Source organism: Phascolarctos cinereus, unplaced genomic scaffold (assembly GCF_003287225.1).
Source record: "Phascolarctos cinereus isolate Bilbo 61053 unplaced genomic scaffold, phaCin_HiC Scaffold_4;HRSCAF=312, whole genome shotgun sequence".
Classification (NCBI taxonomy): domain Eukaryota; kingdom Metazoa; phylum Chordata; class Mammalia; order Diprotodontia; family Phascolarctidae; genus Phascolarctos; species Phascolarctos cinereus.
In genome coordinates this window covers 122,177,420-122,754,135 of record NW_027555847.1, presented here as the reverse complement: position 1 = coordinate 122,754,135, position 576,716 = coordinate 122,177,420, and the positions used below count along the sequence as shown (strand labels likewise).

Below are 576,716 nucleotides of genomic sequence, written 5' to 3'. Positions count from 1 at the left end.
TCAGGAGCGTGTTCACTCTGTCTCTCGTCTTCTTCCTTCTTTCCCTTCTTATGTCTCTTGATTCCTTGTCCTGCTGCTTCTCTTTCTTCTCAGCTTTTGTGCCAGATGGCTTGTCTTTCATTACCTGTATCAATCAATGAAGACTTTCTCCCCTCTGGTTGGCAAACTGAGCAACCATACTGGATGTTAATTTCTTTTCTTTTCTTTTTTTTTAGGCAATTGGAGTTAAGTGACTTGCCCAGGGTCATATAGCTAGTAAGTGTTAAGTGTTTTGGTCTGAGGCTGGATTTGAACTCAGGTCCTCCTGACTTCAGGGCTGGTGCTCTATCCACTGCGCCACCTAGTTGCCCCCCCCCAGATGTTAATTTCTTCTCAGCTGCTTTTGTCTTACTCATTGCTCAGGGGTTGGTCCTCTGCTGACTAAGATGCTTTTTAAAAAGTAACAGCTCTACTAGTGTCCCTTCATCTGGTTAGCAGTCAGAGATGGGTGCAGAAATCAGAGAGAATGTTAGGTTTTAAATTTACAGTTACCCATGGTTGAGGCTGCCAGAAGGCTGACTCCAAGAGAAATGAGGAGTCACAGTGTGTCTTTTTGCTTTGGAAGACATTGTGTGATTGCTTTTCTGAGAAAAGATTTGTGTTCCCAGTGAAGCTCAGCTTTTGCTTGTTGTGTTCTTTGATAGCATGCTACCTGGTTAGCCAGAAAAGGCAGAAAGGGTGTATTTGGTGGCAGATGAAAGTCAACCTGGGATTTAAAACTAATCAAAGCTAAACAGCACTTGGATAAGTAAGAAATAATTAAGAATATAAAAAAAATCAAAATAATTTAGAGTCTCTACTTATATTCTTAAGGATGGGAAAATGCTCAAAGGGGATAGTTGTTGAAGGGGGTCCAATTACAGCCTCCCACACCCTCTTCTTTTTCAGGAACATCCCAGGTCAACATGGCCAGTTAGGGGGTTAGACGGAAGATTTTTGCTTCTTGAGGCCCAAACTGCTTTACCTGGGAATGTCTCTTTGATGAACTTCTTGAATGTCTCCATGTTGTCCTTTGGGATGTTATGTTTGATCTTGGCCAGCAGAGTATATCCACTCCCAAACTTGCTTTTGAGGTGTTGTGGGCTGCCTATGCATTTGAACTGCCCATTCACCATGATGGACAGCCTGGTACATAAAGCCTCACACTCTTCCATGCTGGAGAGACAAGAGCCAGGAAGAGGAAGCACTGAGACACCCCTTGCAGAACGAGGGCTGTGTGCCAGACAGAGCCAGGACTCTATGTTCTATTTCTTCAGATGGCAGGCCTGGCACTTGGCCTGGATTGGTAAATGGTAACACTGGAAGACCCAAAAGCACTTGAAAAATAAAGGAACAAATACCTAAATATAAGATGCTTCTTCTCTGTTCTCCCTCCCTCTCTAGCACCACCTACCCCTACCCCCCATGCTACTCCAGGGCATATAACTTCATAGAAAAGGTGTGCTCAATATCAGAAGAACCTGACATTTCCCCCACTCCACCCCAAAAGTTTTCCTGTCTAACAATTCAGTTTCCCTCAGAAGTGCAAATAAGGACAATGACCTATGTTCACAGCCCTTGTTCCCCATTACAGTTTTTGCCCTGCCCTCCAAAGAACTGAACAAAGCATGGACCCTACCTATGAGAGGTGATGACAATGGCTTTTCCAGATTCACGACTCCGTGTCACTGTGTTCCAGAGCAGGCGTCGGGCTACAGGGTCCATGCCTGTGGATGGTTCATCCAGGAAGACAACTGAGGGATCTCCAATCAGAGCAATACCAGTGCTCAGCTTACGCTTGTTGCCACCACTATGTGGAAAGGCAGACAGAGGAAGACGGAGATAGCTATTATCTACCTACGAGCATCAATTTCTAGTTTCCTTGATAGAAAAGGAGAGGTATATAAGGCAAATCCTTAAGGATCACATTAAGGACCCTGAAAATGGTGAACCATGAACTCATAGCTCCCTACACAGTAAGCCTATATATTAACTACAGTAAAATTAAAGGTCATTGAACATTGAAAAGTCAAAGCAAGCATATCCTAATGGAGATGAACTGGGGAATGCGACTGAGAGAATAACACAGTAGATAGAATGCTTGACATGGAAGTTAAGAAACCTGATTTTGAATCCTGCCTCAGACATTTATTAACTGTGTGACTGTAGGCAAATCATTAATCTCTTTTAATGTCAGTTTCCTCATCTGAAAAATTAAGGGGTTGTACTCAATGGCCTCTAAGGTCACTATCAGCTTTAAATATATGATCCTATGATAGATTAAAGTTGTTGGAGAAGAGGAAATATGACTATGAATAAAGGTCATTCAAAAGATATAATGTATTTAAACCTTCAGAAAACCCTTGATAATGTTCTACATCATTTAAAAAAATTCAGCAACTACAAAATAAAAAAGACTATTTTGTGACAGTTGGGGAGCAGGTTAGCAATGATAGGGATAAATGGGCAAATGTCTTAATGGAGTGGTATAAACAGTGGGATTCCTTAAAGATTGTTGCTGGAATTTGTTTTGCATTTTAATAAATAATTTGTAACACAAGCCATATTGTCCAATGCTTAAATTTGTAGAAGATTCTGTTTCTATGGAGTAAACAAAGAATATCTCGTAAGGATTTCTGAGTTTGCAGAAAAGTGACAACTACTCTGAGATAGTGAGATAATAACGGGAGCTTGTCAGATACACTAGACTGTTTTAGTGGGTTTTTTTTTTGAGGCAATTTGGGTTGACTTGCCCAAGGTCACACAACTTGTAAGTGTCTGAGGCCAGAGTTGAACTCAAGTCCTCCTGACTTCAGGGCTGGTGCTCTATCCTCTGTACCACCTAGCTGCTCCCAGAGTGTCTTTTGATGTTGGATAATAGGTATTTTGTGTGAAGGGCCATCATCCCTGTTGGTGAAAACTTGAAAATCCCAGGCTAACATGCTTTTTGGCCATAATCATAAAGATTATTAGAGACAAAAGAGAGAACTCTATGGTATCCTTTTTAAGAATAGGGGAGACATGGATTTGTTTGTATGAAGCATGAAATAAGCCAATATGTAAGAAGACATTGAAGATTAGCAAGAAAGTGGGGATAATAATGGGAGGTAATCTGCTGGAGATGTTAGGGGATGAGACAATTGAAGAAGGTCTTGGCAAGAAGGGGCACCTATTCATCAGAGAGAAGAATGGAGGAAGAGATAGTGGGAGATAGAATAGGAAAGATATGAGATGGGGATAAGAGGGAACTCTTGGCAAATGGCTTCAATTATTCTTGTAAAGTATGAAACAAGGTACTCAGCTGAATGAAAGGAGGGGTGATATGGGATCTTGCTACAGTGAGAGTCTGGTTGAGATTAGATAACACAATATTGTGGTGGGGACCTAGTCATCAGTTCTTCCAGCTACATTGAGCAGCAGCTAGGGAGGAGCAAAGTAAGTAGGCAGTGGGAGTAATCTAGGGTTGGGGTTTTGTGAGAGATGATCATCAATAGGACAAGGGAGTAAAGGATTCAAGAGTAGAGGAGAGCATAGAGCAACCAAGTGGTTGATATTGGAGCTAAGGAAGAGGCAATGGCCTCAGAAAGTACTGAGGGAGCAAGGAATAGTTTTATGGAAAAAATTGAGGCCATTTGCTGCGAACTCCCTCTTCTCCTATTACTCAGTTGCCTTCTTCTAGTTTCTCCTTCACCTCTGTCTCACATGATGAAGTAGCTTTTCTCTTTACCAAAGTCAACTCCTCTACTTGTTCAAATGATCTCACTCTGTCCTGGCTTCTCGAACAGACTGCTCCCTCTGTCACCTGACTCTTTCACTTATTTTCAAAACCTCCCTCTCTAGCAGTTCGTTTTTTACTATCTACAAACATGTCCATGTCTCCCCTATCCTGAAAAAACCCTCACTTAACTTTTCCATCCCCACTATTAGCCTGTATCTCTTTTGCCCTATGTGGCCAAACTCCTCAAAAAGGCAGTATACAATAAGTGTCTCCACTTTCTCTCCTCTTATTCTCTTCTTAACTCCTTATAATCCAGCTTCTGACCTTATCATTCCACAGAAACTGATCTCTCCAAAGTTACTTAGTTGCCTTTTTTCAATCTTTACTCTCCTTGAACCCTCTGCAGCTCTGACACTGTGGATCACCTTCTCCTACTTGATACTATCTTCTGTCTAGGTTTTCAGGACACCCCTCTCTCCTGCTTTTCTTCCTACTTAATCTGACTGCTATTTCTCCCCTGCTGGATCCTCCACTATCATGCTCTGTAACCACAGGGCTCTGTCCTGGAACACTTTTTTCTTCTCCCTCTATACTATTTCATGGCTCCCATGGATTTAATTTTCATCTCTATGTTGATGATTCTTAAATCTACCTTTCCTGCCCAATCTCACTACTGACTTCCAATTTCCAATCTCTAATTGCCTTTCAGATATCTCAAAATGGATTTTCAATAGACATTTTAAACTCAGTATGTCCAAAACAGAACTCATTCTCTTTCTCCCTAACCACCCTGCCCCCTTCACCTCCCCTGCTACTGTAAAGGACAATACCATACTCTCAGCTCCTCATGCTTACAACCTAGGAGCCATTCTGGATTCCTCACTGTCTTTCACCACCTGTATCCAAGCTGTTGCCAAGGCCAGTTGATTCTACTTTTGCAGCATCTTGATATCCTCTTTTCTCCTCTGACACTGCTACCTTTCTGTTGTAGGCTCTCAACCCTTCATGCCTGGATTACTGCAACAGCCTGCTGGTGGGGCTGCCTGACTTAAGTCTTTTCCCATTCCAATCTATCCTCCATTCAGCCACTAATGTGATTTTCCTAAAACACAGGTCCCCCTCCTACTCAATAAACTCCAGTGGCTTCCTGTTGTTTCCAGGATCAAATACAAAATGCTCTCTTTGGCATTCAAAGCCTTTCATAAGCCATTCAAAGCCTTTCATAAGCCAGCGCCCTCCTATCTTTTCGGTCTTCTCATACCTTTCTCTGACATGTACTCTTGGCCCCAGTGACACTGGCCTTCTGCGTGTTCCTGAACAAGACACTCCATATCTTAGCTCCAGGCATTCTCTCTAGCTCTTCCCCATGGCTGGAATGTTCTCCCTCCTCAGCTCTGACTATTGACTTCCCTGAATTTCTTTAAGTCCCAACTAAAATCCACCTTCTATGAGAACCCTCCCAGACCTCTGTTAATCATCTCCTATTTATCCTGTCTATGGTGTGCTTTGTATATATTTGTTTGTTTGTTGTCTCCCTGAGGAGGGCAGGGACTGTCTTGCCTCTTTTTGTATCCCCAGCACTTAGCACAGTGCCTGGCACATAGTAGGTGCTTAACAAATGTTTACTGATTGACTGTCTGGGATAGTGACCTGGGTCATATATGTTTTCATGCCAATGAAGTCAGGGCAGCTAAGATGTGGGAATAGAAAGCAGAAGGCATGGGCCAAAGTCCATAGCTTTCTACTGGCCTCTATTTCATCCTGGGGCAACCTAAAGCAAGCAGACAAAAGCAGGAGAAACAAAATTTCTAGGCTAGTGAACGTAAGGTTGGTTCAGTGTATAGCTGTTGCAGAACTGATTCTCTTAGAAATCTTAGTACCTGTTGCACAGGAGAAGAGAAGGAGAAAGAAATAAGAATTTTTATAGTGTCTACTATATGAGGACTGTGCTAAGTGCTCTTAACATATATTATTTCATTTGATCCTCACAATCCTGGGAAGTAGGTGCTACAAATATCCTCATTTTACAGTTGAGGAAACTGAGGCTTGTCCAGGGCCACATAACTAGTAAGTGTCTGAGGCATTTGAACTCAGGCCTTCTTGATTCCACACACTGTGCCTCTTCGATGTCTACTTTCAATAAACAAATGTTAGTTTACTGACCAATTAGAAAGAAGAGATAGTGAGCCAGTGAGGTGTCTTTTCAGTGGAGCAATGTAGCTTCAAGGATTTGTTTCCTGAGTGCCTATTATGTGTAAGGAAGTATGCTAGGCCGTGCAGACCTTCTTGGTTTAGACCTGTAGTTTCACTTGTGTGGACCACTCCTAGTGTGGAACTCCACTAGTGAACATCAGCAACTTATCTGTAACTTACAGTTTTATGTAGTTGAAAAGAGACTGTCCATGGTCCCAGAGGTAGGAGGGACCTGAGGAAGGCCCTGGCCCTATATCTTTCTTATCTTAAGGCTGACCCTCTATCCACCACAAGCTTCCTCTTGCTGAGCAATGGAAATGTGGAGACAAAAATGACGCAGTTCCTGTCCTCAATAAACTTAACATTCTACTGTGTTAATACAACATGTAAGCAGATAACGCAATTTGTGGAGGAAGTGAGCACTCAATAACTGGGGAAAACAACAAAGGCTTTATGTAGGTGGTACCATCTGCGATGAGCTCTGAAAGAAGATTGAGATTCTAAGAGGTGGAGTTAAAGAGAGTGTATTCGAAGAGTAGCACTACAGGACTATGCAAAGGTATGGGAGTGGAATGGAATATTGATTTGGGGCAACAACTAGTAGGCTGCTTTCATGGGATATGGAGTGTGTGGAGGGGAGGGACACTGGAAAGGTGTCTGGGAACCAGATTGTGGACAGCCTTAAATTCCAGGTATTTTATCCTAGAAATAATAGAGAGCCACTGAAAATTTCTGAATAGGGTAGTGATATGGCTTTATCAACTTGCATCTTATGAATATTACACTGGCATCTATGGGGGAAATGAATTGGAGAAGCAAATGACTGGAAGCTTCAAGGAGAGCATTTAGGAGGCTCCTAAAATAGTCCTGGCGAAAGATGGTGGAGATTTGGTGATAAAAGAGACACTGTGGAGATAGAACTAATTTGACTTGGTAATTGATTCACCTAAGATTAAGGTAGAGGAAAGACTCAAAGACGTTACTAAACATGTGAACCTGAATGAGAGCAGGATCACAGAAGCTAAGAGAGAGGAGAATATCCAGTTGAAGAGGGAGGTTGATAGTTTCAAAAGCTGTAGAGAGATCAAGGAGATTATGGATTGAGAAAAAGCCATTTGATTTATTAATTAAGGGATCATTGATAACTTCATTTGAGTAGTGAGTTTGGAAGCTAGATTACAAGGGTTGAGAAGTGATCAGAAAGTGAAGAAGCATAGGCAATTAGGTTAGACAGCTTTTTTGGGGTTTGGCCATGAAAGTGAGAAGAGCTACAGCACAATAGCTGGAGGGGCTGGCAGGGTCAAACAAAGGTGTTTTTTTTTTAAGGATGATAGAGACCTGGAAATATTTGTAGGTGGCAACAAAGGAGTTAGTAGATAAAGAGATACTGAAGATGAGAGAGAGGGAAACAATGCTTTTAAGGGACAAGTTTATGGAGGTGGAAGGAGGGGATGGAATCAAGGGAACAAATAGAAGGGGCTGGTCTAGCAGAAAAGGATCATCTCTCTCATACGCTGGAACAAAGGAGAAAATGAGGTATGATGTAGGGAGATTTTGAGAAATGGAACAAGAGAGGAGCAAATTACAAAAAAATGGCTTCTATTTTTCTTGTGTCTTAGTGTTCTATTGTGGAAGGTACCTCATAGGACAAATCTTTTTGTGTAGCCCTGTAGCCTAGTTAGAGACTGAGTTCAGATAAGGTCAAAGGGTCTGGCAGGATGAAGCTGTGTCATAAGAGCAGGAATAACTATAATCTTGATAAAACCTTTTGAGTCATGGAGCCCTGATAATACTTCAATACCCGAGTTCAGTCATTTACTCTTTAATCCCTAATCCCGAAAATAAATTACTTGCTTGTTAAAAGAAAAGGACACAGAAGAGTGGATGGGAATTAGTGTTGCACCTGTAGGTTTTGATGAGTTTGTCCGAGTGGGCCTCTAGAAGCAATGTCTGCAGCACATCTTTCACAAGGCTATTAATGTGGCACTCGGGGATGCCATGAAGCCGGGCATACATGACCAAAGTCTCTCGTCCTGTCATGTAATCCAGTAAGGCATCAAATTGAGGGCAGTAACCAATTCGCTGTCGTACCTGAAATAACAGTTAAGACCCAGGCAATGGCTACAGATTTAGTGATAATCCCAAATAAGAGAATCTTGTCCTGTTGTAAAGGGATGGATCCAGGAAAGGCATCCCAAAAAGTTTGTAGGGAATGTAATTCCCAAAGTTAAACATGGTATCTGTTTCCTGAATCAGTTCCCTTACATTGTTGCCTAAAATTCTGAACGTGATGAGACAAAAGACCTGGTGTCTTTTTTTGTCTATGCCCCTGCCCAGAAAAAATTTGTTCCCTATGGGGCCTGTGAATGCTTTCTACTACTAGGAGGGCTTTGGATTCTCTGAAATTGGACCTTATTGGAGTAAGAAAGGCTGTATTTCACCCAACCTGGACTTCGTGTTTCACATTCATGGACAGGTTCTGTGGCAGATCATAGAATCATAGACTGTTGGACCTTGAAGAGATTTTTAGAAATTATTTAGTGCTGTATTTATTTTATAGATTAGGAACTTGAGGTCCAGAGAGATGAAATGATTTTCCCCAGGGTGACACCTATGGTGGAATCAGGTCCAGAATTCAGATCTTTTGCACTCTCATGACAGTATACCACCTGTTCTTGTATACCGCCACTTTTCCTCTGATATAATAAAAACATTATATTTCCTCATGGGTCTGTATGGCCCTAAGAAAGGCAACATTTCAGGGCAATCCAGAGACAGACAACAGAACCAAGAAGACCTGGGGTAAGACTTGAGATACTTTTGAACAGGAGAAGTAGTATTTTGGACTTTGAGTGCTCACCTGGTATTAACAAAACAAAAAAACAACACTGATCTATTCAAACACCTTCAGTAGTTAATAGAGGCAATTAGGTCTTCCTGGATGTCAAATACCTAACCAAGAGGTTGGAAAGCTCATGAGGCTGGGTGTAGACTAGCAGACTAGTGTAAGTGTAGTCCTGGAGAGACCTGAGGTAGTCCTCTGCCATTCTCAAGGCAATGATGAATGTATAGGTTTCTCCACCTGTACTGTAGTTAGGGGCCCAGGTGGGAGTTCTCTATTTTTTTGCTCTAATATTCTAGGAGGTTACTGAAAACATCCTCCACTTGAACTTTTAGAGTACCTACACACCATTGCCTTTCCCAAAACCCATCCCACTAGGTTAGTACTTGCCCTAAGGGCAAGTTATCCCTCAGAATGATCTCATTTTGTTTCTAGTATCTTCCTTTCATTACTCCCTTTTATACAAATAGTACTTCTCAAGGTAGCAAACCCACATGGTTCCAAGCCAGCATCCTACCTTTTTAATGTGGGTATTGATGTTGTAGCCATCAATATAGGCATTCCCAGAGGTGATAGTTTCATCTCCCGTCAGCATTTTGAAGGTAGTGGTTTTTCCTGCTCCGTTGAAGCCAAGCAATCCAAAGCACTCCCCTCTCTGGACAGTTAGGGAGATCCTGTTTACAGCCAGGAACGGCACTGTATTGCTATACACCTGAGATGTATCCAAGAGAAAACCCATAGACTTGACAAAAATGCTGCTTATGAATTTGGAAAATCAAAGCCAAAGACCCTGAAGCAATAACTATTCCCATCTCCCAGAGAAGCAGAGTAATTGTTGTGTGCTTCTAGCTCAGGGAGCTTCTCCCTAATGTTAGTACTTAGGGCTTCCTGTTGGCCCAGGGACACTTAATCAGTCCTGAATCAGGACTGATATACAATTTATATACAATATACAGTTTACATCAAGCGTTTATAGCCTGAGGTCTGTGAACTTGTTTTTAAAAATATTGTGACAATGTTATTTCAATATAATTGGTTTCATTTGTATCCTATATATGTTTTATGAATTTAAAAACATTATTCTGAGAAAGAGTCCACACGATTCACTAGACTGCCAAAGGAATCACTGTCACAAAAATGTCAAGAACCTCTGCCTAGATACATGCAGCAATGACATCTAGAATGAATGATGGCTACATATAAGTGGATAGCCGTCCACTCCTTGACTCAAAAGGAATTCTACCAACCCCCTGTGTTTAGCTTATAACACACACACACACACACACATGCACATGACTGGTAGGCTTGTAAGAGGCTCCAACTATTTCTGTCTAATTCAGTGTAGAATTGCAGTGCTTCTAGATTTGTGGGCTGCCCAGTGGTCAGGATATATGTATGTGTACATATATATATATATGTGTGTGTGTGTGTGTGTGTGTGTGTACATATATATGTATATATACATATATATATACATATATATACGTATATATACATATATATACACACACACACATACATATATATATACCTATACTATATATACACATACACATATATTTTATATATATATATATACACACACACACACACATGCGCGCGTGCGCGCACACACACACACACACATACATATACATCTGGATAGCCTGCTTTCAGAGAGGAGTTATATATGTAGCTTCATTTCTTCAGGCCAAACAAAGATGAGAATCCAGCTGTGGATAGTCAAGTAGATGTGCCTATCTTCTTGTGCCCTTATCCAATGGCTATGTTCATATGCTTTGTATATTATTCAGTAAAACCTTGTAGCTATATCAACTTGTGAGGCTTTGCCACTATTTCTTGAAATCCAAACCTGATTAGCACAACCCCTTTCTTTTCTTCCAAGAGCCCCAGCCCATATGCTTCTGTCCAGATGTTATCACCTATTGCTTCTGATTGGGGTGTTTCTCCTCCCTAGTTCTTCCATGGAAAAGAACATTTCTCCTAGTTTTTCTCTTTCCCTCCTGTCCCTGACAGTAGACATATGAGGGCTATATGCCCTATGAGGGCTCTAAGAGTTTTTATTATTTGTAACTACAGGAGAAGAAATATAAGATGTCTTAAATACTTCCTGGTGTTTTCTGGGAGACAAATAGAGCTTCATCTAATATCTTTTAGCTCCCTCTTGACTCTCTTAACAATTAATCATTCTGTTTTTATCTTGAGAGTCTGAAGTCTTCTATTCATTTTTTATTCCTGGGAGTGGTAACATCAATTTCCATTTTAACCTTCCCTTCGAAAAGGAATACCCCAACCTAGGCTCCTCCACTTTCTCTCTTGAATATATATATGCTGTGGGATATAAAAGAACTGGTGGCAGGTCTGTTAGTCTCCAAAGAACTCAAATAACATTCATCTGTGACTAAGAAGAAACTCTTGGCTTTTTTTCATAGTATCTTTCTATTTCACAAAGGAAATTTATCTTAGGTCACTGCCTTATATTCTAATAACCAAGGGAAAATACACATAGATCTCAGACATCAGGCAATGTATTAATTATTGTCAGTAGATATATTTAATAGTTCCTGTTGAGGAAGGAAACTGGCTTTCATCTGACTTTACCTTTGTGAGTTGGTGAATAACCAGTGGAGTACTCTGCAAAAGCTCTGGAAGGGATTCCTCTATTTTCCTTCTTTCATTTTCCACATCTTCATCTTTGAAAAGGACTGATTCTTTGTTATGCACTTGTGCCTATGTTCCAGAGATAAAGGTCACAGATGCAAATACCTTTCAGGAATCCTACTTCAGTTGGAGGAGATGTTTTGAAATTTGGGAAAGCAAGGACTTAAGGGGCAACAGAAATTAATTGAATCCTCAGAGATACTAAGTAAACAGACTCTGGGAAGGATCTTTGTGAGATGCCCTACTCTAAACTACTGCTCTCACATATATCCTGTCTTCCCTTGACCTAGGACACAGACAAATGGGGCTCATACAACCAGGATCAGGAAATCCCAGAAACAAACCTCATGTGGAATTCTATGCACACTGAAAACCTTTTAGAAAAGCAACAGAGTTGCCTATTTCCAAGACAGAATGAACTAAACCAAAGCCTCAAAGTGCCAAATTTTAGAACAAGCAGTCTTAACTATTGCTTTGGACATACAGAGAAAGGGCTTGTCCTCTGCTTGGCCATAACTGATAGTGGCAAACAGAGTTTTATTCAGCTGACGTGATTTTTATAAAAACAATGGTTATATTGTGACTAGTTAACAGACACTAACTTATGAGTGCAATGTGGGGAGCTTGCTGATCAAAGGGGCTTCTGGGTCAATACCTCTGTGATTCTCTCTTTTTATCATTGGAGTCACAGAGTCTTAGAGTTGGAAGGAACCTTAAAGGTCATTTAGTTCAACTTGCTATCCCACGAAGCTTGTTCCATTTTTGGACAGCTGATTGTTGGAAAATTGTTCCTGACTTATAGTAGCAATATATATCTCTGTGAATTTCACCTAGTTTTGCCCATTGGACTTTTAAGGAGAAGCAATGGACCCTGGCTCTCTATCCATTGACGCAGTTCTCATAGAATTTGGAGGCTCAGGAAAAGAGCTTATAATTTGTTTTTAAAAACACAGCTCACTAATAATTTCTCATTGAGGTTGGGAAGAGAAATCTAAGCTGGCTTGAGAGAATTTAAAAAATTGTAGGCTGTTCTTCTGATATTATTCATTTTCTATACATGAAAATCAGAATTATAATAAAATAAGCATCTCAAGGCTTGTATACTTGTTCCTTAAAACCCACAGACCTAAAGTTATCACAAAGTGTTTTTTTTTTTAATCTTCTAACTTAACACTCAATAAGCACTTATCAAGTGCTCATTATGTATCAGGCACTCTGCTAAACCCTGAGATACAAAGACAAAACTGAAACAGCTGTTTCCCTCAAGGAACTTATATTCTAACTGGAAAAACAACATGAGAGGTATATGAGATACAAAGAGAGATAAGGCACTAGCAGCCAATCAGAAAAGGCCTCTTGAAGAAGGCAGTACTTGACCTGAGTCTTTTTTTTTGCATGTGCCCAAATAAGTTGTTTTTTTTTTTTAATTAAGTTTTTTTGGGGCAGCTAAATGGCGTAGTGGACAGAGCACCTGCCCTGGAGTCAGGAGGACCTGAATTCAAATCTGGCTTCAGACACTTGCTAGCTGCATAATGCTGGGCAAATCACTTACCCCCAATTGCCTCCAAAATTTAAAAACAGTTTTTGACTAAAAAAAATTTTTTTTAAGGCAATTAGGGCTAAGTGACTGGCCCAGGGTCACACAGCTAGGAAGTATCAAGTATTTGGTCCGAGGTCAGATTTGAACTCACATCTTCCTGACTTCAGGGCTGGGGCTCTATCCACTATGCCACCTAGCCACCCCAAAGGTTTTGATTTTTTTAAAAAAATCATCAAATTTCTCCCAGTATTGCTCCCCTTTTGAGCCATATAATAAGCAATATTTTTTTAAAGAGAAGAAAAAGAGGAAATATTTGGCATAACTAAATTTGCAACATATCACATGGACCTTGCACTTCTGCAAAAGGGTGGGGGAGTATGTCATATTTCTTCTTTCAAGTTGTGCTTCTTCTGTTTTTTGCAATATTCACTTTTGATTTTCTTTATTTTTTGGAGGTGTGGTTTTTCTTTCTGTTAATATTGTTTTAGTCATTGTGTATATCATTTTCTTGACTCTGCTTACTTTATTCTGCATAAGTTCATGTACATCTTTCTATGCTTCTCTATATTTCCCCAATCAGTTGGCATCTACTTTGTTTGCAATTCTTTTCTATCACAAAAGTGCTTTTATAAAAAATATTTTGGTGCATGTAAGGGCTTTCTTTTTATCTATGCCTCCATGGGGCACAAGCTAATAATGAAATCTCTGGGTCAAAGAGTATGCTATTTTAGTCACTTCATTTGCATGATTTCAAATTCCTTTCCAAAATAAATGTACTGATTCGCAACTCCACCAAGAATGCACTAGTGTGTCTGTCTCCCCACAACTCCTCTAACATTGACTATTTGCATCTTTTGTCACCTTTACCAATTTTCAGAATGGGAGATGAAACCTGGGAGTTGTGATTTGCATTTCTCCTACTATTAGCTATTTGGAGCATTCTTTCATGTGGTTGTTAATGCAGTTCTTTTGAGAATGATTGGATCACATTCTTTGACCATTTATCTACTGGGGAACAGCTTTTGGTTGACCTAAGTCTTAAAGGAAATAAGGGGTTACAAGAGGGAGAGGTGAAGGAGAGCATTCTAGGAGTGGAGGGAGATGGAGTGACATGTTTGAGGAATGGCAAATCAGCCAGGATGCCAGGCCCAGGTGAGGGGAGTGACATATAAGAACATTAGAAAAGTAGGATGGGGCTAGGATTGTGAAGAGTTTTGAATGTCAAACAGTAGTTTATATTTATCCTAGAAGTATTAGGAAGCCACTGGCATTTACTAAGTAGTGAGGTGACAGAGTCAGATTTGTGCTTTAGGAAGATCACTAGGTGGTGCCATGGATAGAGTGCAGACCCTGGAGTCTTCTCAACTTTGTTAGTATATAACTGTGCATAATAGGTTCTGATTATTCTTATTTCTTCTGGTTTTGCTGTAATTTCATCTTTTGTTATTTTATTGATTTGATTTTCTTTTTAATCAGATTGGCTAAAGGGATGTCAATTTTAGTAGTCTTTTCAAAGAACCAAGTTTTAGTTTCATTTATTCCTGTGTGGTTTTTTTTTTTTGGTGGGAAAGTGTTTATAGTTTATCTATTTCTCCTCTCACACATCATCTTTTGTACTTACTTTAGGTTTTATTCATTGGATAATTTTTAAAAATGTACATTTGGTTTGTTAATACTCCCCCCCCATTTTGTTAATGTATGTTTACAGGGATATGATTTTCCCCCTTGAAGACTGCTTTAGTTGCATTCCAGAAATTTTGATAAATTGTTTCATCATTATAATTTTATTTCATATAATTCTTAATTGTTCCTATGATTTATTATTTGGCCCACTCATTATTTAGAATTTCACTGTTAGGTCTCCATTGGGTTCTATGTCTTTTGGCTTTTTGAATTGCATTGTGGTCTGTAATAGATGCATTTACCATTTCTACCTTTTAACATTTACTTGCGATATTTCTGTGTTCTAATACATGCACAATTTTTGTAAAAATCTGGTATTGTTGAGAAATAAATATATTCTTCTTGTAGTCCCATTTAGAAGATGCCACAAGTCTTTTAATTAATTTCTCCAACAATTCATTCAGTTCTATAGTTTCTCTTTTATCTTTGTTAGATTTATCCAAACCTGAGAGAGGGACATTGAACCTACAGTTACTATTGTGTTATTCTTTATGTTTTCTTGTAGCTCAGTTAATGTTTTATGAATTTTGAGGCGAAAGCATTTAGAGTATATGTTTAGCAATGATATTTGTTTGTTGTCTATGGTTTCTTGTGGCACAATGTGGTTTCCTTGTTTATCTTTTTATGTTTTGAACATTTGTTTTTGCTTTGTCTGATAGCATGATTGTAACTCTGGCTTTTCTGAATTCACTTAATGCATAGTAAATATTTTTTCTAGCCTCTCATTTTTATTCCATGTTTTTGTTTTTTAAATGTTTTCCTTGTAAGCAAAATATTATGGGGTTTTGTTTTCTTATTTAATCTATCACTTTTTCTATTCACATTTAAAGTTATGAGAGTTAGGTTTGTATTTTCCTCCTCCAGGTTTTTTCCCCCCATGTTTTTTCCCCCCTCTTCCACTATAAATACAATACTATGCTTCTTCAGTTATTTTTTTCTTAACATGGCCCTATTCCCATTGGCTCTTCCCCTCAACCCTCAAGCACCCCTTCTATTTGTTACCTCTTCTCCCTAGTTTTAGGGAAACTTATTGGTGCTTATTGGTGCTTTTTCTTTCTTTCATTTTTTATTTCTTTTGCTTGCTTTTTTCTGGTTATTTCTCTCCTTATTTTTTTCTTTTCACTTAGTTAACTAGAATCCCCCTTCCTTACTTCCCTTTAAATTAGTTTTATTTATTAGTTTTGAAAATTTCATTTTTTGTGCTTTTTACTAGAAAGGATTTCTTTTTCTCATTTCATTATTTATCTTCCCTGTTTATTCTATACTTTTATTCTTTGGTTCATGGACTTTATACTTATTTAATCCTTTATTCTCTGTGTTTCTCATGGAACTAAAACTTTTGTGGTACCTATTTTGAGACTCTCTCCTAGAGAGTTTATTGCCTTGTAGAGCTTGCTGGAGGCAGCTAGGTGGTGGCAGTGAATAGATTGCAAGGCCTAGAGTCAGGAAGACATCTTCCTGAGTTCAAATCTGGCTTCAGATACTTACCAGCTGTGTGACCCTTGGGAAGTCACTTAATATTGTTTGCCTCAGTTTCCTCACTTGTAAAATGAGCTAGAGAAGGAAATGGCAAACCACTTCAGTATCTTTGCCAAGAAAACCCCTAATACGGGGTCATGAAGGGTCAAACACAACTGAAAAATTTGCTAATTTCTCCCCACTTCCTTTTTCCTGTTGTGCCTCACTCTTAGAAAAAGTGATAAAGAAGATGTTGCCACAGGGTAAGATTCTTTCTGTGTCTTTTTACATTTCAGTACAGCCATTCTCCCACCCTATCCCCACCCCCACCCCCACCCCCACCCATGACTTGCCTCAAGATCTCTTCCCTGGGTCCATGCCCTCCTACTCTTCTGGGTAGCCTTTTCTCCTGGGTACTCTTCTATCTCTCTTCTCCCCAGGAACTGACTCCCCTTTTCCTGAGGTAGGATGAGTGGTCTCTCTAAGCAAAAAAATCTTTGAAGATAAAACATTGTAAGGTCCCTATCTCCCTTTATAAAATCTCTTCCCCTACAGGAGTACTCATCATGGAAACAATGTTGTCCCCTTTCTCCCTTTTTAATTCTTCCCGTTGTCTCCTCAACCATTCTCCTGTAGGCTCTTTTCTTCCTGAGAAATACAAGGTATTTTCCTTTCATTGCTAGCCTTTCACTTGATTAGGCTACATCAAATATTCCTCTCTATCTTAATCCTCCTCTCCACTTCATGCACTCTCCCATTTTGTAATTTAGTTCCATACCCTACCCTATCCTCAAATTGATTCACCTGTAGGTGAGGTGTTGTGAGGTTTAATCCATGATGTTTTTAGGCTTGTTTCTCCACCATTACTTCTATTTGACTTCTGCTTTCACTCTTGTCTTCTTGTGTACCATTAGAAAGAACTTTCTCTCTATTATTCTGTTGCTGTTACTGGCTACTGTATGTGTTTACCCTTCTTGTATTTCTGTTGTCTGGAGTGTTTGAGAAATAATCTCTTTAATTTTGGTTTTGTAAGAATGTTTTGAACACTTCTATGTTGTTGAACATCCATCTTTTTTCATTTATAATAAAGCTTAGATTTGCAGGTTAAGTCACCTCGAGCTCCATTGCTCTTAGGAACACATTATTTCATTCCTTCCTGCATTTTCTTGTGGATGCAGAATAGTCTTGTATTATTCACATTTCATTTCCCTTATATTTGAAAGTCTTTCTCCTGGTTGCTTGAAGAATCTGTTGTTTCTCAAGGGAATTGTTAAAATTAGTCTTGGAGTTTACAGCCTTTTTTCCCCCTCAGAAGAGATCTATGGATTCTTTCAATTGTCACTTTATTATTTGTGTTCAGAAATTCTGGCAGTATTCTTGTATTATTTATGGTATTATGAAGTTCAGGGGTTGTTTGACTTGTAATGTTCTTCTGGAAGACCAATGATCCCTAACTTGTCACTACGCACCTTGTCTTGGAAATCATTTTGGAGGGTCTGCTTTCTTTGATGTTATTGCTTTTTGCTTCTCCCAGTTTGTCCTTGACTTACATTATTTGTATTCCCAATCAGTTATCCTCTTTGTTTCTTTGGTGAGACTTGCCACTATGGATTCAAGTTTTTTCTATTTTACCAATTTTTCTCCTGTGGAGGCTTACATTCTGCTCTCACCATTTCTATTTCTCTTTTAAACCATTCAGAAACAGCATGATGGAGTTTCACGTTCTCCTCAAAGTCCACAGGGTCTTCTGCCTCATCAGACATTGAATCATTTCCCTTTGTTTTACAGTATTTATTCATAGATACATGAATCCTTTTGCTAGATCAAGAGGCCATATTTCCTTCTGCTGTTAATGTCTTTCCTTATGGTTTATCTGCTTGTACTTAAGATCTTTGAATTTTCGGCCACTGCCGCCGCCCAGAGACCGCTGAACCCCCTGTCCATCTGCCGCCACTCACTCTGGGCACAGAACATTCAGTCGTGGATAAAAATGAGCTGGTGCAGAAGGCCAAATTGGCTGAGTAGGCTGAGAGATATGATGACATGGCAGCCTGCATGAAGTCTGTGACTGAGCAAGGAGCTGAATTATCCAATGAGGAGAGGAATCTTCTCTCTGCTGCTTACAAAAATGTCATAGGGGCCCGAAGTGGTTTGCCATTTCATTCTCTAGCTCATTTTACAAGTGAGGAAACTGAGGCAAACAATATTAAGTGACTTCCCAAGGGTCACACAGCTAGTAAGTGTTAATCTTGGAGGGCTGTTTCAAGTATTGAGCAAAGGATGGAAGGTGCTGAGAAAAAACAGCAGACGGCCTGAGAATACAGAGAGAAAATTGAGACCGAACTAAGAGATATCAGTAATGATGTACTGTCTCTATTGGAAAAGTTCTTGATTCCTAATGCTTCACAAGCAGAAAGCAAAGTTTTCTATTTGAAAATGAAAGGAGACTACTACCATTATTTGGCTGAGGTTGCTGCTGGTGATGACAAGAAAGGAATAGTGGATCCATCACAACAAGCATATCAAGAAGCTTTTGAAATCAGCAAAAAGGAGATGCAACCAACGCATCCTGTAAGATCGGGTCTGGCCTTGAACTTCTCTGTGTTCTATTTTGAGATCCTGAACTCTCCAGAGAAAGCCTGCTCCCTTGCAAAGACAGCTTTTGATGAAGCCATTGCTGAACTTGATACATTAAGTGAAGAATCATACAAAGACAGCACACTAATAATGCAATTACAGAGAGACAACTTGACATTGTGGACATCGGACACCCAAGGAGATGAAGCTGAAGCAGGAGAAGGAGGGGAGAATTAACCAGCCTTCCAACTTCTGTCTGCCTCATTCTAAAATTTACACAGTAGACCATTTGTCATCCCTGCTGTCCCACAAATAGCTTTTGTTTATGATTTATGACAGGTTTATGTTACTTCTATTTGGATTTCTATATTTCCCATGTGGTTTTTATGTTTAATATTAGGGGAGTAGAGCCAGTAAACATTTGGGGAGTTATCTGTTTTCATCTGAGGTGGCCAATATGGGGATATGGAATTTTTATATACGTTTTCCATGTTTGGCATAGTACTTTTGGTACATGGTGATTTCACAAGGCCAGTGTTAAAACAGCTTCCACGTCTAAGCAAAGAAAACTGCCTACATATTGGTCTGTCATGGTGGGGGGATAAAGGGATAATTGGTTCCAGCCACAGGTGTAGTTATTGTGGGTACTTTAGAGTTGGAGCACTCATGGCTGTGGTAGAAAAAGATGTCCCACAGATATTACACGTCATTCCATGTGTATCTGTGGAATACACAATCTCAACATGTACACCTTTATGATTGCAGTTGCAAAAGTGTTCCTTAAGACAAAGTTTTAACCCAGTCAATTTACTCTGGAGAAGGGCAGAAATGGTTCACATTCCATTATTTGTAAAGTTACCTGCTGTTCGCTTTCATTATTTTTGCTACACTCATTTTATTTATATTTAAATGGTTTAGGCAACCTAAGAACAAGTGTACAAGTAAAGATGCAGTAAAAAATGAATTGCTTGCTATTCATAAAGTCACTATATATCAAGCACAGTAGTAAAACAAAAAACCCCTGCATTTAACTTTTTTTAGGATTTTTGCTTTTGTGATTTTTTTGATACTTGCCTAACATGCATGTGCTGTAAAAATAGTTAAAAGGGAAATAACTTGAGATGATGGCTAGCTTTGTTTAATGTCTTATGAAATTTTCATGAACAATACAAGCATAATTGTTAAGAACATGTGTATTAAGTTGATGTAAGTGGAATAAAAGTTTTATGAATGGATTTTTCAATTACTTTCTCTACAGCTTTTCATGTAAATCACATCTTTAGTTCTGAAACTTCTCTAAAGGAAATTGTACATTTTGAAGATTTACTTCCCACTTGGTAGCTATATAATGGGCTTCAAAAAAGTATAAAAATTATCAAATGACAAAAGTTCCATGTGTTCCATATTGCTCCAAACATTACTCCCCTCTCCTCTACCCTGATTTTCAATTACTCTTTTAAAACAAAAGGTGGTGGTCTGAATAAAATCATTACGTTCCACTTATTAAAAAAAAACAAGCCCAAGATCTTTGAATTTTCTTTCTTCTGAGATCTTTGGTAATTTCAGTCTTTTCTTCATTATTTTCCCCTATTGCTCACTGACTCCCTCCTTTCTGATGGTGGTTTTCCTGGGGGCTGGATCTCAGAAACATCTCACTCATTTCTCAATACAAGTTATGGTCTGTGAAACATACATTGTGTCCAGATCACATGAAGGATTATATTTTAAAATAGTGGTTGTCTTGCTGATCTGTATTGCCTTGACCTTAACTGACTTATGTCAGTGCAAAGTCCAATACAATTCTTCCATATTATATCTTTTTTTTTTTTTTTTGGTGAGGCAATTGGGGTTAAGTCACTTGCCCAGAGTCACACAGCTAGGAAGTGTTATGCGTCTGAGGCCAGATTTGAACTCAGGTGCTTCTGACTCCAGGGCTGATGTTATCATTTTCATTTTTAAAAAGTCATAAATTACATTGGAAATTTCTCTTGTTATCATTGCTATTAATAGGTCTGCAAACAAACCTTTCCCTAATATCATCTTCAACATATACTTCAATCAAATGAACATCTTTAAATTTGTTCCTTTGTTCACTTACAATGAAAACTAAAAATATTTTAATTTCTCAAGTAATTGATCACAAAGATCTTGAGACACATAATATGGTATTTTAGCTTGGTACTTGGCATGATTCCCCAACCATTGTTTTGATCACATCAATAGTTAAGAGATAGCACCGATCTATCTCCTATCAAATAAGGCTTTTTACACTCAGCAATTCTGTAAACAAATTCTATAAACTTCAGTAGTAGTCCTTCTGAAAAAAAAATTGGTTTTGTTTATTTGTAGTTTTATTGTTCATTTGTTTTAGTTGAGTCTGACTCTTTGTGACCCCATTTGGAGTTTTCTTGTCAAAGATACTAGAGTGATTTGCCATTTCCTTCTCCAGCTCATTTTTACAGATGAGGAACGGAGGCAAACAAGATTAAGTGACTTGCCCAGGGTCACATAGCTAATGTCTGAGGCCACATTTGAACTTAGGAAGAGGAGTCTTCCTGACTGCAGGCCCGGCACTCTACCTACCAGAAGCACCTAATTTTCTCTGAAAATATTCTAGTGTCTATCCTATGTGTCTATATCTATATGGTCATATACTTTTTTGTGGTTATTAAATTTGGTTAGACCGTATATTTATGCATGCATGGTTGGCTTAGCCCTGACCATACTCATGCAACTCTACTAACCTCTGATGTACCTACCATAACTTGACCTTCTCACATTCTATTTTCTTTTTAGAATTTCCTTAGGTTTTATTTCTGTGACAGTCAGATGCTTATGTGTCTTCTGTACCTGTCTTGTGGATAGAACATGATATTCATAAATCATTAAAACAGGAGACCTTAGTATTCACCCAATCCAAGCTTTCATTCAGTTTCCTCAAGAAAACTGAGGATCATAGAGGGATCATAGGATATAGAGCTGGAGGGAACCTTAGATATTATCCACTCTAAACTCCTCAATTATTTTATTTCATTGTTAAATAATGTTTTCATTATTAGCTACAATTTGTTAAGGTGTTATATACCTGGTCATTTAGTTAGAGTTTAGACAGCATACTATTTAGAGCTGGGAGAAACCTTAGAGATTATCTAGTTTAACCCATTTAAAAATGTTTTTAAGCAATAAGATTCAACATCTTTTGTTTTACATCAGACTCGTTTCTAAATATGCTTTCCTTTATAATGAAGAAAAATAGGATACAGTAACCTCAGCTGACAAAGTACACACCATTTGGCACTCATAGCTTACCATCTCTACCAAAAAGGAGGGAAGTGCTTCCTCATCAAGACTGATCATCACAATTACTTAGCATTCAGCCTCATTTTAGGGTTCCTTTTGTTTACATTATTGTAGTTAATATATGGTGTTTTTTTCTGATTCTGATTACTTTGATTCAGTTCATAGACGTTTTCCCATGATTTTTAAAAAATATTTTACAAGCATTTATTATCTCTCCCTCTCATTACACAGTAATTTTTCTTTCTTTTAAAAAAAATGCCCTCATATATAAATATGCATAGTATTACAAAACAAAATTCCACATTGCCATGCCCAAAATGTATGTCTCACTGTACATTATTTTAAGCCCATCACCTTTTTGGCAGTATATGAATGGTGAATTGCATCTTCAGTGTTCTGAACTGCAAGTATATCATTGCACTGACCAGAGTTCTAAAACCTTTCAAAGTTTTTAATTTTTCCTTTATTATGTTGTCATGAATACATCGTTCTCCAAATTCTGCCTGCTTCACTCTGCATTTAGCTCATATAGGACTTCAAAGTTTCTTTTGAAACTGTCTGTTTCATTATTTCTTGGGACACAATAACATTCCATTACATTCATATTGAGCTAGGTCACAATTAATGTGAATTTGAATAATGTGAAATTTGATTTAGTGTCAATGATAAAATGATACCAAGTTGCATTTAGGGGTTTTAACACACTGCTATGTTGTCAGTCTATACTTGCTTGTCATTGCCTGTGGATGTGATGTGCTGCCACATATCATATTAGCAACAGTTATGTTTATTATTTTGAAAAGAGTCCTTTCCAAAATAGACAAAAAGATGAATACTTCAGATGGAAACACTTCCAGTGTAAAAAAGGTTTATCATTACATTAGAATAAAAGTTTAATGTAATTGAATGGCATGAAGCTGATCAAAGCAAATCCAAAATAGGACAAGATATTGGAAAGCCTGAATCTATAATATGTAATGTTATAAAGCTTGTAGGAAAGAAAAAGTCAAAGCTGCAGCATCTTTTTGTACTTTGCAAACAACTACAAAGAATAGAAATATTACAGTGATAGAAAGGAAGTGTCTTTTAGCTGCATAGATTAACAATTGCAAGAAAAAACACATTCCTCTTTAGTAGAACAGCCATTCAGACAAAGGTTTCAAGTTTATTTAAGGCAGTGAAAGAAAATGGAAATGAAATAGACAGTAAATAAACTTCTACTATAAATGTTGATTGGTTCAGTTGATCTAAAAAGTAACTTCTAAGTCTTTCCTGATCCCCCTAAGGGCTAGTGCCTGTCCTGTTGATTATCACTAATAAGCCCTATGTAGTTCCTGTTTCTACATAGTAGTTTTAGTGTTGTCTCCTTCACTTAGACTATGAGTTCCTTAGTAATAATAGCTAACATTTAAATAATACCTACTGTCAGGAACTTTTAAATCTTAGACTCGAGGCAGGGGGGAAGGGCAGGTCAGACTTCCCCTGGATCAGACCACTTTGTGAGACCTGAAAGTTTGCTACTCTCCAGCCCGAGTCTTGAGATTCTGGAATAACACAAAACTCAACCCCCTAAGAAAGCAGTAACAGGACCTGAAATGACACAAGGTCAGACCAGATATTTCCTCCATAAGTGTGTAAACCCTAGCACTAACATTAAGTTTGAAGTCAGGAAGCAGACTCAAAGAATGAAAAAGAAAAAAAGAGGCAGCTAGATGGCGCAGTGGATAGAGTACCAGCCCTGAAGTCAGGAGGACCTGACTTCAGATCCGGCCTCAGACCAAACACTTGACACTTACTAGCTGTGTGACGCTGGGCAAGTCACTTAACCCCAATTGCCTAAAAGAAAAAAAAAAAAGAAGAGAATCCCACTATAAATAGTGATTATGGTGATAGGGACACTCAAGAGATAAACTCAGAAGAGAATTACTCCAAAAATATCTACAAGCAAAACCTCAATGAGTAGCAAAATTTGGACACAAGTTCAACTAAAATTCATAGAAGTCATAAAGCAAGTATTAAAATTTTAAAAAAATTTATAAATTAAATGCTAGAGGAAAAAATTGGAAAACAAATGAGAGCTATAGAATAAAGATTTAGAAGGAGAATGGACAATTTAGCAAAAGATTTACAAATTTTTGCCCAAGCAACAAAATCCCTAAAAATTAGAATGGACCAAATAGAAGCTAATGACTACACGAGAAAGAAAATTTAAAACAAACTCAAAAGACTGAAAAAAATAGAAGAAAGCATAAGGTATGTTATAGCAAAAATAACTGACCTGAAAAACAGATTAAGAAGAAAAAAATCAAGAATCACTGGACTACTTGAAAGCCATGGCCAAAGAAAGAATCTAGACACCATATTTCAAGAAACCACAAAAAACAAACAAACAAAAACTGTTCAGATCTCTTAGAACCAGAGAACAAAACGGAAATAGAAGTATTACACTGGTCACCTCCTGAAAGAAACCTCAAAATGAAAACTCCTAGGATCATGAAAGTCAAAATCCAGAGCTTCCAGGTTAAAAATAAATACTGCTAACAGCAAGCAAGCAGGTAAGAATTCAAGTACCAAGGATCCATAGCTAACATCACAGAATACTTAGTAGTCACTACTATACAGGAGTGGAGAGCTTAGAATATGGTATTCAAGAAGGCAAAGGATGTCTTACAACCAAGAATATCTTTCCTAGCAAAATGAGTGTAACCCTACATGGGGAAAAAAAATGGATCTTCAATGAATTAGAGGACTTCCTGATATTGCTGGAAAGAACAGAGTTACATGGAAATTTTGAAGTTTAAACTCAGGAGTTAACAGAGACATAAAAAGGTAAACATGAATGAGCAATAATAAAAGACTAAACAAGGAAAATAGCAAGGAAGAAATTGCCTTTCAGATCTATAGGAATTATTTTTCAGATCCCTATTCAGATCTATAAAGAATTCATAACTAAAGTGATAGAGATCACAGAAAGAAACGGGCAATTCTGATTAAATAAAAGTGGAAAAGTATTTCAGAAATAAATCTAATGTAGTTAAAATTAGAAGCAAAACAGGTAACTGGAAAATATCTTTGCCATAAGTTTATCTGATAAAGGTCTAATTTCCAGGATAAATTAAAAATTGTTTTAAATTCATAAGACCAAGAGTCATTCTCCAATAAACCAAATGGTCTAGACAAATGGAAAAATATTCGTATCAAAGGATATGAATAGGCAACTTTCTTTTTAAAAATCTATTAATTTATTTTTAGTTTTCAACATTCACTTTCATAGATTTTGAATTTAAAATTTTCTCCCCCTCCCTCACCTCCCCCCTCCCTAAGACAGCATGCAATCTGATATAGGGTCTACTTATGCATTCATATTAAGCATATTTTCACATTTGTCATGATGTATAGAAGAATTAGAACTAATGGGAGGGATCACGAGAAAGAAGAAATAAAACAAAACAACAAACAAAAGGGGAGCAAATAGTATGTCTCCATCTGCATTCAGACTCATAGTTCTTTCTGTGGATGTGGATAGCATTTTCCACTGTGAATCTTTTGGAGTTGTCTTAGATCCTTGCATTGCTGAGAAGAGCTGAGTCTATCAAAGTTAGTCATTGCATAATGTGGCTACTAGTGTGTACATTGTTCTCCTGGTTGTGCTCATTTCACTCGGCATCAGTTTATATACGTCTTTCCAGGTTTTTCTGAAGTCTGCCTGCTTATCATTTGTTATAGCACAATAGTATTCCATTACATTTATATACAACTTGTTCAGCCATTCCGCAACTGATGGGCATCCCCTCAATGTCCAATTCTTTGCCACCAGAAAAAGAGCTGCTATAAATATTTTTTGTACATGTGGGTCCTTTTCCCATTTTTATGACCTCTTTGGGATACAGCCCTAGAAGTGCTATTGCTGGGTCAAAGGGTATGCACATTTTTATAGCCCTTTGGGAATAGTTCCAAATTGCTCTCCAGAATGGGTGGATCAGTTCACAACTCCAACAACAATGCATCAATGTTCCAATTTTCCCACATCTTCTCCAACATTTATCATTTTCCTGTTCTGTCATGTTGGCCAATCTGATAGGTGTGATGTGGTACTTCAGAGTTGTTTTGATTTGCATTTCTCTAATCAACAGTGATTTTCTTTTCATTTGATTATATTTTTTCATATGACTATAGATAGCTTTAATTTCTTTCTCTGGAAACTGCCTTGACAAGACAATTTTCAAAGGATGAAATCCAAGCTACCCTGTGGGCCATGTCCCAAAAGGTGTGTTTCATTCTGCATCTTGAGTCCATTGCTTCTCTTTCGGGAGACGGGTAGCATTCTTCATCACTAGGCCTCAAGAATTATGATAGATCAATGTGTGATCCGAGTTCTTAAGTCTTTCAAAAACTTCATTTTTACAATGTTGTTATTATAGTACAAATTGTTTTTCTTGTTCTGCTCACTTCACTTTGTATCAGTTCATATAAAATTTCACAGGTTTCTTTGAAACTATCCTCTCAATTATTTTAAACTTATGTATTTCTAAACATGATGAATGTGATGGTAAAGATACTGGCCACAACCTATCACTTATGAATATCACTTTTGAAAGCCTTCCAGTTCTCATTTATACCCTCATCAAGGATGTCCTTGATATATGTATAGATTATTATGGAATTTTCTGCATAATACTATTTAGTTTAAAATTTTTTTATTCTGAAATTAACAAACACAAAAGAAAACAGACATGTTGAAGATAAAACAGAAAAAGGGATTTGTACATGAAACTGTGAATCTCTATTATGTACAAACTACTATTTTTTTAAAGTACCTTTTAAAAAGTATCTTTGTATAAAAAGTATTTTTAAAAGTTCAACTTGTCCTACTTTTCTGTGCTTCTTTCTGGTCTTCCTTCTGTTCTCTTCTTTGCATTAAAAAAAAAAGGATGCCTAAAAAATCCTTTTTCTTTTTTGGCTACCTTATCTCTATTCTCCATTTCCCTGCTGACTCTCTCAACCTCCCAGCCTAGGGGAGGGGTATAAAAATAAAGTTTTTAAAACAAATACACATGACACCACAAAGTAACACATTGGCTATGGAATTCTTATTCTGCATCTTGAATCCTTTACATCTCTGTACCTTTGCCTTTCAAAAAGTAGGTAGCATGATTAATTATTGGTTGTTTATAATCATGGTTGGTTATTGCATTGCTCAGACCTCTTAAATCTTTCAAAGTAGGTTTTCTTTATAATGCTATTGTTTTTGTATAAATTGTACTCCTAATTCTGCTCACTCCACTCTGCATCATACAGTTATTGCCAGGTTTCTCTAAAACTATTCATTTTATTATTTCTTATGGTTCAAAAATAATTTATTACATTCATATCCCATTATTTATTTTGCCATTCCTCAATATGGCACTGGGCACCTCCTTAGTGTTTAGTTCCTTAACAAAGAGAAATGCTGTCAATATTTTTTGTACATATAGATAGCAGTTTTTGTGAAAAAGATGAGAAAGTCTTGGTGGACTGCAAGGTCAATATGAGGCAAGAGTGTGAAGAAATTGTCAAGAATGCTAATATGAATTTAGACAGCATTAAAAGAAGTGTAGGGTTCAAAACAAGTGAGGTCACAGTGCCTTGTTTTCTGCCCTAGGTATATCATATCTTGAATACTGTGTTCATTTCTGGATGTCACATTTTAAGAGGAAGATTGAAAAGGCTAAGAGAAGGTTGATCAAGATGGTGCACTGTGATAGGATTAGTTATTCTTTGTAGCTTCTGGAAGCAGAACTGGTACCAATAAGAAGAAATCATAAACAAATATCTGTTCATTATAAGAAAGGAAAATCTAACCATTGGACCTATCCAAACATGTAATGGACTACTTTATGAGTTAGAGAATTTTACATCATTGGAAATGTTCAGGCTGTCCCCTCATCAAGTATGTTATAGGGGAATTCATGCATAGGGTGGGAGACTGGACTAGCTGATCTCTCTAAATTCCCTTCCCAGTTTTAATATTCCATGATTCTGGGAGTTACATATGCTTTTCTGAAATAGTAAGCTGAAAGGAAGACATGCTTTTGTGTTCCACATATATCTTATGAATACCTCTCTGCTGAGGAACTTGCATAAGGCCATTCTATGACAGTTCCTTTTTCTCCCCTCCTCCTCATCTCACATCACTAAGATATTTTACCTCACTATCTCCTCCTTCACTTTGTCTCAGATGAGCCAAGACCAATCCCTCTACACGTATCCTTGACCCTATCCCCTCTCTCTTCAGCAGATTACCCCTATTATCATCTATTTTTCCTATTATCTTTAGTCTCTCCCTATAGAATGGCTTCTATTTTTCTGTCTACAAACACACTCATGTCTTCCCTACCCTTAAAAAACTCTTCACTTGATCCTGTCATCCCTGATGGCTATAGTCCTGAAACTCTTCTGTTTTTGGCTAAACTTCTTGAAAAAGCTATCTATCATCATTCAACTGAGATGGCACGTTCCAAAGTAATTAATGATCTCTTGCAATGTAAGAAGGGAGGGAATGGTTCCTGAAAAGTGACTGCCACACAAGAACAACAGACGCAAATGGGGAATAGCATAAGTAGGTGAGACCCACTGCCCCACAATTCCATAAGCAGCATACAGTTGGTGGTTCTGACATGCACTGACTGGAATGTATGTTTCAAACAAAGGCCCAGAGTCACTCCTCATTAGAGATTCTAGACAAAGAACTGGTTTGGTACCACAAAGAGATTGACCCACTGTGGGGTGAGGTAGCAGGTGGTGTGAACCAATGATATGAAGATATTCTCTGAATTAGTGCATAGTAAGAAATGATAGTCAGGGAGTCAGGAAAAATAACTCTAATTACACTATCCATAAAAGTAGCTGGGTAGAGGGAAGGATGTCTGATTTCCAGGTTAGCTAGGCCTTAGCATACATGCATCCTGGGGTCTGGGGATAAACCAGTCAAACAAGGTTTCACTGGCTCACATCTCTTAATTGGCAGATCTAACAGCCTTTTCTCCCTCTTCATCACTTTTGACCTCTCTGTGGGATTTGATACTGTTGATCTCCTGGACACTGTCCTCTAGGTTTTTGTGACACTCCTTTTACCTGTCAGACTGCTCTTTCTTTTGTTGATTAGTCATCTATATAATGACCATTAACTGTGGTTGTGTGCTTATGGCTCTTTCTTGAGCCTTCTTTTTTCCCCTCTGTACTATTTTGTTTGGTGATCTCATTAGTTCTTTTGTATTCGGTTGTAATCTCTATACAGATAATTCCCTGATCTATATATCCAACCCCAGGCTCTCTCCTGAAGTCCAGTCTCACATCACTTATTAACTTTTGAAATTCTTGAACTAGATGTCTCAAAAGCACCCCATGTTCAGCGTGTCTAAAACAAAACTTATTATCTTTGCTCCCTAATTCTTCCCTTTTCCCAATGTTCCTATTACTGTCTAGGGGCACTACTGTTCTCCAAGTCACCAAGGCTCACAGCCTCGAGGGTGATATTTGACTTCTCACTCTTATTCATCCCACATTACCGATTTGTTGTCAAAAGGTGTCATTTCTATCTTCACAGCTTCTTTCGTCTATATCTCATCCTTTCCACTTACATAGACACCACCCTAGTTCAAAACCTCCATTACCTCTTGCCTTTATTAATGCAATAATCTTCTAGTTAGTCTTTCTACCTCAAGTCTCTACCCATTCCAATCTATCCTACACTTAATTGTCAAAGTGGTTTTCCTAAAGTATAGGTTGGACCATGCCACTCTCTTATACAATAAACTCCAGTGGCTCACTGTCTCCTCCAGGATCGATAATAAAGTCCCGTGTTTGGTATTTAAAACTCTTCATAACTTGGCCTCTTCCTACTATAAAGGCTGGAATTGCTTGAGCCAATGAATTATCCCACTCCTCTTAAAGTGATATTATGCTCTGGTAAATGTCAGGTGAGAACAATCAATAAATCAATTAGAGATGTAAATGTGGCTTAAGAATCTCTACCAAATCAATCAAATCAATTCTGTGCTTTATGCTAAGTGGAAAAAATCCTTGATCAGTTTAGAAATCCTTGAAATCCACTGGAAGAAAGAGAGTAATGATGCACAGGAGTTGTGGTGATATTGGCTGAAGAAACCTGGTCACATTCTGGGCCTTCTCCAAAAAAGCAATTTTGTCCCTGAGCATGTGAGGGCCTGGCCACCTAGAGAGCCATTCCAGTTAAGGGACACAAGGAGGACAGGAGAGAAAAGAAGGGGAGATGCAGCCATTATAGAAGGGAAGAACTAAGGATCTGGAGAGCTGAGGCAGAGAAGGTAGAGACTAGAGAGGGGGAAGGACAGAGAACCATTAGCCCAGAGGAACCTTGGTGCAGAAGACTCCCACTGAGGCCACTTGATGCACCATGTCCTCAAAAACTGAGGGAAGTTCAAAGAAAAGGTCAGATCTTTCTCTATTTTTCCTTCCTGGTGCTTGATGGTTATCAGATACTAACATTTTTTCGCTAACTTCTTTACCTAAACATTTCTGGTAACTTATATTTTGCCTCAGTCACAGAGGTTGGCTAGAGATAAATAAATACAGGGTGTCTGAAAAGTCTTAGTTTGATTTTAAGCTTTAATAGATGATTGTTTTAATTGCTTAAATTAAGGCAGAGAATGGAACCTTGGTTTAAATGGGTACTTTGAGTGACATGATGGTACTCCTCATGTTTTGATTAATCTAAAGCCCCTAAAATAGAAGAGTAAGAAGCTAAGGGGACTTGAGGTCTGCACCTGCCTTCTTCCAGTTCACTTATTGTTTACTTGCCTCCAAATCCTCTGCTACCCAGCTACATTGGTCTGCTTCCTGTTCCCTGCACCTGATGCTCCATCTCCCATCTTGGGACTGGGGCACTGTTGCCCACGCTTAGAATGCTTTCTCTCCTCATCTCCACCTCTTGGTTTTTCTGGTTTCCTTCAAGACTCAGCTCAAATTCCATCTTCTAGAAGAGGTCTCTTTCAGTTCCCCCAACTACTAGTACCCTCCCTTCTGAGGTCACCTTCCATCTATTCTGTTTAAATGTTGTAGATGTTGAGTTATTTACATGTTGTGTCCCCGATGGAATGTGAGCTCCTTGAAGGCAAGGATATTTTTGCCCCTCTTTCTATCCTCAGTGCTTATAGCACACAGTGCCTGGCAAACACTTAACACAATTTTTGACTGACTGATATAGCTTAGGTTCTAAAGAGGATAGTCATAGAAAATGAAATTGGAGATCATATCTATGATCAAGTGTCATTTTCATGTCGTTACAATTTTGCAGTTTAATTTATGAAAGGGAGTTTAACTCAAATAGTTCCCAACTACAATATGGTGAGCCAAGAGCAGGTTTCCTTCCCTTCAGGAAAGAAGAGGGTGGAAGTAGCTTCTTTATCTGGCCTAAAGTCAAAAGGGAAAGAAACCTCATTAGGTAATCTCTAAATTTCACATTTAGTTACTCACCTGCCGAGCCCTAAGGAGGTTATTTATCAGTATTTTCGATCTCCAGAGAATGTTAGTCTCAATGAATAAAAGCAGGATGAAGGAAAAAAAGCCAGAGACAATCAACGAAGTCATAAACTTTCCAATTCCTGGAGTTTTCCATGCATAGAAATTATCTTCATAATTTATATCTGGGGATGTTGAAAGGAATTATGTTCATTTTAAAACCCTGAGCTTGTTTCACCATGTTTAGTTATTGTGCTTATGAAAGAGTCCTGTGTCATTTCCCAAAGAAGGACCTAAATGACTTGGAGAGAGCAAAGCAAGTCATTACCACAGCTACGTTAATTCACCTCTCTACCATTCTTATTCTCCCTGATCTATACGGAACATTCAATACAGTGATGCTGTGGTGGGTCCACCGAAGGGTAAATTTTTTTGTTTGTTTGTTTTGGTGAGGCAGTCATGGATAAGTGACTTGCCCAGGGTCATACAGTTAGTAAGTATCAAGTGTTTGAGGTCAGATTTGGACTCAGGTCTTCCTAACTCCAAGGCTGGAACTCTATTCACTATGCCACCTAGCTGCACCTTTTTGCAATAATTTTTTTTTTTTATGTGAGGCAACTGGGGTTAAGTGATCTGCCCAGGGTCACACACTAGTGAGTGTTATGTGTCTGAGGCCAGATTTGAACTCAGGTCCTCCTGACTCCAGGGCTCTATCCATTGTGCCACCTAACTGCCCAAGGTAAATATTTAGAGAAGGGTTTTAGACTATGTACAACAAAATCAATATTAGGTTTCTGAAAGGAAGGGATACCCAAGCTTCCTTCATCTCTACCACTGCAATACCAGTCTTGTTCACAGCAAGGTTCTTTGCATTCTACTCTTTCATGGTGTTATAAAGCTAAAAATATGAACTGAAGACTTCCCAAGGTTGATATTAGAGCTTAATAATACCACCACTAACAATATTTCCAAGTTACTACCATATTAGTAATAAAGGAGGATCTCTAGGACTCTTAGAGTGCTCATGACCAGGAATGCACATATGGCAAGTAATACCCAGATACTATTCCTAGGCAGCTCCAACAGCAAAAATCTATTAACGTTCTTATTTTCCCTTCTGCCCAGTTTGCAGGATGTTAAGAGAAAAAGTCATGGTTTCTGCCTCCTTCAGGCTAAGTCTTTTGGACAACGAGGACACTGGTAAGTTTATTATTGTTCTAAAATGATCAGCCTTGTCCTAGAGGCCTGAAAGGGTTAATATGCTTTGATTTTTGGAAAACCTTCTTCTCAATACCCAGGAGGGCATATTGCCTCGTGCAAAGTTGTTCAATAAATATTGAATTAAGTTGCTCCATGAGCCTTTGACCACTATGAATTTACCTTGTGTCTTCTCATAGGGTCCAATGTACTTTACAAAAATTTTCCCCCATGGTAAAAGTTACTTCTAAACTGACAGTAGTCCCTGAAGACTCTACTCCTTTAGAGGAGAGAGAAACAAGCTTTACTTGTACCTTCAAACTCTTTTCCTAAATAAGAAGTTAAGAGAAGGGATTGCTTCCATTGGCCATGATTAGAGTGGGGATGAGTGGGCTGAGATGATACTCACTTGTCATTTCACAATGAAGGGATGCAGTAGCAGAGGAGGTACAGTATTTCTTGGCCTCAAAGTTGTTGTAGAAACTGCTAAGGCACATTCCTAAGCTGTGGTTAGGTAGCAGGAGGAATAATTTATCCAGAAGTTTAGAGAGTTTTTCCAATTTTAATGCTATGAATGAAAATAGGATAAATTGAATAATTTTGCAGTCCTTGGTTCTTTGTGTAAATTGTGACTTCACAATTTACCTGACATGACTTCAACTGGATCTCATCTCATCTTCCTATTCCTTCACTGGTTCCTCTTTCCTCTCTCATCCCCTAAACCATCTTCTTTATACTTTGAAACATTATTTACTTTCATGGCTTCAACTATTACCTCCAAGTAGATGACTTTAAAATTTGTATCTCCAGTCCTGACCTGCCTCAAACCCTGGACCTGCATTTCAAGCTGCCTGTTGGATATCTCTTCTCTGATGTCCTGCTGGCATCTCAAATCCAACATGTAAAAAAGAAAATGAAATCATCATTCTTCTCTCAAAACCTGCTTTTACTTCTGACTTCCTTGTGTCTATCAATATTAGTACTATCCTCTCAGTCTCAAATCTCGAAATTTCACTATCAATTTTGAATCCTTTTTCTCCTTTATCCCTCCAAAAGTCAGTCACCAAGTCCTTGGGTAGCAGTGAAATACAGTGGAAAGAATCTGAAGTCAGGGTACCTAGGTTCAATTCCCCACTATGTCAATTACACTGGTATGAATTTGGTTAATCATATAACCTCTTTGAGACTCAGTTTTCTCATTTGTAAAGTTAGAAGGTTGGAAAATAATCTATAAGGTCCTTTAAGTACTAAATCTCTATTCCTACTAATTCTATCTCTGCAGTGACTCTTGCATCTATCTTTACCAGTTGACTCTTATTGGTTCTAATCTGACTTCCCTGTTTCAGTCCTTTGTTTTACTGTATGTTACCCACTACTACAATATTCATCTTCCTAAAACTTAAAACTCTGTTTGATGTCATATGCACTTAGAAATCATTAATGGCCATAAAAGTACCCAAATTCCTTAGCCTGGCATCAAGGCCCTTCACATTATCACCCTAATTTTAACATTTCTAACCTTTATCTTCTATTAACCACCCTTCCTATCTTCAACTGTAGCAAAAGTGGTCTACTTTATTTTGAACTTTATTCGTGTGTTTAAAGTTCATGCTGTTCTTTCTGCCTGGAACACCCTCCCTAATAATAACTTTACCTATATAAACCCCACTCAACCTTACATTCTGCTTAGGCCTAATTGTTCCATTTAATAATCCTAAGTAGAAACAAACTTCATGAGGACACAAAGGTAGGGATGGGAATATTTTCTTCCATTATCTCCCTTGGCTTCTAACATGACATACACCTAAACACATAGTAGGTATGTGATTAACCTTTTATATCTAGTTCAAAACTCATATCCATGAAATTCCATCTAAAATATTACTCTTATCTGAACTTCTACAACACTTAATATCTATAATATTCATTTAACATTTATTTGTCAGTTATTTTTTCATGTGTATGTAGTAGCAGATTGATCAGGGAACTCTGATCAATGGAGTTCCTCCAATCAAACTGATGAAATTATAAGCTGTACTGGGCAGGCTTTAGAGAAAATGGAATACCAGGGTTCACCTGCCTTCGACATTTATTATCTGTGTGATCTTGGGTAAGGCACTTTACTTTCTTTGGCTTTAGTTTCCTCATCTATAAAATGAAGGGGTTGGATTGGATGACCCCTAAGGCTCCTCTCTGTTCTAGGTATGATCTTATTAGTGATTTCAGTTTTTGAGGTGGCTCATTTGCATCTTGTAATTTCATCAAATGGACTGTAGGATACCCAATTGATTAACACTCACCTTCCCCTCTTTCCATTGCATGTATGTCTAACATATTTATGTACACTGAGATCTTAGACTTCAGGGCCATTATTCTTATACTTTTTTTTCCTTCAGACCTTCACAGGTAATAGATACTCAATTCAAATTCATCGATTGATTCAAGCATACTTCCCTAATACACATCTATCCATTAATAGGCTTAGGGAATCTCTAAGCCATGCATTCTCCTTAGATGACCCTGTTTCCTTCCCAGCTCTTTTCAAGGCAACAATATTATTTTGCAGATTGACACTACAGCAAATGGATATAGGTTATCAAGCTTCTGGCATACACTTGGATCTTTCATTATATGTAAATAACCTAGGAGTGAAATGGAATTCTCCCTAATCTTGGCCTTAAAACCAGGAATTATTTCCAGCCCTTGCACTAGTTTTTCTTAGAGTTTCCTCATCACATCTGCATGATAAAATTCTAAAAGAGAACTGCCAACACAATCTCCAAATATTGATCTCAAAGTGTTTTCTATAGGTGAGGTGCCTAGGGAATGTGATTTCAGTATGAAGGAGTTGCTACATACATCACAATAACCTGTATTCCTAAATCAACATTAGCAGATTTGGTTTAGTCCCATGGTCTAACTTTTGTGAAGCATAGACTTTACTTGACATTAAGGGACTTGCTTGCTCAGTGATGTTCCCTTAATGAGCTGATTATTCTTTACTTGCTCATTATTACCCCTGAGAAAGGACTCGGTATGTGTTTGTAGGGAGGAAGTAAATGCTGATGCCCTCACCCTTGAAACTTGTGACATAAAGGATGATTAAGGTGATAATGCCTGAGAAAAAGTTGAACATGATGAGTCTTATGAAGGCAGTGGCACCTGCCATGAAGAAGAAGCTCATTAAGTACATGAGTGGAATGATGGACCAGCCGTACAACATTAACATCAGCAATGCATCAGCAGGGTGGTTGTCCTCAGTGAAAGCTTTTACATCAAAGATTCTGAACAGCCCCTGGAGTACAGAGACACAGTTTTTAGAGAAGAAAAGGTGATCAAAGAAAAAAAAGAAATTAACCTAGAATAGCAAAATGAGATATCAATTCCCTAAAGCTTGGGGCAGCAAGGTGAGGATATATGAGGATCTAGTCCTAGATAAGACCACTTCTGTTTCTGTGAACTCCAGGTAAGTGAATTCCCTATTACTGAGGAAAGGCCAAAAAAAAAAAGCAGCTAAACTCTATTTATTAGCCTCAGAAACTGAGAGTGCTGAAGCAAGTTCTAGATATTACTGGCCAAAGGGAAAACTTGTGATATGTAGGATAATCCACCCCAACACACAATACTCACTACTCACCAGCAGCAGCAAACAGGGAATAAAGAAGACAATGAGATCCCACAACAGAGAAGATAGCCAGAAATGAATGACATAGACTCCACTGACAAACTGGTTGTGCTTTGCCTTTATGACTCTTTCCCTAACTGCAAAGATAGAAAATGTACTGGCCAACGAGCCCATGCCATACAGCATATTGATAGCAATGTCAAATCCCTTATGGCCCCTACAAGAGACAGGATAGGAAGAGAAAAAACACCATATCCTTGGTTAGTTGGGAAAAAAAGAATTTCTATTGGCAGCCATGTTCCAGAACATAACAAGTAAACAGAATTTTTAAAAATAGCTGCATATGGTAAAATACTGAGGTTTGAGAAACTCAACCCCAGGAAAAGGGAAGCTACACATACCAAAAAAACTGCTCCTTTGCAGCTTGGATGGCACTTCGAGGCTGAGGATGATTGGAGATAGTAATGGAGGCTTGTGGGCCAGATAGCAACTTGAATAGAATATTGTCTACCACTGTCACTGCCACGGCTGGAGTATGGTATGCCTGATTGTTGAAGAAAGTGGTGATTAATGTGTGATTTCCATGTTGTTTGAAGGAAATTGCTACAAGGCAGTACTTATTAAAACATTTCCTCTGGATTGCCTCAGAAAGCAGTTGATCTTCCAGGTTTTCTAGGAAGAGAAAGCAAAATCATTCCTTTAGACGATATACATTTGCCCTACTGGAATTTGAAACAAAGTAGTCCATCAACAGAGCAATAGTAAAACATTATGTTTGAGACTGTTGGTAAGGTGGCCCTCCAACACTGGCTTCTCATGGCCCTTGCCAACTCCAACTTTAGTGTTAGGCACAGGTCTCACCTCTAAGAGGATAATTGGTAAGAGAGAAGGGAGAACTGCTTCATTTTCATTTTGTCTTTTCTGTCAAGAAAAATGACTCAAATTAGAAAGGGAAAAAAATGGCCAATATGGAGTTTATATCCAAGATGAAGAAGGGGACAAAAAAAGCAAATAGCTGCTCCTTAAAATTATCTGGTCTAGATCAACTATATCCTAAGACACTAAAGGAGTTGGTGGGTGTGAGGTAGAACCTGAGAGTTGTTTTGATTTGCATTTCTCTTATTTTTAGTGATTTGGAGCATTTTTTCTCATGTTTGTTGGCATATTGCTTTCCTTTTTTTGAGAACTGCCTGTTTATATTGCTTTTTTTCTTATGTATTTGAATTCATTCTCTATATATCTTAGATATCAGACTTAACAGAGAAACTTGCTTCCAAGATTTTTCCCTCAGTTTCCCTTTTAAATTATAATTGCATTTTGTTTGTATAGAAGCTTTTTGCTTTTTTGATGTAACAAAAATTGTCTGTTTTCTTTTTCTTCTGCCATCCTCTCAATTCTATGATTGGTCAAGAACTCTTTCCTTACCTATTATTTTAAAAGCTAATGCCTTCCCTGTGCCCTTAATTTGTTTATGTTCTGATCTTTTATAGAAAGTTATGTATCTATTCAGAGCTAAATGTGGTATACAGTTCAACAGATGGTCTAAACCTCATTTCTGTAAGACCACTTTTTAGTTTTTCCAGTAATTTTTTTCAATTAGTGAGTTACCCTAGGAATTGGGGTCTTTGGGTTTATCAAATACTCTGTTATTGTTTTCATTTGCATAACTATCTTGTGTACTTAATCTATTCCACAAATCAATTCTTCTGTTTTCTAAACAGTACCAAATAGTTGTAATGATTAATTTTTAATAAAATAGTTGGAGATTTGGTAATGGCTTGTTCTTTCCTCCCCACTTCTTTTTTTGGGGGGGATTATTTTTCTGAAGATAATTGATGCTTTATTTCTTCAAATTAAACGTTATCATTTGTTCTAGTGCATAAAATAATAATTTGGTAGTTTGATTGGTATGGCATTGAACATTGTCATTTTTATTATATTGGTACTGCTCGACCATAAGCAATTCATATTTCTTCAAATATTAAGGTCTTTGTTTCTAGAAAGTACTTGGTAGTAGTATTAATATAATTTTGTATGTGTATCTTTAACCCTAATTCCTAAATATTTTATACATTCTGTGGTTGCTTTGAATAGGATTTTCTCTTTTCAGCTCTTCCTGTTGGGTTTTGTTGATAATATATAGAAAAGTCAATGATATATGTTGTTTTATTTTACAAACTGCTACTTTGATGAATTTTTTGTTTAAATTAATTTCATTCAGTTTCTCAGGTTTTCTAGAACTTCATATCATCTGCAAACAACAAAAATTTTGCACCTTATTTTCCTATTTTTATTCCCTCAATTTCTTTTTCTTGTCTTACTGCAATAGTGGGCATTTGTAGTACTATGTCAAATAATAATGGTGATAATGAACCTCCTAGCTTTACCCTAGTATTAACAGAAATGCTTCTATTTCTCCATTACAAATAAATCTGTTTCTTGGTTTAAATAGATGCTATTTGCTATATTAAATAAAGGTAGATTTATTTTTATGCTTTTTAACACTTTTAATATATAAAGTGGTATTGGATGATACCAAAGCTTTTTCTTTATCTACTGATAAAATCAATGTGATTTCTATTATTTAAGTTAATATGTCAATTGTTTATACTTTTCTTATTTTCAGAGCAACCCTACATTTCTGATATAAATTCAACATGGTCAAAGTGTATAATCTTTTAAATATGTTGCTGTATCCTCTTTCCTAATATTTTATCCAAGATTTCTACTTAACTATTCAATGGAGATATAGATCTAGTTTTTTTTTTTCCCCTCTTTACTTCGCTCACCTTGGTTTAGCTGTCAAGGCCTTTTCTGTATCATTGAAGAAAATGGATAGGAGCCTGATTTTCCTAGTTTTTCCTAACAGTTTATTTAATATTAGAATTAATTGTTTTTTGAATGCTTGATAGAATTCACTTATAAATTAATCTTGTACTTTTTTTCCTCTTCCTTTGATTTGAAAACCTACTTATGGCTTGTTAATTTCTTTTTTTTGAGATTTGATTATTTATATCCTCTATTTTTCTCGATCTTTTTATTCTTAATACTTTTGTAATTGTTTATTCATTTTAATTGTTAGTTGTCAATTTTGCTGGCATATAATTGAGAAAATATTTCTAATAATTTCTTTTTTTAATTTTAATATTGGAAATTTGATTTTCCTTTATAAACTCAGATTAGCACACACTTTATTTCATTAGTTTTTTTTAAAAAAATACTGCTTTATTTATCAATTCAATTTTTTATCATTTAAAATTTTATTAATCTCTTATTTGATTTTTAGAATCTCTATTTTTGTCTTTAAGTGTTTTGACTTATTGCTTTTCTAGTTTTTTAGGTACATGGATTCATTCTTTCTCTTTTGTTGATGGAAGTGTTTATAAATTTTTTTCTTAAGGACAACTTTGGAAGCATCCCTAAAGTTTTAGTATTTTGTCTCACTGTTAATTTTTTCTTTGATGAAATTATCTATTATTTTTAGGAAGATAAAAAAGTATCTAGATAAACATTTATTAAGTATACTATGTTAGGCATTGTGCTAACTTCTGGAATACAAATACAAAGCAAGGAAGATAGTCCCTGCCCTAAAAGAGCTTATATTCTAATGGGACAAGAAAACAAATAAAGAAGAGCTAGAAGACAGGGTGAGGGATATGTATATGGTGGCATGATGTAGAGAAGTCTGGGTAGTGGCATGGAGGCTTATTCTAGGCAAAATAAAGAAATGGCTCATCTATTAGAGGCCCTGGGACCTGGGGCAGAGTACAACATAGATGGTCCAAGTGTGGGTAGTTTGGTGTGAAGATTATTTGTTCTTTGATCATTAATTTTTTTAGGATTAAATTATTTAGCCTAGATTTAAGTTTGAATCCTTTCTATATGACCCTTTATTTTGATGTTTATTTTATTATGCTAAGTAAAGGCCATATTTGGCATTTTTACTTCTCTGTAGTTCTTTATAAGGTTTTTATGACTAGCATATGGTCATTTCTTGTAAAGGTGTCACAGATATCTGAGTTTTATCTACGTTCCTTTTATTGCCATTCAGTAATTTTCAGAGATCAGGAATATCTAACTTGTCTAAAATTCTACTTAGGTCTTTCATTTCTATCTTGATTATCTTTTTATAAGACTTGTCTAGGTCTAAAAGAGGTATGTTGGAAATCCTCAACCAAAATAATCTTGCTATCTATTTCTATAATTTGATTATTTTCCATTAATTACTCAGAAATTAAGCCATTCAATGCATATGTATTAAATATTGATATTATTTAATTGTTTGTGGTGCTTTTAAGCATAATGTGATTTTTTTTTATTGATCTCTTTTAACCATGCTTATTTTCACTGTTGCCTTGTAGAGACATCTGCTACCCCTGCTTTTGTGAGTTTGCCTGGAGTACATTAAATTCTACTCTAAAATGAAAGGAAGCTTCATTTTATATATATATATGAATCTGCATGTTTCAAGTGTTTCTTGTATAGCAGATACTCTGGAGTTACTCTCCCAACATCCATTTGTACTAGTAAGTCAAGTCCCCATAGGGTAGCTACTTGCTCTCTCAGAATTCTAGTGATAGACTTGGTTTTCTAATGTTATATTTTACAAGACCTTATAAGTATGCTTCCATCAGTGATTATTATCTAGGCTTAATTAGCTTTTAGAAAGAGGTATTTACTAACTTTTGAATACTATGGTAAAAAATAATTGGCACAAAATATACCCCACACAAAATCTATGATGTCCACCCATCAGTACACACAAAGTTCAAGGAAAAGAGGATTCAAGCTAAGAGAACATGTGGCAAAAGTGTAACTTAAGACTCCTAGAAATTCCTTTTCCCCTCTTGTGGGTGACTCATAAAGTTCCCCTTGGGTGAGACCTAGCTTTTCTGAGGGGTTTCTTGTAGAACCTTGAATTTACTTTTTCTCATTTCATTCAATTGGTCCTCAGCTCTTGATGCAGATGCTACCTTGAGATGTTTAGGTGACAAAGCTAGGAAGCCAATGGAAAGTTTAAAATCCTTTGGACACTTAAAAAACTCAGAAGGATCTCCCTTTGCCTCGGGTTGGAGAGTAGGGAGTAAAATAAGACAAAGTGAGGCTAACATAATGGCTTTTTTTTTTCCTCCCAAAGCAATTTTTTTTTTCCTCAAATATTTGGTTGGAAGACTTCTACCCTAAGGTGCAAAATCTATAAGGAATGAGTGAATATCTCCAGCCAATATTGACACCCTTCTGTAAGGTATCATTTCATTTTAACAATGGCTTGTAAGGACTTCTAAATTAAGCAAGGACTTTTGACATCTATTATAAAGCCTTTATTGGTTTAATAGAGGTATTTAGACCTTTTTCATGCCTACTTAGTATCTCTGATTGATTCACTTAAGAAGTTCAGGTCTATAATTAGTGATAGGGGTATTGGGATCAGGGGTGAGAATAAGCATTTCTATGGGGCCCACTACATGCCAAACATTGTGCTAAGCACTTTATAAACATTATTTCATTTGATCCTCACAACAACCCTGTAAGGTAGGTGCAATTTTTTGGGTTATTATCCCCATTTTACAGTTGAGGAAACTGAAGCAAACAGAGGATAAATGACTTGCTCAGGATCACATAGCAAGTAAGTGTTTGAGGCCAGATTTAAACTTATGTCTTCTTGACTTCCTGACTTCAGGCCCAATGCTCTGTACATCAAGCCACCTATTTGCCTGGGTATGGGCCATCTCTCTTACACTTGCAAAAACACATTGCTGGATTTGCTTTCTTTCTAATCCATTTAGTTATCCTTTTCCACTTTATGGGTATGTTCATCCCTTTCACATGCACGAACATGATTGGTAATTGTGTTTTTCCCTCTATTATATCTTCATATTCCCCCTCCCCCTTTGTCCCTTACATTCTTCCTTTAGAGGCATATGAGATGTTCAGGGAGGACTAGCACATGTGGTTTGAAGGCTGATTATTTACCTTTGGTGTCTACCTTTCACTCAACTCTCACCTGTGGCTCCAAGAAACTGTAGCATGCTCAGCAGCCATACTGTTGTAAAATTGTCTTAGCAGATAGGCTAAAACAGGTTGAAGGCAACTGACAAGCCTCAAACCCATTGGTGAGTTAGGGGGATGTTTATCCCAGGCATGTGAAGATTTCCTCTGCTGGAATGGGCAGATCAGAACAACTTGTTCTAATAGCCATGAATGTGGCTGAAGTAGGAGCAACGGAGCACTTACAGCTTGGTCAGACATTGAAGACACCAAGGTCATCCACTGCATTCCAGGGCATTGCCAGTCATCTTGACTTCTGTCTTGCCATTGGATTTCAATGGCTCAGGAAGAAAAAGTGAGGTTGAGGAGTTTGTGCAACTCTGCCTCACTTGGATACATGCCCCAGGAAGACATACCTCCATTACTGCATAATTTTCACTTGAGGGCACATCAATATTCTTTAAAACAAAACAAAACAAAAAAACAAAAAGCTGCTTCCTCCAGAGATAGTTCAGCTGCCCTTGCTATAAGAAATGCCTTACTACTTATAACTATGTCCCTCTTTTCATTCCTTTCATCAAAAATTTCCACCATTCCACCTCCTAACAAAAGGTATAATTCCTCTTCCCTTCATTACATGTGTTTGTTTTCTTCTTTGAAGGATAGTTTGAACAGACAAGAAATATTTTTTACACTCAATCTAATTATGAAGAATTTTTAAAATGCCTACTATGTGCAAAGCATTGTACTAGGTTATAGGATACAAATACAAAACCAAAGCAGTCTCATTTTCAAAAAGCTTGCATTCTACTGGGAAGATAATATGCATATAGATATAAAATCAATATAAAGTAAGAAGGGAGGTAGAGTAAGAAAAATCAAAGAAACCCTATGTGGGAAATGAGAAATGAGAAGATTTGAAGGGATCTAAAGATTCTAAGAGGTGGAGATGAAGAGGGAAACAGCAAGTAGGTCAATTTGGCAGGAATGTAGGATATATCAAGGGGAATAATGAACAATAAACTTAGAAAGGTAAATGGAAACTAAATTGTGAAGGGATTAAAACGCCAAATGGAGAGGATGCAAGAGGGAGTCACTGGAGCTTCTTGAGCATGGGAGTAACATGAATATCTAATTGAGAAATTGATGGTAATATTTCAGTTGGGTGTTAAGTTTGGAAACTAGATTATGAAAGGTTGAGAAGTGAAAGGGGAATGAGGACTAGAGGAAACCAGTACAGATGACTTTTTCCAGTTTGGCTGTGAAATGGAGGAAGAATATAATTTGATAGCTTTTGGGGACGTCAGATTCAAGCAAATGGTTTTTTCTTTTATGGAAAGAGGAGATCTGGGCATATTCTTAGAAAGCATGGAATGATCCAAAGGATAGAAAGATAGAAGGATGAGGAGGGGGGAGAGAGGCAAATAGAAAGATGGAGAGGGAGATGGAAGTGGGGAGGGGAGATGATTGAAAATGTAAGATCCTGGAGATGGGATGAAGTTCACAAGCAGAGAGGTTGGCTTTGGTAAGGAGAAAGGATACTTCTTCAGAGTGAAGGAAAAGAATGCTATGGATGATGTTGAAGGAATCTGAGGTGTAGAACTGTAGAGAACAGGGAGTTCTCAGTTATAACTTTCTCAGAAAAGTAGAAGGCTAGATGCTCAATGAAAGGGACACTTGCACTAGCTACACTCTCTTTCCTTCCCCATTTTGATCTCTTGGTTTAGTCAGTTAAACTCTACACTATTATCTTTTCTTACACCCCTTGCCTCCTCTTCCTATCAAAGCTCTTGTCTGGTCAACCTCAGCTTTGAATTACTCCCATCATCCACTGCTGTTGCTTCTATTCACATGCTGCTTCCAGAAGCTAGAAAAACTCATGAAACTATAGCAGTTGGATTTACTACAAATTTGTTGCATAATCTCAATTGGATCCTCAATACAGCAAAGCAGGCTTTTTATTCCTCCCTAATTGATTCACTATCCTACTCGCAACAGCAGATTTTACAAGATGTTGCATCCTACTACAAGCCTCTTATTGGTCCTCTTATCTCTGCTGTCTGAGCTCAGAAATTCTTGGCTCCTTTCCTACTGTCTACAAATATGCCCATGTATTAAACCCTCCCTGGAACTAGCTATCTCTACTAGCTATTGTCGCATATCTGTCCTTCATTTTGAGAAGGCTGTCTACAATCAATGCCTCTACTTCTTATCCTCTAATTTTCTCCTTAACTCTCTGCATTCTAGCTTCTAATCTCATCATTCAGTTGAAAGAACTATCCTCAAAGTTACCAGTGATCCTTTAATTGCCAAAAACTAATGGTATTTCCCCCAATCTATCCATATCCTCTTGGCAGCCTCTTCTCACTGATATTTTCTTCTCTAGGTTTTCATGACACTGCACTCTTCTGGTTTTCTTCTTACCCGACTGCTTCTTCTCGGTTACGTTTGTTGGATCTTAATCCAGGTGCCCCCCCAGGGCTTTGTTCCGGGCCTTCTTCTCTTTTGCCTTCGTATAATTTCACTTGGTGATCTCATTAGCTCCTATGGATTTGACTGTTTTCTCTATGTTGATGATTCTCAGATCTTTTTCCACGGACTTCACTTCTTTACTGACCTCTAGACTCTCATTTCCAAGTGTTTATTGGACATCATGAATTGGATATTCCAGACATCTTAAACTCATTTATCTAAACCTGAACTCATTATCTTGCCTGCCAAATCCTCACTTCTCAAATTTCCTATTACTGTCAAGGGTACTAACATCCTCCCAGTCTCCCAAACTAGATGCTATCCTTGATTTTTTACTCTCTCTCAACCCCATATCTAAATCTGCAGCCAAGCCCTGTCAATTCTACTTCTGTAACATCTCTTGAGTATGCTCTCTTCTCTGACACTGCCACCACCATTGTTGCAGGTCCTCATCATCTCATACCTGAACTACTGCAATAGCCAGCTGTTTGGTCTCCCTACCACAACTCTTTCCCCACTCCTATACTCAGCTGCCAAATTAATTTTCCTAAAGTGCAGGGCTGATCATGTCACTCCCCTACTCAACAAACCCCAGTGGATCCCTATCAACTCCAGGATCAAATATGAAATCCTTTGTTTTGAATTCAAAGCCCTTCATAACCTGACCCCTTCCTACCTTTCCAGTCATCTTACACTCCACTTACCCCCATGTACTTTGTGTTTTGTACTTAGTGACATTGGGTTCCTTGCTGTTCCTTGAAGAAGACACTTCATCTCCAGACTCCAGGCATCTTCACTGGCTTTCCCTCATGCCTGGAATGCTCTCCCTCTTCATCTGGCTCCTGGCCTCCCCAGCTTCCTTCAAGTTCCAGCTAAATCCCACTTTCTGCAAGAATCTTTTTATCATCCCCTTCAATATTAGTGCCTTCCCTCTGTTGATCATTTTCACTTTATCCAAGATATATCTTGTTTGTATGTAGTTGTTTTTATGTAGTTTCCCCAATTAGACTCTGAAGTTCTTGAAAGCAGCAAAATTTTGCCTTTCTTTGTAACCTCAGTGTTCAGTACAGTGTTTATCACATAGCAGGCACTTAACAAATGCTTATTGACTTGATTTGACATGACTTTCAGTTTCATCTATAAATGCTCCTGAGATGAGAGAAGTAAAGCTGAATTTCACACCAAATTTTCTGCAGATTAATTTTCCCCTCCACTGCTTTTCACTTTTTGTCACTTAATAAGCATTTATTAGGAGTAGGAGACTAACTAGTAAGTTATTACAACAGTCTGGGTATCAGATGATGTGGGCCTGAGCCAAGGGTATAGCAGTGTTGGAGAAGAGAAAGAGGAGTATGTGAGAAATGCAAAAGCAGAATTAACAGGACTTGGTAACAGATTGGCTATGTGGGGTGAAAGAGTAAGAAGCTGAGGATGATACCTAGCTTCAGAGCTTGGATGAGTTGGAAAGTGATGTGCTCTTGACAGTAATAGGGAAGTTTTAGAGGGAGGAAGAGTTTTGGGGGAAAGATAATGAAATGAGTTTTGGACATTTTGAGTTTAAGATGTCTACTGGACATTCAGTCTGAGATGACCAATAGACAGTTGGAGATTGAGACTGGAGATTAGGAGAAAAGTTAGGGATCAGTACGTGGATCTGAATTCCATTAGTATAAAGATCTTTGAAATCATGGGAGCTGATGAGATCACCAAGTGAAACAGTATAGTGGAAGAAAAAAAGAGAGCCCAGGATAGAGTATTTGAAGGGCTGTCACATTTTAATGGGATTATACTTGTTATCATTGCCTCCTAAGGTAAAACCAAGAGTACCTGCTAAATAACTAGGAATTGATGAAAGGAAAAAATTTCTAACAATTAGAACTATTCAAAGTGGATTATTCATTGGAGTTCATTAAGTGCAGGATGGAAGACCATTTGGTTAAATAAGATTGCTGGTACCCTTTTAATGCTAAAATTCTATAATTCCATTTCCCACTTTTTCAGGCACAATATCTTATTTAGTCTGACAAGAATGGAGTTATTATAATTCTATAGCTCGTGTCTTCTCATTTTTTAAACTAATATTTTATTTTCCCTCTAATTACATGTAAAAATATTTTTAACATTTTTTTTAAAATTCTGAGTTCCAAATTCTCTTCCTGTCTCCCTGCCTGCTCTCCTCCCTGAGCTGGTAAGCAATTTGATATGCTGCTATAAATATTTTGGAGTATATGGGGTCTTTCTTTGGGGTATAAGTTCAGTATGGAGTCTCTTATTCCAAGGGTCATTTTTAGTCCCTTTATTTGCATAATTCCAAATTGCATTACAAAATGGTTGTATAATTTCACAGCACAAATAAAATAAGCATTTCTACATGAAGTATATAACAGAAATAAAAGATCTTTTTATTTACAGTATGAATCTCTATTAGTTTCAGCTTGTTTTTCCTTTTAAGTATTAAATTTGACAGGAATTTTCAAAGCTGCCCTCCTTGTCTCTTTCCTTCTGGAATTCCTTCTGTTATCTTCTGCACAGTTTTAGGAAATGTTCCAAATGTTTTCTTTTTTCTTGTTTTTTGGCAACCTTATTGCCAATCTCCTTTCTATCCCGTATTTCCAGTTGTTTGCTACAACAAAAACAGGTAGTATATTTCTTTGTACCTTTGGATCTTTTTCTTCTTTTTTTTTATGTCTTTGGGGTATAGGCCTAATAGTGATTTCATGTCATTTGGTTAAATTGTATAGACTTTTTAATGACTTTGGAGACATAGTTCCAAATTGTTTTCCAGAATGATCAAAAGCCATATTTCAAGGGGCTGAAGTAAATGAATGAATGGGTAGTGAAGAAATTAAAGTCAACAAGTAAAGCTGTTACTTTCAAGGAGTTTTTGATAGTAAAATGGAGGAAATATCTAAGATGATATTTTGAGTACATGGCAGGGTCAAATGAAGGGTTTTGTTTGTTCATTTGCTTTTTAAGAGTTGGGAGACTGTGTTTGTAGGCAACAGGAAGAAGGCTATAGATAAGGAGAAGATGATCATTTCCTCTTATTCTTCCTCCTTTTCAATGGGGTAAGCTTCTGGAGAAGATGAAAAGGGATAGAATCAAAGGCAAAAGCAGGGGGGCAAGATCATCCACTGAGAGATAAAGTTTTGAGGATGGCCAGTTGGACACACAAGATAAATAAGGAAAACTCTTAGCTGTTATTGATGAGTTCAGATCACCTGTCCAAGATGAACTATGTCTTTGGGTGATTGTTGATCTATTTTCAGTGCCCTCTAATGTCCTTTCTCACTCTACATCTATGATCTTATGATTGTCATGCAATAATGAGGGCTCAGTTGAAATTTGGTATCATGAATTTGTAGTGGACTTAGTCAAAACTGTGGTACAAATTCCTTGAGCAAGTTTCAATAGCTCATGAGAGTAAGCAGAGAAGACAGATTCAGGGAACAATCCAGAGCTGAGGATTGGCAGAGCATGAAGATAGGAAAAAGAGGAGACAAAGGATTCCAATAAAGGTGGAAAAAATTTCATAAGTAAACTGGTTAACTCTGATATCAAAATTGTGAAGGAAGGAAAAGAGGCTAAAGCAAAGGTGATGGACTAGGAAAAAATTCTGTTTAAATTAATGAAAACTCCTTGTGTACAAAGAGAAACAACCTTCTTCTCTGCCTTAATTGTATAAAGGAAATCTAAACTTTGCTGCTTAGCCCTGAAATGCATATTGACACTTATTTATTGATCCTGCTATTTGAGGGGAAAGGACAACTTTTTAGCTAAAAATAAATAAATAAATATTAATTTAATTTATTTCCTACCTTGAGAATGCAGACATAGGTAGTTGTAAAATCTTCTCTATTTTCAGTAATTATTTTTAAAAATACATTCCTATAACTGAAAAGCTTCTGCACAAATAAAATTTATGCACCTAGGATAGGAAGGGAAGTAGTCAAATGGGGAGAAAAATTCATCACATTTCTCTAGTAAGGGTTTGGTACCCAAGTTATTTTAAAATTTTACAGAAATACTGAAGACCGAAAGCCATTCCTTAGTAGATAAGTGATCAAATGACATGAATAAACAATTCTCAAAAGAAGAATTATAAACTATTAACCATATGAAAGAATGCTTCAAAGCATTCTTTAATGGAAATTGCAAGAATCCTGAGATTTCAACTCACACTCTGAAAACTGGTAAATTTTCATCAATGTTGGAGGCTTTGTAAGAAGATAGTGTATTATTGATGGAACTGTGAAAGCACAGTTTTGGAAACTATTTTGGAAAACAGCATACAATTATACAAAGTGACTAAAATGTTCATACACTTTGAACCATCACTAGGATTAAAGCCTAAAGAGGCCATTGATAAGAAAAAAAGTCCCCATATAGTACTTCAAAATATCTTATATAGCAGCTTTTTTTATGACAGCAAAGAATTGGTAACAAATCCAATTGATCAAGGAGTGGCTAAACAAATTATGGTACTTAATGAATAGGGAGAAGCATGGAAAGATCTACATGAATTGATACAGAGTGAAGTAAGGAAAGTCAAGAAAACATATAGAATGACTAAAACAACATTTAATGGAAAGGAAACCACACAAAAAAAATCAAAAGTTACAAAAAAACTAAGAAAATAAAACAAACATGGCCCAAAAGGAAAGACATAGAAAGATAGCCCTACCATATCCCTTTGCAGAAGTGTGAAGTTCACAAGTATGGTACAATGCATGTATTTTCAGACTTCTGATGTATTTAAAAGTTATGTTAACTTTTTCATCTTTTTATTATCTTCTCTAAAAATATTACTTGTTATATAGGACGGCTCTCTGGGAAGGAAGAAGGGAGAAAATTGTGATGATATTTTTTAAATGTATTTAAAAAAAATACCTTGCATCTCTGGATAGTAGGACTTTAACCCTGGACATATGTTCTCATGAGTAAAATCCCTCATCTAATGGACATTTAGGACATTGCTATGAATCATCATTTTCTCAATTCTAGATATAAATATAACTCTAGTTAATCTTAAGTTGAAAAGTTCTGTGTTCAAAACAGAATTTTAGAAGAAATTAAAGCATTAATCAAGTAAGTATTATTCAGTGGTAGAGTATTCACTAAAGCAGTACTGCAGTCAAGGTGATCAAATTGTAATGTGTTTGGAAACTACAACAGCTAGCTAGTCAGCCATTTAGGCAACTACAAGACAGCTTACCAGATCTTTTCAGCTGGTATTTAATAAAGCAAATACAGTTTGCATTCTCATAGTCTATTTAGGTATGAAAAGGTATGGGCTTTCTCCAGCAAAAATGTCAACTTAATAATTCAGGGCTCAAAAGATACTTCCACTTTGAAATGATAGCATATGCTAAGCACTCTCCAACCAAAAGCCACATTTTAATAAAATGATAGCTATTTTTCTTTCCATCACCTGTTTTCTTTTTTTTTTAATTTCAGACTTAAATACTAAAACTTAAATACACAATAAGAAAAGAAAAAGAAACATATTATAAACGTAAATATTGAAACTTAAATACAAAATAAGAAAAGAAAAAAAAAGCATTGCCATGTGCACAGTGGAACCTGAGAATTCAAAATATACAGCAATACATTTCCATTTCAAGAAAGCCTATATAATAAATACTACGAGCTATCCATCCTTTCTTTGCTTCCTTATAAGTTTTCTTTTGTTCTTTGCTGTGCACTTTTTACTTTGCTCTTTTTTCTCCCTTCCTCCCCACCTCCAGAAAGCACAGATGTATTTGTATATATATATATGTATGTATATATACATATACATATAGACATATATAGACACATACACATAAAACTTATCTATATATACATATACTTTTACATGCATACAGTTACACATACATATATATCTATAATCATACTCATATGTAGACATATACATTCATATATATACACTTACATGTACATATACTTATATATCTATAATCATACTCATATATAGACGTATACATTCATATACATCTATGTAAGACCATACTTTACTTGTTTGTTCTCTTTTTTTCTGAGAGTGGATAATCTAACTGTTTTCTGAATATATGTCTCTGCATCTTGGTCCTTTTATTTACTCATGGCCTGTGGCTTTTTGTGATTTTACTGTATTTTTTTCCCAAGAATGAAAGCATAAGTACTCTCTACCTTGGGCTCTGCAAACTTGGTGTTTTTGTAGGATTATTCCAGTATGGTCCATGTTATTTTGTTAGCTACATTGTAACTTGTTAAAAAAAATTTACATGTAAAAGAAATATAGGAGATGAGAATGCTGGACCAAGAGTCAGGAGACATAGGTTCTAGTGACAATTCTGCTACTAATTCACTATGTGACTTTGGTCAAATCACTTGGGCTATATTAAAGATGTAAAAATTAATTTCTTTATCTGTAAAATTAGAAAACTATATTATACAATGGCTATGTTTCCTTTTAGCTCTGAAATTTTATAATTCCTTCAATATGATCCTTTGACAGTGACTTCAAAGTTGTGGAGAAAAGATACTCCACTGGGGCATGGGAAGAAAATATTAGAACTTCAGTTTTATTTATTTTTATCTTTGTAACTAGTATGCTCTGGCTTACTCTACCAGAGCCAAGTAATCTGTATCACCGCCTGAGGGTTCTTGGAGTATACTGAAGGGTTTACAGGTGTCTTTTTTCTATTGTCATCAGTTTTAGCATGCGTTGATTGTTTCCCTCCGGTGTTTGGTGCCAATAAGTAACACCCCAGATCCATTAAAAAATTTGACATTAATTAACTTTTACAAAAGAATATTTACTTTGAAGATATCACAAGAACAAAAAAACATTTTCCCCCAACACCTTGGAGGCATAATCTCTCCAATCCCAAATCAGTCTCTGGGAGAGTAGATTCACTCTTAGAACAATTTTTATATAGCACTGGGCCCACCAAGTTTTCTTCCATATGCAGCATCCATTGCTAATAGATGAGTCTTCATCTCAGCTACCACTGAGCTGGGTACTAAAGGTCACTACCAATGACAACTCCTTGCTCTTTGAGGCACTGATGCTTAGCTGTCTACAAAGTCCTATATGCTGAGACTCTAGATACCTGGAAACCTAAACACTCACTCTCCTGACCTTTCAAAACTTTCAAGGTTATAGTCTCCAATCCCTTCACCTATAATTCAAAAGAACAAACGCAGAAGCCAATGACCAAGGCCCACTTCACAGAGCCACATGTCAGCATCAGTGGAGAGGAACAAAGACTTCTCTCCTTACATTACTGTGTCTTACCAAATGCTGTTAATGAAGGAATTAAACCAAGAGCAAAGCAGCTAAATGAGGGGAAAATCTTAGTATCAAATTTCTCTGGTAAGAGTTTAATATCCAAGTTATAAAAACAATTAACAAGTCTTCTGTGTCACATGAGCAACAAGATAGAGGACTAGACATTTTCTCTACTCCCTACAACCTCTTAAATCTTTCCAAAACAGAAATTATGTGCTAAAGATAAAGCAACTTCAGCTTGTCTCCATGGTCTAGGATACCTAGAATTCAAAGGAATATTAAAAAAAAGAATTGATAATTACTGACCCAGAGCTCATTCAGCACCCCACCCCTACCAGCATCAAGTTGGCACTAGTAGACACAAGGACCCACTACAGCCTTACAAACAAAACCCATACTCATATTCTAATCCCCCACTCCTTTTCAGTGCTATGGAGATCCCAGCTTACAGCCTATGGAAATTTACCTTGGTTGCAACAGACATCCAGGCAGCAACAGCCCTTCAAGAGCAAAAGCCTGCCAGAGGCCAAAACCCTCTAGTACCAGTGCTACAAAGCTCTTAACTCTCAATGCCAGGGTGGAGAACTCAGGAGCACTAACAGGGTTAGACCAACAGCATTATACCAGCAGAGCCAGGGCCAGGGCAGATGACCCTGTAGCATCAGCCAAGCAAAGCTCCGAATTTCCACTACTGGGCCAAAGAAATAAGAATCACAGGGAGGGGGACAGGACACTATGTGTTCAGGGTTTGGGTGGGGGGAGGATAAAGCAGGTTGCAGCACTTCACCAAGCCTGAGGGAAAGAGCACAGTATCTAGCTGGGACCAGTTCTGCCAACCAGAAGTCACTTGGGGCAGTCTCTAATCTCATGAACCATGAATTGCCCAGCATAGGAGGAGGCTGAAACACTTTGAGATCCAGACCCCAGGGAAACCACTATCGGAGGAGAGGGAATCAGAAAGTGAGTGATAGGGAAAATAAAGGTGGGGAAAAGATTGACATTACCAAAGATCTCAGGAAGAAGAAAACTCAAAGACCTTGTACTAAATAAATCAATAGGAAAAAACAGTAACAGTGGATGGAATTATGGCTTCCAGATCTAGTGACCATCTGGTACTGGTTGAAGAATAGATCAGTGGAACAGAATAGACAAGGGAGATTTAGAAACAATAGAACTCAATAGCCTAATGTCTGATAAAGTAGAAAACATGAATTACCTGGAGTGGCAGGGGAGACTCCTTATTCAATAATAATTGCTGGAAAAACAAGATAGTAGTCTGGCAGAAATTAGGCTTAGGTCAACACCTTATGGTATATTCCACAATATGTTCTAAATGGATAGGCAATGTCAATATTAAAGATCATATGATTAAAAAATCAAAAGGAAAACAGACCATATACATGTTACAGCTATGGGAAGAAGAGATATTTTTAACCAAACAAAAGATAGAGGTAATTATAAAAGATAAAATAGGTAACTTTGATTACTTGAAACTGAAAAGCTTCTGCACAGACAATATTAATGTGTCTAGGATAAGAAGCTAGGATGGGGGGAAATCTCTGATAAGAGTTTGATATCCAAGATATGTAAGTAATTAATAAATCTATATACAAATATATTTAAGACTAGTAGCCATTCCCCAGTAGAAAAATGGTCAAAGGATATAAAAAAACAGTTCTCAAAATAACAGCAAAATATTCACAACCACACAAAAAAATGCTTCACATCACTAAAAACAGGAGAAATGCAAATCAAAACAACCCTGAGATTTCACCTCACATCCTACAAATTGTCAAAAATTACAAAAAATTGGTAGCAGTCAGTGTTGGAGGGGTTATAAAAGGATAAGCACACTAATACAACATTAGTAAAGCTGTGAAATTATACAACCATTTTGTAATGCAATTTGGAATTATGCAAATAAAGGGACTAAAAATGACCCTTAGAATCAGAGACTCCATACTGAACTTATACCCCAACGAAAGCATCGATAAGAAAGACCCCATATACTCCAAAATATTTATAGCAGCATATCAAATTGCTTACCGGCTCAGGGAGGAGAGAGGACAGGGAGACAGGAAGAGAATTTGGAACTCAGAATTTTTAAAAAAATGTTAAAAATGTTTTTACATGTAATTAGAAGGAAAATAAAATATTAGTTTAAAAAATGAGAAGACACGAGCTATAGAATTATAATAACTCCATTTTTGTCAGACTAAATAAGATATTGTGCCTGAAAAAGTGGGAAATGGAATTATAGAATTTTAGCATTAAAAGGGTACCAGCAATCTTATTTAACCAAATGGTCTTCCATCCTACACTTAATGAACTCCAATGAATAATCCACTTTGAATAGTCCTAACTGTTAGAAATTTTTTCTTTTCATCAACTCCTAATTATTCAGCAGGTACTCTTGGTTTTACCTTAGGAGGCAAAGATAACAAGTATAATCCCATTAAAATGTGACAGCCCTTCAAATACTCTATCTTGGTCTCTCTTTTTTTCTTCCACTATACTATTTCACTTGGTGATCTCATCAGCTCCCATGATTTCAAAGATCTTTATACTAATGGAATTCAGATCCACATACTGATCCCTAACTTTTCTCCTAATCTCCAGTCTCAATCTCCAACTGTCTATTGGTCATCTCAGACTGAATGTCCAGTAGACATCTTAAACTCAAAATGTCCAAAACTCATTTCATTATCTTTCCCCCAAAACTCTTCCTCCCTCTAAAACTTCCCTATTACTGTCAAGAGCACCATCACTTTCCAACTCAAATCTGACCTCAGAAACTTGACACTTACTAGTTGTGTGACCCTGGGCAAGTCACTTAACCCTGATTGCTTCAACAAAAAAAAAAAAGAAAAGAAAAGAAAAGAAAAGAAAAAAAAGAATATACAAAGGGAAATAAGGTGAGTTAAAGTTGGAAAGAAAATGTGAACCACCTATAAAATATGGTTGTAAATATGTTAGTTGCTTTTAAAAAGTCATTTCTGCTCACTGAATCTTACTAAGTGATCTAATATAACATTAAAAAGCTAAAGGTCTCCAAGTGCTGGAATAATCCATCAGGATGAATGATAAGTAACAGGGGAAGATCAAACACTTTCCAGGGCATCATTTCTTAAGAGTGGAGACACAGGGAACCTCTGAATTAAACTCTCAAAGTAGAGCTTAGTTTTTCATGGGGGTGATTTCTTATCAGCAGCCACTACTCTTTAACAACCAAATCACGTCATGTTAGTTTGCCAGATCCTCTTCCCATCCATAAAGAGACTAGTGGACCTTTGTCCTTAACAGGTCTTTCTCTCTGATTTCTGTAGACTATATGGACAAGACAGGTATCTGTTGTACCAGCGATCCAGACAAATGAACACAGAGTGTAATATAATAATGTAAGGTATTGTGACTTTGTGAATTTGTTAGTATAAGACAACATACAGAGATGAGTTGTTTCATTGCAAATGGCCTACTGACAAGGCTTCATAATTCAACAATACCTTTCTATATGATTCTTACCTGGCACTGGCATGGGTATATGTCCATTACTATCTAGAATTTGAATAAAGATTTTTTTGAGGTTCGGATGCAGAGCAGAAGTTCCAGAGAAATTATAAGGCACAGTTGTTGCAGGGTATGCATTTAAGGACAATTTTAGATAAGATGGATCTGGAATCTTAGAAGAGTAGTTGATGGCCGTAAGAGCTATAGTAGTACAAGTCAGAGGCACCAGAATCTGTGCTGCTATCATCTTCCACTCACGCCAAGTATACATAACCTTCTTCATCAACATGGCAAAGAACTGCTGGCAGTGAAGACAAAGCTATAAAAAAAATAAGAAAGACATAGTATAAATAACATTCCCAGATTTAAACATATAAATCTAGCTGAAACTGTTTAAGTCATATGATCTGAATGTAATTTGGTGGAAAAAGAGAATACATGAAGTAAACATGTTCCTGAACAGATACCTACGAACTAAATACATATCAAAATACACTTTGTTTTTGTTTCTATAAAATAATAATTTTATAATATATATATATATATATATATACTGTATATGGCATATCATGTATAATATACTTATGATAATCATTTAATAATTTTTATTGAGCTACTACCACATGCAAAATACTGAACCTCACCAGAACTCTAGTCCTAAATAGACAATTGCCCAAAGGACATCTCTACCTGGATGTTTCACCAGTATTCAAACCTGACATGTCCAAAATGGAAGACATTACCTTCCTGCTAAATGTATTCCTCCTCCAAACTTTCCTATTGAGGGCACCAGTGTCCTTCCATTCACAAAGGTTCCTGGTTTCCAAGTCACTCTGGATTCTTTCCTCTACCTCCTCTCTCCTATACAATGAGTTCCCAGGTCCTGTTGATTCTTCCTCTATAATATCTCTTGCTTCTAGCTCCTTCTTTCCTCTCTCATGGTTATCACTCTAATTAATTTCTTGTCTAGACTACTGTAATAGTCTCCTAATGGGTTTCCCTGCATCCAGCAGGTACTGTCTCTAATCTATCTGAAACACACCCACCAAACTTTGAGTGAATCTGGCCAGGTCAATATTCTGCTCAGAAATTTTCAAATGATTTCCTGTTGCATCTAGGACAGAATACAATACTCTTAAGCCTGGCTTTTAGGGCCCTCTAGAATCTATTCTTCCAACCCTATTTCATATTATTTCTCTTCAGAGACTTTACACTTCATACAGTCTGGATTACTAGCTGCTCTCGGCAGTCATGCAAATTATTCCTCATACCTAGAATGCATTGCCTCCTCTACTTAGGTCTCAGAGTCCTTTATCTTCCTTTAAGGTTGAGTTCAGCTATTACCTGAACTCAAAGGAGGTAGCTGTTGGCACAGTAGACAGCATGCTGGGCCTGGAGACAGGAACACCTGAGTTCAAATCTGTCCTTAGATACTTAAAAGCTATATGACCCTAAATGTCTCAGTTTCCTCAACTGTAAAATGAGGATAATGAAAGTCCTACCTCACAGGCTTGTTATAAGTTTCAAATGAGGTGATATTTGTAAAAAGTGCTTAGCACGAAGACTGGCACATAGAAGATGCTAGACAAATGCTTATTCCCTCCCCCTTCTTTTTTCTTCCCTCTACCTCTTCGATGAACCCTTGACTAATTCCATCCCATTCCTAGTGATGTCCTCAAATGATCTTATATTTTATCACTTTCACACACATATGTATATGTATACATATATGTACATATACATATACACACATACTATAAGCCAATAAACTGTAAACTCTTCAAGGTTCAGACTTTTACTTTGGTCTTTGTATCCTCAGAGTTTAGCACAAAGTTTTGCAAAAACCAGGCACTTAACAAATGTTACTTGTATACACGTTGTGTCTTTTCAGTAGAAGGTAAGATCCTCCAGGGCAGGGGCTCTTTCTTTTCTCTTGATGCTCCTATGTGCCTAGTATAGGGCCATGAACACGATAAATATTTATGTGAATGTTAAATTGAATCTAACGTCTTACTTGTGTTTGAATTCTGGTTTTCATACTTACTTTTTGAATGACCATGAACAAGTCATTGAGCTTGTTTCTTCCTATGTAAAATGGGGGTTAATAATACTTACATTACTTCACAAGATGGTTATTTTGAGGAAAGTGCCTTAAATAAGTAGTTAAATGTGAGTTGTTATTATGTTGAGGTGGTGGGGAAAAAGAATAGTGCCTGCCTTCCAGGAGTTTACAATCTATCTGGGAAGATTAGGTCGATGCATATTAAAAATAAACAACAACATGAATTAAACGTTACTATGATACAATAATAAGACAACAATACAAAAGATGGTCTTTCAATAGAAATCTTCAATGAAGGCTAGACGACTACTTAGAGATTTTAAGTAAGTTACTTATTGGACTAAACTGCCTCTGAGGTCTCTTCCAATTCTGAGAATCTGTGATTTTAGACCATAATGTAATATATAATAAAATATCAAATAATTGGTATTTTTTGTGTTCTGAAATCAGAGGAAGCATTTGTTATGGGTTGAAATGGAAGAGAGTTCCCATGGAAAGGTTTCATGCAAATCAGGAGAGGTTTCATGGAAGAGATAGGGTTTGAAAAATGAGTAAAACTTGGTTAGTGAGAAAGGAGGGGAAATCATTTCAGATGGGAAATGCTGTTGACAGAGGTGAGGTTGTGCTTAGGGAACAATGAAGATACCAGTTCGATTGAAACACACAGTACCACAATAAAGAATATCGAGAAGTATGGGGCCAGAATGTAGAGGTTCAATGACAAGGAAAGGTGTTTGGACATTCATAAATGGAAAATAAGCAGGTTTCCCCCCTCAGAGATCACTAGTTAGGCTATTTTGATTAAATTTTAAAAACTCAATAGTTTTTAAAAAAGATGACTTCTCTGAGTAACCAATAATAGAGTACTTAAGTACTTTAGTTTCTACTCCCTAAAAAGTCAAACCAATTTGATCACGTTGTTTAAAACAAAACAAAACAAAAAAGCACACTATAATGTCTCATAAATTTGTGGGAGCCAGTGTTTATTTTCAAGTTAAATAGCATCTTATTTAATGCATAATGAAACATTATGGCTGCATCCTCCCAGTGTTTGCAGGGTTATTAATTCTTCTGTGATCTGCCACAGCCTGGAACCTTTCCTTATCTACCATTTCCATTACACAAAATACCCCAGAGGTCTGAACTTTTGATTCCAGGGACCTGTGTCTGCCAAATACTTCCCATCTGTGGGTCTTGGGCAGGACACGTAATCCTTCTGTACCTCAATTTCTTTGTCTGCTACATGGAGATAAATGATACTTGACCTAACCCCCTCATAAAGTTGTTGTGGGAAATGTGTTTTGTAAACTTTATAGTACCACATAAATGTTGTTATTAAGTCATTTAGTTGTGTCCAACTCTTTGTGACCCCATTTATGGTGCTTTTTTTTTTTTTTTGCAAGATACTGGAATGGTTTTGTCATTTCTTTCTCCAGGGTCCTCATTTTACAGTTGAGGAAACTGAAGCAAACAGAGGTTAAGTGATTTGCCCACAGTCACAAATCAAGTAAGTGTCTGAGGACAGATTTGAATCCAGGTCTTCCTGACTCCCAGGCCCAGTGCTCTATTCACTGAGCCAATTAGCTGCCACCTACATAAATGGGAGTTATTATTATTAGCAACCCAGTCCTAGACAGATTTTCCATAGCTGATATCTCAAATCTTTGGGTCTAAAATAATTAAACCAAAATATTTTTCTTATATTTTAACTGTACCTTGTCAGGTTGATAATACCAAACAAGGTTGCTCACCCCAGTATTTAATTTCACAGGAGATTTCTTTTTAGGTAGAACCTTCAGATCTAATTCATTTGAGTCACTAGGATTTTTACTTCCATCTGCATCTTCTGTATTTTTCTTGTATTTCATAGTGGGGACCTGGATTGCTTGAAGATCTATGCTAGAATCCACCAATTTACTGACCCTAAATAAAAAAAGCACAAGGCATTTCATTTACTTGCAGATAAAACAATGTAAATTCAGAAAATAAGAGGCATTCAAATGTGAGAACTATAAAAAGATAGGGATTTATAGCATCCTCATAGAGGAGGGGTGATATGTAGAATGGAGACTGGTTTCTCAAATCATTAAGACAGTAAAACTTTCTCATCACCTTCCTTCTTGCCCTAATAAAAATATAAGAGGAATGGGCAATATGGGAAAGTGTATTGGCTTGGTATAATGGGTCAGTGTCTCGCCTATTGTTATGTACATTTGATGTCAGTGAAGCTCACAGCATAATTTAACAGTGCCAGGAGCTGAAGACTGGGGCACACTATGCAGAATGAAGTTGCCATTTCAAGGATGGGATTGGATTGAAAGGCTATATTTTATTCCCACCTGATCCTGCGTATATGTCTCTGTTGTGTAGACATTTCCCACATCTTGTTATTTGAACCTACCATTGATCAAAAAAGTCTCTTTTTACATTGTCTTTCTCCCCATTCAAGAATAATAGGTCAAATATATATAGTGTATTTAAGCTTTACTATGTGCTTTAAGGGAGCACTTTCCCTTGGATAAGAGGAAAGTAATCAACTATATGACTTGATCAAGGAAGCAGTTTTCTACTGTGAACAGCAAAACTGTTGTGTCCTTGAAAAGGGGCAGCATCCCTAATCACTCTCAAATTTGGCACAGACCTTGAAATTCGGAAGGCACAGTTTTGCCTCTTAACTTCCAGAGGAAGCACAAAAACAGCTATTAAAATTCTAATACAAGGGAAGGTGTGTGACTTGACTAGAATTAAAGGTAGAAATGTCATGACACCTATTCAGGAGCTCATTCTTCTTCTTCTTCTCTTTTTTGGTTAAGTAATGGCAAGCTACAGCTCCTGGCTTCTTTTCTTACGGAGCCAAATCAGATACTGTATTTCTCTGACTCCTTTCCAGAGGTTCCAGTTGCTCCTGCTCTGGTACTCTCCTTTCTTCCCTTATGAGAGATATGGAACAACAGGTAGCAGTGATGGTGTTATATGTCACAAAGGTTTTAAAAACCAGGTGACAGGGAGGGTGATTGTACTGTTATCAGAATAAAGAAGTAAGAAGTTAAGAGCTGGTTTTTTGATGAGTAAAGGGGTATTCAGGTATTGATCTTTCCATTTTCTATTTCTTTTTAAAAACTTCTTATTTTTTAAACAAAAATGTGTTTATTTAATTTCAAATCCTGACTCCATGATATTTTTGTTCTGTATGTGACATTTTCTATTTCTTTTGCTTGATTTGGAGTTGCCAGTCCATGAAATATCATGCCAACTAAGTTAGCCCAACAAGACTTTCTCAGAAGTATGGAATTACAATCCAATTCCACTCCTTGCACATAAGTACTCATATATATCTTAAAGTTATTGTTACGAACTACATTATTAACTCGTGTCATCTCTGATAGATTTGCAAGTTTGTATCAAACTAGAAACATTTCCAGAACTCCATGTGCTTACCAAGTCCCCCAACTCTCTCTCTTTTGACAAATCCTGTCAGTTTTACTAAATGAGATTAAGCCAGTTTACCATTCTACTGCTCACTTGGTAAAAGCTCCTAGGAAGGGTAGCTGGAAAGGTTGGTTGGGAAGGAGAATTCAATGAGCACTGAAGTTGCTTCCTGGAGCAGCATTCTAACAAAACTTTTAGAAAGAGTAGTTTACAATCATTGCTTCATCTACGACTTTATTATAATAGCCTGTAGCAGCTAAGTAGCCCAGTGGACGGAGTACCAGGCTGGAGTCAGGAGAATCTGAGTTCAAATTCTGCCTCAGACATTTACTAGCTGTGTGACCCTGGGCAAATTACTTAACCTCTCTCAGCCTTAGTTTCCTCATCTGTAAAATAACAGTACCTACCTCCCAGGGTTGTTGTAAAGATCAAATTAAATAACATATATAAAGCCCTTTGTAAACCTTAAAGCTAATTAGCTAAAAGCTAATTTTTATTCTCAAAGGTTACCAATGATCTCCATGACTAAATCCAAAGGCCTTTTCTCAGTCCTCATACTCTGCTGCTGACCCACAACTACTTTTTTTTTAATCTTTTTTTAAATTTTTAGGCAGTTGGGGTTAAGTGACTTGCCCAGGGTCACACAGCTAGTAAGTGTTAAGTGTTTGGTCTGAGGCCACATTTGAACTCAGGTCCTCCTGAGTTCAGGGCTGGTTCTCCATCCACTGCGCCACCTAGCTGCCCCTCCACAACTACTTTCTGACACTTTCTCTTTCTTGATTTTTTTTCATAACACTGTACTCCACTGGTTCTCTTTTCACGTCATTTTTCACATCTTTCATCACTCTTTGATTCCATTTTCTCCTTCTACTTGCCAAGAGTATGTTTCAGGGTCCAGGATTTAACCCTCTTCAGCCTGGATAATTTGAATACCTAACCTATTCTCACGGTTTTTGCTATCACTTCTATGCAGATGATGCAACTTATCCAAAAGCAAAGTCATCACCATTCCAAAACCAGCTCTTTGTCCCAACTTCCTTATTCTAATAAAGGTACCATCACCCTCCCTGTCACTTGGGTTTAAAATCTCAGGGTGATATATAACACCAAACCTGATACTTATTGTTCCGCATCTCTCTCTTGTGTCTAAACTTGAAAACGTTCTCTACTAACAGTGCCTTTGATTATTCTCCTTTCAACTCAATTCTAAAACTTTTGAATTTGGCTTCCAATCTCATCGTCTAACTGAAACTGCTCTCTCCAAAGTCATCAAGGATCTCTTAATTGCCAAATCAAAAAGCCTTTTCTCAACCCTCATCGTTCCTGACCTTCTTGACCTTGATCTGAAACCTCTGACATAACAAAACACCCTCTTCTCTTAGATACTCATTCCTCTCCAGGTTTTGTGGCATGGCTCTCTCCTGGTTCTCTCTCCTGGTTCAACCCTAATCCTGTGACCACATCTTCCCAGTCTTTCTTGGATCTTCATCCAGACCATACTTGGGTATACCACAAGGCTCTATCCTGACCTTTCTTCTTTTTTCCTTTCATACTCTCTCACTTGGTGATCTTATCAAGTCCTATGAATTTGATTATATATTGAATCAAGTGAAACTAGCTGGTTCCATTATGATCTCAGTGCAGATAATTCTCAGGTATCTATATCCAGCCCTAACTTCGCTTAATTGCTTTTTAGATATCTTGAACTAGCTGTCATGTAGGCATCTTAAAACCTAACATATCTAAAACAGAACTCATTATCCTTCCCCCTCAAATACTCCTCTCTTCTAAACATCTTATTGATGAAGGTACCACCATTTGCTCAGGCATCCAGACTCATGACCTTGGTGTCATCTTCAACTCCTCTCTTGCATTCACTCCACCTATTCAATCTGTTGCCCAGGCTTATTATCTCAACCTCCACAACTACTCTCATGGGTTTCTTCCTCTCCTTTAAACCTGCCACAATCCAAGTGCTCTCATTATCTCACAGCTGTATTGTATACTACAACAGCCTTCTTGTTGGTTTCCTTGCCTCAAATTTCTCCCAACTCCAATCTAACCTGCTGCCAAAAGCGATTTTTCTAACGTGCAGGTCTGACCATGTCAAGTCCTCACTGCTACTTTATATTACAGAACAGTCATTCCTTATTGCCTCCAAGATCTAATATAAAGATCATCTGCTTAGCTTTTAAAGTCTTTCATAACCTGTTCCCTTCCTACCTTTCCAATGTTTTTACACTCTACTGCTTTCTTTGTATGTTGTGCTCCAGCAATGACAGTCTTTCTGCCTGTCCTCGTGACACCTCTTCTCCTGAAACTGCATTTTTATTCGCTGTCCTCTATGCTTGGAGTGCCTTTCCTTCTTACCTCAGGCCTTAAACTGCTTTCTGCAGGAGTCCCTTCCTGCTCTCTACATGGCTACTGCCTTTCCCCTTAAATTATCTCCCATTTATTATGTATGTAACTTATATGTATATAGTTGTCCGCAAATTGTCTCCCCCATTAAAATGTGAGATCCTTGTAGTCAGAGACTGGTGTTTGATTTTTTGGTTTTTTTTTTTTTTTGGCTGTTCTTTGTGTTCTCAGTATTTAGCACAGTGTTTGGACTTATTAAGTAAGGGCTTCATAAATACTTGTTGACTTCTGAATTACCCTATACATGCAAACAACCACAAAGTGCTTAATTCTATCTCCATAGTTTCTTTCATGGCCGCATCCTTCTCTCTTCTCCTACTATCATCACCCTATTATTGAAGGCTCTCATTACTTCTTGCCTTATTTATTATGATAGTCATTTAAGTGATCACACTAATTTCTCTCTTCCCCCTTCAATCTACATAAAACTCCACAGATTAGTTTTCCCAATGAACAATTTACTCATTTTCCTGATTTGAAAAGTTTAAATAGCATCCCACTGCCTACTAAGTGAAGTCTAAATTCTTTAAATCTGGTATTCAAGGCCGTCCCTAGTCTGGCTCCAACCTGCTCATCTAGGTTTCTTTCATGCGCTTTCCCTTCACATCCTGCAAGACTCAAACAGCCTTGGTACTGATACTTCATCACTACCCTTTGCTCTTATGATTAGAGGGTGGGGACATGAACTCCAAAGCCTGCTTATAAGACGGGGGCTCAGCATAGATATCTCCTCCTTCCTAAAAGTTTGAACTACTTTGGAGCTTCTCTGATTTCTCCAGTAGCCCTTCATCCCCTCTAGAGATTTTTCTTCCTTCCTCTCAATCCTAATATAATTTTATTTATTCATCTCTTAAATACTGACCACATTCTACTTTGTTTAGGGATTTCTATTTCTAATATTAGAAAGGGCACATAATATATTATAATTTACATTTTATCTCCCCTTGACAGCAAGGATCACATATTGTTTTATTTTTTGATGCACAATATACATAAAAGGTGCTTAACAAATGTTTGCTGAATTGAACATCTTGTTTATCTTTGCAAATCAGAAGCAGGTAAGTTTAATGGATAGAATCAGGAAGACCCGAGTTCAAGTTTGGCCTCTGATAAAATGGCTATGTGACTTGTCACTTAATCTCTTGCCCTAGGCAACTCTCTAAAACTATAGTTCAGATAAGGCACCAACCTGCATTGGAAAAGAGAGGTAATTCATCTGGGAGTTCCCTCTACCAGTAAAATCACAGGTCCAGTCCTCATTCCTATTTCTCTTTCCATCCTGTACATAGTGTATGTTCATCAACTGTATCTAATTGAATTGAATATTCCCTGTTCATTACCTTTGTGTTAAATGTACAATGCAAAATTCATCCTGTAGAAGAATGATTCCGTTATGAATCCACTTGTGAATTCTCACACTAGTCCCTCTTTACCCCTAATATCATACTTGATAAAAAAAAAAAAACAGAGTCTAAAGTTATGTTACTTCTCTTTACTCACTTAAGGAAGACTTCTTCCATAGTAGTGACTGAAGCACCATAGCTGGCAATGCCCAGCTCTGTCTGTTTCTCTTCCAGTTCAGTAAATAGATATTCAAATCTGGAAAGATAAAGCAGAGGGAAAAGAAGAATGAAAGGAATTCCCCCTTTAGAAGACTTTTCTATGTTTTCTCTTTTTGGAGTCTTATTTGTTTTCTTGCTCCTTTAAAGGCCATAGAGCTATCATTACACTGACATCTTACTCATGCTCTGATAAAATGAGATATAATACTCCGAAGTTTGGCACTGAGAAGGCCTGAGAACTTAAGACAACTACTAGCCCCACTGAAACCATTTCTACTATCCTAAACTTTGATGGTACCACAATCCATATTTATCTAGAAAATAATGCTGAGTACTATGAGCCAATCATGTTACTTTTTTTTTTTTGAGGCAATCGAGGTTAAGTGACTTGCCTAGGGTTACACAGCTAGTGAGTGTTATGTGTCTGAGGCCTGATTTGAACTTAGGTCTTCCTGACTCCAGGGCTGGTGCTCCATCCACTGCACCACCTAGCTGCCCCCAAAGTATTTTTATTTTTTTTGCTTTTTGGTGAGGCCATTGGGGTTAAGTGACTTGTCCAGGGTCACACAGTTAGTAAGTGTCCAGTGTCTGAAGCAAAATTTGAACTCAGGTCCTGACTTCAAGGCCGAAGCTCAATCCTGTTACTTTTAATGACAAGATGAAGTTTGAGTGGTAATGTCTTAACATGCTCTGGAGAACCAAGAACACTAGGTAAGTGCACTCAGTTCCCACAAAGGGAACATTCACCACCATACCACCCATCTCTGTTCTTCTTCACTTCTACTGCCCACCTTGATTTACTTCTTCATCACCTTATACTTAGATTGTCTTCTCACTGGACTCCCTCTTTTCTTAGTCCTTTTCCTCCCTCCAATCCATCTTAAATACTGATACCTAAGGTTAAAAAAAAACCCTCTAAAAAGCAATCTGGCGGAAATTAGGCTTGGATCAGTACTTTATGCCATATTCCATAGTACATTCCAAATGGTTACACAACCTTAATATTGGAGATAATACTCGGTAACTGAATCTATAAAAGTCTATTGAGGGACTGGGTAGGCAGATTTCCAGATAGGTTATGCATTTTGTAGTTATTTAGAATAAAATTTCCTTTTCTATTTTTGCTTCTTCAGTTATAATTATTATGCAGAACTGCTATTGATTTTTTGAGGGTTTATTTTATAATCTGAAACTCTGTTGAAGCTATTAATTGTCTCAATTAGTAATTCTAGGAATTCAATAGGATTTTCCAGGTATACCATCAGCAAGGAAGGATAATTTTATTTCCTCCATACATATCTTTATGCCTTTAATTTCTTTCTCTTTTCTTGCTGCAATTTCTAGCATTTCCAGAATTATATAAAATAATAGTGGGGGGAGAGGGCATCCCTGCACCTCTCTCATATTTACTGGAAAAGTTAAAAAGGTCCTAGTGTAACCTCATCATATAGGATACTTTGAAAAATATTTTATTTTTTCTAAGTACATGTAAAAAACAATTTTTAACATTCATTCTTTAGGAGTAGATTACTTAGTGTTCAATTAATTTTTAGTCTATCCATGGCCCCTTATTGAATATCATTTTACTGTAATATGATCTGAAAAGAATGTATTTAGCATTTCTGCCTTTCTGCATTTTATTGTGAGGATTTTATGCCCTAATACATGATAAATTTTTGTGTAGGTACCATGTATCACTGAGAAAAAGATATTTTCCTTTCATTTCCCATTCGATTTTCTCTAGAGATCTACTACATCCAACATTTCTAAAAGTTTTTTTTTTATAAAATTTTCTAAACTTCTGTAATTTTCTAAAATTTCTTCTTCTCCTTAATTTCTTCCATGTTTATTTTTTGTTTAGATTTATCTAGTTCTGAGAGGAGAAAGTTTAGGTTGCCTGCTAGTATAGTTTTACTATTTCCTCCTGTAACTAATTTTAACATCTTTAAAAATTTGGATGTCATACTATTTGGTGCATATGTTTAGTATTGATATTACTTCATTATCTATAGTGTAGTTTCATTATCTAAGATGTAGTTTCCTTGCTTATCTCTTTTAATTGAGATAATGATGGTCCTTTTAATGGGATTTATTTTTGCTTTTGCCTTGGCTGAGATACTGATTACTATCCCTATTTTTTTGTTTGTTTGTTTTGTTTTTTATTTAGCTGAAGCATAATAGATCCTGCTCCAGCCCTTTTTACTTTATGTGTGTCTCTCTGTTTAGACTGTGTTTCTTGCAAACATATTGTAGAATTCTATTTTTTAATCCACTATGCTATCTGCTTCCATTTTGGGGTGATTTCATCCCATTCACAGTTACAATTACTGTATATTTCCCTGTACCCTATTTTTTCCTGTTTCTTTCTCTATCTCTCTGTCTCTGTCTGTCTCTGTCTCTCTCTCCCCCCTCCCAACTCCTTTCTCTCCTCAAAAGTGTTTTACTTCTGACTACCAACTTCTTCAATCTTTTCTCCCTTCTATTACCCCCCAATTAAGTCTGTATATGATTTCTTGTTTCAGCTAATTCTGATGACAGTAAGGTTCAAGCATTACCCAACATCCTGCTCCCATCTTCCCCTCCATTCCAAAAGCTCTTTCACTCCTTTTACATGAAATAATTTACCCCATTCGACCTCTCCCTTTCCCCTTCTCTCAGTGCCCCTCTTTCACCCCTTAATTTTGTTGTTGTTGTTGAGTTTTTTTTAATACCATCCCATCATAATCCACTCAGACTCATGCCTTCTGTATACGTATAATTCTTCTAACTGCCCTAATAATGACAAAGTTCTTAGGTATTACGAGCATCAGCTTTCCATGTAGGAAAGTTAACAGTTTAACCTTACTGAATTCCTTATGATTTCTCTTTCCTGTTTACCTTTTTATGCTTGTCTTTCTTTCTTTCTTTTTCTTTTTTGCTTTATTGGTGAGGCAATTGGAGTTAAGTGACTTGCCCAGGGTCACACAGCTAGTACGTATCAAGTGCCTGAGGCTGGATTTGAACTCAGGTCCTCCTGACTCCAAGGCCAGAGCTCTATCCACTGCACCACCTAGCTGCCCCTTTTTTATGCTTCTTTTGAGGCTTGTATTTGAAAATCTTATTTTCTGCTCAGCTCTGGTCTTTTCATCAGGAATTCTTGAAAGTCCTCTATTTCATTAAATATCCATTTTCCCCCTGAAGGTGGAAAAATATTCAGTTTTGCTGGATAGATGATTCTTGGTTATAATCTTAGCTCCTTTGCCCTCCAGAATATAGTATTCCAAGCCCTCCTATCCTTTGGTGTAGAAGTTGTTAAGTCCTGTGTTATCCTGACTGTAGCTCCATGATATTTGAATTATTTCTTTTTGGCTGCTTACGGTATTTTTTCCTTGACCTGGGAGCTCTGAAATTTGGCTATAATATTCCTGAGAGTTTTCATTTTGGGATCTCTTTCAGGAGGTGATTAGTAGATTTTTCAATTTCTATTTTACCTTCTGGTTCTAGGATATCATGGCAGTTTTTCTTTAACAATTTCTTGAAATACGATGTCTAAGCTCTTTTTTTTTTTTGATCATGGCCTTCAGGTAATCCAATAATTCTCAAATTATTTCTCTCTGATCTATTTCCAGGTCAGTTGTTTTTCCAATGAGGTATTTTACATTTTCTTCTATTTTTTTCATTCTTTTGATTTTGTTTTATTGGTTTTTTTATGTCGCATGGAGTCATTAGCTTCCACTTGCCCAATTCTGATTTTTAAGGAATTATTTTCTTCAATGAGCTTTTATACCTCCTTTTACATTTGACCAATTCTACTTTTTAAGGAGTTATTTTCTTCAGTGTGTTTCTGTACATCTTTTTCCACTTTTTGTGCTTCCTTTACCAAGTTGCTCACACTTATTTCATAATTTTCTTCCATCACTCTCATTTCTTTTCCCAATTTTTCCTCTACCTCTCTTATTTGATTTTTAAAAACTCCTTTTTGACCTCTTCCAGTAAATCTTTTTTTTTGGGGGGGGGGGCTGAGCCCAATTAATTTTTTTCTTTGAGGCTTTTCATGTAGCTGTATTGACATGGTTGTCCTCTTCTGAGTTTGTGTTTTAATCTTCCTTGTCACTATAGTAACTTTCTATGGTCAGGTTCTTTTTGTTGTTGTGTTGCTTGCTCATTTTCCAAGACTATTTCTTGATTTCCAACTTTATATTAAAGTTGGGCTTTTGCACGTGGGGTAGAGAGGATACTGTTTCAAGCTTCAGGTTTTTTGTGCTGATGTTTTCAGTTAGTTCTGGGGACATATAAGTTTTCAGTTCTTCCAAGATGGTATGGTCTAAGGAGAGGTATGGTGACTGCTCTCCTGGCCTGTTCTATGGTCTGTGAGTGGCCTTAAGCACTCTTTTCTTCCCTGGAACTATGACCAGGATCCTTGCTCCTGTGTGGCTATGAGTTCTAGTGTGCTTATACTCCTTCTTACTGGAGACTATGACTTAGGCCTACATACAGACAATGCAACAGAATCCTGCACCCAAGTGTCAGCAAATCGTCCCCTTGTAATTTCCTTCTGACTATTTTTCTGACCCTCTTACCATCTATAGGCTGAGAACTCTGGAAGTCGCTGCTGTTAATTCAGTTGCCCTCAAGACCTGCTGTTGGCTTGCTGGGGCATTTCCTGCTGCTGGCTTGAACTGGACTTCACTCCACTCTCACCCCAGTGAGACAGACCTTTCCTGTTGACTTTTTAAGTTGTCTTTGACTGGAAAACTGTTTCACCCCATCTTTTTGTTGGTTCTGCCATTCTAGAATTTGTTTTGAAGAATTATTTTAAAGTTGCTTAAAGGGGAATTTGGAAGAGCTTAGGCAAATCCCTGACTTTACTCTGCCATCTTGGCTCCCAAATTCTGAAAGACGCTTTCTTTTGGTTTTAGGTAGATGCTTTTTGAAATTCCACTCTACTCTGCATCTGCTGCTCTGCCTGGTTTCAGCTCCTTGGAAAAAGATGCCCCTCCCAGGCTAAACTCATCACCTCTAATCTCATTATCATGCTGTTAACTCAAGCCTTGACTGACACCACCTTCCTTGGCCTCCTCTCCCCTCTGACTGGAGGGCTGCAGACTGGGGTACCAAACTCCTCCAAATACCCTCCTTTATAGAGGGCAGAAACTGTAATTTTTCAGCCCACTCAACTAAACATGTTGCCCTGCTTGATTTCAATGAAGGGGAACAAGATTCCTCCTTGCTTTCCTGCCTATTTTTATGTGCTATTTCCCCCTTCATTCAGTTGTTAGTTCCTTGAGGGCAGGGAATTTCTTTTTATTAATTGTATCCCCAGCACTTAGCACAATGCCTGGACATTGTAGGTGCTTATTAGATTGGATCTGATATTTAATGTTTATTGGATTAGATAGGATATTTTAAAAATGACTTTCTGTGCCTATACTTTATAGAAAAAGTGCTGTACTTTGTCAAGGGCCTTTTCTGCATCTGTTGAGCTCATGTGCTTTGGGATGTTTTGGTTTTTAATACAAATAATAATGTTGGTTGTTTTCCTAATGTTGAAACAACCTTGCATCCTTGGTATAAATACCATTTGGTCATAAGAAATGGCTAAATCGTTATAGTTGGATTGACAGGATTTTGTTTAAGGATTCTGAGTCAATACTCATTAATGATATTGGCCTATGGTTTTTCTTCTGTGTTTTATCTTTCCCTAGTTTAGATATTAAGACTCTATCTCATAAAAGGATTCTGGTGGAGTGCTTTCTTTCTCAAGTTTTGGAAATAATTTTTGAAATATGGGCATTACCTTCTATAAGTTTGATAAAAGTCTCCTGTGAAACCATCAGGACTAGAAGCATCAATTTTCTCTGGTAAATCTTTTACCTGGGCAGCTAGGTGGTACAGGGGATAGAATGCTGGGCCTAGAGTCAGGAAAACTCATCCCTGAGTTCAAACCTGGCCTCAGGCACTTATATAGTTGTGTGACCCTGGGCAAGTCACTTAACCCTGTTTGTCTCAGTTTCCTCATCTATAAAATGAGGTGAAGAAGGAAATGGCAAACCATTCCAGTATCTTTGCCAAGAAAACCCCAAATGGCATCATGAAGGGTTGGACACAACTGAAATGACTGAACAACAATAAATCCTTTACAACTAGATTTCTCTGAAACTGTGCTATTTAATATCTCTGTTTCATCTTCTGATAGTTTGAGTATTTTACATTTTTGAAGGTATTCCTCTATTTCTTTTGTGTTCTCTCACTTTTAAAGCATATAACTGCACAATAGGTTCTAATTATTAATTTTTATTTCTTATGGTTTTACTGTGATTTCCTGTTGTTCACTTGCTATTTTATTGATTTGATTTTCTGCTTTCTTCTTTTAATCAGAGGTCAACCAATCTGAGGGTTGACCAATTTCATAGTCTTTGCAAAGAACTAGCTTTTAGCTTTATTTTTCATTTCCAGGGGGTTTTTGGTTTCCAATTTTTCTATTTCCCCTCTAATTTTTAATATCTCCTCTTTTGTGCTTATTTTAGGTTTATTTGTTGGATTTCTGATTTTTTTTTTAAAAATATATGTTCACTTCATTAATCCTCTTTTTCTATTTTGTTAATGTATGTTTATAAGGCTATGATTCCCTCCCTCCCAAGGACACCCAAAGGCAGCTTTAGCTGCATCCCAGAAATTTTAGTATGTTGTTTCATTGTTGTCATTTGCTTTCACATAATTATTGCCTTTATGATTTTCTTTTTAACCCACTCATTATTTAGAAGTTCATTGTTAAGTCTCCATTGGGTTTACATCTTTTGTGGCTCCTGAACCAATGGCTATTTTTTATTGTGCTATTATCTGTAAAAGATGTTATAACTATTTCTTCCATTTCTTTGCAAAATCTCAGTGCCCTACTTCATAGTCAATTTTTGTAAAAGTGCCATGTGGTGCTGAGAAATATGTATGTTGTTTTGCTGTTCAATTTAGAAGACTCCAGAAGTCTTTTAATTCTAGTTTCTTCAGCAATTTGTTCAAGTCCATATTTTTCTTTTGTTTTTCTTTCTGTTGTACTTATCTGAAACTGAGAGAGCGATATCAGTCTCCTGTCATGATTGTGTTACTGACTATATCTTCTGTAACTCAGTTATGTTTCCTTTATGAATCTGGATGCTAAGGCACTTGGAATGTTTAAGTTCATTACTGATATTGGTTTGTGGTCTATAGTTTCTTTCAGCATAATATAGTTTCATTATTGTCTCTCTTTTTATTTTTAAATGTTTGTATTTGATGCACAGTAATTTTTTCTAATCCCTCAGTTTTATTTTATGTATATCTTTGTTTTTAAAATGTGTTTCTTAAAAGCATGTATGTGTATGTGTAAGCAAGTATGTTTATGTTTATTTTTAAAATGTGTTTCTTAAAATGTGGGGTCTTTTCTTGCCTTATCTATCGCCATTTTTCATTTTATTTAATTGTTGTATCCACTCACATTTAGAGAGTTGGGCAATCATCCCATCCCACCCCCCACTTCTGCTGTAAATAGTATTGAGTACCTTCAGTTACTCTAGCTAATCATATAAAAAGTGGTTCTATTCCCACTAGCTTTCTTCTCCTCACTCTCAATTCCCCCCTCCTTTTGTCACCCCTTTCCCTTTGGGCTTTGTGCCTTTTTCTTTCTTATCTGGTTATTTTGATTCTTTTTCCTTTTTTTCCCTCTCAGTTAAGTAGATTTCCCCCTTCTCCTCCCCTTCGACTATTACTGTTCATTAGTTTTTCTCAACTTCACTTTTTATGCCCCTTTCCAAAGAGAATTTCTCTTACTCTCTTCATTATCCATTCTCTATTTCTGTCTACTCTGGACACTTATGCTCTAATTCATGGCTGCTTTAGTTATTTAGTCTCTCTATATTTCCTGTGGAATCAAAAGTTCTGAGGTCTCCATTTTGGGCTATCCCCTTCTAGGCAGTTTTTGTCACTGTTTTGCAGAGCTTGCCCCATAGATTCCTTTTTTCCATTATACCTCACTCCAGAAAAATGCTAATTTCTGCAGATGACAGAGGGACATTGCCCCATGGTAGGACACCCACTACCACCACATATCTGATTATGTAGCCCATCATTAATCTATAGTCTTCCTTTGGTTGCCTTCTTTTCCCCATTTGCCTTAAAATCTTTACCCTTAGGCCCAGGCCCTCCCACTCCCACTCCCACATGTGGCTCTCAGGAGCTCCAATTCCCCCTTGTGAAGTAGTATGAGTAATCTTTTCCAGCACCAAATTCCCCAGATCATACTCAGCACAAAGTCTCCATTTCCCCTTAGAGACCATTTCTCATCATCAATGGGTGCATTCATTAGTGGAACCCTATCCCTATCCCATCCCCAAAACAAAGGCTCCTTCTTTTTCTCTCCTCTTTCCAACCCTTCCTCCCACCTCCTCATCTATGCCTGCAGATTCCTTTTTTCCTGAGAGACCATAAGTGTAACCTTACCCTCATTGCTAGCCCTGAATTTGACCTGAGCACATCACAAACTCCTCTTTTTGCCCTTGCTTCCATTCTCCCCTTTCATCTACCCTGCCATTTTGTAATGGAGTCCCACAAAAAACATCGATTTATCTGTTTTATATTTCATAATACCCCATGCTCACTTCTTCATTGTTACCTCCACTTCACTTATGGCTTAAGTCCTATATCCTTCTGTACATTTAGGAAGATTTTTTTTTTTACTGGTCTCTTTGCTGTCACCCTCTTACTGTTGTGATCCCTCGCTGCTATATTCATTCATCGCTCCTGCATTTCTGTTGCCTAGGGTGTTCAAGAAGCTAATAATCTCTTCCTGAGAAAGTTTTGAATACCTTTTTATTATTAAACATCTATTTAAAAAATGATTAAGCTCAATTTTACAGGGTGGATCACCCTGGGCTGTATCTAGAACTCTACCACTCTTTGAAACACATTATTCTATTACCTCCTACATTTTCTGTTGGATACAGAATAGTCTTGCATTATTAAATTTTCCTTATTTTTGTATTCAAAATCTTTCTTCTGATCAATTGCAGAACTTGTTTGTTAAATTTAACCACTATATGTCTTGGAGTTCGCATCCTTGGATTTTTTCCTAGAGGTGATCTGTGAATTCTTTCAAATCGTATTTCATTTCTGTGTTCAGAAGTTCAGGGCAGGTCTCTTGTATTATTTCTTACATTGCGGTATTCAAGTTTTTTGTCTGTTTTGTTATTTTGAGAGACCCACATCCTTAAATTTTTTCTATGCATCCTGTATTTGCGTTCCCAATATATTATTTTCTCTAGTGAGGCTTGCCATTTCAGATTCCAGCTTTTCTATTCTGCCCATTATTTTTGCTGTGCAAGCTATAAATAATGCTTTTGTAATTCTTATTTCTCTTTTGAACTACTTAGGAACAGCTTGTTGTGGTTTCACATTCTCTTTACATTCTATAGGTTTCTCTGTTTCATCAAATACTGGATCATTTTCCTTTTTTTTTTTTTCCACTATTTACTCCTAGATGCCTGAACTCGTTTATTAGATATGGAGGCCATATTTCCTGTCCTACTCCCTCTGTTTCTTAATTATCTGGCCTAACACTTGCAGTTCAGAGACCTCCCATGCTGTTGCTATGGGACTGATTTCTATAGTTTGGGTCTCCAAGGCCCTGTGAGGTGGTGAAGTGGGGTTTGTGACTTAACTCTATTTAAAGCCCAGACACAAGTCCTTTATCTTTCCCTCTCTTCCTCCATTCTGTAGAGATCTTTTGCAACACATCTTGGTGCTGACTGTCACAGCCTGAGCAAATTCTGCAGTCTGAAGCTAAATTTCCATGGCACTGGAAAAAGGGAAGGGAGCCTAGGTTGTAGGGTTGGATTTTGTCATAAGCCCATGTATCAGTTCCTTGGGTTGGCTAGTGTAGTCTTGTTGCCAGTAGAGGCGAGTGATTGGAAAGGAGTACTGAATGAATCAGGGTGGGTGTCAGTTTTTTTTAACCTTTTTGATTCTGGTCCTATACCATGGGGACAGCTGAAGTTCCTTTGTCTTTGGCACATAATTTTTGTTTTGGAGAGGTTTGAGAAGTCATGGAGATTAGAGAAAATGTCTAGTCCCCTATCTCATTAGGTTACACGATCAGAAAACACTGGTGATAATGGACCTTAATGGATAATTATCTTATTGAAAAGGCCTCATTTTATCTCCATAACACAATGCTGGTTCTTCATTTTAGGTAGATACTATTTATCATATTACTAATAATTGCTAATAGTTATGTAACCCTTTAAGGTTTACCAAGTGCTTGACATATTACTTGATTATCATAACAATTCTGTGAAGTAGGTGATGTTATTTATCCTCATTTTATAGATGAAAAAAATAAGACTAACTGATGCAAAGTGACCATGCATACAACAAATGTCTGAGGGTGGATGCAAACTTAGGTTTTCTTGACTCCAAGCCCAATATTCTATTTGCTGCACCACTTAAGGAAAGGTCTAGTTATTCTTTTTTTCTTGGTAAGGCAATTGGGGTTAAGTGACTTGCCCAAGGTCACACAGCTAGTAAGTGTCAAGTGTCTGAGGCAAGATTTGAACTCAGGTCCTCCTGACTCCAAGGGCAGAGCTCTATCCACTGCGCCACCTAGCTGCTCCCAGGGTCTATTTATTCTTAATGTTATTTAGTGTTTGTTTGTTTGTTGTTGTTGTTGTTTTAACAGAAATAGGTGTTACACTCTGTCAGAATCCTTTTCTGAATCTGTTGACATGATCATGTTATTTTAATTATTTTTGCTAGTATGTCCTATCATATTTATAATTTAATGCTTAAGCAACTTTGAATTCTTAGTACCAAGCATACTTGGTTATAATATATAAAATTTTTGATGTATAATGTAGTCTCTTTGATAATTTTTTATTTAAAAAATTTGTACTGGTATTCATTAGGGATACTGGTTTATAGTCTACTTTCATTTCTCTCTTTTATGTATCAATATCATAGTTGTGACAGAGGAGACATTTCTGTGATGTTGTCTTTTCCTATTTTTTCAAACAGTTTATGTAATATTGGAATTGTTCTTCGAATGTTTGATAGAATTCATTTGTAAATCCATCTGGTCCTTGTTTTTGGGGAGGGAGAAATGGAAGTTCATGGATGGCTTGGTTAAATTTCCTTTTTATGAGATTGGGTTATATAAATTCTATTTCTTATTCTGTTAACCTAGATATTTGATATTTTATAGATATTCATCCATTTCAATTAAATTATTGATTTTTTGGGGAATGGGATCAGGATAAATTATTTATAATAATTCTTTTGATTCTTCATTTGTTATTTCCCCCTTTTCATTTAGATACTAGAAATTGTTTTTCTCCTTTTTTAAAAAAATAGACTAGCTAATGGTTTATTTATTTTATCATTACAAAAAGCTCCTCATTTCCTTCATCACTTCAGTGGATATTTTTACTTCTAAGTTTTTAAATCTATTCTTTGATTTTTCAGAATTTGTATTTGGATATTTAGTTGGACTTTTAAATTAGTTGGTTTTCCATTATTTTAATGAATTGTGGATTTGGCACATCCATGGCATGGCTTTGATGGCATTCTACCAAACGGAAACATTGAGGACTTTGCTGCTAGCAGTTGTGGTGATGTGGAATAGGAATACTATGGAGAGGCTGTGAAGCATGCTTGGACACTCTATAGCTGATCCTAGTCAGGTAACCACTTGGCAAAGAGAAGGCTCTTTGAATAGCTACCAAATCATTTTAAAAAGGCTATCAGTTTTAGCCTGTGGCTTTTTGGCCATTCTCTAGCTATGTGTTTGGTAGACCTAATGGACTCCATCACTCATTGTATTGCATGAGAGACAGTGTTGGAAGGCCAGAGGTCTTTATGGCTTCTTCCCTCCAAAGTCATGTGGCTTCGTAAATGTCTCAGACCTTGGTTTCTGCTATTCTGTTCTAGATAAAGGGAGTGAAGTTTCCAACCTCGTGAATTTCAAATGGTCAGAGGACTCCTTAGAATCCTAGTGTTCCAGACTCTGAGTTGTTAGCCAGCACAAGATTGATGCCCTGAGAAGCAAAAGGTGACCTTTGGTAACTCGGCCCAGAGGAAAACACACTATTTTGGAGATGGATTGGTTGGGACCTATGCTATGTTGGAACTGGACTAAGTTGAGTCTACTCCCTCCAGAGACTAAGGTGATGAAGGGTAGTATGCCCCTGAGGTACAGGGAAAATGAATTTTATTCTTTTTATGGCTTCAAATATTTTTTTGGAAAGTAAATATCCCTTAAAAGCTAATCGATATGTGGTTAAACAGAAGTTGGGTGCCATTCAGTGGGGCCTAACAATGAAGGAGTGAGAAGGAAACAGTCAGCAGGGACTCAAGCCAACGGTAGTGTGAAGAAATAACTCCTTCCCCCAAGTACTCAAGGTACCTTAGAACACTGAGGAACAGATGTAGCATGCCTGGAGAGTGAACCAGAACACACTTGATACATTTAGCTGTATGTCTAGTAAACTGATTTATTCTTTTTCTTTTCCACTGACATTAGTGATTAATGTAATTTATGCAAAGAAAAAATAGAAAATATATAACACATGACTTCAAGCTGTAGAAATGTAATATACAAATACAAATATACTCTCATCTGTATTTGAAGAGCTGTAGAAATGTAACATACAAACCAACTTCTCCCCAACAGGTGGAGAAGCAATAGTTCTCAATTTGAAGATTCATTTGAAGGTGGCTTGTGCCACTGGCTAATAGCAGCTCAAATGGTAAATTTTTTTGTATCAAGTCTCTGCATGGAAGTATGACATTGCGTCCCTCTGAAATTTTAATTCTGAGTTCTCCTTAAAAAACAAAATTTGACTTGTTTTCTTTCTTAATTGCTATGCTTCAGAATGAATTTGTGTTTTATGCCTCTCCTCAGTATTGTAGAATAAGTCTTGTGTTAAAAGCCCAGTGTGAGTGTGTCACAATGTAGTTGCATCTTACTGTTTTTTTAAAAAAAATTCTTTCATATTAAAAAAAATTTTTTTTAAAGGAGGCACTCTGGGAAGATGGTGGAGTAGGTCAGAAATTTCCAGGCTCTCCAGATTTCCTTCATGAACAGATAGAAAATCATCATGAAATGAATGTAGAGCAGCAAAAATATGGGGGGGGGGGAAAGCAGCTGTCCTAAGACAACTTGAGAAGACCTCAGAAAAGATAGGGCCTCCAGGGACTGACATTTGGCCTAAGTGAAGTGTAGATACCACCACTGAATCAACAAACAGCAGGCCCTGGAGCAGCTCTGTCAGGAAGCAGACTAGGCCTCAAAAAATGTCAACTCAACTTTCATCTTACTCAAGCAAGGCCTCAAGAAATTTCACCTCATGAATTTTTACCTCACATTCTCAGGAACTTTTACCTTACAAACTTTTACCTTATAAACTTTCATCTAATGAGCTGTAAATGGCTGAGTGGGACAGATTAAAGGACTCCTCCCCCAAAACACACACACAGATGTTTCCAGATGTCAGGCCCAGCAGTGCTCACCAGAAGTGATCCTGGGCTGTCACTGTGGGTGACAAGGAATGAGTTCATGCTCAGTGAGTGCCACAGATACTGCAGGGAGCAAGAATGTTTTTGGGACAGCCAGACTAGGGGTTCTAATTGTAGCCTAAGGGAGGAGTTCCTGAGGTTGATTCTCCCCATAGAATTCAGAAAATAACAGTAAGAAGGACCTGAGCCTAGGGCAGGGGTGGGGAACGTGAGGCTTCTGGTCCATATGTGGCCCTCTAGGTCCTCAAGGGCAGCCCTTTGACTGACTCCAAACTTTACATAACAAATCCCCTTAATAAAAGGATTTTATGAAAGTTATGATAAAAAAATAATCTGGATACAACACTATGAGAAATTAGTAAGGAAAATTACCCTGAAGTTCTACATCAAGAGGGTAAAGTAGAAATAGAAAAAAGTCTACAGTTAACCACCTGAAAGAGATCAAGAGGAAAACTTAAAGGAATGCCATAGCCAAATTTCAAAACTCCAAGGTTAAGTAGAAAATATTGCAAGCAACAAGGAAAAAAAAACCACAACAATTTAATACTGTGGAAATACAGTCTTCTGTAGACCTAGCAGCTTCTACACTAAAAGACAGAAGGTCTTGGAACATTATATTTCAAAAAGCAAAGGATCTGGGGTTACATCCAAGAATAACTTGGCAAAATTGAGCATAATCCTGAATGAAAAAAAATGAACATTTGATGAACTGCAAGATTTTTAGGTCTTTGTAACAAAAAGACCAGAACTCTGGAAAATTTGATATAAAAGTTCAAGAAGAAATATAAGGAAAACATTAAAGACTAATTATAAGGCACTCCTTAAGGTCAAATTGTTTACTTATTATATATGAAAATGTTATCAGTATTCTCAAAACTGTCATCATTACTAAGGTAGTTTGAAAGAAAGGTTGGGGCTAAGTTATGTATGATGGGGTGATTCTAAAAACCAAAATTGGGCAGGGAAAGGTAAAAGGGAGATATTATATTATAAAAATGGGATGTGAAAGGAAGAGCTAATACTGAGGAAACAGGTAACGGTGGAGGGCTGGTAATGTCAGAATCTTACTCTCATCTGTATTGAAGAGAAAATAAGCCTTCTGAACTTGTAGAGAGATGAGAACACTGGGGGACAGGATTGGGGAAGGGACTTTTAGAAGGGCATAGAGATTAAGATTAGGAAGGTGGAGGGAGAAGACAGGGGACTCTTAGACAGATGGGCAAATAAGGAATATGATGGTTAAGGGAAGAAGAGAGAGTAAGAAGGAAAATTGTGACTAAAAATAAAATGTAGGGAAATTTACAAACAGCAATTATAACTCTGATGTGAATTTAAAAATGAGAGATACACACTGAGTTAAAAACAGAGGGTTAGAGTAGAATTTATTATGCTTCAGCTGATGCAAAAAAAGTAGGGGTAGCAGTTATGATCTCAGACAAGGTTATAGGGTAACTACATTTTAATAAAAGATACTACAGGCAATGAAATATTATCAATACTAAACCTGTATAAACCAAATATCTAAATTTTTAAAAGAAATGTTAAAGGAATTATAGATAGAGATAGAGATACTGGGGGACTTTAATCTTTCCCTCTCAGAACTAGGTAAATCTAACCAAAAATAAATAGGAAGGAAGTCAAGGAAGTGAACTGAATTTTAGATAAGCTAGATATGATAAGATATCTGAAGAGAACTGAATGGCAACAGAAAAGAATACACCATTTTCTCAGCAGTTCATGGTACCTTTGCAAAGATTGAATATATATTATTAGTACACAAAAATTTTATAGTTAAAAGAAAAGCAGACATATTAAAAGTATCCTTTTCAGATCACAACCAAATAAAAATTATATTTAATAAGGTACCACAGAAACAGAATTAAAATCAATTGGAGATTAAACAACCTAATATTAAAGGAGTGGTTAAAGAACAAACCATAGAAACAATCAATAATTTCACTTAAAGAGAATGACAATAATGAAACAATATATCAAAACCTATGGGATACAGGAAAAGCAGTAATCAGGAAAATTTATATCTCCAAATGCTTACAATAATAAAATAAAGAAAGAGCAAATTAATGAATTGGGTATTCACTTTAAAAAACTAGAAAAAAATAAACCAAAAATCCCCAATTGAACACTAAAATGGAAATAATAAAAAATTAAAGATGAGATTAATAAAATTGAGTGTAAAAATTGAATAAACAAAATTAGAAGTTGGTTTTATGAAAAAAATAAACAATTGGCTAATTAAATTATTTTTAATATAAATTTATTTATTTTTAGTTTTCAACATTCACTTCCACAAGTTTTTGAGTTCCAAATTTTCACCCCATCTCCCCCTCCCCAACCCCAAGATGTCATACATTCTGAATATCCCTTCCCCTAGTCTGTCCTCTCTTCTATCTCTCTCCCCTTCTCTTATCCCCTTCCCCTTCTATTTTCCTGTAGGGCAGGATAGACTTCTGTACCCCATTTCCTATATTTCTTATTTCCCAGTAGCATGTGAAAACATTTTTTTTAAACATATGTTTTTAAAACTTTAGGTTTCAAGTTTTCTCTCTTCCTCCCTCCCCACCCAACCTCACTGAAAAGGCAAGCAACTCAATATAGGTCGTACATGTGCAGTTATGCAAAACATGTCCATAGTAGACATGCTGTGAAAAACTAACTCTATTTCCCTTAATCCTATCCTGCCCTCCCATTTATTCTATTCTTTCTTTTGACCCTGTCCCTCCTCAGAAGTATTTACTTATGATTACCCCTTTCCCAATCTGCCCTCCTCTCTATCATCCCCCTGCTCTCTTGTCCCCTTCTCCCCCTATTTTCCTGTAGCGTAAGACAGATTTCCATACCCAATTGAATGTGTATGTTATTCCCTCCTTAAGCCAAATCCTATGAGAATAAGATTCACTCATTCCCTCTCACCTTCCCCCGTTTCCCCTCCACTGTAAGAGACTTTTTTTTTTTTTTTTTTTGTGAGATAATTTACCCCATTCTACTTCTCCCTTTCTTCTTCTCCGAGTATAATCCTTTCTCATCCTTTAATTTTATTCTCCAGATATGACCCCTTAATCTTCAGCTCACCCTGTGCCCTCTATCTATCTATCTCTATATACATACATATATTTTTTTTCCTCCAACTACCCTGATACTGACAAAGGTCTCATGAGTTATAAATATCATCTTTCCATGCAGGAATGTAAACAGTTCAATCTTAATAAGTCTCTTATGATTTCTCTTTCCTGTTTACCTCTTCATGTTCCACTTGAGTCCTGTATTTGAAAGTCAAATTTTCTATTCAGCTCTGGTCTTTTCATCAAGAATGCTTGAAAGTCCTCTATTTCACTGAATGACCATTTTTTCCCCTGAAGGATTATACTCAGTTTTGCTGGGTAGGTGATTCTTGGTTGTAATCCTATCTCCTTTGCCCTCCGGAATATTATATTCTATGCCCTGCGGTCCTTTAATGTAGAAGCTGCTAAATCTTGTGTTATCCTGATTGTGTTTCCACCGTACTTGAATTGTACTGGGAACTCTGGAATTTGGCTATAATATTCCTAGGAGTTTTCCTTTGGGGATCTCTTTCAGGAGGAGATCTGTGGATTCTTTCAATTTCTATTTTGCCCTCTGGTTCTAATATATCAGGGCAGTTTTCCTTGATAATTTCTTGAAAGATGATGTCTAGGCTCTTTTTTTGATCATGGCTTTCAGATAGTCCAATAATTTTTAAATTCTCTCTCCTGGATCTATTTTCCAGGTCAGATATTTCACATCGTTTTCTAATTTTTCATTCTTTTGGATTTGTTCTACTGTGTCGTGATTTCTCATAAAGTCACTAGCTTCCAATTGCTCTATTCTAATTTTTAAGGAAGTATTTTCTTCAGTAAGCTTTTGGACTTCCTTTTCCATTTGGCCAATTTTTCTTTTTAGGGCATTTTTCTCCTCATTGGCTTTTTGGACCTCTTTTGCCATTTGGGTTAGGCTATTTTTTAAGGTGTTATTTTCTTCAGTATTTTTTGGGTCTCCTTTAGCAAGCTGTTGACTTGTTTTTCATGATTTTCTTGCTTCACTCTCAGTTTTTCCTCTACTTCCCTTACTTGCTTCTCAAGATCCCTTTTGAGCTCTTCCAAGGCCTGGGACTGATTCATATTTTTCTTGGAGGCTTTGGATGTAGGAGCTTTGACTTTGTTGTCTTCTTCTGGTTGTATATTTTGATCTTCTTTTTCACCAAAGTAAGATAATATAGTCTGACTCTTTTTGTGCTGCTTGCTCATGATCCTGGCCAATTACTTGCATTTTAAACTCTTTGTTAAGGTATGAATCTGCTTCCAATATGGAGAACGTACTGTCCCAAGCTTCAGGGGTTTGTACAGCTGTTTTCAGAGATACTTGTAGGGACCTGTAAATTTTCAGTTCTTCCAAGGTGGTATGATAAGGGGCGAGATGTTTACTCCTTTCCTGGCCTGTGACTACAAGTACTCCTTTCTGTCCTGGAACTGTGAGGAGGGGTTTCTCTCCACAGCCATTACAAGCTCCACCAAGCCAGCACTCCTCCTCACCCCAGCACCGCTGCCCAGAACTGTGGCCCAGATCCAAACACGGGCAAAGCAAGAGATTCCTGCCTCAGCACTGGCAAAGAGATCCCTGCAGTCCCTCTCTGATCAGCCACTGAATTCCCCGTCAATCTGTGGGCTGGAAGCTTGGGAAGCAGCTGCCCCCCCCCCACCCCGACCCAGGGCCATGCTTTTGGGGAATGGAGTTGAGACCCTACCTTCCTTTCTCAGCACTGACAGAAACAGACTTTTCCCACTGACCTTCTAAGTTGTCTTTGGCATTGGTGGATTGAGGAGTCTGGAAACCTCCACAGCTGCCCGAGATTCAGTCCTCTGAGGCCTGCTCCAGGATGGCTGCGGCCTGCACGCCCACGCTGCGCTGCACTCCCAGCCCAGTGCGGTACACCTTTCTGATCAATCATCCAGGTTGTCTTGGGCTAGAAATTTGTTTCACTCTGTCTTTTTGTGGGTTCTGCTGCTTCAGAATTTGTTTAGAGCAATTTTTTATGAGTATTTGGAGGGGTTTGGAGGAGAGCTCAAGCAAGTCACTGCTTTCACTCAGCCATCTTGGCTCTGCCCCCCAATTAGATTTTTTTTTTAAAAGAAGAAAATCAAATCAAAAACAAAACAAAACAAAAAAAGAAAACCAAATCCTTACTATCAAAAATGAAAAGGGTGAATATACCATTATGGAAGATGAAATTGAAGAAATTGTAAGTAGTTATTTTGCCCAATTATATATCAATAAATTTAACAACTTAATTGAAAAAAAATATTAATTTCCTAGATTAGCAGAAGAAGAAATAGAATATCTAGATAGACCTATTTTAGAAAGAGAAATTAAACAGGCCATAAATGAGCTTACTAAGAAAAAAGCACCAAGACCAGATGGATTTACAAGTGAATTCTATCAAACATTTAAAGATTAACTAATTCCAATATTAAATAAATTATTTGGAATAACAGGCAAAGAAAGGATCCTACCAAACACCTTTTATGAAATAAATATGATACTGATACCTAAACCAGGAAGAGCAAAAACAGAGAAAGAAAATTATAGACCAATTTCATTAATGAATATGGATGCAAAAATCCTAAATAAAATACTAGGTAAAAGATTACAATATATTTCAAATATGATCTATTATAATCAAGTGAAACTTATGCCAGGAATGCAGGGATGGTTTAACATAAGGACAATATTAACATAATTATTCCCCTTTTAAAATTTTTTTGGTGAGGCAATGAGGTTAAGTGACTTGCCCAGGGTCACACAGCTAGTAAGTGACAAGTGTCTGAGGCTGGATTTGAACTTAGGTCTTCCCGACTCCAAGGCTGGAGCTCTATCCACTGTGCCACTTAGCTGCCCCTAACATAATTGATTGTATCAACAGATGCAGAAAAATCTTTTGATAAAGTACAATACTCATTTGTATTAGAAACACTTCAAAGTGTTGGTATAAATGGATTTTTCCTTAAATACATAAAAAGTACTTCTCTACTATTTAAGGAAAAATCCATTTATATGAACACTTTCAAGTGTTTTTAATAGAAATGAGTGTTATACTTTATCAAAAGTTTTTTCTTTTTTTATTTGTAGTGGGGCTAGGCTAGAAGCCTTCTCAGGAAAATCAGGTGTGAATTAAGGATGTCCACTATCACCAATATTATTCAAGACTGTATTAGAAATCCTAGCAATAGCAATAAGAGAAGAAAAAGAAATAAAAGGAATCAGAATAGAGAATAAGGTAATAAGACTATCTCTTTTTGCAGAAAATACGATGATAAAGTTGGAAAATCCCAAAGATTCTACTGAAAAGTTCAATAATTTTATCAAAGTAGTAGAATATAAAGTAAATCTACATAAATCATTAGCATTCCTATATACAACAAACGAAATCCTACAAGAAGAGATAGTAAAAGACATGCCATTTAAAATAACTACAAACAGTATGAAATACCTGGGCGTGCACCTGCCAAAACAAACCCAGGAACTATATAAACAAAATTATAAAAAACTTTTTATACAAATAAAATCAGATTGAAAAAACTGGAGAAATATTAATTGTTCACGGAGCAATATAATAAAAATAATAATTTTACCTAAATTAATTTATACATTCAACATCATTCTAATTAAATTACCAAAAAATTATCTTACTGAATTAGAAAAAATAAGAACGAAATTCATTTGGAAGAACAAAAAGTGAAAATATCAAAGGAACTAATGGAAAGAATAATGTAAAGGAAGGAGGTTTAGCAGTACCAGATCTTAAACTATATTATAAGATAGTAATTATCAAAACTATCTGGTACTGGCTAAGAAATAGAAAAGTAGATCGATGGAACAGAGTAGACACACAATTCGCAGCAGCAAATATGATAACCTTGTATTTGACAAGTGTAAAGACAGGATTTTGGGATAAGAATTCTTTATTTAGTAACAATTGTTGGGAAAACTGGAAATCAATATGGCAGAAAAGACCAATATCTTACACCATTTACCAAGATACAGTCAAAATGGACACATGACCTAGACATAAGAGAGATATTACACGAAGATTTGAAGAACATGGAACACATTTCTTATCAGACTTATGGATAGGGAAACTATGAATAAATAAGACACAGAGAGCAAAATTATGTGTAAAATAGATAATTTTGATTATATTAAATGAAAAAGTTTTTGTACAAATAAATATCAAGATCAGAAGGAAAGTAGAAAATTAGGGGAAAATTTTACAGTTTCTCAGAGAAATCATCTCAAATATATAAAGAATTTTGTCAAATCTACAAGAATACAAGTCATTCCCCAATTGATAAATGGTCAAAGGACACGAATAGACAGTTTTCCAACGAAGAAATCAAAATGATCTGTAGTCATATGAAAAAATGACTTAAATAATTAGTGATTAGAGAAATGCAAATTAAAACAACCTCGAGATATCATTTTATACCTATCAGATTGGCTACAATGATCGAAGGGGAAAGTGACAAATATTGGAGTGGATGTGGAAAAACTGGAACACTAATTAATTGCTGGTGGAACTGTGAACTGATCTAATTATTTTGGAGAGCAATCTGGAATTATGCTCAGAGTTATTAAACTGCATATACTCTTTGATCCAGCAATACCACTACTAGGTTTATTTCCAAAGATGATTAGGGAAAAAGGAAAAGAATCAATATGTTCTAAAATGTTTACAGCAGCTCTCTTTCTGGTAGCAAAGAACTGGAAATTGCTGGGATGACCATTAACTGGAGAATGGCTGAACAAGTTGTGGTATGTGATTGTAGTGGAATACTACTGTATGATAAGAAATGATGAGTTCAGTGATCTTAGAAAAACATGAAAAGGCATGCATGAAATAATGAAGAGCTAAATGAACAGAACCAAGAGAATAGTGTATACAGTAACAGTGATATCGTTCTAATTTGTGTCTATTGTGTCTAACGGCAGCCATCTCTGGGGGAGGGTGGGGAAGGGAAGGAAAAGAAAGAGGGTAAAAAGGAAATTTACATGATAACTTCGTTGTGTATTTAAAAAGAATAGCAGGTTGTATATAGTAGATTTGAGGTTTCATGTGCAATTATCTTTTTTGTTGTACTATGTTATGCAAATGCTTGTTTTATTTCATAAACCTAAAATTAATTAAAAAAAAGTGTAGCGTCTACCAAATAACTAGCAAAATATGTAGTGGCTTGAATTATGTATGAGAAATTCACTGTTTTTCATGGACTGACAAATGACACATCCCAATACTACAAATAGAAGACTAAAAATATACTTGAACTCAAGGAAAAAAATTGGACTAGAACTGGTACAGTTCACAGACTGAACTATTGCTCATACTTGCTCAGACATAACACTGATCATAAAAACTTGTGAATAATATTTAAATAGGTGTTGCCTTGTCAACTACTCACAGTTTCCACGCTAAATAGAACAAAAGTTCTCAAAATATAGGTACCCGGAAGAAATTAAAATCATGTGGAAAGAGGATGAGGTTTCTATTATCCCAGCTAACCCACATGCTATCAGATTTGTACTGAAGATGCTTTCAGTAAGCTTGCAGAGGATGCGATTATATCTTTATACTTTTATTTAACTACAACAAGCAGTATTTTATTCCTCTGAGCAAGCATGCACAGAACACTAAACATGAAAGAATAATAGCAGGATAGCAAGTTGTCTCAGGACCATTTCTATCAGAATTCCATGAAAAACGTGAGAACAGATTAATAACAACTAACATTCACAAATTAACTTAAGGTTCACAATATGTTTGACATACATGGTTTCACGTGAGCCTGATGATAATGCTGTGAGGTGGTTACTGTATATATTATTTCAGATCACTGCTCCAATACAGATGAGGTAACAAAAGTTCAGAAAGGTCTGTCAGAGACAGACAGACAGACAGATAGATAGATAGATAGATAGATAGATAGATAGATAGATACAGATGAAGTATCCCTTTGTTACACAAATTGTTCTCAAAAAGAAAGACACTCTACTAAACTTTGTTAGAAGACAAATAAGGTTTTGATAATCAAACCCAGGCAAAGAAAAAGCAGAGAATGAGAATAAATGTTGATACAAACTTTTAAAATAAATTTTAGCGAAGATACTACAGCAATACATCAAAAAATATTCTTTATGATGAAATTGAATTTACATTAGTATGCAAGTCTGGTTCAAAATTAGGAAAATCATTAACATACTTCATAAGATAAATAAAAAAAACAACCCCCAAATCCTATATGATTATATTAGTAGACGAAGAAAACTAAAAGAAAATACAACATCACATGTTAAAATTGGAGAAGATCTTGGGAAGATGACAGAGTAGCTCAGAATATTCCAAGCTCTCCAGATTTTCCCCACAAACAAGACAAAACAGTGGGGCAAACATAGAGCGGTAAAAGAAAACAAATTAGAGTGGTAAAAATAAACAAGAGTTGGGGCAGAACAGTGGTCTGCCTGAGACAACCAGGGGAAGATCCAAAGAAAAATCTCAGGAGTGAGATTTGGTCCCTGTGAAGAGTAAACACCTCCAGGCCAGTTCCACTGAAACAACAAGCGGGAAAAGCACTGAGGCTACCTACTTTGGGAGGTAGCCTTGGCCTCAGCCACAGGAACTTCTGTGGGGTGGGGATGGCACTGGCTGTAGGCACTTATAAGTGGATGGAGTTCTTAGTTTCAGTTCTAGGCCAGAGGGGAGAAATGAAGGAGGATCTGAGGCCAGAGGCACCATCCTCCATATTCCAGGACTAGAATAAAATAAAATAAAATAAAATAAAATAAAATAAAATAAAATAAAATAAAATAAAATAAAAAATAAGGGGCTACAAGTTTAAAAAAAATGAGCAGGCAAAGGAGAAAGAATCCAACCATGGACAGTTACTAAGGAAATAGAGGAGATAGGGGTTCATCTTCAGAAGAGGATATTGAAGGATAAAAAAAAGTCTCTCCTACCCAAAAGAGTTACATCAAATGGTCACCTATCCAAACAGAATTCATAGAAGAATTTTAAAAAGACTTTAAAAATCAAATGAGAGACTGAAGAAAAAAAAAATAAGAACAATCCAAGAAGAACAAGAAGATTATGAAAAGAAAATCAAGCAATTAGAAAAGGAGATTCAAAATCTTAAGGAAGAAAACGACTCCTTGAAAATCAGAACTGGGTAAGGGAAAGCCAGCAAAGTTATGAGACTAAGAAATAATAAAACAAAATATAAAGAATAAAAAAAATAGAAGAGAATATGAAACATCTTGTAAGAAAAACAACTAATCTTGAGAACAAGAAGAGGAAACGTAAGAATAATCAGACTACCTGAAAGCTATGACCAAAAGCAGAATCCTGATACAATAATACAAGAAATGATTAAAGAAAATTGTCCTGAAGTGTGAGAACAACAGAGGAAAGTAGAAATAGAAAAAAATCCACCAATAACCACCTGAAAGAGATCTTGCAAGGAAAACCTACAGGAATATCATAGTCAAATTCTGAAACCCCCAGTTAAAGGAGAAAATATAAAGAGCAATAAGAAAAAAAATGACTTAAGCATGGTGATACCACAATTAGAATTGCACAAAATCTAGCAGCAGCAACAGTAAAAGACCACAGGTCTTAGAACACTATATATTGAAGGGTAAAAGAACTGGGACTGTGACAAAAATACACCCAGCAAAATTAAGCATAATCCTGAATGAAAAGAAATGGATATTTAATGAATTGCCAGACTTTCAGGATTTTGTTAGAACAAACAAACAAACAACAGCGACAACAAAAACAAAACCTGAACAGAAGATTTGACATATAAAAAGATCCAAGAGAAATATAAGGTACATATGAAAGACTAATTACAAAGATTCAATAAGGATGAACTGTTTACTTTTTATATGAGGAAATGTAAAATATATATCTAAGATTGTTATAAGTAATTAGGTAGTTCAAAAGAAAGACTGGGGTAGATCTGAGTATTATAGGATTTTAAAAAGTAAAACTGTTTAGCAAAAGGTAAAAAGAGTAATTATCTTATACAAGTGGGGTGCAAGAATAAGAACTGACACAGAGGAATTAGACTGGGAGCAGGGCTGGTAGTTCTGGAAACCTACTTTCATCAGGAATGGGTTTAAGAGGAATACATATATATTTAGAAGGATATAAGAATTCAGAAAGAAATAAAAGGCTAAGGGAATAGCAAGGAGGGGAGAAGGAAAGGGACGGATTTTTACAGGGGAGGATGAAGGAATAGGTTAAGGGGAGGGTATGAAAGGGTGTTTAGATTAACAGGAATGGGAAGATAAGGAAGGAATTCTTGGAATGGGGGTAGGTTAAGTAATAGGAGGGCAAAGTATTAGGTGGAAGTAAAGTAGAGGAGTCAGAAGGGATAGGAAACAAGAGATACACCCAAACACAAAATAAAGACCAGGGGTACAATTTATTAGGGAAAAAAAGCAGGGGTAGTAATCATGATCTCAGACATACTTAAAGCCAAAATAGATTTAATCAAAAGAGAAAAACAGGGAAGCTGTATGTCAGCCACATTAATCAATATTGTTTTAGACTATTTAAAATAACTAGACAGTATAAGGTTGGAACATTGCTGTGGTGTAGAAAATGATGAGTTGGTGGACTTAGAAAAATATGGAAAGACTCAGATTTATGAAGGAAGATTATATCCACCCTCACAAAAACAGGATAAATAAGTACAGTACAGTCTTATATGGATACATATGAATGCATATGTCTACATATGAGTATGATTATAGATATCTAAGTATATGTATGTGTATGCATGTATGTGTATATGTATACTATATGTGTGTATATATATATGTATATATATATATGTATATATATGTGTATATGTATACTATATGTGTGTGTATATATATATATATATATATGTATATATATATATATGTATATATATGTATATATCTCCACGCTCAATTATAGCCTTCTGGGGTGGGGGGGGAAGGAGAGAAAAAAGAACAAAGTAAAAAGTGCCCAGCAGAAAACAAAAGAAAACTTACAAGGAAGCCAAGAAAAGATGGACAGCTCTGAATGGAAATTTATTGTTGTATATTTTGAATCCTCTCTTATGTTCTGCTGTGTAGATGGCAATGCTTATTTTGTATTTAAGTTTTAATATTTATGTTTAAAATTAAAAAATTGAAAAAGAGCATAGGAATGGAAGGGCCTTTCCTTAATGGGAGCAAAAGCATTTTTGTGAAATGAAGAGGTAACATTGTTTGTTACAATTATTTGAAATACAATACCCCCTGTCTCCATGATCATTTGACAGTTCTGTATACACTAGTGATGTGTGTGTGTGTGTGTGTGTGTGTGTGTGTGTGTGTGTGTGTGTGTAGTTAACATGAAAAGCATTGGGAGAAAAAAATCATCACAATTTATAAGAAATATGATAATTTACTTAGATAAACATCAGAGAATTAATAAAGAGATTAAGTGAAATGATTAACTTCAGCAAGCTAATAGGACACAAAAGAAATCCTGCCTCCAACATCATCATTCTTGTATATTACTAACAAAAGGAAAGAAGAAAGATGGAGAAGTTCCATTTAAAATAACTACACATATAGGAATAATACAAATACAACTATAAAACTGTTTGCAGAAATTAAGGAAAAACCAAATGACTGGAGAGAAACTCAATGTCCATGACTAGATCTTATCAAAATGATAAAAATGAGAACACTCCACAAATTAATGTACCGTTTTGTGCTACACTAATCATATTTCCAAGACAATTCTTTGCAGAATTAGATAACTTTAAAAATTCACACAGTTGAACAAAAGGTCAAGAATTTCATACAAATAATGAAAAAAATAGGAATAAAGGAGCCTAGTATCACCAGATACCCTGTTAAACATATTTTAGCATATGGAAATTTCTTGCTGTTTTACATGTATTTTTTGATGCTGAATTAAAAAAGCAAAGAAAAATTTTCTACCACCTGCTGTTACTGGGGGACACATCAATTTTATATAAATTATGCAATTTTAACTGTAATAAAGTATGGTTTGTTTGATGGGAAGGGTGGAAACAGGGAGATAGTGAGAAGTTTCTAGCTGGCTTATTCTTTCATAATGTGTGAAATTCCACCTCAATATGAGGTGGAACTTCTATTTCCACCTGATACGCATTGCAAGCTCCTTGCCTCATTACATGACTATGTTTATTTCCATGATGAAATGTGCAATATGGAGCAAACTATATTCCAGGTATCATTTGGCAAATAACATTATTGTTTCTAATTTTGTTTTTTCCAAGTGTTTTGTAATTTGTAGATGCTGTTGTGTATTACGCAGAATGTATCTTGTATCAATTATCCGAACAGCTTTTATTATATTTGTCATGACTGAAACTAATCTTAGAGATAAAATTTGTTCCTCTAGATAAAAAAAGCATATTATCTCTAATTTGATGGTAAAATAGATGATTAGGGCAAAGCTTTCATTCTTTATTAGGTGTCTGGACAGATAGATCTTATAACATACTGTTTGTGGCTCCTATGATTTAGAGAGAATGAAAAGAACACTCAGTTATCTCCAAATAAGCATAGTTTAAAATGTCCAAATCTAGAATACTGAGGTATAAGACATATTTTACATAATAAATAAGTACCAGTGCCCAAATCATCAGAAATATGGGATTTGGATGAAAAAGACAAAACTGATGATTCAGACTGTAATCATGAGATACAGGATAACAAGGTATGAGATAGAAAGGTGGCAAACCCCTAATCTTTCAAATAACCTTTCTATCCTCAGATCCTCAATTAATAATTTGAGTAAAACTAAATGACTTTGTCTGTAATATTACCATCCAAAAATGTTAAACTTTTAGCTTTTACATTAAAAGATTGGAATTTCCTCCAAGGAGGCACTAAATGATGTTTAAAACACAAAATTTTTTTAAAAAGCACGAAGTAGGAAAATATACTCGGTATATGAGAGGTTAGCACCAATTGATTGCTCTTTTCCTAGTAATACAATTGGGTATACAAAATACTTCTACTTTTTTCCAATGGGAAAGCAGAGCCAGAAAAAAAAATGCTGAAAAGGGCCTAAAAAACTAATTCTAGGGGAAAACCATAGTAAGCTAATCATTCAGTCAGCCAATAAACACTTATTAAGTACCTAGTAGTTGACAGACATTGCTAAGTGCTGGACAGTGCTGAAAAAAATTTTTTAAATTACTTTTTGCCCACTAAATTTGGTTTAATAAAAAAAATTGTGAAGATAATGGCTTGGAATAGTGCAAGTTTTCTTTATCTGAAAAATAAATGACTGAGAAGCAAAGAAGCTAAAATTAAAAAATGAGTCCTCAAGCAAAGGCTGTTAAGGAAGATGTACATTTTAAAGCAGAGGTGAATAAAGCTGAAGGAGTTTTTGGAAATCATTTTAAAAAAAGTGATAAAAAATTTTGGGGGAAATAAGAAAATTACCAAGAAATATTCAAATACTTTCTCAAAAATCAATAAATTTATGGCACATGAGCATGAACATTTCTCAAGAAATACTTTTTACATTCACAAATAACATGAACATTTGTGCTAACCATAATCAACATGGGGGATATTTTCACTAAGGAAATCTAATAGAAAATCAAAATCAGGGGAAATGGAACGTAAGCTTGGTCTGACACCTGCTGGCTGAGGAAGTGTCCATGGGTGATATCCAAAAGGAAATCAGCAATAGCTATGTTTTAGGTGAATTAAACAAGCATTATTTTGTTAATAAGATTTTTAAAAACCCTATAAAATCCTATAAAAATGGAGAGTGATAAGTAAAATATGAAGCCAAATTTTAAATAAACACAAAAAATACTACAGGTTCTTCATGGCAGTGAAGGTGGAGGACTTAGGTGGCCTCCTGGCCAAAGGTGCTTTGTGGAAGGGCCACCCTGGCTACAGTGTTACTACTTGAAAGATGTGAACTGTTAAAATCCATTTGCCATAGGAATAGGCAGGCTCTGAGAGCCCCTGAGGCTGAAGGCTTCAAAGGCTTTGGAAAATTGAAAGTTAACATATGATTTTGCAGTATCACGTAGGAAAAATACAGGCTAGGATGATCTGATTCTGAGACACCTCTAAAAACCTTTAATCCACTGCTGTATAATTCACAAGGTGTGACCATTATATGAGACAAGTTTTTATTGTCTGTCTTATGGAAGCAGAGAAGTAACCCTAGTGGAACATGCTTCACTTCGCAAAAAAAAAACAAAACCCAAACCCCCCCAAAAACACTTTCATGATCCCTGAATCAGTATTCTAGTTGTAGAGTATAGAAAAGCATGCTTCCTATTGGTGTAAAAATGAGTGACAGTTACTTAGAACAAAGAATTCATATCAAACTTTATGTAAAGCTAAACAAATCTGCCAGTGAGACATTTGAAATGTTAAAAGAAGTTAATGGGGATGAAGTAATGTAGAGAGTAAGAGTTTCTGACTGGCCTAGGAAGGTGGGGATGATATCCATGATGATGCATGGAGAAGGCACCCAATCACTCACAGAACCAATGAAAATGCTGAAAAGGTCAGAGATTTGGTTCATTCAAATAACCGATTGAATGTGAGAATGATGGCTGAAAAGTTATCTTTGGATAAAGAGACAGATTTATTTTGAAGGATATGAGAAAAGTTTCTGGTAAGATTGTGCCTTGTACAGATTTAGTAGATGATGCTGGTGAGGGAGAGCTAAAGTAGAGGAGTTTAACAATCTTCCATTGGAGTTTGCAGGATTAATTTAACTTTCAGAGTTAAATGCCTCATTCTATTAAATTTCATTGCTATAGAAACTTTAACCTAAAATAAACTTAACCATCCTCAAATATTTTCACCAGGTTTTCTTGGTATGAAATGTGAAGAAAGTAAAAGTGAAAGATGAAAGCACTGATAATATAACAGAGTAGGCACCTCTTAATTTATCATAGTGGAAGAACTAGATCTTTTTTTTAAAATGCATGGGATGGTTTTGCCTCATTGCTATGATTTAGCCCATACATCTAAAAGGTGGGTAGCTGGTAGCTTAAAAGTGAATGAGGACCTGTGCTGTATCATGTAATTATTTTTAAAACATAGAAGAGGAGGAGGAGAAGAGCAGGTTCACCAGGTATGTACAGGAATGAAGACCCACCTCAGAACAGTGATTCAAGCAAACCAGCAACAGAATACCATGACAAGGCTGTTGAAAAAGGCAGAAAAGGGCTTTGGGAAAACACACGCTTCTAATTTTAGTTTGAAATTCACTAGTAGACACTTATTATATAAAATTTAGGTTTAGCTACTGATGCTTCCATAAGTTACTTGAATCTGAAATCTTTTCTGATACCTTTCATCAGGGAAATGAAATTTATTTAGTGGGAAGATTGATTCAGCACTGATTGGCAACTAATACTTTGAATTCCCTCATGGAAGGCATAAGGCCTAAACTCTTTTCAGAACTAATAAAATGCTAACTGACATGAATGTTGATGAAGCCATAGTGACTTCAAGACAGCTTTAATAAAGTAATACATTGGGTGGTTAGTAATTAATGCCATATACTTGGCATATAGCTAAGATTTGGTAGATTGTAAGGGTCTAACCATAACTTAATTCAAAAAATTATCTATATCAATAAGTTGTCTCTTCCATTAATTCCTTTTCCTTTAAAAAATTTGGTTGAGTGAATTAAGATATTCTTAGTATCAGTCAAGCAGAAAAACTGGTTCTTATAAAATTACTATAAACCATAGAAATTGAATAACATTTTTATAATTGTTAGATGTCAAATTTATTCTTTTGGAGCAACCAGCAACTTTGGAAAAGAAATGAATGGGAAGAATAATCAGCCTCTTAATGTTATGGATTACTATCCTAAAATGTTGCAAGTATTTCAGATGAAGAGGCCAAAGGACTTGTAATCAAACTTATATAGTAGCTGAGCATGGACCACCAGGAATTATCAAGAAATTAGTATATGTTTGTTTTAGTCTTCAGGTAAATGTTTATACTGAAATGTTAATGATTCACGACTTTTTCATTACACTAATGGCACTAGTTAATGGCCTTCCCTGAACTTCACTAATAGATCATCAGAATATCTAGAGAGTGTTGTAGAATTATATTTGGCCCACTAGGGATTGAAGTTCACAACTCACAAACTGGAAGACATAGCAAAGTAGATGAGGTTTATAAGGAAGGCATGATTTTTACAATATAGGAAAGATAACAAACAACAATAAAGTCTACAATCCAAAACAGTAGAAACTAACAAAAATAATAATTGCTTCTCACTGTATTTTAGCTAGAACTTGTTTTGGTTAGCAAGGTTATTGTATAAAGTATACAAAAGTAACAGCTGGATTTCCAAGAAACCACAAACTGCTATTGGAAATTGTCAAATTAATTGCTAATATCTACACATTTAGTGTATATCATTGCTAGATCTTAGTCCACATCTTCCCTTCTGGACTTACAGTGCAATAATGCTATGCTTACGTTACTGATTTTTTAAAATTTGAAACTTAATACAGATTAGTTTTGTTCAAGGATTGAAACACGAACAATGAAGTTTTCTAGACTTGTCTATTCTGACTCCATTACTAATCTCTTGGTCTCCTTAGGCTTCTGAGCTCTTTCTGCTGTCACTCTCTTACATCTAGTTAATTGCCTTCATTTAGACCACAAAACATCTGTATTTTAGTAGCCTTTTTGTAACCTGCATTTTCCATTATTACTTTACATTCTTTTGGTAAAGACCAGGTAAAGTAAATGTTCTTCCCCCTCAGCTGTTGCTAACAAAACTAGCTATTGTTTTAAATAGTGCTGTTTCTCTTATTTCTGTCAGACCCATGTCACTACCTTCTCTCTAGACTTAACTATGCATCCTGAACAAACTATCCTCTTTTTCTTATCCAGTTACAATTTGTCTTTAGTATTTAATAGCCTTTGCAAACAAATCTCTACAACTATAGTTGTATGCACGTCTGTGTATGTATGTTCTATTACACCATAGCCATTCTAAGAGCTGGCAGAGATGTAATAATTCCCCCTAATATCTACATAATATATTGTGTATAGTGAATATTCAGTATTAACCTTTTTTTTAATGCTTGCACAATTTGCAGATATGACTAGTCCTATTTATGACTTAACATTCATGATGCCTTCATTTCAGGTTTGTGCTTTTTTTATGTGTCAAGCCTATTAAAAGTAATAATTTAAAAATTTGAGCTTACACACTTGCTAATTTAAATTTAAGTTGGCATGAAAAGGTAATAGCAAGTGAGTCCACATCTTGCAATAACTAGATATTATTGTATAATTTACTATATGAGTAAATGGTTCAATTTTTAAAGTGTTTACTATGTCCAGAGCACTGGGCCATCATCCTTTGTATGTTAAGGATGACCGTATTGTCAAGTAAAGGAAAATTATATTAGAATAATTAGAGGCTTGAAATGCTTACCAGTTATACTTAGAGTTGTTGGATAACTATTGTAAAACTATATTATAAGTCTATTCTGATCATTTGAGGGATGAGTATGGCAATCTATTCCTAAGCCTTTACTGTTTTACACAAAGTAGTGTCCATTCGCTAAGCCTTAGCAGGATAAATGGCACTTAGCACTAGTGTCTCATAAAACAAAGCAATCTAGTAAGATTTTTTTTTTTCACTTCCACAGACTTCCCTTAACTGGTTTTAGGTGCAACCCATTATTCAGTTATGGCCTTTTTACTTAGTACTAATACATTTAACATATTGTAAACCTGTTAAATAGCCATTTAATTCATGGAAATACTGTAGAATTTATATGTTTAGGAACTAATTTACATTAAGTTCTGCACTTCTCCATAATTACATGAACTTTTTTTTTTCATATTCTCTTAAGACTGAGAGATACTGATTGCTACTGATATTCTTTTGCAGCTAAGAAATGATTGTTGCACACTCCCAAAATTCACCTTTTGGGAAGGAGAGAGCATGTAAACCCTGAAGTTCTGTTTAACTGTAATGAAATAAAAATAAAGCTTGTATAAAAGAAAAAAATTCTATAAAGTACATCTATTTTTATGTGTATGACAAAAAAACTTTTTTGCTATTTTACAGTGATATGTATATATATGTATGTAATGTGTATATATAATTATGATATATAAGTATATATAATCACTGCTTTGTAGCATATGTGCATATATGTATAATACAACATATATTATAAAGAAATAATTGTTTTTTAAGAAAAGATCTGGTGCTGGCTTAAAAAATGAACAAAAATAAAATAAGATAGTGGAACAGTCTTTAAAGCAAGAAAAACATAAGCAAACACAGTCTGCAACAATAAACCCAAACCTAAAAACTGCTGGAGAAGGATTCCCTAATCAATAAAAATGACTGGGAAAACTAAAAAATTATTTGGCAGAAAATAGATTCAGACCAAAATATTATGCCACATACTAAAATAAAGTTCAAATGGGTAAGTGATTTAAATATTTTAAAACTACATCATAAAACTAATAAGAGATATGAAAATTCAGACAACTCTGAAGTATCTTATACCCATAAAACCTTAAAATGTGTCAAAAGATGGGAAAATTCAATGTTAAAAGGGCTAAAGGAAGATAAGCATACTAATTCACTGATGGTAGAGCTGTAATTGGTACAACAATTTTGTAAAATAATATTGAATTTAAAATGATGCAAGAAAAATTGTAAAAATGATACCCTTTGCTGTAGCTATTTAATGGATTCTGTAGTAATCTTGAATATAACTTCATTTTCTATTTTGTTACTACTATATGTATATGTGTGTGTGTGTGTGTATATATATATATATGTGTATATATATATATATATGTGTGTATATATATATATATATATATATATATATGTGTATATATATATATATGTGTGTATATATATATATATATATATATATATATATATATATATATATATATATACAGAGAAAGTTATTGATTTTTTTGGACTTGTTTTTCATCCTGTTATTTTACTGAAGGCATCATCTCAATTAATTTCTGAATTATTGGGATTTTCTAAGTAAACGATTATGTCATGAGCAAATAGGGATATTTTATTTCTTATTAGTTTATGCTATTTTTTTTTGCCATTAATGTTTTCCACTGTCCTTTTGCTATCACTAGAACTTCTAGAACTATAACAAATAACAGTGAGGGAATGAGGTCATCCTTGTTTTACTTCTGTACTTACTCAGAAAGCTCCTAGTGTTTTCTCCTACTGCAAATGATGCTAGCTTTTAAACTGAGATACATTTGTATAATACTAAAAATGAATATGCTATGTCCAAGGTTTTTTTTTTTGATGACAATTGATTTATCATGTGGTTTTGAGGTTTAATTCAATTTAACAAATATTTATGAAACACATATGTTCAAGGCCCTGTGAGACATTAAGGATACAAAGGCAAAATGGAGAAAATAGAAAAACTATCTTCCCTTTGAGTATATGTGAGTATACATATATAGGTACACACACACACATATACACACATATATGTATGCATGTATGTGTATGTATATATGTACATACATACGCACATATGTATATGTGTATTTGCTGTGTGTGTGCTTGTGTTTGTGTGTGCACACTTACATCATCTAGAAAAGAGATGGTGCTATAAAAATCTGATGCTATATACAAATGCTTAATCATTAACAAGGGTATGGATGGCAAGCCCAAGGACTTATTTACTTAGCTTTTTAGGTTAGAAAGTTGAAACAAATAGTGACCACATATTCAGAATAGTAAAATGAAAAATATTAAGGTCTTTTATACTTTTATTACAGTAACTCAAAGATGTTTGAGTATTACAACAACAGGATTCATCATATATACACACATACATACACACACTTCTACAATTCACTTACCCTGGTTACAGAAGTTTGCTATGAAAGGAAGAAGTAAGAACATGGTTATAACGAAGTCAATGCTGTTCCTTCAAGGGCACAAACCAATCTGACATTAGTATGACAGGATAAAGTTTCATCTGCTCTATTTGATTCCAGGTAAGAGTCATAGCTAATCTTTAATTTGGAATAACCAATCATACTACAAATTTCCACATTATTCACAGGGCATCACTGCCATGCTTAGGATTAACCAGGTGGGAAAATTTCCTATTCAGAAAGGAAACAGCACAATGGGGAAACTTAGTAAAGAGGATCCTACTATTGCATTTGCAAGGTTGTCCCCTTAACCTTCCCAGACATAAACATATACCTGTATACTAGACTGTACTCCCCTTGAGCAGCACATATCATTCCTTGAATAGTGGATTATTGACTTAATGATAATCTAGACAATCACACCCCATATCAAAATTCAGAATAATATTAAAATACAGTCCCAAGAATACTTACCTCAAATGGCAAGCTTCACTAATCTCATCTTAGGGCTAGGTACAGTCATTGTTATTATTCTCATATTGTTGCAATAAGCTAGTTAACAATAAGCACATAAAGGTCTCATCTTATTTTTCATCCTTTCTAGTTTAAGTCCATCTTGGAGCAGAAATTAATCATTGGAAATTAAGAACATAATCACAGACTGTAATTATGTACATACAGTGAATACATGACAGTTCACTCAAAACCCAGAAAAACACTAGTCACCATAAGCTTCTATGCTAACAGAGATCCATATCTGAAGGAACTGCATATTAACCCCTAAGGCAAAAATAAAATCTTTAAATCTGGGATCTTTTGAAACTAAGTTGGCTTAAAGGTTTGTAACCTCAATACATACTCCAGGTACAATTTTATAATTTTCATTAAGTAGTGGTCAAACAATCTCTTGGATAAAATCCTGGTGCAGCCCTGGGGCAGCGGCTACTTCTGGAGCTTTCAGCTCACAGACAAAGGGGGGATCAAGTGGCTGATCAGAGGGTGAGTGCAGGGATCTTATGCTGGAGCTGAAGCAGAATTCTCTTGCTTTGCCCGTGCTTGGATCTGGGTCACAGTTCTGGGCGGCTATCCTGGGGCAAGGAGGAGCATTGGTATGGTAGAGCTTGTGGAGGCAGTAGAGAGGAAATTATCCTCACAATTCCAACATAGAAAAGAGTGTTTGAGGTCACTTATAGACCAGAGCACAGGTTGGGAAAGGAGTAAACACTTCTCCTTTGATCATACCATTTTGGAAAAGAAGTATCTCCGAAAATAGCTGCACAAAACTCCTGAAATTTGGGACAGTACATACCCTTCACAATGAAAGCAGAGCCATACATTAACAAAGAGTTAAAAAGCCAAGTAATTGGCTGAGAACAAGAGTAAACAGTGCAAAAACCCCTCAAACAATAGAATCTTACTTTGGTGACAAGATCAAAACATAAAACCAAAAGAAGACAACAAAGTCAAAGCTCCCACATCTAAAGCCTCCAAGAAAAGTAGGAATTGGTCCCAGGCCATGGAAGAGCTCAGAAAGGATTCTGAGAAGCAAGTAAGAGAAGTAAAGGAAAAATTGGATAGAGAAATGAGAGTGATATAAGAAAATCATGAAAAACAAGTCAACAGCTTGCTAAAGGAGACCCTCCCAAAAAAAAATACTGAAGAAAATATCTTAAAAAAATAGCCTAATCCAAATGGCAAAAGAGGTCTAAAAATCCAATGAGGAGAAGAATGCCTTAAAAAGCAGAACTGGCCAAATGGAAAAGGAAGTCCAAAAGCTCACTAAAGAAAATAAGTCCTTAAAAATTAGAATGGAGCAATTGGAATCTAATGACTTTATGAGAAATTAATATACATTATAAAAACAAAACCAAAAGAAGGAAAAAATAGAAGACGATGTGAAATATTTCATTAGAAAAACAACTAATCTGGAAAACAGATCCAGGAGACATAATTTAAAAATTACTGGACTATCTGAAAGTCATGATCAAAAAAAGGTCCTAGACATCATCTTTCAAGAAATTATAAAAAAAAAAAAAGAAATTATCAAGGAAAACTGCCCAGATATTCTAGAACCAGAGGGTATAATAAAAATTGAAAGAATCCACTGATCACCTCCTGAAAGAGATCCCCAAAAGAAAACTCCTAGGAAATATTATAACCAAATTCCAGAGTTCCCAGGTCAAGGAGAAAATATTGCAAGCAGCCAGAAAGAAACAATTCAAGTATTGTGGAAACACAATCAGTATAACACAAAATTTAGCAGCTTCTACATTAAGGGATCAGAGGGCTTGAAATATGATATTCTGGAGGTCAAAGGAACTAGGATTACAACCAAGAATCACCTACCCAGCAAAACTGAGTATAATCCTTCAGGGGGGAAAAATGGATATTCAGTGAAATAGAGGACTTTCAAGCATTCCTGATGAAAAGACCAGATTTGACTTTCAAATACAAGACTCAAGAGAAGCATATCATAAAGAGAAATCATAAAGGAGTTAATAAGGTTGAACTGTTTACATTCCTGCATGGAAAGATGATATTTATAACTCCATGAGACCTTTCTCAGTATTAGGGTAGTAGGAGGGAATACACACACACACACACACACACACACACACACACATTTGTGTGTGTGTGTGTGTGTGTGTGTGTGTGTATGTGTATATATATGTATATAGACAGAGGGCACAAGATGAGTTGAATATGAAGGGATGATATCTAAAAAATAAAATTAAGGGGTGAGAGAGGATTATACAGGAAGAAGGAGAAAGGGAGAGGTAGAATGGGTTAAATTATTCCCCATAAAAGAACAAATAAAAAGCTTTTACCATGGAGGGAAAGAGGGGGAGGTGAGAGGGAACAAATGAACCTTACTCTCATTGGATTTGGCTTAAGGAGGGAATAACATACATGCTCAACTGGGTATGGAAATCTGTCTTACCACAGGAAAATAAGGGGGAAGGGGATAAGAGAAGGGAGGATGATATAAGGGAGGGCAGACTGGGGGAGGGGGTAATAAGAAGCAAACACTTTTGAGGAGGGACAGGGTCAACAGAGAGAACAGAATAGATGAGGGGTAGGATAGGATGAAGAGAAATATAGTTAGTTTTTCACAGCATGGCTATTATGGAAGTGTTTTGCATGACTACACATGTATAACCTGTATTGAGTTGCTTGCCTTCTCAATGAGGGTGGGTGGGGAGGAACCCAAAGTTTTGAAAATAAATGTTAAAAATTGTTTTCACATGCAACTGGGAAATAACATATATAGGCAATGGGGTACAGAAACCTATCCTGCCCTACAAGAAAATAGAAGGGGGCGGTGATAAGAGAAGAGAGGGTTGATAGAAGGAAGGACAGATCAGGGCAAGGTGTATTCAGAATGCATGCCATCTTGGGGTGGGGGAAGGGGAGAGATGGGGAGAAAATTTGGAACTCAAGATCTTGTGGAAGTGAATGTTGAAAACTAAAAATAAATAAATAAAATAAAATTTAAAAAAAGAAGCAAACAGGAAAAAAAAGAACATTGATGAAACACTAAAAATCCACAGAAGAAAGCATAAGAAATTTTAGAAGTAGACAGAGAAAAGCAAGGAAACGGTGACATTACTGTGTTAAATTTAATGTATACTAATACATTACTAAAGAAAGCTGCATGTAATAGAGATATGTGATTTTATATGCAATCCCATCAATTTAATAACAAATAAAATTTAAAAAAGAAAAAAAATCTTATCAGCCCAATTCCCTCTGAGGCCACTTGTATGAGCTCTCTTTAGGCAAGATAAATGATAATTCAGCCCCAACATTACTTTCCATTGTGGCAGTTGGTACATGATGAAAAATTAGACGGGAAATTTCCTCAGTGTTACATACAGGTCCCTTTACTATGACCATATGGTATCCTGCACCTGAAAGAAAACATAAAAGTTTTGTTTTTTACATTTCCCTTTCTAGGTCACATATGACTTTCAGTTGCTTCAACTGGACCACTTTTATGAGAATGAGAAGACAGAAAGCCAAATGTAAGGAAGTAATCAGGAAACACCCTCAACACTGCTCCAGAGAGTCTTTGCTAGGGAATAGTGAAAATTATGAAAAGAATAAAAATTTATCTTCTCAGGGCATTTTTGCTTAGAAAATCTTTTCAGTTGATACTATGGACAATAAGGGTCAAATTAGATAGGTAGTTCTTATTTATGAAAATTAGCATAATAAAAAAGTCCCACAAAAGTGAGAAGATTCTTACATGTATTCAACCAATTTAACTAAGGAAACATTACTAACCAGAAACAGTGAATGTCACAGTATATAATAAAGACTTAGAGGGAAAATAATGCAACATTATCATCTTATATATTCTCTCCGGTATTTGTATAAATAATTTTCACATTTCTTCTCCAGATCCAAGGATCCAAAGCAAGTAGAAGCACTAAATTTAGTGGATGGATGTTTAGGATATGGTATGAAAGGGAACAGCAAAGAATTTCCCTCACCATAATCAGAGTAAAGCAAGTAGGGAGTGAAAAATAAAATTGTCCAATTTTTCTCCATTGTCTCCCTTACCATATTTATGTTTGAGAAAAAGTGAAGAGCCACAACACTGCAATTTCCCTTTGGCCATGATGGCAATGCGGTCCCCCAATAGGTCAGCTTCATCCATAAAGTGAGTGGTCAGCATGATTGTTCGTTTATTTTTCTGCTGCTGAAGGAGATCCCAAGTAGCCCGCCTCGAGACTGGATCCATGCCAGATGTTGGTTCATCCAGCATCACTACCTACCAACCCAAAGGAATAGTCTCATAATTAGTAAAATAATAGTTCAGTGGTATTTCATTACTTACCAAGCTGAGGGGACTGGGGAAGCCCTGCTTCCTCCTCTACACAAGTGTACCATGTTGGTCCATGGGAGTAAAATGAGTTCCCTAGGGTGCACCCTAAGTTTCATTCAGACATAAGAGGAGTTCTACCACATTGTGCCTGCTTTACATCTATTCTTCTAGGTGAGCTGAAAGCCCAGGATAGAGTTAAGCTAGAGAACTTTGATCCCCATAAACTCATGGGGACTCTATACCAATCAAATTACTGACATGCCTGCCCACTGAGCATGCTGTGGGAGGTCCCTTTTAGAGAATTAAACCAATATGACCTTACTTGTTTTTTCTAGTGAGACGGTAACAAGGAGCTTGACCTTGCCTTTTTACTATACCTTGGAGCCTGCTATGAGTGCAATGCCAATGGAAACCTTGCGTTTCATTCCCCCACTCAATGACCTTGAAAGAGTATGGCGTTTATGTTCCATATCAAGAATGCTCAAGATGTGATTGACTTCCTCTCGGCACTTTTTCTTAGGCAATCCTTTTAGCTAAGAAACCAAGAAAAGGAAGACTGGTTAGAAAGATGCTTCCTAATAAGGAAAATACCTGAAATTTTTTTTGCCTAGAAAAATCTGAATCTAGAAACAGATTATTGAGTAAGAAGAAGCTGGGATTCCTTCCTGCCTCCTCTTATCTACCTTCAAATTCTTTAGAAAATGTTCTGAGGATAGGATATCAAGTATTTGAATGGAAATATAAAAAATATAGTTCTCTTCAGCTCACCTGAGCATAAAAAAAAAGGTGCTCAGCAACTGTCATTTTATCATATAAGACATCATGCTGGGGACATATACCTAGACTCTTCCGAATATGAACCATATTCTGTGAAATCTCGTACCCACTGATGTATGCTTGTCCACTTGTAGGAGGAAAGAGACCTAGAAGAAGATACATATAAGCTTAACTTCATTAACAGGAACATCCATTCATTCTCCATGGGTATCTGGTTTAGAGTCCCTGTTTTGGTTAATTCACAAATTAACTTCATCCCACTACCATAATATCATTAGAAGAAAGATTCTGTATAAAACACTGAAGTAGGATTTGCACTAGAAAGGGGAGACAAATTCCTTTCTTAAGCAATCAGCCACAAACATTTATTAAACACTATATATAGGTATTAAGTACTAAGGATACAAAGAAATGCAAAAGCAAAATGAAACAAACCAGTCTCTGGCCTCAAGGAGCTCACATTCTAACGGAAGAGACATCATGCAAACAACAATATGCAAATAAGATGTATACAGGCTAAAAACTGGAGGTAATCTCAGAGAGTAAAGAATTAACATTAAAGGGGACAGAGAAAGGCTTCTTAAAGGAGGGATTTTAGCTATAACTTAAAGGAAGCCAGGGAAGCCAAGAGGCATAGACGATGAGGTGGAGAAATACAGGTGTGGGGGACACTCAGAGAAGAGGCACAAAGTCAGGAGATGAAGTATCTTGTGCAAAACAATATCCAGGAGGCCAGTGTCACTGTATCATAAGGCAAAGGGAAAGAGAGTAAAGTGTAGGACTACAAAGGTAGGAAGGGATCTGGTTATGGTGGACTTTAAAAGTCAGAAGATTTTATATTTGATCGTGGGAATAATAGGGAAACTAAGTTTATTGGTCAGAGAAGTGGAGGAGGTGACATGATCAGATATCTCTGTGCTTTAAGAAAATCAATCTGAGCTTCTGCTTCCAGGAGCCAAGATGGCGGAGTAAGAAGTCGTTCTTACCCTCCTTTTTTAACCTATGAAAGCCTAGAAAATATCGCCCCAGGAAAAACCCTAGAACAGCTGAACCAGAAGAAAGATGAAGAGCAGCAGTTCAGCAGCCCAGGTAGCTTGAGAGATTAATGGGAAAGGCCCCTCTTGCCCTGGGGGAAGGGGAGCAGTACAGAATTGGAGGTGCCTAGCAAGCTAGTGGAAGTCCCCACCTCAGCATACCAGGAGGAGATCCTGAAACCCAGGTGGCAAACACCAACACCAGGACCCTTGAGTGCCTCAGTGAGGGTGGGGAAACTGGTGGAAACCAGCTTGGAAAACCACCAGATGCCTCAGCATTCTACAGCAAAACTAAAGGAAGCAGTGCTCCAAGGGGCCCCAGGCAGATAAACACCCTACAACATCCATCTGAAAAGAGCTGAAGAAAGTAAAAGGAAGGAAAGGCCCACATAAGCAGAAATCTCAGGAGCCACACTACCCAATTCTAGAGTTCCAGTGTTGCTGCTTCCAGCCCAACACCAGGTAAGCTGCCAGAACCCTACAGCCTCCAATTGCCAATATTGGGGGCCCCAGCACACAAAGCCAGTGACCAGGCCCTAGGCTCCCAACACAAGAAGCTTGGGTCAGTGCCCTCTGCTCCCCAGCAGGAGAGCTCAATCTCTTTAAAAGCCAGGAAATAAGCAAACACCACGAGCAAAAAGAAATGTACAATAGATTCTTATTATGGGAAGAGTGAAGATCAAGGCAGAAATTCTGAAGAGGACAACAACTTCAACAAACCCACATCTGGAACTTCAAAAGGGAATATGAACTTGTTTGAAGCCCAAAAAGCCTTCTTAGAAGAGCTCAAGAAGGATTTTAAAAGTCAAATGAGAGAGGTAGAAGAAAAAATGGGAAAAGATATAAGAGGTATGCAAGAGAGAGTCAATAGCTTGGAAAAGGAAGGACAAAAAATAACTGTAGAAAACAAGTCCTTAAAAATACAGTTGGCTAACTGGAAAAAAAGTACACTGAAGAAAACAAGTCCCTAAAAAACACAATTGGCCAAATGGGGAAGGAAGTAAAAAATCTAATAGAAGAAAATCAATTTGAGAGTTGAGTGGAGGATGGATTAGAATGAGGAGAGACTGGACGCAGGAAGACTAACCAGTAGGCCACTGCAATAGTCCAGGTGTGAGGTAATGAGAATCTGTACAAGGGTGGGGGTAGTGTCAAAGAAGAGAAGGGAAGGTATATGAGAGATGTTATGAAGGTAGAATTGGCAAGACCTAGAGACCAACTGGACAGGAGAGATGAGAGTGAGGAATCAAGGATAATACCTTGGTTGAAAGTCTGGGTGACTTGGAGGATGATACTCTCGACACTAATTAAAAAAGGGGAAGGGATAGGGAGGAAGATAATGAATTGAGGTTTTGGACATATTGAGTTGAAAACATTTGAGACATTAAGTTCAAAGTGTCAAACAGGCAGTTATGAGAATCATGAAAATAGAGAAGATTGTTAAAAACAGGGGAGCTGATGTGATCACCAAGTGACTTAATACTGATAGGAAGAGAAGATGGATAGGGGGCATGTCTTGCAGAAAAACCCATAAAAGGAAACTGAGAAGGGGTAGTCAAACAAAGAGGAGGAAAACCTCCTTGGAAGAGAGAGCAGTGTTACAAAAAACCTAGAGAGGGGAGAATACACAGGAGAGAACAAGTAATCAATAGTGTCAAAGGATGCAGAGATATCAAGAAGGGTAAGGACTGAGAAAAGTCTATTACATTTGGTAATTAAGAGATCATTGGTAACTTTAGAGAGAGGAGTTTCAGTTGAATGAATAGGTCAAAAACCAGACTACAGACAATTAAGGAGAGAAAGAGGAAAGGAAGTGAAGGAACCAAATACAGAGGGCTTTGGTAAGGAATTTAGCCATGAAGGGGAAGAGAGATACAAGACAATAACTACAGATGGAAAAATCAGGTGGGTTTTTTTTTTTTATCATTTCTCTTCTTATTTTGGATGCGTTAATTTTGTCTGTGCAGCTTTTCAGTTTCAAGTAATTAAAGTTATCTATTTTAACTTTGGTAATTACCTCTATATTTTGATTGGTTAAGAATACATCCCCTACCCATAGCTGTGAGACACATATGTGATCTATTTCTACTCTAATTTTTTAATATTGTGCTCTTTAATATTAAGGTTCCATACCCATTTAGAATGTATAGTAGACTATGGGGTAAAGTTTTAGTGTAAGCTTAATTTCTGCCAGACTGCTTTCTAGTATTTCCAGCTGGTTTTTAAAAAAAAAATTATTATTATTATTATTATTATTATTATTATTATTATTATTATTATTATTATTATTATTATTATTTTGCTTTTTGGTGAGGCAACTGGGGTTAAGTGACTTGCCCAGGGTCACACAGCTAGTAGGTGTCAAGTGTCGGAGGCTAGATTTGATCTCAGGTCCTCCTGACTCCAAGGCCAGAGCTCTATCCACTGCACCACCCAGCTGCCCCCCCTTTTTTAAAAAATTAAATAAGGCATTTTTTCTTAGGTAGTTTATGTTTTCTACTTTGTTAAGCATTGAGTTGAGTTCTCTTGTTTTTAAATCTCCCTTATTTAATCTTTTCCATTGATCTCTCTCTCTCTCTCTCTCTCTCTGTCTCTTTCTCCCTCCTTACCTCCCTCCCTCTCTCTCATTATTTTAACCAATACCAGATGGTTTCAATGACACCTGTTTCATAACAGAGTTTAAAGTATGGAAGTGCTATTCCCTCTATATCCTTATTTCTTTTCATCATTTCCCTTGATATATTAGATCTTCTGTTTTTCCAAATGAATTTTGTTACAATTTTATGAAGTTCTATAAATTATCCCTTTGGTAATTTGATCAGGATAGTATTAAAACTGCAAGTTAATTTTGGTAACATTGCCATTTTTTGTCATATTGGGATGATTTAGCCATGAGTACTGAACATTCCTCTAGCTATTTAAGTTATTCTTTATTTCTTTAAGGAGCACTTTGTAATTGACTCTACATATCATTTTGTGTGATTTGTTAAGTTTATTCCTAGATTACACATTTTGTATTTGGAATGGGATTTCCCTGTTTTTACTTCTTGTGTTTTGATATTATTATATAGAAATGCTGTTGATTTTTGAGGATTTATTTTGCAACTTCAACTTTGCTGAAGTTTTTAATGAGCATCTTTGCTGATTCCCTAGGATTTTCCAAATAAAACATCATATCATCAGCAAACAGGGATAATGTTATCCTCTTGGTCTATCTTTATTCCTTTAATTTCCTTTTTCTTGTCATTGTTATTGCTAACATTTCTAGAATGGTTCTATCAAATAATAGTGAAGAGAGTGGACATATTTGTATCCTTGCTTCATGACAGTATTTACTGGAAAATGTTTTAGTGTATCCCCATTGAAAAGAATGCTTGCTTTTGGTTTTAGATAAGCTACACCTTTTATGATATTTGAAAAAAAGGCCCCTCTTTGCCCATATTTTGTAGGGTTTTTAGCATTAAAGAGTATTATACTTTGTCACAGGTCTTTTTTGCATCGATTGGGAAATGATCATGTGGTTTTAGATGTTTTGGTTTTTAATTATGTTGATTGTTTTCCTAATGTTAAGCCATTCTTGCATCCTTGATATAAATGCCACTTGGTCATAAGGAATGATTTCTTAGCTAAATTGCTGCAATCAAATTGATAAGATTTCTTTTAAAATTTTTTGTGTTAATATTCATTAATGATATAGGTCTATGATTTTCCTTCTGTGTTTTATGTTTCCCTGGTTTAGGTATTAAGATTCTATCTCATAAAAGGATTCTGGTGGAGTGCTTTCTTTCTCAATTTTTGAAGTATGGGCACTACCTGTTCTTTAAAAGGTTGACAGAATTCTCCCATAAGTCCATCAGGACCAGGGAGTATCTTTTTCCTTTCAAAGATCCTTTACAGGTAGATCTATCTCTTTCTGAGACCAATTTAACCCTTCTTTCTGGTGATCTGATAGTTTGTGTATTTTATATTTTTGAAGGTATGTCTCTTTCTTTTGTTTTCTATTTTTTAAAGCTTATAACTACATGATAGGTTCTAATCACTCTTATTATTTCATCTAGTTTTAGTGCAATTTCAACTTGCTCACTTGCTATTTTATTGATTTGATTTTCTGTTTTCTTTTTAGTCAGATTAGCTAAGGGTTTATCAATTAGTTTTTTCAAAGAACTAGCTTTTAGTTTTATCTTTTCTATGGGAGTTTTTTGGCTTTTAATTTTTTTTTATTTCCCCTTTAATTTTTAATATCTCTTCTTTTGTACTTATTTTAGGTTATTTATTGGGTTTCTAATTTTTCAAATTCTATTAAACCTATTAAATTTCATGCAATCAAAATCATCCATTTTATCTCCTGTTTGATCATAAACTCTTCCCTCATCTGTAGCTCTCACAGGTAAATTTTTCTATGCTCTCCTAATTTTCTTAGGATGTCGTCCTTTATGTCTATATTACGAACCCATATTGACCTTATCTTGGTTTACGGTATGGAACATTGGTCTGTGCCTAGTTTCAGCCAGACTGCTTTCCAGTTTTCCCAGAAGTTTCCCCCCAACCCCAATAGTGAGTACTGGCTCCCAAAGTTTAGATCATTAGCTTTATCAAACACTAGATTATTATGGCCATTTACTACTGTATATATTGCGTACCTAAATGTATTTGCTACTGTATATTGTGTACCTAAATGTATTCCACCGATCCACCACTCTATTCCTTAGCCAATACTAGATTGTTTTGATGATTATCATTTTGTAATAAAGTTTGAAACTTGATACTATTGAGATACATTCCTTCAGTTTGCATTGTTTTCCTTCATATTTTAACCTTTTGCTCTTCCATATGAACTTTGTTATGATTTTTTCTAATTCTATAAAATAATTCTAACAGTTTGATTGGCATGGCACTAAATAAGTAAATTACATAGAGCTGTCATTATGATTATATTGACTCTCCTCTGACTTTCAGGATTTCTATTTTGGTGATTAATTGGGGATTTAAAAATTGTCCTTTTTCTAGCTTTTTTAGTTGCATGCCCAATTCATTGATCTGCTTCTTTCTCTTTTTTATTGATTTAAGAGATTAGAGACATAAAGCTTCCTGTACTGCTTTGGCTGCATTCCACAAATTTTGGTATGTAGTCTCATTGTTGTCATTGTCTTTAATGAAATTGTTGATTATTTCTATGATTTGCTCTCTGACCCACTTCATCCTTTAGGATTAGATTATTCAGTTTCCAATCATTTTTTAATCTATACTTCTAAGGCCCTTTTATTGAATATATTTTTATTGGTGCATTTAATATTTTTGCTTTTCTGCATTTGTTTGTGAGGTTTTTAATGCCCTAATAAATGTGCGATTTTTTGTGAAGCTTTCAGGTACCACTGAGAAAATGTATACTCCTAAAAAAAACAAACAGAAAATGTATACTCCTTTCTACTCCTATTCAATTTTTGCCAGAGATCTATCATATCTAACTTTTCTAAAACTCTATTCATCTCCTTAACTTTGCTATTTATTTTATAGTTAGATTTATCTACTATTTCCTCCTGTAACTCATTTAACTTTTCCTTTAAAAATCGGGATACTATGACATTTAGTGTGTATATTTAGTATTGATATTACTTCATTGTCTATGGTACTTTTTAAAATGTTAAAAATTATCTCTTTTAATTAGTTCTAATTTTGTTTTTGTTTTGTGTGAGATCATGACTGCTATGTCTGTCTTTTTTGCTACAGCTGAAGCATAATAGATTTAGCTCCAGCCCCTTATCTTAACTCTGTGTTTATCTATCTGTTTCAAGTGTATAAACAATATATTGTTGGGTTTTGGTTTCTAATCCATTCTGCTATCCTCTTCCTTTTATGGGTGAGTTCATCCCATTCACAGTTATGATTACTATGCATTTCCCCTCCATCCTATTTTCTTCTGTTTATCCTCTATTTTTACCCTGTTACTTCTCAAAAGTCTATTTTGCTTCTGACCACTGCCTCCCTTAATTCACCCTCCCTCTTATCATCCTCCCCCCTTTCTCTTATCCCCTTCTGCTCCTACTTCCCTGTTGGGTAAGACAGATTTCTATAACCAACTGAATATAAATGTGTGTATTTACACACATACATACACAAACATATATAGTCCTTCCTCTATGATCCAATTCAGATGAGTGAGGTACAAGTGTTGCTAAATTTTAATACTCATTCTCCTCTCCACAGCAAATACTCTTTATTGTATACCTTTTTTATGAGATAATTTCTCCCATTCTTCCTTTCCTTTCCCCCTTCTCCTAGTTCATTCCTCTTTCTCACCCTTCCATTTTTTTGAGATAATCCCAACATGGTTGACTCATATATATGCTGTCTATGTAGACTCCTAACTGCCCTAATAATGGTAAAATTTTTTGAAGATTTTATATATATATATATATATATATATATATATATATATATATGTATATATGTATACACACACACACACACACATATATATATATATATATATATACACACACACACAAAATTTCCCCATTTTGTAATGTCAAAAGTTTAACCTTATTAAGGCTCTTATGATTTCTCTTTCATGTTTACCTTTTTATGCTTCTCTTGAGGCATGTTTGAATGTCAGAATGTCTATTAACCTCTGGGCTTTCATCAGGAATGGTTAAAAATCATCTATTTCATTAAATGACAATTTTTCCTCCTGAAGGATTATATTCAGCTTCACTGAGTAGGTTATTCTTGGTTGTAATCCTAGTTCCTTTGCCATCTAGAGTATCATATTCCAAGCTCTCCAGTCCTTTGTTGTGGTTGCTGTTAAATCTTATGTTATCCTGACTGTGGCTTTATGGTATTAGGTTGTTTTTTTTTTCCATCTGCTTATAATATTTTCTCCTTGACCTATAAGTCTGGAAATTGGATTTTTTTGATCATGGATTTCAGACAGTCCAATAATTCTAAGTTATTGTTCCTCAATCTGTTTTCTGGGTCAGTTATTTTTCTGATGAGATCTTTTCTGTTTTCTTCTATTTTTTCAATCTTTTGACTTTTTAAAAATTGTTTTTTGATGTCTCATGGAGTCATTAGTTTCCACTTGCCCAATTCTAATTTTTAAGGCATTATTTTCTTCAGTGGAGCTTTGTAAATTTTTTTTTTCATTTGGCCAATTTTGCTTTTTTTTTTTAATTGTGAGGCAATTGGGGTTAAGTGACTTGCCAAGGGTCACTCAGCTAGTGTCAAGTGTCTGAGGCCAGATTTGAACTCAGGTCCTCTGGACTCCAAGGCTGGAGCTCTATTTACTGCGCCACCTAGTTGCCCTTCCAATTTTGCTTTTTAAGGAGCTATTTTCATCAATGAAATTTTGTGCCACTTAACCGTTTAACCAATTATGCTTTTTTGAGTTCTTTTCTTCAGTGAGATTTTGTATCTTTTTTACCATTTGGCCAATTCTATTTTTTAACGTGGGTTTTTTTACAGTATTTTTTGGTGCCTCTTTTACCAAGATGTTAATTTTCTTTTCATAATTTTCTTGCATTGCTCTCATATTTCCCTAATCTTCCCTTTACCACTCTTTACTTGATTTTAAAAATAATTTCTTTGCTTTCAATCTCTTTCTTTTTTATCCCTTCCAGGAAATTTGTTGGGCCTGTGTCCAATTTGCATTTTGTTTTGAGGCTTTGCTTGTAGATGTTTTCTACAACATTCTCTTCTTTTGAATTTGTGCCTTGAACCTCCCTGTCACCACAGTAGCCTTTTATGGTCCTTTTATGTTGTTTGCTTATTTTTTCATCCTATTTCTTGACTTTAAACTTTTTGTTAGTGTTAGGTTCTGCTCACACAGCATGGGGGGGGGGTGGTAGAGGGTCACTGGCACAAGCTTCAAGCAATTTTTCACCCCGCTGTTTTCACAGCTAGTTTGGGGGTAGAATTGGAAATATCTGTAAGCTTTCAGTGCCTCCAAGGTGATATGATCTGGGGAGAGGTGTGGTCACTGCTTTCTTGGTCTGTGCTTTAGTCTTTACCCAAGTACAGGCACTGCTCTCTTGTAACCACAAGCACTAGCCCTCCTCTCCACCCTGGGAATTGCCTCCTAGAACTGGCTCATGGCCAATGGAGTTGCCAAACTGTGTCCAGTTCTGCATCCAATGTCAATACAGAGGTCCCCTGTAATCTGTTTCTAATCAATCATCCAACCCTCTTACCTTCTCTGGGTGGGAGTTCCCAAAATTGTTGTTGCTACTGCTGCTACTACTCTTGATTCTAAAGCCCACAGCTGGTGCTGTCTTCCCACTGCACTCCAGGCCAGCCCCTATCCCAGTGTCAGAGACCTCTCCTTTCAACCTCCCAAGTTATCTTGGGCTAGAAAAATGTCTCACCTTAACTGTTCATTGCTATGCCCCTCCAGAATTCTATCTGATTTTTTATTTAATGGTTATTAAAGGGGTTTCATCATTATCATATCTTTTACATACTTATTTAAAGTTGCTTTGAGGGGAATGCTAGGAGAATTTGGCTAAAATGCTCCCTCTACTCTGCCACCTTGGTCCTACTTTCTATCATTCTGAGAATAATTTTTGAAATATGAATACTAACTATTCTTTAAAAGTTTGATAGAATTCTCCTGTCAATCTATCAGGAGCAGAAACTTGTTTCTTTACACCTAGATCTATTTTCTTTTCTGAGCCTGAGTTATTTAAGATCTCTATCTGGTCTTCTGATAGTTCAGGTATTTTATATTTCTGAAGGCATTTCTCCATTTCTTTTGTGTTCTCAATTTTACGAGCATATAACTGTGCATAACATGTTGTGATTATTCTTTTTATTTCTTTGGATTTACTGTGATTTCCCCTTGCTTATTTGTACTTTAAAAGGTATCCATTCCAGACTCTCTGCTCTAGACAGTTTCTGCCACTGTCTTGTAGAGTTTGCCCATGGATTCCCCTTTTCCATCGTGCCTCACTCCTACAACAATGCCAATTATTGCTGGTGTCATGTTCCTGGTTATGCAGCCCACCATTGGTCTATACCACCCCCTGGCTTCCTTTATTTCCCTACTCGCATCAAAATTTCCTCCCTGGATCGATGTTCTCATGCCCCCCCCCAAGTGCCAGTTGCCCCCAAGGGTTCCAACCTTTCCCTTCTATAGCAGACATTTCAAGCATCAAATCCCCCAGACCACACACAATGTAAGGTCTCCATGTCCTTTCACAGACCATCTCTTTTCACCCCTAATAGTATTCATCAACTGAACTCTCTCCCATCATCAAAGTAAGATCATCTTCTTTTCCTCCCCTTTTTCAACCCTCTTTCCCCTCTTCATTCAATCCCTTGTAAGCTCTTCTCTTTCTAAGACCACAGGAGTCATATTCCCCTTATTGCTACACCTTGATTTGACCTTGGCCCATTACACATTCTTTTCTCTCTCCCTGTCCTCTTCCCCTTTTTCATGTATCCCTCCATGTCGTAACAGTCCTGTACTGATTTTCCTATATGCAGAACATCATTAGTTTCTGTTCACAGTGCCTCCTCTGCTTCTTCACTGTTAAATCTATAGGATTTCTGCTTCCACTCTTATCTTCTCATGTAAATTTAGAAAGACATCTCTTACTGATTTCTCTGCTGTCACAGTTGCTGTCCTTGGCTGCTGCATTTATTCATTCCTCTTGCATTTCTGTTGTTTGGAGTATTTGAGAAGCAAATAATCTCTTCAGTTCTGGTTTGCTTTTAAAAAAAGTTTATTACTGAACATTCACATCTGTTTTTCATGTATGGTTAAGTGTAGGTTTTCAGGATAGAGTCACCCTGGGCTGCATTCTGAGCCCTTCAGAACACATAATTCCATGTCCTCACTTTCTACTGGGTACAAAATAGTCTTACATTATTCACATTTCCTTTCCTTTGTATTTGAAGGTCTTTCTTCTGATCACTTGTAGAACTTCTTGTTTCTTAATTGAATTGTTAAATTTAACCACTATGTAGCTTAGAGTTTGCATCTTTGGGATTCTTTTTTTTTCCTGGCAACAATCTCATGAACTCTTCCCATTGGTATTTCTTTTTCTATGTTCAAAAGTTTTGAGCAGTTCTCTTCTACTATTTCCTTCATCATAGTGTTGAAGGTTTTTGCCCTATGTTCTCCTAGGAGACCTATCATCCTTAGGTTGTCTCTACACATCATTTGAGATCAATATATTTTGCTTGTATAGTAATCATGTTTTCTTTCAATCTTGTGTTTTGCTTTTCTTCTTCTAGATTATCTTTCATTAACATTTGTATTTGTAATATTTGTATTTCCAAACTATTGCTTTCTCTTTTGTTTCTTTAGCAAGGCTTGCCATTGCTTTTAAACCATCTCTTTTTAAAAAACATCTCTTTTTAACCTCTCAGGAATGGTGTGTGGTCATTCCATGCTCTCCTCACATTCCAGAGGGTCCTCTGTCTCATCAAGACTTGAATGATTTTCCTTTGTTTTACAATATTTAATTATGAATGCTCAAACTCATTTACTAGATCTGGAGGTACATTTTCTTCTGTTGTTACTGTTTTCCTTATTGTTTTATGTGCTCATGTTCAAGACCTTTGAGTTTCTTTATCCTTAAATCTTTGGCAATTTCAGACTCCTCCCTGCCTCCCTTCACTTTCCAATTCTGTCCCCTCTGTGGTTCTTTTGAGGGCTGGATCTCAAAAAATGGCACATCCTCCTCCCATGCTGGGTAATTTAAAGTTTACCAGCCTAGGTCTCTGTTCCAACTGACTTTTTGGGTTCTCAGAACTGGCCCCAATTGGATGCTGTGCTCTTTCCCTCAAACTAGAGTGTTGCACAGCTCTCCCTCATAGCCTCCATACACACAATGTCCTGTCCCAGTGGCTCTCCCTCAATGTATTAGTTCTTTCATCTGGCACTGGCAGTTTTGAGCTTTGCAGTGCTGGTACTATGGAATTGTGGCCTCCAGAAGGCCTTTTCTCTTAAAGGGCTATAGCCATACTGACTCTCTGTCATCTCCAGGACACATTTCCATGGCTTGGAACCAATGTCCCATAGCACTGCAAAGATGGAGGGGGAACCAGGCTGTAGGTATGGGTTTTGTTGTAAGCTTGTGTCATGTGGGATCTGCTAGTTAGCCTCATTGCCAGTATTGTAGGAGGTGGTAGAAAGGTTCTAAGTGAGCTCAAAGTCAATGAGCTTCAGTTCATGGGTTTTTTTTTTAACCTTTTGGAAGCTGAAGCTCCTAGACCTTGGAGATAGTTGAAGTTGCTTTATCTTTGGGGCATGATTTTTGTTTTTGAGAGGTTTGAGAGGTACTGAAGAATCAGAAAAGGTGTCATCTTCCATCTTCTTATTCATATAATCTGGAATAATAATATAGTATTGAAAAGGAGGACATATGCTAAAATGATCATATTGGGTGGTTCTTTGATTTGCTTCCATCCCATCCTGCACAGCCATCACTAAGGGAAGAAATCATCATAGAGAAACCATTCACCTTCTTTATCATTACAGGAAACCACTGCTGACCAAATGACACCAAAAGTCATATAGAGACAAGTGCCCTACAAGTGGAAAGATCTCCTAGACTACTGGTCCTGCTTCTACCACAGTCCTTACATACATCATACAAATTAACAGCAACAAACAGGGAGGGCAAGCCAGCCCATCTTAAACAGTAAGGCACTCTGAAGGAGAGTCATGAGGCAGCAAATACTAGGCAAGGCAAGTCAAACCACTACTAACATCATAATAACCATCTTCTAAGACACTAAGAGACAGACAATTCAGGACCTTAAACTAACAGCCTTGGAAATAGTATTGTTTCTAGCCCAGGGCCCTCAGCCATCCTAGAGGAAGCAACACCTACAGAGAGGCAGACTGGCAACCTCTCCAGTAGGTGAAGACCCAGAAAAGACAAAAAAGTGATAGGGGAAAGATTCAAGATGGAGAAAAAGGCTTATCTACAAATAATTGATAGGTTATTTAAGGGGATACCTGTCAGAGTTTATCTGAATGATAATGCCTATGAGGAAGTCTCGTTAATATATATCATGCCCACTCAGACCAGACACTTGACACTTACTAGCTGTGTGACCCTGGGCAAGTCATTTAATCCCAATTGCCTCACCAAAAAAAAAAATCAATATATACCATGCCTAAGCATTATATGGGGGACCACAATGTAAAATTCTGTCAAAATTCAATATAATAAATTTCCATTAAGAACCCATAAATATTCATTTTTTCTCCAAGCTAGAAAGAAGACTAAATGACTTGTCCAACGTCACACACACAGATGGTTCAGTAAAAACAATGACTTGCTTGAGCTCTCCCCCAAATCCCTCCAAATACCTGTTGAAAAATTACAAATTCTCGAGCAGCAGAACCACAAAAGGAGAGAGTGAAATAAATTTCCAGACCAAAACAATCTGTATAGTTGATGGGAAAGGTCTGTTGCAATGAAGGAGAGGAGCACAGTTCAGTGTGGGCTGAGCCAGGAAAAATGGGGCTGGCAAACCCAGACAGGCCTCAGGGAACTGAATCACTGGCAGCTGTGGTGGTTTCCAGACTTCTCAACCCACAAACACCAAAGACAACTTAGAGAGTCAGTGGGAAGTTCTGTCTGGGTGAGAGAGGAGCATGGTCCAGCCCTGACACAGCCTGGGTACGACGGCTGTGGCTTCTCTCTTGGCCCACAGACAGTGGAGGGGATAAAGTGGCTGATCAGAGAGGGATTGCAGGGATCTCTTTGCTGGCACTGAGGCAGGCTTCTCTTGATTTGCCTGTGTTTGGATCTGGGTTGCAGTCCTGGGGCCAGGAGGAGTGCTAGTGTGGTGGACCTTGTGGCAGCAGTGGATAAAGAATCTTCCTCACAGTTCCAAGGCAGAGAAGAGTGCTTGTGGTCATTCATAGACCACAGCCCAGGCCAGGAAAGGAGCAAACACCTCTTCTTTGATCACACCACTTTGGAAAAGAAGTATCTCTGAAAAAATATGCATAAAATCCCTGAAGCTTAGGATAGTACACCCTCCACACTAGAAGCAGAGTCCTACCTTAACAAAGAGTTAAAAAGTTAAGTAATTGGCTGAGAAGGTGAGCAAACATCAGAAAAAACTCAGACTACAGAATATTACTTTGGTAACAAAGAAGATCAAAACATACAATCAGAAGACAACAAAATCAAAGCTCCTACATCCAAAGCCTCCAAGAAAAATATGAAGTGCTCTCAGGCCATGGAAGAGCTCAAAAAGGAATCTGAAAAGCAAATAAGAGAAGTAGAGGGAAAACTGGGAAGAGAAATGAGAGGGATGCAAGAAAATCATGAAAAACAAGTCAACAGCTTGCTAAAGGAGATCCAAAAAAATACTGAAGAAAATAACACCTTAAGAAATACAGTAGACCAAATGGCAAAAGAGGTCCATAAAGCCAATGAAGAGAAGAATGCCTTAAAAAGCAGAATTGGCCAAATGGAAAAGGAGGTACAAAAGCTCACTGAAGAAAATAATTCCTTAAAAATTAGCATGGGGCAGCTAGGTGGTACAGTGGATAGAGCACTGGCCTTGGAGTCAGTTGGTCCTGAGTTCAAATCCGGCCTCAGACATAGAACATGCATTAGCTATGTGACCCTGGGCAAGTCACTTAACCCCAACTGCCTCACCCCCCCAAAAAAAAATTAGCATGGAGCAAATGGAAGCTAATGACTCTATAAAAAAATCAAGAAATCATAACCAAAATAATGAAAAAATAGAAGACAATGTGAAATATCTCATTGGAAAAGCAACTGACCTGGAAAATAGATCCAGGAGAGATAATTTAAAAATAAATGGACTAGGGGCAGCTAGGTGGCACAGTGGATAGAGCTCTGGCCTTGCAGTCAGGAGGACCTGAGTTCAATCTGGCCTCAGACACTTGACACTTACTAGCTTAGTGACCATGGGCAAGTCACTTAATCCCAATTGTCTCACCAAAAAGCAAAATAAACCAAATAAATAAATAAACTACCTGAAAACCATGATCAGGAAAAAAAAAAGAACCTAAACATCATCTTTCAAGAAATTATCAAGGTCACACCACAGAAAATGCAAATGCAGGATCTGAATTCACGTCATCTGATTCTATAGTCAACATTCTTTCTACATTTGATAAACGCTGAGATGGAAACAACCCAATTGAGAGAAAGAAGGAGAAGGCACGATCATGCGGTGCTCAGGAACAATTTTCTTTAGATCCTAAAAATGTGAATTCTTGTCCAAAGTTAACCATCTTCTCAAATGGGCTGTTCTTGAAAGCATACCTGTGAGTATGGATAGGGTAGTAGTCTTCCCTGCTCCATTATGTCCTAGAAGAACAGTGATTTGCCCCTCATAAAAGTTCAGATTCAGGTTTCTAATGGCTTCTTTTCTCTTTTTCCCCATCATAAAAGTCTGTGGAAAAAGTAAGCAGAGTAACCACGTACAATTCTTATATTTCTAAAGAATTTTACAACAGAGTAATCAGCCAATAGCAACTAGCTTTCCCTAAAAGATCGTATTACATCATCCAACTTAGAAGGGGAAATTCAGATTTAACAAAAACTTTTACTTAGCAATAAAAAGTGGGGTAAAATTGAATAGAAAACCGATTTCAAAGTTTTTTGAAGTGATATTCAAATTAATTAGTAGAACGCACAGTGCTTTCATTGTCATCGTAATTTTATGATGGGATATTCAACGGAGAAGGGATACTTATAAAGTTTCTATTATGTGTAAGGCACTGGGGATATAAAAATAGGCACAATATAGGGTGTCCCCAAAGTCTTAGTGCAGTTTTGAGCTACGAATATTTTCATTAAGCTTTCATAGTTCAAAACTACACTATGATTTTAAGGGCACCCTATATTAGACCCTTTTGCAAACCAATGAGGGGAGAGAGATGAGGGCACAAATAAATATGACACAAAGACAAATGTTAAAAGTGCAAGAAAGAGTTCCAAGAAAATACTATGAGAAAATTGAGGAGGAAGAAATCAGTTCAGTAGGAGAGAAGGAAATCTTAAGCTCAGCTTCATTGGAGGAAGGAAGGAAGGAAGGAAGGAAGGAAGGAAGGAAGGAAAGAAGGAAGGAAGGAAGGAAGGAAGGGAGAAATAAAGGGAATGAAGAAGTGAAGTGACTTGTCCGAGATCACAGAGCTAGTAAGGGTCCATATTTGATTTACATTGTACAATGAGCACCTTTTTGTTCCTGGCTTTGTGGAGAACCTCTAGATGTCAACTATGACATAAGCTATAATTAAATTGTCCCTGGGACTACAGAGTTAAGGATTTAATAAGACTGAATACGAAAACAGGGAGCCTACGTTCCTCTCATTAGAATCTAGGTACTCTAGGACTTAACCAAGTCCAAACTGCGTAACTTTGGTATAGAACAATAAGTGAAGGTAGTACCTCCAGCCCGTGTAGGTACAGTTCCTCGTGGTTATATTAGGAAAATGGGGAATCACTAAACATTTTAAGTAGAGGAGGGGCCTAACCAGAGGGATATATTAGAAAAAATTTTCAGGCAGACATGAAAAGGATAGATTGAGAAGGATATATAATGGAGGGAAGAAGAACAATTAGGAGACCACTACAACAATACAGATGAAAAGAATGAAGGTTTAGACTAGTGTGGTAGCATAAGAATGGACAGTGAATGACTGATTCATGATATATGATAGAAGTAGAATTTTTAAAACTTGGAAATTGAATAAATGTATGGAGAAAAAAGAGGGAAAAGTAAAAAAAATGACTGAAGTTACAAGCCTGGATAGTTGGGAAAATAGTGGTAATTTCTAGAAGGGATAGGATTTCTTTAAGGGGAAAAGATGAGTTTATTTTTGGATACTGACTTTGAATTCCAGGATGGAATAAAAGACAAAGCAGATAAAAATGAGAAGTCTGTGGAGAGTATTTGGAGAGTTAACAAAAAGTAGAAATTAATCCAGAAAGCTAGAAATTAATATAAATATATGATTGTATAGAGTAAAGATTAAAAAGATTAAGAGTTGGAAAGGAAATGAAATAGAAAAGAGAACATATGCTTTCCCCTGAAAAAAATTCAGGCAAAAAGGACCACACCACTTAGCATATGATTTATATGTTGTCTTTAATAAACTAATCAACAATAGTATCTACTGAGGCTAACAATGTGCCAAGAATAGTTCTTGTTGTTGTAGGACAGAGGTATCAAACATGCAACACTTTCAAATGAAGGGAGAACCAGATTAAAATGTAACTGGGAAACATTTACAAAAGTAAATAAAAATACAACTGTATACAGATAATGTTAATGTGTGGCTTTCTGATTAAATATGCGGTTACAAGTCTACAGTTTACATCAAGTTTACGGCCTCCCCTTTCCATTTGAGTTTTACACTACTGTTGTAGGGTACACACAAAAAAATATAACACATGGTCACTTTGCTCAAGAAGCTTAGAGAATCTAACTGGGGAGCCAAGGCATGCATTCATAGAATATTTTGGGGACTACACTTCAAGGACCTCTGATTTTGTTGCTGTGGGTTCACCATCTTATATCATAACCTTCCCAAAACTTAATAGATTTTCTTAAAGAGTTGCTGAGACCAAAAAAGATATCACCCCACTGCCAACTGGATGATAAACCTCTCTAAATTTAGGTAGGCTGGTTCTTGAACAAAAGGTATAGTGCATCATTGTGCCCACCCAGAAAACTAGCTTGGTAGAAGCTACAACAGGTTGTGTTCCACCAGTATAGATTTCAATAACCCAGGTTATTTCTACACCACAATTAGCAAACCATAAAATGCAGGTTCAAAATAAGTATGCAGGTTTGAAATAAGTATGCCAAGAATGAAAGAAATCAATGGAGGAGGAGAAATTCAATAAAACTTCCTTAAGGGGATGGGTAAGAGAGAGAGAGACAGAGAGAGACAGAGACACACAGAAAGAGAGACAGAGAAAATAAAAATGGAGTCACATTCTAGGAAAATGAAATAACATAAGCAAAGGAACGTTAGAGAAGAATGGAATGTTAAGGAAGAAAGGCCTGACTGTAATTTATGCCTAATACACTCAGGTGCATTAAGGAAAATGGGATTATGCTATGGAAGCCCTTTCAAAGACAGGGGAAATGGTGTAACAGAGTAAACAGAGAACCAAAAGTTATTTCCGAAGACCCCTCAACAAAAATGTTTAAATATCAAAGTGGGCATTTTCCAGGCTGTTTATCTTGCCTAGAATTCTCTCCTTTCTCATCCCCATCCTGAGTTCCTTGGCTTCCCTTCAAGTCCCACTAAAATCTCATGTTCTATAAGAAGTCTTTCCAGTCTCATGTAATTTCCCCCAATTTATGCTGTATATACCTTCTTTGTACATAGTTGTTTGTATGTTGTTGACCCCATTAGAATTTTAACTTCTTGAGAGCAGGTACTGTACTTTGTTTTTGTTTGACTTTTCTTTGTATCCCAAGTACTTAGCATATAATATGCTGGGCATATAGTCAGCATTTAATAAATGCTAGCTGACTTGGAGAGGAGTCTGTCTTGGCAAGAAGAAGGGTTACCTCAATATGAGATAAAAGAAAAGGAGGAGATAATGGAGGAAGACTTCTGAGTGATAAAGAAAAAGGGAGAAGAGGGAGCTCTTGGTGAATTGCCTGATTTTTTTCAGTGAAATGAGGTGAGGTCCTTGGCTGAAAGGTTGGGGCTGGGAGGGTGTTGCCGAAGGCTTGCTATTTGGAATAACTACTCTGGTGGGTGGGATAGCAAATCAATGAGGGGCGTATAAAAGGACTGCAATGCTACAGTATGGGTCCAGTTAGATTATGTAGCATGAATTGTAGTGCACCCGATCAGCACAGTTCCTAAGCACTTAAAGAAAAAGCTAACCAAATGAGAGAAAGCACTAGAATGTAAAACAATAATTATTGAGGATTTCAATAAGTACTTTTTAGACCTAAACAAAATTAGTGGAAACAAACTATCGATCCAAACAGAATATTAGAAAAAATAGTTATGATAGAATATTAGTGAAAAATTAACGGTATTCCTAAGAAGTATACATATCTTTCAGCTTTGCATGGTGTCTTTGCAAAACCCAACCATGTGTTAGGGTATAAAGAACTCAAACAAACGTCAAAAGGCAGAAATATCGAAAGCATTTATAGACCTTTACAGATCATAACATGATAAAATCTGTAATAAAAAGGGAAAGTTAAAGAAAGTATTCACACGAAATGAAGACTAACTAATATAATCTCAATGAAACAATAAATAATTGTATCAAAGAAAATTATAACAATGAAATAACATATCAAAACTAAAGGATATAGCCAAAGTAGTCCTTAGTAGAAATGTACATCTCTGAATACTAGTCATCTCCTGAAACACCATAAGGAAAATAAGAGGTCAATGAACTGAGCGTACAACTAAAAGAAACCCAGAAAAACAACAAACAGCTCTCAAATAAACACAAAATAGAAATTCTGAAAATCAAATAAGCGATAAGTATTTTTAAAATGTTAGGGCTAGTTTTTTAAAAGACAAACAAAATATGCAAACCATTAACTAATTTGATTTTAAAAAGAAAAAGGAAAGTGAAAGCATCAAAACAAAAAATGGAAAAAGTACATATATAACAAATGAAGAGGAAATAAAATTTAAAAAAAACACTACATGCCCTATATATAACAATATATATTATGTGCCAATATAACTGGCAACCTAAAATAAAATACATGCATATTTTCAAGTAATTTGTATGTTTCCTAATTAGCAAAAACCTGCCTTCTCTCCTTTCTACTCAATCCCCTAATTGAAAAAGGAAGAAAAAAACAAAACTCTTGTTACAAACATGTACAGTCAAGCAAAACCAATTTCCAATTGGCCATGTCCAAAAAAGTATGTCTCAACTCTGCAGTCATAAGTCTTTCACCTCTATATCAAGAGTTGGATAGCATGTTTCACCATTAATCCACTGGAATCATAGTTGGTCATTTCACTGATCAAAGTTCCTAAGTCTTTCAAAGTTGTCTTTACAGTTATTGTTGTCATTGTTTAAATTGTTCTCCTGGTTCTGTTCCTTTCACCAGTGCATATAAAAGTCTTCCTAGATTTATCAGAAACTATTCCTTTCATTATTTCTTATAGCACAATAATATTCCATCACATTTATAAACTGATTACCTTCTTACTTTCCAATTCTTTGCCACTTAAAAGAGCTACGAATGATTTTATATGTCCTTAGTTAAGCATCTGTTTTGTTTAGGACCAATCCTTCCTTTAATATTACTTCCTTCTAATTCCCCTTCACCATTTTCCTTCTTATTTCCCTTTTGAAATATATTTCAGTAACCAACTCTATATGTGTTTCTGTGTGTGCATGCACTCTTCCTTCCTTTAAGCAGTTCAAATGAGAGTAAGATTCAAGTACTCCCTCTTTCCTCCTTGTTTGTATAAACTTCTCTTCCTACACCCCAATTATGTTCTATAATTGCCCCTAATCTTCCTCAGCCTTGACCCCAGTGTATTCGTCTTTCCCTTCTTTTCCTTTGATTATATATGTTTGTAAGAGGGGTATGTTTTTCTTTCTTTATCAATTGGGGATGACGAAGATTAGTAGAGAAGGCAGATTTTTGTTGAAAAACTAACGTTTAAAAAACAAGTATTTTCTTTTCAAGATAGATAAAACATTTATGAGGTATTCATTATGTTCTAGGTATTGCACCAAGCTCTGGGGATACAAATACAAGCTGGGAAGACAGTCCTTGCTTTCAAGGAACTTACATTCTAATGAAACAAAAATACATAATGGGAAGCTGGGTGAGGGTGATGAGGAGATGGCTAGGAATGGTGTGGAGGCTTGGTTCTGAACAAGATTTGGCTAAAGTTCATCCATCAGAGCCAGCTACCCAGGGGCAGAGTCCAAGATTTCAATAGTTGGGAGATGATGTGAAGAATGCAAGTATCTGACTAATGGTCGGGAAATGGCATGGAGGCCCAATATGGGACAAGATGGAATCAATATCATTCTTTGTAATGTTATTTAGTGCTGACCATATCTAGGGCCTACCAATTTAAAAAAAAAGAATTATACAATAACTAGCATTTATATAGTGCCATAAGGTTTGCAAAGTGCTTTACAAGTAATATCTCATTTAATATTCACAACAACCCTGGGAAGTGGGTGCTAGTATTATCCCCATTATATCAGGAAACTGAGGCAGACAAAGATTAAGTGACTTGCCCAAGGTCACATAGCTAGTAAGTGTCTGAGGCCAGATTTGAACTTGAGTCTTTCTGAATCCATATCCAATGTTCTTTCCACTGTGCCAGCCTAGCTGCCTATAATTGTTTATGAAGGAACTGTTCATGATATAGATGTATGAGTCTTCTTTACAATCTACAAATTTTGGCCTCTCTCATTTTTCTCCTAAACCATACTTTCCCATATATTTTTCCCCATCCCATCTTTTTCCTACATTTACAATGAAGTCACAAAGTATCTGAACTTACGTTGATTTGATTTAGATGAATGCATCAAGAATAATTTGATAGAACTCATAGAATTTCTCTACTAATTAATCCTCAGCAACCAATATTGGTGCATTAAGTTACATTTATTTTCATAGTGGTCTTTTAAAAATAATATCACTAGTACTGCAATAAGTGATGGACCAAATGTCTGATAAAATGTTTTTTAAGCTTTTAAGCATATGACAAAACTCACTCCCTCATGTCTTTTTTTTCTTTTACTAATAGCATTTTATTTTTTCCAATTACATATAAAGACAACTTTCAACATGCATATTTGAAAGATTTTGAGTTCCATTTTTTTCTCCCTCTCTCCCTTTCCTCACCCTGCCTCAAGATGGCAAGCAATCTGATACAGGTTATATGTGTGCAATCATGTAAAACATATTTCCACATTAGTTATGTTGTGAAAAAAGAAACAGAGCAAAAGGAAAAAACCATGAGAAGAAAAAAACAAAAAAGTGAAAATACTATGCTTTGATCTGCATTTATATTCCATCAGTTCTTTCTCTAGATGTGGACAGTATTTTCCATTATGAGTCTTTTGGAATTGTCTTGGATCATTGTACTGCTGAGAAGAGCTAATCATAGCTGATAATCACACAATGTTACTCTTTCTGTGAACAATGTTCTCCTGCTTCTGCTCACTTCACTCAGCATCAGTTCACTTAAGTCTTTCCAGGTTTTTCTGAAATCTGCCTGCTCATTATTTCTTGTAGCACGGTAGTATTTCATTATATTCATATACCATAACTTGTTCAGCCATTCCCCAATTGATGGGCATCCCTTCAATTTCCAATTCTTTGTCACCACAAAAGAGCTGTTATAAATATTTTTGTACATGTAGGTCCTTTCCCCTTTTTCATGGTCTCTTTGGGATATAGACCTAATAGTGGCATTGCTGGATTAAAGGATATGCAGAGTTTGATTGCCCTTTAGGCATAGTTCCATACTGTTCTCCAGAATAGTTGAATCAGTACACAACTCCCCCCCAAACGCATTAGTGTTCCCCTTTTCCCATATCTTCTCCAACATTCATCATTTTCCTTTTCTGTCATATTACCCAATCTGATAGTTGTGAGGTGGTACCTCAGAATTGTTTTAATTTGCATTTCTCTAATCAATAGTGATTTAGAGTATTTTTTCATTTGAATATAGATTTCTTCATCTGAAAACTGCCTGTTCATCTTCTTTGACCATTTATCAATTGGGGTATGACTTGTATTCTTATGAATCTGAATCAGTCAACTATATATTTGAGAAATGAATTCCTTATCAGAGACACTTGCTATAAAAATTGTTTCCTATCTTTCTGCTGTCCTTCTAATCTTGGTTGTATTGCTTTTGTTTGTGCAAAAACTTTTTAGTTTAATATAATCAAAATGATCCACTTTGCATTTCATAACACTCTTTATCTCTTGTTTGGACATAAATTCTTTCCTACTCCACAGATCTGACAAGTAAACTATTCCTTGCTCTTCTAATTTGTTTGCAATGTCATCCTTTATGTCTAAACCATGTACCCATTTTGACCTTGTCTTTGTATGTAGTGTGAGATGTTGGTCTATACCTATAATATTCTCCAGTTTTCCCAGCAGTTTTTGTCAAATAATGAATTCTTTTCCCAAGCTGGAATCTTGGGTTTATCGAACAGTAAATTGCTGTAGTCATTTACTACTGTCTTGTGTTTGTAATCTACATCAGTGATCCACCACTCTATTTCTTAGCTAGTACTAAATAATTTAAATGAATGGTACATTATAATATAATTTTAAATCTGGTACAGCTAAGCCATCTTCTCTTGTATTTTTTTTGCATTAATTCCCTTGATATTCTTGACCTTTTCTTCCAGATGAATTGTTATTTTTTTCTAGCTCTATAAAATAATTTTTGGTAGCTTGCTTGACATGGCACTAAATAAGTAAATTAATATAGGTAGAATTTTAATTTTTATTATATTAGCTCAACCTACTCATAATTTTTCCAATTATTTAGATCTGACTTTATTTTGGGAAAAGTGTTTTGTAATTGTGCTCATATAGTTCCTGGGTTTCTCTTGGCAGAGAGACTCCCAGAATTTTATACTGTCTACAGTTATTTTAAATGGAATTTCTCTATGTCTTGCTGCTGGTCTTTCTTGGTAATACATAGAAATGCTGTTGATTTGTGTGGGTTTATTTTATATCCTGCAACTCTGCTAACATTAATTATTTCAACTAGTTTTTTAGTTGATTCTCTAGGATTATCTAAGTATACCATCATATCATCTGCAAAGAGTGACAGTTTTGTTTTCTCATTGCCCTTTCTAATTTCTCCACTTTCTTTAGCTAACATTTCTAGTACAATATTGAATGATGGTGGTAATAATAGTCATGCCTATTTCACACTCCTTGTCAATATTTTATTTAAAGTTTTTGCATCAATATTCATTATGGAAATTTGGCCTCCAACTTTCTCTGTTTTGGCTCTTTGTGGTTTAGGTATAACCATGATATCTGTGTCACAAAAGGAATTTTATAGAACTCCTTCTTCACCAATTTTCCTGAATAGTTTGTATAGTATTATAGTTTGTATAGTATTAGAATTAATTTTTCTTTAAATGTGTGATAGAATTCACTTGTAACTACATCTGGCCCTGGGGATTATTTTTTAGGGACTTCATTGATGTCTTGTTCAATTTCTTTTTTCTTTGGTGAGGCAATTGGGGTTAAGTGACTTGCCCAGAGTCACATATCTAGTAAGTGTTATGTGTCTGAGGCCAGATTTGAACTCAGGTCGTCCTGACTTCAGGGCTGGCGCTCTATCCACTCACTGCACCACCTAGTTGCCCCCCAATTTCTTTTTTTCTAAAATGGGTTAAGTATTTATTTCCTCTTCTGTTATTCTGAGTAATTCATATTTTTATAAATATTCATCTATTTCACTTAGATTGTTAGATTTATTGGCATATAATTAGGCAGAATAGCTCCCAATTACTGATTTAATTTCCTCTTCATTGGTGGTAAATTTACCCTTTTCACTTTTGATACTGGTGATTTAGTTTACTTCTTTTTTTTTTTAAATCAAATTAACCAAAGGTTTATCTATTTTATTGTTCCCCCCAAAAAAACCCGAGTTCTTAGTTTTATTTATAGTTCAATAGTTTTCTTACTTTCAATCATATTACCCTCTCCTTTGACTTTCAGGATTCCAATTTGGTATTTAATTAGGGATTTTTAATTCATTCTTTCTCTAGCTTTTTTAGTTACATGCCCAATTCATTGATATCCTCTTTCTCTATTTTATTCATGTAAGCATTTAGAGATACAAAATTTCTCCTAAGTACTGCTTTGGCTGCATCCTATAAATTTTGGTATGTTGCCTCATTATTGTCATTCTCTTTAATGAAATTATTGTTTTTATGATCTTTTGTTTGACTCACTTATTCTGTAGGATCAGATGATGTTTCCAATCAATTTTTAATCTATCTTTCCATGGCCCTTTATCAAATGTAATTTTTATTGCATCATTATCTGAAAAGAACGTATTTAATATTTCTGATTTTCTAAATTTGACTGTGAAGTTTTTATGCTCTAAAACAAGGTCATTTTGTGTAGGTTCCATATACCTCTGAGAAAAAGGTATATTCCTTTCTATCCCATTCAATTTTCTCCAGAGGTCTATCACATCTAACTTTTCTAAAATTCTATTCACCTCCTTAACTTCTTTCTTGTTTATTTTGTGGTGAGATTTATCTAGTTCTGAGAAAGGAAGGTTGAAATCCTCCACTAGAATAGTTTTACTATTTCCTACTCTAATTCATTAACTTCTCCTTTAGAAATTTGTATGCTAAATACTATTTGGTGCATATGTTTTAATATTTTTATTACTTCATTGTCTATGGTACCTTTTAGCAAGATGTAGGTTCCTTCCTCCTTTCTTTTAATTAGATCTATTTTGGCATTTTATTTGACTGAGATCAAGATTGCTACTCCTGCTTCTTTTTTTTCTTACACTTTAGCTGAGGCATAATATCCTCTGCTCCAGCCTTCTACCTTTACTCTGTGTATGTGTTGCTGCTTCAAATATGTTTCTTGCAAACAACATATTGTAGGATTCTGGTTTTTAATCCACTCTGCTCTTTGCTTCTATTTTATGGGAGAGTTCATCGCATTCAGATTCACAGTTATGATTACTATGTATTTTCCTCCATCCTATTTTCCCCCTTTATACTTTTCTCTCTTTCCTTTCACTCTGTCCCTCCTCACCAATGTTTTGCTTCTGACTACTGCCTTCCTCAATCTGCCCTCCTTTCTAACACTGCCCCCCTTTTCTTTTCCCCTTCCCCTCCTAATTCCCTATAGAGTAAGACAGATATCTATACCCAACTGTAAGTGAACAGTATTACTTCTTTGAGCCAAATTTGATGAGAGTAAAGGTCAAAAAATGTTCACCCCTCTCCCTTCTTCCCCTCTACTGAAATAGGTCTTTTGGGTCTCTTCATGTGATACAATTTACCCCAGTCTGCCTTCCCCTTCCATCTTCTCCCAGTACAATCCTTTTTTCACCCCTTAATTATTTTTTATTCCATCACATCAAAATCAACTTATACCCACACATTCTGTCTATGAATATTCTTTCTAATTGCCCTAATGGAGATACAGTTCTTAAGAGTCACAAGTATCATCTTCCCATGCAGTAATGTAAATAGTTTAACCTTAGGGAATAACAATTTTTTTCTTTCCTGTTTTACCTCTTTATATCTCTACCTGCTATTACTTTGTACATGGTACATTTCACTTTGCATTAGCCCATGCTAGTCTTTCCAGGTCTTTCTGAGAGCATTCTACTCATCATTTCTTATAGCACAATAGCATTCCATCATAATCACATTCTACAATTTGTTCAGCCATTCCCCAATCAATGGGCATCCCCTCAATTTCTAATTCTTTACCTCTCAGAAAAGAATGGCTATAAATATTTTTGTACATATATATCCATTTTTTTTTATCTCTTTCGGAATAGAGACCTGGCAGTGGCACCACTAGGTCAAAGGGCATGCATGGTTTTGTAGCCCTTTGGGCATAATTCCAAACTGCTCTACATAATGGCTGAATCAATTCACAATTCTGCCGACAGCGCATTAATGTCTCATTTTTCTCCATCCCTTCCAACATCCATCGCTTACCTTTTCTGTCCTATTAGAAAATCTAACAGGTATGAGATAGTACCTCAGAATTGTTTCAATTTGCACTTCTCCAATCTAATAGTGAATTAGAAATTTTTTTAAATATGGCTATAGATAGCTTTGATTACCTCATATAAAAACTGATTATATCTTTTGATCACTTATCATTCAGGGAATGGCTTTTGTTTTTATAGATTTGACTCAGTTCTCTACATGAGAAATGAGATCTTTATCAGAAAACCTTGTTTCAAATTTTTTTCAATTACTGTATTTCCCTCCATCATCTTCCTCCCACCTCCTATTATTCTTTCTCTCCTTTCACTCTGTCCTTCCTCAAAAATGTTTTGCTTCTGACCATCCCCTCCCCAAATCTGCCCTTCCTTCTATCACTTTCCTCCTCTCTTATCCCCTTCCCCTCCTACTTTCCTGTAGGGTAAGACATATTTCTGTACTCAATTGAGTGTTTATGTTATTCCCTCTATGAGTCAATTTTGATGAGAGTAAGGTTCCCTCACTCCCGCTTCTTCCCCTCCACTGTAAAAGCTTTTTCTTGCCTTTTTTATATGAAATAATTTACCATATTTTATCTCTCCCTTTCTCTTTTTCTCAGTAGATTCCTCTCTCAGCCTTAATTTTATTTTTTAGATATCATCCCTTCATATTCAACTCATACCTATGCCCTCTGTCTATACGTACTCCTTCTAACTACTCTAATAATGAGAAAGGTCTTATGAGTTAGAAATATCATCTTCCACTGATTACAAATATCATCTTCCTATGTTGATAGATTCTTGATGTCTCATAGAGTCATTTGCTTCCACTTGCCCAATTATATAGTTTTAACACATTATTTTCTTTTCATTTGGCCAATTCTACTTTTTAAGAAGTTGTTTTCTTTTTCCAAGCTGCTGACTCTTTTTTCATGATTCTTTCACATCACTCCCATTTCTTTTTCCAATTTTTCTTCTAATCTCTATTATTTGATTTTTATAATCCTTTTTGACTTTTTCCAAGAGGACTTTTTTGAGACCAATTCATATGCCTCTTTTTTATTTATCAATTAATTTTATTCTCTATGAAGAGCATACTTTAAAAAAGCATAAGAAATATGAGGATAAATACAAATAATTTGTCTTCTCATGTGTGAACACAACTTGAGTCTAGAGTTAATCTTATTTGGTTTTTAACTTTGCTCTCTTTTTTAAAAAATATTTTATTAATTAATTCATTTTTAGCTTTTAAATTCACTTCCACAAGATCTTGATTTACAAATTTTCTCCTAATCTCTCCCCTCCCCCCACCCCAAGGCAGCATGCATTCTGAATACCCCTTCCTCAAATCTGCCCTCCCTTCTATCACCACCCCCCTTCTCTTAGCCCCTTCCCCTTCTATTTTCCTGTAAGGCAGGATAGATTTCTATACTCCATTGCCTGTGTATCTTATTTCCCAGCTGCATGGAGAAAAAATTTTTAACATTTGTTTTTAAAACTTTGAGTTCCAAATTCTCTCCCTTCCTCCCTCCTTACTCACCCTCATCGAGAAGGCAAGCAGTTTGACATAGGTTATACATGTGTAGTCATGCAAAACACTTCCATCATATTCATGTTGTGAAAGACTATGTTTCCCTCTGTCCTATCCTGCCCCCCACTTATTCTATTCTCTGTCTCTCCTCAAAAGTGCTTCTGATTATCCCCTCACCTAATCTGTCCTCCCTTCTATAACCTCTCCCTCTCTTATCCCCTTCCCCCCTACTTTCCTGTAGGATAAGCTAGATTTCCATACCAAATTGAGTGAGTATGTTATTCTCTCCTTAAGCCAAATCCAATGAGAGTAAAGTTCACTCATTCCTTCTCACCTCCCCCCCTCCACTTCCCCTCCACTATAAAACCTTTTCTTGTCTCTTTTATGTGAGATAATTTACCCCATTCTACCTTTCCCTTTCTCCTCCCAGTATAACCCTCTCTCACCCTTAATTTTATTCTCCAGATATCAACCCACTCATCTTCAACTCACCCTATGCCCTCTATCTATCTATCTATCTATCTATCTATCTATCTATCTATCTATCTACATACATATAATTTTTTCCCTCCAACTAACCTAATACTGACAAAAGTCTCATGAGTTACAAATATCATCTTTCCATGCAGGAATGTAAACAGTTCAACCTTAAAAAGTCCCCTATGATTTCTCTTTCCTGTCTACCTCTTCATGTTTCTCTTGAGTCTTGTATTTGAAAGTCAAATTTTCTAGTTAGCTCTGGTCTTTTAATCAAGAATGCTCGAAAGACCTCTATTTCATTGAAAATCCATTTGCTGTGAGCTCTCTCTTTTCTACACTTCTCTTATCACTCAGAATCCTTCTGCATTCTTCCCTCCTTTACCTCTGTCTCACATTATGAGGTAGCCTCATTCCTTTCCAAGACTACTTTTTCAAATTATCTTATTCCATCTGTGTCCTTTAATAGACTGCTCCCTCTGTCATCCCTATTTGTTCACTTATTTTGATCTTTCCCTGTACATTGGCTCATTTCCTACTACCTACAAAATCATACTCATATCTCCCCTGTCCTTAAAAAACCTCACTTGATCCTGCCAACCCCACTAACTACTGTCCTAAATCTCTTCTGCTGTCTGTATCTAAACTCCACAAAAATGCCATCTCCAATAGGTGCCTTCACTTTCTCTCCTCTACTTACAATGTGGCATATGACCTTATTATTCCATTGAAACTGCTCTCTCCAAAGTTATTAATCATTTCTTAGTTGCCAGATCTAATGGCCTTTTTGTCATCTTCTTTCTCCTTAATCTCTCTGCACCCTTTAAAATGGCTAACCACCCTCTCTTCTTTGATACTCTCTTCTCTCCATGTTTTTCCTGGTTTTCATTCCCGGTTTTCTTCCTACCTATCTGATCACTCCTTCTCTCCTGCTAGATCCTCCTCTAGCTCATAGTCTCTAAGTTTAGGTATCCCTCAAGGTTCTGTCCTGGGCCCCTCTTCTTTTCTCCCTCCATACTACTTTACTTAAAAAGCAGTGACTTGCTTGAGCTCTCCCTCAAACCCTTCTAAATACCTGTAAAAAATGGCTCTAAAAATACTACTTTACTTGGTGATCTTATCAGCTACGATGGATTTAATTACCATCTCCATGATGATGGTTCTCAAATCTAAGTATCCTGCTCCAAACTCTCTGCTGACCTCCAATCTCACATTCCCAACTGCCTTTCAGACATCTTGAACTGGATGTCCAACAGACATTTTAAACTCAATATATCCAAAATGGATGATTTTCTCTCTAAATCCTTCTCTCCTTCCTTGTCTTTTACTATAGAGGGCAACACCATCCTCTCAGTCCCTCAGGTTTGCAACCTAGGAGTTATCCTGGATTCCTCACTATTTCTTGCCTCTTCATATTCAAGCTGGGCCAAGGCCTGTTGTTTTAACCTTTCCAACATCTCTTGGAATACATCCCCTTCTCTCCTCTGACACTGCCAGCACTCTAGGGCAGGACCTCATCACTTTGTCACAGCATGCTAGTGGGTCTACTTTTCTCAAGTCTTTCCCCACTCCAAAACATCCTCCATTTGGCCAGTAAAGTGATTTCCCTAAAGCTCAGGTCCAGTCATGTCACCCCTCTACTCAATAAATTTGGTTGCTCCCTACTGCTTCCAGGAACAAATACAAAATGTTCTGTTTGGCATTTAAAGCTCTTCATAGTTTAGTCCCTCCTACCTTTCCAGCATTGTTATATCTTAATCCCTGACACGAACTCTTCAATCCAGTGGTGCTGGCCTCCTGGCTATTCCTTGAACAAGACACTCCATCTCTCAGCTCTGGGAATTTTTTCTCTGGCTACCCCTATGCCTGGAATGGTCTTCCTCTTCCACTCCAACAAGATAATTGATTTCCATGGCTTCCTTTAAGACCCTACTAAAATCCCATCTACAAGAAATGTTCCCTAACCCCTCTTAATTCCAGTATCTTCCTTCTGTTATTTCCTATTTATCCTGTATATAGCTTGCTTTGTATATATTTGTATGTTGTCTCCCCAAAGAGACTATAAGCTCCTTGAGAGCAGAGTCTGTCTTTTGCTCTTTTGTCTCCCTAGTATGCCTGGCACATAGCAGGTGCTTAATAATTGTGTAGTGAATGAATCAATGATAAACTGTTCTTTTTCTTTGTGCAATGGAGGTCTCCATATGCAAATAACATTAGTTCTACTTGTTGCTATTCACATGGAAGATGCTAAAGATTTGTTTCCAGAAGAACTTAATGAGGACTAACACATACATGGACACTGTGTTTTGGCTTACCACATGGTAGGGGACAGCCATTTTCTATTAGCTATGTAGCCAGAATTGTGTCTTTAAAATGGCCTAACTCATTACTGGCTATGACTTTTTGTTTCATTCACATCTGAGGGTGAAGGTAAATTCTTCAACATACACTATGGAATAATGGGTGTGGGTGTGGGGAGCCCTAGCACCTCCTTCCTCATGTGAGTAACAAAGCATCTCCATGTTCTAAGAGTAACAATAAATAACAGGAACTTTGTAAAAATATTTAAAGATAGCAAGGCGGCACAGTGGATTGAACGCCAAGCCTGAAGTCAAGAAGACTCATCTTCCTGAATTCAAATTGGGCCTCAGACATTTACTAGCTGTGTTACTCTGGGCAAATCACTTAACACTGTTTTGCCTCAGTTTTCTCATCTGTAAAATGAGGTAAGAAGGAACTGACAAACCACTCCAGTATCTTTGCCAAGAAAACCCCAAATGAGATCACAAAGCGCTGAACACAACTGAAAAATGACTAAATAACAACAAAAATACTAGATTCACATGTACCAAACAAACACAAGCTTCATTAAAGAAATGCTTATAGCAGTATAAGAAATAATTAAGAATCAAATACTAGTAGATCTCAAAACACCAGTTAGTCAAGAAAAAGATTAAAAAAAATCAGAGACTTGAATTGTGTAATGAACAATCTCCTGAATCAATATATCTGGAAACCAATGGAACTCACTAACTTCCTCCCAAAATTCATCCCTCTTTCTAATTTCCCTAGTTCTATTGAGAGTATCACTACTTTTCAAGTCTAGGCATTGGAGTCATTCTCAATTCTTCATTATCCCTCACATCCCATATTTAGTCAAGTCCCAAGTTTGTTCAATTCTACTTTTACCATATCTCTCATTTCTTTCCCTTTCTCCCTATTCATATGTCCCCCCAGACTAGTTACAGCATTCATCAGCTCTCACCTGGACTATTACAATAACCTTCTAATTTGGTTCCCTGTTTCTATCACCTCTTCTGGGAATCAACAACTGATCAGAAGGAGATTATAGGGATCTCTTTGCTGGCACTGAGGCAGGATTCTGTTGCTTTGCCCATGCTTGGATCTGGATTGCAGTCCTGGGTGGCAGTCCTAGAGTATGAAAGAGCACTGGCATAGCAGAGCTTATGGTAGCAGTAAAGAGAGAATCCTCCTCACAGTTCCAGGGCAGAAAAAAGTACCTGTGGTCACTCACAGACCAGAGCACAGGCCAGGAGAATAGTAAACACCTCTTCTTCAATCACACCACCTTAGAAGAACTGAAAACTTACAGGTCCTTAGAAGTATATCTGGAAAAAGCTGCGCAAAACCCCTGGAGCTTAGGACAGTGTACCCTCCACAATGAAAGAAGACCCGTACCTTAACAAAGAGTTAAAAAGTCAAGTAACTGGCTGGGAACATGAGCAAATAGCAGAAAAAACTCAGACTATAGAATCTTACTTTGGTGACAAAGAAGATCGAAACATACAACCAGACAAAGACAACAAAGTCAAAGATCCTATATCCAAAGCCTCCAAGAAAAATATGAATTGCTCTCAGGTCATGGAAGAGCCCAAAAAGGAATGTGAAAAGCAAGTAAGAGAAGTAGAGGAAAACTTGGGAAGAAAAATGAGAGGGATGCAAGAAAATCATGAAGAACAAGTCAACAGCTTGCTGAAGGAGACCCAAAAGACACTGAAAAAAATAAGACCTTAAAAAATACAGTAGACCAAATGGCCAAAGAGGTCCAAAAAGCCAATGAGGAAAAGAATGCCTTAAAAAGCAGGATTGGCCAAATGGGAAAGGAGGTCCAAAAGCTCACTGAAGAAAATAAGTCCTTAAAAATTAGAATGGAGCAGGGGGCAGCTAGGTGGCACAGTGGATAGAGTACTGGCCCCTGAAGTCAGGAGGACCTGAGTTCAAATTTGGCCTCAGACCAAACACTTGACACTTACTAGCTGTGTGACCCTGGGCAAGTCACTTAACCACAATTGCAAAAAAAAATTAGAATGCAGCAAATGGAAGCTAATGACTCTATGAGAAATAAAAAAAATCATAAAACAAAACCAAAAGAACGAAAAAATAGAAGACAATGTGAAATTTCTCACTGGAAAAGCAACTGACCTGGAAAACAGATCTAGGAGACGTAATTTAAGAATTATTCAACTACCTGAAAGCCATGATTATAAAAAGAGCCTAGACATCATCTTTCAAGAAAGAAAACTGCCCTAATATTCTAGAACCAGAAGGTAAAATAGAAACTGAAAGAATTCACAAATCAACTGAAAGAGATCCCAAAAGGAAAACTCACAGGAATATTATAGCCAAATTCCAGAGCTCCCAGGTCAAGGAGAAAATATTGCAAGCAGCCAGAAAGAAACAATTTAAGTATTATAGAAACACAATCAGGATAACACAAAATTTAGCAGCTTCTACATTAAGGAATCAGAAGGTTTGGAATATATTCTGGAGGTCAAAGGAGCTAGGATGAAAACCAAGAATTACCTATCCAACAAAACTGGGTGTAATCAATGAGGGGGGAAAATAGATATTCAATGATGTAGAGGAACTTAATACATTTTTGATGAAAAGACCAGAGCTGAATATAAAATTTGACTTTCAAATACAAGACTCAAGTGAAACTTGAAGAGGTAAACAGGAAAGAGAAATCTTAAGAGACTTATTAAAGTTGAACTGTTTACATTCCTACATGGAAAGATGATATTTATAACTCATGAGACCTTTCTCATTATTAGAGTAGTTGAAGTCTATATAAATATAAGTGTAAATATAAATAAATACACACACACACACAGGGGGCACCGGGTGAACTGCATATGAAGAGATGATATCTAAAAAATAAAATCAAGGAGTGAGAGAGGAATGTATTGGGAGAAGGAGAAAGGGAGAGGTAGATTAGAGTAAATTATCTCACATAAAAGAGATAAGAAAAAGATTTTACAGTGGAGGGGAAGTGGTGGGAGGAGGTGAAAAGGAATGAGTGAATTTTACTCTCATTGGATTTGGCTTATGGAGAGAATAACATGCTCAATCAATTGGGTATGGAAATCTAGCTTACCCTACAGGAAAGTAGGGGGGAAGGGGATAAGAGAGGGAGGGGTGATAGAAAGGAGGGCAGATTAGGGGAGGGGGTAATCAGAAGCATTTTTGAAGAGGGACAGAGACAAAGGAGAGAATAGAATAAATGAGGGGCAGGTTAGGACAGAGGGAAACATAGTCTTTCACAACATGAATATGATGGAAGTGTTTTGCATGACTACACATGTATAACCTATGTCAAACTGCTTGCCTTCTCAATGACGGTGGGTAAGGAGGGAGGAAGGGAGAGAATTTGGAACTCAAAGGTTTAAAAACAAATGTTAAAAATTGTTTCTCCATGCAACTGGGAAATAAGATACACAGGCAATGGAGTATAGAAATCTATCCTGCCTTACAGGAAAATAAAAGAAGAAGGGGATCAGAGAAGTTGGGGGAGGGTGATAGAAGGGGAAGCAGACTGGGGCAAGGGTTAGAGTGCATGCTGTCATGGAGTGGGTGGAGGGGAGGCATAGGGAGAAAATTTGGAACTCACAATCTTGTAGAAGTGAATGTTGAAAACGAAAAATAAATTGAAAAAATAAAAATAAAGTAATAAACCAAAGTAATATGGAAAGAATTTTAAAAGAACTGTCCTAAACAAGACAGACACATGGAGGTATTTTCCCAAACATTTAAAGAATTAGTAAACCATACCCCTTACAGAATTTGTAAAATTAGAGAACAATTACATACTATTCAATTCTATAAAGTCAATATGGCATGGCATTGATTCTGAAATTTGATAAAAAGCAATATCATAAAGGAAAAAATATAAGACCTCACTAATAAATATTAAATATAACATTTAAAAAATATGAAATAGAATAATAGTAATAACAATTATATAGAACTTTTAGTTTATAAAGCATTTGCCTCATGACAGTGAATGTTTGTTGATTGAGCAAATCTGTGAGTTACAGGGCATAAAGTTTAGGCACACTTAAATGTCTCTAAAATTGCTATTTGATAATTTATTTTAAAAGTGAATACTTTAAATTTTGGAACTCAAAATCTTATAAAAGTGTAAAGTTTTAGTTTCTTTTGTTTGAGGAATAAAAATGTCCCTTATAATTGAATATTCAATAAATAGTCCCCTCAAAAAATAAGGGTGTAAACTCTAACAAAATTATTCCTATATTCATATATTATTCCTATATTCATGCCTATGCCTGTGAATTAGTGTCAGTATCTCCACTATATATATATATATATATGTAACTGAGAATCTGACTGACTTGCCATAATTACACAGCTGTTAAAGTGTCTGAGGTAGAATTTGGTTTTTGTTATTTTTTTTTTTTTGAGTTAGGCAATGGGGTTAAGTGACTTGCCCAGAGTAACACAGCTAGTGTTATGTATCTGAGGCCGCATTTGAACTCAGGTTCTCCTGAATCCAGGGCTGGTGCTCTATCCATTGTGCCACCTAGCTGCCCCACTGAGGTAGAATTTGAACATGATCTCTTTATTCCAAATAGAGTACTCTATTATAGTACCCTCGGCACGTATCAAATACAGCAATCTATTTTTTTTTCAAGTACTCTACATGGACTTCCCGTTAAATGACTGCTTGAATAGAGGCAGGTATCCTATCTTCCATATACCTTAAAAATAATGTCATACCAAATGATGACTAAGAATTCTAATGAGAAATTAAATGACTTTTTCCACCAGAACTGAACAATAAGTCACTAACAGTCTACAGGCAATAGGAAAGGAGGCCTGCCAGAAGAGCCAATGAGGAAAATAGAAGCCAGGCAAGGGACTCCAGTAGCCAAAAAGGGTCTATATCTGGGGGCAAGAAAAGTAAAAGGCTCCAAGAGAAAACTCCAGGATGGGTGGGAACCATTGCACAGGAACTTGGAAACAAACAGGAGCTATGGCAACAAGTTGGGGCATGGAAGTAATCAGATGGGAACTCTTCTGGGTCATGGGCCCTAAGATCCCTAGCAATCTGCCCAAATTTGAAGATCCAAGAGGCCTAAAACCTATCAAACATTCTTAGAATAGACACACTCTGGGAGGTGGGAATACAAGTGATTACAGATGAGACCAAGCGGTAGTCTTCTTGTACCATGGCTCATGAGCCTTCTCTCACTGGCATGTTCCCTCCATTGAGTATCAATAGATTATTATTTAGTAATCCAGACTTAATTAGATCTTAGAAAGGAATATTTACTAAGGCAGTATAATTACAACAGTTGGCTCAAAGTCTGTGTGACACATTCTCCCACCAGTACATGCTGGGAAAAGTGGGCTCAAGTGTAGATAGCACAGGTAGCAAAGGGGTAATTCATAGGTCCTGGTTGCTTAAAGTTCTTTTCTTCACTACATGGGACATTTATGAAGTCCTCCTTAAGTACAGTACCACTTTCCTGCTGTACTTTTTTGTGGAGTTGTGAAGCTACTTTTTTTTTTATTGATTCCCATTTATCCTTGGCTCCTGATATGCCATTCACTGTTGTCCTGGGGACACTGTAATGATACCCATAAATCCAAATCCTCCAACCATCCATAGTTCACAAGGCTCTCTTCTGGTTAAGGGGTAGAAGGAGACCAAGACGAGGCTGGTACCAGGGCTCCTATGCAACAGGGCTGTTCAATCACTCGGCAAAAACTACTTCCGTACAAAATCATTCCATTTCATCCAATGGCTTCCAAGGCCTTTTAAGTTGATAAGGACATCTTATACCTAGTCTAAAGGCATTGATTAATTGACCAATGATGATTAATTGATTGAGATGCTGAGGTCTTATTTGCACCTAGTTCGCAACTTTGATTGCTTGCATGAATCAGCGGAGGCATTCTCACCTGCCAAAAGAATCAGAACCTAGCATTTGGTCTGTTGCTTTAAGTGGGGTAGAGTGACTTGGCTGCCTCAAAGTCAAAGGGAGATCTTGAACAATATATTTTAATAATAAGAAATGAGTTTCATTTTAAAGAAGGAAGAATTTTGGTTGGATATAAGAATACTTCTTTATCAGGTGTGAAACTCTGAAATGGATAAAGCTCTTTGATCCCAGAAGAATCATCAGAAAAGAACAATTTTCAAAAAGACATACGTGATGAATTAATAAAAAAAATTTTAGTAAATGCTTACCCAGTGTCAGGCACTGTTAGATGCTAGAGATAACAAAGGCAAAACCAAAACAGTATCTGCCCTCTCTATTGGGGGAAACAACCTGTATACAAATAAAGTAAACACAAAATGGATACAAAATAATAAGAAGTTAATTCCAGGGGGAAGGGAAGTACTAGTAACTGGGAGGATCAGGAAAGGCCTCCTATAATAAGTGACACTTGAGCTCAGCTTTGAAGGAAGCCAGGGATTCTAAAAGGTATAGGTCAAAAGGGAATGTATTCCAGGCATGAGTGATTCTGTGAAAGCCATGAAGGCAGGAGATGATATGTAATGAATAACTAATGGCAAGTAGGCCAGTTTGGCTAGATCCAAGAGCTCATAAAGGAGAGTATTACAAAAGCCTAGAAATATAGAGTGGAATCATATTATATAGGGTTTTAAATACCCCCCAAAAAGGAATATACAGTTGAATCTGGAGCCAATAGGGAATCCCTGGAGAGTTATGAGTTGAAGAGTAATAGAGTCAATCCTTCACTTCAGCAATATCATTTTGGCAGCTGTGTGATAGATTGGAAAGGAAAGGAACTAAAATCAGTGAAAGCAATTAGGAGATCAAAGCAGTAGTCTAGGGTAAAGGTGAAGACTTGAAAGAAAATAGTATCCATGTGAATGGAGAAAGGGTAACGATGTGAGAGATATTGTGGAAGTGGAACCAAGACTTGGCGAATGATTGGATATGGTAGTGAAAAAGGAAAAAGTCAATGATGACTCTGAGACTATGAACATGTGGGATCAGAAGTACTGGTGGTACCTTCAACAGGAATAAGGAAAATAGATATAAGGGGAAAGAGGGCTAGTATGGGGGAAAATGGTGAGTTCTGTTTTAGACACACTAAATTCTTAGAAACCTAAGGGATATCCAATTGGATATGTTGGAGTTGGAGATGTCCAGTAGGTAGTTGGTGTTGTGGGACTAACTTAAAAGAGAGACTACAGTTAAATGCATAGGACTGGGAATCATCTGAATTGAGATGACATTTAGAAGCTGATGAGATCATTAAGAGAGATGGTATATAAAGAGGGAGAAAAAGGGCCCAGGACAGAGCCTTGGGGATATGTTTAGTGAATTAGGATGCTGAGAACAATTCAGCAAAGGAGACTAAGGAAGTATCAGACAGGTAAGGAGAGAAAAAAGAGAGAACAGTATCAATATAGTCAGTATTGCAGAGATGTCAAGGAGGATGACCACTGAGTAAAACTCAATGGATCTGGCAATCAACCGTCTATTCATAACTTTGGAGAGAGTAGTTTTAATTGAGTGGTGATACTGGAATCCAGATTACAAGGGGTTAAAAAATTAAGAGAAGAGAAAGTACAGATAATATGTGTAGTAATCTGACTAAATATGAGGACATATACAGGATAACAGCTTTAAGGGATGATGTGATCAAGTGAAGGTTTTTTTTGAGGATGGGGCAAAACAAGCATGTATTTAGGCAACAGGAAAAGAACTGGTAGACAGGAACTAAATTTATTTGTCTAAAGGAAAGATCCTGGAGCAGGTAATGCTTTAAGCTCCATCTCTGCCACGTTATGGCATTATTTTACAAAGAACTTCATGGATTCGGTGGGAGAAAACTCTCATGCTACCTCTCTAAAGCACCATATCCAAAACTGTGTACATCTCTGACTCGGGTCAGCTAAGATATTATTATTGCCTATTATTGCCATATATTTGCCCCCAAAATATCACAGTTTGGCAGCAAAAAGCACAACTTTCCCCTCTTTTCTATTTTCTACCTCCAAGCCCTGGCATCAGAAGGAACAAGTGAAAGAAGGATGCAAAAAGTATTGAGAAAAGAAGAAATCACTTCTGCACACATTCTAAATGTCACAGAGGCAGCTTCTTAAGCTAGACCTAACTTCTTAGAGTAAAAGTATACATTTATGGCATTTTAATAATCCAAAGAAAATTTGCTCCTTTCCTGGATAAAAGAGATAAGAAATATAGGGATAAATTAAGAGAAGTTTTAAGAAACTTTGTACACAAGCTGAATGGAACATGTTATTAAGACATGATATTAATGCTTTACTAGGGTCAAGTCCCTTAAAGTATAAGAGGAAAAAATATAAAACTCTAAACAAAATCTTAGTTCTAACTAGAAAGGAGACCAGCGCGACAGTACCTTAGAGAGATTTTTTATCTTTATTCCTGCTAGCAGGTCTACAGGTTCAGACTCAAAGAATTCATGCTGCGAAGATTTCTCAAGGTCTTCCTCCTCCTTCTCTTCTAAACTTATTCTTCGTTTCCCAAACCAGTAGGAAGGCTATGGTATAAATCAAAACTCAATTACCAAGATGGGCACTAAGTGACAATGAACACCACAGTTCTGCACACTTTTTTGCTAGTTAGGATTAACAGAGTTGTATTAAACTGAGATACTAAAATTCTACAGCCAAATGGCCTAAAGACTTAAGTCTCCAAGACATTTAACAAAAATTCTATTATTCAAGAAGCCATGATCCAAAATGAGGTAACTCCAGAATGAAGTCCAAAATGAAAGTGAAGTGGGAGAATCTTTACCGTTCCATAAGCTGGACCAAGTTTCTTTCTTGAAGAAAACAATCTTGTGAGTTAGTCTAATTTTTTTTTTGAGGCAATCTTGGGTTAAGTGACTTGCCCAGGGTCATGCAGCTAGTTAAGTATCTGAGGCCAGATCTGAACCGAAGTCCTCCTAACTGCAGGTCTGGTTCCTCTATCCACCACACCACCTGGCTGCCCCTAGTCTAGTCTAACTCTTCATCCTCATTTTAACAAGGAAAAACTTGAGGCTTAGAAAGCTTACATGGCTTAAGTGGTTTGCTCAGGGTCACTAAACACTGGAGCCAGGATTTGAACCCAGGTCTCCTGACTCAAAGTTCAACACTTTTACATATCAGGCTTGGGTTTTTGTGTTGTTTCTTTTTTTTTTTTTCAGTCAAATGGGAATCAGGTGGGTGGCTCTTTTTCTATGTCACAATGATTTGTGGCCTAAAAGGGCTTGAGGACTGTGGAGCTGACTGTAGTCTAGCAAAGCTAAGAATGGAAGAGAGCAAAAGAGGGAAAGGGCTTTGCCGTTAACAACCAGGCAAATGGCAGGATGGGAACAGCATGGAGGTTACCTTGGTTCCTATTAAAATAATCTCTCTGAATTGTGAAGAAGGTATATCCATGATATCTTATTAATCTATTTACTTCTGTTTCTAAGAGGAGTCCGTTTCTATGTCTGTAAGTTCCTGAACATGCAACATCCTTCAACAGGAAGTCAATAAAAATCTGTATCCCAGTACTCCTTACTCATAATTTCTCAGACATGGAAAATGATAGGAAGAGGGAGTTTATTTGCAACTGGTGAGATGTGGGCGTGCAGTTCCGACACTTACAGATGCAGGCTATGTGTTTTGTTTACATTTGACCAACATGGTGCTGTTACTTGATTGACTCAAATTAAGGAAAAAATAAAACTGAGGTAATAATAGATTAACATGGTAAAGACATAATCTGTAATCCTACAGTTGCTTCTCAGGGTTTTGGTATCAGGATATCATGGGAACACAGGAATCATGAAGTTCTCTCTTCCATAAAATAACAATAACTATGGTCAATCTGAAGAAAAACGGCATCAGAACTCACCTGCAAGAAGAAATACCAGCGCTGGGGCATACCATATTGCCCAGGAAATACAGCTTCCACATACCAAGTCACCAAACCATAGAAAACAGAGTCATATAGCAGCATTAACACCACATGTCCTAAGGTGAGGGTATCATCTATGTTAATAGGTGACATGAAGTCTTTCCATTGCATGCCTGTCCCTGCAATACACAAAAAGACAAAGTTATTCTGTATACCAGACTGAAGCAAGACCTATATAGCCTCTGAACTTTTTCTATCCACAGAACACTGACAGGGAAAAGGACATACCCAGTAACTGATTCTACGAGGCCTTCAGAAAAGTTATCCCTGGTTCAAGTACTCTGTGGGTCTGCTTCCACTCAAAATCATAGTTTGTAAGCCCCAAATAATGTGTTTACTTTTAACAGTCAGTTCAGAGGTGTTTTAATGAAACAGTATAAACAAACTATCTCCACCATAAAGCTTAGGTGCACTCTCCCACAAACATAAAAACCATCAGTGGGAAAAGTAGGTCTCCAATATAGGGAACATGTGCGATCAAGGCTCACATATAAGGAGCATATATGGCCAATGAATATTAGTGGAGGGGCCACAACCCTGTATCATTATACTACTGTGATTTGTAAGGAATATGTGTAATTGAGGCACAAGAATAAAGGGAAGATACACTTCTGATGTAATTGGGCCATTACTGTCTTCTGATAATGTTATAGTGTTGCTTTCTCTGGGCCTGCTACCTGTTGCATGCAGCTCTCTACTGAGAAGACATTTACAAGACAAAAACATAGAAATTATTTAGAAGAGGGAACTCAAACTTGATTTTTTAGAAGTTTTAATTCTATGTGGAATGCAAAGAGATTAAGTAAAGAATAAATATGTAAAAGACCATGAATCAAAGAATAAAAGTTTAGACCAGACAGAAAGGAAACAGTATGAATGAAGAGAGCAAAGTAAAGAAATTCTTTTATAGAAGAATGGTAAAGAAAATGAAAAACTAACAAATAAAATATGTGAGAAGGGAAGAGAAAAGGGAGTATTTTGGATTAACCATTTAACTGAGAGACTGTAAGTTCCTTGAGGTAATGGATTGCCTTTTTCCTCTTTTTGTATCTCCAGTGCTTAGCACAGTGCCTGGCACATAGTAGGCACTTAATAAATATTTACTGACTGATTAATTGAGAAATAAGAAGAGGAAAAAAGGGAGAAAGATTTTAATAATTAAATAATAAGAAGAAATAAAAAAGAAATCAATAAATAGTTTTAGGGGAAAAGTTTGACAAATAGGAAGGGAGTTAAAGTTGACGTTGAGGGGAAGAGAGCCTATGGAAAGAGGGTGCCATTAAAGTAGATTAAACAAAAATAACTATAGGTACAAAGTACTATCTTAAAAGAAGGAGAATTTGGGGCAGCTAGGTGGAGTAGTGGATAGAGCACCAGCCCTGGATTCAGGAGGACCTGAGTTCAAATCCAGCCTCAGACACATAACACTTACTAGCTGTGTGATGCTGGACAAGTCACTTAACCCTATTGCCTAGCCAAAAAAAAAAGGAGAATTTTAAAAAATTATTTCAGAAAAAAACAAGATGACATTAAATAGAATAAATAAAATTGGAGTTTACTAAATAGGGGAGTGATATAGCCAGAACTGCACTTTAGGAAGATTAATCTAACAGCTAAGTAGAGGACGGACTGGAGTAGGGAGAGACAAAGCAGGGAGAACCAGCAGCTCCTGTAATAGTCAAGGTGAAAGGTGATGAGGGCTCGTACTAGGGTGGTAGCAGTGTCAGAAGAGAAAAGGGGGTACATACAAGAGTTGTTACAGTGGAAGAGATCACAGGACTTGGTAGCAGATTGGATATGGGAGAATGAAAGAGTCCTGGAGGATACCTAGGTTGTGAGCATGGGTGACAGGAACACTGGTGGTACCCTCAACAATAATAGGTAAGTTAGGAAGAGGGAGGATTTTTAAAGAAAGATAATGAGTTCATTTTAGTATGTGCTGAGTTTAAGATGTCTACAGGACATTCAGTTCTTGATATCTAATAGACAGTTAGAGATGTGAATGGAGTTGGTTAAAGGTGGTCAAAAAGATCTTCGAAGCACCTGCATAGAGATGATAACACACCATGGAAGCTAAGATCATCAAGTGAAATAGTATATAAGGAGAAGAGAAGAAGGTCCAGTACAGGGTCTTGGAGGACCCCCAGAGGTGGTAGGTGTGATCTGAATGCAGATCCAATAAAAGAGACTAAGAAGGAGTGGTCAGAGAAGAACCAGGAGAAATAAATATGAAAATCTAGAAAGAAGAGCGTATCAAGAAGATCACAATTGACAGTGTCAAGGTTGCAAAGATAGAAGAAGATACCTCCCCCCATTCCTTTAAAAAGGTGGGATTAGGAGTTCTGCAGGTGTGGAACACTGGATATATTGTAAGATTTTTATCCTTTGTTTCTTTTCTTAATTGATTGCAATTTTTTAACTCTATTTCCTCTTTTATTTATTTATTTTTTGGTGAGGCAATCAGGGTTAAGTGATTTGCCCAGCATCATACAGCTAATAAGTATCAGGTGTCTGAGTCCGGATTTGAACTCAGGTCCTCTTGACCAGGGCTGGTGCTTTATCCACTGCATCACCTAGCTGGCCCTGTTTATTTTATTTTTAAAAATTCTTTGATATATACAATAGTTATCTGGGAAGGGAAAGGGAGGAAAATAGGGAGAAATTTAGCTCATATAAAAATAATATTTATTTTTAAAACTATATGGGAGGACTTATGATAAAGTATGAAAGGTTTCAGCTAAGCTTATCATCCCTAAGAAACATCCTGCCAGACTGTACAAGAAGATGCCCAGAAATCTGCAAATGTTCTGGTCAGGGATGTACCAGAGGGCCCTGAAGTCAGTGGAACAGCTGATAAATGGGGCCTGAAGCCACCAGGAACTCATCATTATCTGCTCAAGGAAAGGGAAGTACATGTGTGTCAGTCAACAAGTCAGTCAATAAGTGCTTATTATGTGCCAGTGTTCTGTGAGACTTTCTAGGAGGCCTGAATCCAGTATGATCTCTAATATCCTGCTACAGCTAAAGCAGGGGACAGCGTCAGCTCCACATGGTTTTCTTAGAGTCCCATATTCAGAATAATATTTGATATTTTGGTGCATCTTAAACTATCCTATAAAACAATTTGATACTTGGGTGCATCTTAAACTATCCTACAAAACAGCAATCATCAAAACTACTTAGTACTGGTTAAGAAATAGCAAAGGGTCAATCAGTGGAACAGATTTGATATACAACATATAGATGAAAATGAATACAATATGCTGAATGTGAGAAAAACTCAAAGCCCTCAGTTAGAGAACTCGCTATTTGGGAAAAACAAAACACCTGAAATCCTAAGAAAACCTGAAAGCAGACTCTCAGAAATTAAGTTAACACCAAGATCTCACAATGTTTAACAAGGTATATTCCAAATGGGTATATGACTTAAATATGAAGAGAAATCATAAACAAACTAGAAAAGTAAGGAAGAAATAATTTTTCAGATTAACAGATAGGGCAAGACTTCATAACCAAATAAAATGTAGAAAATAAAATAGGTCAATTTTGACTGCATAAAATTAAAAGGGTTTTGAATAAACAAGACCAATACAACTAAAACTAGAAGGAAAGTAAGTGAATGGGGGAGGAGGGGAACAATTTTATATAAAGTTTCTCTGATAAGGTCTCATTTTAAAAATATATAAGGATTCAAATTTATAAGAACAAGAATCATTCCCCAATTGATAAATGGTCAAAGAATATGAACAGACATTTTTCTGTCTTCTTTTTTTAAAATTAATTTATTTTTAATATTCATTTTTAAAAATTTTGAGTTCCCAATTCTCTTCCTCCCTTCAGCCCCTTTCCCATCTATTGAGAAGCCTAGGAATAGGATATCAATTATACATATTAAGCCATGCAAAACATATTTCCATATTAGCCATGTTGCAAAAGAAAAAAAAACAAGAAAAATAAAGTGAAAAAAGTATGCTTCAATCTGCAATTAGTTCATCAGTTCTCTCTCTGGAGGTAGATAACATTTTTCATCACTGATACTCTGGAACTGTTATGGATCATTGTATTGATTAGAGTTATGTATTTCACAGTTAATCATCATTACAATATTGCTGTTACAGTATATAATGTTCTCTTGGTTCTTCTCATTTCACTTTGCATCAGTTCATACATGTCTCTCCAAGTTTTTCTGAAACCATTCCCCTCATCATTTCTCATAGCACAACAGTATTCTATCATAATCATAAACTACAACTTGGTTAGCCATTCTCCAATTGCTAAGCATCCCCTCAATTTCCAATCCTTTGCCACCACAAAAAAAGCTGCTACAAATACTTTTGCATTTATAGGTCTTTCTCCTGTTTTTTATCTATTTGGGATACAGGTCTAGCAGTGATATTGCTAGGTCAAAGAATATGCATGTTTTTATAGCACTTTGGGCATAATTCCAAATTGTTCTCCAGAATGACTGAACTAGTTCACAATTCCACCAACAGTATTATATTAGTGTCCTTATTTTTCCACATGCCCTCCAGCATTTGTCATTTTCCTTTTCTATCCCGCTAGTCAATCTGATAGGTGTGAGGTGTTACCTTAGAGTTGTTTTAATTTGCATTAGTGTTTTATAACATTTTTTTCACATAATTATTGACAGCTTTGATTTCTTCTTTGGAAAACTGTCTGTTCATATCCTTTGACCATTTATCAGTTGGGAATGGATGACTTATTTTTATAAATTTGGCTTAGTTCTCTATATATATGAGAAATGAGGACTTAATCTGAGAAACTTATTATAAATTTTTTTTTGCAGTTTTTAAAGGAAGGAATACAAGCTGTCAATAGCCACATAAAAAACGCTCCCAAATAACTAATAACTAGAGAAATGAGAATTTAAATAAGTTGGAGATTCCACCTCAAACTCATAAAATTGGGAAGAGGAAAATAATGAGTATTAGAGGGGCTGCTGAAAAACAGGCACATTGATGTACTGTTGGCAGAGCTGTAATTGGTTCATCTATTTGGAGAGCAATTTGGAACTATTTCCAACAAGTTACTAAACTGTACATATACTTTGACCCAGCAATACTCCTGCTAGGTCTATGCCTTAAACTAATCAAAGAAAGAGGAAAAGGACCCATATATACATTTATAAAAGCTCTTTTTTGTAAGTTCAAAGAATTGGAAACTAAAAGGATGTTAATCAATTGAGGAATGGATAAATAAATCATGGTATAAGAATATAATAGAAATATAATTGTGCTGTAACAAATGATAACAGAGACAGTTTCAAAGAAACCTAGGAAGATTTGTATGCACTGATACAGAGTGAAGTGAGGAGAACCAGGAGGACAATTTATACAATAACAACATTGTAAAAATAAACGACTGTGAAAGACAAGAATTTGGATCAACACAATGACCAACCATGATTCTAGGGGAATGATGATAAAATATCCTACAGACCTGACAGAGAGGTGATGGACTTGGGACGGAATTTGTTTTGCTTAACCATATATAATTATTAGAAGTTTTTTTAATAGAGGAGAGAAGATAAAGTGGAGAGAAAATGGATTTTTGCTAACTGAAAAAATAAAATTTAATTTAAAGTTATTATCAACTGGAGTTGACAGGAATGCCTGTTATTGTAATAATATTCCAGAGTTCAGATGTATTTGAGTCACACCTTAGACCTTTTCCTTTAGAACTTAAAAAGACTTAAAAGAGAATGAATCTAAAAGCCAAGAATTCTAGATTTGGGTATACTTTTTTCCTTCAGGAGAGCAACTTGATACTTAAGTAGCTGAGGATACTGCTGGTAGCCCTGGATGGAATTAGAAGGCAACTGAGAGGCAGCTAGGTGGCGCAGTGGATAGAGCACTGGCCCTGGCGTCAGGAGGACCTGAGTTCAAATGTGATCTCAGACCAGATACTTGACACTGACACTTACTACCTGTGTGACCCTGGGCAAGTTACTTAACCCCAAATGCCTTGCCAAAACAAACAAACAAACAAACAAAAAGGGCAACTGAGGTTAGTTGGCATATACTAACTGGCACACACAGTCTGTGAATTCACTTTTTTATGCACCCCACACTGGGATTAGATTGGTATATATTTTGTATATATGTATATGTGTGAGAGAAAACATGACATAGTGGATAGACGACTGGCCTCAAATCCAGGATGATACTATATGTTGTGGCCCTAGAGAAATCACTCAACGTCTCAGTGCTCTAGGCTTATTGTTCAGTTGCATCTGACTCTTGGTGATCCTGTGAACCATACTATCCATGGGGCTTTCTTTTAAGGATATTGGAATGGTTTGTTATTTCTTTCTCTAGCAGGGGATTAAGGCAAACAGAGGCTATGTAACTTGCCCAGGATTACATAGCTAGTAAGTGTCCAAGGCCAGATTTAAATTCAGGTCTTCCTGAGACCCAGTACTCTATCTACTGATCCACACTGCTGCCTCCTAGGCCCAATGTCACATAGCTAGTAAGTGTCTGAGGCCAGATTTGAACTCACATCCTCCTGACTCCAGGGCCACGCTCTATCCACTGAGCCATCTAGATGCCCTTAGCTCTTGGTTAGGCTACCACATAAGGCTATAAGTTGCAGAAAAGATAATGAACTCCATTGGTAAGATGGGAGTTTCCTTACCCAGGACCTTTCTATACCAATGAAATCACAGGCCCAATCCACAGGCCCTATACCTCTATTTATATGCATGTAAACTCTCTATCCTAATGTCCTTGAGGTCAAGGATTATTTCACTTTTTTTTTTGTTGTTGTACCCTGCAGAACCTACCATAAGTCCCAGCACATAGTAGGTACTTAATAAATATTTGTTTATTGAGTCTGATTTTATTCTATCCTACATTTCTTTATATTGCTGAATTGAGCCCATTTTCATTTGGCTTTACGAAATGTTAAGATTTCCTACTATCATTCTATATTATTTATTAGAGGGGAACACAAATATCTTTAGTTCTGTTATTTCTGTTTGGCTCCAAAGGTAAGTGATGTAAAGAGGTATTAGACTGCCTACCAAACTGAAGATCTACAGAGTCACTATGCTGACCTTCTTGTTGTATGCCTGTGGAAACTTAATGGTTTCCATTTGAACTGTCTTAGGAAGATTCTGAAGATCACCAGGCAAGATAAGGTACTGGGCAATGAAGTCCCTTCTCAAGCTAAACTGCCAAGCGTTCAAACTCTACTGCAGAAAGTACAACTCTTATGGGTAGGCCATATTGTTTGAATGCCAAACAAGTGTTTGCCCAAAAGACTATTTTATGGAGAACTCACACAGGGCAGGGGCTCACACAGTGGTCGGAAGAAGTGATACAAGGACACTATTTAGGTTTCTCTGAGAAACTCTGGAATTAATTTAGTGACATGGGAGACACTGGCAAAGGATAGCCCAGCATGGTGTATCTGCATCAAAGTAAGTGCTGTGCTCTATGAATGAAGCAGAATTGCAATAGCTCAAAAGAAATGTAAGATGGGCAAATTTAGGGACATTTTCACTCTAAATGCTCATTGACTATTTGTGCTCGACCTGTGGTGTAGCCTTCTAAGCTCATATTGCTCTGAGCAGCCAGCTGGACACATTGTATTTGATTCCAATATAGTGATGACATTTTGATCTTCTCTGAGAACAAAGGACAATAACCAACCAACTGTTATAAATACAAATTTAGCCACACCAGAACTCAAACTGTATTATAAAGTGGTAATTATCCAAACAATCTGTTACTGGCTTAGAAATAGAGGGTAGGATCATTGGAATAGATTAAATACATATTACATTATAGTAAATGATCATAGTAATCTAGTATATGATAAGCCCAAAGATCCAAGCTTTTGGAACAAAAACTCATTATTTGACAAAAACTGCTAGGAAAACTGGAAAACAGTATGGCAGAAACTAGGTATAGACCAACATCTCACACCATATATCAAGATAAGGGCAAAATGGGTACATGATTTACACATAAAGGGTGATACCATAAGCAAATTGAGAGAGCAAGGAATAGTTTGCCTATCAGATCTATGGAGAAGGAAAGAATTTAGGACCAAAGAAACTATAGAGAGCATTATAAAATGTAAAATAGATAATTTTGATTATATAAAATTTAAAAGTTTTTGCACAAAAATCCCAATGAAACCAAAACTGGAAAGCAGAAAACTGGGAAAAAATTTTCAACAAGTATCTCTGATAAAGGCCTCATTTCTCAAGTGTATAGAGAACTGATTCAAATTTATAAGAATGACAAGTCATTGCTCAGTTGTTAAATAGTCAAAGGATATGAATGGTTTTCAGACAAAGAAATCAAAGCTATCTATAGTTAGATGAAAAAAATGCTCTAAATCACTACTGATTAGAGAAATGCAAATTAAAGCAACTCGGAGGTACTACCTTACACTTATTATATTGGCTAATATGACAAAAAAAGGAAATGATAAATGTTGGAAAGGATGTGGGAAAACTGGGAAACTAATGCACTGTTGGTGGAGTTGTGAACTGATCCAACCATTCTGGAGAGCAATTTGGAACTATGGGCTATAAAATGCATACCTTTTGACCCATCAATACCACTGCTAAGTCTATATCCCCCAAAAAGGGAAAAGAACCTATTTGTACAAAAATATTTATAGTAGCTTTTTTTTTGTCATGGCTAAGAACTGGAAATCAAAGGAATGCCCATCAAGTGGGGAATGGCTAAACAAATTGTGGTATATGATTGTGATGGAATATTATTGTACAATAAGAAATGACAAGCAGGATGATTTCAGAAAAATATGGAAATACCTACATGAACTGATGCAAAGTGAAGTAAGCAGAAAAGAACACTGTACACAGTAACAGCAACATTGTATGCTGAAGAACTGTGAATGACTCAGCAATACAATGATCCAAGACAATCCCAAATGACTAATGGTGAAGCATACTATTTGCTTCCAGAGAAAGAATTGACATTGTTTGAATACAGACTGAAGCATGCTATTTTTCACTTTATTTCTTTAATTCTTTTTCTTTTGAGTCTTGTAGAAAATTACTAATATGGCAATTCCTAAGACTTCAGTATTCCCAAGGAATGTCAAGAGTTCCTAATATTCATTCTTCTAGAAGAATGTCAAAAGTTCTTGAAAGACTAAGTATATGGCTCCACAGATGGATAACAAAAAAAAAAACCAAACCAAAAAACCAACAACAAAACTGAACCAAAGCTATGCAGAGGACACAATTCATAGGATAAAACCTAGACAGCCCTCTGCTACCACAACAACTTATTAGGATGTCGCAGATTCAGATATCAAAGGGTTTATCTTTTTATCAACTCCATTTTGCTTTCTTTCTAAGGAGTCCAAATCCTTTGGAGACTACTAAAATGCTAAAGCACAGCATAGTGAGTCAACAAATACTGTTAAGTATTTGTTATAGGGGTAGGGAACCTGCAGCCTAGAGGCCACATGTAGCCTTCTAGGTCCTTGGGTGCAGCTTTTTGACTGAGTCCAAGTTTTACAGAACAAATCCTTTTATTTAAGGGATTTGCTCAGTGAAGTTTAGATTCAGTCAAAGGGCTGAACTTAAGGACCTAGAGGGGCCACATGAAGCCTCAAGGCTATAGGTTCCCCACCTCTGGCTTACTATGTGCTAGGCACTATGCCAAGTGCTAGTGATACAAAGAAAGACAAAAACATTCTCCTTTCTCACAAAGAGCTCTCATTCTAATGGAGGAGATGACAAATACATAATTAAGAACATATAAGATATGTACATAGCAGACAGGAGGCCATCTCAAAGGGATAGCACTAAAAGTCATATTTTCAGAACTGATGAACTATGATTGTCCTAATAAGTGAGTGCTACTGCCATTCTGTCTATGCCACACTAACTAATAATGACTCTTTTTCTCAAAGTGCCTACTGAATTACAACTAAATATTTCAACTCTTCACCAACACTCTGATCCTTGTACAAATTAATCAAAGTGCTAATCATTTTGCACAAAAACAATAATTTCCCAATTCCTGGAGGAGTAATTGCTCCCAAACACTATTTAATTTACCCTAGATCACCATATAATCAAGTTTTCTGTACATTATCAAAAGTCAAAACTTTAATTGTACCATCACCTATCACTCATGAAACCCAAAGAACCTCAGTTCTGTGTCAGGCTCTCTTCGATAATGACGTATAAGAACCCTAATCTAATTACCACCAATCTCCCACTCTTACACCAATTAAAAAGTTGCCCAAAGTGATTTTCAAAATTAACTATAAATACTGAAAGGTCTACTTTGAAACACAGCAATGCCAAGGCAACTAAGAGTTTTACCCAAATTGCAGGCCAGCATAGTCCAAGATTCTCTAGCTATGGTTAGGTGTCAGGTCAGCAAAGATACAAATTTGTGAAGATCAGTGCTTACCTTTCCCTTCAAACTTGACTATGATCAGAATTCCCAATGCCATTGCAACATTTGAGAGAAGACAAGATGATAACTTCTGGCTATGAGAAAGCCGGTTATATCGAGGTTCAATAAAGAAGTATGGGATGTAGGCAATAAAGTAGAGGAAACCTCCTGTGGCAGCTGCTAAACTGGCTGCAGATTCAGAAGAAGAAAAAAGAAATAATTTATGTAACATGAAATGAACAAAACAAAACCTCCTTTGGTGTGCATATTTTTTTTAAAAAATTAAGTCTATGTAGCAAGTGAAAAATGTTATTAAATAAAGGAAGATCCTGCTGTTTCTGTTTTAATAAGTTCACCAAATTTATTTTTAAGGCATCAGTGATATACAAATAATGGAACTTGAAAAATGCTTAACTTATTTAAGAAACTTTACAATATTATTAGATTATTCATTTGCTTAGATGATCTTCCTTACCGATAGTGTAAAAGGACCCTGCTCTACCTGTCATTCCCTCAGTCTCATCTTTAATCTCTATATCTCTATGTATATATCTTCCCCTCTACTAACAAACTTTCTCAGGTCTCCTCTTCCAGAAAACCTTTCCATTATCCCTCCTACCTCCTCTCAAGCAATCACTCCAATCTCTTCCCCCTTAACTTACTGCCAAATTTTTAGTCTATACTGCACTTGCTCACTACCATTCCACATGGATGCAATATAGCTTCTATCTCTACCACCCTACTGGACTCTTTTCCAGAGTCACCAATGACCTTCCCCAGAACCCCAATTTGTATAGTGCTTTATAGTTTACAAAGCCATTTACATTCATCATTTCCTTAGAAAGGCCTTGTCAGGTAAAGAGAACAAGTACTATTATTCTAATTTTATGGAGGATAAAACAGTTAAGGTCTTTGCCCATGGTCACATAGCTCACTTTGGCAGCCAGAAATCAAATCCAGGTACACTGACTCTTAATCCAAACTGCCATTAAAAATTATAATAAACTTAATAATGAACATCAATACAACCAATCAAAGTTGCTTCCCAACCATTTATACTGAAATGAATTTAAAATTTTGTAATTTTCCACTGATTCCAAAAAATTACCAGGTTTCTTCGTCCATTACCATTTACTTTTTAAAAAATATGTCCATAGTTACTATGTACTATGCTCTGATTCTGATTTTTACACTTTGCATTATTTAATAAAGTTTCTTTGAGATTTCTCATACTTGTGAATCTTACTTACATCAGTGTTCCATTACATTAAAATAGGTCAATACATCTAATCATTTCTCTGCTCTTGGACCACTAGTGACTTCTTAATTACCAAATTCAATCATTTTTAAAAAAGGTTTTAATTGATATTTTCTATTTTTACATCATCATAGTTATACCAACTATCCTCTTCTTCCCCCCTGGGAGAGCCATCCCATATAACAAACAGTATTTTTAGAGAGTAAAAAAAAAAATCAGCACAACTTATCCACACACTGAAAAAGTTTGAAAACATGCAATGTGTAACACTTACGGATCTTCTACCTCCAAACTGGGTGGCTTGGGATACCCTCTCATATTTCTTCATTCAAGTTCTGCTTGATCTTTACAATTTTGTCTTATTTACTTTTAACTTTTTGGCATATAGTTGCTCTTTCCATTTACGTTGTTGTTTTCTTGGCTCTGCTTGAGTCACTCTGTATCAGTTCACACAGATCCTTCCATGCTTCTCTGTGTTCATCACACATATCATTTCTTAAAGTACAGTAACATTCCATTATATTTATGTATCATAATTTGTTTAACCATTCCCCTAATTAATGGAGATCTACTTTATTTCCAATTCTTAGCTATCACAAAAAGTGCTACTATACATATTTTGGAGTATATGGAGTCTCTCTTCTTAGTCATGGCTTTCTTGAGGTATGAGACTAGTAACAGAGTCTCTGGTTCAAAGGGCATAGATTTTTTAGTCTCCTTATTCACATAATTCCAAACTGCTTTCCAAAACGGCAGCACTATTTCACAGCTCCACCAACAATGTATTAGTGCGTCTATTATTCCACAACCCTCATAATCTCAGGATTGTTTTGATCAGCATTCTTTTATGTGGTTGTGAATACTTGGCAATTCTTTTCAGAACTATCTGTTCAAGGGGGCAGAGCCAAGATGGCAGAGTGAAAGCAGTGACTTGCTTGAGCTCTCCCCCAAACCCCTCCAAATACTCATAAAAAATCGCTCTAAACAAATTCTGAAGCAGCAGAACCCACAAAAAGACAGAGTGAAACAAATTTCCAGTCCAAGACAACCTAGATGATTGATCAGAAAGCTGGGAGCGCAGCACAGCATGGCATGGGCGTGCAGGCCGTAGCAAACCTGAAGCAGGCCTCAGAGAACTGAATCACAGGCAGCTGTGGTGGTTTCCAGACTCCTCAATCCACGAATGCCAAACACAACTTAGAAGGTCAGTGGAAAAAGTCTGTTTCTGTGGTGCTCAGAGAGGAAAGCAGGGTTTCAGCTCCATTCCCCAACAGCGTGGCCTGGGGTTGGGGGCAGCTGCTTCCCAAGCTTCCAGCCCACAGACTGAGGGGGAATCCAGTGGCTTCTCAGAGAGGGAAGGCAGCGATCTCTTTGCCAGTGCGGAGGCAGGAATCTCTTCTTTGCCCATGTTTGGATCTGGGTCACAGTTCTGGATGATGGTGCTGGGGTGACGAGGAGCACTGGCGTGGTAGAGCTTGTAGTGGCTGTGAAGAGGAGTCCCTCCTCACAATTAGAGGACAGAAAGGAGTACTTGTGGTCACAGGCCAGGAAAGGAGTAAACACCTCACCCTTATCATACCACCTTGGAAGAACTGAAAATTTACAGGTCCCTACAAGTATCTCTGAAAACAGCTGTACAAACCCCTGAAGCTTGGGACAGTACATTCTCCACATTGGAAGCAGACTCTTACCTTAACAAAGAGTTTAAAATTCAAGTAATTGGCTGGGATCATGAGCAAGCAGTGCAAAAAGAGTCAGACTATATTATCTTACTTTGGTGACAAAAAATCAAAACAACAGAAGAAGACAACAAAGTCAAAGCTCCTACATCCAAAGCCTCCAAGAAAAATATGAATCCCAGGCCTTAGAAGAGCTCAAAAGGGATTTTGAGCAGCAAGTAAGGGAAGTAGAGGAAAAACTGGGAAGAGAAATGAGAGTGATGCAAGAAAATCAAGAAAAACAAGTCAACAGTTTGCTAAAGGAGACCCAAAAAAATACTGAAGAAATTAACACCTTAAAAAAATATCCTAACCCAAATGGCAAAAGAGGTCCAAAAATGAGGAGAAAAATGCCCTAAAAAGAAAAATTGGCCAAATGGAAAAGGAAGTCCAAAAGATTACTGAAGAAAATACTTCCTTAAAAATTAGAAGAGCAATTGGAAGCTAGTGACTTTATGAGAAATCAAGACATGTAAAACAAATCCAAAAGAATGAAAAATTAGAAAACAAGTGAAATATCTCATTGGAAAAACAACTGACCTGGAAAATAGATCCAGAGAGATTTAAAAATTATTGGACTGTCTGAAAGCCATGATCAAAAAAAGAGCCTAGACATCATCTTTCAAGAAATTATCAAGGAAAACTGCCCTGATATATTAGAACCAGAGGGCAGAATAGAAATGGAAAGAATCCACAGATCTCCTCCTGAAAGAGATCCCCAAAGGAAAACTCCTAGGAATATTATAGCGAAATTCCAGAGTTCCCAGGTCAAGGAGAAAATATTACAAGCTGCCAGAAAGAAACAATTCAAGTATTGTGGAAACACAATCAGGATAACACAAGATTTAGCCGCTTCTGCATTAAAGGACCACAGGGCATGGAATATAATATTCTGGAGGGCAAAGGAGTTAGGATTACAACCAAGAATCCAGCAAAACTGAGTATAATCCTTCAGGGGAAAAAATGGTAATTTAGTTAAATAGAGGACTTTCAAGAATTCCTGATGAAAAGACCAGAGCTGAATAGAAAATTTGACTTTCAAATACAGGACTGAAGTGGAACATGAAGAGGTAAAATCATAAACTTACTAAGATTGAACTGTTTATATTCCTGCATGGAAACATGATATTTATAACTCATGAGACCTTTGTCAGTATTAGGGTAGTTGAAGGAAAAAAAAATTGTATGTATGTATATATATATATATAGATAGATAGAGGGCACAGTGTGAGTTGAAGATTAAGGGGTCATATATGGAGAATAAAATTACGGGATAAGAGAGGATGATACTCTGAGAAGAAGAAAGGGAGAGGTAGAAGGGGGTTAATTACTTCACACAAAAAAAAACAACAGAAAAGAAAAGTCTCTTACAGTGGAGGAGAAGCAAGGGAAGGTGAGAGGGAATGAGTGAATCTTATTCTCATAGGATTTGGCTTAAGGAGGGAATAACACACACACTCAATTGGGCAGGGAAATCTGTCTTACCCTACAGGAAAATGGGGGGAGAAGGGGACAAGAGAGCAGGGGGATGATAGAGAGGAAGGCAGATTGGGAAAGGGGGTAATCAGAACGAAATACTTCTGAAGAGGGACAGGGTCAAAAGAAAGAATAGAATAAATGGGAGGGCAGGATAGGATTAAGGGAAATAGAGTTAGTTTTTCACAACATGTCTACTATGGAAGTGTTTTGCATAACTGCACATGTATAACCTATATTGAGTTGCTTGCCTTTTCAATGAGGGTGGGTGGGGAGGATAGAAGGAGAGAAATTTTGAAACCTAAAGTTTTAAAAACATATGTTTAAAAAAATGTTTTCACATTCTACTGGGAAATAAATAATAAATACAGGAGATGGGGTATAGAAGTCTATCCTGCCCTACAGGAAAATAGAAGGGGAAGGGGATAACGGAAGGGGGGAGAGATAGAAGAGAGGACAGACCAGGGGAAGGGATATTCAGAATGAATGCCATTTTGGGGTGTGGGGAGGGGTGAGATGGAAAATTTGGAACTCAAAAACATGTGGAAGTGAATGTTGAAAACTAAATAAATTTATATTAAAAAAATTAAAAACTCTTTAATTTTTTGTAATTAAAAAAACCCTATCTGTTCAAATTCTTTGACTACTTATCAATCCAATAGTTGGTTTTTGGGGTTTTTTTTTGGCAACTGGGGTTATGTGACTTGCCCAGGGTCACACAGCAAGTAAGTGTCAAGTGTTTGGTCTGAGGCTGGATCTGAACTCAGGTCCTCCTAACTTCAGGGCTGGCACTCTATCCACTGTGCTGCCTAGCTGCCCCAATCCAATAGTATTTTAATCAGTCATAATCTCCTTGACCTTTCTTTAGCATTTAACACTATTAACTAACTCTTCTTTCTTGGTACTCTTTTTGGTTCCTGTGATACTACACTCTCCTGGTCCTACTTTTTTATGGTTTCTTCTCAGTCACCTTTACGGATTCAGCTTTATTCTCCTGACTTTTAAGTGTGGATATTATAGGACCATAGATTTAGACTAGAAGGTACTTTAGAAGCCAAAAAGTAAAGTTCCCTCATTTTGCAGATGAGGAAATAAACACACAGAATGGTTAAGTGGCTTGCCCAGGGTCACACAGCTAGTAAGGCCAAATTTGAACATAAGTCTTTCTGATTCCAAGTTGGGATGAGGACATGACCAACCTGTACCATAAATTCATTCAATAGGTCAGGGCCCAGGAGAACTAGGTCTATTTGACCAATGATCAAACTAACTTAAAATGTTACAAGGGAATGAAGAAATGGTTGCACATGTAGTGAGACAATATTTATCCATCTAATGCATGCTTTGCATATAATGTATATATTCATTAATGCACATGTTAAGAACTGCATATTTTGGGTATGCTTCTGTTTTATTACTTTCTTGTTCATGCTTATTTACTTATGTGATGGTCTTGTGTATAGTCTACGTTACTCTATTAATTTTGCATAACTTTATTGCATGTTCATATACAAATTACTATTTTAGATTTTTTCAATTCTGAACATTATTATTGCTTTACAGTTAGGTACATTTACTTGTCTTCTTTGGAAGCATATGTACCATTGTGATATGTGCATATAATATGTCCTGATATAACTTATACCTAAAGCTACTCTAGTGGTCTATCAAGTGATGCTTTACACTTTAGTAGGTCTATTACATATACTGCTGATGTATCTTTGTTGTGAATCGCTCCCTGAGTTGATTTCCTGGGTTGCTGGGTTAATCATCTTTGGTCTATTAAATGCTTATTTTATTTTGATGATTGTGATGTATGATTGCAGATGTCAAGTGGACTGTGACTAATTTTGAAGGGATACAAAATTCCTGACCCTGGAGAAAAATATAGCTCCTATCCTAATAGCTTTTAACAAAGGAATACAGCTAGGATGGATACCTGCAGGACGGGATAAAAATCATCACTGTATTCTCATGTAAGGGACACAGCAAGTTGTAATTATCCTGGGAAAAGACAGTTACCCTTACGCTCATTCTGAAAGAGGAGGAAGGCAAAACTAATTAGAGGCAATAGGTGAACAATTTACTCACAGGGATAGGTACAGTGGTGTGCAAATGGAGATGGAGAAGGAAGAGAGCCATCTGCTTTATAGTATAATAACCACACTGATGGAGAGAGACTAGCAAGACCAAGAAGGCATAGGTGGGAGCTGGTCCCTATCTACCATGAATCAGAAAAGAAACTCTCCCCGAAACCCCTCCAAATACCTGTAAAAATGGCTCTAAACAAATTCTAAAGCAGCAGAACCCACAAAAAGACAGCCAATTTCCAGCCAAAGACAACCTGGATGGTTGATTAGAAAGGTATGTTGCACCAGGCAGGGAGAGGAACACAGTTTAGAGTGGGTACACAGGCAACACAGGCCTCAGTGAACCTGGAGCAGGCCTCAGAGGACTGAATCACGGGAAGCTGTGGCAGTTTCCAGACTTCTCAACCCACAAATGCAAAAGACAACTTAGAAGGTCAGTAAGAAAAGTCTGTGACTGTGGTGAGAGAGAAGCTCAGTCCCAGCCCTAGTCTCCATGGCTCTGGGGCAGCAGCTGCTTCCAGAGCTTCCAGCCCACAGTCTGAGGGGGAATCAAGCAGCTGATCAGAGGGGGATTGCAGGGATCTCTTTGCTGGTGAAGGATTCTCTTGCTATGCCCATGCTTGCATCTGTGTCACAGTTCTGGGTGGTGGTCCTGGGGTGAGGAGGATTGCTGGCATGGTGGAGCTTATAGTCCCAAGGCAGAAAAGAGTGTTTGTGGTCACTCACAGAGCAGAGCACAGGGCAGGAAAGGAGTAAACACCTCACCCTTGATCATACCACCTTGGAAGAACTGAAAATGTATAGGTCCCTAGAAGTATCTCTGAAAACAGCTGCAAAAAACCCCTGAAGCTTGGGACAGTACATTCTCCACACTGGAAACAGACCCCTACCTTAACAAAGAGTTAAAAAGTCAAGTAATTGGCTGGGATCATGTGCAAACTTCACAAAAAAAATCAGACCATAGAATCTTTCTTTGGTGACAAAGAAGATCAAAACATATAACCAGAAGAAGACAACAAAGTCAAAGCTCCTACATCCAAGGCCTCCAAAAAAAAAAATGAATTGGTCCCAGGCCATGGAAGAGCTCAAAAAGATTTTGAGAAGCAAGTAAGAGAAGTAGAGGAAAAACTGGGAAGAGAAATGAGAGTGATGCAAGAAAATCATGAAAAATAAGTTAACAGCTTGCTAAAGGAGACCCCCCAAAAATACTGAAGAAAATAACACCTTAAAAAAATAGCCTAACCCAAATGGCAAACAAGGTCCAAAAAGCCAATAAAGAGAAGAATGCCTTAAAAAGCAAAACTGGTCAAATGAGAAAGGAAGTCCAAAAGCTCACTGGAAAATACTTCCTTAAAAATTAGAATGGAGCAATTAGAAGCTAGTGACTTTATGAGAAATCAAGACACTGTAAAACAAATCCCAAAAAATGAAAAAATAGAAAACAATGTAAAATTATCTCATTGGAAAAACAACTGGGGAAAGCAATGTGACACAGTAGATAGAGTACTGGCCTTGGATTCAGGAGGACCTGAGTTCAAATTCAGCCTCAGACACATAACACTTACTAGCCCTGTGACCCTGGGCAAGTCACTTAACCCCACTGCCTAGCCAAAACACACACACACACACACACACACACACACACACACACACACACACATACACACACACACAGACCTGGAAAATAGATCCAGGAGAGATAATTTAAAAATTGTTGGACTACCTGAAAGCCACGATCAAAAAAGAGCCTAGACATCATCTTTCAAGAAATTATCAAGGAAAACTACCCTGATATTTTAGAACCAGAGGGCAAAATAGAAATTGAAAGAATCCACCAATCACCTCCTGAAAGAGATCCCCAAAGGAAAACTCCTGGGAATATTGTAGCCAAATTCCAGAGTTCCCAAGTCAAGGAGAAAACACTGCAAGAAGCCAGGAAGAAACAATTCAAGTATTGTGGAAATATAATCAGGATAACACAAGATTTAGCAGCTTCTACATTAAGGACCAGGGCATGGAATATAATATTCCGGAGGGCAAAGGAGATAGGATTACAACCAAGAATCACCTACCCAGCAAAACTGAGTATAATCCTTCAGGGGAAAAAATGGTTATTCAATGAAATAGAGGACTTTCAAGCATTGCTGATGAAAAGACCAGAGCTGAATAGAAAATTTGACTTTCAAATACAAGACTCAAGTGGAACATGAAGAGGTAAACAGGAAAGAAATTCATAAGGACTTACTAAGGTTGAACTGTTTACATTCCTGCATGGAAAGATGATATTTGTAACTCATGGGGCCTTTTGTCAGTATTAGGGTAGTTGGAGGGAAAAAAAATATATGTTGTATGCAGATAGATAGATAGATAGATAGAGAGATAGATAGATAGACAGAAGGCATAGGGTGACTTGAAGATGAAGGGGAGGTATTTGGAGAATAAAATTAAGGGTTGAGAGAGGAAGAAGCAGAAAGGGAGGGGTAGAATGGAGTAAATCATCTCACATAAAACAGACAAGAAAAGGCTTTTTACAGTGGAGGAGAAATGGGGGATGGTGAGAGGGAATGAAAGAATCTTATTCTCATAGGATTTGGCTTAAGGAGGGAATAACACACACACTCAATTGGGCAGGGAAATCTGTCTTACCCTACAGGAAAATAGAGAAGGAAGGGGACAAGAGAGCAGAGGGACAATAGAGGGGAGGGCACATTGAGGGAGGGGGTATTCAAAAGCAAACACTTCTAAGGAGGGACAGGGTCAAAAGAAAGAATAGAATAAATGAGGGGGCAGGATAGGATGAAGGGAAATATACTTAGTTTTTCATAACACGACTATTATGGAAGTGTTTTGCGTGACTACACACATACAACCTGTATTGAGTTGCTTGCCTTCTCAGTGAGGTTGGGTGGGGAGGGAGGAAAGGAGAAAATTTGGAACCCAAAGTTTTAAAAACAAATGTTTAAAAAATCGTTTTCATATGCAGCTGGGAAATAAGATATACAGGAAATGGGGTATAGAAATCTATCCTGCCCTTCAGGAAAATTGAAGGGGAAGGGGATAAGAGAAGGAGGGGAGAGATAGAAGGGAGGGCAGATTAGGGGAAGGGATATTCAGAATGCATGCCATCTTGGGGTGGGGGGAGGGATGAGATGGGGAGAAAATTTGGAACTCAAAATCTTGTGGAAGTGATTGTTGAAAACTAAAAATAAATGAATTAATTTTAAAAAAGAAAAGAAAAGAAACTCTCACCCTAGTCTCCCACTTCTCACTGGCTCTGTCACTAAACCTACTTCCTATTTCTTGTTTCTTTTAAATAGTTGACTTGTTGTCTATATTGGCTAACTGTTCTAAAAAAGAAATTGGTTTCTCCAAAATATCATTTTTGTGTCCTCAAACAAAGAACACGTATCTTTATGGCAACTCAGAGGAAGCAAAAGAGAATTCTCTCTAAACTGTTGGAGTAGTTCTCTGGCTAGGGAAGAGATATTACTGACAAGCGGTGTTGCAGCTCTCCAAAATGCAACTGAGCAGTTGTATAGGAAAAGAGACTTGGTAAATAAGGAGTAGGAGTAATTAGAGGTAATTACATATGGCCTCCCTTTGCTCTTTCCCCACAAGTTAGAAAGTTTCTTATCTGTTCTCTGATCATTCCCTCTCTCCACTCAGTAGAGGCCAATGAGGGAAAAATTATGCCCCCAGAGATGTCCAAATGGAGGAATTTTTTTTGGATTCCACCCTTGTGAGGGAGTCAGAAAGAGAGAGAAAATACATCTTTTCAGACAAACACCTTCAAGCCCTAGCTGCTGTTTGATAAATAATTCAAAGTATCTCTGCTGAAGTTAACAGTTGTATTTTATTGTTGTTTAGTCATTTCAGTTGTGTCCCACTCTTTGTGACCCCATTTGGGGTTTTCTTGACAAAGATATTAGAATGGTTTGCCATTTCCTTCTCCAGCTCACTTTACAGATGAGGAAACTGAGGCAAACATGGCTAAAAGATTTGCCAAGGATCACACAGGTAGGAAATTATTGAGTTCAGATATGAACTCAGGAAGATGAGTCTTTTCTGGCCTGGCACTCTATCCACTGCACCATTTAGATGCACAACAATTGTGTTAGCCATGAAGAAAACAGTCAAATGCATTGTACAGGAATGTGATGGGAATATTTACCTATTTGAGATAATAGCACTTTTCAAACTGTGTTCCATGGAAACCTGGAATTCCATGAAGAGATTTGCCAAGGATAGTGGCAGACAACTCCATCCATCATTTTGTGTCAAGTCATGCAAAATGTATGTATTGAACAATAAGAAATTGGTCAAAATTGCTCATAAGACTAAAAAGTTGTATGTTAAGAATCTAGAATTAATGAATATGCCCAATAATACACAGTCAGTTGATTGTCAGTTTGTCACAAGAGAATGTGTATAAAATAATTGTTCATTTATATTCAAAGTTTTTATCTTACAGTTGTTTTAACTACATATATACTTTTTGTACAAATATTTATTTTGGATAATTGAATAAAATCAGTAAGTTTCAAGAAACATGAATACAAAAGTGTTTACTACTAAATACAGAATGAAGATGCAACAGAAACTCATTCAGCTAATTTGAGTTCTAAATCTCAAATACATAAAAAATAGAATACATAATACATACAAATACATAAAAAATAGAAATATAACTATCTCCTTTGCTGATTTATTTTTATTAAACTTGATACATGTATTATGTTGATCATTTTTAGTGCTGCAGCTCCAGAAAAAAAATTACACAGACATTTATAAACTGAAAATAAATTAAAATCTTAAATTTTTATACCAACAGTGTGAAGTAAAATGATTCCACAAAATACTGAATTATGTAACTTAAATGGAAAAATCAGAATTGTTGTGAACCATCTTACAAAGTCAGTTATTGCATCTAACATTTCCAATCATAAAACGTAGGGGTAACGAGTAAGTACAACTGCCTCATTACATTGATTTCACATTTGAAATATTATGCAAAACAAGAATTTTATAAAAATTCAGCTTTATCTTATTTCATGCCATCAGGAGAAGGTATTTAAAACAATTTTACTGCAAGGATTCCACTGAAATTTGTTTAAAGTGAATAAAAAGTTCCACCACTGCAGTGGTTTGAGAACCACTAAGGAACACAAACACATTTGCATGTTGGGTTTTACCTCAAGAGAATCAAATCAATGATTATTCCTAATTCTTCCCTCTTTCCAGTCTTGTACATTGAGTACTACTGTCCAATTTGGGATGTTTCTGATTGCCACTACTTCATGCATATATTCAAGCATGGGGCTTTAGGATGAAAATAGATTTTTTTTTAAGAGCTGCTTACTAAGTCTACCTACACCAAGTAGCCTGTATTTACATTTTTTTTTTTTGCAGCCAGAAATCCTGAATTTAGATGTGAGTAGTGTATTGAATATTATTCCCAGTAAACATCACAGAAGGAGTTGCTTTTTCTCAGCACAAAATATTGCTTTATACGCAATATAAATTAACTGGAAGAGCTCCCTAAAAGCTGTTCCTCTTTTAGATTTGCATGGAGTTCTTCAGACTAATTATTAGCAAGAATAGAGGAAGATGTACAGAACAGATCTTAATGGACAGAAAATGTCCTGGGTCTGAATATGTCCAGGTTATATGGTTTTTTTTTTATTTTGCCAAAAGCAAGGATATTTAAAGTATAACTTTCCAGGAAAAGAAAAGAACTTCAAGTTGTGATCTTTCCCTATAGAATAACAGATTTCATAATGATTTTTTTTAGTTTAAATTCACCAATGGAGAATAAGAATTGGAAGGATCTCAAAAACAATTTAATACAATCCATATTTGAAATGTATTTCTCCCCCCAAAAGTACAGAAAATAATAGATTACTTGTATGGATAATAAGTTTTATGAACATTCAGGGAAAGCTCACTGGAGAGACATTATGATGATATGGAAAGATTATTGCATTTGAAGTCAAGACACCAGAATTCAAATACCAGTTCTCTGATGCTTTAACAGTTATGTTATTATAAAGAAGTTACTTACACTCTTTGAGTCTATTTCCTAATCTATAACATTATTAATATATTCTACCTACTTCATTAGGCTTTTCTTTGGAAGGTGTTGTATAAGCTTTAAAGTGTTATCTATATAAATGTGAATTATTATTAATATTTCTATCTGGAGTAGATTTAGAAAATTCTGCTGAAATCACTGCCTTACTCCCTTCCACATACTTCTAAATCCAGTGACAACAGCCTCTTTGCTATCCCTCACACAAGACACTCTATCTCCAAATTCCAGCCATTTTCACTGGCTGTCTGCCATGTCAGAAATGTTCTTTCCTCCTCTCTGCCTCCTGGCTTCTTTGGCTTTCTTCAAGTCCTAGCTAAAATCCCACCTTCTACAAGAAGCCTTTCCCAATACCCTTTCATACTAGTGGTTTCCTTCTGTAATTACCTCTAACTCATCTTGTATAAATCTGGTTTATACATAGTTGTTTGCCCATTGTCTTCCTCATTAGATTGTGAGCTCTTTGAGAGCAGGGATTAGATTTGGGGGGATGGTTTTGGGGGAGGAATTTGCCTTTCCTTGTATCCTAGTGCTTAGCACAATCCTTGGCACACAGTGGCACTTAATAAATGATCACTTAACTTGATACTATATGGAAGTAACAACTATTTGATTGTCAATAAACTGCCCTTCATATTACATCTCTTCCACTTCCTATACTCAAAAAACCTGGCTCCCAGTAGACAATGTATTCATGGTCACTCTCTCAAGTACTGGATGCACCTTTCATCATGCCCTCTCAACCCACTGTTAAGAGCAAAAAACACATAATTCTGGACTCTTTCCCTGCAACCATCGCTCAGCAGCCTCTCTTCCTTCAAAATGCATGCCATCAGAATAGATCATCCTATCCATATCCTGGCTGCAGTTATATCCCAGCTCCCAGGTCATTCTCCCTTTCTCAAGATGTTCAGTCTCTGGCTCACAGTCTTCTCTATTCTTGCCTTGCAAGATTTTTACTTACTTATATGTTTATATCTCCTAAAAAACACACACACACATACATTTATACTTCCTAAAATCTTGCTTTCCAGTTTATCAACCTATTAAACTTCCCTGATGTACACCTTCATTCTGGCACAGCTACCGACAGGCATGGTCATACACATCCTTTATCTCATCATCTTCCACAAGTGTTCCACATTCCATAATTCATAATTCTGAAATTTTATATTTGACCATGATCTATCTTTGTGTCTCTCACTGTACCTCATCCCTCCTTAACCTAGTCTGTAACTTAACCCACTCTACCTCCCACTAATTCAGGCTTTAATCCTTGTTCTAGCCTTACTTTTCTCCCTTGACCCTATACTTATTCAGCTAAACTTTACATGGTCCACTAACACAGAAACCTAAGTCTTCTCTCATCTCCCCCACCATCTCAAACCTCCCTGTTATTTTCCCCTCTCAATGGAGGATCTTGCCTGTTACTTTACTTAGGAAATTGAGAACAATCACCATAGGCTCCCTCTTCTCTTTATCTCAAAGCCCTCTGAAATCATTCTCTACTCTTTTTTTCTGATGAGGTGATACCACCCTCCTGTCTTTTTCAGCAGATTACCACCTTAATTATCTCCCCTTTCTTTAATGTCCAACCTCTCCCTATCTATAAGTTCTTTCACTATTGCTTTCAAACACGCTCATCTCCTGCATTCTTAAAAAACCTTCACCAGGGGCAGCTAGGTGGCACAGTGGATAGAGCACCAGCCCTGGAGTCAGAAGGACCTGAGTTCAATCTGGCCTCAGACACATAACACTTACTTGCTATGTGACCCTGGGCAAGTCACTTAACCCCACTGCCTAGCCAAAAAAAAAATTAAAATAAAAACCTTCACCAAATAGACCCAACCAGCCCTTTGGGTTATTGCCCTCTATCTCTCCTCACTTTCTCAGCTACACCCATTAAAAAAGCTATCTACTCTTACTATCAGGGTGTAGGGTGTGTTCAAGAAAGACTAGTACTTCTGGAGTTAGGGCTGCCAAACCTTTTTGAGGGCTGCTTTCCATGTCTGGTGTTCACCTGATCCACCTAACTCTCACCTGTGGCTCCAAGAAGCTGTAGCATGCACAGCAGCCACATCCTGGTAAACTGTTTTGGCAGATGGGCTAAACCAGGTTGAGGGTAACCAAGGGATCTCAAACCTATAAGGGAGTTAGGGGGGGGTGTCTATCCAAAGCATGTAAAGACTTCCCCTGGTGGAATGAGAAGATGAGAACAATTTGTTCCAACAGCCATGAAGGCAGCTGAAGTAGGTGCTGTGGGGTGCTCTTAGAGCTTGGTAAGACATCAAAGACACCAAGGTCATCCATTGCATCTCAAGCCATCACTTGTCATCTTGACTTGGTCCTGCCATTGGACTGTGATAATTCTGGAATAGAAAGTGAGGCCGACAACTTCATGCAACTCTGCCTCACTTAAATCCAATTTATGCACTAATCAAAAGATATCATGCATACCATTTTACCATTTTACCTATCTCAAAGTCCTGTGGCAACAGGCAAGTGATGAAGACAGTGATGATAAAGTGATGAAGTAATGAAGCAGCACCTGTGGATACCCTGGGAGTGGTAGACACAATGCTGCACACAGGCAGCCCAAATCACAGGGTTGTCTTCTTACTGGAAGCAGAAGTGTAATTCAGCTGCCCTCTGGACATCTGTGCAGCCTGTTATGGATCGCACTGCTTGCCTCCTGGTGTGATGAAGGGGCTAGAAAGGCCCTAAAAATTGTTTACTCAACCCTGGCCTGTTTACCACCAGTAGGTGGAGATCCCACACTGCAGTCAAAATACAAAAAATGTACAAAAACTTCTATAAAGATGATTCCACTCACCATCAATACATGGAATGTGAACACACTTATAGACAACACAAAATCCAGTAGACCTGAAAAATGAACAGCTCTTGTTGTGAGAGGACTCAGCAGGTATCGCATCCAAATAGTAGTCCTGAGTGAAACAAGACTGGCAAATGAAGGACAGCTTACCAAAGTTGGAGCTGGATATACGTTTTTCTGGAGTGGCCACAGTGAAGGGAAATGCCATGAAGCTGGTGTAGGTTTTGCAATCAAAACTAATCTAGTCAACCAGCTTGTATGCCTACCAAAAGAAATGAACAACCGACTCATGACAATGTGATTGCCACTTGCAGGAAAACGCTATGCCACCATCATCAGTACCTATGCTCTCACCATGACAAACCCTGATGAGGTCAAAGAAAAGTTTTATGAAGACCTGGGGACCCTTATCATCAATGTGCCAAAAGAGTTGTCCAAGCTTATAATTCTGGGAGATTTTAATGTTAGGATAGGTTCAGACTACCAGACGTGGAAGGGAGTCCTTGGAAGGAATGGAGTTGGAAACAGCAACAGCAATGGTCACTTACTACTGAAGACCTATGCATCTCATGACCTTCCCATCACCACCACTGTCTTCCATTTACCTAAATGTAAATGCACCCTTGAATGCACCCTTGCAGCAAACATTGGCATTTAATAGACTATGTGATTGTAAGGAGAAGAAAAAGACAGGATATGAAAGTAATGAAGGCAATGTGTGGCACAGAGTGCTCCACTGGTCCCAAGGGTGGGTAAACTGAAGCCTCAAGGCCACATATAAAGTTTTAGGTCCTCGGGTGTGGCTTTTTGACTGAGTCCAAGTTTCACATTACAAATCCTTTTATTAAGAGGATTTTATTATCAATTGATGCTGAAGCCATTTTGAAAAGTCAATCCTTAGCTAGCTGAAGTTCCAACTGAAGAAGAGGCTTTGAATGCCATTAGGCTCCTTTTGTGTGGCAAATTACCTGGTGCTGATTCTATTCCAGCCGATATTTACAAAATGTGAGGGGGTCCATTGCTCATACAAAAGCTGATTGAAATTTTCTGCATTATATGGCAAAGGAGGTTATCCTCTAGGAGTTCAAGGATGCCTCCATTGTCCATCTCTATAAACGAAATAGATTGTCCTGTGACAATCTCTCTCTTAGTCATTGCTGGCAAGATTCTTGCCAGAGTTCTCCTTAATAGGCTGATCCTTCACCTGGAAGATGGTCATCTACCTGAGAGCCAACATGGCTTTAGAAAGGGCTGAGAAACAGTCAATATGGTGTTTGCTGCCAACTCCAGAAGGAATGCCAGGAGCAGAACACAGGTCTGTACACAATGTTTGTAGATCTGACTGAGACCTTCGATACAGTCAGTCATGACAGCTTATGGAAAATTATGTCAAAAATCGGTTACCCAGAAAAGTTCATCAGTATTATATGTCAATTTCACAACAGCATGCTTGCCCAGGTTCTGGATAATGGATGATACTCTTGTGATTTCCCAGTCACCAATGGAGTAAAACAAGACTGTGTGCTTATTCCCATGCTTTGGATAAAGATGCTACAAATACTGAACCTTTGCTTCTAGGGGAAATGCAGGATTAGGTTCCTGCAAGCCTCTGGTCACATTTACTTTAGCAATTTCCAGAGCAGCCTTACATAGATCAGTGAATTTCCTCTTCCTTTCTCTAATATACTGTATTATTAATTCATTAACAATGTACTCACAGCCAATAGCACTATGACTGATGCCCGAATGAAACTTTTAATATGTATTTTCTCCATAAAGCACATAACAGCTTTCTTACATTCAGGACAGCAATTCAGCACTATGCTTGGAGGTCACTTTAAATAGTGAAAGAACCAACAAAAAGCACATGAACACACACACACATGTGCGAGTGCACACACACACACAAAGTATCACTAAATTGACTGTGAGGACGTTTATTTACCATATGAGATCTGAAACAAGAAAGCTAAGTGTCACCTTGTTTGAGTCTGCTGAAAATGTGTGTTAGGTGACTCAGATTTTTTTTTTTTGCCAGAAATGAGTCAAATATTGCTTTTGGGGATACAAATAAATTTTAGTTAGTAGGAGAATTAACAAATACGGAATCTGTGTATAATGCGGATTAACTGTAATTTGAATGGTTTGAAAATTATCTTCTTTGTTCCAGATTTAATACATTCAAAAATGCATAATTAATGCTTAATTTGAAAACTGTTTATATATATGGATATGAGAAAAGAACATATCTATTTTTTGAAATATGTATATGTACATATACACATATATGGTATATGAATATATGCTATTTATGTGGGTGTTCTTATATACCAGGAGTTGATTTGATTTTGAAAAAGTTTATTTCTTTATTTAATAGCATATTGGCAAAGTATGATTTAATGTGGGCCCAAGAACTATTTTAGCCTTCTCAATCTATGATAAGAATAACTACCGCCAACTTCTATGACAACAAAGAGAAGATACTGAAACTCAAATCATGCTAAAGTTGTAGAAAATGTATGCATAAATATTATGTGTACCAATTTGTAATTGATTATTTTCTGAATTTAGTAATAGCTGAATTACTTTTTGGGCATAAAAATCAAGGCGATCGAACAGGGAGATTATAGATTTATCTGAAGTATGGATTTCAACATATAATTAGACAGAATTGGGTTTAATGTAATTTTGATTGGAAATTTCTTGTTAATAGCGTGTGGCCATATTTATTGTATGACAGTTTAGCATAAAAATAATTTCCAGTGGCATAACCGATTGTTATTGACTATCATCAGTGGATATCAGTGTCACGTTTTTATAGCTGTAGGACATACTGAATCTGTTTCCATAAACTGTAGTGATTAGGGTAAAATCACTATGAAATGGAAAACTGAGAAGAGAAGTGGAATGTTTCATCTAGCACTGGTTTGTAAGATTTTTTGAGGAGATGTTTCTTTCATTGTTATAGGGAATTCTTGATGGGGAAACTGTCTACCAGTGTAGCTCAGGATCTGTGCTACAACTTAATAATCTTAGAGAGTTGCCTGGGCCAGTAAGCGATGAAATGATTTGCTTGCCCAAGGTCACACAACTAAGATGTGACAAAGGCAGAATGTGAACGTAGGCCTTTGTAAATTAGAGGCCAGCTATGCCACATTGACACGCCAATACGTAACTTTTAAAAACACTTAAAATTTGATATTATACATTATAGTTACCTATGTTTGTGTCTAAGTGCTAACCTAGAAGTTCAACGAAATGAAGAAACATGTCTCATCTAACTTTAATTATTCCTCAGTGCCTATTACAATGCTCTGTACACAGTAGGTACTCAAGCGTTTATTGAATGAATGAATATGAATGTAAATATGAAGAGACACTGAAATGCCAACTTCAAATGAGTTCGAGAAATGTTGAAAGATCAGCAGTTAAGTTTGAGTTTTTGGGTTTTTATGTTTAAATTGGAAAAAAGATTATTGAACTAAATCACTAATGGGAATGGGAATTAATTTTTGCCAACATTGAGAATGTTAAAAATCCAAGTCAGATGCTTCATCATAGTGCAGTGAGCTGTATAAGCTCAAAAGGTTTCAGAACAAACAATGGAGTGTACATTTTATGATCTAAGGAAAAGTATAGCTAAGTTTGAGGAAACATCCTCAGAGGGATGACAGTAGATCATGAACTGTATTTGGCATAGCAACAGCAAGACTGTCTACTGAGTTGAGGAGAGGCTGTGATATGGACCTGGGGAAAGAGGATCCACATTGATAAAAGCATAGATGTGATCGAGTATTTGAAAAAAAATGTTTTCATGGCACCCATGGTATTTGGTTTACAATAAGCAACTAACAAGTTGCTTTGTTTTGTTTTACTGAGTGGTTTGACAAAGAAAGATTTCTGTACTTACCTCTATTAAAGAATGTGCTGACCATGAAGCCAAAGGAGATGGAAGATGTTGCAAAACACATCATAAAAAAAAATATCAAAATCGGGTCACTTTTGGTGAGCACTGCCACATTATCTTTCACCTAAGAAACATTATTTAAAACATTTTGGTCACACATATAATTATTGTTACAGGAAGTCAGGGAGCTGTGGAGTATAAAATATATTCTTCAAAATTACAGCAATTCTACTACAGAAATTCTACAACTAATAACTATCCAGAAATTAAAACTGAATAAAAAGAAAATTAAACTCCACTTGCATTTACAATAAGAATGAAGGCTATCCCTGATTCTAATAAGTTGTAAGGATTGTTTTTAAGAAATCAAACAACATGACATTGTAAGAAATCAAACAACATGTGGCCTATGTTCACATTCTGCCTTTATCACATCTTAGTTGTGTGACCTTGGGCAAGCAAATTATTTCATCGCTTACTGGCCCAGGCAGCTCTCTAAGATTATTAAGTTGTAGCACAGATCTGAGCCACAGTGGTAGACAGTTTCCCCATCAAGAATTCCCTATAACAATGAAAGAAACATCTCAAAAAATGTTACAAACCAATGCTAGATGAAACATTCCATTTCTCTTCTCAGTTTTCCATTTCATAGTGATTTTACCCTAAATCACCACAGTTTATGGCAACAGATTCAGTATGTCCTACAGCTATACAAATGTGACACAGATATCCACTGATGATAGTCAATAACAATCAGTTATACCACTGGAAATTATCCTTATGCCAAATTGTCATACAATAAATATGGCCACACACCATTAATAAAAAATTTCCAATCAAAATTACATCAAACCCAATGAGCTTACAATGTCATCACAAAATGATTTTCGTTCCTCCATTAACTTTAGCCCAGTAGCTACCTGAAATATAGGAGATCCCTTCTAACAGATAGATCAAGACAATGGACATAACCAAACACTTGCCTTGACACAAAAGAGAATAGTGACGCAAATGACAGTGATGAAGAAGAAGACAAAAAACACAAGGAACCAGGTAAGCCAGTGTAGCCAGTTGCTGAGTCCCATCATTCGCATATACTCCTATTAGGGGAAAAAAGAAATTTAATGTTATTCAACCTAATAAGCAAACCATCAATAAAACTTCAGCAAAGTAAATTGCTAACTAAACCCCTAAAAAACTGGATAGATGATCTTTTTGGTTCTTATCTACATTTAGTTATTTCTGAGGACCTGTGGGAATATTTCTGCATATGGGGGCAAGAAAGAAAAAAAGAATAAATACCATTGGTTTTTTGTAAAACAAATTAAATACAAATAAGGATCATGGAATTTAAAAATATGAAATACCTTAGAATTCATTTCATCCAACCCTCTCATTTTACAGAAGAGTAAACTGAGGCCTATAGAGAGATCAAGGTACTTTTCCAAGATTATACAGGTTCTAAGTACCAAAGACAGGATTTAAATTCAGGTTCCCTAACTCTAAATCTAGTACTTTAAAAAAAAAAACACACCACACTGTCATCTAAGTCTTAAGCTATAGTAATTCACCTTTTAAAAACTAAAAGACAAATATTAAAGCCATGCATACACTATTCACTACAACCTAGCTAGAACACGATTCTTAAAAATGTGGATCCAATCAATCCATTAGCATTTATTAAGTACCTATTATGTGCCAGGAATTATGCTAGGTGCTACAGGATACAATGACAAAGGTGAAATGATCCCTCACATTAAGAAGCCCACATTCTATTAAGGGAGACAACATGTACAAGTACATAACACACATACATATATAATATATATATATATATATATATATATATATATATATATATATGCATATACGTATATATGTGTGCATATATATGCATACACGTATGTGTATATACAAAGTATCTGCAAAATAATTACAAGCTAATTTGAAGGTGAAGGCATTACCAGCAGGACATGAAGACAGGAGATGGAAAACCAAGTATATATTTACATGTACATGCTGTCTCCTCTAACAGAATGTGAGTTTATTGAGGGAAGAGAGTGTTTTACTTTTAACTTTGTATTTTCAGCACCCAGCATAGTTCCTGGCACATATTAAGCACATAGTGCTTAATAAATGTTCCATTGATTGGTACCATGTTTTCCAAAAATTACGTTCTAGCTAGGTTGGGTATAGTATACGGCATTCTTGTCTTTAAAATTTCCCTTTCAATTTATAAAAGAAAAATTATTACAGCATAGTGGTGCTTTCCAAATCTAAGGTACTATTAATTTATATTATATGAGGGAAAACTACAGAGGGAAATTTAAGCAATATGAAAACAAAAGTTAGCAATAAAAACTTATTTAAAAAAAAGATTTGGAAGACAAGGCTAAAATGGCAAAGTGGTAAGAGACAGTACAGTTTAGTACCACTCCACAAAACTCCTCTAAATAAATACAGAAAATGCATTGTACTGAATCCTAATGGGGAAATCCAGAAAAGAATCACAATGAGTCATCTGTTCAGCCCAACTCAGCAAAGGGAGATATAAAGAGACATCTGAAAGGTCTATAGATCCTGGGATAAAAGATAAAAGATCCTTGGATAAAGCCAAGAGGCAACTATCAGAGGAAGACTCCAACACACAAACATAGCAAGAGGCCCCACCCAAACTCATACTCCAGAAACATATCAGGGCACTGTGACAAGGACAGGTAAGAACTGGCATCTTTGCTACTCACTACTCCATTCTGGGTCACAGATCCAGAGCCAACTGAGGACCTATGCACAGAGGTGGCTTTTCTAATTAGGGAGTCACTGGGTGGTATATTGAGAAGGAGGAAGTTCAGAAGCAAGCTGCAGCTGTATGACTCAAAGTGAAGAAGCAGAATGGAGTCTCAGTTCCTGGACCTAACCCAGTTTTCATAAGAATAAGCATAGCAGGAACCCCAGACCAAACGGAAGACTATATTTCTGCCACTCCAAACAGACAGATGGCTAACAAGAACAGAGTCCAGCAGCAATTTTTTTCTTTTTTTAAAATAATATTTTATTTTTCCCCAATGACATATAAAGACAATTTTGAACATTTTTTAAAAATTTTGAGTTCCAAATTTTCTCCTTCCCTCCCTCACCTATCTCTTTCTCGGGATGGTAAGCAATTTGATATAGGTCATATATACACAATCATGCAAAGAATATTTCCATATTAGTCATGTTACGAAAGAAGGCACAGACCCAAAGGTCTTGGCAGAAGACACAAAACCTTGATCAAGCAATAAATTCCCTGAAAATCAGAATGTATCAAATAGAACCCAATGACTCCATAAGGCTAAAAGAAACATTTTAAAAAGTCATAACACTAAAAATATCAAAGAAAATTTAAAGTTTCTCATAACAAAAACAAGTGTCATGGAAAACAGAATGAAGAGAAAAATGTAAGAATCACTGGAGTACCTGAACATTATGGCTCAAAAAACTCCCCCAAAACCTGTAAAAAACCCCCTAGACATCACAAATCTAGAAATCATAAAATAAAACTATCCAGACCTTTTAGGACCAAGAGGGCCAAACAGAAAAAGAAAGAATTCACCAGTCACCTCCTGAAAGAAACCCCAAAATAAAAACTCCCAGGAACATTACAGACAAAATTCAGAGCTTCTGCATCAAATATTGTAAAGAAATATCAAATATTGTAAAGAAAGAAAAAAAAATTCAAGTACTGAGAAGCCACACTCAAGATCACACATGATTTAGCAACCACCACTATGAAAGACCAGAACAATATTCCAGAAGGCAAACAGCTAAGAATAACTTACCCAGAAAAACTAAGTATTTCTACAGGGGGGAAAATGATCCTTTCCTGAAGCAGAGGGCTTCCAAATCTCCTTAACGAAAAGACCAGGAGACAAAGGTGAAAGCAGAAATCTGATGGAGGTAGCAGTGAAGAGTAGGGGAGGGAATATTATGGACAGAACCAGATGACACTGCCTACAAGTGAATCATTGTCTTTTTGTGGGGTTACATTGCACCATGAGAGGGTACATGAAAGAGTGGTAGGGGAACCGGGGAATGGAGAAGAATGTGACTAATAGCTATTCTCCAAAAGATAAGTAATCAAAGGATATAAACAAACAGTTCTCAAAAGAAGAATTGTAAAGTATTCACAACTACATTAAAGAGTGCTAATCTAGTCTATACTCCTTTTTCTGATGGAAAAATAGAGTCCCAGAGGTGAGGTGGCTTGTCCAAAAACACACAGGCAGTGAATGGTAGAGACAGCATTTGAAGTCGCGTTCTCTAATTCCAAATGTGGTTCTCTTTTCACTACACCCCCACTGCCTCTCTTTCACTAATAATAAGAGGAATGCAAATTGAAGTAACACTGAGGTTTCACCTTATACCATACAAATTGGCATAAATTACAAAAAATGGCAATAGACAATGTTGGGGGTAGGGATTGAGGAATGACAAGCACATCAATCTATTGTTGGTAGACCTGTGAAATGGTACCACCATTTTGGAAAGTAATTTTGATTATGCAAATAAAGTGACTAAAATGTCCACATCCTTTGAACAAGATACTCCATTATTGGCTTTATACACCATGGAGCCTTTTCAATAAGAAGAAAGACTACATATACACCAAAATATTTATAGCAGCACTTTTTGTGATAACAAAGAATTGGAAATAAAGTAGATGCCCATCAACTGGGGAATGGCTGAATAAATCATAGTACATGAATATAATGGAATATTACTGTGCTATAAAAAATGATGTGATGAATGTAGAAGAGCATGGAACGATCTTTATGAACTGATACAGAGTGAAGTAAGAAGAAAACAATATACATTGCACTGCAACAATGTAAATGGGAAAAGTGACTACCTACCAAAAAATCAAAAGTAAATGTAACAAAATTATAAAGATCAAACAAGACTCGAATGAGGAGATGTGAGAGGACACCTCCAACCCATGCCTGAATGGGGGTGGGAGGTCCATAAATGTTATACATCGCACATGTTTGGGGGATTTTTCAATGCATAGCTCAGTTGTGCTGATTTTTTTTCCCCCTCTCTAAAATACTATTCGTGTTATGGGATGCCTCTCTGAAAAAGGGAGGAAAGAGATTCTTGGGATAACTATGGTGATGTAAGAAACAGATGATATCAATAAAAACATTTAAAAATGTGATATAATACTACTATGCTGTCAGAAATTATGAACATTTCAGAGAAATCTAGGAAGATCTATGTGAACTGATGCAGCGCAAAGTAAAGACAATCAGCAGAACAATGTATTGTAAAAAAGCAAACAATTTTGAAACAACCGAGAACTGTTATCAGTGTAATGACTAAGATTCTAGAAGACAAATGATGAAACATGCTACCAGATGGAGAGGTGAAGAACTCAGAGTAAAGAATGGGACAAATTTTTTTGGACATGGCCAATGTGGAAATGTTTTGACTGACTATACATGTTTGTAACAGGTTTTGTTTTACTTTTGTTCTCAATTGTGAATTTTTAGAGCATGGGGGAGTTGGAAGGATGAAAAGGCAAGTTTCTGCTGAATGAAACACATGAAATATATTTTTAAAATCTGTATTATCCTAACAACTCTGAGAATGGTATTGTCCTGTTTTTTAGACAGAATTACTAAGGCAAAGATGTTTAAGTAACTTACACAAGCTCAGAGTTACTTAGTAGCAGATCCAAGATAAGAACTCTAATTTCCCTACTCCTAAACCAGTGCTGTCACACTAGTTCTTATAAAATAAAAGTGCCCTTCCCTGAGCACAGAAGCTTCATTTTGAAGTATAAATAGACTGTATCCAATTACTATAGAGAAACAAGGCAAAAGAAATAACTTACTAGAGAAAGATGATGAGCACTTACACCTAGAAAAATACTGACAACTTTCCAGGCACTTTCTACCATTCTATTTGCCCTTTACATTTTGCCCTCTGGAAGCCTATTATAAACATTCTAATTATAAATAAACTCTCCAAGTCCAAACTCCTTAGCTAGGCATTCATCTTCTGAGGCCATGCTCACATGCCACCTCCTGCTTGAAAGGTTTCTCTATCATCACTTCCCATGCTGAAAGCCAATAGTGATCATTCATTAAGTGAATTCGAAGAACACCTCTGACATCTTTATCATTTTAAACTTTGAATTACATTCACGATGTATGCTGGAGGAGCAGGCTGACCTCGTGCCTGTCATATTAATTTTTCATTAAGTTCTATCTCTCTGTGACCACAATTCTTCAAGCCTCTCAGAAGGTTTCCATCTTAAGTAAGGTAGGTTACCTTCAGTTTTTTCTCCTTCTCCTGAACAATGATACGGATGATGTTCAGTACGGTGAAAGTAAAGGCCAGCACAAGAAGCAGAGGCATTGTGAACTGTACAATACCAAGGAAAGGGTCCTTAATGAAAGCTGGGTAAGGAAACCTCTTCACAGTTAAGGTGATTTTGTCAAACAGCTCGCTGGCAGCTTCTGGCGCATGGTACCTCATGATAGCTTTGTCCACAGCATGCTGCACTGTCAGGAATCCTTCTCTGATATATCCTAAATGAGAAAAAGAATGATGAGGATCATGACAGGCACAAAGTAGGTGGCCACTGAAATGGTTCAACAGCATCTGCTCACAGAACAAGATAAGTGACATGAAGGAAACACTCACAGCTATCCCACTCTATGACGAACACATTTCCCTTCATTTCTGACCTGTTTTCTAATGGCCTTCCATCTTCTGGCACTCAGAGAACTGGCTCCACCATGATGACACACTATACTCTGATCATTCTTCCCAGTACTGAACAGACCTTCTCGCCTACTATTTGACACAGTGGTCCTCAGGGAGAGCCAGAATTCTCACAGATTCCCTCCCTGCACTCCCATTGCTACTTGCAGACTTCCTTTGCAGCCATCACTCAGCAAACTCTCCTACCTTGAGGTTCACACTTGACCATCCAAATTTACTGCCCAATCTAGATCCAGGTGACTGTTATCTACCATTCCCCTGCAAAACCTCTTCTTTTCTCAGTGAGGTTAGTACCTAGTTCACAGTATTTCAGTTCATCTCAGCAACATGCTAGTTGCTGTTCCTTCAAATACTCTAACATTCCAGTTTTTCAATTTACTCAATTTCCACAACAGTCTCTACAATACTTCAGTAGGTCAGTCAGTTGGTAACAAGTTTGTTAGATGCTTACTGTGCACCAAGGCAAGTCTAAAAATGCAGTTAGGTTTTGGGACACAAAGAAAGACAAACAGGGATGATCACTGTCTTAATCTTGTCAGTACCCACAAATGAAATGCCTCCATGAAGAACTCTGAAATTAAAATACACAATCAAAATTTTCTATCAATTTATCTTTCCCCACATTTTATTCCTTCTCCACTTATTTTTCATCCTTATCATGGCTTACAATGATCTCATCCCTCAGTACTTTACCAGTCTACCACCCCAGTTCTGACCATATTCTCCTCTCTGATTATTTAACTATACTATTTCAACACTATACTATCCTTTACTTCCCAATCCTATAGTGGGACTAAGTATGTTAATTTATGATTAGCAACTATGTTTCATTTTAAGCCTCCATTTTGTGACTGAGTAGTTGTTATGTAAATCATTTTTTTATAATTATATAACAACTTGAATAGTATAGATTGGCAATAAAAAAACAAAAATTCGCTAATGATGTTAGGAAACTAAAGCTCTGATTGACAGTTTCCTTTCTTCATAGTTTAGGTAATCAATCACTTAGATATAATTTATAAATACCCTTTGCCAAAATAATAAAAATCCACTATGGCCCCAATTATCAATCTCCTTCTGGGTTGCAACTAGGACAGATTCCTGCATTACCTGCATTTGGAAATATAAGGATTTTCTGTTTATTCAAGAGCAGTACTGATTGACAGTGACTTGCTAAAATCCCATTTTGGAGAGAAAAATATATATCCCTCATTTGGGCAGAATGAATTTTGTAATAAGCATCAGCATGAGACATGCTTACTTTAGGAATTAGGCTGCTGTGCATATGTAGAGCCTATATTAAATTGTATGCTCTCTTGGGGTGGGAGGAGGGAAGAGATAGAGAGAAAATTTGGAACTCAAAATCTTATGGAAGTGAATGTTGAAAACTAAAAATAAATAAGTTAAAAGTAATCAAGCTGGTGATTTGTTCCTAGAGGGTCTGATGTTTATAACTGAATAGTCAATAAAATTTGATTATGAATAAATGAAATCTAAGTCTTATTAGTGTACCATTAGCTTTAACATATGTATTATATGTACAAATCCCCTGCTTATTTGTCCTATGGTTGGGCTCATGCCTTGCACCAAAACTTAATCCTGCATTATTGCCACCATCCACCTCCTCTGCCTCTACTCATCTCCTACTGAACAGAGCTGGAAAAAGTCAGGCAACTGTGCTGTTCATAACAGTTTTTCTAAATCTTCTCTACTTTCTTCAAGCCACCCCACACACTACTCCCTCTTCCCAACCTCTCAGCTGAGGACCTAGTCTCACACTTTACCAAGAAATTTGAAGCCATTTATTATAAACCCTTTTGTCCTTATCATCTCATAATTCCCTAACACCATTCGTCTTTATTTCATACTTCATTCTAGTCTCTGACGAAAAACTATAGGCATTCTCCTTGCCAACATCAATCTCTCTACATGTACCCTTCATCCCATCCCATCTGTCTTGAACAATTACGCCCACTATATATTTTCCACATTTCTAATCTCCAATATCTCCCTATCTACTGGTCCCTTCCCCTCTTGCACATAAATATGCCCAGGACTCCTTATCCTTTAAATTAAACTTCACTAGACCCTACCATCCCCACTAGCTTTCATCCTAAAGTTCTCCATTTCTCAGCCAAAATTCTTGAAATTTCTGTCTATATGTATTGCCTCCACTTCCTCTCTTTTCACTTTCTTCTAAACCCTCAGCATTCTGATCTCATCATTCAACTGAAATTGCTCCTTCCAAAGTTAAGAATGATTTAATTGCCAAATGTGATGACCTTTTCTTATTCCTCATTCTTCTAGGCTTTTTCTGTATTGACACTGTTGATTACTTTCTCTTTCTGTATACTCACTTCTCTGTTTTCATGACACTGTTTTTTCTTGGTTCTCTTCCTAACCATCCAATTACTCCACAGTCTCCTTTCTTTACTGTATCTTTATCCATGTCTTCTCTTGGAACTTCCTTCAGCACCTGAGGCTTCCCCATCCTAGAACATCCCTCCACTCTAGTCCCTTTCTCCCATACTTGAGTTCCTCCCTAAGCCTCCATTTTGGGGAGGGCACCAGGCTAATTATCCTTCATTTTCCTCTTGACTCTGCTTTTAACTCACAGATTTTTTTTCCCACTATGACTGCTAAGGGCACCTTTTCTCCCTATATCCTTTCCCTCTCCACCTCTTCCCTTGTTAGGGTCTCTTTGATAGAATGTAAGCTTCTTGAGGGCAGTGACTATTTTTATTTTTTCTTGTGTTTGTTCTCCAGAGCTTAGCATGGTGCATGGCACACAGTAAGAGTTTAATAAATATTTGTTTTCTGTTTGCATGTTATTCTCACAAATCATGAGAGTTCCCTAAGGCTCTGGCTTGGGTCTTCTCTTTTTCCTCTATAAAATCTCACTTAGTGATCTAAAAACTCCATGGATTCAATTATCACCACTATGCACATTACTAGATCTATATGGTTAGCTTTAGCCTTTCTCCCAAGTTCTAGTCCCACATTGCCAATTGCCTACTAAACATTTAAAACTGGATGTCCTGCTTATTATATGACAAAAACTGCTAGGGAAACTAGATGATATCAGTTGTCTGACAGAAGTTATGTTTAAACCAACACCTGAGACCACACACCAAGATAAGCTCCAAATAGATACATAATCTAGACATAAAAGATCACATCATTAACAATTAGAGGAGCAAGGAAGAAATTATCTTTCTGACTTATCAATAGGGGAATAGTTAATACCTAAACAAATGAGTTGTTCTTCTTCATAATACTGTTTCTATCCTGGTTCTGTTCACTTCAATGTTTATTTATTCTATCATTTCTTAAAAAACTTGGGCAATTAACTCTTTTGCCACATGTACTTACATTCATGATTTCTTGAAATACAGCTCTGGTAAACCAGGCTTTGATAAAGCCCACTGGAATTCAAATGAAGCTACCAGCCTAAGCCTTTAAACCCAAATCACTCTGGCTGTCACTGACTGGCCAACAATAGGTCCTAGTCCAAGCCTAATTTGCTCATTGTTTGGGCTCTGATGACTCACAGTGAGTGTAAATAGCAATTGCTTCTGTTCTGGCCAGAAACTCTGAGGGTTTTCCCTGTCCTGGCTGATTCTTTTGGGAAGTCAAACTAGGCCATCTTTTGCCTCAATTCTTACCTAGCCTTCAGTCACTGAATGGATGTTGTCTGAGAAAAACTGAGACCTAGGCTCCAAGTCAAGACATCACCTTTCTGATGTCATCAGTCCTCTTCAAGAATGAAGGATGAGCAACAACAATGTGCATCAATTCCCCATTTCCTCTGAAACCATTCATTTCACAATTTTTTACAACACAATAATATTTCACTGAAGTCATATACCACAATTTGTTTAGCCATTCCCCAATAAGAGAACATCTCTTCTGGTTCTTTGATTGATTCATTGATTTAGCCTTTCAGAAACATAAATTTTCCCATTAGAATTGCTTAAGTTTTGGTACATAGTTTCACTATTGTACTTTTTTTTTTCTTTTTGGGTGAGGCAATTGGAGTTAAGTGACTTGCCCAGGGTTACACACCTAGTACATGTCTAAGGCTGGATTTGAACCTAGGTCCTCTTGACTCCAAGGCCACAGCTCTATCCACTGTGTCACCTAGCTGTCCCTCCTACCGTCCTTTTCTTGATGAAATTTTCTACTGTTGTATAATTTTGTTCCTTGACCCAATAGGTCTTTAAAATTATGTTATTCAATCTCAAATTATTCTTTAATTTTTTCTTTAAAGGCTCTTTGTTGAATATAATTTTTATTGCAATGTGGTCAGGAAATGATATGTTTAGTATTTCTCCTTTTCTACATGTTTTGGTAAGATATTTATTCCTTAACACATGGTCACTTTTGGTAAAGGTGCCATGCACATTTGGGATGCATATAATTCCATTCTATTCCCATTTAGTAATCACCAGAGATCTATCAACTCTAAGTTTTCTAAAGTTCTATTCAGATATTTAACTTCTTTTTATCTTTTTGTTAGATTTGCCCAAGTCTGAAAAGAACAAATTAAGTTCTCCTACTTTTATAGCTTCACATGGAAAATGTTTTATTATACAGTTTGGAAAAGTTATTAATTATTATACTGCTTAAATCTAGCTTTATGTGACTAGAAATTGTCTAACTCAAAGTAGAGGTCAGACTGACCTGAGACCCAGCTCCTGGGGAAGCCAGATAATTTCAAGGAATGCTTAAATCCTACCCAGATCTTGGTTTTTGGGGTCCACTCAATGCTTGTGTTCCCCAAAATTAAATATTTATGCTTTCTCAATCAACCTTAATTTGAATATCTATGCTTACTGATATCTACTTCAGCGGACCTTACCTGTGAACTCTTCTCTGCAAAATTGCTTAATAGTGTTAGTGAGGTTTGTGAGGTTCATATGTGGGTATTTTTGTCTGGATCTAATACAACGTACTAGATGAGAGGGAGCCACACCCTTTCCAGTTTCCTTTCCTTTGTTCAATTACCAGATAAATTTCTTTCTAAAATTTTTTCAAGTTTTGGCACTTGTGCTCGTGAAAGATATTTTCTATTTATTTCTTTAATTCAACCAACTTTTCCTTGAAGTATTTAGTTGCTATGGTATTAGATTCATCTGTATTAAATACTGATTTATCATTTGTCTTCAAACAAAATGTAATTTGCTTATTCCCTTTTGCTTATCAATATTTACTGTAATCTTATTTAAATTTTGATTGCACCTTTGAGTTCAGCCAAAGCACAATAGAGTTTGCTTTTAAATTCTATGTGAATCTTTGTATTTCAGGTATGTTTCTTGTAAGCAATATATCTGTTTTCTAATCCATTCTGCTTTCTTTTCCTATATAATGTGTAAGTCCATACCATTAGAATGCACAATTATGATTATTTTGTATTTCCTTTGACCTTGTTCTCTTGTATAAAATCTCCCTCTCTTTGCTCTTACCTCCCTTTTAACAAATAAGAAGGTGGAAGAAGGGGGAGTCTGCCTGACACATGTCATTTTCTTAGTGACTTGTGTCATGTCATTTTCTTAGTGAAACAGCTTATTTCCTCTTCTTCCAGATCTTCTCCTGCCCTGACCTAACTCTTGATACTAGGGTTTTCTTCCTTCCTTTTTAATGTCTCCCTTCATGTTTCTCCCCATAACATTTGAGATTATTTTGCTTATGACTCTTCCCTTACTTTTCCTGCTCTCCATGTTAGCCCATTCTCCACCCCCTCCCTTGTCCTTGTCCCCTCCTATCTCTCTTCTAAGTTTAATGTATTTCCATGTGCACGTAATTGTACTCAAGCTTCCTTTATCTGATTTAGATGAAAGTGGAATTCATGGGATGCTCATTCTCCCCACTCCTTCCTTGGTGACTATATATTCTTTATCTTATATGTCTATAACTGTCAATGATTTCCTTTTCTTCTTCCTCCTTTCTTCCCCAGTATAGTTCCCTGAACCCCTCATTTTTATCTTCTAAGAACATTAAAACAGAACAAAGCCACCCATAGACCCTCTTTCATTTTAACCTTTTCCTATGAGCCTTAAATATATTAGAGTTCTGATAAAATGCCTGTTTCTTATCCCCTTACTGACATGGAAACAAATCATCCCCACACAATCCCTTTCAATTACATAGATATGTATATCTTTCTAAGTTTCTCTTAGTGGTTGTGTTTCCATTTAAAAATGTCTACTCAGTCTGACCTTTTAACCAGGAATGCTTAGCAATTCTCTATTCCAGTAAAGGTTTGTTTGGTTTTTTCTCACAGTAGGATTATACTTGTTTTTTGGGGGGTAGGTTATCCTGGGTTGTAAGCCATTATGTCTTACATTCGGGAATACCAAGGCTCTGGAACCTCCCTTGCTGCTTTTACTATGTTCTACCTGGTGTCTTCTTTATTACTAGGCTCAGAGATTACTCCCATGCTAAGTTTCTGTCTGAGGCTTCAGAAACACTCAGGGCTGGATTTCACCTAGGGCTTTTCTCTACAGCTACCCCACTGGATCAGGCTAGTATGCCTGGAGGCTATTCTGGCTAGTTGGACTCCTGCAGTCACTGGCTTTGGCCTGTAGGGAAGGTTCAGGCTGGAGTAGGCTCAAGAAGTACTAGATTAGCCAGAAGCCTCCAAGGGCTGCCTAAACTCCTTACCCAAGCTTGTCTATCCCAGTGTCTCCATAGTCCTGGTTTGGACAGGGAAGTCCAGAGGTGATCCTTTCTATTTATTTCCAAATTAAATGGTACAATGGTACATTTCTTAGCCCTAATAGAGTGCATGCAGGACTGTCCTGTGTCCTGACGTGCCTCTAACAACATCTGCTGTTTTTCAAACAATACAAAATAGTTTTGATAATTATTGGTTTAAATGATTTGATGCCTGGAAGTGCTATTTCAATACAATTCAATATATATTTATTAAACATCTTCTATGTGCCAGGCACTGTGCTAAGTGCAAAGGATACAAAAAGAGGCAAAAGACAGTTCTTGCCCTCGTGGAGCTCACAACCTAATGGGGCATACAACATGCAAACGAAATATATACAAAGCAAGCTAAACACAGGATAAGTAGTAAATAATTAACAGATGGAAGCCACTGGCATTAAGAAGCATTGGGGAAGGCTTCCTATAGGAGATGGGATTTTTGTTGGGACTTAATGGAACCTGGAGAAGTCACTAGTCAGATTGGAGAAGCAAAAACACTCTAAGCTTGAGAGATAGCCAGAGAGAATGCCTCGAGCTGACAGGCGGAGTGTCTTGTTCATGGAATGGCCAGGAGTCCAGTGTTACTGGATTGAAGAGTACACATTGGGAAGAAAGACACTGGAAAAGCTGGAAGGGGCTAGGCTACGAAGGGCTTTTGCTAAACAAAAAATTTTGTATTTGCTCCTGGAGACTATAGGAAGCCACTGGAGTTTACTAAGTGTGGGGGGTGTGGGGGGTGAAGAAGAGACATGATAAGATTTGCATTTTAGGAAAATCACTTTAGTGGCTGAATATCAGTAAGCCTCTACTTAGGCCTATATTTTTCACATGGGTTCCTTGTATTATTATTTTTATTTCACTAAACTCTGTAAAAAATGTGTTTTAATACTTGTTTTCTATATTTACTTAAAATTTCTCTGTGTCCTAGCACATGGTCTGTTTTTGTAAAGGTACCATGTAGCATGAAGATATAATTATATTCTTTAATGTTTCCATTCAGAAGATGCTGTCTTTTAAATATAACATCTCTAACAGTTTGTTCAGTTCTCTATTTTCCTTTCTGCTTATCTTTCTGTTAGATTTACCTAGCTCTGAAAGGTGCATTTATGTCCCTTACAATAACTGTTACTCTGTCTTTCTGCAATTCAGTTAACTTATACCTTGTGAATTTGGACATTATGCCATTAAGTTCATATACACTTAATGAAATTGTTTCATCATCAGTGGTATCTTTAAACATAATTTAGATTCCCTGCTTATCTCTTTTGAGATTGTAAATGCTTATTTTTGCTTTGTTTGATAGTATGATTATAACTTTTACTCTTTTTGGAATCACCTCATACACAGTAAATATTGTTCTAGCTTCTCATTTTTTTTTATTGTATGTCCTAATTTTTAGAATAGTTTCCTGTACACGTATCAAATTAGTATATTTAGTTTTCTTAACCATTCTGGATTTTCTTTAATTTTACTGGATTATTCAATCCAATCTAGGCTTTGTACTAGCTTCTCTTCTTTCTCTGTCCCTTTGTCTCCATCTCTCTGTCCTTCTGTTTCTGTGCATGTGTTTCTCTCTCCCCATTATTCTCATCCTCCTCCTCCCTGTACTGACCCCATGGCTTCAGTTATAATCTCCACAGAGAAGCCTACAAGAGTTCTATATTCAGTTCTAGTTTTTCTAGTCTCTTTCCTAAGCTCCAGTTCTTCACCTTTAACTCTCTACTGGACATTTTAATTTGGATGTCCTGAAGGGATATCGAACTAAACATGTCCAAAACATAACTCATTATTTTCCTCAAAACCTGTATTTCTATTCTTCTATTCTATCCTTCAAGATTACAGAATCTCCTAAATCCAAGTCATCCTTGAGAGTTTAGCCTTTTACCTTACATATCTGAACTCTTGCCAAGTCTTGTCAATTCTGCTTCTTCGACCTTTTCATTACCCCTCACTTTCTCTCCACTCACAAAGCTACTACCCTAGTTCAGGGCTCTTATCATCTTTGTTGCAATAGTATCCTAATCTTTTTCTGATGTAAAAAAAGACTGTGATATGCCTTATGAGGCATACATACATTAGATAAACTTTGTTCAGGCATGAGTTAACAAATCAACAATATGGTACAACCAGAAAAAGAAAGAGGAAATTCAAATGTTGTACATGTGGATACTCTGGAAAATGTTAAAGTAGATGTCACTAGAGGTTCATAGTGGAGAAATTAAATTAATTCTGTATAACTTTATAATTGATTCTATTCTATAATTGATCCTATTTTGTATTACTGCCCCATTTTATGTGATTGTTCAAGCCACATTTCATTGTCTCTTTGCTTATGAGTTAAGTCTAGAAGTTCAGTTCTCTTCAACACTGTTTTATTTGCAGGTAGACACCAGGGAGTCTGTTCTATTATCTTTGCACCACCAAGCTATCCTTCAAGGATGTCTGGTTTGTTATCCAAAAATATCTGGTTCACTATCTCTAACCTTGAGGAGGACTTGAACAATGAACATTTCTTCATCACGGAGGTTTAGAGGGGGTTGTTGCTAGCCCCTCATTCCCAATTTCCAAGCAATCATGTGAGAATCATGTCCTCACAACCCATGACACTGCCAGCCCTAACATCAATTGTAAACATTAATCACCTACCCAGTTTTTTTCTTTGTTTTATGCTTACAAGAAAAGCACTCTGCTTCCTCCTCTGGATCACTGGTCTAACTGAGGTAGCCATTTGACCCACTTTGTTAACAGGTTTATGCCCTGCTAATAATTGATAAAGCTCGTAATTTTGCATTTCAGCATGCCTTTATTTAATTCTATTGAGACAGCAGAAACTTAACCCTACTATTTCCCTTAGGAACAAAGGTTCAGTATTTGCAAATTCAGTGTTCAGCAGTGACTTTATAGAACATAACTACCTTAAATAATGAGAATCAATTCTCTCTCTCTTTCTCTCTACATACATACACACATTTTATATATATACACACACACACATATATATACATACACACATGTGTATACATACAAAACATAAAAATTATAGTCTGTAACATAGACAGAATGACATTACCATGACAACATATCTCACTTCCTACTTGCAGTAAGAAAAGAGCAGGCTGGATAGTGTTAGCATATGTTGCAATTCTATTAACAATAATAATAATAATAATAATAATAATAGATAACATTTATGTAGCACCTATTATGTTCCAGGCACTATATTAAACACCTTACAAATATTATCTTATTTGATCCTCACAACAACCCTGGGAGATAGGTGCCATTACAAGCCCCATTTTATAGATGAGGAAACTCAGACAAGCTGAGGTTAAGAGATTTACTCAGGACCACACAATAGTGTTTGAGGCCCAATTAGAACTCAACTTTTCCTGACTTCAGGCCCAGCATTCTATATCTTGCACCAATTAGCTGCCCCATCACTTATATTAAAATCAAATCAAATCATTGTATGACTTTTCTATTTTCTAAAGAAAAAAATACATCAGTATTATAGTTCTAAGTGTGATTCCCTCATTGCCCCTTGAAATGATAGAAATGAAGTTTTAAAAAAATGAAGCTTCCACCCAAAGAAAGTAAGCAGATATACTATTATTCAAACCAGCAAGCATAAGGTCCTCCTTACCAGGATCTCCTCCATCAGGAAGTAAGGGTTCCCTGGGTCCTGGTGCTGGAAAGAGTGGAAAAAGTGTGCTAGTGTGCCAGCCTGTTGTTGACTTTCTAAAAAGAAGCCTCCTGACCCCTGGGTTCCGTGGAGAGCCATTAAAGCGCAGAGAGTACTTAACCTAGGAAGAGAGAACAGAAAAGTGTCTGTGAGATGCTGAAACCCAGGAAAACAAATTAGAAAGAACACAAATATAAAATTTATATGAGAAACTAGTTTTGATCATGCTCAAGGGGAAAGGTTGACTATAGGAAATCTAAGTGAATCAATGAAGACTATCCATGTCAAAGAATAACAGTAACCATGACACAAACAAAAAAAATTCACTTATATCCACCTAAGTGGTAGAGGTATTAGGCTACCTAGGCTATTTCCCTCTTTCCAGCATTCCAAATTATTTCTCAGAAGCACTTCATGTTTGAGGCCCCACAGACAAACAGATAACCACTCCAAACAATATTAGTGATTCCCTGACAACACCCTAAAATAGGAACCATGCCAGAAGTAGTTATCTACACACAAAAATGTCCTTATCCTTTCTCCATAAAAAAGACTAGACCTGAAATGTTGAAAGATGACAACTACTTCTAGAATAAAGATTACTTAGTCTCACTAGTCAAGCAATTGAACACAGGTGATTCTGGATAGACATGGATACCAACATCAATTTTCACAGTACAACAGAGCTAGAAAGTAGCTTGAGAGATTCTCTACTCCACATTGTGAGTCTAACTAAATGGCTTGATAGTCCAGAGGGACAGGGTGAAATATTTATGTAAATCTTTGAGAATCAGATACTTAACCAATGTATAGTCTGAAGTAATTAAAAGCAATGGCAAACTATATGATTTGGGGAGCCCTTCCAAATGCTAGCACCAACTAATACAACGACTAAGGCTTCAGGTATGACTTTCTCACCTTAAGTGGCAAAGGGTCATCACTTTTGAGGAAAATGTGTTCAAAAGAAATGGCAGCCAGCACATTTGAAGAGTGATCATCATATTTAATGTAGTTCTTAAAATCATTCTCTGAGAGAAAGCCTCGAACTGTGGAGAAAGAAAATTCAAGTAGTGATCTGCCTGCTTAACCAGAGCAACTCCTCCCTTCTACTTCAAGAGGTGTGGGAGTTTCAGCCTATTGCACAGCCAAGGAAGATGGAACTTCATGGACTTACAGACTTTATACAACTTTTTCTTCAAAGCCAAGACAATATTTCATTTAGAAAAGAGGTGGAGTATAGTAGTGGTTGGCCAAACTGAGTTTGGTTAGATGATAAGAAGTGAAAACACACCGGCAAAAATTAATTCAGTTCAAGTTTTCTTCCTAAAAGCTTTCCAGTGTGTCCTTAATAATGTTCAAGAAGTCCCATCTTGGAAAATTCCTCTGTGAAAACTGCCCAGAGGGAATCCTGTTTTTGTGATAGAAATAAATGTTCCCTAGGAATAATGTTCATTAACTCCAGTCTTATATCTGATCTAATTATACTCTCAAAACTATGAGGAAAAATTCTAGCATCCAATAAAAAGAAGTGAATGAAATGAAACAAATGGACTTTTCCTATGTTGAGGAGGTCAAATAAACTTTTTTTAACCCAAAATTTATTCTTTTGGGAGACTAACATGACATATTTATGAAGGATGCTTCAAACTGAAAGCTTCCTAAATTTGTTCCTAATTCTATTACCAAAATTCTTTAATTTATGACCTTAAGACCACAGCTTTGAGCTACTTTGCACCTCTACAGTCAATGGTTTAGTATGTAAAATCCACTTTATTATATAGTACATAGTGTTATACAGTACATAGTATTAAACAGTATAACAAATCTTAGTGTGCAAACTATATATCTATATATCTATCTATTAACTTTAGAATCCAACTTGTGGTACATTAATATATTTGCCTATCCAATTACAATCTCATGCTAATCAAAGAAATTTCTCATAGCCTTCAGCTCTTGAGGAAATCAAGGTCCTTTATGTGAATGGACAAGGGCAGTCCCTTCAAATTCAAGCTGAAATTGTTCTCCTAAGCAGTTGCCTGACATTCTTAGGTTGCTTGCCTCTCAATATGTGGTTTCTAGAAATAGGACCTTCTGAACCTCTATGTAGTCTTAGTCCTATCCATTACCCAGTTTACCCTACTACTTTTCTTTTTTATCCTACTACTAATTCAGTTCTCTCTTTTGAGTTGCAAGGGAGATTTTTTTTTACAATCATTTAGCATGTCTTTCTCCTCCTCCTCCTCTAAACTGAATAAAATATATGAATAAAACCCTCATAACAAACATGCACAGTCCAGCAAAACAATTCTTACATTGGTCACGCCCAAACATGTATTTCTCATCCTGCATCTTATTCCATCACCTCTCTGGAGGGAGTGAGGAAGTATATTTCAACTTCAGTCTTTTGGACTTGTGGTTTAGCATCACACTGATCAGAGTTCTAAAGTATCTCAGCTGTTTTTCACTATTATGTTGTAATTGTATAAACTGTTTCCCTAGTTCTGCTCACTTCACTGAATCAATTCATAGAGGTCTTCCTAGTTTCTTCTGAAACTACTGACTTTATAATTTCTTATAGAACAACACATTTATATATCACAATTTGTTCAGCCATTTACCAACAGGATAGTACCCCCTTAGTGTCCAGTTTGGGGCTACCATGAAAAGAGCTACTATAATTTATATATACGTGTGTGTGTGTGTGTGTGTGTGTATGTATGTGTGTGTGTGTGTGTGTATATATATACATATATACATGTGGGCGGATGGATAGATAGATAGACAGACAGACAGATAGATAGATTCTTTTCTTGTTTCTTTGATGTCTTTAGGGATAGGCCTAGTAGTGATAATGTTGGGTCAAAGGATATGCACAGTTTAGTAACTTTGAGATGACTATTCACTTGTTTTCAGTGGTATCCAACTTTCATGACTCCATTTAGGGTTTTCTTTGCAAAGATACTGGAATGGTTTGACATTTCCTTCTCCAGCTGATTTTACATTGAGGAAACTAAGGTAAACAGGGTTAAGTGACTTGCCCAGAGTCACACCATTAGTAAGTATCTGAGGCCAGATTTGAGGAAGATTCTTGACTCCAGGCCCAGCACTTTATCCACAGCACCACCTAGCTGAAACAGAATGGCTGAATCAATTCACAGCTCTACCAACAGTGCACTAGTGTGCCCATTTTTCCTGCAACCCCTCTGACAATTGTCATTTTCTTCTGTTATCTTTGCCAACCTGATGAGTGAGAGGTAGAACCTTAGAACTGTTTTAAGTTTTATTTCTCTAATTATTAGTGATTTGAACAATTTTTTCAAATGGTTGTCAATAGTTTGGATTTCTTTCTTTGAAAATTGCCTATTTGTATGTTTTGACCATTTATCTACTAGTAATGCTCTTAATCTTAAATATTTTTTATCTGCTTCTCATACACATCTTGAATATGAGCCTTTATCAGAGAAACTCACTGTAAAGTTTCCCAGTTACTTGTAGATTTTTTTGAAAGCCTTCTAGGTCAAGTTACCCTAATTTCTTCCCTACAGTCATGAATTGTTTGATTTTTCTTGGCCTTCAGATATCCCACTATCAGAGACTTCTCTTCCCTACTGATATGACATCAATCAACTTTTGGCTCACAGAATTAACTTTTCCGAAAACCATGTCTTCAATTAACATTGTATAACAATTTTGTCTGTAAGAGGAAAAAAGACAGAACTGTAATACACATACAAATGAGGAAAAGGATTGTTTAGCACAAAGTACAATCTTGCACTAGCAAAGTTTTTATACAATACTTCGTTAATATCAGTGAACGAATTAATCAAGAAGGCAATTACAACTTAGATTCAATGGAAAAAACTCTGTTTTAGGAGGCTGAGATACTGGGTTCAAATTCCAACTTCTAATACTTAGTACCTGCGTGACTTTGAACAAGTCCCTGAACCTCAATCTGTAAAAATGAAAGGTTCATACCAGATAGCCTCTGAGGTCCTTTGCTCTCTATATATGATCTTACAAGATAAGGCTTTAATGTAAATAACTTAAACAGCAATGTAAAAAGCTATCTTCAACAAACACTTATGCATATTAAAATTTGCTATAGAAAGCCAAAATGGAGCCACCTGTTTGTAATGCTCTCCCTACCTGAATAAGTTGCAATAGATAATTTACAGGTACTTGGCCTCATAAAGGGAGGAAGAAAGAGAACAAGGACAAACAAATGCCTCAATATGTTAACGGTTTTTTAACATGGTGAAAGGTGAGTGTATCCTTAGAAAAAAACTTTTAATGTAAGAGAAGAAACAAGGAAAAAGTATTGGGAAATTAAGGTGGTGTAAAATCAAAAGGCATCAATAAAACTAAGAAATAAAACCAAACAAAAGCAAGGGAAAGACCTTTTCCATCTCCTCACTTAGCCTTGCCTCCAGAAGCCCAAGAAAAATCAAAGACAACCAGGCTACTTCCTCAGGATAAAGGAACTCTTTTCAGCTTCTTTTTCTGCTTCCTGACTCAGTAAATGGACTCCATTTACATATCTTACCAAGGATCAACTAAGTTTCAACTCCAAACTGTATAGAGATACCCTTCCATACTATCTTCATTGAACTTGCTTTACATTTTGATATAAACTGGGCTAAGAAATCCTTTGATCTGAATTTCAAACCCATGTACTATTCAGTTCACAGAGATACACTTACAACAAGCTGGGAATCTATTCCTAGAGTCTTTGATTATGAGGTTCACATGTAAGCCAAAATACTTAAGAATATGATAATTTAATGAAACCACATTACATGAAGCCACTATCTTGCCCTCCAGTTTCTAACCTCTGAAATTGGTCTTTAAGGTCTTTTTCACCTCCTCAGTGATATTCTTCACAACATTACTGGTGGAAGGAATATAAATCAGCTCCCACGGACCATCAGTAGGAAGACTTTGGAAAAACATGGGTAGTTCATCGATGGACTGGCCATCATACCGGATAGGATTAATTTTTTCTGACTTAATAATTAGGCGAAGCCAAATTAAAATTCCCATGAACAGCAACGGTAGGAAGGTTTCCATGATTGTTCCTATGATGTTCCGTTTCTAAAAAAGAAATGAAACTTCTGTGGTAATCCAAGAAATAAGACACATACAAGATATAAAATAAGCATTTTCCTTTGAGAAATCCTCTTTTCCCTTAAACCTCCTTAATGCAAATATTTCCCATGAAATGTCCTCTAGTCTTCCTCCTCTTTACATTTTCTGTTTTGGCAATTTCATTCACTCCTATGGATTCAACTATCACCTCTATGTGAATGATTGCCAAATCCTTATCTCCTTGTTTGACTTATTGTTATGAATTTCCAACTGCCTGGACAACCTCACCACCCAGTTAACATGACAACAATGTACACTCAAAATATCATCTTCCTAGCATCATCTATAGTATAACCACACTAGCTACTCCATTTTTTTCTTATTTCTACTAATCACAATACCATTTTTTTTTCAGGAGTCCAAGTTTAAAACTCACAGTTGTCTTTGCCTTCTCCCTGGCATTCATGTGAACTAGTGCAAAGAGGACTTTACACTTGGAATCTGAAAGGCTCAGGTGTCAATTCCAGCTATATCCCCTTTCCTAACTGTGTGACCTTGGGAAAGTCACTTAACTTATTTTAGATTTAGTTTCAACTATAAAATGAAAATCATACCATTTCTCCCTCACAGAGTTGTGGGGATTAAGATATGCATAAATTGTAAAGTACTATACAAAGTTATTATCATAATACCAAGCTACCAAGTCCTGCAGGATCTTTTCCCCAAAGCTTTCACATATATTCCTTCTTTGTTCCCTCCATCTGGAATCCCTTATCTCTATTTGTCATGACCTTGTTCATTATTCAAGGTCCAGTTTGAGTATCACCCTGGTTTCTCAGATTTTCCTTTTCTTTTTCTTTTTTTGTTTTTTGGGGGGCTGCAATTGGGGTTAAGTGACTTGCCCAGAGTCACACAGCTAGTGAGTGTTATGTGTCTGAGGCCCTAATTTGAACTCAGGTCCTCCTGATTCCAAGGCCAGTGCTCTATCCACTGCGCCACCTAGCTGCCCCCAGATTTTCCTTTTCTAAGCTACAAATGATGTCTCTCCCTGCCCTAAACTTACATGGCATTTTGTACTTCTTCTATAATACTATCTCATACTCTAGTGATCTTTGTGTGTGTTTTATCTGTCGGACTAAATCATAAACTCCTTGAAGGCAGAGAATGTTAGTGTCTTACTTGTTTTTGTAACTCCTGAAGCATTTAGCACTGTGTTTTCATCATGGAAAGATCATGGTACATGTTGAATAGATAAGTCAATGAACAAGAACTCCTCTCCCTGCCTTGACCCATAATATCCAGAGTTCCCTTACCTATAAAAAGCAGCTAGAATGACTTGTTATAACTTTTCCCCTTTGGGTCATCCCCCACGATTCCACAGATACTTATACCTACCTTTAAGATATAATTCTTCCATAGAAGTAGTCTAAGTTGCTTGAACATCCCCATTTGTCTATTCAGAGACAAAGCTCACCACTAGTTAGGGACCAGAGAAAATATTAAGAATAACAAAATATTTAATAGACAATTTGGACAAGAAAGGAGAGGAAAAGGAATAAAACATAATGAGTTTGACTGTAAAACTCTCTTTCTCCAAGACTGCTTACTGCTCTTGTGCTCTTTCTCACTTCCTCACTTCTTTCAAAGGAAATGAAAGACTAAAACTAATTTTGAAACATGAAAATAGGTATTTATTTTTTCTTTTATACCCAATGAAAAATAATCATTCTATATGTATCTTTCCTGGAATGGAACCTGGAAGAAGGGACATTCTCTCTCCTACAGAAGCCCTATCAGGCAGGGTATGATTTAGTATATGTTTCCTAAAATTGTGGAATTTAGAAGTTTACAAGCAGCTCCATTCCACTTTGGCCCTAAAACAAGCCCAGACCCAAGAATGAGTAGCAGAGGGAAATGGAGCTACAATATCAGGGAAAATCCACACTTGACAGAGGCTTTTAGCTCTCTTCTTTTTAAAGATATGTTTTAGAGATGTCAAATGATCGAAGTAATCCCCTTTCCACATAAGGAAACCTAAATTCTCCTAATCAAGAATATAATTTTCAGCATGCTTAAAGTAAACTTTCTATGACTATCCTTAAAAAGAAGATTGCTATTTTAGTTTCTAGCTTCAAAACCCAATGAAAATTTTTTAAGCAGCAAATTAACCTATCTAGATTAGTAAGTAAAAATGACAAATAAAATGAGACCCTAGAACAATTATCTTGATAAAATAAATAATACTAAGGCTGGGAGAAACAGGCAAAACACATAGCGAAATATAGAAGGCATATCATATACCTGATTCATCACCTCACATACTAGTTGCTATAATTTTTCTATTGAATTTATTCTAAATATTATTATTTTATTAAACAATTTAATTTAATGTTTAAAAATATACAGGCAAACTCCATTTTTCTGCTAAAATATGTTTCTGGAAGCTGTGTCATAAAGAAGAATATGACAAATAGGCTACACCTGGGGTTTTGCTCTTGACCAAGAGCAAGGTATCAAATAAAATTTACAACTGACTATGTCATAGACATTATAATGATGAAATTTTATAATTTGAAATAGTAAAATTATAGTTTGAACTGTAAAAACTGAGCACAAATATAATACATACTTAATGATACGCAAAGGTATGTAAGTATGGCACATAAACAATGCAACTCTATAGTATCACATATTTGACCTAACTATAATATTCTATTTGTCAAAAATGAACATAAAATTAATATTAATTTTGCCTGCCTCATAAATTATAAGGGATTTCTAAAGATGACTGGAATGGCCCAGATCTCTTTTTTTAAAAAATATCTGGTCAGGTTTGAATATGAACTTTTAATTTTTCCTCAAAAAGTTTCCTTGCAGCAAGCCGAATCATTCAAGATCATTTCAGTGAACTTTTGACACGAAGTGGTATCCACCTGTCAGTAACCCTCAAACAAACAAAAAACTGTGGCAAAAAATAAAAGCTGTCTCTATTGGAACAATAGTATTTCTTCTCAGTACTTCAATAGAGCATGTAGGAATAAAAACTGGACCTGGGCTTTCATTTATACAGGGAACTTCCAGATGAAGAAACTCCCTCTACCAATGCAACTGCACCTTCTCTGCAGCTTCTATTCTTAGAGAGTTGCCTAGAGCAGAGGTGTCAGACTTGGGATGAACCAGACAGAATATTTTTGTCCCAATTACATCGGGAAATGTTTAATGAGATAAATAAAAATACAATACAACATAGATGATTTACAGACTTGGGATGAACCAGACAGATTATTTTTGTCCCAATTACATTGAGAAATGTTTAATGAGATAAATAAAAATACAATGCATCATAGATAATTTACTAAGTCAATATGTGGCCCCCAGAGACTCATTGCTATTTGAGGTTAATATCACTAGCCTTAGGGTATTGAGAAGTTAAGTGGGTTGCTTGGGTTAAACAGACAGTAAGTGTAAGAAGTAAAAATTGAACCCAGGTCTTCCTGATTTAATGGACGGCTCTCTATCAGCATGTACCATTAGAAAAATTCAAATAAATAAAAGAGGGGATTTCTTGCAATTTTAAAGGATTTGTAGAATGTTTCAGTTCAACTTAATTACATCTTGGGAGAATTTCCATAGAAATAATCTCTGCTGTTTTCTATTTTATTCCTGGAAGTCAATAGGAAAGAAGGATTTAATAAATCAATATTGAATTTCCTGAAAATTATTTCATATTATGTAAGTAAAGACCTGCATTTTTTATCATAATACCTACACAACAGTATTATATTTAAATCTATTTCAAAATAACATACTAAGAAATAAAATTATAACAAAGAAATTAAATTTCTCTGACCAATACAGACTGCTCTTCAACCACACTGGGTAGGATATCTTGTATATCAATAGTTTGTCTTCTTACTGTTAAAATAGAAAAAAAAAGTATATTTGTTCGCAAATAGGTACAGGGAGAGCAGAAGTTTTGGTTTTTTTTTTTTAAGCAAACTTTACCATATAATTTTGACTATCTTCTATCTAGGGATGAATCAATGTAAGGATGCATTTCCAAGTTCTCTTCAACAAAGATTACCAACACATCAGTAGATTCAACTATATGTTTACTTTTACATGGTTTCTATATATTCAAATTGTTGTGCCACAAGTTTAAATTTTAAAACATAGTCTGTGTATTGTTTATCTAATACACATACATAACATGAAAAAAACTAATTAGGTATGAAGGTCAGTTGATATTCTTACTTCCTACCCACATTATTTCATTATGAAAAATTAAACACAAAATTTCCAGACTGAGATAAAAGTATAAAATTGAAAAGACATTAATATTTTTTAGAAAAGTATAATTATGGATTAACTATCAAATACCTTTCTCCCTCAGAGGAAAATTGGCACACAGCTTTAGTACATAGAATTCAACATATAATCACATAATTTCTAACCCAAAACATAGTGTTTTCCAAATGCTACTTTTAAATACTCTACTTCTGGATTCAGTCATCTTATCTACTGTCTTATATTCTAATTAGCCAAGAAGATTACAGTGAAAACATGGTTTTCCTGAATAAAAATGTTTTTCCCTCTTATGTTTTTTTTAAAGAACATGATAGAATTTCTGGCTGAGGTTTTCTCCTGCCACTATGATAGGAAAAAATACTCTACTCAGTCTTTATCTTGAGCTTCCAGACATTATTTGCTTAAAGCAAGTAGGTCATTCATGGTGAAATTTACAAAAACCAAATTTGAGACATAAAACAGTTTCAATTTTGATCAGTTAGTTCCTGAGGCAAATATCTTTAACTTTGTCTTCTGTTATTTGTTTCTTGATGTATAAATACTTATCTTACCCATCTTTTCTGTAAAATTCCATTTTTTCATCTTGGTTAGTACTCACATTCTACATAAAGCCGTTGAAACTGATACACTGGGCTCACTGACTCTTGTATATGGTTAATGCTGCCTGTACTCTGAGAATGATAAACTGCAGTCTCTATCACTGCTGTTGATTGGCAGCTGAACCTAGTCTGTGGACACCTGGATAATTCTGTCATGATTTCTGGCATACCAGATGGGACAAAATTAGGTTGAACTTAGTCCAACTTATCCATTCTGAAACTCCTGCGTGTATAAGGTGGATTTTATGTAGGGAAATTTCTGGGTAGGAGAAAACAACTGCTAATAAAGTCGCAGTCCCATCTAGAAAATGTCAAAGATAGGTCAGTGTTTTGAGTGCTGTTTTTGTTTGAGTTTTTTGTACTTGAGTGCTTTTGTACTTGAATAATACATTGACATAATAATTATCCATAAACCATTGTCACTTTGGGGTGACAAGTCAAACAGCTTCATCAATGCCCTGAGAAGCATGGGTGCTGTGATTCAAGATTCAAAAGCAAGGACTTGGCTGAGGCACTCCATGTCTTTTTTGTTTTTTTTAATAAAAATTTATTTATTTTTAGTTTTCAAAATTTACTTCCACAAGATTTTGTGTTCCAAATTTTCACCTCATCTTGTCCCTCCTCCTACCCCAAGATGGCATGCATTCTGAATACCCCTTCCCCTAGTTTGCTCTCTCTTCTATCTCTCCCCCCCTTCTCTTATGCCCTTCCCCTTCTATTTTCCTGTAGGGCAGCATAGATTTCTGTACCTCAATTCCTGTATTTCTTACTTCTCAGTTGCATGTAAAAACATTTTTTTTAAACATGTGTTTTTAAAACTTTGGGTTCCCAATTTTCTCCCTTCCTCCCTCCCCACCCACCCTCATTGAAAAGGCAAGCAACTCAATATAGGTTATACACGTGCAGTTATGCAAAACACTTTCATAGTAGACATGTGAAAAACTAGCTCTATTTCCCTTAATCCTACCCTACCCCCCCATTTATTATATTCTTTCTTTTGACCCTGTCCCTCCTCAGAAGTATTTGCTTCCAATTACTCCGTTTCCCAATCTGCACTCCTCTCTATCATCCCCCTGCTCTCTTGTCCCCTTCTCTTCCTATTTTCCTGTAGGGTAAGACAGATTTTCACACCCAATTGAATGTGTGTTATCCCCTCCTTAAGCCAAATCCTATGAGAATAAGGTTCACTCATTTCCTCTCATCTTCCTTCACTTCCCCCTCCACTGTAAAAGCCTTTTCTTGTCTGTTTTATGTGAGATAATTTACCCCATTCTACCTCTCCCTCTCCTTCTCCCAGTATAATCCTCTCTCACCCCTTAATTTTATTCTCCAGATATCACTCATTCATCTTCAATTTTCCCTATGCCATCTACCAATCTAGCTAAATATATGTTTTTCCCCTACCCCTACCTCCAACTACCCTAATACTGACAAAGGTCTCATGAGTTACAAATACCATCTTTCCATGTAGGAATGTAAACAGTTCAACCTTAATAAGTCCCTTATGATTTCTCTTTCCTGTTATCTCTTCATGCTTCTCTTGAGTCTTGTATTTGAAAGTCAAATTTTCTATTCAGCTCTGGTCTTTTCATCAAGAATGTTTGAAAGTCCTCTATTTTGCTGAATGTCCATTTTTTCCCCTGAAGGATTATACTGGGTAGTTTTGCTGGGTAGATGATTCTTGGCTGTAATCCTATCTCCTTTGCCCTCTGGAATAGCATAATAAAAGCCCTCTGGCCCCTTAATGTAGAAGCTGCTAAATCCCGTGCTATCTCGATTGTGTTTCTACAATACTTGAATTGTTTCTTTCTAGCTGCTTACAATATTTTGTCCTTGACCTGGGGGCTCTGGAATTTGGCTACAATATTCCTAGTAGTTTTCCTTTGAGGAGCTCTTTCAAGAGGTTATTGGTGGATTCTTTCAATTACTATTTTATCCTCTGGTTCTAGAATATCAGGGCAGTTTTCCTTGATAATTTCTTGAAAGATGATGTCTAGGCTCTTTTTTTGATCATGGCTTTTAGATAATCCAATAATTTTAAAGTTATCTCTCCTGGATCTATTTTCCAGGTCATTTTTCAAATTAGATATTTCACATTGTCTTCTATTTTTTCCATTCTTTTGGTTTTGTTTTACCATGTCTTGATTTCTCACAAAGTCACTAGTTTTATTGCTCCATTCTAATTTTTAAGGAAGTATTTTCTTTAGTGTACTTTTGGACTTCCTTTTCCATTTGGCCAATTCTGCTTTTTAAGGCCAATTCTGACTTTTTGAACCTCTTTTGCCATTTGGGTTAGTCCATTTTTTAAGGTGTTATTTTCTTCAGTATTTTTTTGAGTCTCCTTTAGCAAGCAGTTGACTAATTTTTCATGATTTTCTTGCATCACTCTCATTTCTCTTCCCAGTTTTTCCTCTACTTCTTTTACTTGCTTCTCAAAATCCCTTTTGAACTCTTCCATGGCCTGGGATTGATTCATATTTTTCTTGGAGGCTTTGGATATAGGAGCTTTGACTTTGTTGTCTTCTTCTGGTTGTATGTTTTGATCTTCTTTGTCACCAGAGTAAGATTCTATGGTCTGACTTTTTTTGTGCTGCTTACTCATGACCCCAGCCAATTACTTGAGTTTTAAACTCTTTGTTAAGGTAGTGGGTCTGCTTCCAGTGTGGAGAATATACTGTCCCAAGCTTCAGGGGTTTTGTGGAGCTGTTTTCAGAGATACTTCTAGGGACCTGTAAGTTCTCAGTTCTTCCAAGGTGGTATGATGAAGGGCAAGGTGTTTACTCCTTTCTTGGGCTGTGCTCTGGTCTATGAGAGACCTCAAGCGCTTTTTTCTGCCTTGGAACTGTGAGGAAGATTACATTTCCACTGCCACTACATGCTCCACCATGCTAGTGCTCCTCTGCCCCAGGATAGCCACCCCAGAACAGTGATCCAGATCCAAACACAGGCAAAGCAAGAGAACGCTGCCTCAGCACCAGCAAAGAGATCCCTGTGATCCCCCTTTGATCAGTCACTCCAATTCCCCCTCAGTCTGTGGGCCAGCATCTCTGGAAGCAGCCACCGCTCCTGAGCTGCACCAAGACTGGGGCTAGGAGGGAGCTTCTCTCTTACCGCAGTCAGACTTTTCCTATTGACCTTCTAAGCTGTCTTTGGCATTTGTGGGTTGAGAAGTCTGGAAACCACCACAGCTGCCAGTGATTCAGTCCTCTGAGTCCTGCTCCAGTTTGCTGAGGCCTGGTCTTTGCCTGCATGCTCACGCTGAACTGCATTTCTCTCCCAGCCCAGCGCAACAGACCCTTCTAATCAACCATCCAGGTTGTCTTGGGCTGGAAATTTGTTTCACTCTATCTTTTTGTGCGTTCTGATGCTTTAGTTATTTGTTTAGAGCCATTTTTTACAGGTATTTGGAGGGGTTGGGGGAGAGCTCAATTAAGTAACCACTTTACTCCCCAGAAAAAGCTTTTGACAAAATATAACACTCATTCCTATTAAAAACACTAGAAAGCACAGGAATAAATGGAGCTTTCCTTAAAATGATACATTATTATCAATCTAAAACTATCAGTGAGCATTATCTGTAATAGTGATAAGATCAGTGGCTAAGCAAGGACGTCCACTATCACCATTATTATTCATTATTGTCCCAGAAATACCAGATATATCAATAAGAGAAGAAAAAGAAATTGAAGGAATTAGAATAGGCAATGAGGAAACAAAATTATCACTCTTTGCAGACAATATGATGGTATACTTGGAAAATCCTAGTGAATCAACTAAAAAACTAGTTGAAATAATTAATAACTTCAGCAAAGTGGCAGGATATAAAATAAATCCACATAAATCATTAGCATTTCTATATATTATCAACTAAGCCCAGCAGGAAGAGATAGAGAAATTCAAATTAAAATAACAGCAGATAATATAAAATACTTGGAAGTCTATCTGCAAAGCAAAGCCAGGAACTAGACAAACAGAATTCCAAAATATTTTTCACACAAATATAGTCAGATCTAAACAAATGGAAGAATACTAATTTGTTCTGGGTAGGCCAAGCCAATATAATATAAATGGCAATTCTGTCTAAATAAATTTACTTATTCAGGGCCAAAACAATCAAACTACCAAAAATTATTTTATAGAACTAGAAAAAATAATAACAAAATTCATCTGGAAGAACAAAAGGTAAAGAATATCAAGGGAATCAATGAAAAAAATGTGAAGGAAGGTGGCCTAGCATGACCAAATTTCAAACTGTATCACAAAGCAATAATCACCAAAACAATCTGATATCGGCTAAGAAATAGAGTGGCAAATCAGTGGAACAGATAGTTACACAATACACAGTAGTAAATGACTATAGTAATCTAGTGCTTGATAATCTAGCTTGAAAAGCTAGATCTAAGCTTTGAGGACAAGAACTCACTATTTGACAAAAATTACTTGGAAAAAATGAAAACAGTTTGGCAGAAACTAGGTATAGACCAACATCTAACACTGCAAAGCAAGATAAGGTCAAAATGGGTACATGGTTTAGACATAAAGAATGATATCACAAGCAATTTAGGGACATATAGAATACTTTACCTGTCAGATCTATGGAGAAGGGAAAAATTTATGACCAAACAAGAAATAGAGAGCATTACAGGATATAAGATGAATAATTTTGATTACATCAAATTAAAAAGGTGTTGCACAAACAAAATCAATGCAGCCAAGATTAGAAGAAAAGTAGGAAACTGGGAGAAAACTTACAGAAAGTTTCTCTGATAAAGGGCTCACTTTTCAAATCAATAAAGAACTGAGTAAAATTTATAAGCATACAAGTCATTCTACAGTTGACAAATGGTCAAAGGATACAAACAGGCAATTTTCAGAAGAAGAAATCTAAGTTATCAATAGTCACATGAAAAAAATGCTCTACATCACTAGTGATTAGATAAATGCAAATTAAAACAATTCTGAGGTACCACCTCATCCCTATCAGATTGGCTACTATGACAGAAAAGGAAAATAACAAATATTAGAGGAGATGTGAAAAAAAAAGACACAAAAAACTGCACTCTTCGTGGAGTTGTGGATTAATCCTTACATCATTCTGTTGTTTGGGGTTTTTTTTTTTTGGCTAGGCAATGGAGTTAAGTGACTTGCCCAGGGTCACACAACTAGTGTTATGTGTCCGAGGCTGGATCTGAACTGAGGTCCTCCTGAATCCAGGGCCAGTACTCTATCCACTGCACCACCTAGCTGCCCCTAATCCCAGCATTCTGGAGAACAATTTGAAACTATGCCCAAAAGGCTCTAAAACTGTGCATACCCTTTGACCCAATAATACCACTACTAGACCTGTATCCCAAAAGTGACAAAAGAAAAAGGAAAAGGACCTATGTGTACAAAAATATTTACAGCAGCTCTTTTTCTGGTGGCAAAGAATTGAAAATTGAAGTGATACACATCAATCAGGAATGGCTGAACAAGTTGTGGTATATGATTGTGATGGAATACTATTGTGCTATTAAAAAATGATGAGCAGAATGGTTTCAGAAAAACCTAGGAAGACTTATATAAACTGATACAAAGTGAAGTGACCAGAATCAGGATTATATCATACACATTAATAGCAATATTGTAATGATGATCAACTGTGAATGATTTCACTATTCTCAGTAATGCAATGATCTAATACAACTTCAAAAGACATGATGAAAAATGCTATCCATCTCAAGAGAAAGAACTGGTGGGGTCTGACTGCAGATCAAAGCATACATTTCTTTTAACTTCAGAAAGTAAAATAAAGTAAGGTAATATGTTTCTACCCTATGGCCATTAGCCAAGAAGTAATTTATAAGAAACTCAACATATAAAATAAATACAAACCTTTTTTTGTTTTTGTTTTTTAGGCAAATGGGGTTAAGTGACTTGCCCAGGGTCACACAGCTAATAAGTGTCAAGTGCTTGGTCTGAGGCCAGATTTGAACTCAGATCCTCCTGACTTCAGGGCCGGTGCTCTAGCCACTGAGAAACCTAGCTGCCCTTGCAATTACTTGATTTTTTTTTTTTTGGTGAGGCAATCGGGGTTAAGTGACTTGCCCAGGGTCATACAGCTAGTAAGTATCAAGTGTCTGAGGTCAAATTTGAACTCAGGTCCTCCTGACTCCAAGGCTGGAGCTCTATCCACTGCGCCACCTAGCTGCCCCCCAAACGTTTTTAAATGTAAAAAAGAAACCCAAACATTCATGGAGAGTTAAAAGGATAGAGCAGAACTTATACTTCAAGTGAGTTTAAAAAAAACAAATGAGTGTATCAGTCATGATCCCACTTAATGGCGCCACAGACAAAGAATATCATCACTCAATATGTACATCAAATGTCACAATTTTTAAATACTTAAAAGAAAAAATTAATTCATTGGGAGAAACAGACAATAAGAGAAAGGATTAAAATTAACTGAAAGCTAAATAAATTCTAAAGAATCAGTGTATCAAAGAACAAATCATAAAAACAGCAAAAAGTTTCAAAGAAAATGATGGGACAACATACCAAAACTTTTGGGATTCAACCAAAGTAGTCCTAAGGGGAAAATGTATATGCTAAATACATTTATCAGCAAAAGAGAAAACAAATAGATCCATGAATGAGGTGTGCAACTAAAATAACTAGAAAAGTAATGGAACAAAAAACCAAACACCATCAAATCAGAAATTTTGAAAATCAAAGAGGTTAACAAAACTGAAAGCAAAAATCTACTAAATGAATAAATAAAACTAGTAGCTATTGTCAGCATTAAGAACAAGATGAGAATTCACAGTAAATGAAGATGAAATAAAGTAAATTACTAAAAACTAGAAACTAGTTTGCTAAATTATGTGCCAACAAAATAGGTAACTTAAATAAAATGGATAAATACTTGCAAAAATATAAAATACCTGTAACAAAAAATAGACAATTTAAATACTCCAATTTTTTAAAAAAGTAATTAAGACATATGTGAACATTCATAGAAAAAAAAACTCAACACCAGCTCTATTCACAAGTGAATTCTCTCAAACGTTCAAAGAATAATTAATTTCAATATTATAAAAACTGCTTTCAAAATAGCAAAAAGGCATCCTACTAAGCATCTTCTATAATATAAATACATTTTTGATACCTGACCCAGACAGAGAAAACAAAGGAAAAAAACAAACTATAGGCCAATATCTCTAATTAATACAACATGGTTAAACAAACTATAAGTACAGAGGCTACAATACATTAAAAAGTATATATACTATGACCAAGTTGGATTTATACCTATGCAATCCTGCCACACAACAGTCCCAGGAGGCCCAGCACTAAACATTTTAGAGAAAACTCAGAGAGCCTATGTATACGGATGACTGAGACTGGTTTGTAGAGACTTCTGGGAAGAAGGCAGAAGAGAAAGGCTCGGAGTTCAAGAAGAACTGATACATTCTCTATCTTAAGGGAGAGAAATATGTAAGATGATTTGTGTCTTCTTTAGCACCTAGCTTTAGCACCACAGCCACAGCCACAGGAGGTGACCTTGATGCTGCAGACTGAATCTAGTTCAAGTTAGACGGCCTTCCTCGGAGATACTTCCCCCGCTATGTAGCTACAAGCAAAGGGGAAGACACGGATGAATTGCCCCTCTCCAGCATCTTCCTGATCCTTCCTGTCAGAATATAACTGGCTTGCATGGTGGCCTTGTATGTACTTGCTCTGAGCTGGGCCTGATTCAGGCCAGTTCTCTGTTACTTTGTGGTCAATTAGTAGAACAAAATGAGACACTTCATTAATTCAACAATTAACAAAAAGACATTTCCATAGCCACATTCAACAAAAGGTAGGTATTTAGGATACTTCCCTTGTCTGAGTTGCCTATCACTTTCCACTAAACACCCGAAGGCAAATGGAGTTCCTTCTGGCTTTTTTATACTCAGAAGACCAGAAGCGATATCAATGTCCCAGGCTGGCACTGGAAAGAGGCGGGCCTTCCTCCAGCCCTCTGACCCTAACCAGTGACCCCACAAGCCCCAGGCGCGGCGCCCCCGACTGGCCCGGCCCACGGCTGTATGCCAGGGTCCCAGGCTGGTACTGAAGAGATGGGCGAGGCCGGCGCTAGCGGCCTCCCCAGCTCACCTGTTATCGCGACCCCCGCCACCCCCCCACCCCCACCCCGGCCTCGGCCTCAGCTTCTGCCTCTGGGTATAGGCTGGCTGGGGTGGAGGCTGTGGCCTCAGCTCCTCACAGCCGCAGCATCACCTTGGCGGAGAAGGAAGGCCAAGATACCTCAAGAACTCGCCTTCGGCACCTGTCGCCTGTCGCGCCTCGCTGCCCAGCCACCGCAGGCCCGCGCCGCAGCACGCGGCCCTTCTCCCCAGTCCACAGCCTCCCCGTAGGGCGCATGTGCCCCCACCGAGGGGCAATAACGGACTCTAGGCCTGGGGGGAGGGGCGAGGAACTGTGCTGCAAGTGCGGGGGAGGGGAGTGTTTCCTAAAGGCCCATGATTCTGTGACTAAGAGCTCTGAAGCCCATTCTGAGATACAATAATAATAGTGATGATAATAATATCAATAACAGCAAAACAAAAACAGTAATGATAGATAGCATTTGTATGGTGCTTACTATGGGCCAGGCACTGTGCTTTTTACAAATATTATCTCATTTGATCCTCACAACAACCCTTGTGAGGTTGGTCCTATTATTATCATCTCCATTTTACAGTTGAAGAAACTGAGTCAAATGGAGGTGAAGTATCTTGCCCAGGGTCACACAGCATCTGAGACCCAATTTGAACTTTCAGCTGTTCCTGACTCCAGGTCCATCACTCTGTCCACTTTATAATCTAGCTGCCTCTGTTATGCTTCATAAATCTTATTTATACATACATAATTGTTTGCATGTTGTCTTTCCCATTAGATTATGAGCTCCTTGAAGTCAGGGACAGTAACTGGTCTTTTTTTATATTCCCAACACTTGGCACAGTGCCTGACACATGTTGTTGCTATTTTTGTTTGTTTGTTTGGTGGTGTTTGTTTTTGTTGTTATAGTGGAGTTGTTTTAACTTGTGGCTGATTCTTCCTGACCCTATTGGGGTTTTCTTGGCAGTGATACTGGAGTGGTTTGCCATTTCCTTCTACAGCTCATTTTACAGATTAGGAACTGAGGCAACTAAGTGACTTGCCCAGGGTCACACGGTTAATAAGTGTCAGAGGCTGGATTTGAACTCACAAAGAAGAGTCTTCCTGAGTCCAGGCCCCGCACTCTATCCGTTGGATCACCTAGCTGCCCCACCCGACACATAGTAGGCACCTAATAAATGTTTGTTGACTTGACTTTCTGAGGGCAAGTACCCAGGTTACTTTCTCACTCTAGGCCTTCAGTTCTATATCATATAAAAATAAGATTAGATCGGGGTCCTGGACAGTTTATGCCATCTAATGAAGGCTATGGACACTTTCTGAGAATAATGTTTTTAAATGTATAAAATAAAATACATAGGATTACAAAAGAAATCAATTATATTGAATTACAGCTATCAAAATATATTTAAATTAACAAATTCACAGTTACCCCAACTCAATTAGATGATCCCTAAGGTGCCTTTTTGGGGCAGCTAGGTGGCTCAGTACATAAAACATAGTACATAGTACACAGTACTCGGTACATGCCAGGTCCAGAGTCAGGAAGACTCATATTCCCGAGTTCATAAAAAAGTGCCTCAGGCACTGAATAGCTGTGTGCCCCAGGGCATGTCACTTAACCCTGTTTGCTTCAGTTTCCTCTTCTGTAAAATGGGCTGGAGAAGCAAATGACAAACCAACATCAAGATGCCTTCTAGCACTTAAGTCCATTGAAATCTACAAAACAACCAGAGAAATCCTGGGCACAAAACAAAAATGCTTTTTGCTCTATATCTAAATCTATAACTGACCATCAGTCCCTTAATTCTCATTCCTTCTTGCTCATGGCTTTCAGATAGTCCAGTAAGTCTTACATTATCTTTCTTTGCTCTATTTTCCAGATCAGTTGCACATACACACATATATGTGTATTTACATATGTAAATATCTGAGATGTTTTACTTGTTTCAGCCTTTTTACTTTGTTTGCATATTTCTTATTGTCTTATGGAGTCATTAACTTCTGTTTGTCCAGGTAAGGGGGCACAGGAGTCAGGAAGACCTGAATTCAGATCCAGTTTGAAATACTTCCTATCGGTGTGATGCATGGCAAGAACCTCTGCATATTTCAGCTTCCTCAACTATATGAAATAGGGAATATAATAGCACGTACCTCTCCAGGTTGTTGTGAAGATCAAATGGGATAATATTTATAAAGCTCTTAGCACAATGCTTGGCACTTATAAATACTTGTTTCCTTTATTCTACTCTATCGTTCAAGGAATCTGTTGTTCATTCCACAATCATTTCCACAGTGGCTCACAGAAAGAAGCAGCAGAGTTCTGCAGAAGTTTGAGGATAACCTTAAGCAGAGAACATTAGATAGCCGCAGGTAGTGGACTGTCTTATCAGCCACTCTGGTATCATATTGCAGAGAGCCTGGAGTGGGATAGAACTCTTCTGGGCTGTAAATGGAGAGTGAGAGTGGTGGCAGTTTCTACAGTAACTTAGATGGCTCCTGCTTAAATAAATTCACTTCTTAATCAGGCTATTAAGATTTCTTTTTTTTTCTGAGAAATTCACACCTTCAGATCAATATATCTCTCTAGGCAGTAATCAAATAGTTCTTAATTGGCAGCCATTTTTATTTATTCTTTTTATAAGAGTGAATTCAGGTTTTACTGGTATCTGCATATCCATGCATCCATCCATCCCCATTAACAATATTTCTATATCTCTTCTCCCTTTTGTGGCTAAACTTCTGAAAAAGACTATCTATAATCAATGCTTACATTTTTTTCCCCACTCACTCTCTTTATAACTCTATATATTCTGGCTTCTAAACTTATCATTCAATTAAAACTACTCTTTCCAAAGTTATTAGTGATCTCCTAATTGCTAAATATAATGGCCTTTTCTCAATCCTCATCCTTCTTGACCTCTCTGTAGCCTTTGACATTGTAGACCACCCTTTTTTTACTTAATACTCTCTTTTCTCTAGGTTTACCTGAAACTGTTCTGTCTTGGATCTCCTGGTCCTACCTGTCTAACCACTCCTTCTTAGTGTCTGTATCCCAGCACTTACTACAATCTGGAACATGGTAGATGTTTAAATAAATACTAATTGACTGACTGATAAAAAAAATTTTCCCCCTGGAATTAGCTTTGTCTATGTACCTTTCTGTGCTCCCACACCTACAAGGGAGAATAGAAGAGTTTTCGAGTTAGAAAACTGGGAAAGCCCAAATCCCAGAGCTATTTTGCAGTTTTTAGATCAATAACTCTTATATGGTTAATTACAAGAGGTAACCTACCCATCAGAGAATAAAATTGGGAGCCATAGGGAATGCTTATAATGACCTAGGGTGAGGTCTCTGGTAGAGAGGTCAAGATCCCTGCACCATGAAATTGAATCTAAACATGACAAAAGCAGTTTCCATCTTTATTCTAAAGGTCCTGGTACCTAGAACTGAGAATCTATTGCTGGAGATTAGAGACCCAGCTAGGTGGGAGTGGGGTGGAGTCACAGGATTTGGACCTAGAAGGGACCTTAGAAGCTTCAAGTCTAACGGTCTCATTTTATAGACAGGGAATTGAACTAATTCGGTAAGCACTTTTTGAGTAAATAGAATATAAGTGGCAAGAACTTCATGAGAGAAGTAGAGAACATGTAATTTGTTTAAGGTCACAAAGACTTCTTATGAAAATGTCACATACTTAGTAGAAGAGAAATGCTAGGTAAATTTTAAAAATTTATTTATTTACTTTTCATTTTCAACATTCACTTCCACAAGATTTTGAGTTCCAAATTTTCTCCCTCTACCCCAAGATGGCGTGCATTCTGATTACCCCCTCCCTTAATCTGCCTTCCTTTCTATCTCCCCATGTTCTCTTATCCCCTTCCTCTTCTGTTTTCCTGTAGGGCAGGATAGATTGCTATACCCTATTGCCTGTATAACTTATTTCCCAGTTGCATGTGAAAACAATTTTTAACATTTGTTTTTAAAACTTTGGGTTCCAAATTTTCTCCCTTCCTCCCTCCCTACCCACCCTCATTGAGAAGGCAAGCAACTCGATACAAGTTATACATGTGCAGTCATGCCAAAGACTTCTCTAGTAGTCATGTTGTGAAAAACTACCTATATTTCCTTCATCCTGTCCCGCCCCCCATTTATTCTATTTTCTCTTTTGACCCTTCCCCTCCTTAGAAGTGTTTGCTTCTGATTACCCCCTCCCTCAGTCTGCCCTCCCCTCTATCATCCCCCTGCTCTCTTGTCCCCTTCCCCCATATTTTCTTGTAGGGTAGGACAGATTTCCATACCCAATTGAGTGTGTATGTTATTCCCTCCTTAAGCCAAATCCGATGAGAATAAGCTTCACTCATTCTCTCTCACCTTCCCCAGTTTCCCTTCCACTATAAAATCCTTTTCTTGTCTGTTTTTTGTGAGATAATTTACCCCATTCTACCTCTCCCTTTCTCCTTCTCCCGGTATAATCCTCTCTTACCCCTTAATTTTTTTCTCCAGATATGACCCCTTCATCTTCAACTCATCCTGTGCCCTCTATCTGTCTGTCTGTCTATCTATCTATCTATCTATCTATCTATCTATCTATCTATCTACATACATATATTTTTCCCCCTCCAACTACCCTAATACAGACAAAGGTCTCATGAGTTATAAATATCATCTTTCCATGCAGGAATGTAAACAGTTCAACCTTAATAAGTCCCTTCATATTTCTCTTTCCTGTTTACCTCTTCATGTTGCTCTTGAGTCTTGTATTTGAAAGTCAAATTTTCTATTCAGCTCTGGTCTTTTCATCAAGAATGATTAAAAGTCCTCTCTTCCACTAAATATCCATTTTCCCCCTGAAGGATTATACTCAGTTTTGCTGGGTAGGTGGTTCTTAATTGTAATCCTATCTCCTTTGCCCTCTGGAATATTTTATTCCAAGCCCTCTGGTCCCTTAATGTAGAAGCTGCTAAATCTTGTGTTATCCTGATTGTGTTCCCACAATACTTGAATTGTTTTTTTCTGGCTGCTTGCAATTTTTCTCTTTGACCTGGGAACTCTGGAATTTGGCTACAATCTTCCTAGGAGTTTTCTGGGTAAATTTTAAAAGGCAGAAAATATTCACATTGTATTTTCCAGTTGTAAATTAATTAAATTAGAACAAAATAATTAAATCAGAATAAACAACAATAACATAAATAACACAAGAAGCTAACTGGAACAGTGAATAAAGCATGAGGCTTGGAATCAGGGAGACTTATCTTCATGAGTTCAAATTTGGCCTCAGATACTTAGTAGCTGTGTGACCCTGGGCAAGTCACTTAACCCTGTTTGCCTCAGTTTCCTCATTTATAAAATGAGCAGGAGAAGAAAATGCCAAACCACTCCAGTATTTTTGCCAAGAAAATCCTAAATGAGGTCACAACGAATCAGACACAACTGAACAAATGAAGGGAAGAGAACATGAGTAAAAACTAAAAATTTAAACAATTGTTTGGTTAACTAAGAAATCAGGAAAAAAAAGCCCTGATATTTGATTAAATAATATTATTCCCATATATCAAAGTCTATGAGGTATAGAAGCAGTTTTAAGAAGCAAATTTATAATTACATGTGGATATTTTCAAAGTTCAAAAGACAGTTCCTTGGTAATTAATCATTTTATTAATAATGCTAGCATATGGGGGCAGCTAGGTGGTGTAGTGCTAGAGCACCAGCCCTGAAGTCAGGAGGACCTGAGCTCAAATCCGGCCTCAGACCAAACACTTGACACTTATTAGCTGTGTGACCCTAGGCAAGTCACTTAACCCCAATTGTCTAAAAACAAAACCAAAAAAATAATGCTAGCATATTACCAATAAAATGGGTCATTAAAACTCTCAAATGCCAAAGATGAATCATGGCAGTGGGCTGACAGTTTACATGCCCTTGGAAGAGTGGGTGCTCCTAAAGGTGACAATCAACTCTGATTGGTTAACAACCAATGAAAGAGAATGAATATTACAATAAGAGGTGGACCCATTCTAATGAATGGCTGGGGGAATATAATTTTGATTATGTCATGTACTTCCAAATTGCCCAGTCCTGGGAAATTAATCAAAGAATTTATCCCCACTCATACGTGTGTAGAACACAATGGGCTCTAACCTGGGTGAGGTCTGAACAAGATTGAGGAGAAAGTTAATTCAATTTCATTATCATCAATGTCCTTCAGAGACTGAACAACCTACAGGCTTCTGAAAAAATCTGGTCCTAATTCAATAATTGGTTATTAATATGAGAGAGAAATAACAATTTCTTTCACATACCTGGATAAGAGAAAAGTGAAATAATAAATTAATTAAGGCTATACCTGAAGACACTAGAAAAGGAACAAAGTTACAGCATAAAGAAAAATTGAGATGGCAATAATAAAGTTAATAGCAGAGATGGAGAAGAAAATGAAAGGACAATTACTAAGTAAAACATCTTTTTTTTCTGAAAGATCAAAAAAATTGACAACTCATGAGCAAACTTTATTTAAAAAGGAGATTAAAATATAAGTCAACAAAATTATAATTGAAAAAAGAAAGATCAAAACAAACACAAAAAGAAATTAATAATGCAACTAGGGAATTGATATCTGGTTATATTCTCATTTGTACAATGAATTTATTTAGACACTGTAGTACCATTTACAAATTTAACCAAAACCACTTCCCTGGGTATTTTGCCAATGAAGACTTAGAGAGGGAGTAGTAGTGCACTCATTAGCCAGAATCTTCCAAGTTTCTGGGGACTTTTCATCCTGAAAGGAACTTCCTTCTGGAGAGAATCCATGTGACCAAAGATACAGAGAAACTAAATGGTGAAAAAACAAAGAAGTCATGCAAAGAGAGGAGGAAGACTTCAATAATCACTAATCCCCCAGGATGTTAGGGAATAGGGGGACCAGGCACTATCTCTATAACAGAAAACTGGGAAAGCAAGTGGAACTCATGGTGTAGCAGAACATGTGTGAAGTGATGAGAGAGGCTGTTTAGAGACAATCAGGCAAACGAAGAACCAGGAACCATCAGTTGTAGAGGTTAATGAGATTATTGAGGTTCAATCCACAGCACATGTGTCCACCTGTTCCCTATTGAGCTTCTAGGGCCATCTTCAGTTGTCCTGATCCATATCTGGCCACTGGACCCAGATGGCTTTGGAGGAGATAGTGAGATTGGTGACTTTGACCTCCCTCATTCAAATCAAAGTCAGTTGCAAGTCATGTCATCATCTCCCTGATGTCCTGGTCCTCTTCGAGAATGAAGGACAAAGTACAATCACAGTGAGCTGCCTGAGAAAACTCCTACCTCCCCTTTCCCTGTCCAACTACTTCACTTGCTGTTTCCCCTCCAATCAGTGGGAAGATGGATCAAAGCAAGGGCAAGAGATTCATCCTTCTGCCTGCAGATATCATGGCCTACAAGTGGAATGCTCTTCTTTTAAATGCCAATTGGCATTTCTATATTACCTAAAGAATATGAACATTAATTATTATTTTTAACCCAAGTCAATAAGTGAATAATTTAGAAAGCCAATCCAATAATGAGAAAAAATTATGCTTAGCTAAGGCTGAGGAGGGAAGCAAATCATTTAGAGAATTAATTTCTCCAATTTTGGTAGTTTTTGAAATAGTAATACTCCACATTGCTTTTGTATCCAGAGACAAGACTTAATAAAGAAATGAGCAAGTAGCAGTGAGGGGCAAAAGTCTGTGTTCAATCAAATAGTCACAATACCCTGCACATAGCATACGTAGTACTTATCAAACACTAGCTCGTATGAAAATACTGTCACTGCCCTGGTGCAGGCCCTAATCACCTTACATCTGGACTATTACAGTAATCTGCTTAGTGTGTCTGCCTGCTTCAAGTCTCTTTCCATTCCAATCCATGCTCCATTCAGTTGCCAAAGTGATTTTCCTAAAATATAAGTCTGACCCTCAATAAACTTCATATCACCTCTAGGATCAGATATAAAAGCTCCTGCTTGTTGTTCAAAGCTCTTCATAACCTGGCCCTCTCCTACCTTTTGAGGCTTCTTATTCTTATACCTCATGTATTCTTTGATCCAATGACTCTGGCCCCCTGAGTGTTCAAGACCCTCCATCTCCCAACTCAGCACATTTTTACTGGCTGTGCATCATGCTTAGAACTCTTTTTGTCCTCTTCTCTACCACCTGCACTTTCTGGCTTCCCTCAAGTCCAACTTAAAATCTCACCTTCTACAACAGGCCTATACAACCTTCAGGCCACCAAAGGATTATCAGGCAGCCGGTGAAAAATGTAGAGGAAAATATCCTCTACATTTTTCAAGGGGTACCTGAAATCCTTTGGTGTGCCTGCGGGCTGCAGGTCGTGCAGGACTGTTCTACAAGAAGGATTTCTTGATCCTCTCTAATGCCAATGCCTTTCCTCTATTGATTGTCTCCAATTTATCCTGTCTATATGTTGTTGACATAATTGATTGCATGTTGTCTCCTCATCAGACTGTGAGTTCCTTGAGAGCAGGGGCCAGGGTTTTTTGGCTTTTGGTTTTTCTGGGCTTTCTCTGTATCCCTAGTGCTTATCACAGTGCCTGACACAGGAGGCACTTAATTAATGCTTATTGAGTGGCTGACAAGATATTACCTAGCAGACAGCCTACTGTACTTTTGCAATTAAGTAATGACTTACGTGCCATTTTAGAGAAACACTGCTAAACAAGGGTACTTAAGGTGCCCTACAGAAGTGACCACACACACCCTATTTGTTAATAGATCATTTTGCTTTGTACTCATCCAAAAGCAGCCTGGCTTCAGTCAAGTCCCAGGCCTCACAACCTGAGATAAAGTCTGAAAGAAAGCAAATGAATACATCTACTCTTCAAACCCTGCTCAGCCCATAACTCCCCTGACTACTTTTCCACTTCTAGTCCTGAAGGCTTTTCATTCTGGCAAGGCTTTCACTTCTATGGCTTCCTCCTCCAAATGATGATCCAATTAATCCCTAATTTTTCTCTACCTTTTATGTGCTATCTTCTCCCATTAGAATGTAAACTCCTTGAAGGTAGAGACTCTTTCTTTTTGCTTGTACTTATATTCCCAGAATTTAGAATAGTACCTAGAGTAAGTGCATAATAAATCAGTTAGCTGAGATTTATATGGCATATTCAAAAGATGATGGAGTAGCAGGAAGCAATACAGTGACACCCCCACCCCCCACCCAGTGAAACTCTTCCAAACAGATCTAGAAAATGCATCTAGAAAATCCTGATGGCAAAATCCAAGAAAAAGTCACAATGAGTCATTTTTTTTCTAGCCCAGGTCAGTATAGAGAAACATACTGAGAGATATGTGAATAGATAACAAGGACAGGGTCTGAATCAAGAACGGCAGCGCTTAGAGTACTCTGGCTTGTAAGTAAAGCAAGAGAGGTCCCAGAGCCATATTGTAGGGCTTTGTAGGTTGCAGGAACAAATGCCAGCTGAAAGCTTTGTTATTCATTATCCAGTTCCAGATTACAGATTCAGGGTGGACTGCGGAATGGGAAGTACACCCTTCCAGGGTAGAGAGCCACTACAGGCCCTAGGCTGAGAGGAACAAGTTCAGAAGCAAGTAGCAGCAGTACGACTCCAACCCAGCGGCAGCACAGGACCTAAGTTCCAACTTCTAGCTCATTCTGCATTCTGCAGAGGAGTAACCAGGACAGGAATCTTAGACCAAGGGGCTCCCTGCAGTTTGGTGGCTCAGAACCAGCAGAGCCTCCAAGCCGGCAGATTAGTAGCTGAGTCCACAGTATTTTTACTGTTGCTCAAACCCAAACCCACCCAGATCAGGAACTTATATAACTCAGTTTGGAGTGGTGGTAGGGGGAGGCAATAATCAGACTTTGCACTGGATCAGACCACTTTCAGAGCACTGAAAGCTGGCAGGTCCCCAGCCTAAGCTGTGCCTGAGATCCTGGAATAACATAATACTCAATACTCCAAGAAAGCAACAAGAGGAGAGCAGCCTAGATTTTTCTCCCTAGAAGTATACAGAGTACATCCCCCTAACATCGAGTCTGAAATCAGGAAAATGACTGGAATGTTGAGTAAACAACAACAATAAAAATCCCACTGTAAAAAACCTCTTACTGTGACAGACTCTCCTGTTTTGAGAGAAGAAAATTATTCTAAAAATGTAAAAGAGAAAACTCAGTGGAAAACACAGTCTAGGGGCAGCTAGGTGGCACAATGGATAGAACACCGGCCCTGAAGTCAGTAGTACCTGAGTTCAAATACGGCCTCAGACCAAACACTTGACACTTACTAGCTGTGTGACCCTGGGCAAGTCACTTAACCCCAACTGCCTAAAAAAACCCAACCAAACAAGAAAATACACAGTCTGGGGACAAATTCAACCATAATTTATGGAAGAGATAAAGCAAGAGTTTAATAAAGTTTGAAAATTTTTTATAAATGAAACGATAATACTAGAGGAAAAATTGGGAAAGAAATGAAAATTATGGAAGAATTGGAAGGGGAATTAACAGCTTGGCATGAACAGTACAAAACCTTGCCCAAGCAGCAAACTTCTTGAAATTCAGAATGGATCAAATAGAAGTCAATGACTCCATGAGACAGCAAGAAATATTAAAACAAAGTCAAAATACTAAAGACAGACAGACAGAGAGAGAGAGAGAGAGAGAGAGAGAGAGAGAGAGAGAGAGAGAGAGAAGAAAAACTAAGGTATCCCACAGCAAAAACAACTGACCTAGAAAACAGATTGAAAAGAAAAAAAAGTTAAGAGTAGGTGGACTCTCTTTTCAAAGAGGAACTCTTTGTCTGTGGCACACTCTCTGGAGGAGCATTTCTTGTTCATGGCCCAGTGGCTTTATCACCCTCGGGAAACAGCAGCTATAGCCATGATAGAGAGTGCCTTCTGTTAGTGCCTGAGGAAGCCCTGGTGAATTCAAGGCTATCACCATGGGGAGTGAGTGGAAAGTGGCATGTGATCTGCTAGAAGAGCAGCTCCCCTCATCTGGGTACAGCTAGGGAAAGAGCTTGATTTCTGCTCATTCTGCAGGCAGGTCCAGGTAGAAGCACAGCATAGCACCATAGTTCCTCCATTCTCTTCTCTTAATTTAAAGCTTCAGAAACAGTAAAGCCTGGATTCTGATTTCAAGGTGCTTAAACTTTAAATATAATCACAGTTGTGTTCCAACAAAAGATATAGAATACAAATGACTTCTATACATTTCAATATTGTCATAGCAACAGAAACATTGTAATAATAATAATATTAGCTAGCATTTATACAGTTCATTAAGATCTGCAAAACGCTTTTCACATATTATTATTTGAGCCTCACAATGACCCTGGGAGGTTAGTGCTATAATTCCTCCCATTTTATAAATGAGGAAACTGAGGCCAAGAGAGATTAAGTAACTTGCCCATTGCAACACAGCTAGTTATTGTTCAAATCAGGATTTGAACTCAGCTCTTCCTGACTCCATAGTCTGCTGGCCTACACAGTGCCAGGACAGAGAGGAAAAGACATATAGAATCAGAGACAATTGAATGAGGAGAGAGGCAATAGGTAAAATTTATGCGAGATTTACAAGATCACAGTTTATTAATTATATTCCATAGCAAATTCTTAAGTTCCTTTAGGACAGAGGCTGTTTTATTTTGTCTCTGTATTCTCAGTTCCTTGCACATAGTAGGTATTTAATAAATGATTATTTACTTTAAGTGTTCCTTGTACATAGTAGGTATTTAATAAATGAATATTTACTTGAAGTGTTGAATTGATTCTTGTATCAAAGTAAGGGTTGCTTCTAGAGCTAGTGAATTCTGTGTCCCTTTCTCCTACGTCCAGCCACCTTCGGAGCTTTTCAAGTTGAGGTTGTGTGACACATGTCAGGGATGTGTTGAGGAGATTCTTCATTAAGTAGATATCATCTGAAGTTTCTTCTAAGTCTTAAGATTCTGTGATTTTATGGCTTGAGTCCCCCACTCCCTGAGTGGAATTTGTACCTCTTTGGACACATAACATGGGGATTTACACACATTAAGCACTTTAAAATATTGTTTGAATGACAGGCTATAGTAAAATGCAGTATCTCTTACTTAGTAGGATATTTTATATTTTATCAATGTACTGTACATTTAAGGGAAAGGCTGATATAGTTTTGACCTGGTTTAAGAAAACCTTGCAGCACCTAGTGCCTCCTCCTTCACATGTGGGTTCCTCTGAATGCTACTCCAAGATCAAGATATGTTATGGGTATGGGTCAGTATCTATTCAAAACCAGATTGTGAGCCCCCACCAATGTATATCTTTTATAAATCAGACGAGGGATATATTAGTCCAAAGGAAGACGTAATTGAAATAATAGTAAGAAAATTTATGAGGAAGGTTTCCCACATATACATAGGATTATGCTTTCATCAGTTTGCTACTACTACTATCAAGGAGATGTCTATGTAACACATAGGACCAGGAAACACAAATGATAGGGTACATGTAATAGGTAATGTGTATGTCTAGAGTGCACATATTCTTGGAGAAACTCCAACATGGCACAGTTGTCAAGGTCCTCTGGTGATGTGTTGTTTCTTAAGCTTTTTTCTTAGCTGACCTGGTATTCAATGCTTCCCCCCAACCCCACCCCAGCTCCCAGTGTTGTATATTGCTCACTACTGGACATATTTATTGATTAGCAGTATAGCTGCAGCTTTTTCTGTTTTGGTCTCTGTTGGACATCTATAATACTGCCCTCTACTACCATCTTTTGATACCAGCTACCATACAGGAAGAAAGGTCTTGTAAATTCTTTAACTTGATAGCCTCTGAGAGGAGCATAGCTCTTCTGTGATATAAACCCCAAACAGTCACATTTAATATAGGTAGAAATGCCCTCAGGCATTTTTAATTATGTCTTTTTAACTAACTCTTCTCACCTCTTTGAAACTGAATGTAAGTCATATTTGAATTGTGAATTATGGTCAGAAAATTTATTTTAATTCCTATCATATTTTTGATGTGGAAAATTATTCTTAGGGTTTCACTTAGGAAAACTGCAAAGGAGCTATGAGATTCTTCTTACACTTTTCCCTTCTCCCCATTGCACATGCACGAGCGTACATACACACACACACACACACACACACACACACACACACACACACACACACACACATTGTGTTCCATGCAAATTACAGGGGCTGGGCTGGGAGGAAAAGGAAGAAAAGTGCTGGTGACCTTTGCTCTATTTCCTACCAGCAATTAAAATTGTTTTCACTAGGACTTGCTTGAGTTCTCCCCCAAACCCCTCCAAATACATATAAAAAATGGCTCTAAACAAATTCTAAAGCAGCAGAACCCACAAAAAAAAGAGTGAAACAAATTTCCAGCCCAAGACAACCTGGATGATTGATCAGAAAGGTATATCGCGCTAGGCTGGGAGCGGAGCACAGTGTAGCATGGGCACACAGGCCTCAGTGAACCTGGAGCAAGCCTCAGAGGGCTGAATCGCTGGCAGCTTTGCGGCTTCCAGACTTCTAAGCCCAGGAACGCCAAAGACAACTGAGAAGGTCAGTGGGAAAAGTCTGTTTCTGCGGTGCTGAGAGAGGAATGTGGGGTCTCAGATCCAGTTCCCTGAGAGCTTGGCCCTTGGTGGGGGCAGCTGCCTCCTGAGCTTCTGGCCCACAGACTGAGGGAATATCCAGTGGCTGATCAGAGAGAGATTGCAGGGATCTCTTTGCCAGTGATGAAGCAAGAATCTCTTGCTTTGCCCCTCCTTGGATGTGGGTCACAGTTCTGGGTGGTGGTCCTGGGGAGAGGAGGAGCACTGGTGCAGTGGAGAATGTAGTGGCTGTGAAGATAAAACCCTCCTCACAGTTCCAGGACAGAAAGGAGTGCTTGTGGTCACTAATAGACCAGAGCACAGGATAGGAAAGGAGTAAATACCTCACCCCTCATCATACCACCTCGGAAGAACTGAAAATTTACAAGTATCTCTGAAAACAGCTATACAAACCCCCAAAGCTTGGGACAGTACATTCTCCACATTGGAAGCAGACTCTTACCTTAACAAAAAGTTTAAAACTCAAGTAATTGGCTGGGATCATGAGCAAGCAGCACAAAAAGAGTCAGACTATATTATCTTACTTTGATGACAAAGAAGATCAAAATATACAACCAAAAGAAGACAACAAAGTCAGAGCTCCTACATCCAAAGCCTCCAAGAAAAATATGAATCAGTCCCAGGCCTTGGAAGAGCTCAAAAGGGATTTTGAGAAGCAAGTAAGAGAAGTAGAGGAAAAACTGGGAAGAGAAATGAGAGTGATGCAAGAAAATCATGAAAAACAAGTCAACAGCTTGCTAAAGGAGACTCAAAAAAATACTGAAGAAAATAACACCTTAAAAAATAGCCTAACCCAAATAGCAAAAAACGTCCAAAAAGCCAATGAGGAGAAGAATGCCCTAAAAAGAAAAATTGGCCAAATGGAAAAGGAAGTCCAAAAGCTTACTGAAGAAAATACTTCCTTAAAAATTAGAATAGAGCAATTGGAAGCTAGTGACTTTATGAGAAATCAAGACACTGTAAAACAAATCCAAAAGAATAAAAAATTGAAGACAATGTGAAATATCTCATTGGAAAAACAACTGACCTGGAAAATAGATCCAGGAGAGAGAATTTAAAAATTATTGGACTATCTGAAAGCCATGATCAAAAAGAGCCTAGACATCATCTTTCAAGAAATTATCAAGGAAAACTGCCCTGATATTTTACAACCAGAGGGCAAAATAGAAATTGAAAGAATCTACCAATCACCTCCTGAAAGAGATCCCCAAAGGAAAACTCCTAGGAGTATTGTAGTCAAATTCCAGAATTCCCAGGTCAAGGAGAAAATATTACAAACTGTCAGAAAGAAACAATTCAAGTATTGTGGAAACACAATCGGGATAACACAAGATTTAGCCGCTTCTATGTTAAAGGACTGCAGGGCATGGAATATAATATTCCAGAGGGCAAAGTAGATAGGATTACAACCAAGAATTACCTACCCAGAAAAATTGAGTATAATCCTTCAGAGGAAAAAATGGTCATTCAGTGAAATAGAGGACTTTCAAGCATTCTTGATGAAAAGACCAGAGCTGAATAGAAAATCTGACTTTCAAATAAATACAAGCCTCAAGTGCAACACGAAGAGGTAAACAGGAAAGAGAAATCATAAGAGACTTATTAAGGTTGAACTGTTTACATTTCCTGAATGGAAAGATGATATTTATAACTCGATATTTATAACTCATGAGACCTTTGTCAGTATTAGGATAGTTGGAGGGAAAAATTATATGTATGTATATAGATAGATAGATAAATATAGGGCACATGGTGAGTTGAAGATGAAGGGTCATATCTGGAGAATAAAATTAAGGGATTAGAGAGGATTATATTAGGAGAAGAAGAAAGGGAGAGGTAGAATGGGGTAAATTATCTCACAAAGAAAAAATAGAAAAGAAAAGGCTTTTACAGTGGAGGGGAAATGGGGGAAGGTGAGAGGGAATGAGTGAATCTTATTCTCATAGGATTTGGCTTAAGGAGGGAATAACATACACAATCATTTGGGTATGGAAATCTGTCTTACCCTACAGGAAAATAGAGTGTGAGAAGGGTACAAGAGAGCAGGGGGATGATAGAGAGGAGGGCAGATTGGGAAAGGGGGTAATCAGAAGCAACTATTTCTGAGGAGGGACAGGGTGAAAAGAAAGAATAGAATAAATGGGAGGGCAGGATAGGATTAAGGGAAATAGAGTTAGTTTTTCACAACATGTCCACTATGGAAGTGTTTTGCATAACTGTATATACATAATCTATACTGAGCTGCTTGCCTTTTCAATGAGGGTGGGTGGAGAGGGAGGAAGGGAGAAAATTTGGAACCCAAAGTTTAAAAAATATATGTTTAAAAAAAATGTTTTCACATGCAACTGGGAAATAAGAAATACAGGAAATGGGGTGCAGAAGTCTATCCTGCCCTATAGGAAAATAGAAGGGGAAGGGCATAAGAGAAAGGGGGGGGGAGATAGAAGAAAGGGCAGACTAGGGGAAAAGGATATTCAGAATGCATGCCATCTTGGGGTGGGTGGAGGGGTGAGATGGGGTGAAAATTTGGAACACAAAATCTTGTGGAAGTAAATGTTGAAAACTAAAAATAAATAAATTTATATTTTAAAAAAATTGTTCTCACTACACCAGATGCCCCAAAACATTTTTAAAAATAAATGAAATGAGGGAGTGATAGGATTAAATTCAATGTTTATCAGTTTTCCCAAAGAGCAATCCTACTTCCCTTGATCCTGGAATTGTTCAAGTGGAAGCCAGTCATGCACTTATGCTTACTGAAGGGCTTACAGTGCCTTATTCAGACTCCTTGTGGACTACAACATTACATTACATTAGATAAAATGTTTCTAATTGTCTGCTGGGGCAAAGAACATGGTAGACTAGATATTCTGAAGTTCCCTGTAATGACAAAAATTTTGTGATTCTGCAACATCTACTGCCTCTTTCCCGTAAATAGACAAATTTGGACAAATCTATCAAATTCCAACATTTTGCTCAGATTTGTAATTTCCTTTTGTTTTTACTTGTCAAAACATAAAAATATTTATATTTTATGAAAAAAGCACATAAAAGTCACCTTAATTATTGTCTTTCCATGAACATCTTTTTGCATTTCATTTAGTTTTTCCTTTAAGTACTCATATGCCATCCTATTTGTGGTGTATATCTATGTAAATATTACATATAACATACCCACATACCTTAATTTTGATATTGTTTCATTATTTATGATGCCTTCAGGCATAATGTAGTTGTTATTTTGGTCTCTTTCTTAACAGTATTTATTTTACTGTTACCTCATCCAAGACCTTGATTGAAACTCTTGCTTTACTAGATTCATATGAAACATCAATAGATCTCATTCTGGACCTTTACTTTAATTCTGTTTCTTTATGTTTTACATGCATTTCCTGTATGCAGTACTTTGTTGGGTTTGTTTTCTAATTCATTCTTCAATACTTCCATTTTGTGGACGAGTTTAGGGTATTAATATAAAAATTTAGAATTATTTTTCTCTTCATCAGAGCTATTATGTTAAAAAAAATCAGTACTGGGCATCTCTCTGTAGCTCATTTTGCCTGATACACTACAAACTGAAAAGGTAATCAATTAGTATTGATTACTTTGATTTAGTTTTAGTTTGATTATAGGATTAAACTTCTTTAGGAAAAACTTACCCTCACAGCTAAGCCAGACTAGGGGTCTCTTAAGTCCCAAAGCTTTAGTGGATGGATTGACTTTATTATTTAGTAGCAGATAGTTTAAAATAACAAAATAATATGATTATAAGGTTGCTTTTAAAAGGTTAGGATTTCCTTTCCAGCAGAAAGGGGGTGACAAGAGGCTGCTCCCCTTTCTGACAGCTGGAGAAAGGTTAGTCAGAGGTTAAGTTCCTCCTTTCAGTCTTAGTGGATAACCTCTCCTTTTATTCTTGAGCTACAGTCTAAGTTGACTGATGGAATCTTCTAAGGAAGATTCGGGGGTGACAGGTAACTACTGACCACAAGTACCTCTTTCTTGGGACACTTTCTGGTTACAATAGGTATTACCAGTAGGGCAAGGACTGCCAGGATAGGAGTAAGAAAACGTGGGAGAAGCTAACTAGTCAGGTGACCTGCCTTGTCCAATTAAATTATGTTCAAAACAAGTTTCTGCATTCCTTCTATTAGTCTCTGACCTCTGAGGAGTCAGGTGACATGATTTGGTATGCAAATGCTAGCTTTGCAAATTAAACGGTAGATGGCTTGGTAACTCAGTCCTCAATTTCCTTTTTATTTCAGATAATTAATTTTTTAACAAAACCCAGTCTCACTCTCACAGGCAAAAATCCTTCCTCCTCACCCCAGTCTTTACACAGTCCTGTTCAGTTCCTGATCTCTTAATCCACTTTCACTGATATAGTTTTCACATTGTATTTCGCCAGCTCATTTAAGACTATGGTTCAGAAAGTCTCCTCCTTTTGTTTGAATAAATTTCTCCTGTGATTTTAAAAAATGCCAATTCACTTCTTCCTTCTCATTTCTTTCTTTCTTTACCATACCATTCTGTCAGCCTGGGTATTCTCCCTCTTGAAGCTATTTGATCAGCTTAGCACAGTGCCTGGGAGGTAAGCCCTTTATTGCTTGTTGACTTGATTCATAAGGCAACTGTTTTAGATTATGAGTTGCGGAGCAGAGACTAGACTGCATTGGTAGGAATTCCTTCATGGGAAACTCTTTACACTGATAAAGTTATTGTGGCAGCTGGTGGTGCAGTGGATAGAGCTTTGGGCTTGCAGTTCAAATCTGGCCTCAGACACTTAGTGTGACCCTGGGCAAGTCACTTAATTGCTGTTTGCCTCATTTTCCTCAACTGCAAAATGGGAATAGCACCTAATTCACAGGGTTGTTCTGAGGAGCAAATGAAAAGCACTTAGCACAATGCCTGGCACATAGCAAGCACTATACAATGCTTACCCTCTTCTCCTTCCTTTATTGGTCCTTTAGATAAGAGGGGGTCAAACTTATGGTTCATGGGCCACAAATGTGACACCACTACTCTAGATGAAGATTACAGGGGTCTGTTTGCTGGCAGTAGGGGCAGGACTCTTGCTTTGGCCATACTCACATCTGGGTCATAGTCCTGGGTGGAAGCCATAGGTCAAGGAGGAGCACTAGCACACCAAAGCTGCAGTGGAATAGGGACTCTTGTCACAATTCCAGGGCAGAAAAGAGTGCTTGTGGTTGCTCACAGACCAGAACATAGGACAAGAGGGTAGTTAAACACCTCTCCTTAGATCACTGGAAAAACTGAAAACTTACAGGTCCCTGAAAGGATATCTGAAAACAGCTGTACAAAACCCCTGAAGTTTGCAATGATGTGCCCTCCTGGAAGCAGAGACCTACTTTAACAAAGAGTTAAAAGTCAAGAAATAAGACTAGAAAAAAGAGCACACAACAAAAAATATTCTGACCTTAGAAAGTTACTATGGTGACAAGGAAGATCAAAACACACTCTGAGAAGATGATAACAAAGTCCTAGCTCCTACATTCAAAGCCTCTAAGAAAAATACAAATTGGTTTCAGACCACAGAAGGGGCTCAGGAAGGATATTGAAAATCAAGTAAGAGAGGTATAGGAAAAATTGGGAAGAGAAATGAGAGTGATGCAAGAAAATCATGAAAAAAGAGCAAACAGCTTGGTAAAGGAGACACAAAAAAATACTGAAGAAAATAACACCTTAAAAAGCAGAATTGGCCAAATGGAAAAAAAGGCACAAAAATTCACTGAAGGAAAAAACTCCTTAAAAAGTGTAACTGGCCAAATGGAAAAGGAGGTACAAAAGCTCACTGAAGAAAATAATTCCTTAAAAATTAGAATTATGCAAATGGAAGCTAATGACTTTATGAGAAATCAAGAAAAAAAACAAATAAAACCAAAAGAGTGAAAAAATAGAGGACAATATTAAATATCTCATTGGAAAAACAACTGACTTGGAAAATAGACCTAGGAGATTTAATTTAAAATAACTTAAAAATTATTGGATTACCTGAAAGCCATGATCAATAAAAGAGCCTAGATATCATCTTTCAAGAATTTACCAAGGAAAACTGCCCTGATATTCTAGAACCAGAGGGTAAACTAGAAACTGAAATAATTCACCAATCACCTCCTGAAAGAGATCCCCAAATGAAAACTCCCAGGAATATTATAGCCAAATTCCAGAGCTCCCAGGTCAAGAAGAAAATATTGCAAGCAGCCAGAAAAAAACAATTCAAGCATCATGGAGCCACAGGCAGGATAACACAAGATTTAGCAGTTTCTACATTAAAGGATAGAAGGACTTGGAATATGACATTCCAGAGGGCGTAAGAGCTAGGATTAGAACCAAGAAATCAGCTACCCAGCAAACTGAGTATAATCCTTCAGGGGGAAAAATAGAAATTCAATAAAATAGAGTACTTTCAAGCATTCTTAATGAAAAAATCGGATCTGACTGGAAAATGATGATACTTGCAACTCATAAGAACTTTCTCATTATTGGGCAGTTAGAAATGAGTATATATAGAGGGCACAGGTGTGAGCTGAATATGAAGGGATATCTAAAAAAATAAAGAGGTGAAAAAGGAATGCATTGGAAGAAAGGGAAAGGAAAAGGTAAAAAAGCAATAGGTAGCAATAGTAAGAGTGAAAAAATTTTGAAGAAAGTTTCTCTGATAAAGGCCTCATTTCTTAAACTTAGAGAGAACCGAGTCAAATTTCTAAAAATAAGAGCTATTCCCCAATTGATAAATGATTAAAAGATATAAACAGTTGCCAGATGAAGTAATTAAAGCTGTCTATAGCCATATGAAGAAATGCTCTAAATCATTATTGATTAGAGAAATACAAAATTAAAATTCTTAGGTACTACCTCATACCTATTAGATTGGCTAACAGGACAAAAAAGGAAAATGAGAAATGTTGGAGGGGATGTGGGAAAAGTGAAACATTAATGCACTCTTGGTGTGAACTGATGCAACCACTCTGTAGAGCAATTTGGAACTATATTCAAAGGGCTGCAAAACCACACATACTCTTTGACCTAGCAATACCACAACTGGCTCTGGATCCCAAAAGACATAAACAAAATGGAAAAGGATCTATATGTGCAAAAATATTTATAGCAGCTTTTTTCTGGTGTCAAAGAATTGGAAAATTGAGGGGATGCCCATCAATTGGGGAATGGCTGAATAAATTGTGGTATGGGATCACAATGGAATATTGTGCTATAAAAATGATGAACAGAATGCTCTCATAAAAACCTGGAAAGCCTTATAGAAGCTGATACAAAGTGACATGTTCTGTGTACAAAGTAATAGCAATATTGTAAGATGATCATCTGTGAATGACTAAACTATTTTCAGCAATACAACAATCCAAGACAACTCTGAAGGACTTATGATGAAAAATGCTATTCATCCCCAGAGAAAGAACTGATGGTGTCTGAATACAGATGTAAGCATATTTTTTAAATTTTATTTTTCTTGAGTTCTTTTACAACATGACTAATTTGGAAATATGTTTTGCATGACTAAATATATATAACCTCAGAAGGGTGGAGGGAGGGAAGAAGGGAGAGAATTTGAAACTCAGAGTTTTAAAAACAAGTGTTAAAAATTGTTTTTACATGTAATTGGGGGAAAATAAAATACTAGGCTCAGATTCTTATAATCTAGCTACTGCTGAGATTCTTAAAATCTAGCCACTGCTTAGATTCTTATAATCTAGCCACAGCTGAGATTCTTATAATCTAGCCACAGCTGAGATTCTTATAATCTAGCCACTGCTTACCCACGTTCAGACTCCTTAAGAGTCTGCCCAAGAGAACAACATTCTAATAAACCTTGTCTTTGGCTGAAAGAAGGCTTGGATTGAATTCTTTCAGGCAGGACCTGTTGTAATTTTGGGGTCCCAGGATCCCTGAACCCCTAAACCACATCATTTTGGTGGCCCATATGGGGAAGCTGCCTAACCCAAGTTCTTCTCCAGCCAACACTGGAAGATATATAAGCCTTCCCCCTCCCCTCCTTTCTTGCTCTGCAGTTAGGGTCGCTCTCCAAGCATCAAGGCTTGGAGGTGCTTTTCGGGCAGACAGTTACGAGGCTGTCTCTCACTTGGCCTGACGCTCTCAGGCTCTGGGTCCACTGGATTGATTAAAGGCCATGGACCTGGGTGCATCTTCCACAGCATAGAGGATGAGGACCGATGCCCTATCCTGGTGTATGTTCAATTTTGTTAATTCCCTCAGCCACTAGGGAATTAGGGAAAACTGCAGTTGCTTTTTGGTTCCCTGAGACTCACTTACTCTCTTCCCTCTGCACCTCTGAATCCTCCTTCATGGAGGTTACAGGGAAAGTTAGAACAGCTAAAAATATCTTGGCATATTCTGGAGGTTTTGTGATTGATCATAAAGCAGTTTTGAAACACCTGTACTACCTGGTCACCCCCTTCCCTTGAGTCAAGAGGGTATCTGTTAACCCCTCTCATAGGAGAAGAGAGTTTCACCCCTTACCCCTCACCTTTGATTCTGCCCTCCCCCACCTGGGAAAGGAAGGAGGGGCATGGGACCCTCTGGCAATGGCCTTGGGCCCTAGGGCAACCTTTGCCTGGAAGCATCACCCAGGTTCAGCACATCCTGCTGAAGATAATGAAGCTGGCCTCTGAACTTGGGTAAGCATGCTCTTCAAATGTGTAGTTTTAACTGTTAATGATGAGATTTTGATTCTCTGTGTAAAGTAATTTGGAAGTGCATTTAACAAAACTGAAGCCACCTGATTGGTAATGGGTTTTTTCAAGTTTCTAATTGGTGAACTTTCTGTATCAGTTATGTCAAGCAACTTTTCATAATTTGGTTACCGCTAAAATAATTTAACTGTCGTTGGTTGTTGTTTTAATGTGTAAACTAGCTGAAAAGCTTGTTTGGGTTATATATGCCTTGCTGAGAATTTGTAAGTGTATAGAAATCTCTAATGACTGGCTTTTTATACCAGGACAAATTTAAGTTTGAGATGTAAATCCAAACTCTGATTAGTAAAACTTGCTGTTTGAGGTAAAAGCTCATAGGATTTTATTTTGAGTTGTCTGATGGGTCATAATCCATCAATAATTAATAACCCGCCATCTGAGAAAAATGCCACAAGCTACTCAGAGAAGGTGATACTGGTGGGAAGTCAGCATAGGGAAAAGCTGAGAGGACAATTTTAGCCTCAGTCTAAGATGGGAATCTCCTGGGGCTCAATTTCCCATTATGTTCCTTTGAAAGGAAATGTTACCCACCTGGCTATTCCTGAGTCTGGCTATGAGGTGGATTTGATACTGCATGGTGGGAAAACTGAATTATCTGAATCAAAACAGAGCTAAGGATGTTTTACCCTCTCAAAGTTGGGCCCTAAATCTAGTCCCTGCTTTATATCTGGGCCCTGAAGTTTTTTTTTTTCTGTCAGATTTGTCTTCTTGACTATAGACCATTCACTTACAGTTGGTAGCAAACAGCAAGTACCAGCAGATATCCCCATATCATTCCCTAGATGCAGCCTGTGCTCGGTTCTAGCCTATCTCCCTATCTCCTCTTTTGGACTCCCTCAAGGCAGGAATAGCTCTATGCCCCATTGCCAGCAGGAAGCAGTTTCAGAAGCCGAGACCTTTGCCTCTACTCCGAAAGAATTTGGGTCCCATTTGTTTGAGGGAAGAATGATGGGGTTGGGATCTATGCCCCAGAAAGGAAAGACCCTGGACTTTCCCACATGGCCAAATCTCTGGCATTCACCTGAGGCTATAATCCCATCAACTGGCCTTTCATTGTGGCTACACCCAATCTCCCCTCCATTGTCTTATCTCCCTATGGCCCCTGGCCATTTCCCACACTTAATCCTAGCTGGGCTCCACTGTACAGGTCCCAGGAGTTCTGTTCACCCCAGTTTACTGGCCACTACTAGGTCCCTCCCACAGTCTTTCTGTATATAATGTCCACCTTGTCTCTATTAAGATGCTCAGATTCTTATAATATAGCCACTGCTTACCCAATGTTCAGACTTCTTAAGAGTCTGCCCAATAGGACAATGTTCTAATAAACCTTGTCTTTGGCTGAAAAAAAATACCAAACAAAAAACCAATTAAGTACCAATCAAGTACAAGGCCAGGTGCTTTCCAGGATCTTGCATCTATTAACACTTTGTGATATAAAGGTATTATATAATGTAATGCTGGATTTAGAATCAGACAGCCTAGCCTGGCCCTGGAACTTAGCGTCTGTGTAACTTTAGGTAAAAATCCCTTTACCCACCTCCTCTATAAAAGGTGAAGGAGATGAACAAGATGATCTCTATCATTAAAGCTCTTCATAACCTGGTTTATCTTTTCAAACTTATGTATCTTCTCTTTGCACACACTGTAGTCCAGTCACAATGGCCTTACTGTTTGTTCCTCTTACAGGGCAGGAAAACGCCCATCTCCTTGCCTTCACACTAGTTTCCACCGTGTCTGCAATGTGCTCCCCTCATTGTGCTCCTAACTCACAGAATCCCTGGCTTCCTTTTCCTAGTGGTCTTTCCTGATCCTTGCCTCTCCCCTTCAGCTATTATTGTCTTTCCCTCTCTTAAGCACACTGTGTTTCCTTTGTATATACTTATACATATACATATACAGTCATCCCTCAACCCTCCTGGGGGTTGAGGACACTAAGACTCTAGGTCCCACCCCAAACCTTTATTTTTAATAATTCTGATCATATTTAACACAAAAAACAAGTAAAACACACTATACCCATAAAAAAGTTGCAGTTTCTATGCAAAAGACAGCAGTATCTTGCACACTATGCAGAGTGGCTTGTATAGCTGCAGCAATTGCTTCACGGATTTCATTCTCTATTTTTTTTTCCCTTTTCTTATGAAAAGAACATATCAATATCATTATGGGAGAAAATCATGTGACTGAGTCTGGATGGTACAAAGGGGAAGGATTCCCAAAGAGAGTGCTTAGCCTGTAGTTCTTTAGTGCACTGAAACTTTTAACAAAATTTAAAAGTTTATAATAAATTTATGTATACTTATGGTACTAAATGATAAAATAGAGTTATTTGTTCATTTGACTTAATTTTTTTTAGTTTTCTTTATATATGTTCATTGTTTGCAATTTTCCACAGTATGGCATAAATCTCCAAAAATTGCCATTTAATTATCAATGACCTGTGAATAACCAAAACTGTGAAATGTGTAGCCTGTGAATGTCAGGGATGACCGTACATGCTGTTTCTGAAAGGATGCCAGTTCCTTGAGGGCAGGGACTTTGATTTCTGCCTTTGTATCGACAGTGTCCAACAATACAAGGCAATTAATAAATGTTTCTTTTTTGATTAAGTACTAAATTGTGCTTTTATGTTATTTTAGGCTGTGAAGTCCTAGACTAAACTGCTTTTACTCCCCACGAACTCTTATGAAGATGCTGGTAGATGCTCAGGATTTGCTGATATCAATGAATAATCATTTAAACAAACACATACCCAAAGAATCTGGCACAGAAAAAAGACAGCTAAAACTCTGAAAGACAATTTCTATTTTAGAAACAATTTATTTTAGAAATAGATATTTCTACAAAAAACATTTATGTATATATACATATATTATATAAAAGGCTCCCCCTAAAGACCAAACTAGATGGTATCCTTCACCTGAATCATTAGGAAAAGTGATTCATTCTCATTCTTTGTTATATTTTCTACTTAAGCTTTTAGTTTCTCAAGTAAAGCAGTCATGCCTTTGTTGTTTTCCTCTTTTTCCAATGTGGGGATGAGGCTTTTTAGTCCAGATTTAACTTTATTTACCACTTCTGGATCAGGGCTTTGGAGAAGCCTGCATAAAGAAGGAAAAAAAAAGTAAGCTGATGAAATTTCAAATGACCTCCTTAAAGTCAAGTGACAAAATTCCTAAGTCAGATACCCAGAAGTCACTTAATCTAAGCCCCTCAATGTTACATGAGAAAACTGAGGCCCAGAGAGTTTAACTGACTTGCCCAAGGTCACACATGTATTAAATGGCAGAGACATTATAAAAACACAGGTTCCATGACACCAGGTTCAGTACCTTTTCTACTGTACCATACAGCCTCCTGAAGGAAACCATTTGGTTTTTAAGATGTGGCTATACTGACAATTCATTAAAGGACTGCTAAGAACTCAATAAAGATGAATTCCAGTATCCCCCAAGCATTAAACTCTAAAACCACAAACAGATATTTATGTTTTTTGGGAAAAAGTACTCAAGCAAAGGCATTCTCAGGGTGACTCTCCACATTTACAGACTGCTCATGTGGACTGTTGGATAATGATGTGAGACTGGTTTTCACATAAGCTATCTGGTCGCCTTTCTGTATCACTGTTCTGCAATGTATGGCTGCCATGAGTCACTAGCATTCTATGACTGCCTTTATTTTGCTGTAGGAAGTGGTTAAAGGATACCTAACAAACAGAACACTGCCTTCTGGGTTTTCAGTGTTCTTTTGATTTTTTTGGATGACAATAAAAAGTGCTAACTTTTCCTGAGTCTAGTGTATTTTTAATCATCTTGGAAAGTAAGTGCAAGGGATAAACTGCTAAATCTCAGTGTCTTTCCAAGTCTTCGGCCCTACTAAGAATTAAAACATCATCGTATCAATAAGGAAAAAAAAATGTTACTGTATATCCCTGTACGTCAGGGCAAAAATTTACCTGAGACATAATAAAATCAATATCAAACTGGATCAGGAAAACAAGAAGCAAATAGATATACAGTTTACATGGCCAAAAGGCAGGTCACTGACCTAAAAGGGAGCCATAGTACATTAGTTATGGTAACTAAGGGAACATAACGAATGTGGCTGGCAACAAAATGAAGGGTTAGTTAAGAATGGCCTAAATATATTCAGAAATTGGTGGGCAGTTGTTAGAGGGAAAGAAAAGTGAGTAAAGGAGATGAGGCTAAGCTGTAGGGAAAAAAGGACGACAACATGAAAATATAGGCATTAACTGTATTTAACACAGACCCTTATCCTTTGGGACTTTATAATCCATATTAGTATTTTTGCCACATTTCATATATTAAACAGACTAGAAATCAGTTATCTCTATTTACATACAGATTTGGAGAACTTGAACTGTAACATAGGTATGCAAAAGTACAATTCATAGTCCAGCAATATAAGGCATAGTGATAAGGCTACACGGCAATCCTTTTATTCTTCAACAATTGGTTTATCTACCAGATATCATTCCAATGGATTTGGAGACTTGCCTTACACCTTGGTTTTGCTACATGTTATTCTGTGACCTTGGGCAAATCACTTTCCCTCTCTGTGTCTAAATTTCCTCTTTTGTAAGAGAAGAGAGTTGGACTGGATGAATTCTAAATTTACTCACAGCTCAAATTCCTACAATAGGATTGTTAACCATGGCTTTGAAACACTTAGGTTTTGGCTTAGCATGAGTACTACAAATGGGGAAAACTTATTTGACACAAAGATTTTTCATTAGGATAATTTTACTTACAAAGCTAATGGACAAAGAAGAAAGACAGGCAAAAGGGACAAGATAATAAGGTAATTCATAATTCATTTCCCAAAAACACCATTATGAAGAAATAAAAATAATAGCTAGCACTTATGTAATTTTTTTAAGGTTTGCAAGGTGTTTACCGCCATTATTTCATCTGAGCCCTATGATGCTTAACTATTCAAACTGGTATAAAGGGTAGATTGAATGCAATCTTTAGCACAATGACTTCAGAATTTTGTTTGTAACTTGCCATTCAGTCCAAATCTGATGTTTTATTTCTCACGTTTTGGCTAAAGAGTCATAAAATTGTAAAAACTCTGTTATCTGCAAATGCATTAAAGTTATATCCCATTGTGGATCAGGTTCTGATAATAATATCAGTTCCAGGCTACCTTTCTCTAGACAATAGTAAGCTTCTGGCACATGCCCACTTATGGTACATAGTACGTATTTAAAAACTGAAAATGAATTTGAATTTTGACAAAATGTAAATATAAAGGTAAAAATAACTAGGGAGTTATATATTGCATTACAAAATCAAAATATAAATGATCCTAGTATTATCCATTGTTTAGAATGGGAATGGACAGAAAAATTAGATTTGGGTTCTGACACCTTCAGCTATATCACTTCCCTGAGCTTCAGTTTACTCATTTGTCAAATTAGGGGGCTGGAACACATAATATTCTCTTCTAGCTTTAAATTTATGTACTCAGATAATGGAGAGTTGAGTGCAATTCCTTAATGGCAGTGTAACTCCTAATGGCAGATTCTAACCAAGCTTATTTGCAACATATTTGAAATTCAGAATTAAAAAAAAAACACAAAAAAACAAGAGGCAGTGTAGTATAGTGGAAAGAGAAATGGCTTTGGGTCAGGAAGATCTGAGTTCAGGTCTTACATGTGACACACACCGGCTGGTGACTCTGAGCAAAGTAGATGCTGATTTGAACTGCTAGGGGGATTTCTTCACCATAACAAATAAATAAAAGAATATTAAAATAAACCAGGCTCTATTTTAACTGTGTCTCATCTAAACAACATGGGACTTGCCATAGTTTCTTGCTATTCAGACTCCCCTAAAAACACATTTGACTCTTCTCCAAATAAGTGCAATTAAGAAATGCTGATAGACAATCTTTTTTCTTTTTGAGGCAAATGGGGTTAAGTGACTTGCCTAGGGTCACACAGTTACCAAGTGTCTAAGGCTGGATTTGAATTCAAGTCCTACTGATTCCAGGGCCAGTGCTCTAGCCACTGTACCACCTACCTGCCTCATTGATGGCCAATCTTGATTACAATTTATTACCTATATTCAGGGTCAAGAGGATAATATGTGTGCTGAAGAAAAATGCAAATAGAGAGAAAAATAGTCCAGATGACTGCATGTGTGGAGAGCTCAGAAAGCCTAGTCTACATGTGACATTTATTAACAAAAGTCCAACAAAAACTTAGACAAAATTCACAGCTATTGGTTTTTTACTTGTTTCAATGTTGGTTTAAATAATTTAATTTGGTTTAAATAATTATGAGACCTATACATTATAAACTCAATGCACAATATCTAAAAACAGTCTTCATTTCAGCTATGATTTTCTAACTTAAAAAAAAATGAATCCTTCATCAACATTCTTTAAAAAGGGTGCTTAGGGAGGGAAGGAGAAGAGGACTTGTTTGCTTTCTAACGTGCAATGTACTTGTGGATGTCATTAATATCTTGAGAAAAGTATGGAGTGCTGGGAAGTGAGGCTTGGCCTGTATTTGTGAGAACAGGGCCTTCCTTGATTATTAAACTTAGTAAATAAAAGTTTAAAACTATCATTAAAAAATAAATGTCCGTTTCTCTGCCTGCATGCATGTGTGCATTCTCTCATCTGTTGTTAATATGAAAGAGAATTTGCCAATAAGAACAGAACCTCAGCTTTGGGGATCAAGATGGATCCCAAGAAATAATACTTACCGAGAAAGAATAATAGCACCCCGATTAACTCCTGCCCAGGTCTTCAATTTCTTGACACCAACATGCTCTACCAATGTTTTTGCAAAAGAACCTATAATGACAGATTTAAAATTAGTCAGTAAACTTTACCAAAAGAAAAATCTATGAAAAATCGGCAATGATGTGTTAGCAATAAAGTTCTTAGCCACTTTCAGTATGAAATGGTCCCTGGATTCCCTTTTAAAATAATTACTACTTGATACTGTTAACTTTTTGGTCTATATGCTTCAACTCTCAAGTGGTATTTAGGAACAATTAACAACAGTCACAACAAAGTACACAGACCACTCACAGATATGAGACAAGGCCATATATGCATTTTTTGGGGTATTATTTAATGGTCTGACACAGTATAAAAAACTATTAAGTATTTTTAAGTGACTACTGTATACCAGGCATTGTGTTAGGTATGAATGAACAATAGAAAGAATGAACAATTCCTACTCACAAACATCTTATGTTGTAATGGGAGAAAACAATTACATATATTATACAGAAGAGAGTGGAAAAAATACAAATAAAAAGTAGTTAATTAAATACAAGGTTGTTTGGGAGGGAGGGCACTAGCAGTTGGGGGACGAGGATCAGTAAAGACTTCATGGTGTCTGAGCTGTGTCTTAAAGGGAGTCAAGAGTATTTATGAGGCCGAGGCAAGGAAGAAATGCATTCCAGGGATGGGAAATAGCAACTGCAAAGGCATAGAGACACGAGATAGAAGGTTATGTATGAGGAAAATAAAGAGGGCCAGTTTGCCTAGATCTCAAGAGTGAAAACAGGGAGAGTAATTCCACTACAGCTTAAAATTTAAAATGTGGTCATTCTAATAACATAAGTTAAGGTATGTCAGCTGGAAATTGATGAATTTCTATAAAATCTCTAAGAAAAGCTCAATTTTCACAGCTTACCCTCTCTTCCATTTTCTTTCCTTTTTTCATCTTGTTCTATTAACCATTTCAGAACCAGATGTCCAGCTGGATGTTCTGCCATGTGGAGCTACAAAGAAGTCAAAAAGTTATTAATTTAAGAAGTGGTTTTCATCTGTGACTTGGCATATGGCTCAGTACTAGTTAGATAAAGGCTAAGTAAAGTGCAACAATGTAGAATAGAATAAGAGTATCCACGTATCCTTGTTTGGATATAACTATGCCTATAATAATTTCCATACTACGAGTCATCTGTATATTTGAAAACAATATGACTATCAGAAGGTATTTAGGTACTTGAAGGTACACTAACACATGTGCTAAAGTACTCTTGCTGTTTTTGTAGGAACCATTTTACAATAACATTTTAGAATTATATTGACAATCAGTCAATAAACATTTGTTAAGCACCCACTATGTGCCAAGCAACTGTGCTAAGTGCTAGAGATACAAAGAAAGGCAAAAGATAGTCCCTGTTCTCAAGAAGCTCAGAGACTAATGGGGGAGACAACATGCAAACAACTATGTACAATTAAGCCATATACCAGATAAGCTGGAAATAATCAAAAGAGGATGGCATTATAATCAAGGGGGATCAAGAACAGTTTCCTGTAGAGGGCTGGTTTTCAGCTGGGACTTGAAGGAAGCCAGGGAAGCCAGCAGACAGAGATGAGGAGGGAGACCACTCCAGGACTGGGGGATAGCCAAAGAAAATGCCAGAGTTGGGAGATAGGATCGTGAGAGTTGGGGGAATGGAGAGGACCCTTGTGTAAACAACAACACAGAGGCCAGTATTACTGAATCATAGCGTCTACATGGGAGTATGTAGGGTGTAAGAAGATTAGAAAGGCTCTGAACACCAAACAGAGGAATCTGCAAGACCTGTAATTTAGGAAAATCATTTTGAAAGCTGAGGAGGATGAACTGGAGTATGGAGAGACTTGTGGCCAATCTGCAGACTGCTGCAATAGTCCAGGTACAAGGTCGTGAGGGCCTGTACTAGGATGGTGACAGTATCAGTGAGAAGGGGGTGTATGTGAGATGTTACAAATCAAGACTGTGATATATTGTTCTCTGTTAAATTCTGCCTCATGTGTGGTCTGTTCACAAAAGGAAAATGTTGTAACCTTAGTTTGTTTTATTGTACTGATCCCGGCTGACTTGGGATTTTAAAAATCAAGTAAGCCTCTTCTGATTGTTTCATAATTTGGTGTATTACCTCTCCAGCTTTGCCACCAGGAATCATTTCAGGAGCAGCTAATTTGGCAATGGTATCCAGAGCAGGCTGAATATCTCCAATAGCAGATCCCAGGACATTAACGACAAATATACATGTTGATTTGTCTGTCATCAATTTCTGAACATGCTCCTGCATGTAGCTTAACAGGGCTGGGGAAACAGACTCCAAGAGCTCCTTACGGCGGATTATACTATCTTTCTTACTATCAGAAGAGAGAACAAAGGAGAGATGATGGTTTTATTGTTATAGACACTTTGCTTTAGGTAATGCACTCAAAAAGAACTCCAATGAAATCTGCTTGGATACAATAGGCTAAGCAAATTTTAGCATTTTCAGAACCCTCAAACTTCATATGATCTTTGAAAGGAAAATAAAGATTACAAGTCTTCTTCATTAAAGCCTAATTTTATACAATCAAACATTCCTTTTACGTGCCTCGTTTGGGCTTTAAAAAACAAACAAACCTGGAAACAGCTTATCTACTTGTCTCTCTAGCTACCTGGAATGTCTGACAACACATTTCTTCAATTTATGCTGCCTTCACTCTGGCTTCCTGATCCCTGTGCATAATGGAAGGAGAAGATTTAAGAGTCAGAAGGGGCCTCAGGGGCTGTCTTGTCCAACTTCCTCATTTTATAGATGAGAAACCAGAGGCTCAGAGAAGGTAAATGACTTGGACATTTGTCACACAGGTAGTGAAAAAGGCAGAATCTGAACCTAAGCCTCCTGACTCCAAATCCAATGCACACTGACCCTTGGGGGAGTGTGCATCTGGAAACAGAACCACACAAGGTTGCATCTGAGAAAATATAAAAGCCAGATGAAATGGCCAGGTAGGGCATTCATTCTTACATCATCTCTATCTCTAGAGCAAAAACTTGGTTTGACAAAGCTGTCCTGAGCATTTCTTGCTTGATTATGTCACTTAACCTTTTCAGACCTCAGTTTCCACAACTGTAAGTGAGGCACTTGGACTGAATGGCCACTGAGGTCCCTTCCAATTCTCGACTTCAGGTGCTTGTGCAAAGGTTTTTGTATTATGAGAGTTTGGTGGGGGTAGGGAAATAAAATATTTCCAAAGGAAGTAAGGCATAAAATTGTGAATTTGGGAACTCAGGAAAAGCAGAATAAAATTTTACAGTAAGGGAAATATTTGTAATATATACCAGGTTTTTCAGAATCATTTTGGTTTAGAAAAAGCAATTTTCCTGAGTATATGGCAAAAGTTCTCATCAAAACTTTTTACAAATTAAAAGATCCAACAAATATTTATTAAGCACCTACTAAGTACAAAGTGCCATGTTGCCTTCTGAGAGAGATTCTGAGGAAGAATTTCTTCAGTCTATATAAATTAAGGAAAACATCTGAAATGAGATAGGAAGGACTTCCAACAAGTAGAGATAATAGGTAAAGGGGAGGTTTTCTGAAAACATTTGGAATTCAATGGAAAGAGATAAGCAAAGTGAAAAGAATAAGGTACCTAGGAAAACTGAGTAAGAGACATATTTGCTCTAAAGACTACTATATAGAAGACATGCCACCTAAATGTTTATTTCTGTGTCATAAAAACATTAAGAATCCATTCAACAGCTTAAAGATGAAGCTGTACATTTGCAGTTTCAGAGAAAACTGCTGATAAGCATACTCCAGTTCAAAAAACAAAGAATAAATCTGGACAATACAGACAAAGAAGCAAAAATAATTTAGATTAGTCTTTAGGCTTTAAATATAGAAAATGTTACCCAAATTACCTATGTGCATTTCCATCACCCCTCTGTAGAACTTCAATGATTTCTGGTACAAGGTGTGCAGGATCTCTAGGGCTTAGTAAATACAACAGAACTTTTCTTCCATACTTATTATTCACTATATTTGGCAGGGAATTGATGATTTCCTACAAGAATACATGAATAATCAAATCAAATTGCGATCAATTTGTTTGTGTTCTGAATATATAATTGGGCTTGTGATTTTAACAGTGAAGGGAAGTAAGTGTAAGTTTAATTCCTCATTAAATAGATAAATATCTAAAACAAAGCCAGGATTCCCTAGGTATCTCCCATGTAAAAGAACACTACAGACCAATTCACTTGTAGCTTACTAAAGAACACAAAGGACTTTTCTAAATCCAAGAAATAATTTTCATTCACCATGACCACAGTTTAAATTACAGTTACTAAGAACACTACATGCTGGGACTATCAGTGGGATTTTGTTAATTTGTAGCTGCGTTTAAATGTAAGAACATGCAGTGGAGAATAACTTTTCCTAGAACTTGGTTACTGAGATACATGTAATGGGCTATTATAAAAAAAAGTCTCAACAAAATAACAAGTGGATAAAAGTTTGTAAAATTAGGATGTTTGTCATGAAAACTAAGCCTGTTTATAATTGGGGGAAGGGACGGAGATGAGGTGGACCTTAAAAGGTAGGAAAAACTTAGTCTCACTCCACTCAATTCTCAATTACCAATGACAAGAAATGACATTTTTTGACCTCCTCATCCAAGATTAAAAATGTATTTTCTAGTTAATTAACAATAATCATCAAAAGCAAAGGAAATCTTTCTCTGCATTTCACTCAAAAGTAAATTAGATGATGACAGGGTCTGTGTTCAATACATATGTAAGGGCTACTTGGAAAGCCAAGCACAGTGCTTGGTTCATAGCAGGTTCTTAAAAATGTTTGTTTTTTGAAAGATTAATTTAAGAATCTGAAACTATTCATGGTTGACAGATTTGCTTTATCTTCCCATTTGATTTTTTTCTTTCTTTCTTTCTTTTTTTTTTTTAAAGTGAGGCAATTGAGGCTAAGTGACTTGCCCAGGATTACACAGCTAATGTTATATGTCTGAGGCCAGATTTGAACTCAGGTCCTCCTGACTCCAGGGCCTGTGCTCTATCGACTGTGCCACCTAGCTGCCTCTTCCCATTTGATTTTTAACCAATTCATGTGAAAAGGGATATTAGTGTTGATTTTTGTATATGAATATGCTTTTATTTAAATTCAGAATTTAAAACTATATATGGATCTGTAGCCAAATAATATTCAAATGTTGACAAGTTTTTTTTTTAAGTGGGGAGGAAGGAAAGGCTAGCAATAGTGATGTTAAAAACAGGGGGGAAGGGGTCACTGAAAACAGTTTTCAATTATATTTATGAAAAGAAAGACAAGCTATATGGAAGAGAGCTGTGATTTTATATGTAAACCTTTCTTATATTCTACTTAGTATAAGGACATGTACATTTCTTTTTTTTTGGTATTTGTTAATTTAGAATATAAACTTTAAAAAAATTTATGGAGCTATTACTCACCGACATAACTATTTGTTTCATAAGCTTAGTATCATCAACACAATCAAATGCTGCCAGTAAAACTAAATGAGAATATTCACCCTGTAAAAATGAAAAATTAATAAAGGTTAAAAACGTATTTTCCCGCTTAGTCCATTGATTAGTACATTTTATAAAAGTCATTAGTGATGACAACCCATGTCATCTAACATGCACCAAGCTTAAGATGGATCAAACAAATGACCAGGCCTGAATAATTACTTTCTGCAGGCAATGTTAATAGGACCATACATTTCTAGCTGGAAGGGACCCTAGAAGTCATCTAATCCAGCTACTTCCTCACCTTGCAGATGAGCAACTGAGGCTCAGAGAGGAAGTGAATTGCTGAAGGCCACATGAACACCAAGTGGTAGAGCATGGATTTAAACTCAGGTCTTCTAACTCCCAATCCTGTGCATTTTCCATTGTACCATTCTATTAAACACCTTCTTTTTAGTAAACTATTAAAGGGACTATTCCAACAGTGACACTACCAATCTGCTAACTAATGAACAAAATAAGTTCCTTGAATTATGTATGAAGTGTGACTCTAAAGAAATGAGAATGAAAATTTGTCTCCTTGAGAATGGGCACTGTAATATGGCAGAGAAAAGGAAGGGACTTGCCTGAGCTCTCTGCAAAACTGCTCTGAACAACTTCAAATAATACACACAAAAAGATGGAGCAAAACAATTTTCTAGCTGTTCACACTTTTTTCACAGTTCTCTTGCATCACTCTCATTTCTTTTCCCAGTTTTTCTTCTACCTCTCTTATGTGAATTTTTAAGCTCCTTTATGAGCCCTTCCATGAGTTCTTTCTGGGTTTGAGACTACTTCCATTTTTCTTTTGGCTTTTGCCCACAGGTGTTTGGACTTCATTGTCTTGATTTTTACTATCACCATAATAACTTTTTATGGCCAGATTCTTCTTTTTTTGTCTTTTGTTCATCTTTTTTGGCCTGTTTCCTTTCTTTTAAATTTGAGCTCTGTTCCTGGGGTGGAAGGGGCATTGTCTCAGGCTTCTTGTGCCAAGGGCTGCAGGTCCTGGCTATTTACCTAGTGCTGCACTGATGCTACCCTGAGGCTCATGGGGGGACCCTCATGTCTAGTACTGTGCTGAGGGGGTGGGGGTTCACTGGTGCTGTTGGAGGCTGTAGGGGGTCTGGCAGTTTACCTGGTCCTGAGCCAGGGTCCTAGTGCTGGTGTCTAGCCACTGGGGACTGCCTATTTGCCTGGGACTATGCTGAGGTACACGGGGCGGGGGAGTGAAAGACTGGTGTTGGTGTTTGCCTGCTCCACCACACAGGGGCTCAGTAACTCCTCCTGTTTTGCTAAGTGCGGCTTGCTGGGACACTTCCTATCATGGACTGTGTTCCCCTTTTACATAAGTGAGACAGACCTTTCTTGCCAATTTTCTAAGTTTCTTTGGCTAAAAGATTGTTTCACCTCATCTTTTTACTGGTTCTCCTGTTCCAGGATTTGTCTTGGGGTGCTATTTTATGGTTGTTTGGAGGTGAATATAGGAGAGTTATGGGGATTAACTGCTTACTCTGCCATCTTGGCTCCCAGAAGTCTAATTCAAAATTTCTCACTATGCTCCCTAGATGGTCTTTATGCTAAAAATTCAACTCTCCTTCAGTCAACCTGGTGATGAACCTCTAAAGGTAGTTATGCTGGTTCTCAAAGGACAGACACAGTCTATCATCAAAAATGCTCCAAACTATAATAGATACCTCATACTCTTTAATATGAAATCTTCTTTCATTTTTTTGAAAACTTTGATTCATCTCTAGAACCTCTTTACCAGTGATCCTCTTTCTGCCGAAATATCCTTCTCCATAGGCAGTTCCCCATCCAATCTCAATTCTAGTCTTACCTTCTTGTAGATGGTGCTTATCTCAAGAGTCATGAAGGCTAGATCTCCTAACTTTACACTTGGCACACGAAGAACATACAGTTTCGGAGTCATGAGCTCCTTTGAAAACATTTCCTGTCCATACATAAGGTGTTGGGGCCGCAGGTGAGCCTTGGGAGCTGGTTGTTAATGATGGCAGTCTCTCCTAATACTTCCCTCCTGATTTCCAATACTCAGGTTCACAATCATAAACCATTTACTCTTACAGAATATTCTAATAAAGTTGGTTATCTGATTTACTAGCCCATAACAAATGAGCAAGTGGAAAGAGGGCAAACTGATACCATAGAGAAATGATACTCAATAATAACTACGGACACAGTGGATCTCTAAAAAGCAGACATAAGTTCAGAACGGTTTTGGCCTATATATTGTAGAAGCAAATAGCTATGTTCCTTAATAACATCTGAGGACAACAATACTATGCTTTTCAACATAAAACTATAGCTAATGCTCTTAATAATGATTCTGGGTCAGTAAAGTAAGGATGTCGTACCCTTTATTTAGGAAGGCTGAGAAGGGTGACAGATATATCTTGGAAACATTTCTATCCAAAATGGCAAAAAAGAAAAGGTTTTGGTGCTTAATACCAACTTACATGAGATTACTTTCTTGATGATAAATTAAGTATGAAATATGTACATGCATGCATGTACTATGCACATATGTATGAAAGTATATATACATGAAGGAATGTATATTGATACTCAGCAATTTCAATATGAATGTGAGTTATAGGGGAAATATGATTTTTAAAAGTTGGCAAAATGTGTTTGGAAGTAATAGTTATAAGAATGATAGCCAACATTTACACAGCCTATCTGTGCCAGGCACTGTGCTAAGTGCTTTACAATCATCTCATTTGATCCTGGCAACAACTCTGGGAGGTAGGTGTTATCATTCCATTTTATAGATGATGAAATGGAGGCAAACGGAAGTTAAGTGACTTGTCCAGGGTCACAGCTAATAAGTGACTGTGGCCTGTTTTAAACTCAGGTCTTCCTATTTGCAGGCCTGGTGCTCTATCCATTGTACTACTAGCTTCCTCTTTTAGTAAGAAGCCAAAAAAGCCACAGGCTCCTGTATTATATAGCTGTCTCATAACTATCTACCATTAATACTTTCTTCAAGAGAGATACAGGTCAGACCATATGACTTCTTTGCTCAAAAACCTTCCCTACTGTCTTTTAGATAAAATGTTAACTTCTCAGCCTAGCACATAAAGTCCTCCAAAATTTGACCCCAAACTCACTTTTTCAGATATTCCACAGTACTCCTCTTCATATATTCTACATTCCATCAAAATGATTCCCTGAATCTCAAATTCTGTCTCCTAACTTCATGGTTTTATAAAGGCTGCCTCCCAATCCTTGAATGTATCACCTTCTCAACTTCTGGCTTTTAATAATTCTTATCCCCTCTGAGGGCCAGTTCAAGTGCTACCTCCTCCATGAAGCCTTCCGATTCCTCAGTGAGTTTTCTCCTCCTCCTCAAATTACCATAAACTTATTTCTGTACATACTATTTGAGTTCTTTGCTTATTTTTTGGCAATTGGGGTTAGGTGACTTGCCCAGGGTCACACAGCTAGTAAGTGTCAAGTGTTTGGTCTGGAGCCACATTTGAACTCAGGTCCTTCTGACTCCAAGGCCAGTGCTCTATCCACTGCGCCACCTAGCTTCCCCCTAACCCAATTTGAGCTCTCTGAAAGCAGGGATTACCCCTTTTTATCTCTGTACCCCAGACTCTGGCATAGTTTGTTTGATTGAGGAGATTCATAATGTTACACATGGTAAGTACCAAATACCATTATGAAAACTAAAACCATCTTATCAACAGGAAAAGTTGAGATGAAAATCAATACCAAACTGAGAAGATAAAAATAACAAATGTTAAGCAATGGCTCTGAACTGATATATTAAAAAAACAAACTACTGATGATAAAAAATGGGAAACTGCTAAGACACTGAATCAGACGATTAACCTTCCAGTAGTTAAACTAACATAAAGCAACTACTGTAACAAGTCTGTCGAAAAGGGCAAGCTGCACTTAGGTAAGCAAAGGCTACTTAACAAACAGCCTTACCAACATGGTAGTAGAGGTCAATGCTAATTTAAAATATAAACTCATTTGTAAAATGTTTTGGAGAACAGAGACAGTTTAGTGGAAAGAGGTTACCCTATTAATCAGAACCTGGTTCATTTATCACCTCTCACACATACTGGTTAAGTGACCTTGTATAAAATCACTTACTCTCAGAGCCACAGACAACTTTAAATTGAGTGCCAACCTACATGGGTAGAAACTGTTTCTTCACCAATAGCTATACCAATAAAATTGCAAGAGGAGGATGGTAAAGGATTATGAGTAGCATTATCTCACAAAACAGTAATGGAGAAAGCCTACCATAAAACTCAGTTAAAACAGATTATCCCAAAAGCATTTGCACAGATATTAGAGGCAACAACAAACAAAGGAATAATGGAAGTTCAGACATCATTTCTACCACAAAATATTTATATCATCTATCACAGTAAATTTATCATATTTCTAACTGAAGCCATTAGTCATTTGTAAAGCACTTAGTATAATGCCTACTACACAACATTTAACAAATACTTATTTCCTCTCCCTGTTAGTTGATTGCTAAAGGGTATTTACATAAATCTTCCACCCTGCAGTTGGCTGAAATCAAATTCAGACCAAAAAATAAAAGTAATTCTTGAAATCAATCACATACCCCAAATTATGTGTGCATACACAAACTAGTTACATTGAGTAAATGTATGAGTTCAGGACAAACAGCTTTCTGAGAAGAAATGCAGTTTCATAATCTTAAGTAGGATTTATTCTAAGCAAATACTATAAAGATAATCTTTCTCTAATTTGCTGTAATCAGAATGTATTTAAAGTTTTATTTTACTTACATTGGCTACTTTTTCAACATAAGTCTTCATTGTTTTAATAATAACTTTTCTGTCCTACAAAAAGAAAAATTCTTCAGTGAATCTGGTCTAATAAAACAGTATTTTCCCTAATGTACGTTATTATATTTTCATTTGCTGATTTCTCACAGGATATTCATATAAATACTCTTAACAAATGTAAACGATGAGGGGCAGCTAGGTGGCGCAGTGGGTAGAGCACTGGCCCTGAAGTCAGGAGGACCTGAGTTCAAATCCGGCCTCAGACCAAACACTTGACATGTACTAGCTGTGTGACCCTGGGCAAGTCATTTAACCCCAATTGCCTTAAAGGAAAAAAAAATGTAAATGATGCCTCTACATTTGGATCTTGAAGTAAGACACATTTAGATCCAGAACAACAAAGTTAAAATTCACAGTAGACAGGGCTGCCAGTTACCATCCTATGAGACAATCTTTATTTCAGGTTTTTCTAAAATTTGGAAATGTGAAAAAAAAAATGGACAGTGGTTCTAATAATACATTGAAGCTACCATAAAACCATTTTTGGAGCTAGCCAAAATATGTTTCAAAGAGTCTAAGAACTAGAAATAACTCTAAATTGAGTGCAATGGTCCAAATTTAGATAAAAGGAGACAAATACAAGACTTCTTTCTAGAGCCTACTGGCCAAGTTCTTGGTTCTCTTTTTAGTCTATGGCTTATTAGTCCTAAATAATGAAGAACGGCTATCAATATCTAGCTTGACCTAACATAATTTCAACTATTATACTACCCCTATGCAACCCAACCCTTTCCTTCAGGTTATTTTTAGTTCAGGGACTAGGAATGGTATGAGATTAGGAACTGGAGTGCTACTGCTACTGTGAAGAGCTTTAGGCAAATAGATCAAGCCTAATGGCTAGGGTCGCAAGTCTAAGAACAAACCCAAAAGGCTGCAAAATTCTTTGGAATAATACAGACAAGATCCAATGCTGAAGTAAAATAATGGGCCCCAAATTTGTAGATAATTACAATCAAATAATGTATAAGACTTAGTTAAGGTTTAGTAGGTCCCTGCATTCTAAAAATTATAAGTCACTGATCAAAACAATGCAGCATAATGTAAATACTAACATACATTAAAATATATCAAGCAGAAAATATTTTTAAAAATACAAATGGAAAAACTGTCTGCTTTTTAAAAATTTTATTTATTATTTTTTCCCCCAAACTGTCTGTTTTCATAAAGCTACTTTGTATTTGCAGTATCTTTATCTCAACCTGAGAGTCTTTAAAGCTACACAAAACTAATTGTTGTGATCTAACAGACAAACTGTACCTTTGACTTTTTTCCCCCTTTCTGCTGGATAAACATGCTATTCTTGCCTCACAACTTTAATGCTATGTGTGTAAAGTTATTTTCTATAATTTTCTTGAAGTACTTTCATAATAGTGTATATGAACCAAACCTCTTGACGTCTTCCTTGTGCAATTGTCTTTCAAACAGTTTTTAAATATCATAAATAAAAATATTGTTTCTAATAGATCTGATCATTAAACATAATACTAAGTGGCTCAGTTTATTTGCTTCAGCATTTAAAATGTTAAATTTTAGATCATACTTTTTAATTTGTGAATTAGAAGACAAAACTATTATAAACCTATAACAGACCATTTTTGATATAAGACTATCACCATTCTGATAATTTAATTGCCACCTTAAATCACCGTCACTTTGAATATTTTATCTCTACTATACTCTAATATCAATAAGGATCTTATCATACCCCCCACAATGCTTAACACATCACACATTCAGTATATCTATCTGAAGGAACAAATCTGTACTACTAATAACAGAGTGAATAGAATGCAATTTTCTCCCAAATGTGGTGTTCCTCCCTGAGTCAAAACAAGATTATATCTCACATTTACTGATTTCTAAAATAACAAATATAGGTATTATAGATGTCTAATTTCTTACCCATTATTTCAAATAATTAAATAGCTAATCACCAAGTATTTTGCTTTTCATCACGTCTTCCCAATAAATGAGCTCTTTTCTGATTTATCAAAACATTAAGAACTTATACTCTGCCCCAGTGAAACTGACCAGAATGGAGTAGCATGGCAAACACTAATCCTTTATATAGTCATGTAAACACAGAAGTGGTTTTATTGAATAACAATCTCCATAAAACATTTAAATTAAAACATCGTATCAAACTGTGCAAAACTTCTACACTCAGACGACTGCTGATGCATATAAACGCAGAAGAGGGAATTTTGAAAAGAGAAATGCTATCAATGTTCATTAAGACAAGGTTCAAAGGAGATTTTAAACCTAAATAAGAGACAAAGAAACTTGGTGACAACGGATAGGTTACATTCTCGCCCCCTTTGCGCTGAGTTTGTACAGCATACCTTTGGTGTGCCATGCCACAGACAGTACATGGCTACTCTAGCTCCATCATGTGTATGTGCAAGGTATATTACAGCTTCTCTGATTGCTTCAATCATTTCCTAGGGAACAAAAAAAGAAAATGATTTTACTTCTGCACAAAGCCTCTCCTGATCTCCCTAACTGATTAATTATTGTCCAAATTTGATATTAATTATGGTTTTATTCTTTTGGATGGAAATGGTGTTATGAATGGATCACTCTCAGATTGATATCCCTGGACTCAAGTCTCTTTCCTCAGCTTCAGTCCTGAATCACCAACTGACTATTGGATGTTTCAAACTGAATGTCTCAGAGACATCTCAAACTCACCATGTGTAAAACTGGACTCTTTCCCCTTCACCATTTCTCATGGCACAAGTATTCTATTACTTTCATATATCATAATTTGTTCAGCCATTCCTCAACTGATGGGCAACCCCTTAGTTTCTAGTTCTTTGCTTCTACCAAAAGACCTGATATGATCATTTTTTTCCACATGGGTTCTTTTCCTCTTCTTTGATCTCTCTGGGATACAGGCCTCATACTGGTATCAATGGATCAATGTATATTTGCAATTTATTAACTTTTTGGGCATAGCTCCAAAATACTTACAGAATAAAACTATACCAACCACAGTTCTACCAACAACACACTATGACGTCTACTTCCGTGAAGCCCTTTCAACATCTGTTATTTTCCTTTTTTGTGGTCATCTTTGCTAATCTGATGACTAAGAGGTGGAACCTTGGAGTTGCTTTAATTCACATTTCTCTAATTGTTAATGATTCAGAGCATTCTGTCATATAGCAAGCTAAATTCTTTTAAAAAAAATCCTAAGTAAGCATATGGTGACAGATATTGTCTATTAACTACTTATGTTTTAACAATATATGTTTCTTCTTTTAAAAAAAGACAATGAACAACTCTGTGGTACTACCTCACACCTATCAGATTGGCTGAAATGATAAATGTTGGAGGGGATGTGGAAAAATTGTGACACTAATGCACTTTTGGTGGAGTTGTGAACTGATCTAACCATTTTGGAACTATGCCAAAAGAGCTATAAAACTGTGCATGCCCTTTGACCCAGCAATACCACTAGTAGATCTGTATCCCAAAGAGATCAAAGAAAAAAGAAAAAAAACTTATATGTACAAAAATATTTATAGTAGCTCTTTTGTGGTGGCAAAGAATTGGAAATTGAAGGGATGTCCATCATTTGGGAATGGTTGAACAAGTTGTGGTAGATGACTGAGATGGAATACTATTGTGCTCTAAGAAATGATGAGCAGGATGGTTTCACAAAAACCTGGGAAGATATCCAGGAAATCATCGTACACAATAAGAGCAGTACTGTACAATTATCAACTATGAATGGCTTAAGCTATTATCAGCAATACAATGATACAAGACAATTCCAAAGGACTTATGATGAAAAATGTTATCCACTTCTAGAGAAAGAGTTGATGAAGTCTGACTGCAGATCAAAGCATATTTTTTTAAACTTTATCTTTCTTGTTTTTTTTTAATCTGTGTTTTCTTTTGCAACATGGTTAATATGGAAATATGTTTTGCATGAGATGTATAATCTATGTCAAAGTGTTTGCCTTCTCAAAGAGGGGAGAAGGAAGGAACTTGGAACCCAAAAATTTAAAAAAAATGTTAATTGTTTTTTACATACAATTCAGAAAAAATAAAATAAAAATATTCTTAAAAAACACTAAAATAAAAAAAGATTAGGCATCCAAGTAGAAACATGTCTTTAAATGTTTATTTGCATTCCTATGCTATTTGAATTTGCAATTAAAGAAGATGGCCATTTACTATTAAAAAAAAAAAGACAATTCTTTTCCAGAACATGCTACTTTTACCTTAGTTGAACACATATTAGCAAAATAACTTTTTTGGTAACAATTTCCCTGTCAGTGAAACAAGAGGGCTGGATTACATAATCTAAGATTATCTTCTACCAGTTAAGACTGCATAACTTTGATTTCACAAGATATAGTAAGAAATTATAATTGGGAACTAAAAATGAAAACTAAATATTAAGAAAACTAAGGGATGAGAATTTAGTTTTACTCTATTAAGGAAACAGTTTTGTATCAGGAACCATTACCTGAAAGTTTAACAAATTTACTAATGTAATTTAATGATAACCAGAGCAGTTAAAGAAGTCCAAACCTGCTTAGAATAATGGTAGCATTATTGTGATAAAAATATAGGCTCCAAAGTTTGGCTAATTTGAAAGGGGAAAATATTCACTTATAGGTATACAGGGTGTGAAAGGAGTTGCTTAAAAATCAGTCACATTACTAATCATCATGTAAATAAGGAACCAACGATCAAAGAGATTGTATAACGAGGAAAAATAAATTTAAATTAAAACTCAAGAGGATTAAACACTAAATTTTCATTTGGCTTTACCCACTCACATACATATTTATACACTCTCCATGACATAACAGGTCTCCTGGATTTATCCAACTAACATCTATTAGATTCCAGGCTGCTATTCATAACCTCTCCTGTTTGAACCTGACATTCCTCAATCTAGATTCTCTCCAGCCCTGCTCCTTGAAAAGAGAGTTTAGTAGTAATTTACTAGTCACTTGTTGAAGATAGCTATACCCTAACTTATGAAATCGGCTTCACTACCCTATGGCCTTAGATTGGTATCTAGGTTTTTCAGAGACTCCAGGTCCTCAGGAACTGCATAGCCCAGGCAGTCAAAATGATCTCCTCTGAGTTCAGTTTTAGCATGGGGTGCCTATCCTCCGTTTCAACCAATCTATGCCCTCTGGTGGTCCTAACAAATGTACTTCTCCTGGTTTATTGTTAAAGTGACTATATGAAACACACTTTTAAACAAACTTCCCTTCTATTCCCATCAGCACCATATAGTCAATAACCAGTTCCTATACCTATCTCCCATTGTGCAATGAGGACTGATAACTGAGTCCATAAGAAAAAACAAATTCTAATAAAACAATGTGGAAAACTGTTATGGAAGTACTAAATAATGCCGGCTGTGCAACTTACCTTTTCCTGCAAATTCATTATTATTCACGCAATATTTTAGGCCTCACCTTTTTTCAGTTGTATAGTATCTCCCTATTAGTGTTCTCACTATCCCTTTGACTCCAGTAATTTTTCTAGAACTAAAAACCTACTTGAATGCTGCAAGTCCTTCTTTTTTTATCTAGAGAGCAAGTTAGGTGAATTATAAAAGCAATAAAGCCTATTTACGTTCTAGGATGCCTTTTGATCTATCAGGAATACCATCCTAGGTCACTATGGCCTATGCATAAACTACTCAAATGGTTGAGAATGAGAATATTCTTCTAGGGAATAGAATTCTATATAATGACTTACTATTAATTCTTTCAATAGAGTGCGCAACATTCATTCTCTTTCCTCCCCACCTCCCTAACCCTGCCCAACTACTTTATTTCAAATAGGCAAGAATCGAAATAAAAAAAAAGATATTAATCTTATTGTCATTCAACTCTACACAGTAAGTCTAAAAATAACAATGAAATTATGGAAAAACTTACTGATCTGAGTTTTGGGGGTGCATAGGTGAAAAAGTCCAAGAATACTTTATGAACCAGTGAATGTTTAATTACGGTTTCTCTGTAAATAAAAACAAGAAAAGTTGGGGCCAATCACCTTGAGAATTTATTCTGCACTAAAATGAACAGTGTCAGGTACCATTTAAAATAAACTGGCAAATGGTTTTGCTAACTGCAACAATAGAGCGAAGCCTAATGTAGCATGTTTAGAATATTGCAATAACTGCTTTTTTTTTACTCAATTATGAATAACTAGACCAAGGAATTAAAGTTCTAGCATTTAACTAGAATATATGAACTAGTTGCTACAAAGATAGACACGTTATCGGACCTGCTTTCAAAGTCAAATACAATGTTGTATTTTATTTGCAAGGACATTTCACTGTGATTAAATGGCATTCCATAACCACATGTACATTGTGCTATATGAAACAGGATAACAGATATTGTCTCTCTTATCTAGAAGCTTGCAATATAATAAATCAAAATGCCACATCTATGAAAAAGCTATAGAGTTGGGGCAGCTAGGTGGTGCTATAGATAGAACACAGCCCTGGAGTCAGGAGGACCTGAGCTCAAATCCCACCTCAGACACTGGACACTTACTAGTTGTGTGACCCTAGGCAAGTCACTTAACCCCTGCCCAGCAAAAAAAAAAAAAAAGCCATAAAGTGGCACTTCACATTGCTACCTTATTACATAAAGTTCTCTTTTAATACTAAAACAGCAAAAAAGAAAAGGGGAGGAGTTCCCCCTGATTTGGTTCCTGACCTTGTTTTGTAAGGGCTGCTATGTTGCTTGGACTTTAGGAATTCAGAGTTGGCAGGTAAGATAGGTCCTAATTAAACTAGCCTACTCTTCTAGTCCAGGTTATGAGGTAGCAGCACTGACTTTTGGACAGTAAACCAGATATTCTTTTTTTCCCCCCGTGAGGCAACTGAAGGTAAGTGACTTGCGCGGAGTCATACAGCTAGTAAGTGTTAGGTGTCTGGGGCCGAATTTGAACTTGGGTCCCTCTGACTCCAAAGCTGGTTACTCTATCCACTGCGCCACCCAGTTGCGTTCCCCCTCCCCCCCCCAATATTCTTAAATGATAGCTTGGTAGCATAAACATATTAAGCCCAAACTCCCTTTATGTTCACACCCATTCTCCAAGGTCAGTTAAATTCCTTGGGGCAAGAAAGCTGGAATTTTAAAACTTAACCCATTACAGGCTAGCTATTCTCTGTACTAAGTTCAGAGACAAAGAACCATGACTTACAAAAGTAGTTACAGGGCGAAATCAATTACTTGTAAAAAGGATCAATAAAAAAATGATACTGGATCACTTTTAATCTTCTCAACTCTTTGAAGTAAGCAATACAAGTATTATTACAGATGAGGAAACTGAGGCTAGTAGAGATAAAGTGACTTTCCTAAGATCACACAGGTAGTAAATACTAGAGCTAAGATTTAAACCTAGGTCTCCTAATTTAAATTCCAGCCTTTTTTCCACTATGTGATACTGTGGGCAGACAAGAAAAATGCAATTCAACTCTTCAGATATTAATTATGATTCTACTATGTGCAAAGACACTGGAATTAGAAAGATGAAAAAGATACATTCTGTTTTCAAGAAATGGAGAGAATGAGACTTATACAAATATGTATGTGGTAAAGATAAAGAAAAATACAGAGAGTACTCTATAAGAAATTTGAAATTATTTTCAGATGGGGAAAATTAGGGAAGAAATTATGAATTAAATTAGGAAGTAAATTAGTGAAAGAGACTAAGGAGTAGTCAAACAAATGAGAGAACCATGAGAGAAGAGGGTCACGGAAACCAAAGGTGGGAGGAAAAAGTACAAGGAAGGGATATTTAACATCATATGCTGCACAAAATTCAAGAAGGACAAGGACTGAAAAAATGGCCCTCCCTCTTGAACTACCTTGTACTATTTACATATGTACTTCTTGTCCACCCTGTTAAAATGTAAATTCCTTGTGAGTAGAGATCATTCCATTTGTTATATGCCAGAGCATGGCATGAAGTTTGCCACACAGTAGACACTTAATACTTATTGATTTAGCAATTAAGATCATTAGTTACCCTGGAGAGAGTAGTTTCAGTAAAGTGGTGGGGTCAGAAGCCAGATTATAGGACAGTGAGAAACCAATGAACAACGGGGAAGGAGAAGCATCAAATACAGAACAATCTTTTTTAATACAATATTTAGACAAGGTTCACTCCCTCCCCTCAACCAAAAGGATAAATTTTACCCAGCTATTAGTTCTTGGGAAAAAAATTTTTTTCCCCCTTACTTTTGAGCCATTGGCGTAAGAATCTGTTTCATTTCATCCATAATAGCCTCTTGCTTATCAGGCTGTACCTCTAACACTTTTTCCAGAGTTGGGTGAATTGCAGACTGAAAAGAAACCAGTAACAAGTTCAAAAAAGGTTCCAGAAGTCCAGAGTAATGAAAAATATTTGCATTACATAGTAAAACTTTGTGTACATTCATACTGGTCCCTAGTTATTTAATTACCTTTTCTCCCTCTCTGTATCAGTGTGAATAATGTGCCAAGCAAATCAAACTAATCACAAAATTACCACCAACTGCAAGAGTATATAAAAGCAGTTGACAAAAGCTTGCCATGACTCATTTTGTGCATCAGATACCATAGCCATGAGTAAAAAAAAAATAAGGCTATTAGAAAGACATGAAAATATTACTTTTAACCCTGAAACTCAATTCCAAATAGGCTAAGGACTAAAGCTACATCACCTCTAATAAAATTACTCTTTCTGTGTATTCCTTGACTGGTTCTTCCCCTCTCCCTTTTCCTACACTTCTCTTGACATTCTCAGGTCCAGTCCCTACAATGACCCCACCCCTGGCCTAAGTTTTCTCTATCCTTGTTAAAATGTGGACAAATGTCATCTGTACAAGGACATTTCTCTGTGACAATGAAGTTTCAAAAAAGTTTTTGGTATGAGATAAACCACTGTAATTTTGAGAGTTTTAATCACTGATCAATGGTACAAATAAGAATGAAGTATTATAAACTAGATTCCAGGGTGGGTAATTAAATGTTTAATTTAAAAAGAAGTCCCTGGAGGAAAGAAAAAACAACTTTTAGAAAAGTAGTTACAATAAAGTCTATTAAATGACCAAACAAGAAAGGAAAGCATTCTTAAAAAAGGCAAGGAGGAAAAAGCCTAAAAACACATAAGAAACCATACCCTGTAAAGCTGGAATGTATTCCCATAGAGCTCTTCTACAAGCATATTCCGCTGTTCCAAAATTGCTTTGTCATTGTAAGCATATTCCACTACTGCGGATGCTTCTGCATGGCGCAACATCTTCCGCACTTGGCCTTTAAAACTTTTTATTATTTCTGCAATTTGTGATTTATTTCTGTACACGTAAGGAAAAAAAGAAATGAAGACAGGTAAGATAAGTTCAAGATACAAATTTACAACCTCAGTTTTACCTAACTCCTCAGTGTATGTAGGAGAATTGAAAGAAAAAGTGAAATGGGAAATCACAACAGAGATAAACCAGCTCTTCTAAATCAATAGGATCAAAGAGAAGCAAACATATAGAAATGAATCACTGAAATTATCTTTGGTATAAAACTGTAACTTTTTTTGGCGGGGGGGCAGGGAGGAATATGCTATCAATTACGCACTACTCTCTCTTCTTGCCTCTATTTACTGGCTTTCTTCAAGATGGCTCGAAGTCAACCTTCAGTGGGAGAGTCTTTTCTCAGGCTTTCCCAGCCACAGAAATCCTCCTTTCTCACTCCCCTGCTGCCCTTAACTGCCACAGCCCTCCCTGATATTACCTTCCATCGACTCTTGCACCCATTAGGATATGAGCTCCTCGAAGGTAGGCACTGTTTTTGCCTTTGTATCCCCAACCCAGTGCTTAGAAAAGTTCCTGGCACATAGTAAGCACTAAACTGACCTCATTCAATTCAGTTGGTCCAACTTTCTCCTGAAAATTTCTTAAATAATTTTAAGTATTTGAGTTCTGAAGAAAAACATGGAGAATGGGTTAAACAGTAGCAACAAAATTACAAGTTAATTATTCCATTTTCTTCCTTCAATCAGTCCTTCAGGACATATGATACACCTTTCAGAACTGTAGAAGCACCACCACATTTTATATTAATTTTAGCATGTTTTCATTTCTTAGAAAATCAAACCAAATCAAACCAGAAAACCTCTAAATTACTTACCCGTACATGAGAAATTTCTTAACAACATTTCTGGAATACTTGGACTTACTCAATTCAACCCAATTCTCTGAAAAACAAAGTAAATTACAATTCTTCAGTATTTTCATTTGAATCCTTGTTAAACAAAGAAAATGCTGTATACATTTTAAGTCATGATCCTGGGGACTCATGTATAAATTAATACCCACCGTCAGGATATTAGAAGACACCCCGATTTCCAGAGCTAAGGCCCAGCAAGCAAGCTGTGCCCTGAGTTTGGCATGACAACAATCCTCTGTGTTCAGCCTCTGGATGATCTTGGCCACAGCAAAATCCCAGAATTGTTTCTGGTCATGAAGCCCTGCTATCAATCAAACTTGTCACATTGTTGCTGTTATCTTTCATTGTCAGGGCTACAAATCACTGAGTAGCCATAGGCCTAATTATTGAGATCTCCCCACATTGCCTCAGGCCCCCCTCTAGGGGTGCGGCTCTGGCATGTGTCCTTGCTTGCAAGACATTTCCCTCACTCTGAAATTAAACTTCTGTTTGATTCCTGACTCTCCTCTCTCTAGCCTGCTTTGTTCAGCTCCAGCCAAGCACAGGTTAGAAACCAGCTGCAGTCCGATTGACATTACTTTACCTCTCCTATCCAAAGAAGGTTGGAAATACGGTATTAAGACAGAAGGCACAGTATCTTTTGGGAGGGTATGGACCTGTTATTTCAATGGTATTCTCTTGGTGAAGAAACTCCCTCTACTACCAACACAGAGCTGTGACTGGACAGTCGTACAATACATGCTTTTAGTGAGACACTGAAAAGTTAAGGGACTTCTCTAAGGACACAGAGCCACATGTCAGGGTGATCCTTTCTCTCCTGTGCATCAGTGCTGTTTTTCATACCACCACTAACCAACCTTTAATGTTGTATTATTACAGGAGAAAGAAATTTAGTTAGAAATCTTCAACTTGAACATGTAACATTAAAAAAATACCTTTTAATTCTTCAAATGTCTCCTTCCTTTGTTCCTCATTACCATATTGAATGTAACACTGGATAATACGGGTTGAATCATGTGCAAATGCAATCTGCACGGAAAAGATTTGTTATAATTAGCCACAACAAGAGCAATAATCTGAAAGTAATTCAGACCCAGACCCTGCCTAGTGGCCAGTGGTACAGGAGGGAATGACTTAGGTTGTCTACTCCTAGCCCTTGATGAATAACAATATCTCCTCAAGACTAGGACCATTATTTTTCATCTACCAACCACTACTACCCTTTATATCAACAATTTCCTCTATGGCTATTTCTTTATCCCTGGACACATAAGAACACATCACCCCCAACCTTCAACTCCCATTCTCTCATCCTTACCCAACTTTCCATTATATCCTCTTGAATTCTCATTTCATAAAGAACAAACTTCTTTTTACTTTGGACGTCTTTCTTTCAAACTCATTCCATTTAACTGCCCTCACTGAGGCCTTGTTTCCCTTCAATGACAGTGTATCTCTAGCCATGCTCTCCAGCACTGATCATAACTTCCCTCACACCCCATGATACACTGATCCTGGAGGGGGAGTCAGGATACTCCAGGATACTTTCCATACTCTTTCCCCTGGGATCTTCCAGTACAGAATACTTCATTTGTATAGTTCTTCTCTGTCCCTTTGCCCAGGTCCATCCTAGAGCATTAGATACAAAGTGGCCTGAGGAAGAAAAGGCTTAGCTGTGGTTTGGAAAAGGGCACCTGAGGTTATTCCTGAGTTTCAATTACATTCAGACTGCTTTTCTGAGTTCTTGGTAACTGTAGAGGGGAGAAATATCTGATCCTTGTAAAGTACTGCTTTCATTTTTAATTAGTGAAATGGTTTTCACTTTATGGTCCACAAGTGCATACTGCACCTTAAACCTTGAACCTGCTTGACTGGCCTCCATACAATAATGCTTTCCAGATCGTCATCCCTACCTTGATTTCACTTTCTTTCCTTTCTAATCTTGACCCTATACTTAGCCAATTCAGCTCCACATAGTGCTCAGTTTTTTAAAACCATGACTTTCTAATGAAGGTTGGAATTGATTCCCTAAGATTTAGCTAGTCTTTGATATGTAACACAAATTAGTAATATAGGTATAATTTGTAAAGCACATGGTGAATCTTTTTATGTCAAGTGCTGAATATTCCCAGCTCCAGACATCTGGTGGCATCCACTGCAGTTAGTAAAGTAAAAACAATCTATCTCTCAATTCTTCCTAGAAATGCTCCCACTTCAAAGTGTATGATGGCAGGGCAAAGGCTGCCCCTATGAATCCTCCACATATTGGCATGAATGCTTTATCCAAGTGTTTTTCAACCACAGAAACATAATACTGTAAAAGTTGTTTTGTACAAGACAACATAAACAAGTCCCAATAGCAATTACTGCATAACACTAAGCTCTACTACTACAAGTTTTTAAAGAGAATCACAAATTTACAGTTGGAAGGAACTTAGATGTTATACATTCCAACCTTTTCATTTCAGAGACAAGGAAACTATGGGCTAGAGAGGGAAACCAACTTGCCCGAAGGTCCCATGAGTAAGCAGAGCTAATATTTGAATTCTGTTCCTCTGACTCCAAACCCAGTGCTCTGTGTATGATAGTAAAGGTAGTGAAGAGATGAATGAAAGAAGCAACTGTAAAACTAGTCTGCATTACAGATTTTTTAAAATGCCAACAATTGTCAGTGTTAAACTAACCTACATGGAATTCTAAGATATTTTAAAAGAACGTTACTCCACTAAAAACCACTTGAATCTACCTAAGAACTCTTAATCTATTTAAAAGAAGTTACTCAAATGAGGAACATTTTGATCTAGTGGATAAAAGCCAGTCTTTGTGGAAATGAGAAAATTTGGGTCAAGTGGCACCTATAAAACATATTGGCTTTTAACTTAACCCTGTGGTTATAACTTAACCACTCAGTATCCTAGGCAACTTATTAATACTAAGTTGCAGACGAGTTATAGATCTGCATTAGTATAGTGAGTCTGGACATTCTTGGATTTGAAACGGCAATGAAATCACAGGACTGGATAAAAAAAAAGTCACACGAAAGCCTAAATTTACTAGTCTACCCTGTAAAGCAGCAAGCGAGAGGACTGGAGGGGACACTTGGTATATTCAAAACCCACCAGTAAATCTCCCTTACTATGAAATTTAATTAATAAATTATACCTGAAATGTTTAGTTAAGTGATGTTTGAAGAATCAAAAATTTTATCTGCCATATTGGTTAATATTAATTAATATCTCATGGAGATATTAATGAGTTTAGTTTTTAAAATTATGTTGGTGACTATATTTTACTTACACTTTTAATCTTGCCCTGAAGCAACTTCTGTAATTCACTCATCAACTGCGTTCTTTTTTCTTTGTCACAATTTTTTCTATGAACAAAAAGACAAGAAGAAATCACAACCTAAATAAGAAAGACTTTTCTGAAATTGGACATTGCAATAGGTACGTGTTTGCCCAGTGCGGCATACTGATTCTATGAAGGCAGTAAATTCCTAAATAAAAACACATAAAACTAACACTCCAAAAAAAGTTATTTTTTCAGAGGCATCAGATAAAATCTTAAATCATACAAGTCAGAAATAATGTCAGAAGTAAAAAGAAAAATAAACCCAGCCTGTAATATGAAACACTCATACATTACTCAAGCAATGTTATTTTTCTCAGAGATGTCTCAAGAAGAATGACAAATCACTGTAACACTCATGCATTTTGATGAACAAATGTTCATCATAATAGCTCAATGATTTCTCAGTTTCTGCACTGACTCACTAATTGGGATTGTGACTTTTCTCCAAATAATAGATTTCTATGTTCTTGATTTTTAAGTCATTTCAATATTTACAAGGTATGCAGATCTCTATCATCACAAAAGGCTGATACAACAACAGTTTGAACCAATATTACCTTCTTAAGGATTCCCAAATTTGCTTTGCCTTGAAAACGGTGTCATAGTTGCTTTTATCACTGAGTTGTCTGCTCTGTCTTAGTTCTCTCTTTTTCTTTTTCAAGTCATCCCACTTGGGTTTCTTAGCTGCTGTCTCTGATAATTATAAAGCAAATATAATCTGTTAGATGTAATGTACTAATTGCCTTCCACCCTTCCCCATTAATAAAATAATTGAAATAATAACTACAAATTGCTTTCTTTTCATTTTGTTCATCTCAAAAATGGTATCACCATTCATTCTCCTATGTATAAATAGTATAATCTTAGAATTGACAACAGAAATTGGTAATCACCAGAAACAAGCAATGACAAAGAGGGAAGACACCACCTCTGCAATACCCTCCATCTTTCTCTTCCTTTTCCTCCTTCCTCACTGCACTACACGAGCATTCTCTCTGCCTAAGCTGTTACAAGCTGTACTATCTCTCTCTTCCAATCTACCTCATACCACCCCTAGGATAATTTTTTTAAAATTCACAGATCTGCTGATGTGATATTTCCGCTTAAATTGATCACACCCTCCTGTCTACAGAACAAAATGCAAGCTCTTTTGGCGAACTTTCAAAGACCCTGGCATAAGCCTACCTGGCTCCCACCCTCCCTCCAAGTCTTCATTCACACCATGAACACTACTCTGTCCCCCAAAACACACCCTGCAACCTGCCACCTCCAGTTCTTTGCTCACATCATGCTGCGTGCCCAGAGCGCTCCCATTGCCACTGACTCTTGGGAAATGCTTATCCTCTCCTTAAAGACTAAGGCAAATATCTTCTCCCTGAGGAATCGTTCCATGATTTCCCTATTTGCCTAGTTCCTCTAATTTATCATGGCCCAGTTACAACAGTAAAACTAAGTTGGAAGATTACTGAAGGGAAGGCCTAGAGTCTTACTGGAACTTTTTATCTGCAGATTTCTAAACATGAAGCTCTGCACACTGTAGGCGATTAATGTGTGTTGAATTAAAAATCTAGGTAACTTCAAATTTCCTTTGTTATTTGCATGTGTGCCAGCATATATTTATTTTAAGGCTTTACTGTAAATCCTTTTGTGACCAGGTCATTCAGTTCAGCCTATCCTTCTATGAAGAGCTACCCTCTAAGACATCTTGATGAAAAGATTTGTTTAAACTCTTCAACCAGTAGGGACTTCACTACTTCACGAAGAACTCTATTTCATAAGCTTAAGAAAGTTGATTCTCATTTACTGAGTTGAAATTTGCCTCCTATATCTTTAATTAATGGTGCTTATCTGGCACTCTGGAAACATTTGGATTTTTCACTGTGGCACAAAAACAACAAGGGTGTAAAGAACATCAGGTTCAGAGCCAAAAGATTTAGGTTCAAAACTGGGCTCTGCTACTTATTTGCTGGAGACCCTGGACGAGCCACAACTTCTCTCTGTGAAACCTCAGTTTCCTTAACTGTAAAATTAAGATAATACCTGCACCACCTATGTCAGGGGCTATTGTAAAAGTTAAGTCATACAATGTAGGTAAAGTGTGTCATACTCCCTCTATATCAATTAACTGGAACAAGAGGCCACCGTAACTGGCATGAGATGACTGGAGTTCAAATCCTGCCTCTACTACTTACTACCAGTGTAATCTTAGACAAGATCCTTAGTCTCTGAACTGGGCCTCAGGTTTGTTAATCTGTAAAATGAGGAAGTTTAATTACATAATCTTTAAGGTCTTTTTAAGTTCGAAATCTATGATCCCATGGTATAATCCTATGTACTTTGGAAAGTGAAAAAGATACTTATTGGTTTATCATATTAGAACTGGACTGAAAGTGAGGAAGACCTGGGTTTGAATCCTACCTGACACAATCAATGTGGCCAGGGACAAGTTACCCAAGCTCTCCAGTTCTCAAGTTAAATGTAAGCCCTCATCTTAAATGTAAGACCTACAGAATCTATCCCACGGGGTCATTGTGAAGCTTAAATGAAATAAAGAGAAGAGATTAGAATCTTTACAAATATTTAATGTCAGTTATTTTTATCTAATTCAACTGAATATTTACTAAATGTGGACTACATGAAAGCACTGGGGCAACAAAGAAAAAAAAAAACAAACCAAAACCATTGTAGCCCTCAAGGAGTACATTCTACTGCTATTGTTATTGTGTGGAACTAGAAGACCCAGAGGGTGATTATAAGTTTTACAAGGGCCCCATTTCTACCCCCTCCCTGAATCACTTCCATTACTAGCTACACTCAGTATATTTCGCCTTTCTTTGTATTCCCAGGGCTTAGAACATTACCTGGCATAATTTGAAATCAATAAATGCTTGTTGACTAATTATACACAGTATCTATACTAGAGCTTAACAATAATAACTGATAACTCAAAGGCTAGCATTCATATTAGTCTTTACAGTTTGCAAGGTAATTTACAAATAAATATTGCCTCAATTTATCCTCACAGGAACCCTGGGAGGCAGATGATATTATTTCAATTTTTTAAATCGAGGCAGAGAGACTAAGGGACTTGCCCAGCTAGTTAAGTGTCTGAGGCTGTATTTGAACTCAGGTCTTCTTGTCTCCAGGTATAGCACTCTCCATTGTGCCATCTAGCAGCCTGGCACATCAAATTCTTCCCCAAAGTATTTACCTTCACCTCTGCCCTCAGATTGGAACTTTCTTTTTGTCTGCAAAACGTTTTCTTCTTGTTTATTCTTGAACTGTTTCAGGTTAGTTTTCTTGGGTAACAAGTGCCCCTCTTGTTTATTCTTGAATTGTTTTGCACCATTTTTCTTGGGCAACATGTTTCCCTCCTGTTTACTCTTGAACTGTTTTGCACCATTTTTCTTGGGTAACATGTCTCCCTCTTGTTTGCTCTTCAACTGTTTTGCGCCAGTTTTCTTGGGCAACATGCTCCACTCCTGTTTATTCTTTAACTGTTTCAGGCCCGTCTTCTTGGGCAACACGTCTCCTTCCTGTTTATTCTTGAACTGTTTTGCACCAGTTTTCTTTGGCAACGTGTCACCTTGCTGCTTATTCTTGAATTGTTTCAGGCTTGTTTTCCCAGGCTTGGTGTTGCTTTTCTCAAATTTCTTGGAGCTGAATTTAGGTCCTCCTCCTTCATCACCTTTACTCAGAAACTTCTTTGGAGATTTAGAATCTATATTGATCAATACACAATAGTTAGAATGGAAGTATAGTTCTTAGAACTATGCCCTTTCCTCACATGACTATAAAGAACATTTCTTTGTGAGAAACAAATACTTTTTCATTTAGAAGTCAATAATGAAGATAAGAAATACCATATTATGTGTCTTGTCTAGACTTTTTCTCCTGTTACAGAGAAGAATTAAGAATTCAGTATTCATTCACAGTTGGTAGAACAAAACTGATATAGAAAATTGAATAACACATTACAGTATCTCTAAGATCACCACCAACTCAGATTCTATGAGGTTAACTCTGATAGGTAACATTAACTTGGCATCGATTTTGAGGTAGCTTATATTTCTAACTGTCCATAATATGCATACTTAAATTAAAAACATTAACAAAGAAAATGAAAATTATTATAGATTTAATCTCAGAATCCTGCAAGAAATAAGGCTTATGTAGAAAACGTAGTTGGTTAATTACAGTTATTGAGATTTTTCTTTCTTTCTTTTTTTAACACTGAATTTGAAGAACTAGGAGCAATGAACAATAGAGATATTTGGGAATGAGGCAAAGGCAAAATGTTTTGGTAAATTACTTTCAGTAAAAAGGTAAAAATAACATTGGGCCCCCCCCCCAAAATATAGAACTTATGATTCCAATTAGATGTCTTTCTCCAAGAGATGATAATTGGTACCATACATACTATACTAATTTATTTTTAGTAATTTACATATCCCTAGGTTTGAATGTGAATAAACCTGGCTACATCAAATTATATGCCAGTATTTCAGACACATTGAAATACTGATTTTTACCAAATGGTGCAGTCTAGTATTTACTACTTATGTTATACTCCTTCCCGCCAAAGTATCCTACTAACCAAAGGAACTTTATGAAGCACATTTTCACACAGTAGTCTTACCATTGTCCTTTTTAAATCTTTTTCTCCCTTGTGATGTCTTTCCACCCTTTCCCATGAAATTTTTTTTACCTTTGACTTCCATAGTAGCAATTCTGTAAAATAAACCAAAGGACTAATTTAATCAGGTTGTAATCATCAAATTAGGCACTCAAGGAAGAGGGAAACATATTAAATTGTTCTCCTTAAAGGATTGAAAAAGTAAAATTAACAAAACACAATATTACATAATATGAACATTCTGGTTAACTACAATACCATGGAAACAATATTTCAGTCATTGTAACATTGTCTGAAATTAAAATAATTACTTATGTTTTGTGAGAACTGAGTAGCACGGTATCACCATTTGTCTTGTCTCCATCCTAAAATCCTACAATATTAAGACTACCTTTATAATATCTAGCTTCTGTTACACTTAGGCATGGGTGGGTTGTGAGATGCAACAGTAAATGGATTATCCATGTCAATTAGATACCAGATACAATGTATCCAAGAAGTACAGGTAACCAACAACTTTCAAAATGAAATTATTCTGGTTAACAATTTATTTCAATAAGTTATTTGCAGAGTAAAAGACACTAAACTAAGCACTATACAAATAAAACAAGACCTAAGATTCACAGCCTAGAAGAGATTAAGTTTTAATGTAAACTGATAATAAGTGAGGTACAAGGTACTATGTGTAAAAGGTTAGAGATTTCATGATGTAGATATGTATACATACAAACAACTAGCACAGATAATCTATCCTGGGACATCATACAAGGTACTGTGTGCTAGGTATTCAAATAGAAAATTTTTTAAGATCTAATTCCTTCCCCTAAGCCCACATATCAGAGAGGATAAGATACACATACAGCTAAGTATAACAGAAGGCAAATGTCATGGGAACAAAGGGGAGCGCTAGATCCTGTTCTCTAATAGATTTTATCTAGGAGAACCAGAAAAAGTTCTATTGAAGAGATAGCACCTAATGTGAGAAAGAAAGGGAAGGATCCTCAAAGGTAGAGATGAATGACTGCTTTCTAGGAACAGAGGATGATCTGCATCAATATAAGGTAAAGAGGCAGCAGGAATACACAGCAAATAGAGTAATATGTAATGAAGCTGGACAGGTAGAAGATATTATGAATGGTCTTAAATGCTAGGCTAAGGAGTTGTATTTTATCCTATAGGCAATAGGGAATCACTGAATTTTTGAATGAGGGAACGCCATTAAAAATTACTTATCAGAAAGATTTTTGGTAAATGTGTTAAGGGCTGTAGTGGGAAAGACTGAGGACAGGGGGACCCATTGGGAGACTATTACAATTGTGCAGTTCAAAAACTATATGGGCATAAACCATTTAAGTGTTAGTTTAAGTGAAAAAGAGGAGCTAGATCACGGATTTAAAACTTAGAGGTCACTGCCCAACTCCTTCACTTGACAGAAACCACTGCCAGTGAAATGACTTGCTTAAAGTTACTCTGGTAGCAAATACCACACCTGGGATTTGAACACAGGTCCTTTTGACTCAAAAATCTAGGATTCTCTGTACTGTACCATACTGAAGGTAGTACGATTAAGAGGACTTAGTAAATAGTTGGCTATTGAGATGGGGGTGGGGGAGACAGAACAGTGAAGAGATGATCCTGAGTTTTCTAGTCTGGATGACTAGGAAGATGGAGATGCTATGAAAAGAAATTGAGAATTTGTGAGGAAGGTCAGATTTAGGAAGGAAGAAGAGTATATGGCCATGTTGAATTTGAAGAATAAGCAGGAAGAGCAGGCTGAGATATTTAACAGGCAGAGCTTTGGGACTACAGAAATTATTGGATACACAGATTTTGAAGTCAGTTGGGTAGAGGTGATAACTGAATGCATGGGAGCAGATAAATTTAGCAAGAAAGAACATAGATGAATAGGAAAGCCTAGGAAAGGGCTTTGGGAAACAGAGAGAAGATTAACTGACAAGAGATATCAAAAGGTAACTTACAGATTACAGAGGTCCAGAGGGAAAGTGTTCCAGAAGGTAGCAAGTGGTATCCAACTATTACAGCAAGATGGAACACAAGAACTAAGACAAAGTCAATAAATTTAGCAATTGAAAAACTGCTTTGAGAAATCAGTTTCAATAGTGGTGGATTAGAAAACGAGTGGCTTACTAGAAGTTGAGGAATGAATGGATGAAGAAGTGTGAAATATCAAGTTTAAACTCTGATAGAATGAAGAGCTAGTATAAGAAGGGATGTTAGAGTAAGGGGTAGGCTTTTTTCCCCCTTCTTAAAGGATGGTCTCTTTTTCATATAATTGGATATATGTGTAAGTTACAAAGGTAGTGTTATTATTGTGAAAATAGTTTTGGTCTTAGGACCTTCAGGGGTCCTCGGACATGGATAACAAAGACAACAAAGATCTAAGATCAAAGATTCATAGACTTAGAAATGCAAGTTTTGAAGTCACCTAGTGCATCCCCCTCATTTTAAAGACGAGGGAGCTCTCACGACCACACAAAATTTAAGCGAAGGGCCTAGGGCCTCCGTCTCCGATCCGGGGCCCCTCACCCCTTCCCGCGACACCTGCTCCTTTGCCCAAAGTTCTCGTGGAAACCGCCCCCGCTCCCCGCGTCAAGGAGCGGTTGAGTTTGAGAAAGAAAGCCGGAGAAACGCGACCAGCGGTAATTACTTAAGAGATGCGAGGCTTCACGAAACGCCGTTTCTTCTCTTCCCTGGCGGGAAGAGCAAACAGAACAAACACACAAAAACCAAGTCCTTCCGAGCGGACAGTCGGCGGAGGCTGGCGGCGCCCTGCGGGACCGGCAGCTTCTCCCCAGAGGGCCGGCCGCGGGTCAGACCCCAGGACCTAACCGCCCTCCCCCGGAGCGCCAGGCAGGTCCCCCCGCCCCTAGCGGAGCCCACGGAGACAAAGCCTCACAACCGACGGGCTCGCGCGGCGAAGCTTCCAGCCACAGCCCCGAGGCCCGCTTGAACCCCGCACTCACCGCGCACGTGTCGCAGCTACCACAGAACCGTTGCCAAGGCCGTTTCCGCCGCTACTCTCTTGGGCCCGCCCTCCCCCTCTTCTCTGCCTCCAGCCACTGGAGGCTGTTTCCTGACTTCCGTTTTCCGGTTGACGGGGAAAGGCTGGGTGGGCGGGCGGAGGGAAAGAACGAGGGTTTCTATTGGGTCTCTTCTGCATAAACGTCACTTGGAGGAGTTGAGGAGGAAGTTTGGCCTTAAAGGCATCCGTAGTTTAAAAGGGGGACGTGGCCACAGTGTGGGGTGAGGGTTTTTTCCTGCGCTTTTTGCCAAGCCTTTTACCGTAATTCTGAAGTTTAGCGTTTTCACTCCTTTTTCTTTCTGGGCTTTGTATTTTGCTTCTGTAATTGTATCTGCAGCTCTGAGCGCAGTGCTTTGCACAAAGGACTTACTAAAGAATAGGTTCCCGTTCTATTTCCTGAGGAAATGGACCTGAGGAGTCGCCTGTCACTGGACCTCTAGTTAGTAGCTCCTGATGAGCCGCTGGACTTGGGGTAGGGGCAGGGAAGGGGCTAGCCTGTGACCTCAGGTCCTCCTACATTGCTTGCCGGGGTGGAAGGACCTTTAGAGTCTACTCTCATCATTTTTACACAGAGAATGGAATCGCCGTGGGCTCAGAGAGGGCAATTGACTGGCCTAAAGGAACACAGCCAGCTAGTGGGAGAGCACTTTCGATGTGAATGAATCACGGCGCTTCTTGAGTGTCCCTTCAGTTTAGTTGAGGCTGACCCTCTGCTTTTTGAAGTTGGTTCTTTTAAGGCTGAACTTAAGTGCCACCTCTTTTCTTCTGAATAGTTATTTTTTATTTTTCTGAACTTGACAGAGAACGACAAGCACGAACATTTGCAAATAAAAAGAACATAAAAGAGGATTGCATACGATATTGCAAATATCGTATATGACGTGCTTTTCTTTTTTTAATATCTGTTCTGGACATCCCAAAGAACTAATGATGAAATGTACTAAAGAACTGATATTGTTAGAGTACAGACTGAAGCATGTTATTTTTCACTTTCATTTTTTTCTTTTATTCGAATCTTCTTGTACAAAATGACTAATATGGAAATGTTTTACATGATTATACATGTATAACCTATATATACATACACACACACACACACACACACACACACACACACACACACACACACATATATATATAATTGCTTACCGTCTCAGGGAGGGGGGAGGGATAGAATTTGGAACTCAAAACTTGAAAAAAAACCAAATGTTAAAAAAAATTGTTTTAACGTGTGATTGAGGGAAAATTATATTTTTCTCTAACTCTGCCCTGAAAGAGGGACCCTGCCTTGGAAATTCAGCATTTGAATTTCTTTTTGTTTTTGATTGTTTCTGGATTTCAGTACTTTTATGTGCATCAAAGAAAAAAAAGCTTCAACAAGCTTTTTGGGAGCTACCTTATCCTTAACTCTTTTTGCCCATCCTCCAAATTGGGGGAAAAAAGAGAAAAAAACCCAAACTCTTATAACAAATATGCATAGTCAAGCAAAACAAATTCCCACTTTGACTTGTGTCTGAAAACGTGTGTTTTGTTCTATGTCTTCAGTCTTTTACATCTCTGTCAGGAGGTGGGTACCATGATTCATTATCAGTTCACTGGAATCCTGGTTGTTCATTACATGGATCAGAGTTTTTAGCCTTTCAAAGTTCTTTTTCTTTATTATTGTATGAAGTGTTATTCTGATTATTTACTTCGCTCTGAATCAATTCATACAAGACTTCTCAGATTTCTGTGAAACAGTACCTTTCTTTATTTCTTTTAACCAAATAATATATATTCACATGCCATAAATTGTTTAGCCATTCCCCAATGGATGGGTAAGCTCTGAACTTCTGATTCTTTGCTATTAAAAACCAAAAAGAGCTGCTTTAAATATGTTTTCACAATAGGTCCTATTTTTCCCAATCATTTTGTAGTATAGACCTAGTAATGATATAGCAGGATCAAAAGATTTAAAAAAAAAGTCACAGTGCAGTGCCTTTTTGGTCAATAGTTCCAATCTGGTTTTCAGATTGTCTCGAATCAAAGCTACGTCACTTAATTTTAGTAGATTCTTTGGGGGTCTCTCCATAGACAATCAGATAATGTGCAAAAAAAAAGCCATAGTTTTTTTTTTCCCGTTCATTTGTTTTCTCTTTAATTATGCTTATTCCCTTGATTTTTTTTCTTGTTTATTGCTATAGTTAGCATTTCTATTACTCTGTTAAATAGTATTGGTGATACATGGACATCCCTTCTTTACTACTGATCTTATAGGAAATACCTCTTTCCTTTAACCTTTACAGATAATGTTGGCTTTTGGTTTTTGAAAGATACTACTTGCTATATTAAAGGCCATAATTTACTCCTATGCTTCTTATTTATTCTTATGCTTTTTCAAAGATAGATTTGACAGGGCAGCTAGGTGGCACAGTGCATAGAGCACTGGCCCTGGAATCAGGAGGACCTGATTCAAATTTGGCCTCAGACTCTTGACAGTTACAAGCTATGTGAAGCTGGGCAAGTCACTTAACCCTGATTGCCTCCCCAAAAATAGATTTGGCTATTAGATTTTTGCTAAAAGCTTTTTCAATATTGTTGATAGAATTGTGTTTTTTTAAATTATTTTTTAAATATGGTCTATTATGTTTATAATTTTCCCTATATTGAACCAACTCTGTATTCCTGGTATAAATCCAACCTGGTCATAGTCTTTTTTTAATGTCATTGTAGCCTTTTTGCTAATAGTTACTGGGTTTTTTTTTTGGTTTTTGTTTTTTTTTTTGTTAGGCAATGGGGTTAAGTGACTTGCCCAAGTTCACACAGCTAGTGAGTGTTATGTGTCTGAGGCCGGATTTGAACTCAGGTCCTCCTGAATCCAGGGCCGGTGCTCTATCCACTGCACCACCTAGCTGCCCCCTAATAGTTACTGTTTTGTGTCATTGTTCATTACATTGGTCTATAGTTTTCTTTAGTTGCTTTAAATATCAAAAGCATATTTTTCTCATAGAATTTAGAAGGATTCCTTCTATTTATATTTTTTCAGAATATTTACATAATGTCCAGTTAGTTGTCTTTTAAATAGTTGATAGAATTTACTTGTAAATCCATCAAGTCCTAGGTTTTTTTTCTCTTTGAGAGCATTAATGACTTGTTCAAAATTTTTTTTTTTCTGATAATGGAGTATTTAAATAACCTGTTTTTTTTTCATTTATCTGGATACTTTATATCTTTGTAAATATCCATTTCAACTACATTATCAGTTTGTTGGCATATAATTGGGCAAAATAGTTTCTGATACTTTGTTTTGTTACCTTCAATTGTTATAAATTTTCCTTTCTCATATTTTGATGAAACATTTGCTTTTCTTTTTAAAATCAAAGTTGGCAGCTTTATTTTGCTAAAAGCTGTTTATCTTTTAAAAACTCCTATTTTTTCAATTCAATGAGTGTTTTTTTTTTGCTTTTAGTTTTAATCTACCCTCAGAGAAAGAGGAAAATGACTTATATGTACAAAATATTCATGTCAGATCTTTTCATGGTAGCCAAAAGTTGGAAACTAAGGTAGTATCCTTATATTGTGGAATGGCTAAACAACTTATAGTTCTATATCAATGAAATGATGAAATGGACAGTTTCAGAGAAAATGGGAAGACCTCTGAGCTGATCCAGAGTGAAATGAACAGAAATAGAACAATTTATGTAATATTGAAAAACAACTTTGAAAACTTTGAAACTCTGGTATCACTTCATGATGGAGAGGTGATGAACTTGAAGGGCTGCCTCTTGCCATAATATAGGAGACTTGCACTTTCAGACATGCCCCTGTGGAAATTCATTTTGCTGGATTATATAGCTATGTATTGAACAGTTTTTAAAAAAATTTGCTCAGTGCTGGGTGGGGGGAGGGAATGGTGAAAGTGACACGTTAATTTTTTAATAACAAAAGAATAGTTATGATGCAACTTGTTTCCTTCGATAGAATTTATTGCTCTCTAGTAGTGTTGCCTTGAATTAAAACTCAGACATTGAATGACACTGCCAAAGATGAATAGTGAAAATAAATTGCTCTGTCTTGCTACTAAAAAAAAAGTAGTATTTCATTGCACTGCCTTAATTGGGTAATATGGCTATTGATACTACTGTTATTTAAGATGAAGAGGGAGTGTTTATTGAAAAAAAAACCAAGTGTTAAGTGCACAAGATTTAAAGGAGATGCCATTTGTATTTTCAAATCATTGCATTGCAATGACATGCTATATAACAAAATAAAATTTAAAACTTTCTGCTAGTCATTTCTTTGATTTTCAGAATTTCTACTTTGGTCCTTAGTTGGGGTTTATAGATTTTTTTTTTTTGCTTTTCCAGCTTTTTTTAGTTGCATACTCAATTCATTGATCTGTTCTTTTTTCCATTTTGTTGATGAATGAATTTAGAGATACAAAATATTTCCCTAAGGACTGACTAAGATAATGCTAAAAGTTTTGGTATCTTAATCAGATTTCCTATTGTTTCTATGATATATTCTTTGACCCATCAGTTCCTTATAATTTAATTATTCAGTGTCCATTTAATTTAAACCTTATTTTCTCTTTTTTTTTAAATTTTATTAATTTATTTTGATTTATCAACAATCACTTCCATATGCTTTTGAGTTGAAAATTTTTCTCCCCCTTCCTCCCCCCCACCCTCCCCAAGACGGCACACAATCTCATATTGGCTTTACATTTACATTCCTATTAAACATATTTTCACATTAGTGAAGTTGTAAGTAAAAATTAAAACCAAAGGAGGAACTATCAGAAAGATGAAGGGAAAAATAAGTGATAGTGATTCAACTTCCATAGTTCTTTCTTTGGATGTGGACAGCATTTTCCATCCGGAGGCCTCTGGAGATGTCTTAGATCCTTGTAATGCTGAGAAGGGTTCAGTTTAACAATCTTACTCATCGCATAACGTGGCTGTTATTGTGTACAAAGTCCTGTTGGTTCTGCTCACTTCACTCAGCATCAGACCATATAAGTCTTTCCAGGTTTTTCTGAAGTCAGCCTGTTCATCATTTCTTATAGCACAATAGTATTCCATTACATTCATATACCACAACTTGCTCAGCCATTCCCCAGATGATGGGCATCCTCTCAATTTCCAATTCTTTGCCCACACAAAAAGAGCTGCTATGAATATTTTTGTACATGTGGGTCCTTTTCCCATTTGTGTGATCTCTTTGGGATATAGCCCTAGAAGTGCTATTGCTGGATCAAAGGGTATGCACATTTTTGTAGCCCTTTGGGCATATAAACCTTATTTTCAAAGATCTTTTATTGAATATAATTTTTATTGTATTGTGATCAGGGAGGTCTTTATGCCCAAATACAGAATCAGTTTTTATAAAGGTGCCATGCACAGTTGAGAAATATATAAATTCCTTTTTCTTCCTGTTTAATAATTGCCAAAATCTATGGTCTCTAATTTTTCTAAAGTTCTTATTCAGGGCCTTAACTTCTTTTTTATTTGTCTCTTTGCTATATGGTCTTGGTCTGAAAAAGTATGTTGAAGTCTCAAACTATTATAGTTTTACTCTGTTTCTCCTGAAATTCAATTATTTTTCTTTTAAACATTTATATACTGTGACATTCATGGAAAATATATGTGTATATATGTATACATATGTACATGTGCATACATATTATATATACATATATAATACATATAAGTATTGATATTGATTTGTTATCTAAGATGCCTTTAAACATAATGTGGTTTCCCTGCTTATATGACTTTTTTTTTCCTGGTGTTGTCTCATCTGAAATCATGTTTGCTACCCTTGCTTTTTTGAGTTCTCCTGAAGCATAATAGATTTTGCTCCAGCCCTCTTTTTACCTCTCTATGAATCTTTGTGTTTCAAGTGTGTTTCTTGAAGGGCTGCCTCTTGCCATAATGGATTTCCTTAAGACTTTTATCACCTTTCCCAAGGACCATTGCAGTAGCCTCCTAATTGGCCTCCCTGCAGCTAGTCTCTTTCTTCTTCTTCAGTATATCCTACACTGAATCGACAAATTGTATTCCTTAAGTATGGTTCTGACTATGTCATCACATTTTTGAAGAAGCTTAAGTGGCTCTCAGTTGCCTCTAGGATAAAATACTAACATTTCCAACATTTAAACCCTTTCACAGTCTAGCTTTAGCATTTCCTCACAGGCTAGTTACATGTTCTTTCCCCTTAGACACCATTTGCGTCCTAGCCAAACTGACCTTGCTGTTGCTGTAACATGAAATTCCATCTAGCTCCTCAGTATATTTGTATAGGCAATTGTTCTTGTATATTTGGAATGCTCTCCCTTCTGACCTAACCTCTTGGAATAACTAGCTGTCATTAAAGTTTAGATTTAGTAACACCCATTCCCCCCCCAAAAGTGGCCTTTCCTGATTCCCCCATTGTTAGTATTTCCTCCAGCACTTTTTTTTTTAACTCTGTATTCCGCACCATTATTCCAGGGACTTTGCTAGATCCTGGCAATACAAATACAAAAGTGAGTTTCCTCAAAACTTTCTTTGGGGAAGTATAACATTCATAGATCAGTACATAGATGATGTATAGAAAATAAATACACAATGATGGGGATAGGGATAGCAACTGTCAAACTGGGGGGAGGACGATCAGGAAAGACTTGACAGAGAGTTAGAAAGAAAACTTAGAATAATATTTACTGTGTTTCATTTGACTTAGAGAATCAGGAGTTGCAATCATGAATTGGACAAAGTTTAATTCAAAGTACAAAAAATGAGAACAAATGTAGAAACAATGTTTAAAAATATGTCATAGTCAAACATTCTCAATATTTACCCAGCAAAAACTAGATCCTTAAAGGAAAAATTAACGGAAATGCAAAAAGGAGTAGAAAGAAAGACAATAATAGGAGATTTCAAATGTCACAGAAACACAATAACAAAATTCAGAGAATGCAGAAAAAGTGGATTTCATATACATAAATCCATATCTATTAACAGACATATTAGGGAAACTACTTTTTATTCAAACCTGCATGGTGCTTTCATGAAAACTAATCATGTCCTACAGTATAGATATAAACAAATGCAGAAAGGCATTTTTATATTTGCAGAAAGGCAAACCTTTTATAAAAGTCCTTATAAACTCTGGGAAATCCTTATTCCAACTCCTCTCTAAGTTGGGTCCCTGAGCAAGGCTGGCTACATCTTTCAAGATTTTTTTTTTCTCCTCAGGATTTTAGGGGTATCCTTAAAAGTTTTTCTCTAATGGTGTCAGCTTGAGCTCCTACTCTGGTATGTTTTACTGATACCAGTCACCAGTTAACAGTATCTCTTTTATGTCATGGATATCCTAAAACCATTTGCGTTTCAGTTTTATTTAACCAATTAGCATCAATTATTTTTTAAAAGGGAAACTTACTAAGAAGATGGATGAACAGAAGTACAAACCATTCCCCAAACACTCTGAGGACACACAGCCCCTATACCACCTGGGTGTCTGAGGAGAGTAGGCTTACACTTAAAATATTTGCTAAAAAGTTCCACCAAATTCACTTCCAAATGTGGCATAGCCAATGGACAGAGTCCATGCTGGTAGGACTGGACCTCTTTGATGAGGGATCAGTCCACTACTAAGCTAGGTCATGGTCATTTTTACAGGCTGTGGATGCAGCTTGGCTATATACAAACTCTGTTGTAGACTCTAGTTCCCAGACCTCTCATGGCTCTCCTGACTTTATTTTTTAAATTAAATTAATTTTTTTTGAATGTAAGAAATAAAACAAACATTTCCCTAATGTAAAAGCATAGAAAAAAATTTGTACATGAAACTGAAAATCTATTATATAAAATTTGCTATTCTTTTTAAAATATATAATGAAATGTAACTTTCTTTTTTCCCTTTTTTTCTTTCTTCTTCCCATAGAGATGGCTACCATTAGACACAAATATGTAAAGCCATTCTGTACATCTTGCATGAAATAATGAAGAGTGAAATGAGTAGAACCAAGAGAATGTTGTATATAATAGCAGCGATATTGTTTTAAGAACAACTTTGAGTGACTAAGTCATTTTAACTATTATAAATACCCAAATTGGCCACAAAGGACATATGAAGGAAGATGCTATCTGAATCCAGAGAAAGAACTGACAAATTAAAAAAAGGTATAGAATGGTGTTATATGTGTGTGTGTATATGTATATACATACACACACATTTGTGTCTAATGGTAGCCATCTCCTGATCTTTTAAAGTTTACAAGGTCACAGCTTATCAACTTTATCTCTAATCAACATTCACTTAAGGCAAGAAATAGTAGATGCAACAGGAACATAATTAGTAGGAAGGTCATGTACTCATACCTTCGTGTTAATTCAGATTGAGGGAGTAGGATGATGGTGAGAGGGGGACCTCTTTCAGGAACCATAGAGCCATGAGTTCATGGCTTCATGTGCAAGGTCCCTTCCTCACATAGAAACCAACAGCATCTAGTTCTCCATGCTGGAGAACAGGAAGGGGAGAAAAGGACCAAGTTCCCCCACTGCTATCTTTGTATGCACTCATTGGTCTGGCTTAGGAGCCATTTGAATTTCACCATTGGTTAGAGGATCAAAAACAGTCACACTCAAGTATTTTCTGAAGTAGAGAGTATCATCACATCACACTTCCAGGAGCAGGCTCACAATGGCTCTCCACGTGGTTTGGCAGCAGGCAGAGCTGCATATGCTCTGAGGACAGGATTCCCATTGGCCACTCACCTGTTATGCTTTACAAAATTTGAGGGTGGGATAGGGTCTGAATTTGTGATTTTGTTAGTATATAGAAATTTTGGTAAGGGGACTGTCTGCAAATGCAGACTGGCAACTTACTTATAACCTATTTTAATAAGTCACCTATAGTGCTTCAAAGTTAAATGATTTGCCAAAAGTCACACAGCTTGTTTATATCAGAGACAAGGATTTGAATTCCTGATTCAAGATCAGCTGTCTATGCACTCACTAAGTCATTACTTCTTAATTCCTTCATATATCATAATGCAACAAAATAATAATTAATAAAGGAAATTTGATTAAAAATATTGATCAAAATGGAGCCAGAAATGGTTTCCTAATGCCTGAGTCAAAGAGTATATTATAACAACAATTAAAATTATATTTAAAATAACCACCATAGTAATATTCCTTTAATACTTGAATAAATCTGTGATCTTATTGATATGGGTATTTCTTTCATTGGTACAGACCACAACCCATCCATACATTCTCTTCCTGTTTGATTTCTTACCCGTGTTCTTCCATGAAAGATTCAGAGAGATTTCACTGAGCATGCTAGAGGCTTTCCTTTAGCCTTTTTGTGTTTTGTGGTGATTACTGCAACACATAGGTTGTCTGTCTGTTATCTGTTGCTCTCACCACGACTGGCCCACCTCTTTTTTGGATCAGACATTTCCTCAATTATATGCCTCCTATCACTTCTTGCACATGGATCATTACCGGAAATACACTGTAATATACTTCTGCCCACCATGCCTCTCAATTCCTTTTTTGGTCACTGAAAATTTGTTGTGGTTTTCCAATTAATTCCAATTAATACTTTTTTCTTAAAAACAAGTTAAGGGAAATATCTTGTCACCATCTTCATCATAATTAAGTGAGTTAGAGAAATAAAATAAATCATAGTTCAGATGTTTAAAGCCCAGGAACTATTATTAATAAATGGCACACCAACAATGCATGTGGTTTTATAAAATAGAAACAAATCCTGCTTCCCCCCCTCCCCCAACCCCAGAACTTTTCAATTGGAAGTATAGATTTCAACTAGAGCAGTAGGAAGAATGATTACCTTATTCATGAGATTCATGAGTTCTCCTACTGACACATCAGTTTCAGTGGTTGGATTTTCATTTAAAATTCGCTTTAGGCTTTCTATTCCAAAGAGAATTCTCTCTACAATGAGAAGTATAAAACAAAAACAGTTAACAGGAATGTGTGAAAAACAAATCTGACCATGTTATTCCCCTGTCTTAAAAACCTTCAGTGATAACCTTTTACTGAGAGTATAAAATCAGCCTCTTTAGCCTGGTTCTGACCTACATTTCAGCCTTATTTCACTCCCCTTCACACACTTTGCATTGTAGCAAACTAAACTATTGGCTATTCCCTGAACTCAAAATATCTTTCTCCTCCATTCATCCATATAGCTTGTCCTCTTCTCCCTGCCCTCCCTGCTTCACTGAATGCATTTCCTCTTTGTCACCTCCTGTCAAATTCTTCCTTTTCGATATTCAGTTTGAGTGCCATAATCCTCCTTGAAACCTTTCCTGGTTCTTCTAATGGAAAGTGTTATTTCTCTCCAGTGGTTTTGTAGAGAAATATATCTGGATTTTTTTCTTTTTGTCTTCATCTATCTTTTATTATACTTATCTGTTTACATATTGTAGCATTCAGTAGACTATAAGCTCATTGAAGGTATGCTGTTTTTCAATATTGCATCCATAGGGCTTAGTGTAATGCCCTGTATTTATTAAGCACTAGTAGATGTTTGTTGAATTTAGTTAAATTGACGTAGCTGCTCTCAATAGTTCGTGTTATCAGGGCCAGACAACGTACATCCCACAGTATGGGAAAAAAACCTGTAGATAAGATTCTAGAGACATCATTAGTGATCTGCAAAAATTTAGACAGAAGAGGAGAGGGGCCACAGGACTAGAGAGAGGCACTTGTGGTTCCCATTTTCAAAAAGAGGAAGAAGGTGGCTTCTTCAGATTATAGAATAATAAGCTTAACCTTGACTCCCGATTTTAACATGTTATTAAAAGGATGTTTTGTGAATATGTATTTACACCATGCACATAGTGGTTCCAAGTTTAGGGTCTGAAGAGACTGAGTCAATGAGACAGGTAATAAGAAAACTTTTACTAAATACAAACTCAGGAAGGACATTTATACATGCATATATTTATACATATATACACATACATATATATAGATATAGATATGCATATACACACATAGATACATAAACATACATGTGCATGTATAAATACGTATATGTATATGTATATGTGTGTATATATATATACATATATATGTGGAGAGAGAGAGAGATGTACACAGGTAGAGAGATAGATAGATAAATAGATATAGCTCTTCAAGTTTCCCCTTCAAGTTTCCCCATACAAAGATGCACCTAAGTCAGTTACAATATTAACTCAAATTGGCAAGGAAGTTTTTCAGTTCCAAAGAGCTACATCTTCTTCTCAATACTGGTTTATATAACATTCACCAAAAAATGGGCTTTAATACATTTAATTATCTCTATTCCAAGTCTCCCTGATTAAGTGGTATAAATTCTCTTTAAATCACTAATGACAAGGAGCCTAGTTAATCCCTTAGGACTCAGACTTGGGCAGAATGAATAATGCCTAAGACATTAGAATTTCAGTCCTCGTGTATGCCTACTGGCAAATAACCCGGACCTCCATCCTAGAAATAAAACACTCAAAGAGAACAATATATAAAGCATAATCTAAACAAAGGAAAAAAAGATTATAGCCCAAACCACAACAACCCTTCCCCTCCAAAGTCCAACAGTTGTGGCATTTCCAAGATCATAAACTAGTAAAACGGTAGCATTGAAGCCAGAAACCAATAGAAGGTTGGTAGACAGCAATTAGGAATAGAAAACTGGTTACCATAACCAGGAGGACCCAAAGGACATATCTGCTCCAAAACACGTATAAGTCATCATCACCCTCAGGATGTCATTGGTCCTCTTTGAGAAGGTTTGAGGTATCTTCCTTACCTTCATTCCACCATCCATTCCATATTTCCTTGCCTATTAGCTCTCCTTTATGGGGATATCCATCTGTAGGTCAGTGAAACCATACTTTCTGCTCAGAGTATAATGATTCCTGAGTTTTTCCAGGGGCCCTACTGCTTACCCCTGACTTTCAGTCGTAGGCTAGGTAGGAGGAATGTCTTGCCTTTCTCTAAGCAGGGTAAGGTAACTGCATCCAGTGCTTTTACTATCTTTTTTTTTTTTACTATACTTTTACTATCAGACTTCTCAACAAAGCCTGACTAGTGACAAAAACATTTTCACCTTCATTATTCCCCCAATTGTCCTTTTAAGGGACATTAAGAATGCAGTGAACCAACCTCTTTATAAACTTGGCTATGCCTGAAGACTCACTACTTATGTAAGAGGATCAGGTGGGTAAATAAAGCTGGTCTTTAAGTCTGTTCATGTGCTCAGTGAAGTCCTCAATGGCCTAAGGGTGATAGGCTAGAAAGACCGAAAGACATTATGGGATGCATAATGCAAGAGGTGAGATGGATTACTAGTAAAATTTTGGCACAAATTCTGCCCCAAAAAGGCACTCACTTGTGGGTCCAACCATTGAGGCTCCAGGATCCTGACCACTCAGAAAGGCCCAGAACAATAACCCAAGAAAAGAAAAATGATGACTTGTTCCTTTCAATGCATAGGGCAGCATCACAGGGCCTTTCAGGGAGCTGAAAGTTCTGCCTGCTAGAATTATGCAGGGCCTTCATCCTTTAGGGATTCATGGGAAACTGGGTTGAAATTATCTAAGGACTACCAGCAGATAATAGGCCCATGATAGTCAGAGCCATCAAAAAACCAGGCACCAAGGCAATCTTAGTGTACAATTTTTTGAAAATATAAATTTATTTATTTTTAGTTTCCAACATTTACTTCCATAAGAGTTTGAGTTCCAAATTTTCACCCCATCTCGCCCCTCCCCCACCCCAAGATGGCATGCATTCTGAATACCCCTTCCCCTAGTCTGCCCTCTCCGTTATCTCTGCCTCACCTTCTCTTATCCTCTTCCTCTTCTATTTTCCTGTAGGTCAGGATAGACTTCTGTACCCCGTTTCCTGTATTTCTTATTTCCAGTTGCGTGTGAAAACATTTTTTTTTAAAACTGTGTTTTTAAAACTTTGGGTTCCAAATTTTCTCCCTTCCTTCCTTACCACCCACCCTCATTGAAAAGGCAACCAACTCAATATAGGTTATACATGTGCAGTTATGCAAAACACTTCCATAGTAGACATGTTGTGAACAACAAACTCTCCTTTAATCCTATCCTGCCCCCCATTTATTCTATTCTTTCTTTTGACCCTGTCCCTCCTCAGAAGTATTTGCTTCTGATTACCCCCTTTCCCAATCTGCCCTCCTTCTATCATCCCCTGCTCTCTTGTCCCCTTTCCCCCTATTTTCCTGTAGGGTAAGACAGATTTCCATACCCAATTGAATGTGTGTATTATTCCCTCCTTAAGCCAAATCCTATGACAATAAGATTCACTCATTCCCTCTCACCTTCCCCTGTTTCCCCTCCACTGTAGAAGCCTTTTCTTTTCTGTTTTTTTTGTGAGATAATTTAACCCATTCTACTTCTCCTTTTCTTCTTCTCCTAGTATAATCCTCTCTCATCCCTTAATTTTATTCTCCAGATATGACCCCTTAATCTTCAACTCACCATGTGCCCTCTATCTATCTATCTATCTATCTATCATACATACATATAATTTTCCTCCCTCCAACTACCCTAATACTGACAAAGGTCTCATGAGTTATAAATATCATCTTTCCATGCAGGAATGTAAACAGTTCAATCTTAATAAGTCTCTTATGATTTCTCTTTCCTGTTTACCTCTTCATGTTCCACTTGAGTCTGTATTTGAAAGTCAAATTTTCTATTCAGCTCTGGTCTTTTCATCAAGAATGCTTGAAAGTCCTCTATTTCACTGAATGACCATTTTTTCCCCTGAAGGATTATACTCAGTTTTGCTGGGTAGGTGATTCTTGGTTGTAATCCTATCTCCTTTGCCCTCTGGAATATTATATTCCATGCCCTGGTCCTTTAATGTAGAAGCTGCTAAATCTTGTGTTATCCTGATTGTGTTTCCACAGTACTTGAATTGTTTCTTCTGGCAGCTTGTAATATTTTCTCCTTGACCTGGGAACTCTGGAATTTGGCTACAATATTCCTAGGAGTTTTCCTTTGGGGATCTCTTTCAGGAGGAGATCTGTGGATTCTTTCAATTTCTATTTTGCCCTCTGGTTCTAAATATCAGGGCAGTTTTCCTTGATAATTTCTTGAAAGATGATGTCTAGGCTCTTTTTTTGATCATGGCTTTCAGATAGTCCAATAATTTTTAAATTCTCTCTCCTGGATCTATTTTCCAGGTCAGTTGTTTTTCCAATGAGATATTTCACATTGTTTTCTAATTTTTCATTCTTTTGGATTTGTTTTACAGTGTCTTGATTTCTCATAAAGTCACTAGCTTCCAATTGCTCTATTCTAATTTTTAAGGAAGTATTTTCTTCAGTAATCTTTTGGACTTCCTTTTCCATTTGGCCAATTTTTCTTTTTAGGGCATTTTCTCCTCATTGGCTTTTTGGACCTCTTTTGCCATTTGGGTTAGGCTATTTTTTAAGGTGTTATTTTCTTCAGTATTTTTTTGGGTCTCCTTTAGCAAGCTGTTGACTTGTTTTTCATGATTTTCTTGCATCACTCTCATTTCTCTTCCCAGTTTTTCCTCTACTTCTCTTACTTGCTTCTCAAAATCCCTTTTGAGCTCTTCCAAGGCCTGGGACTGATTCATATTTTTCTTGGAGGCTTTGGATGTAGGAGCTTTGACTTTGTTGTTCTTCTGGTTGTATATTTTGATCTTCTTTGTCACCAAAGTAAGATATATAGTCTGACTCTTTTTGCCTGCTTGCTCATGATCCTGCCAATTACTTGAATTTTAAACTCTTTGTTAAGGTAAGAGTCAGCTTCCAATATGGAGAATGTATTGTCCCAAGCTTCAGGGGTTTGTACAGCTGTTTTCAGAGATACTTGTAGGGACCTGTAAATTTTCAGTTCTTGGCAAGGTGGTATGATAAGGGGCGAGGTGTTTACTCCTTTCCTGGCCTGTGCTCTGGTCTATTAGTTGATCACAAGCACTCCTTTCTGTCCTGGAACTGTGAGGAAGGTTTCTTCTGTACAGCCACTACAAGCTCCACCATGCCAGCGCTCCTCCTCACTCCAGGACCACCACCCAGAACTGTGACCCAGATTCAAGCAAGGCAAAGCAAGAGATTCCTGCCTCAGCACTGGCAAAGAGATCCCTGCAATCCCCCTCTGATCAGCCACTGGATTCCCCCTCAGTCTGTGTGTCAGAAGCTCAGGACATAGCCACTGCCCCCGGGCCATGCTCTGTGCTCTGCCCTCTTGAGCTGGTTCTGAGACCTAGCTCCTCTCTCAGCACCACAGAAACAGACTTTTCCCACTGACCTTCTAAGTTGTCTTTGGCATTTTTGGGCTGAAAAGTCTGGAAACCACCACAGCTGCTCGCGATTCAGTCCTCTGAGGCTTGCTCCAGGTTTGCTGCAGCCTGCGCACCAACCCCATGCTGTGCTCTTCTCTCCTCCCAGTGTGATATACCTTTATGATCAATCATCCAGATTGCCTTGGGCTGGAAATTTGCTTCACTCTGTCTTTTTGTGGGTTCTGATGCTTTAGAATTTGTTTAGAACCGTTTTTTATAGGTATTTGGTGGAGTTTGGGGGAGAGCTCAAGCAAGTCACTGCTTTCACTTCGCCATCTTGGCTCTGCCTCCTTAGTCTCCAGATGTTTACAAGAAGGTATCCATGTAGCCAGAGCTGATTGTGTGGGAAGGGACTTTGATAAGCCTAACACATTCCTGGGCCTTGTCTACCATTTTAAGGATAGACATCTTAGCAGTTCCTCACAGAATAGGGCACTGCTTGATGTTAATAATGAAGGATAATTTGACCAAAATGAGAAGCTTCCAATGAGTTTTTCCTAGTATAATGGGTATAACCCAGCAACTGTATGAACCAAAACTACCCTCTACAAATTCATCCACACTATATATTCAGGCTAATTTATAACTATGATAGGGACGTGCCTTGCCATTTATCTTCCCATCTTTATCTGGATGGTGACTTTGTCCTCCATGTACTGGTTTCCTCCAAACTTCCCACGTCCATAGAATTTCTATAGCCCCCTAGTTTTCTGTGTTCCAGCAAACTCCTCCAAATCTGAACCCTGCTTTCTTCCTAAAAATCTGTCACCTGGGCATAGAGTCTCCAATTTCATTTTTGGTCAAATGGTAAAAACCGAACAGGTTTGTAGAGCTTGGTCCTAACTTTGACATTATTTACATTCTATAAAATCAGAATACAAGAGAATGGGTGGCAGGGGGAGGAGGTTAGTGGTGGGAGCGAGATCCTACCCCCTCTTGCCCCTTGCAAAGTAGGCTGGTTTTTCCTTGAAAGGTATTGGAACTAACCTCAAGATTTGATTGGCTTGGGGAACTTAAGGCTTAGGCTTTTGGAATAATTTCCTGATCACTTGAGTACAAAATAGCTATGAGGAACATTAGGCACTCTCTGATGATTGACTGGTGGAAAATAATGGGCAATGGAGTTTTGCTCAGCTGAATCGACTTAAGGTGTATCTAATGCCTATACTGATTGAATAGCTCCTGTTGAATACAACAACTGAATTATTTTGCTGCAGTCTAGTAACTATTCTTTGATTAACTGCTAAATGACCTATGAATGCCTCATTATGTTTCAATATCAAATACAGAGTGGGATGAGTCAGCCCAAAACAAAGCCTTACTTTCTCTTTTTTTTTCCTCTTTCTCCCATATTTCCTAAGTAAGTTGTTAACTGTCTGGCCATCAATCGTCTTCTTATCCAGATCATGTTTTAATAACCAGAAACAAAGTTCCTAAACAAAGCCTCCTGTTCTCTCTTTTAGGACAGGCCAGATGGGAGGGCAGCCTCATCTGGATCTGCCTAGTATCAAGGAAGCCCTAAATCCGTATACCCTTTAGGTCTCAATCCCAGGGGATTGAGACAGCAGAGGCTAGAGCCAAGGAGGGTGGGATTCAGTACAGAAGTCATTTTTGCTTCAGTCTTTGTCCTCTTCCCAAGTCTTCCTTCCTATAGCTCTAATTTCCTGAGATGACAAAAAATCAAAATAGGGTTGGGAACTGATACCATCCAATACTTTCTCTGTCCATCCTTACTTTGGGCCATCACAAAGGTAATCGATGAGCTTTCCACCCTCTGCCGGAACACAGAACACATCTCATCCAATCTTATTCTAACCAATTCATCTTCAGTCTTACCAGATCCTGCTGGCTACGCCGAATGTTTAAGTCAGTACATGCTGGTTCCAAGTTCAGGACTGTCAACCATGTACCAAGAGTTTGGTCCAAAGAAACAAACAGAGTCAGTTTCTCCCTATAACTAAAAGTTTGTCCTCAGAACAAACAGAATGGGGTCCCCCTCTTAACTGAAGGTTTGTCCAAAGAGCAAACAAAATGAGGTTTACCTTACCAAAGATTTGACCAAGGAACAAACAGAATCAGGCTGTACATGGCTATAATGTGCTTACTTATTCTCATTAAACCACAGAATCACGCATTGCATGAGAGTCAGAAAATAATTCTAAACTCAGAGATAAGCTGAAGGAGACGCTTTATACATTTAGAACAGTCCCAACTCAGGATGTCTATGTCAACCAAAATTATAGTCTCCATATGTGTTAATCATAATATGAGAAAGGAATTTCTTTTTTTTTTTGTAGAATAACTCCTTACTTTATTTTATTTTTTTAAATTTTTAATTAATTTATTTTGAATTATGAACAATCACTTCCATAAGCTTTTGAGTTTTAAATTTTTCTCCCCCTCTCTCCACTCCTCCCTCACCAAGATGGCATGCTAGGCTATATTCCTATTAAACATATTTTCACATTAGTGATGTTGTAGGAAGAACCACCAGAAAGAGGAAACAAACATAACAGAAGAAAAAAATAGCAAATGGTATGCTTCAATCTGCATTCAAACTCCATAGTTTTTTCTTGGCTATGGATAGCACTTTCCATCATGAGGCCTTTGGAGATGTCTTAGATCCTTGTATTGCTGAGAAGGGTTAAGTCTATCAATATTAGTCACTGCACAACATGGCTGTTATTGTGTACAACGTTCTCCTGCTTATGCTCACTTCACTCAACATCAGTTCATACCAGTCTTTCCAGGTTTTTCTGAAGTCTGTCTGCTCATCATTTCTTACAGCACAATAGTATTCCACTACATTCATATGCCACAACTTGTTCAGCCATTCCCCAATTGATGGGCATCCTCTCAATTTCTAATTTTTTGCCACCACAAAAAGAGCTGCTATAAATATTTTTGTACATGTGAGTCCTTTTCACATTTGTATGATCTCTCTGGGACATAGCCCTAGAAGTGCTATTGCTGGGTCAAAGGGAATGCACATTTTTATAGCACTTTGAGCATAGTTCTAAATTATTCTCCAAAATGGTTGGATTGTTTCACAACTCCACCAACAATGTATTAATGTTCCAATTTTCCCACATTTTCTCCAACATTGATCATTTTCCTGTTTTGTCATGTTGATCAATCTGATAGGTTCGATGTGGTACTTCTGAGTTGTTTTGATTTTCATTTCTCTAATCAATAGTGATTTAGAGCATTTTTTCATATGACTATAGATGGCTTTAATTTCTTTTGGAGAATGACTTGTATTCTTAGAAATTTGACTTAATTCTCTATATATTTTAGAAATGAGGCCCTTATCAGAGACACTGGTTGTCAAAATTTTTTTCCCAATTTTCTACCTTCCTTCTAATCTTGGTTGCATTGGCTTTGTTTGTGCAAAAACTTTTCAATTTAATGTAATTAAAGTTATCCATTTTGCTTTTCATAATGTTGTCTATCTCTTGTGTGGTCATGAGTTCTTCTGTTCTCCATGAATCTGATAGGTAAAATATTCCTTTCTCTCCCAGTTTGCTTACAGTATCAACCTAAATCCTGAACCCATTTTGACTTTATTTTGGTATATGGTGTAAGATTTTGATCTATGCAAGTTTCTACCATACTCTTTTCTAGTTTTCCCAGCGGTTTTTGTCAAAGAGTGAGTTCTTTTGTCAAAGAGCTGAGGTCTTTGGGTGTATCAAAAAGTAGATTACTATAGTCATTGACTATATGCTTAACCTATTCCACAGATCCACCACTCTATTTCTTAACCAGTACCAAGCAGTTTTGATGATTGCTGCTTTATAATACAATTTAAGATCTAGAATGGCTAGGTCACCTTCCCCTGCATTTCTTTTCATTAGTTCCCTTGATTTTCTGGACCTTTTGTTCTTCCAAATGAATCTTGTTATTATTTTTTCTAACTCTATAAAATAATTTTTGGTACTTTGATTGGTATGGCACTGAATAAGTAAATTAGCTCAGGTAGAATTGTCATTTTTATTACATTAGCTCAGCCTACACTCATGAGCAACTAATGTTTTTCCAATCTGACTTTATTTGTGTGAAAAGTGTTTTGTAATTGTGCTCATATAATTCCTGGGTTTGTTTTGGGAGGTAGACCCCTAAATATTTTATAATGTCTACAGTAAGTTTAAATGGAATTTCTCTTTCTATCTCTTGCTGTTGGGCTTTGTTGATAATATATAGATATGCCAATGATTTATGTGAATTTATTTTATAACCTGCAACTTTGCCAAAGTTGTTTATTATTTCAAGTAATTTTTTACTTGATTTTCTAGGATTTTCTAAGTATATCGTCATATCATCTGCAAAGAGTGATAGCTTTGTTTTTTTCTTTGCCTATTCTAATACCTTCAATATCTTTTTCTTCTCTTATTGCTAAAGCTAATGTTTCCAGTATGATATTGAACAGCAGTGGTGATAATGGACATCCTTGTTTCACCACTGATCTTATTGGAAATGCTTCTAGCTTGTCTCCATTACATATGATGCTGGCTGAAGGTTTTAGGTGGATGCTATGTATTATTTTAAGGAAGACTCCATCTATTCCTATGCTCTGTAATGTTTTTAATAGGAATGGGTGTTGCATTTTGTCAAAAGCTTTTTCTGCATCTACTGAGATGACCATGTGGTTTCTGTTAGTTTTGGTGGTGATATGCTCAATGATGCTGATAGTTTTCCTAATATTTAACCAGCTCTGCATTCCTGGTATAAATCCTACCTAGTCATAGTGAGAAAGGAATTTCTTAATAGGATAGATTGTAAATACAATAAGATAAGTGTCAAAGTGTCAATTGAAATTATAGATCCAGGAGGTAGCTATGTGGCACAGTGGCTAGAGCTCTGGCCTTGGAGTCAGGAGGACCTGAGTTCAAATCTGGTCTCAGACACATAACACTCACTAATTGTGTGACCCTGGGCAAGTCACTTAACCCCATTGTCTCAAAAAAAAAAAAAGAAAGAAAGAAAGAAAGGAAGGAAGGAAGGAAGGAAGAAATAAAGGAAGAAAGAAATTATAGATCCAGGATGTCTGTGTGTTTTCTATCATTAACATGATAAAACATAAGAAAAGTCCTATTATTCAAGATAACGTTTGGTTCAAAGCACCTTGTCCTTGGCAGTCATAAACAGAAGAATGTTCCTGGTCAGCTTCATCCAGCCTTGTAGCTGCTGACACAAGAAGGGGAATTTTGAGTTCACTCAGAGAGCAAAGCAAAGCATGTCTGTTATGCCAGAGCATGCAAGGCATTATGGTAGGTTAAGCTCAGAGTTGGCCAAAAATGTCTTTCTTCTGATTGGCCAATCCAGGTTTTAGGCCTTTCTCAAGTGATGGGGGGTTCAAAAGGGTTCACAGGGTCAATATTTGGAAAGGTAGCATCAATGAGGTAGATTAAAACAAAACAAAACAAACTTTTTAATGAGTACAAATATTCAGTAAAAAATATACATTGACAAGTACAGTTCTTTCAGATCCCTGCCCATGGAAATTAACCCAAGTCAATCATAACAACCCAAATAGGAATAGAAAGTCCATTGTATCCAAATAGCAGCATCTTCTTCTCAGTACTGGTTTATATAAGATTCACAAAAAAAAAAAGAAAAAAAAGAGTGGGTCTTAATGCATTTTGCTTATCCTTGTTCCAGGTCTCTATGACTAAGGACTACACATACACTTTGCATCAAATATTGGTAATGTGGGTCTGATAGATAAGATATACAGGGAATTAACACAAGCTTATTAGATCAAGAACCATCCCTGACTGGATAAATTATAAAGCATATGGACAAATAGTTCTCAAAAGAATAATCAATAAACTATTAACAACCACAGGAAAGCCTGTTCCAAATCACTAACAATAGAAATGAAGCTAAAAACAAGTCTGAGGTTTCTCTTAATACCCAATAAATTGACAAAGTTAATAAAAGACAGACATAGTAAATTCTTAGATGCTTCCTAAATTGTCAATACTTTGTGAAGGTTCATATCTCTCATAGCTAAATGGACCTGGGTTTTATACTCACGCTGACACATCGTTCAAAGTTCCTTTAAGTTCACGCCTGTCTTGGTGTTTGCAAGATTCTGACTCTACAAGGCCCATCTCTCCATAAAAAAAAAATTAGGAAAAAGTAAAAATAAACAAGCCCACAAAAATTACCAAAGACATCTGGGGCATCAATGTTTTCATGAACTTATACTTCATAGATATCCTGGACAAGTTCCTAAGATGCACTTGTGTGGTTCAATTTTGAAGGCGTCTCTTCTTTTCCTGACTCATGCCTTGCCAGTGAATGGTCTAGCTCCAAGAAAAATTAAATAGTCCTCAGTGAGTCCCCCTAACTCACATAGTGCTAGGCAAGTGGTCTACCTTATCCCAATCCTAAAACAAAGCAATCCCATAACCATCCTGACTTTCAAATAGGCTGGATCCATTAAAAGATCAAATAATCCCAGATAAGCTGACTAGACTCATACCTTGCTAGGGTGAGGATTCCAGCTCAAAGAAAATGCAAACAACCTAGGCTTGTCTCAAGTCCCAGTTGCTTTGGACTTTGATTGCATTTCCTTTTGAAGAGCATGGGCATTTCCAATCAATCCACACTGACTCAAGTGGCAACAGCTACAAACTTTATCAAGACAGGTAATCATTTCCCCCACAAAAAGGCTAACTTCCTTGTAAACTCATCATATTGATTTGGGCATAGCCTAGATCAGTCTCCTCTCTGTGGCTGTACTAAATGCTCTCTTTAATAATTTTTTGTGAGTGGATTCATGATTTCAAAACAAATTGAATTGCACTGTTCAGTAAAATCAATGGCCACCAGATGGCACCATTTTGTCTGAAATGCTATCATGTCTAAAATACACAGTGATGGAATCCTTCAAATTCATACACTGATTTGTGGACTGTGGAGTTAGACATAATTGAATTTCTTCCAACGTCTGAGACCTCTTGCTCTGTGTGAATGGGGATGATATGTGTATTTATGTATCTATTCTGATGAGAACTCCAAAAGAAATTCTCTTAATCACTTCAATCATTGTCAAGCAATTTTATAAAATTCAAAGTGCTGTATATAAAACTGAGCTGTTGTTGTTATTATTGTTTTGATTATTATTGCAGTGCAGCCTGATGACCTACCACTATCCCTTGAGGCTCTTTCTTTTGAATCTTTTCTTCTTTCTCTACAGTTCTCTTTGATACCAATCCTTCCCATGGCTTCAATAAGTCCTCTATATGAAGGACTCCCAGATCTACATCTCCAGTCCTGATTTCTCTTCTAAGCACCAGATCCATATTTCCAACCACCTGTTAGATACACTCACCTAGATATGCTGCCAGCATCTTAAGCCCATCATGGCTTAAACCAAATTCATCATCTTCTCCCTAAAATCTTGCCTATCCTAATGATACTCCTATTTCTATTATGGGGCAACTAGGTGGTGTAGTGGATAGGGCACCAAGAGTGAAGTCAGGAATATTCATCCTTGTGAGTTCAAACCTGGCCTCAGATGCTTTACTAGCTATGTGACTCTGGGCAAGTCACCTAACCATATTTGCTCAATTTCCTCATCTGTAAAATAAGCTGGAGAAGGAAATGGCAAACCATTCCAGTATCTTTGCCAAGAAAACTCCAAATAGGGTCAAGAAGAGTTGGACATAGCTGAGCTGATTAAACAACAGCAATAATTTCTATTATTGGTGACCCCATGCTCTCATTCGCTTGGATTAAAAGCTTTAGTGCCATTTTGGCCCTTTTTTCTTCACCCGCTTTCACATTTTAAGAAGTTACCAAATCCTGATCTGTCTCCTCCTTTCTACTCCCACTGTTACCATCAACATTAAGGTCCTCATAGGTAGCATGGTATAGTTGAAAAAATGATGGATCCAGAGCCAGGATAGGTAGGTTCAAGTTCTAGTTATATTAGCTCTTTGACCCTAGCCAAGTCATTTCCTATCTCTGAGACTCTATTTCTTCATCTGTAAAATGAGAGTAGTAATCTTTATAGCACCTAGCTCACAGGATTGTTGTGAAAATATTTGATAAACCTTAACCCACTATGAAAATGTGAGTTGCTATTGTCTCTTGCCCAGACTATTGCAATTTCCTTTTAACTAACCTTACCTCCAATCTACCTGAATCAGAGCTGTCTCTCTAGAGCACAACTGCTCATCTTACCCCCCTGATCCAAAATCATCCATAGCAACTAATTGCCTAGCAAATGAAGTCTAAATTCTGTGGTTGGGCATTCAAGATCTCTACAGTATGACCTCCAGCCTACCTTCTCATTTTTTATATTTGTCAGGGTTTTATGAACTCTGACACTGACATACCCTAAGGAAGAGAGAATGGTGCTAATTCACCTTATGACGCTGATTTATAACCACCAAGGCCCTTCTATATTCACTGAACTTCTTTGCCAGGTCAGTAGCCTGGCTTGCCAGACAAAAGATACTCAGGGTTACCTAACCCCTAAAACTATTCTATTCCATTGGGATACAGTTTCTCATGTCCCCTCATCTCTGCATCTACTAATTGTGGCTTGATAACCAACACCAAGAAAACAGAGGTTCTCCATTAGCCAGCACTGTATCATCCGAATGTGGAGCCATTGGAGACAGACGGATGGAGAAAATGGAGAAATTTTGAATGTTGTGGATAAGTTCACTTACCTTGGCAGGAGACTATCCAGCGAAGTACACATAGATGATAAGGTTGACACGAGCATTGCCAGAGCTAGCTCAGTGTTCGGGAGGCTTTGAAGGAAAGGGTGGGAGAGAAAAGGTATCAGGGTGTGAATCAAACTGAAGGTCTACAGAGCCGTTGTGCTGACTTCATTGTATGCCTGTGAAACCTGGACAGTCTACAAGCACAATGCCAGAAAATGGAATTGCTTTCATTTAGATTGTCTTAGTAAGATTCTGAAGATCACCTGGCAGAATAAGGTACTGGACACTGAAGTCAAACATTCAAACTCTATACCAAACATTTGTTTCCCTAAAAAGACTGTTTTCCAGAGAACTCGCACAAAGCAAGTACTCACATACAGGTCAGAATGAGTAGTACAAGAAACACTCTCAAAGCCTCTCTGTAGAACTTTAGTATTGATTGTGAGACATAGGAGATGCTGGCAAAGGACTGCCCAGCATAGTGTGGCTGCATCAAAGAAGGAACTGTACTCTATGTGCAAAGCAGAATTTTAGTAGTGCAAAGGAAATGTGAGATACACAAATCTAGAGATATTTCTGTCTCAAATGTTAAGAGGACTATTTGTACCCAACTTGTGGTGGAGCTTTCTGAGCTTGTATTCAACTGATCAGGCATAGTCAAATGTGTTGTACTGTGACCCTAACATTGTGATGACATCGATCCTCTTCACGTATGAAGGATGAACAAAAACAAAACAGCAAGTCTCTTACCAGTACCATGATGTTCTGAAAAGACAGGGTGATGGCCAGCTTTGAAACATAAGAGCCCTATTCTTCTCTGTTTACAGATATGGTTTGCTAGCTACCTGTCTACATTTTCAAGGCCCAGCTCAAATGCCACCTCTTCCATGAATCCTTTCTTGATTTCCCCCAAATGAAAGCAATCGCTCCATCTTCTTATCTCTTTTCCAATTTCTCCCCTAGCACTTTTCCTCTGCACAGAAATTGCCCTCTCATTTGAGCTGGCCCTGCTTGAACTCCCCAATTCCCGATGCTGCTGGCATATGCCTTTCCCTCCCTTCAGGGCTTTAGTTTACAACCAAAACAAGGCTGTCTCTGCAATTTGTCACCGTGTTCTGTTCCAATGCAATGAATGAACAGATATTCCTGGCTGCCATGAAATATAAAATCTTCTGTTTGAATTGTAAATCTCTTCACAACCTTTCCTATCTTCTTCCACTTTACTCTCCTCCATCTACCCTAGCTAGGAACCAGCAACACTGGCCATCTTCTTGTATGTTGTACATGATACTCCATCTTCCAATTCTTTGCCTTTTCCCTGGCTGTCCTCCATAAGTGGAATGCTCTTCTTCCTCACTTATGCCTGCTGGTTTCTCTGGCTTCCTTCAAAATTCAGTGCAAACCTTACCTTCTACAAGAGGCCTTTTTGGGTCCCCTTCCCCCACTCCTAGTGTCCAAGATTACCTCTCATTTATACAGTATGGATCTTGTATGTGTATAGTTGTTTGCGTGTTGCTCCCCCACTAGAATGTGAGCTCCCTGAGAGCAGGGCCTGCTTTTCACCTTTTTCTGTGTCTATGGAACTTAGCACAGTGCCTGGCACTGAATAAGTGCTCAATAAATGCTTGATGACCACAACAATGGTGATGAGGATTCATCATGTTGTATGGCCAAAACCAGGTGAATAGGACACAAAAAAACCAACTGGTTAATGGCAGAACTTGATGCTAAAATGATGGGATAGTAGAATTTAGAGCAAGGGGAATCTTGCAGCTAACCTAGTTCAATCTCCTTCTATTAGGGATGAAGAAATTGATCCCTCCGGATACTTTAGGAAAACAAGCTAAGATTAGTATGAAGAATTGGGACAATTCATAGTTGGAAAATAAGGAAAGCAGGTGTATGAACCTGCAGCTGTACCAACATGGCAGAGTTAAGAATGGCATGACCAGACCATGAAAGAAGCAAGAAATTTCAGGAACTGCCATAAAAAACTGAGGCTTTGGAGCCATAGGATGAGTCAGAGAAAAGATCTGCTACCCAGTGACCCTGCAATGTTGCTTCCTTCTCTGGATCTCTTCCTGACAATTGGTTTTCCTGCCTAACTTTGCCTCTTGGATTTCAGAGATCCACAGACATTCTGGTTTCAACCCAGCCTAGTTCTTCTGTTTGCCTATGAATGAATAAAAGAAGGAAAAAAAAGAAAAAAAAATCATTTATTAAGCAGTTACTTTGTGCAGAGCACTGATCCATGCACTGGGGACACAAAGGGAAAAAAACAAGATAGTTCCTGCTTTCAAAGAGCTCACACCGTTATAGGGGAGACAACACACATATAGGAGAGTTCAGTTGTAGGTCAGATGAAAAGGTCCAGTGGTTGTTAAGGTGTCACTTCAAAGCAGACAATAGTATATCTTCTTTACTGTCATTTCCAATGATAAAATCATGTCCATTGAACCATTTGATTGTGCCAAGGATTTTGGTGGCAAAGACTTTCTTTTGGGGGTCTTTAGTAGTTTTTGCTCACCTTCCTAGGTGGTACAGTGGATAGAGTGCTGGGCCTGAGAGTCAGGAAGACCTGAGTTCAAATCCAGACTTGGACACTTACTAACTGTGTGACTCTGGGCAAGTCACTTAACTCCATTTGCCTGTTTCCTCATTTGTAAAATGAGGTAGAGAGAAAAAAATGGCAAATCACTTCAGTATCTTTGCCAAGAAAACCCCGAACGAGGTCATGATGAGTCAAATGTGACTGACATGACTAACCAGCAATACAACAAATCCACTGTCCGAGGAAGGGATCACCCATCCTATAAGCTATACTTGAGTAGGACATAACAGTGTTTCTGGCTTCCAGTAGAGAAGCTGATGATGACTTGGTTGTTTGCTGTGCACCAGAAAGGGGAAAGTGTGGGGAGGAAACCTGAAAAAGTAACAAGGAACCAAGGTGACAGTTGTCTTAGATTTCTGAGGACCTAGAAATTTTACAACGGGTATGTGTATGTGTGTGTTGGGGGTGGGGTCCAGGGTGAGGGAGGTCTAAGGGCAGAAAACTCCTTGCTTAGAGAGCACTTAGGTCCTCTCCCAGAACAAAGGACAAGCAGCAGCAGCAGCTTAGTTAGTGGCCCTGGTTTCATATAGCACCTGGAGCTCTGGAGGCTCTTTTGCCAGATGGGCAGAGGAACTCCTAAGATTCCTGGCCCAGTACAAGTTAATTATAGAGCTCTTCTCCTGAAGACTGCCCAGACAGCAGGCCAAAATGGCCGTTAACCTGTTCAGTAGGCCATTCCTCTCTCCACTTCCCTGAAAATAACAACAACAAAACCTCATTCTGAATCCTGAGTCCATCACTTTCCTCTCAAGAGATGGGTAGTATAGTATGTTTCATCATAAGTCCTTTGGAATACTGTTAGGTTATTGCATTGATCAAAGTTCTTAAGTGTTTCAAAGTTGTTTGTCTTTCCAATGTTCTTATTAATAAATAAATTGTTCTCCTGGTTCTGCACATTCCTTCTGCGTTAGTTTGCATGAGCATAACCTTCTCTTGAGGTTTCTACTTTACTGCCCTTCTCTCTTCAGTTGGGGGAGGAAAATGCAGAGGTCCCTAATATTAAATTATCTCTCTGCTTAGTTATAGTCTAAGGCAAAGGTCCCAATTCCATGTAGCTTCTTTTCTCAGCAAAGCTAAAAAATCTGTCACAGCCAAACCTTAAAAATACAAATTGCAAATTGAATTAATAAAAATTTTAGCTCTCAGATAATATGGTGACTGCCAAGCCAGGAGGGTGATATCTCCACCAGTTAGATTTTGAACATTTAAGCATCAAAATAAGAAGGGTTTTCTTTCCTCTTTTCACACAAGCTAGCAAAAACACGCACTGCAAGATGCAAAATAACCAGTATACACAACTTTTAAACAGCAACAAAACTCTTAGCAATTAACCTGGTTGTTTTTCTGGGCCATAAAACAAAAGGGGCAGACAGTGGGGTAGTCTCACCACTGTTCCAGCTGTTTGTCTGAGAAGCCGGAATTCAGTCTCTCTCTGCTGGATTCTCCTAATAAACCGAGCTTCTAGCCAGGGAAAGGAAAAGACTCCCGCTGACATCATTCTCCAGGGAAGAGTCATCCATCTGCTGCTCCACTACCACTGGTGCTACTGTGCTTTAGCTCTTCTTCCCTGTCCCTCTTTAGAGGGATTTTTAAAACTCTTGCTGTAATGGAAAACTTCAACCTAAAGTGCTGATTCCATTTGTGTGCCTGGAAGGGCCTTGACAGCTCAGGCTTCCTAGAGAGGCAGTCAAGTCCAAGTCTTGTGAGAAAGACAAACAGAATATGTCAGGGCCTGTGGGACCCTCAGTGAGGATTTAATATAAAATACTTCTGTACTTGGTAGATCAAATTGTGGAAGATTTGATCATACCAATCCAGGATGAATTATCTTTAGGGGGTTTGGCTAATAATCTGCACAGATTTTTCTAGCAATGCATGGACCAAGAAACCACTTGGGGTCATATGTCTTCCAACACCCTTCTAGTCCATCAATTACAGATTAGGAGTCGGTTTTATGAGGGAAAGGAACTGATGCAACTCAATGAATATCATGTTCAGCATTTCCCTTCATTCCCCCATGCCCAGGCATGGAAGTCCATCCATGCAGGGAAATGCCTATTGGCCATTATGTATAAGAGAGAGGCTCTTCCTTCCCACTCTAAAGTCCTCCATTTCTGACCACAAGATTTCAGTATTGTAGGTTCCACCTATGGTAAATTATGGGGCTTCTGTGAATTTTATGGGCTCTTTTCTAATTCAAATCAAGCAAGTACCCCAGAGATTTAATGCTGTCCCACCTGTTAACATATCGTGAATGGTAAATTAATTTACCTAAAAAATGGAGATAAACATTCTTTGATGGCCTGAGAATGTACTTGATTTATATCTGATTGATAACCCATAGACCTTAATTAAGGCTAGAATTGGAAAAATGAACTGTTCAACAGATATTTTTAATATCCAATGTGGAAAAATATGTGTATAAGTTCATGATGAAGGATTAAAACATGTCAAAATCTTGTGAACTCAATTCTAAATTATATAAAACAAGTAACTGCAGGAAAAGGGCATATTGCTTAAGTGTTTTTTTAATGTAAAAAGATACAAAAAAGTGTCAAGGTTTATTATGTGTTGATAAATTTAATTGTTTTTGTTTATCCCAGTTAATTTGCATACCACTATAAGGCTAAAAGTCATTTCCCCAGTGGATAAGTGGTCAAAAGACACAAACCAACAGTTCTCAAAAGTATAACTATTAAAATCATATGAAAGATTGAGTCAGATCATCAATCATAAGATAAACAAATCAAAACAACTCTAAGGCTTTACCTCACAATCAGAAAATTGAAAAACATGACAAGATACGGAAATAATCAATATTAGCAGGGTTATGAAAAGAAAGGCATACTAATATACTGCTGGTAGAGACTGGTTTAATTACTCTTTAAAGCAATTTGAGATTACGCTAACAAAAGGACTAAAATGTCCATACCCTTTGACTCAGAGGTGCCATTGCTAAGCATATACCCCAAGGAGTTCAATGATAAAATGGAAAATCAATATCACCAGAATATTTACAGCAACTTTTTTTTTAATAGCAAAGAACTGGAAGTAAGATACACTGTTTTTTGGTTGGGAAATGGCTAAACAAATTGTGGTACGTGAATATTACTGTGCTATAAGAAATGAAGATACATGGGAAAACTTCTAAGAACTGATGCAAAATGAATTAAGTAGAACCAGGAAAACAAAAGACACAGTTAGGACAATGATGTCAATGGAAGGCATAAAAAAAACAATTGAAACTGAATACTGTGAAATTATAATGATCAGGCTTGGGATGTACTTCACCTTCCTTCTTTGCAGAGGTAGAGAACTATGGATGCAGAATACTATCAAATGTTGGAGTTGGTGTATTGGTTGGTTTTGCTGAATTGTTTTTTTTTTCTTGCCTTTTATCTTTTGCTATAAGCAAAAATCTCCCTGGGAGGGAGAGTGTATCAGGAAATATAGGTGATATGAAACTAAAAAATGTCAATGAAAAAAATTTTTAAGGAAAAAAAATAGAAGAACCGCAAGAAAGAGATCAGCCAGTCTATTACCTCTCCTATCAGAGACCTGATGACTAAACCTCTTGCTTGGGTTTATTCTGTTTCAGGTGTATCAGGTGAGTCAAGACATCTAGATTGAATGAGAAACTCAGGAAGGTAAGGAGTGCCAGGAATGGGAGGCAGTTACTTTGTGCAATACCAGTCAGTTAAAATTGTGAAGTTGTAATACAAAGAATAATAGCTAGCATTTCAAAGTATTTTATGTATCTCATCTCATTTAATCCTCACAACAGCACTGTGAGGTAGATGCTATTACTATCCTCATTTTACAGATAAGGAAACTGAGGCAGACAGAGGGTAAGTATCTTGCTCAGGGTTACATACTTGGTGTCTGAGGAAGGATTTGACATCAAGTCTGAGGATCTCATTTGATCTACCTAGCAACACTATGAGGTAGGTGCTACTTCTACATTTTACTGATGATAAAACTGAGGCTGAGAGAGATTGGGTCATGCAGCTAGCAAGTCTCTGGGTCAAGATTTGCTCTCAGATCTTCTTGCTTCTGTGTCCAACCCTACCTACTGCACCACCTCGTTTCCGCTTGCATGTCTATATTGCCTCTAACTTCTACAAAGCATTTTTCTCACAATAACCTAGGATGTATTCAAGTGGGCATTCAAAAAACGCCATCTGACTGAATTCTAGTGCCTTTGCTTCAGTTCCATGAATTAGACGAAGTTTACCTTCATTGCATTTGTCATCTCTGTTCTTTAGCTCTTTCCTCAGAAGTGGTGCCTCCAGATCTCTCTTTAAGGTACCTAGAGTCAAAACCTACTCTCATCAATTTTTGTTGTTGTTGAGTCATTTCAGTCATGTTTGATTTTCTTGGCAAAAATACTGGAGTGATTTGTCATTTTTCTTCTCCAGCTCATTTTACAGATGAGGAACTGAAACAAACAGGGTTAAGAGACTCACCCAGGTCAAAGAACTAGTAAATATCAGAGGCTGGATTTGAACTCAGGTCCTCCTGACTCCAGGGCCAGCTGACGCTCTATCCACTGTGCAACCCAGCTGCCTCACTCTCACCAATTATATAAAGTGTAAACATCAGTGTGCTGAAGCCAGTTTGAACTGGCTTGCTAGAGCCAATTGTTAAATTTTCAGTGTGAACATTTATACCTCATAAACTGTTGAACACTACAAATCAGAGAATGGTTTATTGTTTTGTTGATTATCTAGACTTAAGAAAGTGATAGAGAAATGTGAATTAGTAAGAACAAACTTAGTACATGAATAAATCAGTAAAAATAAATAAAATGTGTCTTGCACACATCATTTCTCCTTGGAATGTCAGTTGTTAAACATTTAACAGCATATTGGGTATAAATAACGGATAACTTAAAGTAATTGACATCCCCCCCCCCCATTTAAATTAGCATCAAGGCCTTGGATCTAAATAGGTAAGGTTTTTTGAATCTAGTAAATTTGAGCTCCCTGAGTAAAGGGACTATTTTTGCCTTTCCTGTATCCCTAGATTTTAGCACTGTATCTCACCCAAAGTAAATGCTTTATAAATGCTTGTCTAGTGAATGACTAACATTTTGCCTTAGTGGTGCCTCCAGGCTTTCTATCAACTTTCCTGTATAGTAGTGTCAAATTCAAATAGAAACGGGGCCACTGAATGCTTTGTAGGGATACCTGTTAGCATATTGACTCAGAAAACCACATATTAATATTGTCTACATTTTGTTTTACTTTTATTTGGTTTGTAAATATTTCCCAATTACATTTTAACCTTGTTTGGGCCCCACTCAAGAATATTGTATGCAGCATGTTGGACACCTCTGCATAAAATCAATCTTCCTTTCATCCATTATACTTTCTGTACTGGATTTCCCGACGCTTTTCTCTTTACTCTTTCTTTTTTGTTGATCTCATGAACCCTCAGGGCCTCAATGATGATTCCCAAATCTATATATTCTTGTCCTCGGTTTAGTTCCACATTCCCACTGCTATACTGAACACCCTGCCAGTCCCTCAAACCCAACAAACCTTTAGTTCAGGTCCAAACTGAACTTTTTACCTTTTGGCTAAACCTAGAAATGGCTAGGTGGGGCACTGGATAAGGCAGTGAACCTAGAATCAGAAACAGCTCTGTGGTGGAAGATTTCTTACTGCTGCTGAAGAAACCTACCACAAGATACAAATGATAGAGGTAAAAAATTGGATTTTGTTATGTGTAAGCACAAGTTCAGAAGAGGTAGAAAAATAACCCTGAACAGGTTTGTAGCAAGACTTGTTATAAACAAAAATCATATCAGAGAGGCAGAGAAATAATTTTTGACATGCAGCAATCTATTGCATTCTCTTAGTCCATAAAAGTTGAGCAAACTTAGTTAAATAGAATCATAATCTCACATATTCCCTAAGGAAACAGACCTAAACAGACTCCATAGGTAAACCAAATCAGCTTACAGATTTAGACTACGTTTAGATGTAGTCTCAATGGGCTAATTGAGAGGAGAAGATTTATATGTCACAAAGATAACCAAAAGCTTGGGCATCAGGAAATTCTTCTGTAAATAATATCTTTTTGAAAGGTTTTAAAGATGCATGTATTCCCTTCTTATTATCCTTTAGTTTCTTATCTCAAGAATGCCAAAAGTTTTTCCTTAATAATATCATTCCACCAGTCAGGGTTGGTGTTTTTTTGTTTTTTGGTTGTTTATTTGTTTTTGCTTTTTACCAGGTGAGATTAACATGAACAGAAAACAGGTTTTGGTCAACCAAAATGTTCCAGGAGGAATGGCAAAATAAAATAGAATAAAAGGAAAATGAAAGGTTCCCATCACACCTAAATCCAAACTCTGTCTCAGATACTAGTTGTGTGACCTTGAAAAAGTCACTTAATCACTGTCTACCTCAGTTTCCTCATCTGTAAAAAGAGAAAATAATAGTGCCTACCTCACAGATTGTGAGTTTAAAATGAGATAAATATTCTGTAAATCTTAAAGTGATTTATGTTATTATGTTATTTATATATATTATGATTAAACCTGCTCTTAATCCTAGCTCTTGAACTTCTATTGACTATACTACAGATTTGGTGACCTAGCTTGTGACTGGTGCAGGACAATTTGCATTTACTTTGGGCTTCCTCCCCTCACTCACACTCCATCCCCAATCCAATCAGTTGACAATCCACCAAGCAGCATGCATTTATTAAGCACTTACTATATGCCAAGGATTGTGCTAGGTTCTGGTGATACAAATACCATAAACGAAATGATCTCTACTGGCAAATCCTGTTGTTTCTCCATCCACCGTATTTCTCCCACCTTTCTTCTCCCATTGCAACCATCCTAGCTGAGGCCCTTCTCTCTGTTCACCTAAGCTATTATAGTAACTTTCTAAACTGATCCAATTTATACTCCCTTCAAACCATTCCCCACATAACTGCCTGGATAATCTTCCACATACACTCTGTTACTCTTCTAATAAAACAATTTAGTGGCTTATTTGGCCTCCCAAGTACATCACTTTGGCTCAAAACTCTCCTCATCCCTTACCTACACTTGGAGGTGTTTGTGATTGCGCTAAGGATTCAGTCAAGGAATTTACATTAACTCAAGATGCAATATCTGATTTGGCCACCAGGTGGTAGACAATACCCATAAATATTTGAGACTAAGCGTTTTATATGCAGCCCGATTGGTCACTTTCTAGCAAGTCTAGAAGACTAAGCAAATTCAGGGTGCCCCTTCACTCAATGTTACGGTTTTGTTTGATTTGGAAATGGATTTTAAAAAATATTCTATTGGCTGTGTTCCTTTTTAGGTTAGCTCCACAGCACTTCTTAACCTGGGGTTGGTGAACGTGTTTTAAAAATATTTTGATAATTGTATTTCAGTGCAATTGATTCTTTTTGTAATTGTAATAATGCATTTTATTTTGTTCATTTAAAAACATTTACTCTGAGAAGGGGTCCATAGGCTTCTGCCAAAGGGGTCCAGGACACAAAAAAGGTTAAGAACCCCTGGTACTAGGAGATGAAATGGAATACTGATCTTTAAAATATGACACACATCTGGCTCATTAGATTCCTATCTCTCGGAAGGATCTCCCTCTTTCAAGCCACTTCCCACTATACTTATCAATTCAAACCCAGTATGTGGTGATCACATTTTTTAATAATGTAGAATAACATGCAAAAGAAATATATAAATTCTCTGTTGCACCTGCTCCCTTCTCACTCCCTAGATGAGACAGGCTGCAAAGACAAAAGAAGGGAAGAAAAGAGAATGAAAAAGAAAAAGAAGACACAAAGCACTGCTATTGTGCTTTTCATCCTGTTATGTCAGCTCTTGTTTCTATCACAAAAAAGAGGATCATTTCAGTCCCAGAGAGGGGAGAAACAGTCCTCTTCTGGACCAGGATCATCAAAAATTGTGCTGTTGGCCTTTGTCTCTGTTTATCATTTTTTCAGGCCCGGAGGATCTCCATAAGACAGGAAGGTGATACAGATTCCCTACACAATTAAGGCATAAAATGCTGATTATGACATTCAAGGTCCTTCACAATTTGGCTTCAAACTAGTCTTCCAGACTTATTGCATACTACTTGCCTTCATGCAGTCTGCGATCTGGTCAAAGGGGACTATTTTCCATTCCCCTTGCTTGTCCTCTTCCAACTCAGCACCTTTTCTCCCTAGATCATCTAAGCCTGGGGACATTCATTCTCCTCCCATCCTCATCTCCATCTGGTAAAGGCCTTCTCTTCCTTCAAGTCCCAACTCAGATATCACCTCCTCTCTGAATCTTTCCTGGACCCTCCCCTCTGATGCTTAATAAAAATGATTTCTTCCCCAGACATTTCTCATGTTACATTGCCTGGATATCTTAACTCATTCTCTCTTGCATTATAATTATTTGGGTACCTGGCTTCTCTCCCATATGCTATTAGATTCTCCTTAAGAATAGGATTTGTATATTTCTCTCTTAGTACTTAACGTAATATTTTGCACCTAGTAGGCGCTTAATAAATGTTGACTAGATGAATAAATAAAAAAAAATTATTAAATGCTTACTATGTGCCAAGCACTGTGTTAGCATTGGAAATGTAAATGCAAATGTGAGACTGTCCCCACCTGCCCTGTGGAGGCCCAACCAGGCGTTCACATAATATCTCTCCCCTCCTGGAATTTCGGACTCTGCCCCTGAAACCACCCGTGGCTCTGGTAAGTGAACTTTTCTCTTATTTTGCCTTGTGGACCCCAGTTCCAATCCATACCCACCCACCTCTCCCCTTTATTTATTGTCTTCCCCTATTAGAATGTAAACTCGAGGGTAGAGACAATCTTACTTGCTTGTGTTTGTATCCTTCCTTACCACAGTGCCCGGCACATAGCAAAGCTTAATAAAGGCTTTTTCTTGCTATCTGTCTGTCCCCAAGAAGCTCACATTCTAATGGAGGAGACAGCACCTATAGGGCAGCTAGGTTGCTCACTAGATAGTGGCAGGTCTGGAGTCAGGAGGACTTGAGTTCAAATCTGGCCTCAGATACTTACTAGCTGTGTTACCCTTGGCAAGTCACTTAACAGTGTTTGCCTTGGTTTTCTCATCTGTAAAAATGAGCTGGAGAAGGAAATGGCAAGCTGCTCCAGGATCTTTGCCAAGAAAACCCCAAATGGGGTCACAAAGAGTGGGACATGACTGAAACAAGTCAACAACCACAACAACCACAATAATAACAACAACAAGCCTATACAGGTGAATGATGGCTAAGGAATGATGTTGGTCTGGTGGGTCACAGGGATGGTAAATGGAGCCACAGGGCAATCAGCCGACATGTTCTGTACAGAAAGGACAATCATATTGATTTGATCTTTGTTCCCAAGCAACAGTTGGAAATGGGAGATGAGGCACAGGGGTGGGGAACAGAGCAGTTAGTAAGTAGACCATCAGAGTGGAAGGCTAGATGGGATATGAAGCAGGGCCTGGTTTGAGTCCAGTTAGTTAGATGTGGCAGGCTGTATTAGTTTGCTGCTCACACACTCCCTAATCAGGACAGCTAAGCCTGGGCTGGAGTTCCAAAGCTAAGTGGATGAATTGCCCCAGGGCACGGTCCCTGGAATGAATAAATTTGTGCCTTGCATGTTTGGTTATTGATGCTGGTGTTACCTGCCAATTGATATTTACTGTTTTGTTTTGTTTTTTTCCCACCAGAGCCTGGTTAGAAACTAAGGTCATTGGAGAAAAGTTGAATTAAATTTGGAAAATGAAGCCTCAAAACAAAATTCTTAACATTCTTAAAAAATTTCTAAAATTCTAATCATAAATCCCCTAGTCAGTTTTCTTTGTGTACTGACTGGGCTAGACTCCCTTGCTTATCATTTATCACTTGCTACAGAGATTCCACAAAATGTCTACTTTAAAAAACAACAACAAAACCCAACAAAAACCCAACCCAAAACTAGAAAAGTTCTTTGTTGGTGCTAAAGTTTCACAGTTTTTAGGACAAAGCACACTGTGTCCAAACACATCTCTACAGGTCCCAGGAAATACAGATAGTGATAATGCTGCCAAAAAATCAATCTGAATTAATTCAAAGCATTAGTGGAAAGAATTTAATTCTTACAAATAGTTGGACAGAATTTCATCCATTGCACATTTATATGTGAATAATTGAATTTTCAAAGTAGTTCCATAACTTCATTATGGTATTAGATATTTCTACTAGTTCATGAGTCAACAAGCTCTTATTAAGTGTCTTCTGTATGCTATGCACTGGGGATTCAAAGAGGAAAATGAAACAATCCCTGCTTGGAAGAAGCTTACGTTCTATCATCTAGAGCTGGTGCAGCCCTTAGAACATACTCTGACCAAAGTTCATAGCATCAGCTGCAAAGAAAAAAATTCAAAGTTCTTGGTCTGTCATCATCATGTCATGGATTTAGAACTAGAAAAGACCTTGGAGGTCCCCGAGGTCAAATCCCTCACTTTATAGAGGAGGAAACCAAGTCCAGGAGGTTAAGGAACTTGTCCCACAGGTATTAAGTGGCATAGCTGGTATTTGAAAATAGGTCTTCAGACTCCCATGTCAGCATTCTTTCCACTATGCCATGCTGCCTCTGGAAGAGAAATGTAGAATAGTAAAGTGTGAAGAGGATTTGGAGTTAGAGGATCTGGGTTAGAATCCTAGGTATGACGTCTATTGTGTGAACTTAGGACATGGGATGCTTACTGTCTAGACTATGAGATACAATTGGATGTTCAGCCCAATGAGCTAGTCCGTCAGGACATATATCTTGGAAAGATGCTGATATAATAATAATAATAATAATAATAATAATAATAATAATAACAACAACAACAACAACATACATTTATACATCATTTTAAGGTTTTGCAAAGCACTTTAATAATATTATCTAATTTTTGTCCTTATAACAACCCTGTGAAGTAGATGATATTATAATTCTTTTTTTTTAGCCTAAGACAAGGTTTATTAGAACATCCATCATACTGGGCAGACTCTTAAGAAATCTAAGCATTTGTATTGCTAATGCAAATGGGCCAGATCTAAAGAATCTGAGCAGAGGCTAGATTTTAAGAATCTGTGCCTATTATTCTTATTTTACAGATGAGGAAACTGAGGCATGCTGTAGATAAGTGACTTGACTAGGGTCATTGTTGTTCATTTTTCGTACTCAAAGAGTATGACATCATGCCATCATGATGTTGGGTTCAAGGTATAGTGTGTTCAACTGTGGCTGATCAGTCCACTGTTGGCTCAAATACAGGTCAGGACAAGTTCCTTAACCTCCTGGACTTGGTTTCCTCCTCTATAAAGTGAGGGATTTGACCTTGGGGACCTCCAAGGTCTTTTCTAGTTCTAAATCCATGACATGATGATGACAGACCAAGAACTTTGAATTTTTTTCTTTGCAGCTGATGCTATGAACTTTGGTCAGAGTATGTTCTAAGGGCTGCACCAGCTCTAGATGATAGATGTCTCCAGATTTGTGCATCTCAAATTTCCTTTATGCTACTGCAATTCTGCTTTGTTCAAACAGCAAGTGCTAGGGGTCCTGTGCCAGTGTCTCCAATGTCTCACAATCAATACTAAAGTTCTTCATAGAGACCTTGAGAGTATCCTTGTACTGCTCCTTCTGATGTCCACATGGGCATTTGCCTTGTGTGAGTTCTCCGTAAAATCATTTTTCAGGTAAATGAACATTTGCATTTGGGCTATGTGGCCAGCCCATCAGGATTTGTACTCTCTGCAGTAGAGTTTCAATGCTTGACACTTGTTTAGTCCTTTTCAGGGTTGCTCTTCCATCTTTGGTGTTTACCTGTCACCGAGCTCTCAATTGTGACTCCAAGAAGTTGTAGCATGAGCAGTGGCCACACCCTGGTAAAACTGTCTTGGCAGATGGGCTAACCCAGGTTGAAGGAAACCAATGGGCCTCAAACCTGTCCGTGAATTAGGGGGATGTCTACCCTAAGAATGTGAAGACTTCTCCTGGTGGAATGGGCAGATGAGAGCAGTTGCCCGGAGTTACACAGCTAATAAATGTCTGGGGCTAGATTTGTACTCAGGTCTTCTTGACCCCAGGTCCAATGTGCTATGGACAGTGTCATTTATACATGTTATCTAATAGGAAGACGCGCAGGCTGGATTTGGATAATTGCAAAGTGCTTTTGACAATCCAAAGCTGTTTCCTGAAACAAAACCACAATTTTAATGCCAAAATTCTTCTGTTGAAGCTATATAGAATCATGGAGTAGCACAATATACAAAGAATCAAAATTGCATGTGACCAAAAGTATAATGGAGAGATCTGGGAGTGAGGGTGGGAGTAAGTCAGTTGCATCCTATTAGCAGTGATGCTTTGCGGGGGGAAAAAAAGTGGCATATAAAATGTTATCCAGGAGGGAGGTAAGATTGGAAAAGGAGGTGGGCTGGTCATGTAGTGAAAGAAAGGGACAAAAAATAGACAAACTTAGCATTGTCCTGGAGTCTGGGCAAAGGAAAAAGAGCTGAAGGGAGGGCTCTGACAAAGGACAAACCATAACAGGTGCACAGGATGAGCATCGTGGAGGGAATGCCCCATTGGAGATCCCATGCGTAACACATGAAGGATCTGCTGGAACACCAAAGAAGGAGTCTTATCCAGGTCTCCTCCTTTCTCTGGACCTCAGTTTCCTCCTCTTCAAGATGAAGGTGTTGGGCATAGGACATCTAGAGCAGAAAGGGGCCACAGAGAACAACTAGTCCAGATCCTTTATTTCACAGGAGGAAACTGAGGCCCAGGGAAATTTAGAGACGTGCCCAAGGATGCATAGGTAGTGTCAGAGGCAGGATGTGAACACAAGTTGTGACTCCAGAGACGTTGCTTTTTCTGTGCCCCAGGTTCCTGCCAGCCCTGGCCTATGACCTTATAGCTCTTCTACTGTGTTAAAAGCAGGGAAGTCTGTTAAGCACAGAGAGTTATTCTTTAGGACTCAGAGCCCTTCCTTCCTTCTTGTCTCCTGAGAGTCAGCAAGATGGTGTAGTGAATGGAACCCTAGGCCTGGAGTCAGGAACACTCAAGTTCAAATTGGGCCTCAAACACTTAGTAGCTGTATGACTTTGGGCAAATCATTTAACCGCTCTTTGCCATGGTTTCCTGAACTATAAAATGAGAATAACAATACCATCTACCTTGCAGGGTTGTTAGGAAGATCAAATGAGATAATATTTGTGAAGAGCTTAGTGCAGGGCCTGGGACTTGGTAGGTGACTGTTTCTTTCCTTTCTTCCTTGCTTTCTCCCTCCCTCACAGTCTCTCTCTTGTCTCCTTCCTTCCTTCCTTCCTTCCTTCCTTCCTTCCTTCCTTCCTTCCTTCCTTCCTTCCTTCCTTCCTTCCTTCCTTCCTTCCTTCCTTCCTTCCTTCCTTCCTTCCTTCCTTCCTTCCTTCCTTCCTTCCTTCCTTCCTTCCCTCCCTCCTTCCTTCCTTCCCACTATGGTATGACTGGTGCCACCTTAATTACAGTACTATAGATCTATATCTATATGTAAAACAACCATACGAGAAGCATCATGGAGCCAAGAAGACCTGACTTTTGCCTGCTGCCTCTGACATGTATTAGCTGTGTGATTATGAGCAAGTCTCTTAACCTCATAGTGCCTCCAGCCAGATGAGTTGCTGATCTGCATCAGTGGAGGTAGTCCCCATTCCCCCCTCCCCTCTTTAGCCCATGAAATGCTGGGCCTGGGTCATTGAATTCTGGTGACACAGCACTGGCCTCTGGTGACTTGGTGTTTCCTTACCTGGAAAAGTCTTTTGGCTTCAGAAAAAAAAATTACAAAACCTCTTTTGTTTATGAGCTACTCTTAACCTGCTGCATTTCATTTAACTTAATTGGCACATTCAAGTTTTGGTATGGGAGCCTAGGGGCCTTGGGGTAGCAGCATATTTTTAATAAATCAAAATAAATGAAATAAGCTGCTCTTGCAGCTGTGCGGGTGCCCTTCAGCCTCTAGCTGGGTGAAAGGCTCATCACTCACCAGCTGCAAATGTTCAGAAAGAGCAATAGACTTAATCTAGCCCAAGCCCTCTTGAAAAGCAGAGTTTGGGATTCGTAGAGCCCAGTGGCACATCTAGCTATCTATTAATTCTCTCTGGAAAATCAATAATAGCTAACATTTACATAGCACCTGCTATGTGCCTGGCACTGTGCTAAGTGCTTTACTCTAATTATCTCATTTGATTCTCATAACAACCTTGTGAGGTAGAAGCTATTATTATAATACCCATTTTATAATGAGAAAACTGAGGCAAATAGAGGTAAAGTGACTTGCCCAGGCTCACAGAGCTAGTAACTGTCTGAGGCTGGATTTGAACTTAGGTCTTCAACTCAAGGCCCTGTGCTCTCTGTACACTGCATCACCTAGCTACTCTCCTTCATATTTCCAACCCGTGTTAAAAAAAGATCGACTTTCTTTAATGAATCATCATTCTCAGGCCTCAGCCTCTCACACATAAGGAAAGTCTTAGACGTCATAAGGTCATAGATTTAGACCTGTAGGGACCTTGAAGGTCTCTTCATTCTGTAGATGAGCTAACTGAGGTCCAAGAGCTTGAGTGATTTGTCCAAAGTCACACAGCTAGTTAGAAGCAGAGCTGGGATGCACTGACACTAACCGCGCACATTTTAGCCAGGATCTTCTCTCTAATGCAGGCTACATTACAGCCCAGTTGTCCTCCTTGGTTTTGCCTGTTTTCAGCATTTTGTCTTCTATTCTAAGTCTTTGTCTAGGTCATAAGCTGTCCTCTGTGCCTGATGTACCTCCCTTTCTCACTTCTTCACTTCTTCCCATTAGAGTCTCTAGCTCCCTTCAAGGCTCAACCCAAATGCCATGTCCTACAAGAAAGCCTCTCCAGATCTACTTTGCCAATTTTCCAACTTCTCCAAAATTACCTTGTTTATATTTTCCTATGTACATATCATACCTCCTTCCAATCCAAGAGTAGAATGTAAAGCCTTGAAAAAGATTTTATTTTTGTCTTTGTACCTCCAGCAACTAGCCCAGTGCCTTGAATATAGCTGCTTGGCAATTCTTAGTGATCACATTGGTAATCCAGCGTATGGTAAAGGTGACTCAGCCTTTTCTCCCTCTCCAGAGAAGATGTTATTTTTTTTGTTTGTTTTTTGTTGAGAAGAGGTCATTGATATGTCAACTCCTTGAGGGTAGGTCTTCTTGTTTTTGTCTTTGTATTATAAGCGCTTAACTCCTAGCCTTGTACACACAAAGTAGGTGTTTAATAAATATTTGTTGAACTGAATTGAATTCATCTTCAGGCGATGACTTCCCTTTAACTGTTGAGTGCCTGAATTAACCTATGATTAATTACCTGTGCCTTTGCAGAATACAGTATTCCAAAGGTGTTCTTTAAAACTGAATTCCAGAAATGTTTCTGTAGAAAATCCATTAGTCAACGTAGATGGTGACCTGAATCTAAATAATTCAAGTAATTTGGCATCATTATTACTCCTATTAATGAATATTTGTTAAGTACTCACTGTATGGATACATTCAATTCAGCTCAATGATAAACTTCAATAATTCATGAGATTCATAATTTGTGGTTCTTCTCTCCACTGGCACAGATCTCAACCTACCCAGACATACCTTCTCAACCCAAGTGCTGCTGCAGGTCTTCTTCTAATTCTTTTTACATTGTGTGGTCACGAGTGCAGCAGTATGGCTGTTATCCTTCACTCTCACAACATGACTAGCTGATCTCGTATTTTCTCTTAATATTCCTTAGCCCATTTCCTGCAAGTGGATTATCACTGGAAATGGACTGTTTCCTAATTACACTCACTGTGCGTCTCTTGTTTTGTCCTTTGGGTCACCTACCACTTTGATTCTTCAATAGATTTTACTATTCTAAGATTTGCAACTGTGCAGCATCACTGGGAGAACATGTGTTAAAAAAAGATGGGTTTCTTTTGCCTACTATTATTAAAAGCACTTCCCAAATGATTCTCTCTTTCTGTTCAGTCCTGTATCTCTTTGGACAAGTGTCTGTTCCAGTTGTGTGTACTGATGTGTTAACTCAATGAACTGGCCTTTTGATTGCATGTTATAGACTAGATGATAGACGTAGTTCATCACCTTTGTATTTCCTATACGGATTATTAAGTTGATCTCTTCTGGAAAATCATGAATTCTATTGAGGAAGATTTGTATTGTTTTGGGGTCTGATAAAACCAGTAGACTATCATGGTCAGAAAGGAGACCCTCACCAGATATATGTCCTGAGTACATCAATGTCAACTGGCTATGATGCATCATTGACATTCTGATTAAAGTCTGTGTATAGGCATGCTCTTGTAGATAGATACATTAACAGCTTCATAGTCGGGATTGAACGTAGGTGCATGTAGTAACTAATGAGGTAAGGGCTCTGAGGCTTAATTATAATGATGTAAGCACCAACTTAGGATAAGCGTATCACCCACAGAGAGATTGCTAAGGGGTGAATGGCAGCCATCCTTCAAAAAGGAATAGAGAGCTTTGTTGTTCCCTCTACACTAGCCTTTGGTGTTGGGTGGTGTGCATGACAGTTGGGGATGAAGACTGGATGGAAAGCATTCAAGATTGAATAGCTTTGTTCTTGACCAAACACTGGTCACAACACCCCCTGTGCTATCATGCACAAATAACTATTGCATAAAAAGACTTTTTGTGCATTAAAGTACATTAAAATGCACTTTACCTTAATGCACATTAAGTGTACTAAATGCCCTTAGTAGTTCAAACACATTAGAAAAGAGCAAGCAACATGCTATATGAAATCAGGTCATTTCAGACGGCGGATGTGATAGATCAGGAAAGGCTACCTGGAAGAGGTGACATTTGATTTGAGATTTAAAGGATGGGTGGGGAATTCAGTGGATGGAAGGTGGGTTGGGGAAGGAAGGGGTGACATTACAAGCACAGGGAACACGTGAACTGAGGTACAGTGGTGGGAAAATGCAGGGTACGTATGAGGGATACAAGGTATAGGGTACACTACATTTTGCTGGGAGTATAGAAAGCACAAGGAGTAACACTGTATAAGATAAGCCTGCAAAGGTAGGGTGGTGACAGACTATAGAGGTTCCTGGACTCTAGGTAAAAGCATTTGAATCCTCTTGGAGGCAACTTCAATGAAACACTATCTGGTGGGGCGTGCATATCACCCTGCTCTCAAACCTGTCTGGCCACTTCAGACCCTCCAGTGCAGGTGAAATGGACCAGGGACAGTGCTCTCTGACCTAAACGAGCCTGTTTTCCCAAAGGAGAATCTATTTCATACTGGCCTTTGTCAAGGTCAAGGTCAGCCACAGGCCAAATTGCCAAGTAGACTGAATTTGTCTTTCTTACCATTCCTCTCCTTTTCCCTCCTTCTCTCCTACCTCAAATCACCCTATCCTTCACCTCCTTGGGCCCCTTTCTAATATACTGGCATAGGTTTTAATATGACTATTAATGATATTTTTCATACAATAAGATAATAGAATCTTCGCCACAGTTCCCTATTCTCTAATTTTCCATAGACTCCATCTCTTCAGTTATATTGTTTCAAATAATATGGTGCTTTTCTGGAAGGCATCCAGCAGGTAACTTGGGATTTGACAGGGGCTCATCATCTATAAACAGCTCCTTAAGTGCTTGCTGGGCGAGTTGCTATTTAAAGGAACCCTATAGTATCTATCCTCTTATGATTCAACGAATAATTTTGTAAAGTGAGAGCAATCAATATCAGTGATTTGCTTAAAGTAAGACCGATCTGTACCATTAACTATTCACTTTAACATAAAGAAGAGGAGGGGCATATGCCACACTTATGGTTTATCTAGAGTGTTTCTTTAAATATTGGCTGAAACAATAGAATCATTAAATCTCAGAAAGAGATTATAGAGGTCACTGAATCATAGGATTTAGAAGTGGAAATGACCTCCTAGATTCTCTGGCTTCCTTCAAGTCTTAGCTAACATCCCACTTTCTACAAGAAGCCTTTACCAGTCTTTCCCTCTGAGAGTACTCTAGTTTACCCTGTATATAACCTTGCATTTACATATCTGCATGGTGCCTTCCCTATTAGAATGTGAATTCTTTGAAGGCAGAGACTTTTAAATTTTCTTTGTAACTCTAGCACTTAGCCCAGTGCCTGGCAAATAGTAAATGTTAACAAATAGTTAACAAAGTTAACAAATGATTGTAGACCAATCATGGGCAATTCTCACAATTTGCCTGAGGGTGCTGAGGCCCAAAGAGATTATAAAAGTGTCCAGGACTAAGTAGGGAATATGTAGCAGAGCTGGGATTGGAACCCTGGCCCTCTGGTGTCAAATCAAGTTTTCTTTCCACTCTATAACTCTGCCTCATCTAGTTTAATTTCTACTTAACCAGACTGTTCTTGAAGACACACAGTAATGGAGAACTAACTTATACATATTCCCCCATCTCCACTTCCCCTACAGCCTAATCTACTTTTGGACAGCTCTAATTGTTCACGTCAAATGGTAATCAAAATGTGACATTAATTTTGCTAATAAAGGATCCAGACAGCAGTACAATAACCATTTAATAAATTTTGTCCTTTTTATTGAATATATTAATGTGTGATTTCATGCTGCTTTGCAAGGCAAGACAAGTTTCTCTCAATTAATTTAGACTCTTAAATCAATGTAAAAATGAATTATCTGACTAGTCTGAGCATAACCATCTGCTGACCCTTAAAATCAAGTAGATGAGGAAGAAAAACAATCAAACCCTTAGGATGTTATCCTTGAATCAGACATCTGCAAATTCTAGTGCTCTCATAACCATCTGCGTAATGAAAAACAACCTCCACCATAACAACAAATAGGAAACACCAGTTGTGTGCTGCACACTGTGCTAGGTCCTGGGGAGAGACACAAAGCTTTGATAAGAAAGATCCCTGTCCTCTTGAAGTTTACAATTGAGCAGGGGGAATCAGACACCAATGAAGTTTACTATAATATACAGATGACGCATAATAGGTGCATTGGAGAGGTACAAACCAAAAGGCTATATCAGTCTCAAAGGGGAAGGTCATTTGGAGGGAGAAGTACAAGAATCAGTGAAGACCTTGCAGGAGAAACTTAACTAGTCTACCTTGTCTTTCTCATTGCAAAACCCCACATGAGTAATCACATCCTACTCTTTTCCCTTCCCTCCTCCCCTCCCATATATAAATGGCCTGGTTTCATTCATTTTAAAACCAATCTTTGTCATCTTGTTGCCACAGAAGAGTCTTAAACAAACATAAAGATCATACACATACAGACTCTGAGTGGGAAGAGACCTCAGAGGCCATACTTGAAAGACAGTCCACTCTACAACTTCACCAATAAATGCTCATCTCCTCTTTGCTTAAATTATTCCCTTGAAAAGAAGCAGGATCTTTCAACAGGAGCCCATTCTACTTTGAGATATCTTAACAGTCCTTTTTTCCAAGTTGACATTGAATAACTACTCTTTGGTTCTGTCCATTCATTCAGCCCCAAGTCCTATAGCTCAGATAACATCTCTCCACCTTTTCCATTAGAATAGCATTAGTCAATCAGTCAATTTACTGCATGTCAGGCACTGTGCTAGGCACCAGAAATACAAATACAAGAAAAGGAAAGACAGTCCCTGTACCCAGAGAGGTTACATTCTAATGGGGAAGATAACACATAAAAGAGACCTGAACAAGGCAAGAGATGGGGAGGAGGGAATGTGGGAAGAGAAGGTATCCATAGCAGTCATGGTGACTTGGAAGCATGATGGAGAAATCCAGAAGGGTTCAATCTGGTGGAAAATGACGAGAAGGTTGGCCTGGGCACTCTTCTTAAATGGAGTTTATGGGAGGAGCCATTCAATCCTTCTGATTCTAGGAGCAGAGGTCACTTCAGAATTGTGAGTTTCAGAGAATTCAGAGTTCCAGGAAGAAGAGGTTTCTGGCTCATGATGGAGAAATTCATAGAAGTGTAGCCTGGTAAGAAATGAAGAGGACTGGAGTATTAGACTCTGTTGAATGTTTTCTTGTGTACCTCTTCCTTTCTCCACACCCTTTCAAAGCAGTGACCTAGCAATTACATTTGCCAATTATTTTAGGGATGTAGTTTGTCTAGGTGTGAAGTGGATAGAGTACCCAGCCTGGAGTCAGGAAGACCTGAGTTAAAATGCAGCTTCAGACACTTACTAGCTATGTGACTCTGGGCAAGTCACTTAACTCTGATTACCTCAGTTTCCTCATCTGTAAAATGAGCAGGAGAAGGAAATGGCAATCCATTCCAGTATCTTTGTCAAGAAAACCCCAAAAGGGGTCACGAAGAGTCAGACACAACCAAAAACTGCTAAACAACCACAAAAGATGCCTTCTTATCCTCCTCCACTGATCTCAGGTTTTAACTCTCTGGTTTCCATTTCTAGTTTCTCTTTTCTTATTCAAAGATAATTTTTCTTGGAAGACAAAATAAAGCACAATAGAAGTTGAGCCGGTTCACCTTTTTTCTATTTATTATCATGGTCCAATCTACCCAACCAGTGATCCTAACCCTCCTTTGATCCCTTTTCTTTTCCCCAAAACAGCTTAAAAATCTTTTTTTTTTTTTTGTTGCTGTTGTCCTTAGCTTTCTTTGCTATGATCCATAGGATCATAGTTCCAGAGCTGAAATGACCTTTAGGGGTCATTAGGAGGTTTAAACTCGTAATTTTTCAGATGAGGAACCTAAAGGCCCAGGAATATTGTGGTATTTCCTCATCTGTATAATGAGGAAGATGAAGGTCCTTTTCTAACTCTAAAATCCCACCTCTCAGCAGGGATTCTTCAATCACAACTGCTGCCCCTTTTTCTGTGACCTTTAACCTGACAGCATCTATTGATTTTCTATCATCATTCCTTGAAAGATAGACAAGTCGCAGCTTCTGCCTCAGAAGGTCAAGGCTCATTTTATTTGGGGAGACCGTATTTATTGCTTAGCTCCAGTTTTTTTAGCAGGTCCTTATTCCCTTTCTTTGTGTCACATTCTTCCATCCCCTTGTGGTTGCTTGCCCTTCGTTTTCAAAGAGGACCAATGACATCACAAGGTGATGTCTTGATATGTGTGTGAATTGGACTTAAGTGAGACAGAATTGCGCAAAGTTGTCAGCCTCACTCTTTCTTCCAGAGTCATGGAAGTCCAGTGGCCAGACAAAAGTCAAGATGACTAGTGATGGCCTGAGATGCAGTGGATGACCTTGGGGTCTTTGATATCTGACCAAACTCTAATTCTAAGCTATCTTCATGGTGGCTGGAACAAATTGTTCTCATCTACCTATGCCACCAGGGAAAGTCTTCAAATGCTTGGGGCACACATTCCCCTGACTCACTGATAGGTCTGAGGCCTCTTCATCACCCTCAACCTGCTTTAGCTTGTCTGCTGACATGCTTTTACAGGAGTCTGGCCGCTGCACATGGTTTAGCTTCTTGGAGCCACAGGTAAGAGTTGGGTGACAGGGGGACACCAAAAGTGGATGAGTAGCTCTGAAAAAGGTTGTTGAGGCTTTAAAAAACAAACAGCCATAATTAGCATTACAGTATGGGAGGCTAGGAAATCTGAGAAAGGGATATGTAGGACAAAAATGGAGGACATATGGGAAACAGAGGAGCAGTATTTCCAATGTGAGGGCTTGCCGAGTCCATCCCCTAAGCTAAAGGCATAGGTCAAGATTCCCCCCTGCCTCTTCAGATCTTTTTATGTAGAAGGCCGTCGTGTATGTGTGTGTGTGTGTGTGTGTGTGTGTGTGTGTGTGTGTATGTATATGTGTTTTAAAAGCCCTTTGAGCAGAGAAAGTAATTTTCTGGGTGGCTAGGTACACAGTGGATAGAATGCCATTGCTAGAGTCAGGAAGACTTATCTTTGTAAGTTCAAATCTGACCTTAGACATTTACTAGCTATGTGACCCTGGGTAAGTCACTTAGCCCTGTTTGTTTCAGTTTCCTCAACTGTAAAATGAACTGGGGAAGGAAATGGCAAACCACTCCAGTATCTTAGCCAATAAAACCCCAAATGGGGTCACAAAGAGTTGGACATCACTCAACAACCAGTAATTTTGTGACTATGACAGAAATATAAACATTATATATTCTTTTTTAGGTCACTTTAAAATTCTCCTTGTTGTCCAGACTTTCTGGAAGCAAGATCCTCAGTTCTAGGTCATTCTTGCTAGTAGTTCATATGGCCAATTCCCTGGAAAAACAACTTTGAATTGTTTGTCTTCTCACTTCATTAGTACCTTGACTATACCTAGCCGGTATGTTCAACTTCTTTTTCCTTATATTATCAATGTTTCTCTTTCATCTCTTTTTCTGTTTCTCCTTCCTGAGTTCCTCTTCCCAAATTTCAATCTCTAGGCTCCTTCAAAATTCCCACACCTCCAAACCCCCTTTCTTCTCAATTTATTTTCCTCCAAGAATATATTTGGCATAAATTTTTATAATTCAATTGACTGGGAGTATACGAAGGACTTTGTTCTCTTCAGTATGCCCTGTGTAGGTAATTTGCTTTTGGGGATAGGGGGCAAAAGAGGAGGTGGAATAAGGAAATTTTAAAAACATATTCCCCAAAGAACAAAAGAATTATAATGAAACCTCAACAAACTGAGATATTAATCTCCTTGCAAAACTAAAAGATTTAAAAGATTTGGATCAAGCCTTATATATAAATATATAAGGGTCTTAGAAAGTTCTGATAATACCCTAATGGGCTTCATTAAATGAAGAGAAATTCGAAGTATAAGTAGCTTCTTCAAGTGACTTCTCAGTTGGTCTTTTGGGGCCTCATCAGTCTCTGCAACTTTCAATCCTACCTAGAGGCAGAATAGTTTAGTGAGAAGAGCGCTGGACTTGGAAGAGTTAGAAGCCAGTTCAAATCCCCTCCCTGCAACGTATTAGTTATGTGTCTCCAGGCAAGACATTATTCGTTTTCATCTCAGATTCCAAACACTTACAACAGGGATAATTCTTACTTTATCTTCTGCACAGGGTTTTTGTGAGAAAAGGCCTTTGTGAACCTTTAAGGGTCCCACAAATGTGAGTTTGTGCATGTTAGAGCTGCCTTTTTGAGATGAAGAGATTTCCAGAGGAGAAGGAAGTAAACCAGCCGATGCTAAAGCCAAGAGGCCTTTGTTTTGTGCATTTTGACCTATACAAGAGAAGGCATTTGAGACATGACCTATACAAGAGAAGGCATTTGAGACACCTGTGGGGTTCCAGGAGAGGAGAGGAAAGGAGAGAAAGGATGAACCTGGATCACAGTTAATGGACAGATAAGGATATAACCAGCTCTCTGGAGTGGGCAGGTACTATCAGAAGCTGATCCAGAGCTGGGGTGTGTTCAGACCTTGGGGACCTGATCTTCAAGCCACAAATAGATAGCTCTTATGAGAAGCAGCCCCCCAGCTTATGCCAGGCTCACATCACTCCATCAAGTTGGTGGGGGCACACCTACATAGTCTCATGCAACCTTGTTACAGGTTGCCTATGATGCTTGTGACATTGCAATGATTATTCCATGCCATGATTTTACATATATATGTATGTGTATATATATATGTATAAGTATGTGTATATGTGTATATATGTATATGTATACATGTATATACACACACTCACATATGGATATGTTGTTTCTCCCACTAGAATCTAAAGTCCTCAAGGGCAGGGACTCATCTTTGTTTTTGCATCCCCCATCTTTGTTTCAGCTTTGTTTTTGTGTTCCTAGTGCCTGGCACATAGTAGAACCTTAATAAATGCTTGCTGATAGGAGACTTAGATTTTTAAGACTGTCTTGAATCTAAGACACATGCTCTACATTTCCAGGCAGAACTCTGCAAGTGAATTTGTATCTATATCAGGAAGGTTACTAAATCCTTGCTGATTAAGAGATTGAGGGCGAGAACAAAGGCAGGTTCCTAGATCATTAGAGCCTGAAGGAAACTCAGAGATCAGCTAGTCCAATCCTCTAATTTTACAGATGAGGACTAAGATGTGCACAGAAGGGAAGTGACTTGTTCCAGGTCACAGAATTAGTTACTGGCAAAACCTGGAATCGGTCTTCGGGCTTCTGGTCCAGTGTTCTTTCCCCTCCACTGTGTGGCCTAGCTTAGTTCTTGCTCCCATTTGGGATCCAGTGGGAGAAGATTGCAATCGGGCTTCATTAGAAGGTATTATACTTGACATGGCATCCATTTTTACAATGATTGTTAGGCTCAAGGGAGAATTCTGCTCTCAAGAAACCATAATAGCTTGATCTCCGATGTACAACAAGTGTCTTAAAATAAATAGAAGAAGAAGAGCCTCATTAGTACCATATGTTGTAAATTTTTATTGTAAACTTAAGAGAGCTTACAAAGGTTATATATTTATTTTCTTAACCACATAGTCAGCAGATTGGCAAATGATGAGGAATATTTTTTGACATCAGGGTATTCAGTTGAATGAATCTGGCAAAAAAAATTCTAACACATTTTTAACACATTGTTGAGCAGTAGGAATAGCTCCTGACATACTGGAAATGGGAAAAAGGATGCAGTGCATGGTTTTAAATAAGTAACATATATGTTGCTTCTTAAAATTTTTTTTGCTATTTCATGTGTGTTTGTGTGCATGTGTATGTGTAAAAACATGAGGTAGGGCTTTTGTTTTGTTTTATTATTTTTATTTAAAGAGAAGACTATGCTTCAAAAAAGTATAGAAATAATTGTCAGTTTTACCAAAAAAAAAAAAAAGAAAGAAAAAATAAGGGGAAGGGGTAGAGGTATGAGTCTAGAACCATTTCAACAAAGCTCTTAAGAACCATCCCTCAAAGTGCACTGTATTAGGTGTGGGCCCAAAGAAGTCCCCAGACCTGAGTCTGAGATTTTAGAAAATGAGCCTAAAAATAAGGATATTTCTTCATTATGTAACTGACATAAAATCCAGGGTTGGAGCAAATACAGTTAACACAGCGATATGAAGTGATGTCACAGGAGTCCACGGAGGAAGGAATATCAGTCTCACAGCCAGCTTGGCTCCCAGGCTCTTAGTTCAGCCTTTTGGCTCATTCTACACTGTCTTCTATGCATACCTAAAATGGAGAGAGTGAAGAATATGGGGCTGATGTTAATCAGGGTTTGCCCAGGGTAGAATAATTTCATAAGAAGGTAAAGTCTGCCAGGAAATGAATGCAGGAGCTCCATATCATGGTTAACAAAGTGTTGACAAGTAGAGGGCCTGTCAGATCTCATGATAATAAAGAGGTGAGGCTGCAGCTATGCTGATGCTAGGATAGCACTGAGTTCAAATCCTAAGTTCAAATCCAAGTCCTGGTAGTCACTAAAATTATATGACCTTGGGCAAGTCACTTTCCATTTTCAAAGCTCTGTAGGTCTTGATCTATATCTAATCAGTTCTCATTTCTACCTTCACAACACTTTTCGGACATGTCTCCTTCTCTCCAGTCATATAGCTGCCACCCTGGTATAGGCCTGTATCACTTTAAGTCTAGACTATTTGGGGTTTTTTTTGGTGAGGCAATTGGGGTTAAGTGACTTGCCCAGGGTCACACAGCTAGTAAATGTCAAGTGTCTGAGATCAAATTTGAACTCAGGTCCTCCTGACTCCAAGGCTGGAGTTCTATCCACTGAGCCACCTAGCTACCCTTCAAGTCTGGACTATTGCAATAGCCTTGTGGTTGGTCTTCCTGTTTTAAGTTTCTCTTTCCTCAATTCTTCGTCCACTCAGCTAGCAAAGTGACTTTACTAAAGCATAGGTCTGACTATGTCACTGCCTCCCCGTCTTAATCTATAAATTCCTTTTTTTTTTCCAGTTGTTTCAGTGGTGTCTTTGTGACCCCATTTGGGGTTTTCCTGGCAAAGATACTGGAGCAGTTTGCCATTTCCTTCTCCAGCTCATTTTACAGATGAGGAACTAAGGCAGACAGGGTTAAGTGACTTGCTTAGGGTCACACAGCTAGTAACGTGTCTGAGGCCAGATTTGAACTCAGGTCTTCCTGATTCCAGGCCTGGGGCTCTATCCACTGCACCACCCAGCTACCCTATAAATTCCAATGGCTCCCTATTAATCCTGGCACAGAACACCCTCTACAACCTGGCTTCTTCCTCTCCTTCCGGTCCTACGTCACTCCTGTCCATAGACTACAATATGGCTATCATGTTCCTTAACCCTGACTCTCTATTTCCTGACTCCATCCTTTTTTACTGGCTGTCCCCCAGGCCTGGAATGCTCTCCTTCTCCAGCTCCAACTCCTAGCTTCCTTCAAAACTCAGGACCAACCTCACCTCCACCCTCAGGAGGCCTCTCCTGGTCTTCCTCACTGCCAGTGCTTCCCCTCAGAGATCACCTTTATTTTCATTGTAAACATCTTGTATGTACGTAGTCATCTGCACAATGTTTCCCTCTTTAAAACAGGAGCTCCTTGAAAGCAGCAGCTGCTTTTGCCTTTCTTTGTATGCTGAGTGCTTAACTCCAGGCTTGGTTGCTCAGAGAAGTGTTGAATAGATACTTGTTGGCTGACGGTAAGGAGAAAGTGTGATGTAGTGAAAAGAAAATTGGACCTAAGAGTTGGGAAACCCACATTACATCTCTAGCTCTTTCACTTATCAGCCTCGTGATCTCAAAAAAGTCACTAACGTCTCAGTTCCCTCACTTGTAGAATGGGAATACTGTTGCTCACATTCCATTACCTCACAGGGATCTTGAGGGAGAAGGATTTGTTCATTTTAAAATGCTACAGAAATGTAAGTTATTGTGAATATTATAAAAAACTGGCCAACCTGGTCCCTACTGGCAATCCTATGTGAAAAGGAAAAACCATTTAAAAAATCCTATAGAAAGCTCTGATTTCCATAGATATTAATCACAACCAAGCTGCTAGAAGTCCAGTCAAGTCCTCCCATGGACCCCAGCTCTAAGACAACTGTCCTTAAAGGCCTCTCAAATGATGACAAGCTCACTATTAATTTATTTCAACAGGCAGGTCCTCCCATAGCCATTCTCACTTATTTAATTTTAAAATAACAACAACTATAACACGATAGTGAGCATTTACACAGTGCACTATGTTTTGTAAGGTACTTTTACATGTGTCATCTCACTTGATCTTCATAACGATCCTGTGTTGTTGTTCAGTTTTTTCAGTTGTGTCTGACCATTTGTGCCTTCATTTGAGGTCTTCTTGGCAAAGATACTGGAGTGGTTTGCTGTTTTTTTCTCCAGCTCATTTTACAGATGAGGAACTGAGGTAAAGAGGGTTACATGACTTGCCCAGGGTCACACAGTTAGGAAGTGTCTGAGGCCAGATTTGAACACAGGTCTTCCTGACTCCAGGCCCAGTATTCTATCCACTTTGCTACTTCGCTACCAACAACCCTGTGGGTAGATGCATCTCCATTTTACAAATGAGGAAAACTGAGGCAGCAGAGGTTAAGTGACTTGCTAGTAAGTGTCTGAGGCTGGATTTGATTCCTGATTCCAAGCCTAGCACTATAATACCTAGCTGCCTGTAAATGATGTGAATGGTGGATTTTGAAATACAGGTTTATTTTACCACAGAATTTAGATTTTTTTTTTTTACAACATATGTGATGTGACTGCATTCATACTATTGGGAATTTATTTGAGACACCTGGTAAGGTTTCACTGTGCCCAGGTGTCTCTAACAAAGTACCTACCTGCCTACTATCATCTAGCCTTCCACAGAAGGAAGTTAACATGAATTGACAGTTTCTGGAGGCCTAGAGGGCCATCTGAGATGCCTAAATAGAGGGAAGATTTTTTTTTAATAGGCTGAGTCTTTAGTAATTGTTGTCTTCCAGAATCCCTAGGGTCTCTTAGCAAAATAACACATCATTTATTTGGTTCATTTCATAATTCCTCTCTGCATTCTGCTCCTGACTGCAGACTTCCTCTTACACTCTGTCCCAGGTGGATGCTGTCCCTCCCTACCAGCCCTTCAGCTTTTTTGCTTTCTTTTAAGTGTAATCTTCCTTCCTTAGAATGTAAATTCCTCAAGGGCAGAAACCATCTTTCCTTTTGCTTTGATTTGTATCTTCTACTCTTTTTTTTGATACAAATTTATTTATTTGTAGTTTTCAACATTCATTTCCACAAGTTTTTGAGTTCCAAATTTTCACCCCTTTCACCTTCCCCCCACCCCAAAATGGCATGCATTCTGAATATCCCTTCCCCTAGTCTGTCCTCTTTTCTTTCTCTCCCCCCTTCTCTTATCCCCTTCCCCTTCTATTTTCCTGTAGGGCAGGATAGACTTCTGTACCCCATTTCCTGTATTTCTTATTTCCCAGTAGCATGTGAAAACTTTTTTTTAAACATATGTTTTTAAAACTTTAGGTTTCAAATTTTCTCTCTTCTTCCCTCCCCACCCACCCTCATTAAAAGGCAAGCAACTCAATATAGGTTGTACATGTGCAGTTATGCAAAACACTTCCATAGTAGACATGTTGTGAAAAACTAACTCTATCTCCCTTAATCCTATCTGCCCTCCCATTTATTCTATTCTTTCTTTTGACCCTGTCCTCCTCAGAAGTATTTACTTCTGATTACCCCCTTTCCAATCTGCCCTCTCTCTATCATCCCCCTGCTCTCTTGTCCCCTTCTCCCCCTATTTTCTGTAGGGTAAGACAGATTTCCATACCCAATTGAATGTGTATGTTATTCCCTCCTTAAGCCAAATCCTATGAGAATAAGATTTACTCATTCCCTCTCACCTTCCCCTGTTTCCCCTCCACTGTAAGAGACTTTTCTGTTTTTTTGTGAGATAATTTACCCCATTCTACCTCTCCCTTTCTTCTTCTCCAAGTATATCCTCTCTCATCCCTTAATTTTATTCTCCAGATATGACCCCTTAATCTTCAACTCACCCTGTGTCTTCTATCTATCTATCATCTATCTAATATACATACCTCAACTACCCTAATACTGACAAAGTCTCATGAGTTATAAATATCATCTTTCCATGCAGGAATGTAAACAGTTCAATCTTAATAAGTCTGTTATGGATTTCTCTTTCCTGTTGACCTCTTCATCTTCTACTTGAGTCCTGTATTTGAAAGTCAAATTCTCTATTCAGCTCTGGTCTTTTCATCAGGAATGCTTGAAAGTCCTCTATTTCACTGAATGACCATTTTTTCCCCTGAAGGATTATACTCAGTTTTGCTGGGTAGGTGATTCTTGGTTGTAATCCTATCTCCTTTGCCCTCCGGAATATATTCCATGCCCTGCGGTCCTTTAATGTAGAAGCTGCTAAATCTTGTGTTATCCTGATTGTGTTTCCACAGTACTTGAATTGTTTCCTTCTGGCAGCTTGTAATATTTTCTCCTTGACCTGGGAACTCTGGAATTTGGCTACAATATTCCTAGGAGTTTTCCTTTGGGGATCTCTTTCAGGAGGAGATCTGTGGATTCTTTCAATTTCTATTTTGCCCTCTGGTTCTAAATATCAGGGCAGTTTTCCTTGATAATTTCTTGAAAGATGATGTCTAGGCTCTTTTTTTGATCATGGCTTTCAGATAGTCCAATAATTTTTAAATTCTCTCTCCTGGATCTATTTTCCAGGTCAGTTGTTTTTCCAATGAGATATTTCACATTGTTTTCTAATTTTTCATTCTTTTGGATTTGTTTTACAGTGTCTTGATTTCTCATAAAGTCACTAGCCTTCCAATTGTTCTATTCTAATTTTTAAGGAAGTATTTTCTTCAGTCTTTTGGACTTCCTTTTCCATTTGGCCAATTTTTCTTTTTAGGGCATTTTTCTCCTCATTGGCTTTTTGGACCTCTTTTGCCATTTGGGTTAGGGCATTTTTTAAGGTGTTAATTTCTTCAGTATTTTTTTGGGTCTCCTTTAGCAAGCTGTTGACTTGTTTTTCATGATTTTCTTGCATCACTCTCATTTCTCTTTCCAGTTTTTCCTCTGCTTCCCTTACTTGCTTCTCAAAATCCCTTTTGAGCTCTTCCAAGGCCTGGGACTGATTCATATTTTTCTTGGAGGCTTTGGACGTAGGAGCTTTGACTTTGTTGTCTTCTTCTGGTTGTATATTTTGTCCTCTTTTTCACCAAAGTAAGATAATATAGTCTGACTCTTTTTGTGCTGCTTGCTTATGATCCTGGACAAGGTAGGAGTCTGCTTCCAATGTGAAGAATGTACTGTCCCAAGCTTTAGGGGTTTGTACAGCTGTTTTCAGAGATACTTGTAGGGACCTGTAAATTTTCAGTTCTTGCAAGGTGGTATGATAAGGGGAGAGGTGTTTACTCCTTTCCTGGCCTGTGACCACAAGTATTCCTTTCTGCCCTGTAACTGTGAGGAGGGGTTTCTCTCCACAGCCACTACAAGCTCCACCACACCAGCGCTCCTCCTCACCCTACCACTGCCGCCCAGAACTGTGACCCAGATCCACACACGGGCAAAGCAAGAGATTCCTGCCTCAGCACTGGGAAAGAGATCCCTGCAATCCCTCTCTGATCAGCCACTGGATTCCCCCTCAGTCTGTGGGCTGGAAGCTCAGGAAGCAGCTGCCCCCCCCCCCGGGCCATGCTCTTGGGGAATGAAGCTGAGACCCAGCCTTCCTTTCTCAGCACTGACAGAAATAGACTTTTCCCACTGACCTCCTAAGTTGTCTTTGGCGTTAGTGGGTTGAGGAGTCTGGAAACCTCCACAGCTGCCTGTGATTCAGTCCTCTGAGGCCTGCTCCAGGTTTGCTGCGGCCTGTGTGACCACGCCGTGCTGCTCTGTGCTCCAGTCCGGCATGATACACCTTTCTGATCAATCATCCAGGTTGTGTTGGGCTGGAAATTTGTTTCACTCTGTCTTTTTGTGGGTTCTGCTGCTTCAGAATTTGTTTAGAGCCATTTTGTATGAGTATTTGGAGGGGTTTGGGGGAGAGCTTAAGCAAGTCACTGCTTTCATTCTGCCATCTTGGCTCTGCCCCCCTGTATCCTCCACTAATTTAAGAGTTAAGGAGCCCTGTATCCTCCACTCTTAACACAGTGCAAGGCATATAGTAAGTGATTAATAAATGCTAGTTGCTTTGACTTAACCTTACATGTGCATGTCCTTTGGGCAAGAGCCTTTGAGGAGTCTGCAGCAGTGGTAGGACGAGTGTTACGTGATCAAGAACAGTCACTGGATTTAAAATTAGAAGGGACATCTAGCCTATATCTCTGAAGTTAGAGATCATCTAGTCTATAGCATCTCCCTCCCCTCTACTCCATTTTGCAGATCAAGAAACTGACTTCCCTAGCAGTCAGTTGGCTTGCCAAAGATTGCACTGTTAATAACTGGGGGACCCAGGAACTGATCCTTTCCTTTGACTCCTAATCTAATCTAATGCTTTTTGTACTATATTCTGCTTCCTTCCCAAGGCAGGTAAGGGGATAGGGACAGCCAAAATCAAATGCCTATAACTTCAAGGTGGGAATTTTGTTCTCTTTCTGTCTTGGCTCTCCTACCTATCTAACTGTTCCTTCTCGGTCTCGATTGATGCATCTTTATCCTGGTTGTACCTACTAACCATGAGTGTCCCCCAGGCCTCTGCCGGAGCCTTCTATGCTACCTCACATGGTGATCTGATGGATTTAATTAGCATCTTTATAATGATCATTCTTAGATCTCCTTATCCAGCCTTAATCTCTCTACTACTGGGCAGCTAGGTGGCACAGTGGATAAAGCACTGGGGTTGGAATCAGAAAGACTTGTCTTCCTGAGTTCAAATCCAGCCTAAGGCAGTAACCAGCTGTGTCACCCTGGGCAAGTCACTTAACCCTTTTGCCTCAGTTTCATCATCTGTAAAATGAACAGGAGAAGGAAATGACCAACCATTCCTGTATCTTTGCCAAGAAAACCCTTAAAATTGGGTCACAAAGAGTCCACTACTGAAACAATAACAACAATCTCTCTATGACCTTCAGTCTGATGTCCTAAAGACATCTTAAATTCTCAACATATGCAAAATTGAACTCATTATCTTTTATTCTAAACCTTCTCCTTTTCCTAACTTCCCGATTACTGTCAAGGACACCACCATCTTCCAAAATCACCAGACTTGATTGAACTTCACTGCCACACTGGACTCCTCACTCTCTCACTGAGCATATCTAATTTTTAAGTCCCATTGATTCCCACTTCACAACATCTCAAGTTATATAATCCCCTTCTCTCCTCTGTCACTGCCACTGCCTTGGTACAGGCCCTCATCACCTAACACTTGGACAACTACAAAAGCCTTCTGTTAGGTGGCCTTCCCTCAAGCCTCTCTCCACTCCAGTCTTTCCTCCATTTATCCAAAGTGATCTTCATTTTTCCGTGTCAATCCCCATCCACACCTCCCATTCAATAAACTCTAAAGGCTCCCTATTACCTCTAGAATCAAATATCACACCCCCTTTTTTGTTTGGCTTTTAAAGCCCTTCATAATCTGGCCCCTTTCTATCTTTCCTGACTTCTCATAACTTACTCCCCTCCACAGAATCCACATTCGTCTCTTTGTTCTTCCTTGCACAAGATATTACTTCAACCAAGTCTGTGAATTTTCACTGGCTTCCATGCCTGGGATGTTCCTCCTCTTCATCCCCATATCCTGGCTTCCTTCAAGTCTCAGCTAAAATGCCACCTTCTGTAAGAAGCCTTTCCAGGTTTCACTTAATGCTAATGCCTTCCTTCTGAGATGATCTCCAATCTATCTTGTGGATATGTTCATACATAGCTGTTTGCATGTTGTCTCCCCCATTGGATTGTGATCTCCTTGGGAGCAGGGATTTTTTTTTTTGCCTTTCTTTGAATTTCCAAAACTTGGCACAATGTTTGGCACATATTAGGCACTTAATAAGTGTTGCTGACTTGAGCTGACTCGAATCAAGCTGATAGCTAACCATCCCTATCTGTTAACTGTTAAATACTGGAAACTGAAAACTCGGCACGTATCACAGTTTGTCTGCAAGCAGACCTGCTATCGCTGAGTATTAAAGTGTAAGGGAACCATAGAATAAAACCTCTATTTTATTGCTGCCTCAAAATCCTGGTAATTTGGACAATGACACTCTTAGCCATGACCCGATACATGATGAACTTAATTTTGCTAAAATGGCTGAGACTCCTTGTCACAATATCCTCAGAGTGGTAACTCCATGAAACAGATTAAAAGAAAAAGAAAAGACTAAATTTAAACTCAAGCCTACCAATGCATTGCAAGGACTCACATATTTTTCTACCAAATCATTTGCTCACAAAGCTTGCTTCTGGGTCTTTGTTTCACTTCGTGTTTCAAGGCTTAGCATACTTGTCGGTACATGCACATAGAGAGGCACCCTGGAGAGGTGAAATGAGCCCTCAACTCCTATCAGGAGAGACTTGGGTTCAAATCCTAGTTCTGACCCTCATAAATTGTATGACTCTTGCATACCCCTGAACCTCAGTTTCCTTATCTAAAAAATGAAGGCCATAATAATTGCATTACCTACCTCACTAGGTTGCTAATGTGGGAAGCACATTTTAAGAGTTTAAGTTCTATGGAAAAAATGTACTTTTATTTTATCACTTCTGGAAATGTATTTTAAAATTGGGTTTCTTTAATTTTCTCCCCTCCTTATATGTTTTAATATCATAAAGGCCCCAAACAGTTGGAATATAAGCCTTTCAGACAAATTATAAACAAGTAAAAACTCAAATTTTTAATAAAGAAGCCCAAATTGGTAGTAATCATTTGTTTAATTAGTGGTACATTTCCACTGCTGATTTTTAAATTAGCTTGTTTTGAAGAGTGGTAGAAAGTATGGAAGCTACTAGAAATTTTGAAGAAATTAATGTTTTATCCATGTCATTGAAACAAATTAGTACAATTCACTTTACATAGTATTTATATTCCTGAAAACTTGCATTGAAATGAAGTCAAATTTTAAATGCAACAGGAAAATGTGCCATTTTTAAAAATCATAAGGTAAATAATATTGACACATTAATATCAATATGATTTATTGTGTTTTATATACAATATTTCATTTGAGACGCAAAACAATCTGCTCAGGCAAATAGAGCAACATTTTCATTCTAATTTTGCAAATGAGAAAACTGAGGCTGAGAGATTAAATGACTTGTTCCTAATCACAGAGCTGGGAGAGGCAGTGGGATATAGTAGGAACAGTACCGGTTGGGGACCAGTGATTTTGAATCCTATCTTGGCTACTTACTATGCGTGTGACTTGGGGAAAGGCACTCTCTTAGTTTCTCATCTCTAAAATGAAAGGGCCAGATTGGATGACCACTAATGCCCTTTTTGGCTTTACCATTCTGATTTTAATAAGTGGCAGAGCTGGGGTTCAAACAGATCTTGGGAGCCCAATACCAGTGTTCTTCCCACTGAAGCTCTCCATCTCACAGAATGGTGGGGCTGGAAAAGACCCAGGAAGAGCAAGTGAGCTGCCAAGTTTATGCAAATAATTAAAGACCAGAACTTAGGCTTTGACTCCTAATTTATCTCTTTTCTGGTCTACTGTTTCATCATATAAATCCATAGATTGTTAGAGCTGGTAGGGTCTTTAGAAATCATCTAGTCTAGCCTCATTACATTTTATAGATGAGAAAATTGAGTCTGAGAGAAAGGAATTAGCTTGACCAAGGTCACAATATTAATAAATAGCACAGCCTAGATGTGAACCCAGGATCTCTCACTCCAAATTCAGTACTTATCTGTAGAGTCCATTTAAAAAAGTTTCCTACTGTTGGTGATTTCCCCCCTACCTTTTAGTGGCATGGAGTTGTGTCAGCCCTTTATTTGTGCCGCTGATCAAATGAGACTATACATTTCACTTACATTTGAAATATTGAAGAGGATTTCTTACCTAAAAAATGGGTTCTTTAAGTCAAGAACATTACCCGACTTGAAGCCTGTTTGATTCACTATGGCCACAATCTGAATGTCATAACTCTGTCTGTAATACAAAAAAAAAAAGAAACATGTTAACTTATAATCAGCCTTCATAGCTCCTTTGCCAGAGAGTGGCATTTTCAAGGTACTAAATGAAAATATTTGACATCTCTATCTGCCCCCTTCCTGCTTAATTGGGGGTGCTATAACTATTTCATGTAACTGCCTGAAAAATCCAGGAATATTATGTCAGGACCTGTCTAAATGAATTATAGAATCACAGAATGTCAAGGCTGAAAGAGATATTAGAGATCTAAACCAAGCCCCATCCTTTAAAAGAATTCTTTTTTAACTAACAAAAATACTTATTTTCTCTTCTTCCCCTGCCTCCTCATTGAAAAAAGGGGAAAAAAACCCCTTGAAACAAATATGCATCATCAAGCAAAAAAAATTCCACTTTGGCTATGTCTAAAAAATTCTGTGCCCTAAGCCCGTCACCTCTGTGTCCTGAGGTGGGCAGCATGTTTCATCATAGGTCCTCTGGAACCATGGTTAGTCATTGTGTTGATTAGCATTCTTAAGTCTTTCAAAGTTTGTCTTTGTAGTATGGCTGTTATTTTTCTCTTGGTTCTACTCACTTCACTCTGCATAATTTCGTACAAGTCTTCCTATGTTCTTTGAAACTCCCTCCATCATTTTTTATTTTTTTTATTTTTAGGCAGTTGGGGTTAAGTGACTTGCCTGGGGTCACACTGCTAATGTCAAGTGTTTGGTCTGAGACCAAATTTGAACTCAGGTCCTCCTGACTTCAGGGCCAGTGCTCTATCTACTTTGCCACCTAGCTGTCCCCGCCCCCCATTATTTTATTATTTTTTTTTTACAGCACAACAGTATACTATTTATGATCATACACCATCATTTGCTCACTCATTCTCTAATGGATGGGTACCCATTTAGTTTCTAGCTCGTTGACCCACAAAAAGAGCTGCTATAAGTAATTTTATACATATGGATCCTTTCTCTCTGTCATATTCTCTTTGGGGCATAGGCCTCATACTGATATCACTGGGTCAGAGGGTCAATCTTCCTTCTGCTCATCTTAAAGGTAGGGAAGGTATAGGGAAGATAAATGACTTATTCCAAGTCAAACAACAGTAAGAAGGAGAGTCAGGACTTGAACCTAGCTCTTCTAACATCCTCACACTCTTTTGACGACTCAACTTTGTCTTATTTGTAGAATGACAAAATCTCAAACTTGGAAGAGACCTCAGGTGTCATCCAGTTGAACTTGTACTTGAACAGGAATTTCCTCAACAACATTGTCAGTAAGTGGACAGCCAAGCTTGAAAACCTCCAGTGTTCGGGAGTGATTTCCTCTGAGACAACTGATTCTACCTTGGGACAGTTAGAAAATTATCAATCTGAAATCTTCAATTTAGGATGACAGGATTTAGAGTTGGAGGGACACTTGGTAGCTGCATGATTATGGGCGCATCATTTCACATCTCTCAGACTCAGGTTTCTCTTCAATCTGATGAGGGTAATAGTAGTGCCTATCTTACAGGGTTGTTGTGAAAAAGCACTTTGTAAACCATAAAGCACTACAGAAATGTTATTGTTACTGAGGTTGTTCCTAGAAGTCTGACTAGAAAACATTTTAGGTTCCAGACAGCTCTTTTGTCCAAAAGAAAAAGTGGAAACTACTAGGGGCTTAAAATGAGTTAAAATTACTTTCTTCTTCTCAATTTAGAAACATGACTCAGACCACAAAAAATTTCCATTTCCTAAGATATCAATCACCAAAAGCAGGTAAAGGCTTTAAGCAAGGCTCAAGGGAAAAAATCAGATTTTGAACTGTAGCTCTCATTACAAAGTCATAGAATCTCCATGTTGGAAGGCCAGCTAGTCAACACCGTACCTGGGCAAAACCCCCTGTCACAGGAAACCCAAGAAGTGAGCATTTAGCCTCTTCTTCAGGACCTCCATTGAGGAGGGGTGCACTCTCTCCAAAGAAGGTTATTCCTACCTTGGACAGCTCTACTTGTTTCCAAGTTTTCTTCCAACCCTTGTTTGGTAATTCTAGAGCAGGAGTTCTTAATCTTTCTTGTGTCACAGACCCCTTGTGCAAATGAATGAAACCTACCAATCCCTTCTCAGAATAACATTTTTAAACATCAATTGTTTAAGGGAAGTAATTTAAGGAACTGCTAAATTTAGAAGTTGGTAAAAATAAAGATCTATTTTTTTCCCCATTCAAATGCCCCCTGAAATCTATTTGTGGACCATAGACTCCCCAGGTGAAGAAGCCCTCTTCTAGTTAGATCAGGAGATAAAGAGAAAAGTGTTGGTGGGAAGAGCCCTTTAGTGGTCTCTAAGTCATTAGTTAGGCTGCACCACAAATGACACATATGCAGTCTGTCACCAGGTCTACAGGAGGTCTCTCTGGCTGGGTAGGAACTTGTGACCTGCTGCAAAAAGGAAGATCCCAGGGACACCTCCATATAGGACGGCAACACTGGAGGAGGAGGCTTCACCTCAAACTATAAGATCATGATTTGATTTTCTTGCCAGGTACAGTGATGCTGCCAGCTTAAAAAACAAACAAAAGACCAGAACAAACCCCCCGCCCTCAAAAGAGAGGCAACTTTTTAAAAGGGGGAAGGAAACAAGCATTTATTAAGTGCTTACTCTGTGCCAGACAGTGTGCTAGGTGCTTTACAAATACTATCTTATTTGATCTTCAAAACACCCTGGGTGGTAGGTGCTGTTATCATTATCATCATCATTATTATTATTCCCATTTTATACTTGAGAACATGGAAGCAGATAGAGGTTAAGTGACTTGCCTGGGGGTCACATAACTAGTAAGTATCTGAGACTATTTAAACTCAAGACTTAATGACTCTACTCTCAGTTCTCTAGTCACTGCATCACCTGTCTACCTAAAAGTACTGAGTCTCTTCTAAGACTTCAGAACAAAACATTCAAATCAATTATTTGGTGAGCTGTAGACAAACAAATCAAACCCCAAACCCCAAACCCACTTGTTCACTAAACTGTTTATTTTTCAATCTTAATATGGACATAGTGTACAGCTGTGAGTGGGTACCAGGCCTCATTCCATAGGCCTACTGGAGCCAGCTCAAACCAGCCTGAACTAGAGCTAATCATTAAATTTTCAGTGTGAGCATTTACACTTCTAAAACTGGCAAATTTTATAAATCAGGAATTGATTTATTATTTTGTTGACAGTATAGACTTAAGAAAGTGTTAACAATATAGATTAAACTTACCAGCACACCCCTGACTCTATCCATTGGCTCATAAGATTGAGGACAGGAAAAATAATCTGCTTAATGAACTAATTTTTCATAAGCCATATCCATAAGGCATAAAGGTACAGAGACCATTATAGAGGCAGTGTGGAATAGTGGGAAAAGTACCAGATCAAGAGTCAAAGGCCCTGGGTTCAATTTTAGTTTGGTGTGACTTTTGGCAAGTGACTTCCCAACTCTGGGCCTTCATTTCCTCATGTGTCAATTGAGGGGGCTTAACAAGTTGATCGCTAAGGGGGACTCCAGTTATGAATCCTACAGGGAATGTTTTCCACACGTGGATGGGTTATGCCTATCTGGAAGGACACTAAAGACCCAAAGCTAGTCCCACTGTACCTCTCCCACTCCTAGAAAAGGCTCTAAGGGAGAAAATAAATTCAAACTCTTTGATGATGACTGCAAAGTGGAAATAATAAGTTTACTAAAAAAAAAATTAAAAAGGACAAATCAGGATAATGAATGCAGAGGCATCATTAAATCTATTAGCATAATGAAGCATCCAAACAAATTATGTGCTGTCACAGCAGTGACTTTTCCCTGCAATGAAAATCAATTTTGTGCACTAAATTTGGTGGTGTGTGGCTAGGTGCAGATATCTGGCTGCCTTGTTCTTTGTCTTCCCTATTTTTTTTTAAGGCTTTTTATATTAAATCATTTGGCAGAAGAATGATGAAGTGGTTTCTTTCTTCTACTTCAGTCCAGTGGAAAAGGCTGCCCTTATGGTTGTCTGGAGTCCCCTTTTTTTTACTCTTCTCCAGGCCAATAGTGAAATTCCACCCTGCAGACTCAGTGGAGACAGAAAAACAGCTGACCCTGGCCAAGGCTCCCATCACCCTTCCAAGGGCTGCCACCTTAGGGGCTTTTCAGTTTCTGGTGTCTCCCCCACTCCTCACAAGCCTAGGTAACAAAGTAGAAATCTGCTGTCTATTGGAGCTTGCCTACTTACCGCTTATTGGCTACAAAGAGCACTTTCCCTGAGAGAGTTTCTCCTTCCTTGGCAAAAAGAGGCGTCTGAAGGAGACAGCGCACCTGATACCAGTGAGTCAGGGGCTCTGTTGGGGCTGTGGACAGCCAGACTGTGACCCTGTCAAGCCAAAAAAGAAACAAAAGGTCATTGGAACTCTAGTCTTCTGTAAAAATTCTTTATTTCCTAAGAAAAAGCCAACAATCCTCTAGCTTGGGTTCCCAGAGTCACTCTCTTTCCTTTATGTAAGAAATCCTAGAATCTTGCCTATGTGACCCTGGGTAAGTCATTTTACTTCTTGGGTCCCAGTTTCCTCATCCATAAAATGGGATGTAGAGAATGTCTATAATTTCTCTGATCTCTAGAGCTATGATTCTATGATTTAAAGCAGGGGTCAACAAACTATGGCCTGAGGGCCACATCCAGCCCACTTGCCTGTTTTGGTACAGCCTGGCACCTAGGAATTGTCTTTATGTTTTAAAACTTGGGGCTAAAATTTGTCCCTCCCCTAAGATGCCCCCCCCCCAGTTTAAAGAAAGGATCACAGGGTTAGGTGAAAGGTGAAGTATCTTGCCAAAAGTGAGGGAGTGAGTAGCAAAGCCAGGAAAGCCACTTAACCTTTTGGGGCCTCAGTTTCCTCTTTCATAAAATGGGGGAGGGGTCTAGACTAGATAGAGCTATTATTCTATAATTCTTCCCTTAATTCTTGTAGTTTAAGAATGATACAAGGAGAAAAATGACCACCACAATACTGTTTAGACATCTAGTCAGGATCTGGAAGGGGTCCGTGTTATTTCCATTTCTAAGTCTATAATACTATGATATTATTGGACTGCTAGTTTTCTTTCTCCTAATTCAGTGCTCTTGCCACTATGCTGCATTGTCTCCCGGATTCTCCCCACTCCCCAGAGGTGGTAGCACAGATCCAACACAAAGGGCCAGGTTTTCAAACAGGTGAATGGATTAGAGTTGTCCCAAACCAGAAAGTTATATCCTATGAGAAGCAGTAAGTAGCTGCACACATTAAATCAGCAATTAAGGCTTCTTGCCTGGGAAACGGAAATCTGTGCATTAGAGAGAGTGAGGGGAAACATTGTGGCTAGAAAGTTACAGGAAAACAACTTTGACTTTCCAGCAAGTAGCAAACTCCCAATCCCTGGAGGTCCTCAATTTGAGACTGGGTAACTACTGTTAGGGATGGCAGAAAGGCGATTCCTGTACTGGTACAGATTGGACAAAAGGATCTCTGAGGTCTCTCCTGATAGTTCTCTGTTTCTATAACTGTGCTAAAGATTGGAGTAGTCTAGGGCTAAGACATGTACTTAACAGAGTTCTCTTGTGGTGTGTGCATGTTTGCATGTGTGTGCATACATGTTCTGGCCCGGCATCATCAACATACCTCAATAAGAATGGCAGGGAGCTTGGAGGAGAGGGACAAGTGCAGATTGGGTAGGGGGGTGGAAGACAATGAGGGAAGAAATGTTCAACCCCTTCCTTCTTTGCTTTGATGACACTGCATGTGCCTGTACCCATGGCAATGATGTCAGAGAACTCAGGGATGCCTCCATCCCATGCAGAGGACCTGGAGTGGGATTACTTTCTGGGAGGGGTTATATAGCGTATAAGAACAAATGAAGATCTGGCAATCCAAGCCAGGAAGCTAGCTTTCTTACTTACTTAATCAAGTTATAAGCATATATCCAGGCCAAAAAGGGAGTCTATAGGTATATCACACCCTGCCACAAGCAGTAATTAGGGGAAAGGAACAGGCATTTATTTAAGTGCTCCTCTATGCCAGGCACTGTGCAAAGTTCTTTTATGATCCTCAAAACACCCCTGCAAGGTAGGTACACATTTTTGATCTGCAATTAAAGGCTCTGGCTTGGGAAATTAGAATCTGCACATCAGGGTGGTGGGGAAACAGTGACTAGAGCAACTTTATATTTCCAGGCACATGAGTCTGCACTAAAGCCAGTCAGAATCAAGATCAGGTTACTGTGGTTGTATTTATTGGGGAGCAAGAGGCAGGGAGGGAATTCAGATCTACAATTTCATTGGGATGGGGAACTCCAGGTATGAAAATGCTATCCACTGATACCAATCACCAATTTTTCTACAACTTGTAGTTTTTTAGAGTTGCTTGGGAAGACTGAGAAGTGACTCACTCGGGGTCACAAAGCTAATATGTGACAGAGCCAGGGTTTGAACAGAGGCCTTTTAGACTTCAAGGTCAACTTACGTCATGCTACCTCTCTTATGTTTGGAAAGGGGCAAGAGATTTGGTTATAGCATAGTAGGTCTGTAAAGAGAAACATTCCCAGATCACAAACATCACAAAGTCACTGGTTTCATAACTTTTAATTTTTAAAGTTAGAAATGACAGGATCAAATGAGATGCTTTTTGCAATCCTGAAAGTGCTATGAAAATGTGATCTGATAGAACACTGCTCTAGTCTCGGAGCTGCGAGTCTGGGTGGGTGGAAGTCTGGGCTCTGTCACTTACTAGCTCTGTGACCTTGGGCAACTGTGTGACTTTCTGAGTCTCAGCCTCCACAATTATGAAGTGGAGATAATACTTGCATCATCTACCTTGATGGGATAATGTTGTGAGGAAAGCACATTGTAAACCTGAAAACACTCTAGAAACATGAATTATTATTGTTGTTATTGTTACTGTTATTGTTATACGTACAGTGATCCAACAAATGCCACATCGAACCAAAAAGCCAGGCCATGGATGAGACCAGATTGCATCATATGAAACATGAAGGGAATTTCCACTCTGTGGGAAAAGAATGAGAAAATCTGAGGACACAAAAATAAGACACGAACTTGAGCTGTATATTTCATGGAACTACATCTTAAAGGGACCTTCAAGCTAAGCCCAGGGCTTAGGTTCTTCATTTGTAGAAAGTGAGGAGGTTGGTATAGATCTTAAAGCCCTAAAGAGGGGAAGTGATTTGCTCTGAGTCACAAAGTGAGCAGAGCTTGGACTGGAACCCAGACCTTCTGATTCTAAATCCAGTGCTCTTCCAATTCTATCAATGCTAGCCTGCTAAGATTCTACTGACTTTTATTCCTAGATTGTTTTTGCTATAACAATGAGCGTTGCACTTTCCCTCTCAGCATGCCTTGATTAATTAGTTGACTGATAATGACAGATGTCAGAAGGAACTAATTCGTACATAAAAAGTGCCCCAAGGACCACAGAATTATGCCATACAGAACACTGACCACGTTAGAATGACCCCAGTGTTTGGAGGCTGTATTGTCAGGACTCTGGAGGTATGGCTTGGTTTTTAAGGAGATGGTGATTCAGTGACAGATGACAGTTCTGGGGTCTTCATCCACACATGGTGACATCTGACCACTCCATATGGTTCAGCTCATCCAAACACAAGTAAAGTGTCTTGGAAGTTGGAACAATTTCAGTCTTTTCTGTGCTTAATTCAAACCAGCTCATCCTTGCTTTTGTTTTGATGCAAAACAGTAACCCTGAAATTTCCCCAGTTTCCCATTCATCTTTATAGTCAGGGAGTACAGAGAGTGAAGTCACTATCAAGAAAATCTACCTTCACTACGGTCAAGAAGAATGACAGCCATTCCTTTGAGTGCCAACACAAGAGTGGTGGCATGTTCCCAAAGCAACAAGATGGGCGAGGGGAGCCTGACTAGTTCTCTAACCAAGGCCATGAAGTGAACATCAGCATCAGAGTGCCGTCACTAATTGTCCCTTGCTCAGAAAGGTGATTTAATTGCTTAGGGAATCTCCATAAGCATTTTGCAGGAATGGTCTTGATTTGTGAGACAGCCAGGGCTGGACAGTGGAAAGCACACAGGCTTTGGGATCAGAAGACGCGATGTTGTGGGGCCGACTCCACTATTTAAGAACCAGATGGTTTTGAGCAAGTCACAACTTCTCGGAGCTCAGTTTCCCCATGTATGAAATGAGGATAATGAAGTTATTTAGTCTAGTCCAGTTCTCAAGAGGAATCTCCTTCTCTTGACAGCCATTCATTTATCCTCCATCTGAAGACTTCCAGGGAAGGGGAAACCCAATAAGACAAGGCAGCCACTTCTAGTTTTTGAACAGCCTGAATTGACAGGAAGTCTTCCCTTTAATAATAATAATAATAATAACAATAACTGCATTTATATAGTGCTTATATAGTTTGCAAAACACTTTACAAATACTTTATTTGATCCTTAGAACACCTCTGGGAGTTAGGTGCTATTATTATCCCCATTTTAAAGATAAAGAAACTGAGGCAGACAGAAGAGAAGTGACTTGTCCAGGGTCACATAGCCATTAAAAGTATCTGAGGCTGGGTTTGCACTCAGGTATTCCTGACTCTAGATCCAGTGTTCTAACCATTGAACAACCTAATTGCCCCCAGTTCTCCTCTTTGCATCTGTCACTGACTATTCCTCATTCTGCCATCTGGAGCCAGGGATGACACGTTTAATGTATCTCCTTAATGACAGCTCTTCAAGTACTTGAAGATACTGATCCTGTTTGCCCTAAGTGTTCTCCTCCTTTGCCAGGCTAAACAGCCTCAGTTCTTTAACCACTATCATCTAGCATTTAGTCTCACCGTCCTGATCATCTTCTTCTGGACATACTCCAGTTTTTCAATATCCATCCAAAAAAGAGCTGCCCAGAACTGAATACAACACTCTAGATATGGTCCAACCTACTTTGACTATTTCTGAAGGCTGTCCTGTGTACAAAAATAAGGTGTCTATGAGTGTAACTAGTAAGATGTCAAGTGCCATGAAAATATGAAGTATTAATTATTATTTTGTCAAGTAGAAAGCCCAACTTGATTGCAGTTGAGATTTACTTTGGGAGTCAAAAGTCCTAGGCCTGTTTCTGGCCATAGACCAGAGGTCCAAGAATTGATAGAGCAGGGGTTCTGAACCTTTTTTGTGTCTCGGACCCTGCTGGTCATCTGGTGAAGCCTACTGCCGCTTTCTGAGAATAATGCATAAAATAAAATATACAAAGTTACAACAGAAACATTTTTTTGCATCCAAGTTCACTGACTCACTGAAATCTATCCTTGGTTACGAACCCTTGGACTATAGACTCATTCTGGAGATCTGTGTACTGTCTGCCTGCTTTCTTTTTACCCAAAGAAAGTATATCTTTTACCAAGCATCAGTATTCATTGGGCTAATTTCACCTTCTTGGAATCTAAACTATAAAAGCAACTTTTAAGTTAAAGCTTTAGCTTTAAATAATTCACTGTGAGTTGTTCTTTCTACTTGATATAACAATCACTACCTAATATTTGCATAGCACTTAATAGTTTATTAATTGCTTTCATAGATATCTCACTTTTGTGAGATGCTTCCTGGTATTTATGAGGTGCTCTGGGGAAAGCAAAGGTTTCCAAAGTAAACTGAAATTCAACAGGGCCTTCTCCCACTTTGGGCTTCTCATCTCTCCCAAAACAGAAAAATAGGAGATGATCTCCAGGATTTCTTCCATTTCTACAGCCTATGATTTCATGTTTCAGCTTGCTGCACTGTGGAGTTCCTATTCTCTTGCTTCTTGTGTGTTCCTGGGAAAGTCACAACCTCTCTGTCCCTTAGCTTCCCTTCTAAAAAAGATATTTAATCAATCTGGAGAGAAAGAAGTAAAACAATTATAAGGGATCACATGGGAAATGTATCACCTTCCAGCAAGATAGAACCAAGCCAGAGCTCAACCTTTAAAAATTTCTCCACAGGAAGACAACTTTACATATGTATGACCAGATCCCATACATGACCCTAGCTAGGCTATGTGGTAAAACTAATTGTTGAGTTTTTTGAGGAATGTTGAAGTTAGGGTAGGATTAAAATTATGAAAAAACAGGAACAATAATGATTTATACTGACCTGTGCAAGTCTTCCTCTTTGGCTTCAATAAAATTGACAGTATATTTAATTGTCTGAGCCATCAAAATCCTAATGTCAAATGTATCCTGTGGAAAATAATCATTGATATTTGCATTTTGTCAAGATAACCTGAAGACAATATAGATTATGCTTGTTTTCATCCAAAAAGTTCTGATCACTTGGAATTATGAAGCACCAGCCCCAAATTCAATTTTAAGTTGTTAAGTTAAAAAAAAAACTGGTATGGGAGAGACTGAATGACATTCATTTATTTATTCATTCAATAAACATTTAATTAAATGTTTACTTTGTGCAGGGTGCCAGGAAAGATAGAAAGTCTAGATAAGATATGGCACCTGACTTCTTGGAACGTGTATTCCAGGAAGAGGATATGACTCATGAACAGATATGGATGACAAGACATGATAATGCATTGGACCTCCATAAAATCCTATTCCAATGACTTGTGGTAGTATGGAGATAACCCTGAATTTTCGAAGGCTGTGCCAGAGGAAAGCAAGTTCTAGTAGGTTGTACCATTTTGGAAACGCTTTGTGTATAGTTTCAGCAAGTCTTTTGTCTGCTTACCAAGAACTATGCCAGCTAAGTTCAGATAGGTCACAGAGCTCATCTGTGTGTGTGTGTGTGTGTGTGTGTGTGTGTGTGTGTATGTCTTACAGAGACACTGTAAGCAGACAATGAACTAGGCCAAGAATTAAAAAGGAGGGGAATGGGATGGATTGCCTTTTGTAGAATTGTATAGTTCCCAATTTTTTTCTTGAAACAGATACACTTTATTCAGGTGTTGGTCAACTCAATTCAGTAAGTATTTATTGAGTGCCTATTGCATACCAGGTGTCATGCTAGTTACTGGGGATAAAAGGACAAAAATAAAACAGCCTCATCCCTCAATGAGCTTAAATTTTAATTGGCAGAAACAACATATGCACAAGTTAAATAAATGCAAAATATATGCAAAAGCAATATAAAGTAATTTCATGGGAAAGAACACTCATGATGTGGAAGGAGGGTGGATCAGAAAAGGCCTGTGTAGGAGACGGCATTTGAACTGAGACTTTGAAAGGAGGCCAGGGGATTATAAGAGGAAGAGGTGATGAGGGATAGACAGACTTTTTGGCATTAGGGTCAGCCTGTACATATTCACAGAGGCAAGAGATGGAATGTTTTATAGGGAGAACAGCAAATAGGCCAGTTTAGATGGAAGAGTATGAGAAGGGGAGGAATACGAACTCAGTTCAGAAATTGAACTGGAGCAATAAGGTGAAAAGAGCTTATACAAGAGAGGTAATCATGTTAGGAAAGAGAAGAAATTAGTTGTAATACATCATATTTGGAAGTAGAATTTAAGAGACTTATCAGTTATGGAAAAGTAATAAATTAAGTCTCAGTTTCCTTAGGTGTAAAATGAGGATAATACTTGCACTATCTATACTTTATGGGATGGTTGTGAAAAAAATAATTTGTGGGGCAGCTAGATGGCACAGTGGATAGAGTACTAGCCCTGGATTCAGGAAGACCTGAGTTCAAATGCAGCCTCAGACACATAACACTTACTAGCTGTGTGACCCTGGGCAAGTCACTTAACCTCATTGCCTAGCCAAAAAAGAAAAAAAAAAAGAAAAAAAAGAAACAAATAATTTGTAAACCCCAAAGTGTTATAAGGATGTGAGCAATGACTAATAATTGCAATAATATTAACAATAATAAGTCTAAATTCCTATAACATTTTCTTCATACTAGGCCAACAGCAAACCTAAGCATTCTCCCAGACCCATCTTTTTATGTTCTACGGGAGAAGGGGGATACATTCATTATCTCAGTTATCCTGTTCTTCTAAATAATTTTTTTTTTCTCCCAACAGCAGTCCTACTGGTGTGAGCTGTGTGTATGTGGTGGCAGACAAAAGCAGTCATAAATTACTCAACCGAATTTTCTGTTTTGTCATTCTTCCTAACTGGCATGGGCATATCCCTGAAGCTGAGGAAAACAGATAGGAATTGTAAAGTGTTGAGTGTGAGCAGTTTAATGAGACAAAGTCAAGAAATTGACCAGGGAAATTCTTGTGAAGCTCAATGGGTTTTGTTTTATGTTGAGCAAACTATGAGAGACATTTGTAAGTCTTCTAAAGGCATTCTAAGTCTAAAACAAAGATCCAAAACTTATTTTCCTTTATTTTTTCCACAAAAGGCTACAAAGTCTAGTGACTTGAACTGGTAATTGAAGTTTGTGGCTCTCATTTCTGCTTCAATATAATGTAAGTTCCTAGAGGCCTGAGATGTTTCCATTTCATTTCTCTACCCCTAGAGCCTTGTACAAACAAAGGGCATATTGAAGAAATGCTTGGTGAATTGACTTGGATCACAGAACTGGCATTTTGTCACTTATTCTGTTTGGACTGTGGTTTAGTTTCCAATCTAATCAGTTTCTACTGGGTGACCAATGAGTCTGGTAAACCCCATGTAGGTGAAAGACATGAAATAGGTGGCTGTCTGTGTACTAGGGTTTTGGAAGCACTGAAAAGCCCCCTCCTTCACCCCAATAGCCACCTAACTTTGCCCTAGTATCCTGCGCTTAAAAATTGCTTGTTGAAAAATTGCTAAGGCATGCCTCTAGAAGGCCATGGTTAAATGAACAATAAGAATTTTATATTTATAAAGGGCTTTAAACAAATGTTGCATGAGAGATAATATTTAAATCCATTAGCACCCATCATTAGCTATTAGTACTTTAACATGAGTTATATATCAGTTCCCTGGAAAAGAGAAATGTCTTCTCTGAAGAAATAAGGCATAGAACAGGTTAAGTTTTAATTGTGGGTAGTTTGGGTAAGTGCCAGAGCAGGAGATTCTGTCCAGGGAGGGCAGAGTTCTGGGTATACCATCACATCTGGAGGACCTGAGCAGCATGAGCTCATGGGGTGAGATAGGGGTGTGGTGGGACAAGGGAAAGAACACCATAAGGGAGTCAGGATTGTTTCATTCATCATATTCGTATTCCCAGAGCCTAGTACAGTGCCTACCTACCACACACAGTAGGTATTAATTCTTGTTGACTGAACGCTTCATAAAAGAGAAGAAATTAAAGGAGAGATGGAAAAGCACAAAAACCGAGTTGTCAGTAGCAGGAATCCCCTTCTGATGCCTGTGAGGAAATGTTCTGGAGCTCTGTCTGTTAGGAAGAAAACAAGCTACTCCTACTAGGCGATTTCAAACAGTGGAGAGGCTAACAGAGAGCAAGGGAGTAAGTATATATGGCAGAGGAAGAGCAGCCATCTATGAGGCAAAGTTGAGACTTAGCGGCTGTGGCTGATGGAACTAGCTAGTTAGGGCTTATACTTAGAAACACCAGGAATTTCTCTGATGTTGGTGATATCATATGGTCTTAGATTGCTGAAAGAAATTATTGGTATTAGGCACTGGTAAGAGTACATGACTATGAGATCCTCTCCAATTCAACAATTATTTGTTAAGTGACTATCATTATTAAGTAACTGTGCTAGACTCTTGGGCTACAAAGATAAAGTGAAAAATTACTGGAATTGAGGAATGAATACTATAGGAGGTAGATTGGCTTGGCAGAACTTGACCAATAAAGGATTCACAAAGTGAATCTGTTGCAGAGTTTCTGATGGAATTTGGAATGGTGGTGTTTTGAAGGATGTATACTTCTCAAATGTCCTTTAGCAACTTGATTGAAGCCACAGGCCTGGGGCTCTTGACTCTAGGTTTCTATGCTACATGTTGGGGGGGGGGACAAAAGTTTGGTGAACAGATGTCCATTCTCAATGAGGTTTCTCCTACAGATGTTCTTTTACCCTTTTTCCTCCACAGGACCATTCTAATCTGCTTGACTTGTGGTTCACCCCTTACCCATTATGGACCTCTGCTCTACTGTTAAAAACCTTCCACCTCTTTGAACTTTTCAAGCAATATTCCTCCTATCTGTTAATGAATACTCTCAGGTTTCCACCTTTGTAAAAATCTTTCTTTCCCATTATGCTCTTGTCACATCTCTCTCTTCACCTTCACTCATAAATCTTTTGAAAACCTTGCTTAGTCTGAATGCCTCAACTTTCTTACTACCCTTTCTCCTCTCAATTTATTGCAATAGGGCCTCAGCCTTTACAATGTTATTAAAGCTACTCCCCTGACTAGCTTAGTGCAATACCCCCCCTTACCTGTCTTTTTGTCTCTACTTTCTATATCCTTCAACTCATCCCATCCTTCCTATTCCTGCCAGGAACACAGTAGGCTCTTATTAATATTTGCTCAATGAATGAATGAATGTCAGTCCTACTTCTTCCCTAACTTAATAATTGACCTCATTTCAAATCAAAACAATGATTAAGTACATATTATGTGTTGAGTATTGTGGTAGTTAGTAAGGAAAGCACAAATTTAGAGAAGACATGTTTAGTTCTTGCTGTCTTGGAGTTTACAATCCAGTATGTGCAATGGTACAATGATTTGGAGGCATAGGCCATTGTTCCAACCCCAGCAGTACTACTTACTACCCGTGTGACCTTGAGTAAGTCACTTGTTTTTGAGACTCAGTTTCCCCATCCATTCAATTAGGGTGTTAGAATAATAGTCTCAGAGAACCAATAATAAAGCATTCTATCCTCTTCTTGGAAGAGAGGAAGGAAACTAGTAAGGCAGAATGTGGTATACATGGGCATTGTGTTTGCCATGATGGCTTTTTCTTTGTTACAAGGGAGAGTTCAATTTTAAGAGGACAGAACTGAGGAAGCAGGAATTGTTTCCTGAAACAACTATACTGAAAAAATAAAAGATACAAAGTATTTTTTAAAATTATGGAGTTGGGCAAGATCATCTCTACTGTGTCTTTCAGCTATAAATCCTATGACCTATGACACATATACAAATAGCCAAATTAAACAACAAAACACCAAAATGTGTTAGAAAGCTGCAAAACAGACTGTTACATGAGGTCTCAGCGGGCAAAGATCATTTCTGAGAGTGAATGGGAAATCAGAAACGTTTTCCTGGAGAAGGTAACATTTGAATTGGGTTTTAAAAGGAAGGCAGGAATTTACTAGGCAAGAAAGGAAGAAAGACCATTTCCCACATAGGGAACAGTGAGCAAAGCTGCTCTCTGAGAACTACAACTATAAGCTTGGACTCCTCAAGAGGAAAGAAAAGATGTCTGGTTTCAACCAATACCATCTTTTGTGGAGATACACGGTAGGCCCATATGTAGTGTAGTGACACTGAATGTTAGGACCAAATTGTATGATGTAAAGGTCTGAAATAGCCTCTGAACTATTAGTGTCCTTGAATCTGTCTCTCTATTTATAGGAGTTGTCTAAGGAAGAACACGTGTACAGTATTATCAAGATAGGTCAGTTGTCTTGAATAATTAGAAAAAAGGGCTGGAACAAAAGGAAACATGATTTTCCTTTCCATCTCCAACCACAAAAGTTGTTCTGGTAAGAATGCCAAGCCCCAGAAAGAGAGAATACACTTACTACAATTGGCTGTCTGAAGTATTCATCCAAGGCTGCACCACGGAGGCTGGAAAGATTGACCCCATAGAAACTCTGCTGGTACCTAGAATGAGCAACACAGGGTATGATTTTGAGGGAGATATCCTAATCCTCTCTGAAAATCCTAGAGTTCATAGGGCTGTAATGGACTAGCCATCTGTACATAGATTTTAGAATGTGATTTCTAAATGTCTTTCAGGGAACCCTGATAAAAAGTTGGGCTACATGGACAGAAAATAACCTTTTATCTGCTGAATTACAGGGCTAGCCTATACCTTTGTTGCTTTGAAGGCCATGGGTACATGAGAAAACTCTGCCAGCATGTTTGGCACAATGAGATCTACCAATATTGCATATGGTTGAAAAGTTAAGGGTTTCTGGAAACTGGGAAAAAATAAAGTAAAATGGAGAAAGACATATTTAGGCAGGCTAGTAGGGAAAGTCTCTCAGGGCAGGTAGGTTTTCCAGTACTACTTACTGGTTAAATCATATGGAAGGCAGTTGCCCACACATCATGACCACCCTAGTTTGTAATGACAGATGTAATCAAATATCATGAAGCAACATAGCACAGCAGATAAGATATCATCCTTAAAGAGTCAGAAAAACCTGGTTTCAAGTCTTACCTTTGAACACTCATTAGCTTGTGACCAAGGGCAAGTCACTTAATCTTCCAGTGCCCCAAGACAACAAAGACTATGATTTACAAATAAGTTACATTGGTGGAGGAAATTTCCACATTGGGAATATTCCCACTTCCCACACAAAATGACAGGTCTGATAAAAATATAATATGTTCATATTATATTATAAATAATAATATATAATAATATATTGAATTGGGTTTTAAAAGAAAGGTAGGAAGTCACTAGGTAATAATTATATATAATAATAAATATAAATAAATGTATATTACATATGTATGCATACATATATACATATATACATATTAATGCTTTGGCCCTTTATTACCTACACAGCTGTATCATGTGACCTTCTTCTCTGATGTATTATGTGATTCTCACCTGAGAAAACCTAAATTGTCACCAGTAAACTTATCCTTTTAGTATTTGAAAGGATTTGCCTCTAGAAATTTTGCAGAAAATTCAGTTTAATTGTTATTTGTAGCATATTTTCAGCAAGTATTGCCTGTACTACAGCTCAGTAAACAAGGTGCAATATTGGCAAATTTGTCATAAATGGTATCTCTGCCAAGGCATTGCATAGGTCAGTTCTGAGGTTAAAATTAAGCATGTATAATTCAAGAACGTTACAAAAATTAGCTTTCTGTTCAAAATTTTAAAAAATGTTTGTATTATAATTGTTTCTACTTTAACAACATCCTTCACATCCATTCCCTTTTCTCTCCTCACATTCTCCACTCACATTTTCTCTATCCCCCAGTTCAGTCTCTCATCACCCTTCACAGACTATTACAACAATCTAATTGGTGTCTCTGCATCAAGTCTCTCCCTGCAGGTGCAAAGTGATTTTCATAAAGTCATTCCCCTATTTGATGAATTCCAATGCCACGCTATTACTTTTATGATCACAGATAACTCTTCTGTTTGGCTTTTAAAGCCCTTCACAAACTGGCTTCTCATAGGTGGTAGTTAATTCCCTCATCCAGATTTCTTGAAGATGACAGTTAACATTCTTAGTCTCAGTTTTTCACATGATAGCTAATGTAATTTTCTCACAAATGACAGTTAACTATCAGTCTTCTTCAGGAAACTAGCAGTTCAGACTTAGTGGTCTAATAGTAGAGACCCCTTCTGCCATTACAGTTAACAGTGAGATACCCAAGATTCTCTGCCCTCTTAAAGGTAGAATAACAGTAACCATAGTCTCTGTGGGAAGGTCAATGAAGTTGATATTTCATCTGCATATATATTGTATGTATTTACATAGAAACATGTTGTTTCTCCTGATAAGCTCTTTGAAGGCAGAGGTTATTACCTGCACCCCACGTGCCTGGTTCAATGCCTGGACCTTTTTTTCAGTTGTGTTTGACTCTTCATGATGCAATTTTGGGGCTTTCTTGGCAAAGATATTAGAGTGGTCTGTCATTTTCTTCTCTAGCTCCTTTAATAGATGAGGAAACTGAGGCAAACAGGGTTAAGTGACTTACCCAGGGTCACACAGCTACTAAGTGTCTGAGGCCAGATTTGAACTCAGAAAGATGGGTCTTTCTAGCTGCCTCCTGGAATTTTGTAGGTGACTTAAATAAATGCATGTTGATTGATTGCAATGATGAAAGCCTAGCCTTATAAGTATGGACAATTACATCATGAATAGGCTGACCATTAAGGTGATTCATTCTTTATATATGAAATCTACAAATTAACTATGCGTACTCTGAATGTAAGAATGACGACAAAATTGATATACTACTAGAGGAAATGAAACACATTGATACTGACATTCTCATTATACAGGAAACTAGAAGTCTAAATAAGATGAGGCTAGGTAGATACAAGGCCCACAGGTTCTTAGCTGAATAAAGGAGTTTGTGGAGGTTGTTTCATTATGAGTCCAAAAGCAAGAAGAAATAATTTTGTTATAATTGATCACCTTGCCTTGCAGAATGCATAATGAGCATTAACAAAAAGAAACCATGAAGACATTTGTAGCTCATGTGCCAATATTTATATATTGCAGAAGATGAAATGTTAGAGAGATTTTAGGAATAATTACATAGGAGCTTCCAAAACTTGATATTTACTGAGTTCAGTGTAAAGGTGATTATATTGAAGGGAAGTGAAAATAGACAATATAGAACCCTCATAGCTATATATTATAAATACTTTAAGAAGAGAGTTGGAAGGCACTGGGCATGGTAATCATCCCTTTCATATAAAACAAAAGTGAATATATCTCAATAGAATAGAAATGACTGGCTAACAATGTGGGAATCACTTGTGAATCAAATATCTGAGTCCATTCAGACCATCAACTTGTTAGAACCAGAAAAGATTTCTATACATACAAGAACTCAACACTATTCAGGGAGGATTTATGGCAGAGCATGGACAATAGTAACACAGGATGGGAAGGTGTGAGTGGGTTGTGATTTGTACCACCAGAAGAACTCTCACAGATGTGATCACAGACCCACTGAAATACAAATATAAGGATGAATGGACAATGGGAGAGGACACAGAAAGAGATGGGAACTTCTAAATGACTACAGTACACAGTAGGAAAAGCACTGGTTTTCAAATCAGAGGTCTTGGTTCAAATTCTATCTTTGCAAGTTACTTGGGCAAGCAATTTGTCCTCACTGGCCCTCAGTTCCCTCACTTGTAAAATTAGGGGGTGGGATTAGAAGATTTGTAAGGTCTTTTTTTTCCCCCCAGATTTAAATTCTATAATGATTTTTCCTCATAAGATGAAACTCGTGGCTGCCATCCCCAACTTCTGTTAGGATCGATATTTTTTCTGATTTATTCCCATAACAAATGTGTCTCAGGCATTCCAGAGCAATGCCAGCTCACATCTGCTTTAATTATCTTAGGCTGCACATTAGACAGAGATGTAAAATTTCTAAGAATTGGAAACTTGGCTCTGTTGGCACCCTCTTCATAGTCAGGCAATGGGCTCTTTTCCCACAGTTCCCTTCTTGGTCCTAGGGGAGTTGCACATTTGTAACATCACCAGTGTTGCTGTTGCCATGCTTTGATTAGAATGGCATGTGAACTGAACACACACACACATGCACATACACAATACACTTCCTCTAAGAGGAATGTGCTGTGTTCTAAATATGGACCATACCTTGGTTTCTCTGTGACTACAACAGATGGGATGTTTTCTGTCCTCCATAATAACACTTTAGTACTTCAAGGAGTCATCATTTCATTAGTGTGGGTATCGCTCCTTCTATCAACATAGGTTGCAACCCCTTTATGCCTTGGAAGCTAGTTTTCAAGAGCTTCTGTGCCCCGAATTTTATCATCATGTGGTCAATATCATGAAGAGCCTCTCTGAACTTAAGCTGGTTCCCAGACAACAGACAGTTCATCAGCAAGTGTGTATGGGGAGACTTTCTACCTACCTGCTTGCTCTGTACTGGCATAACCTCTGGGATATAGGGTCATCTCTACAACCACAGTGAATCATAAGACAATTATTTTGGTGAAGGAAGTAACTAGTCACATTTCTATAGTGCTTTAAGATTTACTATGTGCTTTTCCCACTACAACTCTGTGAGGCAGGAATTGTATATATCATTATACCTGTTGTTCAAATGAGAAAACTGAGACTAGAAGAGTTTAAGTGACTTGATCACACAGCTAAGTAATATCAAAACTGCTTCTCATCTGAGTTGACTAAGAGTTTGGAAGCAACTGTCCTTTAATGAATTCTACTTACTCTCAGTGAGCAAAATCAACATTCTAGAAAATAGGTTTTTGCCACATTCTTTTCATAGAATATGATAAGATGTCAGAATTGGAAGTGACCTGGCAGGACATTTAGTCAAGGAGTTCTTAACTTGAGATCCACAGACCTAGTTTGTGGATAGATTTTATGGAGTCCATGAACTTGGATGGGAAATTAAAAAAAAAATTTCATTAACCTCTAACTGAAATTTAGCCTTTCCTTCACTTTTAGGTCAGTTGTTTTTCCAATGAGATATTTCACATTCTCTTCTATTTTTTCATTCTTTTAGTTTTTTTTTTTTTTTTTACAATGTCTTGATTTCTCATAAAGTCACTAGTCCATTTGCTCCATTCTAATTTTTAAGGAAGTATTGTCTTTAATGAGCTTTTGGACTTCCTTTTCCATCTGGCCAATTCTGCTTTTTAAGGCATTCTTCTCCTCATTGGCTCTTTTGACCTCTTTTGCCATTTGGATTAGGCTATTTTTAAGGTGTTATTTTCTTCAGTATTTTTTTGGGTCTCCTTTGGCAAGCTGTTGACTTGTTTTTCATGATTTTCTTGCATTACTCTCATTTCTCTTCCCAGTTTTTCCTTTACTTCTCTTATTTGCTTCTCAAAATCCTTTTTGAGGTCTTCTATGGCCTGGGACCAATTCATATTTTTCTTGAAGGGTTTGAATGTGAGAGCTTTGACTTTGTTGTCTTCTTCTGGTTGTATGTTTTGATCTTCTTTGTCACCAAACAAACGGTCTGACTTATTTTTGCACAGTTTGCTCATGATCCCAGCAAATTACTTCAGTTTTAAACTCTTTGTTAAGGTAGGAGTCTACTTCCAATGTGGAGAATGTACTGTCCCAAGCTTCAGGGGTTTTGTGGAGCTGTTTTCAGAGATACTTCTAGGGACCTGTAAATTTTCAGTTCTTCCAAGATGGCATGATCAAGGGCAACATGTTTACTCCTTTCCTGGCCTGTGCTCTGGTCTCTGAGTGACCACAAGCACTCTTTTCTGCTGTGGAACTGTGAGAAGGATTCTCTCTGTACCGCCACTACAAGCTCTACCATGCCAGTACTCCTCTTTGCCCCAGGATTGCCACCCAGAACTGTAACCCAGATCCAAGCATGGGTAAAGCAAGAGAATCCTGCCTCAATGCCAGCAAAGAGATCCTTGCAATCTCCGTTCTTAAGGGATTCATAGGTTTAGTTATCTCTATGGAGATGATGACCATATGTATATATCCCTATTCTCTCTCTCTCTCTCTCTCTCTCTCTCTCTCCTCTCTCTCTCTCTCTCTCTCTCTCTCTCTCTCTCGTATGACCAATGCTTACCTGACATTTTCAACCATTTGAAAGTGATCTCAAACTCAACATGTCTGAAACAGAATTTTTCTTTGCCCAAAGATCTGCCCTTTTCCCCAACTTCCCTATTTCTCAAAAGGGCACCATGTCCTCATGGTCATCCAGGTTCACAAACTCAGAGCCATCCTTGACTCTTTACTCTCACTTCCTGGCCCAGTTGCCCCCACGTCTAATCTGTTGTCAAGTCTTGCCAGTTCGATCACTGCATCATCTATCTCCTCAGTACCACTCAGATGTTCACCACTAAAATGGAAGCCTGGATTTGTGATTTTATTAGTTTAGAGCTCTCCTCAGTTAGGAAATTCCCTACATCAATGCAGAACAGTACCCTCACCATTACATTTGGACTATTGCAATAGCCTCCTAATTGGCCTCCCTGTCTCAAGTCTCTTACCTCTCCAATCTATCTTCCTCGTACATGCCAAAATGATCCTCCTAAATCACAGATCTGACCGTGCCACTTCCCCTGATCAAGAAGCTGCAGTGCCTCCCAGTTGTCTCTAGGACCAAGTACAAACTCCTCTGTTTGGCATTCAGAGCACCTTCCCCATCTGGCTTCTATACTATACTAACTTCTGTTAGCATACTGATTAAACGCTCCTCTTCACACTCTCTGTTTCAGCTAACCTGGTCTACTTACTGTCCTTCACAAATAAGGTTTCACCTTCCATCTCCATGCCCTCATCTCTTTCAAAGCTTAGTTGAAGCACTCAACTTCTTCTAGGAAGCTTAATCTGATTACCCCAGTAGCCAGTGCCTTCTCCCATTCCAGAAATTACCTTGTATTGACTTGGCATACATTTTGTATCTATTTACATTTGTTCACATTGCTTGTATTGCTAGATATAAGCTCCTTTGAAGGCAGGAACTATTGTTACTGTTCTTCTATCTCCAGAACCTAGCACGGTGCCTATAACATGGTAGTTGCTTAATAAATGTTTATTGATTGATTCAATTCTTTACTCTTAATGACTATAAGGGGCCATGGCACAACTCAATTTTCTGGCACAAATGATTGTAAAGGGTCTTAGCAAATCTATTTTCCCTTACCTTTTTTTTAGGGGGGAGGGAAGCCTGGATTTGTGATTTTATTAGTTTAGAGCTCTCCTCAGTTAGGAAATTCCCTACATCAATGTAGAACAGTACCTGCTTAGCAAGTTACTCTCCTAGAGGCACTTAGAGTTTAAGTGATTTGCCTGAGATCATGCAGCCAAAATGTGGAGGCAAGACTTGAAGCCAGGGCTTCTTGAGGCCCTTCTCCACCCTGACTTTCTTTCTTCCCATTGTAAAGGCCTTTTGTATAAATAGGCTTTCTTTCTTTGATAATTCAGCCAGTTATGAAGTATCTTCTATGTGCCAGGAACCACGGTTGGCACTGGGGATATATCAAATGGAACTGAATGTGTCGTTTGCTTTCAGATGGAGCCTATGAAACAGCTAAAATTCAAAAGTAGATTCAGAAGACCTTTCATGGGTGATGTCAGCATGAGATCAACCAATAATATATCAGCAAAGCAATGTTGAACAAATGCTAAGTTGTGGTGATTTTTTTGGTGATTTTTTTTTGGTGGAAAGGAAAGGGCTAATGTTGGCAGTTCAATATTAGGTCTTTGCCATTAGAAACTACAGAAGGATTATCCTTAAGGGTCCTGGACTTAGTGACCCATCAAGGTTATGCAAGGAAATAGTGGAGAGAGTGCAACACATCACTGCAAGGCTGTAAAAAAGGATACCTAGGAAGACTTGATGTGCTAGAGCATCTCAGCAAGTGCCCTGCAGAATTGACATCTGAACTGGGCTTTGAAGGAGCAGTATTTCAAAGGCCAAGATGAGACAGATATAAAAGAAAGCATACAAATGCTTGCTTTTCTTTTTTGTATCACCAGCACTTGGCACTGTGCCTGATGCTTAGTTAGAAATTAATAAATGCTCGTTGACTTGACTTATTAAAAGAGTTTGAATTTCCCTCTGGGTTCTGAGCATGACAGGACAGTTGTAAGTTACTATGTCCAAGAGGGAACATATCTGGACTAGGCTGTACAAGGCAGACTTTTGAACTCTTTATACTGAAGATGGCCTGTAGTCATGCTTAAAGGGAAACTCAGAAAAATAAAATAAGATGCCCAAGGCTACAAAGAGAGAGTGTCAGAACTAGGATTTGAATGACACTGTGACCTTGGGCAATTTTTTTCCATCTCTGAGTTTCACTTTCCTCATCTGTAACACAGGGATAATTTTTATACCATGTATTTCATTGGGCTGTTGGGGGAAAGTGCTTTTGAAATCATCAGTATGAGTTGTTGTTTTAAACCTATGTAAATGTGAGCTATTTTTTATTATTTGGATATATATGCAAAGCTTACATGGAGTTTAACATAAGCCTGTAGAATCCCATTGGAGATCATACCCTGATAACTTTCAATTAAGCGGGCAAATGTATAATTTAGGTTCTAGACTTCCAATTATTTTGTATTATTGCTCTACATGCTGTCACTCATACATTTAGTAATACAGTTAATTAATTTTTAATTGTTTAATTTAAGTGTTTATGAGTAAATATTTCTGTATTCTGTTTATAAACAAGTAGTAGTCAGTTCTGACTGAGACTACTCTATTTCCAGGTTCACGTAGGAGGGAGCCATACAAGTGTGCAGCGGCTATTTTATTTCTGTTTGTATTCTTTAATGTCTTGCATGTAGTAAGTGCTTACTGAATCGAAAAAAATAAAATGTGTCATGTGTTAAAATAAGCATGACACAAGGAAGAATGGGATGCATGCAATGGAGAGACCTGGCCCAAGTGCTATGACCGATGTGGCGAGGGAGAGCCAACTTTCAACTGGGTAGCAGGACAGTAGGAATCAAGGAAGACTTCTTAATGGAGTTCTGTAAAAGTGTTAGGAAAGTATCAGTGTATGGGAGAAATACCATACACTGCCTATTCCCCGCCATGCCCCCTTCCTCTCCACAGTAGATTTTGGGAGACTGTTCACTTATGTAAAGCACTTTCTCTGCCTGGGAGCATGGGAGGGGAGAGCATTTGCTAGAATGCTCCCTAATCAGTACTGTCCCTGGTACACTCACAACTGAACTTCACACCATTATGTGCAGCAGATCTATCAACTTGGGTTCATCTTCACCCTCCTCTTTGCAACCACAGGGCTACTATTCTCTACAAAGAACATCGACCATTTCCTAAGGACATCTAATCTGCCACCAGCAACCTTGACATCACTCAACTGTCAAGCATGATGGGATGCAAATATACTATATGCCTTACTTTGAAAAGGACAGCTGCCAGTAGTGAATGGTTATTGACTGCCAAGTTGGATTTTTAAGGCAACCATACTGTATTAAACTTCAAATATCACTTTTCCTACTCTTTCCTAAGACCTGGGTTCAAATCTTAGATCTACTGCTTACTAGCTGTGGCAAGTCCTTTCTCTTCTCTGAAACTCAGTTCCCTTATCTATAGAGTGAGAGGATTAGACCAAGGTTCTTTCCAACTACATACACACACACACACACACACACACACACACATAGTCTGTATTATATAACAGAATTCAGGGCACAGCTATATAATATATGATTTTTACATACATACTACAAATTTTGTAGTTGTTCGGTTGTTTCAGTCATGTCTAACTCTTTGTGATCCCATGTGGGGTTTTCTTGGCAAAGGTACTAGAGTGGTTTGCCATTTCCTTTTCCAGCTTATTTTACAGATGAAGAAACTGAGGCAAAGAGAGTCAAGTAACTTGCCCAGGGTCACACAGCTAGTAAATATCTGAGGCCAGACTGAACTCAGATTGAACTGGGTTTTCCTAACTTTAGGCCCTGTACTCTATTCACTGCTTCCATTAAAGAAGAGTGCAAGCAATCCATTGCTTTCTCATCTCATACAACTTGTGTCCATGTTCTCCCATAAATTTTTTCACAGGGGTCCACCCAACACCCAGGGGGCCTTTTGCTAGTTATTTTCATATAAACCTGTGATGCTTTGTGACTATATCATGGTCATGGAACTGACTAACTTGCAGTTCCCTATAGATGACATTCCATTTCTTGCCTTTGTACTTCTATACAAGATGTCCCCTATTCCTGGGACCCTCCTCAGTTCTGACTCTCAGAACTCCTAGTTTCTTCAAGGCTTACATCTTCTAAGAGAACTTTTCTTAATTCCCCAAGTTGTTAGTTTTCCCACCACCACTGAAATAAATTTGTATATATTATGCATATACTTTTATTTACCTTCCTATGAATCTGTTGTATCCATCCCTCTGCCTTCAAAGAATTTAATTTTCTTGAAGGAATTGTCTTACTTTGGTATTTGTGGCCAGCCCAGCACACAGTAGGTACTTAATAAATGGTTGATGATTTACTGATAGATTCAAAAGGTCATCAAGTAAGTAAAGTGGAGGGTCACCTAAAGATAAATGGAGAGGGACACGGCAGGCTTGAGCCAGCTGCGACTCATTACAAATGAAGAATTATGCTAATTATGACATCAGAGAGATATGATTAGAAAAAAAAGGCAGACTAGTCATGGAACAGGACCTAGGGATAGCTGATGTACAGTTTGATATGCTCCACTGGTTCTTATAATCCATAAGTATGACTGGGAAAATAAGTCATGCCCTGTGATTTTTGATAATAGATAATATCTGGTCATTCCTCTTTTTTGAACTCATTTGTACATTTCCTGGGAAGTGTGGATGAGATTTCAACTTGAAAATTAAACCATAATTGGTGAGAACTCCTGAGATAGTTTCTGTCAACACAATGCAAGTGGGATCCATTAGACAGAAAAATGTTACCACTTGAAGGCAATAGCTGCTTGAATTGGAGATGATTCTTGAAGGCCTAAGAACTTAAACCAAAGGCTCCATTTTTCTGATGAAAAGAAGCGAGACAAAACAAAAAAAAATTAAAAAAAACCCCCAAAACAATTGGATAATCTTATTGATTCTATGGGTGCTGGCTATCAGCTTCACACTACAGTGGTCTGCTCAAGTATTACAAGAGGGTCCAAGTGTCTCAGAATTCCAGTTAGAAGCCCATGTAAAGTACCTGGTAGGATTATGGGATTCAAAACTAGAAGGGAACTAAGAGATCATTTAGAATAACGCCTCATTTTTCAGCTGAAAAAAATATAGGAAGTGCATGGAAGTGACTCTTCCAACGTCACATAGGTGAATATGTAGTGGCAGAGCCCTGAAGTGAAGCCAGATCTCCTTATTCTAAACTCAATGTTCTCACTATCCTGTATTGTCTCATATGCCTTTTGACTTGCAACTGTAAAGTATCTTAGAAGAGACAGGTATAGGATTTTTACTCTGCAAGGTATCTTAGATCATCTAGTTCAAACTCTTCATTTTATTGAAATGGGTACTGAGGATAAATGACTCGTCCAGGATCAAAAACTACTTACAGGCAGAGCTAGGAGTAGGACACTGAGGTTCCTATGTTGCTAATGAGATTAGCATTTGGGAATAATCCAGGTAGCAGCCTGGTTTCTACCAGCTATTTCCAAAAATATTCATTGCTAAATTTTCCAAGACAGACATTTCATGTAAAACCCTTCACAATATGGGTCTAGTCTACATTTCTTTCTTTTTCTCCCCCTATGCCCAAATATTTAAGTCTTTTTCTGCACTTTGATTCAATGATCAGCCTTTCAATAGATGGGTAACTTCCTTCATCATAGATCCTGTAGAGATATGACTGGTCACTGCACTGATCAGAGTACTTGAGTCTTTGAAAGTTAATTTTCTTTACAACATTATTATCCTTGTATAACTTATTCTCTGGGTTCTGCTAAATATATCCCATGTCAATTCATAGTACCCAGAAAATTGTCATTATTTTTTCATCATTTCTTGTGGGGGCATTAACATTCCAATATATTCCTATCTCACAGTTTTTTTAGTCATTACACAGTTGGGAATTTAGATCCCAGCTCTATACTTTTTTCCCCAGCCCTTTATAAATCAACTATTCAGAATCAATTCAGAATTTTGCTTGCACTTATTCCATGATAGTATCTTTCCTCTTAAACAGTTGCTTGATTCCTTGTTAAGTTTCACATATTTCTACACTATACTTATTGTGTGTATGTGCATACATGCATTTCTACACTACTGATTGTGTCTGCATGTGTGTGAGCATGCACATGTTCAATCCTTTGTCTGGTTCATGTTAGACTGAGGTTCATTCGATGCCCCTCTGCTTTTGCTGCCTATAAACACAGAGCTTAGATGCCTACTGCTGTCTCTGGCCCACCTCTGGTTGTACTAGGGGCTTGTTTGCTCGTGTTGGCACTGGCTTTGCCAATGATTCTCTCCCTACTGCCTGTGGGTTTCTGGCTGACTTTCCATAAAGTTCTACACAAAAGATGTTACTTATTGTTGGTAGAAGAAGTTACTGTAGTTTTCTAAATGGTTTTCTTGATCCTTATTTGATCTGGTGTAAATTCCAAGTTTTTTCTGGAGTGGTCTGCCTCCTATTCTCTTGACCAAAAACCTCCAGTCTATCTTTTTTGTATTATTAGCACTCACATAAACTATATTCCAATCCAGCTCTCTTACCTGTTATTCCCCATACATGACTTCCTAGCTTCTACCTTCATGTCTTTGCACAAGTGGTCTATAAATACTCTTCTTCCTTTCCTTTACCTCTTAGAATTCTGAGTTTCAGTCAAGGCTCAGCTCAAGTTCTTCCTCTTAAGACAAGGCTTTTCCCCATCCCCCAAGTAGCTGGTGCTCTTCTTTCCCCACCAAGTTACTTTTGCATTTACTTTGTATATTATCTGTATTTGTCTATTGTATATCTGTTGTGAATGAAAGCTCCTTGAGATCAGGGACTTTTCTTTTATCCCCAAGCATCTATCTTCTACACTTCTTTGCCCATAATAGGTACTTAATAAATGTTTATTGAATTGAATTTGATCTTCACAACAACTGAAAATGGGGAAACAGATTTGCAGTACTTACACAGTTAGTAAGGGATGAAACTTGAATTTGAACTTGTGCCTTTTGACTCTGCATATAGGGATTTTTCTACCATGCCACACTGAGAAGTCCAAAATTTCACCCATTCCATGTTGTGCATTCACAAAGCCAAAACAAGCAGTGGACAAAAATCATTGTGACATAGTGGCAAGAGCTCTGGATTTGGAGTTAGCAGCAGTGGGTTCTGGTCTCTGGTCTGTCACTCTGTGACCTTGAGAAAGTCACAACTTGATTTCCTTATTAGAAATCTAGTTGTTGAATGACAGAGCCTTTAAGATCCCTTAAAGCTCTAAAATTCTGATTCTGTTAAGCTACTTGATGCCATCCATGTAGATAAATACCACTTCTGCTATTTTAGTAAATGTTTGACCTTAGAGGAATCACTTCTCTCTTAGCTTCACTTCCTGCATTTGTAAAAGGAAGGGATTGGACAAAGTTCCGTGGGGTCCCTTCCAATTATAAATGCTATGAACCCATAAAAAAACCTCAACAGCTAGTGGACTGTTGCACTGTTGGACAATGGATTGTTTTAGCATCATATAAACATAGCAAGCTTTCCAAGGATATCTGCATGTTGATCTAACACCTCTCTCCTCCAAAGTGTGGTCCCAACGCATGAGATTCATGATTTCATATGCTTTACAAGAACTAATCGTTCATGTTGAAAAAAATGAGAGGAATCAGGAATGGAACTGACAAGGCATTCCTAAGTACATGAAATTCCCTCCCCCCCCCACCTCCCCATACAGTTAGCCAATTTCAACAAATTTATTTGGTAAATCATCTCCAGCTAGAACCAATCACTAAAGAGATAGGTCAGCATAAGGAGTAGCTCCCCAAAAATAGAGCAGTGTCATACTCCTGGAAGAGCTGAGATCTACAAGATGAGAGGAGGCTGATATCTGCTGGTCAGATGCTCTACCTTCTCAGCCTGCCATGATGCCTGTGAGAGATACCTATTAGAGTCATTCCTTTGAATTAGGGCATAGTGACTAAAAGGGATATTACAATATCTACCTTACATGGTTGTTGTAAGGAAAATGTTTTGTAAAACTTAAATTGTTTTATAATAATAGTAATATCTCATATTTATGATCTATCTTTAAGGTTTACATGTGAGAAAACTGAGGTTTGGAAGTGAAGCAACTTTGCAAAGGACTGCAAGGCAGTTTCTTTACAATACCCTGATGAGACAGGTATTGCAAATTTTCTCACATGTAAAATAAGGATAATAACTACTTACAGGGTAATTTTGAGAAAAGCACTTTACAAAATAAGTCTAAAATGAATAAACAGGAAAAGCTGACTTTTTGGAAAAAAAATAAAAAGCAAACCTGGGAGAGAGAAAGAATCCCAGCACTGATATTTATATGTCTATATAGATACACATATATATGTGCATTACTATCAACGCAGGTTGGCCTTTCTCACTGTGAATTCACCTTTCTTGTCAGTCTCTGTCTCTCTGTATCTAACTCTGTGTCTCTCTGTGTTTGTCTCTGTCTTTCTGTATCTATCCCAAAGTTTTGAACGAATCACAAAATGTACAATTTTCAATATCAGCAAGCAGATAAGGGAATATTTTTTACCTAAGGGATTCTTCTGAGTACCTCAAATTGAGTTATTAGGCAATGCCACATGGGCCTAATAATAGGCCACAATGAATTTTTTTTTAATGCTTTAAGGTTTAGAAAGTATGCTCAGCAATGAAGACATCCATGGTATAGATGAGGAAACTGAGGTTTGAGATGAATGTTCAAGGTCGCACAGCTAATAAAAGACTGGGCTAGGGCTTAAACCCAGATCCATTGATTTAAAAAAAAAATCAAACTATGTTTTTTTCCAATAAACCACTGACTTCCTTACTTGACCCACACCTGAGACTGGCCTTGGATACAGCAAATAAAAAAGTCCCGAAGGAGATCACATTACCAGAAATTTGCTCTGGAGTAGTGTTCATTGTAGAGCTGTTCATCCGAGAAAGGTGCCAAATGAATGTCACTAGATGTTGGGAACATCATCCCTAATGAACAGAAGACAACACACAGAGCCACAGAATTTAGTTTCCCTATTGCTCTAATTGAAGTAAATGTTCACACACAGACTCGCAAACTGCTGCATACTTACTCCCTCTGACAGAGCCTATCCTGTCACTACAACTACTCCATGAACAAACTCCCAGTTTGCTAAAACGTGACTGTGAATCCAAGCAATAAAGAGAATTTTCAGTGTGTGTGTGTGTGTGTGTGTGTGTGTGTGTGTGTGTGTACACGACAGAAACAAGCTACATAGCCATAAGCTGACAAGACATTTATATAGGGTGTCCCAAAAGTCTTAGTGCACCTTAAAGCTCTTCAGGCTACTAAAGCTTAAAACGTTAAAGATATTTAAAAGTTTTTAAGGCTTTAAATTTAAGTTATTAAAAGTTTTAAAAAGTTTAAAACTACTAAGACTTTTGGAGACCCTGAATCAGTCATTTCAGCTGCATCCTTTACCAGTTACCCTTTTATTTGTAGTGCTAGAATCTTCTCTCTCCCTCTCTCTCTCTCTCTCTCTCTCTCTCTCTCTCTCTCTCTCTCTCTCTCTCTCTCTCTCTCTCCTCCCTCCCTCCCTCCCTCCCTCCTCCCTCCCTCTCTCTCTCTCTCTCTCTCTCTCTCTCTCTCTCTCTCTCTCTCTCTCTCTCTCTCTCTCTCTCTCGGCAATTGGGGTTAAGTGACTTGCCCAGGGGCACACAGCTAGTAAGTGTAAAGTGTGTGGTCTAAAACTGGATTTGAACTCAGATCCTCCTGACTCCAGGGCCAGCGCTCTATCCACTGTGCCACCTAGTTGCCCCCCAGAATCTTCTCGTAATTATTGACTTGGATAAACATATTCACAATAAGGTATGAATAGTTAAACATCCAATTCGATTAAACAAATATTTATAAAATGCCTACAATTTGTCAGCTACTCTGTTGGGCACTGAAGATGTGAAGGTTAAAAATGTGAAACAAACCCTGCCCCGAAGAGGCTTACTGGGGGAAATGTATATACAGATAGATAAATATAAAACATATACACACACATATACACATATATGTGTAAAAACACATACCGAAGAATTTTCAAGGGTAAAGGCCCTAGCAAATGGTGGTGAGCAGGAAGGGTGAGAATCAGGATAAGTTTCCTTTAGGAAATACCTCTGAAAGGGCTGAGCTTTGAAGGAAGAGAAGGATTCCATGAGGTAGCTATGAGGAGAGAGTATATTCCAGATATTGGGTGGGAGGAACTGCTTTTACAAAGACCCTGTGACAGGAGATGGAATGTGAGGTATGAGGTCCAGTAAGCTGGGATTATTTTTTTTTTAATCACTGATAGAGAAATTCAAATTTTATCATAAGACAAAGTCTTAAAACAAAGGAATACGGCTCTAAATAGAGCTCCAAAATGGGGAAGACACGTTCATATTTGATAAAAGGTATTTAGTCACCTCAAAGGTATGAGTATATTTTGCTAAAAATGAAAGAAAATAACAACAGCAACAAAATAGAACAAAACAAGAAATCCTACCTGGTTTTGGAGCAAGTGGTTACTCACACCCTCCAATAAAATCATCCAAGAGAAGTAAAAGGGGCACAGCCTGACTTACGGAAAGAGTACCACATCTGGAATCGAAGGTTGGAGCTTGAGCTCTGGTACTGGCTATGGACCTAACAGGCAAGTCACCTTGCCTCTCCAATTTTCTTCTTTAAAGTGGGTGTGATATCCATACAACTTACCTCCCAGGGCTGTTATAAGATTCCAATGAGCTAATATACGCCAGGTATTGGGTAGCTAGAAAGCACAATCTAATTGCCTCTTTGCTAAGGTTCTCTTCCAATGCTTTATCATGGTACTGAGGGACCCCTGGGTTCCCAAGGGCTATGCCTATAGAATGCCAACTCTGGCAGGTTTTGCTAAGCTGGAAAAGCTTTGAGTATGGGCCAAAGATGAACTATGTGTGTCTGCTGTCCCAGAATGGGCCTAAGCTAAAGGTGGAAAATCTAAAGGTAGAGAGGCTCATCACCAGAAGCAATTTGGTCAAGATCTTTTCCAGACACAGCAATCCATCAAGAAGCATTTATTAATCACCTACTATGTGCCAGGGATAGTGTTAAGCGCTGCTATGCCTGAAGACCATCCATTAAGTCCCCAGGAGTTCTTAATTTGGGGTTCGTAAACTTAAAAAGTATTTTGATAATTCTATGTACAGGGTATCCCAAAAGCCTCAGTGCAGTTTTAAGCTACTAAAGCTTTATTATATTAATAATTAATTTAGTGTCACATTAATGTATTAATTAGCAACTAATATATTAAGATTTAAAATTAAAGCTTTAATAGCTTAAAATTGCACTAAGACTTTTGGGTACTCTATTTTATCTCCCGAGAAGACATATATTAGCCTTTATCAGACTGCCAGAAGGTTTCATGGCACACAAAAAAGATAAAGGATCCTTGGAAGCAAACTGAGGAACTACTAAAATCCTCATCATTTCTGAAAGATCACTTCCAACTTCTCAAAAAAAGTTTTTTTAATGGGAAAACATCCTAAATTGCACATGAAAATTTTTTTAATGATGTACCTCTTTTTTTAGAAAGCCAAATGGCAGGAGAAGCTTGGAGCACTCACTGTCTGGAACCCCACCCACTCATTAGTGGTCCTATGATTTCTGGCCTCTGTGGCTCAAGTCTTTTAACTTTCCTGACTCTATTTCTCACATCTTTGTCAACTCTGCATGACCTTTTCAGAGAACTTCAGTTTAAAAGCATCACAGAAATGCCATATTCTTTTCAGATATCCCTAATGTGGAAAAGTTAGCAGAATTTCCAAAGGAGGAAGTGCTTTGTATGGGCCTCCTAGGCAACTCACCATTGGACTTCAACCATTTTTTGGAATGAAGGTAACTCTCCAGCATCCTCTCATTGAATAGCATGTAGCCCATGGGTTCAGAAATAATCACATCTACAGTTTCTGGCAGTGAGATTTCCTCAATTTTTCCTGATAAAACTGTGATCTTGTCTGAGAGGTTATTATTTTTCACTAGAACCTGGAAAAGAAAAAGTGGTATCATTGTATTATACAGGGGTCTAGAAAAAAAAACCAAATAAACCAGGATGTTAAAGTGGATATATATACAAAGGAAGGACATTGGAGAATCTAGCAATCTTGGCGGACTCTGAGATCATTTAGTCCAACATGAACCTGAGCAGAAACCCCCCCTCCAAATGCCCCAGAAACTTGCATTCCAGCTCCTGCTTGCAGACAAACAATGATGAATGATAAAAAGAATCCATAAGTGCAAGGTGATATATTAAGTGCCAGGGATTGAAATGTAAAATCGAGACACCTCCTTCCTGCACAGATGCACATATGAAAGAAACGGAGATAATGCTTAAAGGGGAGTTGTGGTCAGGGAACCGTGCTTTGATTTGATAAGTCATGATGGTAGAACAATAAAACAATTAATTGACATGATCTTTCCAAATGCAAAAGTAGTGCTGACTTGATCATAGTTCTCAGTGGAAGGACTGGGAGAGGTACTCCCAAGACCACTGGACACAGTACCAAAAATGGCACCCAGGGGAAAGAGTGTGGTCAGATTGAGGGGCTGGAAAATGTAAGGGAGCTCTAATAAATCAGAATAGCTTGGCCCCTGGGTGGGAATTTTAAACCTACTCCAAGGAGTAGACTGTGAAGGTCTAGATGGGGAACTCATAATATCCTGAGGCACCATGCTTTAGGTATGTCTGTTCAACTGGTTATACATGTACCTAACCACACTATTATCCAACTCATGCTCTGGGAGGTAGGGGGTTCGCTCTCACTGATGGTCTTCAAGCAATGATAACCAGTTATTGGGTATGCTGGAAAGTGGCTTCTTGTTCAATTACGGGTTGTGATCCTATAATCCATAATACTGTAGCATAATATTCAATTAGCCTAGAATGAACAGTCCAAAAGCCTATGGCCTTAGTTATGGATAGATAGATACCACACATTTTCTATAGCAGCAGGTAAAATACCCAAGGAATTCATTACTGTGATTACTAGATGGTCTTCCCAAAAGGCTAAAGCAATTGGTGATCAGTTGGGTCCTCTGAACATGGATACTGCTAGAGCTTAGAGGGTCAAAGTATGGCATATATACCCTACCAGAATTGGGATCAACCAGATTCAAATGGCTGGGCTAGTGTGTATTTCCAGAAAATGCTGCTTGGTTAGAGTCTAGCATTGGAATGAGTTTCAATATGTAAGTGATAAAGGTTGCACATATATGGTACTCAACATTTTAATACCTGGCAATAGCTTAATGAAAGAATTATTGATCAAAACACAAACCTTAGGAAGGTTTCCTGAAACTTATGTTGGGAGGGAAAAAAACCGCTAACAACCTAAGCAGAGACTGTGAAAGACATCACTGTGGGATGTGTGTGTGTGTGTGTGTGTGTGTGTGTGTGTTTATGAATCTTAAACTCTAAAATCCTAGAACTTAAGGAGATTTTTGTACATAGTCAGTCTGGAATAGCCCTGGGAAAGTTGGATCTGGATGATGCCACTTGAAATGAGTTGCTAAGAGCTATTTTTAAAAGTCCAAATTACTAAGGGAAATAGGATAAATAATAAAACCTCTCTCCTCTATTTGGTCTCAGGACTTGGGTTAAAGCAAAGATCTGGGTTCAGGGATTTACAGGAAGTTGGTATAAACAAGAAAAACTTTATTATTATTTATTATTATGAAATGCAGCAAACATCTCATCAAAAAAGCACGCCACAACATCCACCTACCTCCCCAACCCCCATACATACCAAGCTACATGCTAATGTAGACAAAGGTTCATCCCCATGGATACAAGAAACTTATTGAGAGTGGAAGGAATGCAAGGAGGAGAGTCATCTTGGGGGGAGTACACATACAAAGTTAGTGTTTAGATAGGAAAATTTTATACACTAAAAATGGGCTTGATGGAGAATAGGAAATGTTAGATATGGGAAGGTGAATTCCTAATCAGTCCCAGATTTGGTGAAGTTTTTGGGATTATTTATCCATACCAGGCTTAGGTGAGGGTAGGGAGGGTGAGTTTCTTTATTAGGACTAGAAACTGGGAAAGGGTTTGAACTGGTTAACTTGGGCATCACAAATTAGTGGAGTCAGCCAGGAGTTTTATACATTCAGAAGCTTTGAGCATTAGATGCTTGATACAAGCAATGGAAAAGTAAAACCAACCAACCAACCAACCTGTCTTTGCCTATATGTTTTATGGCCATTAGGACCACTTAGCCTAAGTGACTACATATGATATCAAACATTATAAAAATTACAATGATTATACCCTCTGTACATAGGGAGGATGATTTGAACTCAGAATTTTGTTATTCTGAGTTCCTTCTTGAGTACACTTCCTCTCACAGAACCATAGGCTATAGGATCCCACCTTTCTTTATGCTGAAAGAGAAGAGGTAGAATGGTACAGTTGAAAGAGCTCTAAATCTGGAGTCAGTGGGTTCAAATCTTGACTTTGCTACTACCTATGTGACCTTGGGCAAGCCACAACTTCTCTGAGCCTCAGTTACCTCATTTATAAAAATAAATGATGATCTCTAAAGTTTTTTTCAGCTCTAAAGCTAAGATCTTATGATGTTGTCTCCCAAAGTTTAGGGCAGGGATTAACCTTTGTTATGTCATATATTTAACTGGCAGTTTGGTGCAACCTATAGACCTCTTTTGCAAATACTCCTTTAAATATATAGAATATAATACATAGGATTATAATAGAAATCAATTACACTGAAACCCAATTATTAATATACTTTAAAACAGAATCAACTTCATAGGTCCCAGATTAAGAAGCTTTGGTCTTGGGTACGGCTGGCATTCCCCTCTTTAGGAGGAACTCTATGATGGTGTGGTTGCTTCTTTTCTCTTCTGACGTGATAATCAGTTCTTACTGGACAGGGGCAAGTGCTGAATAGCAGATCCTGTTACTCTTTTAGCTTCTGAAAGATGAGCTCATCATTGACACAAATGGTCTATGAATTTTTGTGTCTATGAATTCTGAACAATTTTCCTTTTGCTATTAAACACACAGCAGGTCATTTCCTAGGATTCTACCTTCAGTGAAGGTGACAAACTGCTCCACTGAACAAGTTTCTAAAATTTTAGACCCTTATTGAATTAGCCTTTGGTATTTTGCTTCCAGAAGAAATATTTCCCAATCCATTAACCTTTCTTCAGAGGTCCAATTTCCAGTTACATGTTCATTTTCATTAATGTCCTCTGCACTCTATTCAATTTCTTGACAGTTTTCTTAAAACAAGGAGCCCAACGTGGATGAAGTCTCCTAATAAATTTCTCATCAATGCCAAATGTAATGGAAGGATTACTTAATTATGTTCCTGTGCCTTCCCCTACCAAAAATATCTGCTAATGAACATCCCTCACATATAAAAGCAGCACAGCAGAGTAAATGGAGTGCTAGGCTTGGATTTTGGAAGGTTTAATCTAACCTCTGGCCCAGATGAAGCCACTAAACTTTTGCCTGCTGCAGGCAACTCTTCTACTAAGTCATAAACAGTTATGGTGGAGAGAGTTCTCATGCTGGGAGTTCCTTATGCTGGTGAAACCATAGATCTTTTCTTTGTGTATCTATAGTTCCATGTAAATGCTGCATAACCATTTTTAGGTTAAAGTCCATTTTGGGTCCTAGGCTTTTTTTCTGTTATGTTGGCACATGATTATTAAGTGTCCTTTAAGGTGTAGCTCTCAACTTCTCCATTTCTACCCTTTCCCTTTGGTTGACATACTTGAACTTCATCATGTTTATTTTTGCTCATTTCTCCAAACAGTAGGGGTATTTTTGGATGCAATTCCATCTTTTATAGTATTTACCATTGCCTAACCCCCTACGTTCTGAATTCTCATAATCTTACTAAGGATGTTTTCCATTTTAATAATAGATAGACTTTTATTTTTGTCTCTCTAGTCCCAGCACCTAGAATGGTGCCTGGCTCATAGTACATGTTTACTAAATGCTTGTTGATTGATTGAATTATACCGCAATTTTCAAAATTAACATTCAAGAAAATATGACCCAAGATAAGAATATGTAGACCACAAATTACAGAATCGTAGTCCTGGAAGGCTGTTCACTAAGTTCCTACTGAGTGCTGAGCATTGTGTTATTCTGAGTGCTATGACCTGGTCTTGATCACTTACCTGAAAGCTCCAACCCATATCTCCAAAAGTTAGACATGTCCAACTTACTATCTGGCCACCATCTCACACTTACCATGTCCCAAACCAAGCTTATTTTCTTTCCAGTTGCTCTTCCTCACCCCCAATCATTCCAGTCATTTTTTTTCACTCTGCAATCTCTTATATCTATGCCTTCCTCTCCATTCCCACTGCAACATGTTAATAAAGGCCCTTGTAATGTCCAAAATGTATAATTGCTATGGACTTCTACTTGATCTTTTTATCTCTAGGCTCTGCTCCCTTCAGTGTATTCTTCACATTACTGCCACACGAATCTTCTCAAGATATAACTTTAATCTTTTCTATCATTTCCCTGCTCAAAGATCTTCAATAAGTATACACTTCTCTTAGGATAAAGATTCCCAGTTCCCAGTGCAAATTTCAAAGCCTTCCATAATCTAGTCCTACACTGTTTTTCTACCATGATTCTTCAAATTCAATCAGATTAGACCCTTCACTGCTTTGGGAATATATAATAATATTTATATAACATTTATATATTATTTCGTGGTTTATAAGGTATCATACGCATTCCTAGATCTATCTTTTTTTCTTAATATTTCCACCAAGTAAGACTCCCTTTGACATAAATCCTACGTATCCTTCAAAATCAGTATCAAATGAAGCCTCACTTGACCACTCTAGTCTACGAAGATGTCACATTATCTGCATCACTCATTTGGGAATTGAATCATATACAATGAACTATTCTATTAATTGTTAACTATTAGAATAGTTAATAGCCAAGCTATTAACTACTAACTTTTTTTCTTAGCATGCTCCTAATCTTTTTAATTAGACTATAAATTCCTAGAGGGCAGGAATCACAAATCTCTCCTCTTTCTTCAGGCCATCGTTCAAACACAGTGTTCTTCATGAAGCTTTTCATAGTTCCATCAGTCAGGATGGGCAGGCATGCATGAGCTACAATCTGCACTGTTGGAGGAAATTCCCAAATCAATGAGACCACAGTTCCATTTGAGTAATTGTTCTCTTCCCTATTGGCATATTAAATTCCATAAAAATAGGGATTGTTCCTTCTTTATATTTGTATTCCCAGTGGCCAGCACAGTGTCTGGCACACAGAAGCATTTAATAAGTAGTTAGTGATGGATTGAATCATGTTTTATAGCTCTTTTATGCCTTGTCTCTTCCTTTGTCCTCCCCTTCACTTTCTTTTCCTGCTCAAAGACTGCCTAAAATAGTGCTAGACACACAGTAAAGGATCCATAAATACCTATTGACTTGAATTAAAAAGCACTACCTCTGGAGTTAGAGAACCTATAGTTATAGTCTGTTTGTGTGACCTTGGGCAAGTCACTCAAACTCCTTTGGTCTCAGTTTCCCCATCTATAAAATGAGGGAATTGTGTTAAATTATAAATTTATGATCCCATACTCCTCTGACTGCTCATTTTAAATGTGTTTACATTACCTTTAGCTCAACAAAATTATGCAGAATTTAAACATATTCTTCCAATCATTTAAGACTTGCTCATTGTGTCTAGCTAGCCATCTGCTTAACTCAACCTGTCTAAAACTGAACTCTTCCCCAAACCTGTTCTAACTTCTCAGTTACTGTTGAAAATACCACCATCCTTCCAGTCTCACACACTAGGTGTCATCCTTGGCTCCTGACTTTCTCTCACTCCCTGTATCTAATTTATCACTAAGGCATGTGGATTTTACCTTTGTAACATCTCTTGAACACATGCTCTTTTTCCTTCTGACACTGCCATGACCCTGGTGCAGTCCCTTATCACTTCATACCTGACTATTGCAGTAGCCTGATGATTAGTGCCAAAAGTCTCTCCCCACTCCAGTTCATTCTCCACTCAACTGTCAAATTATGTAGGTCTGCCCATGTCACTCTGCACCTCCATAAATTCAGTGTCTCCATATTACCCCCAGGATTAAATGTAAACCTGTTTGGCGTTCAAAGTCCTTCACGATCTGGTCTATTTCTCTTTCACTGTCTTCTTACACCTTACAACCCCACTCCCCAAATACTCTGATCTAGTGACCGTGGCCTCTTTGCTCTTCCTCACACAAGACACTCCATCTCTTGGCTCTGGGAGATTTTCACTAATTGTCCCTCATGTCTGGAATACTCTCCATTCTCATCTTTGTCTCCTGGCTTCTCTGATTTCCTTCAAGTTCCAGCTAAAATCCTATTAAAATCCTAATCTACAGGATGACCTTTTTAATTCCGGTGCCTTCCCTCATTTTTAATATTTTTCATTTATGTTATATATAGCTTGTTTGTACATAGTTGTTTGCATGTTGTCTCCCCCATCAGATTATGGGCTCCTTGAGAGCAGGGACTATCTTTTACCTTTCTCTGTATCTTTAGCATTTAGCAGATTGCCTGGCACATAGCAAGTATTTAATAAATGCTTAATTATTAACACACCACATACCTTAAGAATTTGGACATTCTGAAATTTACTCAATTGTTTTTATTTCTTTTTGGGTAGCCAGGCTATTAGTGTCTCCTATTCCTTCCAGTTCTTGTTATCTTGTTAGGGGTATATGGGGCGCTCAGGGAGGAGTAACACTTCTGGTGTGAGGGCTTGCTGAGCCCTTTTCAGGGTTGCTTATCTATCTTTGGTATCCACCTGTCACCCAGCTCTCACCTGTGGCTCCAAGAAGCTGTAGCATGCACAGTGGCTACAACCCTGGTAAAACCGTTTTGGCAGATGAGCTAAAACAAGGTTGAGGATAACCAATAGGCCTTAAATCTGTTGGTGAGTTAGGGGGATGTCTATCCTAAGCACGGGAAAATTTCCCCAAGCGGCACGCATGGATGAGTACAATTTGTTCTAAAGGGCATGAAGAAGGCTAAAGTAAGTGCTGTGGGGTACTTAGAGTTGGTCAGATGTCGAAGATGCCAAGGCCATCCACTGCATCCTGGGCCATTGCCAGTTGTCCTGACTTTTGACTTGCTGCTGGACTTCAATGAAGAGACGGTGAGGCTGACAACTTTGTGCAACCATCTGCCTTACTTAAATTTAGTTCATGCATTAGACAAGGCATCACCTCATGACGTCATTGGTCTTCTTCACAATGAAGGATGAATAACGTCTCTCTGCTTGGAAAAAAACGGATTGAAGTCCATAGTTATCAGAACATTGGGCATCTCACTCATAAGATGAAAATTCCTGCCATGCAAATGTGATGGGTCACAGGTCATTGTAGCCAAAGAGGGGAACATCTTATTTACTTGAAGAAAATCAATCTTGTAGATCACGGTGACTTCTTTTACTTATTCAGCAGAGCTGAGACAGGTGATAGGATCATAGATTACTTCACAAAAGATAAGATCATGGATCAGGCACCATCTAGTCTAACCACCCAGCTTTAGAGAGTAAGAAATTGAGGCCCAGGGAGATTCAGTGCCCAAAGTCACAAGAGTAGTTGGCATCAGAAGCAGGATTTGGAATCATGTCCTCTAACTACAACCCCAGTGTTATTTTCATTGTACATACCATGTTGCCTCTCTGTCTTTGACAGTATAATGAGAAGAAAAAGCAGCTGGCAAGAAAATGGTTATAAGCATACAAGGATTCTTGGAAGAGCTACCCCTAGATATTATACTTCTCACCCCACTTGCTTGCCTTATTTCCAATTCTCTTCTTTACAATATTCCAATGAAATTAGGATATTCTCTTGATATGCTGTCACCTTCTTTAAGTGCCATCATACCTAAAGGAAATTCAGTACAGAGGACCCTTTCCAGGAAGTCTAGATCACTATGTCACTACAAAAATTTGGAAGGACCCCTAATCTGCAATGACTCTAACAGAATCATTGACTGCATTCATTACTGCCCAGTTGCTATCTCTGCAACTCTGCCTAAGAGCACTTAGGGGTACAGAGGAGGTACACAAACTCCTCCCTAAATTAAATTTCTAAATAAACCAATGCCACATACCTGATTTATTCCTGCACACAAAGTCTTGAAGGCTATATGTGTCTCTGGCCTACATTTCCCAATCCTATCCTTTCATAGAGAAGAGAACTATAGGCCAGATGTGGAAAGAGATTTGTGCAAGAGCACACAATATGTAGCAAGAGCTAAGATTCAAACCCTGGTCTTTTGACCCAGGTTTAAAACCTTTAACATAACTTCTAAAGATTTGATCACCCCTAGGTCTATGCTCCTACAAGGCAAACAACAGCCCTTCAACTTTAATTGATAAACCTTGAATTGCTGTGACCAGAAAATGTCATCACCTGGTGGGTGAGGATAAAACTCAAATATAGCTACATTGGTCCTTGAGTAACAAACATAGTTTATTTCTAGGCTTAGGACCTCACATACTTTGCACTTTGCTGGCATAATCTTTAGAAAGAAATCAGGGCACTTTCCATGTCCAACAATGTATCAAAGGAGGATTTTAACTGAGGCTGTGTTGAAATTAAAAAAAACAAACAAACCAGTGAAGATAAGTTATGTATAGTCCTCAAAACAGGATTCTTTTTTCCATCCCACATTCCAGTTCCATGTTGAGTAATACTGAAAATCTGGTTAGAAGTCTATAAAATGTGACATTAACTTAGGCACTGAAGAGATTTTCACTGGTTTCACTTAACTTGAAAACTAGGCTCCTCAAGTTCCTTATCTTTTCCATCCATGTTATTTGGCTGCTCTATATATGCCAATGAAGGTCTAATTTATTTAAGTGCACAACTGTAACATGGGCAAGTTAATAAAAAACTTTGCTTAAGGATGCTGAAATTTAGAAGGGGCTCGGAGGGCTTGTATTCCTTCATGGGGCAGAATCTTGTTAGCAAGAATTAGTTAAAAGAGGAAGGCACTGTGTAGCCAGGTTCCTCCCATTCCTGGAATGGATTTTTCTTTCCGGCTCACTATGCCCTGCTATAGTCTCTTTCTTGAAAATGGTCTCACGGTATCTTGGGATCTTTGCCCATGTTGGTATCCTGATATCTCTCCTAATCCAAAACCTTATATTCTGGGATCTAAGGTCCTTCCTTGTTGTCTCTGTTCCCTGATCAAATGAACTTGATTTGAGGTTTTCATTTGCTTTGTCCTGGGAACCAGAATCTATAGTTACAGCTATACTTGATGGTATGAGAAATAAAGAAATCAAAGAACCCTCTCAGATGTAACATGTCCTCTATATTTAAATATTAAGCAGCAATGAATTGGTGCTTTTTAAAGAATCTTTATTTCATGAGCATCCATGGAAAATCCATCATCTACTCAGGCCCCACCCTAAAACATCCCTCTGCTATACCAACCTCCTTCTTCCATTGCCAAATTCCTCCTGGAGTCTCCATTTTGTGACTGGGATCAGACTGGCCAAACTCCATCCTCCACTTTGCCTACTCTGGTTGAACTTCTGACTTTTTGGACATCAATACCATGCACCATATCAGGCACCTTCATGCCTCACTCCCCCACTCATGCTCCCTTTCCAGCTCTTTTTTATACATCTTTTTCCTTCATTAGCTTGTAAACTCAATGAGCGCAGCAATCTTCTTTTTGCTTGTATCTGTATCCCCAGTGCTTAGCATAATGCCTAGCATATCGGGAGTAAATGCTCATTGCCCTTGTATGCGAAGTATGAAAAAAAATCAAACTGAGCATTTCTCAAATTCAGATCCTTTAGGAGGAAAATATGAATTAGATTTAATTACTTTATAAAAGTTATTTAAATAATTTAAAACCATTAATTCCCAGAAATGATATTAGAGACAATGACACTGTGCCTTTGGGTTCGTTTCTGAAGAGCAGGGAATGAAAGAGAAAGTCAATGTCACTTGGGGCCTATTTTAATTATAAAGAGCCTCATTCTCCCCAGGGAAGTCCTTGACAGTCAGGAAGTTACAGAGGTTTTTAGAAAGGCATGTCAACACAGTTAATTAACCAGGGTTAATTCATTACCATGTGGAGGGGAGGGGTCTCTAAGCCCACTGGAGGAAAAGAGTTACTAGGCCAATAATAATAATACCTAAGGTAATGCTTGATGTGATGTAAGCACTAGGAACACTCTACTTACAGTTTTAAATGTTTATTTACTGTATGTACCTTATTAAAGTGCAGGAACAGTGCCTTGGGAGAGGAGAAAAGGGAAGCAGGGAGATGGGAAAAAACAAGGAAATGGAAAGGAAGGAGGGAGAAAGGGAAGGGCCTAGAAAAAGCATAAGAGTGAAGAAAAAGGAGAGAGGATAGAGAAAGGAAAGGAAAGGAAAGGGAAAGCAAAATCTATTAATTTTTATTCTCTATTTTTCTTCAGACGTTAAGAGTTTGAGAAGGCGGGGGGGGTGGGCCCTCCCCTTCCCTCTTCAGAGCCCAAACTTCTTTAGAACACTAAGATCTTTAAGGGGGGACAGAAGGGAAGTCACAAGAAGGATATATTCCAAGTGAAATGTTGCCAATCCCACTGTATTAGCTAGCACTGCATGGTCCCAAGCAATCAACTCTCCTGGCAATACTCAGCAACAGAGTTCTTGTCTCCGAAAGGATCCAAAAGTACTTTACACCCTAGACACACACAACCTGCTTCTGAAATCCAGTCCTTCATGGGAAGAAGTGCAGTAAGCAAGGAAAAAAAACCTGTGTGAGCTGGAGAGGGACATCCTGGCCAAACTGCCAAGCAAGTTCCAGGAACTGTTGGATGTAGACGGAAGTGGGCATCTGTGTTTAAGTTCATTTTCTTTTGATACAGACTTCCATTTGAAGAAATTTGATGTACTACAGCAAATCAATAACTTCTCTGCAACTTACAGTCTTCTCGAGTTGCACTGAGAGGCTGATAGAGCTATTATAATGTCAGAGGTGGGATCTGAACCTAGGTATTCCTGACTCCATAGCCAGCTCTCTAATTACTTTGCCTTGTTGTTTCTCTATAAATGTATTTAACATATATTTATAAATGTAGCATGCACACTTGAATAAATGTATTTACTAGATTTAAATGCATGGTATTTGGGAGATAAATATATGTATTTGCTAAGGCAGTGTGACTAGTAGAATGACCATTTTATTTGTAGGCACAAGATCTGAATTCAAATTGGCATCTGTACCACTTACTGGGCAAATCACAAACCTCTCTGTGCATCAGTTTCTTCATTTGTGAAATGAGGGTAATAATAATAATAACAACAACAACAACAACAACAACAACAACAACAACAATAATAATAATAATAATAATAGTATCATTAACCTCATAGGTTTGTTGTGAATGAAAGACCTTACAAATTTTAAGGCACTACAGAAATTGGAATTATTTTTCCCCAATAGCAAAGGACATTTAATAAATGCCTCTCACCAGGTGCCTCACACTGTCACAATGACAAGATAATTCTAGGGTCTCTGTTTTCCCCTTTGGGTCTAGAGAGGTATTAGTAGAAAGCTGATCTGATTTCAGATATCCAAGGGCTTTCTTTTCTCTTCCCTATTCCCCACACTAATGTTCTGGTGGCATGGTGACTGTTAGGAGAGTCTGGGATAAATGAGGATATATAAAGCCATGATCTAGGGGTCAGAGAGGGGATGGGAGGGATGAGCTGTGATACTATTGTGTACCAATTTTATAATAGCCCAAATCCATTTTGCCACTTTGTGTTGTGGTCTCCAAAACACCCTATGATAATACTTTTGTTCTTTTATTCCTCCTTGAGGCACCACAGCATAGCAGATTTGATGTCAGGGGACTTGGGTTCAAATGTTGCCCCTGCTACTTACTAGTTATATGATCTTTAACAAATTATTTATCTCCCTGAGTCTCAGTTTCTCCTCCATGAAATAATGAAGTTGGACTGTCTCAAAAATATTTTCTAGCTATAAATTCCATGTTTTCTTTTTGCTTCTTTATTTTGTTTTCTTTTCCTAAATTATCACCATTTTCTGTGTAAATTTAATCAACACAAAAGTAGTTGCAACAATGGGGAGAATAATAAATGCCAGAAAAACCTTACCAGCAAATACTTTATTTTCTTGCTAAATAGAGAAAATGTGGCCAGTAAAAGGCAGTGACAGTTTGGAATACAAACTCAATTCTAAAACACTATGGGGGTGGGGTGGGGAGACGATGGCATAAAATCCAACTAAACCGTACCATCCCAAGAACATTTATAGATGAAACTGGCAGGCCAACAAATAGAAAATGCAACAGATATGCCAGCATTTCTGCAACTATAATTCTCATTACCAGTGACAATGAAACCATTACATTTTAAAATCCAATGCTTCTGACATTTGAGGAAGGAGAAATAGTATCTGCAAAGATGAAGTTGGGAAATGATGCTGGTATAAAACACAAAAGGCATTAAACTTTTTAAAAACGTGATTAGCCTAACAATCCATGTAGGGAAAAGTCAAATTAATGAAAACTATCTTTTGTCCGTATTATGGCCAATATAGAACATCAGTATGTATATCTAGAATAAGTAGGGCTAATAGACAAAGAACTAAGCACACAACTGAATAACAGCAGGCTGAGAAACTATTAAGTGTTTCAATAATCTCAAACTTTTTCATGACGTGGATGTCCATGACATAGATGGTGATGCTATCTAAATGTGGATTCTGGAACACTATCTTTTCTGAAGAGTCAAAAACCTGAGTGACTCAAAATGCAATGGACTGAAACATGGCGGACATAAGTAGGATGTAACGTATTTGCAATGGTGCTCAATACCTCACATGAAGAGATGGCCCTTCTCTTTGCAAATGCAAGCCACTCTATATGCCCAAGCAATTCTATTCCATTTTGACTTTTCCAATAGATTACCTCCTCTATCTTCCCTATTCTCTTGTTTATCTTCACTTTCTCCCTGTTTACTGGCTGCTGCTTCCTTATTGCCCACAAACATGTCCATGTCTCTCCCATCCTCAAAAAGCCCCTTATGTCATTTTACCGTCCTAGATAGCTATTATCTCATAGCTCTCCTCCCTTTTGTGTTTAAACTGCTTGAGAAGGTGATCTACTGTAGATGCCTCTATTTCCTTTCCTCTATCATGTTTCTAAACTCTTTGTAATCTGATTCCCAATCTTGTAATTCAATTGTAACTGCTCTCTCCAAAGTTACCAATGTCTTTTAATTTCCAAATGTCATGGTCCTTTCACAATCTGTGAAATCTTTCTTAACCTCTGTGTAGCCTTTGATACTGCTGATCACCCCTTCCTCCTGCTTCCTTTCATGTTTCTATTTTTCTTTTGTGACATCTGTTGGTTCTCCTCTTACTTATATGACTACTCTTTCTCAGTCTGCTTTGCTGGACCTTCATCTAGGTTACACCCACTAACCGTGAGTGTCCCCCAAGGGTATATATCCTGTGTCCTCTACTCCTCTTGTTCTACACTATTTCACCTGGTAGTGTCATTAGGTCCTATGGGTTCAGTTATTCCTATGCAGATGATTCCCAAAGTTATTTATTCAGCTCTAGTCTCACTCTTGAGCTCCACTCTTAAATCACTATTTGCCTTTTGAACCTATCAAATTCTGTGTATCCTAGGCATTTCAAACTCAAGACATCCAAAACCAGAACTCATTATGTTTTCCCTAATCCCTCCAATATTCCCACCTTCCCAATAATAGTAAGGGGCAACACCAATCTTCAAGTCAATCATCCTCAACTCCTCACTCACATTCACCCCACATATCCAACTTGTTGTCAAGTCTTTCCATTTCTACCTTATACATCTTTTTCTTATGTCTCTTTTTCGCTCACACATTGGTTCAGACCCTCATGACCTCTTGAATGGATTCTTGCAATAGCATTCTGGTTGGACTTCCTTTCTACATTCCTGCCAAAATTATTTTCCTAACCTCTCCTCCCCCAACTCAGAAAACTCCCTTTTACTTCAAGGATCAAATATAAAATGGGTTCTCTTCGACATTTAAAACCCTTCACAACCTGGCCATTTACCACTTTTCCATTTTTCTTACATTTTTCTCCTATTTTCTTATGCTTTACTCCTTCCCATGTATAACATGGTTCAGCTACACTGGCCTACATGCTGCTCCTTGCACTCCACATTTTATCTTGGATTCTTCACATCTTCCCTAGCTGACCCTCATGCTGAGTATGCTTTCACTTTCCCTTCTGGCTTCCCTGACCCTCCTTCTAGACTCAGTTTAAATCCCATTATCTGCAATAGGTCTTTCCCTGCTCTTTCCTCTCCCACCCCTCAACTACTACTGCCTTGTTTTGGAGATTACCTTCCATTTACACAATATATATCTTGTATATAAATAGTTAGTTGTATAATGTCACCCCCCACACACACACCTCCTATCATTAGAAAGTGAACTCCTTGAGGGCAGGTATCATGTTTTGGCCACTCTTTGTATCCACTCTACTCAGCAAAGTGACTGGCATATAACACATGCTTAATAAATGTTAGTTGACTAACATTCATGCATCTTGCTGTAAATCATGGACCATCATGTCAGAAGAATAAAAATTGTGAGTGAAACAATGGCAATGGAAAGACAGATGGTAAGCATGAGTAGGGTAAAGTATGCCTGGACCTTTTGTGTCCTGAGAGTCCATGACTTCAAATTTAGGCCTCTTTTAATTGTACCTCATTGTTATTGTGGTTGTTGTTATCATTATTATTATTGTTATTATTATTCTAGCAGATGGGGTGCCACAGTTAGAATCACAGAACATTTAGCAGTGGCAGCACTAAAAGACCACAGGTCTTGAAACACTATATAGTGAAGAGCAAAAGAATTGAGCAAAAGAACCAAAAATATCATACCCAGCAAAGCTAAGCATAATTCTGAATTAAAAAAAATGGACATTTAATGAATTGTCAGACTTTTAGGACTTCATTTTTTTAAAAAAACTGAATTTAATAAAAGATTTGATGTATAAGAGCCAAGAGAAACATAAGGTACATAACAAAGACCAATTACAAGGAACTCAATAAGGACAGACTGTTTACCTATTGTGTATATAAAATGTAAAACATATGTCTAAGATTGTTATCAGTAATTGGGTAGTTCTTCCCCTACTCTTATTTATTTTCACTACTCTATGTTTGCCCTGAGGTACTTTTTTATCTCTTTTGTGGAGGAAAATCTTGAGAGAATGGAATTTTCTGACGCACTCTGTCATCTTCCCAGAATCCTTTCTAATATATAGCATCTTAAAATTATTCATTCAACAATTACTTCACAATGCCCATCGTGGTCAAAGTATCGCATGGTGACTGACAATTAGAAAATGCTTGATGAGTGCTTCCTTAATTGCGCTAAGCATAGTTTCTATCCTCTTGCAGCAAGCTGACAGTAGGGATACATGGTGCAGAGTCAAAAGGAACAAGGTTTCAAAGATGGGAGCTGGAGAGAATGGTGCTTGCTGATATAAATGGAAACAATATTTACTGAATTGAGTTGAATGATGGTGCCATTTGCAGAAAGAGTAAAATCAGAAAAAGGAGAAGATTTAAAGGAAACTTAGTTTGGGGCTACTGGACATCCAGAATATGCAATTGCTTACGTGGGTCTGGAGATTAAAAGTCATGGCTAGATTTACAGATTTAAAAGTCATTCATATAGGTTATAGTAGAAGCCATGGTAGAGAATATGACTGTCAAAAGTCAGGGTATTATGAGAGGCAAGAAGACGACTAAAGACAGATATCTCGAGAAAACTCAGCTTAAGGAGTACAGAAGAAGATGCTAGAGGAGATAGAGAAAGAACAATTAAAGAAACAGGGGGGCTAGGGGAGTGTGGTCACTTTGAAGCAAAGGAAGGAGAGTGGTTTTTAGCACAAGCAGATAGACAACCATGTTAAAAGTTCCCAAGAAGTCAGAGAGAATGTGTAATAAGGAAAGATTGCCTTTAATGAGTGAGGTCACTGGTGATATTTGTGAGAAGAATTTCAGAGAATGGTGGGACTGAAGGCCAGGAGGTAAGAAGCTGAGTAAATAGTTAGGAAGAGAAAACCTTAGATATAGAAAACATTCAAAAAGTCTATCAGTGAAGGGGAGGAGAAATGATAGTTGGATGGAGCAGAACAGTCAAGGAAACACTTTGGAAATGCTGGAAATTTATAGATGGAGGGGGAAGAAAAGAGTAGGAAAGAAAGACTCAAAGATAATGAAAGAAGATATGATTGCTGGAGCAAAGTCTTTTAAAAAAATTTTTTTTTGGCTAAGCAATGGAGTTAAGGGACTTGCCCAGGGTCACATAGCTAGTGAGTGTTATGTGTTTGAGGACGAATTTGAACTCAGATACTCCTGACTCCAGGGCCAGTACTCTATCCACTGCAACCCAGCTCCCTCTGGAGCAAAGTCTTAATGGAGGCAAGAGGCAGGTGGGATTAAGTAAAAGTACAGGGATTAGTTTCATTTTTATTTATTTTTATTTTATTTTTAGACAATTGGGGTTAAGTGACTTGCCCAGGGTCACACAGCTAGTAAGTGTCAAGTGTTTGGTCTGAGTCCTTGATTTGAACTCAGGTCCTCCTGACTTCAGGGCCAGTGCTCTATCCACTGCACCACCTAGCTGCCCCCAGCAATTTGTTTCAACAAGGACTAAGGAAGGAGGTCTTTTTTCCTCTGGGATATTATGGAAGGAAGAGCAAATGGGTGGTGATGATGAGAAATGGAAGAACTGAGTTCAAGGATAGACTCATTCTTCTTAGTGAAGTAGGGGTCTGTCATTAGTTGTGAATGTAACAAGTTTGGTGGGAGATGAGAAGAATAATAATTTGGAACAATAAATTAGGGAGTCTATAAGATTGGGAAGATTACTGAGAAGTAGTGAAGGTCCACCATGTTTCAAGTGGAAAAAGGTTATTTTTCAGATCTTTCCAGGTTATAACAACCAAATAGACTCTCAGAGCTGGGAGGGACTTAAGAATCATCTAGATCACCCTTATCATTTTAAAGATGAGGAAATTGGTTTAAGGAAGTACACTTGTCCAGGATCAGATAGTAGCAGAGTCTGCACCAGAACTTGTAACTCCTGACTCTAGATTTGATGTTCTTTTTTTATACCATACTCCCACACTCCTTGAAGTCAACAAACATGTATTTAACAATTACTGTATGCCAAGTAATGGGATAGGTACTAGTTATATAAAGACAAAAATGAAAGCATCTTATACTCTAAAGTTGGATAGAATATGAACACAGATGAATACAAAATAAATTCAGTGGGAGGGGAAACCACTAAGGGAATCAGGAAAGTGCTTGATCCTCTCAAAGCTCTTGATCCAAATGCTTGATTCTCTTAAAGCACCTCTCCTTTTTTTTCACTTTAAAAAAATAATTTATTTATTTTTAGTTTTCAACATTTACTTCCATAAGAATTTGAATTTGAATTTTTCTCCCCCTCCCCAAGATGGAATACATTCTGATATAGGCTCTAATTATATATTCATATTAAGCATACTTTCCCATTAGTCATGATGTAAATAACAATTAGAACTAATGGGAGGAACCACAAGAATGAAGCAATAAAACAAAACAACAAAGGAAAAGGAGAGCAAATAGTATGCTTCCATCTGCATTCAGACTCCATATTTCTTTCTCTGAGTGTGGATAGCAATTTCCATCATGAATCTTTTGGAGTTGTCTTAGATTCTTGCGTTGCTATAAAAAGCCAAGTCCAAGTGTACAATGTTCCCCTGGTTCTGCTCATTTCACTCTGCATCAGTTCATTAAGTTTTTTTGAAGTCTGCCTGCTTATCATTTCTTATAGCACAATAGTATTCCATTATGTTCATATACCACAACTTGTTCAGCCATTCTCTAATTGATGGGCATCCCCTCAATTTCCAATTCTTTGCCACCACAAAAAGAGCTGCTATAAATATTTTTGCACATGTGGGTCCTTTTCCCATTTTTATGATCTCTTTGGTATATAGACCTAGAAGTGCTATTTCTGGGTCAAAGAGTATGCACAATTTTATAGCCCTTTGGGCACAGTTCCAAATTGCTCTCCAAAATGGTTGGATCATTTCACAACTCCACAATAATCTATTAGTGTTTCAATTTGCCCACATCTTCTCCAACATTTATTATTATTGTCCTGTCTCCAATCACTTCTCATCAAACAAATGTAGGAGGCAGTACCTAAGCTCAGCCTTAGGCTTATCTGGAATTCTAATAGGTGGAGGTGAGGAGAGAGAGAATTCCAGACATGGCAGGTAGTGGGGATGGATGGCCTGTACAAGTGCAGAGAGGTGGGAAATGCATTGTTGTATAAAGGAAACAATTAGGCCTATTTGGCTGAAATCTAGAAGCCATAATGGATAGCAATGCAAAACAGCACTTCAATGCTAAAAAAAGGTCTGTATTTTATTCTAGAGGCACTAGGGAACCACTGACACTTCCTAAGCAGAGGAGTTATAAAATTAGATCTGCATTTTAGGGTACACCAATATTGATTGCTGAGGATAAAGTGGTGGAGAAATCCTATGAAAAACTTAAGATTCTCTAAATCCATATTCACTTTGATACTTGGTAAGTTCTATTCAAAGGTAGAAGAAGGTGAAGGTGAGGAAAATAAATGGGAAAACATGGTTCAGGAAGAAGAAATAAGAGAGGTCAAAGACTTGTCAATTACATCAAAGCCTTATGTCATCAAAGCCTCATAAAGAATGCAGTAGATTATATTTTAACAGGAAATGACTTGCTATTGACATGGGGTTGTCTGAGTACAGTCAAATTCTTCATTGCTAAGTTCAGAATTAGTAAAACAAAACAGGAAGACAGAATAAGAATGAGAAACACAATTTAAACCATTTAGCCCTGAGCTATTTAAACTAGTAATTGAAAAACAAATTTGGAAAATGGTAACAGAAATAACATCAACACTTACTATAATTATTTTTCTAGGAATTTAACCAATGTAAATTAATTGCCATAATAGGAAGGCCAAAATAACCCAGGAAAAACTTTAGTCAGAAAACATTTGATTTATTTGCCAAATGGAGCTATATGTCTACTAAAGGCAATATTGTGTTAGAATATAAGATTATGAGAAGCATTGTTTCATAAAGTAGAGTGGCAGTAGAGAATAAAACCAGTTTAAAGAAAATCTGCCAACATATCACCTAAATAAAGTCATCCCAAGTATATTCAAAGCTGAAGGGCTAAAAACAGAAGGAAAACTGAAAAGATTTGCAAAAACTACTTTAACAAACTTCTCTCCAATAAGGACAGTGGAACTACCTCCTTGGAACCTTAACGTCATAGCCTGGCATGTACTTATAAAGGATGTAGAAATGGTATTGAAGAGGAAAAAAATGGGTAAAGCAACTGGATTGGATCAAGAATGTATAGAAGATATCCATGTTAGTAGCAATGCACTTGTGAAGGAATGATATAATTCATTTATTGTTGTCCTATGTAATCAAAGAGGACCAAAATGATACCACCATGTCAGGGTCAATGTATAGTGAATCTGATTGTGGCTGATCAAACCAATAAGAGGTCCAAGGCTCTAACCTATGTTGTACACAAATAGCTGTATGAAAATTTGGGAAGGAGATGTCTCTAAATTTGCACATCTCACACTTCTTTTAGGTTAATGCAATTCTGCTTTGCTCAAAAAATACAGCGCCTTCTTTGATGAAGACATGCCATGCTGGGTGGTCCTGTGATAGTGTCTCCAAATTGATACTAAAGTTCTTCAGAGAGACCTTGAGAGTGTCCTTGTATTACTTCTTCTGACCTCCATGTGAATGCTTGCCTTATGTGAGTTCATAAAATAGTCTTTTAGGCAAATGTACATTTGGCATTTGAACAATGTGGCCAGCCCATCAGAGCTGAGTTCTCTGCAGTAGAGTCTGAATGCCTGGCAGTGCAGCTTGAGAAAGGACCTCAGTATCTGGTACTTTATCCTGCCAGGTGATCTTCAGAATCTTCCTAAAAATTCAAATGGAAGTGATTTAATTTTCTAGCATGGCACTGATAGACTGTCCAGGTTTTAGAGGCATAAAACAATGAAGTCAGCACAACAGCTCTGTAGGTCTTCCATTTGGTAGGCAGCCTAATACCTTTGCTCCCCTACACTTTCCTTCAGGGGCTCCCAAACACTGAGCTAGCTCTGACAATGCTTATTTCAACCTCATCATCTATGCGTACATCCCTGGAAAGTCTTCTAGCAAGGTAAGTGAACTTATTCACAGCATTCAAAATTTCTCCACTTGCTATAACTGATGCTTCCACATGTGGATGGTGTGGGGCTAGCTGGTGGAGAACCTGTTTTCTTGGTGTTAATTGTCAGGCCAAAATTAACACAAGCAGCCAAGAATTGATCCATATTCTGTTGCATCTCAGCCTCAGAGGCTTCATTGAGTGCACAATCATCTGTGAACAAAAAGTCATCTGCCAGTTCTCCCTCCACTTTAGTCTTGGTTTGTACCTCTTTATGATAAATAATTTACTGTCAGTGTGAAAGCTGATGTTGATGCTGTTTTTATTCTTGTTAAAGACATCTGACAGTATCAAAGGAAGCATCACGCTAAAAAGCATGAGAGCAAGCACAGAGCCCTGCTTCATGCCATTGGTGACTGGGAAAGAGCAACAGCTTCATCCATTTTCCAGAATCTGAGCATGCTGTCATGAAACTGGTATACAATACTGATTAACCTCTCCAGGCAACCAAATTTCGCCACAAGCCCTTAAAACTGACAATATCAAAGGCCTTGGTCAGATTGATGAAGATAGTGAATAGTACTCTGCTCTGCTCCTGGCAATTCTTCTGGAGTTGTCAGGCAGTAAACACCATGTTGGCCATTCCTTGGCCCTTTCTGCTGGTTTTCAGGTAGATGACCATCTTCCAGGTTAAGGATCAGCTGATTAAAGAGAATTCTGACAAGAATCTTGCCAGCAATGACTAAGAGAGAGAGAGAGATCCCCCTGTGATTGTCACAGGATAGACTATTTCCTTATCCAGGAATGATACATAAGGTTTGTGAAGGAGGGGGAAATGTCTTGCCTTATTAATACCCAAAAAAGGTTATTAAGAAAATATCAATAACTACTAATTTATGTGCCTAATGTCCTATCTGCACAATCATACATAAATTGAGGGCATCTTTCATGGGGTTATTAGTAAGGGAATGCTCAGGCTTTTGCAAGTGATATTTAGCAATGGACCATGTCTTTGCCATTTAATAATGAACTAAAAGATGCAGAGAATCTAAGATCTATTGTACTTATTGTTTGTGAGCTATAAAAAGTCCTTGGTTCAGTAGAGCTAAACATCACCTCATAGGGCTTCTCCCATCAATACATCAACATCGTTTAAGATCCCCTGAAGATTTAATAACAGAAATAACCTATTTCAAGGACCATCTAATAATCAGCATCAGGTAAAGCATAACATAGGAAGATGTAAGTTTGTCTAGGCAAGCTCTTTTTTTTGATCATGGCTTCCAAATAGCCCAATAATTTTTAAATTCTCTCTCCTGGATCTATTTTCCAGTCAGTTGTTTTTCCAACGAGATATTTCACTTTGTTTTCTATTTTTTCATTCTTTTAGATTTGTTTTACAGTGTCTTGATTTCTCATAAAGGCACTATCTTCCAATTGCTCCATTCTAATTTTTAAGGAAGTATTTTCTTCAGTAAGCTTTTGGACTTCCTTTTCCATTTGGCCAGTTTTGCTTTTTAGGGCATTCTTCTCCTCATTGGCTTTTTGGATCTCTTTTGCCATTTGGGTTAGGCTATTTTTTAAGGTGTTATTTTCTTCAGTATTGTTTTTGGGTCTCCTTTAGCAAGCTGTTGACTTGTTTTTCATGATTTTCTTGTATCACTCTCATTTTTCTTCCCAGTTTTTCCTCTACTTCTTTTACTTGTTTCTCAAAATCCTTTTTGAGCTCTTCCATGGCCTAGGACTGATTCATATTTTTCTTGAAGGGTTTGAATGTGAGAGCTTTGACTTTGTTGTCTTCTTCTGGTTGTATGTTTTGATCTTCTTTGTTACCAAAGAAAGATTCTATGGCCTAGCTTTTTTTAGACCTTTGTTTATTCATGATCCCAGCCAATTACTTGAGTTCTAAACTCTTTATTAAGGTAGGGGTCTGCTTCCAGTGTGGAGAATGTACTGTCCCAAGCTTCAGGGGTTTTGTGCATCTGTTTTCAGAGATACTTCTAGGGACCTGTAAATTTTCAGTTCTTCCAAGGTGGTATGATAAGGGGCGAGGTGTTTATTCCTTTTTGGGCCTGTGCTCTGGTCTGTGAGTGACCACGAGCATTCCTTTTCTGCCTTGGAACTGTGAGGAGGATTTCTTCTGCACAACCATTACAAGCTCTACCACACCAGCACTCCACCTCACCCCAGGATTGCCACCCAGAACTGTGACCCAGATCCAAGCACAGGCAAAGTAAGAGAATCCTGCACCAGCAGAGAGATCCCTGCAATCCTCCTCCTCTGGTCAGCCACTCGATTCCCCCTCAGTCTGTGTGCTGGAAGCACCAGGAGCAGCCACTCAGGGACTGGGGATGGGACTGCTCTTCTCTCTCTCACCACAGACACAGACTTTTCCCACTGACCTTCTAAGTTGTCTTTGGTGTTTGTGGGTTGAGAAGTCAGGAAACTGCCACAGCTGCCAGCCATTCAGTCCTCCAAGGCCTGCTCCAGGTTCACTGAGGCCTGCCTTGCCTGTGTGCCCATGCCAAACTGCTCCTCTCCTGCTTGGCACATTATACCTTTCTGATCAACCATCCAGGGTGTCTTGGGCTGGAAATTTGTTTCACTCTGTCTTTTTGTGGGTTCTGCTGCTTTAGAATTTGTTTAGAGCCATTTTTATAGGTATTTGGAGGGGTTTGGGGGAGAGCTCAAGCAAGTCACTGCTTTTACTCCAACCTGTAAGATGTATGTATGACAAAGGTGTTTGCTACTGTGACAGAAGAGACTCAACATAGATTTTCTGTGAATGGTGAGATCCTCCAGATCTCCTATTTGTTGATGACATCATGCTGACTGCATCAAGCCCCAGAATGGAGATGAACATCTTGAAAGAGATTGCTCCTAGCTCTCTTCCTTACTATCCAATGAGGTTCATCTTTTCAATACTAAAATTCTAGTCATGTTGACAAATCAGTCATTACATGCCTACTATGTGTCAGGCACTGTGCTAACCATTAGGGATACAAATATTGAAAAAAGGTAGTTCCCGTCCTAAAGGAGCTTACAATCTAATGAGACAAGACAAACATGCAAGGAAGCTGAAAAGCAAGTTTAGGGGTAGGGTAGTGGCTAGAGAAGGTACCTGATGTAGAGATGTGGTGCAACAGTCAGAGAAGTCCCAAAGTAGAGCAGTCAGATGAGAAATGAAGAGATGTTCTGAGCTGAGTTCCCTCCTTCAATGGAAGTTTGCAGTTCGTGGCTCCACTGTAAAATCAAGGGGCTGTGGGTGTTGATGAGGTGAAGTACCAAGGCTGATGGGATTTAGTAGGGTGATGAGGTTTTCCAAATAATGAGCTTCTTGGGACATACTGGAAAAGTCATTCCATAGCAGTAAGACATGGAATATGTGCTCTGAAGAACTAAAAAAAAATCTCACACAGAAGGCATACAAGAGGCATATAGTAGCAGTAAAATGTATCATCGAGGAATTATATGACTGGAAGAAAAGATAGGCTAGTTAAATGCTCTGGGACTCCTCTGATTGGAGGGTGGGGCATAGAGCTCTTCCAAAAACCTTCATTTAAGGATACCCAGGTTAGCCATCTTTTCATTTCCCACCTTGTTTCACTGCATTGGATTTCTTCATTATGCCCCTTGTGCTGGGTACTTTCTCCTTTTCAGCTTCCTTTTGTATGTTGTCTTCCCCTAGTAGACTGTAAGCTCCTTAAGGGCAGGGACTGTCTTTCTTTTTCATATTTGTATCTGCAGCTCTTAGCACAGTTCCTGGCACATAGAAGGCACTTAATAAATGTTTCCTGACATGGCAAGAATGAGGGGTGATGTGGACAGCCAGAAAAAAAGCAAAGAAGGTCCCTAACATTTCAGGGATTTTGGCCATATCCCTGGGGTCGACTTTCAGTAGAACATGGTCTAAAAGGATGGACAAGAATGGATGCATTGTGATATGTGTCTTTGATGGAAATTCCAATATTGATGAAGTCATAGATACATTTGAATAAATGATTATTATTTACAACTATGTCCTATCTTATGGAACATACACAGGGATTCTGGAAAATAATGATGCATATTCACTCACAGTGCTCTCACTAAAATACTGTTACAAATACTTTCATTAAGCATTTTTTCTACCATTAATACTTCAAAATAGTTATTTTTATCATTATTTCATCCTTTTATTTTAAAAAATGTTTTATAATGTATATAGTTAGCACAATAGTATGGACGTATACTTTCAAAATAGATTTTTATTTGGGGTGGGGTGCTCAATCTTTTTACTGATAGGGTTGACCGATCAAAAAAAAGGTTTGGAAACCACTGGTTTATATCTTGCTGTTTTTCTTCCACAGAAGATCTACCCAGTGAAGTGCAGGCCTATTTCTAGTACTTATATTATTGGAGGAGGGGAAAAAATTGCTGTCTGGGTAGGGCACAGACTATCTGCCTGTTATCCCTCATTCTCACTTTATGACCTCCCTATTCCATTTCTGGTCAAATATATCCTTGATGAGATCACTTTTTTAACTTCTTCTGTTATATAAGTCATTGTTAGTAATAACACTGAAGCCTGCTTATACCTACCATAATTTTTCAACTTTTTTTCCCATCACAACTGTCGCTCAGAGCAGTAGATGAAATCACATGCTGATTTATTGGTCTCTGATGGGCTATGTTCCATGCTATTGTTAAATTTCGGAGAGAGCTGTCCATCAATTTGCAAGTTTTGTGAAGCTGTGAGGTTAAAACAACATTCCTCCTGTATGACAATCTCTAAAAAGTAATTCAAAGTATGTTATTTAATCTGGCATACATACTGTATATGTATGTTAAAGACTGCCAGATGGCCCACCCAGGCCTTGGAGGAGAAAAATATCCCATTCCCCCTTTCCACTCTTTCCTGCCTTTTACTGATAACATCACAATTGAGAATAGGACCACAGCCCTGAAGCATTGAATTAGACTGATATCTATGGGTAAGGCTTCTATTAGGATACTTGTTCTACGTCTGAAGACAAAGACCCATTTGCATATTTAATAGGAAAGTTTATTAAGCATTTGTTAAAAACAAAATCACTCAAAACTCAAAGAAGGTCAGAGAAAGGGATGATGGATTTAATTTTTCATGGTGGTGTTTTTTTTGTGAATGGTCCAGTAAATATGGTCTTAAAAAATCACAGAATCTCAGTCCTGTATGGGCCCTCAGAGATTATTTAGTTCAACTTGCACCTACCTGTGCTTCCTCTAGAAGAGCCCCCAAAGCTTCCCGAATGAAGACAGGGAAGCTATCAAGGCAGTCTATTCTACTCTGTCCAAAAGCAGGCTGCCTTTCAAATGCATCTCAGGGCTCCCCACTCAGTATTCTCTGTCTCATACTTAAGTCATAGCTGTGTAACAGTGAAAGAATCAAGCATAATTAAAAGCCCTGGTTAATTATATTTATTCTGGGTACCAGAAACATCCTATTGGCAACATTGGCAAAGCTAGGTAGACAGATCATGGCAAAATAGGATTCCTTAAGTCTTCTGAATAGAAAGGCTTCCTCTAATAATGGCTCATTGTTTCCTGAGGTACCTGTGGATTCTCCAAGGCTGAAGTCATGGAGCAAAAGCTCAGACAGGATCTGTCAACCTGGAGATTCTTTAAGTAGGGGCCCAGTGATATCTGTTGGTCATTTGAGGATCCGTTCTTCTAGACTTCATCATCTCTAGAAACTCATCATTCTGCAAGATGAAATCAACTCTGTAATTCACAACTCCTCAGATAATTTCCAACTGTGGCTTCAGGACTTTGTAATGTCTTCCCTTCTCACATTCCTTTCCAGCTTCTTTTTATGTGTTGCCTTCACCCGTTAGGTTTTGAGCTCCTTGAGAGCAGAACCTGTCTTATGCCTTTCTTTGTATCTCCAGTGCTTAGCAGTGTCTGGTAGAGAGGATGTGCTTAATAAATATTTATTGACTCTGATTTCCTCATTAGAATGTAAGCTTCTTGAGGTAAGGGACTGTTTTTTCTTTTTCTTTATATCTCCACTGCTCAGCATGGAGTAACCATGTATGAATTATTAGTGATTATTGATTGAAGGTAGGAAGCAACCCATCTCCCAACACCTGATTTCGTGATCCATAATCCCTTGGAGTTAGACCTCTGCTTTGCAGACCACTGTTGTCAATCATTGGTTGTTCCCTGAAAACTTGTGATAACATTTAAGCAATGAATTATAACTCTTTAATTCTGATTTTTTTGCCTGATGATACTTGCATTAAAAAAAGTTCCTGAGGTCTTTAAATGATTCTTTTATCTTTGGAATTTGGGGAGAGTGTTTTAAGGAATCTGATTTTTTTTTGTTTTCTTCAAAAAAAGAAAATCATATGATGACATTAAATACATTATATAAAGTGTCTTACATGCAGTTGGTACTTATTAAATGTTTTATAAGTTGAACTGTAAATTCCTGGGTGCTTTATTGTCAGCAGTATGAAAAGATAAAAAAAAAGTATGTTACTTGTTCATTGGTCCAATAGCAGTGACAGGAAAATTAATGTTTTTATACACATGTTCAGTTTGGAAGATGCTTCACTGTACTTACGATGTTTCAGAATGGGAGTATGCAGCTTAATTGGTGCTGACCACAAATTACCTTCTTCTCCCCATCCTACACTATTCCTATCCATATTCTTCCCTAGATGCTCCATAGGGAATTTACCCAATATGTTGAGTGTTTTCCTATAGGTCTTTTATATTTCATGGCTACAAATACAATAATCAAGCTGTCCATCTCTTATTTTTCATTCTTTCTCTGTATCTGACACATCTCCTTTTCTAATCATTAATTTCCTTGATATTATCTTTAATGCTACTTTTTGCATGATTTTGGTAGTATACTGCATAATACTTGCACCTACTATGCATCTCTTCTGTTGTCCTTTGAGCTGTACACAACTTTTATTCTTTGGAAATTGGTGAGTTCCAAGATTCACAATAGTACATAATCACTGGGAGAACACATATGAAAAAGATGTGTTTTCATACTAGGGAACAGCATGGGATAGATTTAGAGCTAGGAAAGATCTTACAGGCCCTCAAGTCCAAACTTCTTATTTTACAGTTGAGGAAACTAAGGTCCAGAGAGGCTAAATATCTTGCCTATGGCCACACAGGTAGTAAGCAGAACGGCTGGTATTTGAACCCATGCCCTCCAACACCAAATCCAGTGCTGTGATCATACTATCTTTTGGGCTGACCTCTTTTGGAGTAATCATGGATCTCATTGAAGAGAGATGATAATGTCCTGGGTCTTAATGAGACCTGTTAAAGACCTTAGCTTAAAAAGGCCAAGGCTTCCCACTGCATCCAGGGACATCTCTAGTCATCTTAATCTATATCTCACCCCTGGACCCAGATAGCTCTGGAGGAGAAAGCGAAACAGCCCTCCCTCACTTAAATTCAATTCACTCACATGTCATAGCATCACTTCCCTGATGTCATGGTCCTCTTCAAGAATGAAGGACAAGTAACAACAACGATTCTAGTTCCTCTTTCTCTTGCACTATACCATCTGCTTTAGCAGTTTTGCTTCTAGAAAACACAGTTTTCTCCCTTGATGGTGGTACTGGAGAAAACAGTCTCCTATTTTTTTTATCTGAGTCATACTCTTATGAAGGAGAGGCTTTGCGTCTAGGGAAGGGTCAAGAAGTAAGCAAACTTTAACTAAAAAGTTGTATGTAACTTACTGCTTGTTGCGATTTCTACTGAAGATTAAAGTCCAGGCATTAGGGGAGGGCATCTCTAGCAGCCTCAAGCTGGGATGTCATGCCCTTATTTCTAAATCAACCTAAAGGGAAGTTTGTGTCAACTTACAAGTCATTTTACTGCCTGCCATGTGAACTCTCTCACTGATACTAAGAAACCACAGTAGTAAGTCAGCTTTAAGCCATCACAACACCCAGGGAACACAAGCAGCATGAGAACTTCGTCAGAGAACTGGCCAAGCTTGTTACAGCTGCCTGAGGGGAAGAGATTTTTTTCTTTGCAAGACAGTCTTCATAGGTAGCTGTTAGATTGGCTGAAGAATGGTGTGTATTTGAACTTGCGTGCATGCACACGCTCACACACACACACACACACACACACACACACACACACACACCCATACCCAGGCTTTTCTGGGTTTCTCAGATCATTAAAAAGTAACCCAGGTGAGAAAAATCAATGGATGTTTTCTGATAAAAGGACAGAACTGGAGACCACTCAGAACAATTGGTAAAATAACCAGCTTGATTCAGCAAAAAAAAAAAAGAGTTAAAATCCATTGATTCATCTCCAAAGAAACATCTTTAAATGGGCTGTTAGGCATTGCATGGATGAATCAACTAGCTCTTTGGGTATTGTGCAGCTTTACCCCAAGTAACATATTCCACTTGGTTTTCCTCCTTGTGAAATTGAGCTAAGAGAAACACTTTCTTTACCACACACAGGCTAAAGAAGTGAACATTGAGGGAGGGCAGGCAAAGATAATGTTAGGATCAAGAGAACTGAAGCATTTTAAAAGAGATTAGGAATCAACCATATCCATACTGTTTAGTATTTCTCACTAAGAGAGCACAACCAGGGCTTTCCTTGTCTTGCATCTTCAAATCACAGTCTTCTTCAACTACTAGCCTGTCTCGCCAAGAAAACTTGCAGCAATGTCCTACACAGACTGAAGTGGAACAAGCCTCAAGGCACGGCTCTATGTATGCAACTTCCCTGCCCTCCGTTTTGCCCCAGCAGGGACTGAATGTAGTCCTGGAAAGTCTCTAGAGGCATGTGGTTTAAGGGAAGGCTCTATCTTATTCAGTGAAATGATAAAATAAGAGTTGAGTGATTATGGGTAGAAGTATCAGGATCAAGAAATTCTTTTGATTATAAGGATAGATACTGTAAAATAATGATAATTCACATTTCTATAACACTGTTACATAAATTATTCTGCTCACAACACTCAATATTTTTCTATCTAAACATTCCTCTGTCCTCCAATTTCCCTATTTGTGTCAAGGACACCCACTATTCCCTTTACCCAGGTTTTTTTTAAAAAATCTTAATGTTATCCTTAACTCTTTCTTCTCTTCCTCCCATATCCAAAGAGTTGTCAAGTTTTGTCAATTCTGCCTCCACAACAACTTTTGCATTCTTCCCCTTCTCTCCACTCACTCAGCCACCATTCTATGTCAGGCCCCCATCATCCCTTGACTGGACTACTACAATAACATTCTAATTGGTCTCCCTGCCTCCAGTTTTTCCTCTCTCCTCTCCAGGTCCCATAAGCTGCCAAACTGATAGACTTATAACACAGATCTGCCTTTGTGTCTCCTTTGCTCAAGACACTTCAATGGCTCTAAGATAAAATAAAAACTCCTCTATATTTGTTATTTAGAGCCCTTGATAATATGGCTCAAAACTATATTTCCAGATTGATTTCATGTTACACCCACTAGCCCAACTGGTGTACTTCTGGTTCCTTGTCACCACCATTCTATCTCTCATCTCTGTGCCTTTGCAGTCAGCCCCCATGTCTGGAATATTCTCCCTCCCTCATCTACACCTCTTAGAATCTCTAGCTCGCTTCAATATACACAGCTCAAGTGACCTTCCTTGAGCTTGAGGAAGGCAGGAGTAGGAAGGGAGAAGTGGTCATTGTGTAAGAAGGGGCCCTCCCTGAGCCAGCTCCACTAATAAGCAGAGTTCGTGGGCTCTCAGTTTCTCCTCTTTCTAGTTGAGACTGATAATGAGTTGGCTCAGAGTGAGTGTAAATAGAAATTGTTTCTGTTTTGGCCAGAAACCTTGAGCGTCTTCCTTTCCCAGATCTTTTTTTTGAGTAGGTAAAAGAGGCCATTTGTTGCCTCATTTCTTACCTAGTCTTCACTGAATGGGTGTTGCTCCAGTCAAACTGAGACCTGGGAAAGACCTTAGCTTAAAAAGGCCAAAATCTCCCATTGCATCTGGGGCCATCTCCAGTCATCCTGATCTATGTCTTGCCACTGACCCAGATGGCTCTCAAAAAGAAATGAGACTGGCAACTTTGCACAGACCTGTCTCACTTAAATCCAATTCACTTGCAAGTCAAGACATCATCTTTCTGATGTCATTTGTCTTCTTTGAGAATAAAGGACAAAACAAACAAAAACACAGCTCAAGTATCCCTTCTTACCCAAGTCTTTCCTGATTTTCTCAGTGCTTTATTCTTAGAAATTACTTTGCATTTACTTTGTAGATAACTTGAATTTACTTATTTGTGCAAATGTTGGGGTTCCCCAGTAGTGATTTCTCACTTTTGTCTTTATATCCTCAATACCCAATCCTTACTACCTAGCACATGCTAGGCAGTTAGTAAATATTTACTGAATTGAATTTTACAGGTGAGGAATCTGACTCAGGCAACTGACTTGCTCCAGATTTTAGAGCTAGTTTGCAGTCAGAGTTGGAATTTGGACTAAGGTTTCCTATTTCAAATTAAGCACTATTCTAAGCAAAACTATCCAGGTTATAGATCAGCCAGTTTCCATGGTAAGGGGGTGGGCAAAATGGTCAAGTCCCTTCAGAACATTTATCAGTGCAGTTGTAAGGTTGAAGCTGCCAGATGGGAGTCCCTTGTTTCATTTTTGTCTTCCCATCCCTAGTATCTCACATACTGCACTGTAGATGGTGGATGATTCATATTTGTTGTTTCATTATAGGGGTTAGAGTTTGGCAGTTCAGTTTTGAAAGCTGGGTAAAGTCAGCCAGAATGTTGACCATGGCCAGAGATGAGAAGATCAACTATGAAATTCCTTTGGGAAATAGAAACTTAAGAATATGCTTGAAAGGTGCTGTTTCATTTTATTTTATTTTTTTGTAGGCAATGGGGTTAAGTGACTTGCCCAAGGTCACACAGCTAGTATGTGCCAAGTGTCAGAGGCTAGTTTTGAACTCAGGTCCTCCTGACTCCAGAGCCAGTGCTCTATCCACCAAGGAGGTATTTTAACTTTAAATCCTGGAGGGGAAAGGAGGTAGTGTGTCCCCACCAGAAAGGTGTCCTTTTATCTTGGCTGGTATTCACATAACTCCTCCTCTAACTGGGACAATGAAATACTGGACTTCCCACTTAATGGTTAAAGTAAACTATGCTGGGAATGGGATCCCAAAAGAAGGAGGAGAAATTAGAAGAAAAAAGGGTGGGATAAAAGTTTTATAACAATAGCTAGCATTTACAGGGCCCTTTAAGATTTACAACCCACTTTATTGTATGATATCATTTGCTTTTCATAACAACTGTGAGGAAAGTATGATTTTTGTCTCCAAATTTAGAGATGAACAGACTTAAAAAGGTTTGGTGACTTGTTCAGAGCAACACAACCACTAAGTATCCAATGCAGGTTTGAACCTAGGCTTTCTGGCTCCCAGTCCAGTATTCTATCCACTACACCACAAGGGAAGAAGTCACAGTGTAGGTATTGGTGAGGGATTTCAATGCAGCTTGACAGAATATTTTAGGGAAACCATTATGCAAGGGAGATTAGGAATCAAAATAAAATACAGTTTTCAGGTCACCTTAATTACAGCAACTCAGCAGGCAGTTAAAGATCATGTTAGGACTGTTTCCTAATTTAAGGAGAGGAAAAGACCGGAGAAAGGAGAATGTTTTGGCATCAGCATCCAGCCACACTTGAGTGGTGATCTAAAGTGTCCTCTGTTGCTCTCCTAGTATACAACCTCTCACTGTGAGGCAGCCTAGTATAGTAGAAGAGCACTGAATTTAGAGTCATGGTATCTGAATTGGAATACTGGCTTGGGCAACATTCAATACCTTGGGCAAGCCACTGAACTTTTCTCCTTTGATCTTATGACTTCTGAGCTGCTCTAAGAGCCTCTTCACACTTTACACCAGGCAACAATTGAGATAGGTAAAGAAAGGATCACAATGTCTACTTCCAGCACGATTTAGGGTTCAAGGAAAAGTTATCTACAGGAATCTCCAAAAAGACCTTCTCTATAGGTGATCTAATTGCAATGTGCCCTTAGAAATGGTGTCACTTTGGGACCAGCTGCTAGGTACTCATCACTGGTGCTCAACTTGATAGGACACCCAAGCTGTATCTTTCTATAATTCATCTTCTGTTGTTATATATAGAATGAAATGAATGAGGCCTCCCTGTGCCTCTCTAGAAGATGAACTGGGTGCTAAATAGAAGCAATAAGAATGCTGAATTTTACATTCTTCTCCAAAACAGCTTTCCCTCAACATTAATCATGGTGCCATATCCCTGAAGGGATTTTCTCCCTGTAATGGACTATGCACAAATGAACCCATATATTCCGCTTGGCCTATTTTAAATAACGCCTCCGACAATCCCACCACCGGCTGGATTCTCCAATGTAGGCAGGCTTTCCTCATGCATGGCAGGCTTGTCTTCCTGTTTATTCAAGTGCTTTACATAAATTTCCTGGAGCACAGGAGGGCTGCTTTGCTCCTTATTCCTTGATGAACTGTCTAGAGGAACTGGTATTTCAATTTGAAGATTCAGTTCTGCATAAAGCAATTGTTTACTCCAGGCCCTATTTCATAAATGCTATGAATGCTTAGCTTGCCAGAATTCTAGATTGCTTCCTTAAATTCATTCACCTACCAGGGATGGGCAGATGGTGGTGGCCCTGGCTCCTTCTCCCTGTTTCCTCACCATTTTGTTCTGTTAGAACCTTAGCTTCACTGTCAGCAGCTGACATGAAGGTTAAGGGCATGCATGTGCCAGATGCTAACAGCTGCTCAGCAGAAGCCTATGGAATACGGGAGAAGGGCAGTGGGAGAAAGGAACAAGGGATATATGTAGAGGAGAAAAACTGGCACAGTGATATCAACTTTGACCATGATTCCATGAGCTCTTGCTGAAAATTTGTATAATTGCAAATTAGTGAACTCAGGTCTCCAAAACCATTAGGCCAAGACTATGAGCTGCTGGGTTTCTGGCCAAGAAAGAACCCCCACCAAAAACATGCAAATATGACCTCATCTCTCAAATGCATTTGCCCTGTAAAACTCTCAAGTGTGTTTTTCAAGTAATACGTGTTATCTGTGCTCACCTTATCTCCCTTTGAGTCTGTGAGCTCTAATTACAGGAATCTATTCTTACCAAAGCTTTGTATTACTCCACTAATACACAGTACTGGCTTTACAAATGCATGTTTTATAGTGTTACCCAAGTATTACATGCTTTTGGGTGCTGTTATTTTCTGTCATCAATACCTGTTACATATCACCTTAATTTAAGGAGAGGAAAAGAGCAGAGAAGGGAGAATGTTTTGGCATCAGCATCCATGCTGTATTTGAGTGGTGATCTAAAGCATCTTCTCTCTGTTGCTCTCAGGAGGCAGCCTGGTGTAGTAAAAATTCACTGAATTTAGTCTTAGAACTTGAATTGGAATCCTGGCTTTCAGAGGACTTAATACCTTGGGCAAGCCACTTCACTTGTCTCCTTTGATCTTCTGACTTATGACTTGTGTGGTGAATAATATGGAATGTAAGCTTCTTAAGGACAGGAGTTATTTTTCAGTTTGCTCCTAGTATCTAGCATAGCCCCTTGACCATGGTTGGTGTTTAAAAGGTGTCTGACAGGTTGTACTGGATTGGACTGGGAGAGAACATGAGCTGATAAAAAAAAATTCTTTAGGTAATTAATAAGATTATTTAAGCCTTCCTGAAAGGTATCAAATAGTATTTGATGGTAAATTAATTGTTAGTTTAGCACAGTGAAAAGAGCACTGGGTTTGGAGTTAGATAAGTAGGACTGGAGTTCAGGAGAGAAGTTAGGACTGGATATATAAATTAGATCTAGGAATTATCTGCAAAGAAATAGTAATTGGACCCATGGAGGCTGCCAAGATCAAGAGGGGGAGAAAATATATAGAGAAAAGAGTGGAGGGCTCTTACTCAAATAATAATAATAATAATAATAACAACAACAACAACAACCACAATAATGATTACTAGCATTTATATAGTGCCTATAATGTGCCAGGCACCATGTTAAACGCTTTAAAAATATCTCATTTGATCCTCACAACAACTCTGAAAAGGAGGTGCTTTTATTATTCTTATTTTGCAGTTGAGGAAACTGAATCCATTAGAAGTCAATGACTTGCTCAGAGTCACACAGTTAGTAAGTGTCTGAGGCCAAATTTGAACTCAGGTCTTCCTGAATCCAGGCCTAGCACTCTATTCACTGAACTATCTAGGGGCACACCCACTTACTACCTTTTCCTGCCTTATGTTATTACAATATAATCATGCAGAACAAGTCATTTCATCTTTTTAGGCCTCAGTTTCTTTATAAAATAAAGAAAACAGGTTGTATGGTATCTATAGCTCCCTTCCAGAGCTAATGTAAAATGTTACGTATGTTAAAGGAATGGATATAAAAAAAAGGCAACCTCAGAGAACGAGAGGGACAGCAGCAATAACAGAGATGGGAGAAGGTGCATTTCAGTGCGAACAGAGCTAAAACAGACCAGACTGCAGAGGACAAAACCCAACATGGAGCAACAGTACGTCTAGGTAGAAAATACAGTTCCAAAAAACCTAACCATCCTTTGTTCTCCAACTTTATCAAACATGTATTAAATTTGTAGCTGCTGCAAATAGTATTCAGGTCAAAAGTGGCAGTGTTTTCCCAATGAAGGAATCAATGGGACTGTGCAGAGACTGTGCAGAGAATAGCTACGCATTAGAGAGAAAAAGCCTGGGATTCCAAAAGCTGGAAAGAGGCCACACTCATTTCCTACCCAAACTCTGAGGCTCAGTTCAAGTGCCACTCCTACCTCCTCTATGCTGCTTCCCCTGGTCAATGAGAGCACACATTAAAAGGCTGGGCTATAGTCCACAAGAAAAGTTGAATTTGGTATAATTTGAAGATATTCGTATTCAGTTTCATTAGCACACATGAGACTGGTATAAGAAGGAGAATTCAGATGATAAGTTTTGATTAGAATCCAGAGACTGTATATCATTGCTAAATTGGCCTGTTTCTTTCCTGTTGTAATTTTATCTTTTTTTTTTTTTAATGAAGCCTCCAGGGGAAAAAATTAAATGTCTACTGGTTCAATTTCCACCTAAAAATACACAGTATCTATCATGGTGGTGCCTGCAGATCCAAGATGGCATCCTTTGAGGGGACAACTTCTCACCCCCCCCCCCACTTTGTTGGGCTCTGGGTCAGCTCTCCCTTCATACCTGATAGTTTTAGGAATTTCTAGACTTTTTTTTCTGGCAATAAACTCAAAATACCTATAAAATAGATGTTGTTGGAGGAAAGTGGGCAAGTACATGGGTACACCATGAACAGATCCCTGACCCTAAAAATAATATTAATGCAAACTAAAAAATGCTTCAGATTAAGCTCTAGAGGCATCAGCTTATTGTCAACTTTCCTCTCTGCAAATTCAACTGATCTCTATTGAGTACCTGTTCTAGGTAAAATACTGTATTAATGAAGGTCCTGAGGCAAGACAGCACATGGCATATTAATGAGTAAGGGAGGAGGTTTACAGGATCACAAGATCATAGATTAGCAGCTGGAAGGGACCTCAGAGTTCATCTAATCCAAGTCCTTTATTTTACAGAGTAGAAAATTGAGGCCCACAGTAGTTCAGTCTGGCTGAAGCATCATGGCCTTCCCCTGGGAGAGGGAAGGTCTGTGCCCTTTCATCTTGTTTTAGGCTTCGTGACCTCAAGAAATAAGCTTGAGGTTTTGGCCTGTTTCATTTGCCCTTTTCAGTTTTAGGAAGAGGCAGAGACAATGGAGTCCTCAGACCTGGCAGCTTCAGCCATGGTGACTTTGGAGGCACAATTCCAGGCCCTGACAAGCACCAGTGCTTCTGTGCCAGTACAAGGGGGCTTTGGAATTTGAATTTGATGGAACCATGCTATATAGAAACTGAGTTAATCTGTGAACCTAATTGCCCTCCATATCCCAGAGTCTCAGGCGTTTTAAGGTACAAGGGGGAGATTATTCTTCTGTGCCTCCTCCCCAATGTTTTTATGTTTGTTCTCACTATACCTTTGAAGTAAACATTCTTTTGTAAAAGCTAATTTGACTGTTAAATAAAACTGGGGCACAAGGGATGCCTAAAATTAGGGGAGCAGAATTGGTAGGGGCTTAAGTCAATGGCAGAGAAACTGGATGTTTTCTCCCAATGCCATTAAGGGCACTGAAGACCAGAATAAATCAAAGAGAGCAAGAGAACTCACAACTTGGGGAATGAGGGACAGCTTCGTAAGGAAGTGGTATCTGAACTGAGGCTGAAGAAACACAAAGTCTCTGTGAGGCTGAAACGAAGGAGGAGGGCATTCCAGGTATGGGGGTTCATTTGTACCAGTGCTTAGTGAAGAGAGATAAGATTCTGGGCTTAGGGACAGTGACATCAGCCAGTCAAATAATAATAATAATAATAATAATAATAATATTAATAATAATAGCACCTAACTCCCAGGGTTGTTGTAAGAATTAAATGAGATAATGTTTGTAAAGTGCTTAGTACAATGCCTGGCACATAGTCGTGCTTAATACTTGTTTTCTTCTGGCTTTTTTTGACTTGTACTGCATGGCTGATGACAATATTGAGATGGGATGGGGTTCATGGTCAGTTACCTTTTCCTACCCCTCCCTTTCTGATAGCATTCTGGGCCTTTAATTCTTTTTTTTCCCCTTTTTTATATAAATTTATTTATTTTTAGTTTTCAACATTTACTTCCACAAGATTTTGAATTCCATATTTTCACCCCATCTTGCCCCTCCCCCCACCCCGAGATGGCATGCATTCTGAATACCCCTTCTCCTAGTCTGCCCTCCCTTCTATCTTCCCCCCACCCTTCTCTTATCCCCTTCCCCTTCTATTTTCCTGTAGGGCAGGATAGATTTCTGTACCTCACTTCCTGTATTTCTTATTTCCCAGTTGTATGTGGAAACATTTTTTTAAAATATGTGTTTTTTAAAACTTTGGGTTCCAAATTTTCTCCCTTCCTCCCACCTCACCCACCCTCATTGAAAACGCAAGCAAGTCAATACAGCCCATACATGTGCAGTTATGCAAAACACTTCCATAGTAGACATGTTGTGAAAAACTAACTCTATTTCCCTTAATCCTATACTGCCCCACCATTTATTCTATTCTTTCTTTTGACCCTGTTCCTCCTCAGAATTATTTCCTTCTGATTACCCCCTTTCCCAATCTGCCCTTCTCTCTATCATCCCCCTGCTTTCTTGTCCCCTTCCTCCCCTGTTTTCCTGTAGGGTAAGACAGATTTCCATACCCGATTGAGTGTGTATATTATTCCCTCCTTAAGCCAAATCCTACGAGAATAAAATTCCCTCATTTCCTCTCACCTTCCCCTGTTTCCCCTCCACTGTAATAACCTTTCCTTGTCTGTTTTGTGCAAGATAATGTACCCCATGGGCCTTTAATTCAATTCAATTCAATTCAACAAACATTTATTAAGTGCCTACTATTCTTAGGAACTATGCCAAGTGCTAGGCGCACAAAGGCAAAAAAATATGGCAATCCCTTACCTTAATATGTTTATATCCTACTTGGGTATGAGAGAATATACTGAGATAAGAAAATATAAAATTTACACAAAATAAACTTTTATTTTTTTGGTTAAGGAGATGGAGGAGAGCATTAACAACTAGAGAAACCAGGAAAGTCTCCTCATAGGAGGTGGTACTTGAACTGATCTATGAAAGGAGCTAGGGATTATAGAAGGCAGGTGTGAGGAGGAAAAGCATTCTCTAGGCATGGGCACAGCCTGCACAAAGGCATGACAGACAGAACTAAACATTGTATTTGTGGAATATCTATTTTCCAATCAAATGGATCTCTATTTGAGCATGCAAAGAGAAAGGCAGAGTCTCAAAAGGTAAGCTGAAGACAGATTGTGATAGGTTTTCAGTGTTAAATAGAAAAGTTTGTGCTTTATGCTAGAGGAAAAAGAAAGCCATGGAAGTTCCTTGAGCAGCAGTGACATTCAGATTATGCTTTGGGAAGACTGCTTTGGCAGTTGTATTGAGGATGGGAGTGAGTGACTGGACACAATTTGGAATCTGTTGATACAGTCTAGGTGAGAGGTGATGAGGGCCTGAATGAGACTGGTGGGCATGTGAGCAAAGAGAAGAGGATGTCGGACTGGTAGAATCAGTAAGATTTGTTGACTGACTATCTATGGGACTTTCAAGGGGAAGTATATTAAGTAAAGGTAATAGGTAGACTGTAGAAATAAATTGTCTGAGAATTGCATGTTTGCAGGCAAACTGAAGGAGAGCTTGAAAACGATGATATGACTAAGTAGTATGTACTTATTCACCACTCTTCCAAAAGAACTTGACCCTAATATCATTATAATAAAAACTGTATCTGGTCAGGGCTAAAGGGGATAGGGCAGAGGAAGGGATAAAGAGGCACCTGTGCTAGTGGGCAACGTTGAATGGTTTTAGGGGTCTGCACAAGGATCAATGTGAGTTGAGCTCAGAGATCTCAAAGACCCATTGCCTCGGTGACTGGCACACTGAGCGGAAAATGCCAAGAGGGTAAGAAAAGATGACATGGTTAAGCATTCTGGTTATGGCATGTTTTGGGGGCCATGATCACAGGAGGCAGTGAGGACTAACAATTCTGTATTGAAAACAAAGCATCTTCTATTGGGCTTTGAAATCTGAAAGGCATCTTCAAGCATGAAAACTGGCTTTTTACTCAGTTACAGTGTCAGACAAATTAAGTCCCTATGAGTAGACTGAGCATGAATGATCCTTAAATGAATTAGAATATCAAATCAATGATGCACTTGAGTGAGAGGTAATCTATCCTTGTGAGTCAGGAAGGCTTGAGTTCTAGTCCTGTTACTGACACATCTTAGCTGTGTGATCCCAGGCGTGTGGCTTAACTTGACACTACCCTCAAGTACCTTTCTAAGACTATCAATGTTACAGAGCAGGTGTTAACTTTTACCTTACACAAACCTTATAGTATAGTGGATAGAATGCTAAACTCGATGTCAGGAAGACCTGGGTTCAGAGTCTACCTTAAATATTGCGTTGGTAGAGGGAGCTTTCTCATGGGAAGTCCCCTACACCCATCAAATCACAAACTCAGATGAATACCAAACCAAACATACTGTAGAGCACAACTGTGAGAAATGAAAGTATTTAGGATTGTCATCCTGTTTTATTATTTAAAGAATGAGAAGGAACTCTTTCATTAGTTGAATTAGAAAAGGGTTTCTTTATAATTTTGTTGCATTTATTTTGTAACCATGGATAAATGATTTTTATGTTCATTGTACAAATGAAACAGAGATGCCTACTGGAAAAGGGCCAGCTGGAAGCCTCAGGGCTTAGTGTCCAAGTCCTTTGTTATTCTAGCTACTAGGTGGCTGTTAGAACTAGATACCCTGCACAAGGCACTCTAGAACCTTCAAAGCCTTGGTCCCAAAGTGAATGAATGCACTTACCTCGGCATATTGGGCTACGGCACTGGCTTCAACAGCATATACTTTCTTGGCTCCGGCTTGGACAGCAAAGAAGGAAAGAATTCCAGATCCACAGCCAACATCTAGAACCACCTTAAATAAAAGGGGAAGACAGAGGGAAATAGGGGGAAGGAAGATGTAATAAAATACCTACAAGTAAATAATTACGTCTTAAAGCCATTTTTATATTTGGTTTCTTTTCAGGATTTCCATAGCACAACAACAATCACAACTCACATTTATAAGCTTTGAAAGTTTATTAAGTATTTTCTTATAGAAACTTCACGCTTTAGTAAACAGAACACTAGGCTTGATATCAGGAATAATGATAATAATAATAATGGCTAGCATTTATATAGCATTTTGAAATTAACAAAAGCACTTTGCAAATATTCTCATTTTATCCTTATAACAACATTGGGAGCAGGTGTGATGATTATCTCCATTTTACAGATGGGGAAACTAAGGCTGAGTGAGGTTAAATGACTTGCTCAAGGTCACAGAGCTAGAGGTTGGATTTGAACTTGAATCTTCTTGACTGCTGGTCCAGCGCTCTATCCATTTTACCACCTAGCTGTCAGGAAGACCTGGGATCAAATCCTACCTTAGATACTTTATTAGTTGTGTTACTATAGGTAAGCCACGTAACTTCTCTGTGACTCAGTTTCTTCGTCAATAAAATGAGGAGTTTGGATTTCATGGGTTCTAAGGTCCCTTCCAGGTCTAAATATGTGATCCCATGAGATTAGTAGAATATTACCTCCATAACACAAATGAGGAAAGCAAGGCCCTTAGGATTAAGTAACTAATCCAAGAAAAGTAAGGGCTCTTTGAAGAGCTAATCTTTTCCCCTCAAATGTATTGGCTTCAATAATAAGCAAATTCCTGAATAATCTACAGGAAAAGAAAATCAAGATCCCCTTTCTTTTTCTTCCTTCAGAAAGCTCTACTGCTGGTAGGTACTAACCTCCACCTGGAGGGAGGGGGCTGGCTTATCTTTATGCCACATCCCTTCTTTTTTTTTTTTAGGTGCTTCACAAACTTGTATTGATAGATTTTATATTATGATTTGTGCATGAGTCATATACATAGGTCATGAGCTCCTAGAGAGAAGGGATTAGTCTTACCCAAACTTTCTATCTCCTATTTTTTTCTTAACATAAATTTATTTATTTTTAGTTTTCAACATTCACTTCCGCAAGTTTTTGGGTTCCATATTTTCACCCTATCTCCCCCCTCCCCCACCCCAAGATGTCATGCATTCTGACTATCCCTTCCCCTACTCTGTCCTCTCTTCTAACTCTCTCCCCTTCTCTTATCCCCTTCCCCTTCTATTTTCCTATAGGGCAGGATAGACTTCTGCACCCCATTTCCTATATTATTTCCCAGTAGCATGTGAAAACATTTTTTTAAACGTATGTTTTTAAAACTTTAGGTTTCAAATTTTCTCTCTTCCTCTCTCCCCATCCACCCTCATTGAAAAGGCAGGCAACTCAATATAAGTTGTACATGTGCAGTTATGCAAAACACGCCCACTGTAGACATGCTGTGAAAAACTAACTCTATTTCCCTTAATCCTATCTTGCCCTCCCATTTATTCTATTCTTTCTTTTGACTCTGTCCCTCCTCAGAAATATTTACTTCTGATTAACCCCTTACCCAATCTGCCCTCCTTTCTATCATCCCCCTGCTCTCTTGTCCCCTTTCCCCCCTATTTTCCTGTAGGGTAATACAGATTTCCATACCCAATTGAATGTGTATGTTATTCCCTCCTTAAGCCAAATCCTATGAGAATAAGATTCACTCATTCCCTCTCACCTTCCCCCATTTCCCCTTCCACTGTAAGAGACTTTTCTTTTCTGTTTTTTTTTTTGAGATAATTTACCCCATTCTACCTCTTTCTTCTCCTAGTATAATCCTCTCTCACCCCTTAATTTTATTCTCCAGATATGACCCCTTCATCTTCAGCTCACCCTGTGCCCTCTGTCTATCTGTCATACATATATATACCTATAATTTGTTTTCCTCCAACTACCCTGATACTGACAAAGGTCTCATGAGTTATAAATATCATCTTTCCATGAAAGAATGTGAACAGTTCAATCTTAATAAGTCTCTTATGATTTCTCTTTCCTGTTTACCTCTTCATGTTCCACTTGAGTCCTGTATTTGAAAGTCAAATTTTCTATTCAGCTCTGATCTTTTCATCAAGAATGCTTGAAAGTCCTCTATTTCACTGAATGACCATTTTTCCCCCTGAAGGATTATACTCAGTTTTTCTGGGTAGGTGATTCTTGGTTGTAATCCTATCTCTTTTGCCCTCTGGAATATTATATTCCATGCCCTGCGGTTCTTTAATGTAGAAGCTGCTAAATCTTGTGTTAGCCTGATTGTGTTCCCACAGTGCTTGAACTGTTTCCTTCTGGCAGCTTGTAATACTTTCTCTTTGACCTGGGAACTCTGGAATTTGGCTACAATATTCCTAGGAGTTTTCCTTTGGGGATCTCTTTCAGGAGGAGATCTGTGGATTCTTTCCATTTCTATTTTGCCCTCTGGTTCTAATATATCAGGGCAGTTTTCCTTGATAATTTCTTGAAAGATGATGTCTAGGCTCTTTTTTTGATCATGGCTTTCAGACAGTCCAATAATTTTTAAATTCTCTCTCCTGGATCTATTTTCCAGGTCCATTGTTTTTCCAATGAGATATTTCACATTGTTTTCTAATTTTTCATTCTTTTGGATTTGTTCTACTGTGTCTTGATTTCTCATAAAGTCACTATCTTCCAATTGCTCTATTCTAATTTTTAAGGAAGTATTTTCTTCAGTAAGCTTTTGGACTTCCTTTTCCATCTGGCCCATTTTGCTTTTTAGGGCATTTTTCTCCTCATTGGCTTTTTGGACCTCTTTTGCCATTTGGGTTAGGCCATTTTTTAAGGTGTTATTTTCTTCAGTATTTTTTTGAGTCTTCTTTAGCATCACTCTCAGTTTTCCTCTATTTCCCTTACTTGCTTCTCAAAATTGTTTTTGAGCTCTTCCATGGCCTGGGACCAATTCATATTTTTCTTGGAGGCTTTGGATGTAGGGGCTTTGACTTTGTTGTCTTCTTCTGGTTGTATATTTTGGTCTTCTTCTTCACCAAAGTAAGATAATATAGTCTGACTCTTTTTGTGCTGCCTGCTCATGATCCTGGCCAATTACTTGAGTTTTAAACTCTTTGTTAAGGTATGAATCTGCTTCCAATGTGGAGAATGTACTGTCCCAAGCTTCAGGGGTTTGTACAGCTGTTTTCAGAGATACTTGTAGGGACCTGTAAATTTTCAGTTCTTGCAAGGTGGTATGATAAGGGGCGAGGTGTTTACTCCTTTCCTGGCCTGTGACCACAAGTATTCCTTTCTGCCCTGTAACTGTGAGGAGGGGTTTCTCTCCACAGCCACTACAAGCTCCCACAGGCCAGCACTCCTCCTCACCCACCACTGCCGCCCAGAACTGTGACCCAGATCCACACACAGGCAAAGCAAGAGATTCCTGCCTCAGCACTGGCAAACAGATCCCTGCAGTCCCTCTCTGATCAGCCACTGGATTCCCCCTCAGTCTGTGGGCCGGAAGCTCGGGAAGCAGCTGCCCCCGCCCCAGGCCAGGCTCTTGGGGAATGGAGTTGAAACCCTGCCTTCCTCTCTGACCACTGACAGAAACATACTTTTCCCACTGACCTTCTGAGTTGTCTTTGGCATTGGTGGATTGAGGAGCCTGGAAATCTCCACAGCTGCCCGAGATTCAGTCCTCTGAGGCCTGCTCCACGTTCCTGCAGCCTGCGGGTCCACGCTGCAGCCTGTGCACCCACGTTGCGGCCCACACACCCACACTGTGCTGCGCTCCCAGCCTGGCACGATATACCTTTCTGATCAATCATCCAGGTTGTATTGGGCTGGAAATTTGTTTCACTCTGTCTTTTTGTGGGTCCTGCTGCTTCAGAATTTGTTTAGAGCCATTTTTTATGAGTATTTGGAGGGGTTTGGAGGAGAGCTCAAGCAAGTCACTGCTTTCACCTGCCACATCCCTTTTCCTTCCCCCTACCCCCATTAGGACTATAGCAAAATCTCTCCACTTCTGTGCAAAGTCAAGGACGCCTTACAATTCTCGCTCTGAAATGGGTGTATACTTACATGTGGCCATGAAACCTCAACCACTTTGATGTTCTTATTCACCCCTTAGATTTCTAACATGGAATGCACCATTTTATAACTATAAGAACTACACATATGCAAGAAACATAAGTAAGCAGAATTGATGATGATGTGAACAGAGCCCTATGGAGTTTTAGTTGAATTAAAAAAAATAAAATGAAAGTTTTCTCATGTTTGTAATATCCCTATTTTCCTCTGTTCTCCCTGTATGTATGCTACCAATCTAAGAAAAGCCTTTTTAATTTTCCTTCTCAAAATAGCATTAAATAATTCTTTGCCCTCTTTCCTATTAAAAATATTAACTAATGGTCATGAGGAGTCAACTTGGTTAAATGGAAAATATGCTAGATTTGAAGACTGAGTTGTAATCCTGAGCATGCCATTTACTATCTGGGTGACCTTGGACGAGGTATTTAACATTTGTGGGCCTTAGTTTCCTCATCCATAAAACAAGGAGGTTGGACCAGACCAGGGATCAGCAAACTAGTGGAGGGCCAAACACAGGTACCTTTGCCTGGTGCTAAGAATAGTTTTTATATTATTAAATGCAATTAAACTTGATTTAAAAGATGTAAAAACCATTCTTAGTTCATGGGGCGGTAGGAATTTGCAAATCTCTGGCCTAGATAATCAAATAAGCTCCCTTTCCTTAGTCTATGATGATCTAAAGTCTATGATGATCTGAAGTAGATATGTTTCGCAGCATTAAAATTTTAGAAATTGTTTAGATGAAAGAATGAATATAACTTATGCATCTATAAATTATAATAGAATACAGCTCAGATTGAGATTCTGTTTCAGCAGCAATTTAGGAGCTTTGGTCCATTAACCATAGGACTCAGAGCATGAAGGAAGCTTACAGATCATACAGTCCAACTCTTTCATCTACAGGTTAGAAAACTAAGGCACAGAGAAGATAAGCAATTTGCTAAAGTTTCAGTGGCTGGTCTAGACTATGTCTACTTTCAGGGCTCATTTGGTTATTTTATTTCACTTCTTGGACTATTTCCTCTTTTGAGATGGCTGTTTTGATGTTTCTAGGACTGATAGTGGGCACAGTGTACTACTCTGGCATTCATTTCTTTGGACTGAAAAGTTCTTGTTTCAGGATAAAAAGTTAACCACAAAGGGAGTGATTTGTTTGGGAGAAATGGCTAAAATTTTTCAAGTTTGTTGACCCCAGGAAACACTCTCTGTCTCTGTCTCTCTGTCTCTGTCTCTGTCTCTCTCTCTCTCTCTCTCTCTCTCTCTCTCTCTCTCTCTCTCTCTCTCCCTCCCTCCCTCCCTCCCTCTCTCTCTCCTTTTCTCTCCCTCCACCCCACCTTGGGTCAGTGTCACAGTCAGAGAGCAATGGATTTCAATAGTGACTTAGAGCACTTTTTATATGACTATAGACAGCTTTGATTTCCTCTTCTGAAAATTGCCTGTTCATATCTTTGACCATTCCCCATCACACTCTTTTAATAAAGCTTTTGGTTATCTGGGTTAGATTATATTTATAGTTACTGTAGTAGAAATTAAAACTGATAATTAAAAAATATTAATTCATTTAAAATGTTGATAATAAACCCATTGTGTTAATAGAACATAATATGAAAAATGACAAAATTTTCCACAGAAGATTTTAGTGAGAAGAAGCATTATTTTATATATTTTTGCAAATCACTTCAAAGTCTGGCTTAGTAGAAGAGAGATGGATTCTTATATTTGCTGTTGCAATCTATTGCAATATGTTATTTTGGTTGAAGTATATGAAGAAAATCTGGCCTCACATAGATATGTAGTAGGAAAAAGGAGGAGTATTTAGTATTATTATGAAAATAGTTTTGACCTTGCAGACTCTCTGAAAGGGTTTAGGGGATCCAGAGATCCTTGGACCACACTTTGGGAACTACTATACTAAGACTTTGCTCTGGTTCTTTTAATATTTTGTGAATACCAATGAAATATTTACATGGCCCTGATATCCTTCACTCTTATTATACAACTGGTATACCTACTTTCCTAAAACATGTGTCCCTGATGATGTCTTTTATTATTTTATACCACTTTTCATACACAAATCATTGGTAAAAATATGGTACAGCCTTTTTATTCATATACCATTTCCTTTGGGATCCTATGAAATTTGTGTTCTTAAAAGTGTGTGACATTCTATGAATTATACTCATATAGCATTACAGGGAGAATATTGACATTGAAAAGATGAGCTTTAGTGTCAGGAAGCTGCTTGCTTCACCAGTTCTACAAATGGATTCCATACCACCCCTCTTATTCTGTTCTAGATATATTGAATCTAGCAATTCTGTGAGTCAGAGTTTATTCAAGCCAGAGCTCATAAGCGCCTACCAATGTGTGATCTTCTAGTTGGCAAGACATTTAGTAAAATAGCATAGTAAGAAAAGTAGCAATAGAAAACTTTCCTCATAAGCCCGGACCACTTCCCCTCCCAATTGTCAGTAGAAGGAGTAGACACACAAAGGAATCATAAGTACAATATGTGGCCAGGTCTCACACATGGAGATACCAGCAACATAATGCTACAGGCCAGCCAATGTGTTCTGTTAAAAATCATTGCATTGCTCTTATGGGACCTGCTTCCCACTAGAATTCTCATCTCACCCTGTTGGGTTTTTCATTACCTTGGTTCCCTCTCTTTTCTTTCCTACATGAGCTGATTTTGCTGCTGCCATTTGTTGAATGTCAGCTAGAGTCCTCAGCTAAGGTGCTAGCCTTTCTCCACAAAAGGAGGTAGGTTCTGTCATCTGTACATTTTAAAAATAAGTTTTTACTGTTTTTTTTAACATCACCAATGTATTCCCCATTATCCTTTCTCTTTTCTCTCCCAGAGAGCCATTCCATATAATAAATAGTATTTTTTAAAGACAAAAAAAGAAAGAGGAAAATTTCAGCATAACTGACAAATACATTTAAAAAGGTATAATGTATGATAATTGCGGACTTCTCACCTCTATAAAGGGGTGGGCATGAGAGTACTTTCTCATATCTCTTCTTTTGTTTGAGGCATGCTTATTCATTAAAGTTTTGCAACAGTCACTTTTTTGTTGTATAACTATTCTTTTAATTTATATTGTTGTACACCAATGTTTATATTTATTTCTTAGGTTTACTTACTTTACTCTGTATCAATTCATGTAATCTTTCCTTGCTTCTCTGTATTTATCACATTCATCATTTCTTATAGCACAATAATATTTTATTATCTTCATGTACTACAACTTTTTAGCCATTCCCCAATCAATGTATCATTTCTGTTTTTAAACTTATTGTTCAGAGGTTAATATTTTAGAAAGGCAAGGTCCTTACATGTCTACTTAATAGACTAGAGAAAGAGGTATTTCTCTCCTTAAGGGGAGAAAGAGGTTTGTTTAGATTCAAGAGTTGTATCCCCAAAGTCAAAGTTCTTTTGGAGGATAGGCAAGTCAGACAAGTATCTAATCTGTCTTCTGAATTTGCTTTCGTCTGCTAGCAGCAGTGGCACTTGTCCCAAGCCTCTATCTAACAGAGTTAGAAATTTCTTATAATTCTCATTTAACCCACAGTGGGAATCATATGCCTACAAAATCCATTTCAGGGAGTTCTGCCAAAGAAATCCCAGAGGAGCTATATGGAAGCTAAGGTATGAAGCCCTCTTTGATCCCCAAAAGCCAACCAATATAGATAGCAAGGTCTTTTTTCTCCAACTCTTAGTCCATGCTGGTGCCTTTAACATGCAAATGTGCTAGCAAGACATCTTTAGAATTTGAGTGCTTTATATTACATGATGAGGAAAATAGTGAAAATGTGAGCTGTAGTGTCTGCGAACAGCTTGGGATTAGTGGGACTGCCTGCTTCTCCCAATAAAATCCAGTCCACTTTCCTACTCCTATTCAATTCATAGTTCAAACCAAGATATATGTATTGATGAATTAACTCAATAGGTTCATAATCCAATAGCATATTATAATCTGGACAATATACACTTTCACCCATTTAGTTTTGAGTACCCAAGAAAGGCCTTTATGGTCCTGGGGTTTCACGCAATACGCACACTGTCCTACACAAAAGGAATGCTTGGAAAACCTCACCATCTGTGGGCAATTTTACCTTTAGACTTTATGCATGAAATCTTCCAAAACAATTAGAAACAACTATAATAAGCAAGACTCATTGTTTTGTGATGCTTTCATTGATATTCAGAAAATAATGGAAAAAAGTTACCTCTGGCTGCATATGTTAGGGAATCACCTATATTTTTATATGCATGAGAGACACCTTGTAAAAGGAGACTCTTTTAAGTATGTGTTCTGCCTTCCAAAATCAACTGTTTTGTTGTAATCAACAAATAATAAACACAGTGGGATCTTTTACATTCTATATCAGAGGTATCAAACATGTGGCCCTGAGTACACTCAAACCATATTAAAACGGAATTGGGAAATACTTAACAAAATAAATAGAAATACAATAAAACATAGGTAATATTACATTTTAAAACTAATATGTGACCTGCAGGGATCCTTATGTATGGTTTCCCTGTTTCTATTTAAGTTTGACTCCACTGCTCTACACCACTCAATCAACTGTGTAACTGGATATATCAACTGTGGTTGGAAATTGTCTGTGAAAGTCTACCTGTTTCCTTCTCATTATTATTTCCACATTTAACTAAGAAGAGACTTTTCCTTTTTTAGAGATGTCTTGAAAACTGATTCCAAAGGAAAGACACTGACTCTCATTATCACTATTGCTTAGTGAAATTTAACCCACATGTGCTGAGAAAGTGGGCATGGTCCTTAAGAAGACAGAAATTGGGAGCAAACACATTGAGAAAATATCAAACTGAAGGTATCACAGTTTAAGGGCCTTCATGAGGATGATTATAATATCTGACATTTACATAGTGTTTTTAGGTTTGCAAAGCACTTTATATCCATTATCTCACTATCCCCCCTCACAAGAAAGAAGCTCAGGGAGGATGTAGTACAGATGGAGAAATTGAGGCTCAAAGATGTTTAAGTGATTTCCCCAAGGCTACATGACTAGGAAGTAGCAGAGCTAGGGTATAATGACTACCTTCCTTTGGAGCCATTAACATACCCAAAGGGGATTAAGGTAGTTCCAGTATCTGTTGATTATCCGATTAAAGCTTCATTTTTAGTACCCCAGAATCAAGACAGGGTCTGATTAATAGTGGAGGAGAGAATCCTCTGAGCTCCTTTCCAGTTCCAGACAGATGAACCAAGAGCTAGTTTTGCCTCCAATCCATGCCCGTTACATGATTTGTATTCGCCAATTTTCTTTAAGTCTAAAACTACAACTATTGAAGCCAATGAAGTTTCGAATAGTAGAGAAGCAAAGAATTATTTTGTAAACATTTTCCCAGGCAAATGAAGGAAAGTTTTTTTGACTCTTTTAGCACATAAAACCAAGCCAACCACAGATAGGAACCATCCAGGGTCCTTACATCAGGATCATGCAGTGTTGACATAGATACAGTGCCATTCGTTTTGGAGAACATGCTGTGAGTAATGTGCCCACAGTACTCTGTTACATTAATTCTACAGCTGTCGCCTTATCCCTTACTGTTACTCAGGGCTTTGGGTGATTAGCAGCATGGCCAAGTAAAAATGCCACCCCATCCTAGTAATTTGCTGTGAAGCTGGCCGTGCTCATAAAAATATCAACAAATAGCTCTCTACCACCTACCCGGTGGAAATCATTATTCATGCAGCCATGGTCCATTGCAAGATCACACATGACTGCATCTCAGGGGGGCAAAGCATGATACATGGACTGTAACAAATAGCTTTGAGAAAAGATGGAACACCCATTGCCTTTCCCAAAATACCCCTCAGCACAAAATGAAATATTTTGGAAGCTATCTTTCTAGACACTTTTGAGTGCCCCTGCATTTAAAGCACAGGATTTAGAACCAAAAGGGCCCTTAAAGGACATCTAGTCCATCTCCCTCACCGTATGGAGGAGGAAGTGGAGGTGCACAGTGATGTACTGATTGCTCTAGGTCACACAGGTAGCTAGTGTTTGAACCATATCTTTTAGGTCACATCGGGGAAGCTTAGTTTAATCTTGGTACAATCACAAAAAAGTACTTGTCCAATTTATGACCAGGAATGAGATGCCTCCACTGTCTTTTTTTTTTTTAAAAAAAATTTAGATTATACTGGTATCACTTGCATTTTTGAATATGTATATGTATGTGTGTGTGTGTGTGTGTGTGTGTGTGTGTATGTGTGTTTTCATTTAGCTATCTAGAAAACAGAAAGGGTCAGAAGATCTGAATTCAAGTCCAAGTTCTAAAGTTTAATAGTTATGTGAGTAAGATGAAACCATTTAACTAAACTTCATAAACTTATTTCTTCATCTGTAAAATGGGGCTAATAATAATACTTGCACTATCTATCTCCTAAATGGTGAAGAAAACACTTTTTAAATCTCAAAGTGTCATAGAAACGTGAGCCATCATTATTATTACTTTACTTCACTTGACACATATAACTTAAATACTTGGAAATAGTCATGAAACTTAGACAGAATGGAATGAGAGTCCTGAGAGTCACTGTGCATGTGAAATCAATGTAATACTTTCAATGTGATACCTTTGATGGCTCAGTTGTATCCAGACTCCACAGAGAAAAAAAAAACCCAAACAATCATTCATGATAAATGTGGGCTCTAATGAAAGCCCACAGTTTCAAATGTAGATAGACTAGATTTTTAGGACTACAGGAGGCAAGTGGCTATTAAGATAGCTAACACTGTCATGCTCTTTCACATAGCAGCAGAAGAGAGCTTGGGGCCATCACAAGTGCCCCTAATCTCATTTCTTTATCCCAGCCCCATATTTTATTGAGTCCATTTTTCATTTTGCCACTGGAAAGTTGTCAAAAGGCTGGTTATGTTGGAGGACTCTGGGGACACAGGATAGGGAAGCTCATGCTGTGGGGGAAGATTATCCTCCAAAAACAGAAACCAAATGAGATCTCCAGGGAGTCAGGCCTCTGAAGAGATGACCCGAAATGGCATTCACATTTTAACTGAGGAATCACTGAAGATATATTTTTGGCCTTTTCCCAGGCATAGGCTGTTAGTGATATCACCCCTGCACCATCAGGGAATACTTCCAACATACTAGCTGTTTTCCTAGCCACAGTAGATGCTGAGTAAGCATCATAAAACTATGAACCCCTAAAGCTGTGGTGTCTAGTGGTCAGTGCAAATTTGATGAAGTTCTAGTTGGATCATAAATTTAAGCAGTACTTTCCGATATGGCTTTAAACACCCCCTCCTCCAGATATGAAAGAACATTGGTATGAGTTTAAATTCACAGAGCCAGAGAGCTAGAGCTAAAAGGGACCTCAGATACCACCTACTTCAACTCCCTCATTTTACAGATGAGGACACTGAGGCCCATGAAGGTTAGTTAAGTCACTCAAGTAATTAAGTAGTTAAGGTCACTCAAGTAATAAGTGTTAGAGGTGGGATCTGAACCCATGTCTTCTTACTAAAACTTCAGCACACTTTCCACAGTATCACATGCCATTAAGAATTTACATGAGGAGGAAAAATCCACACTAACTTAGGCAAGCTAGGCAAGTAGCCCTGGGTCAGACTTTGGGGATTCCTTGCTTAAATAGAAGGCAGCTGGGTGTGGTTGTCAGCGGAGACCTACAGCCGCCTCAAACTGTTAAGTCATGTCCTAAGCTATACAGGCAGTTATAGAAATGAACCTTCTCATTCATTGAGTAATGCTATGATCTATACGTGCTAAGTGCCAGGGATACAAATTTTTAAAAAAATGGAAACAATGCCTGCTCTCAAGGAACTTACACAATTATAACAGGGCAGACAACATACACATATATTGTATACATACATTTGACATGAGTGTTGTTGCAGAGGACATATGAGGCCAAAGAATTAAGGAAGGTGTATATTAAGAGTAGCAAGTCAAGAAAAGGGGGGAGAGGGAGAGAGGGAGAGAGAGAGAGAGAGAGAGAGAGAGAGAGAGAGAGAGAGAGAGAGAGAGAGAGAGAGAGAGAGAGAGAGAGAGAGAGAGAGAGAGAGGAGAGAATGGTAGGGGAGTGGAGGGGAAAGGAGAGGGGAGGAAATGAATGTATGTCTAGAGGTGAATGAGGTATGAATCATGGACTGGTTTGGCTGGAGTGAATGAACTGATCTGTGGATGTGTGATTAAAGGTTAGAGAGAAAATGTGTACTGCAACTGTGTCAGTTTAGTGTGTGTGCGTGTGTGTGTGTGCACATGTGTGCGTGTGTGTAAAATCAGAGTATTTCTGGATGTGAAAAGCAACAGGTCTGAATGTTGGAACTCAGAAATTTGGGTTGAACTCAGAAGATCACAACTTTAGCCAGAAATTGTGTAAATGTGGGCAGAGTGAGTGCTTACTGTGGGAAATAGAGGCTGGTATGCCTCATAAGCAGTTTAAGCCCTGAGATTGTTTAGGGTTCTCCCTGTAGGGCCTACCTCAAGGTTATTTGTAAGACCAAAGGACTTAATGTATGTAAAGTGCATCATATAAATAGCAGCAACTAGAATTATTCTTAATAATAGTAGAAAGGCAATATGGTAGAGTGGAGAAAGAGGTAGCCTCAGCATCCAGAAGACCAAGCACAGACCTGGTACATAATAGGTGCCTAGCAAATATTTAGTGACTGCCTCTGACATGTATTGGCTGTATGTAAGTCTTAACTCTGACATGTCTTAGCTATGAGACCCTGGGCAAGTAGTCTCCGCACATCAAGTCAACTCTCTAAGATGACAGGTTGTTGAACAGTTGCAGATTTTAATTGGTAGAAGTTGCTTCCTCACAAATAGTGTCTCACAGCAATGCAGACAGAGGGCTAACCACTCCCCAATTCCCTCAAAACAAAATAAAAAATACCACCCCAAGCCATAACATTTATAACACCATATTAATAAAACAAAGTTATACAGAAACAAGTTATTGAGAAATTGGGCAGTGTAATGGAAAGAGATTTGGATTTGAAATAAAAGGAACTGGATTTGAATACTGACTGACTGGTATTTACATAGCTGTGTGACCATGGGAAGGTGACTTACCCTTAGTGTACCTCAGCTTTCTCCTGTATAAAATGACAGAGTTGGACTAGATCAGGATTTCTTAACCTGGGGTCCATGAACTTGCTTTAAAATAGTTTGATAAGTGTAATTCCATATATTTGGTTTCCTTTGTAATTCTTCATAATTTATTTTATGCATTGAAAAATGTTACTTTGAGAAGGGGTCCATAGGTTTCACCAGCAACTGTTAAAAGGGGTCATGACCACAAAAGAGGTTAAGAACCTTTGGACTAAATCTCTAAGGTCCCTCCCTCTCTTCCAGCTCTAGATTCTATGACACTTACCAAATGTTACCATTATCCTTATTATTATCCTTAGACAAAGGAAATTAGTATGATCAATTTCTTGAAAAAAAAGGAGAAAATCTGCACACCCCTAAAATCAACAGGAGGAAAAGGGCCAGATTTATCTTTTCTTTCTAATTCTCTTTCCAGATATGTATCCTCTCAAACATTTTTGAATGTCTTTCCAGGTTTAGTTCTTTCAATTGTCATTCAAATGGTCCTTAATGCTTTAGCATATTAATGTCTCCCCTGAATTCCCTCTAGTGTTGGCCCTATATTTAAATGTTATTTTTGTCTATCATGTACCTCACATATGGCTACCCCTCCACTGCCCTGTTTTCCAAACATCATCGTACAGCTGTCTTCTGATACGCTTAGACGTGTCTGGGTCTACTATGCCCACCACAACACCAAGGCTCAATAGTTAGCTATACTTTTTACTTCTTACAGATTTCTGATGATGGCTGATTCCCTTTTTATCTTTCCCCTGACCTGCCAATCTATTTGACATGACTCCCAAATTCTTGACTGACTGAAAAACGCTTAGCAACTGAATAAACACGAGACAGGTGGAACTGCTGGGTCTCCAGCATCTGTCAGGTTCTTACTTTTTCCAGTTTATTTTTCTAAAAAAAATTCTCTAACATTCTCAGGGATTTCAAGATTACTTTCTCTTTTAGTCCTTCACAGCTGGGACCTAAATCTCCTGGGCTCTTTCACATAATTACTTTCCTCCCACTTTAATTATTGCAAGGAAGTTCTGCAGCAAGAGTTCCTCAGATAGAACTCAACATCTGTTACACAATGAAACATATTTTCAATCAAAGAGGAGCTATCAGTCAAATATTGCCAGGTTGATGCTTCTGAGTTTCTGGTTCTTCATTCTGCTTTGGGCCAACAAATAATGATCAATGATAGGGGTAGGGAGGGAACAGGGGAAGGACAGATAAAACCAAAGTTGGAGATTAAATACCCATCTAGCCAATTTTCTAACTCCTGAGGTTGTTTTCTCTTCTGTGAAATGGGAATAATAATACTTAAACTATCTGCCTCACAGGGTGGTAAGGAAAGAACTATTGAAATGTGAGTTAGTGTTAGTATTATTCTTTCAGCTCATCTGTTCATGATAAATTATTCCATCACAAATTATTTTTTAAACATTTTTACTACACAATAAAGAATACAACAATACTTGAATCATACTTTAAATATTCACAGGTTAACAGACCATATATTACAGTCCAACTAAGGAAAAAAGGATAAACAAGAAACCACAGCTCAGACATTGTAGAGTATGCAGACAAAAGCATGATGCTCAGACCCTGCCCCAGCTGGTGTTAGTCTACCATTAACTTGTGGTACATGTCTGAATTAAGTATTGTGTAACAACTTTTTTTTTCACAATAATGTCACAGAATCCATAATAATAAGAATGATAATAATAATGATAATAATAATAACTTTAAAAATTGCTTCAAATCTGCATTTCAACAGTTTCCAATTTTTTTTTCTGTCCCTTGAGGAATTTGGACAACATGGAGTTACTTTCTTTCCCTAAATATTCCAGATGTAGGCATGCTTTGCATAAGAAAACCAGCATTGTAATTTTTAAATCCCCAAGACCTGCACCTACACAAAAATGTTTTTAAAAAATTTAAAAAAAGATAGGTGGCCCTGTCCCACACAGTCTCATGACATAGAAAGAGAGAAAAGAGAAGAATAAGAGAGGGAAAAGAGACAGAGGATACTCTATTCCTATCAGCAACCACCATTCAATTATATCCAGGGAAGTTAAGTTTTTAAAAAAAATGTGTTATACCTACAAATTATATTCTCACAAAGCCTGTATACAAGTTACAAGCAAAAAAGGAAAGTAACTAAAGTTTTTTTCTTCTTTCTCGTCTTCAAGTTTATGAGGTCTGCATTGTTACCAAGAAGTGATATGGTTTGCAGCTGTATGAGCTTTACTTTTGATATCCTGGTTCTTTTGTGCCCATTTAGTTTTAACCAGTTTTTGTTCACTACTGGTGCAAAAATACATATTGTCAGAGGCAGAGTGAAAGTTTTTGCCACTGAGGACACTGTAGCAAAACAGGAGGAGAGAAGGAGAAGGAAGAGGATGAGAGAGGAAGGAGAAGGGGTCACCACATAGTTTGAATGGCTTCCTCCAATTACAAAGCCCTTCTGGGAAGGACCCAGAAATGGAAGACTCTGAGATTATTGATAGCAAAGTGGAAAGATTACTGGACATAGAGTCAGGAGCACTGGGTCACAAAATTCCAGTTTAGGCTAGAACATAGCCTGCACACCTAAAATCAACAGGATGAGAAAGGCGAGATTTAACTTTTCTTTCTAATTCCCTTTCCAGATAGATTTTTTCCTGTACCCTGTCAAATGCCTTTGAATGCCTCCCAGGGTTCACTGGGAAGGCATTCATGTGACCATGGGGCCTTAGGCATATCATTTCATCTCTAAGAGCCATAGTTTCTCCATATTTAAAATGGAAATAATAATATTTATATTACTACATAATATATGTGAAATGCTTCTTATACATTAAATTGCAATAGGTGTCTTCTATGATTATTATCTATCTCACAAGGTTGGGAGGAAAGTGGGTTTGAAAGTACTTATATATATTGTATGTCTTGTAGATTGCACACATTTCCCCCAACGTATTGATCAGTTGTGCTCATTTTTCCTCTTTTTTATCTTAAAAATTTTATATAGGATGAGTGTTTGGTGGTGGTGGGAGCTCAGGAGGGATACTGGGGGAAAATAAGGTGATTTTTTTTCAGATTCCCTTGCTAAGATAGAATCTTAGCATTTTATTTTTTAAAATTTATTTTATTTTCAATTCAGGGAACAAAATAAGCATTTCCACAACACAGTACAATAAAAAAGAAGATTGCACATGAAACTGAAAATATACCATGTACAACTAGAAATTCCCTCCAAATATACAACAAAGATATCATGTAAATTTCTTTTTTTCTTTTTTATCTTCCCCCACTCCCTATAGATGGCTATCATTAGACACAAATAAGTATATATATGTAAAATTATTATATACATACTTCTATTTATCAGGTTTTTCTCTGGATGAAGACAGTGTCTCTCTTCATATGATCCTTTATTTTTCATTGCAGATTTATAATAGTCAAAATGACTTAGTCTCTCAAAATCATCCTTAAAACAATATTGCTGTATATAATGTTCTCTTGGTTCTGCTCACTTCATTCTACTTCATTTTGTGCAAGTGTTTCTATGCCTAAGATCGATAAGCTCATCATTTCTTATAGCACAACCATGCATCACAACTCGTTCAGCCATTTTCCAATTGATGGGGATCTCTGTGATTTCCACATCTTTGCCACCACAAAGATTGCTGCTACAGACATTTCATTTACATTCAAAGTCATAATTACTATTTGTGAATTTCCTTCTATCTTATTTTTACTAATTATTTTCCTTCTCAGCCTCTCTTTTTACCCTATCCCTATTACCTTATCTTCTCCCCCTACCCTCCCACCCCCTCTTCACCCCCTCCAAGAGTCCCTTCATTCCCTCCCTCATTCCCAATCCCAATCTCCACACCCCTTCAAAAGTCCTTCCCTTCTCTCCCCCAACCTGCCTAAATCACAATCTATATACCCCTCTAAAAGTCCCTCCCCTACCCTGTCCTTCAGTTTTCTCACATCTCTACACGTTCAGATTATTTCTACACCCTTCCAGATGTACAAGTTGTTTTCTCTTTAACCCAGATGAGAGTAACGTTCCAACATTATCAGCCCTCCAACTCCATCTGCTTCCTCTGTATTAATTCTTCCTTTCATCCTCCATTCTTATGATTGCTCCCTTTTACCTTTTCCTACCTAATTGTTGGACTGCCTGAAAGTTATGATAAAAAAGAATCTGGATATAGTAATAGAAGAAATTATTAAGAAAAATTACCCTAAAGTTCTAGAACAAGAGAGTAAAGTAGAAATAGAAAAAAATCTACTGTTCACCAACTGAAAGAGATCCCAGGAGGAAAACATACAGGAATGTCATAGCCAAGTTAAAAAACTCCCAGGTTAAGGAGAAAATATTACAAGCAATAAGAAAAAAAATTAAATGCTTTGGAAATGCAGTCAGGATTTCACAAGACCTAGCAGAGTCTACTCTAAAAGGTCTTGGAAAATTATATTTCAAAGAGCAAAGAGCTGGGACTGCATCCAAAAATAGCTTACCCAGCAAAGTTGAGTATAATCCTGAATGAAAAAAAAATTGGACATTTGATGACCTGAAAGACTTTCTGATATTTGTAACAAAAAGACCAGGACTCACTGGAAAATTTGAGGTAAAAGATCCAGAAAAAAATGTAAGGAAAACATTAAAAACTAATTATAAGGCATTCATTAAGGTCAAATGGTTTACTTATTACAAATATGGAAATGTTATCCATATTCTTAAAACTATCATCATTACTAAGGTAGTTTGAAAGAAAGGTTGGGACTGAGTTGTGTATGATGGGGTGATTCTAAGAAACTAAGGTGATATTAAAAATTATAAAAACTTATTTACAAAAAAAGAAAGTATTTGTAAACATAAAATTGCTATAGAAATGTAGGGCTATAATTGTTGAGCTCTCCTTCTTGGACTGCTAACTACGTCTAGGACCTCAGCCTAGGTATAGGACACAAGTAAAATCAGGTCCTTGTGACAAAAAGTGATGTTTGAGAATTTTAAGGAAGAGAGAGAGAGATCCAGTTTGGCTCTTATTTTTTAAGTCTTTCCTTTCTATAAATGATAAACACAGCTCAGCTCTTGCTTTGAGATAAGGCTAGAAAGGGAAGGTGGTGCTAGATAGTGGATAGCCTTGATTGTCAGGTCAAAGAAAACAAACTATACACATGAACTACTACTAAAGATATTTTTTCATAAGAAGAGAGACACAATCAGATTTATGTGTAAGAATGATTATTTTGGGGTTTTTTTTGCAATTGTAATTTATTTATTTTTAGTTTTGAACATTCACTTCCACAAGATTTTGAGTTCCAAATTTTCTCTCCATCTCATGCCTCCCTCACCCCAAGATGGCATGCATTCTGTATACCCCTTTCCCTAATCTGCCCTCCCTTCTATCTTTCCCTCCTTTCTCTTATCCCCTTCCCCTTCTAAATTCCTGTCGGGCAGCACAGATTTCTATACCCCATTTCCTGTACTTCTTATTTCTCAGGTGCATGTGAAAACATTTTTTTAACGTGTTTTTAAAACTTTGGGTTCCAAATTTTCTCCCTTCCTCCCTCCCCACCCACCCTCATTGGGAAGGCAACCAACTCAATACAGGTTATATATGCGTACTCATACAAAACATTTCCATAGTAGTCATGTTGTGAAAAACTAACTCTATTTCCCTTAATCCTATTGCCCCCATTTATTCTATTCTTTCTTTTGACCCTGTCCCTCCTAGAAGTATTTTGCTTTGATTACCCCTCCCAATCTGCCCTCCCTTTATCATCCCCTGCTCTCTTGTCCCCTTCCCCCTATTTTCCTGTAGGGTAAGACAGATTTCCATACCCAATTGAGTGTGTATGTTATTCTCCTTAAGCCAAATCCTATGAGAATAAGATTCACTCATTCCTCTCACCTTCCCCATTTCCCCTCCACTGTAAAACCTTTTCTTGTCTGTTTTGAGATAATTTACCCCATTCTACCTCTCCCTCTTTCTTCTCCAGTATAATCCTCTCTCACCCTTAATTTTATTCTAGATTATCCCCTTCATCTTCAATCACCCTGTGCCCTCTATCTATCTATATATATACATACATATATTTTTCCCTCCAACTACCCTAATACTGACAAAGGTCTCATGAGTTATAAATATCATCTTTCCATGCAGGAATGTAAACAGTTCAACCTTAATAAGTCTCTTATGATTTCTCTTTCCTGTTTACCTCTTCATGTTCCTTGAGTCTTGTATTTGAAAGTCAAATTTTCTATTCAGCTCTGGTCTTTTCATCAAAATGCTTGAAAGTCCTCTATTTCACTGAATGACCATTTTTCCCCTGAAGGATTATACTCAGTTTTGCTGGGTAGGTGATTCTTGGTTGTAATCCTATCTCCTTTGCCCTCTGGAATATTATATTCCATGCCCTGCGGTCCTTAATGTAGAAGCTGCTAAATCTTGTGTTATCCTGATTGTGTTTCCACAATACTTGAATTGTTTCTTTCTGGCTGCTTGCAATATTTTCTCCTTGACCTGGGAACTCTGGAATTTGGCTACAATATTCCTAGGAGTTTTCCTTTGGGGATCTCTTTCAGGAGGGATTGTGGATTCTTTCAATTTCTATTTTGCCCTCTGGTTCTAAATATCAGGGCAGTTTTCCTTGATAATTTCTTGAAAGATGATGTCTAGGCTCTTTTTTTGATCATGGCTTTCAGATAGTCCAATAATTTTTAAATTCTCTCTCCTGGATCTATTTTCCAGGTCAGTTGTTTTTCCAATGAGATATTTCACATTGTTTTCTAATTTTTCATTCTTTTGGATTTGTTTTACAGTGTCTTGATTTCTCATAAAGTCACTATCTTCCAATTGCTCCATTCTAATTTTTAAGGAAGTATTTTCTTCAGTAGTCTTTTGGACTTCCTTTTCCATTTGGCCAATTTTGCTTTTTAGGGCATTTTTCTCCTCATTGGCTTTTTGGACCTCTTTTGCCATTTGGGTGAGGCTATTTTTTAAGGTGTTATTTTCTTCAGTATTTTTTTGGGTCTCCTTTGGCAAGCTGTTGACTTGTTTTTCATGATTTTCTTATCACTCTCATTTCTCTTCCCAGTTTTTCCTCTACTTCTTACTTGCTTCTCAAAATCCTTTTTGAGCTTTTCTATGGCCTGGGACTGATTCATATTTTTCTTGGAGGCTTTGGATATAGGAGCTTTGACTTTGTTGTCTACTTCTGGTTGTATGTTTTGATCTTCTTTGTCACCAAAGTAATATTCTATGGGTCTGACTCTTTTTGCGCTGCTTGCTTATGATCCCAGCCAATTACTTGCGTTATAAACTCTTTGTTAAGGTAGGGGTCTGTTTCCAGTGTGCAGAATGTACTGTCCCAAACTTCAGGGGTTTTGTGGAGCTGTTTTCAGAGATACTTCTAGGGACCTGTAAATTTTCAGTTCTTCCATGGCAGTATGATCAAGGGTGAGGTATTTACTCCTTTCCTGGCCTGTGCTCTGGTCTTTGAGTGACCACAAGCACTTTTTCTGTCTTGGAACTGTGAGGAGGATTCTCTCTCTACAGCCACTACAAGCTCCCACAGGCCAGCACTCCTCCTCACCCCAAGACTACCACCCAGAACTGTGACCCAGATCCAAGCATGGGAAAAGCAAGAGAATCCTGCACCAGCAAAGAGATCCCTCCAATCCCCCTCTGATGAGCCACTTGATTCCCCCTCAGTCTGTGGGCTGGAAGCTGTGAAAGCAGCCACTGCCCTGCGACAGAACTTGGGAACTGGGTTTGGGACAGGCTTCTCTCTCACCACAGACACAGACCTTTCCTACTGACCTTCTAAGTTGTCTTTGGCATTCATGGGTTGAGAAGTCTGGAAACCGCCAGAACTTCCTGCAATTCAGTCCTCTGAGGCCTGCTCCAGTTTTGCTGAGGCTGCTTTGCCTGTGTGCCCACGCCCAACTGCGCTCCTATGCCAAACTGCGCTCCTCTCCTGCTTGGCGTGATATACCTTTCTGATCAACCATCCAGGTTGTCTTGGGCTGGAAATTTGTTTTACTCTGTCTTTTTGTGGGTTCTGCTGCTTTAGAATTTGTTTAGAGCCATTTTTATAGGTATTTGGAGGGATTTGGGGGAGAGCTCAAGCAAGTCACTGCTTTTACTCCACCATCTTGGCTCCGCCCTTAAAATGGCAAGAATGATTATTTTGACAGCACTAAGAAGGACAGATTGGAAAGCGGAGGGAGAGAAAGTAGGAAGATTTGTTCAGAAGCTATTTTAAGAGTCCAAGTAGGTAGTAATGAATGCTAGTACTTGGGTAGTAATAGGATGAATAATAAGGAAAGGTCACATTCAAGGGTCAGATACTGTGGAGGTAAGAATTGATGGGACCTAGTTGACAATTGGACATGGGTGGCAAAGAATGAAGAGGCAAAGAAAACCTTGTTTTACTTCAACCAAGTTTCCCCTTTTACACAAAAGTTTCCCCCTCTGGTGCACATCAATAATGTTTCAATTTTCTAGTTCACAGGGATTCTTGGAGAGTTACTGGGAAGGGTAAGTACAAAAGAATCATTTCTCTTATTTCCCTTAGAAAACAAAATCTGTTATCTATGGGAATTAGATGTTATGAAAAACTATTTTACTTGGTAAAGCTGAGCAATATTACAATTTTGGAAACAGGAATGGTTATTCCCAACAGCTTAGGGGTATGAGACAAAATAGAGGGATTGCAATAAATTACATTGGTAAGTAGAAAAGAAATCATCAAATTATCCACAATGTTTTCTTTATTTTATAAATAACTTTTCCATTGCTAAGAGAAATGGCCTTGAGGATTGCTCCTTGGGAGAGAAAAAAAGAGTCTTTGCCCCAAAGGGGCAAATTTCCTTGGGATTTTATATATGAATTTTGATGCTGGGGAGAGGTGACCCCTAGGTTTCTAATAAAAGGTCAAGTCTCCAGCATTTACATTCACAGAAGTATGTCACTTGCAATGACAAAAATCCCAAATAACAAATACATCCTTATCTATTTTATAAAAAGGAATATAGACTTACAAACCAAACATTATGAACAAGTATTGTGGCAATTACAGTATTGTTGACACCAAATGCAGGGAGTGATGGTTATGGTATGAGCAGAGAGAACAGGACAGAGGAAAGAGATGGTATGGAGGAAGAATTGATAAGACTTCTCAATTGATGGAGTATGTGGGCTGAAAATGAAAAACTGAGGATGATCCCTAGGTTTCAAAAACCATTAGTGGTACAAAAACCTCATGTACCAAACAGAATCCTTAAATCAGCTTCTAATATACTTATTTAGAGAGCTCAGCCTCAGTTTTATTTTTCTTAGGGCCCTTCAGATTTTTTTTTGAGCCTTTCAAATTCTACCTTGTAGTAGAGAAACAGTGTTGTTGTGCTAGATAGTATTGAACCTGGAGTTAGGAAGACTGGGGTTCAAATCTACCTGGCATTAAAAATTTAATAGCTGTGTGAATGTGGGCAAGTTATTTAACTCCTTTGAGGCTTCACTTTCTCATCCATAAACTGAGGATAATAACAGCACTTAAGTCACATGGTCATTGTGGGGATCAAGTGAGATAAAGGTTTGTGCTTCCCAAACCCTAGAATATTATAGAAATATCTGTTAATATCATTTATACTTAGTTGTATGTGTGTTACACCCTTCCCATCCCTTACTAGATTAAAAGGTTCTATTTTAAAGTAAAATTGAAAAAAATTATCCCCAAAATATGAATATGCATTACATTTTAAAATGTAATCATCTCCTAACATGTTTACTCCAAAGATTGATTTGTTTTGTGCTACATTACAGAAGAAAAAAGATTTGGGATTTATCTTTCACTCTAATTCCCCCTTTAAAATATTTAATTGATGCATTTTTTCTGTGATTTCCTGCTGATTATCTTCCTCCACATCCCACCTTCCTCAACAAATAACAGTCTAGTAAAACACACCCATACATTGGCCGTGTCTGAAAATATATACCTCATTCTGCACCTATGTCACCTACCAAAAGGTGGGAGGCATGCTTCACTACCAGGCCTGTGACATCATGATTTACCATTGAACTAAGCAGAGTTCTTAAGTCTTACTGTGGTCCCTGCACAAGCTGTTTCCCAGGTTTTATGTGTTTTGCTTGGCATTAGTTTAGATAAGTCTTCCCACAGTTCTCTATCAATGGACATCCACTTTGTTTCCAGTTCTTTACTCAAATACTCAAAGACATCTGTGATCCCATCAATTTGGATATTCCTTCCAATGAAGAAGATTGCAAGCCATCTATGCCTGCCCCTCCTGAGTGACTCCTGTCCAAATCCTCCCAAAGGTTGGCTGGTTTACTGATACTATAATTAGTACTTAAGCTGATACACACATGGAAGTATGTATGTGGAATATTGTCTTCTGTTTTCGACCTACTTTGGATATATGCTAGTAGTGTATTGCTGCATCTAGAGGTATACATAGTGACCTTTTTAGTAAAATTGCTAATTATTTTCCAGAACATTTAGACCAGTTCACAGCTCCACCAACAGTGCATTAGGGTAACAACAAGCATTCTTCATATCCTTTTTTTTTTTTCCTGTGTGGAATGTTAGGCTAGTTATAGCTCTTAGCCAGGAGGTCCTGCAATGTTTTGGGGCTTGACAATGATATCATTTGCAAATGGAAGTAGTAAGTACTTTTGGGAAGCATACATGTCCTCTTTTGTGCCTTGCCTGGTTTTTGTGATCAGAATAGCAAACAAATTTATCTCTGTTGCCATATCATTGTAAGAATTCTCTATAATTTTAATGCATTTTTGGGGGGATACCTTGTTGAAAGACAGCATTTAAGATGCAATTATGCTCTATTGAATTAAAAGGGGTTTTTTTAGTGCTTAACACACAGAAAGTAAAACGGAACGTTGCATTTTCTACATTTTTCAGTCAATGTGCGATGGAAAAGATGTTATATCTTGTGGAATGCCACTTGTGAAAGTCTACCTGTTACTAATACATCAAGGCTGACTATGATGGGCATAATTACTCTCATAAAAACTTTCATAGATGAAAAGCTGGCACATTGTTAGTTATTGATAGGCAGATTTAAAAATAGATTAATAAGATCTGACACTTTCTCCCTGCCTTTGGTATCATCCCTTCCTTTTAAATATCCTGAGATCAATTCCTGATATCTTCATGTTGTGTTTTCTCCTCAACAGATTCCCCTCTACGTACCCTTGGTCTGATAATGATGCTTTTCCTGTCTTTGTTTTCTTTGGTGCCACTTTCATCTCCTTTATATGCCCATCTGAGACTATGATAGGAGAATCTGTGTTGCTCCACTTTCCCTGATATAGAAAAGAGATTGTTTTAAAAAATCCCTGCAGATCTTTTCTATGTTTCTTTTTTAATCCTTCCAGTTTTGTCAATAAATGTTATTGGTATGGTTTTGCTTTGATGGATCTCTCACCATGATTTCTTTAAGTTAGTTTAACTTTCCACTGCTTCTCTGCTTTATGAGGAGATAACAGCTCATAATCTTCTGTTGTTCTTCTTCGTAAAGTTTTACAACAAAGTTTATGTTCTACTCTGATATTGCCCTTTGCTGCCATATATCTCTGCTGGGCAAGCAATTCAAATATTTGTGGAATAAGTAGATTTTTAGGCTCTTTTGGTCTCATTGATATACATTAAACATCTTTATAAAATTATTGTAATTGGTGTTCATATATTTTTCTGTTGAGATCCCATTCTAAATGATGAATAACTTTTTTTTAAATAGGTGAATTTGAAGCTAAAAATGCATACCTTATCTTTTTTTCTTTCCTTTTAGCTTTGTACCAACCTTTGCTCTAATTAGTTTATAGTCTGAGCAAATATAAATAGCTGATTCAGGAATGTTTGCTGTGTGTGTGTGTGTGTGTGTGCGCGCGCGCATGTGAAGTTGTTTTTCAGTCATGTCTAACTCTCAGTGACCCCATTTGAATCTTTCTTGGCAAAAATACTGCAGTGGTTTGCCATTTCCTTTTCCAGCTTATTTGACAGATGAGGAACCTAAGGCAAATAGGGTTAAGTGACTTGCCCAGGGTCACAAAACTAGTAGGTGTCTGAGGCCAGATTTGAACTCAGAAAGATGAATCTTCTTGACTCCAGGTCCAGACTTCTATCCACTGTGCCACCTAACTGCCCTCATGTTTTCCATATCAGTTAACAAATAAGTCATTTCTTGACTTAAAATATTATGGATTTCACTTTTCAGTGATCTTATATGGTTCTTACCATGTGCAGTGCTTTTTTGGGTTTTTCTTTAAAAAATACTAGAGAGTGAAGGCCTCAAACAGAACATCAAATATCAATATTTGATATGAGATATCAAACAGAACAAGATGTGGTATATGATTGTGATAGAATACTGTGCTATAAGAAATGATAAGCTCAATTATTTTAGAAAAACATGGAAAGACCTGCATGAAATAATGAAAAGTGAAATGAACAGAACCAAGAGAACTTCGTATATAGTGATAGCAATATTGTTTTAAGAACAACATTGAACTATCAAGTCATTTTGACTATTATAAATATCCAAATTAACTATAAAGGACATGTGAAGAAAGATGCTATCTATATCTAGAGGAAGAACTAACAAATATAATTTTGTGTAGAATAATTTTACACACATATACCTATTTGTGCCTAATTGTAGCCATCTCTAGGGTGGGGGATGGGAAAATTTACATAATAACCTTTTTCTATATTTAAAAGGAATAGCAAGTACATAATAGATTTGCAATTTCATGTGTCATCATATTCTTATTATGCTATGTCATGGAAATGCTTGTTTTATTCCATAAATTAAAAATAAAATAAATATGAAAAAATATCACTCTTTGCAGATGATATGAGTGTATACTTAAAGATTCCTAGAGAATCAACTAAAAAACTTGTTGAAATAATTAACATCTGTAGCAAAATTTCAGGATATAAAATAAACCCACATAAGTCATCAGCATTTCTATATATTACCAGCAAAGTCCAGCAACAAGAGATAGAAAGAGAAATTCTACTTAAAATAACTGTAGAAAATATAAAATACTTGGGAGCGTACCTGCCACGACAAACCCAGAAACTATATGAACACAATTACAAAACACTTTTCAGATGAATAAAGTCAGATCTAAACAACTGGAAAAAAAATCAGTTGTTCATGGTTAGGCTGAGCCAATGTAATAAAGATGATGATTCTACCCTAAATTAATTTACTCACTTGGTGCCATACCAATCAAACTACCAAAAATTATTTTATAGAGCTAGAAAAAATAATAAGAAAATTTATCTGAAAGAGCAAAAAGTCAAGAAAATCAAGGGAATTATTTTTTAAAATGAAGGAAGGTGGCCTACTTGTACCAGATTTCAAATTTTATTATAAAGTGATAATCATTAAACTGGCTAAGAAGTAGAGTTGTGGAGCAGTAGAATAGATTAGGTAAACAAGATACAACAGCAAATGACCATAGTAATCCAGTGTTTGATAAGCCAAAAGACCCCAATTTTTGAGACAAGAACTCACTATTTGACAAAAACTGCTGGGAAACCTGGAAAACAGTATGACAGAAACTGGGTATAGACCAACATCTCACACTGTATACCAAGATACTGTCAAAATGAGTAAATGCTTTAGACATAAAGGGTGATACCATAAAAGGAAAGCAAGGAATAGTTTACCTCTCAGATCTCTGGAGAAGGGGAAAATTTATGACCAAAGAAGAGATAAGAGAGTATTACAAGATATTAAATGGACATTTTGATTATATTAAATCAAAAAGTTTTTGCACAAACAAAACCAATGCAACCAAGATTAGAAGGAAAACTGAAAGCTGGGAAGCAATTTTTACAACCAGTGTCTCTGATAAAGGCCTCATTTCTCAAACATATAAAGAACTAAGTCAAATTTATAATATGAGTCATTCACCAATTGATAAGGATATAAGCAGGCAAGCAATTTTCAGATGAAAAAATAAAAGTACTATATATATATACATATATATACATATATATACATATATATATACATATATATGTATATATATATACATACACACACATATGAAAAAATGCTCTAAATCATTATTGATTAGAGAAACGCAAATTAAAACAACTCCGAGATACCACCTCACACCTATCAGACTGGCAAATATGAAAGAAAAGAAAAATGATAAATGTTAGAGGGGGTGGAAAAATTGGGAAACTAATGTACTGTTGGTAAAGTTGTAAACTGATCCAACCATTCTAGAGAGCAATTTGGAACTGTGCCAAATAGCTATAAAATTGTGCATACCCTCTAATCTAGCAATACCTCTACTAGACCTGTACCTCAAATTGATAAAAAAAAAAAAAAGGTGGAGGGGAAGGACCTATTTGTCAAAAAACATTTATAGTAGCTCTTTTTGTAGTGGCAAAGAATTGGAAATTGAGGGGACGTCCATCAATTGGAGAATGGCTGATCAAGTTGTGGTAAATGATTGTAATGAATACTATTGTGCTGTAAGAAATGATGATCAGGATGGTGTCAGAAAGACCTAGCAGGACTTAATGTGAACTGATGCAGAGTGAAGTGAGAAAAACCAGGAGAACATTGTATATAGTGACAGCAATATTATATGATGATCAACTGTGGATAACAACTATTCTCAGCAATATAATGATTGAAGATAATTTCAAAGGACTCATGATGAAAAATGCTATTCATCTCCAGAGAAAGAACTGATGGAGTATGAATGCAAATTGAAGCATACTATTTTTCACTTGCCTTATTTTTTTGTGTTTTTTTTTCCTGTGTCTTCTTTAACAACATGACTTATATGGAAATATGTTTTGCATGACTGCCCATATATAACCTGTATCAAATTGTTTACTGTCTCAGGGACGGGGGAAGGGATTTGGGGGGGAAAATTGGGAACTCAAAATTTTTAAAAAATGAATATTAGAAATTTTTTTTATATGTAACTGGTGAAAAATAAAATATTTAAAATTCTGTTATGCAAACATGAAACTTCTGTGTAACCTTTATACTTTTGGTTTTTCTCATTACTTACTTCTGATCTATATTCTCCAATTTTTGTTATTCTCACCTACTGCTAACTTTGTACTGAAATAATCTATTGGCAAAGTATATGTTAATTCAATATAGAGGGTATCATTAAATTCTTTGTAGCATTTTTCTATCTTTTCCTCTGCAACAGATATTGGGGCATAGCCTGCAATTGTGTTCGTGATGGTCTTTTTGCAAATATGTACTATTATTATACTTAACTTGAAGCCTATCCCATAAAATAATGTTTCTTGTTGCCTTTGGACATATCATAAAATTACCTCTGTCAAGTTCTTTATTTGTCTTCCCAAAGAAAATCAGTGATTCTGTTTTCCATTTAGTTCAGACTTTCTTCTCTATTTATAGTGAGAATATTGATTAATAAGACTTAGTTTCTTTACCAATATGTCCATTTGCTCACTAGATGAATATCTCACATTTAGAATAACATTCACTAGGTAAGATTTTAAAGACAGTCTAAAAACTGCATCTGCTTCATTGATGAAAAAGCAATTAAGGGCTGCAGAAGACCACGCAGACATTTTGTATTTTTTTTGCTACTTAGGGCCAAAAAATACATTACCATGTGGCTAGCACCCTGGTAATGAGACTCTTCTCTGTACTTAGCTAGGGGTCTTCAGAAAAAACAGACTGTAGCTAGAACTGTCCTCAAAGGCTTTTCAACCTGCTAAAACCTGTCAGAGCTTATATTCTGCTGATGAAACCTCAGGGGACCCAGGGTCATCTCTGTAGTACACTTAGACTGGGATTTTGTGCAGTACCACATTATTTTTTTTAATACTGTTAGTTAAACACATTATATTTGAAAAAGGTAAGAGAATTGAAAGAGGCCTGAAAAATTTTAGGGGATCCATGAACCTGGATGGGAAAAAGTGACATTTTTATGTTTACTAACCTCTAATGTTACAAGTAATTATATTATAATTACATTGTATAATTATACAATATATCATATTACATAATAATATAATACTATGTTGTATCATTATATGTTATATAATTATTTAGCATTTCCTTCATGTATGATTTTAAAAAAAACTCAAAAAATTATTCTGATAAGGGGCTCATAGGCTTCACCAGATTGCCAAATAGGTCTACGACAAAAATAAGGGCTAAGAACTTTTGATCTAATCCAATTCCCTTTATCCACAGCTGAGGAAACTGACCAGAGAGAAAGGAAGTGGCTTATCCAAAGTAATATAGCTAGTAAGTAGAAAAAGCCAAGATTTGAACCCAGGGCTCTCTGGCTCTAAATCCAGAACTTTTCCTGCTATATCAGTGTGACTTCAAAATCTAAAGCACATTAGGTATGGCATATTCCAATCCCAGAATAGCCCTGCAACATGGGCATCATCAAGGTATTCACTGGCATGATATTAACAGTGAAAGTCATGCCAAGTAGGTTGAAAGAAAAAGAAAGAAATCCAGTATTCTCTTCCACAGAGTTTACAGCCAATTTTAAATAGATGTGTGCCATGGCACTTAATCCAAACAGTTAACAATCTGGGGCAGACTTTATCAGTGAGCAGATGACTAGTTCTAACAGCCCTACTTAAACTGTTATCAGCAGTGCCTGGAGGTTTATGGAGAATTTTATGGCAGGATTAAAAAGAGATGCCCTGGCCTTATAGCAAAAACATTATGATACCCTGCCAAAGACAAATCACATATCATGGATTGAAGCAAGGCTCTCTAATTCTGAATATTGCTTGATAATTTGAGCAGGTAAACGTTGTGTTGTTTTGGGGGGCGTGTGTGTGTGTGTGTGTGTGTGTGTGTGTGTGTGTGTGTTTAAAGCTGTTAAATCCCTAAATCCCCTTCTGCTAAGCCAATATTACATCAGGAAGCACTAAGTAGCTGCTGCACTAGGGATTCTCTCCTTTGCTAAAATGCTGATTTTTAAAATACGCTTTCAGCCGGTGCCCACTGTTGCAAGTTCTTGCTTCCAGAAACCAGTGCCTTAACAAACATGTCAAAACATTTCCGAATTAAAACTCTACAGCCCAGCACCTTCAGGTTGATGGACTTTCCCCAGTGTACACTTTGCAAGAAGCTAAAAATAGGCAGACCGCAATTAAGGCAAGCTCTGACCAATGGGGTCAGTCCCCTGGATGCAGGCCAGGCACAATTCTCAGCCAGAAATGTTCTGGCAAAGCCAAAATTTTCATTGAAATTGCTGGGATAAGGCAGAATGAGAACTCAGGCTTTCTGAGGTTAAAAAATAGCTTTGGACAAACCATGGATGTCTAAGAAAACAGTCCAAATTCTTGCTCATGTTTAAGGGACAAAACTAGTTTCTTCACCAGCCCTTAGATCTTGAGGAGTTTGGGGATGTTGGTGGAGGGAGAGACTCTCATGAAGGATTTCTACACAGCCATTTTCTTCTTAATTAAAAAAATTCCTTTGGGAAGAGTGGGAAAAGACAGCTTCCTAAAAGACATCTCAGTATAATTTTCATCTGACTTCCAATAAAAATTCAAGCAAAAACCAAATCACTGAAGCCTCTGCACATCTCTTCTGTTCCATTAGAGGACAAGCATCTAGGAGGAAGCCAGAGTTTTCACAAATATCATGGAGCAGAAAAGAGACTTAGGGCTCTATCAGAGAATCGGAGGAGTATAGATCTAGAACTAGGAGGCACCTCAGAGGCCTCTGAGTCCTGCCTCCTCATTTTCCATAGAAAATGAGGCAAAGAGGTTAAGTGACTTAAGTCACACAGTGACTGAGCCAGGATTCCAACCCAACTTGTCTGATTCTTTAAATGCATTCCTAGTCTACCTGATGGTGACTTTTTCTAATGCCCACATTTTACTACCGAAGAAAATGAAGTCCATGAAGGGGAAGTGATTTACTCAAGGTCACACAGTGTTTCAAGAGAGGAAGCTGGAACTAAGAACCCAAGCCTCTGGGCTCCTGGTCCTATACTCTCCCAGGCTATCTTATCTTGCCTTCCCATCAGAGGTATTCTGTATGCTACTCTATACACTGAAAGGGGAATCATGGAACACTGATGCCAAAAATGTTGCAATCTATTTAAGGTAATACTCATACCAGTTCCATGAGGGAAATAGACACATTGAAGCAGCTAAAGGTGGAGTGTCCCCTGCAGGGCTACTCACTATCTACAATAACAGAAATCTCTTTGTGTGTGTATGATCCTAGGCAAGTCATTTAACCCTGTTTGCTTCAGTTTCCTATTCTGTAAAATGAAGTGGAAAAGGAAATGGCAAACCATTTCAGTATCTTTGCCAAGGAAACCCCAAATAAGGTCACGAATATCGGACGTGACTGAAACAACTCAATAACAACAACAAATTGCTCAATAGAAGGCAAACCCAGGAAACATTAAAACCCAACTGCATCTAATCCAGCCCACTAAGCTTTTATTAAGCAACTACTGGGTACAAAGCAATGTTCTAGGCAGCAAAGATATGAAGACAAAATGAAAAACAGTTCCTACCCTCACAGAGCTTATGATTTACTGGAGAAATATATAAACACATAAGCCTCCCCCACATACTTCAGTGTTGGCCTGCTTTTCAAGGCCATTGAACAGTTCCTAGAGATTCAGGCTTGGCTTCTAATATTGCTGTGTCAAATTTATATTTAATTAACAATCAGCTTAGAGGACTTACCTTGTCTTTAAAGTCTGTGTGGTTCTGAAGAATGGCTCTGTGGTAGGTAGCTGTCCTCACAAAGTCCTGTAGCATATTCTGCTGTTGGGATATACACCCATAAAACTAAAAGGAAAAGACAAGTTGTTGAATCATACAACTGTAAGGACCCTTAAAGACAAGTGAGTCCAATCTTTTCATTCTACAGATGGGGAAACTGAGGTCCAGAATGGGGATATACTGCATTCAGGGTCACATGCCTGGTAAGCACCAGAGACAGAATTCAAAGCCTAATTATCTGGTTCCTCCATGATTGATGGAGGATATATATTTCTAACTCACAAAATGCACATATCTTCAGTTTAATTCAATGTAACTCAATTCCACAACACATTTTCAAAACACCTTCTATGCATAAGTCTTGAAATGTTCAGAGGATTGATAAGGAATCTCCACTAAAAAACAGACAGGATCACAGAACAGGCAGAGGGTGGGAGCTGGAAAATACCAAAGAGAGGGAAGACAAGGAGCATCTGCCTTGCCCTTGCCTCTATCACAACATCATACAAGATGCATGCACCATAACATTTTGCTGAATCCCTGACACCCTACGTATCCTCCCTTTCCACTGTGGGATTTTGCCTGGGAGGATGGAAAACAGGTGGTGGTCAAAAGATCCTAGCTCTAGAACTCATTTTACAGATGAGGAAGCTGAGTCCCAGAGACATTAAGTGACTTGCCCAAAGACACAGGTAGTACGAGGGGTGAGATCTGAACACAAAAGTCCCAGCTGTTCAGTACTGACCTACCTCTCAGGCTCCACACTAAAGGCTAAAATAAAGCACGTACTTCTTAAAACTACTGTACTTAATGTAGAAATGCTCTTTTGTTAAACAAGAAAAGTGCCAACAACCTTAAATCCTTCCCAAGTTTTGAAAACTTGATTCAGTATTTACACTAATAGGAAAATCTCTCTTCAAGTGTGTACAACTGTTACAGTTTTCCTATGAAATCTTAAAAGTAATAACTCTTTCTCACAGAGATAAGACCCTCACACCCATAACGATCAAGCGGAACCATGTCAATGCTCTTCTCCAAGTTATCGAATTGAATATAGCTGTGGCTAAGCAGTAGTAAACCCAAGAAGTTAGGAATTCATTATCACCAAAAACCCAATGAAGGGTATGTACACATATATGTACATGTGTGTATATATATGCATGTCATAGGAATCATAGAAAGTTGAGCTGGAGAAAAGCTTAGAGATAATGTTCAGCTCAATAAGCACTTATTATCACGTGAGGGGTACCAAGACAAAAATGAAATAATCCCTGCCCTCAAGAAACTTACATTCTACTTGGTGAAAAGCACAAACTCAGAGAAATACAGACAAGCTAAATACAAAGTAATTTCAGCGGGAGCCACACTAACACCTGAAATGAACACGAAAGGTGTCTTGTGTGGGAGGAAGCACTTCAGCTGAGTCTAAAAGGGAGCTAGTAGTTTCAAAAAGTGGAGGTGAGGAAGGAGACCATTTCAGACATGGGGGACAGCCTATTCAAAGGTACAGAGACAGGAGAATAAATACCACATACAGAAAATGGCAACTAGGTCTGTTTGGTTGGGGCATAGGATGCATGAGGAAGAATAATTTGTAGTCAGTTTGGAAAGATAGGTTGGAGCAAGATTGTTAAGGGTTTAAAGTACCAAAACAAGGAGTTAGTATTTTATCCTAATAAGAAGCTAAATACTTATCCTAAGGCTAAGTAGCCACTGATGAGGCAAATAGGTGGTATATCAGATAAAATGATGGGCCTGGAGTTAGGACAATTTGAATTCAGATCTAGCCTCAGCTGTGTGTGACCCTGGACAAGTCACTTAAGCTGTCTGCTTCAGTTTCTTCAATTATAAAATGGTGATCATAATAGCATCCATTTCATAGAGTTGTTGCGAAGATCAAGTGAGATATTATTTGTAAAGTGCCTCACATGTGATAGGCACCTAGTAATGCCTTGCTTTGCTTTCGCTTTCCTTTTTCCTTCCTTTCCCTTCCCTCCTTTCTTATTTTCCTTCCCTTCCCTTCTCCCCTCTTCAGTAGGGAAGTGACATGGTTAGATATAAGTTTTAGGGATATTGGTTTGGCAGGTGTGAGAAGGGCAGATAAGAGATGGGAGTGACTGAATACAGTCTGGTAGAGACCAATAGAATACAAAAATACAGATCAATTAAGAAGTGAATGAGACTGTCCAGGTCAGAGGTGATAAGGGCCTGAATTAAGAGTGGTGGTGGTATGAAGGAAAATATAAGACAGAAGAAAGAGATTTTATGGAGAAAGGACTGACAATACTTGGCAATTGATGGACTATATGAGGTGAAAATGAAGAATTGAGGATGACCCCTAGGTTTCTGACTTGAGGATTAAAAGGATGGTGTATGTCAACCTGGGTGACTGGAAAGATGGTGAGGCTCTTGAGACTCTTGATAGAAACAAAGAAGTAAGGAGGACATGTGGATTTAGGAGTGAAAAGATAATTCAGGTTTCTCTATTCATGTGTCTCTGCTAGGTTTCTCTAAGTTCATTACTGTTCCTCCCTCAGAAATCATGTGCATTGCTAAGAGAGTTTGACCCAGGTTAATGGATGGACTGCGCTATTTCAATGATTCCCGACTTTACCTTCTATTGAGCAATTCATTGTTGTTCAGTCATTTCAGTCGTGTCCAACTCTTCACAACCCCATTTGGGGTTTTCTTGGCCAAGATGCTAGAGTGGTTTGCCATTTTCTTCTTCAGCTCATTTTACAGATGAGGAAACTAAGGCAAACAGGGTTAAGTGCCTTGCCAAAGATCACATAGCTAATAAGTATCAGAGGCCAGATTTGAACTTGGGAAGATGAGTCTTCCTGACTCCAGGCCAGGCACTCTAGCTGCCTTCTCTACTAAGTAAAGGTTATGATTATTCTTATTTTCATTTTCTTGTTGCATAAATGCTTTTTAAGAGTTAATATTGTGACTTATTTCATATTTTAAAAAAGTACATTAGTGAGGGCTCAGGAACCCTAGGAGTAGGAGAAATGTATCTCCTCTACAACAGGGTTTTCCCTAGGACCCTGAGAGTAAGTAGTTGCTTCCCCTCCTGAGATGCCACTCCAACACCTAGTGAGTGAGGTGAGTGAGCCAGTGTTAGTCCAGGAAAAGAAAAAAAAAATAAAGAGTTGGGGTATATACAGATGGGGATACTGGGGCCCATAGAGAAGTGACTTGCCCAGGGTTACACAGCTGAAGAGTACCTGAGGTGGTTTCAAGTTAACATCTTCTGATTATACACCAGATTCAGGGCTTTAGCCTTCCCCACCAAAGATAGGAAATAGCATGGTGTCATATTATATATTCTTCAGGAATTACTGAGAATATCACTTCACATGGGATCAGTCCTTGAGACCAATACTCATCAGTGAGAATGTTAAGTAAACTATGGTACAAGTGGAGAGACTTGCTAGCCTCTAGACAATTAGGGAGAGATGCCCAACCCTATTACTGAGAGGTAAGAAGGGCTGCAGGTTTGGAATGAGGCTATCATCATCCTTTTTACAAATAGAATCCGGGTTACAGGTGATTTTTTTCTGGCCCAAAACAAGAGAGCTCTCCAAAAGCAGCTAGAGTGTCACTAATGGGTGAGTATATATGAATGCAGAGGCATTGTCAACAGAAAGGATAAGTGTCAAGAGGACAGTATTCCTGATCAATGCTAAAGTTCTATTTTCTGCTAAAACAGCATAATCATGGGTCATCATTTTGACCATTAATAATTTTGGTAATTTAATCACTCTCTGAGGAGAAAACATGGGGGGAGCGGGAAGAGTAATGGATTTGGAGAAGATCAGGGTTTGAGGTCCAGTTGCCACTTGGTAATTGTGTGGTTTGGGCATGTAATTCTCTTCTCTGGGCCTCAATTTGCTCATCTGTGAAATGAAGGGACTAGATATGAGGTTGAACTAGATCTCCAAGGTCCCTGCCAGCTCCAATATTCTGTGAATCTATAAATTCACAGTTAAATTGGCACTTCAGAGTTTGTAAAGTGCTTCCAACACCAACCTGTGAGGAAGGTGGTAATATAATTATACCATTTTACAGATGAAGAAACAGGCTTGCAGAGATTGAATTATCTCTCCATGGTGATACAAGTAAAGAGAGTCAAAGTTTAAATCCAAATTCTCTGGTTCAGCATTGGTCCAATACTTTTTCTGCAACAGCAGGCTACCTCTCTATCATCCCTCTATCAGAGAGAGGACCCTCAGGGTTTTCCCAGCTAATATCCATAGTGCAGAGGTGGAGCCATGAGTATGATGACTGGTTAGAAGACCCTTCTCATAGAAGATGGGCAACTAAAGCCACACAGAGTTCATATACAAAAGCACTGCTGGCCATTAAGTTACTATGACTTGTCTGTTGCAGAAGATACTAACACCACTGGATTTAAAGCTGGAAGAGACTTTAGAGATTACATAGTCCAACCTCCTTAATTTGCAAATGAAGAAACTGAGCCCCAGAGTGGCAAAATGACTTTCCTAAAGTTAAATATACATGTAGTAAGGGGCAGAACCAGGATTTATATCTAGGTCTTCTTTCTCTAAACACAGTGCTCTTTTACCACACCAATCTCTTATTAATTGATTTTCATTTCCATAATGATTGCTTTGGAACAATGTAGCTAACATACTTGCAAGTTGAAGAAAGAATGTTGGAATATGTGGCTGTCCAGAGAAGAGACTTTTTTCCTGTGTTTCTTAGTGGAAGATTGAGTTAAGAGATATTCATGACAACCTGCCATGGAATTTGAGAGATCCTTCTGCCTTGGGGCTCTCTGCCAAATGGGTTACACAAGGATATAGAAATATTTACTGCTGCTGCCCTCCACTGCTGCCATAACAGATCTTCATAGGACTTCAAGCTTTCAAAAAACACTTTCTTCACAATAACACTATGAGATAGGTAGTGCTGATGGACATTGGGGTATGATGGTTAATATGATGACTGCATGTAGGGGCTGAAGGGAGTCCCTGAGTAAAGAAACGTTGCTTTAGGTATTTCTCAAACTAAAGACCCAAATCTTAGGCTATATGGAATTATAGATAGAATACAGAACCCAAGAAGACCTGGGTTCAAATCTAGGTTAAGTCTATCATTTACTAGAACATGGGGAAATAATTTTAACTATCTGAGCCTCAGCTTCCTCATCTGTAAAATGGGCTAGTAATACTTGTAGCACCTACCTCACAGGATGGTTGAGGAGTTCAAATGAGAATATACATCTCAAATCACCACATCAGTGTTAGCCACTATTATTTTCCTTCATACCTGAAAATACTGTGCAGCAGAGGCCGCCTCTGTCCGCTGACTGAACACTGAGTATTCCTTCTTCTGCTTCCGATATCTCTCTAAGGCATTTGAAAATGTACTGTATTCTGAAAGGGAAAAGTACAGGTAAAAGTCCACATACTTGAAATAGCAGGACCTACTAAGCGACCTGCTCTCAAGGACAACTGAGAAAATAGTAGTGGAAGGACAGTTCATTTACCTCTTTCTAATATCTTGGGGAAGACTGGGGAAGTGGTAGAGAGGCAGCCATGTTTTGCTTTGTCCATTCAGAAAGAACACATTTTTATGTACATTACTTTCACATGCCTTCCTTGGTGCTAATTTCCTATGTGACCTTGGACAAGTTGTTAACTTTGCTGAGCTGCCATTTCTTCACATATAAAATGAGACAGTAGGACCAGAGATGGCCTCTGAAGTCTCTTCTAGCCCTATGTCTATGATTCAAAATTATCCTTATTAAAACTTATCTGTTCTTGCTTTCTCAATTGAGAGGGAGGGAATAATAGGCATTTACATAGTTCCCACTACATAACAGGTACTGTGCTAAGTGCTTGACAAATATGGGGGCAAGGAGATAGGAGACAGGGAAGGAGGATCTTTGCTTGAAAAAAATTACTTAATAAAACTTGTATGCTCTACTGGCATCATTAAACTTTAAGGTGAGGCATTTCAGAGATACGGACAGATAATGCTCAGATAAGTATCTCTGGCTGGCTGGTATGGATCCAGCACAAAGGCAGGCTTTAAGGTAGTTCAATGACAAATTCCAAAATTCAATTCAACTAGAATTTATCAAGCACCTGAGTATAGAGGGTGGGGTAAAGAGAGAAATTTCAGAGAAGACATTGTCCTGGGCTTAAATGAACTCACCATCTGATAGGGGATAACACAAACCCAGGTAACTAACACATTAGGGAGATATGGACATGATGATCTTAGGGGTGAAATGATTTTATCCATAATTTTATGAAACCTACTTCCCTGTGATTTGGCCATTAAGAAATTGAGCTCCAGAAAGGAAAAGTGATTTGTCTAAGGTCACAGACCCACTAAATGGCAAGTCTAAGATGTAAAATGAAGTGTTAAATTGGGGGTGGCGGCAGGTGGCCAGTGAAAGAAAAAATGGACAATGATCATTACAGAAAAGTTAACAAAGGTGCCAAAACACTGAACTCAACAATTAATAGGATTTATAGATTTAGAATTGGGAGGTTATCTGGCATAACCCCTTCCTTGTGCTCTATCTACTATACTGGGCTGACTTATTCATTAACTGCCTACTACATTCACGACACTGTGTTCCCTGACTTTAAAGCTTAAAGTCTGACAGGAGGGATTGGGGCACAATATGCAGAAATTAAATCCAGTACAGGATAGGATCATATATTTAGAATTGGAAGGAACCTTAGGGGTCATCTAGTTCAATGTCCTCATTTTAGAGAAAACAGCATCCAGAGACATTACGATTTGCCTAATAGCACACAAGAAGTATGCAGCAGAACTGAGAGTTGAACACAGGTTCTTTGACTTCATTTTCAGTATAATTTTCACTTTTGCCCTGACAGATCCAGTTAAGGCACTCTAGGGAAATCTGAGGAGGGAGAGATCATTAGAGAGGTAGTGTCCCATTATAGATCTGGAGTTAAAGACATGGGCTAAAATCCTCAGTATCTCTGCTATTGACTATGGGGTACTGGGCAAAGTCATTTAATTATTCTGAGCCTTAGTTTTCTTCTATGGAAAAAGAGAAGTTAGATCTAAATGACTTCTAAAGTCTCCCTAAGTTCTAAATTCTATGTTCCTTTGACTATCTCATTTCTAAGGGACTCTTTCAATTTTAATGAACTATGACTGTGTTTCAGCTGCTGGGATCAGGGATAGTTTTATGAAGAAGCTAACCTATGAGTGAGACCTTGGAAAAAGGGGATAGTAACGGGTTAAGTGAGTGAAGGAAAATGTTCCAGGCAGGAGGAAGGAGGGTAAAGGAAAAGAACAGTCCACAGTTTGGCTGAAATGTAGATTTCATGAAAGGAAGTAAATGGGAAATAAGCCTGGAAGTGCAGGTTGTAGCCAGACTATAGAGGGCCTAAAATGTTAGGCCAATTTGCTGCTATTTTATCCCAGAGGCAATAGGGAAAACTGCTGGCTTTTGAGCTCGTAGGTGACAGTGCATTAGGAAGTAGAAGATAGAATGGAAGCTCCTTGTGGGCAGGGACCATTTTATTTTTGAACACCTTCACAGCAGGCACTCAAGTGTTTGTCAAATAAACACTCACTTAATGAAAGAGGGAGATTATTTTGATGTCTTTGAGAATGCTGGACTGGTAAGGAGAGCTAGATCTGCAACATTATTACAATATTTCAGGTAAAGGGAAGCAGCAAGGTGAGTGGAAGTAAGGGCAGAGGTAAGATGCCATGAAGATGGAATTGGGAGGACTTTACAAATTATTGAATCCGGAGGGGAAGATGAAGGAGACATAAGAGCCAAAGATTATGCTTAGGTTTTAAGTCTGGGTGACAGGGAACATGGCTACACCATAATAGAAATAGAGAGGCTAGGTGGAGAGGTAAGAGGATGCTTTCTTTTGGGGATATTTTGAATTTTGGATGCTGGTAGGATAATCAGGTGAAGATGTCCTGCAGGCACTTTTAGATGTGGAACCAGAGCTTAGAGGACGTATTGAGGCTGAATCAATATAGTTGCCAGAGCCGTGGGGGTGTGACTTTTGAGTTGGGCTTTAAAGGATGAGTAGAAATTGATAATGAGTAAAATTAAGAGTTTCAGTTGTTTCCTCACTGGTGGTTTCATCTAAGTAAAGATTTAGGGCTTGGAAACCTTATGAGGTCCATCTGTCTCTATTCTCAATTAGTTCCTGCACAAAGAGTATATCCTAGATGCAAATCGAAGAGCTAAAGTGAGAAGGAAAATGTGGGTAGAAAATCATAATTAAAATGAGAAAAAAAAGGCAGAAGATTTTGAAAATGTTTTCGAAACAGAGATTCTTAGGCTTTCTAAACTTTAAAGCACTCTACACCTTAAAACACCATATCATTTCCTGGTATTTAAATGTTTCCACAGTCTGCCTCCATCCCTTCTTTCCAGCTTTATTTCACATTATTAAAGTTTTCCCAAGTAGATCACTAGCTGTTCTCTGGACTTAACATATCATCTACGATTTCAGTGCAGCTACACAGGCAGTCTCTAAGCCTAAAATGCTCTCTCGCCTCATCTCTGACTTACAGAACTTACCTTGTAATAGATGCTTAGTTTCTATATCCCCCTCCTTTGCGAAGCCTTCCCTGACCCACACGCTCCCAGCTGAAAGTGCTCATTTTAACTTCAGATGTTCCTAAAACACTTCATCTGAACCCTTCCTTTGCCCCGACCATTGTATCCTACAACTTATTATATTTATCTCTGCATGTTCAATCATTTTCCAGTCATGTCCAACTCTGTTGAAATATTGGAGTGGTTTGCCATTGCCTTCTCCAGATCATTAAGATGAGGAAACGGAGACACAGCTAAGTGACTTGCCCACAGTCACACAGATAGTAAGGGTCTGAGGCCAGATTTGAACTCAGGAAAATGAGTATTCCTGGTGCTAAGCATGGTGTTCTATCCACTGGGCCACTTAGCTGCCTTATCTCTGCACATTTACTATATTTCCCCAGCAGAATGTTAGATCCTTGAGGGCAGAGACTCTCATTGTTTATATTTTTATCCTTGGCACCTGGTATAGTTTCATGACTGTAGCAGACAGTTAATAGATGGTTTACTTTTTTAAATACAGGAGCAACTATAAAATAATGAAGCTGATTTTTTGCATATTTCTTAAACAATTACTTGAGGCAATTTGATCCTCAAGCATCTCTCTAGGGGTAGTGAGCATATTATTATCTCCATTTTATTCTCTAACTCATTCTTCACAAAGTTGCCAAGTTAATATTACTGAAACTCCCCCAGGTCTGCAGTAGCTCTGCCTTATCCCTAGCATAAAGTATATCTTTAGCCTGGCATTTAAGCATTTCAAGTTCTCTATAGACTGGTTACCACTTACCTTCTCAGTCTCATTTCATATTACTCTCCTTCACATGCTCTCTCTTCATGTGCTCTTTAGAAGCAGCTAGGTAACCCAAAGGATAGGGTGTTGGACCTGTAGTCAGGAAGACCTGAGTTCAAATATGGCCTCAGACACTTCCTAGCAGGCAAGTCAGTTAACCTCTCTGAACTTCAGCTTACTCAACAGTAAAATAGTAAAAACAAAAACAAAAAAAACCTTACCTCCTTGAGTTGTTGTGTGGATCAGCACAGTGTCTGACATATAGTAGATACTTAATAAATGTTTGTTCTCTTCCAGTCAAACTAGCCTGGTGGCTGTTCTTGCTTCCGCGTCTTTGCCCAGGTGGGTCCCCTCTTCTCAAATATTTTCTCATCTCTGCCAGTCCCTAGCTTCCTGCAAAGGACAATTCAGGTGCCACGCCCCATGCAAACTTTGCCTAGTTCCTCTGGTTGTTGGTTAGCACTCTATCCCCTTCTTGAAATTTCTTGAATATTTTTTCTACATTTCTATGTTCTTCTGTGTGTAAATTTAGTCTCCCCATTAATAAGTGTTTACCTAAATTAAAAAGAGGCCTGGAGAGATAAATTGAATTACCCAAAGCCATACAACTGGTAATTAGCAGACTGAAGCCACAAATAAGTTTACAAGGCATAAAACTTTCTTTGCAGGCATCTGAGTGGCAACTTCTTATGTAGAGGTGGGCATGTCCACTGGGTATATTGCTGAGAGTATACAAAATTCCTGTTTTATTTCAAGTGATCAGAGCTGTCTCCAAAATGATTGGCTGGATGGGACTCAAAAGGATGGACTCTCTTGTCTTAGCTGCCTTCCCTGTGGTCCATAAAAGCTGAGAAACCAGTTTTCTCTCTTTGACTTACTTCCTTTTTACCTTCTCTTACTGAGAAAACAGACTATGAAAACAGAGTACACCTGCTTCAGAGAGAAGGGAAGCCTATGTTCTATCTGCCCTTTTTTCCTCCTGAGAACTGGAAATGGCTGCTCTGAGGTAGGGACACATGGGATGTTTTTGCTGAGAGAAGGTATCCTGAGAGTAGATTTTTTCCATAGAGGAGATAGTTGAAGAGATGGTAGCAGCCAGGGAATTAATAGATTTCTACAGAAGCACGTGATGGAAGCAGACTACATCCAGAAAGAGTCACAGCCTCGAGAGTTACCTCATGGGTGACTCCAACTTATAGAGTTCCAACTTCAAGAATCTGGGGACTGTACCTTCTGTCAGAAAGGGGAGATTTCCTATTGCTGAACGTAATTATCCCACATAGTTACTGAGCAGCATTTTTCTTGGAGGGCAAAGCCTGTGAGTTATTCAGATAGTGCTGATCTGATGAATAAGGCAATATTTATTCATCAGTCCCAAAATATGTTTGCCTTTAGTAAGAAGAGTATCCAACTCAACAGGGTGACTTTACAGGTCTAGGAGGGAGTAGGAAGGATCTTATAGAAGAGCTAAAGATCTACTAGAATGTCAAAGTTTGCTCCAACAGCAACCTCAAGTTCAGTTCTTCCCGAGGGTAACTGATGGACTTAGTGAGTGCTTTATCTGTTTCTATTTCTGGGCCCTTTAGAGTCCTTTGTGTCTTCATTTTCTGTGAAGTGAAATAAAGACTGTACTACCCATATTCATTGCTTCCTTAAGTATGTCTATGGGAGATGGTACCTTGTAATCAGGTCAATGTTTAACAACTGGGTCTCCAGAAAAAAATGTACATATGACATACTTTCTAGTTTAATCTGCATTATTAGCACTTCTCCACTATTATCTTAAGTCTAGAAGACAATAAACAAAGCAACAAATTAAGCCCTAATTTGTAGCATCTGTTGATGTCTAGGATGTAAATGTTCACAATGAAAATTTAACCAGCTGGTACAAATCAACTCCAACACACCTCTGTGTATACCTCATACTTAGGGAAACCCAAACATAAGATAAATGTAAGCTATATTTAGAGATTTTCCTGGAGTAACTAACTCTAAGTGGGGAAAATGGACCAATAAAGAAGATGACTTTTGTGGTCAGCCCCCAGGATTGGACTTGACTGGTGTAAACCCAGAGTACTGAGCCACAGGCTATGTAGGGAGTGACAGAAAAAAATTATTCTAATTTCTTAAATAGCATAACGGAACATCATTATAACATTATTCTGTTACAAATAGGAATGCAGTATAAGACAATTCTTTCTTAGATTTAATCTAATGGCATTTAATTAATGAATTACCATAGGGTCTTCTTCTAGGGCAGTCTGTGCCCCAAGCAGTCTAACAGACATGTAAGAGTTAATTAAATAAGACTGTGGTTCTACAGATTAAGGATCCAAGAAAAGAATCATAATTCCAGAAGCAGGAACTTAGCAAGAATCAGGATTCTGAGCCACATGAGGCACAGCCTATAAAAGCTACGAGCAGAGATGGTGGCAAAGATATTGGGATGAGACTAAATGGATCAAAAAAATCTGAGAACAAAAACATGCAATGAGAGGGATGGAGCCAAACTGTATGATGATCTGCCATACCCCTGCTAGTAGAGGCACTGCGTGTACCCAAGAACCTTAGGAATATCAGTGCCCTCTAGGCTAATAACCTGTTTACAGCACAGTCCCTACAGCCATCATGTAAGAGAACAACTCTTGGAGAGATGAGACCTAGCAGCTGCTACTACTGGTATTACAGTCTACCTAATTAGTACCCATAGCCACTAAAGACCAACAAACAAGGCTTTTGACCCCAAAATTCTTGGCCCTATCAAATGGCTCAACATCAGAAACAAATATGATTTTATCAATGCAGATGATAATGAAGAATGCATTACGATGTCCCTTAATACTGCACTGTAAGGAGCACTGGTCCTTCCCATCCACCTTGCAGCTGAATCAGCCTATATGTGTTGGCTTCCCTTTATTACAAGGGTTCTTCAGTGTTGGTGTTGTTTTTTGTATCATGTAACGGTCTAGTAACACTTATGGATCCCTTTTCAGAATAGTGTTAGTAAATGTATAAAATTAAATGAATAGGATCATAAAGGAAATCAATTACACTACAATATCAGCCAGTAGACAGGAAGACTGTGACCACTTGCAGTCTGGTAACAACTCTAACGACTGGAGTAATTCTGAAACAGTGATGAACACAAGTGATATTTTGAGATACCTGCAATAATTATAACATGATATGAAAATATCTGTGATTTCTATTGGTGGCAAAATCACAGGTACTGCTAATTTTACTGTTGTTTATGTTGATAACTGAAAGAAATGCTAAATTGCAGTTAATAGTTATTGAAAATAAAAATGTAGTTTTTTCCCATCCCCAAGTTCACAGACCCCCAGAAATCTATCCTCATACTAGCATAAGAACCCCTGTCCTATTAGAATATGAACTCCTCAAGGACAAGTGCTATCTGTATCCCCAGCACTTAAAACAGTGCTTGGCAACAGTAAATGCTTAAAAATATTTCCTTTTTCATCCATCTATCCATCAATCCACCTATTTATTCAACCATTCATGCATCAGCCATGTTCCTTGAGGGCAAAGGGCTACCAGGCACTTGGGACTGTAGGATTTTACCTTTAAAAGGTTCTCAAAGTATAGATTTAGCTGAATGTCATTTCCCTTCTGTTTTAGATTATAAACAAATTGAGGGTAAGAATTATATAATTTTTAATTTCTCTCTCTCTAGTGTCCAGCATAGTGCTTTGCATATGTTAAGAACTAAATAAAGGTTTATTAAATTCAACAAAGCAAGCATTCATTAAGAACTTGCCATATGCCAGGTACTGTTAGAACCCTATGGATACAAAATCAAAAATGAAACCTACTCCCAAGAAGCTTAAATTCCATTTAGGGGAACAATCTATACTTGGGTAAATTAATACAAAACATATACAAAGTAGATTCAGGGGAAGGGTTCTACTGATATGTGCGTGTGAGTATAAACTGGAGGTAGCCTTATTTGGAAGATAGTACTCAAGCTAAATCTTGAAGGACTGGATTGAACTGAATAAGAGATAGCTCATTCTAAGTTCAGGTTGACTTTTCCCTATCACAAATCTTTTACTCTTGGAATAGGACTAGTCAAAATCCCTGGAAAGTACTTGCAGAATAAATTCCTTTTGGACCAAGGAAGAAACTTTTCAAGTATAGATCTTAGTTTCTTCATATGTAAAATAAGGAGGTGTGGATCTCTATAAAGTTCCATCCACTTTCATTTAACATTCTTAGAACTAAGAAACTAAAATGTATCGACTCAGCCTCTCTTATGGAATCTCTCCAATTAACAACTAAATATTTGATCGCTTTCCTTAACACACAGCATCAAAGGTTTTGGAATAATTCAAGTTATATAAAAAATACTGGGTTGTGGGATTCAAGGAAAAGCAGCTCAGGATCACATATGGATATATCATATACGGTTATATTACAAGGCTCATAGATAGAAATGAACCTGATCTAACCCACCTGCAAATGGTCAGGCAAAATTTAATTTGTTATTATTATTGGTACCATCATCATCATCATCTCTCACAGCCTGTTACCTCATCTTGGGAATAATAACTAATCCCTCAAGATCATTAATGTGCATAAAATACTTTATAATCTTAAAATGGTATAGAAATTTCTATCATCATCATCATCATCATCATCATCTGCACCATAGTTGAGGAGCATCTCCTTTGGCCAGAAGCTCATCTTACCCTATGATGCTTCTCATTGAAAGGCCTGAATGCTAGCATAGTCCTACCATCTTAATAGCACCCAAAAGCTCTACTTAAACATTCTTTCCTGCCTTCCCTCCTCCCCTCCCTTGCTGATAATTTTTCACCATTATGGATGGCTTTCCATGTGATGACTAACCCTGCTCTGAACAGCCAACATGAAAACATTCTATTCAACAGCCTTGGGCCCATATGCTGAGCACAGATGGGAGCGGCACTATCTTCACAGTAGCAGCTGCCCAGAAGCCACAGTGAAGAGGAAGAAGCTAGGAAGAAAAAAAAAATAAAAGCCAAGGAACACAAGGGAAGAGGAGAAAAAGTGAGCAATCATGAGCAAAAAATGAAAAAAACTCACTATTCTCAACCAGTGAGCCTAGTGGATAAAAGGTAAATGCTTTCATTATTCATTTCTCAGCAACTAGTCATTCTGTAAAGCCTGAATACTTATAGCAAGGGAATGCCTTGAAGGGGCACGTCTTACCTTGGACAAAATAATAAAGGTAATAATCTGATATTTGTGGTTGTGGCTGTTGTGTCTGACTCTTCGCAACACCTTTTTGAGGTTTTCCTGGCAAAGATACCAGAGTGGTTTTCCATTTCCTTCCCCAGCTCATTTTACAGATAATGAAAGTGAGGCAGACAGGGTTAAGTGACATGCCTAGGATCACACAGCTTGTAAGTGTCTAGGCCAGATTTGAACTCAGGAAGATGAGTCTTCCTAACTCCAGGCCATGTGCTCTATGCACTATGGCACCACCTAGCTGCCCAATAGCACCTTAAAAATTATAAAGCACGTTTACCCTAGGCAGTAGTCAAGGATGCTCATTTCTGCTTTACAGCTTTTACCACATAACATCAGTCCCAGGGATAAGAGAGTCAAAGAGAATATGGACTCTGTCCCTCCCAGCTGGACTTCCAGCTGCAGGAAATTCCTGTAGATTCAGGAGAGCTTAATAATATTGAGCTAGCCCCAAGCATCCTATCATGACATTTTTGCTTGCATGCTACCTAGTGTTGCTACTTTTACCACTACCCTCTCCCAACAGGACTTCCAGTTTCCTCCCTGGGGCCGTGTTGATCGGTGGGAGCTTATTACTTCTAGATGGCCTCACCTGCTTGACCATGCCATCTTCCTGCCTTGCCATTCTAATTGACTGCTTCCTTGCTGTCTACTGCTTGCTCTGGGCATAGTAGTCAAATCAACCCTACCACTGCTGCTGGAAAGGGCTTGGCAATAACTTTCCTATGGATCTACCCAACATCCTTGTGACTTCATTATCTGCTGGAGACCACCCCACCACCCAGATGTGTTGTCTCCCCATATTGGTATATAAGCTCCTTGAAGATAATGATTGTTTCTCTTTTGTATTTGTACCCCTGGTGTCTGGCATATAATAAGTGCTTAATTGATGCTCATTTGTTTCTTCACTTTTATCTATTTTTAAGGCTATGGATAAAGGTATGTGAATTCTGTCCAGGGATACTCTATACCAGGGGTAGGGAACCTGTGGCCTCAATGCCATATGTGGCCCTCTAGGTCCTCAAGTGCGGCCCTTTGACTGAATTCAAACTTCACAGTACAACTACTCTTAATAAAATGATTTGTTCTGCAAAACTTGGGCTCAGTCAAAAGGCAGCACCCAAGGACCTAGAAGGCCACATGTGGCCTTGAGGCCACAGATTCTCCACCCCTGCTCTACACTGCTCATAAATTTATTTTTTAGTTAACTGAATAATATGTCACTTCTCTGAAATTTTTCCATTCCTTGTAGTCTAGTAGAAAGAGTACTGGCACTGGAGTCAGGGACTGTGGTTCAAATCCTGCTTCAAATACTTACCAAATGGCCTTGGGCAAGTCATAACCTCTCTGGACCTTAGTATGTCCATATATAAAATGAGGGGGTTGAACTAGATGACCTTTGAGGATCCCCTCCAGTTCTAGATCTATAAATAAATGAATGGAAAAAAAGCATTTATTAGGTGCTATGCTAAGCACTAAATAAATATAATAAATATAAAATGAGGCACAAAGCGCTAGGCTAAGTGTTGAGGATAGAAATAGAAAAAGTAAGACAGCCCCTATGGGCAGCTAGGTGGCACTAGCTAGTGCTGGGCCTGGAGTCAGAAAGAGTCACCTCACTGAGTTCAAATCTGGCCTTAGACACTTACTAGCTGTGTGACCCTGGGCAAGTGACTTAACCCTGTTTGTCTTAGCTCCTCCTCTGTAAAATGAGCTGGAGAAGGAAATGGCAAACCATTCTAGTATCTTCACCAAGAAAACCCCAATGGGGTCATAAAGAGTCAGACATGACTGAAATGACTGAATAAGACAGCTCTTGCTCTCAAGGGGTTCACCTTCTAACGGGGGAAATGACATATATGGAAGATTTTAGCTTCAAATCAGATGAAAAAGTCCCAGGGTCCTTACAGTATGGTGGCAAATTAGGTCTTTGCCAAAGAGATCCCTCTTCTTTACTGTGATTCCCATTGATAAAATCATATCAGAGTTTGGTGATGAACCATTTGACAATGCCAAGGACTTCAGCAAAAATAAATCTTTTCTGGGTCTTTGGTGGCTGTGACTGTAGTCCCCGCAGGAGCAGTTGCCAGACTGCATTGCTTCCCAAGGTGATGGCTGCAGGCACTGGCATTCCCAAGATTTCTGGGTTCAGCATCCCATCCATCAGGGTCTGAAGGGAGATGATGGCAAAGATGGTGGTGATTGTTTGATTTCCCTGATACATGCTGCATCCTGTCTCTCCCCCAGGTGCCTCACTGCCTCAGCTAGGCTGGCTTGACTGTTCTGTGGGTGGCAGTTAGTGGCGGTTCATCCCTAGACAATGACAGCCAGTTGGACAGACAATTTAGTTGATAATACTATGATCCTACAAATTTAAACTTAAACCACTACTCACCTAGAGGAGGTAGAGTTTTCTGACATGTCTTAAAAGAATAGTGTGATTGTGGTAGAAAAGAACATTGAGATTTGAAGTCTAAAAACCTGGTTTCAAATCTCAGCTCTGGCACTTAACTTACTACAGGCTTTTAGACAACTCATTTAATTTCTGTGGGAGGAAATTTCCTTATCTACAGGAGTTGGATTTACATTATTCTTTCAACTCTAAATCCTATGATCATGTGAAGTGGATTGGAGGTATAGATAGAAGAGAGAATGTTAGGTGGAAGCAGTGGTCTGAGAAAAGGCACTGAGATGTGAATTATCAAGTATTTATAGGGTATTGGCAAGGAAACTAGCCTGATCAGAGTAGAGAAAGTAAGGTATAAAATAACAAAACTGCATAAGTCACTTAACCCTGTTTGCCTCAGTTTCTTCATTTGTAAAGTGAGCTAGAGAAGGAAATGGCAAACCATTCTAGTATCTCTGCCAAGAAAACCCCAAATGGGGTTGGAAAGAACTGAAAAACGACTGGACATGAACACGATGACACATAGTTGTACATGTTTTCACACTTCTTGGTCCTACTCACCTTATAGGCACATGGATATCCAGAAAATCTCTACTTCAACTGTATAACCTTGAACAGACCACATATGTTGGCTCAATTTAAATTCACGTCTCAAACATTTTTACACCTCCAATGTTTTTCATTATCTAACACTTTTACATGACATCTGTCATTCTCACAGCATGGTAGATTTTAAAAGTCTATATTTTATGTTAGAGGATCTCTAAAGTCCCTTCCAGCTCCAATGTTGCAGGACCTTGATACCATTTTATGGGCTCACTATTGCTAGTGAATTAGGGGCCTTGTAAATCACTCATCCCAGGATAGAATTTAATAATTTAAAGATGGAAAGGTCATAGAGATCATCAAGTCAAACCTGCTCATTTTATAGAGAAGGAAACAAAAACCCTGAGAAGAAATGACTTATCTAAGGTCACACAGAAAACAACAGTGTTGGGACCTGAAACCATGACTTTCAGCATTCTCTTTCCACTTAACCATAGAGACTATTCAAATGTAGCTTAAAAAAATCTTGTACAATTCCAACAATTTTTCTATATGTAAAATCTGCACAGTCAGTCATTCGGTCAACTGCTATTTATTACTACTATGTGCCAGGCGCTATGCTAAGCACTGGGAATATAAAGAAGGGCAAAAACTAGTCCCTGCTCTTAAGGAGCTCAGAGCAGGTAGTTAGGCGGCACAGTGGATGAAGAGCTAAGCCTGAAGATGGGAAAATGTGAGTTCAAACTAGCCTCAGCCTCTTATTGGCTGTGTGACCCTGGGCGTGTCACTTAACCTCTTTCTTCCTCAGTTTCCTCAACTATAAAAGGAGGATAATAATAGCTCCTGCCTTGCAGAGGTGTTGTAAGGATTAACTGAGATAATATTGTAAAGCTTTCAGCACAGTGATTGGGACATACATGGATACTTTAAAGGCCAACTTTATATGATGGAACATAGCTGTGAAATGCTAGAGGCTAAGGGCAGCACAGCTCAAATGCTTATGTCTGAGAAAGACTGGTTCTTTTTCTCAAGAAAGGTATTTGTAGTCCTGGAGGCTAAGAGGCAGAGCTATATTATTACATTTTTCTTGGTATGATTCACCACACATCATTAAATTAACCATTATTGATTTTCCCTTAAGCATCAGTTTCTTCACCTGAAAAATGGGAATAATAACACTTGCATTATCTACTTCATAGGGCTGTAAGAAAGCTTTTTTTGTTAAGTACCCTACAAACATTAGTTTTAATCAGTAATAGAAATAATATTTTAAAATTATTCGATAGGTCATGCTTAGTCAGTTATTTGGGGAGAAGGAAGGAGGCCAAGGTGTCTTTGATATAAGGAGTTAAAGAGAAACACATGCCACATTTGGATTTGTAACTGAGAAATGGTCCCATTTCTAACATGAAGTGTAACAGCTGGCACAATGGCCCAAAGGAACATTGGAGTGACAGAAATGTCATGTGCATCAAGAGAGAGTGAGGACCCAAATTTGTGGCAGGGCCTGAAGGTAGTTGGGAGAAGCCAGGTGACACTTGCATGGAGCGATAGACACTGTGACGTGGGGGATAATTCCATTCACTCTTAGGAAATACTCATTACTAATTAATAATAATAATAATGATAGCTAACATTTATATAGTGTTTACTATATGTAGATACTGTGCTAAGTGCTTTGTGATTATTGTCTTATTTTAATTCTCACAATAAACCTATGAGGTGGGTGCTATTATTATCCCTATTTTACAGATGAAGAAACTGAGGCAAACAGAAGTTAAGTGATTTACCCAGAATTACCCAGCTCATATAAGTATCTGAGGAAAGATTTGGACTTAGGTTTTCCAGACTCTAGGTCTGCTGCTTTATCTGCTGTGCCACCTAGCTGCAGGTCAGAGTGGTTGTTTTATAAATAATTGTTGACTGTGACCAACCTGTAGACTGAGGGATAGAAGATGAAGATGGTCTCTGTATAAGACCAGAGCCTGAGTCTACTGGGACCCAGGATTCCTCATGACTGAAGTCTATAGAGATTATACTAGCCTCATGTGGCTGCCTTTCCCACTGACCTTTTTTTGAGTTTTGCAAAATTAGCTGATTTTGCAGTATCACCACTCTGATGGAGATGTTAATGAAAAGTCAAATAGCCAGGAGGCATGCAGCAGAGATAGGGGAAGGGAGAAGCATTTATGAAATTCAGATCAGTGGTCTCCAAACTTTTGACTGTATAATCCTATCAATAAAACATTTTTGAGTATGCATTCCAAACGTATGTATTTACTTATTTAAAAAGAATGAGATAATGATGAAGTAACATTTGACTCTAGAGGCAACAGAGAACCACCATAATTTATTGAGTAGGAGAGTGACATGGTCAGACTATGTTAGGAAAATCACTTTGGCAGCTGATTTGAGTTGGATGGACTGGAGACAGGGAAACCAATTGGCAGGATACTGCAATAGTCTAGGTGAGAGGTGATAAAGGCCTGAATTTGTTTGGGGCGGGGGAAGGGTAGATGAAAGCTTTCATGGAGGTAGAAATGACATGATTTGGTAACTGATTGTATATACAGGGTGAGGGAGAGTGAGATAAGGATGGCATTGAAGTTGTTAATTGGAAAGATGGTGGTACCTTCAACAGAAATAGGGAGGTTTGGAAGAGAGGCAGGGTTTAAGGAAAACAGTGCAATGAGACAGGCAACTCATATCACAATCCCTCTATGTCTATGTATTCTGGGAAACTGTCTCACTCAAAATGAAAAGTGGGTGCGTGTGCATGGTTCTTCCTTATTGGTCACTGCTGCAAGCATAGTGTCCTCCAAGGACTGCCTGCTACTGCACCCCAGGTGATCTGAGGGTGAGGGCAGGTATGGGGTGAGGTAAAAAGTAAATTTTTCATTAGCACCTTGCAGCTGCTACTGTGGGTTACAGGATCTCAGTAACCTGAGATCTGCCCTGAAGAGCCAGTGAATGACTCAGAAGGTATTGGATTTGCGGGAGAGGATCAAAATTCCCAAAGCAGAAGGAGAAGGCAGAGTGGGGGAGTATCAGGGATTTAGGGTAGCTATGAGATGTGGTGGTGTTGGAGATAAGTCCTATAATTGGCTAGAGCTAAGGATGGGAGGATGAAATACGTCTTCTACCCCTGAATGATTGACCGTACATTCACCAGCAGGAATAAAACCACAGCCACAAGCTCTTCACTGGTCTAGATAACCATGAGAATCTGAAGATAGAGAACTGGCTTTCTGCTCTTGTTCTTTCTTGATCATGTGAGCAGCCAGAGGAAGTCCTCTTGGTTATAACTTAGCAGGAGAATGAAGAATGCTCATCCATTTGCCCCCCCCATCCTCCAGAGCATATATTAGATTCAGAAGACCTGCCTTCTAGTCCCAGCTTTGACCCCTTACCTATTTGACTTTGGGCCAATGACTTCACCTGCCTGAGTCATAGGCTAAAGGTAATTTTCCTTGGCAAAGAAAAATAGCAGTAAAATTAGAATTGACTGGATTTTCCCTCTTTCTGTTATCATCACATTTACCCTAATAGTCCTGACTAACTCTTTTTGGACCCTCTTCTTTTTCCTCATAGAACTACCCCCTCCCTTTTTTGTCCCCAGCTTTCCTTGCCAGAGTCAGCTCATCCTGAACTTTAACACTCAACACTATTTTTATGGAACCATGTCACACTTGAATATGTTTACTTGCCTTGCTCCCATCTTTTATAGCAGCCCTTTAAAGTCAGAGCTGGTCAATGATTCTCTCAGTATATATATATATATATATATATATATATATATATATATATATATATATATATATATATATATATATATATATATATATGCAGGTCTCCCTAGAGAAAACTCCTTTTCTTCCTCCTCTGAATTACATCTTTTTACAATTTCAGAATTTCATTCTCGAGAGCTCTTCCATTCATCCTAGGCTGATTTTATTTCCCCTGTAGAATTTTAAGCCATGGGATCCTACCTATCCCTATGTCGAATTCTTTAAAATCCATTCTCCTAAAATCTGGAGCACATATCAGACTACATCTATTTTATCAATCCTGGAGGAAACCTGATAGTGCAGTAGATAGAGTGCTGGGCCTGGAGTCAGAAAGACCTGAGTTCAAACTTGGTCTCAGACACTGACTAACTATGTGAGGCTGGGCAAGTTACTTAATCTCTCCAAGATTTAGTCTCCTTGACTGTAAAATGGGAATTATAATAGCACCTGCCTCCCAGGATTGTTGTGAGGATCAAATGAGATATTTGTAAAGTGCTTACCACAGGGCCTGACACATAGTAGGTACATAATAAATGCTTGTTTCCTTCCTCTCTTATCACAAATTATAAGACATGCTAAACCCTCATCTATAAAGGCTGTAATAATTTCTACCTTAACAACCAGTAGTAACTTTAGCAACTAATCCTAGTTAATGAGAATCAAATCCAGAACAGATGTCAACAAGTAAATAAGTATTTATCAAGTCCTACTATGTGCCAGTCACCACGCTAAGTGCTGGGGATACAAAGGCACAAACAGTCCCTGCCCTCAAGGGGCTCACAATCTAATGAGGGAGACAACAGGGGAACAATTTCATATTCATGAGACATATACAGGATAAGCTGGAGATAATCTCCCAGGGAAAGCAAGTTCCTCTTGCTTATATCTCTATCTTCTGAAGCATCAAGTCATCATGAAGGCAAGTCAAGGAATTACTCACTGTTCTTCCTGGGACAGAGACAGAGAGTTCCCGAAGATGTGTAGATAACTGAACTTTTTTTCATTACAACTCTATTGTGGCCACACATGTTGGTTATCTGTTCCCCAAATGCATCATTTATTTCCTTTTTCTGTCCATAAAATGGAGTCCAAAGAAAAGAACAATAACAACCAAACATCAGCAGATGACAATCATCATTAAGTGATTTTCCTGCTATCTATTAAAATAATCATTTTAATTTCACATGACAGAAATAATGAGATGGCAGATGGTAGAAAAACATTGCCCATTCTGATGATAATGAATTATAATGGTTAAATGTAAATGCCATTGTTTTCATTCCTGTTCATTTTTGCAGAACAGCTAAACTCTGAGTAGTGAAAAAAAAAATCTAAGCTGCCTCAAATCACTGAGGCTACAGTGCAATATTTTCAGGCCTGAAAATTCCATACCTAGGATGCCATTAACACCCAAACACTCACCATTGCTGAATTTACAATGGTAATTTAAAAAGCCATCCAGTGGCCTCAGTTCACATCCTGGTCTGAGAACCTCCAAAGTTTTCAAAGATTCTCTTACCCCCTTATTGACTTCCCCCATCTCTGGTAGAGAACACACCCAGAGGTCATACTCAAGGAAAGTGAGTGGTAAGGACTCCATTCACACCTGGTATAATGGGGGACTGAGACTGGGCAGTGAGAGTCCAGTTCTTCTGAGCACATGCAGTACACGCTGACAAAATCTCCATCAGACACCAGAGCATGCACGGATGTTGCTCTTTTTTTTTCTGCTTATCTCCTGAAGATGAGGAGATTTTTGACTGGGTGCTGAGCTAAAACTGGCAATGCTTACAAAAGGCACTAAGCAGGGGATTCAGCCCCTCTTTGTTTCTCAGTTGTGTTCGAGTAAGGAGTGTTAAAAGCCTCCAGGTGAATAGAGAAGTCTTGGTTCTTTACCTCTCTAACCAAGCCATTGCCATGTGGTCTGTAAAGAGCATGGCCATGCTGTCCCATCTTTCTTGGTTGTGTCTGTTCTCTCCTGCTCAGAGGTGGAACATTGGACCAGGCTGTGTTCTGGTGAGCTTGGGGAGACTGGGAGAGTAAATTGGAAGAGGTCCAAGGACTATGTTCCATGCCAAAATTTCTAGACAGCCAAGCCTAGTGAGGTGAGGCAAAGTCTAAAGCCACCTGCTTGATCTAGCACAGGAGTGGACTGAAGGTAACCAAGAGGAAGTGACAGTGAAATAGAGACTCGTCCATCACTTAAACCAAATTCAGAAAATGAACTTGGTGGGTCAAATGTTTTGTAAAAACTACTTTAAAGCTGAGCCCACTCTCCACAGACTAAGACAGTATATAGTACCCCAAGGCATTAAAAGGAAGTGTTTGTATCTCTCTCCACTCTTGCTATATCTTCTCAGTACATCTCCCCTTGTAAGTGGCATAGTAGATAGAGCTCTGGCACTGGAATCAGGAAGACCTGAGTTCAAATCTGCATTAAAACAGTTTCTGGTTGTGTGACCCTAGGCAAGTCATAACCTCTGTTATACTCAATTTCCTCAACTGTAAAATGGAGATAATAGCACCAACCTCTCAAGGTTGTTGTGAGGAACTGAAATAATATATGTAAAAGCTCCTAGTGCAGTGCCTGGCATGCAGCAGGTACTATATAAATGCTTATTCCCTTCCCTCCTATTCCTTTAAGTGGTTAGATGGTGTAGGTGATACTAATCACTGGTAGTTGATATTGGGGAGGACACACCAGAACGGAGTCTCAAGCTGATAGCATTGGAGAGTCATCCCACCCCTCAGGACTACACTTAGAGTCCTGAGGAGGAGATAGAGCCATTCTCAGGGAAAAATTCACTTGTAAGAATGGGCATTGGGATAAGGATCCTCAGAATTTATGAAAGATACCCAGTATAGGGGAGAAGTCAGGTATTGAAGCTTATTTCTCACTACCTTTGATGCTATTGTACCCTGGTTAGATTAGCCCATTTTGTTGAGAGTCACAGGTGTCACATGACAGTCATGGTAGAGGAAGTAGGGGAAGTGAATATCAGAGTAAAGTTCTGAGCTCCCCCTAATTCTTCTCAGTGCTTCTGCAGGTGGCTTTGATTGCTATACCTTAGGAAAAAGGACTTCATGTCAGTCAATAAAAATTTATTCAGTGCCTGTTATGTGCCAGGCATTGATGTGCTAAGTGCTGGGGACACATTATTTCTCTCAGATACCTCATCTGGCCTGTGATCAGGGCCTGTGTGGCTCAGCATACATTAGGCATCTAAGAGTGGATGTGAGTAGTGATTAGTCCTGCAGATTCAGCCCCCTAACTGCATATTTGACCTCTGTACCTAACCTTAATCTGTGATATTGGGTAAGACTATCTATGAAAGGTTTTACAGGACATTGTCCTCCTCTGCTCCAGCAACTACTCTGATCGTTCCATTAGGTTGTTAAATGAATAGAATGAATTAGGTTGAAATGTAGTAAATACATTAAAATGTAGGAATTATTTATTGTTGGAACGTAGAGTTACTGATGATATAAATCACAGATGAGAAATCATTAGAACTGGAAGGGATTTGGGGATTACTTATCACCCCTCCCCCATCACATGAGATAATTCAGGCTAGAGAGGTTTCAGTGATTCCAATGAGCAAAAGGCCACTTTTTTAATACTAGCATTCCCCCAGCGATCCTACATTTCTGTGAATTATAAAACACCACCATCTCAGAAATATCACATTTGCAGGTGACCCTAAGGGCAATGGAAATATGCATCGTGGGTGTAAGCAGACTGTATCATTTTATCAACAGTGACTGGAATGCAAGAAGTGGCACAAAATACATTATCAAGGACATATAAGATGGGAAAAGGAGGAAGATCAGTCATGGAGGAACAATAGCAGACAACAAATGGCCAGGCTGAAGGCTTTGTATGTATGCACCCTTGCAATAAGAACAAGAGGAAACCCTATGGCACATTGAACAGGCTCTCTATAATAAAAATCATAGCTGACATTTAAGGTTTGCAAATTGCTTTACACACATCATCTCATTTGAGGCCTCATAGAAGGACAAAGCCCAGAATTATTTAGGACAGGAAGAGATAGAAGGACTGTGATCTGCATTGGTAGGAGGTATGCCTAAAGCTAACAGGTGCATCAACATGTCCAAATAAGTGGTTGGAAGGCTAATATTTGTGTTTCCTGGGATTCCCAGCACATTTTCCACATTTCTTATTTTCCACTATTAGTAGACAGAAATACCTAAAATCCTATTTAACATAAGAGCAAAGCAAAATTATGATTGCTGGTCTAAAGCAGTTTTTCATCTTGAAACTTTTATTTAAAAAAAGACAACTCCATTGATAGAGAACTTGCATTCAGATGGCTGAATAAGTGGTGATATAGGATTGTGATGGAATACTATTATGCTATAAGAAATGATGAAAGGGATAGCTTCCGAAAAACCTGGGAGACCTATATGAATTGCAGAGTGAAGAGAGCCGAACCAGGAGATCTTTGTACACAGTAACAACAATACTACAACAAAGACTTAGCTACTTTGATCAATACGAATTCTGAAGAATTCGTGATGAAAAATACTATCCACCTCCAGAGAGAGAACTAATCAACTCTGAGTGCAAACTGAAGTATAATTTTTTACTTTTTAATTTTTTCTTGCTCTTTTTGTTGCAACATGGTTAATATGGAAATATGTTTTGCATGATTTCAAATGTATAATTCATATTATATTGCTTGCCTTCTCAATGGGGTAGAGAGGGCCCAGAGAGAATTTGGAACTCAAAATTAAAAAAAAAAAGAACTTGCATTCAGAAAAGACAATGTTTGGGGCATGCTGTATTTCCTTTTAAATTCATAGATTTTGCTAAAAATCATTTGAAGCAATCAATCATACCTATGATGAGAACAAAAAAGACTATAAAAGATGATGAGTAAGTAGCTCAATCAACAAACATTTTTAAAGTACCTCCATGGTTAGATGTAAAGGTTAGCTGAGACATAATGTCTTACTTACAATCTAGGAGGGACAGAAGACAGAAACCCATAATTGTAATACATTATATAATATGTAAAAAGTTCATTAGATAGGGAACAAACTGAGTACCCACTGATTGAGAAATGGCTAGACAAATTACGGCATATGAATGTAATGGAATATTAGCGTACTTTAAGAAATGATGATTATGAAAAATTTAGAGAAACATGATACTTGCATGATCTAACACTGGGTTCTTAGAGCCAGAAGAATGATATACACAATGATTACAATCATGTAAATGAAAACAGCACTAAAAAGCAACCAAACTTGTATTAATTGCAATGACCAATCAATCCTAGAGACAGATGGTAAGACTCCTAGAGAGAAGTGGGGGACTTTGGGTACAGAATGTTGCAAATGCTGGCAAATACAATCATTTTATCATTGGTTTTACTTGCTTTTTCTTCGTTATAAGAGAGGGGCTTATGGGAAAGGAAAATGTATTAAGAAAGGGTTATGGCATAGAAAGCAAAAACTATCATTAAAACTTAATTTTTTTTTAATACATTAGAGTTACAAAACAAAGTAACCTGTGAAATCCAAGGAGAAAGGGAATTAACAATTAGGAGAATCAGGGAAGAATTTATAAAGGGAGTGGTATTTGAATTGGGTTTTTAAAGAGGAGTAAGAATTCAGCATCAAGAACAGCAGGAGCGAGGTCTGAGATAAGCAAATAACACCTGGGTAGTTCAGTTTAGTTAGAGCACTGGATATATGGATGAGAGAAATCAATGAGAAGTCTCGAATGCTTGGGTGGTACAGAATTATGGAAGTCTCTGAACACTAAACAGAGAAGTATGAACTTTTCTTCTGAGGTAAGAAGTCACTGAAGATTTTTTACCAGCAGAGTGACATCATGCCAGCAGCTAATCTCCCAACAACTGACTCGATTCTGACTCGGGTTCATGCCCATCACAATTACTCTCAGGAATTCTTTATCCTCCAAGTGGGGCTTCTCGTTTATCTCAACTGGACATGAGCATAATTGCTTAAGATACCCTAAACACTTGGGTACCCACCAAATGAGATATGCTCTCACCCTGGTCAACTCTTGATTTAATTCAAAGATCTAAAAAGTGTTCAAGAGAAAAAAATAGACATGATATAATCATGGAAAGGACCATGAGAGTTTTTTTTCCCATTACTTATTTCAACACCGTAATTAAAGAACAAGATGGAAGAAACTTTTCTTTAAGCCAAAATGTTTTTCTGTGTTAAATCAAATGTAGATTCAACTTAGAAGAATGTAAAATGAATTTATTTAAGTGGTCTGGTTTCTTCCAAACAGTCTAGGTTCCCTCTCTTTTTTTTTTCCATAGTCCCTGCTCTCAGGGAGTTTACATTCTAGTGGTATAACTGGCAAAATGAAATAACTAGGTGTATATATATATATATATATATTATATATATTATATATATATATTATATATATATATATATATATATATATATATATTTAATTGTATGTAAAACATTTTTGACATTTGGTTTTTAAAATCTTGAGTTCCAAATTCTCTCCCTTCTTCCTCTCTCCCCTCATTAAGAAGATGAGCAATTTGGTATAGGTTATATATGTGCAGCCATACAAAACATATTTCCATATCAGTCATGTTGTGAAAGAAAACAGACAAAAAAAACCCCAAGAAAAGTAAAGGTTTTGTTTTTTTTAAGTATGCACTCAGACTACATAAGTACTTTGTTTGAAGGTGGATAGCCATTTTTCATCACGAATTTTTTGGAATTGTCTTGAATCATCATATTGCTGAGAATAGCTAGGTCATTCACAGTTCTTCATCATACAGTATGGCTGTTACTGTGTACAATGTTCTCCTGGTTCTGCTCACTTTACTTTGCATCAGTCCACATAAGTCTTCCCATGTTTTTCTGAAAGTATCCTGCTCATCACTTCTTACAACCCAATAATATTCCACCACAATAATACACCACAACTTGCTCAGCCATTCCCCAATTGATGGGCATCCCCTCAATTTCCAATTCTTTGCCACCACTAAAAGAGCTGCTATCCATATTTTTGTATATATAGATCCTTTTCCTTTTTTTTTTTAAATTTAAATTTTTTTTATTTTTTCCATACGCTTTTGAGTTGAAAATTTTTCTCCCTTTTCCTCCCCCCCACCCTCCCCAAGATGGTGCACAATCTGATATAGGCTTTACATTTACATACCCATTAAACATATTTTCACATTAGCGAAGTTGTAAGTAAAAATTAAAACCAACACGAGGAACCATCAGAAAGATGAAACAAAACTCAACAGAAGGTAAACATAAGTGATAGCGATTCGACTTCCATAGTTCTTTCTTTGGATGTGGACAGCATTTTCCATCCCGAGGCCTCTGGAGATGTCTTAGATCCTTGATGCTGAGAAGGTTCAGTTTAACAATCTTAGTCATTGCATAACGTGGCTGTTATTGTGTACAAAGTCCTCTTGGTTCTCCTCACTTCACTCAGCATCAGACCATATAAGTCTTTCCAGGTTTTTCTGAAGTCAGACTGTTCATCATTTCTTATAGCACAATAGTATTCCATTACATTCATATACCACAACTTGCTCAGCCATTCCCCAATTGATGGGCATCCTCTCAATTTCCAATTCTTTGCCACCACAAAAAGAGCTGCTATGAATATTTTTGTACATGTGGGTCCTTTTCCCATTTGTTTGATCTCTTTGGGATATAGCCCTAGAAGTGCTATTGCTGGATCAAAGGGTATGCACATTTTTGTAGCCCTTTGGGCATAGTTCCAAATTGTTCTCCAAAATGGTTGGATCATTTCACAACTCCACCAACAATGTATTAGTGTTCCAATTTTCCCACATCTCTCCAACATTTATCATTTTCCTGTTTTGTCATGTTGGCCAATCTGATAGGTGTGATGTGGTACCTCAGAGTTGTTTTGATTTGCATTTCTCTAATCAGTAACGATTTAGAGCATTTTTTCATATGACTATAGATGGCTTTAATTTCTTCATCTGAGAACTGTCTGTTCATATCCTTTGACCATTTATCAATTGGGGAATGGCTTGTGTTCTTATAAATTTGTCTTAATTCTCTATATATTTTAGAAATGAGGCCTTTATCAGAGAGACTGGTTGTAAAAATTCTTTCCCAATTTTCTACCTTCCTTCTAATCTTAGTTGCATTGGCTTTGTTTGTGCAAAAACTTTTCAATTTAATGTAATCAAAATTATCCATTTTGCTTTTCATAATGTTCTCTATCTCCTGTTTGGTCATGAATTCTTCTGTTCTCCATAGATCTGATAGGTAAACTATTCCTTGTTCTCCCAGTTTACTTATGGTATCAGCCTTTATATCTAAGTCATGAACCCATTTTGACTTTATTTTGGTATATGGTGTGAGATTTGGGTCTATGCCTAGTTTCTGCCATACTCTTTTCCAGTTTTCCCAGCAGTTTTTTTCAAAGAGTGGGTTCTTATCCCAGAAGCTGGGGTCTTTGGGTTTATCAAATAATAGATTACTATAGTCATTGACTACTACTGTGTCTTGCATATTTAACCTATTCCACTGATCCACCTCCCTATTTCTTAGCCAGTACCAAGCAGTTTTGATGATTGCTGCTTTATAATACAATTTAAGATCTGGAATTGCTAGGCCACCTTCCCCTGCATTTCTTTTCATTAGTTCCTTTGATATTCTGGACCTTTTGTTTTTCCAAATGAATCTTGTTATTATTTTTTCTAACTCTATAAAATAATTTTTTGGTAGTTTGATTGGTATGGCACTGAATAAGTAAATTAGCTTAGGTAGGATTGTCATTTTTATTATATTAGCTCGCCTACCCATGAGCAACTGATGTTTTTCCAATTATTTAGATCTGATTTTATTTGTGTGAAAAGTGTTTTGTAATTGTGTTCATAGAGTTCCTGGGTTTGTTTTGGGAGGTAGACTCCTAAATATTTTATAATGTCTACAGTAAGTTTAAATGGGATTTCTCTTTCTATCTCTTGCTGTTGGGCTTTGTTGGTAATATATAGAAATGCTGATGATTTATGTGGGTTTATTTTATAGCCTGCAACTTTGCTAAAGTTGTTTATTATTTCAAGTAGTTTTTTACTTGATTCTCTAGGATTGTCTAAGTATATCATCATGTCATCTGCAAAGAGTGATAGCTTTGTTTCTTCTTTGCCTATTCTAATGCCTTCAATTTCTTTTTCTTCTCTTATTGCTAAAGCTAAGGTTTCCAGTACAATATTGAATAACAGTGGTGATAATGGACATCCTTGTTTCACCCCCATCTTATTGGAAATGCTTCTAGCCTGTCCCCATTACATATAATGCTTGCTGAAGGTTTTAGATATATGCTATTTATTATTTTAAGGAAGACTCCATTTATACCTATGCTTTCTAGTGTTTTTAATAGGAATGGGTGTTGTATTTTATCAAAAGCTTTTTCTGCATCTATTGAGATGATCATGTGGTTTCTGTTGGTTTTGTTGTTGATATGCTCAATGATGCTGATAGTTTTCCTAATATTGAACCAACCCTGCATTCCTGGTATAGTGTATTATTCTTGTGATAAGTTGCTGCAATCTACTTGCTAGTATTTTGTTTAAAATTTTTGCATCTATATTCATTAGAGAAATTGGTCTATAATTTTCTTTCTCTATTTGACTCTTCCTGGTTTAGGTATCAACACCATATTTGTATCATAAAAAGAATTTGGTAAGACTCCTTCTTCACCTGTTTTCCCAAATAGTCTATATAGTATTGGAATTAATTGTTCTTTAAATGTTTGATAGAATTGCATGTAAATCCATCTGGCCCTGGAGATTTTTCCTAGGGAGTTCATCAATGGCTTGTTCAATTTCTTTTTCTGAGATGGGGTTATTTAAGTATTTTACTTCCTCTTCGGTTAATCTGGGCAATTTATATTTTTGTAAATATGTATCCATTTCACTAAGATTGTCAAATTTGTTGGCATATAGTTGGGCAAAATAATTCCTAATTATTGTTTTAATTTCCTCTTCCTTGGTGGTAGCTTCGCCCTTTTCATTCTTGATACTAGTAATTTGGTTTTCTTCTTTCTTTTTTTTAATTAAATTAACCAAAGGCTTATCTATTTTATTGTTTTTTCATAAAACCAGCTCTTAGTTTTATTTATTAGTTCAATAGTTTTCTTAATTTCAATTTTATTAATTTTTCCTTTGGTTTTCAATATTTCTAATTTGGTGTTTAGTTGAGGATTTTTAATTTGTTCTTTTTCTAGTTTTTTTAGTTGTATGCCCAATTCATTAATCTCCTCTTTTTCTATTTTATTTATGTAAGCATTTAGAGATATAAAACTTCCCCTAAGAACTGCTTTCGCTGCATCCCATAGGTTTTGGTATGTTGTCTCATTATTGTCATTCTCTTGAATGAAATTATTGATTGTTTCTATGATTTGTTGTTTGACCCAATCATTTTTTAGGATTAGATTATTTAGTTTCCAATTATTTTTTAGTCTATCTTTCCATGGCCCTTTATTACATATAATTTTTATTGCATCATGATCTGAAAAGGATGCATTTAATATTTCTGCCTTTCTGCATTGGATTGTGAGGTTTTTATGCCCTAGTACATGGTCAATTTTTGTGTATGTGCCATGTACTGACGAGAAAAAAGTATATTCCTTTCTATCCCCATTCAGTTTTCTCCAGAGGTCTATCATACCTAACTTTTCTAATGTTCTATTCACCTCCTTAACTTCTTTCTTGTTTATTTTGTGGTTAGACTTATCTAGTGCCGAGAGGGGGAGGTTCAGGTCCCCCACTAGTATAGTTTTGCTGTCTATTAGGTTCCCTCTCTTAAAAATATTAATCGCTTTTGTTTTTATATTGCCTAAATTTCCATCTATATCTTTCCCCAACCCAGAGACCACTGCTTATAATGAAGAATAAGAGGACTATAAAAAGCAGCTCAGCAAACTAACAAATGTACGAACTGAGTCTGACAATATAAGTACTCTTTCACATCTGTAGTCCCCCACAGCTGCAAAGAAGAGAGGAAGGGAAGGTACATTTTCTTCTTTCTTCTTCAGGACCAGGCTTAGTCATTATATGTTATCTGATGTTCAGTTTCAGTGTTTTTTTCTTTCCATTTACATTACTGCAGGAATTGGGTATAATATTTTCCTGATTGTGTTTTCTTCACTCTGCAACAGTTCAGATAAGATTTCTCCTGCTTCTCTGTTTTTTTTTTCATATTCATCATTTTTTATAGCACTGTAACATTCCATTACATTTATGTTATGCAGTCAGTTCCCAAGTGATGGACTTTGATTTGTTTCCAGTTCTCTGCTTTTAAAAACATCTTGTGACGTGTAAGGCCTTTATGTTGTTGTTCTCCTTGGAGTATACATCTAGCATTGCAATTTCTGGTTCAAAGGGTATGGACTGTCCCAGCGTCTAACACAGAGAAAATTTTATGAAACATGCTACTTTCCTTTTCACTTAAGCCAATCTAAAAGAAACAGCTTTACTGACACTGGTCTCAATCCAGTCCCTTTATTCATTCACTCATTCATATAATATTTATCAAATGCTTATTATGCGTACGACATTGTGTCAAGCCCAGAGGAAGATACAGAGTTTAGGTAAGAGATGGTCCCTGCTGTCATGGAGCATGTGGTATGCTAACAGATACAACCAGCACTTCTCTATCTCTTTCCTGGTCTCTGCACTCCTGATAGTCCCTACCCCAGGAGACATTAGCCAAATATTCTAAGATCAGGACGATGAGTCATGAATGTGACCACTTCATTCCCCTCCCATGCCCACTCTTTGTGTTAAATGAGGTATTTCAGAGGACAGGCTCCTCTCTTGTCCATACCTATCACACATGGCCTACACACTGATCACCTCATTATAAATAAATAATCTTTTGTTTCCTAAAGAAAAGTCAGTGGCCCCTTCTATTACTTTCCTATCCATGCCTTGCTTTTCAGAGATTGCACACACATGGTCAGCAGGACGCAGGTGCTGCAGTATCTGGTGTAGTGCCATAAATACTAGAAGCCGGAAAGCACAGGACAGCCTGCTCACCAGTGAGGCATGACTTTTCCCTCTTAAAAATGATTGAGAACAGGCACTTTTCAAATATAGAGGCTTTAGAGTTATCATTTCTGCTCAAACCTTTCCAAGTTAGGATAAGTAAATATACACAGTGGAAAACAGATTTAGCTATACTACATGTGAACTTAACAGATCGAAAGCAGAGGAGGAAAAAAAAATTTCATAACTCACAAGTACTAAGCAGAGAGAGTCCTGGAGCTAGTCAGCCAACAGGCATTTAATAAACACTTACTACGTACCAGGCACTTTGCAAAGCACTGACTGGATAAGAAGGTCTAGAGAGGAAGGGAACCTTGCGAATCACACAGTCCAATTTATGTATAGGGAAACTGAGGTCCAGAGACATCTAGTGACTTCCCTCTGATCACACAAATAGTAAGTGGCTGAGCTGGGTTCTGAACACAGGTATGCTGACCTCAGACCTGGTAATACTCTTCCCATTACTCCCCAGGGCTACCCAGAACACCATTTCTTGGTTTCCAAATGAAGACTTTTTAAGGTTGGATTTCCACACTAGCTATCCCATTTAGTGATTAAGGAAAAGGACTTACTTGATAGACCACATTTTGTTAGCAGAGTTTTTTCTTTTACATTATATATCTTACCTTTTAGGAATCTGTTATTGTTTCTTCCATTTCACACTCTTCCACTTTCCACCCAATTCCTCAAAAGCTTGCATAAGATATATTTATGTTTTTTATTAGAAAAAAAATTAAACTAATTTTGATTTTGAGGACAATAAGGTAGGACTTGATCTCTAAGGTCCTAATTCTAATGATATTATTATTATTATTATTTTTGCTTTTTTTGATGAGGTGATTGGGGTTAAGTGACTTGCCCAGGGTCACACAGCTAGTAAGTGTTAAGTATCTGAGGCTGAATTTGAACTCAGGTCCTCCTGACTCTAAGGCCAGAGCTCTATTCACTGCACCACCTAGTTACCCCATCTAATGATATTATTACAACTACATATTTCCTTTCAACCCAGGTAAACTTAGAGACACAATTAACAATATTTCTTTTCCCAGTGGTGCTATCAAGTAAACAGTCAGCATTTATTAAATGTCTACTATGGGCCAAGCATTATACTAGGCCCTGAGTATACAAAGACAAAAATGACAATTTCTACTCTCAAGGTTCTTACATTCTATCAAAGAAGACAAGATAAATATACAAAAAAAAATAAATTCAGTAATTTAGGATGGAAGACACTAAGAGCTAAGGGTTTGAAGAGGTATCAGGGAAGACCTCATAAAGGAAGAGGTTTGAGCTGAGCATGAGCAGATAGCCTATACTCTCCTAGTTAGCAATGTGTGTGTATGTCATATATACACATACACATGTGTCAATGTCAATGATAGGGTATTTGGCAGCTATTTAATTATTTCTGAATACAAAAGAACAGCCTCAAATTTCAAGATGCATCTTTGCCCACCAGAAAACTGGTTCGCATCTGAAAATTTCCTGTGTGAAAATTCCATTCAAGTAAGTAGTTCACCTGTATGTCTGAGAGGTGGTAACTAAAGTGGGCCCCATCTAATCAGCTAAGTCAGACCAAGAGCAATTAAGGTCCTCTGCCCCTTTGGCATAGTGGGACTCCATCCTACCATTAACCTACTTTTCTACTTATAGCCACCTTTCCTTAGCTGTTGATGCCTACCCTTCACCAACCCTACAAGACATACTAAACTGAAAATGAGCTACCTAAGAAGACTTCTGTCTTCAACTGTGTTTTCTTCTTTTTTTCCTTTCTATTTGTCTTTGAAAAACTATACCCTCCACTTATGTCCTTTTTCTCATCCCTTACCATCTCCTTCTGGCCCTTGTTCCAATTATCCTCTCTCTTACGTCTTCAATTACTTTCTTCTTCTCTGGCTCACTTTCTCTCTCTCTCTCCCTCTCACTCTCTCTCTCTCTCTCTCTCTCTCTCTCTCTCTCTCTCTCTCTCTCTCTCTCTCTCACACACACACACACACACACACACACACACACACACGCCTACGTCTCTCTAATTCTAAGGAGACCTTCACTTAAGAGACTTATCACATGAAAAGGAATGGTCTATTTTGAAGTTCTCATGTTCCTTGACCTTTCTGCAGCATTCGATACTGTGGCCATTACTTCACTTGGAACATTCATTCTGGGACTTCATGACACCACATTTTGTTGGTCTTCCTACCTCTCTTAGGGCTTTTTCTCTATATCCACTAACTCTTCTTCATTTCAGTTCCTTACACGTACTTATTTCCTAAGGCTCCATCCTGGTCTTCTCTCTCACAACCTCTAAGTGATTTTTATCAATTCCCATGGCTTCAAAAATCACCTAAATTGCTAGATCCAGTCCTGATTTCTTTCCCAAGTTTCTGACTCTACATTTCCACCCACTGGTTGGACAGTTCTTCCCAGATGTCTCACTCCAAGCTCAGTGTGCACCAAGCCAAACTCATCTTCCCCACAAAACCTCTTTTCCCAATTTTCCTGTTTCTATTAATGGCAATAAAATATTTATAATAATCCAGGCTCAAAACCTTTGAGTTTCTTTGGTACCTCTCTCTTCCTTAACCCCCCAACACAGAATTGGTCATCAAGTTCTCCCAATTCTACCCATATAATGTCTCTTAAATCCTTTCTTTTCCATTCCCCAGTGCTACTACTGTATTTCAGGCTCTTTATTAACTCCCACTTGCGTTATTATTACAGTAACCTCCTAACCAGTTTTCCACTATCAAGTTTCTCTAATATCCAATCCATCTTATGCACTTCTAGCCATAGTTATCTTCCTAATGCATTGTTCCAATCACATCACTCTACTTGTCACATCCCATCATTTGGTGAAAAAAATTAAATGGATAACTGTGGTCTCTAACTAGGTATTATTACCATTTTTCTATTCATGTACCCCTTTGGCAGTCTGGTGAATCCTATGAGTCCCTTCTCAGAATAAGTTTTTTAATTGAATACAATAAAATACATAGGCTTACAAAGGAAATTAAGTATATTGAAATAGTTACAAAATATGTGTGTATATATAAACATAAACATATATGCATGTGTATATGTACATATGTATATATGTATATATATAGATATTATATATATTTCTTTATCTACCTATCTAGTTTGCAAACACCAAGTTAATAATCCCAACTCTAAGCCAAGGTGAATGGGAATTTGCCTCTCACAACTGTTCAGGGAGGGAACTGTAGGACCAGGACTGGGAATACAGATAGAACAGGAGGCTATAGCATCAGAATCAGGGATTCTGCAGGAGCCCTTTCCTATTGTCCCCAGAGGACATGGGACCCCAGCAGTCCAAAATTGACAGGCCTTGACAAAATAAACAACTGACACCGAAAAGTTCTTTGGCACAAGGATTAGCCATCTGAGAGATGTACAAGATAGTACAAGAAATTCTCTCCAGGGTTTGAATATTCTTTCTTCTTTTAGTTTTTCTTCAACTGTGAACATTATATTAAGTTTATAACATTTCATGTCAATATGCATTTCTTTTCTAAATTATCTGTTTATATCTCCTGGTTTGGTGAATGTGTCAAATTCAAAGAAAACTCTTCTGCTCTGCTGTACAATTGTGGTATTAATTTGTCCTTCATTCTCTAGGAGTTTTATTTTTTTCTTTCTGAGAAAAAAATCATTTTAGTTGCAAATTTTCAGAATTCAAAGGTGCCCTTGGTACAATCTGTTAAAAGAAGGTACTTTTAATATAGAAACCATTTTGAACTTTTAGATGGAAAATGAATGTATAAATGCAGAGAATTACTGGAATGACAGAATAACTAGAATGATACAATAGAGAAGCAGAAAAATAATGGACTCTATCCCTGAAACAGTGACATACACAATCTGAGATCATGTTAAGACTGCTCACAACATCCATGAGTAGTCTATTTGATTAGGCTAAATAACTGAATACTACATGAACTCCCCTCCCTACCCCCCATCTCAGCACAGGGATCAGTACAAAGTGGGTGAAAGTTCAATAAATTCTGGTGACTGAAAATATCTATCCTATTACATGGACTGTAATATACTGCAAATAATTGTTCTGTAAATAATTGGCTGACTCTTCCAGAAGGAAAAGAATTATTATCTTTGGAATAAGGACCTCTTAAGTAAAAGGTTCTCAAAAATTTATTAAAATAGACACCGAAGTTCCTTACACACTCTTTTAGAAGCACAAATAGGAATTAGAGCAATTTTCTGACTTGGATGATGGCCAATATGACTCTTCCCTGCCCTTACCCTGTCAGCCATCTTAGAAAATTTTAAAGTCACATCACAAGTCTTCATTTTCAGCAGAGAAGAGAATTTAGGGACAAAGTGGAGGGTGCTTTCTCTTCCCTCTTCAGAACCATCTCCCCAAAGCGGATAATTAGGTTGAAGGGAGCACATCTGTATTCCTGGGCAGGCTTGAGCAAGACACATTATCTTTAGTAAAACCTCTAAATATCCTGATTTTAATATCTTGTTGAGTTCTCTGTTTAAATGTTGTCTTAAAATGGTTCATTTGGGAATGACTGAACAAATTATGATATGCAAATGTTACAGAATATTAAGCCACAAATAATGAATAAAGAGGAGGTCTCTGAAACATAGGAAGGTACATTAACTTATACAGAGTTAAGAAAACAGAACCAGGAGAACAATATATACAATGACTACAATAATGCAAATGCAAATGAAGATAACGTTAACAGACAATAGAATCTGAATTAAATGACCAGTGTTGGCTCCAGCAGAATGATGTTAAAATATTCTTCTTGGCAGAGAGGTGAGGGGCTACAGAGGCATGGAACGATTCTTCCTTGGTCAACTGAATTTGCACTTGCTGGTTTGGGTGGTTTTGCTTGACTATTTTATAAAATTGTTATTTTTTAGAGAGAGGGAACTATGGAAAAGTTAATCAGAAATAACTGTAACATAAGGATATGGACCAGACCTGTGATTTCATTGGGATAGAGAGCACCCAGGCAAGGAAACTCCCTCCACCAATGCATCTTCTTTGCAGTTTATAATTTTAGAGAGTTACCTAGAGAACTGAGTGTAATTTTCCCAGGGATGTGGCAAGGTATGTGTCAGAGGTGGGACTTTAATCCAAATCTTTCTAGCTATGAAGTTTTCTCTCTATCCACCTTACCATACTACTTCTCAATTTTGGTCTACAAACAAAAAAAAATTATCATCAAAATATATTGTCAGGGAAGAAATGCTGTCCTTTTAGAATAAAGTTTATTTTACTAGTGGTAAGACCTATAAATTGCATTGACCCAATGCCATGGGCAAGTTTCTGGTTATTAATATGATCACCATATACAAATGGCTAGTAAACAATACAAATAGCAGCTAAATCCCCATTATTTGAGGTGGGAATAGTTTCTTCCTCCCTCAAGAAATGCTGAAGAATATATAGCACCCAATTTATCCTAGTCACTGATTACCTATTGGTGTTATATAAAATAAGAGTAGGACGTGGCAAAAAGAACCTTATAAAGGGACGGATTCTATTAGCTAGAAATCAGCCCTGCCCTACTTAGTCGATGGGCATACTAATGACCTTGAGGCATAAACATATACTGAAGCCAATCAATCCCCATTTATCAAGCAACTTTTGTGTTCAGAGAGTTTTCTTTGGTGTTAAGTGCCTTAAGAATTATCAAAGGGAGACTCATTTTTAATCATTTTAGGTTTAGTGTTGTATCAACATAGTTTACACAATATTTCCAAAAGGCACCTTGTTCATTCTCATTTCTGTACTTTCTGTTTATGTTGAACAACTCCCTCTCCCCTTAACCCAGAAACATCCCCCTTTTCCTCCCCCAGACCTCTCTGCCTCTCCAAATTATATCAGTCCTTCAAGGCCCAGTTAAATTTCCCCTTCTCCATAAAGCCTTTCCTGACGTCTCCCTCTTCATTCCTTGGACACTTGCTGCCTGTATTACTCACTTGTCCAATGGAGCCTCACATGGCTACTTAATTTTTCACATATGGTTGTTCTGCCTCAAGGTCAGGGATCACATTTTAAACCCTTTTATATGCCTCAACAGCACTCAATGCAATGCTATATACAAAGCAAGCATTCAAGAAGCATGAGTTTCTCTCATCAATAAATTAAAATAATTTTGTTTTATTCATGGCAATGTAAATTGACAGCATGGTGTAGTCAATAGAGTGCTGGACTTGAATTCTGGGTTCAAATCCTACCATGGATACCTACTAGCTGTGTGATCACGAATAAATCATCTGGTCTTGGTCATCCTTGGGCAATTCTCCAAAGCTATTAAGGTACTGATGGATAAGGGTTTGTGTTGGTAAAAGCAGCTCCCATGCTAATAAGATCATGGGTCCTGGACAAGTTGACTGATCATTAATGATAATTCACTTTTCCATAGTGCTTTTAAGGTTTGCCAAGTGTCATCCTTATAATGACTGTATGAGAAAAAATAATCTCAGTCGTATTATCTCATTCTACAGATCATAGAGGTAAAAGGATATGTCCAGGGTCTCAGTAAGTCCAAAGACCACTTTTCATAGGATCAGCGACCTCAAGCTAGAATAGATCTCATAGGTCATCTAGTCCAATTTGCTAATTTTACAATTGAGAAATTGATGCTAAGAGGATAAGGGACCAAGAGGATAGGTAAGTGCTATCAGTAGAATTTGAACACAGATCCTTTGATTCCAGGGTCAGCGCTCTTTCCACTGTACCCTGCTGCCTTTATATCTCTGTTCTTTGCTAGAAAACAGAGAGTTAAATGACTTCTCCAATGAGAAAGACACAGCAGGACTATTCTACATGGACCACACCTGATAAAGTTCAATAACTGATCTACCTGTAAAAGTCACCATCACTTGCATTTATCCAATGGGGGAGGGGATTAACATCCCATGTTTGTTTGTAATTATACCTACAGGTTAAGCAGCAAACCATTCCAGAACTCTTATGATCTTAATTTTCATGAGATTTAGAGCTCTGAGGGAGCCCTAAAGATCATTTAAATCTCACTCACCATCACCTTCCTCCCTCCATTTTTAGAGGTGTTGGAGGGTAAGAGGGAGTGAAGGGGGGAGAAGGGAGGAGAAGGGGAGAGAGGGAGAGAGAGTGAGAGTGAGAGAGTGAGAGAGACAGAGACAGAGACAGAGAGACAGACAGAGACATAGAGACAGAGAGAGAGAAGAGAAGATGAGAGGAGAGGAGAGGAGAAGAGAGGAGAGAAGAGAAGAGATTCAAATTTTGGTTCCTTCATCCCCAATCCAATGTCTCCTCCAACCCAGCTAGACATTACAATAACATGGACAGAATAAGGCACACTCCTGAGTTTCTGCCAGTTTAGCTACTATGTAGACAAAAAGCACTTAGCAGAGCCATCCCTCAGAAACATTAAGCATGCCACGTTTGTTTATGAATACCTTACTAACTGCCTTCTAGTTGTCTTTGCCCATTTCACACACTGCCAGGCTTCTAATACCCTCCAGTTCTCCCCTGCCCACCATGGCCATCACTCCCCACATCTTTCCTGCATCCTCAACCTTTTGGAGCCTTCCATGTCTGCCTATCAAAACTTTCTTATTCTCTTTGTCATACTCTCAGTGCCTTTTTTTTTGCTGGGCTAGTTACTAGGATAAACTAATGCATTGTGATATAGTTTATGCACTACAGAGAGCCAGCATGGCATCTTACAAATAGCAATAGGTGTAAGAGTCCAAAGACCTGGGTTAAAATCCCAGCTCAGACCCTTATGAACAGCTTGATCCCAAACAGCAGTCAAGTAAAATAGGGATAATAATATACTACCCACCAGTCTTTCTTTAATGAGGAAATGTGCTTTGTAAACATCTATGAAAGTGTGAGTTATTTTTATTTGTAGTGTTGTATACCGGACAGAAGACCAGACTAGAGGCAGGAGTCTTGAATACTTGTTTCAGTTCTTTCACAGGAGTCAGTGTGGGGCAGTGGAAAGAGCTCTGAACTTGAGTCATAGAAGCTGAGGTGTTTTCTCAGCTTTGCCCATTACTATCTTTATGACCCTGGGCAATTCGGCTTCTCTGAGCTCAGTTTCCTTATCTGTAAAGAGAAGATTGGACTAGATGATCTCTATGGTCCCTTCCAGCTTAGATCTATGATCCCACGACTGACTAGCATGGAGAATGTAAGCAAGACACTAAACTCTTTGGGTCTTAGTTTCCTCATCTGTAACTAGAAGAGTTGCAGCAGAAAAGTGAATGCTAGAATTCTCCAGTTTTTAGGAAAGCATTTGATAAAATCTTTCATGCTATCTTTATGAAAAAAAGGAGGAGAGATGTGAACTACACAATAGTGTATGGATGCAGGATTGGTCAAATAGCTGGTTGGTTCAGAAATGGATGAATGGATCTAAGAAGCAGTTATTCATTAATAATTCCATGTCAGCTCAGAAGGGAATTTATAGAGGAGTGCCACAGGAGTATGTCCAGTGATTAACATGTTTATCAGTCTCTTAGCTAAAGTCAAAGACAAATCAAATTAGCAGACATCAGATTGTAAGAGTAGCCAGCACTTTGGATAAAGGAATCAGGATTGAAAAAGATCCTGATTGGCTGGAACACAGGGCTAAATCTAAAAAGACTAAATTCAATCAGGATAAATATAAAGTCTTAGACTTGGATTCAAAAAGTCAATTTCACCTGGACAAGATAATGGGTGCCACACAGCAAAGTCACTGAAAAGCTAGGGTATGTCCAGCAGAGATCAGCTTGGCTAGTGAAAGGTCTCAAGGTCATGTCATGAGGTCAGATAACCATTTGATAAGGATGTTTTCTAGGAGTTTTTTGTTTAGGATTGGATTGGCCTTAGGGGTCACTTCTATCTCTGTGATTTGGCGATTCTATAATAAAGTCTCTCAGGTTACCTTCTAGCACATGATTTTAATGTGTCTCGAAAATAAGAAAGTAAAAATGCTCCTCCCTTTTAGTTAGCAGCTGCATTTTCATAACCTTGTGGAAATGAAGCCTTAATCCAAAGGAATGAAAGTGACAGTTGGAATTTCAGTCTGAGGGGACAAAGAAGACTGGGGGTAGTAGCATGATACAGTAGAAAGAATACTGGATTTGGAATCAGAAAACCCAAGTTTAAGTCCTCCACTTTAACTGTTATTAACTTACTAGCCCTGGGCAAATCCTTTCACCTTTTTGGGTCTGTTTCATTTGTGAAATGAGAAGGTTGGGCTATGTGAACTCTAAGTCCCTTACAGTTTAATATTTTTTGCCCCATGCCTCTTCATCATTCTTCAAGTTTTCTCTTTGAGAGCAGCCACCTCTGGGAGAGCATTCCCAGAATCATTCTGTAACAGAGTGACAAATGAAACCTTTGTTCACCTCTCCCAGAGTTGTTCCTGGAGATGGTGGGTAGCTATCTAGTGATCAGAAGGCCAGAGCACTTACCAGAATGAGACTGGAACCACAGCAAAGCACTGTTATACCCCAAAGTAATTAAGATGGACTCTCTTCCCACTCGGCAGCATTCCGTATCTCCATTGACCAGGCACTTAAAGACACAGACACCATCAGCTGTAAAGGCGAAGGGGAGAAAGAGAGTAAGAAAATATTTCTTTTTGGACTGCTAATAATATATCAGTTAAAAACTTTTCTACATTTTCATACTGGTCAAATGAGGAATATTTAATTCTGTTTCAACATGCCTTCACCTTGTCCCCCATTTCAGTCCTTTGGCTATAATGATCAAGGTAAGACATTTCTTCTGTGGTATATGCAAGTTGATAAATGCATAATAAAATAGAAGAATATGAGTACATACATGTGTGATGATCATATTTATGTGGATTTATGGGGAGACCCAGAGCAGTCTATAGCCTGAGGCTTCGTCCTTCCTAAAAGGAAAGCACTGTGAAAAGATGGAAGGGAAATATGGACACAAGACCTGGGTTCAAATCTAAGCTCTGCTATTTACTGCCTGCGTTACCTCAGGCAAGCAGCTTCAGTTCTCTGGTCTTGGTTTCCCCATTTATTCATGAGGAATACTTCATTCACTTATAAAATGAGGGAAATAACTGGTGTGCTCCCTGTTTACACAGTTAAAGTGCTTTGTAAACCTAAAAGCATCACAGATAGACAAAAGGCCTCATTGTTATTCTTACAACCTTGAAGCAAGTCAATATCCCTGAGCTTCAGATTCTTCCTTTGTAAAATTTGTTGCACTAAATAATCTATTACTAGGGTCTCTTCCAGCCCTATGATACCCCGTAAAACAATACATTCCCAAAGCCAACAATTTCAGTCATAAATAGTGGAAAAAACATTGCTATTAGAAAAGGTAGTGAGCTTAAGGAGTAGGGAGAGAGGTTCCAGGAAAGGGTTAGTGGTGGGGCATCGAGTCTTATGTATGCTGGTATCTCACGATTTACTCCCTCATCAGTGCTTTTCTCTCTGGGTTGATAACTGTCCATTCATACAACAAACTCTTTCCACTGACTCTAGTATTTGAGAACTGAATGAATTCCTTCTTTGAGGAAGGCAGGTAGTACAGTGTACATAAAGCACAGGACACAGAGTCAGGAAGATCTGAGTTCAAATCCTGTTTCAAACACTTACTAGTTGTGTGACTCTGAGCAAGTCACTTAACCTCTGTTTGCATCAGTTTCCTCAACTATAAAATGGGAATAATAGTAGTATCTACTTCCAAGGGTTACTGTGAGGATCAAGTGAAATTTGGAAATTTGGAAAGCACTTTGCAAATCTCTAAGTGTTCTATAAATGTTAGCTATTATCTTTGACCTGTTAGAGCTCTATTATGTGGCTGTCAGTTACCATTCCTAACTTCCTCCAACCTCCCTTAAAAGTACAAATGTGATGTGGCTTTAATTTAATTTAGAAAATCAATTATATATGGAACCACCCTCTGTTACAAAACTCACACACTATTAAAACAAGAAAACGATTTTAAAAATGTTTCCAGCCATTACTTTCCACTGGAAGAGTTATTCTTGATTTTCACAAACTATTTTGGCTATTTCAACAGCACAGATGTTTTGTAAACCCTTGTTGCATGTTTTGGTTACGGGTCTCCCCAGTCAGAGGCCATCAAAGGCAAGGGTGCAATAAGAAATTGTGAATCAAAGCATTAAGTGAGAAAATCTGGGTCTTCTTAGTAGTAGCACAGTTAAGTCTCCTTCCTTAAGGTTGCTTTTCTCCCTCGGCTCGCTTACAAAAGTTTTCCAAGTGAAGTGATTTTACCATGTACTGCCCCCTCTACATGGGTTTGCTTTCTTTGAATGCAGATAATGGATAATTGGATTTTATAACATCATCAGGTTGAAAAAAAATCTCAGTGGTCAGATAATGGGCACTTCTATATCCAGGTAAGATTATACTTATATAGCCAGTGTTGAAATATTGGCCCCTTGTTCCTTCCTTTCCCATTTGAACAATGACGCTGGGGTAGAAGTTGGGGGTGGGGGAAATGAAGTGCTTTTCCCACGATGTATGACATGGCAGTGAGAAGGGGTGAGAACAAAAGAGACTAAACGAGGCAGGAAGAAGAGATGGACCAGCGGTGAGACAGTGGAGGAAACCAGAAGCGACAGAAAATTTGTTTATCCTACACCCTTCCTTCTCATACCATTTTTTCACTGGGAAAATGCTATTAAAGGATTAGAGGATTATATAGATATTACCAGAAAAAACTTGTGGAATGTGTGCTATGGAACCACAAAACTGTTAGAGTGTTAAGGGGACCATACCTTGTTCTTTGAATAGCAAAGAACTACAGGTCAAGGCAGGATTATTGTGTATGTGCGTGTGTACGTGGGGGGTGGCTTCTGCCTGGGGAGACCCAATACCTATACTAGAAATTATTCTGAGCATCTATATATCTACCTAGGAGACAACGTGATACATGGGGAAGAATAACAGGAGTCAGAGGAGCCACGTTCAAATTCTAGACCTGCTACTTCCTACCTATGTGACTTTGGGAAAGTCACTTCTGCATCACACTTCTTATCTATAAAATGAAGGGATTGTACTTGGTGACCTAGATTGTCCGTTCTGGCTCTAAATCCCATGACTGATGGCCATTCATTCTAGGATCTGTATTGGACTTCTCTCTTTCTAACACAACTCTCTTTTGTAATATAAACTATATACCTGAAAGTGGGAAGCTAGTCTCTTCTGGGAGTGGAGGGTACAATGTCAAAAAATTCCATAAGGAGTAGAAGCTATAAATCAAGAGTAAGAAAATCTCCCCAAGTGTGTCCATGTTCTTTTTGTCTTTAAGTGTCTCTCCAGTGCTTCACTTTAATTACCACAAAATTGGAGTAACAACTCCCTTCTCATTACACTCTGTTCTAATGTTCTAATTCAAGTCAATAAATATTTATTAGGTGTGAAAGGTCCTTGTACCGGCTCAGGCAGAGATGGTACAGCAGGCTTGAGATCAGAACAAAATGAGACACTTGCAGTTGATCTCATAATAAAGAAAATTTTCCTAGCCATAGCAGGGGAATGACATTCATAACAGGGAAAAGATGTTCAGTGAGGATATCCTTTTGACTCAGTTAAACATAGCTTCTCTGCCTCTATGTTGCCCAGGGTGGTCTACTGGTCAAACCTAAGGAAATAGCAAGTGCTCCTCAGGCACTAGGAAGCTACATCAAAGCCTGAGCCTTCAGTCCTCTGAACTAATCCAGTATCAAGGATGGATCCAATACCTTTTTTTAGGCAATCAGGGTTAAGTGACTTGTCTAGAGTTACACAGCTAGTAAATGTCTGAGGTTGGAGTTGAACTCAGGTCCTCCTGACTCTGTGGCCAGTGCTCTATCCACTATGCCACCTCCCTTTTAAAGAGCACAAACTATCCCAGCCCATTTGTCAGGAGACTCTGATAGATATTACTCTTCTAGTACTTGGCACAGTGCCTGCATATCGTAGGCACTTAATAAATGCTAGTTGACTGACTACTAAAATTCTCCTCTTTATCCACTCTGGTTCTCTGTGACCTCATCATTATGTGGAGGCCATCCTGGGTTCTTGAAGACTATAGCCAGTGAAGCATAAGCTCTGGTAGGTCCTGCTAAACTAGAAAGACTTCAAGTAAAGGTCTAGCTACCGACTCTGTAGTTTATATCCAACAAAGACTAAGTCTAGTTCAGAGAGCTGACCATGATGTGATGAATTTTTTCAGCTATTGAAATTATGTCCTGGGGTTTTCTTGGCAAAGATACTGGACACATGTGACCTCTAGCTCTTGTCAGGCAGTGCCCCCCCCCCCCAAATGGACTTAGTTGAAGCCATGAGGAGAGATGATCTCATCTCTTGCAGGTGGACAGTCTGGAAAGGAAAGAGTTGCTGGCAAAGACAAATATGGGGCAGAGGAAAGAAGAGGTGCAGGTAGGAAACAGAAAAAAAAGCAATCAGAGAGGTAGGAGATAAACCAAGGTAATGTGGCAGAGGCTGGGAAGAAGAGAGTTTTGAGAAGCACAGGGTGGCCTAATGCAGCAGGGAATTGAAAGAGAATAAAGATTTGGCTGGAACTCTATTGGCCACCTCAGAGAGTACAATTCCAGTATGGTGGTGGGGGCAAAATCCACGCTACTGCCAGTTATGGAGGAGAGGAAATGGAGGTGATAAGTATAGAAAACTCTTTCAGAAGTTTGCCTTTGAAAGGAAAGAGAAATTAGGTTGTAGTTAGAAGGGACTCTAGGGTCAAAAGGAGGTTTTTCTCTAGAAGGAGATATACATTTGTTGTATCCCCTCTTTATAGTCCTATGCCTGCAGAATTCATAGTAGGTGCTTAATAAATGCCTGTTTATTTATTGATGTATTCAAGACAGATGATCTGAAAGAGCCCACAGACAAAAAATTAAGGATACTGATTATGAAAAGATAAGTGTGGGGAGCAAAATCTCTTGGAAATTTGGACAGATGGATAAAGCTATAAGGGACCTCGTCCAATTTTTTTGCTTTATAGATGAGGAAATTGAGGCCAATTACTTCTCTCAGGACATAAGGTTTCAGGGTAATCACTTCTCTTCTCAGGTCACATTCTTTTCTATGGTTACATCACAAGTGACAGAGCCAGGATTTTTTTTTAAAATTTTTTAATTTTTAGGCAATTGAGGTTAAGTAACTTGTCCAGGGTTACACAACTAACGAGTATCAAGTTTTTCATCTGAGGCCAGATTTGAACTCAGGTCCTCTGGACTTCAGGGCTAGTAGTGCTCTATCCACTGTGCCACCTAGCTGTCCCCAGAGCCAGGATTTGAACCCAGATCTTCTGATTTCATGTCCAGTGATTTTGCAACTAGGCACAGAGGAAACTGTTATTTGATAGGAAGATTGATCATAAATCTAGAACTTGAATAATTGATAATAACAACAACAGCTAGAATTTACACAGCACTTACTATGTGCCTGGCTTAGTGCCTTATAATTATTATCTCATTCCATCCTCAGAACAACCCTGGGAGGCAAATGCTATTATCATGCCCATTTTACAGATAAGGAAGGTTGAAGCAGACTGAGGGTAAGTGACTTGCCCAGAGTCATATGGCTAGTATCTGAGGCCAGATGTGAACTCAGGTCTTCCTAACTCTAGGCCTAGTGCTCTATCCACTGTACTACCTTGCTACCTGCTTGAAGAGACTTAGAAGTCTTCTAATCCAATTGTTTCATTTTACAGATGAGGAAACTGAGGCTAAACAAAATTAAAGGTATTAAATATGGTATTAAAAAGTATTAAAGGTATTAAAGTTGGTATTTAAGCCCAGGCCTTCTGACCTCATATCTAGTGTTCTTATTCTGCTATACCAACACACTCCTTCTTTGAGATTTCAGGGGAGAAAGAGGGAGAAAGGGGGAGAGAGAGAGAGAGAGAGAGAGAGAGAGAGAGAGAGAGAGAGAGAGAGAGAGAGAGAGAGAGAGAGAGAGAGAGAGAGAGAAAACACATAGTGACATCGACATGATTTTTGTACCTCCAAATACAAAGATAAAGAGGAAGAGGTGCCTTTTAAATTTCCATTGTAGTAGTTGCTGTTCAGTAATGTCTGACTCTTCATGACCCCATTTGGGGTTTTCTTGGCAAAGATACTGGAGTGGTTTGCCATTTCCTTCTCTAGCTTATTTTTACAGATGAGAAAACCAAGGCAAACACGGTTGAGCGACTTGGCCAAGGTCACACAGCTAGTAAGCATCTGAGGCCAGATTTTAACTCAAGTCTTCCTGATTCTAGGCCTGGCCCTATCCACTGAGCCACCTAGCTGTCCTCCTAAAATCATCCATAATAAAGCAAAATAATAAGCATACAAATTCAATACAACTTTGTTCTAATAAGAAGCAACACATTTTAGTTTTAAGAATCTCACAATCTTGAACTTCCATGGCCCCATCAACAAAGACCAAGTAATCTGGGGTTGTAATTAGGGAATCCCCCAAGAACCACTGCCTCTAGCAGGGCAATTGTTGGCATCTGGTATCATGTGCTGAGGAAATGTCCTAAGCCTCTCCTAATGAATCTATCCATTCTCCAACCTCCTTGCACATTCTATGACCCCTCATCCACATGCTTCAACAATCACTGTAATTACCACACTCCACTGCACAGAAGGAAGTGACCCAGAGCATAACCAAGTATAGACATCTAAAGTGCAGACATCATTTCTAAATTAGCATCATTTTGTTTCTTTTAAATTTGTTCCCTATTCAACTGCTGTGACCCAAGAGATCTGTCACCTGGTGGCCAACCTTCTGATGACGGCTATCTGAATTCTTAACTGGGTTGTTCCTTGGAAGACAGGAACAGTCAGTCTGTTTTTGGCCTTGTGCCAGAAACCTTTCCAGCTTGGTAAGAACAAGTAGGTTCTACTGGTAGTACTTTTGAAAACTCAGGGTCATCCCCACACCATAGTAAGGCATCAAATAAAGACTGACTTGTAGCAAAAAATAACTAGTATTTACACAGCACAATCAAGTCTGCAAAGTGATTTACATATGTTTTCTCATTTGATCCTCACAATAAATCAGGGAATTAGGTGCTAGTTTTTTCTCATAGATGAGAAAACTGATCATTTCATAAATGTGAAAACTGAGATTGATAGAGGCTAAGTAACTTGCTCAGGGACAAACTGTTAAGTGTCTGAAGCAGGATTCAAACTCCAAACTTCCAGACTTCCAAATCTAGAACTATCCAGTGTCCCAGTACGCTGTCTAACGAATATCAGGGCAAAGAAATTACTGGTAGGATTTGATAATTCCTGAAAAAGCTATGGGTTTTTCAGGACTTATTTAGTTCTGTGTGTGTGTGTGTGTGTGTGTGTGTGTGTGTGTGTGTGTGTGTGTGTAAAATAAGAAATTTATTATTTCTCTTTAATAAAAAAATCAGTTTTGGAATTATGTATTTAAAAAATTAGCAACTGAAAAGAAAAAGGAAATAGAAGGAGCATATTAAACCTTTTAGGCCAATCAATCAATCAATCAATAAACATTTATTTTATTTATTATTTTGATTTAGAATTTTATTTTTCCCCAATCACATGTAAAAACATTCATTTTTAAAATTCTGAGGTCCAAATTCTCTCCTTTCCTCCCTCCCCACCTGCCCCATTGATAAGGCAAGAATTTGGTTATACATGTGTAGTCAACACAAGGACCTACCATAATTCTAAAGGACTCATGATGAAACATACTAGCCACCTCCAGCTAGAGAAATGATGGACTCAGGGTATAGATTGAAGCCTATTTCTTTCTTTCTTTTTCTTGTTTTATGTTTTTGATTTAGGAAATTTGTTTTGCATGGCTCCATATTTGTAATGGGTTTTGTTCTTATATTCTCAATGGATAGGGGAGGGACAGAATTTTTTTAATATTAAACATTTATTAATTAATTTATTTTTAGTTATCAATGTTCACTTCCACAAGATTTTGAGTTCCAAATTTTCTTCCCATCATGCCTCTCCCCCACCCCAAGATGATGTGCATTATGAATACCCCTTCCCTAATCTCTCCTCCCTTCTATCACCCCCCCCATTCTCTTACCCCTTCTCTTTCTATTTTCCTATAGGGCAGGATAGATTTCTATACCCCATTGCTTGTAAATTTTATTTTCCAGTTGCATGTGAAAATAATTTTTTAACATTTGTTTTTAAAACTTTTGAGTTCTAAATTTTCTCCCTTCCTCCCTCCCTACACACACCTTCACTGACAAGGCAAGAAATTTGACACCTGCTATATATATGTGTAGTCATGCAAAACTAACTATATTTCCCTTTATCCTATCCTGACCCCTGTTTATTTTATTCTCTCTTTATCCTTGTCACTCCTCAGAAGTGTTTGCTTCTGACTACCCCCTCCTCTAATCTGACCTCCTCTTAATCATCTCCCCTCTCTCTTATCCCCTTACCCCTATTTTCCTGTAGGGCAAGATAGATTTCCATACCCAACTGAGTGTGTATGTTATTCCTTCATTGAGCCAAATCAGATGAGAATAAGATTCACTCATTCCCTCTCACCTTCCCCCATTTCCCCTCCACTGTAAAAGCCTTTTCTTATCTGTTTTATGTGAGATAATTTACCCCATTCTACCTCTCCCTTTCTCCTTTTCCCAGTATAAGCCTCTCTCACCCCTTGATTTTATTCTCCAGATATCACCCCTTCATCTTCAACTCACCCTGTGCCCTCTATCTATCTATATCTACACACATATATACACATATATGTATATATAATACATTATACGTGTACATATAATTTTTCCCTCCAACTACTCTAATACTGACAAAGAACTCATGAGTTACAAATATCATTTTTCCATGCAGAATGTAAGCAGTTCAACCTTAATAAGTCTCTCATGATTTCTCTTTCCTATTTACCTCTTCATGTTCCACTTGAGTCTTGTATGTGAAACTCAAATTTTCTATTCAGCTCTGGTCTTTTCATCAAGAATACTTGAAAGTCCTCTATTTCACTGAATTACCATTATTTCCCCTGAAGGATTATACTCAGTTTTGCTGGGTAGGTGATTCTTGGTTGTAATCCTATCTCCTTTGACCTCTGGATATTATATACCAAGCCCTCTGGTCCCTTAATGTAGAAGCTGCTAAATCTTGTGTTATCCTGATTGTGTTTCCATAACACTTGAATTATTTTTTTCTGGCTGCTTGCAACATTTTCTCCTTGACCTGGGAACTCTGGAATTTGGCTACAATATTCCTAGGAGTTTTCCTTTGGGGATCTCTTTCTGGAGGTGATTGGTGGATTCTTTCCATTTCTACTTTACCCTCTGGTTCTAGAATATCAGGGCAGTTTTCCTTGCTAATTTCTTGAAAGATGATGTCTAGGCTCTTTTTTTTGATCATGGCTTTCAGATAACCAATAATTTTTGAATTCTGTCTCCTGGCTCTATTTTCCAGGTCAGTTGTTTTTCCAATGAGATATTTCACATTGTCTTGTTTTTCTTCATTCTTTTGGTTTTGTTTTACAATTTCTTGATTTCTCCTAAAGTCATTAGCTTCCATTTGCTTCATTCTAATTTTTAAGGAAATACTTTTTTCAGTGACCTTTTGGACTTCCTTTTCCATTTGGCCAATTCTGCTTTTTAAGCCATTCTTCTCGTTGGCTTTTTGGACTTCTTTTGCCATTTGGATTAGTCTATTTTTTGAGGTGTTATTTTCTTCAGTATTTTTTTTGGGTCTCCTTTGGCAAGCTGTTGACTTGTTTTTCATGATTTTTTTGCATCACTCTCATTTCTCTTCCCAGTTTTTCCTCTACTTCTCTTACTTGCTTCTCAAAATCCTTTTTGAGCTTTTCTACGGCCTGGGACTGATTCATATTGTTCTTGGAGGCTTTGGATGTAGGAGCTTTGACTTTGTTGTCTTCTTCTGGTTGTGTTTTGATCTTCTTTGTCACCAAAGAAAGATTTTATGGTCTGACATTTCTTGTGCAGTTTGGTCATGATCCCAGCCAATTACTTGAATTTTAAACTCTTTGTTAAGGTAGAGGTCTGCTTCCAGTGTGGAGAATGTACTGTTCCAAGCTTCAGGGGTTTTGTGCAGCTGTTTTCAGAGATACTTCTAGGGACCTGTAAATTTTCAGTTCTTCCAAGATGGTATAATAAAGAGCGAGGTGTTTACTCCTTTCCTGTCCTGTACTCAGGTCTATGCAAAGTGACCACAACCACTCTTTTCTACCTTGGAACTGTGAGGAGGATTCTCTCTCCACAGCCACTACAAGTTCCACCAGGCTAGAGCTCCTATTTGTTCCAGGATTGCTACCCAGAACTGTGACCCAGATCCAAGCATTGGCAAAGCAAGAGAATCCTGCCTCAGCACCAGCAAAGAGATCCCTGCAATTCCCCTCTGATCAGCCACTCGATTCCCCCTCAGTCTGTGCGCCAAGGGCTCCAGAAGCAGCCACCACCCCCGGGACTGTGCCAGAACTGGGGCTAGGATTGAGCTTCTCTCTTACAGTGGTCCAACATATCTTTCCTACTGACCTTCTAAGTTGTCTTTGGTGTTTGTGGGTTGAGAAGTCCTCTGAGGCCTGCTCCAGGTTTGCTGAGGCCTGGTCTTTGCATGCATGCCCATGCTGAACTGTGCTTCTCTCCCAGCCCAGTGCAACAGACCTTTCTGATCAACCATCCAGGTTTTCTTGGGCTGGAAATTTGTTTCACTCTGTCTTTTTGTGGGTTCTGCTGCTCTAGAATTTGCTTAGAAGCCATTTTTTACAGGTATTTGGAGGACTTTGGGGGAGAGCTCAAGCAAGTCACTGCTTTTACTCTGCCATCTTGGCCCCACCTCCTGGAAGGAGAGAATTCGGAACTGAAAATAAAAGTGAATAAGAAAAGCAATTTAGACAGAGTGTGTGAATGTTGGGGGAAGAGAATATATGAAGCCTATAGATAATTAAGAAGGACAAGAGGAAGACTGAACAAGAGGCCACTTGAGCAGGGCCATTCAGGGGGACAGGGACAACAAGCTTGTGTTGAGAATTACAGTTTCCTTAGTAGTCCTGAAGTTCTGATTTTGATTGTTGATGCAAAAAATCCACCTTGCACATGTGAATTTGTGCCCATCACCAGATATTTTTGTCAACTATAATTACTCAAATAATAACCAAGCATTAAATAATAAAAAAAAAACCTCTAGGATACCAACAGCAGATAACATCTTAAGTCATAAACAAGTAACACATAGCTTTCTTTTGTACTCATGGAAAGAAGTTATCATCCAGAGGTAGTAAAATACTCTAAGACTATATTTATATGGACAGGTGTTTCTGTTAAGGTAATTGTTTTTCTGGGTTCCATCCGCAATGACAAGAAAATCTTGAGGATGGGTGCACCCACATACTGAAAATTTTCATCTTTTGTTCTGTATCTCTAATCTGAATAAGCTGGGAGACAACACAAGTGAAATGGAAAGAAGACTAGATTTGGAGTTAAAGGACCTCATTTCAAACCTCAGTTCTGTCACTTATTATCCCTGTAACAACAGACAAGTTACTTCACCTGGCTTGTTTTCATCATCTGTAAAAAGATGAGGTTGGATTAGAACACCCCAGGTCTATGGTCCTATGAGTCTATCATTTACAGAGACAGAATGCCTGAAGAAAGAGGACAGAGCTGAAAGGTAGCTAAAACTGAGCCTTTCAAGAGCTATTAATTTCCTTAACATACTGAATATTTAAATCTACTCAGTAGGAGTTTGCTTTAATCTATTGATCAGTATTTATTGTTGTTCAGTCGTTTCAGTTGTTTTTGACTCTGTGACCCCATTTGGGATATTCTTGTAAAAAATACTGGAATGGTTGCCATTGCCTTCTCCGATTGATCAGCTTAGCCACTTGCTATTAGCCATCAATGCAGCAAAGCAGGGGAATCTACAGTATTTAGAAAGGGGTGTGTGTGTGTGTGTGTGTGTGTGTGTGTGTGTGTATGATGAAACAAAACTTGGCAAATGGGTAAGGCTTGTCATAATATACTGAAAACATTGGGGAATTTTGTCTGGTCTGAACCTGAACATTTGGGCATCTTAAGGATGAGTTGAATAACTGTGACTTTCCCTCCCAACTGCTCTCCTCCCTTGGCTTGTCATACTAATAATATTATATAGGATCATAGGCTCATAGCTTTAGAGCTGAAAGGGACCTCCGAGGCCATCTAATCCAATCCTCTCATTTTACAGACCAGGACACTGGAACCAAAGGGTTTTTAGTCCTGTGTTATTTCACCATAGACAATAAGATAAGGCTGAACTCTCAGTCAAAAGAGGCCTCTCATCAAGTTCTCAAATCCTTTAGTACAAATTTAAAACTACGCCTAAATGAATGGAGGAAATAAAACATTTATCTCACAGCTCAACCAGCGTATGATGCAATGCAATCCAACAATGATTAAGCACTTACTGTTTACAGAACACAGGTCAGAGGAATTTTGTTAGAACAAGATTCCTGCTCTCAAAGAGCCTGAAGTCTAATATGGGGAGAAGATGTCAGCATGTTTCACCAATTAGAAAACAAGCACCTCAGGGGCAGCTAGGTGGCAAGTGGATAGAGCTCTGGCCTTAGAGTCAGGAGGATCTGAGTTCAAATCCAGCCTCAGACATATAACACTTACAAGCTGTGACTCTGGGCAAGTCACTTAACCTTGATTGCCTCACCGCCCCCCCCCAAAAAAAAAGTACCTTGTGAGTAGGGACTATTTCATTCTTGGTACTTTTATCCCCAGAGCCTAGCAGACTGCCTGCCACACAGTAGGCATTTGATAAATGCTTGTTGTTTGAATGATATATATCATTACCTACTAAATGCATTGGAGATACATACAACAAAGGACGATTCCCAATTCATCTCAAACATACCTCTGAAACTTGAAGCCATTTTGAACAAAATGGTCCTCCTAACAGTCTGTTCTCAGAATTTTCTCCTATTACAACCATCTCTTCCTTCTGGTTAGACTATGTGTTGTTGTTGTTAAGTCATTTTTCATTCATGTCTGACTCTCTGTGATGCCATGTGGGGTTTTCTTGCCAAAGATACTGGAATGGTTTGCCATTTCCTTCTCCAGCTCATTTTACAGTTGAGGAAACCGAGGCAAAGAGGGTTATATGACTTGCCCAGGGTCACACAACTAGGAAGTGTCTGGGGCCAGATTTGAATTCATGAAGGTGATTCTTCCTGACTTTAGCACTAGCTGCCCAGTAAGGTCATTAGGTACTTACTAAAATAATATAAGAAAATATATAATCTACACATCTAGGAGGCATTAGGGCAGAGGGGAATATTTGGATCATAGCATCTAATATTTAAAACTAGAAAGGACCTTAGAAGCTATTTAACCTACTCTCCCTAACTTTGTAGATGAAGAAGCTGCTTTTTGCTCAATGAATTTTTAAAAACAGAAGGCTTTTTAAAACAGAAAACTTAAGATATATATGTATATGTGTCTATATATACATAGACACATATACATATACATATATACATATATATAAACAGAGCTCCAAAGTAATTTCATCATAACAATTTGAAATATATGATTTAGACTGCATTACATTATTTTTTATGTGGTAGATCTACTTCCCTGATTATAATGCGCTTAGATAAATGTCATCATTAATTTCCATTCCTGGAGCCCATCAGCTAAGTGGTTCCCCTGGCCCTGGGGGTACGCTCAATGGAAAGGTAAGAACTAGTCTAAAAACAGTCAGATGATACCTTTGACTGTACTGTTCTTATTACAGTGACAGGAATAAAAGATTTTTAGGGAAAGTAAAGTTTCCCTTAGTAGCTTTCTAACCAAACAGTTATCCTTCCCCTCCCCCAAATCTCATTCATTCATTCAACAAGTATTGATTAAGTTTTCTGCCAGTCACTGTGCTAGGTTTTGTGGATAGCCAAATAAAAAAAGGATGTTTCTACTCTCAAGGAGTTTACCTTCTTCTGGGGGAAAACAATATGGTGGTGTGAGGCAGTTTGGCTGGAATGTATATTTCGTGTAAATATTTCATGTAATAAGACTGGAAAGCATGATCTTAGGACCACAGAGCTAGAGTTGGAAGGAATTTCAAAGGCTGGCTCATCCAACCTCCTCACTTTATAGAGGAGATATCTAGTGACTTGTCCAAGGTCACTTAGACTCAGATTGTAAAGGACTTTAAATGCCAAACAGAAGAGCTTACTTTTTATTTTAGAGACATTGGTGTTCATTCGGCAAGGGAATAGCATGGCTAGTTTAGGGATGTCTATTTGGCAGCTATTTCTGGGATAGATTCCAATGTTGGAGAGCAATTAGCCACACAGTTCAGCTTCTTTCTACCTTTCCAGACTAATTCCACAGTATTTCCTTTGATGAATTCTATATTTTAGCCAAAATGACTCATAATCTGTTCCTTATTTGTCCTGAACTCTTCTACTTTCATGACTGTATAGGATATGCCACCATGCCTAGAACACACTCTTCTATTTCCACCTGTTGAAATTCTCTTGTTTCAAGGCTCAGTTCAAGCAATAGCTACTCCAGGAAGTATTCCCTCATTCCCAGAGCTGAAAATGATGTCTCACTCGTCAAGTTTTCTTGACAAACTTGGTATCTCTTGTTGGCTCTATCGCATACCACCTAGTGGATTCATCTGTAGATGTCTACCTCTTCTTGCCAACCCCTGGAAGATTATAAATTTTCCAGGGCAAGGACCACGTCCCTTTCCATGTCTAGTGCTTAGCATAGTGCCTTGCACAAAGTAGGTACTTAATAAATGCTTGATGAGTTCATGATATTTCACAATGCTTAACCACATTAAGTACAGAGTGGTTGCTTAATAAATGTGTCGAATTGAATTTTTGAATTAAACCTTTGGAGATTGGGTTAGATTGCCTTTGGGAAATCACACAGTACTTTTAATGATCCCTCCCCCCTCCCCCGCCTTTTCCTGAAAGAAAGGCTCATCTTTTTCACATCAATATTCTTTTTAGTGATGCTGCCTGGCTATGAGTCATAGAGTACCACAGTCTCCAAAGAATTAAATTTGCAGGTCACCCAAAGGACAACAGAGAGTTAGAAAGTGTGTGTGAGCAGGCTGCAACACATTACTAAGGAGGAATTATGTGAGAGAAGCAGTGCAAAGGGTGTCAGAGAAATGTATAACAGGAAAAGAAGGTGGGCAGGTTATGCAGCAGAAAGCAAGAGACAACCAGTGCACAGTCCATTACTCCATTGGTAACCAAGCAACCCCAAGAAAATTAGAAGTTTTCTATCATGTCAGGTGGAACTGCTGTGGAGGATTTATGGAAAGCCTAGGACAAGGCTCATACAGGTTAAGAAAGCATTAATGGGTTGCAATCTGTACCACTGGAGTGAGAATCTTTATTGACAAGACCAGAAATCCATCTTACTGGAATAATGAATTCTTGTCATAAAGAAGAATAAAAGAAAAAAGGACCTTGAGGATTTTACTGGGTGATGAAACTGATCCAAATTCTAGGAAGAGACTCAATCAATACTTCTTGGCTCTCTTCATCTGGCATTTGTGCAGCTTAGGTCAATCATTTTTGACTCTCCAGTCCATCAAATTGGCTACCAAATTACAGGATGGGGATAAGAGAGCTTTTATGAATTATGATGTCCCTTTCCCTATATTCTACAATTATCTTCATACAGAATTTGAGTGTAATTTAAGCCAAACTACATCCTAGAGGGATATAGTTATTTTTCCCTCTTAGTTTTGAAACTCTATAAGTTATCCTCTTGTAGTCACTCAGTTTCATGTGTTGAAGGCTGGGCTCATCATGTGACAAGGATAACAGATGATCAGCCCAATCTAGAGGAAATTCTGAGGCAACTTGGATGATTTCTCTCTGGAGAAATCTTCTCTTAAAAAGATAAGACTTCCATGGGATGAGAAGGCATGGAAGTTGTGATCTGCACTGCTACAGTAACTAGTCAGTCAATAAGTATTTATAAAGTGCTTGCTATGTGCCAGCATGGTACTAAGCACTGAGAATACAAATACAAGTAAAGAGAGACAGTCCCTATCTTTCTAATGAGGCAGACAACACATAAAAGGAAGTTGAAAAGGGGAAGGGGGAGGAGGCACCTGCCATGGAGGCATGATGAAATATGAAGGAGTGAATCATTGCGGGAAATTAAGACATGGCTGGCCTGGAGCCCTCCTCAAATGGAAGTTCTTCGAGGAGCCATCCAATTAGAGGGAGAGACCCCAAGAGCAGAGAGTACTTCAGAGGTGTGAGTTTCAGCACTGAAGTGATCTAGGATGAAGAGGTTTCTGGAATATGGTGGAGGGATCCAGAGGAGGGCAGCCTGGTGGGAAATGAAGAGGAGTCATGCAGACATTCAAGAGTTGGGATAACTGTCCAGGAAGGGATTTATCTAGTGCTACAAGAAAGTAACTTGCTAACTTTGCTATGAAAGGATACCTTATAATAGTGTTAGAGGGGTGTTTTTTATTGCTCTGCAGAAGGTATGATAGCAGAAGGCATACGGGTGTGCTTCAGTGATGGAGCAAAGTTCCCTGGCTTAAAGAAGCCAATAACTCTGACATTTCTAAAGGTCAACTCGATCTTCCTTTCCTCCTCCCCCACCTTTTCGTCTTCCAACTTAGTTTTGCACAGCCTGAAGGCATTTATTTTATAGAACAACAAGCATCTGCTGGGATGTAAGTTCTCACCAGTTTTTTGTTTTTTTTTTTCCAGGATGGATGGAGCCCTTCGCCAGTCCCAACCCAGAATGAGAAGCCTTTAAGAACAGACTCCAGTGATTTCACCAAGTGATAAATCAGAATAGAGACAGAAACACTCAGGCAGCTCTTGCCCTTTTGTGGAACAGAAGAGGTTCACTGGCAATCTGCATTCTAAATGCATACAAGGTATTCTATGGTGATACATGCTTTAAGCCAGGTTGTGTTAACTAAGTCCCAGTATCACCCATCCATCAATATTTTATTACTTTCCAGTTATTTGGAATAGAAGTAGAATAATGTATTCTCCTTCTCCTCCCACCACCTCCACTCTGCTCTAATCAGGACAACTGACCTTTGAAAAAGGTTGGGTGATGAATTGAGGAGGCAGCTTTGGTTTCTCCCGGTAGCAAGACTGGGCCTTCTTCATTCAAAACTGAACAGTTCTTTAAAAATATACAGCACTGACACAAATTCAGAATTGCCATTTTGCCTCTCACCCTCAGGAGAATTGAAGAGCAAATTATAGGGATTTCAGTAAGAGGGATCCTAGGTGACCTAACTAGATCAGAAAATGGGATGGATATATAGGGATCTCTTTGTTGATTCTTTTTTCTGAAGGGCAGAGCAATATCTTGGATGGTGAAGTTCCTTTCCTTTTCTCTTTGGCTTTCTGTTAAAGACTGCCTCTCTCTCTTCCTCAAACCCTCTCTTATGAATCTAAAGTTGGTAGATGACTCCAAGTCAATAAACCCAGAAGAATTCTAAAAATACTGATTGATAGAATCCCTTTTTATTTGCAGGAATGCTTGTGTTTATAGCTTTTAGAGTTACTGTTATGATTATAGTTCCAGTTTCTAGAAGTCATTTTCTGTATGATCAATCAGTTAACAAGCATTTATTAAGTGCTTACTTTGTTTCAGGCACTGTGCTCAGTTCTTGGGATACAAAGATAGGCAAAGACAAAATTCTTTCCCTTGAAGAATTCACATTTTATTTTATTTTATTTTTTGTTGTTGTTGTTATTTTAGGCAATGGGGTTAAGTGACTTGCCCAGGGTCACACAGCTAGTAAGTGTTATGTGTCTGAGGCCAGATTTGAACTCAGGTCCTCCTGAATCCAGGGCCGGTGCTCTATCCACTGCCCCAGCTAGCTGCCCCAAGAATTCACATTTTAAAAGAGGAAATGAGACCACATGCAAACAAATACATACATATAGGATGTGTACAGAGTAGATAGAAGGTAAAAACAAAACTGAACTGGGGGTGAGGGTAGAATGGGAAAAGCCTCCTGTAGAAGGTGATATTTGTGCTGTGTTTTGAATGAAGTCAGGGAAGCCACAAAGCAGAGATGAGAAGTGAGAGCATTCCAGGCAAGGGGGACAGCCAGTGAAAAGGTATGGAGTAGGGAAAAGAAGAGTTAGGAGATGAGTATCATGTGCAAAGAACAGCAAGAAGATCAGTGTCACTGGATCAGAGAATAAATGGGCCAAATAGATGCTAATGGCTTCATGAGACAACAATAAATATTTTAAAAATTCAAGATTGAAAAAAAGTGAAAGAAAAATTCTGCCATCTCACAGCAAAAATTAATGATCTGGAAAACAGATCAAGGGGAGAAAATTTAAGGATCACTGGATTGCCTGAAACCATGCTCTTCCAAAATAGCCTAGGTATCATATTCAAGAAATTATAACAGAAAACTGCCCAGATATCTTAGAACCAGAAAGCAAACTGGAAATAGAAAGAATGTACCAATTGCCTCTTGGGGAAAAAAAAAGACTCCAAATAAAAACTCCCAGCAACATTATTGCCAAAATCCAGAGCTTCCAGGATAAGGAAAAAAATATTGCAAGTAGCCAGAAGGATATTCAAGTACCAAGAAGAAATAGTATCATACCTAATTTAGTAATCAATGAAACAATAATACTATTGTTCTGGAATAATATTCCACAATGCAAAAGATATAGGCTTACTATCAAGAAGAACTTACCAACAAAACTGAATATAATCCTATAGTGGGAAAACGGACCTTAAATGAGAGAAGACTTTCAAGCATTCCTGATCAAAAGACCAGAGCTATGTGGAAACTTCAAAATACATAACACAGGAGTCAGGAGAAATATAAGAGTAAACATAAGCAAATTTCCTAAGGGACTAAATAAAGATAAACTGTTTACATTTTAAATTAGGAAAATGAGGGTCCCCTCAGAATTCTCTCATCAGGGGTCAGAAAGGAAGTTTAATTAGAGAGCCTAGGAGTGGGTCTGTTATGTTTTGATGATTTTAAAAGAATAATGGAGAGGTAAAAGAATAAAATAGAGATATAAGGGAGAGGAAATCTAGGAAGAACTCTCACATGACTGGGGAACATGAAAAGTCTATACAAACAAGAAGAAATGTGTGGATGAAGTGTGACACTTGAACTGATCACCCATCTCAACTGATCAAAAGAGGAAAAAATACATACACAAGTATAGAAATACATTTCACTCAACAGGGAAACAGGAGGGAAAGGGAAAAAGGGAAAAGAACGAATAAGAGGGAGAGTACACTACGGGAGGTATTGGGTCTATGCAAAACAAACTCTAAGAATAAATATTGAATGAGGGCTTAAAAGAAAAGAAAGGACTCATGATGAAACATGCTACCCACCTCCAGATAGAGAGGTGATGGACTAAGAATACACAATTTTTTTGGACATAGCCAATGTGGGAATTTGTTCTGCTTGACTACACACACACACACACACACACACACACACACACACACACACACACACACATTTGTAGCAGGAGTCTTGTTTTTGTTGCTTTCTCAATAGGGTCAGGGGAGACGAGAAGAGAAGGCAAATTTTCATTGACCAAACAAAGTTTTTTAGAGAATTAGCTTTGACTCAGCTATACCACTGCTAGGGTTATAACATAAAGGCATCAAAGAAAGAGGAAATAGTTCTATCTTCCCAGTAGTTCTGTGGTTCCAAAGAACTTGAAATTAAGGGAATGGTTCTCATTGGTGGAATGGCTGAACAAATTGTGGTATATGAATCAATGAAATGTTATTGTGGTATAAGAAATGAGGCAAGTCTGATTTCAAAATGACATGGAAAAACTCACATGCACTGGTGTACAAATGAAATGCATACCACTAGAAGAACAATTTATATGATCACATCAACATTATAAAACTAAACAATTTTGAAGACTTGCATGAACTGATAAGCAGAACCAGGAGGACATTTTATACAACAAGAGTGTAAAGACAAGCAACTTTGAAAGCTTTAAGAACTATGATCAGTGAAATAACCAACCATGGTTTTTTTTGTTTTTTTGTTTTAGGCAATTGGGGTTAAGTGACTTGCCCAGGGTCACACAGCTAGTAAGTGTCAAGTGTTTGGTTTGAGGCCGGATTTGAACTCAGGTCCTGTATTCTGCATCACCTAGCTGCCCCTATTGACCAACCATGATTGCAAAGGACCACTGAAACATGCTACCTCCTGACAGAGACAGAATGAACGAAGGGTACAAAATGAGACATATATCTTTGAGATGGTCAATGAGGGAATTTGTTTTGCTTGACTATATGTATTTATTATAGGTATTTGGTTCTTCTTTTTCTAATGGAGTTGGGGTATAAGGGATTGAAAATGGTTTTCTGTTTATTAAAATAAAATAAAAAATTTTAAAAGGGCAAGCATTATGTGTAATGCGGATAAGCTAGAAGTCTTCCAAATAAAATCAGAGGTGATGGCAAAAAGTCCCTTATCACCATTATGATTCAATACTGTACTAGAAATGCTAGCCATAGCAATAAGAGAAGAAAAAGAAATTAAGAAATTGTAGTAATTAGAATGGGAAATGAGGAAACAGAACTATCAATCTTTGTAGATGATATGATGGTATACTTAGAGAATCAACTAAAAAAACCTGTTTAAATAATTAACAACTTCAGCAAAGTTGCAGGATATAAAATAAATCCACATAAATCAATGGCATTTCTATATAGTATCAATAAAACTCAGCAGGAAAAGATAGAAGAGAGAAATTCCATTTAAAATAGCAGCAGACAATATAAAATATTTGTGAGACTACCTGCCAAGACAATCCCCCCAAGAACAGTATAAACACAATTATAAAACACTTCTCACAGAAACAAAGACAGAACTGAACAACTGGAGAAATATTAATTGCTCATGGGTAGGCTGAGTCAATATAATAAAAATGACAATTCTAACTAAATTAATTTACTTATTCAGTGCCATAACAATCAAACTAACAAACAATTATTTTATAGAGCTAGAAAAAATAGTAACAAAATTCCTCTGGAGGAACAAAAAGTCAAGAATATCAAGGGAATTAATGAAAAAAATATGAAGAAGGTGATTGAGTAGTACCAGATTTCAAACTATATTTCAAAGCAGTAATCTTAAAAACAATCTAGTACTGGCTAAGAAATAGAGTGTGTATCAGTGGAATAGATTATATACATAATACACAGCAGTAAATTATCATAGTAAACTATTGTTTGATAAAGCCAAAGACTCAAGCTTTGGGGTCAAGAGCTCACTATTTGACAAAAATTGCTGGGAAAACTGGAGAATAGCTTGGCAGAAATGAAGCATAAACCAATATCTAACAATGTATACCAAGATAGGGTCAAGATTGGTGCAAAATTTAGACATAAAGAGTAATATAAGCAAATCAGGGGAGCATGGAAAATTTTACCTGTTAGATTTATGGATAAGGAAAGAGTTTATAACCAAACAGGAGAGAGAGAAGATTGTAGAAAGTAAAATGGATAATTTTGATTACATGAAATTTACAAAGTTTTTACACAAACAAAACCAATGCAGCCAAGATCAGAAGGAAAGCAGAAAACCAGGAAATTTTTTTACAAGTTTCTCAGATAAAGGTCTCGTTTCTCAAATATATATGGAACTGAGCCAAATTCATGAAAAATAAGAGCTATTCCCTAATGGATAAATAGTCAAAGGGTATGAACAGGTAGTTTTCAAAAGAAGAAATCAAATCTACCTATGATCATATGAAAAAATGTTCTAAATCATTACTGATTAGAATAATACAAATTAAAATAACTCTGAGTTACCAACTAACACCTATCAGATTGGCTAACATGATAGAAAAGGAAAATGATACATGCTAGAAGGGATATGGAAAACTACAGACAACAATTTGGAATTATGCTCAAAGAGCTACAAACTATGCATACTCTATGCCCAACAATACCACTAATAGGTGTTTATTCCTAAAAGATCAAAGAAAAAGAAAAAGGACATCTATAGTTTCCTCTTTTTTATTTTTCTGGGGCACAGAGAGGTGAACCTCTGCATGAACAAACAGAGAATTGTGTGACTGTGTGTGGATGGGGAGAGGGAAGGAGTAAGCAGGGGTTTGTCCAGCAGTAGGAGTGCTAAAGGAAAACCCAATAGGAAGAAAAAGAAGACCTCCACCCCATCCCTGCCTTAATTTTACTTAATGATGTGTTTAAAACTGTTTGAAGACTACATTTGCCAGATTTTGAATATTAATTTTATAAATGCTTGTGACTGCCCAGGGAAACACCATGGCAATAAACTATTCACATTGCAGAATTCCTTTATTATTCCTGTCTCCCATTTAACATGACCCTGTTGCTTTCCATTATTCCAACCTGTTTAGCTTTGGATACCACCTTCATCTACTCCTTCCTGACCACTGAGGCTTTAGAGGTCATATAACACAAACTTCTCATTTGATGATGAAACAAAGGCTCATAAAAAGGAGCTGACTTTCACCAGGTTGCTCACATATCATTCCTCAGCTTGAAATCATTCACTGTTGTTCCCTGTTGTCAATCACAAAGTAGAAATTCAGTCTGACATTTAACGTCCTCTACCATTTAGTCCCATAAGATATTCCAGCCAAACTCAGTTACTAGATATATATGAAGCTTTCCTTATACTGTGACTTTTGTTTACATCATCCCATGATTTCTCTTCTGCCCCACACTCACTCTCATTCTGTCTATTGAAACCAGTTCAAATTCTACTAATTAAGCATTCCTTGAAGCCCACCCCATGTCTCTAGGTAGAATTTTTTTTTCTCAGTTCACCCTTTTGTGCACTTATGATCTATTTTTACATTATAATTACTCATATACACATCTTACCTTCATTGCCGGATTATAAACTACTTGAGGGCAAAGAATATTTTTTTTATCCTCTCCCCTCTCTTACCTTGCACACTTCTCTATACCTAGCAGAATTTAAGTACGTGTATACTTATACAATTAGTCGGTAAATAAATATTTTTAGAATTGAAATACATTTATTGAATGACTCCCTGTTTTCCAACCCACATTTAGTGTGGACCTCAACAGCTGTTAAAAATATCATGATTCTCTGGCCTATGTGACCCATGGCATCACCATTAGAGCTGGAATAAATTTTAGAAATCTCTTAATAACTCATATTTCTAATGCACGCCAAGACTTACAAAGCACTTTCCTCATGACAACCATGTAAGGTAGGTAGATAAGATGATGATAATTATCATTTATATAGTTCCTTCAGGCTTGCAAAGCACTTTACAAATATTATCTCATTTTACCCTCACAACTACTCTTAGGACAGATGCAATTATTAGCCCCACTTTACAGATGAGGAAACTGAGGAAGAAAAAGGTTATGTGACTTGCCTGGGATCACAAAGCTAGTGTCTAAGAGTAGATTTGAACTCAGTTCTTCTGGACTCCACTCAGCATTCTGTCCACTGTGTTATCTAGCTGCCTTGTACAAATATTTTGAATTCACTCTTCACTTTATTAATGAAGAGATGGAGACACAGAGAAGTTAAGTAATCAGAGCTGAAGCCTGAATGCAATTTGACTTCAGGTCCAGTATTCTTTGCATTGCACTGTTCTTCTTCCCTAGTCAAGTTCCTTCTACAGATGAAATAATAAGGTTCTGAAAGGCAAATGGACCTGCCAGTGGTTACTTGGCTGGTTTTGGGCAGACAGCAGTAGGACCCACAGGTCCTGACTCCTGGGACTGTGCTTACTCCATTCCACCACCTGTCTTTTCTTAGACCTTGTCTACAACATGTAGCCAACTCTGCTTCTGATCATGCAGGCATTCTCCTGCCTTGGATGATCCAAACCAATTCAGTCAGTTTCTGTCCTTGGTTCAAGTAGCCACCCATTACTAGGTAAAGACTCTATCCTGTCCTTTCCTCTAAGGGTTTGAAGAGGTGTGAACTCCATTCAGGAAATCTATCATCTCTATGCCCTTTCACTCTTCTCTGAACCTAGAGACCATAATTTGACTGTGTCCCTTCTTACGTGCTCCTCAGCCCACTGTCAGCTATCTTTTTTATGAACAAGTTTCATCTCACAAGCTAGCCTTAAGATACTTAAGACAAAAAACACTCTCTTAAAGCCCCTTCTATCTACTACATTTAGCAGCATCTTGTGTGCAGAGGGTCTCAGGAAATGTTTGTTGACCGATTCTAAAAGTTTGATCAACATCTATTAAGTACTTAATATTATGAATTGTTCTAGGTGCTAGAGATATAAAGACTAAAAATAAAAATAAAAAGGATAGTCCTTACCCTCAAAGTACCTCCATTATACTGAAGGACAGATAAATTTTGCATAGATACATAAATATGACTCTATCTGAGGAGGGGGGGAGTATTAATAACTTGGGAGGTAGGTGGTCTGAAAAGAAGATAATGTCTGAGCTGAGCCCTGAAAGAGGATAAGAAAGATAAATGGGTTTCCCTGGCCTGATTCAGGATGTAGAGCTTCGCCTAACCCCTCCTCATATTCAGAATAACTCCAGGGCAAAGTGAGTTGGACTTCATCTTCAATGTACTATCCAAATCAGGGTCCTGGGATTGTGTGGCTCATGTCTTCCTACTCTGTCCCATCCCTGCCAATCTGCCTTTCTCTGTACAGCCTGGTTGTCTTTAACCCAACCATGATAAATTAATCAGAAAATAACAGAAGAAGTACAGAATAAACCAATTTGTACATAGGATTAGCATAATCATGATCTCCTGAAACTGTCACCAAAGATAAAACTAATTACAGGAATTAGAAACGAAGAGACTAAAAGAAGAGTAGTGTGATCTCAAAATGCAAAAGATTCATAGGTTGTTAGAGCTGGAAGGAAACTTGAATCCCATCATCTCTGAGTTGGAAGAGAACCTGGTGGCTAACTAGTCCATTGTGGGCCTGAGGGAGAATTTCTCCATCCCATACCTTATACATGGCTACCTTACTTTTTTTTTAAGAACCTGAAGCCCACACTATTTTTAGAATAGTCTGACCATCCAAAAAAGTTTGTCCTTAATTGCAATCCTAAATTTGCCTCTTTGCCACCTCCACCCATGGTTCATTTTGTCCTGAAGTCTCATCAATCAAGCAGTTAGGGCCTAGAGCCTTGCCCAAGGTCACACAACTAGTTAATGAGAGAAGAGGAACTTCACTCTTTAAAGAGAAACATATTCTGTCCATGAGGAAACTAGCATGTTTTCTGTCTATGTCTGCGGGTATTTTAATGATGTCTAAATATTAGCTTGACCAACTGGGATCAACAGCCAACAGGGCAGTACAGAAAGGAAAATAACTTGACCAGCCTCTAGATAAATGACCCAATTTTAAAAAAATGCTGATGAAAAGAATCTGCTAGAAGAACATTTTCCATGCAACCTAACCACAGCCCACTTCCTGAGCTGGAGCAAGTCCTGAGTTCAAAGCTGAACCATGACCTCAGTATATCAAAGATCTAGGATGTTATCAGCAGGTATGAGGTGATCTCTCTCAATTGACAGCCTTCTTCTGAAGTTGCTGTGCTTGAAGAATTCATCATAAGATGATAGAAGTAGATCTAGAAAGGACCTAAGAAATTGTCTCACCCAGCCCCCTTATCTTACAATTGAGGAAAACAGCACTCAGAAAGGTTAAGTGATTGCCTGAGGACATACAGGAATTAAAAGGCAAAGCTGAATTTTGAACTTGGGTTCTGTGATACCAAGTTCATCACTCTTTCTTTGATACCGCATGGGCTCCAAAACATTGGAACCAACCCAGTGATGAGCCTCTCAACATTTATCTGGCCTGCTCCTCAGAAAGAAGTAACAAAGTCCATTCATGACTGGACCTTTATTCAAATTCCTTCCAGCTTGATAGGACCTAACAGCTTCTGGGCTCCATTGATGTGGCCTTAAGAAATCCACAGTCATACCTCCTTCTACAGTAAGGTACCAGAAGAGAACTTTCTGGTGCACTGGAAAGGGCTGCATTTGGAGTTCAAATCCTGGCTCTGGACCTTTGGCCATCTCACTCAACTTCTCTGGGCCTCAGTTTCTTCATTTGTCAAATGAAGGTTTGGACAAGAACATTTTTCAAGCCCCTACCAGCCCCAAATCTGTGATCCTATCATTTAGAAGCAGTACTGTTATTAATAGAAATAAACTAAGATCAGTGTGACAGAAAGAAAAGAAAATTACCAGAGGCGAAACTCAAGAACGGAACTAAAAGCACAGACTCCAGCTAGGTGAGGCCTGAAAGCACCTCAGGCTGCAGCAACCTCAGTCTTTCAATGAGTGCTCCCCACTCCTTGATGGGAGGGTGGCAGCAGTTAGCGATGGAGAGTTGGGCCCGGCTGGAGTAAGGGCAAGCTAGCTGTCAGAGAAACAGATGCCAGCTGTGCAGCAAAGCAGGGTTGGCAAAAGCTTGGCCCTCAAGGGAAGACTGGAGACGGACTGAAAGTAAACACCAGCTTCTGTGACTGTATTAACTTCTCTCTACTGGCATAACAGCTCTAATGTGTTATAAACCTAAGGGTGGCCTCTGCAGGCTCAGAAGCAATTAAACTCTACAGGCACAGGAAGGAGGAAAATCAAGAAGGGGGGTGACACAGGACTCAGATATGTCAAAGGTTAAAGGAGTTAACTCATTCTGCCTTTACTAAACTTGCTGATTGCATTAAGTCTGGTTTCTTCACTTCCTAACACTGGAAGAAACTGCTCCAGCCAACTGGACTATCCCTGTTTCCCTGGTATCTTCTGGATATCTTCTGTCCTCCATGACTTGATGACACAGACCACTCCCCATGCTTACAATGTGCTCACTTCCTCATCTCTGTTTCTTAAATCCTTCCCTTCCTATGTGGTGAAGCGGATAGAGTGCTGGCTCTGGAGTCAGGAAAACCTGAGTTCAAATCTGGCTTCAGACACTTGCTAGCTGTGTAACCCTGGGCAAATCACTTAACCCTCAGTTCCTCATCTGTAAAATGAGCTGAAAAAGGAAGTAGCAAACCACTCTAGCATCTTTGCCAAGAAAACCTCAAATGGGGTCATGGAGAGTCAGACACAACCGAAACAACTCAAAAATAAACTTCCTCGAAGGCTTAGTCCAGGTGACACCTCTTCCAAAAAGCATGCCCTGATTTACCCTACCACCTCCTCTCCTGCACTGGAACATATCTCCCTGCTTAATTTTCATAAGGCAATGTATTTGGATAGCGTCTTTATCCCTATCAAGCTATTTCTCACTTAATACTTTGTGTATGTATGTGTTTGTATGCACATATGTGTGTATTTCTATATCTTCCCATCCCCCAAGAATCTAAGTTGAGTATAAGAACTGTTAGTTTAATTTTTTGCACCAAAAACCCCACATATATATATGTGTAGGCTCGGTGCCTGTGCATGCTAAATGCTTAAGAAATATTAAGTGATACTGAAAGACTATTAGGGCAAGCAGAAAAGAGACATTGTCAGCAAGGCTGAGGAGTGAAAAGGGCACCCACTCACTACATTTGGAACCAGAAAGTCTGAGCTAAAATCCTAGTCCTGCTACTTGTAAGATTTACAGTTGGGAGCAATCATCTACTTCAACCACACTGCCTTTTGCAGATGAAGAAACTGAGGCCCAGAGAAGGGAAATTATTTGGTTGAGGACAAATAGGCAGTAAATGACGGGCTGGAATTTGAACCTGGTTCCTTTGATTTCAAACCCAGCTTTCTTTGCATTAATACCACAGTACTTCAGCAAATAACTTCTCCTTTCTGGCTCTAATTTTGCTCAAATGTAAAATGATGAGATTAAACCAGCATTTCTGTGATCCCAGAAAAGGAATACTTTATATTTTTTAAACATAAATCACACACAGAAACACGAAGAAAAATGTAGAATGGCCACTAGATGGCCTACAAAGTCTAGGTGGTGGTGATTGCCACACCCCTTTGAAAATACAGTTACTTGATTTAGCAGACTACATATATGCTTAGAAAAGCAAAAGCCTTGAAACTTGTTTTTTTAAACTGCTTCCAAAATTCGACATGAGTCATCTTATCTATTAATCTTTATATTTGGAGAAGCACAGCTTTTCTGAGATTAATATGAGTCAACTTCAAGTTGAACACTGTCCAGGAAGAACAGACTTACTTCCATGCATTTAATCAATCAGCCCAATAATCTTATTCTCAAGTCTACATGATACCCTGGTGTAGTGGGAAGAGCTAATAGATCTGGAGATAGGGAACTTGAATTCATATCCCAATTCTGCTATTCATTACTTGGACGAACATCAGCAAATTGCTTCTCAATTCTCTGGAACTCAGTTGCCTCAATTACAAAATGAAAGGATTGGGCTACCTGGTGTATAAGGTGTCTTTGCAGCCCTAAATCACACAATGTATTTAGCTGTAGTCAAGCAAGTTTCCTTAGATGCTCCTTGACCATTCTTAGACATGTATTACTGTGTCATTCTTATACATGTATTCCAAGGATCTAGCATAAAGTTCTTCACATTGCAGACTCTTAATAAATATTTGTTGACTTGAATTAAAGCATCATAAGTGGAAGCAGCTTCAAAACTCCTAGTAGGTCAGTTAATACTGAGGATGTGTAAGTAGTTACACAATGGTTACTTGAGTAAATAAGCTTTTAAATCTAATATCAATGGTTAATGGTTAAGAGTCTTTTAAACCGGATATTATTTCCTTTCTTTTTTTTTCCTTCTGAGTTAAAGGTTTGTTTCTTTTAAAAGAGACACTCTATACTGAACTGACAAATAAATGAAGCCATGTGGCTCCACTGGACTCAAAAGCCTGGTCTGTGAAAGGACATCCAGGTGTCTCTTCCAACTCATTAGTTTTTCTGAGTACTTTAAAGACAAGCCTGCCTACTGTGCCTGCTTTAACACCCAATACCCATGAGGTCAATGAAAATTTTTAGTAAAATAAGAATAATGGCATAAGCATAAGTACTAGAAAAGTGAAAAATCTATCTAACTGTATGTGTGTGGTATGTATACATGCACATATATATTTAATACTTCAAAAGAGTCATGATTTCATTACCAAGGGTAATCCCTTCATTGGTAGACAATATAACTCATTCATGCTTTTTGATCCTGATAATTCTTGTCCATGTTCTTCTATAAATCCTCCACAGAAAATCTTTCCAGCACCTGGAGAACTTCCTCTGGGACTTTAATATTTCAATCGATCATTTATTAAATGTCTCCTATGGGTCAGGCATTGTGCTAGGTGCTGAGGACATAAGCACAAAGAATGTAACAATCCTTACTCATGATGAGCTTATGTTCTAATGGAGGAGACAAGCACATATAAAATATATTCAGCATAAATATAAAGTTAATATATATGTTTATATATGGACATAATACACATATATGGACACATATGCATGCATATACAAAGTAGTGAAATACGAGGTAGTGGGGGAGGGGGAACTAGAATTTGGGTGGGGATCAGGAGCAGCTTCATGTAGAAGATGGTGGCTGAGTGGCATCTTAAAGTAAGAGAGGAACTCTAAGGTGGAATTAAGTATGGAGTGTATTCTAGACTGATGGATGGCCAGTACAAAGGCACAGGGAAAAGAGATGGAGTGTTATTAATAAGGAACAGAGTGAAGGTCTGTTGTCTGGTCTGCAATTCCTCCTCATCTCCACCTCTACCTTTCTTCAAGGAACAACTGAGGTGCTACTTAATTACATGAGGTCTTTCCAGAGCTCCCTAGCTTCTACCATTCTATCTTGGGCAATTACATTGGATTTTCTTATCTGTATACAGTATCTAAAATAATGCATGATATGACTCCAACTTTCCTTTCTAGCCTTATTTGACATTATTCCCTTTCACACAGTATGTACCAGCCAAACTGAACTACCAGACGTTTGCCAAACTTAGCGTGTCATTTCTTGTTTTCATCATTCTCACACAAAGACATTTCCATGTGGCCTTCCCCCATTGACTGGACTAGATGGCATTAGTGCTTTATGAACACTTGGTCAGAAGCTCTTTTTGCCCTAATACTAGAAGGGACCTCAGATGCCATCTAGTCCAATCCCTTCATTTTACAGGTCAAGAACAGCCAGGGAAGTTAAGCAACTTGCCCAGTTACACAGATAGCAAGCACTGGAGACAGGATTTTGACTGAAGTCATCTGACTGCAGAAGCAGTGCTCTTTCTACTGAGCAACAGCCTGTCTCTGCCCACACTGCTGCTGAAGAGGTAGTGTGGCATAGTAGAAAACTGACCTCAGAACCCCAAACACCGGGCTTCAAGTTCTGCCTTCAATACCCATTAGCTAGTCAGCTAAACTCTCAGTTCTTCAGGCAATTCTCTAAGGCTCTCATGCAGAGAAGTTTCAAACCTGCATTAGTAGAGGGAGTTTCCCCATCTAGGAATTTTCCTATAGCATTCAAATCACCCAATCCTTGACTCTATGGTCATGTATCTAATAAGTGCCCAAGTAGGATTTGAACCCATCTTCTTGACTCGGAGTCCAGAACTCAAGCCACTACACCACAATGACTGAGAACAAAGTCAGCTTTTAGTTAGCATCAGGGTATGGGATGGAGTCTAATAGGGAGAGGCTGAGGATTAGGAGACTTAATTCTTAGAGAGGAATGAGTGTTCCTGAATGTAAGGGGATAATTGAATTGTATTGGAATGAGAGGACAGGGGAAAGTTCTAGGGGACAGACTTGTGGGCAGGTGTTGGATCTGAGTCAAAGGGTTGAGGGAATAGTTGGATTAGATGGAGAATAAGCTGTGCCCTATTCATTTAGGCACAACCACATATTGCCTAGTTTTGTTATGTAATAATTTCAGTGTAAGTTTCAGGAAGCAGGGATTAAATTTTGTTTCTTTTGTATCCCACTTTTTCTATCTCATCTTTTGCTTCAACACCTGCAACATCACTGTGCCTATGGTGACCACTAGACAAATGCATATTAAAATGCATGCTCTCTGCCATTCTCTGGTAAGCATTTTAAACTCTGAGGATGAGACTGAACCAGTAGTTTTCAAACTTTTTCATCTCAGGACCCCTTTACAAGTCTTAAAAATTACTGAGGACCCCAAAGAGCTTTTGTTCATGGATGTTTTGCCTATCAATATGTTCTGTGTCAGAAATTACAACTGATAAAAATTTAAAATATTTTGTTATTTTAAAAACAATTTTATTAAACATTTTATTTTAAAATAATTTCATCAAAATATTTAAAATATTTTTATTAATTTTATTTTATTTAAAAATAATAAAAATCCATTACAAATGGACATAAATAACACTTTAAAGAAACATGACTTTCTAAAATAAAAATTAATGAGAAGAGTGACATTGTTTTACATATTTTTGCCAATCTCTTTAATTTCTGGCTTAATAGAAGACAATTTAATTCTCACATCTGCTTCTGCATTCAATCTGTTGTCATATGTTGCTTTCTTGAAGAAAATAAAGGAAATCCACCTCACACAGATATGTAGTTGGAAAAAAGACAAGTATTTTAATATGCAAATATAAGTATTATTATGAAAATAGTTTTGACTTCATTGACCCCCTGATAGGATCTCAGGGATCCCCAGGGTTCTGTGGACCATACTTCCAGAACATCTGAATAAAACCAAATTTGAATATTCAAATCACAGCAATTTGCAAAACAAATTTCCTTTAAAAAAAAAAACAAACCAGCATATACGAAATGGGATATATAACCTCAGTTATCCCAAACTAAGGCCTACTCCACTTTAAGCCAGTGTGGCTTAGGGTATTATATTTTGGGTAGGAGATACTACGGTATAGTAAAAACAACATTGGGCAGCTAGATGGTGCAGCAGACAGAGGCGCCTGGCCCACAGTCAGGAAGACCTGAGTTTAAATCTGGCCTCAGACACTTACTAGCTGCCTGATCCTGGTCAAGTCACTTAACCCTGTTTGCCTCAGTTTCCTTATCTGCCAAATGAATCGGAGAAGTAAATGGTAAACCACCCAAGTATCTTTGCCAAGAAAACTCCAAAAGGGGTCATGAAGAGTCAGATACTACTGAAAATGACTAAATAACAACAAAAGAAACAGCATTGGTCTAAGAATCAGGAATGTGGGCTCCAGTCCCAGCCCTGCCACTAATGGGCTGTGTGACTTCAAGCAAAATAATTATAATAATAACAATAACAGTATATTAATAACAATAACAAATATAATAATAATAACAATTTGATTTTCCTTCAACAAGCTCTGACCTGAGTACAAGTAGTAGCATCTGCCTTGCATACTGGAGCACAGAGAGGTGTCAGTGAACCATTCAGTATTAGGAGTGAAATTCCAGTCCAGGTCTATTGATTCTCAGTTCTCTGCTCTTCCTGTTTATACCATGAGACACTTCCCCTCTCTGGATCTCGGTTTCCTTGGCTGGCCTAGGTCATGAGATCATAGATTGGGAGTTGGAAGAGGCCTTGGAGGTAACAGCTATTTTTCTTTCCAGCTCTGTCTCTGTATCCCTAGCACCTTGGCATTTGGCACAGCACCTGCCCTACAGAATTTTAATAACTGCTCATTGACTGATATAATCTTTAATATGAAAATTCAAAAACATAAACCAAATTAGGATGGGAAGCTTTTTTTTCCTTAAACAGAAGGATTCCCCATATAGTTTCTTTAATATTGAACCTTTTAATATAGTTAAAATGAAATTTAAGTCCTTGAAAGTCAATCTGCAAACTCTTCAGTAAGCTTCTATTTTACAAAGCAAGGTATACTACTGTTCCCCAAGGCAACGCACTCTAAATGTGTCTAGACAACAATGTAGGTACTAAAGTCAGTTGTGGGCAGTTCCATTAGGCAAAAAGAAGAGCCATGTCCCAGTAATTTAATAATGTAAACAACTTTTCAAAAAGAGCCCTAAGGTTATCACAGGGCAGTGCAAAGAACCCTGGATTTGGAATTATGGAAGCTGAGTTCCAGTCCTTCTGTGCCACTTAACTATCTATATGGCCTAGGCAAGAATGGGCTTCCATTTTCCCATTCGTAAAATAGGGTGTGCTCCTGAGATAACCTTTAAGGTCTCTTCCCAGTCTAAATCTATTATGTCATTGGGTTATTTAACCCACATTTGAACAAGAGTTTCCTCCTGAACATATCTGACTCCTACTTGAAGACCTATAGTTGTAGGGAAGCCACTTGTAATGCAAAGCATTCTACTTTCACCAAGGTGATCATTGGCTAGGAGGATGATGGAGTCACCATATTAATGTCAAACAAGTGCAGACACCTGATTGGCTTAGCCCTCCACAGCTCAGACCTCCTCAGTTCAGCTGATACATGTTTCAGCCTCCCTGGAAGCTGGAATTATAGGTGAATAGAGTGCCAGGCCTGAAGCTGGGAACACTTATCTTCCTGAGTTCATATCTGGCTTCAGACATTTACCAGCTGTGTGACCCTGGGCAAGTCACTTAACCCAATTTGCCTCAGTTCCCTCATCTGTAAAATGAGCTGGAGATGGAAATGGCAAACCACTCCAGTATCTCTGCCAAGAAAACCCCAAATGGGGTCACAAAGAGTTGGACATGACTGAAATGACCAAACCACAACCACCGTACCCAACTCAACAGCTCTCATAGTTAGTAATTTTTTCTTTAAATCTACCTGAAATATGCCTTTCTACAATTTGTACTACTGTTCTTCATCCTGCCCTTTGGGACAATACTCAACAAACCCAATCCCTCTCCAAGTGTTCCCAGATACTTAAAGACTATACTAACTGCCTCTTAGTCTTCTCCAGACTAAATACCTGCCTCCGATTCCTTTACCTAATGCTTAAATGTTCTTTTACTCCAATCTCCTCACCATTTCTAACATATTCCATTCCTTGAACTAAATTCATTGCCAAGTCAAAGCAGACAAACATTCTCTCATCTCTCCTATCATAAGTCTCCCCCTCCAAATAGAGGTCACATTGAAAGAATCAAACAGGATTCAATTCATCTGAATCAATACGCCATAGACATGTATAGTAGAAAAATACGTACACTGGAGGAAATAGACACCTGGGTTTGAATCTTGCCCCTGACCCTTATTTGATCAAAGAGTCATCATGTCCCCCTGGGTGCAAAATGAGACTGATGAAAACACCTGGAATATTTACTCAAGATTGATGTGAGGTTCAAATACAATAATGTATGTAAAACTTATGTTTATACGTTTAAAATATATGTTTATAAAATAAACATTAAAGTGTTACACAAGGGTCAGATCTGATTCTTTTTTTTTTTCCAGAGACAGTCAAGGTTAAGTCACTTGCCCAGGGTCACACAACTATTAAGTGTCTTAGGCTAGATTTGAACTCAGTTCCTTCCTGACTCTAGGACCAATGCTCTATCCACTGTACCACCTAGCTGCCCCTCAGCTCTGATTCTTCCCAGAGATTCTAGAAGTAAAAAAGATTGCCACCGTTTGAGGATACAAGCTAATAGGCAGCACCTCATTTGAATAGTGGCTATATAGTATGTTCCACATGTATCATATTGGAACGCTGACTTCAGCCTCTCAGTCTCAGCTTCCACATCTATGAAATGAAGAAATAAAACTAGATTTGGGGTTAACAATTTTTATGTCATGAACCCCTTTGGCAGTCTAATGAAGCTCAAGGACCCCTTTTCAGAATAACTGTTGCTGCTTACAGTCAGAACAGAAGAAAATGCCAAATTTCAGTTATGGAGCAGTGAAAATGAAGATATACTTTTCCCTCATGCAATTTCATGGACCCCAGGTTAAAAACCTCTGATCTACAGGGTCACCTATAAGTGAGTTTTACTTAGAACTGAAGGAATTAGTATTCCTTTTACAAACAGATCCTTCCAAAGACTCTTTAATTGTAACTTCCTGGGGACAAAAAAAGTTGAATTGACTTATTCAATGTCAGACAGCTAAGTCAATAGCAGAACTTTACTTTTAGAGCCCAGGTCTCCTGGGTTGACAACTCAATGAACTTCCTGTAGATGAAAACAAATGAAAATTTAAATTACTCATCTTTTGGGCTTCTCTCTATTAAAAAGAAACAAAGAAAAATATTTCAAAAAAATATTTTTGGAGGGTGATCCACTGGCCAAATTTGCATTGGTTCTATTGTTTACAGATGTAGCTCTTTTTATTAAAATGGACTAAGAGAGCATGCCACCGCATCCTCTTGCCCCAACTTCTCTCCTCAACCCTGCCTCTGTCCAAGGTCTCCGGAAAATCCTCACAATCCACTGCAAAGAAGGGTAGACTTTCTCATCTCTTGTGGAAGTCAGATTCCCCTTATTTCTATCAGGAATTTCCTGATTGCTTTTAGATTTGAAACAGGTCCTGCTCTCCACAGGCAGATTAGCTAAACAAAACAAAACAAAACAAAACAAAAAAAAACCAGACACATTTGCAAGAACCTCAACCAACAAGAGCATTCCTTAGTTAGGTTAGTGGAAAATTTTGCTGGTAAAAAATCCTAGGCCTGCACAAAACTCAAGGAACCCTGTGGTACAGCTTCCTGCATGGATGCAGGTGAGCACTTAAGCCATCCCAGTCAGTTATCCATTCTATTTTTAAAGGTCTCCAGGGATGGCAATTTTCAACCATACCACATTTTCCTTTTTTTCTTTTATTTCCTTTCCTTTTATTTTGGTCCATTCTTTAAGAACACACATATATTAATCCCCAGGTGGGGTCATTCAGACTGTTCTTTCTTCTTTTAAAGGAAAATGCAGTGGAACATGGAAGAAACAATTCAAACTACCACAGGATATCCTAACAAATTTCTGTATTCCAGAAAAAAATTTCTGCTTTTTGAATAGGATTTAGTGTGAGAAGTGGCTTTGGAGATTAGCCCATCACCTTTATAGAGAAGGGTGCATGGACTGGGCTCAAATCAGGGTCTTCTAGGTCAAAATCTAGAGACTCTTCTACTGAACCAAGTCACCATCCAATCTCACAGAGCTGAGTTTAAGGACACTATAGTTTTGATTGCTATAAGAGAGAGGGGGAACAGTAGCTTTGTGATGTGAAGAACTTCTTAAAATGGGCCTGTACAGTTGTTTATTAAAAATATTTTGGTAACTGTATTTCAATGATTAGGGGTTTCTTTTATATTTTATCTTCTGCATTTAAAAATATCATTCTAAGTTGTCCATAGGCTTCACTTGACTGCCAAAGGGGTTAATGATACAAAAAAAGGTTTAAGAACCCTTGGCTTAGCAGATAAAGATTATTCTTGGAGTCTGGGAGACCTGGATTCAAGTCTTAAATCTGACACATGTCAATTAATAAGCAATTATTAAGTGGCTCCTATGTGCCAGGCACCATGCCAAGCATTGATGATACAAATAAAGGTAAAGGTGGTCCCTGCACTCAAGCAGCTCACAATCCAATGGGTAAGTCACTTAACCTCTCATTGCCCCTACAACTCTCTGAGAACTTCAAGTTACATGGATTGCTGATAAGCTGAGCTGATGTGGTAGAAGAAAAAGTCTACTGTGCAATTTCCTGGTGTTCTTTAAGGACACAAGTACATTAATCCCCCAGGTGAAGTCAGACTGTTCTTTCTTCTTACACAGGAAAATACACTAGAACATGAAAGAAAGAATTCAAACTACCTATAGGATATCCTAATAAATTTCTGTTTTCCAGAAACAATTTCTGGTATTAGAAAAGGATTTAGTGTGAGAAGGGACTTTGGAGATGATCTAATTCAAACTAGTGAAACAGAGGCAGGGAATCATGGAGATGACTCTGGGTTCTTGAAATCTATGTTAGTTAATGCTCACTCCACTAAAATAACAGGACCGTGGGGTATTTAAATGAAAGATGGATGATTTATTATTTCTGCTCACTTGTATCTATGTAGATGAAACAAAGAGTTGAGAGGCAGTTATTTGGGTAATTCAATAATTTATTCATTTAGCTTTCAAAGTTATAAATAACTTGGAAGTCCTTTTCAAGCATCTTTTTTTAAAAGACATTTTTAGAAAATGGAGATGGTGTCTCCTTAGCTAGCCCAGGCTGGAAGAACAGCATTCATTCACAGATAGGTCCAATCCTGACACTAATCAGCACAGAAGCTTTATCCTGTTCCATGGGTTGGCTCACAGCCCAATGGCCCTCCACTCCTGGAGGCTCACCAGTATGTTTCCATATTTGGCTTTGGCCTTACTGTAGCTCAGAACCATGGAGCTCAGGTAATCCACCAGCCTTAGCCTCCCCAGTAACAGGGATTACAGGGGATGCATTATCACACTCAGCTAGGCACTCTTTAACATCACTAAAATATGACGTGTCATAATCCCCATTTCTGAGACTTTAAGAGCACTTTTCCTTATTACAGTCCTGCAAGGTAGCTACTACAAGTATTATTCTTCCCACTTTACAGAAGAGGATGCTGAGCCTCAGGGAGATTAGATGATACGTCCAACCAGAGCTGGGACTTGAATTTAGGTCTCCCTTTCCTGGATCCAGGATGCTATTCACTCTATGGAACTGTTACTCTAGCACAGAGGTCTTTTGTATTTTAAATGTTTATGTAACTGCCAGCTAGGTTTTAAAATAGTAGAAAGATCTCACCACTCTTTGACAAGAAGGAAGAAGGCAAGGGACGTGCTTTTCTAATTAATTTTAGCTCCCAGCTTTATCAGAAATCACAAGGTTGTAGAGAGCAACAAAGAGAAACATCATGGAAGAGACAGCTGTTCAAAAATAAACAAACAAACCCCCAGACAAAAAAACACAACAACAACCAAAAGCCCTGAAGATCAGTGGTAAATTAATAATTCCTCAGCTTATTGTCCTTTAAATGGGAAAACAGCTATGCATTTGTACTAAAATGCTGAGTGTATAACTTAAATTTATATGCTGCTTTAAGGTTTGCATGGTATTTTCCTTACTACCCCCCCCAAAGTATATGGTGCAATCATTGTTCCCATTTCACAGATAAAGGAACTGAGGCTCAGGAAAGACAAAGTTTGCCCAAGATCACAGAGCAATTAAGCCAGAGCCTGTATTCAAACTCATTTCTCCAGTTCTAGTGTTCTTTCTACTACTGATAGGTGAGACAGTGGGTGTAACACTGAGCCTGGAGTCAGGAAGACCTGAATTTAATTCTAGCTTCAATGTCTTCCTGGCTGTGTAATTGTGAGTAAAATCACTTAGCCTCTGTTTGCCTCAGTTTCCTCAACTGTAAAAAGGGGATAATAATAGCACCTATCGCACGGGTTTGTTGTGAGGTTCAAATGAGATAATATTTGTAAAGTACTTAGCACAGTGCCTGGTGTATATTAGGTGCTTAATAAATGCTTATTCTCTTCCATATAGCAAATGGCCTCCTACTATATAGTACCTGTTTTCTTATGTCTGGTGTCACAACTATCCATTTTTTTTCCTTCTGTGCTTGGAGCCAATATCATAAACTGGTCCCAAAACAAGAGACATTGGTGAAAGGGGAGGGGAGGAAGGAAAGGAGAAAGGAAAAGACTGGGAAATTACTCTGTGAGTGGAGACAAAGACTGGTGGACATGGAGTATATGTGGGGCACAACAGGATTTGGGGGAGGGGAAGAAATCTCAGTCCAGTCTGTTACCTAGGAGCTTGCCATTTTAACTATTCTTGCTAATTAGGTGTGCTAAACTCTTTTTTTCAACCTTGCTGCAAGGCTACAAATGCTGCCCACCTTTCTTAAAGGTGGTACTCTGGGGCAAATCTCCAGTCACTCTGCTTTAGTTTTTGCTGTTTATGTTCAGCACCTCTTAGAAAGGTTAGAAAATTGTTCTGACAAGCTAGTATTTATATGATAAAATAGGTTTTTAAAAATTGTTTGCTTTTTAATTTTCATCTTTACAAAGGGAAGGGGAAAACAGCTAAATAAAAGGCCCAGTAACTTTTCTCATATCTTTCAAATTAATTTAAAACTTTTTCAAAAATTTTTTTAAACTTCAATTTTTTTTCAATTCAAAATGAATTTTTATACTTCCTTTTCATTCTCTTTCCTTATGCCCTTTCCAGAGTCCCAAAACATTTTGTTATAAGTCGGGATTTTTTTTCCTTTTAGAAATTCATGCCTCTAAAAAAGAATGACCTATGGCCACGGTATCTAAAGCTACTAAAAATAACCTCTGTGACAGATGACGCGAGATCGTGTTTACACTTTAGGGGATTGTTAGGATGCCCTTACAAAATGATGTTGGTATGAGAGTGATAAAAGGTGCTGGGCAAAGCATGGCAAATTTCCCAATTTTCCTCTTGTAAAATGTCTCAGCTTCAGGGTGTCTGATGGAGGCATTCCAAAAAAGTGAGGGAGAGTTCTGTTGCAATACCCTTGTTTGCCAAACGAATTTGCCCTTGTAGGCTACATTGTATTCTCAGCATATGAGCTGGATCACATTATTCACTGAGGGCAGGATGGTTTTAACCGCAGTCTGGGAAGTTGTTTTGTTTCATTACCTTGATAACTATATTTCAATATAATCGGTCTTCTCTGTAATCCTATTTTATTTTATTTTATGCATTTAAGACCATGATTGTAAGAAGGGATCCAGAAGTTTCACCAGACTGCCAAAGAAGTCCATGTCAAACAAGAAAGGTGAAGAACCCTTGTCCTAGGAGAATTTTCCTAGAGCAAGGCATTTAAATGCTGGGTCACCCCACTCTCATCTCCTGGATGGTGACCAGCTCTTTGGTGAATTTTCCAGGCGTATGATACCTATACACTACAACCATGTCCTTAAATATCTAACAAAGGTAAGCCTTTCCACCAATTTTTCCCTCTTTTCTCCCTTACTTGGACTAAGTTAAGACTAGCTGGTTACTCTTTTACATTTCCAGCACATATTTTCTTTACTACTATGATTTGCCATCTAGAAATAGGATAGCCACAAATTCAATTCAATAAATATTTACTAGATGCCTGCTGCATTTAGACTATTGCGCTAGTAGCTAATAGAGGTACAAAGTTTAGATGAAGTATAGACCCTTACCCCATCAATCAAATCAAAAAACATTTATTAAGAAGCTACCGTATGCCAGACACCATGCTAAGTGCTAGGGATACAAAAAGAGGCAAAAGCTCCTTATGGAGTTTACAGTCTGGGGGTGGGGTGGAGGCGGGGGACAAAGGACATAGACACAGATAACTAATTCATTAGAGAATCAGAAAGGTGCAAAACACAGTGGTCCATAATGGGAGGTGTCAGTATTGAAAGACAGTTTAGAGGAAGTGACACCTGAGCTGAAGATAGGAATGTAACAAGCAAAGAAAGGGAGGGAGTACATTCCAGACATTAGGAATAGTGATGACCAAGGCATTAAACTTGGAGGGCTCCCCACTGGAAGCCCCTCTGTCAGAGGCCCCAGGTTAGTGGAGACAAAGGCAAGATCTGGTTTGGTCTAAGAAATGCACCTATGGAGAAACCACAGGGTCCCAGGCAGCTTGAGGTGCGGGGTGGAAGTGGTTCCTGGCTGAGGTAGTATTGGTATGTTGGGCCATTTTCCTGGCCCTTTTCTGCTAAAGAGAAATACCTTGGATTGTGAGTTTCCCCAGCTTTGTAGAACTTGCCTAGGGATAAAAGCTGACTCTCTCCCTCCTCCCAGGAAGCCCCACTCAGAAGTTAGTCTATAAATAGCCCTCAAGGGATGATGTCAGGGTAGAGTTTGAGAGTTGGAGTGCAGTGAGAAGATGCCAACAGGAAAGTTGTAGCACAGAAGTTGTAAGAGACAAGAAAACAGCTCCAGGAAGAACAGTGCCCTAGGGAAGGAGAGTAGCAGGCTGGGGGCATATAAAGCATGAGTCCAGAAAAAGGAGATTAGAGTGGGGTGACCCAGCATTAAATGCCTTGCTCTAGGAAAATTCTCCTAGGACAAGGCTTCTTCACCTTTCTTGTTTGACATGGACTCCTTTGGCAGTCTGGTGAAACTTCTAGATCCCTTCTTACAATCATGGTCTTAAATGCATAAAATAAAATAAAATAAAATAGGATTACAGAGGAGACCAACTATATTGAAATACAGTTATCAAGGTAATGAAACAAAACAACTTCCCAGACTGCAGGTTAAAACCATCCTGCCCTCAGTGAATAAACATCTGGTAGAACTGTACCTCAGCTAGCCTGGTGCTCTGCTATTCAATAAACATATATTAAGGGCCTAACTCTGTGTAGACAAACATATAAAAACTAAAGAACAGCTACTCTCAAGGAACCGGCAATCTAGTGGGGACAGGGGATACTCTCTCTCTCTCTCTCTCTCTCTCTCTCTCTCTCTCTCTCTCTCTCTCTCTCACTCTCTCACTCTCTCTCTCTCTCTCTCTCTCTCTCTCTCTCTGTCTCTCTCTCTCTCTCTCTGTCTGTCTCTCTCTCTCTCTCTCTATATATATATATATATGTGTGTGTGTGTGTGTGTGTGTGTGTGTGTGTGTGTGTGTGTGTATGCATGTATGTATGTATATATATATACACACACATATATATATACACATACAGACAGACAAGTAAATACAAAGTATATAATAAAGAAATTCTGGGCAATTGAGAGGGAGGGGAAGGGGAGGGTGGGAAAGAGAGAAAGGAGCTAATAACTGGGAGGGAGAAGCAAGAAAGGCCACATATAGAAAGTGAGAGCATAATGATATTTTGATAGTAGCTAGGGACTCTATGATAAAGTGCCTGGCCTGGAGTCAGGAAGACTCATCTTTCCAAGTTCAAATCTGGCCTCAGACACTCACTGGCTGTGTGACTCTGGGCAAGTCATTTAACCCTATTTGCCTCAGTTCCTCATCTGTAAAATGAGCTGGAGAAAGAAATGGCAAACCATTCCAGTATCTTTGCCAAGAAAACCCCAAATGGGGTCACAAAGAGTTGGACATGATTGAAACTACTGAACAACAAAAAAGGTGGCACAGTGAACATAGTACTGGGCTTGGAGCCAGAAAGACTAGTGCCCAAATCTGACCTCGGACACTTATTAGATGTGTGACCCTGGGCAAGTCACTTAACCCCTGACCGCATAAAAGTGAAGAAGGAAATGGCAAACCGCTCCAGTATCTTTGCCAAGAAAACCCCATGGACAGTTGGTCCTGGGTCATGAACAGTCAGACACAACTGAACAACAATAACAACAAGAAGGAATTCTATAAAGGCATAAGGGAAGAGGGAGTACATTCCAGACATGAGGGAATCAACTGCTCAAGCTAATCTAAGGTTACAATTGTTGGCCATGGACCTAACTGAAGAAAGGCAAAGTCAAGGATGCAAAAACCCCAGCCAGTGTTCAGAGAGTGGCCTTTTCTCTTTGTCCTCAGATTCATTGCACAGTCTCAATACTTGAATGAATTCTTCCTATAAAGTACTATATATAAATATAGTTATATGTGTGTATATTTATTTAATGATGATCTCCAAAGTAACCCAAAAAACACAGAAAGACACATAGCAGTTTTACGTAGGCTGGAGCACATTCCCAACTAAGATTTGCAGATGAAAAGTGGCTTAAAAGGCACCATCTAAGGTCCATATGTCCAGGAAAGGAATTTGGTCAGTCATGCAGTGAAAATGAGAAACAAGATCACTACTTTGGTACACTTATGATGTTCAGAGAAGGACTTCAGCACCCTGGATAGATGGCCAATGAGCAGATTAGGAGATTGAGGCAGAGAGACCTGTCCAAGTGGTTGAAGCTGGCCACTCACTGCTCGTTGGACTATACTGTTCTTTGTACATAAAGATGAATTTACCAAATGACTTATTAGATGACATTTACTATCATTTATGCAGTAGTAATGATGAATTTGCTTTGATTAATTTAATATTCTTTCCCCAGTCTGTCCAGTGACCAACAGTAAATATTTTAAACTGGGCTGACTGAAATAATAAGTGTATCCTATTCACACTCAAAGCAGTGTGGGCCTGAGAGTTAATAATCTTACATTCTAGTTCCTGTTCTGCTACTAACTAGCTGTGTGATGGTGAACTCCTCACTTAACCTCTCTGGGTCCTGTTTCCTCTTCTATAAAAGGAAGAAGATAGATTAGATGATTTCTAAGGTCTTTGCTAGACTTTAACATTCTGTGATTCAAATGTGTCTCTGAAGAAACCAATTATTTTGACCTTTGACAAACACGATTACATAAAATTCTCCTCTCAAAAAACTTATTATTTTAGTTAAAATTAAACTATCCTAATCCCAGCAAAAACTACCAGATAAAAATAACTGGCCAGGTGTTTCACCTTCCTAACTATTGAGTCAGGTTGACATGTCTGAGACAATTAATTTTTGCAGAAATCAGTCTTAAAGACACAAAGAAAATTCAAATCAATGGAAAATTACTGGTTGTTTCAGTGATTTCCTACAGAGCTAGCCAAGATATTGCAGTAATGTTAAGGGCAGAAAGGGCCTGCATATTACATATTAGCTTACCATAAGATTTTCAAATTAAAACAGACGTACCTTATTCCCAGAGAACAAATGTTGATGAATGGCAAGATGCTTCACTTTTTCCATAAGCAGGATAATACAGATTATAACCATTTCCATGTGCCCACCTCTCTGTCCCATGTCCAAGCAAAAGAATAATTCTTACAATTAACATTTAAAACCATTAGTGGTAACAAGATCATACTTACCACTTTGTTTTTTGTTTTGTTTTGGTTTTGTTTTGTTATGTTTTTTGAGGTAAGGATAAACTTTTAAAAGAAAATAAATATTTTAAAAATATTTACTGTAACAAATGTTTTCGTTTCACTTTTATTTGCTTTCTAATGTCATATTTACTCCAGTGCCATAAGCTTTTGTTTCTTAGTTTCTTCTGGGATATCTTTTTCTTTCGAGCAGCCTCCTCTTCTGGTTTAGGAACAATTTGTTCCTTTTCAGTAAGTGTCATCTCAACACGGCAAAGAGAACGCACGTATGGGTTGATCCGACCATGAGTACGCCGTCGCATTTTGGGAGCCTTGTTAACCTGGACATGCTCAATGACAACAGAATCCACATCCAAACCCTTCAGTTCTGTGTTATTCTCTGCATTTTTAAACATATGCAGCAAGAATTTGCACTCTTTTTGGGCCAACGACCCTGTGTCCAACCCCACTGCTTAGCCTGGGCACACCTGCCAACTCCACCATTATATCGCCTGAAGGGAACACGTTGTTTCTTCAATGTGACATCTTTCAAATACTTGGTAGCTTTTCGGATATGCATGCTCTTGATAGCTTGGGCTGTTTCACGGGTGTTCTTGAAATGGACCCGGAGATTTGAACCCCTTGACTTGCATGACTTTGTGGGGTTCTCTGGATCAAGAGAGTACCTCACCCTTTTAAATGATCACCTTCCTCCACGCGGCAGGGACTGAGACCTTCGGGGTCCTGGTGCCGGGCTGGGGACATAGACTGCTCCTGGGAGGCTCCAGCGCTCTCGGGGGCACCGAGGGTGGGGGCAGGGACAGAGGCCAGGGCACAGGGAGGAGGAGGGGGTGACCGAGCGCACGCTCCGCTCCTCTCCCCCGCCCCTCCCCCCAACCCCGGGGCGTCCTCCGGCCACCAGAGGCAAATGGGAGGCCAAGGCTTCTCCCAACTCCCTGCCATACTTACCACTTTGGAAGGAAGTATTTTGAAATATTTGACATTTGTGATATAGCCAAATACTGTGTTTTTTTTCTTGGGATTTGTCAGTTAAATCTTAACCCATCTTTGCTTGGAAAAAGAGCAGGGAAACTAATCCTCACTGAAGGAAAGAAGGAAGGAAATATGCATTTATATTCATCAAGCATTGTGCTAAGCACTTAAAATTATTATCTGATTTGATCCGCACAACAACCCTGGGAGGTAGGTGTCATTATGATCCCATTTTGCAGTTGATGAAACTAAAGCAAATAGAGGTTAAGTGACTTGTCCAGAGTCACAGAGCTAATGAGTATCTAAGGCCTAATTTGAACTCAGGTCTTCCTGACTCCAGGTCCAGAGCTCTATCCACTATGCCACCTTCAATTCATGTCATTCCCATCAGAATTCTTCCATGTCATTTTTAATGAGATTCAAGTTCATTATTTGTAGCAGTAGTGAATCTCTGTACCTGATTAAATGTCTGTTGTGTTCAAATCTATTTTTACATATTATCTCTAAATGGAGAGTCTGCTGCACGTAATAAAATAAATAATAAAAATGATCCTTCAATGATATATGGAACTACATTAAAACATTCCATTCATTTTTATCAATAAGGGTAGCATACCTCTGATCATGCCACGATGCTCACAAATCTTCCATGGCTCCCTAACGGCCTCACTGGAAAAGTTCTAATGTAGCATTCAAAAGATGCCTATTCCTGCCCTACCCCCACTCCGATTTACCTTTTGAACTTTAACACAGCTTCTCTCTAGTTGCACTGGTATATTCTTTTCATAAGCCTGTTCTAACCTTTCCAATCTCTGCATCTTTGCTCATGTAATGCCCTTCCTCTATCTCTGACCTCATAGACCAGACCAAATGTCACCTCTTCTATTACTCTGCCCCCCCACCCTCATGTGACCTTTCCCTGCTTTGAACTCAACATTTTGTATATCTCATATATTTATCACACTAATTTCTATTACACTTATTTTTATCGGTGCCTTATCTTCCTTACCAGGTTATGAACTCCTGGAGAGCAGGGAAAGTGGCTCCTTCATATTTGCATATCACTCAGTGCCTAGCACAGTGCCTTTCACATACCGGATGTTCAAAAATTATTTGTTGAGTGGAAAAGCAAAGACACTTATTTTGTTAAAAGCACCTCACTTCTCAGAAATGCACAATGCTACCCCCATGTTAAAATATCTTCCCAGAGAGGGTTGGCTGTTCTTACAGAATCTACCATAGGGTTATCAGGCACAAACCATAACTCATAGCTAGGAGCATAGCAACCTAGAAGCTCAGCAGTGAATGTGTACTTCATACTTGCCTTTTGATGGTGCTGAAGATAAAGACATAAAACTACAATAACCATTTGTTACTGCTATCAGAATGCTTTCTTCAATAGCAATCTCAGTTTCTTTCTCCTACACTGACTGATTCTTCTCCCTCCACTTGCAAATATTCACATCTTTCTAATTTGCAAAAAAAGAAAAGAAAAGAAAAACCTACATTTGACCCTGTAGCTTGGGCTACCAGTTGATTTTTCTGCTTCTTTTCACTTTCTGTAATGCTGCCTCTGTTTCTTTTCTTCCTGCTAACCTCCTCAATCCCCTCCAAAATGGCTGTGGTAACCCATTGCTCTAGAAAAACTGGGAGCCTGAAACAGAAAGACACTGCATTAGGGGTCAAGAGACCTGGGTTGTACTACCAGAGCTGCAACTAACTAGCTCAGCGACCCGGGTGTCTCTCATGTCTTTCTTACCCACAATTTGTTCCTCTCCCAGTTGTATTTTCAACTATCTTTACCATGCCATGCTTCCGAATCCTGATGCTTCACTCCAATCCTGGAATTCATACTTGGAAATACCGTCTGTTCCTGCAGTCTCTCTCCCTCTGGATGTCTCCTTCTAGTACCTCCATTTAAATAGCATACCCAAGTCAGGATTCATTACTGTCTAGACTTTCTGTACCATTTCCTCCCAGGAATCTGCTCTCCCGTTTCCCCTTGTTTTTCTGTACTGCATCCTCCATTAGAATATAAGCTCTGTGAGGGCAGGGACTATCTTTCTTTCCACTTGTATTTGTATTCTTAGTGCTTAGCCCAGAGCCTGGCACATAGTCAATAATAAATGCTCTCTCACTGACTGACTTCTGAACCACACTTTCCAACGTGTTTTATATTGTCTACTCCAAGTCCACATTTGTGTTAAAGTATCAAATAACATCATGTACATAAAATGCCTTAGAACTATAAGTCACTCACTCAATCTAAGCTACAACTATTATCAAAAGAGGAAAATCTACCACTACTACTAGAGAAACAATTTGAATAGTAAACCCTGCTGCCCTTGAGTTAGTAGCAGCATGGTGTAGTAAGCAGAGTGAGGGCTGGAATTTGAGGTGAGAGACTTCATCTTGAACCCTGGCTCTAACACCTACTGTGAGGCCATAAGCAAGCTACTTAACCTCTCTGAGCCTCAGTTTCTTCATCTGCAAGAGAAGAATGTCCTATATCACAAAGTTGTTGGATTTAATGTACTTTGTGAACCTCAACATACTGCAGATATATGAATTATTATCATTAACATGGCTACCTGATATTTAAGAAGAGTCCATTATTAAGTGGAGTATGACAAGCATGAATCTCTAATATCAGATACCATGACCAATTTCAATGTATTAAGTGGAACGTGAGGAAAAAACTGGTATCTCAAGAAGAACAATTCAAAGGATTAAAAGGTTAGGAAAACAAGATTCATCAAACAAAAGTAACTGAGCAAATATGTTTTGAATTAACTTTGTGTTAATTTTCACATTCAAGAGCACTAGCGTACCTACATTATGCTTTTATACAAATTTATTTAAAAAAACCAATTGGTTGGGAACCAATTAAGTGGCTGAGTCCAACAAGTTTAAAAGATAATTAGTTATTTCACTGACTTTAACCCCTGCATCTTTTCACACCTCTCCATCCCCAACATGTGTGCAAACACACACACACACACACACACACACATACACATAAATACACATACACAGTCTTGGCCACCTAGGAAATAATGATGGCTTTGGATTGGTAAAAATAATAATAATAATGATAATAAAAACCCAACATGTTTTATTTAACTTGTTTTCTACATAAGACAATAAAAAATCCCACACAAAAAACCCAGATTTATAAAATCAGAAATCAGAAAATCAGAAAGAACAGGTAGTATAGTGAGAGTTGGATTTGGAGTTAAAAGATGTAGGTTCAGCCTTCTGCTATTTACCACCTTGGGAAAGTCACAAATCCTCTGGGGCTTAGTTACCTCAGCCTTAGTTTAAAAAAAGGGGGGGGGGTTGGGCTAAATCATTTCTAAGGTTCTTCACAGCTCTAGGTTCTGTGATCCTGAATTCTACAAGTATTTGTGACATTAATGATTATTCACTAATAAAACTAGTTGGAAAGAAATTTTTATGAATAATTTTCTCAGTTTAAAATAGTTGTTTGGGGAGGGGGGGAGGTTAATATAGCCATGCAACAACCAGAAAAACACAGTAATAGCATACTAGTTAAGGTTTCAAGTCACAAAGAGTTTGGCTAAAAAGGCATCCTACCAGGAATTATTTCTAGAACCAAAGTTCTTCACATTTTTTTCATGTGTTCTGGACCCCTTTGGCCTATGAATATGATACTCAGATACAATATTTGTAAATACATGAAATAAAATCAATAGGATAATAGAGAAAATAAATTCTATCAATATACAGCTATAAAAGTGTATTAAAAACAAGTTAATGGATCCCAGCTTAAGAACTCTTACACTTTAGAAGCTCCAACATGTCTGGAAATGCTTTTTCCTATTAGCACCAAACACTGGAGAGAATTCAGATTCATATTCAGCCAAGAAAATGGTCAAGAACAAAACAGGGGAGGCAACTTTCTAGAAAAAGCCCTTTAAGTGGACCCAAGCTTCTGAAGACATATGCCCACCTAAGAGATGGTTTTGCGCTCTTCTGAATTAGTCAACTAACTGCTGACATTGTCCCAAATTCCACTTTCCTCTGATTGTGCAGACCTGGCCTCATATGACTGATTTAGATTTTCAATTTATGGGAAATCTATGATCCAAGAATTGCTGAGGTTAAATTTGGAGCATTTTTTTTTGCAATTCTAAATAGATGACTCACACATAAGAACTGATGAAGGGACAAGAAATATTTGGCACAGTAATTCATACTTGTCCCATAAGCTTTTTGTCAGATCTCAGATCCTCAATGATTCACAGAATGCTCCAGGTGAAAGACTGCTAGGATGCTACACTTATGCCCCCGTCTCTCTATAGGCAAAGGGATTAACACACTCTTGCTAGCTTGCTCGCTCTCTCTCTCTCTCTCTCTCTCTCTCTCTCTCTCTCTCTCTCTCTCTCTCTCTCTCTCTCTCTCTTCCCCCCACCCCCCCTTTCTGGCAATTTAGTGAAGCCTTCTCAGAATAATGTTTTTAAATGCATAAAATACACAATTACAAAGAAAATCAATTAAAACTGAAACATAGTTATCAAAATAAAAACAAGTTTACAGACTCCAGATTAAGAACCTTTAAGTCTAATCCCCTCAATTTACAGATAAGGAATCTTGTTTTCATATTAACAAGACAATGGATCCAACCATAGCCAATGGGGGACTTTTAGTCATTTCCACCACCATTTGCCACAGGCCTGCGCCAATGGACTGGGCACACCAACAGGAGAGGGCCTCACTGGGAGTTAGACAAATAGCAGATAGCAGGTAGCTGAGCCTGAGGGCATTTGTCCACTGCTATTTTCCCTGTGTCTGACTGCCTGAATTCCCATGCATCTTGCCTCTACAATCTAGGAAAGATAAGACAAGAGAAGATAAGTGATCTTTTCATGAATATCATTCCCCAGCAACCCATACATAACCCAAGACATTTTCTCAAACCAAGAGGTGCTAATAGGACTACAAAGAACTTATAAGAGTCAGGTCCTAAAATCTAAAGACTGACTATGACCACATGAGCTTACATAAGCAGACAATATCTTCCAATTTTCCTTTATACTCATAGGTCATTTACCTCTGTCATTATGGAATCACATTGGCCAGTGAAGCAATACTAGCTGCTTACTACTGCTAAACAGCAGGTAGTTAGTTACCTGACATTATCCCGGCATAACCCATAATGGCAAAACTGATAGTATCTGTTTCTTGAAGCAACCTTGGCTAGTGACTGGGCACTACTTGCTCCCATACTTACATTATTACATGGGAGTCTAAAGCATTTCTTGTCAACTGAATACAATGGACTGCATGGGCAACCCAGGCACTCTGGTTTCCCATCAGCAATGTAATGGTTTGGGGCTCAACATCCAGCCAGGAGGGGGAAAGGACCATCCCAAATGCTCTACACTTATGCCTACCAGACCCGTAGATATTACCACATGACCTACCCATGTATCCTCTGGACCTTCCATCTACCCAGCAGCTGAATCCTTCCATGAGTTGTCTCCTCCATTTAGAATGTGTTTTCTAAGAGCAGGGACTGTCTCACATTTTATTTGTATCCACAGAATTATACACAATGGTTGGCACAAAGCGCTTAACAAATGCTTTTTCATGCACTCATTCAAAAAACAGAAATTAATAGATACAAGTTAACTTTCTAGAAAGGCAAATCTTTTTTTTAAATTAATTTATTTTTAGTTTTCAACAATCACTTCCATAAGGTTTTCAGTTTTAAATTTTCTCCTCTTCCCTCCCCCGCCTCCCTCCCCACGACAGCGTGCAATCTGATATATGCTCTACATATACATTCCTATTAAATATATTTTCACATTAGTCAGGTTGTAAAGAAGAATTAGAACCAGTAGGAGGAACCACAAGAAATAAGAAACAAAACAGAAGAAAAATATAGCAAATAGCATGCTTCGATCTGCATTCAAACTCCATAGCTCTTTCTCTGGATGTGGATAGCATTTTCCATTATGAGACTTTTGGAGGTGTCTTAGATCCTTGCATTGCTAAGAAGAGCTAAGTCTATCAAAGTTAGTCATCTCACAACATGGCTGTTACTGTGTACAACATTCTCCTGGTTCTGCTCACTTCACTCAGCATCAGTCCATACAAGTCTTTCCAGATTTTTCTGAAGTCTGCCTGCTCATCATTTCTTATAGCACAATAGTATTCCATTACATTCATATACCATAACTTGTTTAGCCATTCTCCAATTGATGGGAATCCCCTCAATTTCCAATTCTTTGCCACCACAGAAAGAGCTTCTATAAATATTTTCATGCATGTGGGTCTTTTCCCCATTTTTATGATCTCTTTAGGATACATAAGAAAGGCAAATCTGCTGAAAGATATTGGATCTCATGAGATCCAAATAATGCTTTTATTTGTCCAAAATCTGCTAAGGAAAGGACATTTCTCATTTTACCCCAGATAGTTCAAAAAAATCTAATAGGTATTTAAAGGAGACAGGAGATTGCAAAAGTGACAAGAAACATCAGGAAATGTTTGCTTGGTAGTTGTCCTTCAAGTAGTCAATTCAATAAGTGTTTATTAAGCCCTTCTTATGTGCCAGGCATGGTGTGTTAGGTCCAGACACACAAAGACACAAATCAAAAAGTTCCTTTCCTCAAGGAGCTTACATTCTATTAAGAGACATGCCATCCAAGAAGATGAGTAAATACAAGATATACATAAAGTAAATACAATGCAGTTTTTGTGCAACTAGAAGGATCCAGATAGGCCTAGTACAGGAAGGTGGTACTTGAACTGAACCTTGAATGAAGTCAGAGATTCTATGGGCCAGAGGTGAGAAGGCAGTATATTCCAGGCAATAGGTTGTTGTGTTTGTCCTTCATTCTCAAAGAGGACCATGACATCAGGGAGATGATGATATGACATGCAACTGACTTTGATTTGAGTGAGGGAGGGCTATGCAAGGTCACCAGCCTCACTTTCTCCTTCAGAGCCATCTGGGTCCAGTGGCCAGATATTCATTAGGATGACTGGAGATAGCCTAGCTCCAGGTAGTAGGTACAGCTTGTGTAAAGACCTGGAGATGGGAAATGCAAAATCATATACTAGGATACTAGAAATAGTTTGTGCATGAAGGAGAGTAATGTATAATAGATCTGGAAAGGTGGCTGGAGCCAGGTTCTGAAGGGCTTTAAATGCCAAATAGATTAGTTTGTAGCTTTATCTTAGAGGTAATTGGTAGCTGTTTGAGATTCTTGAGCTGAAAGCAATGACATGGTGAGATCTGTATTTTAGGATGACTGATTTGGTGACTATTTGAGGATGGACTGGAGAAGGGAGAACAGAGAGAAGCATGAAGACCAATTGGAGGCTGATGCACCATTCCAGATGAGAATGAAAAGGGTCTGATTTAGGGGGGTGGCCATGAAAGTGGAGAAAAAGGGGATGGATGGTGGTGGTATAATGGATGAGAATGGATATTGGGGGCAAGAGGTAGGGCAAGGGAGAGGAAGACTGAACAATGACTCCAAACTTGAAAACCTGGCTGACTTTAAAAACAGTGCCTTTACAGCAGAAGGGCACTTTAGAAGAGGGGAAAATTTGGGGTGCAGACAATGAATTCTTCTTGGACATGTTGAGTTTCAGATTGCTACAGAATATTCAATTGTGAAGAATGAATGTATTAGACTTATTAGACATTTCAGTTTTAAGATATGAGAAGCATTGTGATATGGCAAATAGAAGGCCACCCTTGCTATCGTGAATAACTGGGGTTAAGTTTGACACACAGTGGCTGTTTGACTATGGAGATACCACTTAACCTCTCAGAGTCCACAGAAAACTAAGACTATACATTTCAGTCAAGTTACCCATTTGCACCAATGGAGTTCCCCATACTGATGAAATCACAGGTCAGTTACCCCTCCCCCCCAAAAAAAAACCCTACACACAACAAAACACATATGGTTATATGCATAACCATAAAATAACAGAAAATGACAGACATAGGACTTTTAACGTTTGCCAACACCTTTGCAGACACCATCTCATTTAAAGCCCCACAAGAAGGAGGTGACTACAGATATCATTATCTGTTAATAGATGAGAAAACTAAAGTTTGAAGGGTTTAAGTGCTTTGTCCAAGGTCACATGGCCAGTAACTGACTGAGGTAGGATTGTAATCCAGCCAATTCATGGCTCTGAGTCCTGCACTCTGTCCACTACAAAAATTAAAATCAGAGGTCCATGGTGAAGCATTCTCTGCCTTTTCCAAGGAAAATTTACTCCAGCTACTTAGACTTACCCTTAATTTGAGATTGGAACTAAGCCACTCTAGAGACTTCCACGTAGTACCATACCATAAATTGTCAGTTTTGTGGATGGACAAATAGGCTTGTAGGTACTTGGCAAAATTCTTCTTCACTGAAGACATGGATTCAGCCAAAGCTCCCCTACTCCTCTGTTTTGGCCACACCTTATTGTACACTATTTTCTTCTTCAAAAAGGAGAATATGAAGTTTCAAAATACTATAACTTAGGCTTTAATCACTGCCTACACCAGCATTGCCCAAACTATTCTTCCCAGAAACCTTTTGTAGGACGTGCACCTTTCTGATGCATTTATTGTGCAATATTGTGTTTTATCATTTATCTGTGTATGTACCACTATTAGATCATAGCATTCATCAGAACAGCAACAGTGTCTTATTCTACCTTTTCTCTACCTTGGTGCTTGATACAAATGCTTATTACTTACAAAGTAAATGCTGAATGAATGAGTTACAGGAGCTTCTGCAAGTGGAATGCCTCCTTTCCAAACCATTACTAGATCTTAGTTAAACATTCTGAAATCATATCTGAAACAACTTAGGGGAACAGATTTGTTCATCAGCAACCTGAGAAGAAAATTGCAACCATATTTGATTCCTTAAAGGCAGTAAAGGAACTTTTTTTTCCTTTGAAAGCCAGAATAGGCCAAGTAAGTTGCATTCTTCCTGTAAGTCAACACAATTACTGTATTATCCCTACAGCCAACTAATCAGCAAAATACTTAAGACACACCATGGAAATGCTCTAGCTCTATGTAATAATGCTGATTATATGTTCATTCTTGCAACATGCTGGAAATTCGGTAAGTACAAGGTTTAGAAAGGGAATAGCTACTTCTTTGATTGCCACAGCAGTAAACCATTGTTCAAAGATTATTTGGAAACAAACACACAACTGTGCCAGGTTCTCTCACAGTTTCTAAATGGCTGAAGGCACTAAACAGCAACCAAACTCTCCTTTGAATTTCACTTTGCCACTGTTTCAAGAAAATGACGAGTAAACACAAGTTATCACAACCATCTTCTTCCCCTTTTAGAAAATGTAGCATTTGCTCCTCCCCCAACAGGGAAGTTCTGAAATTTAAAAATATTTGACCTGCTTGTTAATTTTGAATTTGGGCTGTCCATAACAGATGGGATGCTCCAACACTGCAGAGGTATTAAAAAAAAAACAACAGAGGACAATCTCTGTCTGGCAAGTTGAGTGGATCTCTATGGAATAGTTACAGGAAGACATAAACAAGAGTCACCCAAGATGAGGAGGAATAGAGGGATTGTGATCTTCACTACTAAAGGGGTTATAGTTCTCACTAAAGAGATCAGAGGTCCACAAATGTAATTAACTGGCTACCTAGATTATTAATATTTCAAGTGTCAAAATGTGGTAGATAAATAAGTTTTGGAAATGTTTGATAGTTGGTGATTAGTCGATCACAGTTTGATTTTAAGGCATCACCTTTCTCCTGTAATCTCTCTTAAGGGTTGTTTGGCACTTTAAAAAAATGTTTCATTGATGCCTTTTGTTTTAGTTGATAGTAATTCTTTGGGGGAAGGGGAAGAAATCACATCCCCCCACCATTCTGAATTGAACCTTCCCCAAGGACTGAAAACAAACAAAATAACCAAAACAACAACAAAAATTCTTACTCGGTGAATATTTATTAGTTAGTAAGCCTAGATTCTACTACGACCACGAATTGCATATCTAACCCCTCCTTCATTCACAGGGTCCCCCACCTTAGTTCAGGCCCTCATCACCTAATCTAGACTATTAGAAGAGAACTTCAAATTGGACTCTATGCCTCAAGCCTTTCCCCTTTCCAATTAGTCCTCCATATGGCTAATCAAGTTGTATTCCTAAAACACAGGTCTGACCATGTCACAACTCTATTCATTACCTTCCAGGGACTCCCTATCATATCTAGGATAAAAAAAAAACACTCCTTAGTTTGGCATTTATGTTTCTAGCATAGTTCCTAGAATAGACTTGACTGATAGAAAAAATACGTGATAGTGACCCAATCAATGTATGCAGCATTCAGCTCTATTAGCTCCTCTCTCTCTGCCATGAGAAAGGAGATTTTTTTATTATTCATTTTTTTAGAACCTTCAATTTGTTTTTCAGTTACCCAGAGTTTATGTTTCTCTTTGAATTTTTCCCTTTTAGATTGTTGTTTTTATTGTATGTTATTCTCTTGGTTCTGCTCATTTTACTTTATATCACATGGCACAAATCTTCCCATAGCTCTCTGAACTCATTCCATTATTTTTTGAGGTAAAATAATATTTCATTCCACTGACCATTGAGTTTAAATCAGAGAATAAAAGCACCCCTGGAGGGGTGCTACACTTCATTCTTTCTTTTTTTTAACCCTATTCAAGGAAGGTGAGTGGTTTAGCAGTAGAGCCCTTGACCTGGAGACAAATCACATGGTTTGCAAGCAAGCAAACAAAAACCCATTCCCCAACTAAAGGGCAAACTTTGTTTCTAGTTCTTAGCTACCAGAGTGTTTTGGTATACATTGAACCTTTGCTTCTATCTTTAACTTCTTTGTAGTATATGCTCAGTAGTGAGTTTAAGTTAGGGTGAAATAAAATTGTAAAATTAAAAAAAAATTAAAATTTTTTCCTCTTAATATTTAACTGATTGAAATTATTGAGATTCTCCCATAGTATTATAACAGCAGGATGAGATAACATTGGCTCCCTTGGATTAATTAATTTGTCAGTAACAATCACCATAAGGACCTAGGTTTGGTTCCACCAAGATTCTCACATTTGGAAGTCATAGAGAACAAAGTCAAAGGCTGTAATGTGTCTTTAAATTACTAGCAATAATAGCTAACTTTTAAATTACACTATGAAGTTGGCAAAGTACTTTACCTATGTTATCTCCTTTCATCTTCACAACAACCTTATAAGGAAGGTGCTATTTTCTATTTTACAGATAAAGAAACTGAGACTGAGAGAAATGAAGTGGCTTGATCAGGGTCATATAACTAGTAAGTGAGGCAGGATTCCTATGCAGGTCTTCCTGGTTCCATGTCCAGTGCTATAGCCACTATACAATCTAGCTGCCAACAACAGAGGAAATGAAGAAAGGAAGTTTAGTAAGCCCCCCTCCCCCACCCAAGCCCAAGAGTGCTTCCCTAACTTCCATGTGAATTGAAAGTCTTGGCCCTTCCTCAGAGGGTAGTTGACTGTTACTCCCTCAGAGTCCTAAGGGTAATCTTGAGTGCTGATAGGGTTTGTCTAGTGCTGTTTGTTGCTCAGGAGCCTCCATCTGTGAACTTACCATTGATTATCAGCCAGTAATACAACTAACTTTTAGGGAATGACATTTATTATTAAGCAGGCACAGCTCCTGTTACTGGGCCTCTTTTCCTCTCTTTACAGAGTCCTTATGAAGTTCCTCTTAGGTGCAACTCTATTCTGGGCTTCAGGGAATAGCATCTTTAGAATCTGTAGCTTGCCTAACCATAACCATGCCCAGCCATTCCCTGGGACTTGTTCCGAGAAGCTCTCTACATTCTTGGGTGACTCTTTCCACCTCCATCTATGATGCTTCCTCTGCTATTATCCATTACCACCTCATCCGACCATGCTATTCACTCCAGTTGCTGGTGGGGCCTTTGAAGCCTCTCCTGATTACCTGGGCACTCAATACTTTCTTGATACTCATTTGCTTAAATTGGGAAAGAATAAACACAAAAGAAACAGTAACCCTGTGCTGCTGCTGACTCTGGCTGCTGAGATCTCTGATCACTCTTCTAACCTTTAAGAGTTTGTAAGGAGCCAATTTGGTTCATTCCATCTCTAGATACTCCATTATCTTTTCTTAGGAGACCTCCTGTTTGCCCTTAGCATGCCTCTGTCTATCCCCAGATGGATATGCTATTCTTACTAGTCCTGTCTCCCTCCAAAAATAGTCAACTGAGTGAGGGAAGAAGATAAAGGGAGACACTCTTCTCTTTTTCTCCAATTTCTCACGTAGAATGATTCACTCTTAGGGTCCTGGAATCCTGAGCTACCAAATTTGAAGTCCTCTCCCCCTCAGATTACTGGCTCTGGACTAACTTGCTATATATAAACTAACCTGATATGTAGCCCAAGAACATTTCCTTCCTGTGTGGGGTCATCTGATTTTATCTAATGACTCAAAGCCCTAGGATATTTTCAAACTGATTTAGGATTTATTCACATCTAGTTTACTTTTTACTGATTGATTCAATTGAGATGTCTGGACTTCTGTGATTAATTGGAGCTATGATAGACCCTTACACTTTCAGAAGTATTTAATTGAAAATAATTCAATTAAGAAACCAATCTAGCTGACCAGTCTAGTCAAATAAAATGAGCAAAGCATTCCAGTGAGCAATTATTCTGCTATGGAATTGCTGTATGACACTGGGAAAGTCCCTCTATATTTATTATTTTTAAAAGGACTAGACTATTTGCATCCTTGCCTGTTTTTCCAGACATGATTTGACCAAATAACTATGATGAAAACACCATGACACAAAAATTCTAAAGTAGGAAGAAACCCAATATCCAAAATATCTAGAATTTCCTTCAAATTAAAGTGAATTTTTAGTCATTTAAATAGGCATTTAGAATGAATACACAAAGCTATGGGGTAAAAAAGAAAACTAGAGGATAGAAAGTTTTAGATCTAGAAGTAACTCTAGAGATTATCTTGTTATGGTATAATAGATATGGAATTGGAAGAGACCTAAGAGGTCATATAGTTCCCACCTCCTCATTTTCCAGAGGAGGTAAATGAGACCCAGAAAGGTTAAGTGGCTTGCCCAAAGCCACATAGGGAGTAAGTGAGCAGAAGAATGACCAGATGCTATAACTAAGTTCAGTGCACCCTCCATGTATCCCTTCCCCATATACCAATCAATTTCCCCACCCCAGTTTACAAGAAGTCAAATATGCTTTGAGAGGTCAAGCTCCCACAGACTGTCACTAGCAGAAGTATGATTCAAAGCCAGGGACTCTTACTCCTAATCCAGTATTCTTTGCCGCTTGATGTGTCCTCAAGAAATTTGAAGTCAATCTAGATGGGGAAAACAAAATATATTACCATGAGAAAAATTGCAGAGTACCATATTTGAGGAGCTGCAAGGCTTCCATACAGCTGAGCACATTAATGTGTTGGAAGGACAAAAGAATGGGCAAGAGAGTAAATGGGGTTAACCCAGGAACGCTTTGAAAAAACTCTCCAAGGAGAATGCAGCGCCTCTGCCTTTGATGTACAATCAGCAAGAGTGCTTTAAACATATTCTGTTTTTCCTGTCCTTATGGATGAATACTTACAATACTTTGAGATACACAAAGAATTTGGAGCCAAGGTAATGTTAACCACTGATAATAGTTTAAGAGACTGGCTCCAGTGAGCCAAAAAAAAAAAACCAAAACCCCAAACCATTATTAATCACTTGACATCACTTGAACCCACCCATCTATTTTACTTCCTTCATAAGAAACAAAAAGTAATGAAACCCTTTTCTCCCACCATAAAGTTGGCCTCTGCTTCTGAAAGAAGCTGACTTTAGTCTTTGATACCATGTTGAAGTTCATCTTAGGAAAGAAGCCAAAACACACTATCATGCAAATGGAAGATGTGCTTGAAAGACAATGGCCACATATTTGGTATCTTAGAGGATAATAGGGTTTAGAGCTGGAATGGGTCTTAGAGGCCATTTAATCTGACCTACTCGTATAAGAGCTAAGAAAATGGAGGCCCAGAGAGGAGAAAGTGTCTTTCCTAAGATCATACAGGTAATAATAGGCCTAAGAATGAATTCAAGTTTTTGAACTCCAAAATCCAGTATTTTTTCCACTGCACCCATCTTAAGGGACTGTGCCTGAGGTTTGGCCTCATTTTATCATGGCATGTTAATGGACACATTAACAGTGAACCATGAAATTGCAAACCCTAAACTGAATGATCTTACAGAATAATTATTGATTTCCCTGAGTTCACATATCACTGATATTGGACCAGTGGGTAAAGTAAGCTAGCCAAAGCAATGTGAAATGTCACCATATCACTTCTTAAAGTGGAAAACAAGCCCATTAATGAACTTAAAAGGATTTCTGGCTGAAAAATAAATAAACTAGGTCATGTCATCTTTGTATAATCTAAAAATAACAATTCGCATTTCTATAACCCTTTAAGGCTTCCTATAATCCTTTAAGGTTTTAAACACTTTCTTTAAACCACCCTTGGAGGTGAAAGCCTGAAAGGTTAAAATATTTGCCCATGATCATATTGCCATTAAGCGTCTCTGAGGTGGGATTCAGTGACGGGTCTCCTAGTATTATATAGCAGCTAAAGGGAAAATCTCAAGTAACTTACCTGAGTAGGTATTAAATGGAAAATAATTTAGCTCATGAAATAACAGAATTTTTTTTTTTGGTTGGAAGAGGCCTTACAGGTTACCTTATGAGGCAGTAGCCTCATTTTTATAGTTAGGGAAACTGAGGTCCAGAAAGGTTAAGTGACCTGTTTTATTACTACATAGGTACTAAGAAGTACAACAAAAATTTGAATCCAGATCATTTGATTCCCAACCTCACATTCTAATAAAATAGGGAAATCCTTTGGAAATTTACTCAATGCCAGTGGTCAGAGAAAGAAAGAGATGGTATAATACAGTTATCAGGGGCACCAGCCTTAGAGTCAATAGGCACCTGGGTTTAAATCCTGCCTTGGACTCTTATTATACATTGTGACCCTGGGCCTCAATGTCTTCACATGCAAAATGGTAATCAGAATTCCTATGGTCCTCACAGGGTTGCTATGAAAGATGGTATATGTAAAACACTCCTCAGACCTTACAGCGAGCCATCATAAACACCAGTTATGATGATGGTTATCTCAAATGTAGCTTACTAGTTATTTTTTTGTGCTTCTGATGCTTGTTAGTTATGTGACCTTGGACGATCTCATTTAACCTCCCTCAGCCTTGTATTTTTTTCATCTGTAAAAAAGGGATACTTGGTGTATCTACCCCTTCACAATGTTGTCATCAGGCTCCGAAGAGATAAAATGTTCTTTTTTAAAGGGTGAAATGAGAGACTAAACATGTTTAAAGCAATTTTCAATAGCTTTTAAAAATGACAGGTATGATTTTTAAAAATACTAAGTAAGCTCCTCAAGGGCAGGAGCTGATTGGTCTTTGTCATTGTATCTCTAGCACCTAGCAGAGGACCTGGCAATAATAGGTACCTAATAAATGTTTGCTAAAGGAATGAATTCTCAGATATTAGATGTGAAGCATGTGATGTATGAGTGCTCTCTCTCTCCGAGGCTATTTCATTATTCATGCAGGGATCATTACAAATATATTGCTACAAAACTGGCTACTAAGTCTCAGAGAAGGGGAAAGTCTGTATTGGCTCAGCAACGGCTACAAATGATCCCAAATGAATATGGAGCAGCATAACATAGCCAGGTAGCTATTAGCAGACAGCAGCAGAAACTGGTTGAATGTCAGAATTGGGAAGGATAAACAGTATTGGCTACACCAACTTCTATCAAAGGGCAACTTGCCAGACTTACTTATATTAAAGTGCAATTTGCCAGATTTACTATTAGTAAATCACTATCATATACCTATCACACACAGATAATTTTTTAAAAAATCTGTTACTAGTACCTTGTATTTTTATCACCTTCATTTCCCAATGTATTTGTCCCCACCCAGAGAACTATTCTTTATAATAAAGAATAAAAAAGAGAGGAAAAAAATCGGTCCAGCAAAACTACCTAACATATGACCTGAATGTGTAAGTTTCCACAGCTGTAGTTAGCAAAGGGAGGAAATAAGCAATTACAATCCCCCATTAAATGAGCAGATCTTATCCATTTCTGAACATAACAAATTTATCTGAACTTGGAACCTGAATTCTAGTTCTGCCATTTATTAGCTGTGTTGTTGTTGTCCTTTTTCCGTAGCTCTCAAAGAGCACTAAGGACATCACGACAATGAAGAGATAGGGCTAAATGATCTCTAAGGTGACTCTCAATTCCAACATTCATCGATCTATTTACATATCAATGAAAAGTTTTAACACTAATACAAAAGACAGGACTCTGGGTCAGTGGAACTCTGGGCTATATTTGTCACGTGAGCTATTTGAAATCAAAGCAAATTCATTAATTAGGGAGTCTATTGTTTAGGGCCTTTTTTGGTTTTCTTTTTAAAGATGATCTACCTTGACAAAACCATAGTGGGCATAAATACATGAAAATGGACATGAATTGCCACAACTCAACCAATTGAAGTCAGTTTGAATTTCAGATATTGTGGATTTCACTGTAAAGACCCAGTCTGACCTAATACTCTAATGGAATCAAAGCATCAGGGTTTTACTTATTCTAAGAAATTATTAACCTTCTGTAAACAATCCCAGATTAATGAATTTGTTAATCCAGAGAATCAGAATTTAGATATAGAAGGGGCCAAACAAAGACCAACGAGGAAACACAACCCAGAAAGGTTATACAAACTGCCAAAGACCACATAGATCTAGAGTGAAAAAACTGGGACTAGAAACCAGAACTCCTGATTTCTAGTCCAGTGTGTGCCCATGAGCTCTCAAAGGCTTTTACCTGAATTACCTACATTAGTAATAGTCATATTTAACATTATTATTAAATCATACACATATTCAGAGACATGGAGGCTCATGGAACCTCATCCACCCACACATTTCTGGGTCCACTTCCTTTTTTCCCTACTACTTTGGAACTTCAATAGATTTGTGTTCTTATTGGTTTCTGTAGTCTTTCCTAGAATGTGCAATGAAATCCCTTAATGTGGGTCCTTACCTTGTTCAGATTAACATTTTGTGGGTATGCTTGCAAAGGCCCATGGAACTATTGGAGGTTGTAAGTTTAATGTAAATCTCTGGGTATCAGGGGAGGGAGCTCCCCACAGAAACAGGTCAGGACAAAAACAAAAAAATCAAACCCCAATTCTTTCTTACATTTGGCCTATCACATTCTACCACTGCAGGTATAAAATAGCTACAGAGGAAAGAGCTAAAAGAATATTACATTATCTGTAATATGTAAGGCATATGATTATGCCATAGTCTCAATAAATCACTAGAAGGATGATTTATATTTGCAGATACAAAATTTTTGACTTTGTTTTTATTGAAGTCTCTTGATTAACTGGCAAAATTTCTGTTGGAAAATTTACAAAGGTAACTTTAACAAGTTTTAATCAAGAGGACACATTTTGAAAGGGCTCTATCTCTCCTCTACTCCTGTCATATTTACCTTTGATAAAAGTGTCAGGGAAAGTTTCCTAGAGGTACTCATAGAAAGGCCAAATTACTCTGGTCTTGAGTAATCACACCCAACACCCTGACCATGAGACTAGTCTTGCAATATTTCCTGTAATCCATAGACAAATAGAGATTACTAGCACACCTTCCTCCCCTTTTCCTCTCATCTCCTCTTCCACAAAGACTGGTCCTAATGCTCAGAACTACACAGAGACATGTAAAGCCATGCAAAGGAATAGTTAAAGAAGGAATCCTGGATATTATTTAAGGAATTGGTCAAGGTGGAAGCCCACCTGTGGAATAACACAGAATTCCCACAATAACAAGCAGTGGGTGGGTAGTAATCAGATCTCCAGCACTGGGCAAGCCCCCAGCTTCAATTAGTTACTTCCTGAGTTTTAAAAACTATGTTCAGGTTTGCCTGGTTCTTATGCCCTTGATTCCCTGAGCCATACAAACTGTGCTAAGCAGGCTCTGTTGATTGCAGCCAAATGGTAGGCCTGGTCCTAGTTGCATGCTTGCAGAGATGATTAGATGCTAGGTCTTGTGCTCCTGGCCACCTGAGGTGTCTTCCTCTTGGCAAACTACAAGAAGTCACACTAGTATCATTCTCTATTGGATGCATCAAAACTCCAAATCATCACATCATTCCATCTTCATTAACAGACACAACTATAGTCAATGTAACATTACTGGGACTTTGGAAAAAAATCACAAAACCAGCCAAAACAACCAAAACAGAGTAACTGAGAAGGAACGTTCTCTATTTAAAAAACAGCTTCTATTTGAACAAATGTAGGGCCTTTTTGTTACTTTATGCCATGTTTGAGAGAAATGACAAATGACATTGGTTGCAGAATGAACAAAGGTAAAGATCAGATTTAGAACAGTCTCCAAAGGGACAGGGACCCTTGCATTGTGCATCTTTACATTTCCCAGCATCTAGTACAGTAAATACCACCAGGGCAGGGATCACATCTTATGTAAACTTTGTATCTTTCTTAGTCTTAACAGTAAACATTTCATAAATGTTTCTGGAATAAATAATTTAATAGAAAGCACCTGTTAAACGCTGAATGAATAAATCACATAAGAGACAGTTTTGCCTGTGGCTGTCTGGGAAATGAAATAAATAGGGTAAGCCCTAGGTAAAGTTTTTCAAGTAGATGCAGTACCTTTCCCCTCTCCCTGGGGCATCCCCTTCCATCAGTTTCAATCTTCCAATACCTTTCTAACCTTCCAACTCCTATTCAAAGCAGAAAAGGACCTGATCTAATCATTTTTGCTTTGCTTCAAGTGAAAGTGATTTGCATAAATGTATAACCATTTCCTGTAGTATTTTCATTTTAAACTTGTTATCTATAACTCAGAAATGAATGATGCCTCTTGAAATGAAGATTTAAAAAAATTTAAAAATCATTCACAAGCTAACAAGTATGGAAAAATTCCTAATACTTCTGAAGTTACAGTGCTCCTTAGGTTAGCCTAAAGGGTTATCCTGCTTTAATGGTTTTAAGTTACAAGGAGATGCTGAGTCAAAAGCACAGTGGGTCATGGAAGAATAGAATTCAGAGCTGGAAGTGAATCGTGCAAAGTCATCCAGGTAATAAGTAGCAGAGACTGGAATCAAATCAAGGCCTTCTGACTGTAGATTGAGTGTTTTTTTACCTAGCTCTTCCCTAAAATACTCTCTTAGACAAGATGAATCAAGGTTGAAATTGCTAGAAGCATATTCACAAGAAGGAAAGAGGATGGAGAAACATGTCTGCATATCACAGATCCAGCTTCCAGAGTTCATCCCCAGATCGTTTAAATGTCCCCTTCTCAATCTCAATCCTTCTCTTCTCACCCCTTTTCCCTATATATCTTCAAATCATGGCATCATACTATAGACTTAGGGATAGAAGGGGCCCATCCTTTTATTTTACAAAGGGGGAAACTGAGTCCCCATTAGGTAAAGTGATTTGCCCAAGATGAACTCCTGACAGCCAATAAAGCATATTTTTAAAGAATTTGTAAAGAATGTCAGAGTATGTGTTTAGAAAACATAGTCAACAAAATATATAAATATAGGTTGTCTTATAATGGTTATTGGGGAAATGGTTAACAGTGATGCTCATTAAAAATTATTCTAAAATAACAAAGTAAGATGGGAAACAAAATTTGCTTTTTATATATAAAATGCCATTTGCAATAATTTGCACAAACCAGATATTATATGTCCTTAGTTACCAGGCATCACAATTATGCATAATTAAATGTCAAATTAACTTTGTTGTACAATTTATTTGAATACAATATTAAATGTTAAGCAGCAGAAGATGGAGTGGTAGACCTGAAGTCAGGAAGAGCTGGGTTCAAATTCTACTTCAGATACTTAGTAGTTGTATGACCCTGATGTAGCCATTTAACCTCTTTTACCCTCAATTTCAGCATCTATAAAATGGAAATAATAGCACCTACCATACAGCATTGTTGTGAGGATCAAATGAGATAATATTTGTAGAGTTTTGCACTACATAATTATTAGTTAATGTTATATGTATAACTTGTGACTATAATGAGATATTCCATAAAATATGAAAAATCCATCTCAAAGTGTTATAGCACTCCTTATTATAGTCATTCTTCATACTTTTCACTCTTGCAATTTGTTCAATTGTGAAATCTGGCCTTAGACATTTATTAACTTTGTGACCCTGGGCACCCGGGGCCTTAAGTTGCCTCAGTTTCTTCTACAATGAAATGGTAATAATAATTGCAGCTACTTCACAATGTTGTAAGGAATGAATGAAATCATATCTGTGAAGTGCATGGCACAGTGCCTGGCACATAGTAGGTATTTAACAAATGCTCATTTAATTTCTTCCTTGTCACTTAAAACACACAAGAAAACATCAGCAGATAGGTGTTTATGTGATTTAGAGTTGGAAGGATCCTTAGATAACCCTTTCACTTTATAGATTAGCAAGCAGGTTAATAATTCATCTAAGTATCAATGAGATGAGAGAATCAGGGTAGGATTTGAAATTAGACCCACTGACTCCAAATCCAGAGAAAACTACCAATATGCCTATGACAGTATCTATGTGACACCAAAATGTAGAGTCCAACACAGTTCCACTGACATCTTTTCTAAATGCTAAGCAATCACCTCTAAACCTCAATTCAAAAAAGGGAGCATAGCATCTGATAAAATCTCTTGTTTTCAAGTCTTAATTTAGCCTCCAAAATTTCATGAAATTAGCTGTTTGATATTATATTGACTGAATTAGGGACAGAGACTTGACTCATGTGTTTTACTGGCAAAGGGAACTCCCAGGTAGGGAAACTTCCTCTTCTAATGGAGCTTACCACCTTCTCTGCAAGATACAGTCTTAAGTTACTATCTTTTGAATAGTGTCTTTCACAGAGAAGGTGTGTGACATATATTTGCTGATTTGATTGGTTGTGCTGGCATCACACAGATACAGCCTCAGCTCTCATTCGGCCATGTCTGGCTATACTTTGCGCTTTAAAGAATTATGTAATTAAGGCAGATTAGCTATAATATATTTTATTTCAGTAACTAAAAATGGTCATACCATTTAATACTTTTCATTAGATATAAATGAAACATACCAATCCACAGGAATCTAACACTCTTACCTATTTAACAAATGACAAAGGCAAGTTCTATTTAAAATTCCACAGAAGGTAATATGTTTTATAAGGACTCATAACCTTTAGTGGTACTGTTGAAAAATCATTTAAAAATATGCCATTGCTTCCCTTCTCTCCTACTCTAAAGGCTAACATGTTTACTGAAATGTTAAAAACAGCAGACTTGAAGGAGTCACTAGAACTCCTTGGTGCAGAATGAAATTTGAAAAAAAAAATCAGGAAACCATGCTGAATAGGTCTTCTACAAGTTTATGTTACATAATTTTAAACTAGGCCCTCAATGTGTAGCAGGGCAATTATTTTATACTTCCCTAATTGACTTATTACCTCAGTGGAGTAGCTTTCCTAAAACTTTTCATTCCTCCTCAAATCGCCTAAGGGTCTCCAGTGCTCCATTTTCTCAGCTGAGGATCTTGCCTCATATTTCACTGAAAAAAACTGAGACCCTTGGCTAATTGCTTCCTCTAAGATACCTTCTGCCATATCTCCTTCACCCCATTTCACATGAAGAGGTGATCCTTCTCCTTGACAAGGCAAACCCTTCTACATGCATAAATGATCCCATTCCATACCACCTTCTCCAGCAAATTACTCTCTTTAGCATTCCCACTCTCTTATCTTTGAACTCTCCCTGTCTATTGGCTGCTTCCCTACTGTACACAATCACACTCTTCCCTATCCTCAAAAAAACACTCACTTGCTCCATCCATTCTTGCTAGTCATCATACCATACCTCTCATCATACCACACCTCTCATCATGGCTAAATTCTTTGAGAAGGCTATCTACAACAGATGCCTCCACTTTGTTTCCTCTTATTTTCTTCTGAATTCTCTAGAGTCTGGCTTCTAATCTTATCATTCAATTGAAACCGCCTTCCCAATTGCTACATCTAGTGGCCTTTTTTCATTCCTCCTTCTTCTGGACCTCTCTGGAGCCTCTGACATTGTCAATCATCTTCTTCTTGATACTACTTTATGACATTACTGAATCCTAGTTTTCTTCCTATTTTCCAGACCACTCCTCAGTCTCTTTGGTTGCGTCTTCATTCAGGTTATGCCTATTAGCTGTGGGTATTCTCCAAGACTGTCCTCCTCTCAGTTTCCTTTTATACTATTTCACTTGGTGATCTCATCAGTTCACACGGACTCAATTATTTCTCTGGGGATGATTCTCAAATCTGCTCATCCTGCCCTAACCTCTCTGCCGACCTTCAGTCTTACATCTCCAACTGCCTATAAGATATCTCAAATTCGACGTACCACAGACATCTTAAACTCAACATATCCAAAACCAAATGCATTTCCCTGGTGAAACCCTCTCTTCTTCCAAACTGCCCTATTACTGTGGAGGTATCACCATCCCTCCAATCACCCAAGCTCACAACTTGGATGTTATCCTCCATTCCTCACTCTTTTTCACCCTGCCCATTTCCAATCTATTATGAAACTCTATTTACACCTTCAAAACATCTGTCACATACGCCTTCTTCTTTCTTCTAACACAGCTACCACCCCACTGCAGACCTTCATTATCTCACCCCTGGACTACTGTAATAGCCTGCTGGTTGGTCTGTCTGGCTCAAGTTTCTCCCCACTCCGGTCCATCCTTCATTCAGCTGTCTAAGTGATCTTCCTAAAGCATATGTCTGACCACCTCATCTAGCCATTTGACCAACTCTAGTGGGCTTCCTATCACCTCCATGATGAATTATAAAATCCTCTGTTTGGCTTTTAAAGTTTGCCATAACCCTGCCCTTCCAGTCTTATACCTTATACTACCCGACACTCTGTGATCTAGTGACACTGGCTTCTACACCGTTCCTCATATAAGACCTTCCATCTCCTCTGCTGTCCTCCTTACCTGGAACATTCACCCTCTCCCTCCTATCTTCCCTGGCTTCCTTCAAGTCTCAGCTAATGTCCTACCTTATGCAAGAAGTCTTCCCCGATATCCTTTAATGCTAGCGTCTTGCCTCTGCTGATTATTTCCAAATTATATTTTCCATATCTTGTTTGTACATAGTTGTTTGCATGTTGTCTCCCTCACTAGATGGTGAGCTCCTTGAGAGCAGGGACTGCTTTTTGCCTTTTTTGTATCCCCAGTGTTTAGGATAGTGCCTGGCACACAGTAGGTACTTAATAAATATTTATTGGAGACAAAAGACAATAGCAATAAGTATGTCAGGTTGAATTTGTTGTACATTTTAATTCTAAGACTATGCTTCATCATGATATATTAAATGCTATACCTGTAAAACATGTGACTACAAAGTAATAAAGGCAGATTCCACAAGCCATACATGAAAAATCAGCCTCAATTAATAATTTCTTAGATATTTGTTCTTCAAAGCATTTGCTCATTAAATAAGGTAGACTGATACCAACTTAAAAAAAAACTTAAGGAAAGAAGAATTTCAAGGAACATAGAAGACTTACACTAAATTGATTTACCTGTGGGGTTTATTGGCAATTGCAAACTCATTTAGTGATCATGCCTACTCATGCGAAAAATGGTTCAAAGCATGCACACTCTGTACCTCATTGTAACTCTGGGGTTTCTTCTTTGGCCAGGTGCAAGAGGGTCTTATCAAAGGCAGAGAAAGTAGAATATCAAGAAACCACCTTGCCCTAGGCAAATGATTACTTTTGGACAACACACAGATCTTAGATAGATGGTGGATTTTGTACTGATATGGACAAAGGGAGATGAGTCTTTTATAAATGCATTATTTTAGGCCACGAAAACAAAGCTAATCTCAGAGTTTGCCTGACTCCACGAGGATTCCAGACCTCAGTCAAATCTGTGTTTCTTCCTTCCACTGGGTGAAGGAGTCTGATGTAATCAGCAAGTATTAACAGTACTCTAGCTAAAGATGAACAATAAGAGAGTTTAGTTCAGGCCGAAGATTAAAGAGTTATTAGTGTAGACATGGTTGGGAAGCAGTTTAGTATAGTGCAAGGGGCACCAAATTTAGTGTTGAAGACATAGGTTCCAATCCCACCTCTGACCTGACAGTTGCACCTATTCAAAAGAATAATTCTTTAACCTATTTTGGGTTCAGTTTCCTTATAGGTCCTTTTCAACTCTAAGATTCCACAAACTAGACCTATTAGTTGTAAAGCATGGAAGGAATTCTCTTTTTAAAACCCAAGTAAAACTTAGTAAAAACCCAAGTGTTACATGAAGACTAATCAGATATGGTCAAGAACAGTTTTATAGAGTACATTGGCTTTAAAGGATGGGTAGGAATGAGAAGCTGAAAGACACAGAGGCATGTTTCAGCAGTAGGGAGCATCAAGGGCAAAGGTGAGGAGGTAGGAGGGAACATGTTTTAAGAACATTCTATCTTTTCTTATTTTTCATCACTAGATGCCTTGAGAAAGTAGCAGGTGTATTTTATGTAAAATGACCAAAATATAACAATGTAAGTATGTCTCACATCTTGATTTCCATCTGTTTGCCTGCTAGAAAATTAAACAGTCTTACAACAGGTTTTCCCTTCACAGTTACCCTGTCAGATGGCCTCCCATTACCATACATTCATTACAGTCTTACATCTCTTAAAACTGGAATGACCTCTGCTGGCTCCTCCCCTTAGGAACTCAGTGTTTTTCCAACATAGAAGGAGGTCTTTCTATCCTGCCAGATGACTATGAAATTCACTTGACTGCAGGGAAATCTGGCCATCACAAGCCAATCGAGTACTAACTGGCAATGGAAAAGAAGTGGTGGGAGGAAAGGCTGTCATGGTTAATGATATGATGCATTGCAATTATAGAAAACTATTCTGATGGTTCAAATTAAGGTCTGTGGGCCTCAGCCAGATTAAATGTCATGCTGTGACTATCACAGGGGAGGTAATCAACAATTTACCTTTGCTAAATGACACTTTACTTAATACATGCAGCAAACTTTTTAAAAGCACAAACTGGTATAACCTTTTTGATGAAAGAAATCAAGAAAGAAGCAATTAGATTATGCTATTAAAATGGACCTTCTGTAACAGATATGAATTGACTTTCTTTTTTTAAGGTCAAGTTTTCACTCAGATTTAAAAAAAAAAGAAAATTCCTGCTTTTCTGGTTGAGATCTCGGTCATTTGAGGGGGTTGAAACTAGGGGATAGGGTGGCTCTGATACGTGGCCAGTAGTTTTTCATGGAGAATTTGCCTAGGTGGGATCCTCTCATATCTGGCTTGATTTCTACATGAAATCTTGGCCACTGTATATACCTAGCATATACTTTACTCTGACATCACTAACAAGATGATCATGTTCTGGAGGTAGGTCTTCACCATTTCAGTCTTCTCCAAAGGTCTTGGCTTCTCAGACTCATCAGCACTGAATGCTGTCTGTACTACTGTACCTAGCTGAGAGGCCACCACCAGCAGGCAATTTCCAGATCCATTAACTCTTCATAAGAAATTACTATAACAGTTGATTCAGGTCCACCCCACAGTAGGCTAATTTCCTGCAGGTTCTCTTCTCCTGCTCCCCTTCTGTCATCCTGTCTGCTCTTCAGAAAAGACAGTTCCCCTCCCTCAATGACTTCTGAGGTCATGTGCTAAATAGAGGCAAACAATTCTTGAAGGCAATGGGCTTGGAACCAGAGGACTTGAGTTGAAATGTTATCTTTGCTCCTATCTCTGTGATTGTGGGTAAATAATTTCTTTTCTCTGTCCCCCAGTTGACTCATAAAAATAAGAGAGTTGGACAATATTATCTCTAAGGTACCTTTCTAGATCTAAATCTATGGTTCCATTATCTATTTTCATAATATCTAGTATTTACAAAAATAGCTAGTATTTATATAACACTTCAAGGTTTACTAAAGAGCTTTACAAAAATTATCTCATTTATCCTTAAAACAACCCAAGGAGATAGGTGATATTATGCCCATTTTTTAGAGGGGGAAAATGATACAGAGAGATTACGCAGCTATAAAGTGTCTGAGGTTGAATTGGGACGTATGGGTATTCAGGGAAGACTAGTAACTGTGACGTGAAGGCTGCCAAACTCTTTTTCAGGGCTGCTCATCCACCTTTGGTGTCCATATGCCATCCAACTCTCATCTGTGGTGCTACAAAATTGTAGCATGTGCGGTGGCCAAACACTGGTAAGCTGTTTCAGCAAATGGGCTAAACCAGATTAAAGGTAACTAAGGGGCCTCAAACCCACTGGTGAGTCAGAGGGTGTCTATCCCAAGCATGTGAAGACTTTCCCAGTGGAACAGTTGGATGTGAACAATTTGTTCCAATGATCCATGAAAGTAGCAGAAGCAGGTTCTGTGGAGAGTTTATAACTTGGGTAGATGTCAAAGACACCAAGGTCATCCACTGCAGTCATCTTAAATTTTCATTTGCCACTGGACTCTCATGACTCTTGAAAAGAAAATACAATTTCACCTCACTTAAATCCTGTTTATGCACAAGTCAAAAGACATCATTCATACCATTTTTATCATTTTTCTACCTCAAAGTCCTGTAGTGGGCAAGTGACAAAGTAGTAGGTTCAGATACACTGGGAGCTGCAGTCACAACTCTGCACATAGGAGGCACAGGGTTATCTTCTCATTGGACTGAAGCAGCAGTGGGCGTCTGCAGCTTCTTGGGTGTCTGACCAGCCTTTTTAAAGGCCCATACTGCTCACTTCCTGGTATGAAGAAGGGGCTAGAAAAGGTCCTTAAAATTGTCTGCTTCAGTTAACCTAAACCTAGTCTGCTTACCGTGCTAGCATAGGGGATCCTACCCTTCAGTCAAAACACCAAAAATGTACAAAATCTTTTGTAAAGCTGATTCTACTTACCATGGGCACATGGAATGTGTGCATTCTTGTGCACAACATGAAATCCAGTAGACCTGAAAGATGGTGCAAGAGAACTCAGAAGGTATGCATCCACGTAGGAGCCCTGAGTGAAAAAAAAGACTGGCAAATGAAGGCCAACTTATCAAAGTCAGAGCTGGATACATGTTTTTCTAGAGTGATTGTTGTGATGAGGAGTGCCATGAAGCTGGCATAGACTTCTTGATCAAGTCTAATCTAGTCAACAAGCCTGTATGCCTACCAAAAGCAGTAAATGACAAGCTCATGACAATTCTATTGCCACTTGTTAGGAAAGTATCATGCCCACCATCATCAGTGCATATGCTCCCACTATGATGAACCCTGATGAGGTCAAAGAAAAATTTTATGAAGACTTGGAGACCCCTCATCATCAATGTGCCGAAAGAAGATAAGCCTGTAATTCTGGATGACTTTAATGCCAGAGTAGACACAGATGATCAGATATGGCAGGGAGTTAAGAGGAATGGAGTCAGAAACACCAATAGCAATGGTCACTCACTACTGAAGCCTTGTGTGTCTCATGACCTTCTCATCACCAACACTGTCTTCCATTTTAGCTAAACACAATAAAACTTTGTTGATGCACCCTCATATTAAACACTGACATTTAAATAGACTATATCATTGTAAGGAGAAGAGACAGACAAGACGTGAGAGTGATGAAGGCTACGTGCAGCACAGAGTGCTGGAATGGTCTTAGACAGCCTATCCAAGCTAAACATTTACATTCAACAAAAGCAGTGGTCCCAAGGCAAGATGACTACCAGAAGACTTAATGTTAACAGATTAGAATGTCTCTCCATGCATGAACAGTTTGTTGCTGAACGGGATTTGAAAACCGAGCCAAAACATGGTTGGCAACAGTAGAGCAGAAAAGGAGGGGACAGCTTTGGTGTACAACACTGCATTTACTCATCTGGGCTAGAACACTCATAAAAATCAAGATTAGTTTGACAAAAATGATGGGGAAATTCAGAAGCTGCTAAATGAAAAAACAAGAACTCTACAGTTTAACTCCGTCAAAAATAAAATGCAAGGAAAGCTTAGAGAGACGAAGGATTCTTGGCTCAGTAAAAAGGCAGATGAAATTCAGTTTTATGCTGATAGTAACAATCTAAAGAGGTTTCATGATGCCCTGAAGGATATTTATGGGCCAAAGATCTATGCTGCGTCTCAACTATTCAGAGCTGATGGAGCCACATTGATTAGTAATGGGGACATAATCCTGGAGAAATGAGCTGACCACTTCCATAGTGTTCTCAATAGACTACCATCAACCAATGCTGAAGCCATTCACTGCATACCTCAGGTAGAAGTCAATCCTTTTCCAGACAAACTTCCAACTGAAGAAGTTTTGAATGACATTAGGCTCTTCTTGGATCACAAAGTGCTTGGTGCTAAATCTATTCCCATTGAGATTTGCATGGCAAGGGGCCCACTGCTCACAGAAAAGCTGACTGAAATCTTCCAGTTTATTCGGCCAGAGGAGGTTATCTCACAGGAATTTAAGGATGCCTTTGCATAAGCTGTAAATGTACTCTCTCCTCACCTCTACCTCTTAGAATCACTAAATGCCTTCAAGACTTGGCTCAGGTACCACCTCCTACATCAGGCCCTTACAGTTGTTAACGTTCTGTGGCTCTGTAAATTAGCTTGTGGTTACTTAGTTGTGTACGTGCTGTATCCTTCGTAGTAACTTATAAGTTCCTTGAGGGCAAGGGACTATTTGTTTCCATCTTTGTATCCCCAGTACCTAATGTAGGATCTTGGAAAGAGTAGGAGCTTAATGAAGGTTTGTTGAACCAAGTTAGAGAGATATGACATTTTACATTTATAAAATCACAAAGTTGCAATAAACAGTGGGAAAAAGTTGCATATGATCTTGGGGTAACAGTGGGAAGGGTAGGGAAATGGAGAGATATGTTGGAAAGTGAGAGAATGCACACACAAATACATACATAAATACATTTATTTATTGATTTATTTTACTACACTCTGGATGTGATGAATTACCAACACAGCAACTCCCTCCACTGATACAGATAGGCCACATCTGTAACTTACATAGTCTTAAAATGTTGCTTAGAACATGGAAACATGCAAAATAAAGTATGCAGAATGAGAAAAACAGCATACATAATGACACTACTAAAACAATGTAACTGGAAAGAATAGAAAAAAAGTTCAATGATTTGAAATTATAATGACCAAGCTTTGACCCCCCAAAAAGATGGAAGAATGTCCTTTCTTCCCTTTCCTTCCTTGCCATGGTAGGGGATTGTGGAAGTGACACATTACATAGAATGTCAGATTTGGTTCATATGTTGGCCAGTTTTGCTGAACTGTTTTTTCTTCTCTTATTCTTTGTTATAAAGGAATGGTGTCTGGGACAGGGCAGAGAAGTGATATTGGAAAATGCAGGTGATGCAAAAGCAAGGGTATCAATTAAAATTATTTTTAAAAAAGATTTGCTTTGTGGGAGAGACATAATGCCAGAAATCTATTTGTAGTCATGAAGATTTTTTAGTGAGTTTTTTGCCACTAAGTAAAAGAAACTAATTTTAATTTTATAACAACAGTCCTGTTTCCTAACATTCAGCATCCCTGAAAGAAGAATGTTGACAAGACCAAAGGGAGCTCTGTCTTTGTAATAATGTCTTTGGAATGAAAAATTGTAGTTTGCCAGGTATTTCTCTCTGATTTGTTTATCTATGACATTGACTTGACCATGGTTGGGAAAAATTCTTTTGTCCCATACTTTATCTCTTCTCAATAAAATACTTATTCTTCCCAGGAAGATTCATCTGCCTTCTGGCTTCTCACTGCCATTACAGGATCAAAGGACTTAATGGTGGAAGATATCTTAGAAGTAGTATAAGCCAAACCTTTAATTGTTTTTGTTGAGGTTGATTATATTTTGTTTTCACAGCAATTTTATTTCAGAATTTCCACCAAGAAGCCATTGTACATACTAAAAAGTCTAGTGAAACTAACTAACCCATCAAAAGAGTTTGATAGTGTATGCGAAGTCCCCCATTTCTATAAAGAAGAGAGACAGGGGTATTTTCTCTTTTTTTACTTCCAGAACCAAGTTTGGTCATTATTGCCATTATGACCATATAATATTTAGGTTTTTGTTGTTATCATTTCCATTGATATTGTTCCATCTTCCTCATTTTACAGAAATGGAAATTTGGGCCCAGAGAGGTGAAGTCATTTGCCCAGTTCAAGAGGTATCACACGCTAGGACTGAGGTCTTCTGACCTCAAATATAATGCTTTACACTGTACTAGAATGCCTCCTAATGCCCTCATCTTATAGAAAAGAAAAGTGAGATCCAGAGAAAGTAAGGGACTTGTCCAGTATCACACAAGAAGTAACAGAATCAGAATACGAACACAAGTCCTCTGAATCCAAATCCAAACCTCTTTCCATTGTACCACATCTAGTCAAACATACTCATTTTACAGATGAGAAAATGGAAGCCAACAGAAGTGACAACTTACTATTGAGTACTCTTTTACTTATAATAACTAACATTTAAGGTTTTCAAAACATTTCATATATTATCTTATTTTAGCCTCACAAAAACCTTAGAGGGAAGTGCTATTATCACACCCCTGTTTTATACATGAGGAATCTGAAGCTATAAAGAGTTAAATATCTGAAACATGTTCAAATCCAGGTCTTCTTGACCAAGTCCACCACTCTGCACTGTGGCACTTACCTGCAGTAGCAGCAGCAGGAGGAGGAAGAGGAGAAGCAGTTACAAGTAAATAGCAGAACTGAGATTTGAACCCATCCATATCCTTTTATTCTAATTCCAGTGATTTTGCTTCTGTATCTTAAGTGCTTCCAATCTTAAGCTCCTCAACAGTAGAGTCTGTGGTATATGTTTATATTGCCCATGTCCAAAGGAACAAAATTTACTGCGATCTTATCTTATTAAACTACATTCCTATACAGTGCCCCATTCATTCAACAGTGATTGACTAAGGGCTTATTATGTGCCAAGCACTGTGAATACAAATTCACAAGTGACTATAGTCCCTCATACGCTACTTGAAGGGGGTGGAGAAGTAGATAGGGAATGTCCAAATTCAAGTAAACTCAAAATATCTACAAAATAGATAAAAAGTTATTTCAGTTGGGGGTGATACACTAACATCTGGGAACATAAGAAAAGCCTCTTGAAGGAGTTAGAACTTGAAATGAACTCTGAAGGGAGCTAGGAGTTCCAAGGAATTGAGGTAGGGAAGTACAGTATTCTTGGCATGGAGCATAGCCTGGCCTTATGGAGACTAGAGATAGAAGATCCTATACAGGAAACCATAACAATGGCCATTAGGGCAAGAGTGCAGAGTATGTAAGGGGAAATATATACAAACAGCCTAGAATAATAGATCATGGAGGGCTTTGAATGCTGGGGGTGGGGTGGGTTGGATTTTACCCTGAAGACAACGGATAGTCACTGAAACTTAATGAGCAAGGGAGTGACGTGGTCAGATGTGTGCTTCAGGAGTATCATTTTGGCATCTGTGTGGAGGATGGACTGGAGAAGGGTGAGACTGGCAACAGGGAGACCAATTAGGAGGCTATTGCAAGAACTGAGAAAAGAGGGAATGAGGAGCCAAGTATGGTGGTCGGGGAATGAGCAGAGGAAAGAGAGTAGATACAAGAAATGTCAAGGCTTTCTCTTTGGCTGCCCACTCTTGGTTTTGGCTTCTTCAATATGGTGACCAATGCTTCAAAGGGAGAGGCCTTGGGCCTTCTCCTCTCTGAGGCCAATATCTGACCTTGTGAAAACAAGCCCTAGTCCTTTGCTTCAACATTTGTTCTTTCATGAAGGAGATTAATCTCACATCTCCAACCTTGTGGGTTTTGAAGGGTTATGAGGTTACAGAATCATAGACAGGCAACTAAAAATTAACTGAAATAATTAAAAACTTTCTTAAAAATTGCAGAGTACACGATTGTTGTTGTTTAGTTTTTTCAGTCATGCCCAATGCTTTGTGACCTCATTTAGGGTTTTCTTGGAAAAGATACTAGAGAGGTTTGCCATGTCCTTCTCCAGCTCATCGTACAGATGAGGAAACTAAAGCAAAGAGGGTTAAGTGACTTGTGTAGGTCATATAGCTAGGAAATGTCTGAGGCCCGATTTAAACTCAAGTCTTCTGACTCCAGGCCTTGTACTCTATTCATTGTGCCACCAAGCTGCCCCAGAATACAAGGTAAATTCACATAAATTATCAGCATTCTTATACATAATCAATAAAACCCAACAGAAGAGTTAGAAAGCAAAATTCATTCAGAATAACTATAGAAGCTATAAAATACTTGGGAGCATATCGATCAAGATTCATTTAGCAACTATATGAATTTAATTATAAAATACTTTAAAGAAAGATGGGCCTAAATAATTGGAAAAAATACTAATTGCTTATGGGTAGATCTAGTGAGTATAATAAAATGAAAATACTGTCTAAATTTACTTTTTCACTGCTCTGCCAATTAAACTTCCAAAAGAATATTTTATACAGCTAGAAAAAATTCAGACAGAGGAACAAAAGTTCAAGCATCTCAAGAGTAATAATGGAAAAAAAAAGTGGGAAGGAAAGGGGATCTATTAGATCATAGCTCAAACTCTACTATAAAGCAATACTCATTAAAAAAAATTTTTAATGGTTTAAAAAAGAGAGATTCATCAATGGTACAGATTAGGTATGCAACATGAAAATAAACATAAAAACATAGTATTTGATACTGGGAGAATGATTCACTGTTTGACAAAAACTACTAGGAAAGTGTGCTAGTACTCAGGGAGAAATTAGATTTAGAATAATACTTCACAACATCCTGCAACATAAGGAAGGAGGAAAAAAAAACCATATTGAGAGCCTTATGAAAGCAAAATATACTCCCCTGGGAATTAGAGAGTTCCTTATCTCCCGAGGGCTTTGAGTGGAGTCTGGATGATCAACTGCCAGGGACACTGTGGAAAAGATGGTGGCCAGCACAATCAGCTATGGTCTCTAGAGTCTCAACCAATTCAACTATTCATTAAGCAAAAGACTATATCTCATCTAAATCAGAGGGAAAGGGTAGAAATGAAAACTTCAAAAATAGTGCAATCTAGTCTTGATTATTACCTGGGTTAATTTTTCAGGGAATGGCTAAACAGCCTGGGCTGGTTATCTATGTTCTTACTTTCCTTTCGTTCTTATTATGCATCTTTGGATCATTATATTAACATTTGTTTCACCACAAACAGAAAAGAAGGGTAAGAACGTCAATTTTATCTTATTTATTGCTTGTATGAATAAGGGTATGGGGCATTAGGTACCATTAGGTGGATAGAGTGCCAGGCCTACAGTCAGGAAGATGAGTCTTCCAGAGTTGAAATCCAACCTCAGACATTTACTAGCCATGTGACCCTGGTCAAGTCACATAACCCTGTTTGCCTCAGTTCCTCATCTATAAAACAAGCTGGAGAAGGATATGAAAAGCCACTTCAGTATCTTTGTCAAGAAAACCTGAAATGGGGTCACAAAAAGTTGGATACAACTGAAATGACTCAACAATAACGAAAACATACAAGGTACCGGGGAACTTTCTCTTTTCCTCCAGTGGAAGAATATATGGTATATATTCATAAAGCCCTAGAGGGCTATAATTTTCTAATGTCACAATTAAGAAAGTGATTATACTTTGTGTATGTGAGAACATTTCTTTCATACAAGGCCAAAGACCCAGACAAAAGCTGAACAAATCCATCACTTATCCAGATATGTGGAAATGTATCTCAAAATGATAAAACACAATCAGATCATTTGGTGATTTAATTCTTGGTTCAAAATAATCTGAAAAATATAAAATAAATCAACAATTATTAATTATTCCCTCTATGCGTTAGGTTCTAGTTTTGAAAAGACAAAACTGAAAATTGCTCTATCTTCAAAGAGCTTATGTTGTATTAGGAAACAACAGATGTACATATAAGTAAATACAAAATAAATATCAAATGATGTGGAGGTAGCACTAGCAGCTGGGGAGGGGAGGTAGAAGTCAGGAAAGGCAATAGATGGCACCTGAGCTGAGCTTTGACAGGAATTAGGGATTCTAAGTGTTAGGGATAGAAAGGGAGTACATTATGGGCAACACGGAGAAAGGAGATGGAATTCTATATAAGAACAACAACAATACCTATCATTTAAATAGCTCTGTAAGTTTGCAAATCCTTTTATAAATACTATATCTTGTTTATCCTAGCAACTCTGGGAGGCAGGTGCTATTTTTATCCCATTTTGCAGATGAGAAACCTGAGATTGGGAGATTTGAACTGTCTTGCTTGGGATCATACAACAAGTAAGAGTCTAGGACGGGATTTGAATTGCAGCACTAAGGATATTAAGACAGCCCTGCTATCTTCAAAGGGCTTACACTGTATTAGAAAATAAATGTCAAGTAACTTAGGGGTGGCTCTCTCTAGGTCCAGGGCTTTATCCACTAAACAAGTTCATATCATCTCCTTCTTGACCATGGAAATGATGAGGTAATACCACAGACCTGAGTGGTTTTCCAGTAGTTAATTAGTCAAAGTAGACTTGTGAACTTTATCAGTTATCTAAAACTGATCAGAGGAACATTTAAATTGAGGTGGGTTTCTTTTAAAGCTAAGCATTTTAGAATTCACTTCTTTCTGATTGATACTCCTATTGATAATTTTATTAATCTCAAGAGAACCTGTTACCAAATCCATGGTAAGTCATACTGGAAAATGTCTTCACATTTTCTCTTAATTTTAAAGATTTTTTTAAAATTTTTAACATTGGGAAAGGATGTGGCCTTCTCAAGATGAAAGCATATCTCCAGAAGAGACAGAAAAGTAATCACATTAAGTCCTTAGGTTACTTTTATGCTTTCTTTTTTTTAATCTGGATTGGTTTAATCCAATTCAAGAAAAGATCTATGAAATTAATCTTACTTCATAAAACAAAACCCAGCAAGTATGTTGAAACTGTAAAGTATAATATAAATGTAAGGTATTTTAATTTAATTTTAATTTAATTTAGTTCTTTTAGCAAATTTATTACTGTTGTGAAAGCCATAACTGAAACTGTGTACATGCACACACGCGCACACACACACACACACACACACACACACACACACACAGAATGAACCAAGAAGTTTAAAATGTTGTCTTCACAACACATTTTGAATTTGGGAAACATATCCCTTGATCCCACCCTAATTTATCAAGAGCTAGCTGAAAGCTTAGAAATAATCCAGTCAATCCATAAATCTGTGCATACCCTTTGACCCAGAAGTGCCATCACAAGCTTTGTACCCCAAAGAGATCCAAGAGAAAGAAAAAGTACAAAAATATTTATATCAGCTCATTTTGTGATGCCAAAGAATCGGACATCATCAACTGGGGAATGGCTGAACAGGTTGCGGCATATGATTGTGATGGAATATTATTGTGCTATAAGAAATGATGAGGAGGGTACTTTCAGAAAAAAAAAACACCCAACAAAACAAACATGACAACACTTGCATGAACTGATGCAAAATGAAGTAAGAAGACCTGGGAATCTGTGCACAGTAACAGCAACGTTGTAATGATGATCAACTCTGAAAGAGTTGGTTACTCTGACCAATACGATGATCAAAGACAATTCCAGATGACTCATGATGAAAAAATGCTATCCACCTCCCGAGAAAAAACTGATGAACTGAGTGCAAATTTAAGTAAAATTTTCTCTCTTTATTTTTTTTCTTGCTTTTTGGTGATATGGCTAATATGGAAATATATTTTTCATGGCAAAAAAGGAAATAATCTAGTCCAGTAGTGTCAAACTCAAATAAAAATGGTTTCCTTGGCCACGTAATGACTTAAAAAGCCACAAGTTAACATTAAGTTGAATTGCATTTTTATTTATTTTGTTAAAAATTTCTCAAATCTATTTTAATCTGGTTCCAGTGCACTCTGCCATGTGGGTCCCTGAGTTTAAGAGTTTAATGCCTCTGATCTATCCCAAACTCTTCATTTTAAAGATATGTTGAAACTCTTTGCTGAAGAGCACCCATGTAGTAAATAGCCAAGCTGGAATAAGAATTCAGGTCCTCTAACTACAGTTGAAATGCTCTTTCCATACCATTATCTGCCTTTTCTTTAGTCCTATCATGGTCTTCCGCTGTACATTTAAAGTGAGGTTCTTAACCATTTTTGTATTGCAGACCCCACTGGCCATCTGGTGAAACCTATTAAAGATCTTTCCTTCAAAACAATGTTTTTCTCAGAATAATGACTTTAAATACATAAAAAACATTAGAATCACAAAGGGAATCAACTTTACTAAAATAAAGATATAAATTTTTGCCATCTGAGTTCACTGACCATGGTTAAGAACCCCTACTCTAGAAAGCACATCAACATTTTCCTATAGAAGATTCTTTTTCAGTCCTTCCCCTCCCCCATCACACTCCTACAAAAGTTACTTTTGGACAATAAGTTATTAAAAAGTAGAGCTTATGAAATTTAAAGCTTGCTGGAGGCAGAGGAGAACATATGGCCTCTCTAATTTCTGCTTTCTTTCCCTACTTTCATGTTATAGAGAACATCCCTTTTGGACCCCATAATAAGGACAAAATGAAGGCACACATAGAAATGTAGAGGGAAGGCCCTTCAGATGCAAAAGAAGTATTCCAAATCTTAGAAAGGTGCTGAGGCTAACTGCATAAGAAGAGCAGGTGAGACACTGAACTTGCTTCTAGAGCACATTTCTGCCTCTGTTCTTAGCCTCTCATCTACATAAAATCGCAGCCAGAGATTGGGATATAGCTGACTACATGTGATAGATCACTATAAACAAAGGTAGAGTTCCTTAATAAGAAGAATTGCTCTTAACTAGGAAGAGTGAGCAAAGAGGAGCCCAGCCCTCTCTTGTCTTATGCCCTACAAGTTCAGATCTGATGCTCTGAGTCTAAGGGGCTTCGGCCAAACCTAGTTCAAGAGTTGTTACTCATGCTGAAAGAGCCAAGTACCATCTAGCCAAGCCAGTGGCTAAAGATGAAGAAAAGACTATAGTTGCCATCAAAGAGTAAGCCCCAAGTGATGTACCTGGCCAAATAGCTAAGTAACTTGTCCAGCCAAGACATAGTCGCTTTAGATCAGGTGAGCTGCAAATTTGTCCGTCTCTGACACCATATCACACATCAAACTTCATGAGACTCTTCAGAGAAGGAAAGGACATTGAAGCCATGCTGGTTTGTAGTCATGAGTTGCATTGGCTACATATGTTTCCTGCACATGGGGCTGACTAGTACTGTCATTTAAAAAGATGAACATTTTATCTCCCCACCCCTATTAAGGCAATATTTGTTGAAAAAAATGTGCCCCAGGTTTTTTTTTTATAGGGAGAAATGCTCCCCCCCCCCCCCCGCCAAAGTAAGTACTTTTTACTATGCTATTTAGTAAATGGCTTTGCTAAAGAACTAAGTCTACTGGCTTATTGTTAATTAAGGGGAAGCATACCAGTATAGGCTAGTGAGCTATAGATTAGGAGGCCATCCAACTACAAGGTTAGATCTAGAATTGTGGGAGTAGTAACAGCTGCCTCTCTGGAGACCCAACCTGCCAGTACTGGTGCTTACTGGGGAGTGAATCCAGCCAGAGGGGCTGTTACATAAGTATAAAATAATTCGAGAAGGAAGCAAGCAACTAAGATCAGGTATGCTTCATGAAGAAGTGGCACCTGAACTGAACTATAAAGGAACCTAAGCATTCTAGAGGATCCAGGAGAGGAAGGCGTGTATTCCAGACATGGAGCACAACCTCTATGAAAGCACCAAGTGAAATGCCTCAGTAGGGCAGTTCGGCTAGAATGAAGACTATATGAAGGAAAATGATGGGGAAATAAGACTGAAAAGGTATGCTGGAGTGAAATTTTCGAAGTCTTCTCTCAGCCAATCTGAGAAATTGCCATTTTATCTTAAAGGTAATAGAGAAGTGGGCAGCTAGATAGTGCGGTGGATAGAGCACTGGGCCTGAAGTCAGGAAGATGTGAGTTCAAATCTACCCTCAGATATTTGCTAGCTGTGTGACCCTGGCCAAATCATTTAACCCCTATCTGTCTCAGTTCCCCATCTGTAAAATAGGTAAACACTGGAGGAAGAAATGGCAAATCACTCCAGTATCTTTGCCAAGAAAACCCCATGGACAAAGACATGGCTCAACAACAACGACAATGGGGAACCATGGAGAGTGTCATGGTCACATATGTGAAAGGTTTTTAGCAGGTATGAAGAGGAGGGGCTGGAGACAAGAAAAATTGGGGAGAAGATCATATACTTCATAACTACTCTTCACTATGTTGTCCTCTGTCAAGTGTGATTTCCAGGACAGAAAACTGTCATCCTTGCTATGTATTAATCATAAAATCAATGCCTGACTTGACAAGTAACCTTTATAGTGAGATTACTTATGCATGCTTGTCTTTTTGATTAATCAGTTTTCCCTTTGTTATCCCCAATTGTTTTTTTTTTCCCTTTAGGCCTCAATATCCTCAATCAGGGCATGTGTCCTCTCTCTCTCTCTCTCTCTCTCTCTCTCTCTCTCTCTCTCTCTCTCTCTCTCTCTCTCTCTCTCTCTCTCTCTCACACACACACACACACACCCCACTCTCTCCTCACACCCAGTGAAGAAGTGGAGCATCAGAGTTAATTTACAATCTACATTTAAATAACGCATTTATTTATACCAAATAACCTCTTACTGTTTACTTCTTCCTCCTCACGTATGACTCAATATTTTCAATCTTACAACTCTAGACAGATGCAACATTTTCAGCACCCAGGGGGAAAATAAAGCACTCCATGAAAAAGGCCAGTCAGAACATATCAAGGAAGGCGCAGAAAATGCCATTCTCACTGGAGTATTAAGGTAGCTACCAGCCTATGTTCTAGGATCAGGGTCCTTAACCTTGTCATGCCTGCCTCCGGCAGTATGATGAGGTCAATGAACTCCTTCTCAGAAGAATGCTGTTGAATAATCAAAAGAAATGCTAACTTCCAGTTACAAGTTAGTGAAAATAAAGATGATCCCCACCCCTCCCTTGCACATCATGATCTGGCCTAATATAATATCGTTCCAACTGGTCCCCTTGCCTCAAGTCTCTCCCAATTCCAATTCATCCTCCATTCAGCCACCAAAGCAATTTTCTTAAAACAAAGGTCTGACCATGTCATCTTACATACCCAATAACTCCAGGGGCTCCCTATCACCACCAGGATCAAATACAAAATGTTGTTTGGCATTCAAAGCTCTTAATAACCTAACCCCCTTCTACTTTTCCAGTCTTTTTATACCTTATTCTCCGACATAAACTCTTTGATCCAGTAACACTGGCTTCCTGGCTCTTCCAGGAATATCTCACTTCATTGCTCAGCTCCAGGTGTTTTCTTAGGTCATTTCTCCATTTCTGAAACACTCTCCCTCCTCCACTCTGACTACTGACCACCATGGTTTCCTTCAAAAGACCCAACTAAAATTCCATCTTCTACTGGAAGACTTCCCTAAATCCTCTTAATTCTAGTGTTTTTTCCTCTGTTAATTATTTCCCATTTATCCTGTGTATAACTTGCTTTGTAGAAGTTTGCATGTTGTCTCCCCCGTTAGATTGTAAGCTCCTTGAGGGCAGTGTTTGTCTTTTGCCTCTTTTGGTATCCCCAGCACTTAGCACAGTGCGGAAACACCAGTACACGCTTGATAAATGTTTACTGACTGACTGGGCCAAGGCTTGGCCTCAGAACATTCAAATTTAGAGAGTGGAAGCAGTAGAAACAATAGACCTTCAGTACCTAGTTAGTAAGAAAATTTGTTTAAAAAAAAAAAACTTCCTCCTCCCTATGGCTCCTCCTGAACTCTTCCCAGGCCAGGCCTTGACCTTTTCTCCCCAAACTCTTGGAAAGCAAGGTCCCCAGCTCCAGAGTCTTTTCTCTCCTTCCTTCCTCCAGAACACCTAAACTCCAAAGCAGGGGGCTTTGGATCTCTCAGTCTATCTCCCCTCCCCTCCAAACCAACTCCTCCCAACTATGGGGCCTTGCCTTGTATCATACTGCCTTCTCCTGAAGAGTCAATCAATTAAGTTTGTCTAAAGAGAATGACTGAAAAGTAACTTTCATTCTGCATGTTTTATCAACTTTGGGTGATCAGCCTCTCCAGTTTAGCTTAGCTGCTCTTCAGATAACACACATTGCCAAGCTCTAAACTCAAAAGATTTTTCAGGATTGGAAGAGCTGTCCCTCAGTTGGAACATCCTTCAAGAACACAGGGACACCTTCACTCCTTGATGAGACATCTGAAGACGCTTCTTCAGAAATTTGCTATCTATTAATTCACTACATTTGCATGACACTGTACAGTTTCCAGAACACTTTCCTGCTCTATTTCTCATAGAACTAATTAGCACAACATCCTTATGAGTTAAATCAGGTATTGTTGACCCCATTTTATAGACATGCAAAAACAAATAAAAAAAATCTCAAGGCATAAAGACATGCCAATCAAATTGGCCCAAGTTGCACAGTTACTAAAGAGTAGGGCAAGAAATTTTGACTCCCAAGTTCAGGGCTACCATACCACATTTATTCTCTGTCACTAACGTCAAGGAAAGATGTTTTCCCATCACACCTACCTAAATGACTATTGTCAGCTAAGAGAAAACAGCCCTTGGCATCTCCTGGAATCCACTAGCTGAGACCATTATAAATGCACTTGATTTTCTATGATTCATTTATTCATTATTTTCTTGTGATTTAATTAAAAGACTTTCTGTTCCCTCAAGAAAAAGTAGCAAAGTTGAGAATACAAATGGGAAGAGTTACAGGATCATAGTTCTAGTCCTGAAAGGCACCTCAGATGCCATTTAGTCCAACCCCTTCATTTTACAGGTGAGGAAAATGAGGCTCAGGGAAGTTAAGTGATTTGTCCAAGGTCACATGGGCAGTAAGCAACAGAGATAGGATGTGACCTTATGTCCCCTAATAATTTTCCACCTTACCACACTACTTCCCCTGCTCAAGAGACCTGGTTGCTGACTGACAGATACACTTAATAACTGTATGACTGTGGGGAAGTCCTGTAACCTCTCAGGTTATACATATATTTGACATATCAAATGCGCATAATAATATTCACGCTACTTATTTCATAAAATCATAGATTCAGAGTTTGGGGAAATCTCATTTTATAGATAAGGAACTGAGCCAGTGAGTTTTAATGACTTACTCAAGCTCACAGAGGAAAGCAGGATTTGAGCCTTCTTTCCTTGATTCCATAGGCAGCCCTTTCTCTACAATATTATTGCTGCCTCCTCCTCCCGCTCCACAAAAGTTGGTGTCTGCAAAGTGTTTAGTATCTTCAGATTCACAAAAGGAAGGGAATCAGTATCATTAATTTGGATACTTTCTAAAAGCCAGTCAATTTTTCAAAGGTTTTTAAAAGTTAGTTTTTTGTAAGTTTTACTTGTAAAGCTATTTTTTTTTAAAGTTTACCAGTCCTTCAAACACTTTAAAGATAGGTATTTTGAATATGAAAGGTATCCACACTGGTGATTCCATGATCTCAAGAGCATTGGGACTCCTCCCATCCCTTCAGTGCCCCCAGGAACTCTAGAAAACTGGGAATTATAGATATTACTGATATGCTTTTGGTGATGGGCCTTCTACACTGGGAATTCCCAGTATCACTGAAATCACTGATCTGGACAGAAAAATATAGTTATAAAGGGAGCAGTTTCACCTGTCAGGAACTCTCAGAGGAAACTTCAGAGGATTTTAAATTGGTGATAAAATTTTCTAAAGAGAATAAATCAATCCCAAAATTTTAATAACAGCTTAATACAGTACATTTTAGAGATAAAGGTGCCATTATTATGAGGCTTATAATTTCCTTCAATGCAATAGTACAGCTTTTGGTAGCAATACTTATGGTTAGGTTCCCAATAACCTTGCTCCCCCCTCCATCTTATGGATGTCAAAATTTTATTAAGAACTCACCAATTAATTCATTCAAATTAAAGTTTTGAAAATGTTCCTCCCTTCCCCAAGTGGGTCTGTTACACTAAACTATTCACAGATAGGTGAAGGCAGCTAGGTGGTGGATTGAACGTTGAGCGTGGACTTAGCAAGACACAAGTTCAAATCCAGCCTCAGAGACTTACTATCTGTGTGGCAAATAATTTATTTAACCTTTGTCTGCCTCAGTTTCCTCAATTATAAAACAAAGATAACAATAGTACCTACCTTCCGGGACTGTTGTGAGGATCAGCTGAGATAATATCTGTGAAAGTGCTTAGCACAGTACCTGACACATAGTAAGTGCTATATAAATACCAGCTATTTGTTGATGATGTCAATTCTAAAGTAAGGCAAATTTAGCTACTAAATTTTAATTCACTCTATTGATGTCCCATGATTTTTCTCAGTCCAGGTACTCCATCTAATGATGCAGATTGCTACCTTTCTTCATTTTTGAATTGGCATGGTCTCTAGGAGTTACTCTGCCCAAAATATCAGCCCTGTGCAGCCCACCAGATTATTGTGTCAAGTTGATGGCGAAGTAGGCAGGTAGAATGCTCACCTGCCTTCAAAGCACAACTCAGGTACTACCTCTTAGACCAGGCCATTCCTAACTCTCCCCCTTTTGTCTCAAGTAGCCCTCTCTGAAATTAGCCAGATAGGTGCTCAAATAACAGAGAACGAACCTTATCACTGACCTCTGTTTGAAACTTTTTCTGCTTGATAGGATCTGAAAGAGCTCCCACTGTACTGGCATTGCTTTTGAGATCCCAGTCACCCTCATGCTCTGAAGCATCAAAACAGGATTTTAATGGTAGGCCCCTAGAACTGATTAGCTGTCATGAACAATACATTACAGGAAGGAGAATATGGGCTTCAGAGGTTACTGGGTCAAAAACGTGAATGTACAGAGAATTTTTGCTTAGTTTCATCCCATTCCTTTCATCTTGCACATGCCTTCCTCTATGAAGGGGCATCCTATTTTACCACATTCTCCCCTTCTTGATCTCTCTGGAATGGAGCTTGACCTGCTGTGCCACTTTATAAGGGAAAAAATATACTATCCATACCAATAGTCTAGGGCCTAGACTTTTATTAAGGGGATTTGTTCTGTGAATTGTGGATTCAGTCAAAGGGCCCCACTTGAGGACCTAGAGGGCCACATGTGGCCTGAAGGATGAAGGTTCCCCCACTCTGGTCGGGGCTTTAGGTGAACTCTTACAAGGGCTATATTAGCCAATATCCTTCCCAGGAGACCTATGCTTAACTTTTTTGGGGGGCTAGGGGGCAGAATGTAGAAAAATCACTTAAGAGCTAAGGCCTGGGAACTAAATCAATTTCATTTTCACAGCTACAGGAAAAATCATACCAACAAGTTCCATTGCCAAAAACTGTTTCAAAACTTATTCTGTTAGTCACCAAGGGGATACAGCTTAACATAAACCCACCTCGCTTGAGAGTACTTGATTAAGGGGCAGAGCCAAGATGGCAGAGTACAAGCAGCGACTTGCTTGAGCTCTCCCCCAAACCTCTCCAAATACCTGAAAAAATGGTTCTAAACAAATTCTAGAGCAGCAGAACCCACAAAAAGACAGAGTGAAACAAATTTCCAGCCCAAGACAACCTGGACAGTTGATTGGAAAGTTACTATTGCGCCATGCTGGGAGAGGAGCGCAGTTCAGCGTGGGCACACGGGCAAAGACCAGCCTCAGTGAACCTGGAGCAGGCCTCAGGAAACTGAATCACTGACAGCTGTGGTGGCTTCCAGACTTCTCAATCCACAAATGCCAAAGACAACTTAGAAGGTCAGTAGGAAATGTCTGTCAGACCATGGTGAGAGAGGAGCTCAGTCCTGCCCCAGTCCTGGTGCAGCCCCAGGGTGGTGGATGCTTCTGGAGCTCTCGGCCCACAGACTGAGGGGGAATCAAGTGGCTGATCAGAGGGGAATTGCATAGATTTCATTGCTGGTGCTGAGGCAGGAATCTCTTGATTTGCCCATGCGTGGATCTAGGTCACAGTTCTAGGTGGCAGTCCTGGATCAAGGAGGAACGTGGTAGAGTTGGCAGTGGCAGTGCAGACAGAATACTCCTCATGGTTTCAAGGCATAAAAGAGTGCTTGTGGTCACTCATAGACCAGAACATAGGCCAGTAAACACCTTGCTCTTGATCATACCACCTTGGAAAAATAGAAAATTTGCAGGTCCCTAGAAGCATCTCTGAAAACAACTGCACAAAACCGCTGAAGCTTGGGACAGCACATTCTCCACACTGGAAGCAGACCCTTACCTTAACAAAGAGTTTAAAACTCAATTAACTGGCTAGAAACATGAGCAAACTGCATTAGTCAGACCATAGAATATTTCTTTGGTGACAAAGCAGATCAAAACATACAACCAGAAGAAGACAACAAAGTCAAAGCTCCTACATCCAAAGCCTCCAAGAAAAAATATGATTTGGTCCCAGGCCATGGAAAAGCTCAAAAAGGATTTTGAAAAGCAAGCAAGAGAAGCAGAGGAAAAACTGGGAAGAGAAATGAGAGTCATGCAAGAAAATCATGAAAAACAAGAGTATATGATTAAGAGCACAGACCAGTGGACCTGTGTTCACATCTCTAAGCTCTGCTGCTGCCTAGATATTCTCTAGAGACCCTTTTAATTCCATAATCTATGATCCTACTGCATTTCTCCACGTCTGTTTCTTCATCTGGAAAATGAAGGGGATGGAGTAAATTATTGTTAAAATCCTTCTGGAGGGGCAACTAGGTGGTACAGTAGACAGAACATCAGCCCTGGAGTCAGGAAGACCTGAATGCAAATCTGGCCTCAAGACACCTGGCACTTAATATCTTTGTGACTGAAGTCACTTATCCCTGATTGTCTCACCACTGAAAAGAAAAGAAGAGAAAAGAAAAGAAAAGAAAAGAAAAGAAGAGAAAAGAAGAGAAAAGAAAAGAAAAGAAAAAAGAAAAGAAAAGAAAAGAAAAGAAAAGAAAAGAAAAGAAAAGAAAAGAAAAGGCCTTTTGGAACTAATGATTACATTAGGAAAAGTTATCAGGTTAATTTTCTAAGGATGAAGAAGATCAATGAATCCCATGTAGATAATATATTCTTAATTTGAAAAATGACTTTAGGAACAGGATTTTTATATCCTTTGAAGGAATTTTACGTTCTTTGAAGCTCTAAATCTATGCCTCTGTGGTTTCTTCCAATCTTTCCATTTAGCAGGTGAGGATACTGAGGTCCAGAGAATTAAAGTGACTTGGCCAAAGTTGTATCAATACTGGAATTTAGGTCTCCTAATTAAGTCTAGGTTCTCCTAGCCTTGTAGCACTGTTTCTTCTTAAGGTACTCCTTATAAATTTACTCTCCTCATCAAGAGGTTTCCCAACAAACATAGTAGAGATTTGTTACATGATTTCCTACTCCCTCTTTCTTGTGCCTCTATCCTCTTTCCCCTCACCCTCCCTCCTGCCTTGTTTCTTCCAGGTGTCAGGGAAGGCATGAAGGAGTTATTTCACAGCTCCATCTCTCCATATTTCCATTACATTGTGCCTTCTACCCCACCCAGAAAAAATTTAAAGTATCAATGATAGCAGGAAGTAATCTGAGATACCTGTTTGATCCAGAGGAATAAGGGTAGTGTTCAATCTAGAAAAGCCAGAACACAAGCTTTTCAGGTATGTAGAGAGTCAATTAGCTGGATCAGAAAATCAAATAATCTGGGATTTATTTCACATTATTCCCTTTCACAGGTTCTCTTTTCCCATCAAGTTGACCTATTAGTTGTTCCCTATACATGTCTCACTGCCTTTTCAAAAGTGGTGTCCCCATGTTTGATACGGGCTCCCTTCTTACCTCTAGGTAGCATCCCTTGGTTTCTGCAAAGCACATCTCAAATGACACTTCCTAGGCTAGGTCTTTCCTGATCCCTTTTCTACTGCACCCTTTGCCCCAGTCACCTTTCTCCTCCCTGAAACAACTTTGTAGTTACTTAATTATGAACATAGTGTATCTATGTTCTAGTGAATGTAAGCTCTTTGTGGTCAGTGGATGTTTCTAAGTCCAACAAATTACAATATGCAAGGCACTGTTGGCACTTAAACATTTGTTGAACACTTTAAAAAACACTTACTGGGTCATCTGTGTATAGTCTTATTAACTGGAATTATTTTAATCATTCCCAAGGACCCAGAAGAAGGGGTTGGTGGTAGAACTTACTGCTTAGTGATCATTATGGATGGTATTCATCCATCAGTATGCTGACTAGACCTTCTGTCCAGGGACAAGTGGCAAGTTTGGGGGCTCCCAACATGAGAGACTTGTTTTGATTCTTTATGAGTTCAGGTTCAGATTCTTTGGGTTTTCTGTCAGATTTACTAAAAATTCTCCCATATTTGATTTGTTAGTCTGATGGCTTAACTGGAGCTGAGGGTTCCTCTATGGAATGACTAGAGTCAAATTCTAAAGTTTTCTGGGAAGCCCTAGGTATTATCATGACTCAGAGTTATGAAGAAGTCTTCAAGATTAAACCTAATCCATGTGAGTCTAGATCTGCAGTTCTGTGGCATAGATTTGGCTCATCCATCAAGTTTTTTTTAGATTCCGTCATCCATAATTTTAGCTATCCCTCCCACCCTCACCTCAGCTGCAAATTTGATAAGCCTGCCTAACATCAATGCCTTCATTTAAGTCCCTGACTAAAACACTAAACAGTCCAGGTCAAGGACAGATTGTTGAAGCACTACATGAGCCTTCATTTCAAGATGACATTAGTCCATGAATGAATACTTTTTTGGGGAGGGGTTGGCCCTTCCCTCATCAGTTTTGAATTAGTGTAAATTAGTGAATTAGTTTATCACCTATCCTCCACTTCTCCATCTTGTCCGTGAGGATGAAATGATCAACTTTGTTAATGCTTTGCTGAAATTTAGGCAAATATATCTATAGCATCACACTGAGTGACTAGTCTAGTAAAATTTTCCAAAAATGAAATTAGGTTTGCATAGTATGATATGACATTGTCTTGATGGAAAGTCAGCTAAGTTTGAATCCTGGCTCTGCTAATGCTGCCTGTACGACTTCAAGGCAAGTCACTTCACTTCTCTGTGCTCTAGTTTCTTCACCTGTTTTAAAGAAGGGGGAGGAATGGGACAGCCTAGATGGTCCTCAGGTGTCTTCCAACTCTAAATCTATTATCTGGTGATCCTAAAAAAGGGCAAGCATGCAAAAGGATAGACACCTGTCCTCATCAAATGATTTTTCAGACTAGCACAAGAACTCCTCATGCACTTGGTGCTCAATGCTGACCAAATTAATGAAAGTAGAGTACAACCAAATAGCCCAGGGGCAGTTTTTTTCCTTGTGTTTCCTAGTCCTTTTCTACCTCTTGGTTACTCCTAGCCAGTTTTGAAATAATTTCACCTTAACCCAGGCAGGTTCAAGAGACAGTGGTTAAAACTCTTAGTAAGGAAAAAGCAACTCTTATCATCCCCTCCTCTCACCGGTTTTTGACCTTTACAAATGAGGTTTGCTTTTTCTGTCTTCTAGAGGGCAAAACCTCACTTACCTGCCTGGCACCGTTATATGCACTTAACAAATGCCAGCTGATCAATTTTCATACTTCGTAGGCCTTCAACCCCAGGTTTCTGCTGTAGAATGGCTCCTTAAGTTTGGTATCTACCCAAACGTTCCTAGGACTTAAAAAGATTGAACCCCTCCCTCCCTCCAATTCTCTAGTCTTCTCCTTTCCCTGAGCCTAGCTTCTTTCAGAACTTGTGACTACCAGTCCAAAGGGACCTCAGTCATTCACTTCCACTGTGAGTCCCCAACTTCTAGCTCTTCCTGGAGTTCTATAGAAAGCCTCCTTCCTTTATTAATCCTCTTCCCCAGTGCTAGGAAATTAGAGCAAGGCATCCTCTGTTAGACTGCAGTAAAGATCCACTGAGTTGGAATTGATTTCAGAGAGGTCCACTACTTCAGCTTGTCCCTGGATAGGAATCCCATCTCCAACATCCCCAACAGGTGATAATCGAACTCTTGCTTACAGACCCTCCTTCACTTCCTATTCTCCCATACCTCGGAGATGGAGAGCTCACTAACTCCCGAATGCAGTCTTACTTGTTCAGGAAGCTTTTCCTTGCATCCTAAATCTGTTAGACTGCATCTTTCATCCATTGTTCTTACTTCTACCCACTGGGGCCAAGCAGAACAAGTCTAATCTCTCCTGCAGGTGAGAGTCCTTCAAATACAGTTATCATGAATCCCCTCACTCAGACCCTCCCACTTATTACTGTCTCACTTCATACACTTTTCTCGGCCCACCTCTGCTCCTTCTTCTAGTCTTGTCCTACCCATCCCCCCAAGCCAGGGGCGTCACTGACCCTCCCAAATGCAATCCGCTGGCCTGCACCCCCAAGTTCTGGCCAAAGGTTAGGGCACCTAGGACTCACCATCGGTCACCGTCAAGTCAGCGTCTTCTTCCCCAAGATGAACCTCCAGCAGGAGGGGTTTCGAGTTGCGGCGGAAGGGCTGCAGGCCGTCCAGGAGCTGCTCCTCATTTACGAAGTGAAGTTGTACGAGGTACCGCAGCGGCTGTGGGTCCGGGTCCGGGTCAGTGGCAGCGGCCGCCACAGCCGCGGCCGCTGCCGCAGTCATGGTCGGGGCGCGCTCGCTGCTGCAGTAGCAGTAGTAGCAGCAGCAGCAGCCTCAGCTCTGGCTTGCCACTGAGCCCCGGCGGCCGCGACTGCCGCTGATCCCGCCTGAGCACTGCTGCGGGAAACTAGGTCGGGGGCCCGAAGGCCGGAGACCGAGGAGACGGAGAGAGACCGCGGGAGCTGGGCGGCGATGAACCAATTCAGCATCCAGGACGCCTCCCGGCTCCTTCTGGCATCTCCAGGCCAGGGCGGCCTCTAGTGCCCCTCCTTTCGGGAAGAAAACAGCGGCCCACGTGGATGTCCTTCCGCGCGCGTGGGGACAGGGACACTTAGACGTGCCCCCGCCGCACGCCGCTACGCCACGGGTGGGGAGCGCTCCTCGGGCCCGGCTCGGGGCGCTTGGCAAGTACCTGGTGGGAACTCTGGTTTGGAAGCAAAAGGGTGACACCTGCTGTTCGTTGGGGCTGCACTAGCTGACTGACAAAGTAATTAGGGCAGGCCCTCAGGCCAGAGCTGGGCGGGGTTTGGAAAGCTAAGGAGGTCAAAGCTCTTTTATGGGCCGACTAGTTCCCGGAACAGAACCCTGGAAGCACATTCAATTCAGTTGGATTTAATTCATTTCAACAAGCATTTATGAAGCACCTGCTGCATGCCAGGTGCTTGAGAATAGACATAAAAATGGAACCTAACATTCCCAATACCTCACGGATCTTATCTCATTTATTTACTAGGGAAAACCACCCTGTGAAGACGAGGAAATACAAAATTTATACAAAGGAGTCTGTGTGTGTGTGTGTGTGTGTGGCGGGGGAGAAAAGAGCGAGGCGGTGGGTAGGATGGGTACTAGTCATTCTGGGAACTGGGACAGGCCTCATGTAGATGGTGACAACTGAACTGAGCTTGGGAGGAAAAGGCATTATTACTTACCAGGGACTTGGCTTCCTAGCCACGTTTATACCTTGGCTGCTTTACCCAAATGACTGGGTGAATCAGCAGAGTGATGCTCGAAGGGACCCTGGAGGTTGCATCATCCATTGAAAGAGGGAGCTTCCTCTTCTACCAAAAACTAGGTAGGGAAAGTTCACTGCAGTTCTGTTACATGGAGCCCCAGGCCAAAAGAAGAGAGTAGGAAGGACCCAGGTGTCCTGATAAAAGCTGATGCTCAACTTAGCTCTCAGCTCTTCCTACTTACCTCTTTCCCATCAGGATATACAAGGATGAAATTTATGAGGGGCAGCTGGTGGTGCAGTGGATAGAACACTGGCGCAAGAGGACCTGAGTTCAAACGTGGCCTCAGACACTTACTAGTTGTGTGATCCTGGGTAAGTCACTTAACTCTGCCTACCTAAAAAATGAAAGAAAAAATGAATTTATGGTCCAAAATCTCTGGTTAAGACAAGTCTTTACTTTTAAAAAAAAGCCACATTATTAAAAGGGAAAAAGTACCAGATTCTCCATCTTCAGCATTTCAGCCTTGGCCAGGTACCTCATGCTGAATTAACATGGCTTTGTATCAAAATCTGGAAGCAACTGTTCTGTGTTCACAAGCTTCCTTCATAAATGTCAGAGGGAACAAGCAGGAATTTTAACGGTGAATTACTTCAAATCAGATCAAGCAAGGCAAAGTTTCCAAAGCATCTTCTCTAAGTAGGGATCTCCACAATGCTGATCTAATCAAAATATGGATGATTGGCAATCTATCAGCAATGAAAGGGCACTCCACTTTTGCAAGTCCAGGTTCCAGGGACATCTCAGTTAATTCCCTTGGTAAATTCTACTTTATTCAGCTGCAAATGCCTAA

General features: G+C 38.0%; 3 protein-coding genes and 1 pseudogene across 4 annotated transcripts in view; 1 reads left to right on the top strand and 3 right to left on the bottom strand.

The window, feature by feature from the left end:
• Positions 1-199,587, bottom strand: part of LOC110221646 (phospholipid-transporting ATPase ABCA3-like) — a 207,041-nt gene extending 7,454 nt beyond the window's left edge. Inside the window, exons 1-29 of the mRNA XM_078152511.1 lie at positions 199,512-199,587; positions 197,861-198,122; positions 193,947-194,074; positions 192,990-193,149; positions 182,177-182,436; positions 176,845-176,961; positions 175,861-175,985; positions 156,504-156,673; positions 146,008-146,189; positions 144,521-144,661; positions 120,440-120,569; positions 105,133-105,287; positions 104,742-104,897; positions 104,100-104,310; positions 103,294-103,444; positions 64,942-65,040; positions 59,346-59,517; positions 55,548-55,851; positions 36,691-36,961; positions 36,302-36,506; positions 35,740-35,959; positions 33,074-33,232; positions 31,483-31,652; positions 28,746-28,748; positions 11,373-11,501; positions 9,289-9,483; positions 7,833-8,020; positions 1,658-1,828; positions 1,004-1,194 (exon numbers count right to left, since the gene is read on the bottom strand). Coding sequence (XP_078008637.1) covers positions 1,004-1,194; positions 1,658-1,828; positions 7,833-8,020; positions 9,289-9,483; positions 11,373-11,501; positions 28,746-28,748; positions 31,483-31,652; positions 33,074-33,232; positions 35,740-35,959; positions 36,302-36,506; positions 36,691-36,961; positions 55,548-55,851; positions 59,346-59,517; positions 64,942-65,040; positions 103,294-103,444; positions 104,100-104,310; positions 104,742-104,897; positions 105,133-105,287; positions 120,440-120,569; positions 144,521-144,661; positions 146,008-146,189; positions 156,504-156,673; positions 175,861-175,985; positions 176,845-176,961; positions 182,177-182,436; positions 192,990-193,149; positions 193,947-194,074; positions 197,861-198,122; positions 199,512-199,565 — 4,879 coding nt within the window. The 5' untranslated portion in view covers positions 199,566-199,587. The remainder of the gene's footprint in view (positions 1-1,003; positions 1,195-1,657; positions 1,829-7,832; positions 8,021-9,288; positions 9,484-11,372; positions 11,502-28,745; positions 28,749-31,482; positions 31,653-33,073; positions 33,233-35,739; positions 35,960-36,301; positions 36,507-36,690; positions 36,962-55,547; positions 55,852-59,345; positions 59,518-64,941; positions 65,041-103,293; positions 103,445-104,099; positions 104,311-104,741; positions 104,898-105,132; positions 105,288-120,439; positions 120,570-144,520; positions 144,662-146,007; positions 146,190-156,503; positions 156,674-175,860; positions 175,986-176,844; positions 176,962-182,176; positions 182,437-192,989; positions 193,150-193,946; positions 194,075-197,860; positions 198,123-199,511) is intronic.
• On the top strand, positions 18,379-19,925 carry LOC110221648 (14-3-3 protein zeta/delta pseudogene; annotated as a pseudogene).
• Positions 199,588-236,344: 36,757 nt separating the features above from the next.
• Positions 236,345-271,994, bottom strand: PUM3 (pumilio RNA binding family member 3). 2 transcript variants are annotated; one of them, XM_021006320.2, is made up of 18 exons: positions 271,887-271,994; positions 268,906-268,997; positions 267,478-267,987; positions 264,824-264,959; positions 264,213-264,288; positions 261,851-261,944; positions 260,877-260,943; positions 259,876-260,050; positions 258,954-259,057; positions 256,635-256,713; positions 253,059-253,157; positions 250,657-250,710; positions 245,798-245,878; positions 244,235-244,377; positions 242,463-242,685; positions 241,226-241,313; positions 240,282-240,372; positions 236,345-236,645 (listed from the first exon to the last, which is right to left on the bottom strand). In XM_021006320.2, the coding sequence occupies exons 2-18, from the start codon at positions 268,985-268,987 to the stop codon at positions 236,516-236,518; spliced, it is 2,232 nt and encodes a 743-aa protein (XP_020861979.1). In that variant the 5' UTR covers positions 268,988-268,997; positions 271,887-271,994; the 3' UTR covers positions 236,345-236,515. The 2 variants fall into 2 exon arrangements, with proteins under 2 accessions (XP_020861979.1, XP_020861980.1); XM_021006321.2 differs by lacking the exon at positions 271,887-271,994 and adding an exon at positions 271,571-271,779.
• Positions 271,995-322,958: 50,964 nt separating this feature from the next.
• Positions 322,959-575,387, bottom strand: LOC110221664 (histone-arginine methyltransferase CARM1-like). Its single transcript, XM_021006365.2, has 13 exons — positions 574,712-575,387; positions 481,863-481,988; positions 444,260-444,366; positions 438,926-439,030; positions 406,856-406,966; positions 366,866-367,043; positions 363,910-364,000; positions 349,211-349,292; positions 343,702-343,787; positions 340,508-340,597; positions 337,798-337,935; positions 333,491-333,580; positions 322,959-323,712 (listed from the first exon to the last, which is right to left on the bottom strand). Exons 1-13 carry the CDS (start codon positions 574,914-574,916, stop codon positions 323,703-323,705), a joined length of 1,419 nt encoding a protein of 472 aa, XP_020862024.1. The 5' UTR covers positions 574,917-575,387; the 3' UTR covers positions 322,959-323,702.
• Between the last annotated feature and the right edge of the window lie 1,329 nt (positions 575,388-576,716).

Excerpts from the sequence above, each read along its gene's own strand:
- PUM3 (XM_021006320.2), bottom strand. The coding sequence starts at position 268,987 with ATGGAAGTCAAAGGTAAAAAAAATTTCATGGGAAAGGGTGGAAAGACA. Across the intron at positions 264,960-267,477 it reads ATCTGAGGGCAGAGGTGAAG|AGACAGCAGCTAAGAAACCC; the intron begins GTAAATACTTTG and ends TATAATTATCAG. Across the intron at positions 240,373-241,225 it reads GAAAGAAAATGGAAGAGAGG|GTTCTTTTGCAAAAACATTG; the intron begins GTAAGCTGTGAA and ends CTGTCATTATAG.
- LOC110221664 (XM_021006365.2), bottom strand. The coding sequence starts at position 574,916 with ATGACTGCGGCAGCGGCCGCGGCTGTGGCGGCCGCTGCCACTGACCCG. Across the intron at positions 406,967-438,925 it reads ACACAGACTTTAAAGACAAG|GTGGTTCTAGATGTTGGCTG; the intron begins GTAAGTCCTCTA and ends CTTTTATTTAAG. Across the intron at positions 337,936-340,507 it reads GTGGCATTTGTTGGATCACT|GGTCACAGTCTGGCTGTCCA; the intron begins GTACGTATAACA and ends TTGGCTTGACAG.